Here is a 558,390-nt window from a genome sequence, read left to right on the forward strand (position 1 = left end):
TTGTTCTGGATCCAGCCCAGCAGGCGCTGCTTGGGGGTCTGCCGCCGGCCTTCCTCCTCCTCCTCCTCCTCCCACATGGGCATGGAGATGGAGTAGTGCAGGATCAGCGTCCAGATCAGCCCCAGGATCAGCTTCAGGTTCCCGTCCACGATGGCCTTGCTGTCTGCGGGGGGGGGACAAAGAAGGGGACACCCCGACGTTGGGACGGGGACGCGGTGGCACCCACCCGGGGTGGGGTCCCCCCCCAAAACCCCGGCACACGCAGGGGTCCCCGGCACCCTGGGGACACCCCGGGGACACCCCGAGACCCCCAGGACACGAGTGGGGGGTCTCCAAGACCCCCAGGACACAAGTTGGGGGGTCCCCAAGACCCCCAGGACACGAGTTGGGGGGGGGGTCCCCAAGATCCCGGCACACGCAGGGGTCCCGGCCACCCTGGGGACACCCTGGGGACACCCTGGGGACACCCCGAGACCCCCAGGACACGAGTGAGGGTCCCCAAAACCCCGGCATTGGGATGGGGACACCCCGAGACCCCCAAGACACGAGTGGGGGGGTCCCCAAGACCCCGGCACCCACAGGGTCCCTGTCACCCTGAGCACACACAGGGGTCCCCGGCACCCTGGGGACACCCTGGGGACACCCAGGGGACACCCAGGACACGAGTGGGGGTCCCCAAAACCCCGGCATTGGGATGGGGACACCCCGAGACCCCCAGGACACGAGTCGGGGGGGGTCCCCAAAACCCCGGCACCCACAGGGGTCCCCGGCACCCTGGGGACACCCCAAGACCCCCAGAGTGTGGGTGGGGGTCCCCAAAACCCACAGGGTCCCTGTCACCCTGAGCACACACAGGGGTCCCCGGCACCCTGGGGACACCCCGGGGACACCCCGAGACCCCCAGGACACGAGTGAGGGTCCCCAAGACCCCCAGGACACGAGTGGGGGGTCCCCAAGACCCCCAGGACACGAGTGGGGGGGGGTGGTCCCCAAGATCCCAGCACACACAGGGGTCCCTGCCACCCTGGGGACACCCTGGGGACACCCCGAGACCCCCAGGACACGAGTGGGGGGGGGTGGTCCCCAAGATCCCAGCACACGCAGGGGTCCCTGCCACCCTGGGGACACCCTGGGGACACCCTGGGGACACCCCGAGACCCCCAGGACACGAGTGAGGGTCCCCAAGACCCCGGCATTGGGATGGGGACACCCCGAGACCCCCAAGACACGAGTGGGGGGGTCCCCAAGACCCCGGCACCCACAAGGTCCCTGTCACCCTGAGCACACACAGGGGTCCCCGGCACCCTAGGGACACCCTGGGGACACCCCGAGACCCCCAGGACACGAGTCGGGGGGGGGGTCCCCAAAACCCCGGCACCCACAGGGGTCCCCGGCACCCTGGGGACACCCCAAGACCCCCAGAGTGTGGGTGGGGGTCCCCAAAACCCACAGGGTCCCTGTCACCCCGAGCAGACACAGGGGTCCCCGGCACCCTGGGGACACCCTGGGGACACCCTGAGACCCCCAGGACACGAGTGGGGGGGGGGGGGGTCCCCAAGATCCCGGCACACGCAGGGGTCCCTGCCACCCTGGGGAAACCCTGGGGACACCCCGAGACCCCCAGGACACGAGTGAGGGTCCCTGGCACCACCCTGGGGACACCCCAAGACCGACACCCCCACCCCCCCCCGCCCTTTGCACGACCCCTCGCACGAGGACGGGGCCTCGCACGACTGCGCGCGTGACACACACACCCCCCCCATCCCGGGCCTTGCACACTCGGTCACGGTTCCCCCTCGCCCCCCCCTCGCACGCTCGTCTTTCGCTCCCAAACCCCCCCCCCTCCCTTGCACGCTCGCCCCCCCCTCGCACGCTCGCCCCCTCCCACTCTTCCGTCACCCCCTACCCTTGCACACGCGTCCCTCACCCCTCCGCCCCCCCCTTGCACACTCGTCCCTCACTCCTTGCACACTCGTCCCCCCCTCGCACGCTCGCCCCCTCCTCACTTACCCGACGCCTCTGCCCTTGCACGCTCGTCCCTCACTCCCACCCCCCCTTTGCACGCTCGCCCCATCCCACTCTCCCACCGCCCCCCGCCCTTGCACGCTCATCCCTTACCCCCACCCCTCCTTGCACACTCACCCCTCCCCTTGCACGCTTATCCCTTACCCCCACCCCCTCCTTGCACACGCGTCCCTCACTCCCACCCCCTTCCTTACACACTCACCCCATTCCCACTCACCCCTGGCCCCCCTCCCCTCGCACACTCGTCCCTTACCCCCACCCCCTCCTCGCACACTCACCCCTCGCCTCCCCTCCCCTTGCACACTTGCCCCTCGCCCCCCCCCTTGCACACTCACCCCTGCCCCCCCCTCCCCTCGCACACTCGCCCCTCACCCACCCCCTGCACACTTGCCCCTGGCCCCCCCTCCCCTCGCACACTCGTCCCTCGCCCCCCCCTTGTACACTCGCCCCTCACCTCCCCCTTCCCCTCGCACACTCGTCCTTCGCCCCCCCTTGTACACTCACCCCTCGCCCCCCCTCCCCTCACACACTCACCCCTGCCCCCCCTCCCCTCACACACTCACCCCTGGCCCCCCCCCGCACACTCGCCCCTGGCCCCCCCCTTCCCCTTGCACACTCGCCCCTGGCCCCCCCTCGCACACTCACCCCTCCCCCTCCCCTTGCACACTCACCCCTGGCCACCCCCTCCCCTCACACACTCGCCCCTCACCCCCACCTCCCCTTGCACACTCACCCCTGCCCCCCCCCTTGCACACTTGCCCCTGGCCCCCCCGCGCACACTCACCCCCTCCCCTCACACACTCGCCCCTGGCCCCCCCCTTGCACACTCGCCCCTCACCCCCCCTCCCCTTGCACACTCACCCCTCGCCCCCCTTGCACACTCACCCCCTCCCCTCACACACTCACCCCTCGCCCACCCCCCGCACACTTGCCCCTGGCCCCCCCGCGCACACTCACCCCCTCCCCTCACACACTCGCCCCTCACCCCCCCCCCTGCACACTCGCCCCTCGCCCACCCCTCCCCTTGCACACTCGCCCCTGGCCCCCCCCTTGCACACTCATCCCTCCCCCCTCCCCTTGCACACTCACCCCTGGCCACCCCCTCCCCTCACACACTCGCCCCTCACCCCCCCTCCCCTTGCACACTCACCCCTGCCCCTCCCCTTGCACACTTGCCCCTGGCCCCCCCGCGCACACTCACCCCCTCCCCTCACACACTCGCCCCTCACCCCCCCTCCCCTGGCACACTCGCCCCTCGCCCACCCCCCGCACACTTGCCCCTCGTCCCCCCTCCCCTTGCACACTCACCCCTCGTCCCCCCTTGCACACTCACCCCCTCCCCTCACACACTCTCCCCTCGCCCACCCCCCGCACACTCGCCCCTAGGCCCCCCCTGCACACTTGCCCCTCGCCCACCCCCACACACTTGCCCCTCGCCCCCCCTTCCCCTTGCACACTCACCCCTCGCCCCCCTTCCCCTTGCACACTCACCCCTCGCCCCCCTTGCACACTCACCCCCTCCCCTCACACACTCGCCCCTTGCCCACCCCCCGCACACTCGCCCCTCGCCCACCCCTCCCCTTGCACACTCGCCCCTGGGCCCCCCCCTTGCACACTCATCCCTCCCCCTCCCCTTGCACACTCACCCCTGGCCCCCCCTCGCACACTCGCCCCTGCCCCCCCTTGCACACTTGCCCCTGGCCCCCCCCTTGCACACTCGCCCCTCACCCCCACCTCCCCTTGCACACTCACCCCTGCCCCCCCCTTGCACACTCGCCCCTGCCCCCCCCCCCCGGCACACTGGCCGCTCACCGATGGAGACCAGCTTGATGTGCTCCCGCTCCAGGAACTCCAGGGCCACCGAGACGTTCTCCAGCTTCATCTGGCGGAAGTTGGGGCGCGGGTGGTACTTGCGGCCCATCTTCTTCTGGCTGAGCACCTCCAGCAGCGCGATGAGGCGCAGCCCGTCGCTCAGGTCCCGCTGCAGGTCCCCGATGCGCTTCTGCACGCACTTGAGGTGCTCGTTGCACCAGCGGGTGAAGGTGTTCTGCTGGATCTTCTTCCAGGGCGCGTCCTCCGCCAGGTCCTTCTCGGTGGCCGGCAGCTCCTCGCCTTCCTCGCCCGCCTGCGGCTCGTAGTTGGAGTTCATGGTGGGTGCTGGGGGGGGGGTGGGTGGTGGGGGGGTGCCTGCTAGGGGGGGCTGTAGACCAGGCTGGAGCTCGCTCTCCTTGGGTGGAGGGCCTTGGTTGGTGCCGAGGTCACCAGCGGAGGTCCCGGGGGGGGTCCTAGGGTCTTCAAAGGAGGTCCCGGGTGGGTGCTGAGGTCCTCAGTGAGGGTCCTGGGTTCCTGGGGGGGGGGTCCTACAGTCCTCAACGAGGGTCCTGGGTGGGTGCTGAGGTCCTCGATGAGGGTTCTGGGGTCCCGGGGGGGTCCTACAGTCCTCAACGAGGGTCCTGGGTGGGTGCTGAGGTCCTCGATGAGGGTTCTGGGGTCCCGGGGGGGGTCCTACAGTCCTCAACGAGGGTCCTGGGTGGGTGCTGAGGTCCTCGATGAGGGTTCTGGGGTCCCGGGGGGGTCCTACAGTCCTCAATGAGGGTCCTGGGGGGGTCCTAGGGTCTTCAAAGGAGGTCCCAGGTGGATCCTAGGGTCCTCAACGGAGGTCCCGGGTGGGTGCTGAGGTCCTCGATGAGGGTCCTGAGGTCCTGGGGGGTCCTACAGTCCTCAACGAGGGTCCTGGAGGGGTCCTAGGGTCTTCAAAGGAGGTCCCGGGTGGGTGCTGAGGTCCTCAGTGAGGGTCCTGGGGTCCCGGGGGGGGTCCTACAGTCCTCAACGAGGGTCCTGGGTGGGTCCTGGGGTCCTCGGTGGGTGCCGAGGTCCTCGATGGAGGTCTGGGGCGGGTGCCGAGGTCCTCGATGAGGGTCCTGGGGTCCCGGGTGGGTGCTGGGGGTCCTCAACGGGGGTCCCCGGATGGATCCTGGGGTCCCCAATGGGGGGGTCCCGGGTGGGTGCCGGGGTCCTGGTGGCCGGGTGGGTGTCCCGGGTTAGTCCCGGTGCCCGGGGTGGGGGGGTCCTGGGTCAGTCCCGGTGTCCCAAAGGGGTCCTGGGTGGGTGCCGGGGTCCCGGGCTGGGTGTCCCGGAGTCAGTCCCGGTGTCCCGGGCTGGGTGTCCCGGGTGGATCCCGGTTCCCAATGTCAGTCCCGGGGTCCTGGCTCAGTCCCGGCGCAAGTTCCCGGTGGCGGAGCCGGTTGCCGGGGTCGGTTCCCAGTTCCAGAGGTCGATTCCCAGTTCCCGCTGAGGTGCCGGGGTCGGTTCCCGAAGTCGGTTCCCGATTCCCGGTGGGTCGGGGACGATATTCCCGGTTCCCGGTGCGGGGTGGGGGGGGTGTCTCCGGGAGCGGTTCCCGGTGAGTTCCCGGAGTGGAGCAGCGGTTCCCGGTGGCGATCCCGATCGGTTCCCGGTCGGTTCCCGATTCCCGAGGCGGTTTCCCGGTCGGTTCCCGATTCCCGAGGTGGTTTCCCGGTTCCCGGGGACGGTGCGGGATCCCGGAGCGGTTCCCGGTGTCGATGATTCCCGAGGTGTGTTCCCGGGGGCGGGGCGCGCTGGGTTTTGGGGAGGGGGGGGTTGGGGGAAGGGGGGGGGCGTCCCGAAGCGGTGGGTTCCCGGTGCGGGGGGCGGCGAGTGGCGGCCCCCGGGGGCGGCGGCGGCTTTAAGCGCTGCCCCGGCCCGTCCCGCCCCGCCGTAACGGGATGGGGCCGGCCCGGGGGGTGGGGGGGGGGGGTGGGGGGTGGGGGGGTGGGGGGAGAGGGGGGCGGGGGACGGGGGGGGGGGGGGGGGGGGAGGGGGGGGGGGGCTGACAGCAGCCGCTATTTATAGCCCCGCAGCACCGACACCGCCCCCCGCGGCGGCACCCCCGGCCCCGGCAACCCCCAAAATTCACTCACTCCGGCCCCGGGGACCCCCAAACAACAGCGGCACCCCCGAACCCCCGGTACCGGGAACCCCCCCCCCCCCCCCCGCAAAACCCCGAACTCCCAAATAGCGGGAACCCCCCAAACTCCCCCCCAAACACCGGGAACCCCCAAACCCCGAACCCCCAAATACCGGGAACCCCCAAACTCCGGCACCCCCGAACCCCAAAGTCCCGGCACCCCCAAACCCCCGGCACCGGGAACCACCAAACCCCGAACTCCCAAATAGCGGGAACCCCAAACTCCGGCAATCCCGAACCCCCAAACACCGGGAACCCCCAAACCCCGAATCCCCAAATACCGGGAATCCCCAAACTCCGGCACCCCCAAAAACCGGCATTCCCAAACCCCGGCACCGGGAACCCCCAAATACCGGGAACCCCCAAACTCCCACCTCGGGAACCCCGAACCCCGGCACCCCCCGAAACCCCGAACCCCCAAATACGGGGAACCCCCGAATCCCCAAATACCGGGAACCCCCAAACTCCGGCACCCCGAACCCCGAACCCCCGGCACCCCCAAACCCCCGGCACCGGGAACCACCAAACCCCGAACCCCCAAATACCGGGAACCCCCAAACTCCGGCACCCCCGAACCCCAAAGTCCCGGCACCCCCGAACCCCCGGCACCGGGAACGCCCCAAACCCCGTCACCCCCAAAACACCGAACCCCCAAAATACCGGGACCGCCGAACCCCCGGCACCCTCAAACCCCGGCACCGGGAACCCCAAACCCCGGCACCCCCAAAAACCGGCATTCCCAAACCCCGGCACCGGGAACCCCCAAATACCGGGAACCCCCAAACCCCCGACATCGGGAACCCCGAACCCCGGCACCCCCCGAAACCCCGAACCCCCAAATACCGGGAACCCCCAAACTCCCAAATACCGGGAACCCCCAAACACCGGGAACCCCCGAACCCCCAAATACCGGGAACCCCCAAACCCCCGGCACCCCCCGAAACCCCGAACCCCCAAATACGGGGAACCCCCGAATCCCCAAATACCGGGAACCCCCAAACCCCGGCACCGGGACCCCTCCCCCCCCCCCCAGACACTGACACCCCCCAAACCCCCGACACCCCCAAACACCAGGAACCCAGAAATCCCGAACCCCCAAACCCCGGCCCCCCCGGAACTCCGAACCCTCCCCCCCCCCAAAATTCCGCACCCCGAAACCATCCCCCCCCCCCCAAGCCCCCTCAGGACCCCCCCCAGGAGACCCACCCTGGACCCCCCCCAAAAAACTCACATAAGAACCACGACCCCCCCCCCCCCCCGCCCCAAGGACCACAGCGGAGACCCCCCCCCCCCAAAACCCCCCTCCCAGGGCCCCCCCACGGGAAGCCCACCCAAGACACGCCCCCCCCCCCGCCCCCCATAAGTCCCCCCTCCCCGTGGGGACCCCCCCCCACCCCTGGGACCCCCCACCCAGACACCCCACCACCCCCATCATCCCCCCCCCCCCCAACCCTTGGGACCCCCACCCGCTCCCCCCCCCTTGCCGTGTGCCCCCCCCCTCCCCCCGCCTCGCCCGTGCCTCAGTTTCCCCACTGGGGTGGCACATTGGGGGGGGGGGGGACGGGACTCATTCATACTGGGGGGCGGGGGGGGGGGGGGACACACGACACACCCAGGCATCCATCCACCCCCACCCCCCCCCCATGCTGCCCCCCAACATCACTGTCGCCCCCCCCCCCCCCCCCCACGCTGGTGGGGGGGGGGTCACCCGGACAGCTGGGTGCTGGGGGGGGGAGGGGACATAATTGGGTGCTCCGGAGCTGGGGGGGGGGGGTGTGTGTAATTATTTTTTTTGGGGGTGTGTGTAATTATTTTTTGGGGGGGGGGGGGGGGGTGTGTATCGTGTTCCCCCCCCCCCCCGCACGGTTCCGGTGTCCGGCGTCACCGTCACCACGTCACCTCTGGCCACCCGCCCTGGAAGCTTCCAGGGGGTGGGAGGCACCTGGGTCCCCCCCCCAGGGTGACAGGGCCGGGGGGGAGGGGGGGGGAACAGGATGGCTGCATTCCCCCCCCCCCCCCCCCCAAAACACCTCGCTCCGTGACTCAGTTTCCCCACGAGAAGCCGTTCCCTGGGGTGGGGGGGGGGCAATGGCGGGGGGGGGGTGCACCCCAGGGTGACAGTGGCGGAGGGGGGGGGGGGGACACGCTGTGGGGGGGGGGGAGGACACAGGATGGCTGGATTCCCCCCCCCCCCCAAAACACCTCGCTCCGTGACTCAGTTTCCCCACGAGAAGCGGTTCCCTGGAGGGGGGGGGGGGGGGGGGGCGTGTGTGTGCCCCCCCCAGGGTGACAGCGTGGGGGGGGGGGGGACACGGACACAATACCCACCCCCACCCCCCCACCCCCCCCACCCCCCCCCCCCCCCCGCCCGCCATGGCCCAAGCGCCTGCGCCAGCGCCTAAAAATAACGCGGCGAGTCAGAGCCACGCACCCGGCACCCGAAATACCCCGGGGGGGGGGCGGGGGGGGGCACACGACACACACACGGACATGGTGGGGGGGGGGGGTGGTGGGGGTGCACTTGGTTTATTGATGCGGGGGGGGGGGGCGTGGGGGTCAGGGCGTTTTGGGGGTTTTGGGGTGCTCGGGGAGGGGGGGGGGTCAGGGTGGGGGGGCGGGGGGGGGAGGTCAGGATGCCCGGGGGGGGAGTGGGGGGGGGGTGTCAGGGAGTTTTGGGGGTGTCAGGGTGGTCGGGGGCGGGGGGGGGGGGGATATCAGGGAGTTTTTGGGGGTCTTGGGGCGGGGGGGGTGTCGGGGTGGTCGCGGGGGGGGTCAGGATGCTCGTGGGGGGGTGTCAGGGTGTTCTGGGGATATTAGGGTGGTCTGGGGGGGGTCAGGGTGGTCGCGGGGGGGTCAGGATGCTCGTGAGGGGGGTGTCAGGGCGTTTTGGGGGTGTCAGGGTGGTCGCGGGGGGGTCAGGATGCTCGTGGGGGGGGTGTCAGGGTGGTCGCAGGGGGGTCAGGATGCTCGTGGGGGGGGTGTCAGGGTGTTTTGGGGGTGTCAGGGTGGTCTGGGGGGGGTCAGGGTGGTCGCGGGGGGGTCAGGATGCTCGTGGGGGGGGTGTCAGGGCGTTTTGGGGGTGTCAGGGTGGTCGCGGGGGGGTCAGGATGCTCGTGGGGGGGGTGTCAGGGTGTTCTGGGGATATTAGGGTGGTCTGGGGGGGGTCAGGGTGGTCGCGGGGGGGTCAGGACGCTCGTGTGGAGGGTGTCAAGGCGTTTTGGGGGTGTCGGGGTGGTCGGGGGGGGGTCAGGATGCTCGTGGGGGGGGTGTCAGGGCGTTTTGGGGGTGTCGGGGTGCTCTGGGGGGGGTCAGGGTGCTCGGGGAGGGGGGGTCAGGGTGCTTTGGGGGGGGGGGGTTTCAGGGTGGTCGTGGGCGGGGGGGGGAGGCGGGGGATCAGCGTGTTTTGGGGGGTGTCAGGGTATTTTGAGGGGGGGGTGTCAGGGTGCTCGGGGCGGGGGGGGGCAGGAGGGTGCCCACGGGGGGAGCCCCAGCGGCCCGTCCCTCAGGCGGGGGCAGAGGAAGATGATGGCGGCGGCGGCGAGGAAGAGGAGGAAGGGCTTCATCCCGCCGCTGCTCTCCTGGGGGGGGGGACACAGACCCGGGGGGGGGGGGTGTGGTGTCAGGGCCACCCCCGCCGTGGTGGCACCCCGAGCCCCGTGTGTGTGTCCCCCTCCCCCCCCCCCGCCCCCCCCCAATACCTCGCCGTGGGTCCCCTCCGGGATGTGGGTCCCGGCGTCCCGGGGGTCCTCGGGGTTGGGGGGCGGCGGGGGGGGTCGCTCTGTGTCCCCCGGCCCCTCGGGGCACCTGCGGGAGGTGGCGGTGATGGGGGGGGGGCTGCCGGTGGCACGGGGACACGGCCGGGGGACACTGGGGACAGGGGGGACATGGGTGGGGGGACAGGGGATGTGGGGGACAGGGGGGGCACAGGGGACATGGGTGCGGGGACACGGCCATGGGGACAGGGGGGACACGGCCGGGGGGATGTGGCGATGGGGACATGGCCAGGGGACAGGGGGGGACATGGGTGGGGGACAGGGGACAGGGGGACAGGGGGACACAGGGGGGGCACAGGGGACATGGTTGGGGGGACATGGGGGACATGGTGGGGGGACATGGGGACACGAGGCACATGGACGGGGGACATGGGGGACATGGGTGGGGTGACAGGGGACATGGGGACAGGGGGACAGGGGGGACATGGCTGGGGGGACATGGGGGACATGGCTGGGGGGACATGGGGACACAAGGGACATGGACAGGGGACATGGTGATGGGGACATGGGGGACATGGGTGGGTGTCAGGGGACATGGGGACAGGGGGACATGGGTGACAGGGGACATAGGGATGGGGGACAGGGGGGACAGGGGGGACATGGTTGGGGGGACATGGGGACACGAGGAACATGGACGGGGGACATGGGGGACATGGCTGGGGGACAGGGGACATGGGGACATGGCGATGGGGACATGGGTGGGGGACAGGGGGGACATGGTTGGGGGGACATGGTGATGGGGACATGGGTGGGGGACAGGGGACATGGGGACGGGGGACATGGGGGACATGGTGGGGGGACATGGGGACACAAGGGACATGGACGGGGGACATGGTGATGGGGACATGGGGGGGGACATGGGCGAGGTGACAGGGGACATGGGGACAGGGGGGACACGGCTGGGGGACAAGGAGGACGTGGCCACCCGGGACAGGGGGGACAGAGCCAAGGGGACAAGGGGGAACGTGGCTGGGGGGACACGGGGGACGTGGTCGTAGGGACAGGGGGGCCGTGGGCCGTGTCCAGGCTGGCACAGGGGTGGGGACACGGGGGTGCCGTGGGGCACCGTGGGGCGGTACCGGTGGCCGCGGAGGTGACGCCAGAGGCGGTGGTGACGGTGACGCAGCGCCCGGAGCTCCTCGCCCAGCGCCTCCTGCTGCGCCCGCAGCCGGGCCAGCTCCTCTGCGCGGCACCCGCTCAGCCCCACGGCGCCCCCTCAGCCCCACGGCGCCCCCTCAGCCCCACGGCGCCGCCACCCCCTGGGCCACAAAGGCACCCGACCACACCATGGCCACCATCCGACACAACCATGGCCACCACCCCACCACGCCATGGCCACCAACACCACCCCACCATGGCCACCACCCCTCCATGGCCACCACCCCACCATGCCATGGCCACCATCCCACCATGGCCACCACCCCACCACGCCATGGCCACCATCCCACCATGGCCACCATCCCACCACACCATGGCCACCAACCCCACCACACCATGGCCACCATCCCACCATGGCCACCACCCCACCAAGCCATGGCCACCATCCCACCATAGCCACCATCCCACCACGCCATGGCCACCAACCCCACCCCACCAGGGCCACCACCCTACCAGGGCCACCATCCCACCACACCATGGCCACTAAACCATCATTCCATGGCCACCACCCTCCCAACACCGTGCTCACCACCCCACCAAGCCATGGCCACCAATGCAGCACGCCGTGGCCAACATCCCACCATGGCATGGCCATCACCCCACCATGGCCACCAGCCCACCAAACCATGGCCACCACCCTACCACACCATGGCCACCATCCCACCATGCCATGGCCATCAACCCACCACACCATGGCCACCATCCCACCATGCCATGGCCATCACACTAACACACCATGGCCACCACCCCACCACACCATGGCCATCATCTCACCCCATCATGCCCACCAACCCACCACCCCGTGGCCACCACCCCACCACACCATGGCCACCGTCCTACCACACCATGGCCACCACCCTACCACACCATGGCCACCGTCCCACCATGCCATGGCCATCAACCCACCACACCGTGGCCACCGTCCCACCATGCCATGGCCATCACACTAACACACCATGGCCACCATCCAACCAAACCATGGCCACCACCCCACCACCCCATGGCCACCACCCCACCACACCATGACCTCAAATCCCACCACCCCATGCCCCCTGCCCTGCCACACCATGACCTCCAGCCCAACACACCATGGCCACCGTCCCACCAAACCGTGGCCACCATCCAACCACACCATGGACACCACCCCACCATACCTTGGCCACCAACCACACCATGCCATGGCCATCAACCCACCACACCAAGGCCACCAACCCTGCCACACCGTAACCACCACCCCACCGTGGCCACCACCCCACCACCCCACGGCCGCCAGCCCACCGGGGCCTCCTCCCCGCCGTGCCCACCAACCTTGGAGCCGGGCCACCTCGGCGGTGGCCAGCTGCTGCTGCTGCTCCTGGTCCCTCAGCGGGACGTCGGCGCGCGGCGCGGTGGCCTCCGGCTGGGAGTGGGCGCAGAGCTCCTGCTGGCGCCGCAGCTCTGCCCGCAGCCCGGCCACCTCCTCCTGCAGGCGGGTGACCTCGGCCACCTGCCCCTCCTGCAGGGCACCCAGCTCCGCCTGCAGCGCCCGCAGCTCCGCTGGCAGAGGCAACGCGTGGGCACCCGCCCTCGGGAGGGGGGCACAGGGCAGGGAGCGAGGGGGGGGGGGGGGGGGGCAGGCCCTGGGTGCCCACCACCACGGGTTGTCTGTCCATGGTGGTGCCCGTCCCCCATGGGGTGCCCAGCCCTGGGGGTGCCCATCCTGGGGGTCTCCATCACCATGGGGTGCCCATCCATGGTGGTGCCCATCCCCCATGGGGTGCCCATCCCTGGGGTGCCCATCTCTGGGATTCCTGTCCTTGGGGGGTGTCCATCCATGGGGGTGTCCATCACCATGGGGTTCCCATCCATGGTGGTGCCCATCACCCATGGGATGCCCATCCCTGGGGATCTCCATCACCCTTGGGGTGCCCATCCCTTACGTTGGCCAAGCACGGGGGTGTCCATCACCCTTGGGGTGCCCATCCCTATGGGTGCCCATCACTATGGGGTGCCCATCCCTGGGGGTGCGCATCCCTGGGGGTCTTCATCACCATGGGGTACCCATCCATGGTGGTGCCCATCACCCATGGGGTGCACATCCCTATGGGTGCCCATCCATGGGGGTCTCCATCCCTGGGGTGCCCATCCCTGGGGGTGCCCATCCCTGGGCGTGTCCATCCATGGGGTTCTCCATCCTTGGGGTGCCCATCCCTGGGAATCTCCATCACCCTGGGGGTTCCCATCCCTATGGGTGCCCGTCCATAGGGTGTCGGTTCACGGGGGTGCCCACCTCCATGGGGTGTCCATCACCCTTCGGTGTCCGTCCCTTGGGGTGCCCATCCCCACCACATGCTCATCCACCACACTGTGCCCACCATCCCACCATCCCACGGCACCATCTCATCATCCCATGGCCACCACCCCACCACACCATGGCCACCACCCCATGGCTGCGACCCCACAATGCCATGGCCACCACATGCCCACCATCCCACCACACCATGGCCACCATCCCACTACACCATGGCCACCATCCCACCATCCCATGGCCACCATCCCACCATCCCATGGCTACCAACCCACAACAACAAGCCCATCATGCCATCGGTCCATGCCCACCACCACACCGTGCCCACCATCTTACCACCCCATGGTCACCAGCCCATCATTCCATGCCCACCACCCCATGCCCACGCCCCCACGCTCACCACCACCCCACAACATCATCCCTGCCCACCACCCCATGCCCACCACCCTGCCACACCATGACCTCCAGCCCAACACACCATGGCCACCGTCCCACCAAACCGTGGCCACCATCCAACCACACCATGGCCACCGTCCTACCACACCATGACCACCGTCGCACCATACCACGGCCACCAACCCTGCCACACCATAACCACCACCCCACCGTGGCCACCACCCCACCACCCCACGGCCGCCAGCCCACCGGGGCCTCCTCCCCGCCGTGCCCACCAACCTTGGAGCCGGGCCACCTCGGCGGTGGCCAGCTGCTGCTGCTGCTCCTGGTCCCTCAGCGGGACGTCGGCGCGCGGCGCGGTGGCCTCCGGCTGGGAGTGGGCGCAGAGCTCCTGCTGGCGCCGCAGCTCTGCCCGCAGCCCGGCCACCTCCTCCTGCAGGCGGGTGACCTCGGCCACCTGCCCCTCCTGCAGGGCACCCAGCTCCGCCTGCAGCGCCCGCAGCTCCGCTGGCAGAGGCAACGCGTGGGCACCCACCCTCGGGAGGGGGGCACAGGGCAGGGAGCGAGGGGGGGGGGGGGGGGGCAGGCCCTGGGTGCCCACCACCACGGGTTGTCCGTCCATGGTGGTGCCCGTCCCCCATGGGGTGCCCAGCCCTGGGGGTGCCCATCCCTGGGGGTCTCCATCACCATGGGGTGCCCATCCATGGTGGTGCCCATCCCCCATGGGGTGCCCATCCCTGGGGGTCTCCATCACCATGGGGTGCCCATCCATGGTGGTGCCCATCACCCATGGGGTGCCCATCCCTGGGGGTCTCCATCACCATGGGGTGCCCATCCATGGATGGATGGTGCCCATCACCCATGGGGTGCACATCCCTTGGGGTGCCCATCCCTGGGGTGCCCATCTCTGGGATTCCTGTCCCTTGGGGGGTGTCCATCCATGGGGGTGTCCATTACATTGGGGTGCCCATCCATGGTGGTGCCCATCACCCATGGGGTGCCCTTCCCTGGGGGTGCCCATCCCTGGGGGTCTCCATCACCATGGGGTTCCCATCCATGGTGGTGCCCATCACCCATGGGATGCCCATCCCTGGGGATCTCCATCACCCTTGGGTTGCCCATCCCTTACGTTGGCCAAGCACGGGGGTGTCCATCACCCTTGGGGTGCCCATCCCTATGGGTGCCCATCACTATGGGGTGCCCATCCCTGTGGGTGTGCATCCCTGGGGGTCTTCATCACCATGGGGTACCCATCCATGGTGGTGCCCATCACTATGGGGTGCACATCCCTATGGGTGCCCATCCATGGGGGTCTCCATCACCATGGGGTGCCCATCCATGTTGGTGCCCATCACACATGGGGTGCCCATCCCTTGGGGTGTCCATCCATGGGAGTGTCCAACATCCTTGGGGTGCCCATCCCTGGGGTGCCCATCTCTGGGATTCCTGTCCTTGGGGGGGTGTCCCTCCCTGGGGGTCTCCATCACCATGGGGTGCACATCCATGTTGGTGCCCATCACCCATGGGGTTCCCATCCCTCTGGGGGCCCATCCATTGGGGTCTCCATCCCTGGAGTGTCCAACCATGGGGGTGCCCATCCCTGGGTGTGTCCATCCATGGGGCTCTCCATCACCATGGGGTTCCCATCCATAGTGGTGCCCGTCCCCCATGGGGTGCCCATCCCTGGGGTTGCCCATCCCTGGGGGTCTCCATCACCATGGGGTGTCCATCCCTGGGGGTGCCCATCCCTGGGGCTCTCCATCACCATGGGGTGCCCATCCATAGGGAGTGCCATCACCCATGGGGTGCCCATCCATGGTGGTGCCCATCACCCATGGGGTGCCCATTCTTTGGGGTGTCCGGCCATGGGGTCTCCCTCTCCCTTGAGGTGCCCATCCCAAAGGAGTGCCCATCCCTTACGTTGGCTCACCATGGGGGTCTCCATCACCCTTGGGGTGCCCATCCCTGGGGGTGCCCATCCCTGGGGGTCTCCATCACCATGGGCTTCCCATCCATGGTGGTGCCCATCCCCCATGGGGTGCCCATCCCTTGGAGTTTCCATCCATGGGGGTGTTCATCACCATGGGGTTCCCATCCATGTTGGTGCCCATCACCCATGGGGTGCACATCTCTTGGGGTGTCCGGCCATGGGGATCTCCATCACCCTTGGGGTGCCCATCCCTGGGGTGCCCATCCATTGGGGTCTCCATCCATGGGGGTGCCCATCCCCCTGGAGGTGCCTATCTGTGGGTTGTCCATCCCTGGAGTGCACATCCATGGGGGGTGCCTGTCCATGGGGCTCTCCACCCAGGGGGGTGCCCATCCCTATGGGGTGTCCATCCCTGGGGTGTCCATCCATGGGGTGTCCAACTATGGGAGTGCCCATCCCTATGGGGTGCCCATCCCTGGGGGGTGCCTGTCCATGGGGTGCCCATCCCTGGGGTCACCATCCGTGGGGTGTCCATCCATGGGGTGCCCATCCTTGGGGTGCCCATCCACGAGGTATCCAACCATGGGGGTGCCCATCCCTATGGGGTGCCCATCCCTGCGGTCACCATCCATGGGGTCATCGTCCATGGGGTGCCCATCCATGGGGTGCCCGTCCCTGGGGTCACCATCCATGGGGTGTCCATCCATGGGGTCACCATCCCTGGGGTCACCATCCCTGGGGTGCCCATCCCTGGGCTCACCATCCATGGGGTGCCCATCCATGGGGTCACCATCCCTGGGGTCACCATCCGTGGGGTGCCCATCCATGGGGTGCCCATTCCTGGGGTGCCCATCCCTGGGGTCACCATCCATGGGGTGTCCATCCATGGGATCACCATCCCTGGGCTCACCATCCATGGGGTGCCCATCCATGGGGTGCCCATCCCTGGGGTCACCATCCATGGGGTGTCCATCCATGGGGTCATCATCCCTGGGGTCACCATCCGTGGGGTGCCCATCTGTGGGGTCACCATTCCTGGGGTGTCCATCCATGGGGTGCCCATCCCTGTGGTCACCATCCATGGGGTCACCATCCGTGGGGGTGTCCATCCATGGGGTGCCCATCCTTGGGGTCACCATCCGTGGGGTGCCCATCCGTTGGGTCACCATCCCTGGGGTCACCATCCCTGGGGTCACCATCCGTGGGGTGCCCATCCCTGGGGTCACCATCCATGGGGTCACCATCCATGGGGTCACCATCCTTGGGGTGCCCATCCCTGGGGTCACCATCCATGGGGTGTCCATCCATGGGGTGCCCATCCTTGAGGTGCCCATCCTGGGGTCACCATCCATGGGGTGCCCATCCATGGGGTGCCCATCCCTGGGGTCACCATCCATGGGGTCACCAGCCCTGGGGTCACCATCCGTGGGGTGCCCATCCATGGGGTCACCATCCATGGGGTCACCAGCCCTGGGGTCACCGTCCGTGGGGTGTCCATCCATGGGGTGCCCATCCCTGGGGTCACCATCCGTGGGGTGCCCATCTGTGGGGTCACCATTCCTGGGGTGTCCATCCATGGGGTGCTCCATCCCTATGGGGTCACCATCCCCGGGGTCACCATCCCTGGGCTCACCATCCATGGGGTGCCCATCCATGGGGTCACCATCCCTGGGGTCACCATCCATGGGGTCACCAGCCCTGGGGTCACCATCCATGGGGTGTCCATCTGCTGGGGTGCCCATCCGTGGGGTGCCCACCCGCGAGATGCCCACCCACGGGGGTTCCCATCCCTGGGGTGGGGTCCCCTCTGCCCCCCACTCACTGCCCACGGAGGGGGAGGTGCTGAGCTCCATGGCCGGGCCTCCCGCCGTGGGGCACCGCCGTGGGGCACCGCCGTGGGGCACCGCGCTGCGCCCCGTCCCCGGGGGGGGGGGGAGGTGTGACCCGTCTCCGGGGTGACCGTCCCCCAGCGCTGGCAATCGCCGGTCGCCCTGGCAACCGCCCCCCCCCCCCCCAGCAGTGCCCCCCGCTCCCGGGGGGGGAGCGTTCACTCTGGAGCCTACTGATGGCCACGAAGGGGAGGGGGGCTGTGGGGTGACACGGGGGACGCCTGGTGACACGGCCCGGGGGGGGGGTGTCACGGGGTGTGTCACCCGTTCCCCCCCCCCATGGCCACCCCACTCCGCGACTGTCCCCGGCGATGTCACCCCCACCCCCCCCAGCCCCTGTCCCTCCGCTCCACCCGCCTTTATACGCGCCCCCCAGCCCCCGGGGGAGGGGGGGGGGGGGGTGTTTCCGAGCGCCCTTAATCCCCCCCCCCACCTAAGCGGCTTGTGCTCATCCTTCCTGCCCCCACCTCGCGGGGGGGGGGGGCAAGGTGGGGGGGGCAGAAAAAGGGGTGCAAATTGGGGGGGGGGGGGGGTAAAATTTGGGCTCGTCCGGGATTTGAACCCGGGACCTCTCGCACCCTAAGCGAGAATCATACCCCTAGACCAACGAGCCGCGGCTCAAGCGAGGCCCCCCGCGGGGCACCCCGTGGGTGAGGGGTGGGGGGGGGTGGGGTGGGGGGTGTGTCAGGGGCACGGCGGGGGGGGGGGGCACCCCCACACCCCCCCCACCCACCCCCTCAAAGTGCACCCCCAGGAGTGCAACACACCCTCCCCCCCCCCCCCCCGGTGCACCCCACACCAGGCAACACCCCCCCCCCCCCAAAAGTGGACCCCCCCCCCCCCCACAATGCACCCCCCCCCCCCCCCCAGCGCACCCTCCCAACACGCACCCCCCCAAAAGAGGACACCCCCCCCCACCGTGGACCCCCCCAGTGCACCCCACAACCAGGCACACACCCCCCCCACAATGCTAAACCCCCCCCCCAATGGACCCCCCCACCCCCGTGCACCCCCCGAGACGGCACAACCCCCCCCCCCCCGCAATGGACCCCCCCTTGTGCACCCCACAACCATGCCCCCCCCCCCAGCAATGCCCCCCCCCCCCGAACTGCCCCCCAACAACACCACCCCCCCCCCCGAGGTGCCCCCCCAGCACTGCCCCCCCCCCCCCCCCCCCAACCTCGGGCAGCCCAGGACCCCCCCATCCCATGGGGGGGGCCCCCCAGGGCAGGACCCCCGTGTGCCCCCCCCCCCACCCCCGCGGTGCAGAGCGGGGGACAATAAATGGTGGGTGACACTGGGGGGGGGGGGGGGGCGCGCTGGGGGGGGCACCCCGGGGTGCTTTTGAGGGGGGGGGGGACGGACGGACGACACAGGACACCTCACCTGGGGACCCCAACCAGCCCGCCCCCCCCCCCATGGGGCTGCGGGGGGGGGGGGGGGGGACACAACTCACTGGGGGACCCCAAACCCCCCCTGGGGACCCCAACACACACACCCCCCCCCCGGTGGGGCTGAGGGGACACCCCAGGGTGCTTTTGGGGGGGGGTGGCACCTCATTGGGAGACCCCAACACCCCCCCCCCCCCGTACGGCTGGTTTGGGGGGGGGGCACCCCAGGGTGCTTTTGGTGGGGGGGGACACACACACACACCCCTCTCACTGGGGGACCCCAAATTCCCCATGGGGCTGGGGGGGGGGGCACCCTAGGGTGCTTTTGAGGGTGGGGGGGGGGGGCACCTCATTGGGAGACCCCAACACCCCCCTCCCGTACGGCTGGTGGGGGGGGGGCACCCCAGGGTGCTTTATTTTGGGGGGGGGGGGGGGACCCGGCACACACACATCACCCTGGGGGACCCCAAATTCCCCGGGGGGGGGCTGTGGGGGGGGGGGGGGACGGGACACAATGGGGGGGCACCTCTCACTGGGGGACCCCATTCCCCCCCCCCCCCCGGGTGCAACTTGGGGGGGGGGGGGACGACACACCCCAGGTGGCTCACGGTGGGGGGTGGGGGGGGGGACACGGGACACGACACCCCACGGGGGGGACCCCCCCACCCCCTCGTCCGCCCGGGGACACCCCAAGTGGGTGACACCCCCCCCTAAACCGAATCGGGAGGGGGGTGGGGGGGGGGGTTGTCTTGACCCCCCCCCCCCACAAATCCCCCCAGAGCCCCACAATCGGCTCGTCCCGGCTTAGGGAGGGCGATTAGGGGCTGAGCCCGGCTTAGCCCCCCCCCTAATCCCCAAGTTTGCCGGGGGATGAGGCCCTGATCCCCCCCCCCCCCACCCCCCACCCCCCCCCCCTACCCCCACCCCCCCCCCAAAAAAAAAAAAAAAAAAAAAAAAAAAAAATCCCTTAAGCGGCTTTGGGGCAGGGTATATCAGAGGGGGAGGGCAGGGGGAACCCCCCCCAAGGGACGCCCCCCCCCCGCCCGCCCCCCCCTCCTCCTCCTCGCCACCATGTCGGGGGACGAGGAGTTCTACCTCTTCGAGAACCAGTCGGCGGTGGGGCCCTGGGATGGCCCCCAGTACCACATCGCCCCCATGTGGGCCTTCTACCTGCAGACCATCTTCATGGGGGTGGTCTTCCTGGTGGGGACCCCCTCAACGCCATCGTCCTGGTGGTCACCGTCAAGTACAAGAAGCTGCGGCAGCCCCTCAACTACATCCTGGTCAACATCTCCTTCGGCGGCTTCATCATCTGCGTCTTCTGCATCTCCATCGTCTTCATCTCCAGCTCCCAGGGTTACTTCATCTTCGGCAAGCACATGTGTGCCTTGGAGGGCTTCCTGGGGGCCACCGTAGGTAGGTGGGGGGTGAGCACCGGGCTCCTGCTGGGGGTAGGGGTGACCACCACGGTCTGGTGGGGCTGGAGGAGTCGGGGTGACCACCACGGTCTGGTAGGGTTGTAGGTGGAGTGAGCACCATGGTTTGGTGGGGCTGGAGGAGTCGGGGTGACCACCGTGGTCTGGTAGGGTTGAGGGGAGGGTTGGCCACCATGGTTTGGTGGGGCTGTAGGAGTCGGGGTGACCACCACGGTCTGGTGGGGTTGCGGGTAGGGTTGGCCACCACAGTTTGGTGGGGCTGTAGGAGTTGAGGTGACCACCGCGGACCGGTGGGGTTGCGGGGAGGGTTGGCCACCACAGTTTGGTGGGGCTGTAGGAGTTGGGGTGACCACCACGGTCTGATGGGGTTGTAGGTGGAGTGACCACCATGGTCTGGTGGGGCTGTAGGAGTTGGGGTGACCACCACAGTCTGGTGGGGTTGCGGGGAGGGTTGGCCACCACAGTTTGGTGGGGCTGTAGGAGTTGAGGTGACCACCGCGGACCGGTGGGGTTGCAGGTAGGGTTGGCCACCACAGTTTGGTGGGGCTGTAGGAGTTGGGGTGACCACCATGGTCTGGTGGGGCTGTAGGAGTTGGGGTGACCACCACGGACCGGTGGGGCTGTAGGAGTTGGGGTGACCACCACAGTCTGGTGGGGTTGCGGGGAGGGTTGGCCACCGCAGTTTGGTGGGGCTGTAGGAGTTGAGGTGACCACCGTGGACAGGTGGGGTTGCAGGTAGGGTTGGCCACCACAGTTTGGTGGGGCTGTAGGAGTCAGGGTGACCACCACGGTCTGGTGGGGTTGTAGGTGGAGTGACCACCATGGTTTGGTGGGGCTGTAGGAGTCGGGGTGACCACCACAGTCTGGTGGGGTTGGAGGTGGAGTGAGCACCATGGTTTGGTGGGGCTGTAGGAGTTGGGGTGACCACCACGGACCGGTGGGGCTGTAGGAGTTGGGGTGACCACCACGGTCTGGTGGGGTTGTAGGTGGAGTGACCATCATGGTTTGGTGGGGCTGTAGGAGTTGGGGTGACCACCACAGTCTGGTGGGGTTGCGGGGAGGGTTGGCCACCACAGTTTGGTGGGGCTGTAGGAGTTGAGGTGACCACTGCGGACCAATGGGGTTGCAGGTAGGGTTGGCCACCGCAGTTTGGTGGGGCTGTAGGAGTTGGGGTGACCACCACGGTCTGGTGGGGTTGTAGCTGGAGTGACCATCATGGTTTGGTGGGGCTGTAGGAGTTGGGGTGACCACCATGGTCTGGTGGGGCTGGAGGTGGACGTGACCACCATGGTCTGGTGGGGCTGTAGGAGTTGGGGTGACCACCACGGTCTGGTGGGGCTGTGGGTGGAGGTGACCACCGTGGCCTGGTGGGGCCGTGGGGCTGGTGGGCGGTGGGTTGAGGTCCCCGTGGCGTGTGTCCCCCCCCTGCCCAGGGCTGGTGACGGGGTGGTCCTTGGCCTTCCTGGCTTTCGAGCGCTACATCGTCATCTGCAAACCCTTCGGCAACTTCCGCTTCAGCTCCAAACACGCCATCATGGTGGTGGCGGCCACCTGGGTCATCGGCCTGGGCGTCGCCCTGCCCCCCTTCTTCGGCTGGAGCAGGTGGGGGGCGCGGGGGGGGGCCGGGAGGGGGGGACGGACAGCGGGGGGACGCCACGGGGGTGCCGTGGGGCGCGGAGCAGGCTGGCGTGGGGGGGACACTGGGGTGACACGGGGGGTGGCATGGGGGGGTGCCGTGGGGCGCGGAGCAGGCCGGCGGTGCCGTGGGGTGCCGTGGGGTGACACACGGGTGCCATGGGGGTGCCATGGGGTGCCATGGGGTGGCAGCAGGGTGACATGGGGGTGCCATGGGGCACGGAGCAGGCCGGTGGTGCCATGGGGTGGCATGGGGGTGACACAGGGGTGCCATGGGGTGCCGTGGGGGTGACACAGGGGTGGCACCGGGGTGACACGGGGGTGCCATGGGGTGACACAGGGACACCACGGGGGTGCCATGGGGCACGGAGCAGGCCGGCAGTGCCATGGGGTGCCATGGGGTGACACAGGGGTGGCATCAGGGTGACATGGGAGGTGCCGTGGGGCGCGGAGCAGGTCAGCGGTGCCGTGGGGTGCCGTGGGGTGACACACGGGTGCCATGGGGTGCCATGGGGGTGGCATGGGGCGGCAGCAGGGTGACATGGGGGGTGCCATGGGGTGCGGAGCAGGCCGGTGGTGCCATGGGGTGGCATGGGGGTGACACAGGGGTGCCATGGGGTGCCGTGGGGGTGACACAGGGGTGGCACCGGGGTGACACGGGGGTGCCATGGGGTGCGGAGAAGGCCGGCGGTGCCATGGGGTGCCGTGGGGTGACACACGGGTGCCATGGGGTGCCATGGGGGTGCCACGGGGTGACACAGGGACACCACGGGGGTGCCATGGGGCGCAGAGCAGGCTGGCGGTGCCATGGGGTGCCATGGGGTGACACAGGGGTGGCATCAGGGTGACATGGGGGGTGACATGGGGCACGGAGCAGGCCGGTGGTGCCATGGGGTGCCGTGGGGGTGACACAGGGGTGCCATGGGGTGCCACAGGGATGCCATGGGGTGCCGTGGGGGTGCCACAGGGATGCCATGGGGTGCCATGGGGGTGACACAGGGGTGCCATGTGGTGACACAGGTGCCATAGGGGTGCCATGGGGGTGCCATAGGGTGCCCCAAGCTGCCATAGGGTGACACAGGTGCCATGGGGTGCCACGGGGGTGCCATGGGGGTGCCATGGGGTGCCATACGGTGCCATGGGGTGACACACGGGTGCCATAGGGTGGGATGGGGGTGCCATAGGGTGCCACAGGGTGCGGTGGGGTGCCGTGGGGTGGGATGGGGGTGCCATGGGGTGCCATGGGGTGGGATTGGGGTGCCACGGGGTGCAGTGGGGATGCCATAGGGCGCCATGGGGTGCCATAGGATGCCATGGGGTGCCATGGGGTGGGATTGGGGTGCCATAGGGCGCCACGGGGTGCCATAGGATGCCATGGGGTGCCACGGGGTGGGATTGGGGTGCCATGGGGTGGGATGGGGGTGCCATAGGGCGCCATGGGGTGCCATAGGATGCCATGGGGTGCCATGGGGTGGGATTGGGGTGCCACGGGGTGCGGTGGGGATGCCATGGGGTGCCATGGGGTGCCATGGGGTGGGATGGGGGTGCCATGGGGTGCCATGGGGTGCCATAGGATGCCATGGGGTGCCATGGGGTGGGATTGGGGTGCCATGGGGTGCCGTGGGGTGCCATAGGGTGCCATGGGGTGCCATGGGGTGGGATGGGGGTGCCGTGGGGCGCCATGGGGTGGCGGGGGGGTGCGGCGGGGTGCGGGGCGTGAGCCGGGCGGTGAGCGCGCCTGCCCCACAGGTACGTGCCCGAGGGGCTGCAGTGCTCCTGCGGCCCCGACTGGTACACGGTGGGCACCAAGTACAACAGCGAGTCCTACACCTGGTTCCTCTTCATCTTCTGCTTCGTCGTGCCCCTCTCCCTCATCATCTTCTCCTACTCCCAGCTGCTCAGCGCCCTGCGGGCCGTGAGTCCCACCCGCGCCCACCGCCCCACGGCCGGGACGGGGAGGGAGAGGGGCTGCGGGGGGGGGGACGGGCACGGGGGGAGGGATGGGATGGGATGGGATGGGATGGGGAGAGGGAGGGAGGGAGGGATGGAGGGATGGGGAGATGGAGGGAGGGATGGAGGGAAGGGGAGATGGAAGGATGGAAGGATGGAGGGAAGGAGGGATGGAGGGATGGAGGGATGGAAGGATGGAGGGATGGAGGGATGGAGGGATGGAGGGAAGGAGAGATGGAAGGATGGAAGGATGGAGGGAAGGAGAGATGGAGGGATGGAGGGATGGAGGGATGGAGGGATGGAGGGATGGAGGGATGGAGGGAAGGAGAGATGGAGGGATGGAGGGATGGAAGGATGGAGGGATGGAGGGATGGAGGGAAGGATGGAGGGATGGATGGATGGATGGATGGATGGAGGGATGGAGGGATGGAGGGAGGGATGGAGGGAAGGGAAGATGGAGGGAGGGATGGGGGAGGGAAGAATGGAGAGTTGGAGGGAGGGAAGGAGAGAGGGAGAGATGGAGGGATGCAGGGATGGAGGGAGGGAGGGATAGAGGGATGGAGGGATGGAGGGAGGGATGGAGGGAAGGGAAGATGGAGGGAGGGATGGGGGAGGGAAGAATGGAGAGTTGGAGGGAGGGAAGGAGAGAGGGAGAGATGGAGGGATGCAGGGATGGAGGGAGGGAGGGATAGAGGGATGGAAGGGTGGCTGAAGGGATGGAGGGAAGGAGAGATGGAGGGACAGAGGGATGGAGGGAGACATGGAGAGATGGAGGGTGGGGAGATGGAGGGATGGAAGGATGGAGGGATGGAGGGAGAGACTGGAGGGACGGAGTGATGGAGGGACGGAGTGATGGAGGGATTGAGGGATGGAGGGACAGAGGGATGGAGGTATGAAGGGATGGAGGGAGAGATTGAAGGGAAGGAGAGATGGAGAGATGGAGGGAGGGAGGGAGGAATAGAGGGATGGAGGGATGGAGAGATGGAGGGATGCAGGGATAGAGGGTGGGATAGAGGGATAGGGGAATGGAGAGATGGAGGGATGGAGAGATACAGGGATGAAGGGAGAGATGGAGGGAGAGACGGAGGGATGAAGAGATGGGAAGGAGGGAAGGAGGGATGGAAAGATGGAGGGATGGAGGAAAGGAGGGAGAGATGGAGGGATGGAGGGATGGAGGGAAGGGGCGAAGGAGGCAGGGAAGGAAGGGTGGAAGGGAGGGGAGAGGGAGGGATGCAGGGATGGAGGATGGGCAGGATGGAGGGATGGCTGAAGAGACCGAGAGATGGAGGATTGGCTGGAGGGATGGAGGGCTGGAGAGATGGAAAGACAGAGGGAAGGAGGGATGGAGGGAAGGAGAGATGGAGGGATGGAGGGATGGAAGGATGGAGGGATGGAAGGATGGAGGAATGGAGGGATGGAGGGATGGAGAGATGGAGGGACGGAAGGATGGAGGGATGGAGAGATGGAGGGATGGAGGGATGGAGGAATGGAGGGATGGAGGGATGGAGGGATGGAAGGATGGAGGAATGGAGGAATGGAGGGATGGAGGGAAGGAGAGATGGAGGGATGGAAGGATGGAGGAATGGAGGGATGGAGGGATGGAGGGAAGGAGAGATGGAGGGATGGAGGGAAGGAGAGATGGAGGGATGGAAGGATGGAGGAATGGAGGGATGGAGGGATGGAGGGAAGGAGAGATGGAGGGATGGAGAGATGGAGGGAAGGAGAGATGGAGGGAAGGAAGATTGGATGGAGGGAAGGAGGGAAGGAGAGATGGAGGGCTGGAGGGCTGGGGGGTGGGAAGGGCCGCTGGGGCAGAAGGAGGGAGGCGGGAGTGGGGGAGGCCTGGCCGGGGGCCGGGGACCAGCCTGACCCCCGTCTCTGGGCGCAGGTGGCCGCGCAGCAGCAGGAGTCGGCCACGACGCAGAAGGCGGAGCGGGAGGTGTCCCGCATGGTGGTGGTGATGGTGGGCTCCTTCTGCCTCTGCTACGTGCCCTACGCGGCCCTGGCCATGTACATAGTGAACAACCGGGACCACGACCTGGACCTGCGCCTGGTCACCATCCCTGCCTTCTTCTCCAAGAGCGCCTGCATCTACAACCCCATCATCTACTGCTTCATGAACAAACAGGTGCCCCCGGCGACACCAGGGACACCCGGGGGATGGGGACATCACCCCAGCGGACACCCGGGGGATAGGGACCTCCAGGGACAGCCGGGGGTTGGGGACATCCTGGGGTAGCTGGGCAATGGGATCATCCAGGGACACCTGGGCGGTGGGGACATCCAGGGACACCTGGGCGGTGGGGACACCCAGGGACACCCAGGCGATGAGGACATCCCGGGACACTTGGGTGGTGGGGACATCCTGGGGACACCCAGCAATGGGGACATCCAGGGACACCCAGCGATGGGGACATCCAGGGACACCAGGGTGATGTGGACACCCTGGGGACGCCTGGGCAATGGGGACACCTGGGGACAGCTGGCCAACGGGGACATCCCAGGGACACCCGGGCAATGGGGACATCCCAGGGACACCCGGGCAATGGGGACATCCCAGGAACATCTGGGCAACGGGGACACCTGCGGACACGTGGGTGATGGAGACATTCAGGGACACCTGGGTGATGGGGACATCCTGGGGACACCTGGGCAATGGGGACAACCAGGGACACCCGGCGATGGGGACATCCAGGGACACCTGGGCAACGGGGACACCCCGGGGACACCCAAGTGATGGGGACATCCAGGGAAATCTGGGTGATTGGGACATCCAGGGACACCCAGACAATGGGGACATCCAAGGGCGCCCAAGGACATCGTAGGACCAGGGATGCGCAGGGACACTTGGGGACCAGGGTCATCCAGGGGATGACCATGGACCAGGGGCTGGGCACCAAGGATGCCAAGGGACTGGGGACACGCAGAGAACACGGACACCTGGGGACGAGGACACCTGGGGACTGAGGACACCAAGGAGCACCCAGACACCAGGGACACCCAGGGGTGCTCAAGGACGTCCAAGGATGTCCAGGGGAACCTGGGCACTGGGGACATCCCAGGACATCCAGGCACTGGGGGCAACCAGGGACATCCAGGCAAGGGGCACATCCTGGGGACACCTGGGCAATGGGGACAACCAGGCAATGGGGACATCCCGAGGTACCCAAGGACATCTGGGGACCGGGGACACCTGGGCAATGGGGACATCCCGGAGATACCAGGGTACCCGAGGACATCTGGAGACCAGGGTCATCCAGGGACAGCCGGGCCATGGGGACACCCAGGGACACCTCGGCAATAGGGACACCCCAGGGTGCCCAAGGACACCCGTGGATCGGGCACAGGTGGGGGACCAGGGTCATCCAGGGGTGCCCAGGGACCGGGGGTGACCATGGTCTGGGGACGCTGGGGACACCAAGGGTGTCGATGGACTGGGGACATCCAGAGACGAGGGACACCTGGGGACGAGGACACCCGGTGGCTGAGGACAAGGAGCACCCAGACACCAGGGCCACCCAGGGGTGCTCAAGGACATCTGGGAACCGGGGACACCTGGGGACACTTGGGGACAGGGGTCATCCAGGGATGTGCAGGGACCAGGGATGACCACGGAGTGGGGACCAGGGACACCTGGGGATGGGGGACAACGGGGTACAAAGGACGTGAAGGGACAACCAGGGAGTGGGATGCCCGGGGACACCTGGGGACACTTGGGGACACCTGGGGACACCTGATCATGCCCAGGGACCATTGAAGACCATGGAATGGGGACCAGGGACACCTGGGGATGAGGGACAACGGCTTATGAGGGACACGCAGGGACACCCAGGGAGTGGGATGCCTTGGGGACACTTGGGGACACCTGGGGATGGGGGACAATGGGGTACGAGGGACGTGAAGGGACAACCAGGGAGTGGGATGCCTTCGGGCACCTGGGGACACCTGGGGACACTTGGCGACACTTGGGGACACTTGGGGACAGCCGGTCATGCCCAGGGGCCAGGGAAGACCATGGAGTGGGGACCAGGGACACCTGGGGATGGGGGACGATGGGGTACGAGGGACGACGGGGTATGAGGGACGTGCAGGGACACCCACGGACTGGGATGCCTGGGGACACTTGGGGACATCTGGGGACACCTGCTCATGCCCAGGGAGCCGGGATGACCACGGAGTGGGGACCAGGGGACACCTGGGGACACCAGGGATGGGGGACAACGAGGCATCCCAGGGACTGGGATGCCTTGGGGACACTTGGGGACACTTGGCGATGTCCAGGGACCAGAGATGACCGTGGAGTGGGGACCAGGGACATGTGGGGATGGGGGACAATGGGGTACGAGGGACATGAAGGGACAACCAGGGATGGGGACACCTGGGGACACCTGGCGATGCCCAGGGACCGGGGATGACCATGGAGTGGGGACCAGGGACATGTGGGGATGGGGGACAACGGGGTACGAGGGACATGAAGGGACAACCAGGGACTGGGATGCCCGGGGACACCTGGGGACACTCGGGGACACTCGGGGACACTCGGGGACACCGAGGCACTCCCAGAACCATCCGCAGGGCCGGGGGTACCACGTCTCCAGGGCCGACGAGGGGTCAACGCGACACCGGGGGTGGGACGGAGAGACCCGGGGCTGGGGAGAGGGGCCAGGGGGGACACGAGACACGGACAGGGACACGCGTGTGGGGACACGGGGCTGAGCCCGTCCCCGTCCCCGTCCCCGTCCCCGCAGTTCCGCGCCTGCATCATGGAGACGTCTGCGGGAAGCCCATGACGGACGACTCGGACATCTCCAGCTCGGCCCAGAGGACCGAGGTCTCCTCCGTCTCCTCCAGCCAGGTCAGCCCCAGCTGAGGGGCCACCCCCCAACCCCCCCCCCCGCTACCCCCCCCCCCCCCCCGGCCTGTCCCCCCGCTATGGGGCTGGGGGGCCACCCCGGGGGTGCGGGGTCACCCCCCGCGGCCAGCCTAGGATGTAGGGTGGGACAATAAACCACCGCCGCCGTCTGAACGCAACGCCCGAGCCCCACTGCGCGTCGGCGGCCGCCCCACGGCGGGGTGGGGACTTGGGGGGCGCGGGGTGGGGGGGGTGGAGGTGGGGGTTTCGGCCCCACGGCCGTGGCGGCGCGGGACCCCGGCCTCCTCGTCCTGCTGGGGGACCCACGGGCGGTGGTGGGGCAGGGAGGTGGGGTGCTGCCCGCTCCATCCATGGGGCTGGGGTGGGGCTGAGCCCCCCCATCTGTGGGGCTGGGGTGGGGCTGGGTGCCATCCATGGGGCTGGGGTGGGGCTGAGCCCCCCCATCTGTGGGGCTGGGGTGGGGCTGGGTGCCATCCATGGGGCTGGGGTGGGGCTGAGCCCCCCGTCTGTGGGGCTGAGGAGGCCCTGAGCCCCCTTCTGTGGGGCAGGGGTGGTGCTGAGCCCACTGTCTGTGGGGCTGGGGCGAGGCTGGATGCCGTCCATGGGGCTGGGGTGGTGCTGAGACCCCCATCTGTGGGGCGGGAGTGGTGCTAAGCCCCTCATCTGTGGGGCTGGGTCCCATCCATGGGGCTGGGGTGGGGCTGAGCCCCCCGTCTGTGGGGCTGAGGAGGCCCTGAGCCCCCTTCTGTGGGGCAGGGGTGGTGCCGAGCCCCCCATCTGTGGGGCTGGGGCCCATCCATGGGGGCTGGGGTGGTGCCGAGCCCCCATCTGTGGGGCTGGAGTGGGGCTGAGCCCTCATCCATAGGGTCAGGGTGGTGCACAGCCCCCATCTATGGGGCTGGAGTGGTGCCGGATCCCATCTATGGGGCTGGGGTGGGGCTGAGCCCCCGCATCTATGGGGCTGGGATGGTGCTAGATCCCACCTATGGGGCTGGGGTGGGCCTGAGCCCCCGCATCTATGGGGCTGGGTGGTGCTAGATCCCACCTATGGGGCCGGGGTGGGCCTGAGCCCCCGCATCTATGGGGCTGGGGTGGTGCTGGATCCCATCCATGGGGCCGAGACCCCCATCCATGGGGCAGGCGTGGCGCTGCATCCCATCTATGGGGCTGGGGTGGTGCTGGATCCCATCCATGGGCCGAGACCCCCATCCATGGGGCAGGCGTGGCGCTGCATCCCATCTATGGGGCTGGGGTGGTGCTGGATCCCATCCATGGGGCTGAGACCCCCATCCATGGGGCTGGGATGGTGCTGGATCCCACCCATGGGGCTGAGCCCCCCATCCATGGGGCTGGGATGGTGCTGGATCCCACCCATGGGCTGAGCCCCCCATCCATGGGGCTGGGATGGTGCTGGATCCCATCCATGGGGGCTGAGCCCCCCCATCCATGGGGCTGGGATGGTGCTGGATCCCATCTATGGGGCTGAGCCCCCCCATCCATGGGGCTGGGACGGTGCTGGATCCCATCTATGGGGCTGAGCCCCCCCATCCATGGGGCTGAGCCCCCCATCCATGGGGCTGGGATGGTGCTGGATCCCATCCATGGGGCTGAGCCCCCCATCCATGGGGCTGGGATGGTGCTGGATCCCATCCATGGGGCTGAGCCCCCCATCCATGGGCAGGGGTGGCGCTGACCCCCCCCCAGCAGCTCCGGGCACTCCAGGGTTGGGCCCATCCCGGCCCCATCCCCACCCCCCCCACCCCACTGCGCCCCCCGGGACCCCCGGCCCCACACCCCACCCGCCCCCCCCCCCCCCGGAGGGCGCGGGGGGGGCACTTGTGGGGGGGGGGGGCCCACATCCCATTTTGGGTGCAAACCAGGCGTTTTTTGGGGTGACCGTAACCGGGTTTATTGACCCCCAGAACCCCCGGAGGCTCCGAACCAGCCCCGGGGGGGGGACGGGGTTGGGGGGGGGGGGAGGGGGGGGGGGAGGGGGGGGAATAGACACGGCGGGGGGAGAAAATTAGTGTCTGAAGTCGTTAACGACGCGGAGCCGCTCCTCGGAGCCCGCTGGGAGCGTTCCCGGCGTTCCGGAGCGTTCCCGGTGTTCCGGAGCGTTCCCGGCGTTCCTGAGGATTCCCAGTGTTCCCGGTGTTCCAAAGCCTTCCCGGCGTTCCCGGCGCTGGGGAGCGTTCCCGGCGTTCCCAGTGTTGGGGAACGTTCCCAGCGTTCCCGGTGTTCGAGAAGATTCCCGGTATTCCCGTTGCTGGGGAGCATTCCCGGTGTTTGAGGAGCATTCCCAGCATTCCCGGTGTTCCAAAGCCTTCCCGGCGTTTCCGGTGCTGGGGAGCATTCCCAGCATTCCCGGTGTTCGAGAGCGTTCCCAGCGTTCCCGGTGCTGGGGAGTGTTCTCAGTGTTGGGGAGCATTCCCAGCGTTCGAGAGGATTCCCAGTATTCCTGGTGCTGGGGAGCGTTCCTAGTGTTCGGAAGCGTTCCTGGTGTTCCCGGTGCTGGGGAGCATTCCCGGTGTTGGGGAGCATTCCCAGCGTTCCCGGTGCTGGGGAGCATTCCCGGTGTTCAAAAACGTTCCTGGTGTTCCCAGTGTTGGGGAGCATTCCCAGCGTTCCCGGTGTTCGAGGGCATTCCCGGTATTCCCGGTGCCGGGGAGCATTCCAGGTGTTCGAAAGCGTTCCCAGTGTTGGGGAGCGTTCCTGATGTTCCTGGAGTTGGGGAGCGTTCCCGGTATTCCCGGTGTTCCCAGCACTGGGGAGCATTCCTGGTGTTCAGGAGCATTCCCAGCACCGGGGAGCATTCCCAGTGTTTGAGAGCATTCCCGATATTCCCAACGCTGGGGAGCGTTCCCAGCATTCCTCGTGTTCCTGGCACCGGGGAGCGTTCCCGGTGTTAGGAGCGTTCCCAGCGCTCCTGGAGTTGGGGAGCATTCCCAGTATTCCTGGAATTGAGGAGCGTTCCCAGCACTGGGGAGCATTCCCGGTATTCTCAGCATTCGGGAGCATTCCCGGTGTTCCCGGCATTGGGGAGCATTCCCGACACTGGGGAGCGTTCCCAGAGTTCCCAGTGTTGGGGAGCATTCCCGGTGTTCCCGGCGTTGGGGAGCATTCCTGGTGTTCCCAGCATTCCCAGCAGCGGGGAGCATTCCCGCTATTCCCGGCGCTGGAGAGCATTCCCAGCCTTGGGAGCAATCCTGGTGTTCCTGGTCTTGGCGAGCATTCCCAGTGTTCAGGCGCATTCCCGGTGTTCCCAGCATTGGGAAGCTTCCCCAGCGTTCCGGAGCGTTCGCAGCATTGGGGAGCATTCCCAGTATTCCCAGTGTTCCTGGCACTGGGGAGCATTCCCAGTATTTCCCAGTATTCCTGGCACTGAGGAGCATTCCTGGCATTCCCAGCACTGGCGAGCGTTCCCGACATCCCTGGTGTTCCCGGCACTGGGGAGCGTTCCCGGTATTCCCGGTATTCCCGGTATTCCCGGCACTGGGGAGCGTTCCCGGTATTCCCGGCATTCCCATCCTCCAAATGGGACACGAGCGGCTCTGGCTCGGTGCGGGATGAGCCCATTCCCGGGGGGATTTTCCCCCCAAAAGCCGTATTTGAGCCGGCAGGAGCAAACACCCGGAAAAATCCTCGGAGCGCAACAATTTTCGGGGAAAAAAAAAAACCCCAAAACCCCCCGATTTGGGGGGGGGGGGGGGGGGGCGGAGCCGGGAAGGTTCAAACCCCCCCCCCCAAAAAAAAAACAACCCAAAAAAACTCCCCAAAAAATTAATAATTAACGAAAAAAAAAAAAAACACAGCAATTTCCCGGTGGGGGGCAGGCGAGCGCCCCCCCCCCCCTCCTCCCCCCCCCAGCCGTTTTTTGGGGTGAAAAAAAAGGCACTTTTGGGCAATTTTTGGGGGGGGGGGAGGTGGTGTTTATTTTTCTTCCCCCCCCCACCCCCCCCCCCGCAAATTTTTGGGTTTTTTCAATTTCGCGTTTCGAAATTGGCGTCGAGTTTTCCCCCCAAATTCGCTTCCATTTTCCCCGGCGCGGAAAGCCGGAATTTTTTTCCGGATGAGGGGGGGGGGGGAGGGGTGGGAAAAGCGGCCGCTCCGCCCTTCGGATTGGCGGGGGGGGGGTGGGGGGGTTGGGGGGGGGGAGGAACCCAAATATACGTTCCAAAAAGAAGCTGAAATCGGTTAAAAATCATAAAAGAACTAAAAAAAAAAAAAAAAAACCCAAAACCAAACCCCCCCCCTCCCCCCCTCCATCCCCCCCCCCCGCAATTTTTTTGGGGGAAAAAAGTGGATAAAAAAAAAAAAGGGGGGGGGGGGGCAAAACCCCTTGCTAAAAAGGTCGGGAAAAGAGATTTTTCAACTCCCGGCTCGAAAATAAAAAAGTCTCGGGGGGGGGCGGGGGGGGGAGGTTGGGGGGGGGGGTTGGGGGGGGGGGGTTGGGGTGAAACCCCCCCCCCCCCCCGCGTTTTGTTGTTTTTCTTTTTTTTTAACCGCGATCCCAAAAACTTGTAAAAAATAAATTATTTTCGTTAGGGGGGGGGGAGGGGGGGGGATTTTTTTTTGGTTTTTTTTTTTTTTTTTTCTTTTCTCTCTTCCCCCCCGCCCCCCTCTTCCCCCCCCTCTCCCCCCCCCCTCCCCCCCCAGTTCTCCCGGCTCAAAATTCGTCGTGTCGCACCAAAGCTTCTCCGAAATCCGTGGCCTGGCTGCCCACGAAAAGGTCGTATTTTTCCACGATTTCCTCCCGGCTCAGCCTCCCGTCCTGCCGGGAGAGGAAGAACCGAATAAAACCCCCCCCCCCAAAATAACCTCCCCCCCCCCCAAAAAAAAAAACCCCCCCGTCGTCCCCGGAATGAACGAATTAGGGTTTAACGAAGACCTTGTTCTGGTCGGATTCGTAGACGAGGTGCCGGGCTTCGGCCTCGGCGGTGGTCGTAGTCCGAAGGGAGGATCCAATCTATGGTTTCTTCTTTGTCCATTTTGCCGTCGCGGTTTTTGTCTTGTCGCGGAATTCCACGAACTGTTCCCGTTCCGTTTTGACCCACTCGGGTTCGTCGGCGTCGCCGTCGTGGCTGTACATGTCCCCTGGGAGAGGAGGGGGGAAAAAAGACACCAGACAACCGGAGCGGCGGGATTAACCCCCCCCCACCCCCCAGCAGCGCCCCCCGCCGGATCCAGCCCCAAGGGAAGAACCACCCGCTTCCCTCCGTCCCCGCCGGAAAACCCAACGGAGATCCAACTTCTCCGAGGCCCCAACTTCCGAAGGTCGGACCGGATCGTCCTCGAGGTCCCGTCCCACCTCGTACGCCAGGATTTTTTTTAAATCCCGTCTCGGAGGATTTCTTTCCCCAAAAAATCGGTCGGGAAGAGGAGGCCGCCTTCGGCCCCGCGTATTTCGGAGCCTTCCCGAAACGGGAAACGTTCCGTGGTGGGATAAGGGCAGCTTCTCCGCCTCCCCGCACCCAAGAGGGGACAACCCGGGATTGTCCGGTAGATGCTCCACTCCAAGCCCCGTCACCGCTTTGGGATTTAACCCCGGAGAGGGAGCGGGGGAAGGTCTAAAAGTCAGGAATTTAAAGGAGAAAATGGAATTCCAGGAGGGGGAAGGATGGAAACGGACATTCCGGCAGCTCTTCCCGCCCCGGAGGGGACACGGTGGCCAGCGTCTCACCTATGTACTCCTCCAGGTCAATGAAGCCGTCCCCGTTCTTGTCGATGTCCTCCATGGTTTCCTGCAAGGAGAAGACGCCGGTTGGCCAGGCTCGGAGCGACGTTCCCCATGGGGACAACCTCTCCCAGCTCCGGCGGCACGCGGAGACGGCGCCTCCGCCCGAAAAAAAAAACCCCAAATCCCACGTTTTCCTGCTCCACGGCCCATCTCCTCCACCCTGATCCACCTGGAGGCCATCCCACCGCAGGAGCGGTGCCGGTGGTGGAGCGGGTCAGGAAGGTCTCCCCCGGGGACGGTCCGGTGGGATTTCCAGCCCTTTCCACCCATTTCTTAGCCGTAAAGACCACGTTGGGTGGGAGGCCACCAGCCGGAGGGGACCCACCTGCACGACGATGTCCTTCATGTAATCGTACTCTTCGGGGTGGAGAAAAGCGGTGAACTCTTCCTTGGTGGCCGTCAAGTCTCCGTCCTTGTCAGCCATCTTGAAGCGTCGTTCATCTCGCACCATCATTTGTTTGTAATTAAATCCATCGTCGGGGTCTGGGTCATCTGGGCATGAGAAGAGAAGAAGGAGCCACCCCGCGTCAGCTCGGGCAGGGGGGAGATGTCCCGCGGTCATCACCAACCCAACCTCAACCCAACGTCAACCTCAACCCAACGTCAACCTCAACCCAAGGTCAACCTCCACAACCCAACGTCAACCCAACCTCAATCTCAACCCAACGCAAGGTCAACCTCCACAACCCAACCTCAACCTCCTCAACCCAACATCAACCTCCTCAGCCCAACCTCGACCCAACCTCAACCTCTCAACCCAACTTCGACCTCAACACGACCACAACATCCTCAGCACAACTTCCACCTCCTCAACGCAACCTCGACCTCCTCAAGCCAACCTCGACTTCCTCAACCCAACCTCAATCTCAGCCCAACCTCAACCTCCTCCACACAACCTCAACCTCCTCAACCCAACCTCAACCTCCTCAACCCAACTTCATCCTCAACACAACCTCAACCTCCTCAACCCAACCTCAACCTCCTCAACACAATTTCATGCTCCTCAACCTCCTCAACCCAACTTCATCCTCCTCAACACAACCTCAACCTCCTCAACCCAACCTCAACCTCCTCAACCCAACCTCGACCTCCTCGAGCCAACCTCGACCTCCTCAACCCACCCTCCGCCTCCTCAGCCCAACCTCGACCTCCTCAACGCAACCTCCACCGCCCAAGGCTTTGCCACGGCAGCCTAAATTTTAGATATCGGCCGCCATCGCGTCCCTCCTGCACCTCCTCCGCCAGGAGGAAGAGGAGAAGGAGCTCGCAGCAGTTGTGGGACACCAACATTCCCGGGGAAGATGCCCCAAGGAGACAAGGAGCGGGGTTTTTTTTTTTTTTTTTGGGGTTTTTTTTCGGCCGGTGGCTCAGCCCGAGCTATTTTGGGCGGAGAATGTGTAAGGGGATATCGGTCCCCGCTGCCGGGGCGGCTTCAAAGCCAGCGAAACATCCCCCCAAGCGCCCGCCGCGGTGGGAATATCTGGGCACATATGGCCGCCCGATATAGCTCCGCCGGCAGCTCCAGATAAGCTTCGGGATAACGCCTTTTGTCGGCTTTTGTCCCTCGGCCGCTAGAAAAACCCATCGAGGGAGGGAGGACGGACGGGGCCGAACCCTCGCGGGGTTAAATTCAGGCAGAGCCGGGGGGGGGCCCGGGCTAAAAAAAGGCTAAAAATGGCTCCCTCCCTCTCGGCTCTGTTTACACCGGGACAAAAGGCGGGGGATTAACCAGTCCCGCAGCCGTTAAATGGAAGAGGTTTTATTTTTAAGTCCCCTCTAGGACGTAATTAAACCCGAAGTTTTGAGTTTTCGCCCCGGGCCGGCGGCACGCGCCGAGAGCTCGAAGGACGAGCCCACCCGAGGGCCAACTTAAACCCCATTTCCAGCGGCTCTAAGGGGTTTTAATCAGCAGAGACCCGTTTCAAAAGGGTAAAACCCACCCCCAAAAAAAAACCGCTTCGTCCCCCTCCCCCCCCTGAGCTGGGTGGCACGAGCCAAAGGTTTTCCAGGGAGGGATCGAGGGGAGAGAGCTCGGGAACGGCTCTCGGGAGCTGCGGGCGAAGCTTTTTAACCCGATAGGAGCCGAAACACGAGGGTTTCTGCTTCCGCGACCCGCCTGGGGTGACAAGCGAGTCTGATCGGGTGGAAGAACTTAAAAAAAAAAAAACCTCGCATTATTCTTATTACGTTCTTATTTTTAAGGCGGTTTTCAAGGGAGTTTTCCTTCCAGGTGGTTATTTATCGCTTAACGTTCTTTTTATCCTTATTAGCTTTACTATTCGGCAGGATTCCGACCGGCGGGAAAAGCCTTCAGCGCCGATTCTTCCCCCCCCGAGCTACTTCACCCCGGCACCGGGCGCGACCCGGTGACTCATACGGTGTTGGATTTCCGAAAAAAAAAAAAAAAACAAACCCAAAAAACCCCAAAAACCCACAAAACAAAGGCGGCGGTTTCTTTCCGTGCCAAAAAGCCAACATTTTTTAAGTACTGAGTAGAGGGCGGTGGCCGGGCGCCCCCGCCCCGGGAGAAGGATGTTCTTCACCCCTCGAAGGGATCCCACCGGCCTCTTGGCCGCGCCTCAAACTCTCCAGGGACAATTCCCGAGGCTTTTTCCAACGGGCGGAGGGAGAAGGGAGGGGAAGAGCCCGGTGGAAGGGACGAGGCGATTTCAGTAGAAAAGCAAAGCCGGGGCTGGGGGGGAAAAAGCTCCTTTTTTATTTCTGCCGAATACAAAAGGAGGAGCGGGAGGGGGAGTCAGGGCTCTTCCCGGCGTTCCCTAAGGACGTCCAAAAGGACGGGGGAGCAGGGCTATAATAGGATTCCTCGGGATGTGCCAAGGGCGCCCGGCCTCCGGGCCGGGGGAGATCTTTACGGCGTAAAGCCGGGCGCTCTCTTCCCTCTCCCGCAAATTAGGCTGGAGGTTTTCTCGTTAAGGTGGGGTTTTTTTCTCCTTAAAATGTTTTGGGGGTTTCGGTTTTTTGGGTGTTTTTTTTTTTTGTTTGTTTTGTTTTTTTTTTTAACTATTCCACACCTGCAGGTCGTAATTCCCACCGCCCGGACTCCAAAAAAAAAACCACCAAAAAACAACCTTTCCAGGATCTCTTCTTCCCCGTCAGGGTGGGATTCGAAGGGGTAGATAGGTGCGGATCTCGTTAATCAGGTTATTAACGGCAAAGGGAAGCTGAGCGAGACCTAACGAGGTCCCGGGGGGCCGATTTCCCCCCCCTCCCCCCGGCTCCTTCCCTTCCAGCTTCCTAACGAAGCCGTGAAAAGAGCCGGAGGGAAGACGGATGAGGGCAGAAGCGAGAGGCACCAGGGCTCCATACGTTCCGCCGCGAGCATTTGACTATCTTTGGAAATATTTAGTAAATTAAAACTTTATTTCATGCTTTGGAGCCGTAGCTCATCCTCCCCGTATCTGTCAGCGTTCCAGGAGGCGGGAATAACCGGCAGAGGAACTTTTCTAACGCCTTAACCCCAGCGGAGCTTCTCCTTACTTCGCTCCCCGCTGGGTTTTTTTGGTTTGTTTTTTTTTTTAAAAAATCCTGGAAGGGCCGTCGACCCCGTCCCACGTGCCATAATCGACACGTTCCGGGGGTCTAAAGCTCCGGCCAGCGGAGAAAACCCGGGAGCGGTTTTGGAAAGCGATTAATAAAACCCTTTCGCTGACGATCTTTGCGGCTGGAGGCAGCAAAAGGGTGGTCGGCACCGCCCCGGCTTAACGGGCGTCTCTCTCCCGCGGGCACCCCGGTGCCACCGGTGGGTGGAAGTCCAAAAGTCAGAAGGTAAAAAAAAAAAAACAAAAAAACAAAAAAAAACCCCCAAAAAAACCCCTACCTCCCACCCACCCCACCCCCCACACCCCGTTTTAATCCCGTTATGGCTGACGAGCTGGGAACTGGTTTTCACGACGAAGCGCGTCAATAAAGCAGAGTTATAAAAGCCGGCGAACGCCGCCTTCGGCCTTGGTTGGGGTTTTTTTTTTTTCCCCCCATGTTTTTTGGGGGTGGGGGTGGGGGTGGGGGGTGGTGTTTTCTCCCCCCTCCCCACCCCGAAGGTAAATCGGGAGTTAGGCGTAATGGGAAGCGCGAGGGCTCCACCAGCGGCGCCCGTCTGCTTTATTGAGGGGAGCCCACCACCAGCAGCGGGGACACCTCGCCCCTTACCGAGGTAAGTGCCATATGTCACGTTCCTGTACTCATCCCAGGAGATAAATCCATCTTGGTTCGTGTCAAACTCCTGCCACTGGCGCTCGACACTGTCATACACGTATTTCTTCTGGGCCTTCTTAATCCAGGCTTTCAGCTCCCCCTCCGTCACAAACCCATCCTTATCCGTGTCTATCTTATCTACAATCACTCTACAAAAACAAAACAGCAAGTTTTCAAGCGCCGGCTCCGTCAAGTTTGTCTCCCGAGAGTCGAGACCTACCTAAAATGTAGCCGTAGGTGGCATTTTTATATTCCTCCCAAGAAATGAGGCCGTCCTCATTGAGGTCGTGCCCTTTCCACTGCCGCTCTACATCCTCGTAAATCCAGCGTTTTTGGGCAAATTTAATCCAGTCTTTCAGCTCTTCCACCGTTACAAACCCGTCTTTGTCTTCATCTATTTTACTTACAATCTTTCTGTAGGGAATGCAGAAAAATCCAGCACAAGTTAAGGGGAACGAGGTTCTAAATGCGACCGGGCGGAGCATCCGCGCCCGGATGCCGGAGCGAGCAAGTCAAGGTGGTTTGCGTTGGGGTTTTTTTTTTTTTTTTTTTGCCCCAAATCCGGGCAATTCGAGCACGCGGATAAGCTCGGCCTCAAAACTAAGGTAGGGGTTTAGCGGCCCGAAAACGCCGGTCCGCTCGCTTTTTTTTTTGGGAATCGGGGGTTTGAGGGGGAAGCGTTTTCTCGGCAGCCCTTCGGGAACACCTTGGGAGGCGGGCACGTACGCGCGCTCACGTTAAAAACGGAGGAAAAAAAAAAAAAAAAGATATATTGGGATATAAAGACCGAGCCTCGGCTCGTCGGAAAACGCCCGGTAGGAGAGCGATGAGGAGGTGCCGGAGATCCCCCCCCGCCCCATCCCCGGGGATCCGATGCCCACCCATCTTCCCGAGGGGAGCCGCCGGGTCGATGACGGGGGACGCGCGGCCGCCTTGTATTTTTAGCCGCAGCTGTGAAGAAAAAGCCCCTCGGAAAAGGAACGGGGAGCCGCAGGGGGGAAGGCAGCCGGGATCCTTCCCCGGGATCACTGCGGGTGGGGGGGGCGGGGAGGAGCGGGGGCCGCTTCATCCCGGCGTTTTCCTCCTGGGAGGTTTATTCCTTGTTTTTTTGTGGGTTTTTTTTTTTTGTGGTTTTTTTTTTTTTTTTTTTTTTAAGTTCAGGAAATCCTAAACTCGAAAAATAAGGCGAGACATTTTAAAAAAGGCGGGGTTTTCAAAAGGCCGCGAGACTAGAATCCCTTTCCCGGGATATCGATGGAAAGCAAAACCTCCGGGGGGGGGTAAAAAAAAAATAAAAAAATTAAAAAAAAATAAAAAACCAAAAAAAAACCACACACCCCCCCAGGCCAAAGGGAGAGCGGAGCCGCCCCGCGGCTTGAGCTCGCGGCGCTCCAAAAAATCGCTTTTCTAAGCAAAAACCAACCAACCCACCCACCCGCCCCCCCCACCCTGCGACTTCTTGGGCGCAAAAAAAAAAAAAAAAAGGGCCTTTCCTAAAAATCAAAAGCTGCGGAGAGGAGGTAAAAACGATTCGCTTTACCCCTCGAAGAGCCTTTCGGCTCGCTGCCGGGTTTCCCCCGCCGAGCAAGAGGGCAGCTCGCGGCCCGCCCGCCGCGTCGACGGACCTTTTAATCAGTTTTAAAAGTTTTAATAGGGGCTATTTCAGGGAAACGGTTCGATTTTTAAATAGCGCGTCGCCACGCGGGAGCAGGAGCGGGCTGGGGGGGCAACGCCGCCGCGGGGGCACGCGACGCTCTGGCGCGGCGAGGTAGGTAAGGGGTTAAAACCTGGAAATAAAAAATAAATGATGATAAAACGAAGAGTTTTATTTGGGAAACCAAGGGTTAAAAAGGTTTCCTTGAGGAGGTGACAGAGATTTGGGTACTTCATCTCGCCCAAAGCCGCTTTTTTTCCCATCCACCAAGCGGCCGCTGAAGCGGGAATATTGAGGGGAGGAAAAAAAATAAATAACAACAACAACAACGAAAAAAAAACCCCAAAAAAACCACCGGAACGAAGAATCCGAAGGCGATTTTTTCCAGGGAAGGTTTCCAGGTGGGGCGGGAGAAGTTGGGAGGTTTAATTAGGGAACGGCTTCCCCGTTTGAACGGCGTTGAGGGATAGTTAAAAGTCGGTCCCCGCCTGGAGCCGGGGGCAGCTCCCGAACCTCCCGCCTTCGGCCGGTTCAGCGCCGCGACCGGCTGCCGGCGGGCTCTTTTCCCAGGGCAGAAAGTACAAAACCCACCCGTTTGAATCAAAAAAATAATAATAATAATAATAAAAAAAAAGCCATCGGAGAAGGGGTGGCGAGGGCAGCAGATGTTTCGTGAGGGCCGGCAGCTGGAGCCGACGGGCCGCTCGGCTTTCCCACTGCGGGAAGGGAGGGAATTCCGTTTGCTCAGCGCTCTGGCCGGGAAAACGGCCAGAAATCCTCGAATTCCGCAGCTTTTACGGGGCGGGAGGGGGGAGCAGGAAAAAAAAAAAAAAAAAGCGAGGTAGAACACGGGGAGGCTGGTCCGAAATCCCGGTCGTCCCCAAAAACAAAAATAAAAAACCAAAAAAAAACCCACCCCAAAAACCCCCACCAAACAGAAGTGCCGTACAGGGAAAAAAGAGCCGGGAAACAGGGAGCCAGAGCTCTCCCCCCCGCCCCCCCCCAAGGAAAACTGCGCCTTTCCACCGGCCGTTCGAGAAATTAAATAATAAATTGACACCACCGTGCGCTCATCCCAAGTTTATCGAATCGATTCGCGGCTGGGGAAAGCGTGATGAATTTGCCTAGGGGGGGAAAAAAAAAAACCCAAAAAAAAACCAAACCCAAAAAAAAACCACCCCCCCCCCGACTAAAGCTGGTTTGCGTTAAAGGCGAGAGCGGTTGGGAACGGCCTCGTTAAAACATCCCGAGTGGAAACTCTGACCCCGGCCGCGCTTCCACTGCCAGCTTTTTCCAGCAGATAACTCAGCGGAACAATGAAATTAAAACCCGGAGCCATGACAAAGCCCACGGGGGCAGGAAAACAGCCCGAGGAGGAGGAGGAGGAGGAGGAGGAGAGCTGGTGGCGGGGGAAAAGGCTCGCCCGGAGCGTTTCTGCTCTCCACAGCCGGAGCTTCGCCTTCCCCTTCCCTCCCTGCTTTACTTTGGGGAAAAGATCTTTAATTTTTCCCCCCCGGCCCCGTTTCCAGCGCAAAAAGCCACCCGGCTCCTCGTATTTGGCGGCTCGCGGACCAACCGGGGCCTTGCTGCGCTGGTTCCGGTGGTCCAAAAAGAGGGGTTTTCTTCCCAGTTTTTTTTAAAGTGTCCCCAGGGGGGAAAAAAAACCCTCCCCCCTCCCACGCCAGCCTCCAGCAGAGATTTCTTTATGGTGGACACGGCGTTGCCTTTAATCAAGAGCAAAACGCTGGCGGAGACCCCCCCGCGGCTACCTCCCGCCGCAGGTCGGTGGCCCTGGATGGTCCGTAGGGATGCTACGGCACGTGGGGAAGCCTGGAATCTCCCTGCCCTGCAAATCCGCCTTTACCTCGCTCCGGTGGCGTTTCCCCGAGCTCGTTAAGTTTTCCCTTCTCATTAGGAAGCCCCATTCCCCCATCCCCCCCCCCCAAAAAAAAAAAACACCCCTAATTTTCATCGTGGGCTGCAGCAAACGCTGCTCCACGGGCCGTGAGCGGGAAGTTGGGATGCTCAGCTCCGGCGTGGAGGACAACGCCGGTGAACGATGGCCACCCGGGACACGGAAATCAGGCACCCCCACCAGCCCGTCGCCTCCAAAACCCGATAAAAACAGGCAAAGATGGAGATTTAAGGGGCCGTTTGGACCATCACGAGCCACTCCTGGGGCCTGACATCTCCAGGAGCGTCCCGACGGCCGGGCCGAGCTCACCAGGGCTCCGAAAAATGTCTCGGCAGGGCTGAACCTCCCAAGGTTTAAGCCTTTTTTTTTTTTTTTTTTTAAGCCCAGAGCGAACAACTGCGCCGGCAGCTGCTGCCGCCCAGACAAAGGCACACGCTGTAGCGCCGAGGAGCCGAAAATGCCAGGGCCAAAACCAGCCGTGTCCCCCCCGCTCCCCCCGGCTTTAAAACCCCCTCTTCTGCCCTCCGCAGGTGGCCGGGGAGGCAGAGAGAGGCAGCAGAAGTTAAAATTTTCAAGAGATGCTCTGTTTTCCCTCCCTCGCGGCTCCCGCGCAGCTGCTCCTCGACTGGGGAGGAATAACGTGGCAGGAAAATGCGAGTAATTCCCCCGGAGCCTGCAGCGGTAACCGGAGAGCAGGAGGGCAGCAAAGCCAAAGAGGCTTATTTTTATTTCTGCTTTGTAGTTTTGGGGTGTATTCGGTGCCGGGAAGGAGGCGGGCAGGGTTGGAACGGCTCAAGGTGACCTTTGCAGGCGGAGAACCGCACACGTGCTGCATAACTGCGTCCCCACCGCTCGCGTCGGTCACTAAATTTCAGCTACCGCTGCCTTAAAAATGATATTTAAAAGGCTCTAGTCGAGGCCGCCTCTGCCACCTGAGGTGCAAGAGAACACGTGCGAACACCAGGGGGGACATTTATGGCCAGCACAACCCGCCGTGGATTCGTTCTCTCTCGATTGGGGTTTTATTTCGGCTTATTATTTTTTTTATCCCCCCCCCCCCCAACCTCCTTACCCGAGTCTCTCCTTGCTCTCCTCCGGCGTGAGCTGATCGAAGGTTTTGGCCTCGTCGGCCCCGAGGAAAGCGTCGTGGTCGTAGTCAAAGTTCTGCGCGTCGTCGTGGACCTTGTCGCTGAGCTGGGGGTCGTGGTGAACCCGGTCCTTCTTCTCGGTGGGTTTGCTCGAGATGCAGAGCATGGAGAGAGACAGGCAGAGGAGGAGCTGAGGGACGGTCATGGTGGTTCAGACGCACCTGCGGGAGAGGGAGAGAAGGGGAAATGAGGAGCCGAGGCCGCGAGGGGGGACGCGGGAGCAGCACGATGCCGGCGCCGGGGTCACAAACCAGAACCCTGACACCAAAAAGGGGAGAGGTGATGAATTCGTAGAGACCGGCGGGGCAAAACGACGGATTAATAGAGACCGGCGGGGCAAAACGACGAATTAATAGAGACCGGCGGGGCAAAACGACGAATTAATAGAGACCGGCGGGGCAAACCCATGACTTCATTCAGATTAGCTGGGGCAAACCCATGAATTCACGCCCATCGGCGGGGCAAACCCATGAATTAACAGAGATCAGCGGGGCAAAATGATCAATTCGTACAGATCAGCGGGGCAAAAGAATGAATTAATAGAGATTAGCCAAGGCAAAACCATGGCTCAGGAGGGATTAGGCGGGCAAAACGAGCGGCTCGTACAGATTAGCGGGGCAAACCCATGAACTCATAGAGATTAACCGGAGCAAAACGAGGAATTCCTACAGCTCAGCGGGGCAAAACCATGAATTCGTAGAGATCGTCGGGGCAAAATGGTCAATTTATACAGATCAGCGGGGGCAAAACGGGTGAATTCATTCAGATCAGCGGGGCAAAACCACGAATTCATAGAGATTAGCGGGGCAAACCCACGAATTCATACAGGTCGGTGGGGCAAAACCATGGAGTAATAAATATCAGCGGGGAAAAACGATGAATTAATACGGATCAACTGGGCAAAACGCTGAATTCGTACAGATCAGGAGGGGCAAACCCATGAATTAACACAGATCGGTGGGGCAAAACCACGGATCAGTAGAGATCAGCCGGGTAAAACGATGAATTCATACAGATTAGCCAGGGCAAAGCAATGAATTTGTAGAGACGAGCGGGGCAAAACGGTGAATGAATAGAGATCGGCGGGGCAAAACCGCGAATTCATACTGATCGGCAGGGCAAAATGACGAATTAATAGAGATTAGCCGGGGCAAAACGATGGATTCGTAGAGATCGTCGGGGCAAAATGATCGATTCGTAGAGATCAGCTGGGGCAAACCCATGAATTCGTAGAGGTCGGTGGGGCAAACCCATGAATTAACAGGTATCGGCGGGGAAAAACGATGAATTAATACAGATCAACCGGGCAAAACGATCCATTCATATAGACCAGCGGGGCAAAACCATGAATTCATAGAGATCGTTGGGGCAAAATGATCAATTCATACAGATCAGCTGGGGCGAAACCATGAATTAATAGAGATGAGCCGGGCAAAACGATGAATTAATAGAGATGAGCCGGGCAAAACGATGAATTAATAGAGATGAGCCGGGCAAAACGATGAATTAATAGAGATGAGCCGGGCAAAACGATGAATTAATAGAGATGAGCCGGGCAAAACGATGAATTAATAGAGATGAGCCGGGCAAAACGATCTCCGAGCCCTACGGCGCTTGGGGAATCTCTCCTTCCCACCCCACCGGAGCAGCTCCCGGCCGAGCCCCTCCGCAGGGCAGAGCGCGACAACTGGGTTTGTTGGAAGGAGGAGGAGGAGGAGGAGGGCGAGGAATGCGAAGGATGCGTGGCAAATGCGCGCGGCGGATGGCCCGTTCCGCAGCCCCTGCCAAACCCTCGGCTCTCACGTCCTCCCACCCCGCTCCCTCCCCCAAAATTCCCTCCTTTCCATCCATCCGACGGCTTCAGACGCCCCTCCGGGACCTCCGAGGCAGATGGAAGCCTCCCCCACGCCATTACGCATTAATTTCACCGTGAATTCCAGCCACGCCGGGGTCGCCGCACCCAGCTGGAACCCGGTGGCCGGGTGGGTGACAGACACGGACGATGACAGGGATAATCAGGACGTGGCAATTTATCGCCCGGATCGTCTGGCAAATCGGAGCAATTTCTGGCCCGAGAGCCGTACTTGGCAATGGGAGAAGGCTCTCGGAAGCATTCCCCCACCCTTACCTCTTCAATCTAAATTTAAATCAAGGAGCTAACACACATATTCCGGCCGAGCCTTGCTCCCTCCAGGCAGGCAGAACTCCACTTTACGCGGGGGGGGGGGGGGGGGGGGGAAGTTTACAAAATTCCATTTTACCCCCCCAAGAAACCAGAACGAAGAGAGTCCGGGCAGCTAAAATGACTTGCAGGGGTTAGAAAGGAGTAGGAAGAAGGGGAAAAAAAAAAAAAATAAAAATTCTCCTGCTTGTTTTACTCTAAGTTTGCCTGCCTGAAGCGTTACTCCGGAGTCGGCAAAGCCAAGGGATTCTTTTTATTTAAAAAATCAACCATTTCACCGATATTCGTCTAAAACGACAGAGGCAGCGGGGCAAGGAATCCACTAAACGCCCCCTCCCCGCCCCCCGGGAATGCCCGAAGGATTTATCCGCGCAGAGTTCGTGCCGTTTGAATCCCTTCAACCGCGAGAGCCCCCGCGAAATAAAGGCTCCCAGACAGACGGAGGGTTGTTTGATCTCCAACGTCACCGTAACCGCGCTGGCTTTGAGCCACATTCCCGCCCCGGAGGAGACGAAAAGGGATGGAAACAGGTCACAGGCGTCGTATAAATAGCCAAACCCGCTGTCAAAGAACCTCATCCTTCAAGCCGGCGACATAAACTCGTGGAAAACCCGCCTGGCATTGGGTTCGTTAAGGATTTCTGCGGCTCCGGAGATGTCCGGAGGCTCCCTCGGGAGCGAAGGCTGGAGCACCGCGATGGTCCGAGCTGTCCCAGGAGCGGGCAGAGCCAGGGCAGGGGAGACGCCAAACCCCGGGGGAGGCCAAAGAATCGCCAGGTCGTTTGGTTCCCCCCCCACCCCCGTCGAAAAAGCTGGAAAGAACCGCTCCATCGGGAAAGAAAAGAAAAGGAGGAGTCCCAGCGCCACGACCGCATCCACCAAGGCGCGTACTTCGAAGGATGAGGGAGCCCGGTTGGGAATTCTGGTCCTCGTAACGACGCCTCGGGCTTTTGGCCATTAATTAGTGCAAATAAAAGGGAAATTTGGGCATAGTTTAGCTGAAGGAAGAGAAGCGTGCGTACTAGAGCAGCGGAAAGGGTGGAAAAGCTGGAAGAACAGCAGCTTTCCTCAACTCGCAGGGAATTTCTGCTATAGGGTGCCACCCCGGCAGGTCAGATATTTGGGGGGGAGGATCTTGGGTTTCGATCTCTACAAACCCGTCCCCGAGGCAGGACCCCGCAAACCTCACTCGCCACATCCCACGGAAGGACCCAAGATAACACCGTGGCGCGCGGTTTAACCCCAGCTGGGGGAATACATCCGACGGAAACAGCCGAGTTTGGAACAGATGGGACATCGTGGAAAGCGGTGAGGCTTCCCAGCCGGCCGAGCCGAAGGGGAGCGGGCAAGGACGCCGGGAGACCAGCGTCCATCCTTCCAGGCAGCACCGGGGTGGCCCTTCTCCTCCTCGTCACATTTTAATTGATTAGTTTTAAACACAAAAATACTCCCTCGTGGCTTTCAGGAGGCAAGAGATACCTGGAACCCGCCCGGAGAGTCTCCCCAGCCTGGCTGACTTAATCCCTTCCCCGTTTCCTCTCGATCCGGGTGAAAAATCCCCAATCCCCGGCCACCTCTGACGCAATCCGGCGTGGCCGTGACCTCAGCAAGGGGGAAGGACACCCCCCGAGGGTATTTAAGAGGAGCTCTAGGTATGTATTTACACGGAACACCAGACTTTTCCTCGCTTTGAGCACGTCGCAGAGCCGAAGAGCTGCCCAGCACACACCGACCTCCCGCCAATCCCGGGACTGGGCTGGACTAAAGCACAGGGTGACCCGGAATCTGTGTAAATACCACGAGTTTTATCTACAATGTCCACACGAAGCGGCCGTGAGCCGCTCGGGAGGTGATTAAAAGGGACAATCTGACCTCAAACAGGCACGTTGGCATCACGCCGGGTGCCAGGGAGGAGGACGGGCCTTACCTCTGCGGGCAAAGATGCTGCTCTAGTGTGCGGCGAGACAAAAAAACCACCATAAACCAACCATTATTCATAAAGAATCTGCATCAGTGACACCTTCTGCTGACCAACGGCTGCCCTACCAAGGGGACTGACCCCCAAATTTTTCTCGGAGCTCAGTTTTGGGGAAAGATAAGGCTTTAAGCTTGATTATGTGCACCCAACTTCTCCCTCCAGCTAGTTAGGCAAACCACAAACCGCCTGGGGACGGGACGCTGGCGAGTTCTCCCTTCTCCGAAACAAAAGGGGTCTCGGCGGTGAACCGCAGGGAAGTCGGAAGCGGCAATTAGCGGTGGGGAGCGGAGAAGTATTCCCGCGAAACGGGGTCCGCCGGAACAACTCGGGACTCCCCTTGGTTTTGCAGCGATATGGGGGATTCTGCGCTGGGCTTGATTTTTGCAGCGACGTTCAGCGCAACCCCAGGGCTACAAAACCCCCTTGGAAGGGCATTTCCCACCTGGGAGCGCAGTTAATCCCAGAGGAAAAAGCTTAGAGACAACGCAACCCCCTGAAATTTGGGAACTAGTCCTTGTTTTGGCTTTTAAAGGGATTAAACCCAATCCCATCGGCCTCGGCAAACCTGGTCCTTACCCACAGGTGGGATACGAGGCGGTCACCTGTAATTAGCAGCACTGATTGAGGACTTATCGCAGTAATCGAGGACTTATCGCGGCGATGGAGGATTTACCGCTCTTTTACCGGCAGCTAAAACAAACAACGGATGAGAAAAGCAGCGATTTATGCCCCAAAACAAGCGTTCACCGATACACGACGAACCTGAAGGCGCAGGGGGTTCATTAAACGTTAATTAAGGGGGGAACCAGGTGGGGGGGATGCCCTGGGGGTCTCCTCACGTATCAGGCCCCCCACGTTCCCATGGCGACCAGGCCCGGGGTTCCCGAGGCCCGGCCCGGCTGCTGCCACGTTCCCGCTCCCGCCGTAAGGGGGTGTGGGAGCGGGGTCGGGCGCTGCCACCCCCCTGAAGCCCACCTCCGGTCCCGGGGCCGCCTGCCCGCCCCACCGGGCCCGGCCCGTCCCTCACCGTTACCGGGAGCCGCCGCCGCCACCCGCTTCTCCTCAGCCGCTCCGCCGACCGGAAGTAGGCGCCACGCCGCACGGCCCCCCGCGCTCCCACCCTGCTGGCCAATCAGCGAGACGCCCCGCCTCCCCCGCCGCCGCGATCGGCACGCTGATTGGCTCTCCCCGCCGCCCGTCCCCTCCTTGTCCCGCCCCCGCCCCGCGCTCCGCCCGCCTACCCGCCCCTCCGCCTCCGCCCACCTCCGCCCGCCGCAGCCCCGCCCCCTCCCCGCCAGGGGCGCGGTCGCCGATTGGCTGGAAAGCGCCACGTCCTCACGCGCGCGCCGGCGGGAGGCCACGCCCCCCCCCCCACGCGGGGCGCCCCGCCCACTCCGCCCCGCTCCGCACTGCGCTCGCGCGGGTGGAAAAGGGCGGGAAACGGGGGGCGAGGCGCCATTTTGAGGGGGGCGAGGCGCCATTTTGGCGGGGGAGCCGAGCGGGGCCGGGTTGCCATTCCCCAGCTCCGGGAAGCCATTCCCCAACTCCAGGAAGCCCAGGGCTGGGCTGACAGGGCATGGCGGGGCCAGCCCCTCGGTCAGGAGTGGGGAGAGAGTGGGCTTGGAGTGGATTTTCCTCATAAAACGCCCTTGGGGAGAGGCCTCCCCTCAGGGTGGCACCCGCGCAGCGCCCCGCAGGGTGGCGGCTCTGTCACAGTGTTACCTGAAATAAAAAGCGCTCGAAACCAGAAGTAGTTTAGAGAGGAGATGTTGCTTTATTCGACGTCGGGGGCTAGGGGGAAAACCCACAAATCTAGCACACCTCACCGGGGATGTTCACCCATTATTTATACACAAAATAGCCTCGTAATTCCGCCTACCTAACACGTAACTCTGCCCAGGCTTACAGATTCATTCGTATGACCGAATAGCCTTTTTGCACGTGCGGATCAAATTTTGCCGCGTCGGCAAAACACTTCTGCGCGAGCGTCTCAGCGCTCATTTGGGTAAAGAAGACCCTCACGTTATCCTTTTAAGGTACTGAGTCATCTCAGGATGGTAAGAGTTTACTGTAAGTTTGCCAACTTCTTGAGGATGATAAGGATGTTCTTTGAAGGAGCCATAACTCTGTCCTGATTGGTATGGGAGTACACACTTGACGCATAAAAGAACTTTGAAGTGATTAACTGCCGCTTGTTCGCCCCTCCTCGGTGATGAGCTACTTCTGGCACTGTCTGGGCAGCGGCACTTAGAAATCACGGGACGGGTTGGGTCGGAAGGGACCTTAAAAGACCACCGAGTTCCAACCCTCCCACCAGCCCAGGTTGCCCCAAGCCCCATCCAACCTGGCCTTGAACCCCTCCAGGGATGGGGCAGCCACAGCTTCTCTGGGCAACCTGGGCCAGGGGCTCACCCCCCTCACAGCAAAGGATTTCTTCCCAGTATCTCATCCCAATCTCCCCTCTTCCAGTGGAAAACCCTTCCCCCTCGTCCCGTGGCTCCCCTCCCTGATCCAGGGTCCCTCCCCAGCTTTCCTGGAGCCCCTTTAGGGACTGGAAGGGGCTGGAAGGTCTCCCCGGCGCCTTCTCTTCTCCAGGCTGAACCCCCCCAGCTCTCTCAGCCTGTCCCCACAGCAGAGGGGCTCCAGCCCTCCCAGCATCTCCGGGGCCTCCTCTGGCCCCGCTCCAACACCTCCGTGTCCCTCAGCACCGTGTCTATGTGTCTTTTAAACCTTTAGGCTGCGGCAGGACGGGAAGCGAGGGGAAGCTGCCTCGGCTCCGGCAGCCGCCGCAGGGAGACGCTCCCGAGCGCCAGGTGCCGAGCGAGTCCTTCAGGGCGTCCCCTGCCCCGCCGGGGGGACGGGGGAGGCTCTGGCCGAGGGGACGGGGGAGCTGCCGGGGGTCCCAGGCGGCGCGTGTCTCCCCGCAGATGGTGAGCGTGTACCGGGCGCACCAGCACTCCTGTTTCCTCTACCTGGGCAGCATCTTGGTGGACGAGTACGGCATGGAGGAGGGCTGCCGGCAGGGACTGCTCGACATGCTGCAGGTGAGCGCCCGGGGCCGGGGGGGGCCGGTTCTCACGGGTCTCAATCAGCAAACCAGGGAGTCGTCGGGCTTGGAAAAGACCTTTGAGATCCTCCGGTCCAACCGTTAACCCGACGCTGCCAAAACCGCCACCAAACCGTGTCCCTCAGCACCGCGCCTGCCCGGCTTTTAGGTACCTCCAGGGACGGCGACTCCACCACTGCCCTGGACAGCCTCTTCCAAGGCCGGACAACCCTTTCCATGAAGATGTTTCTCCTAATATCCATCCTAAACCTCCCCTGGCACAACCTGAGGCCGTTTCCTCTTGTCCCATCGCCTGTTCCTTGGGAGAAGAGCCCGACCCCCCCTGGCTCCCCCCTCCTTTCAGGGAGCTGCAGAGAGCGAGAAGGTCTCCCCTCAGCCTCCTCTTCTCCAGGCTGAACACCCCCAGCTCCCTCAGCCGCTCCTCACAAGTTCCTCAGACCCTTCTCCTCGTTCTCCAGACCCCTCACCAGCTCCGTTGCCCTCCTCCGGACCCGCTCCAGCCCCTCGGGGTCTTTCTCATCACCCGGAGGGTCCCTGCCCTGCTGCGCGGCGTGACCCGAGCGAGCCCGCCGTGACCGCATCCAGCCAAAAATAACTCAGCGCGGCGCAGGGATCCCGTGCCCGTTAAGCTGACAGCAAGTTTTATAAATACATTTCAATTCGGGCTTAAAACGCTGCGTGGCATTTTAATGACTTAGGCTTTTAAAAAAAAAAAAAAAAAAAATCGCCGCATCGTCGCGCGATGTGATCCCATCGGGAGGGAATGTCTCCTACGACCGAAATCCCCTTTTTACGAGCTCGCCCCAGGGCAGCCTCACGTCGCTATTTAATCCCCGCCTGCCTCAGCGTTAGCGTGACGCCGCCGATAACGGTCGCAGCCAAAATTTTTTAAGCGGCGGGGCTCGAGGTCAGGGCTGGATTCGCGGTGGATGATGTTCCTGCCATGGGATGCGCACGTCCACGTCTGCGCCGGCCGCCTCGGCCTCCCCTTATAGGCACTGGGAGAGAAAGAGGCGCTTTCCAGGGGGTGATTCATCTCGTCCCAAAGTAAATGCCTAAATTAGGTCAGACGGATTGCGCCCTAAAGAGCGCCTTTCTCTCCGGAGGGAGCCGGGGCCGCCCCGTCGGCGGAAAGATGTTCGCACCAGATATTTACAGTCCGCTGAGATAATTCCCACCCCTCCGCGTGTCACGGCCGACGGTTTTAAGCGCCGCGTCAGCCAGCTGACCTTCGAAAACCGTGAAGTCACGAACTGAAAAAACTTGCGCGAAAAGTTCCTTGAAAAACCCGACGCTTCGTCTTTCTTTTTTTTTTTTTTTCTTTTTTTTTTTTTTTTTGGTCCCCTTTTTAACCCCTGTCGCTGCTGATGGGAGATGTCGGAAAAAAATAACGACGCGTTAAGGCGACACCCCTCTTTCAGGAGCGCTTCCACGCTGGCGATACGCGGGTGGTTTAGCTGGTTTTTTAAATTTTAAAATGGGGAGATATATTTCTTTTTTTAAATAAAAGACGACTTGGGCGGTGGGGGGGGGGGGGGGGGAGGGAGGGGAGCTTGGTGTTTTTTAAACTTTAACGTTGGCGTTTTCAAGCTTTTCTTTGCACCCCGGAGGAACCAGAAACTCTCGCTCGAGCCGAACGGAGTCGGAGGGCGATTCGGTTCGGCTCCTCGGCCCGGATTTCTGCCGGCGTTTAAAACCGTCTCCGTCCAGCGAAAGGCCGCAACGCCGGGAACTCGGGAGCGATCCGAGGCTCTTCCCGAGTGATCGGCGACTCCTCGGGGGAAGGCGAGCCGCGCGTGTCCTTCGCTTTCTGCCCCCCAGAAAAAAAGTTTTACGCGATTGAAAGATCTCCACGCTTCACGGCCTCCGACCCGGAGGTCCGGGCCTGCGAGAGCAGAGGTCGGTCAGCCTTCCTCCCGGCAGCCGCTCCTCTTCCTCAGCACAGACTACGTCCGCTCTCCTCCTCCTTTTTGACGAGCTGAAGAAACCTTGAGCTCTAAGTAACCCCGGAAAAGACCTTTTCTCCAACTGTCCGACCATTTTCCTGGCTGCTTTTTTTTTTTTCGGTTCTTCCAGTTTTTCAGAGTTCTTAAAAACTCTTCAAAACGTTGACGCGCGGCGGCTCTGCTGCTCTGCTCGCTCCCCGGTGTTTTGCGCGAGGTAAAACCCTCTCCCCGTCCTCGTTTTCCCGGTTCAAGGATCCCAATCCCTCGATCCCGCTGGTTTGGTTTCGCCAAAACCGAGCGTGTTTAAGTGCGTTTTCCTCTGAGACGGTGCTAACGGAAGAGGTTTCCTTGCCGCGCGGGTCTTGTCTTGCTGGTAGCTTTAAGGAGCGGGTAACGACCACAAACTGTCCGCAAAACCAGATCTTCGCGCAGTCCCCGTGTCGTGCAGCGCTCAATGAAGCGTCTTGGCTTTTGAAAGTGCTGAATATTTCGTAATTATACTTCCAAAATCTGCCAAAAAGCAGAGAATTAGGAGAACGCGTTACTTATTAGCCAGCTTTTCAGCTGCAGCCTTGTTTACCTCTTCCTCACGTGCCCCGCACAGCAGGGGAGTTCGGGGGAAGATGACCTCGGTGTTTGGACAAGGAAGAAGGAATTTTATTAGTCTGTTGGCGTATCGATCATCCCACCCACTGCCGCGGCCGCTGCCAAGTCACAGACACCGTTTAAGTGCTGGTTTTAGCTTAAAACCTTTGCGAGTCCCTGGAGAAACGGGCCTGGAAGAAGAGCTGTGGTGGGCTGGAGGCCGACCAACGCCGCGAAGGAGGTGGAGAGCCACCAATGCCAGGAAGGAGCCGGGGAGCCACCGTCGCCAGGAAGGAGGTGGGGAGCCACCAGTGCCGAGAAGGCGCCAGAGAGCCACCAACACCATAAAGGAGGTGGAGAGCCACCAGCCCCACGGAGGAGGTGGAGAGACACCAATGCCACGAAGGAGGTAAGGAGCCACCAGCGCCACAAAGGAGCTGGGGAGCCACCAGCGCTACGAAGGAGGTGGAGAACCACCATCTCCACAAAGGTGCTGGAGAGCCATCAAAGCCACAAAAGAGCTGGAGAGCCACCAATGCCACGAAGGAGGTGGGGAGACACCATCCCCACGAAGGCACCAAAGAGCCACCAACACCACAAAGGCACCGGAGAGCCACCAGCGCCATGAAGGCACCGGAGAGCAACCAATGCCATAAAGGAGGTAGAGAGACACCAGCCCCATGAAGGAGGTGGAGAGACACCGGCACCACAAAGGAGGTGAGGAGCCACCAATGCCACGAAGGAGGGGGAGAGCCACCAACGCCACAGAAGTCCTGGAGAACCCCCAATGCCACGAAGGAGGTGGGGAGACACCATTGCCATGAAGGCACCGGAGAGCCACCAATGCCACAAAGGAGGTGGAGAGCCACCGTCCTCATGAAGGAGGTGGAGGGCCACCAATGCCACAAAGGAGGTGAGGAGCCACCATCGCCATGAAGGAGGTGGAGAGACACCATTGCCATGAAAGAGGTGAGAAGCCACCAGTGCCACAAAGGCACTGGGGAGCCACCAGCACCACGAAGGAGGTGGAGAGTTGCCATCTCCACGAAGGTGCAGGAGAGCCATCAATGCCGCAAAGGAGGTGGGGAGGCACCATTGCCACGAATGCACCAGAGAGCCACCAGTGCCATGAAGGCACCAAAGAGCCACCAACACCATGAAGGCGCCGGAGAGCCACCAACGCCATAAAGGAGGTGGAGAGACACCATCGCTGTGAAGGAGGTGGAGAGACACCATCGCCGTGAAGGAGGTGGAGAGCCACCAATGCCACAAAGGAGTTGAGCCACCAGCACCATGAAGGAGGTGGAGAGACACCAACGCCACGAAGGAGCTGGAGAGCTACCAGTGCCATAAAGGAGATGGAGAGATACCAGCACCATGAAGGAGGTGGAGAACCACCAGTGCCACGAGGGAGCCGGGGAGCCACCAAAGCCATAAAGGACGTGGAGAGCCACCAACACCACAAAGGAGCCGGGGAGCCACCAACGCCACGAAGGAGCTGGAGAACCACCAACGCCATGAAGGAGCTGGAGAACCACCAACACCACAAAGGAGCCGGGGAGCCACCAACGCCACAAAGGAGCTGGGGAACGACCAAGGCCATGAAGGAGCTGGGGAACCACCAAGGCCACGAAGGAGCTGGAATGCTGGAAGACCGGAGGACTGTGTCCTCGAGCCATCTGCCTCGTTCGGGGAGGGGAAGTCCGGTGGATGGAATGCCGCCGGCCAGCACTGCCTGGTTTTGCCACAGAATTGGGATGTTTTTCCTAGGAAACGCACTGTTCAAACCTCAAATACCTCGGGAAGTCCATGGCTTGTGTAACGCGGGCAACCAGGTCACGTCTTCTGACTATGCCTGCGAGAGGTGGCCTGCTCCCACGTGAGCTGCCAACAGGGCAACGGGGAGCATTCAGTGGAGGATTGGAAATATCCCACGGGAATTCCTAACTCCGGCTTCGTTGTAGGGCTGCCGGCTACTGAGCCGCTGCCCACTCCGTGCCGAGTCCCTCCGGGAAAGCGGCTGCAGAAGCACGGTGAGACTCAAACGCCCGCTGGGAGCACGGCCTGCAGCCCACCCTCTCTTCAGGTCATTTCCCAAAAGCGGGAGCACCACCAGGAAAACTCCCCGAAACCCAAAGTGAAGGCGCATGAACCCTAATCCTACCTCCTGCGCTGGGCCACCTGCAGGAAGCCCGAAGGAGGGCAGTGACGGCAACCGGAGGTCTCAGGACCACGGTCTGGGAGGAGAGCACAGCAAACTGTGTCTGGTCAGCGTGAAAAAATGAAAATATGGGACGGGTTTTTTTCAACATTCTCCTCCTGGGAGTGGGGCAGCAGCCTGCCTTCGCACATCCGGGACGTGGATGAGGTTGTGGATGCGCCAGGTCCAAGACACAGACCTACAACGGGGTGATTTGGACAAGAAGGATGGAGAACCAGAGATGGAGAACCAGGGATGATGGAGAAGTAGGGATGGAGAACCAGGGATGATGGAGAACCAGGGATGGAGAACCAGGGACGCAGAACCAGGAATGATGGAGAACCAGGGATGATGGAGAACCGGGGATGGAGAACCAGGGATGGAGAACCAGGGACACAGAACCAGGAATGATGGAGAACCAGGGATGATGGAGAACCGGGGATGGAGAACTGGGGATGGAGAACCAGGGACGCAGAACCAGGGATGATGCAGAACCAGGGATGATGGAGAACCAGGGATGCAGAACCAGGGATGATGGAGAACCAGGGATGATGGAGAACCGGGGATGGAGAACCGGGGATGGAGAACCAGGGATGATGCAGAACCAGGGATGATGGAGAAAGAGGGATGATGCAGAACCAGGGATGATGGGGAACCAGGGATGATGGAGAACCAGGGATGCAGAACCAGGGACGATGGAGAACCAGGGATGATGGAGAACCAGGGATGCAGAACCAGGGACGATGGAGAACCAGGGATGATGGAGAACCAGGGATGATGGAGAACTGGGGATGGAGAACCGGGGATGGAGAACCAGGGACGCAGAACCAGGGATGATGGAGAACCAGGGATGATGGAGAACCAGGGATGATGGAGAACTGGGGATGGAGAACCGGGGATGGAGAACCAGGGACGCAGAACCAGGGATGATGGAGAACCAGGGATGATGGAGAACCAGGGATGCAGAACCAGGGACGATGCAGAACCAGGGACGATGGAGAACCAGGGACGATGGAGAACCAGGGATGATGGAGAACCAGGTCAGACAAACCTCTCCCAGGAGCGACCTTAGTGGCGACTCTGCTCTGAGGGAGCACCATGAGGTGGGCTGAGGTCCCTCAGCAGGACAGGTCCCACAGGTGAAACATGGGGAGCCCTTTGAGGTTGGTCTGCCGGGGGGTGGAGGACATGGAGCGGCGCGCGGGAGCGCAGGGAAGAGGGGAGACGCGGCATCTCCGGGACGAGGAATGATGTGGGAGGTGGGAGGAGCCCCAGGACAGGCAGCGAGAGCAGGACTCCATTTTGTATGGGCAAGGTGACCCGCCCTGACGGGACCAAGGAGGAAGATCACGATTCACCCGGGGGAAATCATGCTTGACCAGTGCGATGGCCTTCTGTGGTGGCCTGGCTGGTTGGGTGGATGAGGGGAGTGCCGTGGACGTTGTCTACCTGGACTTCAGCGAGGCTTTTGACGCCGTCTCCCATAACACCCTCACAGGGAAGCTTGGGAAAGGGGGGGTTGGAGGAGTGGAGGGGGAGGTGGGTGGAGAAGGGCAGAGCTCAGAGGGATGATGGAGATCGGAGTCCGGTTGGAGGTCCTGCCGCCCCACGCGCCGGTAGGGGATAGGGGTTGACCTGCTGGAAAGCAGCTCTGCGGAGAAGGACCTGGAAGTCCTGGCGGACAAGTTGACCACACGAGCCCTTGTGGTCCAGCACGCCCAGCAACGTGCCCTTGTGGCCAAGAAGGCCAGCGGTCTCCTGGGGTGCGTTACGAAGAGCGTGGCCAGCAGGTGGAGGGAGGTCATCCTGCCCCTCTGCTCTGCCCTGGGGAGGCCACACTTGGAGGGCCCGGACCAGTTCTGGGCTCCCCGGTTCCAGAAGGACAGGGAGCTGCTGGAGAGGGGACAGCGGAGGCTACGATGATGATGAGGGGCTGGAGCATCTCTGTGCTGAGGAAGGGCTGGGAGCCCTGGGGCTGTTCCGCCTGGAGAAGAGCAGGCTGGGAGGGGACCTCGTCGATGCTCAGCAACATCGAGAGGACGGGGCCAGGCTCTTTTCAGTGGTGCCCGGGGACAGGAGAAGGGGTCACGGGCACAAACGTGACCATGGGAAGTTCCACCTCAACACGAGGAGGAACTTCTTTGCTGTGAGGGTGGCAGAGCCCTGGCACAGGCTGCCCAGAGAGGTGGGGGAGTCTCCGTCTCTGGAGACATTCCAAACCCGCCTGGACGCGTTCCTGTGCCACCTGCTCGGCGTGACCCTGCTTTGATCGCCGAAGGTCCCTTCCAACCCCAACCGCTCTGTGACCCTCAGGAGGACGCTCCGAAGGCATAACACGGGGATGGGAAGGACCGGCTCGTGCCCTGCCTCGGTTTACCTCCGCCCGTGAGAAGACGGCGGTGAGACAACCAAACCCCCGAGCTTTTTCCGAACTCCTTCCCCGTTTATCCCGACGCTTCTTTGGGATCCGAACGGCGGGGTTTCAACCTGGTGGGTTCCGGCGCAACCCCCTTCCGACGGCCGCTCTCCGGAGCAGGCCTGGACCCTCCGGCGAACCCACGTGGCTGTGACCCACCCGACCCTGTCACCGGGCTGGCACGCAGCCTTCCCGAACCGTTAGCCAGCGGCTCTTTCGCCTCGCCGGGTGGCTATAAATACCCTCGCCCTCCGCCAGCGGTGCCAGGAGGTGTCAAAAAGCCAGGGCGCGGGGTCGGGGGTGGTGGGAAAAGCCGAATCCAAGCGGGACGAAGCGAAAACGGATTCAAATCCCCGCGGCGTTTTAAGCCGGATCCGAGTGGGACGAAGCGAAAAGGGACTCGAATCCCCGCGGCGGTTTAAGCCGGATCCGAGCGGGACGAAGCGAAAACGGATTCGAATCCCCGCGGCGTTTTAAGCCAGATCCGAGCGGGACGAAGCGAAAACGGATTCGAATCCCCGCGGCGTTTTAAGCCAGATCCGAGCGGGACGAAGCGAAAACGGATTCGAATCCCCGCGGCGTTTTAAGCCGGATCCGAGCGGGACGAAGCGAAAACGGACTCGAATCCCCGCGGCGTTTTAAACTGGATCCGAGCGGGACGAAGCGAAAACGGATTCAAATCCCTGCGGCGTTTTAAGCCAGATCCGAGCGGGACGAAGCGAAAAGGGACTCGAATCCCCGTGGCGTTTTAAGCCGGATCCGAGCGGGACGAAGCGAAAACGGACTCGAATCCCCGCGGCGTTTTAAGCCGGATCCGAGCGGGACGAAGCGAAAACAGACTCGAATCCCTGCGGCGTTTTAAGCCGGATCCGAGCGGGACGAAGCGAAAAGGGACTCGAATCCCCGTGGTGTTTTAAGCCGGTTCCGAGTGGGACGAAGCGAAAAGGGACTCGAATCCCCGCGGCGTTTTAAGCCGGATCCGAGCGGGACGAAGCGAAAACAGACTCGAATCCCTGCGGCGTTTTAAGCCGGATCCGAGCGGGACGAAGCGAAAAGGGACTCGAATCCCCGCGGCGTTTTAAGCCGGATCCGAGCGGGACAAAGCGAAAACGGACTCGAATCCCCGCGGCGTTTTAAGCCGGATCCGAGCGGGATGAAGCGAAAAGGGACTCGAATCCCCGCAGTGTTTTAAGCCGGATCCGAGCGGGACGAAGCGAAAACGGACTCGAATCCCCGCGGCGTTTTAAGCCGGTTCCGAGCGGGACGAAGCGAAAACGGATTCGAATCCCCGCGGCGTTTTAAGCCGGATCCGAGCGGGACAAAGCGAAAACGGATTTGAATCCCCGCGGCATTTTAAGCCGGATCCGAGCGGGACGAAGCGAAAAGGGACTCGAATCCCTGCGGCGTTTTAAGCCGGATCCGAGCGGGACGAAGCGAAAACGGACTCGAATCCCCGCGGCGTTTTAAGCCAGATCCGAGCGGGACGAAGCGAAAACGGATTCGAATCCCCGCGGCGTTTTAAGCCGGATCCGAGCGGGACGAAGCGAAAACGGACTCGAATCCCCGCGGCGTTTTAAACTGGATCCGAGCGGGACGAAGCGAAAACGGACTCGAATCCCCGCGGCGTTTTAAGCCGGATCTGAGCGGGACGAAGCGAAAACGGATTCGAATCCCCGCGGCGTTTTAAGCCAGATCCGAGCGGGACGAAGCGAAAAGGGACTCGAATCCCCGTGGCGTTTTAAGCCGGATCTGAGCGGGACGAAGCGAAAACGGATTCGAATCCCCGCGGCGTTTTAAGCCGGATCCGAGCGGGACGAAGCGAAAACGGACTCGAATCCCTGCGGCGTTTTAAGCCGGATCCGAGCGGGACGAAGCGAAAACGGATTCGAATCCCCGCGGCGTTTTAAGCCGGATCCGAGCGGGATGAAGCGAAAACAGACTCGAATCCCCGCGGCGTTTTAAGCCGGATCCGAGCGGGACGAAGCGAAAACGGATTCAAATCCCCGCGGCGTTTTAAGCCAGATCCGAGCGGGACGAAGCGAAAAGGGACTCGAATCCCCGTGGCGTTTTAAGCCGGATCTGAGCGGGACGAAGCGAAAACGGATTCGAATCCCCGCGGCGTTTTAAGCCGGATCCGAGCGGGACGAAGCAAAAACGGACTCGAATCCCCGCGGCGTTTTAAGCCGGATCTGAGCGGGACGAAGCGAAAACGGATTCGAATCCCCGCGGCGTTTTAAGCCGGATCCGAGCGGGACAAAGCGAAAACGGATTCGAATCCCCGCGGCGTTTTAAGCCGGATCCGAGCGGGACGAAGCGAAAACGGACTCGAATCCCTGCGGCGTTTTAAGCCGGATCCGAGCGGGACGAAGCGAAAACGGATTCGAATCCCCGCGGCGTTTTAAGCCGGATCCGAGCGGGATGAAGCGAAAACAGACTCGAATCCCCGCGGCGTTTTAAGCCGGATCCGAGCGGGACGAAGCGAAAAGGGACTCGAATCCCCGCGGCGTTTTAAACCGGATCCGAGCGGGACGAAGCGAAAATGGACTCGAATCCCCGCGGCGTTTTAAGCCGGATCCGAGCGGGACGAAGCGAAAATGGACTCGAATCCCCGCGGCGTTTCGAGAAGGGGAAGGAAAGAGCTGAAAAACCCACCCTCCCACCGGCGCCCGGAGCCGAGGGGCTTGGGAAGAGCGACCCCCATGGGGCACGGGATTGAATGTAGCGACGAGCAAAAAAACGTCCCCGGGGGGGTCCGAGGAATGCCCCCAGCTAATCCCCGCCCGGCCCCGCCGGCGGCTATTTAGGGAAGCGATGGAAGGAGGCCCCCCGCGCTCGGAGTCCTGGCGTTCCTCCGCCTTCCCCGCTTGGCTGCTCTCCCAACCCCGCTCCCGGGATGACCCACCGACCGACCGACCGACCGCCGGCAAATTTCCGCCGCCCCCCACCCCGGAGCGCGGGTCGCGCCCTCATCCAGCACCCGCGCAGCGCCGCTTCGAGGTGCCGTCGGGCTAGCGAGAAGACAAAAAACCAAAAAAAAAACCCAAAAAAGACACAAAAACCACACCCCACCCCCCCACACCCCCCCAAAAAAAAAAAAAAATGGCTCGCCAAGCCAAGGAGGAACGTCTCGCCGCTCCTCCGCCCTCCCCGGGGCCCGTCTCGGCGGGAGGGATGAGGCGGAGGGGAGGAATTCGGGAGGGTGATCTCAGGGAGCAGCAACGCGAGGGAGCCGCCAGCCCGGTGGACGTAACCCCCCCACCCCGCGCCGTCCCGTTCCCCGCCCCCCCCCCCCCCCCCCCCGCCGGCTCGACCCCCGCCAGGAGCGTTGTCACCGCCGGCCAACGCCAACGCCGGCGAAGAAACGTCCTTGTCCGAACGCGGCGCCGTAACCCGGCGCCGGCCGCCACGTGGAAGGCGGACGAAGACGGGACGAGGCCGGCTCCCGCCGGCAGGGAGGGGGTTGCGTTAAACGCACCCTATTTCGGGTGGGTTTTAAGGGAGAAAAGAGGTTTTTTGCCCCGTGGAGGGAGAGAAGGGGGGGGCGGAGAGCGTCCGGCGCTCGCCTCGGCGGCCAACCCGGCCCAAAGCCAACGCGGCACCGAGGAGCCACGCGTGGCCAGCAGCTCCTCTTCACCCCTTTCGGCCCCAAAACTCTAAAAAAATCCGTGATTTTCCGCACCCAAAAAATGGGCGGGAGGGGGGGGTCGTCCCCCCCACCACCACCCCCACCCCGGCCCGGGGCGCGACGCTGCTGGGACGCTGGCGGAGCCGCTTCTCCTCGCTCCCGGGGCCTTGAGTTTTCCCAGCTCTCCCCCGTCTCCCCGTGAGGATTTATCCACGCCCCCCTCCCCCCCGCCCCCCCCAAAAAAAAAAAGAAAAAAAAAAAAATGAAAGCGGGGAATTCCGGAGCGGACTGATTTAATTAAAGCCGTTTAAATCATTAAAGCGAATCTGGAGCTAAATCAACAGAGCGAGAAACGAAACGGCCGATTAATTCCGACGGGGGTTGGCGTTTGATGGCTTTAACCCTTCCCTCGCAGGAGGGTCTGTTCTCGGGGAGCGGGTGGGTGGAGATGTCCCCGAGGACAACCGTGTGTCCCCCCCCAAAGTGTGCCCTGGGGGGGGGGGGGAGGGTCTCAGACCCCAGGCCTGGAACCGGTGGCTTTGCTGCAGGACATCCCGGACCCAGGCCACCGAATCCAGGAGAGCTGCAGGACATCCCAGACCCAAACCATTGAATCCAGGAGAGCTGCAGGACATTCTGGATACAAACCATCAGATCCAGGAGAGCTGAAGAACATCCCAGACCCAAACCATCGAATCTAGGAGAGCTGAAAAACATCCCGGATCCAAACCATCGGATCCAGGAGAGCTGCAGGACATCCCGGACCCAAACCATTGAATCCAGGAGAGCTGCAGGACATCCCAGACCCAAACCATTGGATCCAGGAGAGCTGCAGGACATCCTGGACCCAAACCACCAAATCCAGGAGAGCTGCAGGACATCCCGGACCCAAACCATTGAATCCAGGAGAGCTGCAGGACATTCTGGATCCAAACCATCAGATCCAGGAGAGCTGTAGGACATCCCAGACCCAAACCATCGAATTTAGGAGAGCTGAAAAACATCCCGGATCCAAACCATCGGATCCAGGAGAGCTGTAGGACATCCCAGATCCAAACCATTGAATCCAGGAGAGCTGCAGGACATCCTGGAACCAAACCATCAGATCCAGGAGAGCTGTAGGACATCCCAGACCCAAACCATGAATCCAGGAGAGCTGCAGGACATTCTGGATCCAAACCACCGAATCCAGGAGAGCTGCAGGACATCCCAGACCCAAACCATTGAATCCAGGAGAGCTGCAGGACATTCTGGATCCAAACCATCAGATCCAGGAGAGCTGTAGGACATCCTGGACCCAAACCATCGAATCTAGGAGAGCTGAAGAACATCCCGGACCCAAACCATCAGATCCAGGAGAGCTGCAGGACATCCCAGATCCAAACCATTGGATCCAGGAGAGCTGCAGGACATCCTGGAACCAAACCATCAGATCCAGGAGAGCTGCAGGACATCCCGGACCCAAACCATGAATCCAGGAGAGCTGCAGGACATTCCAGACCCAAACCATTGAATCCAGGAGAGCTGCAGGACATCCCCGACCCAAACCATCGGATCCAGGAGAGCTGCAGGACATCCCAGACCCAAACCATTGAATCCAGGAGAGCTGCAGGACATTCTGGATCCAAACCATCAGATCCAGGAGAGCTGTAGGACATCCCGGACCCAAACCATCGAATCTAGGAGAGCTGAAGAACATCCCGGACCCAAACCACCAAATCCAGGAGAGCTGCAGGACATCCCGGGCCCAAACCATTGAATCCAGGAGAGTTGCAGGACATTCTGGATCCAAACCATCAGATCCAGGAGAGCTGCAGGACATCCCGGACCCAAACTAGCAAATCCAGGAGAGCTGCAGGACATTCTGGATCCAAATCATCAAATCCAGGAGAGCTGCAGGACATCCCGGACCCAAACCATGAATCCGGGAGAGCTGCAGGACATTCTGGATCCAAACCACTGAATCCAGGAGAGCTGCAGGACATCCTTGACCCAAACCATCGGATCCAGGAGAGCTGCAGGACATCCTTGACCCAGACCATGAGGCCAGGTCCTGCTCGTTTCCGCGTGCAGCTCTTCCATCCTCCGCTGCTCTTAGCCTGAGGAGCAAGAGCAAAGCTGCTCCGGTCTCCCTCTCCTGGAAAACCGGGAGATTTCCCGCTGCCCGGAAGGTTTGGGCTGATCTCCGCTCATCAATCACGCTCTGCCCTTGGTCACCCGACCCCGGAGAGCTCTTCTTGGTGGCTTCCAGCTCGTCCCTTTGCGCCGCCCAAGGGGAACATCCCGTTACTCGTTGCCACCGGGTGAACTCAGCGGCCCCCAAATAGCACGGCGAGTCAGGGTTAACGAGCGCACGCGGGCGCGCTCGTCAACGAGCTCGTTCGTTACGTCGCGGTCGGCCGGCTCGAGCCTTGGGATGATCCCGGAGTTCAAAACAAGCTGCTCCCTGCCCATAAAAAGCAAAGAGCTTTTGGCGTGGAATCATCGGGGCCGGAGGGACCTGGCAGCCTCCTGGCGGGACGTGCCGTTGCAGAGGGGAGGTGGCATCTGAGGCGCCAACCCCAGAAACGTGGCCCTGGTGCCCTCAAGGGTTTCGTGAAGCTCCGCCGCTCTGCGACCCGGCTCCTCTGGCCTCCTGGTCCCTATGGGGGACACGCTCTTGCTCCCCGAAACCTGTCCCCGATTTATTTTTTTAGGAACGCCGTGCCGCACGACGTCCTTGTCTCCGAGTTGGAGAGACGCGGATCCGACGGGTGGCCAACTCGATGGAGAAGGAACTGGCCGGGTGGTCGCGGTCAGAGAGTTGTGGTCAACGGCTCGGTGTCCCAGTGGTGACCAGTGACGAGTGGCGTCCCTCTGGGGTCGGTACTGGGACCGGACGTCTTTGTGGGTGACGGTGGGACCGAGGGCACCCTCGGCCAGTTTGCGGGTGACACCAAGCTGAGTGGCGCGGTGACACGGCAGAGGGACGGGACGCCATCCAGAGGGACCCGGACAGGCTGGAGAAGCCTCATGTGAACCTCATGAGGTTCAACCAGGCCAAGGGCAGGGTCCTGCCCCGGGGTGGGGATGGAGGGATGGAAAGCGGCACGGGAGAGACGTGGACCTGTTGGAGCGGGGCCAGAGGAGGTCACCAAGATGATCCCAGGGGTTGGAGAACCTGGGGCTGCCCCATCCCTGGAGATGCCCAAGGCCGGGTTGGACGGGGCTTGGAACAACCTGGGCTGGTGGGAGGTGTCCACCGGAGGAGCTCAAGGACCCTCCGTTGCATGGGGACATCCTTCCTGATGGAAAGCCAAGTCTTCCAGGCGGGGGAGAAGGACACCACCGCGCTAGAGACGGCGTCCAAGAGGTAAAATTGGAATTTAATGGGTCGATTAAAATCGGGATTTAACAAAAACCGAACCAGGCGCCGGCCGGGATGGCAACAAGGAGGCCCACCGTGTCCCGCGTGCCGCTGAGGACCATCAGCGGAGGTTGGAGGAGGCTGTGGAACGTCACCACCACGGAGGGCTTCAAAACACCATCAACCGGCGCCTGGAGAGGAAGGGGGATTTGGGTAAAAATGCTTGTTTTTAGTGAATATTTACCACCCTGAGGTGTGGGGTGGGGGGGGGACCCCCTGAGGAGCAGGGATGTCCCCACGCCTCCGAGAGCCACCAGGAAGGGGGGGGGGGAGATGCAGAACTTGTGGGGGGGGGAGACGTTGGCGATAGCCAAAAACGTGAAATTTCTCCTCGCCCCAACGGAGGCGTTTGGAGGCGGAAACACCCGGAAGGAGGGTCGCCAGCGCATCTCCTCGCCTTTTTTGTCACCCCCCTGGACGGGGCCCGGCGGTGGCGGGAGAGTTCCTGGGGGGGGGGTCGTTTTTGGGGCGTAACCACCGTTTTGGGGAGAGCCAAGCTCCCAAACGCCCCCGTTTCTCACGCCCCCCCCACCCCCCCACCCCGGCAAGTGTTTCTGCCCTTGGGGCTCGCGTTTCTTCTGCCGAACAAGCCCGGCTTCTTCGGGGTCCCCTTCGCTGTGACCTCATGCGTGGTGACCCCCAAAAAACTGATTTTTTTTTTTTTTTTTTCTTCTTTTTTCCCCACGTTTTCGTCTTCGTGAGGACGGGCGGCGGAGAGCGGCGCCGGGGCCGGGGACACGGGTGACAGCTTGGGCGGCCCAGCATGCTTGGTGAGGAGCAGATAAAAATAATTTCCGTTTTTTTTTTGTTTTTTTTTTTTTTTTTTTTTTTTTTTAAAAAAAACCCCTAAATTTGCAAGTTAAATATAAGCCAGTTTCCCCCCTCGCCCTCCCACGCGGGAGCCCGGGGAGGCCACGCCCCCTTTCCCCGCCCATCGCTTAAGGCCACGCCCCTTACCCCAGCCCACCGCCCAAGCCACGCCCCCCACCCATCGCTCAAGGCCACGCCCCCTTTCCCCGCCCACCAATCGCCGCCCCGCCCATCGCTCTTCACCCCGCCCCTTTCCCCGCCCACCGCTTTTCGCCCCCCGCCCCTTTCCCCGCCCATCCCTCAAGACCACGCCTCCTCCCCGCCGCCCGCCAATGGTCGTCCCGCCCAGCGCTCAAGGCCACGCCCATTTCCCCGCCCACCGCTCTTCGCTCCCGCCCCTATCCCCGCCCCCTCATCCCTACCCCGCCCCTCGCCCCCCCCCCCCGCCGCGTTGCCAGGCAACGTGCCGCAGTGAGGGGAGGGGGGAGTGGGAGGGGGGCGTGGTCTCCCTTAAAGGGGCCGCGCGGGTGAAGGGAAGGTGGGGACACGAGTGGGGACACGGGTGGGGACACGGGCCACACCCCGGTCAGGGCGTGGCCGGAGGGTGGGGCGTGGCCGGCCACTCCCTGCGGAAGCGCCGGGCGGCGGCGGCGGCGGCGGCCGCGGAGCGTGGGTGTGAGTCGCGGTGCCGGGTCTCCGGGGTCCCCCGTGGGAGGTTGCGGGGGGGTGTTCGCGGGGGGGGTGTCCCCGTGGGATTTGGTCCCCCGTGGGGGTGGGTCCCCCGTGGGGGTGGGTGCCGTGGGGGGGGTCCCCGTGGGGGTGGGTGCTCCCCCGTGGGTGGGCGCCCGTGGGCATCCCCCGAGTGGGTGGCAGGAGCCCCCACGCGGGGGGAGGGGGGGGCCGTGGCCTTCACCCCACAGGGTCCCCCCCGACCCCACAGGGACCCTCACGTGTCCCTCGTGTCCCGGCTGTCCCCCCGTGTCGCCCCCCCCCCCCCCCCGGCCGTCTGTCGCCCCCCCGCCTCCGTGTGTCCCCCACCCGTGTCCCCCTGAGTGTCTCCATGTGTCCCTCCGTGTCCCCCCCCGCGGTGTCCCGTGTCCCCCCCCGTGTCTCACCTGTGCCCCCCCCCCGTGTCTCAGCCGTCCCCGCCGTGTCCCCCCCCGTCCCCTGTGTCCCCGAGTGTCCCCATGTGTCCCTCCGTGTCCCCCCTCCGTGTCCCGTGTCCCCCCCACGTCTCAACTGTCCCCCCCGCCCCCTCCCCGCGTCCCCCTCCGTGTCCCCCCCCGTATCTCACCTGTCCCCCCCCGTCCCCCTGCCGTGTCCCCCCCCGTCCCCTGTGTCCCCATTCCGTGTCCCCCCCCGTGTCTCACCTGTCCCCTCCCGTGTCCCCCCCCCGTGTCCCCACTCCGTGTCCCGTGTCCCCCCCCGTCCCCCCCCCCGTCCCCTGTGTCCCCACTCCGTGTCCCCCCCCGTATCTCACCTGTCCCCCCCCGTCCCCCTGCCGTGTCCCCCCCCGTCCCCTGTGTCCCCCTGAGTGTCCCCATGTGTCCCCCCGTGTCCCGTGTCCCCCCGTGTCTCACCTGTCCCCCCCCGTGTCCCCCCCCCCCGTGTCTCAGCTGTCCCCCCCCGTCCCCCTCCCGTGTCCCCCCCCGTCCCCTGTGTCCCCACTCCGTGTCCCCCCCCGTGTCTCGCCTGTCCCCCCCCCGTGTCCCCCCCCGTGTCTCACCTGTCCCCCCCGTCCCCCTCCCGTGTCCCCCCCCCCCCGTGTCCCCACTCCGTGTCCCGTGTGTCCCCCCGTGTCCCCCCCCGTCCCCTGTGTCCCCCCGAGTGTCCCCTCTCCGCGTCCCGTGTCCCCCCGTGTGTCCCCCCCGTGTCTCAGCTTTCCCCCCCCGCGCCCCCTCCCCGTGTCCCTCGTGTGTCCCCCCCCGCCCCGTGCCCCGTGTCCCCCCCCGTGTCTCAGCTGTCCCCCTCCGTCCCCACCCCCCCACCCCACCCCCCCCGGTCCCCACCCACCCCCCCCCCGGTCCCAGTTTTGTTTCCCCGAAGCAGCCGCAGCTTCTGCTTTCGGGGGGGGGGGGCGGGGTGACGCCCCCGCACCCACGGGGTGTGTGTGTGTGTGGGGCTGGGCCCCCCCCCACAACGGCCACCCGGGACGGGCAGGGACCGTCCCGGCCCCGGGGAACACACGCGGTTCCTGTTTCGGGGCTGGGGGGGGGGGGGGGGGGGCACTTGTGTCATGAGCTGGGGGGTGGGGGGGGGGCTCAGCCCCTTTGCAGCCGCACACACGTGTCATGAGCTGGCGAGTTCTCAGCGCCCCCCCCCCTTCACACAAGTGTCATGAGCTTGGGCGGGGGGGGGGGGGGGGGGCTCAGCCCCTCACACACATGTCACGAGTTGGCCGGGTCTCAGCCCCCTTCACACACAGGTGTCACGAGCTGGGGGGGGTTGTGTGTGGGGGGGGGGGGTCTCAGCCCCTTTGCAGCCACACAGGTGTCACGAGCTGGCCGGGCCTCAGCCCCCCCTTCACACACGTGTCGTGAGTTGGGCAGGTCTCAGCCCCCTCCACACACGTGTCACGAGCTGCCCAGGCCTCAGCCCCCTTCACATCACGTGTCACGAGCTGCCCAGGTCTCAGCCCCCTTTACTCACACGCGTCACGAGCTGCCCAGGCCTCAGCCCCTTCACGCACGGGTGTCACGAGTTGGGCAGGTCTCAGCCCCCTCACGCGCGCGTCACGAGCTGGCCGGGCCTCAGCCCCACCTGTGGCTGGCGGGTCCCCCGGTGCCACCAGCCTTCCTGTCCTGTCGTTCCCCCCCCCACCCCCCCCCCCCACCCCCCAACAGGTCCCGCCATGAACCCCCCGCCCCGCCGGGTGCGGCTGAAGCCCTGGCTGGTGGCCCAGGTCAGTAGCCAGCGCTACCCGGGGCTGCAGTGGCTGGACCCCGAGCGACGCCGCTTCGCCATCCCCTGGCACCACGCCACCCGCCACCCCCCCGGGCCCCAGGACCACGACACCATCTTCAAGGTGACGCGGTGGGGGGGGACGGGGGGACGGGGTCGGGACACACACGGTGATGGAGGGACAAGGGGATGTGGGACAGGGGTGGAGGGGGGACACGGGGGACACGGGATGGGGGTGATGGGGGGACATGGGGACACGGGGACATGGGATGGGGGTGACAAGGGGACACGGGATGGGGTGATGGGGGGACATGGGGACATGGGGACACAGGGACATGGGATGGGGTGACAAGGGGACATGGGATGGGGTGATGGGGGGACATGGGGACATGGGGACACAGGGACATGGGATGGGGTGACAAGGGGACACGGGATGGGGTGATGGGGGGACATGGGGACATGGGGACACAGGGACATGGGATGGGGTGACAAGGGGACACGGGATGGGGTGATGGGGGGACGTGGGGACACGGGGACATGGGACGGGGTGACAAGGGGACACGGGATGGGGATGATGGGGGGACGGGGGTGACAAGGGGACACGGGATGGGGTGATGGGGGGACGTGGGGACACGGGGACATGGGACGGGGGTGACAAGGGGACACGGGATGGGGTGATGGGGGGACATGGGGACACGGGGACATGGGACAGGGTGACAAGGGGACACGGGGACATGGCATGGGGGTGACAGGGTGATGGGGGGACAAGGGGGACACGGGATGGGGTGATATGGAGACATGGGGACATGGGGACACGGGATAGGAGTGACAAGGGTGGTGAGGTGACAAAGGGGACACGAGATGGGGGTGATGGGGGGACACGGGATAGGGGTGATGAGGTGACAAGGGGGACACGGGATGGGGGTGACAGGGGTGCTGGGGTGACAAGGGGGACATGGGACGGGGACGATGGGGTGATGGGGTGACGAGGGGGACTTAGGATTGGTGCTGGGGTGACAATGGGGACCCGGGGTGGGTGTCAGGGTGACAGTGGGGACCCGGGGTGGGTGTTGGGTGACAGTGGGGACGTGGGATGGAGGTGCTGGGGTGACACGGGTGACAATGGGGAGCCAGGGCAGGGCGTCGGGGTGACAAGGGGGACATGGGACGGGGATGATGGGGTGAAGGGGTGACAATGGGGACCCGGGGTGGGTGTCAGGGTGACAGTGGGGACCCGGGTGGGTGCTGGGGTGACAGTGGGGACATGGGATGGGGGTGCTGGGGTGACACGGGGACCCGGGGCGGGTGTTGGGGTGACAACGGGGACCCTGGGTGGGGGTGATGGAAGTGCTGGGGTGACAATGGGGAGTCAGGTCAGGTGCCAGGATGACAAGGGGGACACGGGACAGGGATGATGGGGTGACAACGGGGACCTGGTGTGGGTGCCAGGGTGACAATGGGGACATGGAGGTGGCAGGGGTGCTGAGGTGACAAGGGGGACATGGGATTGGTGCTGGGGTGACGTGGAGACCTGGGCTGGGTGCCGGGGTGACAATGGGGACCCAGGGTGGGCGCGAGGGTGACAGTGGGGACATGGGATGGGGGTGGCAGGGGTGCTGGGGTGACAATGGGGAGCCAGGGCAGGGCGTCGGGGTGACAAGGGGGACATGGGATAGGGATGATGGGGTGAAGGGGTGACAATGGGGACCCAGGGTGGGTGTCAGGGTGACAGTGGGGACCCGGGTGGGTGCTGGGGTGACAGTGGGGACATGGGATGGGGGTGCCGGGGTGACACGGGGACCCAGGGCGGGTGTTGGGGTGACAATGGGGACCTGGGACAGGGGTGATGGAAGTGCTGGGGTGACAGTGGGGGACAGGGACGATGGGGTCGCCGGGGTGACGGGGGGGTCCCCGGTTGGGGTGTCGGGGTGCCGGGGGGGTCCCCGGTTGGGGTGCCGGGGTGACGCGGGTGTGGGGTGCGGCAGGCGTGGGCGCAGGAGACGGGGAAGTTCACGGCGGGGGTGGACGAGCCGGACCCCGCCAAGTGGAAGGCCAACCTGCGCTGCGCCCTCAACAAGAGCCGGGAGTTCCGCCTGCTCTTCGACGGCACCAAGGCCACCCCCCTCCAGCCCTACAAGGTCTACGAGCTCTGCCAGGGCCCCGCCGGGGGCGCAGGTAACACCCCCCGCCCACCACCACCACCGGCACCACCACCCACGGCCAGGGGGGACGGGACGGGACGGGATTTGGGGAGCTTCGGGGAACCCATGAGGGTCCAACACCCCGGGAGAACCCAGCACCCCTCAGAGCTTCAGTGTCCTACAAGGTCCCAGCACCCCATGAGGTCCCAGCACCCCAGGAGGTCCCAGCCCCCCATGAGTCTCCAGAAACCCAGGAGGTCCCAGCACCCCACGAGGTCCCAGCACCCCATGAGTCTCCAGAAACCCAGGAGGTCCCAACACACCATGAAGCTCCAGCACCCCAGGAGGTCCCAGCACCCCAGGAGGTCCCAACACCCCATGAGTCTCCAGAACCCCAGGAGGTCCCAGCAGCCCATGAGTCTCCAGAAACCCAGGAGGTCCCAGAACACCAGGAGGTCCCAGCCCCCCATGAGTCTCCAGAAACCCAGGAGGTCCCAGCACCCCAGGAGGTCCCAGCACCCCATGAGTCTCCAGAACCCCAGGAGGTCCCAGAACCCCATGAGGTCCCAGCCCCTCATGAGTCTCCAGAAACCCAGGAGGTCCCAACAACCCATGAAGCTCCAGCACCCCAGGAGGTCCCAGCACCCCATGAGTCTCCAGAAACCCAGGAGCTCCCAGCACCCCATGAATCTCCAGAACCCCAGGAGGTCCCAGCACCCCACAAGGACCCAGCACCCCATGGAGCTTCATCACCCCATGAAGCTCCAGCACCCCGTGAGGTCCCACCACCTCAATGAGGTCCCAGCACCCCAAGGAGCTTCATCACCCCATGAGGCTCCAGAACCCCATGAAGCTCCAGCACCCCATGAGGTCCCACCACCTCAATGAGGTCCCAGCACCCTGTGAAGCTCCAGCACCCCATGAGGTCCCAGGTCCCCCCCCGCCCGCCCCCCAGCCCGTCTCTCCCTTGCAGATGGGGTGGCCGAGGACGACTACGACTGCGGTGGGGAGGAGGACGTCAGCCAGGTACCTGGAGGCGGGTGGGGGGGGTGTCAGGGTGTTGGGACCCCCAAACCGGGGACACCGTAGTGTCCTGGGGGGGGCGTGTGGGGGGGTGTCCCTACACCCCAACCCCGTGACCGCTGCTCTTCTCCCCACAGCTCCAGAAGATGACGTCGCTGAGCATCGACGGTGAGTGGGGGGGTGTTGAGTTGAGGGGGGGGGGGGGCACCCATCCGGCAATTTTTGGGGGGGGGAGGGGGGCGGTTGGGGGCCGTGGCCACCCTCCGACCCCACGCTGTGCCCCAGACACCCGGCACGGGGGGGACCTGCTGCCCCCCTACCCCTGGTCCAAGGAGGAGCCCCCCTTCGGCAGCGCTTGCCCCCCGGGGCCCTTCGCGCCGCCCCCCCCGACGCTGCTCCCTGGGGAGGTGGGGGGCACCCACGGGACCCCTGAGCTGCCCCCCGCCGCCATCGCTGAGACGGGACCCCCCCTGGGCACCCTGGGGGCCCCGGCCACCTGCCCGCTGGCACCCATGGAGCACGTCATCCCCAACCTGCTCATCAGCCCCCACATGCTGCCGCGTGAGCACCAGGGGGGTGGGGGTGGGTGGGGGGTGGCCGTGGGGTGGCCAGATGGTGGTGGCCATGGGTGCGGGGTGGCCATGGGGTGGCTGGACGGGGTGTCCATGGTTGTGGGGTGGCCATGGGATGGTTGGGTGGTGGTGGCCATGGGTGTGTGGTGGCTGGATGGTGGTGGCCATGGGTGTGGGGTGGCCATGGGATGGTTGGGTGGTGGTAGCCATGGGTGTGGGGTGGCCATGGGGTGGCTGGACGGGGTGCCCATGGTTGTGAGGTGGCCATGGGATGGTTGGGTGGTGGTGGCCATGGGTGCGGGGTGGCCATGGGGTGGCTGGACGGGGTGTCCATGGTTGTGGGGTGGCCATGGGATGGTTGGGTGGTGGTGGCCATGGGTGTGGGGTGGCCATGGGGTGGCTGGACGGGGTGTCCATGGTTGTGGGGTGGCCATGGGATGGTTGGGTGATGGTGGCCATGGGTGTGTGGTGGCTGGATGGGGTGGCTGTGGGTGTGGGGTGGTCATGGGGTGGCTGGATGGTGGTGGCCATGGGTGTGTGGTGGCCGGACAGAAGTAGCCATAGGTGTGGGGTGGCCACTGGGTGGCTGGATGGTGGTGGCCATGGGTGTGGGGTGGCCGTGGGATGGTTGGAGGGTGGTGACTGTGGGTGTGTGGTGGCTGGATGGTGGTGGCCATGGGTGTGAGGTGGCTGTGGGGTGGCTGGACAGGGTGTCCATGGTTGTGGGGTGGCCATGGGATGGTTGGGTGGTGGTAGCCATGGGTGTGTGGTGGCTGGATGGTGGTGGCCATGGGCATGGGGTGGCCATGGGATGGTTGGATGGTGGTGGCCATGGGTGTGAGGTGGCCATGGGGTGGCTGGATGGGGTGGCTGTGGGTGTGGGGTGGCCATGGGGTGGCTGGATGGTGGTGGCCATGGGTGTGCGGTGGCTGGACAGAAGTAGCCATAGGTGTGGGGTGGCCACTGGGTGGCTGGATGGTGGTGGCCATGGGTGTGGGGTGGCCGTGGGATGGTTGGAGGGTGGTGCCCATGGTTGTGAGGTGGCCATGGGATGGTTGGGTGGTGGTGACTGTGGGTGTGTGGTGGCTGGATGGTGGTGGCCATGGGTGTGAGGTGGCCATGGGGTGGCTGGATGGGGTGTCCATGGTTGTGGGGTGGCCATGGGATGGTTGGGTGATGGTGGCCATGGGTGTGTGGTGGCTGGATGGTGGTGGCCATGGGCATGGGGTGGCCATGGGATGGTTGGGTGGGGGTGGCCATGGGTGTGTGGTGGCTGGATGGTGGTGGCCATGGGCATGGGGTGGCCATGGGATGGTTGGGTGGTGGTGGCCATGGGTGTGGGGTGGTCACGGAGTGGCTGGATGGTGGTGGCCATGGGCGTGGGGTGGCCGTGGGGTGGCCGGCCAGGAGTGGCCGTGGCATGGTCCCCGTCGGGCAGCTGACGTCCGCGTCCCTTTCATCAGTGACCGACCTGGAGATCAAGTTCCAGTACCGGGGCCGCCAGGTCTGTGTCCTCACCATCAGCAACCCCCACGGCTGCCGCCTCTTCCACAGCAGCCTGGAGCCCACGCAGGAGCAGGTGGAGCTCTTCGGGCCGCTGACGCTGGAGCAGGTCCGCTTCCCCGCCACCGACGCCATCCCCAACGAGAAGCAACGGTTCTACACCCACCAGCTGCTGGACGTGCTGGACCGAGGGCTCATCCTGGAGCTGCAGGGCCAGGACATCTACGCCATCCGCCTCTGCCAGTGCAAGGTCTTCTGGACGGGCCCCTGCGCCGCCCACCACGGCGGCCCCAACCCCATCGAGAGGGAGAAGAAGACCAAGCTCTTCAGCCTGGAGGGCTTTCTCAACGGTGAGAGGAGAACGGGGCGGGGGGTGGTTGACACCTGTGTGCCCCCTTGGGGACGTCGGATGGGATGGAGGGGTCAGGCGGCACGGGGGGGGACACCAGGTGGCACGTGGGGGCCTGATGGCACGGAGGAACCAAGCTGGGATGGGGGGGACACCAGCTGGCATGAAGGGACCAAGATGGGCTGATGGGATGCCAGCTGACACGTGGGGACCTGGTGGCATGGGGAGACCAAGATGGGATGGGGAGACACCAGGTGGCACGTGGGGACCTGGTGGCATGGGGAGACCAAGATGGGATGGGGAGACACCAGGTGGCACGTGGGGACCTGATGGCATGGGGGGAACCAAGCTGAAACGGGGGGGGACGAGCTCCCATGGGGGGACACCAGCTGGTACCTGGGGACCTGGTGGCGTGGGGGACCTTGTCACCACGGGGACCACCTGGCGTGGAGGGACCAAGCCGGGATGGGGGGGGACAAGTTTCCGTGGTGGGACACCAGCTGGCACACGGGGACCAAGATGGGACATCAGGTGGCACGTGAGGACCTGGTGGCATGGGGGACAAAGCTGGGCTGAGGGGATGCGGTGGGATGGGGGGACACCAGGCAGTACCCGGGGACCTGATGGCGTGGGGGGGACCAAGCTGGGATGGGGGGACGAGCTCCCATGGAGGGACACCAGCTGGTACCTGGGGACCTGGTGGCATGGGGGACCTCGTCACCACGGGGACCAGCCAGCATGGGGGGGCACCAAGCTGGCATGGGGGGACACCAGGTGGTACGTGGGTACCTGGTGGCATGGGGGACCAAGCTGGGAGGAGGGGACACCAGGTGGCACGCGGGGACCAAGGTGTGATGGGGGGGGACCAAGATGGGACGGGGGAACAAGCTGGGCTGAGGGGATGTGGTGGGATGGGGGGACACCAGGCAGCACACGGGGACCTGGTGGCATGGGGGGACCAGGCTGGGATGGGGGGGACGAGCTCCTATGGGGGGACACCAGCTGGCGCGTGGGGACCAAGGTGTGATGGGGGGACACCAAGTGGTACACGGGGACCTGGTGGCATGAGGTCCTGAGATGGGCCGGGGGGGACACCAGCCGGCCCTTGGGCTACCAGCTGGGCGGGGGGGAGGGGGGGACACGCCGGCCGGTGGCACAGGCTGGTGCGAGGTCCCGTCCCGCCCGTCCCCGCAGGCCTCATCCTGTTCCAGAAGGGGCAGACCACCACCCCCCCGCCCTTCGAGATCTTCTTCTGCTTCGGCGAGGAGTGGCCCGACCAGAAGCCCAAGGAGAAAAAGCTCATCACGGTGCAGGTGAGGGGACGGGGACAACCCGGGGCCGTCCCCCAGCTCGGGGACACGGGCGGGTTGTCCCCGCGCCGGTGACGCGCCAGGGGACTCTTGCAGGTGGTGCCGGTGGCGGCGCGGTTGCTGCTGGAGATGTTCTCGGGCGAGTTGTCCTGGTCGGCCGACAGCATCCCCCTGCAGATCTCCCACCCCGACCTCAAGGACAAGATGGTGGAGCAGTTCAAGGAGCTCCACCAGCTCTGGCAGAACCAGCAGCGCCTGCCCCAGCCCGGCCCCGCGCCCTGGTCCCTGCCCCACTGAGGGTGGGGGGACACGAGGGCCACCACCTTGGGCTGGTGGAGCTGGGACCATCCACCACCCATCCCAAGCTGGTGGAGCTGGGGCCACCCATCGCCATCCCTAGCTGGTGGAGCTGGGACCCCCCCAGCACCGTCCCCATCCTGGGCTGGTGGAGCTGGTGCCACCCATTGCCCATCCCAAGCTGGTGGAGCTGGGACCATCCACTGCCCATCCCAAGCTGGTGGAACTGGTGCCACCCATCGCCCATCCCCATCCCAAGCTGGTGGAGGTGGGGCTGCCCATCGCCCATCCCGGGCTGGTGGAACTGGGGCCACCCAACGCTGTCCCCATCCTGGGCTGGTGGAGCTGGGGCCACCCATTGCCCATCCCCATCCCAAGCTGGTGGAGCTGGGGCCACCCATCGCCCATCCCAAGCTGGTGGAGCTGGGACCCCCCCCAGCACCGTCCCCATCCTGGGCTGGTGGAGCTGGGGCCACCCATCGCCATCCCGGGCTGGTGGAACTGGGGCCACCCAACGCCGTCCCCATCCTGGGCTGGTGGAGCTGGGGCCACCCATTGCCCATCCCCATCCCAAGCTGGTGGAGCTGGGGCCACCCATCGCCATCCCAGGCTGGTGGAACTGGGGCCACCCAACACCGTCCCCATCTCAAGCTGGTGGAGCTGGGGCCACCCACCACCCATCCCAAGCTGGTGGAACTGGGACCCCCCCCGGCACCGTCCCCATCCTGGGCTGGTGGAACTGGGACCATCCACTGCCCATCCCAAGCTGGTGGAACTGGTGCCACCCATCGCCCATCCCCATCCCCAGCTGGTGGAGCTGGTGCCACCCATCCCCATCCTGGGCTGGTGGAACTGGGACCCCCCCGGCGCGGCCAAGCACCCACGGGTGCTCCAGGGGGAGGGGGAGGAGGAGCCCACACTCACCCACCCCACGGAGGCTCTGCCGGGGGCTGGGTGGGAGGAGAAGCCGGACCCCCCCCCCCCCGGAGCACCCAACAACGCCCCCCACCCCCCCCCACCCCATTTTTTGGGGAGAAACGGCAAGAAAACGGGACCAGGCTGGGCCCCCGCTGGGCCCCCCAGGAGCTCAGGGCACCCGAAGCCCCCGAGAAGAACCAGGTCGGGGACTTGGGGGGGGGGGGGGGGGGTGGGTTTAATTTATATTTTTTTTTGCAGGTTTTTTTTGGGTTTTTTTTTTTTTTTGGTTTTTTTATTGTTCTTGCGATGGCTCCGCACCCCCCGCTCCCCCCCCCCACCCAACGGAGGGACCCGCCTGCGCTCCGGCCCCCCGCTCCCGCGCCCCCGCTTCCCCCCCCAAAACCAAATAAAACCAAAAAAAACCCCAAAACAAACTAAAAGAGAAGAAAGAGGGAAAAAAAAAATAAAAATATAATATCTATAACGTCAGCACGCGCCTCCCCCCCCCCCCCCCGCGCCTTCTCGGGGAGGTGGCCACCGGGGGGGGGGACACGGTGGCCCCTCTGCCCTCTTGCAGCCCCATCTATTTAACGCCGCCCCCCCCCCCCCCCCAAACTTTCCCGAAATCGTTTTTTACCGTTTATTTCTTTATTTAAATTTTTTTTTTTTTTTTTTAATTTTTTTCCTTCGTGTTTTTTTCCCGCCCCCCCCCCCCCCCCCCCATCTCCGCGTCACAGAACGTTTTCGCCCTCCGCGTTTCGGCCGGGATGGGCGACACCGGTTTGGGGGGGGGGGGGGGTGGGGGGGGTGGGGGATGGGGGGGGGTGGTTTTGGGGCCGCGGGGTGGTTTTTGGGTGGCGTGCGGCTTTTTTTTTTTGTTGTGGGTTTTTTTTTTTTTTTTAATTTTTATTTTTTTATTTTTTCCGGGCGTCGTCGTTTGGGGTTGTTTTTTTTTTTGTTGGTTGGTTGGTGGGTTTTCCCCCCCTCCCCTCTTCCCCCCCCCCCGCCCCCCCCTTCCCCACCCGATCCCTCCCTCCCCCTCCCCTATAGTTGGTTTGGTTTCTTGATTCGGTAGCCGGCCACCGGGACCCCCCCCCCCACCCCCCCACGAGCCACCGGGACCCCGGAGCCACCCTCCCGGCGGGCGCCGGCGCTGGGGGCCGCGCTGGAGCGAGCGACCGCCCCTCGGCCACCCTCAATTTTCTTGATTGTGGGACACATTCTCGGTTCGCTTCGGTTCCTCCGATTAACGGACATTCCTGGCTGCGGGGGGGGGACACACAGGGGATGACAGAGGGGGGTCAACTCCGTCCCAGCCCCTGCCTCTCTCCCCACCCGTCCGTCACCCCGCGTGGGGCAGGGGGACGGTGTCCCGCTCCCAGCCCGGCTCTTACCTGGGAGACGCCGCGCCGGAGCTATCGGAAGAGGCGGGTGAAGTCCCTCAGGGCCCAGCAGACCTGCTTACATTCCTCGGCGCTGCAAGGCAAGGGGTGGGGGGGGGGGGACGGTAGGAAGGTGGGCGACACCACCAGGAGGTGACCACCACCAGGAGGACCCTCGGGAAGGTGTCCCGCGGCGGGGACCGGGAGCCAGGAGCTGGGCTGCGAGATGTCGGGGCGACCGTCGGGGGTGAAACGGGCTCGGAAGCCCACCCGGACTGTCCCCAGAGGGGACCCGCGTGCCACCGCGGGGGCGGCTGGACGGAAGGAGCCATCCCGCCCCGGGGACAAGCCCGGGGGGAGACTCGGGCTCCAGGACAGGGAGCGTTGGGGGGGTCGAGCCGTCGATGTCCCCAAAGGGGCCGGTGGCAGCGGGGGCGGAGGAGCCGCAGTGGCAGCCCCGGGCCGTGGGTGACTCGGCGGGACGAGGGGACGGAGGGCGGGATGGCGGAGGGCAGGAGAACCCGTTCGGTGGTGGCAGGGACACGGGAGGACGCGCCCTCCGGAGCCCGGCTGTCCCAACCCACGGGGACCGGCCGGGGTGACACACCCCGAGCGCGTTCCCGGCTGGAAGGTGACGTCCCGCCAGCAAGGAGACACTTGGAGGGTGGCGGTGGCCAAACCCTGGCGAGCAGCAGGTCGGGCAGAGCCTCGGAGGAGACCAGGGTGCGAAGAGGGAGACGCCGGCCCCCCGTCACCGCGGCCCCCCGTCCCGCTCACCTGGTGACCTGCTTGTGGAAGTCCGTCAGCTGTTTGTGTGTCACCTGGATGGCTCCTCCCGTCGTTTCCTTTGGTAAACCCTTCAGCGAGTTCTCCAGCCAGCGACAAAACGTCTGCGAGGCGAGCGGAGAACGGGGGAAAACTCAGGACGCGGGAGCCAAACCCAGGTGCCGGTTCTGGAATTCGGCTTCGGGGACAGGGGGATGGGGCCGAACCCCAACCCCGACCCCTCCCCGGGTCGCCCCGTCCCTCTCACCGGCCGGTCGATCTGCATGATCTCCCAGAGCACCTCGGCGACGTCGGGCAGGGTGTAGGGCGGGAGGCAGAAGCAGCACGTGTGAAGCAGCTGGTTGACGAGCTGCTGGCCCAGTTGGTTCATCACCTGGTTGATGAGCTCCTTCCGCACCTCGAAGTCCTCCTCGTGCTGCGGGAGGAAGGAGAAGGGGGTTGAGCAGCGCCTGGGAAGGGGGGACGCGCCGCTCCTCGCTCGGGTGGCCGGCCTGGCTACGGCAGGGGGACGGCGGTGACGAACGCCCACGAGGACGGTGTCCCCAATTCCTGCTCCGTCCCCCGCAGCGGCCCCTCCAGCTCCGGGGCACCAACAGCAGAAGGACACGGGCCAGAGGAGGCCCCGGAGATGCCGGGAGGGGCTGGAGATGCTGTGGCTGCCCCACCAAGGCCAGGTTGGACGGGGCTCAGAGCAACCCGAGCCAGCTGAAGACGTCCCGACCCACATCAGGGGGTTGGAACTGGGTGGTCTTGAAGGTCCCTTCCCACCCCAACCATTCCACGGATTCCAAGACCCCCGCCTGGGAACGACCCCGCGGGTCACTCACGTCGTTGGCCACCCCGGTGTGGATGAGATCGCGCAGGAACTTCATGACGCTGCAGTTGGCGTCCCGGTGATCCAGGGTGGTGGCGGCGATGGCCCACTGCAGGATGGGGATCATCACCTGGCTGCGGAGCAAGGTGACGGGGCTGCGCTGGATGAACCTGGGCAGAGGACAGACGTGAGCGGCGCTGGACTGGCTTCCCCCGGCAGCACCCTGCCCTGGCTCCCACCCACCCGCCGAGAGGGGACCCCGCCGGGGTGTCGCCGGGCAGCAGGAGAAGGTGACAGGAGAGCGTCGGTACCTGGCTGCTAGTCGGAAGAGGTCGTCCACGGTGTCCGGGTGGTTCTGAAGGCCGTTGGGCTGCTCCAGGAGTTGGAAGGTGGGTATGCATAGCGCCTGGGAGAAGGATCGGGACATCCATTAGCAATGAGCTATAATTAAACCTCGAGTGCCGTGTCCGGTTTTGGGCCCCTCGCTACAGGAAAGACCCCGAGGGGCTGGAGCGGATCCGGAGAAGGGCAACGGAGCTGGTGAGGGGTCTGGAGAACAAGGAGAAGGGTCTGGAGAACTTGTGAGGAGCGGCTGAGGGAGCTGGGGGTGTTCAGCCTGGAGAAGAGGAGGCTGAGGGGAGACCTTCTCGCTCTCTGCAGCTCCCTGAAAGGAGGGGGGAGCCAGGGGGGGTCGGGCTCTTCTCCCAAGGAACAGGCGGTGGGACAAGAGGAAACGGCCTCAAGTTGTGCCAGGGGAGGTTTAGGATGGATATTAGGAGAAACGTCTTCACAGAAAGGGTTGTCCGGCCTTGGAAGAGGCTGTCCAGGGCAGTGGTGGAGTCGCCGTCCCTGGAGGTACCTAAAAGCCGGGCAGGCGCGGTGCTGAGGGACACGGTTTGGTGGCGGTTTTGGCAGCGTCGGGTTAACGGTTGGACCGGAGGATCTCAAAGGTCTTTTCCAAGCCCGACGACTCCCTGGTTTGCTGATTGAGACCCGTGAGAACCGGCCCCCCCCGGCCCCGGGCGCTCACCTGCAGCATGTCGAGCAGTCCCTGCCGGCAGCCCTCCTCCATGCCGTACTCGTCCACCAAGATGCTGCCCAGGTAGAGGAAACAGGAGTGCTGGTGCGCCCGGTACACGCTCACCATCTGCGGGGAGACACGCGCCGCCTGGGACCCCCGGCAGCTCCCCCGTCCCCTCGGCCAGAGCCTCCCCCGTCCCCCCGGCGGGGCAGGGGACGCCCTGAAGGACTTGCTCGGCACCTGGCGCTCGGGAGCGTCTCCCTGCGGCGGCTGCCGGAGCCGAGGCAGCTTCCCCTCGCTTCCCGTCCTGCCGCAGCCCAGGGGAAGCACCGAGCAGAGCAGGGGACACCCAACGTCACCTCTTCAAGGGGTCACCCAACGTTACCTCTTCGCAGGGTCCAGGGGACACCTAATGTCACCTCTTTGAGGAGTCCAGGGGACACCCAATGTCACCTCTCGGAGGAGTGGCAGGGCGTGGAGTTTCACGCCCACCTTTCAAATTACGGCTATGACCCGTAGGGGCTCCCACAGCCATCCCGCCATCCATCGCCGACCATCCCGGCACCCATTGCCAACCATCCCAGCAGCCATCCCAGCATCCATTGCCAACCATCGCCAACCATCCCGGCACCCATCCCAGCATCCATTGCCAACCATCGCCAACCATCCCGGCACCCATCCCAGCATCCATTGCCAACCATCGCCAACCATCCCGGCACCCATCCCAGCATCCATCGCCAACCATCCCAGCACCCATCCCAGCATCCATCGCCACCATCCCAGAATCCATCACAGCCATCCCGGCATCCATCACCAACCATCCTGGCAGCCATTCCGGCAACCATCCCGGCATCCATCGCAGCCATCCCGGCATCCATCGCCAACCATCCCGGCATCCATCGCCAACCATCCCGGCATCCATCGCCACCACCCCGGCAGCCATCGCCAACCATCCCGGCAGCCATCGCCAACCATCCCGGCAGCCATCCCGGCAGCCATCACAACCACCCCAGCATCCATCGCCAACCACCCCGGCAGCCATCACAGCCATCCCGGCATCCATCGCCAACCATCCCGGCATCCATCACAACCACCCCGGCAGCCATCACAGCCATCCCGGCATCCATCGCCAACCATCCCGGCATCCATCGCCAACCATCCCAGCATCCATCACAGCCACCCCGGCAGCCACCCCGGCAGCCATTGCCAACCATCCCGGCAGCCATCGCCAACCATCCCGGCGCCCATCCCAGCATCCATCGCCAACCATCCCGGCAGCCATCGCCAACCATCCTGGCAGCATCCTGGCAGCCATCCCGGCACCCATCGCCAACCATCCCGGCAGCCATCGCCAACCATCCCGGCAGCCATCCCGGCATCCATCGCCAACCATCCCGGCAGCCATTGCCAACCATCCCAGTAGCCACGGGCCAGAGCTCAGAGCTCAAAGTCTCTTTCTAATCCCCGAGGGGTTTCCGCAGGAATTCCCGAGACTCCCGTCATTCCTTCCACAGCGCTTCCCAGCCCGGCACTGGCCCACCAGAGGCGCCAGCCCGCTCAGGCCAACCCAGCCAGCCTTTTCCAACGTTCCGAGCCTTTTCCGACGCTCGGAGCCGTGGCGGCGGCCCCGCCAAGTCCCCGGTACCTGGGTGACGAGCGGCTGCAGCAAAGCGGCGGAGCCTTTTCCCACGCAGCGGACGGCGAAGCGCAGGCAGCGGCAGCACCGCTCCACGATGCGGTTATCGGCACTGTGTTTGTTCAGGGTCTCTGACAGCACAGGCCAGATCTGAGGGTTAGACGGGGAAGAGGGGGTTAACGCAGCTCGACGGCCCCCCCAAAACCACCACCCTCCCGTCCCGAAAACCACCCGGCTCCCCGCCAAGTCAGGCCAGGTGCCCCTCGGGTCCCCAAAAGAAGAAGCACCCGCGTTACGAGACCCGTAAATTCATTTTATGTAGGAGCGAAGAGCTCAGAGTGGCTTCACGCCTCCGGCGCGGAGCCGGCAGCGTTCCGAGGGCGGAGAAATCAAAAGCGGCCGGGACAATTCCAGAGCCAGCTCCCCTTTTCCAGGGGTTTGAAGACCCGAATTCCATCCCCCCTCCTCCCCCGGCATCAATCCCTGCTTCCAGGAGGGAAGGTGCCCCCGCCCACCCCCCCGCCAGCATCCCCGCAGGTGCCGTGGGATACTCGGATCCCGGGGATTGGTACCCACCCCCCTCCTCCATCCCCCCTCCATCCGGCAGAAATTCCTTCCCCCGATCCCCCACCTACTTCCTGAATGACTTTTTGGCACGGATGGATCTGTCCGTTTTCTACGATGGGGTTGGTGTGTCTGCGAAGAAGCAGCAGAGAGTCAACGGGATTATTATTCCCCCCCCCCCCCGCCCCCCGAAACAGTCGGATTTTGCGTTTTAAAGCTGAGAAAAGGGGGTCGGAGCCCCAGAGCGCCCGCCGAGGGACCAGAAACTGGCCGAGAGGGGCCGGGGTGGGGGGGGACACACCTTGAACTGGGTGGCCAAGCGGCTCCCAGCCCCCTCCTCTTGGGGCCGGCGGGGTGGGGGGGAAACGAGCCGTCGCCGATTCGGTTTTAAGCCGCTGGGCGAGGGGCTTGGACTCGCCTCGTCCCCCCCCTCCCGGCGCAGGCGTTCCCAGCTCCTCCCTCCTCACCTAAATATGACGGCGAGTCGGTCCAGGGGCACGGTAGGGTCTGAGGAGAGGCCATTGCTTGGCTCCTGAGAGAGCAGCTAGAAAACAAGGGAAAACGACGGGATTTCAGGAGGGCAGGCAGACCCGTTTCCCAAGAAAACTCGAATAAAGCCTGCCCGGAGGCCGGACCCCACCGGCAGCACCTCCACACCCCCTCGAAGCAAAGCGGGGACCTCCCCGAAGCTCGGGAGGCTCCTAACCCCGGCCACACGCGCGCGGGTCACTCCGAAAGCCCAGCGGGGCTTCCCCTTCCGTGTCCCCCCACATCCCGAGAATACGCAAAGGGCTCTCGGGAGGAGAAGGGAGCAGGGCCCGAGGTGGAAGAGAAGCTCGGACGCGGGCGAGAGCTGCCGGGAGCGGGCGGAGGTGGCAGGAGGAGCTTCCACAACGGCTCTCATGCGGCTACGGGTCATCCTGGAGGGACAGGGGACGCGCAGGTCCCTTCCTCGAGGCTGCCCCCCGACATTCCTGCTCTCCCTTCCGCCGGAGCTGCGCGGAAAGGTCACTACGGCCGCCGCGGGTTTGGGACAGCCAGAAGGTGATCCATGGAGAAGTTGAGTCGCCACGTCCTCCATCCCGGAGACGCGGGGTGAAAGCCGGCGGCTGCCTTCGAGGGGGGGTCCAGGGAGGTTCTTTGGCTCCTGCCACGTAAACTGTTTTTTGGGGACCGTTTTCTTCCCATTTAACCCCCTTCCCGCTCCGCCAGCTGGCGTTTCTCAGCCAGGAGGGACCGAGGGACAAGAACGGTCTTCGCTCCTGGACTCCTGGTATGCTCGGAGGACACGGGATCACCGCGGCGGAACACGCCACCGGGCAGAGACGGAGCCTGGGCAGCTGGGTGGCCTCCCACCCGTCCCCCCCGAAGCAGCGAGGAGGAGCGCGGTGACGTACCTTCTTCAGCGCCATCACTTGTACGGCGCAGAGTTCGCTGAGGCATTCCGCGATCTTCTCCAAGGGCAGCCGGGCGAGGACCAGGGCCGTCCCTGGAAGGCAAGAGGAGACGGAGACGGGGCTCAGGAGCGGGGACGCGCACGGTGGAACCGCTCCGGGGCCAAGGCGGGGACCAGAGACGGTTCTCCGCAGCTTTGAATCCAACTCCTTGGTCAAACCAGACACCGAAATACATTCCGCGGGGCGGGAAGGAGGAAGGAATGTCGGCGTCTGGATGATCCGAAGGCGGACAGACACATCGGGGCACCCCGGCGTGTCCCCGCAGCGCTCTCGCCCCTGCCCGGCAGCATCACGAGGTCCGAGGAAGTTGCTTTTGACCCGCGGCTCGAGCGTTTCGGGGCTCCCGGGAAAACGAGATGGAAAGGCGAGGGCTCGAGCCGCCCCCCGCTGCCGCGTCCCAGCCTCCCACCCAAGGGATGGAGCCGCACACGCGCCCCGCGTCGGACAACCGCGGGGCTGGGGACAATTCCGGGAGGGAAAAATTCCCCTCGGCTCATTAATTCCTTCTTTTCTTTTAAAGGAGAAGGAGAAAATACTCCGCGGCGGGGCGAGGGGCAGCTCGGGAGCTGCTCGCGTCGATATGGGAGTGCAAACAAGCGAAAAACCGCGGGTTTTTGTCTTCTTTAGTCGCACAGCCCGGCCGCAGAGCCGCGATAAGGCTCCCTTTTGAAAGGGAGCTCCGTTTGGAAAGGTTTGGGAAGCGCTCGGATCCCTCGGGAATCTCTGAGGCAGGACACGGGTCCTGCACCTCCCCGGAACCCGCCGTGGCTGGAGGGGGACGCGATGCGAGACGCGAATCCCCCCCCCGACTGCAGCCTGGAGTTGAGAAACTACATTCTTGTGCCCCAAACTGTCTCTAAAATGCCAAATACTTGCGATTTTCCACCCCGGGCAGCTCATTTCCACGTGCTGGGATACAGCAGGGACCCGCTGCTAACCGGGCTGGGAGCGTTTCCGAAGTTTTCTTCCCACATTTCAAGTTCAGAGCAGGGACGGCTGTAGCTTATAAACCCAGGAAGGATCTTTTTCTACGTCCTGCCCCACGAGAGCTCTTGACACCCATCCAGAGGGACCCGGACAGGCTGGAGAGGTGGGTCCCTGTGAACCTCATGGGGTTCAACCAGGCCAAGTGCAGGGTCCTGCCCCTGGGTGGGGGCAATGCCAAGGACAAATCCAGGCTGGGCGGAGAATGGCTGGAGAGCAGCCCTGAGGAGAAGGACTTGGGGGTGTTGGTGGACGAGAAGCTCAACACGAGCCGGCAACGTGCACTGGCAGCCCAGAAACCCCCCGCAGCCTGGGCTGCATCCCCAGCAGCGTGGGCAGCAGGGCGAGGGGGGGATTCTGCCCCTCTGCTCCGCTCGGGGAGACCCCCCTGCAGTGCTGCCTCCAGCGCTGGGGCCTCGGCACAGGAGAGACACGGAGCTGTTGGAGCGGGGCCAGAGGAGGCCCCGGAGATGCTGGGAGGGCTGGAGCCCCTCTGCTGTGGGGACAGGCTGAGAGAGCTGGGGGGGTTCAGCCTGGAGAAGAGAAGGCGCCGGGGAGACCTTCCAGCCCCTTCCAGTCCCTAAAGGGGCTCCAGGAAAGCTGGGGAGGGACTCTGGCTCAGGGAGGGGAGCCATGGGACGAGGGGGAAGGGTTTTCCACTGGAAGAGGGGAGATTGGGATGAGATCTTGGGAAGAAATCCTTTGCTGTGAGGGGGGTGAGCCCCTGGGCCAGGTTGCCCAGAGAAGCTGTGGCTGCCCCATCCCTGGAGGGGTTCAAGGCCAGGTTGGACGGGGCTTGGAGCAACCTGGGCTGGTGGGAGGTGTCCCTGCCCAGGGCAGGGGGTGGCACTGGGTGGCCTTTAAGGTCCCTCCTCACCCAAACCATTCCGTGATTCTTTGAAGATGAATTGTGGACACATGGAGCGCCTCAGGGCAAACCGAGACACCTTTATCTAAGAAAAACCACGTGAAAATGGGGTCGGCAGCACCTGCCGTGAGTGACACACACACCCCCCCCCCAAAAAAACCCCACAACCCCAAGAGCTTTTCCATACGCACCCTTGAGGAGCCCCACCGCAGCCTCTGGAGAGAGCGTGAAGGAGTCGAGGGAACGGGCTATCTCCAGCAGCCCGTTAAAGTGCTGAGCCATGTGGTCCCGACACACCGAGCAGATATTGTGGATGGCCTTGGCCGCCGCTGAGGCCAGTCGTCTGTCGCACAGGCCTTTCATCAAATAACCCAGCACGGGATCTGCGGAGGAGAACGCCGGGGTGAGGAGGGGATGGACGGGGCAGGGAGGGGACGGAACGGGGCGAGGAAGGCACGGGATGGGGTAGGGAGGACACAGACGGGGCAGGGAGGGGATGGGACAGGACATACAGGGCAAGGAGGGGACGGGATGGGGCAGGGAGGACACAGATGGGGCGAGGAGGGGACGGGACGGGGCGAGAAAGGGATGGAATGGGGCAGGGAGGGGATGGAACGGGGCATGGGATGGGGCGAGGCGAGGAAGGGACGGAACGGGGCAGGGAGGGGACGGAACATACGGGACGAGGCGGAACATACGGGACGAGGAAGGGACGGGATGGGGCAGGGAGGACACAGATGGGGCGAGGAGGGGACGGGAGGGGATGGAACAGGGCATGGGATGGGGCGAGGAAGGGATGGGACGGGGCAGGGAGGGGACGGAACGTACAGGACCAGGATGGGACGGGACGGGGCAGGGAGGGGATGGAACGGGGCATGGGACGGGGCGAGGAAGGGACAGGGCGAGGAAGGGACGGGACGGGACGGGACGTACGGGACGAGGAAGGGACAGGGCGAGGAAGGGACGGGACGGGACGGGACGTACGGGACGAGGAAGGGACGGGACGGGACGTACGGGACGAGGAAGGGACGGGACGGGACGTACGGGACGAGGAAGGGACGGGACGGGACGTACGGGACGAGGAAGGGACGGGACGGGACGTACGGGACGAGGAAGGGACGGGACGGGACGTACGGGACGAGGAAGGGACGGGACGGGACGTACGGGACGAGGAAGGGACGGGACGGGACGTACGGGACGAGGAAGGGACGGGACAGGACGAGGCAGGGAGGACACAGATGGGGCGAGGAAGGGACGGGACGGGGCGAGGAAGGGACGGGACGGGGCATGGAATGGGGCGAGGAAGGGACGGGACGGGGCAGGGAGGACACAGATGGGGCGAGGAAGGGACGGGACGGGGCAGGGAGGACACAGATGGGGCGAGGAAGGGACGGGACGGGGCGAGGAAGGGACGGGACGGGGCGAGGAAGGGACGGGACGGGGCGAGGAAGGGACGGGACGGGGCGAGGAAGGGACGGGACGGGGCGAGACGGAACATACGGGACGAGACGGAACATACGGGACGAGACGGAACATACGGGGCGAGGAAGGGACAGGACGGGGCGAGGAAGGGACGGGACGGGGCGAGGAAGGGACGGGACGGGGCGAGGAAGGGACGGAACATATGGGACGAGATGGAACATATGGGACGAGATGGAACATATGGGACGAGATGGAACATATGGGACGAGATGGAACATATGGGACGAGGAAGGGAGGACACAGATGGGGCGAGGAAGGGACGGGACGGGGCGAGGAGGGGACGGCCGCGGGGCAGAGCGGTGGCGTGTCCAGCTCCGGCGGGGCAGGAGGAAGGGACTCACCCAGGAACTGGGGGTTCCTGTCCACCACCTCGCTCATCTCTCCCACCAGCTCGATGCTGGTGTAGCGGACGGCGGTGTGCACCGTCTCGGGGAGGCGAACCACCCCCTCCAGCACCTCCACCAGCGTCGGGTTGTTCTCCCTGCGAGGGGAAAAAAGGCAGCCGGTTTAGCCCCGCGGCGCATCCCAGCCCGTTTCCAACCGAGCAACTGGTTTTATCGGATCTGACGGACTCCGGCATCGCTCAGAATCAGACGGGCAAACCCAGCGGGGAGGTCCCAGGGCTGCTGGAGCCAGGATCCGCAGCAGGCTCCAGCTTTACCAAACGGAGCAGAATAAACTAAACGCCTCCACGTAAAGCGCGCTCATGGCACGAGAACAAAGCTTAATTCATCCTGCCGGGACCGCGGAAAGCCAGACGAGCCTGTTCCCGGGGTGGGAACCGGGCGAGTCCCCAGCCCAGGTTGGTGGCATGGCTCCGGCTCGCCCGGCACTGCTTGCCCGCTCCCGGCATGAGCGGAGGAGCCACGGGGCGAGCAAGAACCTCCTGGGATCCTCCGACTCCCCTGAGCTCCAGCACCCAAGGCCAGGAGAGGCCGGCGCTCTCGGAAACAAAGCAGAAATAAAAAGACAGGGATAAAAAGCAGCAAGAGCAGCCTTGACAGCGATAAGCGGAGCCAGCGAGCGTAGGGGGACGGCAGCGACTCCCCCAGGCTCCCAGGCAGGGGGATGCGGAGCTCCCGGCCCGGCGAAGGCCGGCCGGGCTGTCCCACGGCATCCGGGCGGCCGTCACGGCGCCGGAGGACTCACCGCGCTCTCACCGCCCTGGATGTTATCTCTTGATGCTTCCACTACACTAACAGGGGAGGAAAAGCGCTTCCAGCAAGGGGTTTAACCTTCCCTAAAGACATCTGGGACAACTCCAGCTGGAGGTGGAAGGATCTGGATGCGGAATGATCCCCAGATAACCAGCCTAGGCCAAAATGTTTTGCTTTCGGGAGATAAAGCGAGGGGAAACAAACCCTTACTCTATTCTAGCAGGGAGAACAAAGTCCGTGGCACGGAAGCCTCGTCAGACGAGACGTAAGGAAGACATGGAGGGTGGTGAGACCCTGGCCCAGGTTGCCCAGAGAGGTGGGAGACGCCCCATTCCTGGAAACATTCCAGGTCAGGTTGGACGGGGCTCTGAACTACCTGGTCTAGTGGAAGATGTCCTTGCCCACGGCAGGGGGTCGGACAAGGTGGCCTTTAAAGGTCCCTTCCAACCCAAACCGTGCCAGGATTCTACAAAACTCTCCAAGCAGAAGAGACCTGAGAAGGTCCAACTGCTTCACATGGTCCCAGCTCCGTCCTGGACCCATAATTCCCGGCCAGGAAGGGGAGACCTTGGCCTACAGGACGTCTCCACCAGCAAGGGCTACTGCACCCCACGTTCGCTGAGGACTATCTGAAATAGAGTGGGGGTTTTAAACCTTTCCGTCTGGGAAAGCACGTTCCTAGGAGTCTACTCGCGGTGTCTGCAAAAGCCCTGAGCCCACAGCCCTCAGGGACACGAGCAGGATGGTGGACACTCACTGGTCAACGCTCTTGGCTATGGAGGCCATGATGAAGAGGACGGCTTCCGTCACCTCCCAGGGTGGATTCCCGTCCTTCAGGGTCGCGTAAAGCTGCAAGAGAGAGGATCGCTCGCAAAAGAAGGTACAAACACAGCTCGGGGGCGTGCGGGCAGGAATCCCACCCTGCGGGACGGCCACCCGCTCCTCACCTCCTCCGACACCTGAAACACCGGGGCTCCAGGCGCGGACCTGCAGAAACCCCCCGCGTTCCACTGACCACCCCACTCTTTTGGGGGCAAAACACCGTTCCTCAAAGCGTGACAACCTCCCGCTTCTCCCAAAACGTGACAACCTCCCGCTTCTCCCAAAACGGTCCCCAACACCTACTTCAAGCCACTCCTCGCGCACGGGGCGAGACGACGTGTGTGACCTCCTCCCCATCCCTGAGGCCACCAGGGCTCGGCCACCCCCCAGCACAGCGACGGACGCGGGCGTTCCTCGCGACGCTCCCGCAAACCCACCTGAGCAAAACACTCCACCGATCCCACCAGGAAGATGAGGTCTTTCACCAGGTCCGAGACCCGCATCCGGAATTCCCCAAAGTCATCCGTCTCCTCTGGGACACCCTCCTAAGAGAGATGAGGGAGAGCAAAAGGGTGAGAAATCCGCGTTTCCACAGCTGGGACAAGACAAGGGATTCCGTTTTAGAGGAGGGATTGATCCTTCCTGCCCTCCTCTCCCCAGATCAAGTGATTGAAGGGAAGAAAATGGAGAAAAGGCTAACGCAGCCTGAACGCGCGCCGCGTATTCCCGCTCTGACAGGCAGACGAAGGGATGGAAGGCAGGGGGATGAGGAGCACAGGGAGAAACGGAACGTCTGGGATGAAGCATCCCGGATTCCGCGGAGGATGACAGCACTGCGTGGGCTTTATTCCAACAAAACCGCCCCCCAGCAGGGGACAACGCGTCTCTCCCCGGCTCTCGAAACGGCGGGGCGGCGGGAGAGGGTCATCCCGCAGCAACGAGACGCCCGAAAGCTCTGGTAGAACGAGAGCCGACTTAACGGAAAGAGCTTTAACGCAGCGATTTTAATTACTGTCAAGCCTCTCTCCGCAGTTACTGCGGAACCATCGCCTGTGGACCCCTACACGTGGATCAGCGTAGGGAGGACGGACGCATCCTACCGCCCCCGCTGCCTCCGGAGGGAACAAGGCAAAGGCAGAGCCTTACGTGGTCCGAGTCGAGCTGGCAGTGCCTGGCCAGAGCGTGGAGAAGGCGCTGGATGTAGGCTTTGAAGATGCTGTGGATGACCGCATCGTCCGTCTTGTAGAGGTGCTCCCCCAGTCGGTACCAGAAGTTAAACGAAATTTCTACCACCTGGTTAGAAAGAAAAATTCAGCACCTCGTTAGCAACGGAGCAGGGGTTTTTTTTTGCCCCATTCTGCTGGCGCTGCCGATGGAGGAACCTCCTCCGGGGGTGGCTGCAGCCTGGTGGGGCAACCGCAGGGCTCCGTCGGTGCTGCTTCACCGTGCGACGACGGAACGTGGACCCGTTTGTCCCCGGCTTCGCCAACCTCTGCTGCTTGTCGCTTCGTAAGGGATTTGAAACCCACCGAGTTAATGTGAAAACCTGTCCCCAGCCCTCCGAAGCAAAGCCTCTTCTCTGGAAAATTAACACGGAAGCTTAAGAAACCGCTTCGGAGCGCGGACGTCACCTCGTTTCACATCGGTCAAACCCGCCCCAACAAGCCACGGGGCATTTTGTGTCTACGCCGTCCTCCCCAGAGCCCCAGGGGTGGAGGGGTTTCCCCACCCGGAGACCCTCACCGCCCCTGCCCGGGCTTTCCATGGGCCAACCATCCCAACGGCCGGCTCGGGGTGGGACGCGGGGCTAACGATGCGAGGGGACGGCAACCCAAGAGAGGAGAAAACATCTCCAAGAAAGGGGACGTTGCTCCAAAGCCTACGGCTTCTTTATTACAAGGGGGGTTATTGTCTAGGTTGGAAGAGACCTTGAAGATCATTGAGTCCAACCATCGACCCAACGCTGCCAAAGCCACCACTAAGCCACGTCCCTCAAGTAAAGGAAGGCGGATTTTTTTTCAGGAGCAGCTGTAGAGTTTCAGTTCCCACCAAGCACCGCTGGCACAGGACACGGCCATGCCCAAGGGAGATGGAGCTCAACGGCCCTGGAAAGGGGTCTAAAGGAGTGGCCGAGTCCCAGGCGAGCGCCGCAGAGCGGCTCCACAGTTTCCACCGCAAACAAGCTGCGCCGCAGCAGCCGTCGTTCCTTAACTCGCCTGCCGGTTCTCGGGGCTGAGGAACTTTCAGGCTCTGGAAGCTTCCGGAAAACCCGGTCCTGGAGAAAGCACTCGCTCATTCCCAACCCACCTCCCATCCATCACGGCTTCAGCGGTTCCGTCCACCCCCGCTGGGACCTTGCACAGGGAGGGAGGGAAGCCAGGGGTTTAATTAACAGGTTTGGAAGAATCATGGAATGGTTTGGGTGGGAAGGGACCTAAAGAGCATCTTGTCCCCGTGCCGTGGGCAGGGACATCTTCAACTGGATGAGGTTCCTCCAAGCCCCGTCCAACCTGGCCTCGAACGCCTCCAGGGACGGGGCAGCCCCAGCTTCTCTGGGCAACAACCACCCGGGCAAGAATAAAACGCGGCAAGAAAATAACGGAGGTTTTCAGAGCTGCGCTCGTGGCCCCGCGCGCCCAGGAGAGGGAAGCGAAGCCAGATTTCTGCGTCACCAACGCCCAGCGGGCGCCCCAGGGCCAGCAGCTCGGAGGAACCGAAGCCTCTCCCAACCACGTGGCAACACCAGAGAAAGGTTTTTCCACTGACTCATCTCCGGACGAGCGCGACGGGGCGATGGGAGGAAGCCGGGGGCAGAGCCGGGCTCACCTCGTACTGCGGGTGTCCCGCGCAGATCAGCAGCAGCTCCAGCGTCCGCAGGTCACCCAGCCCCTGGCCCGGCGTACAGACGATTTTATCTAGGAACGTCTCGCACAGCTCGGTGAAAACGCGGCAATAATTGAGCACCCTGGTGAAGAAATTAAAAAAAAAAAAAAAAAAAAACCAAACAAAAACACAAAAACACACAGGGCACAAATCAGAAAGATCTTCCACGGGGGACCGGTTATCCCAGCCCGGGGGGGAGATGAGGTCCGGGCAGCGCCCCGTCTCGGACCGAGAAATACCAACTTCTGCTTTAGCTTTCCGTCAGCGGTTGGGAAACACTTAAAATAGGGGAACTTGGCTTTGTTCGGTGAAAACGCCGGGTTCCCGATAGGCAAATCTGACGAAATCCGATGAAAATTTTCATATTGGCCCCCCCCACCCCGCCCCCAGCGTCTGAGTAAAACCTCTCCGAACCCGGAGCCACAAAGGTGACAAAAACAGCTGGAGTCCAACTCGGGGCCCCGAAGGTGCCGCGTTCCGGGAGACAAATACACAAACCCCCCCCCCACTTTTCAAAATAAACGCGGGATGCTCTGAAGAGAAACAGAATTTAGAGGAAGAGGGAAAATCCCGGAGCCACGGCGCGGTGGCGTCCCACCGAGGACGGCTCCTCCCCGCTAAAGCCACCCTAAATGAGGGATTTCGGGGGAAGAGGTCTGGAAAGCGACCCCCAGATGAGGAATTTTGGGAAGATAAGCCGTTCGTCCCGGGCTTTGGATTTAGGATTCAGGACATCCCAGGAGGCAGAGGTGCGATGGCGGAGTCGGTCTGGCCAAGCAGAGAGGAGATTATAACGAACTTCCCCGTGCCCGACAACCGACGACTAATTCTGTTAGAAGGAAGGAAAATCAGGAACTATCCTTATAATTCGCAATTCCGAAAGGGCTAACTTGGAGGAGTAACGGCTCGTTTTGCCCGTGGAAATCGCGTTTAACGCGGAATTCCCTTAAGCCAAAGGCGCCCGCGTTATCTGGGACTCACGCCCCACGCTGAGACGAGGGGAGCTGGGGGCTGTTTGTTGGGTTTTTTCCCGCCTGAAGTCACCCGAAAAGCCGCAGCAAGGAGCCGAGCGCCGGGAAGGAGGGTTGAAACGCGGGGAGGCGGACGGGGGGAGGCGAGACGAGCAGAGATGAAGCCGGAATCGCCAGGAGCCGAACCGGCGCCCAGCCCCTGCCAAGGACGGCGACAAAAACAGCACGGGGATTTTCAGCTGTAATTAAGAAACAAAAAACAAACAAACAAAAAAAAAAAAACCCAAAAAAACCCCAGTTGGCGGAATCGCTGCGCCCTGAAGACACCGGCACAATTCAAGATTTGCGGCGCAGCAGCTAAAACGATGAGGATACGCATCAGTTTTCCACGGCGGGGCGAGGAGGCTGCCGAGAGGCGAGGATCTGCTCAGCTCCAGGGTGGAAGGAGCCGGATCTCCATCTCAGGAGGCAAAAAAAAAAAAAAATCGGCCACCGAACACGTGTCCTGCGGCTTCCCGGCTGGTCTTGGGGGGTCCCCAACCACGGTGACGCCTCGCGCAGCCACAAAACGCGCTCGGCGTTTGGCAACGGGGACGGAGGGTCTGGCAAACGCGGGCCGATTCCTACCTCGTTTTCCACATACGTGGAGTTCGGAGGGAAACGGGCTAAAGGCAAGAGGGGTTCACCCGTAATTAGACCGGCCCCACCGAATTCTTCTCGGCAACGCTTTAAAACGGGAGAAATGGGGCAGAGCGGACGGCGGTGGCAGGCAGAAGCTGGTTGAACTGGCTAAAGCGCGGAGGAACGGGGCGGCTGCAGGCAGCGACGGAGAGGAAATACCGGTTTGGTGCTAGGGAGGTTCCAGACCCATCTCAGGGAACCGACCTCCTCTACGTTCGTTAGCCGCAGCCACATAAAAAAAAGGAAGAGGGAGCGCTAATGGCGCTCGCTCGTTAAGCTGGGACGCCATAGGCGCGCGGAAGAAGAGAGCGAAAACCGTCGGAATTGGGGCAAGGAAAAGTTGTCCGCTTCTGACCACTTGCGGAAGGGCTCGTCGGAGAGTTAACCACAAGAGACTTGACCGAAAAGTAAAATTACCGAGTAGAAAAAAATCGGTCCTCAAACCAGGACAAAGCCCCGAACACCGACACGGCGAGGTGAGGAGGACGGCAAGAGGTGCCAGGCCCGGCGCTGCCCGCACGCGGGGGACGTCACGATGCCCCTGGACGTCACGATCCCTCCCGGAGCCGCACGGACCTCTCGGCCCCTCGCGCTGAGGAAGCCAAACGCTGGGGCGGGGGAGCCCCACGGATCGCCCCGGGGGAGAAGAAAACACCGTCTCGGGGCTGAAAGAGCTCGGCTCGTTTACGCCAACTCCAGGCCGGCTGCTTCCCACCTGCCAACGCAGCCGGGAATAAGCACCCGCCGGGGAGCTCTTCTCCTTACGGCAATGCCGGCGGCAGAGGGTGAGCATCAACTGGCTGAGAATTAACCGGGGCTGGAGATCAGAGGGTTTCCAATCCCAGCGGCGACGTTTCGTAGCGCCCGACACGTGTAAGATGCTGGTTTCGATGTGTCCGACCAAGGGATGAAGGCTGAAGTTTCTTTAAGTCAAGAACGAGACTCATCCGGCACCTCTTTCCGTGGGGAACAGCCGAGCCAGTACGGACATTTATGGAAAGGATGCAGCAGGAGCCACCACAGGTGGCTTCTAAACTCTATTTTAAGGCTGGCAACCCACCAGCCGCACCTCGGGATACTCCCCCCGCGCGCTTCGCCCGCCGCGAGGAAGACCAAGCGTCCCGGCGAGGCGAGCCTGGCAACGGCCCCCCTCTGCCGAAGCCCCGGCTGGGCACAAATCGTCTCCCCCAAGGGCGTGGGAAGCCGTTTGTCACTTGTCCTCCTTCAAGAAATTCGCAGGAGAGACGTCAGAGTGAAGGAAAACACGGCGGATTCCAAAAATACCTGCGGGCGGGCGGACGGACGGACGCGGTGACGGTTAATTACCGCGCCTGGCCTTCCTCCGTTGACTTACTTGTCCAGGTCCTCGCGCGCCACAGCCATGTGGTAGGCACTCTCCAGGGTGAGGACGCCCTGGAAAAGCTGCAGGGCCAAGGGAAGGTTGGTCTCCACGTTCTCGATGGCGTAGAGGGCTGAGCACACGCAGTCCGAAGCCGCTTCGTGGAGGTTGGACGACGTCTTGTCTTGTTGCTGCAAGAAAGGAGAAGAGGAGCCCGGTGATTATGCACGAAATGGGACGGTAACGGGAAAATTAGCCTTTCGTTGTCCTTGAGATATTTTGTAGAGCTTCTGCGGAGCCGCAGCCCCCGAGAACCCCCTCCTACCAGCCCCGCAAAGCCTCTGTGCTCCACCACTGCGGACGCCCGAGGTCAAAGCTGACCCTCCGCGGCGGGATCCCACCGCGTCTTCCTTGGGAGAGGCAAGCGCAGGAGGGAAAACGCCAACCGAAATCCAGCCGGGAAGGAAATAACCCATCGTGCTGCTCGTTACCCGGCTGGGTCGTCGAATGTCCCAAAAGCTGGAAGGGACCCATCGGGATCATCGAGTCCTCGGCAAAGGAGGAGACGAGGTTTCTCACAAGCACACGGCAAATATTTCTCACTGCGAGGGTTCGGGGCCGAACAAGCGGATTTCAGGTCCCGCCTGGTGGATGTTTATAGCGGTTGCACGAGGCTGATTTAACGGGCGCCTTTAATGGCCCCCGCGGAGCCCTGAGTAATTAAGGAGGGAGCCGAATCCGGCATAATAAGGAGGAGGGAGAGCAAACCGCGAAGCGAACAAAGAGGCGGCAGCTCTGCGCGCGCCCTTTCGCGGGAGATCCCAGCGCATTCGGAAGACAATCCGCGGTGCCGCGCGAGGGTGGAAGGAGGGAGGGAAAAACGTGGGATTTAAAAGCGCCGTCGACACAGCGAAAAGGAGGAGAGGGGCGGGAAGATGGTCTGCTCCGGGAGCCCTCCTCTGCGTCCCTCGTTAATTAAATCGGCACCACGGAACGGATGCAAATGAGGGATCCTGTCTGACGAGGGGAGGAGGAACAGACAATTCCCGCGCCGCAGAAACCTCCGTCCTGCGGGAATTCCCTCCTTTCTCTTTGTCCAGCTCACCGCCCTCCCTGCGGCAGCCGGTCCCCCTCCCACAGGGCAGGAAAACCCACCCCAAACGACCTCCAGCGGGTCCAAGGTGAAAAGTGGCAGAAAAGGAATAAAATACTGTTTTATCGAAAAGTCTGGGAAGAAAACGAAACAATACCCCCCAAACCCAGTGATTTTAGTATTAAGCAAATGCAGTTTTCTTCAACGACAGACAACTCTCTAAAGCCAAAACCCATCAATTCCTAAAGCCACGGGGACGGCAAGCTCGCGTCACCGGGGCACAGAACAGACGGGTTTTGCTCAGAGCCCCATAGAACCACCGGGCTTGGAGGAAAGGCCACGCACAACGTGTTTCAGGCTGAATTTCTCCCTTTCAAAGCCTCCGTACGCTCCGAAGTCCACCCAGCGCCTACTGCGACAGCAGCGGCAACCCACGGACGCGGCCAGAAACGGCCGTTTCTCAAGACGTGAACACCTTTTATTCCGCTCCGAGCGTTCCACGGCCATCGCAGAAGAAACGGAACCGGCTCCTGCGTGAGCTAGACAAGACATTCGCTTAATACAGCCTCCAAACCTGGTGATTAGCGGAGCGGGAATAAGGAGAGCAGATATAAATAGGAGATTTAACAGCCTTTGAAGGTTTCTCTTGACGCGCTGTCTGCTGGCGAGCGCAGCAGCGGGTTTATGGAGACGAAAGGACGAGACAGGGCAAGGCGGCAGGAAGGTCCCCGCGACCCGACGCCTCTGTCCCTGCGGCAGCTCCGCTCCCGTCCACGGGAAAAAGCCGCGATTCCCAGTAAAACCAGGCAACGTCGGAGTCTGCCCACGAACAGGGAACGCTGCTCGCCTCTGAGCGCACCTTCTCCGGGTCAAACCAGGAGGTGGGCAGGAAAGAATAACCCTGAAGGAGCCGCAGCGTCTCTTTCCTCCATGGAATAATCAAAAAAAACCACCCAGGTGGTTTTTTTTTCTTAACTTCTGAAAACTCTGTCGGTACTTTCCCCTCCATCAGTCCTGTCCCCACGTCACAAATCCTGAACTAAGGACCAGGCGCACGGGCAGAGGAAACCCTTAAGCGAGCTTCTGGTCCCACCCTGGAGAGAGCAGCCAGTATTAGATGTTCCTCACGGGCCGCCTTCGCAGCGTCCCGGGGCTAACGGGAGGCAAGAAGAGCCGTGGGAACCGGCGGGGCCAGCCCGAAGAGGGCTCTTGCTCCGTGCTGCTGCTCTCCCGAGGTCCTCCAAGGCGGACAAAAGGAGGATCATCACGTCAGGAGCACAGAGCCGGTGCCGCGCGCGGAGAGACGGCTCTTCCCCGCTTCCGAGCGGGGCCAAAACTCACCTTCCGTACCCGCGCAACGCCCACGGGACAGCAGCGCCGCTCCTCACACCCTCTGGGACGTAAAAGTGACGCTCTCCTGGCACCCAAGGCCCCCCACCCCACCTCGTTTCCCCAGAGACATACTCACCAGCACCTCGAAGAGGAGTGACAGTAACTTGCTGTTTGCCATGAAGGTGCTGTCCAGGACACCCAGGTTGAACCAGCTCCCCAAGCACCGGAAGATTTTGATGAGCATCTTCTCATCGTTGCCCGCTTTCTCCACGCACGTCATCTACGGCAGGAGAAGGAAGAAGCCCTGAGGACCCCAACTCCAACGCGCAATTTCGCGAGCGTTGGAATTTAGGTCGGGTATTAGGTAACGGTTTTCCACGGAAAAGGGTTGTCAAGCCTTGGAAGAGGCTGCCCAGGGCAGTGGTGGAGTCGCCGTCCCTGGAGGGATTTCAAAGCTGGGCAGATGCGGGGCTGAGGGACGTTGAGTCAGTGGTGGGCTTGGGAGCGTTGGGTTGATGGTTGGACTTGATCTGAAAGGTCCCTTCCAACCTAGATGATTCTATGATTCCAAGCAAAATAATAAATAACTGTTGCAAGCCATCCTGGAGTCTCTACAACTGGTATCGAGAGCATGTCCATGGCCTACAGGAAAGGCGGGGACAAATGTCTTAGCAAGGCCTGTAGCAACAGGACAAGGGATAATGGTTTTACACTGGAAGAGGGGAGATTGGGATGAGATCTTGGGAAGAAATCCTTTGCTGTGAGGACGGTGAGCCCCTGGGCCAGGGTGCCCAGAGAAGCTGTGGCTGCCCCATCCCTGGAGGGGTTCAAGGCCAGGTTGGACGGGGCTTGGAGCAACCTGGGCTGGTGGGAGGTGTCCCTGCCCAGGGCAGGGGGTGGCACTGGGTGGCCTTTAAGGTCCCTTCCAACCCAAACTATTCGGTGATTCTATGACCCGTCACAAGACAGAGGGCCTGGGGCAGTCAGCAGCGATCCCTCCAAGAGGGAAACACAACTTCCAGCAATCACACAACACTCTTGTTCCTACGTGGAAGCTACGCTCTGACCAGAAGACACCTGAGGATGCCCCCACCAGCAGGGAGGACTCTGCATCTACCTAGGGTGCCCACGTCCCCACGCTGGTTTTGTTTTCAGGAACACGACAGTTCTGCAACCAGCCTCTCAAGAGCACGTGGACTTTGAGCATCCTCTCAAAGTCCACATGAAGGACGCTCCAAGAGAGCGGACCGCTTCCAAGATCCCCGTCGCCCAGTAACGTCGCCCTGGACTTAGTAAGAAGTCGGGCCAGAGCCAAAAACCCCTCAGTCGACTTCAGCCGCCGTTAGAGACGCAAGAACAAGCAGTTTGAGCGTCTGCATTCATTCCCCGGCCATCGGTTTTCTGCAGGATCCTGTCTCAGAGCAGTGGAGCGCAGACACCACCGAGTTTCATATGTGATAAACTCCTAAACTCACTCAAATCTCAATTTAGTATTCCTCACCACGCAAAAAAAAAAAACGCTGCCGAAGAGAGGATCGGTCCTGAGGGCCAGACCTACCCCAAAAGCTCTCCCGAGGACAGCCCCGAGGCACCGTCGCTGTGTCGTTCCAGTGATGGCCAACACTTCTGCCGCACAGCAGCATCCTCACCAAAACCCGACCCCAGGGAAGGCCTGACCTCGCCGGGCTGAGGGAACCGAAGAACGGGTGGACGGGCAGGACCCGGAGAAGGATCCCAAAATCCCTTCTCCCAGAAGAGAGCGGAGACCAGCCCAAGCAAGCCTACGAAGGAGCGCTGCCAGAGATCCTCACCCTCGCTCGACAGTTCAGTCCTGAAGGCGGAATGTCCTACTTCCTCATGGTCCCTGCACAATTTTTTAAAACCCCATTATTGTAGGTCAAGAAAGTGAATTTAGCCTTCAAATCCATAAAAAAAGTAATTTAATTTTGCTCTTCAGGTGCTCTTCCGTGCTGGGATTTACCAAGAAAGCTGCAGGCAGACGCGGAGAAGTCTGAGGAGAGAGTCTTAGGACAAGGCTACGGCCCTGGGCGATCCTCGTCTCCGGTAGGGCTGCGAGCCACCGGAGCGCGGTGACGTGTCCTGTCTCACCGATGTGACAGCCGGACTTCTCCGAGCCGTCCTAGGAAGAACGCCGAGGGCTGGGGCCGGCGCGGAGGGATGGCACGGCGCCGGGGTTCGAGGAAGGTGACAAGAGTTTCAGGAGCGAGCGAGGACTGGTTCAGAGACAAGTCAGCCCAGGGAAAAAGCGGAGCCGGGCTCCCCTAACGGCGGTGGTGGGAAGGGCACGGGCCTCTCCTGGGACACAAACGGCTTAAAGGGGGAAAGAGTCTTCTCAAGCCGGACCCGACCAGAGGACGCAGCTCAACTCTGTGTCCTGAGACATCCCTGATCGTCGCGATCCCCCTTCCCTCGGAGTTCCCGGAGTAAGGCCGGAGGATGACGCCTCCTCCCCAGGCCTCCACGGGGAACGTCAAGCGTTGAACAATCACGGAACTGTAGGGGTTGGAAGGGACTTCGGAGATCAACCCCCTGCCAAAGCAGGGTCACCCGGAGCAGGTTGGACAGGAACGCGTCCAGGCGGGTTTGGAATGTCTCCGGAGACGGAGACTCCACACCCTCTTTCACAAACACGAAACATCCACCAGAAACATCAGCCGCCCTCCTACCTCTATTCCAGCTGCTCTCCGTGGCTTTCTTAACCACGGACCCACAAAAAGCAGCGTGAAACCAGTAGAGGGACCTGCTGCAAAGCTTCCAGGCCAGGTGCAAACTTAAACCGAGCCCTTCTTACCTCTACTCCGCCTTTTTCCCCCCAGTTAAACCGAGGAAAACTGCTGGGAGCTGCGTTGGGTCCCACCCGAGAAGGCGACTGAGAGAGGGAAGGGATATCGGGGGCTGCATCTAACACCCGAGAGGCAGGAGGGGCCGAAGGAAACGGCAGGTTACGGGAGCCCGGAGGAAGACGAAGCGATGCCCCGCAAGAGGCGAAGCTTCTCTGGGCAGAGAATCAAACCCCGGGGCGGGGGGACAGGGGACATCCCCCCCCTTCTCTCTGCTCCGGAGAGCGAGCCCGGAGCTTGACGCCGTATTTCTGCGCAGCGGGGTTGCTAGGGACGTGCCACGATGTTTGAGAAAAGCCAAGAAGTACCCCCACCAGTTGAGGAGAAGAGAAGATGGTTGGTGACAGGTCAAACTAAAGCCCTACAGTTTTGCTCGTCAAAGAGAAGGAAATCTAAAGGACAGTCTAACAGCAAAGGGACGGAGATTCGGCATAAAAACACGGGGCATTTCACGCGGATAAAGTATCCTGAAGGTGAAGGTTCCTCCTGTCTTCACCGGCCACAACTCCATCACCAAAGGACGACGGAGCAGCAGGGCGCGAGGGAGGCGGCTGGGGGAGACGGGGAGAGCCCAGCGCGGGGCACGGAACGAGGGGGCCGCGGAGCGGGGAGACGAGCGCTGACGAGGCGCCGCAATTAAACGCGGCAAACCTCGACTCCGTCTGGAGCAACGGTGACATCAAGCAGCTGCTCGGAGGAGCTACAGACTTGATAGGCGCTGCCGAGGGCACGTTATCTTTCCTTCTTCAGATAAGCGGCATGAAATGGTCAAGGTTAAGGGGAAGCTCTGGAGGCTACGGCACACGCTCCACTGGAAGCCCGAGTCGGGGATCAGGTTGGCCATTCATTCACTGGGCTCAAATAAGACTGAAGAGCGTGAAAAGCGTCGCCAGCGAGGAGTATTTCTTCTCAGTCCCTGAAGCGATTCACCTCAACGCTTGCTCTCTGCTCCCCAAACCTGCCCTGATTTGGGGCCCACAACAGTCTCGTTCTTGGGGTTGAGTCTCTCCGTTGGGCCAATACTGAACGTGACCTGCAGCTAAACGCACGACCTCGGCTTATCACACAGCGGTCAGAAATTAGGTATGTACTGACGTCTGAAAGGGGCGGGAGAAGAGAGAGAAATCACAGTTCCGAGTACCTGAATGCCCTTCTTCTAAGAGATATGTATATGGAGAGAGACGTGTGGATCCGGAGAAGATCTGGAGAAGATCTAAGGGAGATCTGGAGAAGATCTAAGGAACGTCTAAGGAACGTCTAAGGAACGTCTAAGGAACGTCTAAGGAACGTCTAAGGAACGTCTAAGGAACGTCTAAGGAACGTCTAAGGAACGTCTAAGGAACGTCTAAGGAACGTCTAAGGAACGTCTAAGGAACGTCTAAGGAACGTCTAAGGAACGTCTAAGGAACGTCTAAGGAACGTCTAGAGACCTACGCACACCCCCATAATAGGCTGAAGTAATTTCTTGCTTAACCCTCAACCAAGACAAAACCGCCCCAGCCTGCGCAGGAATCCAGTCCCAACCAACTGCTGAACCGACAGTCCAGGAGACTAAAGACAACAGGAACCTGATCGTGATTTTGATCTGCTTGGAACCAAAATATCTAAAATCAGCTTGTTCCACAGAGATCACGTCCGACCTGGAACGATCTGGATGGATCAGTGACGTGGAGGGGGAGAAGAAGCTGCATGAGCTTCTTTAGCAGTTGACCAGGTGGGTCTCCTTACCAGCAGAGAGATGACCGTGCTGGAGTAATAGGCCAAATCTTCTATGATTTCGGTCCGACGGTTGGCTCCGATGCGCAAGGATCGGCTGTGAACCTCTTCTGGCAGCACCGTGAGGATTTCCAGCAGAAAGGGCAGTGATGTAACGTCATTGCTGTACCTGAAACGACGGGAGGAAGGACAATGCATGACGGCAGGTGAGAGCCAGGCAGGTGAACGGCACCGCGAGAGACGGAGGGGCGTTTCGAAGAGATTCAGCACAAGGCTGATTGCAAACACGCTCCGGCGTGCAGCTGCAAGGGCAGAGCCCTGTCGAGAGGAGCCTCCGTCAGTGGATTAGCTCAAATTTTCAACAGAAAAACAGCAAAAGCGTTCCCAGCCCATGAGCCCATCACGCCTAAACCTCATGAGGTTCAACCAGGCCAAGTGCAAGGTCCTGCATCTGGGTCGGGGGAACCCCAAGCACAAATCCAGGCTGGGCGGAGAATGGCTGGAGAGCAGCCCTGAGGAGAAGGACTTGGGGGTGTTGGTGGACGAGAAGCTCAACACGAGCCGGCAATGTGCACTGGCAGCCCAGAAACCCCCCGCAGCCTGGGCTGCATCCCCAGCAGCGTGGGCAGCAGGGCGAGGGGGGGATTCTGCCCCTCTGCTCCGCTCGGGGAGACCCCCCTGCAGTGCTGCCTCCAGCGCTGGGGCCTCGGCACAGGAGAGACACGGAGCTGTTGGAGCGGGGCCAGAGGAGGCCCCGGAGATGCTGGGAGGGCTGGAGCCCCTCTGCTGTGGGGACAGGCTGAGAGAGCTGGGGGGGTTCAGCCTGGAGAAGAGAAGGCGCCGGGGAGACCTTCCAGCCCCTGCCAGTCCCTAAAGGGGCTCCAGGAAAGCTGGGGAGGGACTCTGGATCAGGGAGGGGAGCCACGGGACGAGGGGGAAGGGTTTTACACTGGAAGAGGGAGATTGGGATGAGATATCGGGAAGAAATCCTTTGCTGTGAGGGGGGTGAGCCCCTGGGCCAGGTTGCCCAGAGAAGCTGTGGCTGCCCCATCCCTGGAGGGGTTCAAGGCCAGGTTGGACGGGGCTTGGAGCAACCTGGGCTGGTGGGAGGTGTCCCTGCCCAGGGCAGGGGGTGCCACTGGGTGGCCTTTAAGGTCCCTTCCAACCCAACCCGTTCTGTGATTCTAAGTGACACTGCCCAGACAAACCACGTGCCCTCCCGCTACAGAAGTACGGCGGGATCATCACCCAACAAAAGCAGGGATGCGGGAAATCGCGGAGGCTCAGAGCGGTGCCTGCGGAAGCGCGCACGCCCTCTCCGTTACACCGAGCCACAGACAGCCCCACCTCCCCCTGCCACCATCCAAAACGCTTTCAATTATTAATCCGGAAAGAAAAACTGCCCCATCGTCAGGCCGTTCGCTGCTTCCCTGCTTTTTTGGACGGCGCAGGTCCACCCGCTCCGCATTTACTCGAGGAACACCGTAGAGTTTAACGACATAAACAATTACTTACTTTTCAACCAGTGTTTGTACACAGCCTTTCCAAGAAGCCATTTGCAGGGCAAGGTCTGCTATTGCTAAAGCAAGCTGAAAGGGGAAGAGGAGAAAGAAAAAACACAGCTAAGTGCGGCGACCGACGAAATCTGCCCAAAAAGCCCAGGGAGAAAAGGTGCTGCGACCGTCAGACCCGCGCTCGGCAGGATATTAATTGCCAATATCCCTGTGATTAACTCCATGTGGCCGCCGACGGGGTGATATTCTCCCCCCGGGCTCTTTAGGGGCCGAAGAGGCACCCTCGCCCCAGTCTGTGCTGCGTCGGACACCCCCGTGCCTGGGAATAACGGGATAACGGGAATGCTGTATAGAGAACGGAAGGATTTCTGAAACACGCCAGCGCCTCGGGAGAATTCCCTCCGGTCACCCAGGTCGTTCCTGGCCATATGGATGTTTTCTCCCTATTTCCGAGCACAGGGAAAACCCCAGGAGCAGCCGTTCCTCCTCTCAGCCTCTCCAAACAGCAAACTATAAAGTAACTGATTTAACGAAAGGACCCAAATAACGACGGAGGGCAAACAACCCTGCGCCGGGAGGCGCGACCGGGCTGGCTGCCGGCATCGTCCTCCTCCGTCCTGGAGGAAAAGCAACCAAGGGAGACCAAGGGCTTTGTCTCAGAGGTGACAAAAGCTGGAGGAGCGTGACCTGCAGCACCTATCCCCCCACCGCGGAGCTGGCGATTTCTGCAAGGACGGGCTGTGAGACAAGCCTGGCCACCAGTCGGCTCTCAACGGCAAATTAGGACTCAGGGGTCCAGGTTTTTTCCGCTGAGAGCAGCCTGCGACCCCCCTCGCTCGCAGGCATCGATAGAGCGGCTCCTTCCACCCCCCTGCTCAGCCCCCACCTGAGTGACGATGACCGGCGACAGGTCTTTCAAGTTCTGGATGTGGGAGAGCAAAGAGTCCCGTAAGGAAGCGTGGGAGTCCGTGGGGAGTTCGTAGAAGGAAGTCTGGATCTTCATCTTCATGGTCTGCGCCGCGAAGTAGCAGGACTCCACATCCTGACGGATCTGCAGCAGCTGGTCCGAGATCTCCCAGGCGTGGACCTGGAGGGAAAAGCACGGCACCTTCAGCGAGCGGGCGGGGAGCAACCCCAGCGGGTACCAACGGGACAAAGCCCAAATTCCCCCGGACGAAAACACATCCTCTCCCCATAAATACCCCCGTAATTTTTCCCCAGGAGTGTCCACGCGTGTCGCCGTCCCAGCTCGGGCGGCGGGGGCTGGCTAACGAAGGCGACACCTCCCCGACGCGCTGACGGAGGAGATCAGCTCCCAGCGCGGACCTGACACGGGTGGAGATGCTCGGGTACCACAATCCCTCCGGGAGAACGGATCCGATGCCCGTTCTTGCAATAAAAAGCAATAAAAGAGGCTTTTTTCGGGCTAAGCTGGAGAATTGCTGCGCCTAAACCCGGAGAGAGCCCAGCAAGGGAGAAACGGAAAAAGAAGGCTTGGATAAAGGTCTGCCCGGACCAAAATAAAGATAAGTAATTGCACGATTGAAGCCGCCGGGCCCGTCTAAGAGCACACACCGGGACGGGTGACTCCGCAGCGGGCTACGGATGCGCCGAAGAGCCTGGAGGAGAGACGGCAACGAGGGCAACCATCGTCTGCCCGGCCTCGGAGAGGCAACCAGCGGCCACCTGGCTGGCACGAGACCAGGAAAGCGCTGGGCGAGCCAGAGGAGCGGTGGCCACCACCGGGCAGACCCCTCGCCACCCTCGCCGAGATGCCACGGGGGACAAGCCCTTTGCACCCCCGGCACCGCTCCGACCTGCGGAGGCACCGACTGCCCGGGGTTTGGTGGGACAACGAAGCCAAATCGGGCAACGAAAAGCTCGGCGGGCCACCAAGCGTCACCAAACCCCACCACGGGACGGCGGGGGCCACCACCGGAGCACGTGGGCACGGCTGGGGGAGAAACCCTTGGATTTGGGGGTCTCCTGTTAAGGAACGAGATCTTCAAAGGACTCGGACGACTGATAAAATCCTCTTCCTTTCCTGAAACATCCGCAACACATTTTAGCTTTGCGAAGATCGCGTGGTTTTGCTTCTTTAAAATGAAAATTAACGCTTTATTTTTCCCGAACAGCCGAAATCTGCATTTCGGCTTGAACTAATCAACGCAGACGACCCAGCCCGTGCGCGGGGTTCCCATCAGCCCCCTCCTCGGACCCGCACCCGGACAGACATCCACCGCCACCAGACCCTCTTTTCTAGCACTGGAATTGCTACGAAAATCACTCCCTTGGACTCCAAAAGGTCTCGGGACTGGAGGACGGCGGATATTTCTAATTTTTTTAATGGTTAATGGCCAGCAAGGCAGGACCCCACAGCCACCACAGAGGACTTCAGCTATATCTCAAGTCTATCCAGGTCCAACAGCACAGCGAAGGGAAGGATTAAATAAATTAAACACATTCAAAATCACCTACAGTACCAAGGATTTTCTCCCTTTGCCTTTTAAAAAAAACCCCACTTTATAAGCAAAAACCCAGGCGGTGACACCAGCCACTGCCAGGGGTGGATGTTAAGGTTCTTCATCCACTCGAAGCTGCCACGAGGAATGGAAATCCCAGGGAAAAAAAAAAAAAAAAAAAAAAGAGCCATCCCCTTGCTCGACCCGGAGGAAACATCCGTGCAGAAAAGCGGATCCAGGCTGTTGCCTTCCCAGACGCAAACTTCTCCTCCTGAGCTTCCTTTGAGCTACGGAAAGGGGGAAATAAAAAAAAAAAAAGCTTTTTGGGATGCGCCGATAACCCCCCGAGGGACGCAGAGCCTTGTGCTGCACCGGGCCAGCCCAGAGGACGCGGTGATTCGGCCGAGCAACAGCACAGCGGGTACCGCGGGATGGAAAAACGGGGGGGGTTTTTTTATTGAAAAATCAGGTTTTGGGTTCATGAGGTCCAGGAGGTTCCGCAGCCCACCCTCTGGAGATCGAAGGAGAGCTCGGTCAGACACCCACAAAACCCACAGCGTGGTCCCGGGTATTTTTATTTTTACACGTTTCAAGCACCCTCCGCGCGCAAGGGCACCTGGGCATTACCCTCGCCCGGCCCGGAATGGTAAAATAAGACGGACCGATGTTTTATTTTACTGAAACACTGGGAATTTTCGCCCTTCGTGGACCTAAGGCGGCACTGAACACGAGCTGGTGTCTGTATAAGGCAGCAGGATTACTGCTCTTAGGTTTAACAGCGTTTAAAAAAAAATGCCAAATTCAACAGATTTGGACACCTGGAAGCGGTACTTCGGCATTTCCGAGCTCGAACCATGCGACGAGGCCGTGGCGTCGCGGCCCTCAGCTCCGACATCCTTCGAGCCGCAGGACTTCCCCGAATTAAATCCAGTGTGAAGTAAAACCTCCGTATTTTAAAAAAAAAAAAACAAAAAAACCAAAAAAAACCAAACAACCCTTCCAGTCCCCATTTCAGTCTTTTTAGCACAGGAGATTTCATCAAAACCTTTGGCCGGTTGTTCCAATCACACAACGGTTTGGGTTGGGAGGGACCTTAAAGATCACCTGGCTCCAACCCCCCTGCCCCGGGCAGGGACACCTCCCACTAGGATCAGGTTAAATATATATATTTTTTATTTTTTTTTAAAAAAAAACGCGGTCTGTCTAGCCTTGCCTTCCAGATGTCTTTGGAGTAAAGAGCCGCATCCGTAGGTGAGAATTCGATCCCGCGTCGGCAGAGCGCGTACAGAGCGCGCAGGGGTTCCGCCGACGAATCCCCGTTCAGCGAGCTCTCCCGCGCCCCGCTTGTCGGCTTCCGTAATTAAAAGCCCTCCACCTTCAGTTTCCCAAATGTAAAATGAACCCCGCACCTCTGTTTCCCCCCCCTGCGCAGGATCCCCCCCGTCCCCGTCCGGGGACGCCACGTTGGGACGCCAACCTTCCAGTTCTGCTGTTGAGACGCCTCCTGGGGATTCCTCGCTCCCCCATCCGTCTTCTGCCGCGCAGAGACCGAACAAAATTCATCTTGAGATTAGAAATAATCACCTTTCGAAACTTCTCGACCCCGCGGGGGCCCAGGAACAGCGACGGTCTCCAACACACCACCAGACGTCCCGGGTCCGCAGTCAGGGAGGTGCCCAGGGGTCTGCAGCATCTCGCACGGGGACAGGAGAACGGTTACCGGGTTCTTCAAGGCTTCAGGTCAAGGTCAGCACGATCCAGGCTTATTCCCAGCGAAAAAACAGCCTCTTTCGCATCCGGCAAAGTAAAATTCTGATTTCTTTATAGGTGACATCAGCCCAGGGCTCAGCTCCTGATTCCAGCTGCGGCTGCCCCATCCCTGGAGGTGTCCAAGGCCAGGTTGGACGGAGCTTGGAGCAACCTGGGCTGGTGGGAGGTGTCCTTGCGCATGGCAGAGGGGTGGCACTGGATGATCTTTAAGGTCGCTTCCAACCCGAACCACTCTACGATTCTACTGCCTGAAATTTTGCTGGAAGATATTTCTACGGCCTTCCTGTCCCAGCACGTAGCACCTGAGATGACCGTCAAACCCAAAAGTGCCCAGACGGGAGACAAACGTACGACCGGGAAACTCCGCGCTCCGGCGTTCTCCCCTCTCCCCTCCTCCTTGTAGCTCAACCCTGAAAAATTCAAGCAAACAACCGCGTCCAAACACAACGGGAAGAGCCCCAGAAGACGGGCAGAAATAGCGACAGGCGACTCCGCCGCTGCCGGGGGAGGGAGGGACGAGCTGCCCGCGGACACACGGCCGGCCAGGGGCCATCGGATGGTGCTCACCAGGCTTCGAAGCCTCCGAGGAGACTCTTTCCGAGCTGCCTCCTTTCAGACAAGCTCCGTTGCCGGTACCGGGCTTTGATCCTTCCTCTCCAGCCGTTAAATAAACCCTCTCCAAGAACTCCAGCTATTGCTGGCCCACAACTCGCCCGTAAAAACTTCAAAACGGGTAGGAAGAAAAAGTTGGACGTATTTCTGACGGAAACGTCCGTACGGATTTATTTATGCTCACCCCAGGTAATTCCCAAGCTAGGAATAAATAAAAAGCCCTTCTTGAGAAACGCAATAACTACACTTAAGCTCGAATCGCACCAGACCCTCCGCGACTCCTTTTAAAAAACTTTCTCGACTGTATTAACGGGCACAGGTTTTTCCGCAGCGTTCAGAATTGAACGATTACGCGCTCGGCAGTAAGCGTATACGGAGATCCTACCAAAAATGACCCAAAAAAAAAAATAATCAAAGCCAACAAGCCCCGGCTCCGCTATACACCCGCCTGGAAGCCGCTGATTCAACAAAGCTCCCGTCATTATTAATGGTTTGGTGATCCCTAATGACCGGCGGTACGAAAAGAAGGTATTTGCATGCCCCGAATTTACCGCGGCACGTTCAGAAATTACGTAAAGCCTCCAAAAAGTTGCAATAAATCGGCTGGCGCGTCCTCAGACAGCTCCAACGATGATTAGCGATCAATACGTAGGGGGAAAAAAAACCCACCCTGCAATAGTACGTAGCAAGAATAGACGTACACGGCAGCAGGACAGCTAAGGAAGACCTTAAAGAAACGTCAAGTTGGGAAATAAATAAATTCGTAGCCTCCGGCCGCAGCTATCGAACACCCAACCTGCATCTCATGGCAAAGAAGAACACACCTCGCCAACGACCGGGGCGCAGCCGAGCACTTCAGGTTAACATGATTTAGGGGTTTGTTTTCTGGGCACGCGACAAGAAAATATTTCCAAGATGTCCGACGAGAACGATTTTAGGTTCTAGCGTTGACCACCAGATCGCCAAAAAAAAAAAAAAAAGAAAAAAAAAGGGAGTTAAGAGCATCCCGCAGAATACAGGCGCTCGGGGGAAGGAAGACGAGGCCCCGCCACCATCAGATTGGGCACGGAGGATCTTCGCAAAGCGCCCCAAGCCTTGCGGATTTGGGGTTTTTAAATCCAAATTGCCTTCCCACCGAGAGCGCACGGCTACCGCGGGGCAGGCACGGCTCTTCCGCGCGCGTGGAATTCAGCCCGCCTTGGAAGTCTTGGAAAATAAAAGCTCGTTCTTCGTTTTCACCTACGAGCAGACTGGGCTCCAACTGGGTTTCCAGAGAGACCCGTGAGGACGAACTAACCCAGCCCGGGTGACAACGTCCCCCTCCTTAACCCTGCAGAGGGGACACCCCAAGGACCTTATCAGCTACACCAATCTTCACTTCCCAACCCAAAAATCCCCAGCCAAAGGGTTCCGTCCGGAGGCACCCGCCTTCTCGATAAAAACCCCAACCCCGCGCCGAAGGGCAGAACATTTGCAGCCTGACATTGAACACCGGGCTGAAACACGAGCCGGGTGTTTACACGGCCTTTAACAACAAGAGACGTAAACAAGGCGAGCCTGGGGACCTTCACGCAAAGAAAACGCCCTCCCCACACCCCCAAAAAAGCAGTATTTCTTTCAATTTTAACAAACGGGCAGACGAGGAGGCATTTGTTTCGAGACGACTCGTAGCGTTAGAACCCCAGAAGGTCACAATTGAAAACAGTTGCAAAAAACACCAAGTGTATTTTTCACCATTTTGCTGTTCGCTTTCTGAAGATCCATCACTTTTCTGCAGATCCCTCACTTTTCTGCAAGGAAAGAGGACCACAGCGATGCCGTGCTGGTGGCATCCAGAGGGAAGAGATCATCAGCTGGAGGACAGAAGCATTAAGATTCATGAATGAAGCACCACAGTAGGAAGTTTTAAATAAATAAAAACCTTCTTCCAAGATTTCTACAGAGCAGAATGAGTACTCCATGCCCAAACCACCCATACCCACGTCAAGCCTCCCAGCCCCATCCTCACAAAGCAGCCACGCGCTCACGTCGATGCCATCCCAGCCCCTACACAAACACGGCCTTGACGAAAGAACCTCGATGGAAAGAGCCTCCGCCCTGGAGCTGGGTGGAGACGGAGCTGGGAAGACGCGTCCTTCCTGGAGAGAAGAGCTGGGCCGTTTGCAGCTAGAAGGAAATTCAAAGAGGACCTCCACTGGGAGGTTGGAAACCATACGCGGCTCTCAAACCCAAGTAATGTTGCCTCTTCCACTCAGAAGAGGATGCGCTGCCCAAGAGGCAGAAGGATTTTAGGTAGGAGGACACATCTACCAGCCTTGGCGCAGAACCGCCTCCCCAGCTCCAGTCCTGGGCTCGGTCCCCAAGCCGTGAATCTCCAGGAGAAAAGGGACCGTCGCCTTCCCTGCAGTTACCTCAGCTGTTCTCCAGCCCACGCAGAAGGACCTACTGCTGGCACCGCATCACCTTCTGGCCCCCGGTACTATAGAGTGACCACCTACAAGAGAACGAGCTTACGGCAGCTAATGTTACAGCTCCTGAGTGACGCAACTGATTCCCACCACCTCCTCCTCCATCTGGCCCACCAACTGCCAGAAGCAACCTCAGTTTAGCTGATGAGACCCTGGAGACAGCGGAGATGGAGAGAGGGAACTGAAATGGGCACCACAGATTGTGAAGGGTGAGGGCTGGACAAAGAGACGAAGAACCACACGGACATCTCAAGGGCTGCCGTCATTTGATGGGAGTGTGGCAGGAAGCATCCCTCAACGAGCATCCCACGGAACTGCTCGCTGCATCCCATCGGTGCAGAACGTGAGGCACCGAAAGACTCGAGATGTGAATTTAAGAAAATTCATGGAGTTTGGCTACGCACATCTAGCCAAAGGGCGTGCAGATGGCTCTAAGCAGCTGTGAAGGCCCCAGCTCCTCCCTAAGCTCCAAACCCAGTTTAGAACGTGATGGTCACCAGAAACAAGTGAGTTCCACCAGAATTCAATCTCCTAGCACGGAGCAGGAGACCACGAGAGAGAGCGCTGCACCACATTGGGTGCCAAGGTTGGAGAGAGCTCATAACAACTCAACGTCGCTCACTCCAGCCAGAAACCTTCGATGACAAGCAAGTCCTTCTGGAGAAGCCAACCTGAGGAAGAGAAGCGTCCAGTCCATTCAATCCCTGCTGGCAGAAGGGTTACTCGCAGAACGGAACATACAGAAGCTGAAGCACCAGCCAGAGGAGCTCCTAATTGAAGGAGTCTTCAATTTTATGGATCCTTTTTAGACAAAGGCTGGCTTGAGCCATAAAGCTTTGAAAACAGGGGAGGCTTCACGCTTGAAAGGCAGCCCCAAGGCGCTTCTCTTACACCCCGGCCTCCCGACAAAGAGCTGCCTGTCTCCATTCTTCGGTCAAGTGGTACCTCCAAAGGACGATACGCCCAAGGTCATCATTCCCAAGCCAAGACAGTTGACCAACCCTCTCAGCTATTGAGCAGCCTCTCCCCAGGGTCTCCTACAGGCTTTTGAAGGACGGGTCTAACGGACGTCGCCGCACTGAGCTCGAGCAAGCTTTAGGCAAAGAGAATGCATGCAAAGTCAAGTCTTCTGCTCAACAAGATGTCCTGGTTTGAGGTAAAACAGAACCAACTTTCTGGTTCAGTAATTTTATTTCTTAGCTAGGCCTCTTCCAACTCTCCGAAATTAACTGCACGTTGCGTCGAAAACAGCTCGTTCAGGGTAAGACCAATGTTTACAGTTTGTGCCAAGGGATGGTACGCAGAGAGGCCCCGGCTTGTACTTATTGCTGTAACAACCAAGGTCGGCTCATTTCGTTATTTGCCCCGTTGGAGGGTCGGAAGCGGAAAAGCGCAGAGGGGTCCCACCTGCGGGGAGGAGCGGACAGGACAGGCGACCCAAAATTGACCAACAGGGGTATTCCATCCCATCTGCCCCACGCTCGGCTTAAAAGCTGAGGGATCAAAGGCTCAGCCCTCTTCCTTCAATGGCCGACGTCCGAGGAGGACCCTGTCTGTTCGTCTGCCTTTGATCCCGATCCGTGAGTTCCTGACTCCATCTGTGGAATCCAGTTCCCACCCGTTGCCGAGTCCGGCCTGGGACCTCCCCAGTGCCTGCCGGTGACGTCATCCTGGGAGCTTAATACAGTTTTATATATGCTGTATCTATTTAATTGTTTTCCTTTTTATTATTAGTATTTCATTAAAGTAGTTTAGCTTCTTCTAAACTCGTAGATCTCTCCATCTCCTCTCCGTGTACGAGAGGCTGGGGAGGAGCATCTGTCGCCGGCCATTGGCTCATTTGGCCAAAACCACGACACAAGACTTTGAAGGTGATTTAAGAGGTCCAGTAAAGGTAGGCATCTTCCAGTAGACGGTCTGCCAGCCAGACTTGGGTTGGTTATTGAGAAAACAGACGGCAGCTTGTGCGCTGGAGACGCGGTTTCACCACGAGGCCAGGACTGGTGACGGAGTCCAGCAAAGACCCCTGAAACTTTTCTCCTTTTCCAGCACATCAAATTTAAGGAAGAAACGGGCCTGTTCGACGCCAGTCTGAGAGACAGATACCAAACCAGCACAAAGACAAATGACGAGGTGGAGGTGCTGTGAGAACCAAGGGCTTCCAGCTCAAAAGGCAAGTATGTGGTGGGCTTTTCGGCAAAACCCTGCTGTTTTCCTTCTGGGCTTCCACCAACATGTTTAACTTGTTGGGTTTTTTTCCCCAAATTATAATCTCCGGCCCCTTCCTTGAAAGAATTCAACTGCTACCGTAGGCGATCTTTACCGTGGAAGATTTACATTGCAGCAAGGAAGACTTCAATAAGCCACCAGAAAAACCTAAACCTCAGAATCACAGAGTAACTAAGGGTGGAAGCAGCAGACCTGGAGGCCTTTGGAAGCAGCAGACCTGGAGGTCTCTGCTCAAAGCAGAGGCCACCTAAGTCAAGCCCATTCAGGGCGGTTATGGATGTCTCCAAGGACGGAGACCTCCTCAGCCCTGGTCCTTCTTGCAGGGTTTACCCATCCTAATGCAGCCCAGGGGCAACTTGATCTCCTAAACCCCAAACCACCACGTTGCTTTCCAGCCGGTTGTCCCAAGGCTGACCTGCTGCATGGGGTGGGCTGGAACTGGATGATCTTTAAGGTCCCTCCCTTCCAACCCAAACCATTTTGTGATTCTCTGGCTACCAGGGTGCAGGACACGCGGATTTTGGGAAGCAGCTCTTTGGTTTAGGGATGAAGGGTTGGACACGAAGGGGTTGGGATGAAAGGCCGGGATGAAAGGTTGGTTGGACAACGCCAACCCACGCCAGCCTCAAAGCAACAGGCGGCACCGAGAACAAGCACACACAAAAGAAGAGCGACGTGACACCACCAAACACATCTAGGCTGTCCGAGACGCTAAAGCAAATCCCTACCACCTGCTTTACACCTTCGAGGACCTCGGGAGGGGACAGCGAGTGTGGCCGTGTCAGACGCTGCGGCCGATCGGCGCTCGAAGGTTCCAACCACCCGGCTGCAGGCAACGCGGGGGTTTTACATGGAATTCCCTTCTCATCACCCGAAACCGAAAAAGCTTTAAACCAGGTTTGTAAACAAGGCGGAAGGCGGCGAGTGCCCGACTTCTTTCACCTCCCGGGTTCTCCTCGCTGAGACGACCCGTTTCTCATGCGCTTTGTGGGCTCCTCCCCGCACGCCAGCACTGACGGCGGGGTGCAAGGGCAGCGAGATTTTATTTCCCTTAAAATGGTTTGGAAAAGGACGCCAAAATTATTTCCAGCATGCTTCGATTGGTAAAAGGTGTTTTGGGTTGTTTTGGGTTTGTTTTTTTTTTTATTTAGTTAGGGGTTATACTTCTACCCAATATTACCATTAAATTAACTTTAGGGACAGATCAAAGGAAATCCATATCAGAATTAGTCACTTACATGAACCCCGCCTGGCTACGAGCTACGTATAATTTCTGCCTCCTAGAAAGCACTTTATGAATCAACATTAAACGACAAACCAACCCGCACTTCACCCACGATGGGAAAAAAAAAAACCAAAACCCAACGCAGCAGCTTGCAGCCGCTTATCTGCGCCGCGCGCTTTACGAACGCTCTGCCCCGCAGACAAACTAACGAAGAAACACCGAAGAAATGAGGATCAGAACGACGAGCACGACTGAAACAAGTTTCATCCTTACGTTTGGTACGGCTCTTCCGCATTAAAGGTACTCCAAGTCGTCTGGAAATGCCTTTATGCAACTCCGAACACACAGCGTAGGTTGGCTGGTTGAATGATCCTTGAATCCTGTGGTTTAGGTAAACTTTTCCCTACAGCCGACCTCTTCAGCGCTGTATAAGACACAGGCGAGGTCGCAACTGCTCCTCAAGATACTCGGTTACGGCACGCCTCGTTCCCCTGAAATAATTAGCAGTTAAAAGGCGATAAACGATGCCGCATGGGGAGCAGACGGACAAATGGATGGACAGACCGAAGTGAACGGACCACTTTGTGGACAAGGAACCGGCTGAATGGCTGCACTCAAAGGGTTGTGGCCAACGTCCACGTGGCGACCAGTGACGAGCTGCATTCCTCAGGGGTCAGTACTGGGACCAGTGCTGTTTAACGTCTTTGTTGGTGACGTGGACAGCGGGATTGAGGGCACCCTCAGCAAGTTTGCCGATGACACCAAGCTGAGTGGCGCGGTCAACACGCTGGAGGGACAGGATGGCATCCAGAGGGACCTGGACAGGCTGGAGAGGTGGGTCCCTGTGAACCTCATGGGGTTCAACCAGGCCAAGTGCAGGGTCCTGCCCCTGGGTGGGGGCAATGCCAAGGACAAATCCAGGCTGGGCGGAGAATGGCTGGAGAGCAGCCCTGAGGAGAAGGACTTGGGGGTGTTGGTGGACGAGAAGCTCAACACGAGCCGGCAACGTGCGCTGGCAGCCCAGAAACCCCCCGCAGCCTGGGCTGCATCCCCAGCAGCGTGGGCAGCAGGGCGAGGGGGGGATTCTGCCCCTCTGCTCCGCTCGGGGAGACCCCCCTGCAGTGCTGCCTCCAGCGCTGGGGCCTCAGCACAGGAGAGACACGGAGCTGTTGGAGCGGGGCCAGAGGAGGCCCCGGAGATGCTGGGAGGGCTGGAGCCCCTCTGCTGTGGGGACAGGCTGAGAGAGCTGGGGGGGTTCAGCCTGGAGAAGAGAAGGCGCCGGGGAGACCTTCCAGCCCCTGCCAGTCCCTAAAGGGGCTCCAGGAAAGCTGGGGAGGGACTCTGGAGCAGGGAGGGGAGCCATGGGACGAGGGGGAAGGGTTTTCCACTGGAAGAGGGGAGATTGGGATGAGATATTGGGAAGAAATCCTTTGCTGTGAGGGGGGTGAGCCCCCGGCCCAGGTTGCCCAGAGAAGCTGTGGCTGCCCCATCCCTGGAGGGGTTCAAGGCCAGGTTGGACGGGGCTTGGAGCAACCTGGGCTGGTGGGAGGTGTCCCTGCCCAGGGCAGGGGGTGGCACTGGGTGGCCTTTAAGGTCCCTTCAACCCAAACCATTCTGTGAGTCTACGGTTTCTTTTGAGGAGAGCGGGCAGAGGTATTATCTCTGAAAAGCAAAGGGATCCCCGCGGTTTCCTGGCAGCAGAGCTGAGGCGCTTCACACACACGTATCTGCCCGGCAGGACAAGAAGAGCCACGCGGGGAAACTCTGCTCAGACGCAGGACTGTCTGTGACGGCCAGTGCAGCGCGGAGAGATGCCTCCCGGGAGCACAACGGCTAAAACACTTCAGGGAACCTGGGATTTACATTAAAGACAACCTGGACAACACAGGTAAGAGCCCAGAGAAACCACAGCAGAGGAAAACAAACCCCAAGACTTTCCCCAGGCAGCGAGATCCCATCCTTACAGGGTGGTTGGGGTATTAAAAAATCAAAACACGTCCCAAATGCTTCAAGCTGTCCTTTTGATGGGGCAGTTTGTAGCGAGCGTGAGCAGCCAGAGCGCAGCCCAGACCTCTAAAACACCTTCAGCGTCTTGTCCCGGCGCAGGGCTCAGGTGAAATCCATCTTCTTCACCCCCTTGCATCCCTCGCCCACCCCCCATTCTCCGCCCTGCCCCAAGGGCTGACCAGGAACTCCTCTGAGCACGTTGCAAAATGGTTCTAATCTCCCCCCTGAACGGATCTGCATTAATTGCGGCATCGTTAACTAACACAGCGCAGAAGCCAGAGTCCTCTGACTGTTCTTGGCCCCCTCGGGCAGGGACTCAGCAGCCAGGAGCTGAGCAAACAGCGGTTTGGGTTGTTTCGGGCAAAGGAATCATCTCTGAAATAACGATCTCCCTATTTCAACTGAAACGAGATCTTCATACGGGCATAACCACGGCCGGCGGCTCAGACCCACCGAAGAACCACCGTGGGCTGGGACCAGCATCGAGCCCCTTCACGGAACCCAAATTCTGCCCAAGGGCTTTCTGAAGGGTGAAGCCCGTGTCCTGGGGGGGGCACAGGAGGAAAGCGGCTGCCTAAATCCCCACACCCTCGACCGACGGGGCTCTCCTCGCTTAGCGGAATCGCTGCGGAAAGAAACGCTGCTGCAAACTCTCCTGGTAACCGGGGACGTCACTCTGCGCCGCCCGCTCAAGTGAATTGGGAAAAAAAGTGGGGGGAAAACACGAGTTTGTGGCAACAAATGGTGTAAAGATTTATCAGCCGGTGGGAAGATGGTGGAGTTGAAGGGAGCTTGGGAGGGCACGGAAGGAATTCTGCTCCACAGGATTCAGGCTTCGAGACGGCAGGGCAGTGAGGGGGGCGGGAGACTCGCCCCTCCGGGACTCACAGCGCATGAGATAAAAGGAATCGGAATTCTCTTTCTAGCAGAGACCTTCCAGCCCCTTCCAGTCCCTCAAGGGGCTCCAGGAAAGCTGGGGAGGGACTCTGGAGCAGGGAGGGGAGCCACGGGACGAGGGGGAAGGGTTTTCCACTGGAAGAGGGGAGATTGGGATGAGATCTTGGGAAGAAATCCTTTGCTGTGAGGGGGGTGAGCCCCTGGGCCAGGGTGCCCAGAGAAGCTGTGGCTGCCCCATCCCTGGAGGGGTTCAAGGCCAGGTTGGACGGGGCTTGGAGCAACCTGGGCTGGTGGGAGGTGTCCCTGCCCAGGGCAGGGGGTGCCACTGGGTGGCCTTTAAGGTCCCTTCCGACCCAAACCCTTCTGCGATTCTGTGATTCCCGGGAAGGTGTCGGCAGCCACCGAAGACGTTGGGGGAAGAGCAAAGGAGGAAAACTCCGTACGACGGAGCCACCAAGGGCACTGGAGCCCCACAGGTAGTGACGCACCCGCACAAAGGGAGAAACGACGGGCTTGGGGGGGGGGGGGGGGGGGGGGGGGGGAAGGCGGGGAGGAAACAAAGTCACCCCCAGCCGGATCACTAAGAGGGACCAGATCCATCTCCACCAGGACAGCACGAGAACAGAAAACACATACTGAGTCCCAAATTGAGCTGTAAGGTTAAATCCTGGGGAGAAAGAGCTCGCTTAAAGGGATCAGAATGGAGGAGGGGGCTCCGGCTACGACACCGGGCCGGGAGGGCGACGCTGGATGGCATTTGGGGCGACCCCGGTTGGGGTGACCCCCCCCCAGGCTTCCCCCGCCGCCTCCCGCAATCCTCCCCCCCCCACGCTGCCCCGTTATAAGGAAGACCGAAGGAGGCGGAAGGCGCTGCCCGGGACCGGGGTTCCCCTCGGAGGGCGGCCAGACCCCACCCGCACCCCCCAGGGCGGCCCCGGGGAGCGGAGCCAGCGCCTCCCCGGCGGGCCGGACCCTCCCGCCCCCCCACCCCCACCCCCGGGGCCTCACCGATCGCTGGAGCTCGCCCAGCCAGCAGCTCGCCCGCTCCTTGCCGGTGGGGTCCGGGTCGTGGTAAAGGGCCTGCACAGCCTGGTAAACCACCTGCAGGCTGGGCTTCCCCCCGCCGCCCTCCATGGCCGCCTCCTGCTCCCCTCAGCGCCGCCCGCAGCCGCCGCCGCCGCCCGCCGCCATCTCCGCTGCCGGGACGGGCCGGTGCCACCGCGCAGCGCGTCCCCCCCGGAAACACGCGCCCGGCGACGCGCGGGTTCCGCTTCCTTCCCCGGCCGCATCCCGCCCTTCCGCTTCCTCCCCTTCCGCCCCGCACCGCTCCCACCCCGCTCGGCTCCCCCCGGGCGACGACACCTCCCCTCCCTCCCCCCGGACCAGCGACAAGGGGGAGGTCGCAGCCCGCCCCCCTCCCCCGGAACGGTCCCGCCGGTGTTGGGGTGCGGCGGGCAAAGCGCTCCGGGCGCGGCGGGAAGGAGCCGCGGGGCCACCGTGGGCCCGGCCGCGGGGGGGCGACGCAGCCACTGGGGACCCGGGGCGGGATGGGACCGGTCACACCAGTGACCGTCGACTGGTATGGGGGGGGTCCCATCCTCCCCCCCAGTCCCGTCACGCCGTCCCACCGGGGCCCCATCACCCCCCCCAGCCCCATTACCGCGTCCCACTGGGGTCCCATCGCCCCCCCCATCCCATCAGCCCATCTCTCTGTGGTCCCACCATCCCCCCAGTCCCATCACCCCACCCCACTGGGGTCCCATTGCCCCCCCCAGTCCCATCACCCCCTCCCACCAGGGTCCCATCACCCCCCCATCCCATCACCCCACCCCACTGGGGTCCCATTGCCCCCCCCAGTCCCATCACGCTCTCCCACTGGGGTCCCATCACCCCCCCGTCCCATCACCCCCTCCCACCAGGGTCCCATTGCGTCCCCCAGTCCCATCACCCCATCCCACCAGGGTCCCATCACCCCCCCATCCCACCAGCCAATCCCACTGGGGTCCCATCGCCCCCCAGTCCCATCACCCCACCCCACTGGGGTCCCATTGCCCCCCAGTCCCATCACCCCCTCCCACCAGGGTCCCATTGCGTCCCCCAGTCCCATCACCCCCCAGTCCCATCAGCCCGTCCCACTGGGGTCCCATCACCCCCCCCAGTCCCATCACCCCCTCCCACCAGGGTCCCATCACCCCCCCATCCCATCAGCCCATCCCACTGGGGTCCCATTGCGTCCCCCAGTCCCATCACCCCACCCCACTGGGGTCCCATTGCCCCCCCCAGTCCCATCACGCTCTCCCACTGGGGTCCCATCACCCCCCCCAGTCCCATCAGCCCGTCCCACTGGGGTCCCATCACCCCCCCGTCCCATCACCCCCCCCAGTCCCATCACCCCCTCCCACCAGGGTCCCATCACCCCCCCATCCCATCAGCCCATCCCACTGGGGTCCCATCGCCCCCCCGTCCCATCACCCCACCCCACCAGGGTCCCATTGCGTCCCCCAGTCCCATCACCCCCCAGTCCCATCACCCCCTCCCACTGGGGTCCCATCACCCCCCCATCCCATCACCCCCTCCCACTGGGGTCCCATTGCGTCCCCCAGTCCCATCACCCCCTCCCCCTGGGGTCCCATCACCCCCCCGTCCCATCACCCCCCCCAGTCCCATCACCCCCTCCCACTGGGGTCCCATCACCCCCCAGTCCCATCACCCTCTCCCCCTGGGGTCCCATTGCCCCCCAGTCCCATCAGCCCCATCCCACTGGAGTCCCACTGGGGTCCCATCACCTCCCCCCCCCAGTCTCCTGACCCCATCCCACCGGTGTCCCATCACCCCCCCAGTCCCATCAGCCCCATCCCATTGGGGTCCCATTGGGGTCCCATCGCCCCCCCCCCCCCAATCCCCTGTCCCCATCCCACTGGGGTCCAATCCCCCTTTCCATGGCCTCAGCCCCACGGATGCTTGTCTTTTTTCGGAAGGGGGCTGACCCACGAGACCTGCCCCCCCGGAGCCCTCGTCCCACCGAAATTTGGGGGGAGATAACGAGATCTGGGGGGGGACACCCCAGGGAAGAAGAGGGGAGCGTGGCGGGGTGCTCGGCCCGTGCTGAGCCGTTTTAGGTCGGCATGATCTCTCCCACCCCTGTACTGAGCTCCGGCACCTTCTGTGGTCGGAAAACCGGGATCTTCCACCGGACGGGGGCACTTTGGGTTAATCCGGACCTTTTTTTGACCCCTCTCTGAATTCCCGGCGCTGGGAGGATCAGCAAACCTGCGGATCAGCGGGAAAAGAGCTGCGGCGGCGGCAGGGGACGGCTCCCCGCATCCCCGCTGCCTTCACGCCGTGGCCGGGATCCACCCCGCATCCCGTGGGAAGGGGCTTTGCCGCTGGGTGATCCCCCCCGGCCGCGGGGAACAGGCTTCGGCTGGGGGGACGGGGAGCGAGCGGAAGCCCCAAACTGGGGGTGATGCTCGTTTTCCTGCCTCCCTCGTGGGGGTGTGTGTCCCCGGCATGGTGCCGAAATTCCCTGTCCCTGCTGACTCCGCTCCGGCACGCGGGGTTTAATCCTCCGGCTCCGCTGCCAGCGGATCTGGTCGGATGCGTTGATGGGAAAGGGTCAAATCCAGACCCAACCATCCCATCGGGGGGCCGCCGTGAGCCGGACCCCCCTCCCCTTTCCCGGGACTGGGCTGCCTGTTGTCCCGCACTCCAGCTCCAAACATGGATGCGGGGCTGATCCAGACCCAAATTTGGTACAAATTCGGTACAAACACCAACTCTGGCAGGAGACCGGGGACCGCTCGTTAAAAGCAAGTGATCTGGCGCAGAAAGATCCCAACAAAGAGGAGCGAGATCCAAAACGGAGCCGTTTATGGGTCTCCTGGAGGAACGGGGTGTAGGAGAGGCCGGTCAGACCGGCTCCCCGCACCCAGGAGCTACGGGATCCGCGCGATATATTTTATATTAGAAATATATTAAGCGGGGGTATATTAAAATCCCAGACCACGAGTTGACTGGGCACATGGGTGGCAAGCTCTCAGATTCAAAACCCCGTGGTCTCTACGGATAAAACACCAACCGAGGGGTCAACCGCCTTTGGATCACAGACCGGACCCGAACGTGACTCGTGTAGGACAACGCCACGTTGGCCCTGAAGCCACGTTGGCCGTAACCGGTCTTTTTCAGGATGGAAAACGACGGCGTATTATTCAGCAAATTCATTCCCCACCTAACTCCCCCGTCCATAAGCCCAACAAATCCCACCAGAACTGGGGGGTGATGGTATGTCAACATCTAGAGGGCATTTTAACGGGAGGAGGTTCCACCCGTAAGGTCTGGAGAAGGTGTAACCACCCCCCAGCCCGCCTGGAGGGGAAGGGGGTGTCCGTCCCTGAGGGGGAACGACGGGGACCCAACCAAAGGGTGTGATTTTTAGGCGTAAGGTGGCAGGCGGTGTATTCCCTCCCACGCCTCGCAGCGGACACCGGAGTTGAGGTCACCCTTCAATGAGGAGCTCCTGCAAGTCCTGGGAACTTCAGGACTGGGAGGAGCTGGTCGGGATCCCGGCAAGGCCGAATCCCAGGGTTCATTTCAATTGCCCACCTGCTCCTGAGGACGGGGAGGGACAGTGACTCGTGACAAGACACCTCATTTCTCGATACGCAACGTTTTACATCATCAGGCCACGGCCCGACGATAGATGGAGACCCTTCAGCCTACGTAGAGGACTCACAGAAGGAGGATGACAACAGAGATTATGTCAATGAGCTCCCGACAAAGCCCAATGAGCTTCCATATGGTTTGGGTCAACCATGGGGTGGCAGTGTTCCCCATCATGGTTGTCACCATGGGCTAAACCTCTACTGGCTCCTTCCCTGTCGGATATCGGACCCATCGCTGGAGATGCACCCTTAAAATATGGACCTTGTTCCCCATCCTTGGAAGACGGGGAGAGTCTGCTTCTGCTCCACAGGGAATGCCACAGCCCAGCACAATCCAGAAGATGATGATGCTCATGGCACACCGTGGCTGGGTCAAGGGGGACACTCAGGAGACAACGGCTTGGTCAGATGACGCAGGTCTAGGGCATGGATCAGGGATCCAGGTGGAACCACCAAGCAGATCCTTTGTCCAAAGGACCTCAAAAGCATTGATGTTGATCTCCCACGCAACACACTCACCCTCCCCACCTCCCATGGCGTGATGGTGGGCTGGCTACGTGCTCGCCTGGGACAACCCGAGGGAAGGTAGATACTTGTGGTCCTCATGGCAAGTAGATTTTCTAAAATACGCTCCAAATAAACGGGGATATATTTCAACTGGGCTAGAGATGGGCAGTGGTTTAGGTACGGTCTACCCGTGCCCTCAAGCTCATGTGAAAGACGTCATTTTGGGATTAGGACCATGGTTTGGGCACCCTCAGACAAAGGATCACATTTCAAAAATAAAGATAGACAGAGATGGGCTGAATCTGGAGGAATCTGGTGGATCTTCCACCCCCCTCATCATCACCAGCCCAACGTTTTTCCTGAACGGACTTCTTAAAACTCAACCACAGCTTGGCACTTGGACCAGTGAGTCCCAAACCTCAACCAGTCCCTGCCCGTTACCATGGGTGGCAACATCACCTGGACAGCAACTGGTAGACCACGACTGGTCTTCACCATCCGATCTGGAAAGCTTTCGATGGGAACCATGGTGAAACTTCAACTTCGGGTACAGATGATGATCATCAGTTGTCCGTTGGATGAACTGTCCGGGTTAATCATCTGCAATAAGATCGTTCTCCTTCCAAACACCTCTTCGAAGCTCCACGTGGAAGGTGGTCAACCATCAGGGTAACAAACGTCTCGTTTCCAGGCGATGGATGGACAAACCGCCTGTTACTCAGGTTGTCTTCCCTGGATCCTTGGTCCAACCTTATTCCTCGTCCTGATCGCTTGTTTGGCAATTAGTCTGGAGTCAAACCCAACGTGTGGGAAACCAGGCGTACCAGATTAAGAAGGATTTGGGGGGAAAACCCTTTAATTTCCTTTCCCTCTTGTAGTCATTATTGTCTAAGGATGAGGTCGCATCTAGCAATGACGATAATGCTCGTTCCCTTCTCCCAGGGATGGGACGGCAATCAAATCACTCAAATTACGAATGCGATTTCTCCGGTGGGTGATGAATCGGGTTGTCGGCGTTACTTCGTCACCCACCACCGTTAGATGCCGAATTTGGGTGGTCAGCAGAACCTGCCCCGAAGCATCCTGGCATCGACCTCGTTTGGCGTAATGACTCCCCAGCGCCCCACATTATCGGCTGCAGCCTTACGAAGCGTTGCGACACCCCAAGGCACCAACTCAGCCTGGGCAGGGAAGAGGAGCCGTGGTAATTACAGTCGGCGCTGCAATCACACCCGACTTAAACGGGACAACCGAACACCAGCTCCTAATGATCCTCCTAATGACCCTCACCTGGACACCTCATGGACCGCTAGTAATTAATCCCCAATTACAAACGATGGTACGTTTGATAACCTGGAACTCTGGCATCTGACACGGGGTGTTAATAATAGGAATTGCCAAAGATACACCAATTTAACTGGTCTTAATTTTCACCCGTTTACAGCTTAATGGGTGGTTGAGCGCTAATGATGATTGGGACACGCGTGGCCCAGACGACATGTCGGGCCGTGGAAGTCACAATCCCTTTTGCTCAATCCCATTAAGTCCTTAATGAAATTCAGCTGTTCTTCCAACCCGTGGTGCTCAGTTGGCCAACGCCACGCTGACCTTGGGCAAAGGTGGTGGCCCGCCATCTGAAGACCCTGGTGGTGCTGGCTTGGTGGCACTACCATCTACAAGATCCCATCCCCGTGGCGGGCAGATGCCTGCACCATGACATATCTTGGTCCTTGTGTATAAATTTAATATTTAACTTCCAACGCAACCATCGCCTTGACCGTATTTAGCGCGTAGACTCTCTTCTAGCCTGGAGACGTTTGTGTGCTAATAAATATTCCTCGTTTTTCCACTAATGAATCTAAACGAAAATACAACATAAACGCCTTTCAGCAGCACATCACCGGGAGCCATCCCTGCTCGGGGTCTGCCGCTAACGCCAGCTGACACACGGCCACGGTCTTGGCCACCAGGCCTGGGAGGTCGCCAAGTAGTTTAGCGACAGCGGCTCTCCTTCTAGCTGTGGGGGTGGTGGGTTTGGGGTTATATCTTGTGTCGGATCGCTGCGGCGGTGACGGATGCGGTACCCTCCTGTCTTAACTGAGGAACCCTCTCAGGACTTAAAACAACGGCATCGGGCCTGATGTGGGTCGGTGTCCTCCTCCTCAAGCATCAGGAGGCCAGAGAGGTGTCCCAAGGACACTGTGGTCTCACTCTTGGCGACCCGCAGGGATGCTGTGATCTACTGCTGATGACCCACAGGAATGGTGTGGTCACTGATGGTGACCCACAATGATGGTGTGGTCCCACTCCTGGTGACCCCCGGGATGCTGTGGTCCCTCTCCTGGTGACCCTCAAGGACACTCTGATCTCGCTCCTGGTGACCCACAGGGACGCTGTGATCTACTGCTGGTGACCCACAGGGTTGGTGTGGTTTCACTGCTGGTGACCCCAGGGACATTGTTGTCCCACTCCTGGGGACCCACAGGGACACTGTGGTCTACTGCTGGTGACACTGGGGATGGTGTGGTCCCACTCCTGGGGACCCACATCAAGGCTGTGGTCTCTCTCCTGGTGACCCCAGGGACCGTGTGGTCCCACTCCTGGTGACCCCAGGGACAGTGTGGTCCCACCCCTGGGGACCTACAAGGACACTGTGATCCACTGCTGATGACCCACAAGGATGGTGTGGTCCCACTCCTGGTGACCCACAGGGACGGCATGGTCCCATTCCCGGGGACCTACAAGGATGGTGTGGTTCCACTCCTGGTGACCCACAAGGACAGTGTGATTTACTGCTGGTGACCCACAGCGATGGTGCGGTCCCACTCCTGGTGACCCCAGGGACGCTGTGGTGACCCATTCCTGGTGACCTCCAAGTGGCCGTAGGCCAGGAGGTGGAGCGGTTGAGCACCCATGAAGGCGACCCATGGAAGAACCGGTGGAGGAGGATTCCCGCTGGCCTGGGGACCCGGCGCAACCTTGACCAACACAGCTGGGAGCCGGGGACATCCTTGACGAGCAGAGCAGAGACGCCGCGCTAACGAAGCGGCGGGATGAGAGAGCAGAAGCCAGCACCTCAGGACGGCGGTGGCACCTCAAGATGGCGGTGACCCCTCAAGACGGCGGTGACCCCTCAGGATGGTGGTGGCACCTCAAGACGGTGGTGACCCCTCAAGACGGCGGTGACCCCTCAAAATTAAGCACGGATGTGGCCGTGTGAGTAATTAATCATAAGAACCCTTCTTGCTTCATTAGCGGTAATTTGCAAGAACTAGTAATATTGAGCATCTCTTCGTTTTTCCGGGCGGCAGCGGTTCGGAATCGCGCTCTTGCTTTACCCACCACCGGTAATAAAGAAATGACAGGTCGCTAGTACTAATTAGTAACTAATTAGTAACAGCAATTATTAATAGTAGTCTTTAACATCGCTATTCGTCGGTGTTGTTACTATTCCTCCTGTTCCTGTTACCGCCGATGTGACCGTCAGTAATTACCAACAGCGTTTTACGCCGCAGCCACCGCAGACACGAACGGCGCCGAACGGCGCCGCTAATTTGCAGCAGGAGTAATTTATAGCGATTTTAATAAAGGAACGGACGGAACCCAGGGCGCCGAAGCCCCCTGGGTTTTGGGGCGCGTTGGGGGGGACACACCACCCCACCACCACCACCCTGAGGTCGGTGGGTGGGAGGGGACGTCCTGCGGCCGGCGGGACCCGGGGACCCCCCGTCAGCGAGTGGCCGCCCAGGAGCCGACCCCCTGCACCCACCCGCGTCTCCGCGCCGAAAAATAAAAAGAAAAAAACCCAAAAAAGGTCTAAAAAAAAAAAAATAAGTCGTCGCCCACCCGAAATGAGCTTCTCCGCGGGGTTTGCCGGGCAGGAGGGGGCCCGGGGAGACGGAGCCCCCCGGGGACGGACGCCCGGCCGGCTCGGTGACACGGGGCCTCTCGGAAGCGGCGCGGATGCGGATCCGTCGGCCGCCGGCCCCGCTCCTGGAGCCGTCTGGGGAGCGTCGCGCCCCGAGCCCTCCCCTCCCGGCGATACCCGCGTCGATATTTGGGCGTTTGCACGTTTCTGTGCTCGTGCCTTCGCTTCTGCAGGTGTGTTTGTGTGTGTGCACACGTGGACACGTCGGTGCCGACGCACCTGGGCATTGGTTGGGTGTTCGGGTGTTTGGGTATTTGGGTATTTAGATATTTGGATATTTAGATATTTAAATGTTTAGATATTTCGATATTTGGATATTTAGATATTTGGATATTTCGATATTTGGATATTTCGATATCTAGATATTTCGATATTTCGATATTTTGATATTTGGATATTTGGATATTTCGATATTTAGATATTTCGATATTTCGATATTTAGATATTTGGATATTTAGATATTTGGATATTTCGATATTTAGATATTTGGATATTTGGATATTTAAATGTTTACATATTTCAATATTTGGATATTTTGATATTTGGATATTCGGATATTTGGATATTTTGATATTACGATATTTAGATATTTTGATATTTCGATATTTAGATATTTGGATATTTGGATATTTCGATATTTCAATATTTCGATATTTCGATATTTCGATATTTGGATATTTAGATATTTAGATATTTGGATATTTAGATTTTTTTAGATATTTGGATGTTTAGATATTTAGATATTTAAATGTTTAGATATTGGATATTTAGATATTTCAATATTTCGATATTTCGATATTTTGATATTTAGATATTTGGATATTTGGATATTTAAATGTTTAGATATTTAGATATTTGGATATTTAGATATTTGGATATTTGGATATTTAGATATTTAAATGTTTAGATATTTAGATATTTGGATATTTCGGTATTTAGATATTTAGATATTTAGATATTTAGATATTTAGATATTTGGGTATTTGGATATTATTTAGATATTTATGTTTGTATCTGCGCAGAGGTAGAAGTTCATAAGTCGATACCTGCTTCCCCACCGGCAATTCTGTAATAACCTGTAATATCAATATATTTGCTTTATTCTTGGGGGGTTTATTTATTTATTTATTTATTTATTTATTTATTTAATTTTTTTTTTTTTTTACACTCACTTTCCGAGTGGTAATTTTGTAGTGACTTATAGTAGGGAGGGGGAGAGAGAGAGAATACTATTCCGTTTCATTCTAATTCCATTATCTCATATTATTATATTATATTATATTATATTATATTATATTATATTATATTATATTATATTATATTATATTATATTATATTAATTATATTATATTATATTACATTATATTATATTGTATTGTATTGTATTGTATTGTATTATATTATTATTACTTTACGTTATGTTATTCTTAAAGGTCCCTTCCAGCCCGGACAATTCTACGATTCTACGTTACGTTACGGTACCTTCTCTTAAGTCATATATTTCGTATAAAATATAAAAATTAAAAATCCATCATTTTAGCTGATATAAAAATACCCACTTCTTTTACATTTTGTATGTAATGTTAAACTCCAGCGACAGTCCCGATTTTGTGTGCAATGTGAATCTCTCTCTTAGGCATTTATGAAATCCATTTCTTTTCCCCTTTTTCCATTTCTTTCCACACCAACACGTGACCCCGGCACCCTCCGGAGCGCAGCCCCCCCCGCGTCCTCGCATGTCCCGGAGCCCCGAGGCCCCCTCCCAGGGTCCCCCCCGCCCAGGTCACCCCCGTCCCCTCCTGCCCCCCTCGTCCCCCTCGTTTGCTCTAATTAAGAGCCATCGCATCTCCCCTGCCCTCCGGGCCCCCCCGGCGTGGCCCAGCCCCGAGACCCCACGTGTGGGCAGGAGTGGGGCTGGGGGGGGGCGGCACCGTGGGGCACAGCTGGGCACAGCTGGATGGGGAACAGCTGGATGGAAAAGGCAGATTTTATCGGGGCAGGGGCACAGCTGGACGGTTCACAGCTGGATGGGAGGGGTAGATCTCATCGGGGCAGGGGCACAGCTGGATGGGGCACAGCTGGATGGAAAGGGCAGATTTTTGGGGGGCAGGGGCACAGCTGGATTGGGCAGGGGCACAGCTGGATTGGGCAGAGGCACAGCTGGATGGAAAAGGCAGATTTTCTTGGGGCAGGGGCACAGCTGGATGGAAGGGGCAGATCTCACTGGGGCAGGGGCACAGCTGGATGGGGCACAGCTGGATGGGAGGGGCAGATCTCACTGGGGCAGGGGCACAGCTGGATCATGCAGGGGCACAGCTGGGTGGATGCGGCAGAATTTATCGGGGCAGGGGCACAGCTGGATGGGGCACAGCTGGATGGGAGGGGCAGATCTCACTGGGGCAGGGGCACAGCTGGATGGGGCACAGCTGGATGGGAGGGGCAGATCTCACTGGGGCAGGGGCACAGCTGGATGGGGCACAGCTGGATGGGAGGGGCAGATCTCAATGGGGCAGAGGCACAGCTGGATGGGGCACAGCTGGATGGGAGGGGCAGATCTCACTGGGGCAGGGGCACAGCTGGATGGGGCACAGCTGGATGGGAGGGGCAGATCTCACTGGGGCAGGGGCACAGCTGGATGGGGCACAGCTGGGTGGGAGGGACAGATCTCAATGGGGCAGGGGCACAGCTGGATGGGGCACAGCTGGATGGGAGGGGCAGATCTCAATGGGGCAGAGGCACAGCTGGATGGGGCACAGCTGGATGGGAGGGGCAGATCTCACTGGGGCAGGGGCACAGCTGGATGGGGCACAGCTGGATGGGAGGGGCAGATCTCACTGGGGCAGGGGCACAGCTGGATGGGGCACAGCTGGGTGGAAGGGGCAGATCTCAATGGGGCAGAGGCACAGCTGGATGGGGCACAGCTGGGTGGAAGGGGCAGTTCTCAATGGGGCAGGGGCACAGCTGGATGGGGCACAGCTGGGTGGAAGGGGCAGATCTCAATGAGGCAGGGGCACAGCTGGATGGGGCACAGCTGGATGGGAGGGGCAGTTCTCAATGGGGCAGGGGCACAGCTGGATGGGGCACAGCTGGGTGGAAGGGGCAGATCTCAATGGGGCAGGGGCACAGCTGGACGGTTCACAGCTGGATGGAAGGGGTAGATCTCATCGGGGCAGGGGCACAGCTGGATGGGGCACAGCTGGATGGAAAGGGCAGATTTTATTGGGGCAGGGGCACAGCTGGATGGAAGGGGCAGATCTCAATGGGGCAGGGGCACAGCTGGATCATGCAGGGGCACAGCTGGATGGAAAAGGCAGATTTTATTGGGGCAGGGGCACAGCTGGATGGGTCACAGCTGGATGGAAAGGGCAGATTTTTGGGGGGCAGGGGCACAGCTGGATTGGGCAGGGGCACAGCTGGATTGGGCAGAGGCACAGCTGGATGGAAAAGGCAGATTTTCTTGGGGCAGGGGCACAGCTGGATGGAAGGGGCAGATCTCACTGGGGCAGGGGCACAGCTGGATCATGCAGGGGCACAGCTGGGTGGATGCGGCAGAATTTATCGGGGCAGGGGCACAGCTGGATGGGGCACAGCTGGATGGGAGGGGCAGATCTCACTGGGGCAGGGGCACAGCTGGATGGGGCACAGCTGGATGGGAAGGGGCAGATCTCAATGGGGCAGGGGCACAGCTGGATGGGGCACAGCTGGATGGGAGGGGCAGATCTCACTGGGGCAGGGGCACAGCTGGATGGGGCACAGCTGGATGGGAAGGGGCAGATCTCAATGGGGCAGGGGCACAGCTGGATGGGGCACAGCTGGGTGGAAGGGGCAGATCTCAATGGGGCAGGGGCACAGCTGGATGGGGCACAGCTGGATGGGGCACAGCTGGGTGGGAGGGGCGGATCTCAATGGGGCAGGGGCACAGCTGGATGGGGCACAGCTGGATGGGAAGGGGCAGATCTCAATGGGGCAGGGGCACAGCTGGATGGGGCACAGCTGGATGGGAGGGGCAGATCTCACTGGGGCAGGGGCACAGCTGGATGGGGCACAGCTGGATGGGAAGGGGCAGATCTCAATGGGGCAGGGGCACAGCTGGATGGGGCACAGCTGGGTAGATGGGGCAGATCTCAATGGGGCAGGGGCACAGCTGGATGGGGCACAGCTGGATGGGAGGGGCAGATCTCACTGGGGCAGGGGCACAGCTGGATGGGGCACAGCTGGATGGGAGGGGCAGATCTCACTGGGGCAGGGGCACAGCTGGATGGGGCACAGCTGGGTGGAAGGGGCGGATCTCAATGGGGCAGAGGCACAGCTGGATGGGGCACAGCTGGATGGGAGGGGCAGATCTCACTGGGGCAGGGGCACAGCTGGATGGGGCACAGCTGGATGGGAGGGGCAGATCTCAATGGGGCAGAGGCACAGCTGGATGGGGCACAGCTGGGTGGAAGGGGCAGATCTCAATGGGGCAGGGGCACAGCTGGATGGGGCACAGCTGGATGGGAGGGGCAGATCTCACTGGGGCAGGGGCACAGCTGGATGGGGCACAGCTGGATGGGAGGGGCAGATCTCACTGGGGCAGGGGCACAGCTGGATGGGGCACAGCTGGATGGGAGGGGCAGATCTCACTGGGGCAGGGGCACAGCTGGATGGGGCACAGCTGGATGGGAGGGGCAGATCTCAATGGGGCAGAGGCACAGCTGGATGGGGCACAGCTGGGTGGAAGGGGCAGATCTCAATGGGGCAGGGGCACAGCTGGATGGGGCACAGCTGGATGGGGCACAGCTGGGTGGGAGGGGCGGATCTCAATGGGGCAGGGGCACAGCTGGATGGGGCACAGCTGGATGGGAGGGGCAGATCGCGTTGAGGCTCGCACAGCTGGGCAGGGCCCAGCAGGGTTTGGCCGGGGCACATCTGGAGGAGTCACCGCCGGGCGGGGGGCAGGGGCTGCCGGGGGGAGTCACATCTGGCCGGGGCTGGGGCACAGCTGGGACGAACGGCCCCATCTCATCCCCCCCCCCCCCCCCCCTTCTCCCCCCCCTTCCCCGGTGCAGGGCGGGGCCGGGGGCGGGGCCGGGGGGCGGGGCCTGTCGGGGCGGGGCGGTGGCGCCGGGGCGGTTCCCGGGGCTCGGCGCGGCGCCGGCGGGCGGGAGGCCACGGTGAGGGGCGCGGGGCCGGGCGGGGGGAGTCGTTCCCCCCCACACACACCACCATCACCTCCCCGGGCGGGATCGGGGGCGGAGGGGAAGGGGCTACCGGGCCCCGGAGCATCCCGGGGGCGGCGGGAACGGGGGCTGCTGCCCACAGCCCCGCCCCCGGCCCCATAACCACCATGGATCCCCTGCCCCACACCCTGCCCTATGGCCACCCCAGGCCCTGCCTCTGTGCTGTAGCTGCCCCAGATCCCTGCCCTATAACCACCACGGACGGATCCCTGCCCTCTATCCCCCCCCCACCCCAGCCCCTGCCCTATAGCCACTGCAGACCCTGCCCTATAGCTGCCCCATAGCTGCCCCAGACCCCCGCCCTATAACCACTACAGACCTCTGCCCTATACCTGCCCAGGTCCCTGCCCTATAACCACCGCGGACCCCCTGCCCCATACGTGCCCTAGACTCCTGCCTAAAACCACTACACGCCCCTGCCCTATACCTGCCCCGGCCCTATAACCACCCTGTCCCCTGCCCTATAGCTGCCCCGGACCCTGCCCTATAGGTACCCCAGAGGTTGCCCTATAACCATGCTGTCACCTGCCCTATAGCTGCCCCAGGCCCTGCCCTATAGCTGCCACAGACCTTGCCCTGTCCCCTGCCCCATAGCTGCCCCAGACCCTGCCCTATAGGAGCCCCAGCCCTATAACCACCCCGTTCCCTGCCTTCCCCACCCCTGCCCTGCCCGCTGCTCCCCGCCCTGGGTGGGGGGGATGTCCCCTGGGGTCCCCTCCCTCACCCCGGGGGGGGAGGGGAGGGGGGGCTGGTTTTGGGGTGACCCGTCGGCGTCGGTGACGTGACCGTCTCCTCCGGGTGCTTGCCCAGGTGGCGGGTCCGCACGCCGGCAGGATGGTGCCGGTCCCCGTCGCGGCGCTCTGGGCTCTGGCTCCCCTCCTCATCCGGGCAGGTACCCACCGGCAGCGGGTGGGTTTGGGGACAACCCCCCACCCCGCACCCCCTTTCCTTCCCTGTGGGGACCCCGAGGCGTGGGGCGAGGCTGGGCTGCGGGCAGGCGCTGCCTGCAGGCAGGGGGTGACGGTTCCCGGCATGGCGGTGGTGACTCACCGGGCGGCTGCTTGGCATCGACGAGCCCTCGGCCTTGGCAGGAGCCGCCGCTCAACCTCAGATGCCACCAGCATCATCCTCGCCACTGTCCCAACGTCCCCCGCCCCCATCCCTGACCCACTTCCAGCACCCGGGATGGGATCCAACAGGGAACCCCCATGTCCTCCCGTCCCAGGGGGTGTCCTGCTCCCCCCGCCCCATCCCACCGCGTCCCCATCCCGGGACTCCTGGGGGAATCGGAGGGGCCAGCACGGGGATGGTGACGCCACTGTCCCCTCTCTCCTGCAGACCAGCCCCCCGTCACCGTCACAGCGGCCGTCGGCCAGGACGCCTGCCTGCCCTGCGGCACCCAGCCCTGGGGACGCCTGCGTGGGGTCACCCTCACCTGCACCCACCAGGCTGGCGCCCACCACCCCGTCCCCGTCCTCAGCCACCGCCTGGGCTGGCACCCGCCGCCGGAGCCGGGCTGGCACCCGCCGGAGGAGCCCGACAGCCGGTTTAGGGGCAGAGTCGCCTTCTGTGCCGTGGGACCGGGGGACACCGGCGTGTCCCTGCTGCTGAGGAACCTCAGCGATCCCGATTTCGGGAATTATTCCTGCTACGTGGCCGCCGCCGCCGCCGATGCCCCGCGGCTCCTCTGCAGCCTGGTCCTGAAGCCCGCCGAGGAAGGTGAGCGGGGTCGTGCCGGAGGACGGGTCCTCGGGGGGGTGACACCACCCTCTTTGGGGGTCCCCCCATTCTCCGGTGTGTCCATCACCTGGACCAGCCCCTGTCCCACCTGCCCCCCCGGGCACGGGGCAGGGAGCGTCGATGGTGGGGGGGGGTGTCTGGCTCCTGTCCCCACGTCCCTGTGTTGCTCCGCAGAGGTCCTGAAAAATGCCGAGCCGGACATGATCATGGTGGTGTGTGTCCTCACCGCCGCCTTCACCGCGGTGGCCATCGGGGTCCTCATCTGCTGCCGCTGCGGGAGGCGGTGCTGCGGGCGCAGAGGTGGGTGCTGCGACGGGGGGGGGCAGCCCGTGAACCCCCGATTCCGGTTGGGAGGGGGTTAGCAGCTGGCTCCTGGGTCCTTTGTGAACCCGGAGTTGGGATGGGATGGGGATGGGATGGGGATGGGGATGGGATAGGGGTGGTATTGGATGAGGAGGGGTGGGGATGGGGATGGGATGGGGATGGGGCTGGTATTGGATGGGAAGGGATGGGGCTGGGATGGGACGGTAATGGGGATAGGATGGAATGGGATGAGAATGGGATGGGGATGGGATAGGGGTGGTATTGGATGGGGAAGGGGTGGGGATGGGATGGGGATGGGGATGGGGATGGGGACGGGAATGGGATGGGGATGGGGACAGGGATTGGGCTGGTATTGGATGGGAAGGGATGGGGATGGGATGGGACAGTAATGGGGATAGGATGGAATGGGATGAGAATGGGATGGGGATGGGATAGGGGTGGTATTGGATGGGGAAGGGGTGGGGATGGGATGGGGATGGGAATGGGATGGGGATGGGGCTGGTACTGGATGGGAAGGGATGGGGATGGGATGGGACGGTAATGGGGATAGGATGGAATGGGATGAGAATGGGATGGGGATGGGATATGGGACGGGGAAGGGGTGGGGATGGGAATGGGGATGGGATGGGGATGGGGGTGGTATTGGATGGGGAAGGGATATGGATGGAACGCGATGGGACAGGAATGGGGATGGGGATGGGAGGGAATGGGATGAGAACGGGATGGGGATGGGATAGGGGTGGTATTGGATGGGGAGGGGTGAGGATGGGAATGGGGATCGGGACAGTGACGCGGATGGTGACGGGGACCAAGATGGGGGTGGGGATGAGGATGAGGGATGGGGATGGAATGGGATGGGATGGGAATGGGGATGGGATGGGGATGGGATGGAATGGGATGAGAATGGGATGGGGATGGGATAGGGGTGGTATTGGATGGGGAGGGGGTGGGGATGGGAATGGGAATGGGTTGGGGATGGGATGGGGACAGCAATATGATGGGAGTGGTATTGGATGGGGAAGGGGTGGGGATGGGATGGGGATCAGGACAATGACGTGGATGGAGACGGGGACAAGGATGGGGATGGGGATGAGGATGAGGGATGGGATGGGGATGAGGACAGGGATGGGGATGGGGATGAGGATGAGGACAGGGATGGGGGTGGGAGCAGCTCTGTGTGGGGACATCGGGGTGCTGCTCCTTGCCCTGTGGGGCGCAGCCGGGCTGGGTGCCCATGGGTGGCACATGGGGGTCCTGCCGCCCCGGCTCACCGTCACCCTCAGCGCGAGGGTCAGCCCCGGAGACCGGAGCTGCGGATGAAGGAGGAGGAGCAGCGGTGGCTTTGAGTGACCTGAAGAGTCTCAATGCCTGAGGGCACCGGCGGCCCCATGGAGGAGCTCCAGCAGTGACCCCGGTGCAGGATGCGGCCCTGGCTCCACCGAAGGGGGGCCTGGCGGGGCTGGGGCTCGGGCGATGCTCTGGGGATGCAGGCAAAGGGGGGGCAAGGACCTGGGGGTGGGCAGGACGGGTGCTGGGGGGTGGCAGGGTGGGTGCATGGGGGCTTTGTGGGTGCAGGGTGCTCTGGTCGTGGTCCCCCCACCCACCGGGGAACAACCAAACCCCACGGGGCTATGGCTGGGGGGGGCCAAACCTGCCGCGGGTGTCTTCGGTCCCCTAATAAAGCACGTTGCTCCGGAGCAGGGGGTGGCCCCCTCCTTCCCGGTCCACCCCGGCCTGCACCCCCCGTGGGGACAGGCTGGGGGGGCTTGGGGCAGGGCTGGGGTGTGGGGGCTGTGGGGTGGGGTGTCCCCATGCAGGGATGGGACGTGGGGGTCCTGGAGAGGGGTCATGGGGGTTCCTGCGTCAGGGATGGGGCCAAGGTCGGGGGGAGATGGGGGTCCTGGGGAGGGAGGATCCTGAGGCTGGGATGGGGTCCCAGGAGGGGGGGGGAACCCTGTGTAGGGATGGGACACGGGGGTCCCCGGGGGGTTCCTGGGGCAGGGATGGGGTGTGGGAGCCCCAGGGGGGTCCCCCTGCACACCCGAACCCCCGTTCCCACTGTGTGTCGCTGCCGCCGGACGGGATGGGGTGGGGTGGGGTGGCCCCACCCACAGTCACGCCCCTCCTCCAGCCCCGCCCACAGGCACACACCTCCTCCCTCCCATCCACGGACACGTCCCGTCTTGTTCGCCCCATCCCATTCCATCCCATCCCAACCCATCCCATCCCCATCCCCATCCCATCCCCATCCCATCCCTATCCCGTCCCAACCCATCCCCATCCCATCCCAACCCATCCCCATCCCATCCCAACCCATCCCCATCCCATTCCATCCCTCCCCATCCCCATTCTATCCCATCCTAACCCATCCCAATCCCATCCCATCCCCATCCCAACCCCATCCCATCCCAACCCATCCCCATCCCATCCCAATCCCATCCCATCCCATCCCCATCCCAATCCCATCCCATCCCTATCCCATCCCAACCCATCCCTATTCCATCCCAACCCATCCCAATCCCATCCCATCCCCATCCCAATCCCATCCCCATCCCTATCCCATCCCATCCCTATCCCATCCCAACCCCATCCCATTCCATCCCTCCCCATCCCATCCCATCCCAATCCCATCCCATCCCAATCCCATCCCATCCCTATCCCATCCCAACCCATCCCCATCCCATCCCAATCCCATCCCATCCCCATCCCAACCCATCCCCATTCTATCCCATCCCATCCCATCCCCATCCCATCTGATCCCAATCCAATCCCATCCCCATCCCTATCCCATCCCATCCCATCCCATTGTGAGAAATGCTCCTTAGCCAGTAAGCGGGGCTCAGGCAGTGGACGATACGAAGCCCATTGTATTTGACCATTTTTGGAAGAGCGGGTGACCTAGCAAGTGGGCACACTCTTGCTTCTTGAAGCACACCTTTTTATTGCCTAATCCCGGCCGAATTTTCCCTCCCCTGTGTCCCATTGGTTGGGTATTCCAGGCTTCACAGTCAGTCTGGAGCACCTAAAATCCTTCCTGGGTGTCCGCCTCTTGTTCCCGTCTCTTTATGCTACACCTAGAGGGCTTATCTGACTATTTCTTCCTTTTCGGGGAAATTGCCCGATGGCACTAGCCCTGGTTAAATGTTTGACCACCCTTCCAGACGCTAATCCGGGAAGAATCAGTTTGTCCTTCTGTCCGTGCGATAGGAGATGTTCTACGAGCCTTTGCTGGAGCCTCTTTGTCTGGTCATTCCCTTGTCACGTCACCTCTGACGGAAACGGCTTTTCTCCTCTGCAAAAGCAATCCCTGCCTCTCTCACACCATCCCATCCCTCCCATCCCCATCCTACCCCATCCCCTCCCCCACCCCTCCCCTTCCCCTTCCCATCCCAGCCCATCTCATCCCAATCCAATCCAATCCCATCCCCATTCCATCCCTATCCCATCTCATCCCATCCCATCCCGTCCCTGCCCCATTCTCATCCCATTCCATCCCATCCTCATTCCAACCCACCCCATCCCATCCCCATCCCCTTCCCATCCCATTCTCATCCTATCCCATTCCATCCCATCCCCATTCTAACCCACACGACCCCATCCCATCTCAGCCCAATCCAATCCCATTCCCATCCCATTCCCATCCCATTCCCATCCCATTCTCATCCCATCCCCTTCTCATCCCATCCCCATTCCAACCCATCCCATCTCCATCCCCTTCCCATCCCAACCCAATTCAATCCCATCCCATCCCCATCCCATTCCATCCCATCCCATCCCCATTCCAACCCACCCCATCCCATTCCCATCCCATCCCATCCCCATTCCAACCCATCCTATCCCATCACCATCCCCTTCCCAGCCCATCTCATCCCAATCCTATCCAATCCCATCCCCATGCCATTCCCATGCCATTCCCATGCCATTCCCATCCCATTCTCATCCCATCCCCATTCCAAACCATCCCATCCCATCCCATCCCCATTCCAACTCACCCCATCCCATCCCTATCCCATTCCCATCCCATTCTCATCCCATCCCCATCCCCTTCCCATCTCATCCCAATCCAGTCCCATCCCCATCCCATTCTCATCCTGTCCCATTCCATCCCATGCCCATTCCAACCCATCCCATCCCCTTCCCATCCCATCTCATCCCAATCCAATCCCATCCCCATCCCATTCCCATCCCATTCTCATCCCATCCCCATCCCCTTCCCATCTCATCCCAATCCAATCCCATCCCCATCCCATTCTCATCCCGTCCCATTCCATCCCATCCCATTCCAACCCATCCCATCTCCATCCCCTTCCCATCCCATCCCATCTCATCCCAACCCAATCCAATCCCATCCCATTCCCATCCCATTCTCACCCCATCCCCATTCCAACCCATCCTATCCCATCCCCATCACCATCCCCTTCCCATCCCAACTCATCCCATCCCATTCCCATCGCATTCTCACCCCATCCCCGTTCCAACCCATCCCATTCCTATCCCATTCCATCCCATCCCCATTCCAACCCACACCATCCTCTTCCCATCCCATCTCATCCCATCCCATCCCATTCCATCCCATCCCCATTCCAACCCACCCCACCCCATTCTCATCCCATCCCATCTCATCCCAATCCAATCGCCATCCCATTCCCATCCCATCCCATCTCATTCCAATCCTATCCCCATCCCCAACCCGTTCTCATCCTGTCCCATTCCATCCCATCCCCATTCCAACCAACCCCATCCCATTCTTATCCCATCCCATCCTCATTCCAACCCCTCCTATCCCATCCCCATCACCATCCCCTTCCCAGCCCATCTCATCCCAATCCAATCCAATCCAATCCCATCCCCATGCCATCCCCATCCCATTCCCATCCCATCCCCATTCCAAACCATCCTATCCTCATCCCATCCCATTCCATCCCATCCCCATTCCAACTCACCCCATCTCATCCCTATCCTTTAGTGTTGCAATTTAGGGAAAAAAAGAGGATCTGTGGCCTCTGGAAGGAAGGGCAGGCCACTCAAGACGACTACAAAGAGGTAGTTAAGCTATGTAGGGAAAAAATCAGGAGGGCCAAAGCCCAGCTGGAGCTAAACCTGGCTTCTGTTGTCAAGGACAACAAAAAAAGCTTCCATAAATATATTAGCAATAGGAAGAGGACTAAGGATTATCTCTGTCCTCTAGTAGATGGGGCTGGCAACATAGTGCCCAAGGATGAGGAAAAGGCTGAGGTACTTAATGAAGTCTTTGCCTCAGTCTTCAGCAGTAGGACCAGTTGTTCCCTGAGCACCCAGACCCCTGAACTAGAAGACAGGGATGGGGAGCAGAATGAAGCCCCTCTAATCCAAAGGGAAATGGTGAGGGACCTGCTTCAGCACCTGGAGGTGCACCAATCTATGGGGCCGGATGGGATCCACCCAAGGGTATTGAAAGAGCTCGCCAGGCCACTTGGTATCATTTATGAGCAGTCCTGGACAACCGGGGAGGTCCCAGCTGACTGGAGGTTAGCAAATGTGACACCCATCCACAAGAAGGGCCAGAAGGAGGATCCGGGGAACTACAGGCCAGTCAGTCTGACCTCGGTGCCTGGGAAGGTCATGGAACAGATCCTCCTCAGTGCCATTACACGGCACATGCAGGAGAACAGGGTGATCAGGCCCAGTCAGCATGGGTTTGTGAAGGGCAGGTCATGCCTATCAAACCTAATATCCTTCTATGATAAGGTGACCCACTTAGTGGATGAGGGAAAAGCTGTGGATGTTATCTACTTGGATTTTTGCAAAGCTTTTGACACTGTTTCCCACAGCATTCTCCTGGAGAAACTGGCTGCTCATGGCCTGGACAGGTGTACTCTTCGCTGGGTAAAAAACTGGCTGGCTGGCCGTGCCCAGAGAGTGGTGGTAAATGGAGTTAAATCCAGTTGGTGTCCGGTCACAAGTGGTGTCCCCCAGGGTTCGGTGCTGGGGCTGGTTCTCTTTAATATCTTTATCAATGATCTGGATGAAGGGATCGAATGCACCCTCAGTAAGTTCGCAGATGACACTAAGCTGGGCGGGCGTGTTGATCTGCTTGAGGGTAGGTTGGCTCTGCAGAGGGATCTGGACAGGCTGGACCGATGGGCTGAGACCAATGGTATGAGGTTCAACAAGGCCAAGTGCCGGGTCCTGCACTTGGGTCACAACAACCCCATGCAGCGCTACAGGATTGGGGCAGAGTGGCTCGAAAGCAGCCCGACAGAAAAGGACTTGGGAGTGTTGGTTGACAGCCGGCTGAATATGAGCCAGCAGTGTGCCCAGGTGGCCAAGAAGGCCAACAGCATCCTAGCCTGTATCAGGAATAGTGTGGTGAGCCGGACTAGGGAAGTGATCATCCCCCTGTACTCGGCACTGGTGAGGCCCCACCTCGAGTACTGCGTTCAGTTTTGGGCCCCTCGCTACAAGAGGGACATTGAGGTGTTGGAGCGTGTCCAGAGAAGGGCTACAAAGCTGGTGAGGGGCCTGGAGGACAAACCTTATGAGGAACGACTGAGGGAGCTGGGGTTGTTTAGCCTGGAGAAGAGGAGGCTGAGGGGAGACCTTATCACCCTCTACCTGAAAGGAGGTTGTAGAGAGATGGGGGCTGACCTCTTCTCCCTGGTGACAAGTGATAGGACAAGGGGAAACGGGTTCAAGTTACGTCAGGGGAGGTTTAGATTAGATATTAGGAGACATTTTTTCACTGAAAGGGTTATTAAACATTGGAACAGGCTGCCCAGGGAGGTGGTGGATTCACCATCCCTGGAGGTGTTTAAAAAAAGGGTAGATGGGGCACTGAGGGACATGGTTTAGAAGTGGCTCTTGTCAGGGTAGGTTAAAGGTTGGACTCGATGATCTTAAAAGGTCCCTTCCAACCTCAACAATTCTATGATTCTATGATTCTATCCCATTCCCATCCCATTCTCATCCCATCCCCATCCCCTTCCCATCTCATCCCAATCCAATCCCATTCCCATCCCATTCCCATCCCATTCTCATCCCATCCCCTTCTCATCCCATCCCCATTCCAACCCATCCCATCTCCATCCCCTTCCCATCCCATCCCATCTCGTCCCAACCCAATCCAATCCCATCCCATCCCCATTCCAACCCACCCCACCCCATTCTCATCCCATCCCATCCCATTCTCATCCCACCCCACAGGAGTTCCCCCCTCCGTGTTGCCACCCCAGTCCGGTGTCCCCCCTCCTTCCCCCATGTCCCCAGGCCAGCAGCATGACCACCGCAGCCACCACCAGGCCCAGCACGGGTGACATGCGCTCACAGTGACAGCCTGAAGGTCTGCCATCCACCGCGGCCCCGTCACTGTCACCCACGGTGACCCTGTAGGGCACGTGCAGGGTGGGGACACCTGGATGGTGGCATCCCCGAGGATGTCCCTGCACGGTGGTGGCACCACTCACCTGGTGGGGGACTGCTGGGGCGAGAGGGGTGCCCTCCCAAGCAGCGTGGTGACGCGCATGTCACCCCACCGCTGTCCCACACCCCGTGGGTTCCCCAGCCAGAGGATGCTGGTGGCACCTGTGATGGGGACAGCAGAGTGGCATCACGGGGTCCCCTGTCCCCAAACACCCCATCGCCCACCCAGCTGTGGGATTTGGGGACCCTGGGGTGCAGCAGGATGGAGCCCCCAGGTTGATGTCCCTTTCTTGCGGGGCCACTGAGCCATGGGCAGGGGGGGACCAGGGCTGGGGTCCCTCCAGCAGGGCCACTCTGTGGGCAGGGGGACATGGGGGGGCGAGCAGGCAGGGAGGGGGGTGGGACACAGCCACCGCAGGCAGGGGACAAGCAGAGGCAACAGGTCTGCCCTGGGTCCCGCCAGATTTGGGGGATGGTGGCATGACCCCCTGTAGAGGAAGACATGGTTGGGGGCCACCTCAACCATGGGGACATGTCCCTGGGGAGATATCCATGGGGACTTGTCTATGGGGTCACATCCATGGGGACATGTCCCTGGGGAGACATCCATGGGGACATGTCCAAGGAGACTCATCATGGGGACATGTCCATGGGGAGACATCCATGGGGAGACATTCATGGGGAGACATTCATGGGGACATGTCCACGAGGAGACATCCATGGGGAGACATCCATGAGGAGACATTCATGGGGACATGTCTATGAGGAGACATCCATGGGGAGACATCCATGAGGAGACATTCATGGGGACATGTCCATGAGGAGACATGCATGGGGAGACATCCATGGGGAGACATTCATGGGGACTTGTCCATGGGGACATGTCCATGAGGAGACATCCAGGGGGAGACATCCATGAGGAGACATTCATGGGGACTTGTCCATGGGGACATGTCCATGAGGAGACATCCATGCGGACTTGTCCATGGGGACCTGCCTGGTGGCATCGCAGAGCCACTTTCTGCCATTGTCACGGGATCTGGGGAGGATGGCGCCAGCGGGAAGGAGACTGTCACCACGGAGGGCGAGTGGTCCGGTGGTGGGATCTCCCAGGGGTTCTTGGTAGGGCCCCCCAACCCCTCAATGCCGATGGCTGTGGGGAGCTCCTTACCCAGGCAGGGGGGTGGGTGACACGAGGACACCACATATGGTGTGCAGGCAGGGGACAGGGATGGGGACGCTGGTGGCTCTCACTTCCCTTTCCTGCCCAGCTGTCACGGGGCAGCTCTGGGAACACGCCCGTTGTCCGAGTGGAGGTGAGGGAGACACGGGGATCTGGTGGGTGGGGGTATAGGGCTGGGGGGGGACACGTATGGATCTGATGGGTGGTTGTGTGGATCAGATGGGTGCTTGATGAGATCTGGTGGGTGGATGTATAGATCTGGTGGGTCAACGCAAAGGTCTGATGGGTGAACACATGGGTCTATGGCAGATGTGTAGATCTGGTGGGTGGATGTATAGATCTGGTGGGTCAATGCAAAGGTCTGATGGGCGAACGCATGGATCTATGGCAGATGTATAGATCTGGTGGGTGGATGTGTAGATCTGGTGGGTCAACGTGTAGATCTGGTGGGTCAACGTGTAGATCTGATGGGTGAACGCATGGATCTATGGCAGACGTGTAGATCTGGTGGGTGGATGTATAGATCTGGTGGGTCAACGCGTAGATCTGATGGGCGAACGCATGGATCTATGGCAGATGTGTAGATCTGGTGGGTGGATGTATAGATCTGGTGGGTCAATGCAAAGGTCTGATGGGCGAACGCATGGATCTATGGCAGATGTGTAGATCTGGTGGGTGGATGTATAGATCTGGTGGGTCAACGCAAACGTCTGAGGGCGAACACACAGGTCTATGGCAGACGTGTAGATCTGGTGGGTGGATGTATAGATCTGGTGGGTCAACACAAAGGTCTGATGGGTGAACACACGGGTCTATGGCAGACGTGTAGATCTGGTGGGTGGATGTATAGATCTGGTGGGTCAACGCGTAGATCTGATGGGTGAACGCATGGATCTATCGCAGACGTGTAGATCTGGTGGGTGGATGTGTAGATCTGGTGGGTCAACACATAGATCTGATGGGTGAATGCATGGATCTATGGCAGATGTGTCAATCTGAAGGGTGAATGTATAGATCTGATGAGTCAACGCGTAGATCTGACAGGTGAACACGCGGATCGATGGGCAGACGGGTAGATCTGATGGCTGGACACAGATCTCACACCTGGATGTACAAATCTGATGGGCGAACCCATAAAGCTGGTGGGTGGATGCGTAGATAAGATGGGTGGATGCACAGATCCGATGGGCAGGTGCAAAACTGGTGGGTAGACACGTAGATCTGATGGTGGGCACCCAGATTTGATGGGTGGGCACCCAGATCGCACATGGATGCATAAATCTGGTGGGTGGATGCACAGATCTGATGGGCCGATGTGGAAATTTGACGGGCGGAGGTACAGATTTGAGGGGTGGACATGCAGATCTGATGGGTGGGTGCATAAATATGGCGGGTAGATGTGTAAATCTGATGGGTGGGTGCATGGATCTGATGGCTGGATGTGTAGATCTGATGAGGGACATGCAGATCCGATGGTTGGACACGTAGATCTGATGGGTGGACACCTAGATCTGACGGGTGGACACGCAGATCTCATGGGTGGACACACAGATCTGATGGGTACAGCTCTGACAGACAAACAGACGTGTAGACCTGACGGGAGGACAGTGCATCCATCGGCCAACGTGGGCACCTTCTTCTTCATCGCTGGGGCAGAAGCACTTCTGTGGGGACCACGGAGCGTTCAATCCCACCAAGACCTCGTGGGTTGGCTGCAGGGGCTCTCCAGAGACCCACGGGCACCAGCCGCTGTGTTTTTGGGGCCCTGGGGGCTTCTTCCAGCAGCACCCAAAGCAGACACCTCCTCTGGTGGTGGGACCTGCAGCTGGGGCCGGGTGGTGGCTCCTCGGTGACATGGGCTGCGTGTCATCACTGTGGTGGCACCTTGGTGACCCTAAAAGCAAGAAGGGGATTTTTTGGTTTCAGTTCCTCTGCCCGAAGCTCTTCGCCTTCCTCCAGGAAGGGCCGTGCCGGCGCCAGCAGCTGCTCCCCGGGGCTTTCCAGCCTCGATGAACTCTGGCATAGTAGATAAATACTAATAAATATAATAATAAACATAATAATAAATATAATAATAACCGGGACTGGACACCTGAAAATAAAGGCGAATATGAAGAAATCCACCAAAGCATCCCATTTTTTACACAGCTCGCAGATTTTAGCAGCAGAGAGGGGAATTGCCGGGGTTTCGGGCTCCACTTCCCCATGCCGGCGATGTCGCTGAGGACGGCGCGTCGGCGCTGCCCCTTTTGGTGTGATTTCTACAAATTTGGGGTCAGAGGGAAACTCCCAATCTCCCCATCCGGGAGCGTTTCAGGGATGAGGGCTCCCCCATGTCCCTGCCGTCCCCACGAGGGTCCCAGCTGTCCCCTCGCGTCCCTCCCGAAGGCTGTCACCCCAGGCAGAAATCAATTATTAACTACAATGACATTAATTATAATATGCAACAATCCCGCCCCGGGGCTTGGGCTCTCTGGGGCAGGGACGGGATAATTCGGGCAATTCTGGGGGAAGGAGGAGCTGCAGGGTGAGGAAGGAGGGACTGGGGACCGACCTGTCTCATCACATAGTTGAACACCGGGGTGCGCTGTCCCTTTAAGGCTGCGGGGCGCCGCGAACAGGTGCGCCGGCGACACACCGCGCTGGGAAAGGGCGGTGGCTGAGCGACGGGGAGAGCCACCAATGGGAAGGCAGAGTGACGCGGACGGACCAATGAGCGGGCAGAGGAGGGAAGGGGGCGGGCTGTTACCCGTCTCGGCTGCGCTCGGGGGTGCGAAGTGGGGTCCGGCGGCTCCGTGATCGGCGACGCTCGGCTCTCTTCGGCCCGGTTCGGTTGGGTTCGGCTCCGTTCGCGCCGCTTCGACTCGGCCATGGCGAGGCGGGCGGCGGGCGGCCGCGGTCCCCACGGGGACGATTTCTCCTTCGTCAGCCCGGCGGTGAAGTACGTCCTCTTCTTCTTCAACATGCTCTTCTGGGTGAGTGGCAGCGGGGGGTACACCAGCACCGGGCCCCCCCTCCCCCCCCGCCCCATCCCCGGACCCCACCGGGACCCCCATCCCCGAGGGGGTCACCGGGGACACCCCTATCCCCGGACCCCCCCGGGGATCCCCGGACCCCAGGACACCCCATCTCCGAGGAGGTCACTGGGGATCCCCCCCCGTCCCCGAACCCCACTGGGACCCCCCCCCGGACTGTCCCCATCCCCGGACCCCCTGGGACCCCCATTCCCGAGGGTGTCACCAGGGACCCCCAGACCTTGGGACTCTCCCCATTCCCGGACCCCCTGGGATCCTCGTCCCCAAGGGGGTCACCGGGGACACCCCCATCCCCGGACCCCCCCCGGCCTTGGGACTGTCCCCGTTCCCGGGACCCCCATCCCCGAAAGGATGACGGGGGACCCCCCACTCCCGAACCCCACCGGGACCCCCTGGGACCCCCATCCCCGAGGGTGTCACCGCGGACCCCTCCCATCCCCAAACCCCCCCCGAGGACCCCCAGACCCTGGGACCGTCCCCATCCCCTCATCCCCTGGGACCCTCCGTCCCCGAGGGTGTCACCGGGGAACCGCCCATCCCCAAAACCCCCACCCTGGGACCCCCCAACCCCATCCCCGGGCCCCAATGGGGACCCCCAGACCTTCGGACCCCCCTTTCCCCCATTCCCCGGGACCCCCCCAGGACTCCCCAACCCCCCCGACCCCCCCCCCCCCGTATCACCGGGGCTAGGTGTGTCCCCTCACCCCCCCGAGGGATTTTGGGGTCCCCCTCGCTGATGGTGTCACCCCTGGGTGCCCCCCCAACCCCAACCTTTGGGGTGACACAGCCCTTTGGGGGTGTCCCCGTCCCCCCCCGGGGGAACACAGGGTCCCCTCTTGTCCCCAGCCCACCCCAGGGACGCCTCCTGCCTGGGAGCCACGTGGTTTGGGGGCTTTGGGTTTTTTTTTCAAATTTTGTGGAGGATTTTTTTTTTAATGTTTTTTGCGGGGGGGAAATAATGCTTTGGTTTTTTTTTTTTTTATGTTTCCTGGGGACTTTTTTAATGTTTTGAGGGATTTTTTTTTTTTTTATGTTTTGGGGTGTTTTTTTATAACGTCTTGAGTGATTCTTTTAACATTTTTAGGGATTGTTTTGAAGGATTTTTTTTACGTTTTGGGATATTTTTGCTGTAATGTTTTGAGGGATTTTAATGGTTTTTTATTTTTTTAATTTTTTTTTAATGTTTGGGGAGGGTTTTTTGATGCTTTGAGGGATTTTTTAATATTTTGGGGGACTTTTTTATGTTTTGAAGGATTTTAATGTTTTGATTTTTTGTAATGTTTCGAGTGGTTTTTGTTTAATGTTTTGGGGGATTTTTTTCTGGTTTTTGGGATTTTTTTATGTTTTGGGGGATTTTTTTTATGTTTTGAGGGATTTATTTTTTTTTAATGCTTTGTGGCGGTTTTTTATGTCTTTGGGTTTGTTTTTTATGGTTTTGGGGGATTTATTTATGTTTGGGGTTGGAGGGGGGTGGTTTGGAAGGTGGGGATTTTTTGGAGGGTGGGGATTTTTTGGAGGGATGTCACCGCAAGCCGGCTCCGCCTGGGGGTGACGAGGGGAAACCGAGGCAGCGTGTCCGTGTCCGGTGCCCCGTTTACAGCCCAGGGGGCTGCAGCCAGGGGACCCCCAGAGCCGGGGGGGGGGGGGCTCACAATCCCCCTCCCCGTCCTGCTCCACAGATGATCTCAATGGTGATGGTGGCAGTGGGGGTCTACGCCCGGCTACTGAAGCACGCAGGTGAGGTTGGGGGGCTTGGGGGTGACGAGGGACACCCCGGGGGGGGGTGTCTGCGGTGCCGGGGGGGGGGGACGGACACTGTCGGTGACAGCTGGCCGTGGCAGAGGCGGCGCTGGCCTGCCTGGCGGTGGACCCTGCCATCCTGCTGGTCGTGGTCGGCGTCCTCACCTTCCTCATCACCTTCTGCGGCTGCGTGGGCTCCTTGCGGGAGAACATCTGCCTGCTCCAGACGGTGAGGACCCAGGGACGGGGATGGGGGGGTTCCCTCCTGTGGCCCCCCCTCCCTCACCATCACACTCCTCTCCACAGTTCTCCATCTGCCTGACCATCGTCTTCCTCCTGCAGCTGGCCGCTGGCGTGCTGGGCTTTGTCTTCTCCGATAAGGTACCACAGCGGTGTTGGTGGGGGGCTCAATGACCCCCAGCCTGTCCCGTTGGGTGACAGCCTTGCTGATGTCCCCCCCATGCCGTGATGCCGTGTCCGCCCCCACAGGCACGCGGGAAGGTCAGCGAGATCATCAACGGTGCCATCGTGCATTACCGGGATGACCTGGACCTGCAGAACCTCATCGACTTTGGGCAGAAGGAGGTGTGTGGTGGGGGGCCAGGATGTCCCTCCAGCAAACGAGGAAATGTCCCCGCTTGTGGGTCGGGCTTCAGGGTCTTGGCTCTTGCCGTAAATCCATGGGCTGCTCGAGGCTGGGGATGCTTGGTGGCTTCTCCGGTCCAAGGACGTTGGGTGGCCCCTCCATGAGGATTTGATGTTCATGGTGAAGAGCTGGATGGAAAGGGATGAGGGGGGAAGAAACATCCCTCAGTGTCTCTGTTGGAGCCTGTGTTTATGTAGGGCCTGCTAAAACCGCTGTGGGGGGGATCGCTGGTCAGGGGTGGCCCCCCCCCGGCAGCTGAGCACCCCGTGTCCTTCCCCACAGTTCAGCTGCTGCGGCGGCGTCTCCTACAAGGACTGGTCCCAGAACATGTACTTCAACTGCACCGCCGCCAACCCCAGCCGGGAGCGGTGCTCCGTCCCCTTCTCCTGCTGCCTGCAGGACGCCCAGGAGGTGAGGACGGCGTCCTGGGGGGGGGACGACCCTGTGTGTCCTCGGTAGACCCTGCCACCCCCAGGTATCACCCCTTTGGGGGGCATTTTGGGAGCCCAGCGGTGGAGCTGGGGCTGGGGACACCAAAGGGGACACCCCGAGCGGCGCCAAGGCGAGGGCAGAGGTCCTGGTTTCCCCCCAGGTGGCAGGGCCCCCCCCGCCTCCTCCAGCCTGGTGGGTTTTGTCCCCAGCCCCTCTGTGTCCCCTCCCTCCCAGGCTGTCATCAACACCATGTGCGGGCAGGGCATGCAGGCCATGGGCTACCTGGAGGCCAGCGCCTTCATCTACACCAACGGCTGCATCGACACCCTGGTCAACTGGATCCACAGCAACCTCTTCCTGCTGGGGGGCATCGCCCTGGGACTGGCCGTCCCCCAGGTACCGGGGTCGGGGGGAGAAGGGACCATCCTGCAGCTCTACCTCGTTCGGGAGTTGCCTTAACGATGCATCTAATTGCAACCCTGCGGAGTCAGGGCAGGATTTGGGGTGGGGGGAGCCATGTAAACGTCGGGCACGTCCTTGCCCGGAGCTGTGTAACTCGCTTGTAGGATGGTGGGGTGACACTCCCCAGTGTCCCTCAGCACCTTCATCCTCCTCTTCTCTTCCTCCTCTTCCTCTCCCACAGCTGGTGGGCATCCTGCTGGCTCAGATCCTCATCAACCAGATCAGAGACCAGATCAAGCTCCAGCTCTACAACCAGCAGCACCGGGCAGACCCCTGGTACTGAGTCCCGGCGCATTGTGGCAGTGCCAGTGTCCATCCCTGCGTCTGTCCCCGCAGCGTGGCAGTGGCTCAGGGAGCTGGGACCTCAACAGTGACTTTCCAAACCCTGGATCCGTAGGAAGAGCCGAAGGGGCTTTGCTGCAAAAGAGGGAGGTTGGAGTGGACTGTGGACGCCCACATCCGTGTGCGGTGGATGCTCTGCTGCGGAGAGCGACGCTGGGGACTCTGTGCCTTCGGCAGCCGGCGCGAGAACAGGGGTGTGCCGTGCTGCTGCGCCCTTTTTTGGGGACCGAACCAGCCCCGGTGAACTGCTGTCTGTCTGTCCGTCCGTCCGTCCGTCCTGGGGGACCGAGAGCTGGTTTGCACTTGGACGTCCTTCCCATGTCTTCTTGTGCTGGAGATCTGTCTGTCCGTCCGTCCGTGCACCGAGCTGCCTTCGCCCGGGGCAAGGCTGGCCCCAGGACTGGGGATGTCTCCCCCAATCGCTGGGTGTCACCAACCCCGTTGGCTCCACTGGGGACATCCGATGGCTTCACTCACCAGCCGGGAGCAGGAACCATCACCCGTGTGGCCGCCCTGGAAGAAGACGGGCCAAGAGGATGTCCTGCCCAGGGCTGACCCATGGGAGTTTTGTTAGCTGAGAGGGGGGGTCCTGTCTCTGCCCCGGGGGGGGGGTCGCACCCCTCTGTGCGGAGGAGGGGACAGGCGCAGTCCTGCGTCCCCTCTTGAGGTGTCGGTGTGGTGCCATGACGTTTCCCTTTGCTTTCATGGAGAATAAAGAGAGATGAGGCCAGACCCTGCGATCTTCGCCGCGCTGGGTGGGGGGGCTGCTTGTTTGCTTGTTGTGGGGGGGGGGTCGCAACACCATGGCTTTGGGCGATGGCTCGGTGGGGACAGGGTCGAGGCCGGCCCCTTCCCGTGCAGCATCCCCCGGCATCGCAACAGTATTATGCTGGTGGAGGTCGGCTGTGGGGAAAACAAATGTTAATACCCCCCCGAAAAAGGGGGGAGAAGGGGGCGAGGGGCAGCACAGCCATCAGAGACCCCCCCAGCGAGGACAGCTTGGGGCGGTTTTTGCTGCCTTGCTGGGGGGGGGGATGGCTTTGGGAAGGGGGGGACCCACATTCCCCCCTCCTCTGCCCCAGGGGAAGAGTCTGGGGGGCAAAGCTGTGAGCTGGGGGAGGGAGGGGGGGGGCTGCCGCTTCCCCCCCCCCTCCCCGGGATAGCAGGCCCCGGCCTCGCTTTTCGGAGCTGTCGCAAACCGTGGGTGGAGATTTATTTTTTAGTTTGTTTCTTTTTTTTTTTTTTATATAGTTTTTTTTTTTTTCTTCTCCTCGGGCTGGGTGGTCCCCCCCCGCGCCGCCCCGCCGCGGAGGGAGTCGGGATGCGGCCCAGCGCCCGGCCCTTTGTGTGCGGGCGGCAGGCGCCCAGGCGGGCCGGGGATGGGGCTGTGCCCCGCTGCCACCTCCCTGCACTGATTTTGGCCCCCCTGTGCCAACCCCCCACAGCTTTTAGCCAGGGGGGCACAGGGCTCTCGGGGACGGAGGTGGCCGCGCTGGCCCCATCCTGCCCCAGCGTCAGCCAAGGGCCAGCTCCCGGCTGGGTGCTCTGGGAAAACTACCCCAAAACTGTCCCCTCCGTGCCCCAAAGAGTGACTTTTCCCCCTAAAAAGGACTTTTCCCCCCAAAAGAGCAACTTCTGAAAAAGTGTGCCGCCCCCCGAGCAACTGCTCTCCCCAAAAAAGCTGGTTTTTCTTTCCCCAAAAAAGCAACCTCACCCCCCCCCAAAATGTGAGTCCTCACCCAAAAGAGTGATTTCTCCCCCCAAAAGTGATTGCTCCCCCAAAGAATGACACCTCCCCCCGAAAAGTGACTTCTCCCCCCCCAAAATATTACTTTTCTCCCCAAAATTTCCCCCCCCAAGAGCTACTTCTCCCCCAAAAAGCAAGTTCTCTCCCAAAAGTGGCTGCTCTCCCTCAAAAGTGACCAAAAAGCAACTTTTCTCACTTCAAAAGTGACTTTTGTCCTTCAAAAGTGACTTCTGTCCCCAAAAGTATCTTCCCCCTTAGAAAGAAACTTTTCTCCCCCCCAAAGTGATTTTTGTCCCCAAAAAACTACTTTTCTCCCCCAAAAGTGACTTCGCCCTCAGAAAGAGTAACTTTTATCCCCAAAAAGCAGCTTTTGTCCCCTCAAAAGTGAATTTTGTCCCCCAAAAAGTGACAGCTTCTCCCCCCAAAGTAACTTTGCCCTAAAAAAAAGTAACTTTTGTCTCCAAAAAGCAACTTTTCTCCCCCCAAAAGTGACTTCTCTGTTCCCCTAAAAATAACTTCCACAAAAAAGTGACTTATTATGCCCCAAACCTTTTCTCTCACAATAAAGTGCCTTTTGTCCCCTAAAAAGTTACTTTTGTCCCCCAAAACGGACTTTTCTCGCCCCAAGAGTGGCTTCTCTTCCATAAAGGCAACGTTTCTCCTCCAAAAAAGTGACTCTTCCTTGCCCAAAAGTAACTCTCCCCCAGAAAAAAAGTTACTTCCCCCCCTCACATCCAACTTTCCTCCCCAGAAGCGATTTGTCTCCCGAGAAACCAACTTTTCTCTTGAAAAAAAAGTGATTTCTCTGCCTAAAAAGCAATTTTACCTCTCAAAAGTAACTTTTTTTCTCCTCGGACCAACCTTTGTCTTCCCTAAACCCGACTTCTCTCCCTCAAGAAGCAACTTTCCCCCCTCAGACCCAACTCCCCCCTCCCAAATCTCTCCTCTGCCCTCTAAATCCAACTTCTCTCCGAAAAAAACAACCCTTCTCTTCCAAAAACGCGACTCCTCCCCCTTCCAAAGCAACATTTCCCCTCCTAAAAGTGACTTCTTCCCCCCAAAACCTACTTTCCCCTCACAAAAACCAACATGTCCACCCCCACAAACCAACTTTCCCCTCACAAAACCCAACATTTCACCTCCCAAACCCAACTTCCCCCTCACAATCCTCATCGTTTCCCCCTAAAAATACGACTTTCCCCTCACAAAACCCAACATTTTCCCCCAAAAAACACCCACCCCCCTCCAGCAGCTCCCCTCGGGAGAACAACCCTCTCCCCTCCTCCTTGAGCGCCATCCCTCTCCTCAATACCCCACTTTCCTGCTCAAAACCCGTCCCCTCCCTTCCCCCTTCGAAAAAAAGTAACTTTTTTTCCTCACAAAAAGCCAGTTTCTTCCTCAAAAACTCGTCCCCTCCCTGCCCGCTTCGAAAAAAAGTTAACCTTTTTCCTCACAAAAAGCCACTTTTCCCCCTCAATAACTCGTCCCCTCCCTGCTCCCTTCGAAAAAAAGTAACTTTTTTCCTCACAAAAAGTCACTTTCCTCCTCAAAAACTCGTCCCCTCCCTGCCCGCTTCGATTTTCTTCACAAAAACTCACTTTTCCCCTCAAAAACTCGTTCCCTCCCTGCCCCCTTCGAAAAAAAGTAACTTTTTCCCTCACAGAAAAAAAAGCCACTTTCCCCCTCAAAAACTCGCCCCCTCCCTGCCCGCTTCGAAAAAAAAAGTAACTTTTTTTCCTCACAAAAAGCCACTTTTCCCCTCAAAAGCGGGCCGCCCCCCTTCCCGCCGCGCCGCCTCCCCTCAGCCCGCCCCGGCGGGGGGCGCGGGGCCGCGGCGGGCCGGGCCGCGCTGAGGGAAGAGGAGGAGGAGGAGGAGGAGGAGGAGGAGCGGCCCCGCTCCGCTCCCGGCGAGCTCAACAAAGGGCGTCGGGGCATGGCGGGGGCCGGGGCCGGGCCGCCCGCTTAGGGCCGGTGCGGGCCGGGATGGCGGCGCAGGGCGGCGGGTGGCGGTGGGCGCTGGCGCTGGGTATGGCGCTGGCCTTGGGCGGCCGCCGCTGCCCCGCCGCCCCTTTCCTCAACTCCTCGGCCGTTCCCGAGCGTTGCCGCCGCCCGGCGCCCTGCGAACGGCTCCGGTACGGTGCCTGCTTGGGCTCGGCCCTGCCCTACGCCGCCACCTCCACGCTGCTGGCTGCCGACTCCGCCTCGCAGGAGGAGGCTCACGGAAAGCTCCTGCTCTGGTCCGGTACGGAGGGGGAAAGGGGGGCCCGAACCCCCCCACACACACCCCGGCCCAGCGCGGTATAGCGGGGGAGGGGGGTAGTGAGGGGCTATGGGGGGGCATTGGGGGCCGGGGAGCGCTACAGGGGGGGACAGGGACGGTATAGAGGGAGCTTGGGTATGGCACAGAGGGGGAGGGAGCAGTATAGCAGGGGCCTGAGGGACACTATAGTGTCTATAGCAGAGACACTATAGAAATCTGTACAGCAGGGGACAGGGGATGGGTACAGTGTAGAGGGGACAGGGGATGGGTACAGTATGGAAAACTGTACAGCAGGGGACAGGGGATGGGTACAGTGTAGAGGGGAGCAGTATAGCAGGGGACTGGGGGTGGTATAGAAAACTATAGCAGGGGGCTGGGGCTGGGTACAGTATAGAGAGAAGTGGTATACTGGGGGACAGGGGATGGGTACAGTATGGAAGGGAGCAGTATAGCAGGGGACTGGGGGTGGGTGCAGTATAAAAAACTGTATAGCAGGGGACTAGGCATGGGTACAGTGTAGAGGGGAGCAGTATATCAGGGGACAGGGGATGGGTACAGTATGGAAAACTGTACAGCAGGGGACTGGGGATGGGGACAGTATAGAAGGGAGCAGTATAGCAGGGGACTGAGGGTGGGCGCAGTATAAAAAACTATATCAGGGGACAGGGGATGGGCACAGTATAGAAAACTGTATAGCAGGGGACTAGGCATGGGTACAGTGTAGAGGGCAGCAGTATATCAGGGGACAGGGGATGGGTACAGTATAGAAAACCGTATAGCAGGGCACAAGTGATGGGTGCAGTATAGAGGGGAGCAGTACAGCAGGGGACAGGGGTGGTTACAGCATAGAAAACTATAGCAGGGGATGGGTACGGTATAGAAAACTGTATAGCAGGGGACTGGAGATAGGTATGGTGCAGAGGGGAGCAGTATAGCAGGGGCCTTGGAGCGGGTAGCAGGATAGTAGGGGACAGGAGATGCACACAGTATAGAGGGGAGCATTATAGCAGGGGACTGGGGTGGGTACAGTATAGAGAGGGAGCAGTATATCAGGGGACGACAGGTAGGTGCAGTATAGACAGGTGCATAGCAGGGGAGCAGGGATGTGTGTGGTACAGAGGGGGCCCTGGGGTTGGGTAGAGTATAGAGGGGGAGCAGTATAGCAGGGGAGCGGGGTTGACCCCCGTAGGGCAGGGGAGCAGTAGAGCACTTGGGGATGGGCACGGTGCCCCAGAGGCGTTATAGAGGGGTCCGGGCGCTGCGTGTGCCATGCAGCTGGGGTCAGCCCCGTCCCATCCCGCCCCACATCCCCATGGTGGGAGGGGACGACAGGACGATGGGGTTCTGCCCGGGGGTGGTGACGGCGCTGTCCCCGCAGGCCTGCGCAACGCCCCGCGCTGCTGGGACGTCATCCAGCCCCTGCTCTGCGCCGTCTACATGCCCAAGTGCGAGGACGGGCAGGTGGAGCTGCCCAGCCAGACCCTCTGCCAGGCCACCCGGGCGCCATGCACCATCGTGGAGCGCGAGCGCGGCTGGCCAGACTTCCTCAAGTGCACACCTGACCGCTTCCCCGAGGGATGCCCGGTACGGGGGGGAATCGTGGAATCATGGAATGGTTTGGGTTGGAAGGGACCTTAAAGATCATCCAGTCCCACCCCGCTGCTCTGGGCAGGGACACCTCCCACCAGCCCAGGGTGCTCCAAGCCCCGTCCAACCTGGCCTTGAACCCCTCCAGGGATGGGGCAGCCACAGCTTCTCTGGGCAACCTGGCCCAGGGGCTCACCCCCCTCACAGCAAACAATTTCTTCCCAAGATCTCATCCCAATCTCCCCTCTTCCAGTGGAAAACCCTTCCCCCTCGTCCCGTGGCTCCCCTCCCTGAGCCAGAGTCCCTCCCCAGCTTTCCTGGAGCCCCTTTAGGGACTGGCAGGGGCTGGAAGGTCTCCCCGGAGCCTTCTCTTCTCCAGGCTGAACCCCCCCAGCTCTCTCAGCCTGTCCCCACAGCAGAGGGGCTCCAGCCCTCCCAGCATCTCCGGGGCCTCCTCTGGCCCCGCTCCAACAGCTCCGTGTCTCTCCTGTGCTGAGGCCCCAGCGCTGGAGGCAGCACTGCAGGGGGGTCTCCCTGAGCGGAGCAGAGGGGCAGAATCCCCCCCTCGCCCTGCTGCCCACGCTGCTGGGGATGCAGCCCAGGCTGCGGGGGGTTTCTGGGCTGCCAGTGCACGTTACTGGCTCGTGTTGAGCTTCTCGTCCACCAACACCCCCAAGTCCTTCTCCTCAGGGCTGCTCTCCATCTCTCCATCCCCAGCCTGGGCTGAGGCTGGGGACTGAGCACCACTCAGCTTGGTGTGTTCCACAAACTTGCTGAGGGTGCCCTCGATCCCAGTGTCCGTGTCACTGATGAAGGTATTGAAGAGCCCTGGTCCCAGTACGGATCCCTGATCCAATCGTACTTGTCACTGATCTCTCTTTGGACATTGAGCCATTGACCATGACCCTCTGGATGCGACCATCCAACCAATTCCTCATCCACTGAACAGTCCACCCATCAAATCCTTATCTCTCCAATTCAGAGAGAAGGATGTTGGGGGAGGACACAGTGGGGGCACGCTGCCACGGGCTCCAAATCCCCACAGGGAAACACCGGCTGTCCCCAGCCCTCACAGGGGACTGATGTCCACCCCAGCAGCCCAGCCTTCGCCGTGGGGCTGTCTCCTCCTCCTCCTCCTCATGGCCTCACTTCTCCTCCGGCAGAACGAAGTGCAGAACATCAAGTTCAACAGCTCGGGGCAGTGCGAGGCGCCGCTGGTGCGGACGGACAACCCCAAGAGCTGGTATGAGGACGTGGAGGGTTGTGGCATCCAGTGCCAGAACCCGCTTTTCACCGAGAAGGAGCACCGAGAGATGCACGTCTACATCGCTGCCTTCAGCTCCGTCACCATCTTCTGCACCTTCTTCACCCTGGTGAGATACGGGGGGACACGGGGAGGTGTCCCCAGAAGAGGACTGGGCACCAAACTGTCCCTTTTTCCCCCTCGCCAGGCCACATTCGTCGCTGACTGGAGAAACTCCAACCGCTACCCTGCCGTCATCCTCTTCTACGTCAACGCCTGCTTCTTCGTGGGCAGCATCGGCTGGTTGGCGCAGTTCATGGATGGCGCCCGCGACGAGATCGTGTGCCGGGCTGATGGCACCATGCGGCTGGGGGAGCCCACGTATGTGTCACCTTTGTCCCCATCCCACCGCGGCCATGTGCCAAGAGAGGTCCCTGGGATTAAGGAGGGCTCTTGGGGTTTCCTGGGAGGATGGACAATGCTCCAGTCTTGGGGTAGGAGAGACCTCCTTCCTCCCCGTGTCCCGTCGTGGAGGTTGGTGACACTCCTGTCTCATCTCTCTCCGTAGCTCCAACGAGACGCTCTCCTGCGTCATCATCTTCGTCATCGTTTACTACTCACTGATGTCGGGTGTCATCTGGTTCGTCATGCTGACCTACGCCTGGCACACCTCCTTCAAGGCGCTGGGCACCACCTACCAGCCACTGCTGGGCAAGACCTCCTACTTCCACCTCATCACCTGGTCCATCCCCTTCGTCCTCACCGTGGCCATCCTGGCCGTGGCGCAGGTAACAGGACTGCGATCCCGTGTCCTGGCAGTTCCCTGCCAGGGTGACGTGCGTGGGGAAGGGTGGCCACAGCCAACTGACCCCCCTTGTCCCCATCTCTGCCAGGTGGATGGTGACTCTGTCAGCGGCATCTGCTTCGTGGGGTACAAGAACTACCGCTACCGGGCTGGCTTCGTCCTGGCACCCATCGGGCTCGTCCTCATCGTGGGGGGCTATTTCCTCATACGGGGTAGGTGTGGGCTCGCCCCAGCACGGGGATGGGGGCACTGTGGGTGTCCCCCCACCCTGACCACCTTGTCCCTCCACCGCAGGGGTCATGACGCTCTTCTCCATCAAGAGCAACCACCCCGGGCTGCTGAGCGAGAAGGCGGCCAGCAAGATCAATGAGACTATGCTGCGGCTGGGTAAGCGGGGCTCCATCAGCACCATTTCCATCGGAATTTGAGTGGGAATGGGGATGTTTTGTCCCCTGAACCCAGACATCCCCATCCCACCTTCCCTGGGTTGGCTGCAGGGGGGGACAAAGCTGTAGTGCAGTGACACAGCCCCGGTGCAGCAACTTTGTCGTGGTGTTGCTCGGGTTTGGCTAAATCAGGGATGTCCCACTTCTCTTCCAGGCATCTTTGGCTTCTTGGCCTTTGGCTTCGTCTTCATCACGTTTGGCTGCCACTTCTATGACTTCTTCAACCAGGCGGAGTGGGAGCGCAGCTTTCGGGAATACGTCCTGTGAGTGGGATGGGGACGGGAGGGCGAGTGGGACGCTGGTGGCATCCCAGCACCTCGCATTTAGCAGGGGGACGTTGCAGAGTGGAGAGCCCCATGTCCCCCACCAGCGTTGCCACCACACCTCCACTCTGCAGAGCTGTGGGGCATTGTCGGCTGTTCCCCTCCTTAGGGCCACCATCCTGCGTCTGTCCCCACAGGTGCGAGGCCAATGTGACCATCGCCACGCAGACCAACAAGCCCATCCCAGACTGCGAGATCAAGAACCGGCCGAGCCTGCTGGTGGAAAAGATCAACCTCTTCGCCATGTTCGGCACCGGCGTCTCCATGAGCACCTGGGTCTGGACCAAGGCCACCTTGCTCATCTGGAAGCGCACCTGGTGCAGGTGGGACCCTGGGGATGTCACCCCAGCTCCACGTGACCCTTCTTGCCCCATCCAACATCCGGAGATGTTGGAGGTTGTCCCCGGAGTGTTGTCCATCAGCTCAATGAGTTGTGGGCTCACAGCAGGCAGCAGTTTGGGACCGGGGTGGCCTCTCCCCCTTTGCAGGTGTCTCATGTCCTGTTTGTGGGACACCTCCAGCCCCAGGGGACCCATCCAACGCAGTCCCCAGCCCTTGGTGTCCATATCCAGAGGAGGGGAGGGAGATGGGGACAGTCCCCATGCCCACAGCTGTGATGCCTGGGGGTGTGTGTCCCCCGTGTCCCTGCTCTGACACGCCGTGTCCCCAGGCTGACGGGGCAGAGCGATGACCAGCCCAAGAGGATCAAGAAGAGCAAGATGATCGCGAAAGCCTTCTCCAAGCGCAAGGAGCTGCTGCGTGACCCAGGCCAGGAGTTGTCCTTCAGCATGCACACCGTCTCGCACGATGGCCCCGTGGGTACGTGCCCATGGGAGGGGGCCACCTTGCCAGCACCCCGGGGTCCCCACTGTCCCCGCCCTTGACCGGGGCTCCCCCGTTGTCATTGCAGCCGGTTTAGCGTTTGACATCAACGAGCCGTCGGCCGACGTGTCCTCAGCGTGGGCCCAGCACGTCACCAAGATGGTGGCCAGGCGAGGGGCTATCCTGCCCCAGGACGTCTCCGTGACACCTGTGGCGACACCTGGCAAGTCCTTGGGGACCGTGTGGGGCATCTCTGGGGGGACGAGCCGAGCTGAGGGGTGTTGGGGCTGTGCAGGGAGGCAGAGCTGGGGGGCTGGGGCTGGCCGGGGGGGCGCAGGGCAGGATGCGGCCGCTCTCACCCTCCCCATCCCATGTCCCCCCCGCAGTGCCACCGGAGGAGAGGGCCAACCTCTGGGTGGTGGAGGCCGACGTCTCCCCCGAGCTGCAGAAGCGCAGTGCCCGCAAGAAGAAGCGGAGGAAGAAGAAGAAAGAGGTGTGCCCAGATCCTGAGCGCTGCCTGGGGGGTCCCGCAGCCCCCCTGGCCCCCAGTGCCGTCCCTCGCCTGCCCCGGCTGCCCCCCCAGCCCTGCCTGGTCGCCTTCGCCCCCGACGTCCTCCCGGGGCTCCAGCCCGAAGCCGCCTTTGCTGGGGGGCCGTGGGATGGGCGCCGCAGAGCCAACGTCTTCCACCTCATCAGCAACCCCTTCTGCCCCGAGCGCGGGTCCCCGGAGGAGAGCCCTGGCCCCAGCAGCGGGCACCGGCAGCACAACGGGGGTCCGCTCTGGCCCCCCGACCCCGGTACCCTGCCCCGCGGTGGGGGGCCGAGGACTCAGGGCCAACGGGCCGGCTTGGCCCCCATCCACTCACGGACCAACCTGGTGGACGCGGAGCTGCTGGATGCCGATTCGGACTTTTAAGCCCAGCGGGACATTGCGAGGGGACAGGGGCACCTGGGGTGAGACCTGAAGCCTCGTCCAGCCTGCGAGGGGACCCCGAAGCCCACCCCATCCCACCAGGGCCGGTCCCAAGCATCCCTCCATCCCGGCCACAGCCGATTTCTCCTCTCGGAGGACGGTGTTTCTCCTCACATCGCCCGAAAAGACTCGATGCACATCCCAGCCCAGCGAGATGCCGTCAGAAGGGTTTTGGGGTCCCTCCCCCCCCGGCATCGCTGGGAGAAGAGAAACAGGGTGTCGGTGGAACAAAACCCACCCGGGTCCTGCAGGGATTTAAGGACAAAGGGGACACTGCCTTTGCCGCCGATGGGGACGGGAGTGGGTGGCCCGCCCCGGGACAGCGGTACCAGGCAGCGGGCGAACATAGGTGAGGGTAGATTTTGGGACCCACTGACACCCCTCGCTCGCCCTCTGCCCCCACCCATGGCTAGATGGTACGTAGAGCTTACAAACACTTGTGCCAATAGTTCGTTGTTTTTTTTTTTTTAAAAAAAATTTAATCTTTGTATAATACACCAAGACGTGATGGCCGAGCGCGGCCTCCGCTCGGGTGCTGCGGCCGAGAGCAGGATGCGCTGACCCCCACCTTCACAGGGCGGCAGCAGCATCCCTGGGGTGCACCCATTTTTTTGGGGTGCATCCCTATTTCTTCAGGGGTCCCAAAGTGCCTTCCAGCTCCCCCAGAGAGCTGAACCAGACCCAAACCGCAGGGCTGGTGGGACGGCCGTCCCCTGCCACGGGAGATGAGGAGCTGCCTCGGGGTGCACGGGCGCTCCCCGAGCCACGATGCAAAAAAAAAAAAACAACAAAACTTTAAAATCCCAGGGTGCGCAAGGCGAGCCGGGGTGGCCTTTGCTGTCTGGGTGCACCAACCCCCTTGAGCAAAGTTTTTTATTTTTTATTTTTTTATTTTTAAGGAAAAAAACCCCAAGTTCCAGCAAACCCGGCCGAGCCCCGAGGTAGGACTCCAGTCCCTGCTGGTGTTTTGTATCCATTATCCCTGTACACATCTTTAGTAAATCCTGGTAGGCTCCTGGCTTTCTCGCTATCCCGGTGACCTCCACGGGTTAATTTTTGCTGTGTAAAGGAAAAAAAAAACCTCCTGTATCAGTATTAAATTTGCCAAGTTTCCATTGCCAGCGGCTGCCCCGGGCTCTTTGGGGAGGTATCGGGTGCGGGGAAACATCGTGGGGTTTTGCCCTTTCTCCTAAAAGGGCTCCGACTGCTTTAAAAACGACTTTAAACTGCTTTAAAACCTGCGGAAGGCAGGCGTGAGGTGCTGGGAGCGTCTGCAGGCGCTATGGGGACAGTTTGGGGGGACTTTGGCAGCGAAGTGGGGGGGGCCCTTTGCCAGCAGATGGCACTACGGGCTTAAATATCCCCGAACCCGCAGCTGGGTGGCCCCAGTTTCGGGGTGCTCCTGGGTGCCAGGCGATGGGCTGTGGGGATGGTGCTTTTGAGGACAAACGCTGCTTTTGGAAAGTGTCCTTTTTTTATTTCGCTTGGGAGGGAGGCAGCCGGGTGCTCGGTTATCCCGGAGACCGCGCGCCCCGCTGAAAATTTGGGTGGATTTGGACAGTGAAAATTGAATTTTCTTGATGGTTTTTGGCCGACTCCGCTCCGCTGCCATCAAGGGCTCTGTGCTGGGGCGCAGGGGGAAGCCGGAGTAAAGGCTGGTTTCTCTGGGGTGAGACAAAATGTGTCTTTTTATACACCTTTATTTTATTCTTGTGGGCTTTTTTTTCTCTTTATCTATCTGTATTTTACTTTTGTGGGCTTCTTTTTTTAAAAGAAAAATGGATTGAAGCAGCTGCTCCTAAATGATACGTTGTTTTTGAAACAAAAAGCTAAAATATTTAATTTTGTAAAGGACGGGAGACATCCTGACCCTGCCACGTCCCCTATGTTTTCCCCCAGGCAACAGAAAAACCTCCTTGATTTGTCACACAGGGTCAAAGTCTTTTTTTTTTAGGAAGGAAAAAGCATTTATCTTGGGAAATGCCGCATCTTCCTCGTAAGGGGCCTAGAAGATGGAACCAGCTCTTTGCTCTAGTGGGGAAAGAGGCGAAGCAGCTGTCACAAACCACCGTTTAAACCGGGTTAGGATTAAAACATCCTGGTTAAAAGGGATGAAACGCCTGGCGGGGGACAAATTCACAACTGGCACGCGAGTTTGCGACTTCTTACACCCTCTGTGCCCTGAGCGTCCCCACCTGAAAGCGGCCGGCGGTTCCGCGCAGCACTGTGGCTGCTCGAGGTGTCGTACGCAGCGCCGGGTCTGGTTCTGCAGGGGAATAAGAAATAAGAAGGTGGGGAGGAGGTGCCTTTCCTTTGCCTCTCCCACCCTTTTGGCTCCCCGGGGATTTTTGGGGACGGGGACGGCAGCGCAGCGGCTGCCAGCCGCCGCCGTGGGTTTCCCCGACCGATGCCGGTCGCAGGGAAACCGCAGCCAGGAAACCACTCGTGCGAGCAGCGAAAGCCCTGCGGTTGCCCGCAGCAGCGCTCACGTGTGTGACGTGGGACAAGGAAAGGGACCGGAGACCCCCCGGGTGGCCGAGCCAGCTCCGATGGAGGAGATGCCTCCCTCGGGATGGCTTTATTAGGGACGGGGACAAAGCTGGACCAGGGTCCCCACCATCCTCAGCACTCCTGCTCCCTGCATCGCATCCCCCGAACCTCTTCCCAAGAGCATCTTCTCCCTCTGGCTCCTTCAGCGCCGGGGTAAGGTTACCGGTGAGTTTTAAGGCCAAATCTCCTCTTTTTGGTGGCCCAGGCGTCACCCGCTCCGCTCCTTGGCTGGCAAAACCCAATTAATTTCCCCAGCTGTACCTCGAGCATCCTCAGGACAGAAAAGGAAGAGCTCGAACGGTCGCACGTAAAATACCATCCTCTTATTTATTATTCTTTTCCCTTTCGGTGAGGCGCAATATTTCAGTCTCCACTTTACATGACAAAGGAGCAAAAAGCCCTTCCTCTTCCCCCCGCCTGCCCTCCCATTGTGAAACGGCTTTTCATATCTTCCAGTTATTATTTTAAACCCATTTCCTAAGGAAATGAGGCTCATGCCTGTGCGTGTGTCTGTCTGGCCGGCCGGCCGGCCGGCATCCCCCCCCCCCCCGGCATGGCAGCAAGGTGGCAGGTAAAGATTGCAAAGATTTCATGAAAATTGAGCACAGGGAGAGGAATTCCACGCGCCTGTGCACCCCTGACCCACTGTTCTGCGTTTTAAGTGTTTTTTTGGGAGGGTCACACGTCTCCTAAAACGCCCCCGAGAGCGTTCATCGGGGCGAGACAGGGAGGTTTCAAGGAATCTGGATGATATTCGTTATGAATACGCGTAACTACTCGCCCCCCGGGGACAAACGTTGGCGCTACCCGGCCATCTGGTTGCCTTTGCCGTAAATTAAATGAATGAAAACTACGATAGCGAAAGTCGGTGGCGGGGACGAATCGATAGCTGCAGTAAAATCGGATTGCTCCTATCAAACGTCCCAACGCCATTAGGCAGGGAGGGGCGGAATCAGCTGAAATTCGTATCTGCAGTACAGGAGGTACAATTAGAAGAGTTATTACAGGGTGGTATCGACTTTTAGTTTGGGATTATATATATCTGGGTGAAATGACTACTGTGTCTGTCAGCCTACAGGAGGGTACTAATCTTAAAGAATTGAAAAACTTCCATATAAATATCTGGGTTTTTTCCCTCTTTTCTGGAAGGCTCAGCCTCCGTAGCGGTGCTGGGTGAAGCTCCCCTGCTCTACGGCGGGACCAGCCTGTACCGTCCCCCCGAAGCCGGCTGCTGCCTCCCTTTTCCAGCACTGCTTTTAGGACTGAACATCACAGGAACGGACAAATCCAGACTGTGAAAGTCGTTAGTGGGGGCTCTGCTGACCCATTAACCAGCCCGGTCTCCTCCCAGGCAGGCGTCCGGCATCACCACATGATGTGGTGTGGTCAGATGAAGGATTTCAGGGCAATATGGCAATTACGGCTCAGCCACGCTCAATTTTCCAGCTGTTTTGGTGGAGAAAACTCCATGTTTTCTTTGTTTTTGCAAGATCAAGGCATGGGGGTCTGCACCAGGGCACACCCATATCTGCCTGGGCTTCCCTCCATCCTTCCCTCTCTAGTTATCCCGTGCCAGGGAAGTGAGGAGGACAGAGACCACGACGAAATGTCTGACGCTGGCGTCTAATCTCGCTCTTCCCTGACCTTTGCCAGGCAGCGCAGGCTGCGCGGTCCCTTCCAAGCAGGATCCTGCACGCCAGGCCCGGCCGGCAGCTCCGCTGTGGGATGGACTGGGTCCAGCTCGCTTCCAACACGCACGGCGTGCCCGTCCCCAGCCCGGCCGGGAAAGGGGCATTTCCATGCCAGCAGGTCAGGCCCAGGCGAAACGGGCTGGAGGCCACAGCTGAGCCTGCCCTTACAGCGCCGGGAAGGACCGCAGCTATTTTACTCCTTTTCTGGCTTAATTTTGTTGCATCGTCATTGGTAAGAAAAAACATTCCTGAGCCAGGCTATCTCCTGAGCAGATCTACACGCCGCCACGGCTCTCAAAGGAAAGGCTCTTGCCTTTCCGAAGCTGTTTTCTCCGACATTTCCTTTCGGGCAAAGGCAGCCCTGCCTCGCTGCCGGGCTCCCGTCCACGGGGAAGGAGCCAGCACGAACCTCTCCCGTAGGCACCGCCAGCGCCGCGCTCACAGAGCCCCGATTGTTCGAACCGTTCCAGTCCTCCCTACCCAAACGGCCTCTCCCTTCCTCTCCTGATATCCGTTGTTTTCCCAGATAAATCGTCAAGCGGAGCCGGGCAGATTGCTCGGGTTGCTGGATCTCTGGCGAGCTGCGGTATCTATTTGCCCAGTGGTTTGTGCCCCGATGTGACGGAGGCGTGTCCGATTAGTGCCGGGGTGTTTGGGCGTGCTGAGATTAGTGTATGACCTTTTTTTCCAGGAAAATGCCATCCCTGGTGGTATATCAAGGCGAGCAGGGCGAGCGCAGTGAAGATCCTATGATTCCTACGCTGAGCCGGGTGGGCTGGGGTGCAGGTAGCCCAAAGAACCAAACTCCGGGTCAGGATTTTGCCCGAGCAGCAGATTCCCCCGGGTCAAATGTGTGCAAAACAACCCGTTGTTGGTTTTTTGGGTTTTTTTTTTTTTTTTGTCGGACTGTGGGATCTGCAGCACCAGGAGACGATAAAATCTGGAGGATTTCTGCCCCGAGCTGCAGGTCCGCACAAGCCCCGCTCTGCAGCAGAGCTCTGCATGGAGCCTGCTCATGTCTTACGGCTGCAAGAAACACGCAGCGTATATCGAAGGGGAGGGATATTCATCGGCTACAACTTCAAATCCCTCCTATGGCAGCTCTCAGAGAGTTTTGTTTTCAAAGGCCCCTTCTGAGACTGAAACCTGCCCTGAGACGGAGCTTTCTGATCCTAGGGAGAGGCAGAAACGCGCTGTGAAACCCGCACGCAGATTCTGATTTCGCTTCAATATGGAAATAGCATTAGTTCAATAAAGTCGGGACTTCTCCCCGGCACTTTCCACGCACAAAGTAACGCGCTTCTTTTCCTTTAACTTCAACCCCCCTCACGCATTCCTCCCAGCGTCCTCTCCGCCGCCTCCTGTACAGCGTTGCCTTCGGAGCCCATTAAATGCTTTACAGCCCTTTCTCTCCTCGCCTCCGTCCTCGGCATTTTCCAGTCCAGCTGCCACCCTGGCATATAATTAAACCGTTTTTCCTCCTGTCCCCAGTGAGTTTTTATCAACGCAGCGTGTCATCAGCTGCTGACCAGGTTCTTCCTCTCCAAGCGTGACATCCTCCTTCGGCTTCTCAGGTTTTACTGCCCCTTGCCCTCGATTGCTCCTCTGCTTCCTGATTTTGGGGGTTTTTCTGTGGGCTCCTCCTCCCCTCCCACCGCGCCTCATCTCGCAGCCAGCTCAGCCCAAACACCGAGCTCGCCCAGGGCTTGCGAGTAACTCAAACATACTGGGGCTGCGGGTGTTAACTTGGGAATCGGAAACTCTCCCGGTCATCGCAATCTTGCAGCTTGTTTTGTCCTGCACATTTCTAACTTCTGGCATTTGCGATGGATCCTGAAGCTCCACTCAAGCTTGCAGTATTTCATGCCTCTCCATTTTCCGGGCTCCTCCGCATCCCTCCTGTTTGGCCGCTCACACCCCATTTGGTATCAAGAAACTGTCCTTTTGCCTCCGACTTGGCGCAACGTGGCAGATGCGACCTCCTGCCGCGTTGTGCTCGCTCTGCAGCCCCAAACACACAGGCTTCGGCCCTTGGCTTGTGCCCAGAGATACTGCATTAATCCTAACAGTGATAATAACAATAATAATAAAAAAACCAAACAAGGATGCACTTGAATTCCCCTTCCCTAAGAGGAGCTTTCCTGAAGAACTGGATTTAGAAAAATAGAATCACAGAATTGTCCCTCACAAGACCGGTGGGATGAAGGCACGAGCGATGCAGCCAGCCGGTGCAAAACCTTACCCTGAAAGAGGAACAGTTGATGCGGATCGGCACAGAATTGCGTTGTGGATCGTAAAACATTGGGCAAGGACACAGGAGAGTGGTAGAACTAAGGGAAATACGCTAAGAGAGCATAGAAGGGAAAGGAAAATTAGGGATAAAAAGCCCTGATGGCGGCGGTGGCATAGAATCATAGAATCATCTAGGCTGGAAGGGACCTTTCAGATCATCGAGTCCAACCATCAACCTCACGCTGACAAAAACCACCACTAAACCGTGTCCCTCGGCACCACATCTGCCGATCTTCTAAATACCTCCAGGGATGGGGACTCCACCACTGCCCTGGGCAGCCTCTTCCAAGGCTTGAAAACCCTTTCTGTGAAGACATTTCTCCTAATATCCATCCTAAACTGCCCCTGGCACAACTTGAGGCCGTTTCCTCTTGTCCCATGGCCTGTTCCTTGGGAGAAGAGCCCGACCCCCCCTCACTCCACCCTCCTTTCAGGGAGCTGCAGAGAGCGAGAAGGTCTCCCCTCCGCCTCCTCTTCTCCAGGCTGAACACCCCCAGCTCCCTCAGCCGCTCCTCACCAGACTTGTGCTCCAGACCCCTCACCAGCTCCGTTGTCCTTCTCTGGACACACTCCAGACCCTCAAAGTCTTTCTTGTGGTGCAGCTCGTGGCTGGCTCTTCCCTGTGGGAAGGCTCCTGAAGGAAGGCCGACGCACAAAGGGGCTCTGTGGGCTCGCAGAACCTGGCAGGACAGCAAGTTTCCGGGCTCTTGGATGTTGTGCTTGCCTTGCCAGAAGGTTTTTCCTCATTGTTTTCAAGGGGTTTCGCTTGTGGCGGAGCAGCGGGCTTGTGAGAGCGGCCTGGCACAGGCCCCTGGCTGGGTGGGGGGTGTGCAATGGGCTGAAAAATAAAATTTCACTAAAACGTGAAAAAAACCACAAACTTCGCCACGGGGAGGGAGGTTTAGTGCTGCACCCGCCGCCCTCAGAGGGTGTAAGGGCCGCTGGAGGCCCCACAGCCCGGGCACGCCTCCGTGCGGCCCTGACCGGCCTTCACCCCCCGCCGCCGCCATTCCGCGCCTCGCGGGGTCCTGCGGCCCTGTCTGCCCCCCCCTTCCCGGACTACATTTCCCAGGCGCCCCCGCGGCGCCGCGCGGGGGCGGGGCGCGGCGGGGCGGCGCGGGGGCTGCCGGGAGTTGTAGTTCTTGACGGCGGGGCGGGAGGACTGCAGGTCCCGGCGTGCCCCGCGGGCGGTCCCTGAGGCAGACGGCGGCGATGTCGGTGCAGGTGGCAGCCCCCGCCGTGGAGCTGAAGGAGCTGAGCGGCCCCATGGATAAGGCGGCGGGGCCGCCGTGTGAGCCGGTGGCCGCTCACCCTCCCGGGCACGGCGTGGCCGCGGCCCCCTGCCCGCTGCCGGCCACCGAGCGTGAGGCGGCCCTGGCGTCCTCCTCCTCCGGTAGCGGCGGCGAGCGGCCTCCCCTCAGCGGCTGCCCCGGGCTGTCCGCCGCCACCAAGGTACCGCAGGCTTCGGCCATGAAGCGGAGCGACCCGCATCACCCCCAGCACCGGCACCGCGACGGCGGCGACGGCGGCGGCCCGGCGGCCGAGGCGCTCGTCAGCCCCGACGGCACCGTCACCGAGGCGCCGCGCACCGTCAAGAAGGTAACGGGGGAAGGGGGGGGGGACACACGCCGGGGGAGAGCCCCCCTCCCCCGGTGGCTTTGGGCGGCGGCCCCGCACCCCCACCGGGACACACGCACACCGGGGAAGGGGAACCGGCCCGGTGCGTGGGGACATGGCGCTGCCCCCCTCATCCCATCCCGGCGTGGGGGTCCCCGGTGCGAGGGTATGGGGTGTCGGTGTGCCCCGAGGTGCTGCCGTTGGGGGGTGTGTGGGGTGTGTCCTGTGGCAGCTTCTCCCGTGGCCGTGGGGTTGCTCCCCTGGCCGTGGAGGGGGCTCCCGTGGAGGGGCCACCCATGGCTGTGGGGGGGCTCCTGCGGCCGTGGGCTTGCTACCGTGGGGGGAGCTCCTGTGGCCGTGGGCGGTGCTCCCCTGGAGGGGGCTTCTATGGCTGGGGGGGGCTCCTGTGGCCGTGGGGGGGACGACTTCTGTGCTGTGCGCTCGTGGCCGTGGGCTTGCTGCTGGAGGCAGGGGGGGGCTCCCGTGGTCGTGGGTGCGCTCTTGTGGGGTTGCTCCTGTGCCATGCTCCCATAGCTGTGCGGGTTCTCCCATGAGGGGGGCACCCATTTCTTTGGGGGTGCTCCCATGCCATGCTCCCTTGGCCACGGCTGTGTTGTGGGGACGTGCTCTGGGGACATGGGGTCCTATCCCCTTCTTATGTCCCCCCCCCGCCCCGTGCCTCTCTGCCCTGTGGGTAAGTGGCAAACGCTGGCCGTAGATATGCCCACGGATACGTGTGACCAGCGTGGTGCTGCCTGGGGTGTCCGCATCAGCTGTACGTGTGCCCGGCGATGTGCCGGCTTCGTAGGGTTTGCTGGCTGTGTGTGCACCCCACTCCTTCACACCCGGGGCTGTGGGGGTGGTTTGCGGGAAACACGCGTGCCAGGTACATGAGCTCCCGGGTGTGTGTGTGGGTTCACAGCGGGTTCACATCCCCGGGGTTATCTGCTCGCTTGGGAAGACGGATATGCGCCAGATAAAAATGTGCAGAGAGAGGTGGGAGGGATAATCAGGCGTACCCAATATGGGCGCTCTGTGTGTGTGTGTGCGCCTTGGGGTGTACCGCTGGGCACCCAGGGGTGGGTCTGCATGGGGTGCCCCCACCTCAGGGGTGCCCCTGTTCTGGCGCTTGCCCATTGAGGAGTATGGGCAGACACTGGGAACACAAGGACCGCTGTTTGCCCAGCGACTACGTTGTTTAGGTATATATACTGCTGGGGTATATATGCACACACGGGAGTACGCGTAGCTGGTTATAAACACGCTTGCAACCGCTTTTGTACCTACACATGAATACGTATAGCCATAGCTCTACATCCGCTTGTGTATTTGTGAACCCACATGTGTGGAGGTCACAGATGGGGACGTGCGCATTTACATAATGCATGCTGGTACGTAGAGGAACATGTATATAGTGTGTACACTCATACAGGTGTCCGTATGCCATAGCTATACGCATGTGTGACACATCCTTGCACATGCAGGGGAGGTGTACCTGCAAGTACGCCATACCAGCATCCTGGCTTGTATCGGGAATGGTGTGGCCAGCAGGACTGGGGCAGTGATCACCCCCCTGTACTGGGCGCTGGTGAGGCCCCAGCTCGAATACTGTGTCCCGTTTTGGGCCCCTCACTACAAAAAAGACATTGAGGTGCTGGAGCGAGTCCAGAGAAGGACAACGGAGCTGGTGAGGGGTCTGGAGCACGAGGAGAAGGGTCTGGAGAACTTGTGAGGAGCGGCTGAGGGAGCTGGGGGTGTTCAGCCTGGAGAAAAGGAGGCGGAGGGAAGACCTTCTTGCTCTCTACAACTCCTTGAAAGGAGGGTGGAGTGAGGGGGGGTCGGGCTCTTCTCCCAAGGAACAGGCCATGGGACAAGAGGAAACGACCTCACGTTGTGCCAGGGGTGGTTTAGACTGGATATTAGGAGAAATGTCTTCACGGAAAGGGTTGTCAAGCCTTGGAAGAGGCTGCCCAGGGCAGTGGTGGAGTCGCCGTCCCTGGAGGTATTTAAAAGACGGGTAGACGTGCTGCTGAGGGACATGGGTTAGTGGTGGTTTTGTTATTGTCAGGTTAGGGCTTGGACTTGATGATCTGAAAGGTCCCTTCCAACCTGGACAATTCTGTTCCCAAGTCTACGCAGTTAGAGATCTATAGGGATGCAAAGAGGTGCACAGACGCGCACCGATCAGTACGCACGTACCCGTGCAGCTCTACATACACATGCCTATAGCTGCACGAACGCTGACAGAGATCGCTATATACACACTAAAGGACACCTGCTCTCCCGGGATGCCGGCGTATGGGTGCAAAGCAGCACCTTTGTGCCTATGGGCACCCATTTGCTGCGTGCTCAGGCACGCACTTGTACCAGTGCACACCTGCCCACACGCAGCCGTCCAGCTGTGGGCATCCTTACAGACACAAATGCGTTCAGATGCGCCGAGACAGAGATCCCTGCGTATTAACAACCTGAGTTGTTGGTGCCTGGCACCCTTTCCTTTGGAAGCCTCAGGAGAAGGAGTTCTCCCCCATGGTGCAAGGACCTCTTGGGGAACGTAGGGGAAGAAACGTCCCTGTCATAAGGGGAACCTCCCTACTCCTGGAACTTTGGGGTGAAGACTTCATCGGCATATTGCTGGGCTTCCACCCTCTCTCATTGTCGCTCTCATTTTTCCTCTCCCTTCAGAAGGCCCAGGATGAGGGACTTTATCTCCATAACTGCGATCTCCTCCTGTGTGGCTTCCCTGAAACTAGAGTCTCTTCTAGAGACTCTGTGGGAAGCAGCGCATCCCCGTAAGGCGAGGTCTCCCTGTGAAGAGAGTCTGGATCCAAGGGCTCCTTCGTCCCCTTAGAAATCCCTGCTGGGGGGTTCAGTTCCGTGGTAAGGGACATTTTTCCACTAAGACTGTGACTTCCATCCCCAGTGTCTGGAGCCCTCCCCATTTGATATCCTAATCCGATCTCTTGATTTTTAGAGACCCTCAAGGGTATCCATATTTCCCAAGTGTGGTTAATACTTCTGAACTCCTCCCTTATCCCTCTCATTTTTTTTGTTAAATGACAAAAAAGGGTTTCTCCTTGCACCCTGCTCCTAAATCATAGAATTGTCTAGGTTGGAAGGGACCTTTAAGATCACTGAGTCCAACCATCAACCTAACGCTGCCAAAACCACCACTAAACCGTGTCCCTCAGCACCACGTCTACACATCTTTTAAATACCTCCCGGGAGGTACCATTAGCCTAACGCTGCCAAAATCAGTCCAGCTCTTGTCTGGAGCACAGGGTTTGCAGCGTCTAGGAGGGAAGGGGAGTATTGATGGTGGGTGATGGAGTCGTTATCAGAAACAGCTTGGAGGAACCTGCGCCGCTCTCCCTGGATGCTCCCAACAGCAGCAGAGGGTGCATTACAATTGTGAGAGGAGCAGAGGATGCCAGGCTTTCCGGAGAAACCTGGATGCGGGAGGAACAGCCAGTAAAGCTGACGGAGCAGCAAAGCTCCCCAGCTGGCTGCCTTTGCTTTGCTGCTGGGTTTGTTTGGGAGCTGACAATCTGTCTGGTTGCTAAAGGAAGCGAGATGTGTTGATGGAGGGGATCTGGGAGTACGTACTGTTCCTTCTCTTTCTTGCCCCCCCGTACCGTTGCTTTCCAGTGACTTCTCTGTGTGCGTTCCAGAGACTTGAGAGGTTGTTAGGCATTTCATTTACCAGATCTACAAATCCAGAGTCCTTTCCGCCGTTTCTTAGGAAGTCGTGCTAGTTAAATAAAAACCACCAGATTTGGTAGCCATAAAATTGTTCCCAGCCCTGCGACTGAAAAATTGGGCACGCAGAGCCAAAGCATCTGTTGAAAGAAGGCTTAGTACAAAAATAAGTCGAAAAGAAGCAGATAAATTTTTTATTCCTATCTAATAGAACTTTGCTTTAGGACCTGAAATAAAGGTAAAGGTCTATTTAAAATAGATAAGCAAGATCATATCAGATTTGTAGTGAAACAAATTAAACTGTAGTTCTTAACAGTGTTTGCCTGGAAGAACAAAATCTCAGTAGTTTTTTTTCTCGACTGGCTTATATATTAAAAGTGCTGTTTTTTTCTGGTTTTCTTTTTTTTTTTTTTTTCCCCCCTTTCCTTGAAGTTTTAACGTGCGTTTTTGAAGTACTGTGTGACCAAATGTTTATTTCATAGTTCTGACACAAGCACAGAGTTCCCAGTAAATAGCTGTGGCTGTTCTTTCCTCTGAACACCACTCTTATTTTAAAACTCTTTTTTTATGCTGGCTTAGTGTTTTCCTTACGCCCGTCTGCCTTTAGACGGGCTAATTAATCTTTTACCTTGGCAGACTGGGGACAGTTCATGTGCCCGCAACTGGTGAATGTTAACAACTTTGCGATTTCTTTTTTTTTTTTTTTTTTTTTTATTTAGGCGATTCCTTCATTTTGTTATGATATTACAGCTGGTGTATAGTCCTGATTCTGCAGCCTCGCACACCTGCTCGTACAATGGTGGCCCTTCTACAAACCCAGAGGTCACGGTCAAGTACGCTGGGCTAGTCTTCATGGCACCTGCAGAGGTGGTTCCCATCAGATCGAGGTGAAGATCTCTGTAATCACGTTCTTGTTCTCGCTGGATTCTTGCTGTAGATCCGCGCTCTCAAGAAGTGGCTAGAAGACCTCAGTTCTGAGATGGACTTGACTTTTACAGCTAACTCTAATGGACGCGGCTGTGACCTTTACGTGCGTCTACACAGGTAGATTTAGCCGACGCCTGGTTTTCTGGTGCTGCTTCAGAGCTGGCTGCTGCCGAGAAAGGCTGCTGAGTGTGTCTTTGACCCGTGTCCGAGGCGTGGGCTGATGGCCTGAGCTTCAGGGGTGGTCCACATCTTCTCCTGCCTCAGACTGCATGTCCTGACCCTCTCCCCTTCCCCTGCTGCCAGGTTCTTGCGTTGCTCCGAGATGAGGCAGTCCAGGGAGCTCAAACTGCACAAAACCTCTCACTTTACATTGAGTTAGTGTTCCGTTGGCTTGATTCCCTCCAACGTGGGGTCAAGGAAGAGCAGGGAACAGGGCGGGAGAAGCGTGAGGAGCAGGTTGGTGGAGATGGGAGGGCTGGAAAGGCCCCTCCAGCAGCAGCTCGGTGTGGAATTGGCTCGGTGGTGGTGCGAGCCTACGTGCCAGGGTGCTGGCAGCCGCTGGCGGGGGTGACTCAGGAGATGCGTGGTTTGTTCTGCCGTCCCCGCTCCTGGAGCCGGGTGAGCCGTGGGGCTGAGTAACAGTTTCAGGTGTCCCGGGCTAAACTTATCCATGGATGTGAGTCAAGGCCCTGAGTCACACAAATTGTTTACCGTTTGAGATTTGAATAGTGTGGTTTGATGATTAGGTGATCGCTCATTGGCTTTGGGGGGAGGTGGTTGCTTATGTTTTGTGTTATTCCTGAGGGTGTTACTAAATAAAAGTGGCCAAAAGTCATAGAACTTCTGGAAATACTGTCGTGAGTGTGCGTGGGGTGGGAGCTAGTAAGGGGTTGCAATTAAGACTCCCAAACTGATTAGCCGTGTGATCTTAGCCTTTTAATGATAACTCTGTGCCCCTCTTTCTTTAGCTGAGAGAAGAACATATACTTGAACGGATGCACTTCTTGGTTTAATGACTCTTAACTACTCGGCAAGTAAGGCTTAGTGAATGCTTGTACACCATACTGGGAAGTTTAAATGCCAGCAATTGTGTAGCTGTGAAGTTTTATATTAAGCATATACCCACTTACAAAAGGAAAGGTTGTTTTTCCTTTTCGTCCCCGCCACTCACTACCGAAAGCGCAGCTCACTCCTTGAATTTCAAGCTGTGTTCTTTTGCTCCTTCGCATCATTAAAACAGAGGTTTTTAGAATTGGAAGGGATTGATTTGCTGGGTTGCCGGTGCTGTTGATTCATTTAGTGGGCTAGAGCAGAGCACAGTTTGCTTTTCCAGAGCTACGCCGCCTCTGCAGTGCCAGCGGCGGTAGAAAGCTGTGGCTGTTGTCTGTGGGCAAAGCAGGAAAAAAAAAAAAGCAGGGCGTAGAAAAAAAATAAAATACAGAAACGAGGGGCAGCATCCTTGTGTAATGTCACTGCTGGAGCATAACCTTTTCTAAAACTCCTCGCTGTAAAAATTCTTCGGGGAAGCGATTACATCAAAATAAATGCCTGGTGCTCACTAGACTGGCACATCACCTGACTGGTGAGCTGCGATGGGAGGTTTTATTCTGCTAAGACTATAAATGACTCTCATGTGGCTCGTCTAAATGATGCTTCTGACCTTGACTCCCAGCAGATTTCATTGCCTGCGATGAAAGTGGAGCTTTTCCCTGGTAAATGTGTGTAAATTCCTTGCGATGTTCCCGCACCGTTTTGTGGGGCAGAGGGATTTTTTTGGCAGGTGCGTGCCTCCCTTACGGATTTCTTACGTGCTCGCGTGTTGTTTTTCTATTTTCTCGGTTTCATTCTAACCCCTAGTGATCACTTATGCTAGGTAATAAATGTTTCCCCCGAGGCTGAATTCCCAAGTGTCGCTCGTAATGAGCGTGGTTTGAAAGCTATTTAGTAAAATCTTATCATTGGAGGCCATATTCTTTTATTACGTATCATACTCGTGGGTCTGTCTCCCTATGAATGTGCGCGGTTTAATTTTAGAAGGTGCCTGCGTGTGACTGCTTGGAACTGCGTACAAAAATCGATACGTCAACCTTTGGCATGGAGGCTCGGGAACAGAAGAGAAGATAAAAGAAGACTGGGGAAGGAAAAAAAAAGTGATAGAAGACTAATGGCTGTGAATGCGAGTAGATGGCGGGCTATAAACCGTAATGCCCTGGAAATGAGAAGCCGGAGTGTGGTGCAGGTACCTCCGACCTCGTAACTGGGGATGGCGAACTTGTGTTTGCCGGGAGGCCATGGCACCGTACCTCTGTTGCTTTCTCGGATAAAAAAAAATAAATAAATGTTGAAACACATAATGATCTTTGTGTTTACGCCTTTCCTGGAGGGACAGAAACCCAGTATTTGAATTTACAAGCAATTAAAAGTGTTAGTCTTAGCTTTGGCCCTGACTTGACGCTTGAAGGATGAGCAAGGTAAAGCAATTACAACTTTCGGAGCCGTGTTTGACCTTTCAGGTTTTCTTTTTAACTCTGCCTGCGAATTGTAAAACAACGTGATGATTTAACTCAAACAAGGGAGAGGTAAAGCTCAAGAGAAAGGAAGCGGCTAGGCAGTGTGGAGATAGTAGGCAGATTTCTCTGTATGACCGAGGGACCTGCCGCCTTGGTTAAATCTGAAGAAAACTAAAGACTGAAAGAATAGAATTGGTCCAAATGTTCTGTAGAGCTACGACAAAAACTAGCCACTTAATTTTCTTCTTTGATATTTATTTTCACGGATTCATGCCAGAGGTCCAAGAGTAGAACCTCAGTCGTGAAGGAAATCTCCTTCCTAAAATCCGACAGCTGGCGTCCCGTTAAATCCCTGTGTAGAGACATGAGCTACAGGCAAGTTACAAAATCCGAATGATGAATGGAAGAGATGCAGCCCAAGGAATAAGGCCCAGCCTCTAAATAAAAATACTGGAGGCTGTTTGCTCTACGTGAAGTGCCAGGGCTTCAAATGAGCAACAAAGTGACTAGGAAGAAAAAGGGTGAATTAAGGGTAAGAGAAGCTTTAAATATTTCTTGCTCAGGTCTGCAGTTAAAGGCTTCTGTGGCAAAAAGATACCGCTGAAATGCCTCAATTTCAGCCTAGAGAAGCCATAATTAAGTTCATTTCTTAACAAGCGGCTACCGATGCCGGTTCAGGGTCTTTCTTGCTAGAAAGTCTGTAAATATAAACCAAAGCTGGGGAGTCGTACAGCCGGACTTCCGCAGGAGCAGTCGCTGTCAGTCACTGATGCAGGCTGCCAACAGAAAGGGGAAAAAAATGTTCATAGTTGCGACAGCAATCCAGTCTTCTGTTAGAACCGATCTTGTCGAGATTAAGAGGAAATATTGCGATGAGGTCAAAAGGAGCGAAGCTTTGCTAAACTCCGTTTACTCATTTTTATGGTGCAGCCGTGGAGGAGCTCCGCAGTGCCCGCTCGCAGGTCTGCCGCAGCCAGCGGAGAGAGGCAAAGTCGATTCTGGAAACCTAAATTCAGAGCACGTGTACTGGATTCAACGGAAGACTTGCCTGGGCTTTCCAGCTTAATCCAGACTCTGGAACGGGAGAAGGCAGTGAGTGAGAAAATAAGACTGAGGAACATGAAATAACAGCTCTTCAGGGAGATTTGAGGTCAAAGATGTAGAAAAAAATGTTGGTTTTTTTTTTTTTGAGACCACTTCTCAACTGACCGTTACCGCTTAAGGCCTTGAAGCAGTAAATTGCTGTTGTGCTTGTGCCCATTAGCTGTGTACTGAATAGAAAACAGATTTTTTTTTTTTTTTTTCTTTCTAGTTGTATTTTGGGAAGGCCAATGTTATCTATCTGTTGGTTTGGCATTTTTTGCGTCAGAAATTGTACGGCTATTCCTAGAGCGGAGCAGGAATTCAGCCTTGCAGGCAGAGCTGTTGATGAACTGCTTCCTAAGAAGATTTTGAAACTTCGTGCTTTCCGTAGGTGCAGCTCATCTAATCTGTGCTTACTCCAAAATGCAGTTCGTAGAATGAAGAATGCTTTGATTGATCAGAAGTTGTTACTTCTTACCCTGTAAAAGCGCACGTGAAGCTGATTAAATTGGTGTCCTGATGTACAGTGGTTCTCCCTAAGTATGAGCCTTCATATAGTTTGTGCTGTAGAGAGAAACCTTTAACTGTTTGTTAATTTATTATAGTATTGTTATTGGAAAATACATGTCTAATTGTGTAGATATGTAGTGAAATATTATTCTGGTTTTTATTACAGTAGAAGTAACGCACAGCTGTCTCAAGCAAAATGGTTGTTTGAGAGAGCAGAGGTTTCCGTGTGGCTTTTCCAGGAGCCTGGGTGACCAGCAGAACAGTTCCCTGAAGGGGCTGACATTGGCGGGGACTCTTCTGAGAATGGAGTGACATGGTCAGGCTTGTGTTCTTTTGATGTCTGAGATGAAAGGCTTTTCGGCAAGTGTACCCTTGGAGTGCTCGAGAGTAAGCGAGGATGGGCGAGAGCCTAGAATTAACGTTTCTCTGCATCCTCGAGAAGGTCACCATGGCGCTGGGATGCTTCGTAAAGTATTTCCCGGCTTTTGGAAGGTAGCACCGCTTCATCGCGGGTTTGTAGCTGGGGTATCGATGGCGCTGAAATTACGACTATTTCTCAATACGTTTGGGGTTTCCACTGTGAAGTGGAGATGATCCGACCTTCGTGTCAGTCGTCGAAGCACAGTTCCCACCGCCTGCGGTTGGAGCTGTGAGTGCTCAGCGCTTCTCTAAGTTCTGGATCACGAGCCATGAAGAGATGATGATCTTACAGTTAGTGGCCAGATGTGAAAAGTTTACTGCGGGTGTCTTGCGAAGACGTGCCTCAACAGATGCAGGCAGACCCAGGTTTGCTCTGCACATGCCGACTTGGTCAGATATGACTCACTTAATGTCTTCTTCTCTTTGGGGTGCCTCAGCCCAGCGCTCTGCGTGAGCCGACACCACCACCGTGCAGCTTCTGGACCAGAGCTGGCTTCTCTCCATCCAGCTTAAGCTCCAGTCTGTCTGCACCTGCCTGCGTAGACTTGCCTATAGCAACTTTGGCAAAGAAAAATACAGAATTTAATTACGCAGGGCAGCGTTTAACAGCCGAACCAAAAGCCCTTGTTCTTTTTGGAGTCTCCCGCCTCCTTCTCTGTGCGTTTTGCAGCTTCCCAACGGGGGAAGCAGAGCATCAGCAAAGCCCAACCTTGGAACCACGTCCTGTCCACTGATGGAGACAGGTTCTTCTGAAAGCAATAGTGTGTGTGTGCGTGCACTTAATTGCCGCGTGTGCGACTCCAGGCTGAGCGAACGACCTTACTTCTGGGATTCTTTATTTTCGGTCAGCTTTCCAGCCTTAATATTCTTAGAATCATAGAATGGTTTGGGTTGGAAGGGACCTTAAAGACCACTGAGTTCCAACCTCCCACCAGCCCAGGTTGCTCCAAGCCCCGTCCAACCTGGCCTTGAACCCCTCCAGGGATGGGGCAGCCACAGCTTCTCTGGGCAACCTGGGCCAGGGGCTCACCCCCCTCACAGCAAAGGATTTCTTTCTAATCATAGAATGGTTTAGCTTCTATGTTCTGTTAGGTTCTATTATTTAGGTTCTTCTAGTAGCATTTTTAGCATTTTGCTACGTGAAACATTCCAATGCTGCAGCGTGCTGACCTGACTTTAAATTGCAGGGGTGGCAATGTTGGAACTCCAGGTATTTTATTTTTTTTTTTCCTTCCTGACAGAGCCTTAAATAGGCAGCAAGTTGCATTTTTCATGAGTGTCAGAAAGAAGAGGAAAGCCAGTCGAAAAATTAGCTACCCAGAACTGCCGAACCACCCGATTTCAAATTTTATTCCAAAAGCAAGTATTTAAAAATAGAAGTAGTATGAACGTGCCTTCATCTGACAGTTGGGAAGCTTTGCTTGTTATTGCTTCACAGAGGTGAAGTAAAGTGATCGACGTTTAATCCTGAAGTTATGTGAGAAAAAAACCGGGGAATGGAGTGTTCCCATTAAAAAAAAAAAAGAAATGACTCAAGGAGCAATTTAGGAAAACAGCTTACTGCAGCTCATGCTGGTATCCGTTCCCAGCGAGCTTTCCTCCCGGCTGCCCGAAAGCTCGCTGCCTGGGATTTGGTGTTCTCTCCGTAGCTTTAGTGTTTATGGAGGTGGCGAAATCTGCTTGGATCCTCTTCAGTATGGGCTAAGATGGTTTTTATTGTTTGCAGAATGCGCTAATGTGTGTTTGATGTGGATTTTTTTTTTTAAAAAAAAAAAAAAAACACCCAACCTGTATTCTGGGATGAGAGATTACTGCCGTGATTTCCAGTGTTTCACATTCAACCGGTCGGGTATTAGTTGAAGTGGCTTTCTGTAATGCCGAACTGCTGTAATTTTTCTGCTCTTCACTGGCGTTGAATCCCACTTCAGTCTTGCTGTCTGCTGTTAGTGTGTGAGATTTCAAGACTTGATAATAAAATCCTTTTTTTTTTTTTTTTTCAAGTAACGTAAAAAGTAATAATACCTTATGCGCCCGAATCAAACCTTTGATCAAATCTCCCCCCTTATCACGGGGGGAGCTGGAAGCGCCATGAGTGTGCAGCTCGCTCCCTGTTGCACTCAACTAACCCATGTTCATCCTTTTTTTTTCATACAGGAGTATAAAAGTGAAGGAGATGGGAGTATGGAGACGGAAGGTCTTGGCTTGGAAAGGAGTGGGTAGACAATTTTGGTCTGGAGAGACAATTTGGTAGGAGGACCTGGAGTGCGGAGGGGTTCACATCAGAACACATCTCCCAACGACTGGGATATTGGCTAATACCGTCTCTTTCCCCTCTTCCTCTGTTGGCTTTTATCCGTCTCTTTTCCTTATCTAGAAGCCATGGTCTTCTGGTCTCAGGGCTGCTGTGAAGGCCAAACAAGCAACACTTTCTTGTCATAAAGCGATGACTTTATTAAGTAGATCTCGGGAAGAAATCCTTTGCTGTGAGGGGGGTGAGCCCCTGGGCCAGGTTGCCCAGAGAAGCTGTGGCTGCCCCATCCCTGGAGGGGTTCAAGGCCAGGTTGGACGGGGCTCGAAGCAACCTGGGCTGGTGGGAGGTGTCCCTGCCCAGGGCAGGGGGTGGCACTGGGTGGCCTTTAAGGTCCCTTCAACCCAAACCATTCCGTGATTATATTCTCAATCTTGCATCCTTCCAAACAGCTTTCCCTTTTCCGTGTTTGGATCAAATATTAAAAATCATGGTAACTTACCTGTTAGAGCTAGAAGTGATTTGGTACACGGCCAGAAATGACAGGTTCCTGGCTATCAAGTAACAAAGCACTAATCGCGCGCCAGAGCTCTGCACGAAAATTAGCAATTTCCTCTGCTTCTGCTTTATTGGTGCCGCTGTGATCTATTTCGTGTGCTCTGATGGGTGTTGAGATCTAACCTGCTGCCGCTGAGACTGATGACAGGAGAGCTGCAGCTCGGAATGCAGGGATTTTAGACTGCGGCGTTTTAAACACTGCCGTTAATATTGCCGAAATATCCACAGTCTTACATGGAAAACCGTATTTCGAACTTAAATAGAAGAGTGGGGGGTGATGGTTTTGTTCCCACCTTACCTTTCCTGCCGTAATTATTATTTCCTAACATAAGTGTGAATTTTAGCTGGTGGGGGGAAAAAAAAAACCCAAAACAAACAACACAACTCTGGAGAGGAGAATAACCGCGCAACAAAATAAACAGTGGAAGAAGTGCTGAATACCAGCCTATGCCTGATTTTTGTTGCCTGGCTTTTGTGATGCGTTTAAATAATGCACAGATGAGCACAATACAAGCAGAACAAATTAGGCTTCAATACGAGAATTGTGGGAGGGGAAGTCTATTAAACTACTGTTGCGTCTCCTTGCCGGAGGGGTGTCCCGCCGTACTGGGTGGCCCCCCCAGTGCTGCTGATGTCCGCAACTCCCATCAAATTAGTGGTATCTGCATATTCTAGAAATGCTGTTTAATTTCTTCTTTGAGCTTTGCTAACCGAGGGCTTTATATTGCACGCAGCAGACTCTGCCAGCTCTTACGGTTCTCACCTCTGTGCTTCGCTCATCAAACGAATGAGGCATTTGGCTCAGTTATTTATCCAGGTTTTGATCCGTGCGAGTCGTCCCTGGCCGCAGGAGTTGGAAGACATTGTAGAAAACGGGATTTTGCGGGAGTAGTCGCTAATGTTTTTGAAAGCCTCCGTTGTTCGCCGTGCAGGAGTTAAGTCACAGGAGGGCCCTGAGAGCGTGGCACAGGCTGTATCTCAAAGGGTTTGCGGGCTGAAGACAGTCAGGACCGTGCTGGTAATTTTCCGGGAGCTGAGAACGGTGTACGCAGCTTCTGTATCTACTTTATCTCCAAGGGGATATTGCAAACAGTGGGAAAAAATTCTCTTTCTGCTGCCCCTCTCAAAGCTAATGCTTTAAATGTGACTTTACAGAAAACAGTCTGCAGGGTAGATCACCAAAGCTGATACCACTAAAGGTCAGATTTTGCTGCTCCTTGTTTTGCTTTTGGAGGAAATGCTGCGTTTTGGACACTTAAGGTTGAGAAAGAGAAATGTGACGTCTTCACCGCTTTCCAGGAGTGAGAAACGGAACTTCATCCTGTTGCGCCTGGGGTCCGTACAGACGTAAATTCTGTAGGTCCAGGAAAAATTCTGGTGAGCAAAGGTTATGAGGGAGAAAAAAGTTAAGTGAAGAAGAAAATATTTCGTATTTTGATAGGGAGAAAAAATATATTTGCCTTTACTATCCTGGTAATTGACCACTAGATGGGTGCCTGTGGAAGGCCTCAGTCTCAAGGAGTCCTGCTTTCAAAATTCGTGGAGAGAGGATCCAGGCTGGCTTTGTTCAGCAGGAAGAGTTACATCCGAAGGGGATGGGTATCTCACCTGTCCTCTGCCGAGATGTTTGTGTTTGAATTGCTTAAGGACTACCGATGGAACAGTGTGGCGATCATCTCTTCCTAGACCGGTACCCCTGAATTTTATAGACCTGGAGCCCAAAAGGGAGACGAGAATAGCTTTCAGGGAGTTTTCTTTGTCTCAACTAAGGTCAACTTCACTTATTACAGCTGTGTTTAAACTACGGGAATGTTTTCCGCACAGCTTTGCCGGCCATGCTACGGGCCGTGGGCAAAGAAGAAACTTAGAAGTTGCAGTTTGAAACCTCTTCCCGCAGCTCATAGACTCTTGCGCCCGACTTCCCATGTTTGATGCTCCAGGATCGCCGTGCCGTTTTATTCTCCCAGGAACTAGGAGTTACTCTCTCGGCACCGTTGACTCGATATGATGTCATTGCACTTTCTTTCTTTCTTCTTTATAAGAAATTGAGAGGATCGTGTTCGACTGAAATACAAAAGAGTATTTAATTTTGGTTCCCTCTGGCTTGGGCTCATCCGTAGCTTCCACATGGATAAGAATGACGAGCGCTTGCTGGAAGCAGATACAGAAGAAGCGCTTCCCTGAACAAAGCTGTTTTGTTTTTTTTACCCTTTTTTTGTTCCTTTTGCGTCAACACCCTCTGCAATAATCCAGGCTTTTAACTTGGTTTAAATTGGGTTATTCAGCGCTAATGTTATGCAAGATTCCTGATTAGTGGTGTGGAATTGGAGTTGTGAGACTACTTGGAGCGATGGTGGAATTAAAGTCACCGTGGCAACCATTATAATTAAAATAGGCTTCCTTGGGAAGCCGGGGCTGTGTGTGTGTCCCTGTGTACACGTTCGATGCATTCATTCCTGCCCTGTGCGGCGGCACGGGGTTATGCAAAACGTTTTAGTGTCCCGGCGCTCGGGGTGACCGTCCCGGTTTTTGAGCGCGTCTTTTGTGAGCCTTCGGCCTCGCCAACCCTCTCTGCTCTGCTGCTTTTTCTCTGAAAAGCAAAACCTGTTAGCTCCCTCAGATTCATTTCCCGAATGTTTCCTTCTGTAATATTTCAGCTCCCCGGGCGCAGACGCCGCTGGAGTGCGGAGCTCGGCGTGTAACCAAATTGCTCGGGTTTTTCCGAGTAATGGTGACGATGCGCGCGTGGGTTCAGGGCCGTGAGAGCAGCGAACTCTGGTCTTGCTTAATGGTTCCTTTAGGTTGCGCAGGGAGTCGGTTCCTGTAATTCAGGCTAATTATACCAACTTCTGGCTCTTATGAAAATACAAAATTAACGGTGTGGTTGGGCGCTGTTATTTTGAGGAGTTTGGCAATGGCTGCTTCAGGTGTTTGTACCGCTGGAAGGCAGAGGAGCAGCGCAGGTGGAGAAATCCTTGAAGGTCAAAGCTGGGGTAAAAAGCGAGTCATTGTATGAATGTTCAAGAAAAAAATCTTGGGGTATTGAACTTTCAAAATCCAAAGCTTTTTTCCTGTTTTTTTTTTTAACCTGTTGTTTATGTGCATCTTGTGTTATTTTTTTTAAGTGAAAAATCACCCAGAGATTTCTCCTCGTGCATTCGGCGGCGCCTGTTCAATCGCTCATTCTTCCTTTTCTGCATTGGCCGATTTTCCTCGCTGGTGGCTCCTCGCTTAATTTTTAAATGTTCTTCCATTTGTGGAACAGCTAGTTTGCCTGAAACGGATGATTTTTCAAACAGATAAATTGTGTCTTGGTCAACATCTGGAGGAAAAGAGAGAAAAGGGGGGGGGGGAACAGATGAGCTTTCAAACAGATAAATTGTGTCTTGGTCAACATCTGGAGGAAAAGAGAGAAAAAGAGAGGGGGGGGAATAAGATTTTTTTTTTTTTTTTTTTTTTCTTTCTGGGTTGCCGCCCTTCACCGTTCACTGTCTCGGGGATGTTGGCTTGCGCTTCTCTGACGTTCTGGTTGTCGAGAAGGATGACAATGTTTTAGAGCTCCTCTCTGCTGGTCTCCAAAGGAGTTGCTGTAGGCTACATCCGAAAAGGATGTTTACGCTGGCTCCGGCCCTACAGGACAGGACCCCGCTCATCACTTCTGTTGGCAACTCTATTCCTGGTGGGCGTAAAGGTACCATAAGGACGCCACAACGAACCGGTAAATGCTTCACGCACCAACTTTTATTTTGTAAATACCTTTGGTACAGACTGCAGCCCATAATGTTTAAGCTGAATACGGTCCAAATTGGTGCGGCAGTAGGAGTAAAAAGAAAAGGAAGGGGGGCGGGGGGGGAGAATCTAAACCAGTTCCAAGTCTTGCTTGAAATCCTTGTGTTAAATTCCCATCGTTGGAGAGGTAGAGGAGAGGTCCAGAAAAGCCATCTGTGTAGCGAAGGCTGTTTTAGCAGCATTTGCTGGGCTGTGTGACGGGATAAGGCGACTGCCTTGGCGGGGAAGAGGAGGGAGGCTGGAGATGGGTCTCTGGGGAGTTTTCAACAACCCGAACGATTTTTGAACCGAAAAGTAATAAAGGAACGAGTGATGTTTTGTAGGTGAATGCGTTTGTGTGGTTGCAATCTGCTTTGTTACCGATACCAAGGGCAGCGTTACGCGTGTAACGGGTGCCAGACCAGCTCGGTTGCAGGGGAAGCCATGGTTAGAGTCGAGCCGGCTTTTATTAATGGCATTTCTTGTGCGATGTGCTGCGATCTTCGTGTTCCAGCTTTGGATTTATGATACCTGCGTGACCGCTGGTAAGCAAATTCCGCTGTAAAATAGCGTGAGGTTGTATCTGAAGCTACGGCGTGCCTCGGTGAAGGTCTGCAGTGGTTGCAGGGAGCCGGATAGCTGTCACGCAGGAAAGCAAGAAGCATTTTCCCTTAAAGCAGGTCTGTGTGGAATGCAGGCGAGAGAAGCGGCTTAAGAGATAAGTGCATCCTTCATCCGGCAGCGCTAACAAAGAGAGGAGCAGATGAGTGGGTGCCAAATGGGTCTTTCTAAATGGAAACAAAGCCCGAAGCTTTGGTCTCTGGAGGTTGTGTGTCTGCTTGTCTAGTTTTTAAGAACTGTTTCTGTGGTTACCGAACAAACAGGATCAGACAAAGGCAGGACACGTAAGAGAGCCCAGAAGGCTTATTCTTGCTGGTTAGCCTGGGCTGGAGAAAAGCTGCCTGACTGCAGATGAGGACTTGCGCATATACGCGGGTTTGGAGACCTCCACGTACCTTCAGATGGTCCAAATGGCAGAAGGAGTCCTGGGAATTAGTTGCTTTCTGGGCCCAGGGAGGGAGGGGGGGAAGAGAAGAGCAGCAAACCGGAATTGCTGCACTGATATTTGTGTTTGTGAAGGGAATTGCTTCATGGGAGCTGCTCGGGATCGTTCATTCGCCGTCACCAGCTGGCGCAGAAGGGCTGAAGTGTCAGTTCCTGATGGAAGGAGGCTTCCACCAAAAAACCCACTTCAGTTACTGTTTTCCTGGCTCGCTCTCGAGCCTTGAATGCAGCACTGAAAGACCTTTGTTTCTGCATTGTTCGGTTGACTTGGGAAACGCTATGCGAGATTTTGCTGTGGTCCGGACTTCACTGTGGGTTACGACCAGACGTGCAAGCATAGGTTCTCACCCAAATGGCAGAGAGAAAAATAAAGGATGTAAACGTGTAAACTTTCATTGTTGAGGATGGAAACCTCCCACTGATCTCTGGGGTGGGAAGAGACTTTGAGAAACGGGGAAGTAGGGGAGAGAGGAAGAGAAAATCTTCATGTGACTCTCCGAACTTGGCTGGCTTATGGTTTAAGATGACCTTGGGCAAATTGCTTTAGCTAGCTGTACTTTTATTTCCAAAATGAGACAGCATCAGTCATCTCTTAGAAGCCGATCTGAGGGTGGATGAATGTTTATCGCGCGCTCTGTGCCGTATTTGTACAGTGCTGTTCGAAGACCATTTGCAATTACAAGACTGATGAAGCGATAATCCGCTGGGTGCTTCAGGAGAGCGTCTCCCTGGAACTCCTTGTGCCGTTCCAGCTCTGTCTCCCCCAGCGCTCGTGTGTCTCCGCCGAATTATTCCACGCTCCAGATTGCTTCCTGCCTGGACGCCGGCCAGCCGACCCGCTAGTTCTCACACCCGTGCTCTTCCACCATCCCATACAAACCCCGGTCCAACGAGGTCTTCGGGACTCGTTTCCGCACATCCAAGGAGTTCAAGGGCAGGGGGAGCGGATCCTGAGAGGAGAGGAAGGAGAGCGCTTGGGTGTGGAGAGAGTTTGCTCCCGGCCGCACCGTGCTCACGCTGTTCCAGGATATCTTTTGAGCTTTTAAAAGGGAACAACCCCCCAGATGGAAAAAGTTTAGCTAGTTCTAAACCAGTTAATTATTCTTTTTTTTTAATTTTAAATGGGTGATGACTCAAACATCCATAAAAGCGTCTGGCATAAATCTCCCAGCTCTGAAGTTCTGAAATCTTTTGCTTATAAATGTAATTTTGGTGGGACTCTCTTAAAAGCGGCGTCGGTTTCTTTGAGACAGCGCATTGCCTCTGAAACACGCTGCGCAGTACCCGGCTTTGCTGGACTGATGGAAGAATTATTTTGGGTTTCATGCCCTTTGACGCTTACAGGAAGGTGTTGCCCAGACACCGTCCGCAGGAGGCTTTTGGGTTAGAAAGCTGGTTATCTGGTCACCACAGCAAAGATGCTGCCGGGTAACTCAATGCCAAGAACTTTCTGTGCTTTGCTTTTCGTTTTTCCTTGACTTTTTTTTATTTTTCATATAAATAAGCTGAAACATTTTCTGGTTTCTCTGCGGCAGATGCAGCAAAATGACCACAAATGAGTCATCGGGCCGCCTGAACACGTAAAGCGTTTTCAGTCAACGTTCTTCGTGAGACGACTTCCAGCCTGCGTCTGCTGTTGTCTCATCTGACTGTAGAGAGATTAGCTGCTAATACAGCGGTTATAAAGCACGAGAGAAGCTGCTTCTCTGGTCAATCACATGAAAAGTCCAACAAAACTGTGTTTTAGGAACTTGTACGAGGAAGGAGCGGAGTTCGGACAGTGACACTCTGGCTGATTCCTCAAGCGATTTCTTTTTTTGGACGTGATCTTTGGATACTCTTCCTCAAGTAACGCAGTGGCAAAACTGCGTAGGTGTGTAGAGACCTGCTGAGCTTCCTGGCCAAAACCGAACCCAGACAATGGTCTTTTTATGCTTGAGGGATTCTGAGCTGCTTTTTTCTCTTGTTTATTTGTCCTTTGTTTCCTGCTCTTTGTCGTTTGTCTAAGGGAACAGTAAGTTCGTGCTGGTGGCGTTGATTAAAGGGACGCTTTAGTCTCGTTATTGAACTGCAGGGAGGCAGCCTTGCTCTAGATTCATACACACAACCATAGGCCTGCTTCGAGTGGAATTTTGGTTTTCCCCAAACAAGTTAAACGAAGCACTCTTGAAAATATCTTGAAGTTTGTCCTCCATTTTCATCCAGCAGATGAGAGGTGTCATGGATTATATCAAATGACCTTGTCTTTGACATCAGATTAGTTCTGCTCTTTTGGTGGTTTCCCTGGACTTCCTTAATAGGGTTTGAGAAGAAGCTGGTTTTTTGGTCGTTTTTTTGTTTGTCTGTTTTTATTTTTGCAGGCATGGCAAGAGATGAGCATCCGTGTTTCTGTGTCAGAAAAGCTTTGCCTTTCTTCATGAAGCATTTAGACCCGTGACTGCCTTTGACTGTCCATCCCTCTCCCTCGCTGGAGGTACCGTGAAAGTGGACGTGTCTTAGCCCCTGTGAGTCACAGCCCAATGTGTTAAATTGACGTCGCCTATATTTTATATGAACTTGGCATGCTGCTGCAGTGCTGGCAAGCGTTAGCTGCTGCCGACTCTCCTGTGGGAATGGCGACCTCGGGCAGAAAGGCGAGGTGGAAATCTGTATGTAATAACCATCATCTTCTGCCAGTCAGAGCCTTCTTCCCTCTTCATCTTGACGTTAGGCAAGAGTGTTGAATCATCTCAACTGCTTGCTGCTGCCTGAAGGAGGTCTCGCTCGTACTTGTGTGGTTCCACACCCTTCCTCCTTGCGTTGTTGCTCCTTGATTTTACCGGGTAGCCTTGCAAAAAAAAAAAAAAAAAAAAAAAAAAGTTGGAGGGTTGTGGGGGAGGATGGAGGTGGGTCTGGGCTGAGTTGAATGGGTTCCTAGATGCAAAGTTAAGTGCTACATGGTCAGGAGAAGAGGAGAAGGAAGGCTGAGTGAGGAGGAAGAGGAACCTTTCCTTTTTGGTGCCACAGAGCCACTGGATTGGACCAAGCAGCCTCGTAACTTCATCCATCATATTGATTTTATGGTATCCCTAAAGTCATTTGACGCCGCTGGTCTTTATGGTTTCCCCGCTGACTACGCAGGAACTGTCAGTGAATTAAAAAACCAGCTCTCCTCAACGAGGATGACGAAATCGGGGTGGCAGGTCTTAGACAAATCCGTTTGTGAGTTGTGCCAGAAAGAATCGGAAAAATATTCGAGGTGAATCTCGGTTTTGAAGTGCCAGGTATTCCTTTTCACGCAGCTTCCTTCGGCCTCCTCTTACCCGAGAAGTTCAGCCTTGACTCGGTTCTGAGGTGGCTTTTTAATACATGTAAAGTTCTTGTGCTGTCAAGCTTCGTTGTCTTTACTCAGTTTCTGAGAAATCTTTGAACAGAGGAAAAGAAGTGTGAGAGAATGTGTTTCAGAAACAAATAAAATGGAGAGAACAAGAGCAGAAAACCACTTAAAAGGCACCTTTCAAGCACGTTATAATACAGCAGAGTGGAATTTAAATCAGCCACTGTAAGGATTTTCACCCCCTGTTTGTCTTGAGGCTTTCACCAATCCTGTTCCTTTTGCTTATTTTCTCCGTGCAAAATGCATTTAGATTGTCAAATACCTGCGCCCGCAAAAGAATGCCAGACGCTTTCGGAGCACCCAGCGGAGACCTGCTCGTGTCCTGCTATGTCAGGCACAATAAAGGTTGCAAATTTTAGCTTTTTTTTTTTTTTTAACGCCGCTGAGGTTTGCATCATCGTTTCGCAGTAGGGACTGTGCTTGCATCAAGCGATTGTATTATCTGTGTCTTTGGGTACGCAGGTGGGTACTTTGATACAGACGCAGTGCGTCCAATCTTTGGGTCTTAAAATAACGTACCGCTGATTTAAGGCAGAGTCGGTGACCTAAATTTACCTAAATTTCTTTTTTTTGCTGGGGAATGCTGCGGGTTAGGACTGGAGCTGCAGAGCTCTCCATGCTTTAGGGACCTGACGTTTCTTGGAAGAACAGGATTGAGATGTCTAACCCGAAGATCTGGGTTGTTTCCACCGACAGCTCAGGGATCGCTTAAATCGCCCGCTTCACCCCAGGCAGTGAGATTTATCTAGAGCGAGATTTATTTAGAGCCGTGTGCCGGAGTCCATTTCTCTCGTGAATGCGGAGGGGCAGAAGAGAGCAAAGTGTAGCACCACGTTGAAGAGGCCAACGCCTCATGGGGCATCACTGCTCTGGCAGTTTGAAAAGCCAAGTAATGCCTGAATGTAAGACTTTTCCGTTCACAGCTGATGAACAAGGTACTTCAGCAAGAAGCTGCTTCTGGGAGAGCGATCCGTTCCGTGAGGAGACGCAACGGAGCTAAGGTCGCCCTTCAGAAGCGTCCTCTAGCACCCAGGTCTCCTTAGATCTGGTCTGTGTTTGAGGTTAAAACAGCACAGTCCCAGGAAGGAAAGGAGAGAAGGAAAACAATCCTTTTAGACAAAAAACATATGAACTATACGGCTCAAACTCCCTTTAAAAATGGTCAGAAATCATTCCGTGTGAAGCGCGAGTGATGGGCGGTTTCCTCAACAAATGGACTCTAGACGTGGCCTCCTGACGCACCTGCCCTGCAGTTTCCTCTCTTGGTCAGGCGTCCTCCACTCTTAATATCCCCTTGACTGTTTTCTAGTCTTGCTGAATCTGATATTTATTTTATTTTAGAAAAAAAAAGCAATTTCTGCTTCCAGTGATCTAGGCTTGACCACCTGTGGCTTTGGAGACTTTCTAGATCTTGGTGCCAAATTGCTTGTGCTGTTTTTTCCGTTGATTGCAAATAGCGCTCTCTTATTAGGATGTTAGCAATAGCTGACCTGAAGAAGTTGTCAGAAGTCACTTTTCCCCCTCTAGCTACCTGAACGCCTGGGAGCGTGGGGTCTTCTCACCTGTCCACATCGAGGTTTTTAAAGAAAAGCTCGTTCCTTGTTCAGGAGTTTGTCTGCGGTTGGGTTTTTACTTTGTCTCTTGATTTCTGTCTGCTTTATAGCAAATATTAAATAAATCATTACCAAGTAAATTAAGCATCCTTGTGAACCGTATTCTTGTTCTCACCTGGCGAGCACAGGGGGATAGAAGAGTTGATTTTTAATTTTTATTTAAATTTATTTTTCCTGACCCGTTTAGTCTTAAGCCTTGTCAAGATTGGCCACGGAGGCCTCTTGGGGCTTGTGGGGCGAATGCTTGCCATTGAGATGGAACTTAACTTTTTACGCGACTCGGCCATCCAAAGTCCCCAAACGAAAGCTGCCGCCAACCCAAGCTGCGCTCTAAACACGAGCGTGCTTTAAAAGAAATTCCACGCCGGAAATAACCCATATAATTGGTTTTTCCCATAATTCCGCCGGTAGTTCTCCATGTAACTTTATGCTCCTCCATTCAACTGGGATTTCTAAAGCTTCTTGTTGGATTCGTTTGCAAATATTGGGCATCGTGGTCCATCGGTGCCGAAGCCGGGGCTGTCAGGCGTGCAGCGGAGCTGCTAGAAGAGCCCCGTCCCCAGGGCGCATCAGGCAGTTATCCAAGGCAAGTAAAGTCTTTGCTTTTCCTAGGTGACTTTTAGGAGAGTGCAAGCTGGACGTAAATAATTTTCCAATTAGGAAAGGAGCCTGCCCGTGTGTCATGGGGGGTTTTGTGGGGTGATAAATGCTCCCGCTTCTCGACACTTGCGGCGATTTAAGAAAATAAAACAGAAAAATGTGGCTGCCGAAGCATTTTGCCCAATAGAATCTTCTCGGACTTACAGAGTGTGGCTAGACAATAGTCCTGGTGTTCTGTTATATTAATTATGAGGCATCCATCTTCGTATGCAGCCGTAACTGCCTTCAGGGTAATTAAAATTTTATTAAAAAAACTAGGAGGAGTAAAGGGAATATTTTATTTGGAGCTGGGGCAGCACTGAGTCTTCGGGATGCTACAGAAGACGTGAAGCTGGCTGGCTCAGTGTGATATCACACAAACTGTACGTCCTCCTTTATTTATTTTTTATTTATTCTAATCTGGAGTGTCAAAAGCCGGGGAATGCAATTACAATGCAAAGCAGGGTCGTCTGGAAATAACCACATTATGGTTTCCCAAAGAAAATGCCTCCATCTGTGTTCGGAAATGATTGTGTTCCTCAGGAAAGAGAAATTGCTTCTCCAGAGCCAGCTTAAGATGAAAATTATTGAGGCCGTGGGTGGGTGATATTGCTTCAGGTGGACACAGTACCAATACACAGGCACAAGATTTTCTGGCCTTTGGAAAGTTTTTACATTCTAACATAGGAAAAAAAATAAATGGATAAGTCTCCCCTAATAGAAGTGTTTTAGGAAGGAGTTGGTATTGGGAAAGAGGTGGTGTTATGGGGTGCGTTGTTGAAAAATTGGAACCAGGAGTGCCCTCCCTGATGGGTTTGTCTTCCTTTCTTCCTTTCTTCCGCACGATTTTCCAAATTGCAGTCTAATGCCATTCCTGAGGATGGGATGGCACACTCCTCGGCCGTTCTGGTTTTCTGGGGTCTGCAGAGAAAGCTGCTCTTCGAGATTCTTGGGCATAAGGAAGAAATTCTTTGCTGTGAGCTTCCTCCAGGACTCTACTGCACCCAGCTTTGGAGTCCTCAGCACAGGAGAGACACGGAGGTGTTGGAGCGGGGCCAGAGGAGGCCCCGGAGATGCTGGGAGGGCTGGAGCCCCTCTGCTGTGGGGACAGGCTGAGAGAGCTGGGGGGGTTCAGCCTGGAGAAGAGAAGGCGCCGGGGAGACCTTCCAGCCCCTTCCAGTCCCTAAAGGGGCTCCAGGAAAGCTGGGGAGGGACTCTGGCTCAGGGAGGGGAGCCATGGGACGAGGGGGAAGGGTTTTACACTGGAAGAGGGGAGATTGAGATGAGATATTGGGAAGAAATCCTTTGCTGTGAGGGGGGTGAGCCCCTGGCCCAGGTTGCCCAGAGAAGCTGTGGCTGCCCCATCCCTGGAGGGGTTCAAGGCCAGGTTGGACGGGGCTTGGAGCAACCTGGGCTGGTGGGAGGTGTCCCTGCCCAGGGCAGGGGGTGGCACTACATGATCTTTAAGGTCCCTTCCAACCCAAACCATTACCCAAGTCTTCCTCTGGCCTGAGCCGTCACACAGGTGTAGGGAACAGTCGCTTAAAGCAGCATTTCACACCCCAGAATGGCCGTTCACGACAACCTGGCCACGAGGTGTGTATTTGTGGTGCCGTCTGGAGATGGTAAAATCTGTGAAGAGTCAGCTTCCGGCAGACTGGATGTGCTTACTAGAAAAGCGAAATTTCAGAGAAGATACGTTGCTCTACTGATCTTATATTTTTAGATAATGAAATCCTAGTAGAATAAAGTCGTGCCCTATATTTCAGGTCTTTTGAGCCTAGAGATTTCTTCTCTTTTCTTGTTTCACTGTCCCAGCTGATGACTTGGCAAAATGCTGTCCTTTGCATTCGTGAAGCTTTAGCCTTTGACAAACTTGAAGAGAAAATGGAGGAAAAAACCTCCAGACTCTCATTTTAGCAGATTTTTGTGCTTACACAGACGTGTGGAGAAATGGGTCTTCTCTGTAGGTATATCAGCTTCATCTATGGCTCTTTTTTTTTTTTTTTGTCAGATACCGAGTTCAGAAAAATATTTTTCTGAGGTTTGTAGCTTCATTACAGCAGCGTCTGCTGCTTTGGTCTCGACTCTGATGGTTCAATCCCTATTTCCATCGTAAACCCCAACTTCAGTAGCCTGTAAATGTGCCGTAAATGTTCTCTCCACACGAAGGGAATCATTTTTAGAAGAATTACGCATCTCTTCCTGCAGAAGGTTTCTGTTCAGCATGCAGTTGCTATTTTGCACACTCAATGTGTGCATGCCTTACAGATGCAGTTATTAGAGCCTGTAGCTGAAGCGCTCATTAAAATTAGTTTTGCGAAAACTGTTACGTAAATAGGTGGCCGTACGCTAGGGGAAAAACCCAAAACTGTCTTCTAAGCGCGTCAGTAGGGAGCAGGCAGTACCTGCACGCTTAAACAATAACAGACCTAAAAAAAAAATAAAATACAAAGCTTTTGAACTAAATTTTTCCTTCAGATATAGCTGGGAAAGCTTCCGTGGCCTTAAAAAGCGGAGTTGCAAATGGAAGGTCTGGCCCAAAACTGGGGCTTGGTCTTCCAGTCGTGGACCAACGCAAGAAGAGCCGAACACTTGGTGTCACGACAGACAACCTTATTCTTTGCAGTAAAGGATAGAGTGTAAGAGTCTTTTGATCACCTTTCCCATTTTAAAGGACAAACCCCTATTTAAATATGTAGGAATCCTTTCTTTATGGTCTTTTGTCATTTTTTTCTGTAACAAAAATGCGTTGCAAGCAGAGAGCAGTAACCAAAACGTTTAGCCACACGCAACGGAGTGAGAAGTCAACCTGGAGAGAGGACGTGAATGAGGACAGAAAGGCCAACACTGACTTTGAGTTTAATTTTTATTTGTTTCTCTCTGCCCTTGTAGCAGCCGATTGTCTTTAAGTCTGTCTAACGGTGATGAGCTGGGTGTTTCTCCAACGTTCTTTTCTTTTCCGTGTATTTCCAGAAACTTCTTTGCTTCAGCGTAAGGTTTGTGTCCTGGAATGGTGAAAATACAGAAAAGGGCAGAAACTTGTTGGTCTTTAACTACAGAGTTATTTAACTGCAGAATTATTAATATCAACCGCTTTAAGAAACTCCTTTTTCGTAGCTGTACAATTGAAGTGATTGTATTGTGAGCCTTGAAAGAGTGTTGCTGGAAGGGTTTGAGCGTTGGAGTTTTCTAATAAATGTCAAACAATTGCTGAAAAGCTCGGGGACTCGGTAATTTACCTTCTGCACCACCTGTGTTTGAGAAATAAGGGGAAGAAGAGCTTAAGCTCTGCCTTTGTATTCTAAGAAAAGCGCACCTTCTGAGAAACCTTTAAATAAACTAAATAATCCCTAAATACACTTGCACGGTGGCCAACGCTTAACAATTCTTGGAAACCCTTTAAAGAATTAATGTCACAGTTAACTGTGCCCCCTGAAGCTGTGATTGCGGGCGTACAACCAGCTGCGTGAAAAGCACATTTATTACGACGCCCCTTGTTTCTGTGCGCAGCAAAGATGCCATTTTAATGGAGTTCTGAACCAAAGTACGTTTCTTCTTGGGATGGACCCTCTTGCTTCTTTAGAAAGTAAGTCCAGACCCTTATTGTATCGGCTCTTGACTCTCCTGTTACCTAAAAACGAGTGATAAAATTTCTCTAATAGTTCTTTTTCTTCCCATTTTTGATGCGTTTTGACCATGCTGGCAGTGTCCTGCAGGCCAAGTGTCCCGTTGCACCTTTTCCTTCTCCGTGTGCAATAGTAGAGGAAACTTCAGCTTCTGGAAGACGGTCATGGGTGGTACCACTGCAAGAGCCTTCAAGAAGAGTTTTGGTTGTGATGGGTTGGGGTATTCTGATGAGTTGTTTGGTTTTTTTTAATGTTAAATGACTGTAATTTCATATTGTTATTTGCCAAACCAGCTTGCAGGGAGATAGCTGCTACAACTGGGGTGAAAGAGGTGATACTTCTTCATGAGAAGAGGGAGAAGGTTTGAAAAATCGGCTTGAACACCAGAAGTTTGGTGTTGTAGTAAGTGTTATCCCTCAGGGAGGCTGGCAAAGGACGAGGGATGAGAGGAGATGTACAGAAATTCAGAGACGTTCATTAGATGGCAACAGGGTGATCTTGGTCGGGTCCTCTCCAGCACACCTTCTAATCTTTACGTGGGAACTCTGCTTTTCTCGTTTAGCTCTACAAGGCTTTACTATGTGGTGCCGGGAGGGGTGATTTTCAGTATTGTCCAAAACACATCCAAATATCTCTGTTGTAATTGGCATTTTTGGCCATTTATCAGACTTCTTATTAGCAGAGCAGGGCGTGTTTCTGTTTGGTGGCACGTTCTGTGTTGGATTCACGTGTAACGGCATCTTGGAGGATGAGCTGTTGTGTTGCGGGATTTTTTTTTTTTCTGGCGGCATGCACATTTCTAGAAATCTTTGCCTTTGAAAATTACGTTTTTCAGAGACTATCGTAATACATAGCTACCACTGTGTAGTAAACCTTATCATTTTTGTCTGCATTTATAACTGATGTGTGTAATAGGAAACCGAAATCATCATTTTATCTCTCCCCGTTGCCCGCTGAAGCCGGCGAACTCCACTCGCTAAAAGTATACGTGCTTTTGGCGTAATCGGTTCAAGGGCTGGTTTTAGCTGTGCCCAAACGACCTTTTGCTACCTCTGAGAGAGAAACTCAGCGTTTCTGGTGCATTGAGCAGACGCCCGGAGCCTGCTGGAGCGCTCGGCATTTCTCCTGAAATCCGCTGGTAGCCCCAGACAGCCTCATCGTTCCTGGTGGTCCTGCCCGAGTGCCTCTGCTGGGCTTTTTCACGCAGAAAGAGGGTAGAAAACCGGAGCAGGTCAAGAAGGGAGTACTCCAGGTAGGAAAACCCTTTTGGTTATCTCTTTATTTTCCAGAGCGGTTCTCACGTTGTCCCCACGGAGGCTCACTCAGAGCTGCGCATCACTCCTCAGCTCGCTTTCACTAGTAGAGGGAGAAGATTGTGCAAGATCTTACTACTCATCAAGGCAATATATTTTATTTGAGGAAAAGCTGCTACAGAAAACAAGGTATTATCCTGTATTAGCTCCCTGCCAGAAGACATTATTTATCGCTGGAAGCGTGATGACTTTGCAGTTCTTTTTAATGAGCCGTGTTCGCCGAAGACTGTTTTGTAAAGGTTTCGCATCGGTATGAGAAATGGAAGGATGATGAATAGGAGCTTAGAGCGCGGAGGCTGCGTTAGCTGTGTGAGCTGCATTTACGCTTCCGTTTCAGCAGCACTGCCCTTTCAAAAGGCTACCTGACGTTGTTGTCAGTTCTTTGGAAAAACAGTGGCAGGATAAGCCCCGGTATAGGTACGCAGCCGGTGTTCCTAACACGGCGAGACCCAGGGCTTCCGTAATTTTTGCTCTCATTGCTACCAGCCGACAGGTTTTATTTGGACATAAAACCTCACCCCTGGGAGCTTCCGACTGATGCCGAACGCTAAGCATAACCAAGCAGAAATGCAGCCTGCTGTGAAAGCACTGAGTTTGCTTATCAGCGCTCTACAAAACATCAAATCAGATTTAGGGTCTTGATCCTTCTCTTCAAGGCGCTCCCCAGCCTGGTGCCGGGATGTCTGAAGTCCTGCCTGAAATTCTCCAAGGAACGTTTGATGAGCTTTGGTGCCGTCAAATCCTTTTATCGGAAAAGACGGCGGCTTTGTGGGGGAGACTCTTGTTGGGTATCTGACTTTGTGCTATTCCCCGCGTGTCGTTGTTAAAATCCTACCCCCGCGCATCCAGAACCGCTCTATAAAACAACTCTGGTGCCAAAGGCAAGGTTCCTTTCTTTGGGTAGAAAATGAAAACAAACTCAACAGACGTTTAGAGAAATCTAACTAACGTTATTGGCAAGTGCCTAACTCTAGTGATAAACACGCTGTAAGGTTCTCTGCGTAGCATGTTAATTACTTACTTAAGGCTTGATGTTTTGCAGACCTTTGCTGCTCAGAGTCTGTGCTTGACGATATTCCCAAATTTCTGAAGACCCAAGGCCTGTGTTTGCTGTAGCGCATCGGGAGAGCAGGCCTTCGAGGCAGAGCTGTGGGGTGCTCGTCTCACCACACGTCGCTGGATAGAGTTTTAACACTTGTCCCCTTGAATGATTGAGCAAAAATCTTATTCTTCGTAGTCTTGTAAGCTTGAGGGGTTTTGTTTAAAGATTTGCGGTGCTACAGCACCATTAATCCTTCTTGCTCCGGTGTCCGTTTGCGTTACTTGCCGTGGTGTTCGTTGGGTTGGGTTGACCTTCCAGCACGGTTGTCTTCTATTTCCACTGCTGTCGTCCATGAGTTTCTTCCAAGAACCAGCCTTTCTTGCCCACGCAGTCGAGAGGGGGAGCTTTGGGGTGCTTTCTCTGATGGCACCCCCTGTTTCCTCTGTTGTTTGGAGAAGAATACCATTAAATTCGATACCCGCGCAGCCAGCGCTTCCCCAGTTATAGCAAAGAGCCAACTATTAATAATTTGCTGTTTGGAATGTAGGTCATTTTTGTGGTAACTGAAGCAGATCAAGAGTAATAATTAGAAATGTGTACCCACAGAAGAAATGCACGAAAATCCTGTGGCGACGCGGGCTATGAATTGTCTTTGAGTGAAAACAGTGATGCTGCGGTGACGACTTCCAGCCTTTTCCAGATTTTGCAGTAGGGGCACAGACCCTTCACCCTGAAAATACCGGATTACAGAACTCGCTTTCCCTCGGTGGCCGGTGGAGATTCAGGTTAAAAACATGATTTTATGATAACTTCAGATGGCTTTCACAAATATTGTTTCGCGAAAGAAATTTCTTGAAATTTCTCTCTCTGAAACCCGTTTGGTGTTAACTTCTCTTTAAGTTAACGTCGGTGATTGAACTACTTCAGCTGCCACGCGCAAACGTATTGAGCACTTCCCTTTCCAGTTCTTCTTTGGCATTGAAGATGCTGGCACAGTAAATAAATGAGAGTAGAGCAGCGAAGGGCAACGATATAATCTCATTAACTGAAATACCTTCTGTCCTACCGATGACTGTCAGCGTATTAGGAAAAGAAAAATCAAAGAAGTTGATAGCTGAGTTGATAGCAGCTGTTCCTGAGAAGGAAAAAACTGCCATTAACTTAATTTTGTTGTCTTCACCTTTATCTCCTCCCCTAAATTAATTGGAAAGATGAAGGTAAAGCCTGTGTCGTAACCCGCTGCCTGGGCAAACAGGTGCCTTTCAAACAAGCTCCAGCTTTCCTTTTTGCCAGGAGCCTAGTGAGAAACCAGCTTCTTGCTTTGGCTCCCGTTCCTTTATCCAATTATTTGGTTTTTTTAGAAGTGTTTATTTAAATGAGTCGTGATGAAAATGCAGCTGGTGCTTTTGCGTTTCGTGGGGATGACTTTAAGCAAGTGCCTCTTGAGGGAAACGGGTCACTTGGTATTACTTAACTCACCCCGTGGATTTCTTAACAGCTTTGGCAGCCCTGCCCGAATGAGGATGTGTCTTAATGTAAACCACTCTAATTGAGGCTTGCTTTACAGCGAGTGGATTAAAAAGGTGTTAGATTTCACCTCCTCATCCAAGTATTGGCTTACCGTGGCGGGGATGCAGGGGCAGAACCTTCTGAGCACCGAGGTGCAATAAATCTCACTGCTGGGCACGGCAGGACAGACCGTAGACTCTCCTAAACACCGCTATTCCCGCTAAACTCCGTCTATTCCCATGCCCTAACCGTAAAACTTGCCCTTTGCTATAAAATAGTTTAATATTTTTTAAAGCGTTTGTTGGTTTTGTTGTTTTTTTGGGTTTGTTTTTTTTTTTTCCTGTGGCAACAAAGAGAATCTTCAAAAGGAGAATCGAGCTGAAACCAGCGCAGCGAGATCATTATCTACAAACACGAGTAAATGGCTTTAGGAAGTATTTGCTTATTCATTAACTTTAAAATCTGCTTGTGATACTTTGCAGTTTTCCTTCTGATGGCTGACCAAAAAAAAACATCGTTGGGATGGCTTAGCCCACAGTGGACTCGCTCTTCTGCACCTTGCCGTCTGCCCCGAATTCACTTAAAATTAACAAAAGAAAAAAAAAAACATACAATGGAGTAAAATTTTTTATGTCTGCCGTAGCGAACGTCTGACATCCGTCAGAATTCAAAATGTGAAGTGTCGCTGAAACAAGTTTTGCGAAGCTTTTTAGTGCCGTTTCCTTATCCATAGAACCGGCCCGAGTATAAAAGCGAGGTGTAAAAAGAAGTTGCTTCAGGAACAATCTGACCAGTTGTTTGGTTTTTGGAGAGATGGCACATCTACTAAATGCAGTGGCTTGGCCAATAAAACCAGCTTAAAAACCTGTTAGAACTTTTCTGCGTTTAAGCCGCCTTTTGCTAAGGGTAGAACAAATTTTGAAGTGCATTGGCCACCCCTGAGGATGCATTTGGGGGTGTTCTCGTTCTCAGTAACGATACCCACGTGGGGAGTTAGGCTGGCGTGGGTGATCCCGAACGCTCCCGTGTGCAGACGGATCGAGCCCTTGCAGAATTTTCGGTGGTTTCTGACGTGCTGCGTGGCTCAAGTCTAGCAGGAGCGGTAGCAAAGCTTCCTGGGGGCGGTGTACATCTGGCTGGAGGCCATCATGTTCACAGTCTAGAAGTGGAACAGAAGTAAGGACCGTAGGCAGTATTTCTTGACCATGAGTTGGATGCCATATTTTTTGCAATTGGTACTCGGTGTGCGCTTAGATTATTGAATAACAGCTCCTTTTTTATTACCTTCAGAAAAGGTGCTACCAGAAACGTCATGTTCTCTGTTGGTTTATCTCTTTGAGTCAGTGGAGATCAGAGGAGGACCGGTGCTGGTGGAAGCAGGGCGATGGCCGTACCCACCAGGCCAGAGGTAAGGAGAAGGATCTCGCCCACATTTGGCTTCACAGACTGGCAGGGGTGGGAAGGGACCTCTGGAGATCATCCCGTCCAACCCCCTGCCAGAGCAGGGTCACCCAGAGCAGGTGGCACAGGAACGCGTCCAGGCGGGTTTGGAATGTCTCCAGAGACGGAGACTCCACCACCTCTCTGGGCAGCCTGTGCCAGGGCTCTGCCACCCTCACAGCAAAGAAGTTTTTCCTCATGTTCAGATGGAATTTCCCGTGTTCCAGTTTGTGCCCGTTGCCCCTTGTCCTGTTGCTGGGCACCATGGAGAAGAGTCTGGCCCCATTCTCCTGACACCCACCCTTTAGCTATTGATGAGCATTGATGAGATCCCCTCTCAGTCTGCTCTTCTCCAGGCGGAACAGCCCCAGGGCTCTCAGCCTTTCCTCAGCACAGAGATGCTCCAGTGCCCGATCATCTTCATAACCCTTTGCTTTGCGGTAGTTCTCTGTCTTTCTTGAACTGGGGAGCCCAGAACTGGACCCAGTGCTCCAGCTGTGGCCTCCCCAGAGCGGAGCAGAGCGGCAGGATGACCTCCCTCCACCTGCTGGCCACGCTCTTTTTTTCGACCTGTTGGCTGTGCTTTTTTTTAAGGCTTCATCTAGCCTTGAGATGAATTTAGCTAATTGAACCTCTCCCAGGCTGTAGTTCCACATCTACTCAAAGGCTGGCCACCGAGCTGCAGACCTGTCCACCTGCCAACATGTTCTGGTCACCTCCTTCATGGTCCCCATTTAGGTAATTATGGACTCAGGAAACTCATTCAGGTGTTTTTTTGAGGTGCAAAGCGGTTTCCTTGGTGCAACCCCTTCTGTGAAGGGTGGCGCTGGTGCCAGGGTCAGGCTGTGGGTGTCCCTCACAGCAGCAATCTCCGCTCAAACCAGCGGTGACGTGCCTGTGGAACACCATCTCCAGCTTTCTCGGGGAGGTGGTCGTTACCCGCGGCATGGTGTGGGCTGCAACCCGCTGAGCTGCCTGGGGGAAAAGAAGGTGGCTCTGCTCGGGTGTAAAACCTTATCCTCATCCATTGGGCGTCTTCCAAATGTTGGCCGTAGCCAATTCTTTGAATAAGCTTGAGTATAAGTTTGGTGTCTTAATTTGCCTGTCCTTGCTCAGTTTTGCACGGCAAAGCCCCGTTTGTAGCGGATTTCAGTACTTTCCTCTGCGAGCAGAATCCCTTGCCTTGGGATTTCTAATACTTTAAAAGAAAACAAAATTTTAACGTTCGATTCATTGGCAGCTGGGGCAAGTCTAACGTATTTATGATTCTTAGCCTATTTCACGCAAGATCTGGATTTGGGGCTTGGTTTAAATTGCAACTGAACAATTGTGCATTTCTAACGTGCATTTTAAAGTGTTGAATATTTTGGTTGCAAAAACAAATGCATAATTATGGGTAGTTCTGCGCCCGTTAGCTTTAGTAACTGTTGTCTCAAGGCCAGCACTCCCAGACTTTCGTTGTTTCTTTTACTCTTTTTTTCTAGGGCCAAACTATTACAGCTGTCATCTTGGATAACGGGGTTCTTCCCTGCTGAAAACTATGAGAAAAGAGGTTTTAGGAGATTAAAATTAGGAGAAACGGATTTAACAGGGTAGTTGGTAGAGACTGCAATACGGAGGTGACTTTCTTCTCATCCCGTGTCTGGTAATGAATGTGCCGTCTTTTAGCTTCCGTGGGATTTTTGAATACCGGAAGAGAAGAGGAAAACACTTTGTGTTTGGCATTTCCCTTAATTTCCATTTTTTAAAAGCCCTTAAGAAGAGACAACGATACTCGTATGAAGAACAACTTGAGAGATCGGAAAGGAGCATTTGGGTTAAGGAGTAATTTTATTTTTTTTTTTATCAGTCTTGCACAACTGCTTTATTTCTTGGAGACTTCTTTTATAGTGCGTTGGGTTTTAATGATGCACGTACCAGTTCTTTACCAAGAACTGACATTTGCGTCTATTCGTGTAGCAACAAGTGGTGTTGCCTCTTGGATCTCGCATCGATATAACGCTCGTGAGCAAGCTCGACCTAAACCAAAAGGGTTTAATGCATTAGGGAAGTGCTGAAGGTCAATATTTGACCAACGTATATAGCAGAGTTTATCTTTTCTTCCAACATATGCTCTGCTGGGCTGTTTCTTCCATCGTAAGATCCTTGATCCTGTAGGTTGTCTGGTGGAGACGGCTGGTTTCACAGCCGTAGGAAGCGACACAAACCAAAGTTTGAATGCCGTATAAGGGAACAAGATCACTTTGAAGCAGTTCCTGACCCTTTGGGGCAGTTGGACGGGTTCACCGGCTGGCACACAAATCCGCCAAAGGTTTAAAGTCTAATTTGAAATGCCTGGGAATTAATTGCATCGCTCTTAAAGCACACAATTAAACGCGCTTAACCCTTTGCAGAGTCAGGGCGTTGGGTGTGCAGTAGCTCACGTTCACCGGTCTTCCTTTTCTTTCCACTAAAAATACGTACATTTACGCTTCAGTGCAATTAGCCTTTTCTCAGTGGTGTGGAAACGGTGGGAACAAAAACTTGCTTTGCCTTTTAATGGGACTTAAATCCTCATCGCAGATTTTTCCCCCCCCGACCTATTTGGAGCAGTGCGGGCTGGGCAGGCTGTAGTCCTTTTGAGACAGACTGTTCTCGAGGCGTGTTGTGTGGCCGACACGCGTACAGATAACTTGTGAAGCAACTGAGATCTACCCGCATCATAGCGATGCAAGCAACAAACGGAGTGTTAATGCTGTGAACAAGCCAGATTTGATAACGCTGAGATGAACCCTTCCAGTTTGTTCGCATACAACAATTAAGGGCCGCTTTTCTTTAGAGCTCAAGACGTTGACTGGATTATTGTGCTACAGCGTCAGCAGTTTTGCGTTGGAAGGTCCATACGCGGTATTTGATGAAGCTTATCAAAGGAGAAAAAATATATATAGGAGAGTAGCAGTGAGTGATCTGTGAAGGACTTGGGTCCGTGTCGTGGCTAAGTGATGAGTAGAAGGAAGCCCGGCTACAGAGAAGGGACCGGGAGGATCTGAACGGTGAAAATTGAATCTTTGAAGTCTGGTTGGAAGTAAGCGGTTAAATGGGGTGCGGGAAATTAGGCTGTAGATGAAGAGCATCCTGTAGCAGGAATACGGCGTTGCGAAAAGTCGCATGGAGATGTGAATCCTTTGCCTTTCTTTCGACGAGTAAAGACAAATTAGGAGGAAATGAGCTGTGGAAGAGAGCATCCAGATAGCAGGTCACCTTCAGGCTGGGTGAGAGGTGACTTCCTTCTTACATTCTAACTGGCCGTGCCTGTTTTGCCTACTAATAAAAATTCAACCTGTAAATTTTTTTTCTTCAAGTTATTGGTCCAAGAAAGAGATTGTTCTTCGTCAGCGGAAGGTGGAGTTAGTCTCAGACTTGCAACATTAACTTATTTCTAGAAAGAAGGTGAAGATCAGTGGTAAAAAGCCCCTTAAATAGTGTTTTTTCCAAAGAAATTTGGAGCACCGATAAATGAAGCGTGGCTCTAGAAGAGGGAACGCGTCTTGGTTCATGAGGAGCCGTTCAGAGAAGCTAAATTGTGGCAACCAGCTTTTGCTGTTTCATGTGTGTGTACGCGTAAAGAGTTTTGGGGTCTAGATTGTAGCTCGTTTATGATTTGAGTGCCTTAAGAGAAATTATAAATGCATTTTTAAAATGTTTTTGTGTTTCGTTAAAGGATTTGGCCATTTTTGTCATGCTTCTCAATAGAGAAGTACTATTTTTACATTTTGGTGGATCCTAAAGACTTAAAACAGAAATATGAACCCTGTGTTGGGTATAAACGTGGAAGACACGACTTAAAGCGTGTCCTAGGAACGTCTCCAAAGCCTGGACTGTTTTTTCTGGGCTGATAACAAGAAAAATGGAGCCTTTGCAGCAAACCTTACCGGCTTGGTTTTGAAAGTGAGTTGTAAAGGTCTTGCAGCAGCCTCAGCCGAGTAAACAAGATCTCCGGAGTGGAGTGTAATTAAGAGCTACTGTTCAGAGGTGTAATTAGGGAGGTTAGTCTGTTGCAGTACAGAACTGAGCTGCCTACGTCCTGGGTTCCTCTCCAGAGCAAGTGCTGTTGGAAAAGTCACGAACAATGGGGGTGAAAAGCACTTTGAGCTGCTTTTTAAGGAAACTATTGAGGCCTGCTGATTAGATCTTTATTAAGGGAAAGAAAAAAAAAAAGTCACTGTAGTACTACTTTAGTTTTTAAAAAGTTAGATAAAATCTGGAAGTACCTTTTGTAGCTTGCCGTTATTCACAGCTCTTGAATAATAAAGTAGTGCCGCTATTGTTGGACAGCTGCTTGTTACTATTCCTTCCCTTTGCTTCGAATATTAGGACACCACCTCCTTTTCTTTCTTTTTTTTTTCTTCTTTTCTTCTTTTTTTTGGCTGTTTAAGCTGCTTTTTGGCTCTGTGCAGATCCAGAAGAGGGAAAGAGTCCCTTGTTCCCTGTCAGGTATGCTTTTTAACAGGTGACCTGTCTTGAGTGCTGAAGGCGTAGAATCATCTAGGTTGGAAGGGACCTTTAAGATCGAGTCCAACCATCAACCCCACACAACCAAATCCACCGCTAACCCATGGCCCTCAGCATCACGTCTACCCATCTTTTAAATCCCTCGAGGGATGGTGACCCCACCACTTCCCTGGGCAGCCTCTTCCAGAAGTCTCTTGGGAAAATGCAGTCGTAAGCTCTAGAGGTCCTTCGATGGAGTAAACGTTACAGCCCCGGCCCCCGAAAGCACAGATGAATGGAACTTCATGGTGACTCCACCACTTCCCTGGGGCAGCCTGTTCCAACGCTGGACAACCCTTTCGGTGAGGAAATTTTTCCTAATAAGCAATCAGCCTATACCTGGGCTAAATGCCTGCGCTGGTCGATGGCACAGCATCCAGTGCTGGGGGAGAGCTTGAGGGACAACTCCGCAGGTGGGAGTGTCGATCTACTGGAGGGTAGAAAGGTTCTACAGAGGGATCTGGACAGCCTGGATCCATGGGCCGAGGCCAATAGTGTGAGGTTCAACAAGGCCAAGTGCCGGGTCCTGTACTTGGATCACACCAACCCCATGAATGGGCTTGGGGAAGAGTGGTTGGAAAGATGCTCGGTGGAAAAGGACTTGGAGGTGTCGGTCGACAGCCGGCTGGCTATGAGCCAGCAGTGTGCCCAGGTGGACAAGAAGGTCACCAGCACCCTGGCCTGTATCAGGAACATTGTGGCCAGCAGGACTGGGGCAGTGATTGTCCCCCTGTACTGGGCACTGGTGAGGCCCCACTTCGAGTGCTGTGTCCAGTTTTGGGCCCCTCAAGAAAGACATTGAGGGGCTGGAGTGTGTCCAGAGAAGGGCAACGGAGCTGGTGAGGGGTCTGGAGCAGGAGTCTTGTGAGGAGCGGCTGAGGGAGCTGGGGGTGTTCAGCCTGGAGAAGAGGAGGCGGAGGGGAGACCTTCTCGCTCTCTGCAGCTCCCTGAAAGGAGGGGGTAGCCGGGGGGGTCGGGCTCTTCTCGCAAGGAACAGGCCATGGGACAAGAAGAAACGGCCTCAAGTTGTGCCAGGGGCAGTTTAGGATGGATATCAGGAGAAATGTCTTCACGGAAAGGGTTTTTCAAGCCTTGGAAGAGGCTGCCCAGGGCAGTGGTGGAGTCCCCATCCCTGGAGGTATTTAGAAGACCGGCAGATGTGGTGCCGAGGGACACGGTTTAGTGGTGGTTTTTGTCAGCGTGAGGTTGATGGTTGGACTCGATGATCTGAAAGGTCCCTTCCAGCCTAGATGATTCTATGATTCTATGCCACCACCGCCATCAGGGCTTTTTATCCCTAATTTTCCTTTCCCTTCTGTGCTCTCTTAGCGTATTTCCCTTAGTTCTACCACTCTCCTGTGTCTTTGCCCAACGTTTTACGATCCACAGCGCAATTCTGTGCCGATCCGCGTCGACTGTTCCTCTTTCAGGGTAAGGTTTTGCACCGGTTGGCTGCATCGCTCGTGCCTTCATCCCATCGATATGTCCAGAAATGCGTTAGGGGGTCGTTTCTGCCTCCCCTCCTTTCCTCTGCCCGGTGCAGCGGTGTCTCGTGATCCTGCCTTTGCGTGGTAATTACATGGTATATTCTTGCACACGCTCCGTGCAGTTCTTGCTGCCGTAATGAGTGGCTTCAAGCAAAATGTTAGGCTTTTTTTTCCCCTGTTGGCTTCAGCTTCTTGATGGTTTTAATCTAAAGGCCTTCTAATTTATCTCCTGTGTTCTTAGCCTTGGCATCTACCAGCTGCTTTGTTTCGATAAACAATGCGTTATTGGTTTTTAATGTATATATAATTTTTAAAAGAATGAGGATGAACGCGGCCTTGACCTTGAACGTGGGTCAGATCAGCGTTCTGAGGGCGAACCTTTAACCTGGCTCAGTCCAGTTTATATTGAAAACCTAATCCCGAATTTTGAAAGCAGTCCTGATACGAGGCCCGTATATCTTTGCAAATGGAAAAGCCGCAAAGCGTTGTTAGCTCGAAGCCGCACACTTGGCTTTTATTGTGTACCGGTGAAATCGGGCGGATTCCTTTGATTTTTGTTTGCTCGATTTAAGCTCTTTGCCAACCCTTGACGTACAGAAGGTTGGCTTCTCCACCTGCCCGTATCAAATCAACTTCACCTAAGAATAAATTAAAAAAAAAGGGGCAGTTTTTATACAAAATGCACCCCAAATAGCCTGCTGTGACTCCTGCTGGGCAGAGCTGCGTAGACACCAGCGTCCATAGGTTATCCCTGGCATAACCTGTGGACACAGCCCAGCCTCTCTCCCTGGATGCGGGACAAATGCCTCTCTTGCACTTTCCATTCTCCATCGGAAACGGGCGAGACCCGACTTAATTAAACCTCTGGCTTTGAGGCGCCATCCCTGCGGGCCAGCAGGGAATTACGTCTGCGTTCCTATTTATGGTGTGTCTTACCGTGGTTAACCAGACGGGGATCTGTATCTCTCGTGACATCTCTGTTCACCGCATTTAAATTTAGCTTTTAATATTGCGTAAACCGAACCGCCTTCAGGAAGGGCTAGCGATTGCCCGGGTGTTTGAACCAACGGAGGCATGGGCACCTCTTCCAGTGCTTCGGGTCCATCATCGGAGATCTCCGACGTGATCCCGACTGAGCTCAAATATCTCATTATACCCTTCTTGGCGTGAATCTTCCGGATCTTGATGCGAGTGGCAGTGCCGAGTTCCCGAAAACAATATTCTCCACCGGGCTGATGGATCCGGGCGTGCTGGGATGGTTCTGCTCTCCCCTGCTAGAGGTGGAAGAGCATTCAGAGGGCCGTGAGCTACGTCTAAGTCAGATTTCGTCTAAGATGGTTCTGTAGAGACGTTATTTGTGTAACACTGTTGCCTTGCTGTGTCTTACAAATAGTTCAGCGGCCTTTTTTTGAACTTGAAGACCTTAAGTCAGCCCACAAGTCTCTCTATCTCAAGCGTGAATGTTAGTTGAGCTAATAAATGCCAGATATTTTCTCTTCTATCATGAAAATTATAGACAGAAACTTGAAACTTGCTGAGATTCCAAATGGTTCAGCTATTAACCTTTTTTTTGTGCAGAGGCAGCTGAAGGCAGTCTTGATTGCCGCTCTTCCCACATTCTCCATTAGCTTGGACTTTTCACTAGGCTTTCCTTTTTTTTTTTTTTTTTTTTTTTTTTTTTAAAAGCCCACCCACGTTTGATTCTTCAGACTTTTTCTTCCATTATCTCAGTAGGTTACATTTAAATGCGTGGACATTCTTTGTTAGAGCTGGTGTTACTTAGAAATTTTGGTCTTTTAAACTGCTCCTTTCAATTTTGCTTCTGACGTACTCGTTAAATCCCATCTCCAAGCCAGCTCTTATGAATGCTGCTAAACACGGTGACTGAGCCGAAGTTCAGCTGCAGTGGATGAGTCGTGTCCCATTCTCTGATGAGACTCCCAAAAGCTTGAGCTTTGCGCTTTTTTGGAAAAGACCACGTTGTTGCCACTTTACTGATGGGGAAGGTAAAAGGTGGAGAACCAAGTGACTTGGCCGGAGTCATAAAATCATAGAATGGCTTGGGTTGGGAGGGACCTTGAAGACCACCCAGTGCCACCCCCTGCCCTGGGCAGGGACACCTCCCACCAGCCCAGGTTGCTCCAAGCCCCGGCCAACCTGGCCTTGAACCCCTCCAGGGATGGGGCAGCCACAGCTTCTCTGGGCAACCTGGCCCAGGGGCTCACCCCCCTCACAGCCAAGAATTTCTTCCTCACATCTCACCGAAATCTCCCTCTTTCAGTGTAAAACCCTTCCCCGTCGTCCCATGGCTCCCCTCCCTGCTCCAGAGTCCCTCCCCAGCTTTCCTGGAGCCCCTTTAGGGACTGGCAGGGGCTGGAAGGTCTCCGCGGCGCCTTCTCTTCTCCAGGCTGAACCCCCCCAGCTCTCTCAGCCTGTCCCCACAGCAGAGGGGCTCCAGCCCTCCCAGCATCTCCGGGGCCTCCTAGGTTTTTTTTTTGGTTTTTAATGAGTTTTCCTTGCCCTGCCGGTGGCACAACGAGGGTCTCGGCGGTGGCTGTGGCGTCTGTGCGCGGAGCCGTCGTGTTTGGGGAGAAAGTGGAGGGCGGCGAGACGGGAGAGAAGGCACGCCGAGGGCAGGAGTGGGCTTGCTTGCTTCAGCGTTTGGTTTTCTTTTTATTTTTTTATTATTGCTTCTGATCCTGCTGAATCATGCTGTCCAGTGATGCAATCTCTGGCGTTTATTTAAATTAAAAAAAAAACAAAACCCCAAAACTTTCTTCCAAACCAAACTGAAATAGGCTCTGTCCCTCATCTGGAGCGGCGTGAGCTCTCCTCCGAGCTTTCTGATGGGGAATATTGTCTCATGAGCCGTTCCAACGCTGTAGGCCATAACTCCCACTGCAGGCTGGGAAGCTTCTGTCCTAGTCTTATAATTGTAAACTTACATTTTAGTTGGATTTTTAGTTTCATTTTAGTTTGATTTTTGCCAGGAAGAAGATACACAGCCCGCTTTGTGCTTGGTAAGTGAAGTTGTTTCCATTTTTAGGTATGATTTTTTCCCCCCTCCCCTGTGGAATGTGAAGCAAACGGGCAAATTGCTTCGGTTTCGGGTTGGATTTTTTTTTTTTTTCCCCCGTCTAAATTCGTGTGTGAATTCACCCGTGGGACAGATCTGGTACCTCTCCTGTCACTGGAGGTGGGAATTTTTGTGTGCTGTACGTCTCCGTTTGGTTTCCAAGACACTTGTTCGCTAATTCTCTTTTATAGATACCTCAGGACTTATTAACGGCAAGTGCTTACGACTCGGTTGCGTTTAATTAAGCAGTTTTAAGTTTTTGGGCCCCTGCCAGCCTTGTCCCCCCATTATCCAGTTCCATTTGGTAAAGCAAGCACCGTGGTCCTGAAGAAACATCCCTCTTTCCATACTGTTAAAACAATAGGAAAATTTTAAGACAAGTTTCGAGAGTTTTAAGACTTTCTTCTTGTCTTAATAAGAACGTTTGAAGTGTTTATACGTAATTTTGAGGAGCACGTGACAGATTCTCTGCCCCTTTCGTCCTTTCCTGGGATATGTTTTAGTTGCTCCTCGCAATAAAGAGATACCCCAGAAGTAGAAAAAGTGGAAAAACAATTTTAAAAATGGCTTGTGGCAAACTTTTAAAGCAACTGAGCCCGTACCGAGATTCCTTTGTCCCATTTTTGGAGACGCTCGGGCTCACCTGGCTGGGCGAGAGGTAGGAGGCAGGGTCGGGTTCCCAATTTAATTCTTCCTTAAATCAATGCCACACCGCCGCGTCCTAAAGAGTCTGCCCTCGTGAAGGGCATGAGTGGACCTGGCTTTCCCAGGGGAAGTGCCAGTGTGTGTCTGTGTCAGTCAAGGAAACGGGATCGACGTGTGACGGGGCGTCTGGGCGAGGGGGGGATGTTTCTGGCAGCCCCGTGGGGCAGGATGCTCCTCGGGTCCTGCGGAGCATGGAATAACGATGCTCATCATCGAATTGTCTGGGTTGGAAGGGACCTTTCAGATCATCGAGTCCAACCGTCAACCCAACGCTGCCGAGTCCACCACTAACCCACGTCCCTCAGCACCACATCTCTTAAATCCCTCCAGGGATGGGGACCCCACCGCTTCCCTGGGCAGCCTGTTCCAAGGCTTGGCAACCCTTCCCGTGAAGACATTTTTCCCAATATCCAATATATAGATATATATAATATCCATTATGGCTGCCTGCATGCAAATGCGTGCTGTCAGCTCGGTTTGATCACAGAATCATAGAATGGTTTGGGTTGGAAGGGACCTTAAAGATCATCTCGTTCCCACCCCCCGGCCCTGGTGATGATGCCGGCTTTTATTGCACGTTAAATTATCGCAGCGTTTTATGATGAAAGCCCGGTGACGTCGATGACGGCTGTGCCGTGCCAGAGCTAAACACGAAGGACGGGCGGCCTGCGGTAACCAAGGCATGCAGGTGGTGCTCACCTGGAGGGATTATTGCTATGTTAAAACAAGAGAGTTAAGGTTAAATGGCTTTAAAATGTAACTAGAGCTCCCTTAAGCCAATTACTGCTTCTGAGTTATTCTGCGCGGTGGTGGTAGCGCTTGATAAATGCAGGAGAGCGTCTGTGGTGCCTGAACACGGAGTATCCTGTTGGGTTGGTCCAGATTTATAGTGCTGGCATACAATCACAGAAGGGTTTGGGTGGGAAGGGACCTTAAAGGCCACCCAGTGCCACCCCCTGCCCTGGGCAGGGACACCTCCCACCAGCCCAGGTTGCTCCAAGCCCCGTCCAACCTGGCCTTGAACCCCTCCAGGGATGGGGCAGCCACAGCTTCTCTGGGCAACCTGGGCCAGGGGCTCACCCCCCTCACAGCCAAGAATTTCTTCCCAATATCTCATCCCAATCTCCCCTCTTCCAGTGGAAAACCCTTCCCCCTCGTCCCATGGCTCCCCTCCCTGCTCCAGAGTCCCTCCCCAGCTTTCCTGGAGCCCCTTTAGGGACTGGAAGGGGCTGGAAGGTCTCCCCGGCGCCTTCTCTTCTCCAGGCTGAACCCCCCCAGCTCTCTCAGCCTGTCCCCACAGCAGAGGGGCTCCAGCCCTCCCAGCATCTCCGGGGCCTCCTCTGGCCCCGCTCCAACAGCTCGTCTGCTGCAGGAGCGTCCCGTTACGGGGTCTGTAATACATTCTGTTTGCGGTTTATTCATTTTCGTATTAGCATCTGAGCTCTGCGATCTCATCTTCTTGTCACTCTGGAAACGAGTCCTCGCTTCAAGAGTCAGCAGCTACGGAGCATCCGCGGACGAGGTGCCGTTGGCTCGGGCTCAGGCGGAAGCCGCATGTGTCGTTCTTTGGGTAAAAACCCCAGTTTTCAACAGGCTGCGGTTGAGTTTCGCATCAGGGCAGCCGGGGCAGGCAAGAGTCATCCGTCTGCCGCTTCGGCGGGACTCTGGAATAAACCCGTAACTGTTTATTCCAGTTACATTTTATTCCATGTATTTATTCCAGTTTATTCCATGTAACATTCGAGTTACATCCAGTTACAACATCCCTGACGTACTTTAAATTTACTTTTTTTTTTTAATCCCTGAGGTTATATAGGGCCAAACCCTCCCGTGTTCCTGGGACCTGCTGTCGTAGTGGGTGTTTCCTAAACCGCTCATGAAATGCCTTTGTGACTTTACATTTATTTAAAAAAAAAAACAACTGGGGGGAGATGATTAGCTTGGACAGCGTGGCTTTTTTTTTTTTCTTTTTTTTTTTTTTAAAAAAAACCCCAAACAAACAGCTTTCCCAATCTGAATGCCATCTGAGCTTTAAACGAGTTTATCATCCCAGGCTTCGGGAGGCAACTGGTTTCTGCCGCAGCGGCGACGGTTCTCGTTTCGCTGAAACGGAAGGGATTTGTTTCCTGGGAGAAACGCCGTGGTCGAGGACAGGCAGGGAGGGGGTAGAGGGGGCTGCAAAGGTAAATCTACAATTTCCCGTTCAGTCAAAGAGGTAGAAGAGCACGTTGGCTTGATTTTTAAAAAGGCCAAACCATTTGGGGGTTTTGCTGTGGAAGGGTGAAATTATCAATGCAATCCGGATCTCAATTTATCCTTTTTCAAATATTGATGAAGGAGGGTTTCTTCATGGGATTTCCATGCTTCCTTCAGCCCTCTCGATCCGTACGCGGCGAATTTCACGTGTTTCGAACGCCTGTCACCTCCCCGCATCCCAGCCCCACGCGTGGGAGTAAATGCAGAGCCCACGTACGAAATAATAAAGCATTTGCCTTTTAAACTGTCAGAGCCTTCTGGTTGGAGAGAGAGAGAGAGAGAAATTGTTAGTAATCCCTCATTAGTCTAATTTTAAGTATCTCGCATGTATTTAAATGTTCTTCTTGATCTTTTAATGCACATGAAGAATGCCTAATTGATTTACCTGCACTCCCGATTTCCATGGTGCTCGTTAACGCCGGATTTATTCATCTCGCTGCGCTGGGGTGAGTCAGAGCTCCCCGGGAACGCCGACGGGGCTCTTCACGCCGCAGATGTTGAGAATGGCTCCTTAATCATTCAAAGCATGAAGAACACCTTCCTGTCCAGTTGGGACTCCGCTTGGATTTTCTTCAAATCACTCGCTAAGTCTGGGTTTTACCGGGAGGGGAGATCGGAGCAGAGGTCAGTCTCTGCTGCGTTTGCATCCCGGACCGTCGGATGGAAGGGAAGATCGCTATAAACTCGAAATGGGAGAGAAAATCGCTATAAACTCGAAACGGGGGAGAAAATCGCTATAAACTCGATGGAAACGTGCTGCCGTTTCTGTTATCCGGAGCAAGGCGGTTATTTTAAAAAGCAGAGTGTAAATCTGATTATTGAAATAATAAAATAAATATAACCAATATAAATCCGTGATAATAATAAGTAATAATACAATGGAAATAATAAATGATAATCAAAGCCGTATTTTTGATACGGTCAATGAAAACGGTATTTTAGACAGGTTTGGATTTGGACATCGGGTCCGTGACGGCCTTGGACAAAGAGAGAAGGAAGCCGAATAAAACAGTTCTGACCTTGAGAAGCTGGAGGCTGTTACGACAAATTAATATTTAACGGCAGGGTAGGGTTTTCCAGTGGCTTTCTGCGGAGCCAGGCACCGAGGCGCGTTTAAGGAAGATGTTGGCTAACAGCGATGACTGTTCCTCTGGGGCCCGTCGCAGCCAACGCGCCCCGCGCTCGGCGTCGCCCTGGGTGCGAAAGGATTAAAACGCGCAAATTAGGGGATGTCAACAGCAACTTGTCAAACTTGATTTCACTGAGGCCTGATTAAGCTGGAGAACGTCTAAAGCGGCCAGCCAGGTTGGTGTCATTTACAGTCGCTGCTTCCCGCCCTCTCAGAGCACAGTTATTCTGGACCAAGCGGGTTTGGGTTTATTCCCCCCACCCCAGTAACTTCGTATTAATCAAGTGAGTTGATATTTCGAATTCGCACTGTGCTCTTTTCCCTGCAGCTTCCTCTTAGGTGACCTCCAGGCTTGTCTGAAAGCTTGGGAGCAAGATGGTGTCGTTAGGATTGGTCTACAGAAGGTAAAACACGATTAACGACTCGCGCGGCCAGTTCCCGGTGATGGAGTTTTGTGTCCTCAACGGCAAAAAGACGTTCCCCGGGCAAAAAGCGACGGCTGAGGTTGGATTATAACTTTGCTTCCAGTGCAGGAAGGTTAATTATATAATATATTTAATGTATATAGAGTAATAATATATATAATTACAATTATATTGTATATATTATTACGATTATATTGTCATTTCTGCAAGATAAGAAGGCACTGGGTGACAGTCACGTTAGGATCAGTGAATGGGCAGGGATTTCTCCAAGTCGCAAGTAATGGGAAGGGTCCAAAAGTTAAATAAAACTGTTCAAAATACTAAAATAAACATAAAATGGCTTAAGAAACGGTGGCTAGATGTCGGAGTAGTCCTGTCGTTACTACGTTTTCATTCTGCACCCCTAGAACTGGGTGCAAAACCAGATATTTTCAAGTTTTTACGCAGGGTACAGCACTTGGAGACCGCGGCCGTGGGCGGGCAGAGGGGAAGAAAAGCGTTATTTCATTAATCGGGGCCGCTCTAAAAAAGGTCCCTCTGGGCAAGAAAACTGGTAAGACCCATGAATGAGTGCTTTGAAAAGGCCTGAATCAAACTATAAAGAATACAGATTAGGGATGAACGGCGGAGAACGGCTTGTCTTTGGTTATGGTCTTGATAACCCGGTTTCTGTAGAGATATTTATTTGTGCCAGCAGCGGTTGACGCGCGGAGCATCCCGGGAGGCTCGCGGGGTGTTTGGGCGCTGCAGAAGTTCACTAATGCCGAGAGTCTGATTTTGTTGAGGTTGTTGCGAAGACTCGGTAGGAACTCGGTGACAAAGGTACGCTTACAGGGAGGCCGTTCACACCAAGCTAAAGCCAGGCAAAAAAAAAAAAAAAATATAAATAATTCGAGCGGTTTGTAAGGCGAAATTTTAAATGGGTTTAACCCTGGGGGTGAGCAGTCAAGGGAACGGCCCGAGGAAGATGTGCAGGTTTATAGTCTCGGCTTAGATGAGCTAAACGGAGGCCAGGCTCGGCCGTCCGTGGGTTTTAATCCCCGTTAAATACGTTAAATACGTCAAGGGGTGGTGGAGTGTGGAGTTGTGGAGTCTAAATGGGTGGAGATTGTTGGAATTCCATCCGTGGGCTCTGGCCGTGGGAAAGCCAAGCGCTAACATCCGTCAGCTGGGGATTGCGCTCTTGGCTGACCGCTGTAATCTCCATGTGATGAGGGATCGATCATTAACGGCCCGTTAACGAGGGTTAGTAAAGACTCTTAACCCGGGGTGGGGGACAGACATTCAGTGGAGCAAAACTCGGGAGCGTTTCGCCTGGAAAAACCACCCGCGCCCGGAAGAGCCACCCACGGCTCTGCTCTGAGAGAGCACCCACCTTCCCCGGGCCAAGCGAGGACACGGGGATGAACCCTCGTAATTTTGGGTAGATTTCAGATAACCGCTTGTTTTTATTTGCCACAAACTTGAATTAAACCGTTCCTCGGCTAATGAGGCGTGTCTCGATGTAAATTTATTAGCAAAACGGCAACATTGTGTGAGCAAGCGTGTTTCTTCTTCTTGCTCCAGCCTGATCCCGCTCTTGGATCTCCTGTGGTCCGGTTGCCTCCTGCCCTGGGCAGGACGTGCGGGATGAACCGGTGCTTAGAGAAAAGCCGCGTTTCTGTAACACTAATCTTTAGCCTCAGATTTGAAGGCTTTTTCTTTTCCGTTCGATGGGTTGTGACTTTCTTCCCATGGGAAAATGGAGAATCGGGGAGAGGCGGCCTGTCATTACGTATTCAGGGGGCTCCGTTTCCGATTACACCAAGGTCCGCTGATTAAAGCTTTGCTCGTTAACTTCATTTTCCCTCGCTGGCTGACAGCTGAGCCGCGTTTCCAGCCCCGGTTTTGGCGGTTCCCCCAGAAGTTCTGCTGCCGGGGGTACCGCATGTGGGTCCGTAGAGTCATGGAATCATCGCATCGCCTCGGTTAGAAGGGACCGTTCAGATCATGGAGTCCAACCATCAACCTAACGCTGCCAAAACCCATCGCTAAACCATCTCTCTAAGCACGACGCCTACCCGTCTTTTAAATACCTCCGGGGATGCGGGATGGCGGGGGGGATGCTGAGAGCCGAGGTGAGTCTGCAGTCAGCGCACCCCGTCATCTCGCTGCTGCCGGGGATGGATTCCGTGGGTGGCGTTTCTGTGTCTATTGCTGATGTATTCGTCGAGATGGGCTTCGTTTTGTATCGAGCCATCGACGCACGGAGAATAAATAAGACTCGCCGACCCGACGGCTCCTAGCGTGCAGGCAGGGAAGCTTTTGCTTCAGATTCCCAAGTTCTGGGTTCAGTGGTGGATCAGGGCCTGGTTTTCTTAACCATCTTGGAGGTCTTTTCCCAGCACTTCGGTTTTCAGAGATGTTCCCCTTCACCTTATCGACCGCCTACGTGTTCATTTTATTTCCAAATTGCTGTTTCTGAATGTAATCACCAACTCGCCTCCTCATTAGCGCGGTGGCAGTCAGGTAAAGCAGCGAGCCCAAGAGTCTTGACTTTTAATTTAGTTTAGATTTTTATTTCTTATCCTTCCCTTCCCAACCACAGATCAATCCTTGTCCAACTGATAACGATGCTGTGGTTCTGCCAAGCCGGAATGCTGCCTGCAGGAAGCTGGCGGGGCTGGAACGGCGAGGGTTGTGGAAACGCGGATGAGCTGTGGTTTGTCCCTTAACGATTTCATATCACCTGCTGGAAGGACCTTTTTTTTCACCGTTAATAAGACTCTCCTGCTAGAAGATATTTTAAAGATGCCGTACGTTGTCCTTACACCTGTGTGGTCCTTACGCCGCCTTCCACAAGAGCTACTGAGCTTGTGTCTGGCTGTTACGGTGTCCCCAAAATACCGTGAGTTCTTGTGTTTCTGTGGTTTACCGCTCTCGCCAACAGTCACGGTCATTTTGGCTTGACCATCCCCGGGCAGGTTGGCTTTCCAAGTAGAAACTGTCTTAGGAGTTGGGTTTTAAGCACAGAAAGCAAGCGGCGGCTAAAGCTTTCAAACTAATTTTCATTTAATGTCGTGGTTTCGCGAGGTCGTTCTCCCGATGGGCAGAACTGGAAGCCGTCTGCATCCCTCTTGAGGTAAGAAACCCGTGAGTGTAGACTGCAGACGTATCCCTTAAACGACCGTTAGCGTCGTGCCGTTGGGCGCGTAAGAGATTAGAGTGAAAAATGGGTGAGTTGGTCGTACGGGTGGCTCCACCCAGCCTTTGTTTGGCTCTTAAAAGGGTCCGTGTTGGGACCGGTTGGTAATCGGGCTTCCGGCTGCACAAATAAAACCGGACTGAGCTCCGAAGGCCGTTGAGCTCTGAAAGATGAGAGGCCATGGGAGAAATTAGACGTGCGACTCGTTACTGAAGGGCCCGATTTAAGTACAAACTGATGAGCACCGTGCTTTAAGAAGCAAAGGCAAACCTTTTTAATTTGCCTAAAACCGCTCGCAGAAGCAGGTAGGAGCGTGAGAGATTACTGGTTTGGATGGTTATTTTTTTTATATATATATCTCTCTCTCTATACACGCACACACACGGTGTATATACACAGTGGCTGCTGCGATATATATTACATCTATAACGGTGGCTGCTAAAGGCGTAGTATTTTGGTTGCACCTGAAGCCTATGAAATAATCCCTCCTATAAAATGATCCGGGTGCGGAGCGCGGGGCGGACGCGGTTGTAACGGTGGTTGTAAGGGAGGAGAGCGACGGTGCGGGCGTTGGCGGGTGACGGAGGAGGAGGCGGGTGACAACGGGATGGAGCTGACGGGGGAAACACGCGGGTCGCGGGGATTATTCGGCAGATTTTCCGGGAGCTGGTCGGTCTGGCCAGGGCACGGTTTATGAAACACCGCTTTCCACTTGCAAGTCAATGGATTGAATAGGCATTTGGGCACCTTTTTTTTTTTTTTTTTTTTGCCTTTTTTGCCCTTTTTTTGCCTTTTTTGCCCTCTTTTTTTCCTCTTTTTTGTCCCTGTTTTTGCCCCATTTTTGCCTCTCTTTGCCTCTTTTTTCCCCTTTTTCCCCTTTTCCCCCTTTTTTCCTTTTTCCCCTTTTCCTTTTTTTGCCTTTCCCACCCCTTTTTTCCCCCCTTTTAATGCCCCTTTTTTGCCCCCCTTTTCTTCCCCCCTTTTTTTGCCCCCTGTTTTTGCCCCATTTTTGCCTCTCTTTGCCTCTTTTTTCCCCTTTTTCCCCTTTTCCCCCTTTTTTCCTTTTTCCCCTTTTCCTTTTCCTTTTTTTGCCTTTCCCACCCCTTTTTTGGCCTTCCCCCCCCTTTTTTCCCCCCTTTTAATGCCCCTTTTTTGCCCCCCTTTTCTTCCCCCCTTTTTTTGCCCCCCTTTTTGGCCCCATTTTTGCTTCTCTTTGCTTCTTTTTTCCCCTTTTTCTTCTTTTTTCCCTTTTTCCCTTTTTCCGCTTTTTTCCCTCTTTTGGTTGTTTTTTGGCTTCCCCCCCTGCCTTTTTTGGCCTTCCCCCCCCCTTTTTTGGCCTTTTTTTGGCCCTTTTTTGCCCCCTTTCTTGCACCCTTTTTTGCCCCATTTTGTTTTTCTTTGCATCTTTCCCTCTTTTTTTGCCTTTTTTCCCCCCTTTTCACCCTTTTTCCTGTTTCCCCTTTTTGTTGGCCTTTTTTGGCCTTTTTTTCCCCTTTTTCCCCCTTTCTTGCTCCCTTTTTTGCCCCGCTTTTTTGCCCCCTTTTTTGCCCTGTTTTGCCTCTCTTTGCCCCTTTTTTCCTTTTTTTCTCCTTTTCCCCCTTTTTCCTTTTTCTCCTTTTTTTTTCGCCTATTTTGGCCCTTTTTTCGCCCCCTTTTTTTGGTCTTTTTCTTGTTTTCCATTTTTTGTTCTTTTTTTTCCCCCCAGTAGCATTTTTCCTCCGACGCCTCCAGTTTTGGGAGGGGTCACGCAGGGGGTGGGGGGTGGACTCCTCTCAAAGGAGTGTTCGGTCAATTAAAGCGGGTGGGACCGTGCCGCCGTGCTGCCTTTGCCGTGCTGCCTTCCTTGCTCTCCCGTCCCGCTTCTCTTCTTGCCTACTCTCTCAATTTAATTTTCACAGAAATTTGTCTTTCGGGCGGTTTTGGCCACTGTTCGAAGTGATGTGATGTTTCCGGTCTGGGCTTTTGAATATCTGGCCACGGGTCGTCGTTCTGAATGTTGGTGATAGGGTTTAATTGCCGTAAACCCCTGTAAGATTCCGATACAAAGAATAGTGAAAAAGCCCGGTATTTGGTGACGGTGCAGGGGCGCACCCGCCTTCGAAATCACCCCGTTCGGGCCCCGCTTTTCCCTGCTCTCCTCCCGCCAGGAGAGCTCTTCAGTTTGCTTCGATCCGGTCTTGGGTGACTTCTCGCTCCCCCGTATTTTCCACGCTGAAAATTTTATATTGAGTTATTTTTCCTTTTCAGGTTTTTTCCAACCCCTGAGAAGTCCCCAGGCGTCTCACGTCTGTCGATGGTACTCCGAGCGCGGCTGTTCCCTTAGCCTACTGCCCGAGGGAGAGAAAGGTGCTGTTAATTCTGCGCAGGGAGGAGACAGTCGGGTAAATGGCGAGGACTCTGTAACAGGATCGTACAGGCTGGTGGACCTGCACATCCACGTAAAGCTCCAGCTCAGAGCTTCAGCTCCAAAAATATTTCCGTAGATGGCTAGACTTTAAGATAATTTCCAAATGCATGCCATTGATGAGGTAGTAAAGTTAAGAAGTTAATAAAATTGGAAATTTTAGCATACTGAAATAGAAAATAGTCTTTATAGTATTTTGTCGTCTTAAAAAAAAAAAACAAACCCAAAAATTAAAATAAAATCAGCGTCTGGACCTGTAGCAGTGTTCCAGTGGGTCTGGTACAGGTAGATCGTAGAATCATAGAGAAGACTCATGGAATGGTTAGAGTTGGAAGGGACCTTCAAGATCGTCCAACCAAGTGACTTGGCCAGAGTCATGGAATCGTAGAATCACAGAATGGTTTGGGTTGAAGGGACCTTTCAAGGCCACCCAGTGCCACCCCCTGCCCTGGGCAGGGACACCTCCCACCAGCCCAGGTTGCTCCAAGCCCCGTCCAACCTGCCCTTGAACCCCTCCAGGGATGGGGCAGCCACAGCTTCCCTGGGCAACCTGGGCCAGGGGCTCATCCCCCTCACAGCAAACAATTTCTGCCCAATATCTCATCCCAATCTCCCTCTTTCAGTTTAAAACGTTCCCCCTCGTCCCGTGGCTCCCCTCCCTGATCCAGAGTCCCTCCCCAGCTTTCCTGGAGCCCCTTTAGGGACTGGAAGGGGCTGGAAGGTCTCCCCGGCGCCTTCTCTTCTCCAGGCTGAACCCCCCCAGCTCTCTCAGCCTGTCCCCACAGCAGAGGGGCTCCAGCCCTCCCAGCATCTCCGGGGCCTCCTCTGGCTCCGCTCCAACAGCTCCGTGTCTCTCCTGTGCCGAGGCCCCAGCGCTGGAGGCAGCACTGCAGGGGGGTCTCCCCGAGCGGAGCAGAGGGGCAGAATCCCCCCCTCGCCCTGCTGCCCACGCTGCTGGGGATGCAGCCCAGGCTGCGGGGGGGCTTTTAGTTTGCTCGTGGTCAAAATGAGCCACTGGACCATTTGAAAGCCGATTCGTTACGCTGTTTAGAATCATAGAATCATAGAATTGCTGAGGTTGGAAGGGACCTTTAAGATCATCGAGTCCAACCTTTAGCCTACCCTGACAAGAGCCACTTCTAAACCATGTCCCTCAGTGCCCCATCTACCCTTTTTTTAAACACCTCCAGGGATGGTGAATCCACCACCTCCCTGGGCAGCCTATTCCAATGTTTAATAACCCTTTCAGTGAAAAAATGTCTCCTAATATCCAATCTAAACCTCCCCTGACGTAACTTGAACCCGTTTCCCCTTGTCCTATCACTTGTCACCAGGGAGAAGAGGTCAGCCCCCATCTCTCTACAACCTCCTTTCAGGTAGTTGTAGAGGGTGATAAGGTCTCCCCTCAGCCTCCTCTTCTCCAGGCTAAACAACCCCAGCTCCCTCAGTTGTTCTTCATAAGGTTTGTCCTCCAGGCCCCTCACCAGCTTTGTAGCCCTTCTCTGTGCAGAGACAACTCCTAAACCGTTGCGCCGAGCCCTGAGCGGTGGTTACCCACCTGTCCTCTCCCAGCCGAGATCTGTCCTCACGCGACATGATGCAGCTGGGTGTGTGGTGAAAACGCGGAGCCGTTTGGTTGGAGAGTTGGGCAGAGAAGAACCTTATGAAATTCAACAAGGGCAAGTGTAGGGTGCTGCACCTGGGGAGGAATAACCCCCCGCACCAGGACAGGTTGGGGGTGACCTGCTGGAGAGCAGCTCTGTGGAAAGAGACCTGGGAGTCCTGGGGGACAACAGGATGACCATGAGCCAGCCACGTGCACTCGTGGCCAAGAAGGCCAATGGCATCCTGGGGGACATCAAGAAGAGTGTGGCCAGCAGGTGGAGGGAGGTCATCCTCCCCCTCTGCTCTGCCCTGGGGAGGCCACACCTGGAGTGCTGTGTCCAGTTCTGGGCTCCCCCGTTCAAGAAGGACAGGGAACTGCTGGAGAGGGGACAGCACAGGGCCACCAAGATGATGAGGGGACTGGAACACCTCTCTGATGAAGAAAGGCTGCGGGATTTGGGTCTCTTCAGTCTGGAAAAAAGACGACTGAGGGGGGATCTTATCAACACTTATAAATCCTGCAAGGGTGGGTGTCAGGAGGATGGGGCCAGGCTCTTGTCAGTGGTGCCCGGGGACAGGACAAGAGGGAACGGGCACAAACTTGACCATGGGAAGTTCCACCTAAACATGAGGAGGAACTTCCTTGCTGTGAGGGTGGCAGAGCCCTGGCACAGGCTGCCCAGAGAGGTGGTGGAGTCTCCATTTCTGGAGACATTCCAAACCCGCCTGGACGCGTTCCTGTGCCACCTGCTCTGGGTGACCCTGCTCTGGCAGGGGGTTGGACTAGATGATCTCCAGAGGTCCCTTCCAACCCTATGGTTCTATGATTCTATGATTCTATGAATGGTGTCGTTGCCTTCAGAAATGCGGACATGGCTTTTCTCTTTGGACCTCCTCATTAATCTTCTTATTACTCGTGTTTGAGCCACAGTCATCCCTGCACTGGGATGAAACTTGCTGATACAAGTGCCCTTTCCTTCTCCTGGTTTAGAGCAAATTTTAAAAATCCTTTTTTGGGGGGTTATTTTGTGGGTTGGTGATGTTGGCATTCCTACAGGCGCGGAGCTCCACACAGGAGACAGCTGGGTCTCCCTTTCTTTTTTTTTGACGCGGTTCCCATCTCCCTGGTACGCGGCGGCTGTTGGTTCAGCTACGAAGGCTCTGACTTCCCAGGTATTGCTGCGCAGGAGTTGGGAGAAGAGGATATTAAAACGTTACTTTCTCCTGCACATTAGGATTTTTGTACGTGCCTTCCTGGAATAAAATAAACATAAACTGTGTAGTTAATTTTTTGGGGCGAGCTAGACTTACGCTCAGCTTCTCGGCGCCAAAAGCCTTCCTTACCTTGGGGAAATGAAACGTTTTGCCCTTGTGTTCTCTGACATACCTGGGAAGGAGCAATTTTATATGTTTTAAAAATGAAAGCAGAACAAGGAGCGTCCTGTAAAACCACAGGGCCTGTGCCCTTACACGGGACCGTACCGATCTGTCACCTCTTTGCGTGTGGCCTCTTGACATCCCTCGTCTGCCTCCTGGAAGGTGGGTTCCTTGAGTCGCCGCCAGCTTGGAAACACATCAGAAGTTTTATCTTCTCTCAAGACCACTACTAGTCTGGAAAGTCTCTTGTTGGGTTTTTGTGCTGTAGGTAGGACCAGGAGTAGTAGAAACAGTCGAAATGCGACTCGTGTTTGGAGCTTCTCCTGCAAGAGGGCACGAACGCCGCCCTGGGCTTGGATCTGACCCAGGTTCATCTCGCTCTAATAGGAAGCGTGGCCGTCTTGACGGGTGTCTTGATGAGAGATGTAGATCCAGGGTGGCCTCTGCGTTTGCACGTGTTGAGTCTCGTAATCTTGCTCTGAGCTTTGAGCTCCACTTTGCCATTAAAGAAACCACCTGAAAGCTGGTGCTCCGCAGCGCAACCCATGGAAGAGCCGTTCTCTCCAAGTTCGGCCCTTTCTAATTCAAACTCCAACGTACGCAATTACTTTCTTGTAATCTTAATGGCAGGATCCATTTCTAGTTCGTAGAAACTTTCCAGCTCTCGAGGTCTTGCCCCTTGCTTTTTGTTCGAGCAAGACGTCTCTGCACGATCACGTTCATAGGGGCTGGTGAATATTTGCCTGCAGGCAAAGGTGTGCTGAGAAGGCGCCTCTTTCTCCTTGAAGGTCCTCCCGGTTTACACAGTGCAGATATTTTATTCTTCAGGGAGCGCTTAGAACACATTTTAATTCCATTAAGGAGAAAATGCTTTATTTAAGCTGTTCCTGGAATATCTATTAACGTTTCCTGCATTCTAAACCAGAGACGCGTTCGAGCTGGTTGGCCGGCGTGACCATGCTGCTGGTGGCTTTTGGTGCCCGAGAGGGTGGAGGGACATTGTTCCTCAGGGATAGGGGCTTGTCCCTGTCTGCTCCAGCCAACTTCTCCTGTATTCGTATTATCAGAGAGATGATATTTTGGAATTATTTCTAGCAGCGGTGATGCTGTAATTCAGGAATGGCAGGAATTCATGGGGTGCTGCCTCGCCTTCTGCTTGATACCCACGGTCATGGTTTTGGGTGCAAAGGTCTGCATGGCCCTGGTGTATTTGAAGCCTCCTGTGAAAATCAATCGTTTTAAAAGAATTTTCCTCTGATGATAAAATCTAGAAGCAGGATCTGTAAACAACCTGGTTTTGAAGCAAAGTCTTCTGTGCTCAAGCACCATTTAGCTATGCTTCTGGATGCTCCTTATTTAAAAAGAAATAGAAGAAAGGAGGGCATAAATTAATTTACCGTTTGTTATTTAGCCTCCGCACCTTCAACACACTCATTTGACTTCTAGAGCTGAGCAGCTGACGATCTTCCCGTTTGAGAGTGCTTTGAAACCACGTTTAATCTTGAGCAAACTCATCCCCCCGGTGGGATGGACCTTCAATGCTTTCTTCACGCGTTGACCTGGAGCTTCTGCCCGAGCTGGAAGTTCCACGTCCCTGCAATTTCACAGGATTGCAGAAATTAATACCCACTCTCGTGCTTTCCAAAAACCGATGAAGAACTCGCTCGGAGAAGTTTACGGCCAGAGGGTGAGCAGGCAATGAGGAGGAGAAGCAGCAAAGTAGACAAACGGATGGCAGAGAGACCTTCGAAGGAGGCTTAGGTGTCAACAGGGTGGACACCTCTTGGATGCGCCCAGGCAGGTCGTACCGTGCGCGGGGTCTGCAGGGAGCGCGGCAGAGGGGGTTGGATAAGCTCATGACGGAGCTCGTTATAGCAGCATGGTGAGACGCCGCCGGGGTTGAGATCGGTGTCAGTGATGACACGATGGTCACCCTTTCGGGTGGAAGAGGGAGGAGGCTGCTTGTGGTGCTTGCTGGGACCTTTAGGAGCAGGTTTTAGGAACAGCTGTGTAAAAAGGCAGGGAACGTGAACAGATTTATTAGCAAATTTTTAACTGTTTTAAATCATTTGTGTCGCTTGAAGCCCACGTGCAATCTGACGTCTTCTTTTTTAGATACAAACATGATACCCAGACCGTTACACTTAAATTTATGCACGTGATACCTACGCCGTTATAAATCGAACATGATGCCGGGAGCTACACCTGCCTGCAAAGATGGTCCTTGCTGTAAAGCCCAGCCTGGAGTTTCTGCAAACCCTTTAACTAAGCTGAGTTGATGGCTCGGGTAGTCAACAGCATGATGGATGCTCAAGAGTTGCGCTGCCTGCAAGGCGAGGGGTGGAAGACACCTGACGGCGTGGAATAAGTTAGCAATAAAATGAGTTCCCTGTGAGTATTTGAGCAGGGGCAAGAGCTGACACGAGCGGATTTTAGAGGCGTCACAGAAAAATGTTAACGGAAAGGGCTTTTCAAATCTAGTTTTGCTTATTTTTTCCCCTTCCATTTGCCCTACGTGGAAGAGGATTACGTGTCTCTGTATTTCAGAAACATTGTATCTACCAGAAAAACAAGGGAGCAGAGCGGTATGGTGGTACGGTCCGGCAGTGCTGGTTTGCAGCATCTTGTACGCTTGCCTGCAGGGCCAGGCAGTGACCCGTCTGCCTTAAAAATACCTTTCCGTGCCTTGGTGGTGTTGTCCTGAGCTGGAACCGTTCCCTGGGGTCCAGCTGCAAGGACAACTGAAAAATGTTCAAGAAACTGCGGCTCGAGTCTTCGAAGAGTTCGATGCCTCCCTGCCGCGAGGTGCTCGGTCCGTGGTCTTAGCAGTCCGGGCTGCAGTAATATTTGCGGTAAACTGATGTTATAGAAAGCTGAAAAGTTCTGCTGAAATTATGTAGCTCCCGTAAAGACCATTCTGGCAGAAAGTTTCAAAGTGGGAGAATTTATAACTCACTTGGGAAAACATCCCTTTGAAAACCGGAATTGGGAGAACGGAGGCAGCCCAACGCTCGCCGGGTGCTGCTGCGCCGGCATCTCCCGGTTGGGTGGGTTACGCCACGGTGGGGCGAAGGGCGCGATCGGGATTTAAAGAGAATTCAAATTTGAGAACAGTTTCAGAACAAGAAGTTAGTGGGGTTTAACTCTACCTGAGAGCAAATGCCTCGCTGGAATAGCGGGGAAAGGGGACGTGCCCTGCCTGTGGGCACGACCCAGATGAGCTGCGCCTAAAGCCATGGATGGGGTTGTGCAGGTTTGCGTTGGCGTCAACTCCGGGACACCGGGACACCGCATCGGGACTCCTCCTTATCTCACCTTTTACATTGCCTAGAGATTAGTAGGCTTTGCCAACCTGCATTAATTTCCCGAGCAGCTGATCACGCTTGCAGGTTGGAAGAAGTTTCTACAAACGCCTGGGTGGTCCCTCAAAACCACGCCGGTTTCTAGCATTTGTCTCCATAGGTCAAGGCTCAAACGTTGGGGGTTTTTCCGCAGGCTCTTGCTCCCCCTCGTGTCCGCGCTGGGCTTTGGCAGCCTCTCATCTTGCATTAATTTCTCGTTATCGTGTTCTTCCAACAGCCCGGCGCGCTGTCGAGGGCCGGCGTGGAAGAACTCTCAAGGAAGTCATTAAATCGCGCCCAACGTTTCAGCAGAAATGCCGAGCCACGTATTTCTGCATATGCGGGCAATAATTGCTAATTCTTGTTCTTTGGTCAGGGCTTTGGTCCCGTTTAGCTTTCATTTTCTGTATATTCACTGAGGTTTGAACCAGTTCTTTTCTCTGCTATGAAAAATAGTACTAAGCAAAAGAGTGTCCTTAGTTCGTTTGGCCATCGTCTCCTTGCTGAAGTAGGTTTTTAAGAGCTTTTTCTAACTATTGGCACTTTTCCTGGAGCTGGGTACTTAGCACAGTGCAGGTCTGAGCAGCTCAGTGCTGGTATCTTTTTTTTTTTTAATTATAAACCTTTATGTGAGTCATGGATGTTAGAAACCACCATCCACGGGCAGGTGAACGTTGGGGTAGCTTCAGAGAGGATTTGTGTCAACATGTTTTCACTGTGTTGTCACCTCTCAAGTGAAGGGATCGTGTCAGAGAAGAGGAAAACAGATCCTCGCTTACTCTTTCTGGACTAAAGCTTCATTTCATCTCAAACTTAAAAAGAACTTGAATAGTAGCAGGCAAGAATACATTACCCACTTTTTCTAGGTTTCTTTTGCTAAAATGAGGTTGTAGGGCCCAACACGAGAACTGATGGGAACACAACGCTTGTTCTTTGCAGACAAATGTGTTGTTGAAATTCCTGGTCCGAGGTATCGTCCGAAACTTTAAAGGTTTGTGTTGCATGCGTTTTCGATGAAAAATGCAACAACTGGGTGTTTAATGTATCGGAACCTTTTGTTAGCAAGCAGAGTTGGATCAAACTTCACAGAATGGTCGAGGTTGGAAGGGATCTCAGGGGATCATCAAGTCCAGCCCACCGTATTCAATCAGGGCCACCTAGAGCACGTTGGCCAGGACAACGTCCAGTCAAGTGTTGGGTATCTCCAAGTATGGACCCTCCACAGCCTCTCTGGGCAGCCTGTGCCAGAGCATGACCTCCCTCCCAGTAAAGAAGGGGGTTTTGTGGTTAAAAAGAGTTTCTTGTATTTCAGTTTGTGCCTGATGCCTCTTGTCCGTTCAGTGGTCGCCACTGAGAAGACCCTGGCTCCCATTAGGTGTTTGTACCTGATGCCAACTCTTCTCCAGGCTGAGCAGTCCCAGCTCTTGGCTTCTCCTCATGTGACGATGCTCCACTCCCTTAACCATCACCGTGGGCCTGCCCTGGGCTCACTCCAGCGTGTTCCTGTCTCTTTTGTCCTGGGAGCCCAGCACTGGACCCAGAACACCAGTGATGGGCAGAAGAGCAGGACCAGCTCCCTCTCCTGCTGGCAACGCTCTGCTCAGCACAGCCCAGCACACTGGTGGCCGCCTTTGCCTTGAGGGCATGTTGCCACTCATGGTCAGCGTGGCGTCCACAGGACACTGAGGTCCTTCTCTGCAGAGTGAGAGAAGGAGGAGCACAAGTCTTGTGAGGAGCGGCTGAGGGAGCTGGGGGTGTTCAGCCTGGAGAAGAGGAGGCTGAGGGGAGACCTTCTCGCTCTCTGCAACTCCCTGAAAGGAGGGGGTAGCCAGGGGGGGTCGGGCTTTTCTCCCAAGTAAGGGGTGATAGAACAAGAGGAAACGACCTCAAGTTGCGCCAGGGGAGGTTTAGGATGGATATTAGGAAAAACTGCTTCCCTGAAAGGGTTGTCAAGCCTTGGAAGAGGCTGCCCAGGGCAGTGGTGGAGTCGCCATCCCTGGAGGTATTCAAAAGCCGGGTAGACGTGCTGCTGAAGGTCATGGGTTAGTGGTGGCCTTGGCAGCGTTGGGTTGATGGTTAGACTCAACGATCTTAAAGGTCTCTTGCAACCAAAATGATTCTGTGATGCTATGATTCTATTCCCAGCCTGGTTGGCCCCCAGGACGTACGTGTATGGGGTTGTGTATGGTGTATGTGTGTGGTGTATGTGTGTGTGTATGGGGTTGTCCCTCCTCAGGAGCAGGAGTTGGCAATTCCCTTCGTTGAGCTCCGTGAGGTTCCTCTCCACACGTCTCTCCAGGCTGTCCAGGTGGATCAGCCTCTCCTCCCACTTGTCACCTGCCGACTGCGTGAGGGTGTCCCTCTGCTCCATCACCCAGCTCAACAATGAAGATGTGCGACAGCGCTGGCCCCACTCTGGACCCCGGGGCATGCTGCTGGCAACTGGCCTCCAGCCAGACTTGGTGCCACCAGTCACAACCTTCTGGGTCAGTTCAGCCAGTTTTCAGCCCACCTTGCCGTCCGCTTGCCCAACGTCTATGCAAGACTTGCCAGTGTACGTAACAACTTCTAAATATTAGTTGCCTTTGCAATTCCTTTACCAATCAGTGCTGTTGCTAATTTGTTGACAGGGAGGGTTAATTGTCAGTGTTTCTTCGGTATTTTGAAGGCTAGAAGTTGTGTTTGAGCAGTAACCGGGAACATTACCGTGGTCTGTAGTGTCGGTAGAAGTCAGGGCTTAGGCCGAAGGTGTGGATAGTCAACAAGATTGAACATCCGCTGTGTTTTTCACCTGGGAACCCTGAAACTGCAAATCCCGATCGCTTCTTAACGTTAGTTGGGAAAAACATGACTCAAAACAGGCTGAGCTATTTGTCCCTTGGGTCTACGGCAGCCAGGCTGCGTATTTTTTTTTATTATTTTTTTTTTTGCAGCCTACTGTGCCGGTGCAGTATTTTTGGCAAGGCTTTGTGTCGTCTGTCCTTTTCAGGCCGAATTCTGTACATAGATGGCGAGTTCTGTCTTTGAAATGACCCAAACCCCCTGCATTTAACAGCAGAACTGAAGCTGGCTCACCTACGACACCAGCGATGCATGAGATGGTTTTGAGGTTAGTTTTACAGCAGTATGAGCCCATGTTTATTATAGAGTCATGGAATGGTTTGGGTGGGAAGGGGCCTTTAAAGGCCGTCTAGTCCAACCCCTTGCCATGAATGGGGACGTCTTCAACAAGACCAGGTTGCTCAGAGCCGCCTCCAACCCGGCCTTGAACACCTCCAAGGATGGGGCAGCCACCACGTCCCTGGCCAACCTGGGCCAGTGTCTCACCGCTCATTGTGAATAATTTTCCTCCTTCTATCTCGTCTGAATCTCCCCTCTCTCGGTTTAGAACCTTGCCCTGTCGCTACGGGGAGCACCTGAGATAAGGCTGCCCATGACTGTGCGTCGCAAAGCGGGCTCTGAAGATCACTGGGGCTGGTGGTCGCAGCGGCTGTTTTAAGGAACGACCTCCACTATAAGAGCAGGTGGCCGCCATCCGATGGTCAACCTTAAAAAGAAGTTGGGGAAGGCGTAATTCTTTTATGGATGCTGGTAGGGGGTTCGCTTTCAAGCCACAAAGGTAGTGGAGCAGCCTGGGAGATGTTTTGGGCTGGGGCAGGGATGTTCTGGGAGGCATTTTGCTGGCTGCCGGGGAATATACTTGCTGCGCAGAACCCGTCCATCTGGTGCCCCGTGGTGTGTAGGGTCGGGTGGGAATGTCTCTTCGCCCGATGAGGGACCGCCGTGGACTGCCGTCCCCCCTGCTGCAGGAGGGGACGTTACCAGCCTCTGCAGCTGGCCAAATCGGGAGTGCCTAGATGAAGAGGGGTTTTTTTCTGGCTCAAATTAAGCTTAGCGTTGCTTGGAGATGGGAATATGATGGCCTGAAGGCTCGAAGGCAGCACTGAACAGAAGCTTCTTTCAATCTGGAAGGGTGAGCTTGCCAACGGCGTGAAAATTATCGCCCGAAAAAAAACCAACAAACTTTTCCCGGTTTCTGCTAATCGACCGAGGTGGTGACGCAGGCAAAATGTATCTGCTCGACTTGGGTTGTGCCTGGTGCTTGCCCAGAAGATTTGAGTTCCACCTCTTCGGCTTGTCCTCACCCGCAGCCTCCTGCCGTCCTGTCTCAGCAAACTCCAAAATTTCGGGCATTTGCGTTGTTGAGAGATGCAGAGCAAGGAAAGGAACCTGGGAACTTCTTCTGTCCACCTCGGTGTGCTGGCGACCCAACGGGACGTGTCTGCCGCTGGTGGGCAAGCTGGTGGCCCACAAACTGGTGGCCCACAAGCCAAGTTCCTCGCCCAGCTGCCGGAATAGGAGGAGAAAGTCGGTGAAGGGAGGTTTGTGTCAACTGTTGCCCCAAATAAAACTCCTCGAGTGCGATAAAAGTAAGCACCGAGGAAATGTTTGTGCGGGCTGAGGAGCTGCCAGACCTTCCCGGCAGAGAAGGGGGATTTCCGTGAGCATCTCCAGCGAGATGCTGCCAGCCCCGCCTTCGCTTCGCCCCCTTCGCTTTGCGGGTGGAAATGTACGGATAAAATACCCAAGCGGGCTCAGAAAACGGTCGCAGGTGGCTCTTTAATTCCCCAGGGTGGAATCCTTCATTATTTTGAGTGAACCAGAGAGGTTTCTGTTAAGGTGAAACCTCAACTCGGGTCTTCAGCGCTGCGAAGTGGCAAAGCTTTGTTCGTAACCCGGGTCGTGGTGGAGCTGCCGGCCGTGGAGAAGTGTCTTTGCAGGAGCAGGAGATCCCTTTGCAGTCGCTTCGGCTGCGAAACCTTCGTTCCTCTGCTCTTCCCCTTCTGCAGAGCAAGGGCTGAGCGTGCTCAGCAGAGGGAGCTGCAGCCCCGCCAGCCCGCTCCGTCCCCGCTTTTCCCTCAGACTGGGCAAAATGCAAGTCATTTAAAAATATTTACCTGCTCCTGCGCCCGGCCGCGGGGATTATGAAGTTCGTTTCTGACTATATCGCGTTTAAATCCAAAAGCCGTCGAGGCGTTGGAGGTGTCCGTATGCCGTTTTCTTCCACGTTGCGTAAACTTCTGGTGGTGCCAAGTACGGTCCGGGAGACCTATAGCTCGACGTACAGGTGTGCCTCCTTGACCTCGCTGTTGTATCGGTCGGGGTGTTGGCATTCTGGTGAGGCAGGGCTGGGGGGTGTTGGCAGGGGATGGTTGGACGTCTCCTCCGCGCCACGGCGAGGTTGCTCTCCTGTGCTCTCAGCTCAAACCTCGAGCAGAGCCGGGCTCGGCGTCAAATCGCGGCTGCAAAAACGGGCTGGATCTGAGCGCTTCACCCGGCGCGGGATTTTGAACAGAAATGAGGAACCGAGGGAACTTTCGGAGCTGCCCGTCTCACATCTGAATGCTGGGCTAACGAGGCTCGTTCATAACGAAGACCTCTGCTGGGAGAAGATCCGGCCACCGAAGCTGACAGCGAGCAGCTCAAGAGGGGGGAGCTGGGCTGCTGGGCTGGTGCGTCCCCCTGCATCCCGCTGCAGCCTTCCTCATCCCCCTGCATCCCTCTCCATCTCCTTGCATCTCTCCATCCCCCTCCATCCCCTGCATCCCTCTCCCTCCCTCTCCCTCCCTCTCCATCCCCCTGTGTCTCTCTCCATCTCTTTTCATCTCTCTCCATCCCTCTCCATCTCTCTCCATCCCCCTCCGTCTCTCTCCATCTCTCTCCATCCCTTTCCACCCGCCTCCAACCCTCTCCGTCTCCTGCATCACTCTTCATCTCCCTCCGTCCCCCTCCATCCTTCTCCATCCTTCTCCATCCCTCTCCATCCCTCTCCATCCCTCTCCATCCCTCTCCATCCCTCTTCATCCCCCTGCATCTCTCTCCACCCCTCTCCATCCCTCTCCATCCTTCTCCATCCCTCTCCATCCCTCTTCATCCCCCTGCATCTCTCTCCACCCCTCTCCATCCCCTCCATCCCTCTCCATCCTTCTGCATCCCTCTCCATCCCTCTTCATCCCCCTGCATCTCTCTCCACCCCTCTCCATCCCCTCCATCCCTCTCCATCCTTCTCCATCCCTGCATCCCCCTGCATCCCCTCCATCCCTCTCCATCCTTCTCCATCCCTCTCCATCCCTCTTCATCCCCCTGCATCTCTCTCCACCCCTCTCCATCCCCTCCATCCCTCTCCATCCCCTCCATCCCCTCCATCCCTCTCCATCCTTCTCCATCCTTCTCCATCCCTCTCCATCCTTCTCCATCTCTGCATCCCTCTCCATCCCCTCCATCCCTCTCCATCCTTCTCCATCCCTCTCCATCCCTCTTCATCCCCCTGCATCTTTCTCCACCCCTCTCCATCCCCCCCATCCCTCCCCATCCCTCCCCATCCCTCTCCATCCCTCTCCATCCCTCTCCATCCCCTCCATCCCCTCCATCCCCTCCATCCCTCTCCATCCTTCTCCATCTCTCCATCCCTCTCCATCCTTCTCCATCCCTCTCCATCCCCTGCATTCCTCTCCATCCCCCTCCATCCTTCTCCATCCTTCTCCATCCCTCTCCATCCCCCTGCATCTCTCTCCATCCTTCTCCATCCCCCTGCATCCCTCTCCATCCTTCTCCATCCCTCTCCATCTCTCTCCATCCCTGCATCCCGCTGCATCCTTCTCCATCCCCCTCCATCCCTCTCCATCCTTCTCCATCCCCCTCCATCCCTCTCCATCCTTATCCATCCCTCCCCATCCCTCTCCATCCCCTGCATCTCTCTCCATCCCCCTCCATCCCCCTCCATCCTTCTCCATCTCTGCATCCCCCTGCATCCCCCTGCATCTCTCTCCATCCCCCTCCATCCCCCTCCATCCCTCTCCATCCTTCTCCATCCCTCTCCATCCCCCTCCATCCCCCTCCATCCTTCTCCATCCTTCTCCATCCCTCTCCATCCCTCTCCATCCCCCTGCATCTCTCTCCATCCCTCTCCATCCCTCTCCATCCCTCTGCCAAGCAGATGTGAGCTGGGAGAGTTTTGCCCATGGAGAAGTGGGGCAGCAACGCCAGCGCCTCCGCCTTCCGCCTCCCCCAGTGGCTGGTGAGTTATTTAACTTCTTGTTTCAGTCAGCCCCTAGCCAGCCCGTTGCTGCTCAGTTTCTGGAGGGAGCTTCAGACCTCGCTGCTCGGCGTCGGGATACGATGGCGTTTAGCCAGAATGAGGGTCGTTAAAGTCCGGTATTAACGAGGACTGTCAGGCATCCCCGCCCCCCCACCCCGCCAGCGCAGCATCGTTCTTCGGCATCTGCTGCTTAATTGAAAATGGTCAAGGGACGGAGGGAATGGTCCCCCGTGGCCACCCCGTCTTGCAGATGTGTTATATTCGGAACTAATTTTTATAGCAATTTAGGACGGGGGGGGAGGAGAAACTGCAGTGTGTCCAGGAGACTCGGAATTTCATCGGGATCAGCGCAGCAGATAACTGTCTTTTCGGCTACTTGTCATTTTTATCATCGATTTACATCCCGTTGTTGGAATAAAACCTCTAAAGCTTCAGACACCCTTCAGTTTGGTGGTTCGAGCAGTTAGGGGAGCAAATATGAGAATACGCTTTTCTCTGCTTTGCGTCTCTGGCGGAAAGAATTCCCAAAGCAGCTGCAAATATAAGGACGCCGCCCCAAAAAAGCAGGCAGGGCTTGGAAGACGGGAGGTTCGTGTCTCTGGAGGGTGGCTTCACGTGTCCCCAAGGGGCGTCACGTGTCCCCCCTGCAGCGTCTCGTGGTCCAAAAATGCTCCTGAGGCTTGGGAAGCGCTGCCATTCCCTATCGATATTTGTTATATCTTCCTCGGTTTCCGCTCATATCTTCCGTTTCTATTTTTGAAGTCGTCCCTCTTGGCCGATCTTCTAAAAATGCCGCCGTCACCATCATAAGAAGCCGGCGTTCTCGTGCTCCTGTAAAGGCGTTCCTCCCAATTTGACCTTTATCTACAAACAAAAGTCCGTGCGTGGTGATTTGATGCAAGCTTCGTCGTTCCCCTTTACCACGCGACGTTACGAGCCCCCAGGATCGCTTTCTCAAGCTTCCGTGGGTTTTATTTTGGTGAAATTGCGGTTCGTCGCTCCCGCTCCTCGCTGGTTTCTCGCGGACGGCGGTTCTCTCGGCGCTCACTCCAGTTGTGCCACGGCCGCGTCAGCAACGAGGAGACGAGTTTTTGCGTTTAAGGGTTCGCAGGGATGAACGTTGCGACGTGCGCACCTTCCTTTATGGTTTCAAACGTGGATTTTTTTTTTGGTGCCAATTGTAAAAATGCGGAGTTCTGCTTAAAAACAAGCAACAAACCCCTCCCCGCGGGTCTGTCCCCCTCTGTAATTTTTCCCTGTGTGGATTCGGTGCCGCTGGGATTGGGACCAGATGACAAAAACTTGATTTAAATAGACCTTTTTTTTTTTTCTTAAAGCAGTTTTCTTTCGCGGCGTGGATGTATGACCGGTCGGATGGTTTAAGGCCGCTGTGGCATCGGACTCCGTCGGCAAAGGGCTGGGGGTTGCGTCCTCCAGCAATGTTTTTAATCAGGATTTTAACCTGGCTGATTTGCATTCCATGGGGTTTCTCAGGACAACGTGGGAGTGAACAACCACCTTTCAATTAATAATTAGCCTAAGCTTTAAAACACTCATTATCTTTATGGCCGTTATTTCAATTATTATGTCTTAACGCTCTTACTAAGGTCCTACGTTTATTACAGGGCACCTCTTATCATTAACCGACTAATCAAATATTGACAAATTAGTGAATAATAATGATCTCTTCTGCTTTGCTTCTCAAAAGAGTGGGTTAAAATGCAAGTTCTCCCACATCGCGTGGCCGACGGTTGGGAGATCCGCAGCTGGTCGAGTCGGGTTTTTGCAGAACTTCATCATCTGAGCCGTGGTTGAGATTTGGGGTTTGGCCGACACAAAGTTAAGCTGACACGCGTTGAACCCGTGAGCTAAATGAGGGATCACAGTATTTCCCTTATTGGGTAAAAAAAAAAATAATCCTCAATTTTTCAAATAATCTACAACTCGGATTTAACGTCGACGCTGAACGCCTTTGTACCCACAGTAGTCAGGGAAAAACTTCCGCGTGTGGTTGCGGGACATTAATGTCTCATTCCCTCTGGGGATGGGGTCAAAAGAAGGAGAAATTCTGAATTTTCCTAAGTTTTTCTGAAATCCCGCAGCCCGTGCGTGCGTGAGGCAGAAATGCTGGTTTGAGTTGGGGTCTTATTTGTGAAGGTTTCAGCGCTTTGAGGTTGTAGGATGGAGCGATGGTTTAGATAATCTCTAATTGTGGAGTCGTTAATAGTAAGCTGGAGAGAATTAATGGGAGAGGCTTCCGCTCTGGTGGTCCCTGGGATTTTCCAGGGAAAGCTGATGCTCCTGGGTTGTGCCGTAGCATCACGCGTATGAAGGAGCTGTAGGACCACGTGGAACGCTGGCCGCGTGTCCATGCACTTGCTGCTAGAGATGATGCTCCGGCTGGCGATGACCCAGTAGGTGTTTTCCACCTCTGGCTTCTGAGATCCTCCGTTTTTTAATGACAAAACACAAGTTACCCCTTCGTTGCAAGTTGAAGCGATGTGGAAATAACCGTTTCCGCTCTCGCCTGCCTTCTCACGGGACTGTGACCAACAGAGCCAGGGGTGGACCAAGGGGTCTGCTCTACAGCACGGGGAGAAGGTTTCTTTCTTCCTTGACCTTCCCGTTGTCCCCCACTGGAGCTGCCTGGTTCAGGATTTTGTGATTTTCTTTTTTCTAAAGATTTCTCCTTCCTGTTCCCACCGCTTACAGCGACAGAGATGGCCGCGCTCGGTCTTGTTGTGCGTTGGATGGTGGAGCCGCTCTTTGCTACCATGGAAGAGTGCTCTCTGTCAATAAGGGCTAAGATGTTGGAAGAGCTCCTTTTAGTTTTGTCTCCAGGTTTTCCACCTGCAGCTTTTCTGCTTTTTTTTTTTTTTTTTAAAGAGCTAAATTAAGAGTGAGTCTCGGCCATTAAAATTAGAGCAATGGCTCGATAGACGCGGACCGTGATTCGGTCCTCATTAGCAATTGTCTTGGAGGTCTGAGGACCAAAAATGAGTCTGAGTCCTAGTGAAATATAATAAATCGAGTTGTCTGGGGCCGTGGTCCCAAACAGGTCTATTCTAACCTCAACCCCATGCTGAACGCGAGTTGGAAATACGCTGGGCTGAGAGTTTGCAGAGCAGAGCGGATCTGCCACCGGTGGGTGGTCTTCAAGCATCAACGGCTTGAGTTTCTAACACGCTTGGAGACCCCTTTGGCCCAGGTGGGTGACTCGTCACTCCCACCCTTGCTGTCCCAAGAAGCCCTGGAGGTAAAACCCAACCTTAACCTGCACGTTCTCAAGCTGTTGGTTTTTTTTTTTTTCAGAAGGAAGATACCAAAGGGTTAAACGCGTGTGTTAATCCCGGAGTTTGTCTCCGCGTGACCTTTTGGCTGGAGAACTGGAATCTTAAACACTTTGAGCTCCAGTGGAAGTTTTGGCTCAGTGAGCAGCCTTGTCAGGATTATATATTAATTTAAGGCGGGCGAAACTATGGAATAAGTGGGTTTGGAGAGTCCTTTTCTTGAAGCGATATGATCTAGGCTCAGGAGGTGGGTTAGGAGAGCTGTTGAAGCTGAGGGTTGCAGATCGTTTCAAGCACGGAGAAGGGAAGGCATCGCTGATGCCGCGGAAGGGCAGCAGGTCTCTTCTCAGATGCCGACACCTGGCGTCTCCGTGCACATCTCCGGTTTCACGGGGGAAAGCGGAGCAGGAGATGAGGTATCTGGTTTGGCAGGTCGAGTGCTGGAGGAAAAACCAGCTTTTCCTTCATGAATAGGGATGAGAGGGCAGGAGGAGGAGGTTTGCTCCGGGAGCTGCAAGCGCTGGGCTCTGGTGGAACATCAAAATAGTCACATCGGTCCCCTCCGTTCCAGTCACAGCTGCAGAGTCATTTCTCTTCCCATCTTTACCCTTCTTTTTTTAAGAATAAATTGATTTTATCACTTGGCGTCATGGATGGATGAGAAGTTTTTCCGCCGGGAAAAGACTTTCCAGGCGCTTTGTGACATGAATAACCAAGTAGCGGCAGCTCTTGAAGACCACAGGCTCGACCTGCTCTTCCGTACGTCAATAGATGGATTTGAATTAGCTCCATAACTTCCTTTTTATTTCCCAAGTTTGTTGCAGGTGGATTGGCGGGCTGTTAGCAATGCCCGGAGAGCTTGCGCGACGTAGTCGCACGGAAAACTCTTGTTTTCTCCCTTTGTTCCTTTAAAAAAAAAAACCCAGAAATATCCACGGCTAAGAATAAATTTAAGGCGTTAGCACCCGGAAAACGCCGCGCTCACAAAATTTACAAGTTAAAAGGGCGGTTCCTCTTGCACACTGCAGAAGCGGTGGGGGGATTTTGTAGCGCTTACGGTATGTTAAGGTTTCATTCAGCAATTTTTTAAAAGAGTAGCAAACGTCACGAGCCCACGGCGCGGCTAAACTAACGCAGAGGGAGGCTGCGGGAAGGCTGGTCTCCAGCCGTGGTGAAAAAGCGGGTTTTGACCCGGTTTCTTACGTTATAGCGAGAACTCAGATCGTACTAGGACTGAACGTCCCTGTTTTCGGTTGAAGATTGAGCCGGATTCCCACGGACGTACGATTTGCAGAAGATACCCGGGCTGTGGACTGGAGGGCCGGGAAAGAACTTTATTTTTAGCATTTTTATAGTATGGAGGTTCTTAATATTAGTGTCTCAGACTCAGTCTTTACGGGGGGAAAAAAGGGCTTTTTTCTTCCCCCCCCCCCCACTGGAAGAGCTGTTTGATTGAAGCATCTTGACGTGGTAACCGACTGGAAAAAGTAGTTTGTGCTTTGGTGGCGTGAGCTTCGTATCCCCTTTCCAGGCTTTCCTGAGCTTACGCTGAGCTAAAGTAGCGTCTCCTGTAGGATTTTGCATGAGGAGGATCATCGGTAACGTTCAAAACTGAAAACCTGCCTTGAAAACGCGACTTTGGCTTTAGTATCAGTTGAGGCAAATGGTGTTAATCCCAGTCTTTTATTTCCTGACGCATTTCCACATTGGAAATAATCCATATTTCCACGTTACGATTACTCTACAGATTGATTAAAACGGGGAATTCTGGTTTTTCCCCTTCACAAAGGAGGCGTCGCTTTCATATAGCCCAGGAATTTTTACTCTTTTAGTGGATTCCTTGAAATGTGCCGTGGAGACGTCACACGCCGTCGTGTCTCACGCTCGTCTGCGGAAAAGCTTCGGAGGAGCCCTTGCAGGCAACGTTTCCCTGTCAGCATTTCCCCACCCACTGGACAACAGGGACAACTGTCGAGGAGCAATATTATATCAGATCAGCGATAAATTATTTCTAAAGCCCGTGTATATAATAACAGACGGAGGTGGGGGGAGCTTTTTTTTCGTATTTGGTTAGAATTGGTGTTGGGGTCATTTGGCGATGCCCCGTCGCTTGCTTCCCAGCTCCCTCTTCCTTGGAAGCGGACGTGGAGGTTCTCCATGGGAGTTGTCTTGGGTACGTTGTCAGGGGCAAAACTCTTTGGATAACAGCTCCAAGCACTAAACAAAAATCAAAAAAAAAAACTTGCCCTGCATTGGGCCTGCTCCATGGCTGGTAGCAAAGCATCGCGCTCCCCAGACCCTGCATCCCTCTGGGGTTCCCCGCAGCCCATCTCCTCCTGCAGTAGGTACCTGGAAGGTGGGAAGCGACTAGAAATAAGGAAGAATTTTTTTACGCTGAGGATGGTGAGCCCCTGGCCCGGGTTGCCCAGAGAAGCTGTGGCTGCCCCATCCCTGGAGGGGTTCAAGGCCAGGTTGGACGGGGCTTGGAGCAACCTGGGCTGGTTGAAGATGTCCCTGCTCATGGCAGGGGGTTGGACTAGATGGCCTTTGAAGGTCCCTTCAACCCAAACTATTCCGTGATTTGACGGTTCTAAGAGGAACGGTCCGACGCGGGAGCAGTGGGATGGGTGTCGGAGTCTGGACCCTTCCAAGGACAGACTCTACACTTGCTGCCGTGGGGCACGGAGCAGGGACCGGCATAATTAAAAACCACTTTGCCATCTAACAAGTGCCTTCGTTGTTTTAGTTGCTCATTAGTTAATTTTCTTCTAATGAGGCTCCGTTAACGTAATCATCTGACATCGGGGGGGGGGGGTCGGGGAAAGAAAGTGGGGGGGAGAACCCAAGTTAAAAAGAGCCTAATTAGCAAGTTAATTATAGCGAGCAGGGAAATGTTCTGGTTATATAAATAAGCTATTGTTATGCACACACAAGCCGGGCCACGCTAAAAAACTGCCGCTAACTGTCTAGAGGTCAGGCAAACGCTGTAATTCGACATAAAACAGAAGTAGGGCTTGTTCGGCGGGACGCCTCATTAAGTCTTGGGGTCCTTCCCTGCCAAAAAAACAACAAAAAAACAACCACAAAAAAAAAGGAGCCTGAAAATCCGAGCGGTTCCTTCCCCTCTCCCTCCCTCCTTCCCTCCCTCCGGCCCGCGGGCAGGATGGGGATCGGCGGGGGCCGGGAGGTATAAATTGGGGGGGCGGCCCCCGCCCCGGCGGGAGACGGTGCCGAGGGGCTGTGGGTGATGCCGTCATGCCGAACAAGAAGAAATACAACGTGAACGGAGATTCGGGGATCAAAGCCCAGGTGAGGGCAGTCTTTAGTACCGTAATGTCCTTTTTCCTATTTAAAATTATACATTCGTTTCTCTCTACCCCCCCTTTTTTTTCCCCACCTTTCCTCGCCGTTCCCCCCCTCCCCAGTCACTTATTTCCGGAGCTGGCTGCATCCCCCGCTTCGAGAAAAATCCCGGTCTCCGGAGGACTTCTCTTCCATTTTCAGGAGGTTTGAAACCGTGAAGTGTTGAGCCGAACACGTTGCTCCGGGGCTGTTCTTCGGAGCACCGCGCCAGAGGAGTCGATGGGTTTTTTGCCAGCAGGGAGATGTCCCGGGAAAAACCTCGGATGACGAGGGGGTCGTTTTTTGGTTTTTTTTTTTTGCTGGGTGTAGTAGCGTAGAGCGGCTCTTCATGGTGGAAACTCCAGGTGGAAGTGGGACTTAGCTCGTTGAAATACGATGAGGACGCACCTGCATTTAGAAGCCGTTAACCCCTTGTACCTCCGGAGGGGAGGCTTTTTAGCTTGAGTTGTTTTTTTTCTTGCTGGAGGTTGAGAGCAGCGGCGTTTGTGTAGCTGTAGTGCAGGTTGGGCTCCTAAATCCAAGCGGCTGTGGCTCTTCTTCGGAGGCTTCGCGGTCTCTCCTTTGAGCTTCAGCCTGTGCAGAGCTGGCTGTTGCCTTCAAAGACATTTTGGTTTGAGCTGAAGAAGTTTAACCTGAAACCAAATCCCTGTTGTCATCCCCGTCTCTGTCGCCCCCATCTTTCCAGCCGGGCTGTTGTGCCGTTGCCACTCGGTAGGGATTTCGACCAGAGCTTCGGTCTGGGTAAGCAAGGTCTGGTTTTCTCCTTCTGGTTGGGTCAAGCACGCGTCGCTGAGATTTCGACTCAAAAACGAAGGTGTGTTATGGGAATGGGCTTAAGGGGACACTCCTGCCGGCACTTTGTACCCTTCAGGTGTCCATGCCATACGAAATCTAGCCCTGAAAGAGGGTGGGTACAATCGATGTCTTAAATAAATCAAATTCCAGCATCCGTTCCTGCCCGCTCTCTCTGTTGTTCGAAGGGTGATGCCAAGAGACGGTGGTGAAGGGTCAAGCCCAGCTAAAAGCAAGACCTGGCAGACGCCCAGTTCTCCTCTTGTGATGCCTCCTACCATCTCCTACCACCCACTGCCTTGCTCAGCTAAAGCTAAACCCAGCTTTCGGCAGCATTTAAAGGCTTTAAACCCTCAAAGGGCTTGAGGGCAGGGTTTTATTATAAAGTCTACTTCTGGTTCTGCCGAATTGGGTTCAACTTCTTTTGCTTTTCGGCATGTACTTGCCTATCTTGGATGTGGAAGTGCTTCAAGAGCTCTGAATGTAATGACCAATATTACCGTGTCGCTTGAAATAGGTGCGTTGAAAATCCTTGCAGAGATGGTGTGGGGAAGGGCGATGTTAATTATAACACCAATTATTCGCCCTTTGTCAGACTTCCAGCCTGTCTCGCGTCGCCGGGAGCATCGTTTCGCACAAATAACCTGATGCTTTGACGAAGCAGCTCAGCTGTCGAGGGATTTGTTTTAAATACAAAAAAAAAAAAAAAAAAAAAAAAAAGTTATTTCGGGCCAACAGCTTCTTAGAAAAGGAATAAAAAAAATGGTGTATGTGTGTGCAGAGACCCCGTCCCACCAGGACCGGAGGTGTTAATCCACAACGCAGGTCTTGACTGTAACATGAGTTTGACGTGGTTTTATTTTTCTCCCCTGTGTGTTTCCTGATCCGGTGTCGTTCTGTTCTTTGGCTTAAGATTAGCAGAAAAAAAAAACCACAAAAGAGCTTCCAGGTTCTGCTGCAAATCCTCTCCCCGGTCCTTTTTCCCCCTCCCCAGCAGCTTGGGCTGGTGGCCGTCCCCGGGCCACCTCAGACTTGGCTTCACAGGGGACTCCGAATTACCCACCTGAGACCCCCAACACCTTTTTCCTTCACTTACTGGCCCAAAAAGCCGGGTACCAGCTCTGTCGCATCCCCAGCCCGTCCCAAGTGCGATGTCAAGTGCTGCCACTTAAACCACTGAGCTTGAATTTGAGTTTCCAGAGTGGGATCAAGTTCTTTATGGTTAGGTGACTCCTTTAAACAAAATTAACTTCTCAACATACCCCAAAGGGTCAGTTAGTAGACCTAATTAATGGCTTTCGGTGTTTTGGAGATGTAAATATTTAATCCCGTTGCAGCAGATCGAGCCGGTTTACGCTCGTAGCAAAGTCCAAGGGAATTTGCAGTGGGAAGTTGTGTTTCCGATTTCCCCGAGATTCAGCACAAACCGTAAATGCATTGGGAGCATCGTTGGCTGGCTTACAAAGCGAGGAGCACTGGGAGTTAAAATACTTCCTAAAAAAATAAACCTGTTCTCCCGAATGCTTAAATATGGCCCAGCAGCCGCATATCGAGAGGATTCAAAGGGATGTTGAGCTGGTGGCGTGGTCCTGAGATGCGCCGTGTCCCTTGGGCAAGGCAGGCGGGCGCTGAGCCGTTCCAGTGTCCCTTGAGATGCGTCTGATGCTCGTGACGCCCCTCGGGGTCAAGTAGGTGAAGGTTGGTGCTGATGTGAGCAGAGAAGCGTTAGGACAAGTTCAACCCAAGGTGCACCTCAAGGGGACACGGAAGGGTTGAGTTTCTACTGTAGAATTACTAATAATCATCTGTAAGGGCAGACGTTTAGTTTATGTGAAAACCTGGATCTGGGCAGTTTATAGTAAGGAAATATTGATTATTTGGCCTTCTTGCTCTTCTTTTCAGCCAAGGGCAGGAGTAAAATGAAGCTTGGAGAAAGAGGTTCTTCTGTGAATACCGACGTTAAATGTCATTTTCCCCTTAAAAGTACCTAGATAAAAGTGACACTCCTTCACTTCTCTCTTCTGTCCTCTGCGTTCCTTGGAGCAGATGAGCTTTGCTGACTTGAAACACAAGTTTATCTCTGGGCTGGGCAGTTACCGAGGCCGTAACGCGGGCAGGGCTGAGCCTGGTGGGGCTCGGCTGCTCGCAGACCCGCTGCAGGTCTTGGGGCTTCGCAGATGTTCCTGGGGCGGCTGAAAACCTTCATTCCTTGACGATGATTGCAACTGAAATGGAAACGGGCTCGATTCTTCACCCCGGGTTGAGCAGATTTCCATTTGTCGTCCACAGCAGTTGGTTGCAATGAGCTGAGCTCCATTCGAAAAGGAGGGGAGGTGCAAAATGCCGCAAAATATTGGTGTCGCATCCGTTGCTGCGGTGTTACTGTAGGCGTTGCTGGTAAAGGATAGTTGGTTCCTCCTTTCCCACCTGGATAATTACACTTTGCCAGTCTGCGCATCGCTTCGTTTACATGCCTTATCCTTCGTTTTGTGATCTGTTGTATAAAGCCGTGTACTCTGAAATACTTGCGTGCTCCAGGCGTCCGTGCTCCCAACAGTTACAACAGCCTTGAGTGATGTGTCTGATCGCAAAGCAAATCATCACAAAAGTCTTAGTGTAGAGTGCAGCTGGAAGCGGCATTCGTTACTTGAAGTCCTTTTGTTTTTGCCTTTTGTATTTCGTACAGAAATACTCCGTATGAGATGAGGGAGCATCTCAGACTGGTCACCACAATAAACGATAGGTCAGTCCCCGCGTCAGCTCTGAAAACGTTGGGTGGCCCTGACGGGGCTTCTCTTGGCGACAAATAACCCTCATCGTCAGCTCTTTGTGAAAATAAGCTTGTGTGTGATGGGGACAGAGCTTTCTAGTTTGTGTGGTTAAAAGAGGAGCTCCGGGTATTTAAAAGACAAGTGTGCCAGCGCTGCGACTGGTGGAGGGTCTGAAATTAAACAAAGTAGGCAATTTAGCGTGCCCTGTCCCCAATTAAATAATAGGAATGGCGATTCAGCCCGTAACTGGGATGGTGTCGGTGTCTGCTCAAGGCTTTGGGTTCTTGGGATTAATCTTCTCTATCAGACTGCTGTTTTTTTTACATCTGACTTCACGATTAATTTCTTTTAACAGATCCAGTTTGCCGACCAAAAGCAAGAATTCAACAAGCGCCCGACGAAGATCGGCCGCCGTTCGCTCTCCCGCTCCATCTCGCAGTCCTCGACAGACAGCTACAGCTCAGGTGTGTGCCCTCACGGCGGGGGTTGGTCCTGTTCATTGGCTTAATGGAAAGCTTAAGCTTATTTAAAGGCAAAATGAAATCTTTTACAGTTACGCAAAGTTATGTACAGTTATGCAAACTTATGTACAGTTATGCTCCTGCGAGGAGCAGGGGGTTGGACGCGATGATCCTTATGGGTCCCTTCCAGCTCGAGATCTTCTGTGATTCTGTGGTCATCTCCATCTGCGTCTCTGCAGACCTCAGGGTTGCTCCTGCAGCACCTCAAGGATCTCCCAGTTGTGCTGTGTAGTCGGCAGTGTCGGAGGGAAGGCGTGGGAAGAGGGTTCTCCCTTTTTTTGTCATCTTTGTGTGTAATTGGATGGCGAATTAAGTTACTCTGCTGCTCTTAACACTTCTGATCCCTCCTTATAGCCCTCGTGTTCCCTGAGGAAGTATGGGCTAGACGAGGTGACAGTGAGGTGGATCGAGAGCTGGCTGAGTGACTGAACTCAGAGGGTTGTGATCAGCAGCACAGAGTCCAGTTGGAGGCCTGTAACCAGTGGTGTCCCTCAGGGGTCAATACTTGGTCCAATTTTGTTCAGTATATTCATTAATGACCTAGATGAGGGGACAGAGTGTATCCTCAGCAAGTTTGCTGATGATACCAAGCTGGGAGGGGTGGCCGACACTCCAGAGGGCCGTGCTGCCATCTAGCGTGACCTGGACAGGCTGGAGAGCTGGGCAGAGAAGAACCAGATGAGGTTCAACAAAAGCAAGTGTAAGGTCCTGCACCTGGGAAGGAAGAATGCCAAACGCCAGTATAGGTTAGGGGCGGACATGCTGGGAAGCAGCTCTGAGGAGAAGGACCTGGGGGTCCTAGTAGACAGCAAATTATCCATGAGCCAGCAGTGTGCCCTTGTCACCAAGAAGGCCAATGGCATCCTGGGCTGCATAGGGAAGAGTGTGGCCAGTAGGTCGAGGGAGGTCATTCTCCCCCTCTACTCTGCACTGGTGAGGCCACAACTGGAGTACTGTGTCCAGTTTTGGGCTCCCCAGTTCAAGAGGGACAGGGAACTACTGGAGCGAGTCCAGCGTAGGGCAACCAAGATGATTATGGGACTGGAGCACCTCCCTTATGAGGAAAGGCTGAAAGAGCTGGGACTCTTTAGCCTGGAGAAGAGAAGGTTGAGGGGGGACCTGATTAATGTTTACAAGTATCTAAAGGGGTTTAAGGAGGACGGAGCCAGGCTCTTTTCAATGGTTCCCAGTGACAGGACGAGGGGCAACGGGCACAAGTTAGAACATAGGAAGTTCCGTTCAAATACACGGAAAAACCTCTTTACGGTGAGGGTGACAGAGCACTGGGACAGGCTGCCCAGGGAGGGTGTGGAGTCCCCTTCTCTGGAGATTTTCAAGACCCGCCTGGATGCAGCCCTGAGGGATGTGCTTTAGGCGATCCTGCTCTAGCAGGGATGTTGGACTAGATGATCTCTAGAGGTCCCTTCCAACTCTGAAGATTCCGTGATTCCGTGATTCCGTGTGCGGTTGCTGCTGGATTTCCTCCTCTCTTCCCCTTCCTTTTCCTCCCCGGCTCTGCAAAACCTTGTTTCCGTTGCATCCATGCTTGCGTGTCATCTGCCCTTCCCGTTCTTGAATAAATCTACGTGGATCCCACTGTGGGTTTGAACTCACCCGTTGCACGTCAAATGGGAGTCTTTGGAAGAGCAACGGGGACCTTTGAAGGCCACAGGTGTCTTCTGTGTTTTTCCCGCTGGATTCTCTGAAACGAAACTTTTTAGCGAGTGGTGGACTTGCTGTTCCATCCCTTGCTGGTCGCACTTATGGGAACTCACTGGGGAGGGAGGTTGGGGTTTGTTGGGTTTGTTTTTCTATTTCGTTTTAAATTTCAGGGCTCTTCTGAAGTCCCAGGTGTATTTAGGAAGACTGGTTCTGGAAACTTGATTTCTCTGGACTAGTATTTGGCAGTTGCGCAGCGATATCCAGAAACCTTCAGGCTCCAGTCCTCCCCGGCAGCAGGCTCGTTCCTTTGAGAACATGGCCCAGCAAAGTTCCGTTTTGTCCTTTGTAGGTGCTCAAATTGTTTTGTTTTCTTTGAATATGCATCATTTTCAATGTAGACAACTCAAACTTAAGTTCTGGAGAAGTCCGTGAAGATTTTGTAAAACTCAATCAAAGGTAGAACCCCATGAAAACCGGTCTAATTTCATCGAGTGTCCCGTTCATCAAACGTTCAGCATTTAGGAATCAAACCTTTAGCAATCAAACGTGTGACATTTAGAGCTGATGCAAAAAAAAGGCAGCACAGGAAAGTCCTGAAAACAAGTCTCCTGGTGGAAACTGGCATTTTTCCTTACAGGAGAGAGGGCGGCTTTGAGGGAATGACCGCTAAAACTTACCTTGACTTTGAGTGGAGAAGGCGAAGCTGCCCTGCACTTCGCAAACAGTCTCTAGCATCCGTTTAGTCAGCAAATACGTCGCTGTAACCACAAAGTGATGAGGAAACTCCGTGCCACCGCACTTCCCAGCGCGTAGGAACGTCACTGACCTGTTCGGTAAAACGTTACGCCCCCATGTGGCACCTTCAGCTAAATCTACCCTAGTCCGGTAGCCCCCGTGTGGGACCGGTATCGTACCTCACCTTCCAGTGTCGCCTTTTGTCTCTGTCATTAAGTGCCGTTGCTGAGCGGGAGACCTTATGTCACTTCGGGAGTTGGTTATGAGGATAGTGGCTTTCCAGGAATAGGGAGAGGTCATGAGGGATGCTCTCAAATTGTTCAGGGTAGGTCCATCCGGGATCCTTGGCATTTTGAAGGGAATACTGCTTGCTACCTGAAGTGTTACAGCTACTGTCCTAGCGGAGACCATCAGAGAAAGGAATTTGGATCCAGTTCCCCATCCCTCAAGGAGTCTTAATGCCGCTGATCCCCTCCTGGTCCTGGCCCTTTGAAAAAGATGCAGAAGAAATCAGCTTCCAACGCAAGGCTTCAAGGAACGGAGATGCAAGCAACTTGGAGGAGGCATTATTCCCCTGTTCCTCATGGCTGTGAAGGCAAATGATCAGGCCTTTCTGGTGACCTGTACCAAAACTCACGGTGGAGTACCGTCAAAAGCTCTCAGACGGGTGTTCAGGTTGGTGGCCGAGGTCTTGCAGAGGTCTGGCTTTGTGCCAGAGCCACGGGGAATAAGGAGCATTCACGATGAGGCTCCACCATACTCCTTCCCTTAGTCCCTGTCCGTGACATGGATGCACCTGACCATGACGTGGATGCATTTTTTGGATACCTGGCGGGTCACTGAATATCTGGGGAGAATCTGGTAGTTGGGAGCGTCGGGGACCACGAGAGCTCAAAGGTGCGTACGACCCTGACCCTCTCAGCTAGATACCTTGGGTATAACAATAAATAATTCTGTTTCGGGGTAGATCATAGAATCATAGACGGTGTTGGGTTGGAAGGGACCTCTAAAGGTCATCTAGTCCAACCCCCCTGCAGTGAGCAGGGACATCTTCAACTAGATCAGGTTGCTCAGAGCCTCATCCAGCCTGGCCTTGAATGTCTCCAGGGCTGGGGCCTCCCCCACCTCTCTGGGCAACCTGGGCCAGTGTCTCACCACCCTCATTGCAAAGAACTTCTTCCTAATGAAGTGCTGTGACCTACGGTTGGGCTTTGGTTGCAGACTTTGCTGGCCACGGACAAGTCCCGTTCTGCACGTTGAAAGACTGTGGCCAAAAGTCAAATCTGAAGGTGGTCCACCCACGTCTGCTTGTAGGAGGGTGTTTTTGGCCGTGTCCCACCTGCAGCTTCCAGCTGCGTGTCTGCTGTTGAAGGAAGCAGGACAGAGCCCGTGGGCTCGCCCAGGGCTGTCCACGCTCTCCGGTTGTGTGCATGGATGGATGTGATCTGAGATCTGCTGTGCCGGCCGGCCTCACCACCAGAGACCAGTTCTTCGCCTGCTTGATCTCCTGGGGTGGATGTAGCTGACAGCTACGGCGGAAGCTGATGCCCGTCTGAAGTTCTAGTAGGTCTTGACTGTTGAAGCTTTAGAGAATGTCCTTGTTCTTGGGCCCATCCTGTCATCGTTCGTACCATAACCTGTTGGGAGCAAACAGGGTAAAACCTCCCGCGTGTGATGAACGTGGGTTCGTGGTTTTTTCCTGACCTGTCGGGAGAAGGTGTGCAGAGCACCGTGTGAGCGAGCAGCAGAGCGTGGAGCGATCCTCTCTGCCAGCACAAGCGATGAGCTAGATGCCACCGCTAAAGGGGGACCACATTAGTAGTAGAAGGTTGAGGAGACAGCAGACGCTTGAGAGGTTTAAACAGAGATATTCTAGCTCTGTTAAGTGTAGAAAGCCTCCACGAACGCAGGGTCTGGCTCCTGGCTGGCTGCTGCGAAGAGACGCTGTGCACAGAACTTGTACCTGAGCCTGGGTTGTGCACCAGAAGTCTTCCTGTCGGAGGGATGGAAGGCCTCCTTTGTGTTTCTCTACTCATCTCCCTGATTCTCGCAGACGAGCTGGGACAGGAGCACACTGTGCTGTGACAGCCCATTGTGACAGGGAGTATTACTGGTCCTGCCCATCTCCCCTTCCTTCTGGGGGTAACGTGTCTCCGAACCACAGTGGGAGCAGATGACCGAGCAGCTTAATGTGAAGTGGCCATAAGAGATCGTTGCCTGGGGGCTACACGAAAAACATGATGAGGACCAACAAGCTTTTCACATTTTTCAGCAACCCAAGTTTAGAAGAGCAAAAGTAACTGGTGGAAGAGGCTTGGTTATCCGGTCCTCTGTGCTCCTGGCAGAGGCAGGTGCCCATTTCCAGAAGATGCATCTGCTGGAGGTTGTGATGTGATCCTGGGAACACGAACAGCGAAAGCCATGCACAATCCGATGACTTCACCTTGGTTCCTATGGAACGAGCAACTGCTCTTGGTCTCCTTTTCTGGCTCTTGGGTTGTTTCTTCTTTCGTGCTGCCTCGCACTCTTGGAGGAACCTCCAGAAGCTTGGAGGAGCCCCCTGGGGTTGGGGACAGCCTGGTTTGACCCATCACCCCTGCAGCGGCTGTGCTACCACGCAAAGGGCTTTTAGGAGACCTTGAGGAACATGCATGCCACATCTTCTCCAGAGAGACATCAGCCCCGGCTCCGCTTGCACTTGGAAAGCCACCTGGATTGTGTTTGTAACGTTATCATCTTTGGTAGCGTGTTTTAAGCTGGCGTTAACGATTAGACTTCTCTAATACAGGTCTGTGGTTAATATAACGTTGGTACAGGTTTTACAACTCCATCCGATATCTAATCAGCAGGGTACACTTTATGACTGTCATTTTTCAAGACTAATAGGCTGATTAGCCCGGCTAATGTCATCGTATTTGCTCCCCGTTCACGGCTGAAAGAATTTGAGCAACTTTGGGGAATTCTCCTCCGCCCCTTGCACTTAGCATCTCCTGCTAAAGCGTCAGCAATTGCAATTAATTAGCTTGTGAAAGTATTATATTTCCCTCCTAATGAAAGCTGCTGGGCTGACAGTGAGGACAGAAGACCTGTTCTCAGAACGGTTGCAGGATGGGTAGATTGATCCCAGTGGTACCTCTCGGCGTGGATCTCTGTCATTCTTCTTTTAGGGCTGAGCAATAGCACAGTTGAAAGAACCCATTAAGCCCTCCCGGGAGGGGAGAAGGCTGGAAAAGAAGCAACATCAGGAACAGAGAGATGATAATGGAGGAGAAGAATCAGAGAATCGGGCAATCATTTAGGTTGGAAAAGACCCTTAAGATCATCGAGTCCAACCATTAACCCAACGCTGCCAAATCCACCACTAACCCATGTGCCTCAGGACCGCATCTACGTGTCTTTTGAATCCCTCCAGGGATGGTGACTCCACCGCTTCCCCGGGCAGCCTGTTCCAATGCTTGACAACTCTTTCGGTGAAGAAATTGTTCCAAATATCCATCCTAAACCTCCCCTGGTGCAACCTGGGGCCGTTTCCTCTTGTCCCATGGCCTGTTCCTTGTGAGAAGAGCCCGACCCCCCTGGCTCCCCCCTCCCTTCAGGGAACTGCAGAGAGCGAGAAGGTCTCCCCTCAGCCTCCTCTTCTCCAGGCTGAACACCCCCAGCTCCCTCAGCCGCTCCTCACAAGACTCCTGCTCCAGACCCCTCACCAGCTCCGTTGGCCCTTCTCTGGACACACAAGTGGTTTGTGGAGATCCCAAGGTTTGGAGGTGGTGGGCACGAGTGAAGAAGGGAGCAAAACCCAAGTGACCGTTCCCCGAGACGGGCTTGGTGGGAAGGCAGCTGTCCCAGCATCTCTGACCAAACTAATGGGGAGGTGCCGGTGCCGGTTTAGTGATGCAAGAGAGGCCTGGGCGTGGAAACAGCATCTCTGCAACCAACCAGTGGTTTCTTGCTCTTCCTGCCCATCAAAACTGGAAAAGTTCAGACAAAATCATCAGCTGGTCTCCAAAACGCGTACAATGTGTGAAGCTGCGATGTGGAGCAACGTACTCCAACATGCGACGCGTCACTAACTGGGCTTTACTCGAAGTAGTAATGGGAAAAATGAGGGTGGTGAGACCCTGGCCCAGGTTGCCCAAAGAGGTGGTGGATGCCCCATCCCTGGAAACATTCCAGGCCGGGTTGGATGGGGCTTGGAGCAACCTGGTCTAGTGGAAGGTGTCCCTGCTCGTTGCAGAGGGGTTGGACTAGATGGCCTTTAAAGGTCCCTTCCAACCCAACCCATTCTATGATTTTATGTAAAACCAGCAGAGACGCCGTTGAAGGGGAGAAAACTTTATCACTTGGTTGCTGTAAAGTACGAAGAATGAAAATACCGATGATCCGTGCTGACCTGGCTCTTCAAATTAGAAGTAAAAGTCTCTTATCTCGTTACCCTTGCCACGAGCCACCCGTTTTCTGGAGTTGTTCCACATCATTTAAGATGAATCATTTTTCTCACCGGGGAAATGGACCCTTTTCTGCGCCGTTTGGGAGTGGTTTATACGCCCAGGGACGCGCCGGGGCGTTTAACCAGGGGAAGGCACCGACCCGACAGCTCAGCTTCGGAGTCGAGGGGATGTTTTGGCGTTTTGCTGGGCAAATCGCTTAAATTTCGGTCACTGTTCTTTCCCTTTCTGCAAAACGCAGGTAATTGCTCTCTGCTCGAACAAAGATTTTGGGGGATCAGCTGGTTGGAATACTAATGCGCTCAGCGTTGCGTATTACGCGCCGCATGCACGTTATGTGGGTGCTGGAATGAGATTAGAGCAGTAATATCTTTAATTAAAGGCGATTGACTTCATCCTCGTGCTGTTTCGTAACTTTCCAAAGGTTGGGCAGAAAAAAAGAAGTGGGTTTTTTGTTTTTCAGTGGGGCTGTAACGGGAGCGGGTTGCCCTTTTTTTGCCCCGTACCGATGCCAACATTACAGATGTGAGTGGATCTACGTCTAAAATATTAGCAAAGCTAAAATTTGCTGAATTTAGGCTGCGGTCTGGTCTTTGCTGGGTCAGGATGCGGGCTGCAGGTGTCTCCTTTCCCCACCAACATTTTCCCCCTGGATAATGGTGCCCGAGAGACCTGCTACCGGTTTCGTGTCGTTCTCTTTGAAATAATACGATTTATATTAAAATGGTGTGGCTCTAGGGAATGCCGGCCCCGGTTATGAAGCTTTCATTAATCAACTGATGGAGGTGATGTTTCGGAGACGGTCTGTCTGTCTATCCCGTCAGTTAATTGGATATTTCTAGATTACGGGTGCTGGGAATCCTTTCCTTTCTGTGCTTGTTTTTCATTTTACGGGCAAAATTTACTATTATATATTAGTACGCTATTATACTATGCTAACAATATTAGTTTAATTACCATAGCGCTATATGCAATGCTCTATATTATACGTACGAAACAGTAAAGAACCATCTGCATACAAAAATCTGGCTACCATCTAGGCGGGGGGTTGGTTTTTTTTTTTGTTGTTCAAAAAAATTACTTTCAGCCCCCGGAACCGAGATCTATGGCTTTAAAGAAACCTCTGCGCGGATTAGCTGTCTTCAAGGAAATAATCCTCCTTTAACTAATGAATCCTTCTGGAGTCCTTGATATACCAGAGCTTGGTATTGTAGAAGGTGCTCTTTTGTTACCAAGCCGGGCTCCTGCTCCTTCCTTCAAGAGCTGCTGGGGGATTGTGCCCACAAATTCAGAAATAAGTTGCCGCCGGCACGGTGTTTGCAGGGTCGGACTTGCCTTTCGCACCCCGCTGAGGATGGAGCCTTTGCGGAGAAATTTCAGCAATGCGTAATTCTCCTCCGGATTAAGCGGATTAAGAGCCGAGCGGGTCCTGGGGAGCCTGGCACGCCGACAGCGGCAGCGCTAAGCCTTTTTTTTCCTTGGGATCGTTCAAGCGCTTCGCGCGAGCCAGAAGGGGAAGTGATCAGCTTGCTGGGTCCTGCAGGAAAGACAAACCCATGGCCATGCCGGGGGGGAAGGGTTTAACTCCTTGGTTTGGGTTTTCCAGCGTGAAAATGCTAACCGAGTCACTGAAATGCCATGTAGAGGGGTGGTTTGCCTTCCCCCCAAGCTCTCTGAAGGGGCTCTCGGTGTCAATCTGCACTTGAGGTCTGGATGCCTCTGGAAAGCTGCAGCTCTTTGGGGGGTGGGGGGTGATAAGACCATGGGTTCAACCACGCCATTCTTCCTGTGACGCTGCGTAAGAATCACAGAATCACAGAATGGTGGGGGTTGGAAGGGACCTCTGGAGATCATCTAGTCCAACCCCCTGCCAGAGCAGGGTCACCCAGAGCAGGTGGCACAGGAACGCGTTCAGGCGGGTTTGGAATGTCTCCAGAGACGGAGACTCCACCACCTCTCTGGGCAGCCTGTGCCAGGGCTCTGCCACCCTCACAGCAAAGTTCCTCCTCATGTTTAGGTGGAACTTCCCATGGTCAAGTTTGTGCCCGTTCCCTCTTGTCCTGTCCCCGGGCACCACTGAAAAGAGCCTGGCCCCGTCCTCCTGACACCCCCCCTTGAAGAATTTATAAGTGTTGATAAGGTTGGCAACAACAACTTATCAACAACAATCAACAACAACAACTCCCCCTCAGTTGTCTTTTTTCCAGACTGAAGAGACCCAAATCCCGCAGCCTTTCTTCATAAGAGAGGTATTCCAGTCCCCTCAGCATCTTCGTAGCCCTTTGCTGTCCCCTCTCCAGCAGTTCCCTGTCCTTCTTGAACCAGGGAGCCCAGAACTGGACACAGCACTCCAGGTGTGGCCTCCCCAGGGCAGAGCAGAGGGGGAGGATGACCTCCCTCCACCTGCCGGCCACACTCTTCTTGATGCGCCCCAGGATGCCATTGGCCTTCTTGGCCACGAGGGCCCATTGTTGGCTCCTGGTCTTACCCTTCCTGCTGCCCAATTCCTTTGGCACAGAATTGGGGAAGAAAGTTGGGAATCTGTACTGACTGTTGGGTAGAACGACACCCTTGGGTGTTTGGTGTAGATCATTCCCTCTTGGAGACCATGCCTGGGAGAGAAGTTAGCTCATGCGTGCAGCAACACATCACCCAAAGCCAGCAGCTGTTGAGTTTGACTACGCAATGTTTCCTAGGTAAAGATTCAACCAGTCTTTTCCTGGTGGTGTGGAAGAAAGAGAGCCCATCATCGAGACAGCAGAGAGAGCTCGTCATCACATGTGATGCCCTCACACGTGCACATCGTTTGCTAGCAATGCATAATATCGGCCAACTCCACTGAGGCTGTCATGGGTAGTGCTGTTCTACAAAGCTGGTCCTCTTCTGCTGGAACAAATAGCATGATGCCAGGTCTCGCGTTCATTTTAGAAGTACCACATGATCCGGAGAGTAAAGACTTGGAGTAAAACTTCAGGGCAATTTCATGAGGGATGGGGGATGACCATGCGGATGAGGCTCTTGAGTTGGGTCCCAAGGTGTGGCTCCTGCCAGAGAGGAGGAGGAGGTGGAGGAGGAGATGGAGGAGGAGGAGGTGGTAGTGGTGAGGAGCTCAGCTGGACCAAGCTGGCCCGCATTCCAGGTGCTTTGTCTTTGGAGAGGAAAGAGAAGTGATGCTTTCTAGTTCATCTCCAAGCCTTACGTGTTGCTTTGACTGCTGATGCCAGTCCTAGAAGATGAAAGATGTGGGTCTGGTCTCCCACATGGAGGCATTTTCCAGAGGAAAACATGGCGCAAATAGTCTCTTCAGCTGATCCTGATAAACTGGAAGCAGACATCGTGGCTAATTCATCACGTCTCAAGTTGAAAATGTGATTTTAGTAATCAAAATAGATGAGAAGGGGGATTTCTAACTCCACGAAGGGCTCTTCAGTAAATCTCCGTGTGTCCGCCATAGACTAGTTGCCTAACCAAAAGTTTGGAGGACGTTGGTAGGAAAGGAAGACTGTTGTAGGCAGCAACTGTAATTAATTCTGTGTTGGCGTGCACATCCACGCCCGGTACCCATACATCGTCTTAAAACAAGAAGCATAAACTGATTCTGTGAGACCGTATGTTTGCTGTCCTCTGTAGGCTCCTTACTATGGAGAGGAGTGGTGCCATCTTTCTTCCTCTTCTCTTACCGAAAGAGCAAGAGGGAGGAGGGCGTAAAGAATATCCAGAAGAACATCTCCAAGTGTTTGTTACTTATAATAAAAAAGGAGGGGAATATCCAAAGGCTGGCTTGAGCTGTCTGTAGGTGTACAGAGATGTTGGTTGGGAGGAAGCACCAAGGTCATCTCACCCTCCCTGCCCACTCAGAGCAGGACATGGCCAGCACAGGATCAGGTGAGCTGTGGCTCTCTCTAACCGATTCCTGAAGTCCTCCAAGGATGGAGAACCCCCAAGGATGGAGAGCCACCACCTCTCCAGGCAACCTGTGCCAATGTTGCGTTATCCTCCCAATGAAGAAGTTTCTTCCTGCCATCCCATGTGAGCCTCCCAGGCAGCAACTTGTGGCCGTTGCCCTTATTGAGGAACGTCAAAATTGAGCAAATCCAAGGGCTGGGAATACCACCGTAACTGAATAATGATTAACTAGCAGGCTCCGACATGCCGTTGTTTAAAATGAAATAGGGTCGTGTATCTATCCTGTCTTAAATTACAACTCTCCATGTTTTGGAAGTAGTCAGGGCATAAATAAGCATTTTTCTTGATTATCTGAGAGCTGTAAAGGCTTAACATTTGGGCAGAGAGATGGGAGAAGGCCACAGAGGAGCTGCAAAGCATGAGGAGATGAGCCCATGGGGGACACGGGCAGTGCTCGAGCTGATTACCTCTGGTGCGGTGCGGCAGTAGAGGGAGATGAGAGTGAGGACGTCGTGGCAGGTAAAAGCTGGGGGGAAATGGTCGTTGTGAGGAGGAGATCCCAGCTGAGGACGGAGTTGGGATGTGCACGTGGAGAAGCACGTCCGTGGACGCATCCAGCGGATCACCTGCGCCCTGCCACTGCAGGTGGTTCGGCTTTAGGGAATATTTGGTTCTGCCTCTGACCTCCTTTTCTTCTTCCAGCTGCCTCCTACACAGACAGCTCTGATGATGAGACCTCCCCCCGCGACAAGCAGCAGAAGAACTCCAAAGGCAGCAGCGATTTCTGTGTGAAAAACATAAAGCAGGCAGAATTCGGGCGCCGAGAGATTGAAATTGCTGAACAAGGTAAATGGGACGCGTTCCTCAGGCTCCAGGTTATCCTAGGCTGTCTCGTGGGGTTCCTCCTTCTCCCCAAATCCTCGCCGTGCGAGGTTCAGTGTGTTGGCGATTTCTTCACACCGTTCCTGTTAAAGACGGGAAAACTCCTATGGGATTTTGTGGGACGGAAAGGAGTTACGGGGTTGCGCCATGTAGCTCCAACCAACCAACTACTGAAGGGCTACTCTGTACTCAAATGCCTTCTGTTGAAGTCAGTAGAAAAGATGAAATCCATCAAATAATTGAGAGGACTCTGGTTTCGCGCGTCTCCAGAGATCCGTAGCAAAGGCAGCGCGGTGTCGAGGTTGTTGGAGGGGCTGATCCGAGCAGCGAGTCCCAAGTCCTTCTTGCTCTGAAGCAGATGTTCCTCCAGCCTCACCTGGGCATTCGCAGGTAGAAATTTGAAAACGTGATGATGCTTCATCCTGAATAGTAGGAGAAGACCTCAGAGGGATACCGGGTCCTTTTCAGCCGTGCTGTGACTTATTTAATCCCTGCTCTCGAGGCTTTTTTGCTTTTTTTTGAAGGTGCCCCAGCTGTAGAAACTCATAAATCGTGGCAGATAGCAGGGCAAGAAGCGACGCTGGCTCTTCCTTATGTGCTCCTCCCTCTTCCCGTCACCTTGATGGGCTTCTGGTTTTTTATTTTGCCTTTCAGAAATGCCTGCGCTGATGGCTTTGAGGAAGAGAGCTCAGGGAGAGAAGCCGCTGGCCGGAGCCAAGATCGTGGGCTGCACGCACATTACGGCGCAGACGGCTGTAAGACCCCGACAATAAACTCCAGACAGGGATTTTCCACTGCTTAGCCTCTAAAATAGACCCTGAGCTGTTAAAATATATATAAATATGTATAAAATATATATATATATATACACACACCCCCATACCCACACGTGTATACGTGCTGCATATGTAATACACTTGGAAGTTCTTACTTACTTCATCCATTTTAAATTGTAAAAAAGAAAAAGGAATTGCAAAATGGTTTTCTGTGCAATTCTCTAACGACCCCGATGCTGCTTAAAACCAGCTTCCGATAACCCGCCCCCGTAGCTTCCCCGTCAACAGCAAATAACAACCCCGGTTGCGTATTGCTCTTTGCATTGTGTAAAGCTCTTTGCCTTGCTCTTTCTGATTTATTTTTGTTTTAATCCAGGTCCTAATGGAGACTCTCGGCGCGTTGGGGGCGCAGTGCCGATGGGCGGCGTGCAACATCTACTCTACTCTCAACGAAGTGGCCGCTGCCCTCGCTGAGAGCGGTAGGAAACTTCACCCTCTTCCTTCTTCCTGGTTTTAAAAAGAGTTCGTACTGCCCCCATCATATTTAGCCCATTCACCACGTCCTGTAGTTTTTTTCCCTTCATTCTCTTCGATTTAGAATAAACCTACAGGAGCCTGAAAAGCTTAGCATGACTTTTTTCTCTGGAGTGTAAAAGTACGTCGTACAGCTGATGGTGACGCACGTTATTAGCCGTTATTCAGGGCTGTGTGACCCTGAAAGTTATTTTGCTAAAAGAAACTGAGCTGAATTTGATTCCAGTTCCATAAATTTGAGTCATAACTTTGGCCGAAAGGGGTGAAAGAGAGAATTTGGGGGGGATGTAATTCACAAAACAGAAGCGGTCCGTGTTGCTGCTCAACTGGGAGGTGCCTTAAGTCAAATTAAGGCCAGGGATTTTACCGTGAGAGTCGAGAGACCCGGAAGAAGCCAAAGCCCCCAGCTTGCCTGGTACCGGGTCTTGCTCGCTGAAGCTGAACGATAATTGCTCGTGAGTCAGACTACATTCAAGTAAATTTGTGGCTAATGTGCCCGACAGGAAGGTAGGGCATCTAACTCGCAGCAAAATCCTGCATTTGCAAATAAACGTTATCGTTGAGAGCGCGTTGCCCTCTCGGCCGGTGGCTGGGGCTTTTTCTTGGGGGCGAGGAAGAAATGAGGAAGGATAAAGCTGACTCCTATCTGCTGCCTTCGGCGCGTGTCCTCACCGTCTATCTCTGAAGCTTCTTCTGGAAGGTAGATGTTGACCAGTCAGACTGGAAGCAAGACTGCGGTGGCGTCGGGAGCCTGGTTCGCCACGCGTGGGCGTAGGGAGAGCCGAGCCCCACGGGCTTTGCTAAGGCTGTGTTAGCATCCCTCTCCCTCTCTGTGCCAGGGTTCCCCGTCTTCGCCTGGAAGGGAGAATCCGAAGACGACTTCTGGTGGTGCATCGATCGCTGCGTCAACGTCGAGGGATGGCAGCCCAACATGGTGAGACGGGGCCGACTCTTGGAGCTCGGGTAGCTCTCGTCTAGAGAGAAGGAGGAGGGTTTGGTGCTGCTCGGTGTTTCCCTCCCGAATTTAGACCTAACTTCGCAGCGAAGGCTTGGCGCTAACGCAGCGCTTACCTTCAGAGGGCTTTACGATTAACTACGCAATGTGGGAAATTAGCTTACCTGGGTCTCGCGGGCGTAAAGTCGGGGAGAAGGTGGGTTAAATGACTTCTGCGTGCGTATCTTGCCTACCAAGCAAGGTTTTGTTTAACTGTTTTCTAAATGAGCAGGGCCGCGTCAGTGCAAAGTGTTTCGGGTGCTTAGTTTGCTCCCAGAGTAGCTCGTTACGGTTTAAGCCAAACTCATTTAATCAAGCCAGTGAAAAAAGGCTCGAAATCAGTATGTTCTGAAGAGGGTTTTGCATCCGTTTTACCATATTCGATTAAATTCACAGCTCTGGTTGATGTGATGTTTCTTATCACGGCAAGGCTTCTGTTTCGGAACAAAAATCAGATTTTAGGTGATGTCCTTACTGTAGGAACGCAAAACCCCCAACTTCGTCCTTCGCTGGTTTATGTTCTGCCCTTGTTTCTAGGGAAAACGGAGAAACGGAGAAACCTGAAGTAGTTGAGCGGAATAATTTGCAGCTGTCAAATGTGCTGTTTTCATCATGCTTCCCAACAGGTTTTGAGCCCCGGAGATTATGATCTAAATTAGATGAGAAGTAATCAAAGGCGGGAGATGGGGGTGTATCTGTACTGTTTGTTTGCCAATATCAGCTTGTTTGAGGTAGGTTTTTTGTCCCTTCCACCTGCTCACTTCCTCGCTGTCACCTTTAAAAAGAATTGTGAATGTCGAAAAATCCGCCCCCGAGCTACGTGTCTGAGTCTAGACGCGGTAGCTGCTTTCTTCTTCTTTCTGAGGAATAATTTCCCATCGAAAATGCCGGTAATTGAAGATTCAACGGACCAGAATATGCGTGTTATGCTTTCCTAGGGTCTCGCCAGACCTCTTGGTTCTGCGACGTGTCTTTGTCCCTCAGGGTATTTTCAGACCTGCTTCTGGAGCGCAGAAGTTATTGCTGGGGAGCACCAAATACCTCGTATCTGGCAGTTCCCAAAGATTTACACGCCGGATTTTGGAGGTCCGTGTTTTAAGAGATAAGAAATGGGACACTGGAGATATTGGGTGAAGAATGGGTGTGGAAAGGATCTTCTTCATATGATTATTTCAGGAGAGATGAGCCGGCAAACTTGGCCAAAGAGACAAAAAAGTAGCCAAAAGACCAAAGTAGCCTTTCCAGTCTCAGGGCTGAAGCAGGATGGACCTACTCTGCTCCCTGTGCTGACGGCAGCTTTTCAGAGCATGCATCCTGTTTTGCTCTTCTGTTCTCGAGACTGAGAATTTCCCCCAATATCCTGAATCAAGGAGATACGTCCCCCCCCAGGTTGCAGGACTGAGCCTGAGCTGCTGGTCTCTAACCTGCTGCTCCTGGCAGCCCGTCACCTGTGTGTAAATCCAAATCTAATCTCTTTTCATGGAATCATAGAATGCTTTGGGTTGGAAGAGACCTTAAAGCTCATCCAGTGACCTGGGCAGGGACACCTCCCACCAGCCCAGGTTGCTCCAAGCCCCGTCCAACCTGGCCTTGAACCCCTCCAGGGATGGGGCAGCCACAGCTTCTCTGGGCAACCTGGCCCAGGGGCTCACCCCCCTCACAGCAAAGAATTGTCTCTTCTCTTCTCTTCTCTTCCCGTCAACAAAATACCAACGACACCTTTCAGCATCGGTGATGACTGGTGGCCGTGCGGCGCCCTGAAGATGTTTGGTGCGGCGCTGCATGCCACGGTGCAATCAAGTGGGAAACTCTCTCTCTGTGAAAAGTGATTTAGTAACACGCCTACCTCTATCCAGCAAGAAATAATCAATTTGGACTCTTACAAAGCGTGGAGTAATTCAGAGCATAAGTATCCAACTTGTACTTGTTGATCCATCCAACTTGTGTTCGTTGATCCCAGAGGAAAGTAGCATGGAAATCCATCTCCATTTCCAGGCTTCTACGTCTTTAAGCTCAATGAGGAGACGTGCGATCTCTGTTTCTACCTAAGAGAAGGTGAAATGGGTCCAAGTAGTTCAGCAGCTCCTTGTAAGCCACGCTGACTTGATACCGGGGCTTGAAATACAGCCCAGGTCCTGTTTAGCGTTTCTTCGCTGGCCCCCACCAGTCCCGTGTCCAGGTGGGCACTGCGAGGCGTGATGGAGCTGACCTTGCGCGTCCCGTGCAGATGAAGAGGGATGTCTTTTAGCCCAAAAATCTGAACATTCAATGTTTGGGCTTCTGCGCGGCGCTACTCCATGGAAACGATTAGCCACAGATACTGAGAGTCTCCAAAAAAAAGACATATTGGGTTTTCCCATGGGGATAGCAGACCTTTAGAGGAGTGCTTAGTCGGGACAGGAATGGCGCAGAGGGGTTTTTTTCTGAAAAATACTGAATCTGCAGCGCTGAGAGTTTGGTTTCCTTTGCAGCGTAAGGTGATGTAGGACCACGCTGATGCCGGGGCATTTCGATGCCACCTCCGACCATGCCTTCCTGCCATCTCCTGGCGTTTTCAGCGGGCATCTTTGTTTTCCGTCGTGTTGTTGAGCTGCTCCAAGCTAATTTTAATCCGCTTGTTCTCGGCAAGAGCAGCCCCACGGTATCGGCTGCTGCCCCAACAGAGTTGGAAGAGGGGAGAGGGTGAGACATTTGGTGGCAGCGGGATCTCAGATGGGTTTAAAGAGGTTGTAAAATGGCACCCTGAGACACCAGTTTCTTTCGTGGAAGAGCCGGAGGTTTTCTGCTGGAGAAAACATGAAACGGGAGGACTGAGGGACCGAGAAGTCACAGTCCTTCTGTGCAGGCAGCGACAGGAAATTTGTTGTTTGGGAGAGAAGAGCACTGAGACAGAAACACCTACCGATGCGGAACGGATACACCAAATCAGTCAAAAATCACAAAAATTCAGGGTGAGTACTGCTGTGGAGGAGCAGGACCAGATACCTCCGGTGCGTGGGTCAGAGGATGGTCCCATCATTAAAGAGAGGATCCCATCATCAAAGAGGTGGTCCCGTCATCAAAGAGAGGATCCCATCATCAAAGAGATGGTCCCGTCATCAAAGAGAGGATCCCATCATCAAAGAGATGGTCCCATCATCAAAGAGAGGATCCCATCATCAAAGAGAGGATCCCATCATCAAAGAGATGGTCCCATCATCAAAGAGAGGATCCCATCATCAAAGAGAGGATCCCATCATCAAAGAGATGGTCCCATCATCAAAGAGATGGTCCCATCATCAAAGAGAGGATCCCATCATCAAAGAGAGGATCCCATCATCAAAGAGATGGTCCCATCATCAAAGAGATGGTCCCATCATCAAAGAGAGGATCCCATCATCAAAGAGATGGTCCCATCATCAAAGAGAGGATCCCATCTCCTTGCAGGCACGGGGCGATAGGAAGAGGTTTTTTTGCAGGCGCGACCACTCCAGCAGCCTCTGCTCCGAGGCGGAGGTGCCAAAATCAAGAGGGAGGTTGATGAACCGCAGGCGGGAGCGTCGTTTTTGCAGGTCGTGCCTCTCGGTGGGCGTCAGGCAGCGGCAGCGAGAGGCAGAGCAAGGCTTTGCATCTACCGCGGCTGGTTTTCTGTACGAAAAATTCTTCGCACGGCAAATAAAGGCGCTTTTTTTTTTTCCGGGGGGAAAAAAAAAAAGTCTGCCTGGGACAAATTCGAATGAAGGCGGATAACCTGCGTAAAGCTGAGAAAACTGCAGGAATATGGGGCACATACCATGGGCTTCGCTGCTGGCCGTTCGCAGCTGCTGCACAAAGGTGACCTTCCGTCAAAAACTAGTTCCTCCATTGATTTGGTTCAGGTTTTTTTTTCATCTCCTGCCCTCCTAGGAATGAGGAAAGTGCCAACCCCCAGAATTCTCTCTTAGAAAGAGGATTATGTGCCCTATTAAACGGGGATTAATGAAATGAAGACGTCCTGGGAGCCAGGCGGCTGAATTCCTACCTCGGCTGGCCCAGGAGAGCTTCTCAGCCCACTTAACCCTTACCTACCTCCGTTTCCCAGCCTGTGCATGGGAGGGGGATCTGGAGGTTCCCTGGAGACTCAAGGGTTGGGTCTGCGTGGAAGACCCTGGTAGGACACCTCGTGCTTCCCAGATGTTTGTGGAGGAGCAGCTGCTACCCACAGTGTTCGCCTTCAGTGGAAAATTCTGCGATTTAGAGAGAAAAAGGTTGTGATAGTACGTAGCGTTTCCAAGCAACTCTTTGCCCACGGATGTCAGGGTGGTGGCTCCGTGCAGCCACCACGTCGTGTCATGACAAAGCTCAGGAACGCTGTCTTTGTGCCCGCAATGGGGCTTCTGCCGCAGGAGGGTGGTGGGAGCGTTCAGTTTTTCTGGGTGGCTGCAGATGGTGGTGGGAGAGTGGCAGAGGGTCCCTGCGGGGCTCCACCACTGGCCCACAAGCAGAGGTGCTTCTCCCCAGGTTTGACAGTTGCATTTTAGGACACCTGCACACCACGCCAGTAGGCTGATAAGGGCTGGCTTGGCAGTCAGAAGTCTTGAACGTTGGTGTAGGGAGCATGCAAAGAGGAGGAAGAGGAGGAGGAAGAGAAGGAGGTTGCAGTCAGAAGTCTTTGACGTTGGTGGAGGGAATATGCAGAGAGGGTGATGATGATGATGGTGGTGGTGGTGGTGGTGGTGGTGGTGGTGGGGTCAGAAGTCTTTGATGCTTTGACGTTGGTGGAGGGAATATGCAAAGAGGAGGAGGAGAAGGAAGAGGAGGAGGAGGAGAAAGGGGAGGAAGTTGCAGTCAGAAGTCTTTGATGTTGGTGGAGGGGATATGCAGAGAGGATGACAATGATGATGATGACGATGATGATGATGAAGTCAGAAGTCTAACACTTTGATGTTGGTGTAGGGAATATGCAAAGAGGAGGAGGAGGATGCGGTCAGAAGTCTGTGACGTTGGTGTAGGGGACATGCAAAGATGAGGAGGAGGAGGATGATGATGATGAGGAGGAGGAGGATGATAGGGAACATGCAAAAAGGAGGAGGAGGAGGAGGATGGAGTCAGAAGTCTTTGACGTTGATGCAGGGGACATGCAAAGAGGAGGAGGATGATGATGATGATGATAGGGAACATGCAAAAAGGAGGAGGAGGAGGAGGATGGAGTCAGAAGTCTTTGACGTTGATGCAGGGGACATGCAAAGAGGAGGAGGAGGATGATGATGATAGGGAACATGCAAAAAGGAGCAGGAGGAGGAGGATGGAGTCAGAAGACTTTGCCGTTGGTGTAGGGGACATGCAAACAGGAGAATAATAATAAACAATAGTACTGCTATGGGGCAATGTGCTCTCAGCCAGCCCAGCCAGCGCAGCTCCTGGGCACGTCACCTGCCGCTCGGTGCAATCTGCTCCCTGTTTTTTCTTGAGTCTGAGTCTAATGGGGGTTGTCACGCTTCCCACCTTGCTTGGGCACTGCTTGGGCCACCTGAGGCCACCAAGGTGGCAGGAGGACTCGGGGAAAGGCACGCGTTTGGGCTTTTTCTTTTCTTGGATCTTTTCTTCTGTCCCAGACACCTCTTTGTGGTGCCCCAGTGGGTCCCTCTTTGAAGCATTTAGAGCTCAGGACCCTCCTCGGGCTTGGCTGTGTGTTGAGATGTAGCAGGGGATGACCCAAAGTGGTTGGGGATGGGGCCACGTTCATTACGAGGGAAGTGTGTAGGGCACAAACGAGTCTCTTAATAAACTCCGCCGGCTATCACGAGCAGTGACATATTCTGTAATTATCAGAGGTTCTGTACGTAACGGAGGTCAAAAATAAGCCTTGACTTAAAGTCTTTGATTGTCCCGGCAACACTATGGCACGTCACAAAAATACCAGAATAACGTCAACCCGTGCAGAGGCGTATCTGGATGGACGTGTTCGACTTTTAGCAGTGTTACGACTTCCATGTCCAAAGGCGTTACCGGGTCTTTCCACGTGCTGGATGATTATAACACCAGCAGAGAACAGACGAGCTCTTAGTCATCTCTTGTCACTGCGATTTTTAGATTTCTGTGACCGAATCGTTTTCATGTCTGGCCTTTCCATGGCACTTTTTCAAAGGGCACCTTTACTTGCTCATCTTCAATGTTTTTATTAAAGCGGTAAGTCTCTGGCTTTCTCCACCGCCCTGAAATGTGTCGTTAGGAGGAGATGGGTGGCTCGTGAGGCTCAGGATCCCATCAAGAAGAGTTTTGTACTTCTGAGTTTGAGGTTCAAAGCCAGATGAAATGGGCAGAGACCCAAAGTTGTCGTCTAAAAGAGGGTCACTCTTCTTCATACGCAGTGTTCTATGATGCAGCTGCATTATAATTGTCATTAGTGGCTCTGCACCCTCCTCCTCTTTCTCCATCCATCTCCTTCTCCATCCTCCTCTTTCTCCATCCCCCTTCTCCCTCCTCCTCCTTCTCTGTCCTCCTCCTTCTTCATCCTCCTTCACCTCCATCCCCCTCCTCTTTCTCCATCCTCCTCCTTATTCTCTATCCTCCTCTTCTATCCTCCTCCTCTTCCATCCTCCTTCTCCATCCTCCTCCTCCATCCCCCACCTCCTTCATCCTCCTCCTTCTCTATCCTCCTCCTTCTTCATCCTCCATCTTCCTTCTCCTTCTCCGTCCTCCTCTTCCATCCTTCTCCTTCTCCATCTTCCTTCTTATCCCCCTCCTCTTCCATCCTCCTCCTCCTCCTCCATCCCCCTTCTCCTCCATCCTCCTCCTCCATCCTCCTTCTTCATCCTCCATCTTCCTTCTTCTCCATCCTCCTCTTCCATTCTCCTCTTCCATCCTCCTCCTTCTCCATCCTCCTTCTTCATCCTCCATCTTCCTTCTTCTCCATCCTCCTCTTCCATCCTCCTCCATCCTCCTCCTTCTACATCCTCCTCCTTCTCCATCCTTCTCCTTCTCCATCCTCCTTCTTCCTTCTCCTCCATCCCCCTCCTCTTCCATCCTCCTCCCTCTCCATCCTCCTTCTCCTCCATCATCCTCCTCCTCCATCCCCCTCTTCCTCCATCCTCCTCCTTCATCCTCCTCCTTCTCCATCCTTCTCCATCCCCCTCCTCCTCCATCTTCCTCCTCCATTCTCCTCCTTCATCCTCCTCCTTCTCCATCCTCCTCCATCCCCCTCCTCCTCCATCTTCCTCCTCCATTCTCCTCCTCCATCCCCCTCCTCCTCCATCTTCCTCCTCCATTCTCCTCCTTCATCCTCCTCCTTCTCCATCTTCCTTCTCCTTCTCTATCCTCCTCCTCCATCCTCCTCCTTCTCCATCCTCCTCCTCCTCCATCCCTCTCCTCCTCCATCCTCCTCCTCCATCCTCCTCCTTCTTCATCCTCTTCCTCCTCCATCCCCCTCCTCCTCCATCCTCCTCCTTCATCCTCCTCCTTCTCTATCCTCCTCCTCCTCCATCCTTCTCCCTCCTCCGTTAGCAGTTGCTTTGGAAAAGCTGATGACTGTGTATGGCTCAAAGGCTTCTGGGGGATGGGGAGAGAAGAGCTTCCACAGCAATTTTCCATGTTTTCCCTGGTCTTATTATAAGCATCAAGGTCTGTTGTGTTTGTCTGATCTATTGCCCTTCCAGCACGGTACCGATGAAGCAGCGCTGCTGCGCGGAGTAGTCAAGCCGAGTAGTCTCACCTAAGCTGTCAGGATGTGGCGGTTGAGATCACAGAATCATAGAATCGTCAAGGTTGGAAGGGACCTTAAAGATCATCTAGTACTAATCTAGGGCTCGATTAGGAATGATTTGAGCCTCTGATTTACCCCTTGTACCTTTTTGGGGTCAGGTACAGCAGGCCCTACTGGACTTCCAGAGCAGTGACTTTGTGGTTATTTTTATTACAGATCTTGGATGACGGAGGAGATCTGACTCACTGGATTTACAAGAAATATCCCAACATGTTTAAGAAGATCAAGGGGATCGTAGAGGAGAGCGTGACTGGTGTCCACAGGTAACGGGACAGGCTGGACTGTGAGCATGGAGATGCTGGATCTTCTGCCTCAGGGCACCGGTAGCAAAAGATCCCCAAGTTGTCAGATGCCACAGACTTGGCTGAATGTTGAACCTCCTACTACGTGGTCTGTGGTTTCCCTTCACCTTGGGCTTGGCTTTTCCGTTCGAGTGGTTTTAAATCTCTCGTACCATCAAAGCGACTTGGAACTACTGCTCTGAATTTCAGACGAGGGGTAGAAGCACCTACTGACCGTCGCGTGCGTGGAAAAAGTGCGCAAGGTCTTGTTTTTCCACCTGTGAAACGGGGGCAGTGGTTCTCTCGCCTCATTTTGCAGATGAAAGAAGGAAGGGGCGAGGGTGAGGGTGTTGCACAAGAAGGGGTGGCCTTTGAAGAAAGTCAAAAGCGTAGTCCTAAAGTAAATCTATGGGAAGAAGTGAGATTTGGGAAGAGGAAACGAGTCTTTAGTTGGGGTGGGAGCCTGGAAGGGGAGAACTGCAGAGATGCAGCCGTATAATTGAGTGACGTCCATCAGTCTGCGGTGGAAGCAGAATTAGGATGGGAGAAGCGGCCCCCAGGGTTCGGAGAGGTGTCAGAGGTGCTTTTCCAACGGCGTTAATCATGTCACGGGTGAGGGAAAATAGGGGACAAGCAGCAGACTCAGCTTTTTTCTTTATTTTTGCAGGGAGACAGGCTTGGCTGCAGCTCTTGGTGCTGGCTGAGAGTTCGGCCAGAGGTGCAGGGAAACGAAATATTTGAAACAAGGAAGCGACCGATTCAGGTTTGCAGCCAGTGGGGTCAAGAAGAGGACCCGATAATATTTTTAGCATCAGGAATCGTTGCAAATATGGGCCAAAGGGATGCGCAAGACCAAAATGATGTTAAAAATTGTCCCCCGCGGTCTCATGGCAGGGGCGAGGTTGTTTTCGGAGGCTGGTGGTACGGATGCGTGCGTGCCCCTTACCTCCAGGGGACAGGCAACGTGGGGACTGAGGCTCCCCAGGTGACAAAGCGAGCGTGAGGAGAAGTCTGGAGGTGGTCTGTAGGCACTAACGGAGGGAGCGGGTTCTCCTCCCCAAGGTCTGGAGCAGGGAGGTGATTTTCGGATTCTCTCCATAGCCGTGGTGTAGCGTTTAGGTTGATTTTTAGTGGTTTGTGCTGCTGCCGCCAGGCGTTGAGTCTGCTCTCAGGAGGAGGAGGTCGGGTTGGTGTGTTCCCCATCCTGGTTGCTTCTTGTACTACATCTCGGTGACTACGCTCCTGCTGCTGTTCGAGTGGGTGTTTTGCTGTGGGTGTTGGATCGCAGCAGCTTCACATTGCTGTGAATGTTACTCTTCTGCGGCCGTTCCCATTTGTCTTGAGCTGTAAGAGCTTGAGGAATTACGGGAGCTCTCACCTTAGGTTATCTGAAGCAAGGGGGAGCTTTAGAAGGGAGATGGGGGGCTCTGTCCTTTTGAAGACATCAGAGGATGGCTGCAATATGGACGGTTATGAGGCACAGGGAGTCTAGAGCACCTTCTGATCTGCTATTTTGGGTTTTTAAGAAATGCCTCTTGCCAACCTGGTAGTTCTTCAGTACAGGAGGAAAACGGATACAAACGCCTGTGGAAGGAAGGGTGCTATTTCTCCTCCCGAAAGGAGGAGCTCCTATGACGAGGTCATCTTTGACCCGCCAGATGTCTACTGCTCTACTCCAGCAAAACAAGAACCTTGAGAGCACACAGCAATAGAGCGTAGGGAAGTATTTTTCCATTGGTCATTTGTTTCTTCCCGTATTCCTAACAGGCTGTACCAGTTGTCCAAAGCGGGGAAGCTCTGCGTCCCAGCCATGAACGTCAACGACTCGGTCACAAAGCAGAAGTTTGACAACCTGTACTGCTGCAGAGAGTCCATCCTCGACGGGTAGGTACACGGCCCCCCAAACGGGGCTGCGTCCCTTGCTCGGGTTGCGTCGGACCCAACAGGGAACTGGGTCCATGTGTGTGTCCTCCCTGCTGGTTTAGGTCATTTTAGATCAACCGATGTGTCAGAGGAGAACAAAGACCCTTTGTTACCCCTGGTCCATCCTGTTTGTATCATAGGTGGGAATCTGCAAGGCATTTGGAGACAGCAGCTATGTCTCTACGGGTCAGAAGGTCCTAAGACTTATTTGTACAATTGTGTGTAAAACTCTACACACATATGCACACCCTAAAACAAACGTTTAATTTTGTGTTTGTAGGAGAATGATCTTGCAGCAAAGACCTTAGCATCTCTAGGAGTCTGGATTCAATATTTTTACCCCAGCTGTGAATGGGGCACGTCACCGAAATTCTGCTCCTCTTCTCGTGGAAAGCACGTCTTCTCTTTTCCCAGAGTGTCCGGAGGACACATCAGATATTTCGTTAGCCATAAGTGATACAAGGCGCTTCTCAGCACCCTTCAGGGGAGCTCACCGAGCCTTTGTGCCCTCAGGGTCAGGTTGCCCTTCCATGACTGTAGGTGACTCATGTGCCCTTTTCCTTCTCGGTGAGCGTGGCCGGAGCTGTGCTCAAGCCCTGCAGCTCCTCGTACTCCTGTGTGAGGACTTCAGAAGCCCCCACACGTGGCTACGATGCTCCTTCCCGTCCCTCTTACCTCCATGGCATCAGGATAAAACCCATCTGTGTCTGTTGCCTGTGTGTGAGTCAACCAGCTGCTTCTTCACGACGTTTTTTGCCTTTCTACGTTTTTTATCCTCTCCTGTGAACGTACAGTAAACCGAAAGAAAGAAAACAGAGGAGGTTGTGGTAGACCAAGACTTTATCCTCTAATAGTTACGTGTCCGAAGTGTAGACTTGAGTCTGAGGATTAAACCCTGTCCTTCAGCTGAGCGTAATAAATAGGGGCAGAAGGTGGGAATGATGGGGCTTTGTCCACTTTTCCCCACTCTGCTCCTGCAGGATTTACAGCCACGTGCCACGCGAACGAGGAGGAGAGCGTTTGCTTCCCTCTGTGCTCCCTCCCCCCCGAATTCCCAGCAGGCAGACGGTGGGACTGGGACCAGCCCTGCAGCATCCCGATGGTGCTGTACTTTTTAGGATCGGACGGGAATCCGTCACTGATGGATACGTGGGCACCGGGAACACGATGTGTCTTCTGAGACTGTCGGTCTCGAGATGCAGCGCAAAATACTTGAAGCTGCGATCTAGAGAGGGTGTAAATCTCAGAAATCTCAGTGATATCTTTTTTTCTTCCCTCTCCCTCTCGTTTTTTTTTTTTTTTTTTCCTTTCTTCTGATGGAACTGGGTGTCCATGTCCCCACCACCTCCACCACCAAATTCTGTCAAAGCCAAATGAGATTAGGACAAGTTTTATTCTTACAGCAGATGGGTGGACTGTGACATATTGCATCTGGTAGTGGTCCCAGTAGACAAGTAAGCACAGAAGCAAGGACAAATTTGACTTTCCGGACTGGCATTCGTGCTGATGACTACCAGAGAAAAGATTGCCTGCTCTGTGCCAGGTAGCTGTGGTGCGGAGGAGGAACCCTCCATGGAGAAGACAGCGGGCTTCAGGAGAAAAGACCTTTTTTTCACGTTGATAACTTGGTAGGGCTTAAAGCTTAAACAAGTCTCAAGATCTGCAGTTCACAGTTCCTTGTTGATGTAGAAGTGTCTCCTGTTTAATCAAAGTCCACCTGGCCGTTGCTGTTGGTGTTCAGCTGTGCTACTGCTGCCTTCAGTCTGGCAGCACCAGAGGTTCTCGGAGACCCAAAGCAGGCTTCCCTGTTGATCACGGAGTCTCCTCTAACATCTTTTTCCCAAATCTTCGTGGGATTTGTAATAGAGCGCCTCATGCGTCAACTCAGCTTTGAAGCCGTCTTCCTGGTCATCTTGACCAGGAGGAGTGAAGAAGACTCATGTCTGTAAATCATAGAATCGTCGAATGGTTTGGGTTGGAAGGGACCTTGAAGATCATCTTATTCCACCCCCCTGCCCTGGGCAGGGACACCTCCCACCAGCCCAGGTTGCTCCAAGCCCCGTCCAACCTGGCCTTGAACCCCTCCAGGGATGGGGCAGCCACAGCTTCTCTGGACAACAACCTGTATGTCCAAATCCAGGGGCACGAAGGTGAGCTTTAAAATGTGTGCAAGTGCCAGATGAGTTAGGGAACCACCGAATGTGCTTCCCTGGGTGATCTGCTACATGTGCAGTTTCTTCCCCGCGTTTTCATCCCATGTTGTTCTGGAAGACTGAATTTTAGGCTCCTTGTCAAGTCAAGCGGTGATGGAATCTGGCTCTTCCATGCCAAGATGTTTTATTACAGGAGCCAGAACCTGTCACTGCGGATGACCACTGGTTTCTTGCCTTTCCTGCCTCACAAAACTGGCAAAGTTCAATTAAAAGCATCAGCTGGTCTCCAAAATACATAAAATTTGTGAAGTTGTGATGTGGAGCAGCGTACTCCAACATGCAACGCGTCACTAACTGGACTTTCCTAGAAGCAGTAATGGGAAAAATGAGGGTGGTGAGCCCCTGGGCCAGGTTGCCCAGAGAAGCTGTGGCTGCCCCATCCCTGGAGGGGTCCAAGGCCAGGTTGGACGGGGCTTGGAGCAACCTGGGCTGGTGGGAGGTGTCCCTGCCATGGCAGGGGGGTGGAATGAGATGGCCTTTAAGGTCCCTTCCAACCCAAACCGTTCTATGATTCAATGAAAACATCTTGCTGAAGTAATTCTAATGAAGTAGCCCTTCCTTCTTTATTGTGGCCGTGGCTCCGCTCTGTGGTCACGGGGTTCAAGACACAACCTTCTGTCGCCAGGGTTGGCCGCCCCGTGAAGAATTGCCCCCAGATTTTGCGTGTCCGAGGACGCGACTTTTAGCTCCGCGTCCCACGTGTAGCAGATGCCGTCAGCGGCTAAGAAACGTTAAAAACCTGTAAAATCTTCTTTCCCTCGTTGTCTTCGGTTGTGATGGGTGATGGACCTCACGGGGAGGTCGGTTGGGATGGGAGTTAAATCTGGCCCAGGCGCCTAAAAACTGGGCCAAGGGAAGCCTGAGCGGAGGTGCAATTGAATCTGCGGTGCTTTTTTATCTAAATTCTTTGGGAAATGTAAGGGAATTTCACCTTCCCTGCACTGCTAACCTATTTACTCCTGTGCTAAAAATAGCCTGTAATGTAGGACACTCTCGGGGAGAAACCAGAAGGAAACAGAGTGGAAGGGAGAGCTTTGTTTGTGGAAAGCGCTGGGATTCTGGCAAGGAATTAGCGCTTTTTTGGGCTCCTTCCGTAGTTACTCCGGTGGGGTATTTTGACTTTTTAAAAAAAAAAAAAAAAAAAAATTAAGAAAATAAAATATTTTGGGAAAATATTTTAAATACTTCTGGAGTACCAAAACGCAGGGATCCGACGGAAAAAAAAAAAGGGATCCAAACCCCAAATCCTTCCTCTCTGTTGCATTTCACTGGTAGCACCCACCCTTACCAACAGAAAAAGTCGGTTTTGAGGTGCCTTCGGGTCCGCTCCGCACCCGGAGTTGCTGCGTGTCCGCAGGGATACAGGATACAACCGCGGTGCTTAGGACCTTCCGCGTCCTTGACCGCGTCGTCGGTGGGATAGAGCTTATTGCTGGTCGTTAATTGCGTTTTTTTCTTCCTTCCTTCAGCCTTAAAAGGACAACAGACATGATGTTTGGAGGAAAGCAAGTAGTGGTTTGTGGCTACGGGGAGGTAAGGGCTTCGCGTTTTGCAGGCGGGTGCTGCACGTAAAATCGGCGCATCCTTTGCACGGCTTCATCCCACGGGGCTTTCCTGCCCCCGCGGCTTTTCTCCGCATCTGCTTCAAACCTGCCGGGTTTGCCGAAACTGAAGATTTTCTTCATTTCCAGTATATTTCTTCAGTATTAAAACAGACGCCGAGCCTGAATCTTAAAATACATGAGTATGAAGTATTCTGAATCATGCCTGAATATTGAAATATCCAGATATTAATAGAGTATACATTCTAATTTTTATATTTCGATTATATATGGCATCTAATGTAATGGTAAAGTGTTCGGAGGCTGGGTTCTGCAGATGCAGCCGCAGCGTTGCATGCTGAAGCGCGGGCAAGAAAGAGAAGTTAATCTTGACTGCGCTTTCACCCCCGAACGGAGGAATCCTCTCTCGAGGCGAGACCGGGATGTTCGCCCTTCGGCAGGTCGTGTCGGGACCAGTTCACACCAGTTGGGGCGGGCTGTGCTCTGTGGGTGCTGTACTGGGATTTTTAAATTTTTTTTTTTATCCCCCCCCCCCCGAGAAGAGCCGAACTGGGGCGATTTTCTCACGTGTGATTGCATTTTTGGGGAACCCTTGGTCATTGAACCGTTCCCCTGAATTCCCTGGGTAAAGGTTAAAGCTCGTTAACCCTCGGAGAGTTAACCATTAACCTTCCGAAGTAGAGTAAAGGCTACAACAGACTCTTAAACTTTCCCTGGGATAAGCGTAATCTCTCGTTATCCTGCTGCTTTCTAGATACCCGGGCGTTTGGGTGGGAAAAAGAACTCCCCGGGACCGAAACCAACGGCGCCCTGCGATTTTTTTAGTGCCTCTCTTAGCTAAGCTGGGCCTGATTTACTCCAAATCCCGGAATTTCACGCACCCAAAAACGCAATATATGCCACCCGGGTTGCTCCGAAGGGTTGCCCGGGGTTATCCGTCCCCTCCAAGCTTCCCGTGGCCGAACGGATGCTCGGCGTGTCCTGAGCTCTCGGCGGCTCACTCCTCCTCTGTGCTCTTCTCCCTCCCCAGGTTGGCAAGGGCTGCTGTGCTGCCTTGAAGGCCATGGGCTCCATAGTGTACGTGACAGAGATCGATCCGATCTGTGCCCTCCAGGCCTGGTAAGCGGTCCCACCGAGCCCGGCTTCTTCCTTAGGCTTTTTTTTTTTTTTTTTTTTCCCCCATCCCCCCGCCAGGAAAACCACGACCAGAGGCAGCGGGCCCTCCCCAGAGGGATGCTGGTGAGGGGTTCGTGGCTCCTCTGCGCCCTCGGAGGGACCCACAGCTCTCTCCTACAGCCAGGAAAGGGTTCCCGCACTAAACCGTCACCCGGTTTATCGGGCTCCCGCGCGCCAGCTCGCGTAACCGGAGCCACAGTGGCCAAGAGCTGAACGATACGGCTTGAAAGAATTTAACGATACGGCTTGAAAGTTTAACGATACGGCTTGAAGGAGTTTAATGATCCGGCTTGAAAGGAGGTTGGGAGTGAACTGCGACCTCTGGAGAGGGACCTCGGGCTTTACCGTGCTGCGCGCGCACCTCACCCAAGTTGTATTTTGGGTTTTTCGTGGTCACCGACCCCACACAAACCACTCCCCGCTCGCGCCGGTGCCCCGACGCGGGGCTGAAAGCGCACGGCTCCCCCCCTCGCACGGGCACGTTGCGGTTACACCCGACCTCGTTTCCTCCAGGTAAAGGTTGTTTGGGGGCCGAGATGCTGCTTCTGCATCCCGAGGCGCCAGATGGGACGTGGCCGCGGAAGCAGAGTCCCCAAAAACACCCAGAGCCTGAAACCCGCAGCCTCTTCCCAACGGCCGGCTTTCAAAGGGCTGTTGCGGCGAGGAAACTAATGAGCCCTGCTTAATTAGCAGAGCTGATCCACTTTCGGTTTGCTTCGCAACCTTCACATCCAGCCGGCGCATCCGTAATTGGGAATTCGGTCGTTTGCAGTGGCACGAGGCAGCGCCGCGCGGCCCCTCTCGGAAGGAGGTTGCGGGGTGGGGAATAAATAAATCAGTAAATGGGACATACGGCAGGAAAAAAAAAAAAATTACTTATTTTTTTATAGTAACTACGATTTTGCAGCTTGCGGGAGTCACGGAAGTAAGTTCTCGGGAGGGCTGTCACCAAATCCTAAAAAAAAAAAAATAAAATATAAATAATCCTGCCCTTGTTATCTGAATGAAGTCGGGAAAGAGCCGCTGAGCGCTTCTGGAGATCGCGGAGGTGCCTAAATCTGGATGGCGGGGTTCGTGATAGACATCTGCGGGGTTTGGGGGTGTTTTGGTTTGTTGGGGTTTTTTTTGTTTGTTTGTTTGGGTTTTTTTTTTAAAGACGACCTAAATCCGTACCAGAGAGGATTCTGCAGCGGGAGGGAGGGCGTATCTGCATCTTCTGGGTGTATTTTGCAGGAGCAGCAGCTTTAAAAAGGCCGTCTCGGTCGAAAATGGAGATTTGCAGATGCGGAGGCCTTGACGGAAAATGTGAAACCCCCAAAATCTCTTTCCAATTCCCGCCCCCCCTCCCCCCCCCCAACAGTCCCAAATCCTCCAGGTTGACTCTAGAAACGCTCCTCATGGCTTGGGGTGCACGGCCCTGAGTACGTTGCCTTGCTCTTTTCCAGTCTCCGGCACTAGAAAGATAAAATGAGTATCTGAGAGTCATTTGGTGGGGTTTTTTCCCTACTTTTGGCATATTTTTGCTGCTTTTCAGACCATTTCCTCCTCTTCCTTTCTTCTTAGCATGGATGGATTCCGGCTCGTGAAACTCAATGAAGTCATCAGACAAGTTGATATTGTCATCACCTGCACGGGTACGCGGTCCCTGAGGCGGGTCGTCAGGGATGCACGCCCCATCCTTGGGGCTGCCGTTTTCCAAAGGAAAGGGCAAAAAAGATGGGGAAAGTGAAGTCGGTGAGCCTCTGGGACAGGTTGCCCAGAGGAGCTGTGGCTGCCCCATCCCTGGAGGGGTCCAAGGCCAGGTTGGACGGGGCTTGGAGCACCCTGGGCTGGTGGGAGGTGTCCCTGCCCGGGGCAGGTAGAGCGGTTGGAACTAGATGGCCTTTAAAGGTCCCTTCCAACCCAAATCATGCTGTGATTCCACGACTCTGTGATTTATTATGGATATTGCTGTCTGGCAGGCAACAAGAACGTGGTGACCAGGGAACACCTGGACCGCATGAAGAACAGCTGCATCGTCTGCAACATGGGGCACTCCAACACCGAGATCGACGTGGTGAGCGCGGGGACGCGCGTTGGGCGCGGGGACGGCATGGGGTTTGGTAACGGTCCTTTCGGGACCCTTCGTCAGCCGTGTCTGACCCGTGCTGCTTTAGCAAGCACCTGGGAGGAGATAAAACAATCCGTCGCTCCCCGTGTCTCAGCAGACAGTCAGACACGTCGGCATCATTCCCGCAATCCCAAAGAATGTCAGCGAGCCAGGCAAACTCCTTCAGCTTCCAGCGTGGTGTCTGGTATCCACCAGCCTCAGTCCTTCCCCTGGAGGGTCAGTGAATTGCCCTCTCCAGCCCAGTCCCTCTGCTTTCGGGGTGTTGTACCATTAAGACCCAGCCAAAAGTTCAGCTTCACAGAATCATAGAATTGTCAGGGCTGGAAGGGACCTTAAAGATCATCCAGTTCCAACCCCCCTGCCATGGGCAGCGACACCTCCCACTAGATCAGGTTGCTCAGAGCCCCATCCAGCCTGGCCTTGAACACCTCCAGGGATGGGGCTTCCACCACCTCTCTGGGCAACCTGTTCCAGTGTCTCACCACCCTCATGGTGAAGAACTTCTTCCTAACGTCCAGTCTGAATTGACCCCTCTCTAGTTTCAATCCATTCCCTCTAGTCCTACCATTACCCGACATCCTAAAAAGTCCCTCCCCAGCTTTCTTGTAGGCCCCCTTAAGATCCTGGTAGGCCACTAGAAGGTCTCCTCGGGGTCTTCTTTTCTCCAGACTGAACAACCCCAACTCCCTCAGTCTGTCCTCATAGGAGAGGTGCTCCAGCCCTCTGATCATCCTTGTGGCCCTTCTCTGGACACGTTCCAGCACGTCCACATCTCTCTTGTAGCAGGGGCTCCAGAACTGGACACAGTGCTCCAGGTGGGGTCTCACGAGGGTGGAGTAGAGGGGGAGAATCACCTCCCTCGACCTGCTGGCCACCCTTCTCCTGATGCAGCCCAGGATACGATTGGCTTTCTGGGCTGCTAGTGCACGCTGATGGCTCATATTGAGCCTCTCGTCCACCAGCCCCCCCAAGTCCTTTTCTTCAGGGCTGCTCTCCAGCCAGTCACTGCCCAGCCCATATCGGTGCTTGGGATTGCCCCGACCCAGATGGAGGACCTTGCACTTGGTCTTGTTGAACTTCAGCTTGGTGCGTCACAGCACGTTCGACCCCGCCGCGCTTTACCCAACGGCACTGAAATCTGCTCCTCTGCGCTTAGAGATGGGTAGAAAAACAGCAGAGCCTTGTCTGAGGGTCAGTGGAGAATGGCTCGGCCGAACCCAAGGCCTTAAAACCGTTGGAAAGAAGTGACCGCAGCCATGCAGAGTTCAGTTGGTGACCGCGAATCCTCATCAGCCAGAAGAGCTTGAACAATAGTCGTCGCAGGAGCTTTGATGTACCCTAATCATAGAAATCGTTCCAGGTTATGATTCATAAAGGTTTCATTGGTCTGGGACTGCCGCCGGCCCCAAAGGAAGCCATGAGCCCAGGACAATGTCAGCGAGTTGCTTCCTTTTTTCCTTCCTGCTAACGTAGCTTCTGGGTTTTGACCTTTTGCCAGCGCTTTTAACTGTTTTCACACCGTGTTTCAGGCAAGCCTGCGTACACCCGAGCTGACCTGGGAGAGGGTGAGGTCCCAGGTGGACCACGTCATCTGGCCAGACGGGAAGAGAATAGTCCTTCTGGCGGAGGTGAGTCGCGGGCAAAGGAGCGGGAATTGCAGCCTGGTCTCCGCTTGCGGAGGAGGAAAACAAGGGCTGGATGAGTGCTGGAGACGATACGTGTCCAGAAATTGCCTCCTTGGGCCTCAGCAGCTCAACGGTCCCTCTGGCCGAAAGGCTCGGTGCAATCCCGTTTTGGTCCATGAGTTGCTGGAACGCAGAAAAGCTCCTGGGTTTTTCTTTATCCCGCTCCAGGGCATCTCCCACAGGGTATTTTATCAGATTTTTTCACTTCTAAATAGTTTTACTGAGTTACAAGGGCAACCACTATCTTGGGATTCAAGGGCACCTGATAAATGGTGTTTCGTCCCAGAAGAAACGCGTTTCGCCGGTGGTTCTTGTACCTTCTGTAGGGTTGTAGGCGGGTTTTGGTGCCGCGTTGAGATAACAACCAGTTTTTGCTTCCCAGGGCCGCCTGCTGAACCTGAGCTGCTCCACCGTCCCCACCTTCGTCCTGTCCATCACTGCCACCACGCAGGCGAGTAGGGTTTGGGCCGAGCCGAAAGCAGCGTCTCGCTCCACAGCGGGCGGCAGTTTCTTACCTAAGTGTCTTCTCCATCCAGGCTTTGGCTTTGATAGAGCTGTACAACGCTCCCGAAGGCCGCTACAAGCAAGACGTGTACCTGCTGCCCAAGAAAATGGGTAAAGATGTACTTACTGCCTTCTTTTTTGAGGTTGAACAGATGGGAGGGTTTGCTGGGCTGGGCTGGGGACGGCAGGGCACCGCAGCCTCCTGGGCTCTCTCGTCGGCCTCTCTGCCAAGCTCAGGGTCTTCCAGCAAGTTCTTCCCACTGGGTCTGGGCTCTTTGCTAAATCGGACGCGTTGTTTCCCCATCCCAGCCGGGGGAAAACAGGCTGACGCGCTCGGCCGACGGCGGGAGTCCCTCCACGCTGATGCGAGGGATTGTCACGTAGGGCTTCCGCCAGCAGAGCTGCCGTCCTTGGCTGCGAAGACACGTAGTCCCCGACCAACAGCTCTGCCTCACCCCCTCCTGAGGGCACAAGCTACACTGACCACGCTTTTACTGCAGAACTGGTCTTTTTTGGGGTGTTAATTGTATTTTTTTGAGGCCAGGTGCAGCTTGTCCCTAGGTTGGGTGTTAGGTGGCACCTACCAGAAATGTCCGGTGGCTCCTGCACCAGTGGAGCATCCAGGCTTGCCCAAGAGTATGGTGTAACGCAGCAGCAGACCCAGGAGTCCTGCTGGAAGGGTATTTCGGAGAAAGGTTTTTCTCTTTACCTCGAAATAGATGAACGCCTTGGGTTTTCCCCAGTCGGGGTGAAAAGAAGTCCTACAGTTTAGCAGGAAGGACACGAGGAGCGATGCCCTTCCCAGCCGGGGCGTTAGGGACCTTGGTGCAGAGCAGGAGGGGACTCGTTGCTTTCCCTTCAGCGTACTAACGAGGCTTGGAATCGTTTCAGACGAGTACGTGGCAAGCCTTCACCTCCCAACGTTCGATGCCCACCTGACGGAACTAACGGATGAACAAGCCAAATACTTGGGACTGAATAAGAACGGACCTTTCAAACCAAACTACTACAGGTGCTGCTCCCCAACCTCTCTCTTTCTTCTGCCATGGGGTGCACATGCCGGGGGTGGAGGGGGGGTGGACAGAATCATAGAATCTTCATGGTTGGAAAGGACCTTTGAGGTCATCGAGTCCAACCAACCAACCTACAATCTCTGCCGCTAGAGCATGCCCTGAAGTGCCACATCTAGACGTTTCTTCAACACCTCTAGGGATGGTGACTCAACCCCCTCCCTGGGCAGGCTGTTCCAGCGCCTGACCGCTCTGTCAGTAAAGTAATTCTTCCTAATCTCCAACCCAAACCTCCCCTGCCGCAGCTTCAGCCCATTAAGGGATGGGGTTTGATCCCACCAGTCCCCTGTGAAGATCTCACAGGCTTTCTGACGGTTCCCGTCGCCACGTAGAAAGCGGTGCGGCCGGGAAGGGGACGGCACAGTTGGAGCTGTGACACAAGAGGGCTTGGCAGGACACGAGCCCTTTGTATCTGGCAGCAGCTGTCACCCGGACAAACGGCAGAGCGATGCCACGCGGCCAACTCCGGGTGACGGCTTTATTTTTAAAGTTTGATGAAGGACGAGATGGCGCAGAGCCGGGCTGCTGGGCGCCGTGGCTCTCCCAGAAATAATGATAATGTTTAATGTGAGCCCCCTGGATCTCTTCCCTTTCCAGGCTTATGTTTGTAGCCAACGCTGGGAGGCGTTTTTTTCACCCTGAAAAATGAAATGGCCTTTGCACGCGCACGGATCGGCTTGTGGGGGGGGTTGAAGCCCCGATCCTTTTCTTGCAGGAAAAAGCATTTTCTCGGCGTGCAGGTCTTCGGCGCTCACGCGAGAGCAGCTCCGCACCAAAACGCTCCAGTTTTGGGGGTTTACTGGGCTTTGCCGTATCCTGAGCTTTTTTTCTTTTTTATGCGCAAAATGACGGTGCCGCCGCGCGGCCGTGGAGGAATTTCCTCCGGTTCCGTTTTCTTTGCCCTTTTTCGGTGTCTGGCCGTCGTCCCGACCTCGCGGGGAGCGTGGTTCGTCCCAGGCACGGAGAAGTCAGGATAAGCAGAGGGTCACGGCAAATCCCCGGCACCGAGGGCAAGCCACGACGACCCCGCCGCGGGGGGTGGGGGGGGGAGATGTACGGGGGCAGCTTCAGCTTGACGTCCCGCGGGAATTTAAGCCTCCACGTACAAAAGGCAAAGAGTCTTTTCCAAAGTTCCCTATTTTGGCGTGTAGGGAGGTGAGAGGAGATCTCCGGGTGCGCGCGGGCTCTTTTTCTGGATGTTAACGGGCAATTAGGCGTCAGCCTCATGCCACTCGACAGCTTGCTTCGTTAGAGCAGGCACCTCTCTCTCCTCACGCGTGGCTCTGTGATATGAATTACCTGCTCTCGGCTCCCAGCCTAACAGGACGCCTCCCGATAAATTCAGCCGGTTTGAGCCGGGCTTTGGCGTCCGAGGCATTTGCTCCTGCACCTTCGGTGCATCCTCCCGGGTTCCCGACCCGATGTCGCCGCAAACCGCTGGGACTCGGTCCCCGGGTCCGTCGGGCGCCGTTGACTTCTCCCCTTCCCGCACTGGAAGCGAAAGGCAGCGTCGGAGCAGGGAGGGCGGGCGGCTAAATATAATGTGGAATTTGTGGGGGAGGAGATGAGGACCGAGCCTCTTCCTAAATCCTTCCTTTTCTTGGCGGCCACCCCTCCCAAAACACGCCGCGTTGGTGCTGGGGGAGCTTCGTGCCCTCCCCAGCAGCTCACCAAAACCTCCTTTTCTCCTCTCTCCCCCAGATATTAAGTTCCTGCCGCTGTATCCCGGAGAATCGCGAGGAACAAGAACCCAAGTCTTTTCTCAACTACTGTACAGGATGAAACAGCGCAAGCTTCCTAAGTTAGAGCCGGGCTTGCTCACATAGTAGACAGTGTGTTTAGGTTATTTATTTATTAAATTAGAATACTGTACATGCGGCCTCTGCCACTGGTGTTCGTACTGCCGCGGGACTGGGAGACGGTGGATTCTTTTCCGTTTGTTTCATTTTTCTCTTCGGGTTGTTCTTTTTCGGGGCTGGGAGGATGGGGGAGGCGAGGAGGAAGCTGGTGGAGCGGAATCGCTGCGATGTCCTTGGAACAGTCCATTATCACCGTTCATCCGACGCGGGATCCGACCTCGAGGTCGCACGTCGCTTTTGGTTTCCTTCTCATCCCAGCGCTTCTTCCAGCAGAGCAGGATCCCGGCAGCCGCGGGAGCTGGCCGGAGGGCCGCCGCGTTTGCGTTTCTCATGCCGTTTGACAACGCAGCTAAAAACCTTGCTCGCTCCAGGCGCTGCCGACCAGCCGGGCGCCGCCTCGTCAGCGAAGCGGTAAATCTCGCCAGCCGTCGCTGGAGAAACCTCTCGGAATTCTGCCGAACTGCCCAAGGGACGGTTCTGCCAGCGAGTCGGTGAACTTCGCCTTAGCACTGCTGTGAAAGCTGAAACGAAGGGTCCGGTCGTGAGCGTCAGATGGGGATGGGCCCTGCTAGGAGCCGGGAGGGCAGAGCGGTGCCCGCTCGGAGGTAGACCTGGTGGCTGTAGGGTAAGACCCACCACCGCTCCCTTCGTCACAGCTCCGCAGTATTTTCCTGCTGCTCACGTTAACGAGTGCCAACCTCCTACGGTTCAACCAAAGTCGTTTTCCCGGTGGGGCTCCGGGGCAGCCTTGCGTTGCCCACGCTGGTGGAAGAGCCTTGCGGCCTCGCCGACAACTGCTGCTCACGTGTCCGGGAGCTCTTCCAAAAACCGAGCTCGTCGGCCATCCCGGCTGGGAGGACCCTTGTCCATGCAAGGTGTTTCTCCAGCTGAATTTCAGTCCTCATTGGAAATCTTCAGAGTTTTATTTTCTAGTAATATTTGTGTGATGAAAACTGGACATCCCCTTTGAGTGCATGAGACGTACGCCGGAGTAATCTCCACCCCGATTTTGTGCGCGGGGAAGAATTTAGCATCACTAAAGACCTTCAGTCGCCTCGAATCTTGATGCATCAGAGCCGATGGAGAACAAATCTGCCAGTTACTTGTTTTAGCCCAGGATGTCCCACCTGAACGCTGCGGACAGCACGGCACGCTTACCAAGGTGGCTTTCCAAGTCTCCACATCTCATCGGAGTCACTTTTATGGTTCACGTGGAGAACATGGAAATTGCCCGACCCCGTGAGCACAAAAGCCTTTATCCTGTGGTTGCTGCTTTGGTACCCGAGTCCCTCATCAGCTACAGATTCTTGTTTTGTCCTCGCGGACTTCTTTGCCATCATGAAAAAACTCATTCGTGGCAGCTCATTCACGCACAAGAAAGGAAAAACTGTGGAATTATGGTCTCGGCGGCCAAGTCCTCCTCACGGCTCTTGATGCCAAGCTCTGAAGTCACCTTGACCACAAGATGCTCATCTTTGGAGCAAACGTTCTCGTAGGTTTGCGAATTCCAAGTTTCTCTTTGAAATTACTCAAAAGCCTAGAAGTAAGACCTTGAGAAGACCTTGAGGAGACCTTAGGGCTTTGAGAAGGCTTTGAGGCGACCTTAGAGCTTTGTACGACCTTGAGGAGACCTTAAGGCTTTGAGAAGGCTTTGAGGAGACCCTTTGGGCTTTGAGGAGACTTTGAGAAGACCCTTAGGGCTTTGAGGAGACTTTGAGGAGACGTTAGGGCTTTGAGAAGGCTTCATCATGGACTGACCACTAACCACAAACTTGAAATAATCTCTACTCAATCATGAATTTTATCCAGACCCTGAGATTTTGGGGAAGAGTCCCCTTGAGCTATTTGGAACGTCACGTTGGGGTCTTTCCCCGTGCTGGAGTCCCTTCGTCTGCATCAACCAGCGAACCCCAGAGCTTCAGTTGTTCTCTGCAGATGCGCGGCCCGAAATCCTGCTCTCGGTGGAGGTGAGACGCGGTCGCGGGGTCACGGCGAGCCAAACAGCTTCTGGAAAATGGGCGTCCCAACCGCAGCCGCTTCTGCCCCCGGGAAAATCCCTCTCCGTCGGCGTGACCCTTCGGTGCAGCCGCTCGCCGCCCCCGTGTCCGTCGCTCGCGCAGCATACGGTGGTGCTGTCCTCACCCGTCAGTTCCTTCCTGCCGATTTTTAAGCCCGTTTTATCTTCCAGGTAGATAGGAGAAAAAGAAATAATTAATAATAAACTCCCAACCGGCTTTTCCCACCTCGATTTTTAAAGCCCTTCTCCATTGCCGTTCTGCTTCTTCTGTAGGCTTTTTTGCTTGCTTGGCTTTTTCCTAATCAAATCTGGAATCATATTCTGTGATCATCTCTAAATTAAACGTGTAATGGGTTGGTTTGGGTTTTTTGGGTTGGTTTTTTTTGTTTGTTTGTTTGTTTTTTTTAATGTAACACATTTTTAAAGAATTAGGAAAAAGGAGATTTTAGGTAACACCAGCAAAATCGTATAAGGAAATTAATTCTGTTCTGAACTTTAGAAATAATAAGACAAAACCTGTCATCAGCCTGCAGCGAGGAAATGAGAACTTTGCAAACGTAACATTTTCAAAAGGATGTTTTAAATATTAATGTCTGAGTGATTGTATTAGATCAGCAATAAAGACTCTGTAATCTCAAAACACAAATAAAACATTGGAAAAACTCAGCTTCTCCGGAGCGTTTTTTGGGGTCTGGCAGGAGCAGGTGGGGAATTTTTGGGGGTGCGGCGAGGGGCGGTGATGCCCTGGGGTGGGGATGGGGATGTTGTCCCAAATCCCGCCGGGGAAATCTGCTCCGGCGGCCGCGTGTCCTTGGGGCAGCCGGGGCTGTTTGGGCTCCGGGCGGCTGTTTTGGCTTTTTTCCTTAGGGAAAGCGGCCCGAGCGGTGCCGGAAAAAATCCCGTTATCGCTCCTGTTCCCGATCTGTCACCTCTCGGCTGCAGAACTGCCATCGCTGCCGGGGCGGCCGCGGGAAATACCCCCCCTTCGGGCTTTGCTTTTCCAGCGGCTGGGGAATGATGCGGGAAACGAGCGGCACCAAAATGGGGCCTCCAGCACCTCCCTGCGTGGTCGCCCCTAAAAACACCCCCACCCCCCCCAATATTGGGTGGAGAGGAGCGGTGTTCCCCCTCCCTCCCCTGGTTTCCAGCCCCTCCCAGGAGCTGCTTTTAGCCAAAATTGTGGTACCGGGGGGGGGTTTGGATAAACCAACCCAGTGGGTGATGCTGGGGGGTGCCTGGGGGACGGGACTCTTGACCCCCCCACCTGCAGTGGGGCAGCTGCAGCTCCCCCCCCCCCCCCCCCCCCCGCCCCAGGTGCCGGCAGGACCCAGCACCCCCATGGCCACCCCCACTAGCCCCACGGGCACCTCTAACTACCCCCAGCAACCCCCTGCTCCCCCAACCCATCACCCCCGGGACATTCCATACCCCCCCCCCCTCAAATCCCAGGGGCACCCCAACATACAGCAGCCGCAGGGACACCCCACGCCCCCCTCCCCAGCACTCCCAGGGGCCCCTCATCACCCCCAGGGGCACTCCATAGCCCCCCCCCACAGCACCCCGAGGGGCACCCCTGTTTCCAGCAGCCCTAGGGACACCCCATAACGCCCCCCCCCCCCCAGCAAAACGCAGGGACAATCCTGTTTCCAGCAGCCCCAGCGACAACCCATAACACACCCCCCCCCCCCCCACCCAGGGGCACCCCAGATGCCAGCACCCCCCGGGACACCCCCGTTGCCCTAGGGACATCCCGTTTCCCCCCCCCACCCCCCGAAGCACCCCTGTTCCCAGCAGCCCCAGGGACATCCCATAGCCCGCCCCCCCCCCTCCAGCACCCCATGGCCAGGCCATGCCCCCCCACCCCCCCAGTGCCACTCATGTTTCCAGCAGCCCCAGGGACACCCCATAGCGACCCCCCCCCCCCCGCACCCCCCAGGGACACCTCATCACCCCGTGCCCCCCCCAACCTGTCACTTCCAGGCACCCCCCCATGCCCCCCCCCAGCATCCCCCGCTGGCAGCACCCCCTCCCCGAGGTCACCCCGCACCCCCGCACCCCCAAAACCCCCGGACACCCCCCGCCCCGTCCCTGCGTCCCGCTCCCACCCCCCGCCATCACCCCGGCGGACCCCCACCAAGGGACGCCCCTTCTGGCCCCGCCCCCCGCCCAATGGCAGAGAGGGGGTGTGTCCTCTGTCCCCGCCCCCCGGGAGGGGCGGACCAATGGGCGCTGGGGGGCGGGGAGAGGGGCGGGGCGCGGAGGGGCGGCCCCCACGTGCTCGGCGGCGCTGCGGAGGGGCCGCGGCCGATGGAGGCGGCGGGGGGAGCGGCCCCGGCCCCGGCCCCGGGCAGGGCTCGTCCGGGCCAGCCCCCCCAACAGCCCCCCCAACAGCCCCCGCCCAAGAGCCGGGAGCTCTTCAGGAGCCAGCGGAAGGAGTCCGAGGTAAGGGCGGGGGGCGGCCCCGCCACCACCTCCCACCCCCGGGGATCCTTTTTGGCCGCTGCTCGGGGGAGGGGGGACCCCATATCGGGTGTGGAGGGGGGGTTCCCTGCCCAGGAGCTGGGGGTTCCTGGGGTTTGGGGTCCCTGCCCCGGGAGTTGGGCGTCCCTGGCCCGGGAGTTGGAGGACGCTGCTCCGGGGGTTAGAGGTCCCTGGCGTGGGGGGGTCCCCGCCCCGGGGGTTGGGGTCTCCGGGAGTTGGGGGTCGCTGCCCTGGAGGTGAGGGGTCCCTGCCCCGGGGGTGAGGGGTCCCTGGGAGCTGGGGGTCACTGCCCCGGGAGTTGAGGGTCCCTACCTCGCAGGTGAGGGGTCCTGCGGGGCCCGATCCATGGTTCGGGTGGGGGGGTTACCGGTCCGAGGGGTGTCCCCCCAGCCTGGGGACTTGGGAGTCCTGTGGGGGCGCCCGCTCTGGAGTGTGGGGGTTCCCAGGGAGGGTGTCCCCAGTACTGGCACGTCCCCGCCCCACTCCCAGAGCTGGCAGCAAGGTTCTGGGGTCCCAGCTGGGTCCCTGGCTCCCCCACACACCCTCCAGGCACCCACTTACACCCCCTCACCAGGGTCTGGGGGCCACAGTCCCCTCTGCTACCCTTCACCCCTTCTTCCCAAAATAACATAACCCCTAAACTCCCGCCCCTGCCCTGGGCTGCACCCACCCGGCTTCATGGGTGCGGGGCTGGGGAAGCAGGACCAGGCTCAGGTCACCAGGGGCCGGTCTGGCACCGATGTCCCCGGCCACCCTAAAGCCACCGAGGGACACGGAGTGAGCAGGGGACATGAAGGAGTCGAGGGGCTCCCTGGGGATCTGACCCCAAAAAGGGTCCCACTTTGCTGGGAGACGGTTCCCAAGATGTGCCCCCCTCCAAGCCCTGCCCGTGAATTTGAATTCGGGGTCTGCATTTCCCTCCTGGCTCCAAGAGCAGCGGCTCGGCCTCACCAAGCGGATTAGCGCCGCACGCGCTTCGCCGAATTCCTCCTCGGCTTTAGCTCCCCAAACTGGCTTGGCTACAAAAATTGGGCGAGAAACCAACGTTTCAGAGCCGCGCATCCTCCAGGGTCATCAATATTAATCGTGACGATGCGCATCGGTTCCAGCCCGGCTGCCGAAGAGGGATGCTGGGACTCAGAATGAGAAATTATGTTAATTTGGTTGATTATCCATTCATGTGTTCCCTCCCCGGGGCTCAGCGGCGCGATGCCGGCGTTGGGTCGTCGTCTGGCTGCGGCCGCCCGCTCCCGGCCCCGCCGTAATCCTCCGGTGGAGTTTCATGCTCCAGTTCCTCCTCCGCAGGGGAGGAGGGGGGAGATCCGCAACCCTACGGGCTTCCAAAGGGCAAATCTCGGCCCCGAAAGCTGTCGGATGTGGGATGCTGAGGAGAGCGCGCAGAGGGTTCGCATCCTCCCGGGGAACTTTTGCTTCAAACCATCCCCAGACTTTGATTTTAAGAATATTTGGGGCACTGAAATGCATCAAACATTCACTGGCGCTTTAGGTCCTGCCTCTGCTTTCCCTGGGACTTGAGAAATGCTATTTTTACACTCCGAATTTGCGCTGTATTTTAAGTAGCCTCGCGCGGACGACCCGCTCGAGCCCCGGAGACCCATGTCAAGATCATCCGTGCAGGATTCGCTGCTCCGGCAGCTGGAGGAGCTTTAGTGCAAAGGCTGAGAGCGCTGGCAGCCGTCCTGCCTCCCGAAATATCCGCGGGGATGCGGCAGCCTCCCCCGCTAACCCCAACCCGCTCTCCCGCAGGGCTCGGTGGATTGCCCCAACCTGGAGTTCGAATACGGGGATGCCGACGGCCACGGCGCCGAGTTAGCAGGTGAAGCGGCGTTTGGGGGCTGCGTTGCTATTAATAGGTGCCCGTCGGGGTGGGGAAAAAAAGCCGAATCCCTCAGGCAGTCGGGCGAGCGGGACGGGGGATGGATATCGGGTGGTATCATCCTTGCGGTAATAGAGCAAGAGGGATTTATTAATAGAGAGCCGCTCGCTCCCCGGGGACGAGCGAAAGGGACGCGTGGGGGCACGGGGGTTACCCCGTGCTCCGAATGATCCGGGACGCGCTGACAGGGGGTGGGAGGACGGCTGGTGTGCCCGGTGGCTGGGAAGTGTCACCCTTTATCGCGGGTGTCACAATGGGTCGAGTCCTCGTCCTGTATCTTCCCGCTCCGGCTGCTGTCGCCCTGTAACCCTCCCAGTCCCCGGCGTATCTCGGCCAGCAAAGGGGTTATTTTTAGCTGTGTGTGTCTCAGCCGCGCGAGCTGGCCTGGCTAAAGCACGTTTTTTTTCCTTCGAGGGATCCTTCCTCCTCCCTTGCAGGACCGTTTCAGACCCCCGTGGTGCTGCTCAGCACCGTAGGACCTATCGGGATTGTATAGGAACCGGTAGGAATGATACAGGAACGGGCACAGCATCGTGCCCCTCCAAGTCCAGCCCCTATTTGCAGGTCCCAAAATATCCGAGGCGCTGGGTGTGAAATCAGTGCAGGTCTTGCCCGGGTGTTCCTGCGGTCCTTCCCTTCGCAAACTGGCTTTACTGGGACAGAAAATTCCCACACACACACACAAAACGCCCCCCCCCCTGTGAAATGGCAAATGCAGCTCGATCACCGTCGCTGTGGGCAGGAGCGTGGGAAGAGCCCAGCTCGGACACGGGGATGAAAATGATGAATTTGGTAGCACTGGGTGGCTCCAAGAAGCCCCTTGGAGCTACAGAAGAGCTCGTGGAGGATAAGTTTAGGTCTCTGCCCCATGTCTCCTCGGGTGCATAGGGATCATAGAATCATAGAATCATTTAGGTTGGAAAAGACCCTTGGGATCATCGAGTCCAACCATCAACTCCACTCTACAGAGTTCTCCCCTACACCACATCCCCCAACACCACATCTAAACGAGTCTTCAACACATCCAGGGATGGTGACTCCACCACCTCCCTGGGCAGCCTATTCCAGTGTCTGACCACTCTCTCTGGGAAGAATTTTTTCCTAATGTCCAGCCTAAACCTCCCCTGTTGCAGCTTGAACCCATTCCCTCTTGTTCTATCGCTAATTACCTGTGAGAAGAGACCAGCACCAACCTCTCTACAGTGTCCTTTCAAGTAGTTGTAGAGAGTGATGAGGTCTCCCGTCAGCCTCCTCTTCCTCAAACTAAACAGTCCCAGCTCCTTCAATCGCTCCTCATAAGATTTATTCTCCAGGCCCTTCACCAGCTTCGTTGCCCCCATCTGCACTCGCTCCAGCACCTTGAGATCTCTCTCGTGTTGAGGTGCCCAAAACTGGACACAATACTCAAGGTGTGGCCTCACCAGTGCTGAGTACAGGGGGACAATCACCTCCCTCCTTCTGCTGGTCACACTATTTCTAATACAAGCCAGGATGGCATTGGCCCTCTTGGCCACCTGGGCACACTGCTGGCTCGTGTTCAGCCCCTTGTCAATTAGAACCCCCAGGTCCTTTTCTGCCAGGCAGCTCTCCAGCCACACTGCCCCAAGCCTGTAGCGACGCATGGGGTTGTTGTGGCCCAAGTGCAGGACCCGGCACTTGGCCTTGTTGAAGCACATTCCATTAGTGTTGGCCCCTCGGTCCAATCTATCCAAGTCTCTCTGTAGAGCCTCCCTACCCTCATGCAGATCAACACTCCCGCTTACCTCGGTGTCATCTGCAAACTTGCAAACACTGATGCTTCAGAGCCCCACGAGGGATTTGGTGAGGAGGAGGGTGAAACTCCTCCGGGTCCCTGGTGACCCCTTTCTCCATCAGAGCTGTACAGCTACACCGAGGAGCCCGAGCTCAGCACCAACAGGAGATGCTTCGAGGAGGATTTTCACGCTCAAGGTACCAGCTCTGGGGCTTGGGGGACTCCCCTGGGCAAGAGCGGGACCCCCGGGGAAGCACCCGGCTGGTTGTTGTGTCCCCTTTCCAGTGCAGGGCAGGAGGTGGCTGGAGCTGGACCAGGCTCAGCAGAAGGCCTACGTCATGCGCCTGCTGGATGGGCTGGAGGTGGTCAACAGGGACAAGCGGCTCAAAGTAGCACGGGCCATCCTCTACCTGGCACAGGGTAAGGACCACATCCCCCGTGGCTGGATGTGGCCATGTACCCCCTGCCTGGCTTCATCACGGAGGGTTTGGGAGAAGCCTTCTCTTGGGGTTGCACCAGGTCGGTGCAGCAAAGCTTCTTCCCATGATGGTCCCGTGTGCTTCAGGGCTTCAAAGGCAGCTCCCTCCTAACCAGTGCCTCCCTTCGGGCCTCTCCAGGTGTCTTCGGAGACTGTGATAACGAAGGTGATGTCCTGCACTGGTCTCGGCACAACAGCTTCCTCCTGTACCAGCTGGGAACCTTCACCGCCTTCCTGGAGCTCCTCAACATGGAGATCGAGTGAGAGGACCCACACTGCCCTCACCTGCCTCACCCTCCTTGTCCTCTTCTTCATCTTATTCTTTCTCCTTGCCCTCCTCGCCCTCCTCTTCTTCATCTTCTTCTTCCCCATCCTCCTCGCCCTTTTATTCCATCCTCTGCACTCTCCTCCTCTTCATCTTCTTTCTCCCCATACTCTTCATCCTCTTCTTCCATCCTCCTCACCCTCTTCTTCATCTTCTTCTTCCCCATCCTCCTCACCATCCTCTTCATCTTTTTTCTCCCCATCCTCCTCACCCTCCTCTTCCTCATCTTCTTCTTCTCCATCTTCCTCACCCTCTTCTTCCATCCTCCTCATGCTCATCCTCTTTCATCTTCTTTGTACCCATCCTCCTTGCCATCATCTTCTCTCTCCTTCCTCCTCCTCCTCACCGAGGACCAGGGAGGTGCCGCAGCCATGGCACGTCCCCCATCGTGGTGTTTCCCACCGCTGCAGACGTAGGCTGGGGGTTGGGGCGAGGAGCAGCCCGTGCCCGGTGGTTGTCACTGAGCTCGTCCCCTTCCCCGCAGCAACAGCCAGGCCTGCAGCAGCGCCCTGAGGAAGCCGGCCATCTCACTGGCCGACAGCACGGAGCTCAGGTACCCCCGCTCTGCTCCCCACTAACACGTGGGTGGAGGCTATGGGACAGCCGCTGGGGACAAAGCGGCCTCTGCTTGGCAGTGTCACCTCCCTGCTGTGCTGTCCCGGCAGGGTGCTGCTCAGTGTCATGTACCTGATGGTGGAGAACATCCGTGTGGAGCAGGAGGAGGATCCCCCTGAGTGGAAGACCTGCCGGGAGACCTTCAGGATGGAGCTGAGTGAGCCACAGAGTTCATTGTGCCCTGAACAGGTCCCTTTGTCATGCTGGACCAGCGGGGAGACCTCAGTGATGGGGGATCTGCTCTGAACCTGCTCCTGGTCCCTCTCCACCAGGTTTCCCCGTGCACACTGAAGAGCCATTTGCTCTTCTGCTCTTCACAATGGTGACAAAGTTCTGCAGTGGCCATGCTCCACACTTCCCCATGAAGAAGGTGCTGCTCCTGCTCTGGAAGGTGCTTCTGGTGGGTGCAAACCATTCCTTTTTCCAGAAACCAGTCCTTTTGGGAATAGTGCTGATGCAGCCTGGATGTTCCCGACTATTCAATCCAACCAAAACGAGGTTATTTAGGGTGGCACAGGAAGCGGACACAAGACAAACGGTTTCTTCTGGGACGAGAGTGGGTTGAGCCGTGCAGGGGATGCGGGGTGGGGGAGAAGTCTGGAGAACGAACCAGTGACGTGGTTTCTTCATCCTCAACTCTCCGGTTGGACGGCCCTGGAAGCCCAGAATAACCATGTGGTCCAGGGGGGATGTCTCCTGCCCGTTCTCTCACCTCTCTTGTTGGTCCCTAGTTCACGCTGGGTGGATTTGAAGCTCTGCAGGCGATGAAGGTGAGGAAGCGGGAGGAGCTGGGGCTGCCGCCCTTGCCGGAGGACAGCATCCAGGTGATGCGCAGCATGCGCGCCGCTTCGCCTCCCACCTACTCCATCGAGCTCATGGAGCAGCAGCAGCAGAAGCGGGGTCACCGCAGCCGGAGGGTAAGAGCGGGCTCATCCTCCTGGCACACGGCCCGGGATGTTTTTCCAATGGGGATCATCATCTGTTCAAGGAGCCAGCCTGTGCTTGGGAGCGTGTTTCCCTTCCTCCCCCAAGTGCTCATGCATTTTCCAGTTTCGTAGAATCATAGAATGGTTTGGGGTTGCAAGGGACCTTTAAATGCCACGTAGTCCAACACTCCCCCCTGCCCTGGGCAGGGACACCTCCCACCAGCCCAGGGTGCTCCAAGCCCCGTCCAACCTGGCCTTGAACCCCTCCAGGGATGGGGCAGCCACAGCTTCTCTGGGCAACCTGGGCCAGGGGCTCACCCCCCTCACAGTAAAACATTTCTTCCTCAGATCTCATCCCAATCTCCCCTCTTCCAGCGTAAAGCCCTTCCCCCTCGTCCCGTGGCTCCCCTCCCTGCTCCAGAGTCCCTCCCCAGCTTTCCTGGAGCCCCTTTAGGGACTGGAAGGGGCTGGAAGGTCTCCCCGGCGCCTTCTCTTCTCCAGCCTGAACCCCCCCAGCTCTCTCAGCCTGTCCCCACAGCAGAGGGGCTCCAGCCCTCCCAGCATCTCCGGGGCCTCCTCTGGCCCCGCTCCAACAGCTCCGTGTCTCTCCTGTGCCGAGGCCCCAGCGCTGGAGGCAGCACTGCAGGGGGGTCTCCCCGAGCGGAGCAGAGGGGTAGAATCCCCCCCTCGCCCTGCTGCCCACGCTGCTGGGGATGCAGCCCAGGCTGTGGGGGGGTTTCTGGGCTGCCAGCGCATGTTGCCAGCTCGTGTTGAGCTTTTCACCCACCAATTTCAGTTGCAGCAGACCGGCCCCACGATGCACTTGATCCGGAGGAAGTGAGAGGACATCCCAACCCTATGGCAAAGGGCTGATAAACACTGAGGAGCAAACTGCTCACAGGAAGCCTGACTTTTTTTACTCCACTCTTGGAATTGCTGTGTTATGGTCTGAGGATGAAAACGCCTCTTTTGCTAGGGGTTAGATGTTGGATGGTAGCTCCAAAAGTTAAGATGGAAAATGGGGTCACATCTCCTAGAGCAGCAAGCTTAGAGGTACAGAGCGGGCTGTTCCTTGTCCAGGCTCTGGTGGCAACAGCTAGGAAGCAAATCCTCACCTGAGGAACATCTGGGAGCTTCATCCTTCCAGGATGGAGAGGTCTGGTGCTGGTGGCTGGGAGGGAAATGAAATCCACAGAGTGACTTGAATTTCTCCTTCCCCTTTCTTCTGCAGCCCCTGGTGAAGCAAGACAGTTTGGATATCTACAACGAGAGAGACCCCTTCAAGAACGATGAAGCAGGAGTGGATGAAGAGGAGAACGATGATGTGGACAGCGGGATCGAGGGGGAACTGGACCTGATGGAGCGGGACGCGATTATCCCCGCGATGCCTGCTCAGCGCCCACCCATCGAAAGGGTGTCATTCCCCAAAGGGCTCCCCTGGGCCCCCAAAGTCAGGTAAATCCACCTGGTTTCATTGCCGTCCTCCCCAGTCCTACCTGTCCTGGAGTTCATTGCGGGCTGAACGTCAGCACGTGGCAAGTTTTTTGGCCTCTGGCAAGTTGAACTGAAGTGACTCCAGTTGTTTTGTTGTCTCAGTTGGTCCTTTCTAGGCTGGGTTTAGCTGAGCCCTTCCCCAGGCTTTACAAACCAAGCATGGCCAAGCTTGGCCACTAAGTGGCAATCCCATTTTGGACATCCCAGGTTGTACTGGGAAGGACGCTTGTGCCGGAGGGCTGCGGGAGCAAGGTCAGCTTTCCCAACCAGCACCAATGGATCTCGGTAGGGCAAGGTCCTAGACTAATCATCTTGGGAACTCATTAATGACATTGCCTCTTGCTTGTTGAGTGGGACTCTTGTGCTGCCAGATGAAGCCTTCCTGAGCGGCCTTGCTCTAAGGTGAAAAATTGGAGAAAAACACGTGAGGATAAAGAAGTCGGTGCCTTCCCTTCCTAAGACCAGTTCTGCTACACACGATTTGGGGAGCGTTAGGAAAAGAGGGTGAAAACCTCTGCCCCTTTCCCTCTAATCCATGTGGGGATTTTGGCTGTTGATCCAAAGCCTGGATTTAATCCAATATCTTTAAAACACAGGAGCAAATACATCTTTTTGATGTGGAAGCAGTGACAGGGTTAAGTGTGTCTCTCCAGACGGAGCACTCCTCGCAGGGACATGGCAAGAACTGGTTTCTCACGTGGGTCTCCGCACACACGGTGCCGTGGTCCTCCACGTAACCTAATGCTCTCAACTTCGAAATCAAATGAACGTTGTTTTTCTTGGCTGGTGCCTGGAAATCCAGCTGGGTTTCTTTCTGCCTGAGAGAGCCTTGGCTCACAGTTCGTGTCCTACGTGTAGAGCTGAGACCCCTGACCAGTTCTCACGAAAGATGCCCAGGGTGGACAAGACGTCAGCTTGCTCTCTTGGAGCAGCACGTGCTCTGCCAGACTGTGGAGACAACATTTGTTCACTCAAAGCGAGCAGATGCATGTACTAGGAGCACAGAAGGTGGATAAAAGGGTGGTGGTCATAGAGAACTCCTCTCCATCCATTTGCACGTTCCCGCGGAGTTGCACAGCAAATACAAATGGTTTTGGTTCACGTTGCTGCCAGCCAACGAGAGCAATGGTGGCTCTAGCCCACTGCTATTAAGACCTCTAGAAATTAATCCTAGAAAGCTCAAAGGTTCTTGCTGGTCCCGCTGAGCAACGTAGGCTGTGATCTGGTATACGTCTCTTTTCCAACCTTCTCCTTGTTTTTATTTCTCTGCTGCTCCATCAGACAGAAAGACATCGAGCATTTCCTGGAAGCGAGCAGGAACAAATTCATCGGATTCACGCTGGGACAGTGAGTATTACGTGTGCACATCCGACCAAGTCTGTCCCCTAGCTCCCATCAGTGCGATTTAACTGGTGGGAGGTGTCCCCAGAGCTTAGTTTTTTCTCAACTCAACCAGCCTAAGGCATGCTGGGGACGATGCGGCGCAAGGCTGGATTTCGCTGGGGCTGCAGCAGCGCACTCGGCGTTATAAAAACGTGTTCTTGGAGATGCTGGTCTCCAAGGACATCTTTCTATTAAAAATCAGACCTAGCCCAGAATAAGTGACCCCTGGCCCAAGCCAGGGACCGGTTTCACGAGGGAGGGAGTCGGGACAATCTGGTATCCACAGCAAATTGCCCAGTTTGTGATTAAATCAAGCTGCGAGTACGGAGTCACCCTGGCACGGGCCCAGCAGGGTATATTTGTTTTTAGGTGAGGTGCCGGGCTCAAGCCGCCTCCACACGGAGACCTGATTTCAGCCCAATTCTTCACCCCGACGTTGCCCCTGTCTTGTACAGGCTTTGCTGGGGAGGAGGTGGGAGGGCAGGCAGCTCACGCCAACACCTCTCCCAGTTCCTGACCCATGTGGGATGCGTTCAAAAGACTCAGTAGACTGCAGGCTCCCTCTTTAACGCGTGCGACATGGAAGTGTTAAACCCAGATCTTCTTCCCAGCCTTGTACTTATCTTTTTTCATCCCCCACAGAGACACCGAAACCCTGATCGGGCTACCACGGCCCATCCATGAAAGCGTGAAGACACTGAAGCAGGTGAGATGGTGGCTCCATGTGTGGCACGTTGGGTGAAGGAGCCCAGAAAGTCTTGCTGAATGGTAGTCAGCTTGTCTAACCTCATCCCTTGCTATTTTTGCTCCGTGGCACTGATCAGATGCTCTGAGGTGGTATCAGACCCGTGGGGATCTCATGGGGGTGGGGAAATCATTGGCCAAGATCACCAGGGCCACAGGGGGACCGAAGGGCATCAAGTCTCATACCCGTAAACTTTGTGATGCAGCACTTAAAACGAGTTTCAAGTTCCTCAGATGTATGCTCTTAGCCCACAGTAAATATTTCATGTGAATTTAGTCTTCTGCTTCTCTTCAGCTGATGTACAGCAGTGCCTTCGGTCTGAGCTCTCGCTCTCTCTGCCTTGGGAAGTTAATCCAATGAATCCGGTCAAGGTCTAAACAGCTCAATATCCGTGACATGCGGTGTGGGATCCTCACATCTAACCTCCAACTGAAACACAGCTCCTGGAGGGAGTAAGAGGGTCCCTTCTTGTTAGTTATCACAAGAAAAACTTCTGGAGCTTCTTGCAGGAATTGGGGCAAAAAAATGGAAAAACCGAGTCCTCACTGCAATTCCAAGTAGATTGTCCAACAATTGGACTCACCCTTTTATCCAAGGTGTAACACTGCTGTGTCCTGGCAAGCATTTGCCACGTTGTGCTTTGAAGGTGACAGACTTCAAGAGCTGGATCTGGACATACATGCCCAGACCTATGCTGTTCCCAGGGGGAAGCGTGGTCAACCTTGGCTCCCACAGCGCTTCACATGGAGTGAGACACCTCCAGAGGGCAACTGACCCTATCTAAGGTCCGGATTGCCTTTTGGAGACAATTTTACTTACTCCATTTACTTACAGAGAGATCCTAGAAGGAGTAGTTGGAAGTAATCAAAGGCATGATGTGTGAGGAGCTTCAGGGACAGAGGGATGTCCCACATAAAAATGAGTTCTCCATGTATCTGCTGTGACCTATACACCTAACGAGATACTGCTGAAATCAGCAACTGTTGTCATTGCTGAGAGTGTTTCATCCGTCAGTTGTGAAATTGCTCTGCCTCTGTCCGTGTATTTTGCCAGCACAAGTACGTTTCCATCTCCGACGTCCAGATCAAGAACGAGGAGGAGCTGGAGAAGTGCCCCATGTCTCTGGTAAGAAGTTGCTGCACCCCATCACTAGATAGACATGTGGAAGATTTCCAAGGTGTCACAGAAATCCATATGTTCTCCGTGATCCTTAGGACACACATTGGGTGCTCTTTTTTTCTAGAAGCCCATATCTTGATCAAATTTAGCAGTGGAGAAAGGCCTGGAGCTTCCTGCAGTCAGCACGGAGCTATGTCCATCATTAAGTCCTCAGGCTGGGTTTTATGGAGGTGACTGACGTATCTCAAGCGTGTGGACTGGAAACATTTAATTTTCCCTTGTTTCTGTTTCTCTGTGCTAGGGGGAAGAGGAAGTCCAAGAAACCCCTTGTGAGATCTTGTATCGAGCAATGTTGTACAATCTCCCCCAGTATATGGTAAGCCCATGTTTCTTAAAAGTAAAGAAGAGCTTTTGAGCGTTTGGGGAATGGTGCCAATCTGTGAGCTTCAGAGCTCAGCACGGGGCTGCTGGGGTATGTTCAGGACTTGAATGGTGAGATTTTTGGTGGGAATCCCGAGCAGAGTTGGGTGGGAAGTACAGCCCAAGAGGAGGGAATCGGAAGATCAAGGGGTATAGATACCCAGGGACATGGTCAAAGGGTTGGAGACAGGTCAGTGGCTGGAAAATAGGATGTGTGTGGAGGAACAAGGAACGAAGTCCTCCATGTTGGTGGGAACTCAAAACTGGCTCCTGCCCTCTGGACACCAAGGGGAACCAGTTGGGGATGGCCCCATGTTATATCTTGAGCTGCATGAACTGTAGTGTTTACCAGCAAGTCATGGCGTGTTGACGCAGGCATCTTCACTTCTGACCTCAAGAAGCAACCTACGGACTTCACTGCTCCCTCGAGCCTTTGTCCTTCTTGCTGAGTGTTGCGTGAAAAGGGGCAAAGCGGTTTTGGCAGAAGATAAACCCCCTTGCGTTCTAACCCTCCTCAGCGAGGTGGGAGGCCAGGTGCGGCTGGGTTTAAATTCTGAGTGATGCCCAATTCAACGCTATCAGTCCAATCGCGTTTAATATGTATTAAACTATCACGATTTGGATACACTAATAGTGGACCGCACCTTCAGTCTAGTCGTGCTCATGAACTAGCACGGCCACTCTCGAGTCTTTGGTTGCGTTCAGTGAGAAACGAAAACGACCAGCCACTTAAACAGCGCAGTTTATTTAAACAAAAGATATATAGGTTCTTAGGATTGCCGGTGATAAATACACTGTCTGCAAAGCACGTGCAAATAAAGACGTGTATATTTGCACGTGCAAATATACGTGTTAAGTATACAAAACGCGCGACAGAGTTATAAACGATACAGCCTGGCTATAAATGTAGGATAGAGATTCTCTAGAGAAATTTCTAAGTTCCCCAAGGAAGCACTCGGTGTAACCTAAGTCTTACCCAAAGGCATCCCTATGAGGGGGAAGAAAGGCTCAGCCCGTCGGCTGGTCCCGGAATTCAGTGATGGAGTTCTCCCGACTTGTTCGCGATGGTGTCTTCCCCGATATCCCCCATCTCTCGGGCTATTTCTGTACTATTTTTTTATCTTCAAAGTGGAGTTTGAGTGACTTTAGTCATAAATGCCTTTATTACGATTGGTGTACTCAAGGAGGAGTGGGCGCACCTCGGAGGCAGGCAGCCTCCGGGATGGAGGTGTGTTTTGGTACATTGTAATGAGCAAAGTTCGCACAAAGGACACCATTTCATCAACATTTGATGACATGTTGGCTCGGGTAGCGAGTGGGGCCGCTTATCTGTTTCGTAGTAAGCAAGTAGGCAGCTTATCTGTTCCGTAGTACCGTCTCGTTCCCTTATCTGCTATTCGTCACAAGGGAAGGCCACGGAACAAGCGCGTTCCGTTCCGTCCCTCGCTTAGTTTCCCAAACAACCTCGTACAGGGAATCGCAGATGTTGCATTCTTCGTGTGCCAGCTGCGGCTGTATTCTACCTCAGAAGCCTCTTGATTTTATGACTTTCCTTAACGTGTGAACAATGCTGTACTTTTGGATTCTTGGCCAATTTAGTAATTATTCCACACTGAGATTAACTTTCCATTACGGTATCGCGCTGATCTCTGATCTCTGGCATGCTGGGCCAGGAACCAAACTAAACCATCATCATGCTTTATGTGGCTCAGCAAACAAGGTGGTAACGCCTTCAGGTCTCTGCCAGCCTGGCTGCGCTCTCAACGGCTATTCAAACGGTGGAGAGTCTGTAGGTTATGACTTTCCTTACAGGGACATCCCTTGCAGCCTTCCCATGGCCCCGAGAGATTCCCAGAGGAACACAATGCATGTCCTGAAGTTCAGCTACACTGTCAGAACGTGTTGGGTTGGAAGGGACCTCTAAAGGCCATCTAGTCCAACCCCCCTGCAGCGAGCAGGGACATCTTCAACTAGATCAGGTTGCTCAGAGCCTCATCCAGCCTGGCCTTGAATGTCTCCAGGGATGGGGCCTCCCCCACCTCTCTGGGCAACCTGGGCCAGTGTCTCACCACCCTCATTGCAAAGAACTTCTTCCTAATGTCCAATCTAACCCTGCCCTGCTCTAGTTTAAAGCCATTGCCCCTCATCCTATCACTACATGCCCTCGCAAACAGCCCCTCCCCAGCTTCGCTGTAGGCCCCCTTCAGGTACTGGAAGGCCACTCTAAGGTCTCCCCGGAGACCTAATTGGGTCACTTGCACTCTGTCGATAGGGAGAGACAAACACAGATACAAATGCATTAAGCTTCAGCTGTTCCTTGCATTATTTCGTCCATACTCAGGTGCTCATGATGCATTAAGTTAAAGGTAAAACAGAGCTGCCGTGCTGCCCCCACTTGGCCTGTCCGTCCAGGGTATAAAAGGAGAGGTTGAGCCTTGGCATAGTCGGTCTATCACGGTGAGCGGAGCTTGGGCTGGTGAAACCCTATAGCCTTGGCTTGAATTTGTCCAGTTTCACCAATTGAAGGGGAAGGAAGGAATGCCCCTTCCTGGGAGCATCCCTCCATGTCTGTCCTCCCCTGCAGATAGCGTTGCTGAAGATCCTCCTCGCTGCAGCGCCCACCTCTAAAGCCAAGACTGACTCCATCAACATCCTGGCGGACGTGTTGCCTGAAGAAATGCCGTAAGTCCTCGAGGAGGTGGCCGCCAGCCATCCCAGCTTTGCCAGGAAGTCTTGGACCGAGCGGGAGAGTTGGAGTTTGCTGATAGGTTCAGCGGGCTCCAGATTTGGGGATGTCTCTTTGGATAGGTGCAAGCTACTGTTGCTGCCAGGGTGGAGGGGTGAAAGCCAAGGGTGTGAATGCCAGTTTTTCAGGAGCGTAACAATTTGAGCACAGTCAGCAGCCGCCATGCTCTGCTAGCTAAGTGACACAGATCATAAAATCATACTAATTGACACAAATCACGAAGACGCATGAGCATATGGCAGGTGTCCTTCGTACCACTCCCCCAGGATTGCTGGCCGAGGGCAATCAGCTTTTTTTTTTTTCCCCTTTTTTAATGCACTTGGGCGTCACCAGACAGGAGGGGATGGACATGGGAGTCCCAGGGGGAAGCGAGGATCCCTGTTTCCGTAGAGCCTGTCCAGATGAATAAGATCTCAACAGTCCCTTTGTCCTCCTTGCTCCCACACCCACTGTGCTGTTCTTTTCTTTCCCCCCAACCCAGCATCACCGTTCTTCAGAGCATGAAACTGGGGATTGACGTGAACAGACACAAAGAGATCATCGTGAAGAGCATCTCGGCTTTGCTGCTGCTGCTCCTCAAGCATTTCAAGCTGAATCACATCTACCAGGTGAGTGCAGAGAAGGGGTCGCCCATTGCCAAGCTGGTCTTGAAGCCGGTGTGTCCTGATAGACCCTCTCCAGGGAGGGTTTCCATGAGGAGCTGCAGATCGCTTTTCCGTGGCGGTGAACCCTAGCCCCGGGCCAGGATTTGTATAGAGTTACTCCGGCAGGGATAACCTCCCTGCAATATATCTCTGACGGTGTTTTGACAGGATCGTTTCCACTCACGTGGAAGGAGTTTTCAGACTTCTGGAAAAATTCACGCTGTGGCTGATCAGGTCAAAATTCAGGAGATATCATGAGCACAAGCCTGCACGGCAGAAGGGGGAAAGGGAGGGGGTTAGACAAGACCCTCTCTTGCTCTGTCTCATCTCCAATGACCAGAAATAGTGCTGGGTAGGACCTCACGAGGTCAACTAATCTGGTCCTCTGTCCCTCAGCAGGATCAAGTTCTTGGGGCTCCAGTTTCAACAGAGCCTGGAGGTCTGGGTCCTAGATGCAACCTGATTTTTGTTTTATCTGCATGGCACCGATTGAACTGCACCTGCACGAGGGCTTTCCTTGGCTAAAAAAGGACCGAGGACTGATTTGAGCTGTGGCCTGGGCCCAGTTCTCCACCCATTCTGCAAGTCAAACAATTAGTGTTTTCTAATTTATTTTTTTTCTTTTGAAGGTTTCAGCATGGTACAAATCCATCTGTGTTATGAAGCCCACTGATATTTATCTGAGGATAAATATAAATCCATATATTGGACTGGATAAAATGAAACAAACCCCTACATTTTTACAGTCCTGGATTTGTTCCCCCCACATCCCTTCACTAATTTTTCTCGCTTCACCCCTGAAACGGCTCCTCTCATTTCTTCCTCCGTGGCAGGAGGACCCTGGCAGTCTGGCGCTAAGTCTGGAGAAAGCTGTGGGGTTCTCTCCCCCTGATTCTGCTTTTGGGTCTGATTTTGGGTAATTTGAATAATTTCTTTTGGTGATGAAGCTGGTCTCAAGCACCACCCCAAAAACTGCCGCGGGGGCTGAGCTGGTGGCATCAATGGAGGCAGCGGAGGGTGGTGGAGAACGTGGCTGGTGCAGGCTCTGCTGGGGGCCCACCGGCTGCCACGTCGGTGCGGCAGCAACCACACGGACCTGCACACCAACACAGATCACGGGGTTTTGGCTCGGTTATGGGGAGATTTGGTGTTTCTTATGCCAACGGAGAAACGCCATCAAATTATTGCATTTCAGCATTATCTTCCGTCCGATCCTATATAACACGCGAGTCACTGGCAGCTGCATTTCAAAGCAGTGAGAGCATCTCAGATGCCGGCTAGCGGGGACTGCCGATTACTCACTCGCAAATAACGGCGGCGGTGTGTCATCGGTGGGGTACCGAGTGTCGACAGCTGGTACCAGGCCGAGCGGAGACGCGTAGGAACAAACTGTTCCTTCGCTCTCAAATTTGGGATGTTGATTGCAGGTTAGCGAGAGGCAGGGGCAGGACGGGATAGGATGCTGCTGCTGTTTGTGTCTGTCTCTTTAGAGGACGGAAGAGATTTGTTGTATTATGCAGCTGTACGTACCCAGGCCATTTGCTGTTTAGAGGGGAAGAGAAATTAAAAGCATATAGGAAGGCAAGAGTACATTTTTCAGTCAAAATTTGAAAAGGGAATGGGGTTAGCGTCTAACTGCAATAGGAATTGTTGCATTTTCTCATGTAATAGCTACATCTCCTCCTTCCTTCTTCCCCATACACTCTTTTGCCACAGATTTTATTTTGAAAAGCTACCCTGCAGTCCTTAGGTGCAGCTATTCCTGAACTACGGCCATAAAGTTTGTGTCTCCACTCTACGGCAGAGTTTTCCAGCTGGTGGGAGCTGCTGTACGTGATGCAAGCCTCATACAGCAGACTTCTGCAAGGGGAAGGGGGTCTGCGAGGTGTCTAGAGCAAACCATCGAGATCGCTTTGCTTTCGGCTGGAAGTGGGTTCCCGTTCCCAGGTGATGCTCCCAGTTGTTCCGGCTAACGTTGACCCCTTTCACTTCTCTTCCTCAGTTTGAGTACGTGTCCCAGCATTTGGTGTTTGCCAACTGCATCCCGCTGATCCTGAAGTTCTTCAACCAAAACATCATGTCTTATATCACTGCCAAAAACAGGTACGGCCGCTTCTGGGGAAGAGAGGGATGATGGAGCAGGGAGGCTTTGTGCATGAGGAACGTGCGGTGGGACCGAGTGACCTCTGGTCCCTACCAAGCACGGCTTTGGGGCAGTATGCTCTCCACTACAGGAATACGCTGGAGGGGAGAAAATCCCTTCTGCTTAACGAGGACCACTGGATGGGGGCTTTCCAATCTCTCACTAGACTACTAAAATACACATAGACCCGTCTCCCTTGCTGACGGTAGGCTTGTTTTCATCTTTACGTGGACTCCTGGAAAGCTGTACAGTGCCACCAGGCATCTGTGGGCCACAGCGTCAAAAAGGCCAGATGGGGTAGAGTCTTCTAGGTATTTTCCACCATAATTCAGCTTTCCTGACCGCTTCAGGTTTTGCACGGTTGTCACTGGCTTTCACTTCTGATTTGAGAAAGACACCAGCCCCGTTTTGAGCCTGTATAGGGACTGTCAGCGTAAGAACTGAAAGAGCTTTCACGACTCAGTAGGACTGGGTAGGATTTCCCCGTTCGGAGGGGAGAACCGGGGGGGATGTTGCTGTTGGAACGACGAAAAAGAATCCTTTTTGTTGCTTTTTGATGCTCTTTTTGTTGCCCTTCAGCTGCATGTGTAGGCTGGTCTGTCTCCTGCGTGGTATGGTTGCGTATGTGTGAGAAGGCACGCGTGGAAAAATAGAAAGTAATACATTTTAGGATGATGGATGATGGGTGGGAGGAAGCGAGGAGCATCTGCCCTTGTGGTCAGACAAGCTCTTCCCAAGAGCGGGCCAAACGCTTTAAAATAAAGCCTGTTTTAGGGGATCTCCCAACCTTGGGTTTCACCCTGGATTGCCTCTGACTCAGGGGTGGTTACAGGTCAGCTTGTTGTTCAGCTGCTGAATTTAAAAACAAAAAAACAGCAAAGAAGAGGAAACACAAGAGCTGAAGCTGTGTGATAGTACACGCTTTGTTTTAGAACGGTGCACATCTCAGGGCACGGATCGCATCAGCGTGTGTATGTATACGTTATATATATGTGTATACAGACACACGTTTCTTTCTTTTTTTCTTTATTGGCTACTTTTACAAAGGCGATAGGCCTGGAGGGCGTTGAAAGACCTGATGCCCTCGTCGTGAATTTTCTTGCTGCTAATCAGATGCCTCCATTTTAACCTAAGATCTGTTTTGGATTTGTTTGGGGTTTTTTTTCCCCTTTTTTCAAATGTGCACGTGAATAACCAATCTGTCACGTCTTAATGGATCCAAATCCTTCGAGTCCTTATTAGCGCACTCAGGATGGGTTTTGGAGCCAAGAGCAATCGACGTGCTCCATTAAGCTGAGAGGCGAGGCAGCGGTGAGCCCATTTGGATGCCGTCCGTGCAGTCGGGAAGTCGGGGGGGAGGCACGGCTGCGCGGCACCGGCTGCGGGCTGGTTCACGTGCCCAACGTGGCTCGCTGGAGATGGGATTGCTACCCATCCAAACCACCTGCTGCGTAAGGCTGCCATCACAATTCAAACCCCGAGCACAGGGAAGATGTTACAGATTGCTGGGCATAATCGCGTATATCATCTTAAAAAGTTGCTTTCATATTTACCTGGTTCTTAATGAGATGCTTCTTTACTGTCTTCCACAGCATCTCCGTCCTGGATTATCCGCATTGTACAGTCTGCGATTTGCCCGAGCTCACTGCAGAAAGCCTGGTAAGCAGCACAGAAAGGGTCCTTGTAACCCGTATTGCTGTATGCGAGAGGGTGAGGAAGGATTTTCGTTTTCTTTTTTTCTCTCTTCTTTTTCAGTACCCCTCCCACCTTTCCAAAATCAGACTTTTTTTTTTCCCCCCACCAGACTTGAAAATTCCTCCCGTCGCTGTTCTGACTCGCTGTCAGCTATGGGGAGGTGGGGAGGAGGCACTGCTGGCATTGCGCACCCCAGAAAAATAGTTGGGTTTAGGGTTTTCCCTTTTGCTTCTCCAAACGAGAGAGCCTGCTTTTCAAAAGTGTTTGTCCAGAGGCCATTTCCTCCCGGGTTTAAATTGCTCTCAGCACTCACGTTTCATAAGATGCCCGTAGATTGAGGAATGAACCAAATTCCCTGCGGAGAGGAGACTAAGTATTACAGAGACCGGCCAGCACGATGGGCTGTGTGAGTACGCAAAGTACAGATGAAACATTAACGCTGGCACGTTCGTAACTGCAATAATTCAAATGCAGAATAGGTTGGACTCGGGCAGGGCACAGAGCAGGGACAAGCTTTGGGGTTAACAGGCAAGGGGGATCAAAGGGAAGGGAGACCCTAAATGATGCAGGAATCATTAAGAAAGAGCCTGACGAAAACCAGTCCGAGCAGGGATGATCTCATAGAATCACAGAATGGTTCGGGTTGGGAGGGACCTTAAAGGTCATCTAGTTCCAACCCTCCTGCCGTGGGCAGGGACACCTCCCACTAGACCAGGCTGCTCAAAGCCTCATCCTGTTACCTGGCTGCTAAAATCTTAAACCTATGTAATTTTCCTTAGCTTTATAAAGGTTAAAATCATTAAAGGGAAAGATTTTTCCCTAGTTTCTACAAGCCAAAGTTGCTCACAAATCCCTCCAAGGTTGTGGTCAGCAAAACTGATTTTGTTGCCACTGTAGCCACGGCATTCCTGATGTGTCGCTGCGATGCAAATTCGTGCCGTGAGTTGATTATGCCAGATCAGATTTATGTAAAAACCCGCTGTGGAGCGCGTGTGGGTGGGTGTGGGATGGTCACGCGCGGCTGGCATGCTGGCTCGGTCCTCCGCCGCTGTCCTACGTGCCTTTCCACCAGCGCTTCTTGCCTGCTTTTGGATGCCTGCTTGGGGTGGCAGCTCCTGGACATCGCCTCCTTCCTTATCAAGGGGATCAGTCCCCTGTTTTGCGCTGGTCCATGGGCTACTTGCCGAAGGCTGGGTGTCCCGGCCAGGCTGGGTGCCCATCCAGCCCTGCCAGGCTCCCACCCACCGCATCGTGGCCCGATGGGGACATCTAGCGACATGTCACCGAGCGCTCCGATGGCTCATGCTAATCCTGACGCTCACGCTAAGCTTTATGGCTGTAGGAGAAGGCTGAACTTTTTTAGGGAAAATATTCCCTGTCACCCTTTCCCAGTAGGGTCTGGTCCCCAGTTTGGGAGCTGTTGCATTAGATGACAGTGGCTCATCGCTTTCCTCCGGCTGACACGGATGTCAGCCTCATGGGGGCCTAATTAGAAAATATGCAGAAACCAACTTGAATTTCATCATGTGCGTTCATCTTTGGGCGGATACCTACGAATGTAAGGATTTAATAGAAATTAAACATGCCCTGGTACTTCAGAGGCATATGCTTGTGCACGTATTTATTTTTCTTCAGCCAACATTTTATGCGTTGTTTTAGATTTATTTTTTTTTAACACTCAAATGCACTGATTTTAACATCCCAGCCGTAACGCATTTCTTAGCGGCTATAACAGACGATTACGCTTTCAGTGGGTTGAACACAGGATCGTGTGCGTTTGGTTTACTTCCACGGAAAACCAGGACGAGTTCAGCAGTGCCGTTTCCAGAGGAGGGACAGCTCTGGTTGTGGGGTAACTGCTGTCCCCGCATGGTGTAAATCAGGCGAGGTAGCAGGGACTTCACCCATCATCGTGGGACCAGCTCTGATTTCTTGCTGATCCCCATCTCCCCTCTCCTGTCGCTGCCCTCCAGCTCCCCGTCTTTGGGGAGGGGGCTGCAGAGGACCCTGCTCCACCGTGTCGTGGTGCCAGGGGGAGGGTAACAGGAGACGGGGGCCAAAGGGGGATTAAAGTCTGTTTAGCCTGTTCCCTCCTCCGTAAATCTGATGGAAAGACTCTCTTACTTGAAGCTATAGAGACAATATCAGATTGGTGACAAAAATAAATCCATCTGCCTGTGAAATGGGTGTTACCTTATTCTGCTGGGGTCTTTTGGGAAAAACTACTTGGTGCAGAGGGAGCAGATTAGGACTGGGCAGCAATATGAAACCGCACGGGCACTGTCCTGAGCTGGTACCCCCAGAGCTGTACACAGCATCCGCGGGTGCCTCGGTGGTGCCTCGGTGGCATCTCGGTGACATCTCGGTCACATCCCACCTCTGGGCTTTGCTGTGCAAGCTCCGCTGTGTGCGCAGGAGCCTGCAGCACAGACGTAGCCTCTGCTGGCAGAAAAGTGCATTTGCTCAGAGTGGCTTTTACCAAATCCCCGAATTAAATAAATCAGAAGCACTTTCTTGTTGGCCTCTAAAAAGTCTAAGTACAGCAGCGTTTTTACCAGCTTACTGAAATGATAGGTTTGGTGCTGGCTTTTAAGAACAAAGGCGTTATGCTGGTGGGATTTTCTTGGGTAAATCTAGTTTTGAAGCTGGATTAGACACCGACAGAAGGGGCTCCCTGGGGTCATCCTCAAACTCTCCTCCTGAGGCTGCCCAGAACCCGGATCGTGCAAAATATTGCATTTTTTCCATGAGTTGTTAAGGCTGTAGCTGGCTGTAAGTGGTTTATAAATTACGCAGCACTTGTCTCTGCTCTCATCCGCGAAGAGGTTATTTGTGGGACACTTCTGCCGTGCTCAGTGCTGTTCAAACATAAAGCAAGTTACTGTAGTGGTGGAATTACTGCTCAGATGGGCCACGGGCAATGTTGATGCAAGCTGGAGCTGGGGGTGCTTACATTTAGCTAATACTTAATAGATCAGCTGCGCTTAAGCCGGAGGGGATCTTTGTTACAGAAAAGTCTTGTCCTCCCAATACAAATGCTGCTGTTTGTCATCCTGCGTTGTTATGTGATTGCCTTTTATTTCTCTGTAATGTGTCCTCTAAGCATGTGGTAATGTATGAATTAATTTATGTAATTACCAAAAACTGTTTTCTAAGCAGCGGTGATCACTAGGCTGTAATTTCTCTCTGACTGTAAACAACAAATACGATTCTACCACAATATATATATGTCCCGTGACGGAATGATGTGATTTACCGTAGCTCTTACTCTAAACCGAAATGCAAATTAAAATGCTGCTTACATCTGAGTCTTTCAGAACGTTTTTCCGCAGATTCTTTTGGCTTCTCAGCGGCACAACGACAACCCACACGAGGAGGTAGCTCCACTGCGCACTCTCCATCAGAAATAAGACTTGTGTGGATAGTAAAAACAAAGACTTTCTGCACCAGGATGTCTCTGTGCTGTTGAATGCTGCCGTCAGGGTGACGCTTTTCCCTCTCTGCTTTGCAGGAAGCCGGAGACAACAACCAGTTCTGCTGGAGAAATTTATTCTCCTGCATCAACTTGCTGAGGATCCTCAACAAACTGACCAAGTGGAAGCACTCGAGGACAATGGTAAGGTGACGTCCCGTCTCTCTGAGACCACCGTGGGTCGTCAGCGTTGCGTCTTGAGCGTGTCCCCAGCTCTACGCTGCGGGCTTCAGCCCAGCCGTCCTGCTGAGAGTTTCTCCTGGCAGTGATGGGGCTTCTCCTGCTTCATTAGCTGCCCATTTTTCTGTCACAGATTGAAGCTTAAATGCAGAAATACTTTTTCTTCTGCAAATAATACTTATTTCTATGACCATCAAGCCCCCTGCAGCAAGTGTTGGTTATGATGAATGCTTCTATTCTATTAGCCCTATTCTATTAGGGCAACAAAGATGATGAGGGGACTGGAACACGTCTCTTATGAAGAAAGGCTGAGGGATTTGGGTCTCTTCAGTCTAGAAAAAAGACAACTGAGGGGGGATCTTATCAACACTTATAAATCCTTAAAGGGTGGGTGTCAGGAGGATGGGGCCAGGCTCTTTTCAGTGGTGCCCAGCGACAGGACAAGGGGTAATGGGCACAAACTTGAGCATGGGAAGTTCCACCTAAATATGAGGAGGAACTTCTTTGCTGTGAGGGTGGCAGAGCCCTGGCACAGGCTGCCCAGAGAGGTGGGGGAGTCTCCGTCTCTGGAGACATTCCAAACCCGCCTGGACGCGTTCCTGTGCCACCTGCTCTGGGTGACCCTGCTCCGGCAGGGGGTTGGACTAGATGATCTCCAGAGGTCCCTTCCAACCCCTGCCAGTCTGTGATTCTGTGTGATTCTGTGATTCTACCTGTTTGGGGTTTGTACTACACATGGCCCAGGTGTTAGTGCCCAGAGCCATGCAGACAGTACTCGTGTGGCTTTCTTGAACACGCTGCGTGGATTTGTGTTGATTCCTTGACAGATGCTGGTAGTCTTTAAGTCAGCCCCAATACTGAAGCGAGCTCTGAAGGTGAAGCAGGCCATGATGCAGCTGTACGTCCTCAAACTGCTGAAAATCCAGACCAAATACCTGGGGCGCCAGTGGAGGAAGAGCAACATGAAAACCATGTCTGCCATTTACCAGAAGGTGCGGCACCGCATGAACGATGACTGGGCTTACGGCAACGGTGAGTAGTGCCAGGGAAGCATCCTCTCTGCGTGCGGAGCTGAAATCGGCATGCGGGGTTTTGACATGGTTTGGCTTATGACCTGTTAGGATCCCATCAACTTGTTTGGGTCAGTATCAGGGATTTTTTTAAAAACATTAAGGCTCAGTTCAGCACCATCAGAAGAGAACGAATTATAGAATCATAGAATCATTTAGGTTGGAAAAGACCTTTAAGATCATCGAGTCCAACCATTAACCTAACACTGCCAAGTCCACCACTAAACCATGTCACTCAGCACCACGTCTTTTAAATCCCTCCAGGGATGGGGACCCCACCGCTTCCCTGGGCAGCCTGTTCCAAGGCTTGGCAACCGTTTCGGTGAAGAAATTTTTCCTAATATCCAATCTAAACCTCCCCTGGCGCAACTTGAGGCTGTTTCCTTTTGTCCTATCACCTTTTCCTTGGGAGAAGAGGCTGACCCCCACCTCTCTGCAACCTCCTTTCAGGGAGTTGTAGAGAGTGAGAATGTAATTGATTGCATGAGGAAAGGTGGGAATAATCAGATGAGGATGGGACACGGTCAGCTCAGGTCTCCAAGACAAGAGTTTCCACCAAGCCCAGGCCTGCACTTTTGCATTCCCAAAACACATTGAGCCATTAAACTGTCCTGGAATCCCCACCAAATCTGCACGCTTAGGATGGCCACGGAGTGAAAGTCTGACTGATAGCTCTGCAGCTCACACCTGAGGAACAGCAGCAGTTACAACCCAGCAGCGTGGATACTCTGAATCCTTAAGCTGCATCACAGACTGGTCTGTTTAAACAGCTCTTGTGTAGTCTAAATCTGTGCTCTTTGAGAGACGTTACGAAGTTTCTGATGTTCCTCATGTTTGGATTCATGGGATGCATCAGACCACGTACTCTTATTGCCTTGTAAGTGCACCCAGCTGCTGCAACAACTGACCCAAGCTTAGGACAAAAACGTATTAAAATATCTTTTTTGCCTTGATAACACAGTCCTAAATTTTTGCTCTGCATGCATCTTCTCTTTAATGAGGATTAAGCAGAAAAATTGCGTAGCTTTCCTGTTTCAAAAGAAAACAGGGCGAGAAGTAAAAGCCTAACATCTTAACTGTTTACAAGGGAGAAAGGCATTATAATTATGTTAGGCTGTTTAATTTCACCTGTGAAAGATATAATCTATTTTTTGAAGACTTGTATGCTTTTGATAGTCATGATACCACTATGACACTAATTCAGAAGAACCAAATTTAATTTAAATTAAATTAAACTAAATTCCTGCTGACTGAAAAAGGGGAAACATAATCCCTATTTTTAAAAAGGGAAAAAAGGAAGATCCGGGGAACTGCAGGCCGGTCAGTCACCTCTGTGCCCAGCAAGATCATGGAGCAGATCCTCCTGGAAAGTCTGCTAAGGGACATGGAAAATAAGGAGGCAATCGGTGACAGCCAACATGGCTTCACTAAGGGCAAATAATGCCTGACAAATTTGGTGGCCTTCTACGATGGGGTTACAGCATTGGTGGATAAGGGAAGAGCAACAGACCTGGATTTGTGCAATGCATTTGACACTGTCCCGCACAACATCCTTGTCTCTAAATTGGAGAGGCATGGGTTCGACAGATGGACCACTCGGTGGATAAGGAACTGGCTGGGTAGTAGCACTCAAAAAGTTGTGGTTAACGGCTCGATGTCCAAGTGGCGACCAGTGACGAGTGGCATTCCTAAGAGGTCAGTGCTGGGACCATTTAACATCTTTGTTAGTGACATGGACAGTGGGATCGAGGGCACCCTCAGCCAGTTTGCTGACGACACCAAGCTGAGTGGCGCAGCCAACACGCTGAAGGGAAGGGGTGCCACCCAGAGGGACCTGGGCAGGCTGGAGAGGTGGGTCTGTGCAAACCTCATGAAGTTCAACCAGGCCAAGTGCAAGGTCCTACACATGGGTGGGGGCAATGCCAAGGACAAATCCAGGCTGGGCGGAGAATGGATGGAGAGCAGCCCTGAGGAGAAGGACTTGGGGGTGTTGGTGGATGAGAAGCTCAACACGAGCCGGCAACGTGCACTGGCAGCCCAGAAGCCCCCCGCAGCCTGGGCTGCACCCCCAGCAGCGTGGGCAGCAGGGCGAGGGGGGGATTCTGCCCCTCTGCTCCGCTCGGGGAGACCCCCCTGCAGTGCTGCCTCCAGCGCTGGGGCTTCGGCACAGGAGAGACACGGAGCTGTTGGAGCGGGGCCAGAGGAGGCCCCGGAGATGCTGGGAGGGCTGGAGCCCCTCTGCTGTGGGGACAGGCTGAGAGAGCTGGGGGGGTTCAGCCTGGAGAAGAGAAGGCGCCGGGGAGACCTTCCAGCCCCTGCCAGTCCCTAAAGGGGCTCCAGGAAAGCTGGGGAGGGACTCTGGAGCAGGGAGGGGAGCCACGGGACGAGGGGGAAGGGTTTTAAACTGAAAGAGGGGAGATTGAGATGAGATCTCAGGAAGAAATCCTTTGCTGTGAGGGGGGTGAGCCCCTGGGCCAGGTTGCCCAGAGAAGCTGTGGCTGCCCCATCCCTGGAGGGGTTCAAGGCCAGGTTGGACGGGGCTCGGAGCAACCTGGGCTGGTGGGAGGTGTCCCTGCCCAGGGCAGGGGGTGGCACTGGGTGGCCTTTAAGGTCCCTTCCAACCCAACCCATTCTGTGATTCTATGAATTTCACGCTAGGGCTAGTGGAGTTCCCCAAATGATCTAAGGGCGGGAAGGCTGGGGACTTCCTTTCTTTTAGGGGGATTTCTATTCCGTTGCTGTCTTTCTCAGCACACTGACTGTTCCCTGTGGGATTGAATACAGCAGCAGGGCTTCTTTATGCCATTAATGGGATACAGCTATGGGATACTGCCTGCCTTGAGTGACTTAAATAGCTTGAGCACTCCAAAACAGCAGGAATAAAACGTCACCTGCCCTGGAGCAAGGATTTGCTGTAACAACTGAATTTACCTGGCAATATTGAGAATAATGCAATTTTAAGACAGATGCAAAGGATAAATTGTCCCACTTCCCCCAAAAGAGTTAATCAGCAACATAAAGCAACACTCGCTTGCACAATTCAGTGCTTAGCAGAGACTGCATCTCGACCTGGACAGTTTGCCAGGGAAGCTCTCGGCTTTCAGAGACGCAATCTGAAAGGGTTCTTCCTGGAGTGTTTATTTTTATCTTTGTATATCGGGATTGATACCCAGCTCGGCCATTTCCCTCCCCTGAGCACTGCTGAGCTTTGCCAACGAATTTACTGAACTTTTATGGAGAGAATGACCATTTCATATAGATTTAGAGCTCATAAAGACCAACTTTCAAAATACTATATATTTTTGACATGTTATATCTTTACATAATATTGCGTATTATGTAATATTAATATGTTAATATTAAAATATCATGGTTATTACAGCCAGTTATTAGCTTTTCAACATCATTCATAGTTAAACTTGTCCAAACTTTAGAAAACTTTGTTTTCAGTAACTCATAAGAAGCTTGCCAGGTTTTAGCTATATGCATTTAATCTTGATCTCCGCTTCAGACATCTGTGGCGATTTTCAGGAAAAGTGGTGGGGCCTTTCTGAAAAAAGCAGGAGCCTGGTAATTATAGAGAGTCCTTAAAGCACGCTACAGAGCAGAAAGAATAGCATTTCTATAGGAAACTTTCTGACTCTGCTTAATTTACAAGTGATTTTAAGATATTTTATTTAAATTAAATGCATACATAGTAATGGGAACGGATTAGAAATAATAATCAGAATTACTGACTGGCTAATATTCTGGTCAGTTCAGGCATGTGGTTGCTGTAAAATCTTCGTTATCAGAATTATTTTTTCCACAATGCTTTGGTCTTGTTCCTTCTTCAATGCAGATATCGATGCCAGACCATGGGATTTCCAGGCTGAAGAATGCACCCTGAGAGCCAACATCGAAGCCTTCAACAGCCGGCGATACGACAAACCTCAGGACTCAGAGTTTGCGCCGGTGGACAACTGCCTGCAGAGCGTGCTGGGACAGCGGCTGGAGCTCCCTGAGGACTTCCACTACTCCTACGAACTCTGGCTGGAGCGGGAGGTGTTTTCCCAGCCCATTCGCTGGGAGGAGCTGCTGCACTACCAGTGAGAGCGACACCTTCACCTGCGCCCGGTCCCACCTCAATGAGGACTCAAGGTGCTACAGGCTGAGGAAAGGAAGGTTATTTTGGCCCTGGGTGTTCTTAAGCGCAGCTGGAAAAAAATTAGAGTCTTTCCAAAGAGACCAAGCCTCTTTGTATCTACCCAGACACCTCCGAGTATGCAACTGCCATCATTTTGGAGGTCATCCCTTTCCTGTGACTTCTTGGAGACCATACAGTATCAACGGGCCTGCATAGAGGTCACGGACCAGGTTGCAGCGTCACGCTGGTGGCAGTGTCAAGAGTGAGCTTATCTGGTCTTTACTGCAGATTGACACCAGTGTACGGGAGCTCAGAGTCCAGGTCTGTCTCTTAGCTTGGATCACGCATGTAAGTTTGTTGTAAGAGTATCTCAACGGTGAAAGGTTTTCATCTCTCCCAAATGCCCCACGCTATGCTCAATTCGTTTTCATTTATTCAGTTATGGCAGTCTGATAATGTGATTCAAACACCCTACTGCCCCGAACAAGCTTCCCTAATGAAGCTGCAAATAAGAAATCATGTCACTGTCTGTGACAGTCTCAAGCAGAGGTGACAGGTTGACTTGACCAAAGGAGATGATGACATTACCCCTTGTCCCCGGGCTGCCATTGCTGCTGCTGGGATTGTACAACCCAACTTACAGAGGCTTGCTTCCACAACTGACAAGTTTTGCATCGTTCACCAAGATAATAATCCATTACCTTTTCCACCGCCCCCCATTCACTTACCATTTGTATTCAAGTAAAATGATCAGTAAGCTGTGCAGTGTTTAGAGCTGTAGAGGTTGATTGCCACGTTTCTCTCCACCTGATTGTTTTTGAAGGATAATTACTGCAGGTAACTTTCTTTTAGCTCTTCTAACCCTAGAGAAGACAGTAAATGCCACATTAAATAACCTAATTTTTACAGAGATTTTTGGTTATGTGGGGGAAGGTTTGTGCCAAACCCTAAAGTGGGGAGGAAAACTGCTTTGGCTAATACTTCATTGCCATCGTATGAGGAAAAGAGCAGACACTGCGGTCCGTAACTTTCAGAATTAACGGCATATTGAGCTGTAAGCTTTCTGTAAGCTACTCTTGGGTAAAGCTGCGTTGCATGAGGATGGCAGCTGAAGGTAGGCTGGAAACCCTTGGGGCTGCCCCACTTAATGAATCTCAGCCCTTGGTACCGTGCAGGGTGACAGTCCCTTCTCCTCGGCCAACAGCCCACACCAAAATGGCAGGCTGGGCTTCATAGTACTCTCTTTAGTATTATGACTGAGCCTGCAAACTATAATCTTTCTCTACAAAATGTTATCGGTCCAGCACAGGGAATCCTGGATCTAACTTCCCCCCTGGCCATGAAACCAGGAGTTCAGCTTTTGTCAAAGCAGCATGTGTTAACATAGTGCAGGCAAGAACTTAGGCCATACCGTTATCGATATATCCAGCACACAAGTGATAAAACCACAAGTATTTGTTATGACAGGATTTGTGCTTTTTTCTGTGGAATGAAACTGAGAATGTTTCCTTAATGTGGTTTGTAAAAGGCATTTTTCAAAGAAATTGCATTAGTAAACCCGCTCACCTTTTTAAATATGCTTTTGTTCAAAATAAACCAGAGCGACTTTTAAAGCACATACATTTACTTCGGCTTTTTTCTTCCTGCGCCTTAATTTAAATACTTCCTTTGCTGCTTTTTCTTTTGTTTTTAAAGAACAAAAACATCCCCCACAAACCAACCCATAAACTCAGCTCTCACCCCTGCCCATATCCACTCTCTCCGCTGAGGAAAGGCCTTCTGTCCGACATCCTTTGAACGTTCTGTTCTGATGTATCTATAAAACTCTAAAAAATAAAACCAGAATTATGGGCTGTAGATGTCTTCACAGTGGTCGTGCTTGTTAAAAAGTAAAAAGTTGTTTAAAAATAAATAACGCCTCTCCAAGCTGTAATGCACGAAAACCAGACATACAATCTATAATGGAAGCATGGTGCTGTCTTCAGGGATCCCAGAACTGGGAGAGCTCTGTAGCTCCGGACAAGTCGCTTCAGCATCTGGACTTCAGCTCCCTTTCTAAAATATGGCACCTAGCATTTACCTGTGTTCCCTAGAGCCTACCGGTAGTGCGTAAACTAAAGGTTAAATAAACACAAATAAATTAACAAACCCCAACTAGAGATGGCAGACATCTGAAGGGGCTGTTAAATACTTAAGTAGTAGAAATGCAGCAGGAATACTACTATTTTCAGCATGTATTAGGGTCCAGAGCCCAGGACTAGCTGGAAAGTTGAGGATTTTCTCTATGATATTTTGTCCCGTATTTTCCTATCGAATGTGTGATTTCCCACACTGTCACAAGAATTTAGCTGTACCTCTGTGTGGTATCACGTATTCTGACAAGGGACACCTCTCCAGCACCGGTGGTTCCTTTTTTTCCTTCCTTCACATGGTGACCCGCCATGGAAAAAGTCTGGAGTGGTTTTTTTCTGGTTAACCATATTACACCCCTTGCTTTGTGATTCCTCCAGTATTCTGTTTTAGAGTAATTTAGAAAACACTCTAATTCCCCAATAACTAAGTGTAAATATAAAGGAAGTACTCTTAATGTATCCAAATCCTTTTAGTCTTAATAAACTAAGGTTGGTCATAAAGGTAAGTGTTTCTTCAAGGGGACAATGCAATGAATGAATTATTAAAGAACCAGAAATTTAGAAAAGCCCTTGTATTTGGCTCAAAACTTTTTCTTCATCAGTGTCTCGTTCCCAGAATGTTTACATTAAACAGAATAAGCAGTACTTACACAATGTACACTTTTCTACGTTTTATATTTAAATTGTGCTTCTTATAAGGTTTCCGAGGCTTTTCAGTGCCTTTGCTATTTTTAGTGAGGTAGAGAATAGAAATACACATTCTTACCTGAATGTCTGTGTGGCAGAGGATGGTGTAAACTGTTATCTTTGAATACTATTTATTTCCACCACCACAAGTTATGCTTCCTAGAAATGTACCTCTATACAAAACCTGAAGCTCTGTGTAGAAAAGTAACTAGGGAAAGGTACACCTTTTAACTTCAATATTTGTGTCTCAACACATATTTGCCACAAAGACTGTACTTCTATTGAGATGTGCCATGTTTAGTGAGGGTTTCTTCTGGAAAGCCAGAAAACATGGGTTTCGGTTCAGGCTGATAAAAACTGCTGGCCTCACTCCGGACTGCACAGCGTTCTGCAGAGCATCTGCACGGCTGAAACGCCAGTTTAGCAGGAATAGAGGGAACCTCTATTTTAATAAGTTTATTCCACTTACAAACAGATGCGGGAAACTCAAACAACGTAATACTTTAAGACTTTCCCTCGAGGTCTTTGAGCAGTATATTAACTGAGGCCCCTCTAGAAAACTCCTTTACTTCCGACAGTCCCAGATGCTGCTTCTCCAGCAGTACTAGAAAAGACTCCATCCTCCTATTGCACTTCTCAAACGGCAAACATCAGTTTAAAACTTCTTTGCCTCACAGTGAGGATTTTCTTCTCCTTAAAAAAAAAAAAAAATCTCAAAAGAGCCAGGAGGCAGCAATTACGGAATAATAATTTTGATGTACAGCAAGAAAATTTCAGAACAAAGTTTCGGATGGTTTCTGTACAGCTGAAGGAACAACTGTTATCTTAGCCCAAACATGACTGGTGATTCCAAGAATGCTGCTCGGTTTCTGTTGTAATTGGTATATGCAGAGCTTTTTTTTTTTTTTCAGCCTACAGCTGGTTGCTGAAAGTTTTGCTGTCGGTAAGTCATTTTCTTCAGTACCTCAGTAGGGATTCTTCTATTTTAAGCCTTGTTTCCTAGGGATATAAGGCACATGCAATTATGTTATTAGTTTCTCAGTCCTCTATAAGCAACTTTCGAACTGGTTAGCTAATTTCATGCAAATTTGAGTGAAGGATAAAAGGCCTCAAAGATATGAAGTTCCTTTCAGAGCTGTGAAAGTTGTCAGCTAGGTAAAGAGTGACCCTATTATTGCAGTAAGGAACATAAGACAGTATGTTTACACACTTCTCAGTAGTCATTCGATTCTCAGTTTGGATGTGGTTCCCTGCCTGTGCGTATACATTTTCTTCTTTCTCTGTGAAAATGACCATAACCTAATATCCCTCCATTCTCACACATGAGTATTTCCATAAAAATAATGATACTGAGATGTCCTGGCCTGACAGCTGCCAGAGCTGAAGCAATCTTTATTTATCCAGTTGTAACTATGGCAGTGACTTTATGAGGTTAGGTTTATTATACTTTTAGTTTGCAGGAACTTCCTTTAATTATTTATCAAAAGCCTTGCATGTGTAAACAGTAGCTTGTTTTCTAGCCAGGTCCAAGCATCTTCACAAAATACACCCGTTGACTGCACAGGCTAATGTTTGTCTTCTCAATCTAATACTTCAGGCACACTTGTCACTACTGTTACTTCTTTTTAGCCTCAATAGTTATCAAAATGTGGTATCTTGCCAGTTGTTTTTGCTAAAAGGAGATAATGGGTATAATTATGATTGCTTCTTTTACGCCATGTGGTTTGTTAATAAAAATTACACAAAATTATTTTTCCCTGAACACAGTAAAAATCAATTATTATTTTCTTTCATTATTTCTTTCATTATCCATCCCAAGACTCATTCAAAAGAGAAAAAAATCTGCAGACCTTTCTGAGCTACGCTACCGAGCCTTTCCCTGTCCTCTGTCGTTCTTTTGCTTCTTTTGCCTTTTGCTGTCTTTTTTGGCTCCTCCTGACCGGGTACCAGGATTCCTCTGAGATTTTCCTCAGCAGTGAAAGTTCTTCTGGCAGGACTATTTTAATCCCAAATAGCTAGCTGATTCAGTTACCCGTGTCCTCTTAAGAGACAGAAAAGGGAGAGAAAAGGAAGAACAGGAGCTGCTTTAGTGAACTTAGCCACTGAAAACAAGACCCAAACCACAGACATGCCTAGGACAACCAAAGACCAAGGCCCTGCACCTTTTCAAATGGCGAGGAACCTCTTTACTCCGTAATTCACCCTCCACATCACCCTGACAATAGTCTGTGAGACAGGGTAACAGTATCCCTCATTTTCCTTCACTGCTAAATACAAAGAAGTTCAGCTGCTCCACCGTTTAGTCTGAGTAGAAGAGAGATACCATGCTCATTAGCCTCAGTGAAGCTTGATACTCCCCACTGATCAGAAAGCAATTCCCTTTGAATAGCACATTCTCCTGGATCCTACTCATGGCAACAGAAGACAGTCATGAGAGCGAAAAAGCTGGTATTTTCTAGAGAAAACAAAATATCCATGATAAGTAAAAAAAAATGAGAGAAGTGTGTTTTCTACACTAAATGTTTTATCACTTGTTCTTGAAAATGTGTCACACGTCTGGATTACAATAGGGAAGTTTTTTCGACTGGATTGAGCCAGAGGTCTGCATCATAGTCACAGTAACGGCATTCAGCTGGTCAGGCACTCAAACACATTACTCTGGAAAGATAAAATGGTGTTTTCCATTAACTCAATCCCTTTGTGCTCAAGGCAAATAAGTCTAATGGTTTCCACTCCATGTTTCAAAATTGCTCTTCAAAACATCCTCCTCAGCAGCCTCTCACTCTCCGCTGACAGCCATGCTCAGACACGATGTCGGGTGACGACACAGACGATATCATTTCCGAAGTTTCCTGGTCTCGTTTCTCTATCCAACCTGTGCTCCTGGCTCAACTGTCCCTCGATAAGAGAGAGAATCATTAGACTTGTACTTTTACAAGGAGTGCCTTTGCTCTTTGCGTTCTCTGCTCCTGAGCTCCTCCTCTAGTCATCACCTGGTGCCTTTTGCTGTTGCACTCATTCCTGTCGTTCAGCCTTCTTTTGATATCTAATCTACACGCAGAGACAATTCTTTTCCTTCAAACGTTTCCTCCTGACCACCTTCTTCCCTGCTTTCACTGGCACCTTTAGCTCTCTCCATGTTTTATTGGGCTCTTGTTTTCTTTGTTGTTCTCATCTCTTCTTTTGTTCTCATTTCTGGGAGTTCTTCTGATCATTCTTCATTAAACCGCATTTTACTCAATCACCAGTTCGGCTCATTCTCTATGTCCACTTCTATTTGCATGCTGAAATACTGTCCCTGCAAACATTTCCACCACTACAGATTTGTTCAGTCCCCCTTCAGTACTTGTATATTCATAGCCAAATATATTCACTCTTTTATCAGTATTTAAAAAGCCCCTTTACGAAATCTGCATACCTTCTAACCACCACATCACTTCACAGCGTCCAAAGCAACTGGTGAATGCTTGTTAATCATTATAATTCCATGAGATGGTGTTTGTAATAAACTCAACAATCTCTGTAGCTGCCAGAAAGAGCAGGAAAGATGGTTCGATATTTTTTTCTGAATCAGATTTACAATCCTCTACCCACCGTCCCTTCCAATGCTGATTTATTTAAATGTCTCTACATAGCAGACTATAATATATACAAACTTCATAGCAGGGGAGAAAACAGAGGCTGGACAGCTGTGACGTCAAATAGGGAAATTAAAAAGTAAAAGCATGTCTATTCCCAAAAGTGCTTTTTAAAAAAAGAAATTACACATTGGTCTTCAGTCACTGTATTAAAATGATGAGCCTTTCTGAGATTTGAAACTTATTTTTTAGCCTCCAGCACCCAAAATTAAGAGGATTCTTGTTTTTGTTAAAATTAATTGTTCTGAAACAAAGCTGTCCCGCTCTGTCCTCCCCACTGCAATGACAGCTCGTGTCTCTGCCCAAGAGACGGGTTGGCATTTCCTCGATGGAGATTAACAGTGTCTCTCTCCCACATTCTGTGCAGCTGATGATTTTCATGGAACGCGTAGGAAAATCATATATTTGATCTCTTACTCCTGTGTCAATATTGGCTGGAATCAGCCAACCGGCTCAGAAGTTATTGCGGATGCACTGATGGGTAACCCGCGTGCCAGCGCAAGCCCTGTTTCCTTAGGAAATCGCACTAAAATAAAAACACCTCCAAGCTCCTACCTGTCATGATTTGGAAGAAGAGTTTTAAAATATGATGAAGTGCATCCTATGGGTGTACCAGAGAGCAGATTTAGAGAGGTTAATGTTTGAGATAAAAATAAATCCACGATCTAGGCAGACTCATCGATGTGTTGGGGCTTGGCAGTCGTGTAATTATGAGCTAGTTCTTTCTATGAGGCGATTCAGCTCCTACCGCTTTTTTTCACTTGTGCTTTTTGATTTTTAGCACTTTGCAAGTAAAAGCCTGGTTCTGAGAGGCGCAGAGGAGACACCTGCCCCCCATCCTTTCTCCAAGGCTTTAGAAAAATGGTATTATGGCTGTGATAAAGCTGATGTCTCTAAAAAGGGAATGAAATTAAGCCTTCAGCTGCCTGCTCATCCCCCCTACTCCCCCACCTGCATTGCTCCCCTGGGTCTCAGACTTCAGCTTAATTTTATTCACTGTATAGGGATTTCTTGAAAACATCCAAAATCTATTACGTGTAATTTTTGGTGCTTGCTGTGCGAAACTGTGGCTCTCAGAGGATCCAAAAGCAGAGGTTGTTTTTAAAAATCTTCCTGTGGTACAGGATGCTGGTCAGGTGGTTAAAAAAAGACAAAAGCCCCCCATTCTCACACCACAGTATCAGAGGATGACAGTGTGGGCTGTGCCTCCCTCCGCAGGGGCAGGAAGCTGAGGCACAATATCTCCCAACCCGAGGCCTTTTGCCCACAAATAAGGCGAATACTCATTTAACAGCCTACCGAGTGCCAATCTTTCCCATAACCTTTGGAAAAAAAGCACAACTTCCTCGTCTTCTCAGCTCTAAGCTGCTGTGGCGACCTTTCACTGGTACTTTAGGCCGGGGGCGGGGCAGGACAGGCCCCTTTGTGCTTTGTTTCTGGCCCGGCGGGCGCGGAGAACGGGAGGGCGGCGGCGACTCCCCTCAGCCCCGGAAAAGCCTTTCCCGCCCTTTTCCTCAGGCGGCCGTTGAACCGCAACGGTCGCGGGCCGTGCGCGGCCCGCCCCCCCCGCTCCGGCAGCTGATTGGGCGAGGAGCGGAGCGTCAGTGGCAGACCCCGCCCCTCAAGGCCTTCCCACCTCCCACTGCGCATGCGTAGGCGGGGAAGGCGGAGGTGGGTGCTATGGCAACGCGGGAGGTAAACGGGAGGAGGCCGTGGCGGCGGGGTCGTGAGGGGAGGTCCACGGCCGGGAGCGGCACCGGCACCCGGCGCAGGCACGGTGGGGCTCCGGTGGGCTGCGCCTGAGCGACGTGGTTTTATTTCTGGAGCGCCTGTGGGACGGGCGGCTCTGGGCGGGGGTCGGGGCGGGAGGGCAGTGGAGAACTCGTCTTTTCACGCGGGGGTGTGGGAGAATTATGGAATGGTTCAGGTTGGAAGGCGCCTTGAAGACTACCCAGTGCCACCCCCTGCCCTGGGCAGAGACACCTCCCACCAGCCCAGGTTGCTCCAAGCCCCGGCCAACCTGGCCTTGAACCCTTCCAGGGATGGGGCAGCCACAGCTTCTCTGGGCAACCTGGCCCAGGGGCTCACCCCCCTCACAGCAAAGGATTTCTTCCCAAGATCTCATCTCAATCTCCCCTCTTTCGGTTTAAAACCCTTCCCCCTCGTCCCATGGCTCCCCTCCCTGAGCCAGGGTCCCTCCCCAGCTTTCCTGGAGCCCCTTTAGGGACTGGAAGGGGCTGGAAGGTCTCCCCGGCGCCTTCTCTTCTCCAGGCTGAACCCCCCCAGCTCTCTCAGCCTGTCCCCACAGCAGAGGGGCTCCAGCCCTCCCAGCATCTCCGGGGCCTCCTCTGGCCCCGCTCCAACAGCTCCGTGTCTCTCCTGTGCCGAGGCCCCAGCGCTGGAGGCAGCACTGCAGGGGGGTCTCCCCGAGCGGAGCAGAGGGGCAGAATCCCCCCCTCGCCCTGCTGCCCACGCTGCTGGGGATGCAGCCCAGGCTGCGGGGGGTTTCTGGGCTGCCAGTGCACATTGCCGGCTCGTGTTGAGCTTCTCATCCACCAACACCCCCAAGTCCTTCTCCTCAGGGCTGCTCTCCATCCATTCTCTGCCCAGCCTGGATTTGTGCTTGGGATTGCCCCAACCCAGGAGCAGGACCTTGCACTCTGCAAGCTCTCCACGGCTTCATTCCTTCAGCCCCTGCTGTGGAGACAGAGGGTCGAGGTCCTGCCAGTGCTACCCAGGGTGTCCTGCAGGCAGGGATGGGGCTGGGTGGGTGAGGTGAGCCTGGAGCAGTGCAGCCGCGCTGCCATGAGCAGTCGCTGACACCGAGTTGAGGTTAAGGTTTTCCTTTTTTTTCTCTGTCTAGTCTTGCGGTGTTAAAGGAAATTTCAAGGGCTTTGCTGAAAAGCTCAGAGTTCTGGAATCTGGCAGAGTCAGTAGATGACTTCAGAGGTGATTGTCTGCAAAAAAACACTTTTAGGTATGGCACACCTCAACCTGTTTTTGCAATCACCTAATTTCCACTGTTTTTTTTCTTTTTTTAATTCCCCCTGCCAACTGTAAGGAACAGTATGTAACCCACTGCATGATTGTGTGTTGCAGGGTCCGTCCTCAGGGCTTGACGTGGAGTCCCTCCGCTCAGTGAAAGGACATAGCCATGGTAATACGGGTTTGATTCTTTTGAAGTCTACTGATACCACTTTTTAAGGAAATGGAGTTAATATCCAAGAGGTTCTTTCCCAAGGCTGCAGGACACAAACTGACCTGCCCAAATTCACGTTTCGTGCAAGTATGCACCTGATTCTGATTTTTTGCTTTTCTTGCTGTTCTCAGCTCCAGGCTGTAAAATTTTGCACACATCTTATAAAACCTCAAATCTTATTGCTTGTGGGTGGATGAAAATACTGCACAAACATGGATTTCCCAGTAATTTTGAAGAGTGTTCATGTGTCAACATTGGCTTGTAGTTTAAAAACTCTCCAAAGAGACCATGGTAGGAAGTCTGATCTGTGTGAGTTTGCCTCTACATGCCGAAAAAGACCTGTGTTCTGTTCAGCATCACATATCCTTTTGTTGCCTGATAAATTCATGAGAAATCCCGGGGTTGCCAGCCGGTGCACCAAGCATTGGCTCTGGCACTGCCGTATGTGCACGTACACGATGTTACTTCTGACGGCGTTGTCGATGCTGCGCTGTGGACTGTTAGCTTCCAGCGCTTCGGGAACTCTTCCCTGCTCTAGGCTGTGCTCAAATGTGTGAGCTGACTGCAGACTACAGTCTGAGGCCACATTTCATGAGAGATGGGAAGCAGAAGGCAAGACAGTTGCTGACGATGATAGAGACCATTTAAAGCCTGGACGTTGGAGGTATCCGCTGCAGGGGGACAGCGGGAGCAATGAGGCTGCTCCAGACAAAAGGCATTCCCTGGTTCTCTCTGCAGACTTATGACAACAGTTTGCCCTTACCCGTAAGCACCTTTTTTATTTTGAAAGAAGTGCTACAGGCCAAATTCTGACCAGGAGCTTAATTGTGCTCAGAAAATCCACCAGTAACCCTGCTGGGAGTGGGTAAACAGGGAGTGTGATTCAGGTGACCAGCTGAAAAATCTGACATAAGCATCTACTCTGTGAAATGTGCACATTCCAGTACGTGAAGTATTCAACAAATTCTATCCAATTATGGTCTGCAAAAAAGGCTTGTCGCCTTCTCTAATATATGTCTTGAGTTCAAGTAGTTTGCAGTCTGCATGACTGAAGGTTTAGCAACCAATCTGCCATCAGCTGCAGCTTGCGGTTTGTATTTTCTGTCTGTCCTAATTCTTTCTGTGGATAGTGGTTCTGTGTGTTTGATATAGAAGTCGTGACTTTTTTTTTCTTCCTTTACCCATACATATTCCTTCACATTGTGGTCCTGGCTGATTCTGAAGATCGTACTCCTGACTCTGTTCTCATACCTCAGAGCGCAAATGTTTGTCTTTTTTGTACTACTGAGCTGTAAAGGGAACTCTTTCGAATTGATACCACGAAAAATATGCGATGTATACTGCCTTCCCCTAGTTTATGTCCAACTGATAGTTACACATGGCCTTTCTGGCTGTATTTGTGCTAATTCTTCCTAATGAAGTGCTTGGATCTGTTTAATTACAGTGTGCAAACCTAGGCAAATAACAGAAATAGATGGGCAGATGCATAAAGTGACTTGGTGTGTACTGAAAGTGCTCTTGGCATCGGACCAGAGATCAAATACTTCCAGTCACTCACAATGTGTAAATATTCCCGTTCAACCTTTTCTCTGGGACTAGCTGTTGCTCCATCCTCGGCGTTCCAGGGACACTGCCCACCTTCTGGCTCCATGTTGCCATCACCATTTTCCTGCCTACACAGCAGCAATGAGGGACCCCTATGGGTCCCCGACCCAGTTTCTGTTGCTCAATACCCGGAGGCAGCATCTTCCACACAGACACGCTCCAGGCTTGTTACGACGAGTGGCCAGGATGGGTGAGAAAACAATCCAGGGAGTGAATCAGACTCCTGCAAATCCCTCTCGGAGGCAAGAGGCTGGGTGTTCAGGCACCAGTGCTAATCAGCTGGAGTTAAAAGGAGTATTTTTTTGGCCGTCTCTAGGGCTTGGGTGAGTCTTGGCAACACCTTCTTCCTCCATACAGAATGGCAGAGCTGGTGTTTAGATTTGTGTTACCGCTAATGGTAGAAGCGCAACTATATTACAGAGCCTTGAAAAGGCCACAGCTGTGGAAGGGAGACCTGCTTTTCTGGTTTATGATCCAGAGTCACAAGCAGACAGACAGCAGCGGATGAACACACAACATAGGCTTGTTTCACTTTAGGATTGTATCGTAATGCATTAATTAAAAAATCAATTGAAAAGAATGTATGATTTCCACTGTGCACATTTTTTTAGCCAGAGAGAAGCACAGGGGAACACTAATTAGTCGTATCTGATGACTTTAAAGATTCTTACAGCCTAGACAGCAAATATGGATTTGTTGAAAGTGTATTAATGCTTGTGAGTCCGTATATAAAATCACCACAAAGTACAGGACTCTGGTGAGGGGCTCTGAGCTAATACTGTGAGCCAGGACCAAGATGCAATGAAACCGCTGTTCCGGGATGTCTTGGGATCCTCTACCCAGAAGCAAGACCGTAAAGACGCAGGACTAACTGAGTGTTTTTGTGGTCACTTTCTCTCTGCAGGCAGTTAAAACTAGCAAACCCAAGCGTGGCAAAAGCAAAAGCTCCAAAAAGAAAGTAAAGAAGGTGGAGAAGGAAGTGGATATCCTCAGCCCAGCTGCCATGCTCAACGCCTACTACATCTGCAACAGTGCCGCTGCCTGCCTGGAGTTTCGGGGCTTTGCCTGGCCTGGCTCCCCCAGAAAGAGGGGGAAGAAAGGAAAGAAACGGGCGGCTGGAAAGCAAAGGACTTCATGAAAACCAGGCTCCCCAGTGAAGAAGAGACTTTTTTGCAGATTAAACTCGTACTGACCTCTCCACTGGTTAGCTCAAATATTTTGCCATAATCACTGTTGTGTCCGTACAAAGACACTCTTATATAGCCCAAGCATAGAGTGACAAATGGTAAGTGACACTGTGCCATTGTAATTTCAGCTGTGGCCCTTCGCCCTCCAGTTTTGTGTGGAATAAAGCATCACGCCTCAGCATCCAAAGGGTTTGTAGTGGGGTTTGCTTTACCCACACCGCGGCCATTCTTTTACGGATGGGTCGTGCTCCCCAATAGCATTGGTGTACCTCCAGCTGGTTTAACCAGCGCTGGTGGAAACTTGAGCTCAGAAAGTGGATACCATGGTAAGATTGACAGTGTTAAGTATGATTTCTATAACATCAGCTTATCTGAGAGTCAGCCAGCGCTCCCCCTCTGGGTCAACAAAGAGCCATGCGAAGTCATCTGTGTATGTGTGCGATTCACCTTGTTCTGAAGGAAATGGCTACGTTTGGTCGGATAAGCAGTACCTGAAGTTCCAGTGAATTACCACCAGCTCTCCTTTGGCTGTAGTTAAAATCTGGAGATATAGCTTAAATGTTGTCAGTGATGGTGTTACACACAGTTGGAGGTGATGATGAACCCCCCCACCAGGTCTCCCCTTACAGTAATTGGTCTTAGTCCAAACATCCTGGCTAGAGACCACAAGCTTGGTGTTATGGTTCAGGGTTTTCCACTCTATTTCCTCCCCATGTGTTTAACACAGCCCCTGGTAAATTGTGAAGCAGCATGTCAAGCGAAGTTGTACATCTCGCCCAGATTTTTACACCGACTGGAAGGATGCAGTGGAGTGGCTGAGAGGGGTGAGGATGTGTCCTGAACTGATGCAGGCTATGGAGAGATGGGAAGGAATACAAGAGGGCTGGAATCTCGGCGAAAGAGCTGGGAAAAGAGAATCCACAATGGGCTAGAGCTGCTGGGAGATGTCCCAGTTCTCCAGGACACCCAAGGGACTGCGAGCATGCAAGACCGCTCTCTGCACCAAGCGGCACTGTGATGTGCACAGGAAGTCTCACATCAGAATTGCAGTTGGTTTCTCAGGGCTGAACATCTGTGGTGCCGGTCTGGCAGAGCAGCGAGCCGGCCCTCAGGGCCATTTCTTATTGCCTTAACTGCAGGAGGAGGTGCAGCACCTTTCCGACTTCCAGGTAACTTTATGTTACGGATAACGGAACAGTCAATTACAATGTGATCAACCCAAACCGATAAAGGCCTATAAAGCCTCACCCTGTTTCTCCATCTTAAAATTTTCCCTCTATGAAGAGGTCTTGACCTGGTAAAATCACAGTTTTTCGGCATTGCTTGTAGGCCAGCTACTATCATGTAGGCTACTGTGCTGCTCCACTGAATTTGTTTCATCTACGTGTCAAGAAAATCATGCTGGGTATCCTTTTTCCTTGCTAATTAGTCTGTCGTTGGCATGTTCTGCTGAATCAGAGCTGTGGTTCGCAGTACCAGTTTGTTCTATGTTGTGCATCAACGTGTCTTCCTCAGCGTTTACTCAAGTTCTTGCTTCCCCATCACCCACCAGGAAGTCTCAGGTCACGGCATAGACTTGCAACTATTTCCTCCAAGTGATACTTGCGTTCTAAAGCAAGAAATCCCTTGTGAGTGACCTCTGTGTTTAGCATCTTGAGCTAAACATTAAAAAAAAAAAAAATTTAAAAAAAATCATTCCCTTTTTGTGTGATAGATTTTCTCCATGAAGCGTTAAGGGACAAAGGTTTCCGAGCACTGAGGTAGGAACTGCTTAACATGATGGGGCAGCCCCCTACCATCACTGTCCGGTTGGGTCCTAGGGTCAGTTTCCAGAAATGGAAGAGCAGTACAATCTCCTGCCAAGATGAAGAACCCAGTTTAACAGCAATTGCACGCAGAGCAGGTGTTTGGGGAAGGAACTTCTTTCTGGGCAACTTAGTCTCCAGCTACCTATCGCAGCATCGTGCGCAGTTTCCTCTGAAGCAGCTGTTATCTGACCGGCGTGGGAGGCAGCGTGCCACGCAAGACAGGCAAGTGGTCTGATCTGATACGATGGTTACCAGTAAGCAAAGCCATTTTTACATCCGTGTTAGACCAGAGCTACAATGATTTTAAAGACTCCAAAGCAAAGTTTTTAGTATGCAAAAAATACTGGAACAAATAGTGAAATATCATTATATATTCTCTCTTTAAAAAATGAAACTAAATCTGATTTCTGCATGATGCAATTGAGCACACCGGATGGTAACCAGCGAAGTGCAAAGGACAAAGACTCTGCTTTCTAGTGTATCTGAAAAGTTGCCATTCATTTCTTTGACAACAGATGAGACAACCCTTCCAACCATCCCAAACTAAAAAATGAAACACTTATTTTTTTCCTTTTTCCCTTTTACCTCCCTCACGCCTTGATCCATCGCAATGTTGCATGTAATTCAGGCTCCCTGGGGGTTAATAAAGACCAACAGACAGCTCTAAAGAAAAGTTTGGACTTCAAATGGCTCAATTCTGTATTTGAATGTGTTGCTTTAGAGTGCTGTGGGCTGTGCTGCTGATTTCTAAGGGAAAGTCTTTGTCTCAAGTGGACGTGATTTTGCGGGGAGTTTCCGCTGCTGCGGGATGACACTTGCAGATATTTCTATTTTATCACAACCTGTAAGAGTTTGATTCTGTGACGGGCTTTCCGGCCTGCTGCGTTGCAGAATTTATAAGCTGGGTTTATGGTGAATAAAGCCTGTTCTGCTCAAATCCACAAAGAATCTTTTGAGGGGAAACTGCAATCTGGAGAGGCTCTTTCAGGCACAGTGCAAGGGAACTTTGCGGTGCTATGTGCGTCACCTCTTGCAGGGAGTTACAATTTTCTACTATTAGGGCTTCCTTCGTTTTGCCGTTACCGAGCAGTTGAGCGCAGTGTGCCGCTTTGAGTACGCGAGGTTAACGTTTCCTGTAGGAAGTTGTATACCAAAGCCCCACTGTTAAAAATACACTGGATGTTGATGTGCATGTTTCTGGGCGGGGAGGGGAGAGCCACAGGACTCTTGTCTGATGTTAGTGATGGCTATAAATATATATAAAAAGTTTAAAAAAAGGTATCATTCACCACATATGGTAGTAGAATATTTCAAGCTGTATGTGAGCAGCTTCCTTTCTTTACTCTTTCCTTCACTCAGCGTTTCTGTATTGCCTGGTATCTCCTAGGAAGTTATTTTCATATGAAGAAAAGCATTGTGGACCTTTATGATGCATAAGAAAAGCCCGAGAAGTGACACATACCCTTTTGTCTCATTTCTCATTTAAAGAAATGCCCTGGCTCTTATTTCTCAACGTCAGGGGAGGATAGCTGAGGGACTCTTTTGCTCATAAATGGTATCTCCATAACAAAGAGGTTACTGTGGTGAATTTTTAAAGAAAAACTTCCATCCAAAAGGCATATTAGACATTGTCACTAAATAGTGTCAGCGGAAGTAAATAAAATAAAGCTTTCAGTAGGTTAACTCCTGTCTCATTTGCTCCTTTTTCACTGCCGTGGTTCCCCACTGCCATTTCAGATGTCCTCCAGGAACAGAGAGAGTCCAATTTCACTGTCTTTTTTATAAACCTTTCTCTTTCAAGCTTTCTGTTAAAAAAAACCACACTAAAACAAACAAACTTGCAGTCTAGGTGCCATGACACCTGCATATATTGACATCTTCCATTTCAGATACTGGGATGGTTTTGTTACATTAAATATTAAATATTATATATTTATATCCCTGGAAGAGTTCAAGGCCAGGCTGGACAGGGCTTTGAGCAACCTGGTCTGGTGGGAGGTGTCCCTGCCCAGGGCAGGGGTGTGGAACTAGATGATCTTTAAGGTCCCTCACAACCCAAACCATTCTATGATACAATTATTTAGTTACTGGGAGTTTTCTGGAGGTATGCAGTGAATTCAGGAATCCTGCTTCTTGCAGATGCTTTTGATGTTGCCTCAGAGGAAGCTTATGGGGCTTCCCACCCCAACAGCCTCAGACCATAGCTTAGTCATAAAAGAATCCTGGGGAGAAAATACCTTTTTCCTTGACTTTTTTTGGTTTAGGCTGCACATAATTTTGTAAAGGTAAGAAATATTTAATTCTTTTAAAATAAAATATATTCCTTTTAAGTCTGCAATGTTCCTTCTAGGTTACTGCTATATTTCAGGAGAAACATAACCAAAAGGGATTTTTTTTTTAATTTACTGTTAAGCTCTGATCTATTCACGACGAAGCTAAAGCGAACTGAGTGTGAAATCTTTTTTAAGCAATTGTCTTCTAGCTGTAACTGTCATTAAAAGAGAGAAATGTTTAAGAAAAAATGAGGAAAATATTTAATGCAACACATGGTTGCAACGGCTTCTTTGGAATGGCGGTGATTATATGTCATGAAGGGAGCAGTTTGCTCTTTGGTGGAAAGTCTTGAACCAAATGCTTTAAAATTTCCCCTGCAATTACTGCTGAATGTTAGAATATTTTTAATAGCTGCAATTGCAAGCGATAGGCCAAGTGCTCCTACAGTCTAAAAGGAAGCCCTTTTTAAATGTTAGCAGGTAGACTGGAGTATAAGGGTTACATGAAGAAAGCAAAAATACTTAATGTTGTTTAGTGGAAGTTGAAAATTATATCTAATTTCAGAACATCTTTTCTCTTTCAGGGTGATTCAAACAGGTCACACATCCCTTGGGGGCCTTTCTCCCCCATCATTTAATAGGAAGTGCCTGGTTTGTGAAGTACGAAGACACCCAGCCTCGGAGAAGAGTTCTCCACACATACTGAGATGTTAAACCAGAAGCTACAAAACTGATGTTTGAATTAAGGTTGTATTGGTTAAGCAATTAGTTACAATAATTATTGCAGCTGGGTTTTTCTTGAGTTTTCTTAGTGGTGGGTGATATGGTCAACACACATGAAAGAGACTTTAAACACGGGACAGCTCACCTTGTTTTGCATATCTATAGCATAGTTGTCTCTGCCAGGGTTAGTCATGCTGGGATCTCCCTATAGATAAAAAGGAGGTGGGAAACAGGCATCTGAGGCATGACCACTTCTGGACCAAAAAGGTCTGATGTTTCTTTGTCACGTTTATGGCAAACCGCTCATTCCTTAAAGTATTTAATTCCTGGAAAAATTTACTAAGACTTTTTTGACCTCTCTTGATCCGAAAAAAATGTTTGTAGAATAAATCTGCCCCCAAATCCTCAGCTGATCTGATGGATGTACTACCCTAGTAAATGATGTAGCACTTTGCATGTCGAATACACAGTTATAACTACTTGGATTGCTCATTGCATAGCAGGAATGATCTGGATCCCTTCTTGTTCACACAAAACCTTGTCTGTGATAGCTTCTCTGGTTTTCTTTTCATGGCATTTTCATACAAATGTTATGTAGGTTGATCGACCTTCGGGGAGAATTTCTGTTCTGTGCCATTTGCTTCTGATGATCCTGGGAGCTCTCCATCCTTGATTTAATGTATCCTTCACTAGAGATGGTTGTGGAGGAGCAAGTGGGAATGCCTTGCATGTATAAGGCGGATTTTTTTTCATTAGAGAAGAAGAGGGGCCTGTTGAGGATATCTGTTTCATGTCTGTAAAGTTTGATTGGGTTGTAAGTAGATTTTATCAAGCCTCTAAGACAGCAAAAGTCAAAGCTGGATCATGAGTGATGTAGATGAATGATATCATGTTCCTAGTTTTCTTAATTTGACCTTTCTATTGGAAGTGAATTCTTGCAACATCAGTTGCTTCATAAGAGAGCTTCACAAGGAGAGTTATGGTTGGTTTAAAGCTTCTGACATGACTTGCAACCTGCTTATTGGCAACAAACCGATGCTTGAAGAACTGAAAGGAAGAAAATGCCAACCCTTATGAAATCACTGCTTTTTCTAATACTATTGATAGTATTGCCTCCCCTAGTGATCTCAATTTTGTAATCTCCCCTTGGCCTTCAGTTCTCCAATGTAAGTAATGCTTTATTTGTTATTTAAAGCTGAAGCTCCCAGACCTAGTGAAACAGTCATCTTCTGTTGGGGTACACTGGAGCTTTCCAAGCACGAGGCTCTTTGTCTTATTCCAGTAATAAGTGTTGATCTTGCCATGGTGTCCGGCTCATCTCAAATGAGATGGCCTGAAATGGCGTCCTTGAAAGCAAGAGTCCATCTTCTGTCACCAGTTGTTTTGGATCTTGAGATACTTTATCCAGGAAGTCTGGCACCTTCTCAAAATAGACATAATATTTCGGGAGTACCTGATAATTATAGCTTGCCCTTTGGGGACTGTCCAAGGAGTAGCTCTGTCTTCTTAGAAGCGTACATGCTTTTATTGATTCCTCATCCTTTTCCATTGTCTTATGCATGTGGCTTGCATCATTTCTGTTGCCATCACCAGAAAGCAGATAGCAGAGTAAGAAACACTTTGAGTTCTTACACTGGCAGTTGATGCTCTGCTTTTCTTGCCTAGAACCACAGTTAGGGTCTGTCGCAATGCTTTGGCAGGTCTTAAAAGTTCTTCACAAGCTGGCACTGCAAGATTACTTGGAAGAGGAGATCAAAGTAGTCTTAATAGTTTGTGAGATTTCAGACTGGTGACCTCCTGGGGGTGTCTTTGGTGAGCTTCTCAGCATCTCTTGAAATGTCCCAGGGTCGTTCAGCTCTCAGGCAGCTCCAGGACTGTTCCCATGCCTATACCAGGCAAAGCTGTGCTAGTCCTGAGCTTAGCAGTAGTCATAACCCACAGTTCATCACTGCCTTTACAATGATCTTCCATGAACAGAGCATTGTTATGTCTCCTTTCTCTTAAAATTCCTTCCTTTCAGCTCTTTAGGATAAGAAAGTACAGTACTTTCAGCCTTTTATTCCTATGTTACATTTCTTAAACCTGTTATTCTTGTTGCTTTCCTCTGTGCTTCACAATGCTACCGCTTCATCAGCACAAGGTGACAATTAACACCTCCGATGTGCAGTTTTTCTTCTCACATGTTACTACACAAGAGTCATAAAACTGAGACTCATGGGATTAATCCCCCCTAAATCTAAATGCCTGGATTAGTCGTCTAGATTGATATAGTAAGAGCAGTTCAGGATCTGATTCCTCTGATCAAATGTACGCAAAGGCTTAAAGTAGTGACGGGTGTCTTGTTTAGGTACAGGAACATCCAGTGAGATCTATCCCACACTCTGTGATGTGTAAGATTTTACTGAAAAAGCAAATTCAAATTTAGTGTGGATACAGACATGTAAGTTCTTCACAAAGGGATGAGTCCAGGGAAACCAATATGGCTTGGGGGTCCTAAGGAATCTGGGCTAAAGGCCATAAAAAAGGGGTATCAGAAAACTTGAAAACTTTAGTGTCTTGGATGATGAGGGTAAAATTGTGTGGGATATTCTCTCCATCTAATCTTCCATTAAAAGGAAACCACTCGGCCTGTGCCTTTTGGGCATCCCTGTTCAGAGAACAAAAATACCTCCTGACTTCAGCACAGTGGTGTCTCAGAGGCAAAGGAGTGGAGCAGAGCTAGCCAGTTCCTTGGAGAGGAAGCGCCGTCGTCTCGAGCTTATCACTCCTGCACAGTTGTAAACTCAGCCCTGCTCACTCTCGCTAATAATAGCCAAGTGTAATTGTGTTCAGACGGCTGGCCCAGCCAGGGGAAAACAGCCTTGCGTGTTACGCAGTTTAGGCGAAATTGCCTTGAGTAATGAAGAAAAGCAAATTATAAATATCCAACTCGGTGTAATCAGTCTTCAGTGACTGCTTGGGGAATTTATTTCCCTAAGAAAAGCAGATTGGACTTGAAGAAGTATCTCACAATGAGCAGCTTCGCAGCCCCATACAAAAGGCATGGCAGCAGCACGTAATAACACAGTGGAAGCACTGCATGCTACAGTCTGTGTTAAGGAGACGGCAGCTGTTGAGGTGTCACCCTGGGGCTGGGCTCCCAAGCTCACCGGAGCGGCACTGGCCACAGTCACCCCTGACAGCTCTGTCCCACAAGCAAGGACTGGGATTACCGGGTGCTCCAACAGCAGCACAGTGCAGGACAAGCCTCAGCACGGAAATTAGATACTTGAGTCACAAGGAGGGTACCGCCGTCCTAAAAAGTGATTAAAAAAAATATATTTTCACCAGTGTGTTTGAAAATAAGCTTCAGGCAAATTGTGGGGACGGGAGAGGAAAGCCTTCCCGCCCCCAAGTTCCCAGCTCATTTCTTCCTTTTTCACAGTCTCATCTTTGTCTCCCCATTAACTATTTTTGCCATAAAAATCTACCCTAGTTTGGTGATTAGCTGCAAGGAACATTGCAATGGGCACTGACAAGCTATACATAATAGCCTAAGTGGGCTCTTACGTGCCATTCTCTCTCAATAGTTGTTACTGCTGTTTCGCAAAGATGAGAGAACGGCACTCATCCAGCACTGCCGTCTAAATACTCTGGGTACTGGCAAATAGAAACAATTAATCACTAGTTATGAGAAGCAGCAAAGAAGCCAGCTGCTGCGGGGCAAGCCCAAAATCCGGACTGCTCTTGGTTACTGTCTGCTGCAGAAGAGGAACCACAAGTGAAGCTGCTGTCCCCAAGACACATCATGTATCACTTGTGTTGCTGCACACTCAGACCCTATTTTATTGTATAATCATGTGCCGAAACAAGGGGCTCAGCCCCTATCTTGGGTATATTCTAGGTCTTCACACCATGCAGCCTTTCTCCCTGTTGATGAGAGAATCAAGGTCTCCAGAGTCCATAGCACAGATGCCCTTTCTCCTGTAACCCTCCCTGCTCCTAAGGGAAAAGTTTTGAGGTTCAAGGCTGCCCCGGAGCGCTGCTGGTCCAGGTGAATATCCAAAACAGGACTTCAAAAATAGGCAGCACAGCCCTAAAATAATTTATTACCATCCAAGAAAACAAATCTTGAAATTAACTGTTGACTCCCTGATTGCTTTCCATACTAGGGTTTCTCTCTGGAGCAATTCTGAGTGTGAGCTGGCTCTGGGTGGCGATGCCAAAGAGCTATAAAAAAGGATAAGCTCTGCAGTTAGAGTTACGGCATCACAGCCCAATGAGGCCATACTGGAAACTCTGGTCTTGAGATTGTTCTTGTGACGCTGAACCTGAAATAGAGAAAAAAAGCTCTGGACATGTCTTTTTCACAAAGGTCTTGGCAAATCTGGGAAAGAGATGGAATACGTTAAATAATAAGCATGGAGAACTGGAATTCTATAGGAAAATGCCTCCTTCTCTAATACCTGGCAAAGCTAATCACGTGTTATCTTCAGCCTCTTCACTCTGTCCCATGTTTCACTGCAACACTGGACAACGTTAGGTGCTTGTCATACTCTGCGCAGAAAAACAGCAAGATCAGCGTATGCAGAACTTGACCAAACTATATTTGGGCAGAAGGAGTGAAAAGAAGCTGAAAATATCTGAGGAGTGTCCACAGAGGTGGAGAACTAGGTCTAAGGATCAAAATTGAAGAGAGGGGATATTCACACGGAAGACCAGAAATCTCTATTTGCAGAGTCCTGGCAGGATCTGGGGGATGCTGCAGGAATCCACTATCCTGCCAGTAGCAGCTCTCCAGAATGACTGCACCTGTGTAGGTTTTTGGTGACTACACAAAATAGAACAGAGCTTTTCATCACAGGAATCCTCCCCAAACTCAGACTCAGCTTTGGTGTAATCTGGCTCCAGATTAGCTGTGGCAGACAGGGCCCAATCAAGGCTACTTATAACAAACTCATTGCACTATCAATATTCTCCCTAGAGTAATGAAAACCAACCCGGCTCTTTATGAGCCGTGCAAATCTGGTTTATTGCACATTACTGAACAATCACTGTTGCAAAGACTCACATTAAAGGAAAGCAGTGGGTGCAATTTTTTTAATCTGAAAACAAGGGAGAGAAGGAAAAGTACAAGCAGCGCTGTCTGTATTCTCCCCCCCTTTGGTCTGCACCATGAACATTCAAAAACTGCTCAGTTCTGCTAAATCATCGGGATGTTTTGTTTACAGCACAGAGGGTGGATCAGTTACTTTTCTCTTCTATGGGTTTAAGATGAGACTAAAAACCCATTTGAAAGAAAAAAGACCCATCCACTTTTTCTCCCCAGATGATACAAGATGCCAGGTGGATTCCACCTCTTCCATCACTTGCAAGCGCAAGCAGCCAAGAAGTGCCATGAGGCAGCAGATGTTTTAACTCTGAGGCAGCTAGGACATTTTGTGACAAGCAGACCCCGAAGAGAATTGCTGCCAGGAACGTGTCTTCCACTGCACAACTATGTGCAGCTCCTTCATCTCCAGCTTGTCAGAGATCAGCCTTCCCATATAAACCCAGGAAAGGTAACAGATTCTTGTTAGTTGTAATGTCTGCTCTCATAAAATAAGCAAGTGTTGGTGTGTTCAGGAAGTCCTAAAGCCATGCCTATGTCTCTGAAACACTTTTTGGAGAAATCTCCCTCTTGTCCACAGTGGCTTAGCTGATAGGACCAATTAGTTGGATCGACCTGGTCTGTGAGATGGGCTAAACATGCTACCAAGGGCACGGGTCTCATCCCCCTACGAAAATGTAATCTGTTTGCGGTCCCTAAAGGTCTATGGTATTTTTTCACACTTGTAAACTTTCTGATTGTAACACAGCCACGCTTCCACAGAAGAGGCGTCTGACCTAGGGCTCTTACTTGTGCACAGACCCTACCATGGCACCTAAAACCACCCCAAATTTGTGACCCAAGGCTGGTGGCACTTTCAGGCCAGACTTGTCTGAGGCTGTTGGCCAAAGCCCAAAAGCCACTTATGCTGCCAGTAATAACCACTCATGTTAAAAAGCAGCGCCAGGTAATTGAGCCAGGCACTCCCAGTCCCTTTATGCTTTCCTCTGCATCCTTTCCTATCCAATCCTTCCTTGTCACTCATCTGTTTTCTTGTTCTGTCCCAGAAGTCACCAACCAAAGACAAGGCGATCTGCTACAACAGCCTGTACATAGCCCTCTGACCTCTCTCCCACCGCCTCAGAGCACCTGAGCCCATACATCCAGCTGGTAACTTGATAACACTGTCCTCACATTATCCCTTCCACATCTTCTCTTCCCAGACCCAGGATGTGAACAGGTAAGCCTTTCTGGGCCTGCTCTGTCACCAGAGCTCCCTTTCCCCACCATGCATCATTCTTCCTCCCCAGTCTTTCCAAGAATGCTGGATACGACACGTCCTACCCAGTGCCTGGCATTCCCATGGGTGTGCAAGCCAGGCTCCCTACTCTTCTGCTAAATCTAAACATACATTTTTACTTACAATTAGTCTTTTCCCAACCCTTTTCACATGGGATTATGGGTCTGTGACACAGCACAGTCTGAATCTCCATGAGAACCTGGAGAGGCACATGTTGATGCTCAATTTTTCAAAGAGAGTTAGTTTGTTCAGTTCAAATGCTGCCTCTCTGAGGACCTTTCTGCTACATCCCAAATGAACGTCCATGCTGTTGCCTGTCAAGAGGCTTTGGTCCTGTGTGCACAGGGGTGGAGAAAGAAGGAGCACGTGTCCCAGCCACAGTCTCAGCACACTTAACAGCCACTGAGTCATAAATGTGCACTTTTAACAAGCCCATGGGTTGTTCTGCCCATTCCAAACCGATTAGCAACATGTGGCCTTGAAAATATGCACCTGGATGGGACCCTGAGACATCATGTCATCCATCCCTCTCCCTGAGGCAGGAGCAACTCTACCTGCAGCATTCCTGAGAAGTATTTTGTCTAACCTGTTCTTGAAACCTCCAACAGGGGAGACTCCAGAACGTCCCAAAGCTCTTCCAGTATTATCACAACCTACCATTACGAAATTTTCGCGGTGAATCACCTAAATCTACCTTCTTGTGATGTACCAGGAACTGACCGTCCTCCTGCAGAGATGCTGGGTCACTGTGGGTTATACCAGGCCTGTCAGGTGGCACAGTCCCGGGTCTCAGGGCTTGTGGCCCTGCTCCAAAACTGCTGATTAGCACAAGGGAATTCCACTGCTGTTACAGTCCGCATCAGCTGCCTCCACATGTCTGCCTGCGTTGGCAAGGCACTCCCCCGTCTTCACGGAGCAGCAAGCCCCAGCCAAAACACCTTCACGGCTCTGCAGCAAAAGTTATTCCTCTCGGCAACTGGCGTAAAGTCATCATCTGGCCCGGATCCACATTTCATACCTACGGGAGGCCGATGACAGAAATCCAGGCCATACAAAACTCAGAGTGATTAAGTCTACAGGCTAAAATGACGTTCACGTGAAAAGCAGAAGCGTTATTTTCCCCACAACACGCTGTGAGTGTACGTGGTAGCAAAGATCCCAAAAAATTGCAGGGGCACTGCAGGAGCGACAACTGGAGCGTGACTGCAGAGCGGACAGTCGATCCCGAGCTGACCTGACGCTCATGCCAATTGCCTGGGATGGCTCTGCAGGCCAGGCACACCAGTTAGCATCTGTTTTCCATTCCGTGCTTTCCATATTTCTTGCACCTTCACATGGCTATAGTACAGTCGTCACTTCCTGCTCTAAGAAGTCATCTACTATTGCTTTATTCTAGTTGTAAATAGAAAAAAACTGATGGCCGTGTTTCATTCCACCTATCAGATGAAGTTATTTCAGTATTTTCTGTATTTGCCTGATTATCAGTAAATTTGCAGCATGCTGGGAGCTGGCAGGCATGTCGGACCCATCCCCTTTTACAGGGACTGGTATTGCATCCTTCAAGGGAACTTGTAAAATCCCACTAGTGGATATTAGCATAATGACAAAAATTTTATCATTTTTAGTACAACGACATACCCATGGAAGAGGTTTCTACTAGGCACAGATGGTAGGCTGATGTCCTGAAATGTAACAAAGTACATACATTTTACGCCAAGAAAAATAAAATTATGATTACTCTAATATAAAAGTTTATTGAATTTTTGATCCCCCAGATCTTTAGCCCAGAGTGCAAAATAAACACATAAGATCCTTAATGAAGGAATATTACTGAAAATAGTTTGCTTTCCAGGTTGCTCTTAACTAGCTTCTGTTAATTCTTCTCCTAGTACCTGTTCTCATTGTATTTTCCACGTCATTCCTTAGGTGTGTGGAAAACATCTTAAATTTGACGGCTTCAGTGCATCAGATGTCAAGTCCCACCTTAAGATTCCCTCCTACAAAACACAGGCTTATACCCATTTTTATTATTTCCCTCATCTCTGTGTTTTAAATCCTCCTCCTTTGTATTTTAGGTTCCTGTTGAAAACCCAGATTGTGTGGGGACAGCAACAGCCTTCAAACGTGAAAACCGTCCCCCAGAACAAGGCCGTGATCCTGATAGATGTCTCTGAGCCCTAATATGATAATACAAGAAATCATTAGCTTCCATATACCGGGAAGGGTGATTAGTGGGGCTAAAACCGAGTTCAGTTCATCGATACCCACAGTGGATGATGTTCGTGTCCAGGGCAAAAAGCAGGCGGTCAGTCTGCTTAACCGTCTTCTCACCATTTCCTTACGTGCTGAAGGGACACCCGTCCCCTTGGCGCGAGACCAAGCTGCTTTTCGGAGGAGCTCCAGCGCAGGAGCCACAGCTGCTTCGAGCCGGCGGCCCTCGCTGGGAGCGGGCAAAGATTTACAGCTACAAACAGATGGCCTCTTGCACACCCCGCCGGCCTCCCAACGTGTTATTTTGATATTTATTTTTTTTTTTAACCCCAGATTAGCTCAGCAATATGGTTTCTCCTACCCCAAAACCCACCAGGGCGGTTGTTTCTCCTACGACCAAAACGTGGCAGTGTGCAGGCGGGAAGGCCATGGCCCAGCAGCAGGCTGAGAGGGTTTTAAAGGGGCTTTTTTCACAGAAAAACGCCATTAGGGCCGCAGCCCACCCCATTGGGGTGCCAGGTCTAGCGTAGCCCAGGCTCAGATGCTTTTAAACAGTCTTTTTCCACAGAAAAATACGATTGTGACTGCAGCCCGCCTGGCTGAGGGGACAGGTTCAGCACAGGCTGGGATGGGATGGTTTTAAACTGGCTTTTTCCACAGAAAAACGCAATTGCGAACGGCAACCCCCTCGGCTGAGGTGCCAGGTCCAGTGCAGGCTGGGACGGGAATGGTTTTCAGCGGTCTTTTTCCTCAGAAAAATGCCATTGGGACCGCAGCCCCCTCGGCTGCAGCGCCAGGTCCAGCGCAGCCCAGGCTGGGATGGTTTTAAACGCACTTTTTCCTTTTTCCACAGAAAAACGCGATTGCGACGGCAGCCCGCTTGGCTGAAGCGCCAGATCCAGCGCAGCCCAAGCCGGGTCCCTCCGCCTGGCCGTCGTCCCCTCAGGGCTCTCCCGCCCGCCGCTCGAAGCCCCTTCGCAACCTCCTCACTGAGGGAGGTGGAGGGAGAGAACGGCCACGACCTTCCCAAGATGGCGCCGACACTCCCTCGCGCGCGCCACCCCCCCGCGCCCCCTCTCCCTGCGGGAGAGAAGCGCCGCGACCTCCCCAACATGGCGCCAGCGCCCCCCCCGGCTTCCCACCGCCGCCGCCTCCTCCACCCTCAGCCCCTCCGCCGCCCGAACCTCCCGCACATGGCGGCCCCACCACTGCCGCCGCCCGCCCCCCGCGGCCCTCGCCCTCCTCATCATGGCGGCGGCGCCGGGCTATGACGCCATACGTCCTCCTCCTCCCCCCCTCTCTCCCTCTCCCCCCCGGCCTCCTCCCGCCGCCGCTGCCGCCGCCGGTCCCCGCCTTTCCCGCTCGCCATTGCGGCGGCTCAGGGCGAGCCGCCCCGCGTCCCCGCTCGCCTCCCTCCCCGGCCGCCGCCCGGCAGAGGCTCCACGGCGCAGGCCCGCCGCAGCGCAGCCGCTCTGAGGTGAGTGTCCTACCGCGCAATCTCCCAGCTCCTCCAGCCCCGGCGCAGCCGCAGCAACGCGGGGGCCCCCGCCGGCCGACCAGGCACCCCCGGCTCCGGCGTCCGCGCCTCCCCTCAGCGCCGCCGCGGGGCCGCCTAGGCCGCGCTAGGCCCCGCCGGGGGTGGGGGTGGGGGCCCACCGGAGGAACGGGGGAAGGGGGGGGCGGCCGGCGGGGCGGCGGGGGCGGCGGCCGGGGGAGCCCGGGGGGCAGCGGGGCGGCGGCAGGGAGGGAAGGAAGGGGAGGGCGGGTGCGGGCCGGCCCCGGGCCCACGCGTCGGGCCCGGGCGGGTGTTGCGGGCTGCGGGAGCAGGTTGCGCCGGGCCCGCGCCGGGGAGGGGAGCTGGGTCGCGGCTGCAGCCATTTGCGGGGCTTTGCTCCTGTTTCCTTCTATTTTATTTCCCCCTTTATCTCCTCTCCTCCCCCTCCTTTTTTTTCTCCTTTTATTTTTTCCCCCTCTTTTTATTTTTTCCCTCCCCTTGCCTTTATCCCCCCCTTGTATTATTTTTTCCTCCCCCCCTTTATTATTTCTCCCCCTTTTATTATTTTTCCTCCTCCCCCCTTTTATTGCTTTTTTTTTTTCCTCTCCCTCTCCTTTTATTATTTTCCCCCTTTTTATTTTTTTCCTCCCTGTCCTTTTATTTATTTCCCCATCCCCCTTTTATTTTTCTGTTTTCTGATTATTTTTTCCTGGGCCAACGCCGCCCTTTTATACATTGAGTTTGGGAGCAGGGCTGCTGCTGGGAAGGCAGCGAGTTTAAATGCTGTTAATCATGCAAGTAGATTTCTACCACCACCACCCCCCCTCTTCTTTCTAATATGCCCAAAAGGGGGTATAAGTCGTGTCTCTTTGTTCTTGGGTTATACAACATCTGGCTCAGGAGAGACCTGTTTCATGACTGAGGTGCTCAGGATCTTGTTAGTGTAAATAATAATTACAGAGCAGAAATATTCGGCTCAAAAGTCTTCATACGTGTGGGGTTACTAAGTCTTAGCTTTCTTGCAGCTAGAGGTAATTTCCATAGCGTGGGGAGATGTTTTCTATGTACCTCTTCAGAATTCAGATCTCTGCTTTATTTTCTTTTTGCCCCTCCACTTGAAGCATCTTCGTTATTTCCAGAATTCAGGATTTTTATCTTAGGAAGGGCATTGCTGTTCTGGTTTTTGTCTCTAATGCGTTAGCCTTGCTGCTGTCCAGGCATGGTTTTAGACCTCTTCCCCTGTCCCGGACACCATGAGAGTATTTTTGGTGTTGTGGTGGCTGTGCGCAGTCGTTTTTGGTTTTTTTTTTTTTCAGAGTTTCGTTCGTGACATCATGGCAACTTGTGTTCATCCTTACTTTAGCAGCAGCTTTACCTTCTCTTCTTATTCATCTGCATCACAGTTGCTCGTTTTTAAAACCTGTTATATTGAAATTTTGATGCCCAAGTGTTGGGGAAATAGATGAGAAGGAAATTGTTCATCTTTTTAATTTAGATTTTCATGCCTATGGTAAAACTGGGAGCAAAAATTTTTTCATTGAGGGGGAAAGAGGAACTACATGATGATGGTAACTGTGGAAAGGTCAAGATTACATTAACTCTTTTTTTAGTATTTTAATCTCGTCCATTGTGGATAAGTGTTGTAGTGTTTAATTAATCTCATATCCTCATGCAATTTTCTGTGTGTGTTTACTATTTTATAGAGTATTGCAGTTGGTTTTTTGTTATATTTTATTGTGTCGCAGTTGTTTTTCAGAAGTCTCACGTCATTTATATACAGGCTTTACGATGAATGTGGGCCCTTACACATGTGCCATAAATACAGCGAGCTGGGGAACCCTCTGCCTCGTCCAGTATGTGTTTTATGCAGTTTTTACAATTTCACATGCCGCAATAGCATCTGCGCTGTACAAAGTGTGTGGCCTGATGTACGTTCACGTTATAGAGGTGGAATGAAGCACAGGTCTTGTAAAGTGGCATTTGTTGGCAGCCTGGATAGAGCCGGGTTTGCGTGTGCGTAGGCAATATGGTTTTGGGTGGGGAGTGGTGAAAGCGCTGCCTTTCTGTTGGATCGAAATCTTTCTGTGGACGCCATTAACTCGCGGCGTTTCACTTTGTACCTGCTGGGCTGCACGGGTGCTCCTTTCGAGGTAACTTGGCCTGGCCGCGCTCTGTGTCACGAGCGTGTGAGTTATCCTGACACGAGTTTATGTGGTGGATGTGGACCGTGCCATCCCAACTGTGCTGCCCAGCGTGCTAGAACAAGAAATACCCTCCCTCAAGAAGCAAATAAACCATCCTGGCAAAAACCAGTTACACCAGCGAGAGAACTTAGTGTGTGCTGTGTTGGTTGGAGGTTGCCCTTTTCTATAGCTCCATCGGGAAAATGCGTGGCATAAACTTGTTCATAGAGGATTAAGCTACAGTGAGCAAAGGCCACTTTGCTCCTGAGCAAGGTTGGCCACGCAGGTGTTTTACACACTGTAATATTGCACTTCAGTTAATTGTCTCAACTTCCCTGGATGAAAGCCCCAGGACTGGTCGGCTGCACAGATGTCAGCTTTCAGACTGCAGGTATTTTGGCGTGAGGACTACTTGAAGTGTTGGAATTTCATAATTTTTCTGTCACTCAGGAGCCTGAACCATCTTTTTTTAGACCTCCATCAGCCAGTTTCACTTCTGGCAAGCTCAAGCCTGGAAGATTTCAGCCTCGTAAGTGAAAATAAAGAACCACAAATGACTGCAGGAGCCCAGGTTGGGAGCACTGGGGCCGCCTTTATTGTAAATCTCACTTCTAGGCTGCATCGTGTCAAACTTCTGCTGCCACGTGCGTGTACATGCTCTGGGAATATTTCCATTACTGCTTCCACCTGCTCTTCGTTTACCAGCTGAGGGAGATTTCCAGGCAGCTTCTCAGTCTCTTGAAAGCTTTGGGAATTATCATTTTTTGCCTTACCCTCCTCTGAGCTGGAAAAGTATCCTCTAGGAAGGAAGCAGAGTGCAGTGACTCTGCCGTGCTCCTGTATCCCTTTTATCAAGAAAATTTTAATCCAGACTTTTATCCATAAGAATGTTGCATGCTGTCAGTAGGAATCAGCTTGTGTTGATGATTTTTGGTGCAAGCAGTACTGTAAATTTGGCCTTGGACTTTATTTTTCTTACTGCTGTTTCTGAAGGAGATCCATAGTGAAAAAATATAGTTAATATTTTTGTCTTACCAATTACCCAGTGCTTGAGTTATTTAATAAAATAATTTAAAATACACCCCTTGATCTTTTTAAATAAGTTGCACTGCATGGTGGGGATCTTACTTTTACTACGTAGTAGTTACAGTAGTAGAAAGATGGAAAATGGTGCTGAGGTGGCACTTGAAGCAGATACTTGTTGTGACTCATGCGGCTCTAATGAACTTCATTAGCTCTTTGATACATAGCCATTTGTTAAGCACGCTTGTCTAAAATTAGGACTGGCTACAGCCGATTGTAAATCAGAATTAAGGATAAAAGTTTCCACTTATTCCAGTTTAGTTTTCACGCCAGATTCTGAGCTTTCTTGCTGGTTATTGTGCTCTTCTGGATCTTTAGTAAGGCTTGTCCTGCTGGAAGTCTCACGAACCACTGAAGACTCCGTACGAAGGAGTCGAGTGGCACGTAGTCTCTAGCAGGATCTCTGGGCAATGCTTGTTTGTGTTTAAAGGTAGTCCAGCCTCTTGTGGTTTTGAATGCACTTACTTGTGCGAGGGTCAGTTTAATGGTTTCTCACCTTCCCACTGTTGAATGCAGATACGCGCTCCTGCCCCGATCTGTCACTTGCTTTAGTGAGTGAATTTGTGTGTCAGCTATTGTGAGTCTCTTCATCTGCTCGTTTTGCCTGTGAATCTAGACCAGGTGAACGTGTCCTAGCAACCCCACTGTTTTTCAAGTATCGCAAACCATAAAATACTGAGCATTACTAGCATCTTCTCTTTTTTCCCACCAGAAACTCTCAGCTGCTTTCCAACATAAAGGCTGTACTGCTAGCAGTGGAGTGTGGAGAAAGGTTCGGAGGTCCAGAATTGTGCTGGCTGCCAGGGCTCTTTGTGCTGTGGGTGGCTAAACCTGGACCATCCAGGCACCATCCTGCTTTGGGGAGAATTCAGGCCTGTTCCGTATCCACTGTAGCAATTGCAGTGGGGTTCAGTAGCTGCAGTGTTTTGCTGATTCTGGCCCTGTTGCCTTTGCTTTGTCCCAAAACCTGGTGGGGCTGACCCAGTTGCCAGGTAGATTGGGAAGGTTGGCTGGAGTCGTTCATCCCCGTGCAATGGCACCACTTGCTAGGAAACATCGAAGCCCGTTATCCTTTTGGGAATAGCACAGTTTATCGCTAGGAGCAGACCTTGTGTTCTCGGCAGGAGTGTTAGTAAGGGAGGAGCTGGGAGAGGACGGCCGAGTGATCAAGGTTGCACACCCACTTTGTTTTGGAGATCGCCTGATGCGTTTAGCCTTATGGCAAGGACTTCTCTCTGAGGCTGCTCTGGTTTTGTTGTGGATGAGTCGCCTGCCAAACTCCGAGAAGGAGTCCCTTCTATTGACGGATAGAAAATGGGGAGGTGGAGGCTATATTTGGTGGAGCATGTAGGAGAGTGATAGGCATCCTGATGCGCATTGACGTTTTGATGTCAATGAAATACCGTGGTGTGTTTTTTTTTTTCCTCCTGTAGGAAAGATGTAGCTGTACAAAGACTCTTAGAACACTTTAGATGGAAGGTGTATTCCATCTGAGCATTGGTTCAGTAGGATTGTGAAGTCCAGCATCCCCTTTTCTTCCTGTTTTCCATCCTTTCTTAGAAACCATGCTGCTTTCAGTGGGTACCAGAGCCTATTTTTGTGCCAGAGGATGAAAGCAGGTGTCTCATCAGTATGGAGCATGGTGAGGTGCATTCTGCTCTCGGTGCTGGGCTCTGAGCCTCTGCCTCCTCGCTCGCATTATTTTTTTGGGTGTTGATGATTTTCTGCCTCTGTGAGGCTGTGTGTAAGGCAGATGTGTGAATTATTTTATCTGTTTGCTCTGTGTGCTGTCTCTATTGCCTATAAATAATAAATGGATGGCTCAGATGCTGCAGACTGATAGCGACTTTGGAGGGTAACTGAACTTTTTCAGTTCTGTTACAAAAACTCATCTGACTTCCAGTACATAAGCAGAAAAACACGAAAGTACGCTTTCATTTATGGAGCATGCTTCTTGCTTGCAACCAGTGTGACCAAGAAATGCAATCCAAAAGAAACCGAGTCCCTCCCACTGTTTATTACATAACCATCTAATTAAAGTAATCAAATGGGGGATGACTTCGAGGCTTGGAAAACTTCCCCATAGTCTGGGTCAAAAATACTTGCAAGACCACACCCCCAGAGTCTCCAGGCTTTATTTACCTTGCAACATCCTCTGTAGAGGACTGGTGTGTAAATTAATTATTTTCCCCATAAGTTTATTTTTGGCATCGGCCATTAGTGTCTCCCGCTGCTGCTCCTGCAGCCGCTTTCTTGGGCACAAAGAAAATCCTTTTAACTCCTGATTTCCCTTTTGAAGGAGAAGGGACTTCAAATAGTGCTGCTCTCTTTCCTGCCTAGAAAGAGCTAGTTGATTCAGAGCTCTTCTCGTAGTTGCTTTGGGTTGCAAGTTGGGTTTTTTTCAGGCTTATGATTTCTGCAACATGGGTATTCATGGCAATTGGCAGGTAAATCAGTCAATTCGGTCTCTTGCTCGAGAAGGAAATGGTGTGATAGCTGTAATACTTAAACCCTCATAATGAGAAGCATATGGAGGTGGTGGTGGTGAAGAAATGTGAAGGACACCTAAGTACAAGATGTAGCAGCAAATAAAAATTGGTGGTCCATTTTCAGTGTACAATCATGTATCTTCCAATACACGGCTGTGCGTTGCAGGAACTCTGACAACTTTGAATTCCCGTGGGATTTGCACACCCTGCTGTGCATTCAAAGCAGGAGAAGCCCTGCTTGAGCGCTGACTTAAGATGGGTCAGGACTGGAAAACTGTGATGATCTCGGATGTTCTCCACGTGCGTGGGAAGTTTGAGGTTCTGGTGCAGTAGTGCTCCTGTAAGCCATACTGACCTGTGCCCCTTCTCAAACTAAGACAGAAAGAAGTAACTGTGCTTAATGAGAAGAGTATTAGCGGATGTACTCATGTGCGCGTGTGATTGTTATAACCCTGCTTCATCTTTTAACACGTGGTTTGGGTCTTGAAGTCTTAAGGTTTGCCTGTGTGGAAGACAGCCGAGTACTAAGCAGGACGCTTGGAGAGCACGGTGGCCTGCTTAACAGGCTCTTTGTCAATACTTGAGAGAAAAATGTTTGAACGAGCATTAAATCCAGCGTGCAGGTACTTAAGACTTAAATAACTCGCAGACAAATCTCTTTGATCTAGTTGAGCTGTAGACGCACTTTTTCTTCCCCCCCACCCAGAAGACACAAATCTTAATCCTGCACAATGCGCAGCTGCAAAGGTAACACACACTGGGTTTTCTCGCTTCGTTTACAGAGGTGACACTTTCCCTTTCCAGGGTCGTTGCTCATCAGTTTCCAGTGGTTTTGCTGGAGAGTTCTTCCTGCTCGTCCACAGTCTTTTGCGGGGCAGGCAAGCAGACGTGTTCTTGAACTGCAGGAAACTGTTGGGAAGGAACCCGTCCTTTCCTTTTTCCCAGTTCCAGGTGCTAAGGGGAGGAGGTATCCTATTTTTTTACTGGCACTGAACCAAGCCTCGCTGTATTCTGTCACCTCAGACGCCCTAAAGGACACCACAGGGTAACCCGAGATGCCTGTTCTTGTGAGCCTGGAGGAGAATTCCCAAATTCTTCCATGTGTGAATGCAGATACCGTAGTTGATATCGGAGGCTGTCTGCAGACCTGTGAATGCACAACTCCTTCCTCTTAAACAGCTGTAGGAAAAAAAAAAAAACAACCCAAACTTAGGTAGAAAAGATCTTGAAAACAAATCCTATCGTAGTGTGTATTTTCCCTACAGGATTTAATTTTTTTTTTTTTTTAAGACAGAATGGTGTGGGTTCCTAATCTTTTTGTTTGCTCAGTATGTATTGCAGGATCAGAGGGTAAATTAATTGAAAGAGTAAGAATATTAAACGGCAAGAGGAGAGGTGTTTTGGGGGTTTTTTTTTGTGGTCTGGGACAACTTGTCACTGCGTAGTCCATTGCCAGGGACCTTCTGTACACACAAGTTGCATACCTGTACCCTTCCTCATCTGGCTAAGGCGACACCACCCCTCCTAAAACCAGCTGCAGTCATACTGGTGTAACTCATCCTGAGTTTAGGATCAAGCAGACCGTATTAAGCATCTCCCTGAAGACTGCATCATTAACAGAACCATCAAGGAGGGGTGGGCCAGGCTTGCCATTTTAGGTGGAAGTTAGATCATTAAATGTGGTTAGGGCTGTCTCGTCTGCCTTTATTTACCGTATGCAAATCCGGTTGAATAAAAGCGATGTGAGGACCAAGTCCTTGAGATGATCCATCTAGCGAAGGTTGAAGACAGCAGACCTTGTCCAAGCTGGATGTTAGGGTTAATGTGATACTTCACACCTCCAAGTCTTGGTCTGGACGAGGCTGTGGAGTGTCACATCGCCACCCTTTCGCTCGAATCCCTCGGTAAAACATGCTTCCTTTATGTTTTTCTGTGGTAGACCAGCATAACCACTAATCCTCTCTCTCGATAAAAGAGGATTAAAACTGGGAACATTTGCACCTTAATGCAGCCGGCCAGGGCTGCGCTCTGTCTTTTCGGCAGTAATCCTGTTGGGGCTCGGGCTGTGCCGTTGTGCGGTGCCAGGAATGCTGTCGGCGATCAGCAAGTAGCAGCTCTCTCGGCAGTTGCGCTTATTGGGTCAGTAATTCTTAAAAGACTGCTTTGTGTGTTAATTAAAAAATCTGTATCGACTAGAGATGACTAAACTCGCTTCACGCTGTTAAAATGACTTCTGGGCTATGCCCAGAAAGTAAAAAAAATTTCAAATTGGGATTTCTGTGTGGTTCTTTAAATAAAATGAAAGAATGTGTAAGCTGACAAAGTATTACCTTTGAGAATGCCATTTATCATGTGTTACGTTTCCCAGACTCATGTCAGAACTACACATCCTGCAAAAGATTTTAGGGAAGAAGGTTCTGCCCCAGGTGTTACTGATAAGGGAGAGTCACCTCTGCATATTGCACCCAAGATGTTTAACATGACACCCGCAGAGCCTGGGGGAAGCACAGGAATGCTAAATGAGAATTCTACCCCGTGGCTTGCGATTTTACGGTGTAGTTTGACTTCCAGTCTTGAATTACACTCGCTGGCCAACGTGGGCTGGGATGCGGTGGTGTGCCCTTCCCGTGGGCTTGCAAACGCTGAACGTGTGCTAGCCTTTTTCTCGGTGTCTTCATGGGGAGGACTGATTCCACCATAGTACTTTTTTTTTTTTTTTTAAGTGAATTGCTTAAAATTTGGAAAAAAAAAAAAAGTCTAAAAAAGTGGAGTCCTTCTGCACGTACATGCTGTGCATTCCCCGTGAACTACCATTGCTCTGGTTGAGGCAAGCAACTGAAGAGAAACTGCTTTGGCAACCAGTCCAGCCCAGTTCAGCTGCTGGGGTAATTTATAAGTGGTTTTTTTTCCTGGAGAGCTTCATGTTCTCTCCGATGTGCTCCTTCTGCTCCCTGCTGGCCCGGGCAGGAGGGAGACCAGGCGTCTGCTCCTGCTCGCCTTGGTGGAGCTCTACAGTGAAGTCCTCCCTGTGCTCGCCATCGCTTTCGTGCCGAAACCTGACAAGAGTCTCCAAGTAGAAACCACCTCATCCTTAACGTTCGGCACATGGCCTCCTGCCGCTGTTTGGTGCTAAATACGTGAAGTTTAGCTGCAAAAAAGATCCGTTGCAAATTGCGTCGTATGTCATGAGATGAATGTCCTATCACATTGCCAAATGGTGGTTTTCAGCACAAACTTCAGCAGCCAAGAGGAGTTTGTATGCCTAATACGTTTGTGTAAAATCATATTTGTTTATTTTCCAGACTTCCTGTGTGTGAAGTTTTTCCTGCATTGTGATGTGTTTGCTCTTTTATGTGAGGTGCTGATAAAACGAGCACACTAATAGAAGGGGGGTTGGTTTTGTTTTCTAGAATCAATTTTATTTTAGGTCTTCTCATGCTGAGACTGGTAGCGTAGGGAATTTTTTGCCATCCTAATTAATAGGATCATTATACTAATACTATGCCACAGGAGGACGCTGTGGAATGAGAGCTTGGTTCTGTAGTTCCTCTTAGTGCTTGAGTTACCGCGTCTCTGCTGACATGCGGCAACCATCCACGTGCCGCTGTGAGACAGCGTGAAATAAGATGTTCGCTTCAATCTTGATAGGAGAGGTGTAAACTAGCGTGTCTTATCTTGCCTTTGTGCAGGGTATCAGTTGTTGCTGCTGACATGAAGCAGTGTCTGAAGTCCCGGAAAGCTAGTCCCATCTAAAACCTTGCACAGCTTCCAGAGCAACACAAGCTTCACCAGAAAAAAAAAAACCATTTTTTATTGGATTGAGGTGTAAACCTGCACATTCTCTGCATGAGTAAGGGAAGGCTTTTTCCACAGCCATGGAAAAACAGGATTTGGGGATTTAAATGTGCATTTTAAGTGAGTTGTGGTTATAATAAAGATATTAATCGATCTTGTCCCTGAGGAACGGTGTTGTTTCTTTATCAAACCGACAGTGGGAATTCCTTCTAGGCAGTTTTATACAAGGATGGTATCAAATTTATCCTGAAGGTGAATTAATGATATTTAATCAGTCAGAGATGCCAATGCAATGTGACAGGTGGACATGATGCAAAGAGCTAGATCTCTGCTATTGGGAGTCTGAAACCTCATGCTAGGGACAACGTGAACATCCTCTTTCTGTCCTCCCCAAGGAGGAAAGACCAGTGGAAGGTCTGGATCTTGTTTGTTGGTACATAGCGCAGCTGAGTGGTGGGAGATGCGGGCTTTCCAGTGTGTTTTCGGTTGCTAGCTGCAGTTGCAGAATCCAGTGCAGTTGTAATTGGCTGGCGTAGACCTCAGATTTCTCAGGTTTTACCTGGAAGTGGTTTTTTTTAACCAGCATCGTCAGGAAACACTGTGAAAGAGCTCTGTGTCCGTGCGGGTCAGGCCTGGCTGGGAGGTGGACATCTCTGCATGAGATGTGGCGTCCAGGTGCCAGCCAGCGTTGCTCCTAGATAGAGGAGAAACAATCCCAAGCCAAGACTGGCCATCTCTCCGCTCAAGGTTGTCCTCTGTCCTCTCCTCAGCGGGAGGTTGGCAGCTCCTCTAATTCAGACTATCTCAGGAACTATCAAAACCGGACCATTTTTGACTGTTTTAATTGGAGGGTAGGCACAGGTCTTGCAAGACTAATGAGGTTTGATGAACACCAGTGATTTCAGTCATGGATCTTCGTGAAAATCACGGTGGACGATCCCTTGGTTTGTGTTGCCGTTGTTTCTGAATGAGGTTAGTTCTTCATGGTTCATGTAACCATTGAAATCTGGTAGTTAGAAACCAGCTGTATCAGGATGTATGTACTTGCTTTAAAAAATGTGTAGAGGGCTTTATGCCAGAATAGCAAAAAGCAGTACCGGACAATTTCAAAGGTATAATTACATCCAAACAGGATTTGATTTTATTAGTAAATGGCAAATGATTTATTTCTTGCTGGATCAGTTTTCACATACAAATTATTCCAGGCTGCCTTTGCAGGGAATTTGGAGTTTATCTAGACACACAGCCGGAAGTTTGAAATAGCTTTTTAAATAAAACATTCTTATGTACTAAGTGCATAGGAAGTGCTTTTTAATCTGATTGAATACATGAAGTATGAAACCTAGCTAAGTGAAAAAAGTCCTTCACGTCATGTTGGCCCGGATCATCAAAGGTATTTTAGATTCCTCCTCGCGAGATGACACCAGTGCTGATGGTTGCTGTGGCAGGCGGGCAGATGAGCTGTTGCAGCTGCAAGCAGTTGGTAGGTCTTAAAATAAATCGGGGTAGTGTGGTCCACTTTACCCGCTACAGCATAAACCCTGGGCTCAGCAGGGTGCATGTGTGAAGCCCCCCATGCCACTGCCAGCATCTTTACCATGTGTGCTGCGAAACTCTGCTCCTGCCTCGCTGCGACGGCCAAAGGATGGGGACAAGCACGAGGGTGACGCCAAGCGTCGTCGCCACCTCCACGCAGCATCGTTGAAGAAGCAGCATTTAGCGAGTAAGCACCGTGGCTCCCCTGCAAGGTAGGGGCAGGGGAAAAGCGAACTGAGCAGCAGATGGCTAAAACCTGATTTAGAGGCCCATTTGCCAGCAGAGGTGCTGGTCTACGTGGCTGAACACCACTGGAGAGCTGCAAGAAGGGGCTTAGCAGGCGGCGACTGATGGCTGCAGCAGCCACCCCGCAGCCCGCGGAGCTGCTGCACAAGGATTAACACACCCGGATCACAGGAGCCCCGTTGATTAACTCTCCGCAATCGCCTCCGAGAACAAAAGTGCCAGTGTGATGTCGGTTGTTTAATGCAAAGCAAACGACTTATTTACAGCGGAGGCTTGAATCCATTAAGGGCATATTAAACTCCAGATGCTTGTCAACTTTACAAAAAGAGTGGAAGAAAGGGAGGAGGTGTTGCACATTTTCTTGAAAAAAAAAACCTCAGCTTGCCAAACATGGAGCAGTGTTTCACTGAAGTTAAAGTCATGAGGAGGGCGACCAGCTTGAATGATGAAACAGAATATTTTTTTTTCCTTTTTTTTTTTCTTTCTTTCTACACTGCTCTCAAGACTGCTGTGTAGCGCCAAAGTACTACGTGCTGAGTTCCTGTGTGGAGTAGGACTGTCGATAAGGAATTGGTACTGACTACGGTGCGGGGATCAAACAGAAAATGGGCTGCCAAAGGGAAAAACAGGAGTGTTTCCATTCCTTTGAAACAAATTAGGAAATGAGGCAGAGGGATTATTCTTGAGAGGGGGTATGTAGAATGGGCCTTCTCGAATAAGTTCTCTAAATTACTTAATTAAAAAAAAAAACAAAAAAACCCCAGGAACATCTAATGTGCCCCAAGCCAACCAAGCAACCACGACATTGGCTGGTCTCTTCCTTTTTTCTCTCTGCTCACTTTAAAGAATGCTGAATACAAGGCATGGCTTTGGGGAAAACCCTCCTCTGCAAGAGAGGCCGCGAGGCTTCTTGGTGTTTCGGTGGGACCATCGCTAGCTAACAGGCTGGTCTGTACCTTTTGTACCTTTTCAAACAACCCATCTGTGCTCAGAAGAGCCGGGCCTCTGTGGACACCAGCCAAGACCTCTGCATGCACCTTTGTAGCTTTAGGTGTTGACTCCCCTCGTGTTTAGGGTAAAGAAGGATGAGGAGAGGTATGATGCAGGCTGGCTGGCTTTGGTCAGAAATGTGAGCTGATGTAAGCTTATTGCTCCTTTTTTCACTGTGGCTTCCCATCGCATCTGGTTTGTTCCTGTATAATCTAAATTTAAGATCTTTTCAGCAATTCAAGGCCAATTCTTTAGAGGACGCTAGGTGGGTCTTGTAATGCAGCCTTGGTCCTGAGTCTCATCGCTTGGTAGAGAAGAGGGTTGATGACCCGACCAGCCTGAAACAACTACAGGGATGATACTCGGAGCTGGAAAGGTTAATGTTTCTATTAAACTAATTGCTGACATTGATCACTTGGAAAGTGGATTCTGAAAAAGTATGTGTCCCCCTTAATCTGCCTTTCCTCCTGTGTAATTTCTAAATCTTTGCTTATATCACCGTGGAAGGCAGAGCTGCTGCTTCAGCTCGGGATGTCCATCAAAGAAGGTTAGTTGCCCTGTGCAGCAGTGCCCTGCAGCCGGCTGGGGTGGGATTTCATTCTTCCCAAAACCTTTGGTAAGGACAGCTCGTGCTATAGTGCACTGAGCAGGCTGCGTGAGAGTTGGCCTCTGTTTGCTATTGATGATTTGCTAATTCTTGCAGTTTAATTATAAAATGTCATACTCATTTTTATGTGGATGCTGTTACAGAATACGGGTGAACTCTTCGCTTATGGTGTTCTACCCATAGTGGTAGATATATAACATACCCTTGATAGGACAATATGAAGCCTGAATTCTGACAGCTGGGATTATTTGCAAAGAAAATATAGAACTCTCTATTTGAGGAAGAAGCAAGTTTTGTAAAAAAGACAACCCGCTCTTTTTCGCAGTGATTTCGTGGGCTGTATGGCGTTGCCTTATGGAAGAGAGGTTTGCTTATCGAGTGAGCGCTGAAATGCCCAAGCAGAAGGAAGGTCTGGTTGCAAAACTTGAACCTGAGAACTTTATATTTGGTGTTTGGGATGTTGATGAGGCAGTTAGCTGTTCCCACCCCATTTCAGAACGGTAGAGTCGTAGAATCACAGGGTGTTTGGGTTGGAAGGGACTAAAGCCCATCCAGTGCCACCCCCTGCCCTGGGCAGGGACACCTCCCACCAGCCCAGGTTGCTTCGAGCCCCGTCCAACCTGGCCTTGAACCCCTCCAGGGATGGGGCAGCCACAGCTTCTCTGGGCAGCCTGGGCCAGGGGCTCACCCCCCTCACAGCAAAGTTTCTTCCTTATGTCTGATCTAAATTTACCCTCTTTTTCATTCAGAACCTGTGCCCTTGTGTTCCCCGAGCTCCGTTTCGTGCAGTAGCTGCTTTCTTAGGAGGGGTCTAAGCACAGGTGGCAGGAGAGCACAGAGCAGGTCTCCATCAAAATATTCTGGGTCTCAGCCCTTCTTCTTCAGTATTCCTTCAGATAATCCATATTTTGCATCCTTTTAAAATTATTTAAACCGCCAAAGAAGTGAGACCCAACGATTCTTTTATTTTTTTGTTAATCCGAACAGGGTTTCAGATGAATTAGGCTTTGTGTTGGATGAGTTAGTAAAAATGGCCTCATGATTTGAAATGCCAGCAGATAAATGCTCATCTCTAAGTGACGACTGTCTCAGAGGGCAGCGTCTTGTGCTTCTACAGCCTGTGAAGCAAAACCGCTTCAGTGGTCTAAAGGATAAAAATAAGTCCGGGCCCTGCCTGTGTAAGAGAGTTTTTCCAGTCATGCTGGTGTACCTCATCATTTTTTCTGGTGTGGACATTTTATTTTTGGCTCAGTTTAAAGCACCCGTGAAGCAACGTTAAAGTAGATGGCAGTGGTAGAGGACAACTTCTACAGTAGGATAACCCACGTGGTTTTCTGTTGGTCGAGTTGTATCTCTTTATATTCGCACCACAGATTACACTGAGCAGACGACACCTTCATTTTAATCCACGTGGGTTTAAATTTAACGTAGAATTTATGGGGTTTGTGTGCGGTTTCTGTTGTTTTGTGCTGGTTTGAATGGTACGGCTTCTGCTCTTTTAGCTTGCTTTGCTCCTCCTGCATCTGGTATTCTTCCAGCGATGGTGTCAACAGCCATTGATCATAGTTGACAGTACATCAAAGGAACCTCTGACACAGTCATGAAGCAACTGCACTGCGCGATGAGAGGGACTTTATCCTCATATTTTTTTTAAGCACTTTAAATGACTTTAAAATACTTCTGGCTGTCATCCAAGGCTTCTGGACTAAGCTACAACTACCAGGAAATGTCTTTGCAGGCATCATCGTATCATTAGGGTTTCCTTGCACCTGAAACTGTTCTGGTTTCTGAAGGAAAACGGGAATAAACTTTCCTTTTCTGGAATGATGAATCTAAAATTAATCAGGAACAACTTTCCTTTCATCCCCTGTGCCTGAACCCCTGTTCAAATCCGAGTGCGGACCCTTCGGATGCGTAACAGAGATGATTTGTGGCTGGGGCAACAACAATGTCAACAGGTTGGTAATCACCAGCAGAAACTGCCAGTCAAGGTGTTTGCCCACAAAGCCTGACTTGTAGCAGGAATCCTTTGGGAACAATTTGAATATACAAATAACTACCCAAGGCTTCAACACTAGAAGATAAGGCTTCATCCCTTTCAGTGTATGATTCTGGAGACCGTTGGAAATTTCCTGGGAGGAAAACGTGCAGGTATGAAACTAGCGCAGAAGTTGGAAAAGTAGAAAACACGCATTGAACGAAGCTCTCAGGTTAAACTAGAATTAATCCAAGTTACCACTTGGAAATGAATTACGGGGGCTCGTGGTGTTATTGTGTGCACAGTTGGCCAGGCTGCGCCTTTTACTGAAGAGCTGTAGCAGTTTATTGCCTTTTTTCCAGCTTATACCTACTTTTACACAGACAGGAAAGCTTAAAAGTGAGGAAATCTAATAACGCCACCGAGGAAGCAAGTGCCCTTCAGACGTTGCAGCACGTACCTCGGACTCCTTTGGAAGGGAGGTGGAGAGAGGGAAGAGTTTGTAGTAGATTGATGGTTATTAGACCTTGTTTGAATCAAGTGGACTTCATCTTTAAATAAACACAATTACCTTGCTGTTGATTATCCCAGTCGTTGCTTATAGCTGTTTCCAAAAATGCCAAAATTCAACCAGGCACCGTGCACTGAAGCAGGATGTATGCCTGTGAAAACTAGACCAAATAGACGTGTCTTTAAATTTGCATAGTTGGCCATGAGAAATATTGATGTTGCATACCCAGCTGTCCACTTCCTGACTCAGAAATGCATAGTTTCAGCCTACTACCAATTTTATTTATTAAAAAAAGCATTTTTCTTAGTGACATTAGGTGTATACTGCCTCTTCATTCAAGCAGGTTGCCCTCCAAAGGAGACACGATTGGAAGCATTCGTGGTCTTGTAGTCTTGTCTCCTGATAAGCTGAAAGATTACTGTGCTTTGTCAGTTATATTGTGATCGTATTTTTCTGTAGACAAATGTATTTTTTAATTTTATTGGAAAATACTTACAGTTGTATTTCTCCGTGGAGAAAAGCAGCAATATACCCTTTCAGAAAAAGCACGGTGACTTGGGAAAGGCCTGGCTTGCTGAGCTGTTTCATTAAGGTTTTGCCTGAAATCTTTTTTTTTTTTTTTTTTCTTTTTTTTTACTCCCCATTTTTCTATGGCGATGGCAAAATAAGTTCCTTAGAAGGAGATGACGCCTGATTTATTTTTTTTTTCAGCCAGAAATTTTCAGTGTGCTTCAATGTACCTCAGCATCTTAGTCCCTTCCTTACTGGCAGCATTTGAATCGCTGCTATTTTTGGATGGTTCTAATATTACAATCTGAGTTGTAAACAGGGTTGGACAACAGCAGCATCTAACTCTGGCAGCCTTTTAGGGAGGATTGTGAGTTTGAAGGTGATTTGGCTTTAGCCATAACCTCAGTATGTTCGTAACAGTCTCACAACAGCACTTTTGCTGTTCCGCAGGCTTGAGTTCCGCTGGCGCATGCCCGGATAGAAAACAGAAGTTTGAAAACTTCTGTTTGTGGCCCAGATTGAATTTAGTTTCCCATCCGTACCATTTATGACCTTTTAGGGGATCTCTTAGTGTTTCATGGATGGGAAGCTCATTTTCTTGGGGCAGTAATGTTAGTGGGAGTGTAAATATAGGAGATGTGCCTCTTCCCCAGTCTTCCCGGTACAGAGGGTGATTCTGATGCCATGGTCAGCTTAGCATCTGGGCAGCTTCCAGTACTGGACTTGTACCCTGATACCTGTTTCTTTGTTTTAGCCACTAGACCATTCTTCCTTTCATCACGCACCAGCCAGCTACATAATTAAATATGTGACCAAGTCCTTCCTCCCATCTCAGTTGGGAGTACAGGTCCCTGGTTTAAACCAGACAGACACTTCTAAACTGGGACCCTTAAACCACTGTCAAACCAGTATCACCTTAACGTTCAGAATATAGCTGTGCGTTAAAGCACTGTTGGTGTCTCATGGATGAAAATCCACTGCCTAAATAAAAAGTTCCCTTCTGCTTCTATCCCCCAGGAAGACGTCAAAGTTAACGGAGTTAGCTTTCATGCTCCACAATGAAGTTGGTGTTACGTGTGGAAGTTACAGTCTCTTAGTAGAAGCCGTTCATTTGATGTGATTAGTGTTAGAAGTTGTAGAGTGCTGGAGAGAAACCAGCCAGCCAGAGGTGGAAAATAAAGGCATTCTGTAATCTGGACCCTTTTTTTGTGTTTTAGCTACAAACCCATGATGTCTATGTTAGAAGGCAGTTGCTGCGGCCTCCCTCTCTGGTCAGCAGAAGGAGGCTGGTACAACCCGAGGAGCTTGGCCTCCAAGGTCTGAATTATCAGTTAACCAGACGGAGTTCAGCAGAGCAAAAAGCTTTGGAGATTGGTTTTGGCTCTCTGGAAAGCTCAGTAAGGCTTTGGAAAGATGCACCTGGATTTCTTTGTATTAGTAAATGAGGAATCTTGCCAAAGTGGCTAAGTCAGATTTGGCTTCTCAGGCAGCCCAAGGCTGCTACGGCGACTGCAGAAGGAATGAATTCACTTTGCAAATGAATACATGAAGCTAACTCATCCTAAACCCTAGGATGTGATGGTTGGGAAACTTGATCTGTTGAGGGAGAGGGTGGCTGTCTGACTGCCCGCAGCCCTTTCAGGGATAACACAATGTTTGCAAAAGTCTTGGCCAGCTGGGCAAGTCCAGATGAGGTGATGGATTGCAACCACCCTCTGTGTGGCCGAAGTAGGGCAAGACCAGCATGGTTTGGTTGTTGTGATGTATGCAGCGTTGTTTTCATGGTAGTGGGTGTTTTGTCTTCAGTACACAACAGACTTCTTTGGGTCCTTCCAAGTCTCCTTTCAATTATCTTGGTCCTGCTGCTACATTAGAAACTTACCTCATCCCCTGTTCAACAACACTGAAAGCTTTTGAAGGACAAAGCCTTGTGTGATGGAATGGTTTGTCTGAGTTCAGAGAGCAGTTACCCAGCCATGTATTGGAGGCCACTCTGTGGGCTGTGTCTGTGCTCCCATCTGCCTCCTCCTGACAAGCTGAATAGGTTTCCATGAAGAGGGTGTCAGTCAAGAGCTTTAAATTCAACGGCTCTACTTATGGGGTCAGAATTTGTTGGGTATATTATTGTTCCCTACAGCTGATCATCTCTTTCCTTCTGCTGTTTGCCCTGAGGCTTTTGGGAAATCTGTTTTTGAGGGATCTGTTTTTGAGGGTTGATGTGCTAATTCTTCTAATGTAGATTGAAAATATTTTAAGGGTGTGCTGTTCCTTTTCCTCAAATGTATGGTAGACGCACACTGAAAATATCTGCGTACTTCTTGTCTTGTTCCTTCTGCGCAGATTTATGTTCATGGTGTGTGGTCCAGTGCCCTGCTGACTATGTAAGCTGCTGCTTTGCTCAGTGGTTTACCACTAGATGCATTAAATAAATATGCTTTGTGTAATATTTGTGTTTGGGTTGTAATGATTTTGCCTGCTTCCGGACTCTAAACAAGTAATGCAACAAAAGTGGTCTCCAGAACGCAACTTGCTGCCAGTAAACTTCTGTACTGGCATCCTCCTTTGTGTCCTGAGCCATTGAGGTTGGAGGAGAGAGATTGTGTGTTGCCCTTGAGCATCTTCCCTACGAGCTAGATGTTGAAGTAGCAAAAATAAGTTCCAGCTTTGGTCAGACCTCTGAATATGTAGTGGGTGAGGGGCACGTAATCTTGGGGCTACAAGGTCCTTAAAGGCCTTTCCTCCAGCAAAGATGACTGCCTCTGGGTGCCATGCCACGTTGTTTGAAAGTATGGATTTTCCAAAACTCTTAAACTTCAAGTTTCTCTTCTGGCTCCTGGTGTAGTCGTTATTTCCCTCTCGTAGAAGACCACTGCCACTGGGAGAGGTAATCTCTGTTCCCTCTTGGTCACAGCCTGCTCACCTAGCTGGCTCAGAAACCTTTGGCTGTCCTGCCTTATGGTACGTCAATGTCAGTAACCCCTTCCTGTGGTTTTTGTCTCCTCTGACAGTAGCTATTGATGGAAGAACACGGGGTGACCCAAACAGAGCACATGGCCACCATCGAGGCCCACGCAGTGGCCCAGCAGGTGCAGCAGGTCCATGTGGCCACCTACACAGAGCACAGCATGCTGAGTGCGGACGAAGACTCGCCGTCTTCGCCGGAGGACACCTCCTACGATGACTCTGACATCCTCAACTCCACGGCTGCCGATGAGGTCACTGCCCACCTGGCTGCTGCAGGTAAAGTCAGCGGGCTGCTCAGTGTCGTTCACCTAACATTGCATTCGTGCAGAGGTTGCAAACAGCGCTTTGAGGGTGGTGGGGGATCTTGTCACCCCATGGGATGCTCTGAACGCTTCCTTATTGCCCTGGCTTCAATAGCGCTTCTTTGCAAGGTCTGCTGGCTGCTTGACTCTTGCATCGTGTGTAATGTAGAGGTGCTGGGAATAAGAGACTGGTTTGTACAATAAAAATGGTCCCTGGTAAATGCTGCCTCAAATAATGAAACTAAAATACTGAATATGTCAAAGAGCAAGCTTATTTCAGGCCCATATAAACAACAGCAAAAATAACCCAGGGGTGCTACGCAAGCCTGCTTAGCCAGGGAGCTCACATGCTAAGCCTCTCCCAAGGAGATGTCACAAAGGGTCCTGGCATATCTGGACTGGGAAAGTATTTCAGAATCGCAGGCGCCTTCCAGTGAAGCCCCTCCCAAATGTCCTCCAGATTTGCCTTTTTTGTGCTTTAACCCTGGCCAGCAACTACGACCACGCAGCCGTTCACTCTCACCCCCCTAGATAGGGTAGGGAGAAGACGGAGAAAAAAGAAAAAAAAGAACTCATGGGTTGAGATAAAGACAGTTTAATGGAACAGTAATGGAAAAGAAAATAATAACAATGGTAAAAGAATATACAAAATAAATTATGCAATACAATTGCTCACCACCTGATGATTGATTGCCCATCTCATCCCGAGCAGCGATCGCATATTCCTGTCCCCCCGACCAACCCTCTTTCATACACCGAGCATGATTGCTATGGTACGGAATATTCCTTTGGCCAGCTTGTCCTGTCTGTGCTCCCTCTCAAGCTCTGTGGGAAGCTGAAAAAGTCCTTGACTTAATATAAGCATTACTTAGCAACAACTAAAACAATATGTGTTATTGACATTATTCTCATACTAAATCCAAAACACTAGGAAGAAAATTAATTTTATCTCAGCTGAAACCAGGACAGCCTTGCAGCGCATCTGCCTCACTAGTAGGAAAATGCAGTGATAAATAAGCAGTCACAGGCTTGTCTGAGTCCTTATCAGACTTTATCTGAGGAATAAAGCTCTTGATGTGCTTGACTGAGCCTGTGAAGTTCCACCACTCCACTGAGCATCTTGTGCCCTTTGCCTATTAATTTTCCAACCTCAGCTCCTGCAGGATTTTTAATTACCCCCTTCCCTTCTAGCACGCAAGCTTTTCAGTCCCAGGTGGTGGTTGCAGGAAGGGGGTCTGGTGGCTCTCGCCCGGTGCAGGGGCAACCTGGTGCCCCTCCAGCCCCTGACCAGGTGGGCACCCTGGGGCTTGCGGCTGTAGTTCGTGGCATGGGCCCGAGAGCCCAGCGTGGCCCTTCCTTGCTTCCCCAGAGCAAATGTTTTTCCAGCCCCCCAAAAGGCAGTGTTTTTATTATTGTTTTTCACAAGCACGGGATCGTTGGAGCACTGTGCAGCTGTGCTTACTGCGCTCAGCGTGGGTAGCACTTGAGTAATTCGTTACTGATTAACAAAACGTGGCTCTGTAGTGTCACCCAGAGCTCTGTCCGTTACTGTGTGCTGTCTCCTGGAGCAGCTGCCTAGAGAAAACATATCGTTGGATGCTACTTTTGTTATCATCTACCGGCTTCCACTGATCCAGTAGCTGCATCTTTGTTAAACACAAAAATATAGTGAGTTTTATGATCTTTCACCTCTGACATGTGGAGAAACTACACACAGAGCAGCTGAGCTCTGCTCAGGAATCAAAGGCAAGTCTTGAGCCTGCATTAGACCCGCAGGGCTTTTGGACTCGGACCCTGCACTCATTTCTGGAGATCACTGGTAGAAGTGCAATCCACTGCATGTTACTTGGTTCACTTCTAATTAACTTAATGAAACTTCCCCTTACACAGACTAGAGTTTGATCACGAAAGCAATAGTGCTGCCCTGCCGTGGTCCCTGCTGTGCCTGAGGGGACCATTCCAGGATGCTGCCGGTGATTCGGGATTTACAGTTTCTTCCCCATCAGAGCTGGTCGTTAATCCCTGGGGAAAGCCTTGATCCCCTGATGCTGTAGTTGAAGTGTCCGAGCAGGGTTCGTGGCATTGTATCCAGTCTCTTCTTCCCTGCCACTGCGATCTCCTTGATTGCAGGCATGTGTTTAAAGTCTTGGCGTACTTGAGAGTTTTTCAGTACGTTTGGAAGATGAAATACATAGTTATGTGATTGCAAGGAAAACTCTGGACTGAAATATGTGACTTTCACCTGGGACTGAGCTGGGACTTGCCAGACTGGAGAATGGAGCCTTTTGATGCACCTCTCTGATGCTGGAGAGGAGGGAGCCCAGCTGCTGGGGAGCTCAGCGGGGAATTCGGGTCACCCTGCTCCATGAGCTGAGCCTTGGGACCCTTCCCTGAGGAGGGGACAATGGCAATGTCCTTTCTGGCCCGTTCCTGAGCTGTGTGTACTGATTCACCTTTTGTGATTTGATTTCCAGGCCCTGTGGGGATGGCAGCAGCTGCTGCCGTGGCAACGGGTAAAAAACGGAAGCGACCACACGTTTTTGAATCTAACCCGTCAATCCGCAAGAGGCAGCAGACGCGTTTGCTACGGTAAGGACTCCCGCCTGCACTCTGACACCCCACTCTGCATCCTCGATCTGTCTCCAGTGCTGTGCGTGGTGAGACCACGTGCTGTCCAGAAGTTGCCCAGCTTGGGGATTTTTTTGGGCATGTTTTATGGAACTCAAGAGCTGTGTTTTAGCTTGCAGAAATGGGTTAAATTGCAGCTCTTATCATCTTTAATGTGATATTGTGATCACCAGGACTGACACAACTGTTCTGGTGGCATCTACCATTCTGTTCTAACCCAAGCTGGTCACAGAATAAATCTGTCGTGGTAACATCGCCTTGCAAGGTATTCCTAGTGGGTTTAACAGCAGCTGGCCTGAGAATCTGGAGCTACAGCCCTATCCCAAATCTGCAGTGGCACAAAGGACTTATCTACCTAATGAAAAAAGACTTTTCTGCATTATGAAATGATCCTGTGAATAAATCTAGCGTGTGTGTACCTGAATTTCCTTTGCCAGCAGAGCCCGTTGTGTGAGCTCCGTGCTGAAGACTGACCCAGCCCGTAGTGCACAGTGCTGGGGGAGAATAATCGAGGGGAGATGCCTGCCAGAGCTGAAATACTTTCTTTGGCTTTAGAAATGTGCTCTGTAGACACCAAACTTCAGTAGCCCTTCAGGTGCTGCATTCCAGGTGCTCTGAGGCTGTCTGCCCGCCTGATGGCCACCTAGGAGCGCTGGTGCTGAAGTGTCTGCACAGGCGTTCCGCAAGCCTGGAGAGATCGCCTGCAGTTCCCTCCTCAGGAAACATTTGTAAATATTGGCTGGTGCTATTTAATAGGTTTTGTAACAAGGCAATTTTTGCTTTTTAAACTGTTTTGGATTTAATGGGTTTATCTCACAAGAGTTGGAGTATTTGTCACCCCCTTACTTGCTGCCTTCCTCCTACGTGCACATTATTGCACTGAAGTAGCGATGGCCAGACTTTAATCTTTTCTCCTTCTCTCCTATTCTAACTCTTGTAAAGTTGATGAGAAATTAAGTTCGTTTTCTTATATTCTGCTTACTCATCTGCTGAGTTCCACAACACTCTTTGCACGTGATGATCAAACTGGAAGGAAGTGGAGCAGGGTTAGTGTTAAATATATTCCCTGGGAGAGGACTTGTAGTGTCATTCTGTTTTTCCCTTCTCTCCTAACTCTGCAAACCCAGCCATGTTTATTGCAACGTTTCTGAAGAGCAAATTCTTTTCTCTCTTGAAATGTGAGCAATTTATTTTTAAATAAACTCCATATTTGAAGGAATTATTTCTTCTCCCTTTATGCAACGACTTTAATTTTACTTCATGCAAGTTACTGACAAAGTGCGTCGGTTTTTTGCACTCTGATCACTTTGATGTGTTTGTGCTTGATATTTACACCCCTGTGAATCGAGTAGGAAGTTACAGTTTCTGATTCTGGGGGATCTCTGCGTAGCTGGTGGTGGGGTTGGTGCTTTTTTGGCAACGTGTCTGCTGCTAACAGCAGGTTCTGAAATGACCAGGGCAAATATTAAACTATCATCTTACAGAGCGTTCAGGTTATCTAGTGATAACTGCTACTGCTCTTTTGCTTTGTTCTGCCAACATTTCTGACACGTTTTCTTGCGTTGCTTAAAAGTGAGTAAGAGGCGGAAAGTAGATGATGGAACATTTTCTTCCTACGGAAAGATCATTCCAAAGGGACTTGCTGACGTGGCAGGTGTCTGAATACATGGGTTTCCTCTGCTGAGCTGTTGCAATATTTCTGGTTCTTGCCTGTCGTGTAGCTTTCGGTTGACGGCGTACGGTCCTGGTTTGAGCAGGCCTTTGGCACTAGAGAATTGCAATGCACTGTTATGAGGCTGGATGTAAAATAACCTGTGTCTGCAGTCTCCTTTTGTTGAATCATTCAAGTTCTCTACCTTACAAGTTTACACCTAATACACTTAGGTGGTGGCAGAGCGGATATGCAGACTCTTGCTGTCCTAGCTTTGCTGCTCTGGTGATTTCTCTACTTTTTACATGAATGAAAAAAGGAGAGAAGGGAGAATAATTGATATTTGAGCCGCTGGGCGACTGCAGGGAATGCAGCAGGCCTGCGGGAGCGGAGGAAGTGGTATACGTGGCTGATCCTGACCAGCTGGGGCTCCGTTTCTCACCTGCTTTACAAATGGGGAGCATTAACAAAGGGAGCTAACAATGCGAAGGGTTGTGTTTCTACTGGGCTTTCAGCTGATACTTATTCAGTGTTTTATATCTCCGTTTCAGGAAGCTTCGAGCCACGCTGGATGAGTACACCACCAGAGTGGGGCAGCAGGCCATCGTTCTGTGCATCTCGCCCTCCAAACCCAATCCCGTCTTTAAAGTATTCGGTGCTGCACCCTTGGAGAATGTGGTAGGTGTCTCTAGGAAAAGCTATGTAATAAATTGCTCACCTTCTCTGCAGGTGTTGTTCTGCTCAAGGCAGCCTTGCAAGCCTGGTAGGGATCTGAAGGTCATGTTTAAAACCCTGGAAATGGAACTGGAAGAGTGTAGGGACATGAGGGTAGCACTGAGGTCCTGTCCCCTGTATGAATGGGTTGCCTAGCACATCTCACCAGGGTTGAATATCCTGGATTAAAAAGCAGAGGGAGCAGGTAGGGGTGACGCGTTTGAACTCAGCTCAGCTGTCAGTACTTGCAGACCAGACAGTAAACGGAGCAGATCCCGACCATAATAAGTCTTGCTTCAGAACTTTTCTTTTAATCCCATAAATACTTCCACTTGCTAACGTTACTCAATGTTTCATCATCAGCTCTTCGATGTGGCCAAGTCTTCAGGGACAGTGGGTATTTTTTCTTGCCAGCTGTGGCGTTGTTTGCTCCTTCTGTTCTGCAGCACCTTGGGGAAGGTGGCTGGCCCTGCGTCCTTGCCCTCGCCTCTCCTGGTGGTTCCTTACCTTGTTTATCTGAGCTTAACGATTCCCCACAGGTACGCAAGTACAAGAGCATGATTCTGGAAGACCTGGAGTCTGCGCTAGCAGAGCATGCTCCTGCGCCTCAGGAGGTTAACTCAGAGTTGCCGCCCCTCACCATCGATGGCATTCCCGTCTCGGTGGACAAGATGACCCAGGTAAGCAGCCAGAGATGGCAGAACCAGAGAGAGAGAGATATTGGGCATCTTGCAGTCACATCCTGTTCGTTTGCAGTGGAGTTTATGTCTACGTCTCCAGGGGATGCATTTGATGTTTTCTTTCCCGTGGGGCTGTAACAGCTCAGATAGTAGTTAGGTGTGACACTTTGTTATTGGTGCTTATTTTCTAGGTGATGCTGGTAAGGACTAGAGCTCAGGCTGCTGGGACTGTTCCCCTTTGAGCTGTTTTTGTCACCTCCCATAAACCAGGAACAGGGTAGCTATTTGTTCTGTACTTTGTAGTGATTTTTAGGCACCGAGGTCAGGAAGGTTGTTTGTGGAGTACTGTTTCGGCTTATCCTCCTTGGACATTTCTTGTAGGCTCTAGTTTGCTCCCTCCTCTGTTTTCTGCTGTGGATTGGAGCAGAGGGGAGCTTGCCAATGGTTTAACTCCAGATCAGACCCTGAATGAGACAATTCTGAGGGAGCCAGGGATGTGGGGGACTCCCTTTCTCTCCAGGTCCAGCTCTTTAACCTCATTGCTAGGAGGAAGTGGAGGGGACACCCCGGGGAAGCTTCCTTGGTGTAGGAGGGATCATCTGTAGGGAAATCTCCTTCTCCTGGGGTGCAGGACCTGAATGCAGGCAGGTGTGTTTTGCAGGAGGCTCTGGATACACTCGATCTGATGCACCGCAACAAATTTTAAGTGCTGAAAGCCAGTTTCTTCAGAGGGAGTAGCAAGAGGGAACGGTCAGAGGCTTTGGGCAACATACAAAGAGGCATTGTAGTAGAGCAAAGATGTGTGGTTTTCCTCTGTGCTCTACAGAAAAATCACATTCTGGTCAAAACACGATTTCCATTACTTAGGTGGCATCAGACCAGCTCACACTTCTAATAAAATTTTACAAAGAAGTATACGGTGCCTTGGCTGATAACATATTGTATTCCTAATCCATGACAACATAAGGCAAAATTTAGTCACTAGATTTTTAAGCCACTGTGAAAGGTGGTATCTGCAAGAGCTGTTGACAGGCAGCCTTTGTTTTGTATCATTAAGTTTCCCATGGAAATGGGAAAGTAAAAAATGGAAACATTTTATTTTTAAGGTAAAATGAGAGACCACAAAAAGATCACAGGTATGTAGCTCTGAGTTCATTTGTATTGGCAAACAAAACACTCGTGTTTATCCGACTTCTTCATAGCTGTGTTGTTGCAGTAATTAACCTGAGTAATAACAGCAAGAGAGGCGCCTAGGGCGTAAAATGGGGTAGGAGGCATCTGTGTGGAGATCTGCTCGGGCAGAGGGAGGCCATCCTAGCGCTGTGCAAGTGGTGAAGCTGGAGGTGCTCGTACCCACAGCACGTGGGCTCTGAGGGAGGAACAAAGCAAATGAGCTGCTGCTGGTGGAGTGGTGGAAAGAAACGAGAGAGAGAGGGAGAAATGAGCGTGGATGAATGAGATCAGGATGTGAGGTTGTTGCAATCCAGTAACACATCTGAGAAACTTTTCTGGTTTGCAGCGCACAGAATATGTGCACGTAAAAAAGGGCCAATAAAAAGATCTGTCAGCTGTTTGGCTGTTAATGTTGCACGTGCCATCAAAGCAGCAATAAAAGTGACAAGCTCTCACTTCAGAGAAGCCTTCAGCTGGATTTATAATGCATATTGTTTATTGTTTGTGATAGAGCTGGAAATTAAATATTTTAACATCAAAGGTTGCTGAAGTGGTTTTCTGGTTCTATTTTATGGATGAAATACTAATATCCATAGAATTCTATGGATAAAATACTAGTACTTTTCATGTTAAACTAAAAATAAGGTTGGAGGGGTTTTTTTCTTCCAAACGTGACATGGCCTTGGTTTTCAGGAAATCTTGCACAAAGGTTTGGCCGAGCCCAGTTGCCCCTGGGGTTTGATCGCTCTGCATTTCCACCTGTGAAGCAGCTCTCCAGTCCAAGGCAGTAGCTACTGGCAAGGCTTTTTTTCCCTGTTCCCCCCCCCCCCAACACTCCTGTGTTCCCAGTCTTCTTGTGGCTCTGTTAGGTGAGAAACGGTTTTTCTTCTCCATGGGTCTGCAGGACCTTTGGTCAGCAAGCGTGCGAACTGCTGATGCAAGAGCGTAGCAACGTCGAGCCTCTTATTTCAAGTCCTCTGATGCTGCATTAGGGTAAAACAAGTATCTTGTTAGGAGTAGCCCTTGGCTTTTTAGTACAATGTGGTAACTGGAAACAGCTTTGTGAAGGTTTCTCCTGAGCTGTGGACAGAGACTGTGCTCTTTGTGCCCCATTTGGCTATCCATCGCTGTCTCAGCCCAGCTGCTGTGGTGTGGACCCGTGTTGTGGGCACCCAGCACTGCTCTGCCTCGGTTTCCCCACATATCACATAGGGATGATGTTTTATAAACGTCTTTAAAAAATACTTTGAGATCCTTGAATGGCCGCAGGCCACCTGAGGACAGAGCACTAGATTTAATGGACAAGACCGCAACTCCTGGGTGGATTTTCACAGCCCGGCAGGTTGGTCTGTCTTGGAAAACTTTCAAGGAGTGGGATGCTGCATGTGGTGCTCGGGAGATGATGTTGTTGCTGAAAGCATCCAGCTGCTACAGAGTTTTTGCCAGACTCGGGGGCAAACTTTAAATAGAAACAAAGCACAGATATGCTGAATACGATGAGGACACCATGCTGTCTCATTTTTTGCCACAAATGCCATTTGAAATACATTTGTTTGAGAGAGTGGATGATAACTCTGACGCCGACATCACCGCAACCTGTTGCACTGCTAGAGGTGCCATCGGGGGTTTTTTTGTAGGAGCCTTGGTTCCCAGAGCTGCCAGTATAGTTCTTTGTATTTGCTAACAAGAAGTGAGGTTTTCTGAGTAAGTTGCATAAAGCCCCCTGGAAAACCAAAATATTTATAAATATAAATTGGGCAGCACAATTAAGAGGTGTGTCATGGGGAGCAGAAAAACGGGGCCTGTGCTTTCAGCAGCTGCAGGTGTCAGCAGGCAGGTGGTAGAGGCGTGAACTCCTCAACGAGGAGATGAAAATAACTCTCCTCTTAATTGCTCTGCTTCCCTGGTGGTCTTGAGGGAAATAAAGCCTTTACTAGCCTGAGCAAAGATGCTTCTATAAACTTGCGAATGGAGAGCATCACCCACCTTGGCTGTGCGGGGAAAAAACCCCCGTATCACAGTGGGGCTTTAACCCTGCAGCCATTACACAGAGAAATCTTGTTGCTTTACGGACTTTGTCTACGTTGACGCTATACGTCAGAGCTGAATTTGCCCCGAAACTCATTCTCGGTTGCTCTCTGATATGATTAGGGAATAAGATTGGGTAATGATGAGGTCGATGCTTCAGTCAGCTCTCACTGAGGTCACTAGAATTTGTTTATACTTTTCTGAACAGGTGATTTGTCCTTTAATCTGATGGTTTTTAAACTTAACGATTTGCAGCCTGCTTATACAAGCTGACAAAGTTTATCCAGGCCTCTCAAAAATCACCTTGACGTCTGTTTGCATGCTGCCCTGCAAAAAGCTTTAGCACAAACAGCAGATACCTTTATGCACGTGACAGTTTGTATGCAGGAGAAGCCGAAAGATGGTAACTAAACTCAGTTTGTGGCTGCCGGATGCTCTCCTTGGAGGTGCGGAGGTGATCCCCCAGCGCTGGATCCCATCACCCGGGTACAAGGTTTGCTGATGCTCCCTTCTGGTCCGTGTCAGAGGTGTGGTATGGGGACAGCCTGTGTTTCTGCTCTCCCAGCAGGTCGCTGGCGTGGGGCAGAGGGAGCATCCTTGTTTTGCGGAGGAGGGAGCCCAAAGTTAGGAATCGAGTCCCCTGCGCAGCTGAGCTCTAGCACTGGCTGGTTGTACCAGCAGTGGGAAGGGTAGTGAGCCCTACAAGGTATTGGATACAAGGATGAGTGTCTACTTCTGCCACGCAGGCAGCTGCCTGCTTTTACAGCATTTAAGCTCAGAGCCTGCTTCGTGCCTTCATGCAAGAACAAGCAGTCGTGTCCAACGCTCAGATTGCCAAGCTCTGCTAGGAGGTGGTGATCCTGAGAGGGACAGCCTGGTCCCCCAGTGTGACTCTGAAACATTAGAACTACTCGCTCATTCTTACGACTTGAGCACAGTTTCAGGGTGGAAGAGAAGAAGGATTTGCATAAAGAGCAAATCCACGAGTAGACACTTCCGCGGGGAGACCCACGGCACCTCCTGCTTTTTGCACGGATGACCAGGTGGTTAGTTTTGCGTTGGATTCCTGTGCTGTGTCTGCTGAGTGCCATCGCTTCTCGTTGAGGACGCCCAGGCTGACCCTCATCCCTGTCTTTGCTGTGATGAATTTATGACAGCGGTGAGCCCGCTCTCACCCTGCCTGCCAGAAAGCACCCAGCAGTGAGACCTCGCAGAGTTCGGTCAGGGCCATGTGGGTTTTCACAGCAGGAAATTCATGGTGACAGCTTGGTTGCTGCCTTGACAGATGCCTGGCTTTTTAATCTGAATGTTTAAACATTAATTGGGACTTTTAAACCTAAAAGACATTTAGTCTAAAATTGGCTGTGGCAAAAAGAAGGGCCAGTGAACAGAATACCTGGGTGCTTTGCCGCAGTTGCTGCTTTGCCCTCTTCCACTTTGAGGTGCAGCCGAGGTCCTGCGTGGACTCGACTATGCTTTTCCTGGGTGCTGCTTTTTGGAGATCCTGTCGCTGAGCTGTTGGGACAGGTAGAAAATTCCCAGCATGGGTTTTGCTCCGGTCTAGAAACCACTTTCCTTAGCAGGCCATAAATCTTAAAACCAGAGCATTGCTGGGTACTCTGCGCGCAGGACAGCTTGTTGTTCCCAGCACTGGAGTGCAGTTGTCTGTGCTTTGGGCCATTGCAAATGGTAGAATCACAATTAGCTCACTACCACTTAAGTTAAACCACTTAGAAGGCACTCAGCCTGTGTACCAAAGGGTGCAAAAGAAATATTTTTTACAGTTTCTCTTATATGAGCCCTTCCCAGACCTGGTGACTGTGCATGACTCTGCAAATTGGAGTGAGCTGCTGGGATTTTTTTTTTTTTACCGGATGTTGAATTCGGGTGGTTTGTGGATGGAGTCTGCAGAACGCGTGTATCCCCCAGATGAAGTGGTCGCACCGGTTCCTCCCAGCGGCGCCCCGAGAGATGCGGGGTCTTTGTCTCGGTGCCGTAGCCTCTGTCAGAGCCCTCTGAGCTGCCCGGGTGAGGTCTCGTTATGGCACTAATTAGAGAAGTCCTCGCACTGGAGCAGGTTGTAACGCCACTGCTGATTGTCTCCCCGGCGGATTAAAGACAAACCCTCCTTAACAAGTGCCTTGAGTAGCTTGAGCCTCTGAACTCCCTAGGACCAGTAATTAATCCATCTGGTAACAAGGAGCATGGCTTGCAGATAGCAATTCTGGGAAGGAGCTTTTAACTGTTTTTGCACCAGGCAACTCAGTGCCCTCAGCAGGTTTATTTGAATAAATGAGGCCTCAACTGGGGAACCTGAAGCGTGTCAGGGTGGCGGTTGGCCCTGCAGTGGAAGGTGCGTTATGGACAGGCTTGGCCTGGGCTGGGAAAAAGGGCACCAAAGTGGTTTTTTTGTGCTGGGGCCGGTTCTCTTTAATATCTTTATCAATGATCTGGATGAAGGGATTGAATGCACCCTCAGTAAGTTCGCAGATGACACTAAGCTGGGCGGGCGTGTTGATCTGCTTGAGGGTAGGTTGGCTCTGCAGAGGGATCTGGACAGGCTGGACCGATAGGCTGAGACCAATGGTATGAGGTTCAACAAGGCCAAATGCCGGGTCCTGCACTTGGGACACAACAACCCCATGCAGCGCTACAGGATTGGGGCAGAGTGGCTTGAAAGCAGCCCGGCAGAAAAGGACCTGGGGGTGTTGGTTGACAGCCGGCTGAATATGAGCCAGCAGTGTGCCCAGGTGGCCAAGAAGGCCAACAGCATCCTAGCCTGTATCAGGAATAGTGTGGTGAGCCGGACTAGGGAAGTGATCATCCCCCTGTACTCGGCACTGGTGAGGCCCCACCTCGAGTACTGCGTTCAGTTTTGGGCCCCTCGCTACAAGAGGGACATTGAGGTGTTGGAGCGTGTCCAGAGAAGGGCTACAAAGCTGGTGAGGGGCCTGGAGGACAAACCTTATGAGGAACGACTGAGGGAGCTGGGGTTGTTTAGCCTGGAGAAGAGGAGGCTGAGGGGAGACCTTATCACCCTCTACAACTACCTGAAAGGAGGTTGTAGAGAGATGGGGGCTGACCTCTTCTCCCTGGTGACAAGTGATAGGACGAGGGGAAACGGGTTCAAGTTACGTCAGGGGAGGTTTAGATTAGATATTAGGAGACATTTTTTCACTGAAAGGGTTATTAAACATTGGAATAGGTTGCCCAGGGAGGTGGTGGATTCACCATCTCTGGAGGTGTTTAAAAAAAGGGTAGATGGGGCACTGAGGGACATGGTTTAGAAGTGGCTCTTGTCAGGGTAGGCTAAAGGTTGGACTCGATGATCTTAAAGGTCCCTTCCAACCTCAACAATTCTATGATTCTATGATTCTAATTCTATGCCTCCGTTTATTATTCAGGGTTTTGGTACAGCTTCTCTGAAATGGCTCAGGGTGTCCATGGAGTGGAGGAACTGAAATGCAGCTGCTTCTCTGAGCAGGGGTGGTTCTTCTAGGGTGGGCAGCAGATAGGCTATATATGAACACACAAGTATACTGGAAATTTATTGCCTTTGAAGTCCCTAGCCACTGTTGCAAACTGTATGTGATGTAGTAAATCGTGCATACAAAGAAATTGTTTTCTTTTTACCAAAACACATTTCAATTTTTCTATTTAACTGGGTGAGCTAGGGCCCATGTTACGTCTTCCAGTTGGGCTCTGGCTTTGAAGAGCAGTCCTGTGTCCGAAAGAGCCGCTGCAGATCCCAGCACATTTAGCAGTGTGCTTAGGGGTTTTGCAGAGACCACAGGGCCAATCTGCAGTCTCCTGTTCCTCTGAAGCCTTCCTCCATTCCTCTGTCAGACAGATGTTACTGGGGACTTTAGCACGTACTCCCTATGCTAATGTGGAAAAGGCAGCATGTAAATGAATTGATTTAAAGCTTGGAGCCAAAGGATACAAGATCCAGACTGGAACCAGGATGTCATTCAAGCAGGATCGTGGCTGGGAGAAGGGATGCTCTTATGGCAGAAGAACGGGGATGGGTGAGAAGTTCTCTACGAGCTGACCCGTGTCTCTGCTAGCTGAGACCACATCATGGCTGTGGCAGCGACCGATGCTGGCCCTGGCACGCTCTTCCATGGCTGTGCCCCAGAGCCCTGAACGTGCTGGCATCTCGGGGTTGTGAGGTGGCCCAAGGACTCCCAGCGGCACTGTCACAAGCTCAGATAACTTGCCCTTAAAGCTATGAAGGGATGCAGGGAGGTGTTCTTAAATGCAGCTATTTAGCTTTAAGTTAACATGGTTTTCTCCGATGTATGTAGTCGTGAGCTCTGCTTCTCTTCCTGCTCTGTTTCTGCAGCTGAACCAGCCTTTTCCTGAGGCTCCAGGCAGTGTCTAGTACAAAACCCAAATGTGTCATAAAACCCCGTGTGAGTTTTGTAGTCTCTTTGATAACGCTGAGGCTATTACTTGCTCTTGGTGACACGTCTGTTTGATTTGATCTGCAGGTCTATTTTTAAGGTATTGTCTCCTGATGGTAAAGGCGGTCACAGGTTGACCAGTTTCCGTGGGTGCTAAGGAGAAGTAAAATCAGCTTGAAAGGTGTCCCCACTCTGGCAGAAGTTAAAAATAGATTCAGAAAATTAGTCCAGTGTGTGTTATGTTCTGCAGGGGTGGAGAAGTGTATGTGCAAGACCAGTTTTTTACATTCGAGGGGCTCACTGAAGCGCCATCCTCTTTGCAGCATCTGTGTAAAATGTACGTCAGCTCACGTCTGAGTTCCTGTCGCTGTGGGGATGTTGAGTGTGGGTTTTCTCTGTGCTATTCTGATGTAGTTTTTCTTCTCCCTTTCAGGTTGGCTAGCTCTTTTCATGGTAGTGTTTGAACCATGAAGTGTGTTAATGCTGCCTGTGTTTGTGCCTTACTGTTGTAATTGGGTCACTTAATTTTGTGTCTGCTCTTCCACGTGCTACTAAGCTGTTCTCACCTGAATCTCGGGAGAAGATGGTGAAGTATTTGTCCATCTTCCTGACACACTCAGGCCAATTGATGGTTCCAACAGGATGGAAGTTAAATGTAATAATTCTGTACTATGCACCTCAAAACTACCAGAGATATGAGTTCTTAAAAAACTCTTATGCGGTTTGTTCCAGGCACAGCTGCGAGCTTTCATCCCCGAGATGCTGAAGTATTCCACAGGTCGCGGGAAACCAGGCTGGGGCAAGGAAAGCTGCAAGCCCATCTGGTGGCCTGAGGACATTCCATGGGCCAACGTTCGCAGCGATGTCCGCACAGAGGAGCAGAAGCAGCGGGTATGTATCTCCCACGTCTGTCTGCCTTCAAATTGAGCACAGGGGCTTGCAACCAGTTTTTGTGGGAATAGCTTTCTCCTCGAGTGACAGAAGAAATGATGACATCGGCCCTTTCTTGACTTTGTGTCAGACATTCAGCCTGGGAGAGCGATAAGATGAGAGAGGCGTAACCTTCGATCTGCTCTGTCCCTGCTAGGAAGGTGTGACGAGCAGGTATTTGAGCCTTTCTGCAGCAGGTGCCCTTTTCACTAACTGCAGAACCTGCTGGCCTCTGTGGCCTTATGAAGCAGCCTCCCCAGCCTGAGACAAGTCTACTCTCCAAGTATGCAGGTCGTTTATCATCGAATCTGTATCGTGGTGTCTTGAGGACTTTGAAGGGATACTGTCCCACCCTAAGCAGCAGGGACCTTGTATTTAAAGAGAAGCAGTCAAGGATGTGCAATGGTGCCAGGAAAAAATGAGACAACTCAGTGAAAAGGTCTTGGGTATCAATTCTGGCCATGGATCCTGTATGCAGGTGATGTTTCTACCAACCTGTCACAAAGAGAATCAAAGCTACCAGGGTGTCCAAGTGGCAGGACTTGTGCAGGCTGATGTAGGTCTGGTTGGATGCCTAGTGAGGCTGGAAATGGTGCTGTGGCAGTCGGTGCTTCCCTAGGTAGGGATGGTTTTCTACTTGCTGGCCCCAATCCCTTAGTCAGAATTCCTTGAAAGCTGGCGAAACAGATTTCATTGAGAAGCTTCACTTTCCCTTGGCCAGATGTGCTCATTGTGTATCAGTACACAGCAACGCAATAGTTCTCCAGAGTGGTTTTCTTAGTCTTGTGGAAAGGGGGGAGATAAGGAGAGAGGGATTAGGTGTTGGGGCCTTTGGTTTGTTTGAGAATTTGTTGAAAGCCGCCCAGTTGGGTCACGACAACCCCATGCAGTGTTATAAGCCTGGGGCAGAGCGGTTGGAGAGCTGCCTGGAAGAAAAGGACCTGCAGGTGCTGGTCGACACCTGGATGAATATGAACCAGCAGTGTGCCCAGGAGGCCAAGAAGGCCAACAGCACCCTGGCCCGCATCAGGAACAGTGTGGCCAGCAGGAGCGGGGCAGTGATCATCCCCCTGTGCTGGGCACTGGTGACACCCCACTTTGAGTGCTGTGTCCAGTTTTGGGCCCCTCGCTACAGGAAAGACATTGAGGGGCTGGAGTGTGTCCAGAGAAGGACAACGGAGCTGGTGAGGGGTCTGGAGCACAAGTCTGGTGAGGAGCGGCTGAGGGAGCTGGGGGTGTTCAGCCTGGAGAAAAGGAGGCTGAGGGGAGACCTTCTCGCTCTCTGCAACTCCCTGAAAGGAGGGGGTAGAGAGGTGGGGGTCAGTCTCTTCTCCCAAGGAACAGGCCGTGGGACAATAGGAAATGGCCTCAAGTTGCGCCAGGAGATGTTTAGACTGATATCAGGAAAACTTTTTACACTGAAAGGGTTATCAAGCATTGGAACAGGCTGCCCAGGCAAGTGGTTGAGGCACCATCCCTGGAGGTATTTAAAAGACGGGTAGATATAGTGCTTAGAGATATGGTTTAGTGGTGGTTTTTGTCAGTGTTGGGTTGATGGTTGGACTCAATGATCTGAAAGGTCCCTTCCAACCGAGGCAATTCTATGGTTCTATGATTCGATAAAACCCAGTAAAGATAAGCATGGAAATCACAGCAGTAGCAGAGCTGTAGTGGTTCAGAAAACTTACGCTGAGTCTTCACTCTTTTTTTTCATTCTGCTGGTAGGTGTCGTGGACCCAAGCGTTGCGGACTATCGTGAAGAACTGCTACAAGCAGCATGGGCGTGAAGACCTGCTCTACGCATTTGAGGATCAGCAGACACAGCAGCAGACTACGACCACACACAGTATAGCGCACTTGGTGCCGTCACAGACAGTGGTACAAACCTTCAGTAACCCTGATGGCACCGTGTCCCTCATCCAGGTGAGTGAAACCCTCCAGCTTTGTGTTTCCAGCCCGGCTGACTCGGGATCAAGCTGCCTGCGTCAGGGAGGCAGTTTAGAGCAAACTCCTTTTGGTGGCTTAACTTGTCCTTCAAGAATTTTGTCTTTATCTGTATGTCTTAGCCTGCAGGCTTGTTAACCCAGTTCTCCCACCCAAAGCAGCAGTCTCATCCTCTCTTCCCCACTCCCATCCCTAGTTCTCCTGTTATGTACAAGCATTTCTGCAGCTATTCAGTCAAGTGATTCGGGGATCTGACCTGGATTTAACAAAACCCATTTACAAACAAATACAGTTCATCATGTGGCCACACAACGCCTGTGGTGGCAATGGGATGGAGCGATGGGAGGAGAGGTGGTGGGACTGCCTTTCATAGCTTCATCTACGGCATTAGGTATTTCTGTGCCCCCTGTTCTTCATCTTACGCTTAAAGTGTAATATATATATTGCACACACCAAATATATATTTATCCTCCTGATGGCCCCTGCGGTAAGGATGCCTCTTACGCTGTTTTATAGAGGGGATTCAGGGCAGAAGGGGCTGTGCATTGAGGCGGTGGCTGTGGCGCTGCTGTTTTCCCTGTGTTCCCGGTGTGGGGAGGCAGGTTCTGGCAGCTCAGGATGTCAAAAATTTAAGTGCTCACTTGAAACTTCCCAAGAACTCCTCGTGGGTGTGGGATTTGAACCTGTTTCCCCTGTGCCTCAAAACAACCACTGCCCTCTTGTACCCAACTGGCCCAGCGGCTTGTCCCTCTTCAGCATCACGTTTTTGGTAAAATCTCAGACGTTTTCTGTTGGCTGTTCTCATCTCACAACCATGACGATAAAAACATGGTGTATGAGTTTGTTTTAGGTTTTCCCAACGGAAAGCTTTTCAGTGATTGTTACGGCTTTCTATTCCCCCCCCCCAAGGCCTGGCAGACTTGCCAAGCTGGTTCTGTTTTCTCACCTGCTAACGTACGTTTTTACTTTGACTGGTGTTCTGTCAGGTGCTGGGCATCTGAGATCCCATTGACTTTCTAGCATTTATAGGTTTAATTCTCCTTAGAAACAAAGCTGCACGTTTCCCTGCCTTTGTCTCTTCCCAGCTGTTAAATGGGGTAATTTCCAAAGGCAGTGGGGTATTGAGGATGAACTAATGTTTGGCAAGTGCCTGGAGACGAGAGTCCCAGTGAAGGGTAAGCAAGGAGCGTCATAAATGAGAGCTGATGTGCAGGATGTTCTGATCCAGGACTACTCGGTGGCTTTTTAAATGACTTCTGTCCCGTGGGAGAAGCGTGTTGGCTCCACTGGCGCACCACGCTCGCACCTGGGAATGGCACTGGTGTCCCACAGCTGCTGTTTGTGAAGCTGGGAGGATAGAGAGGACTCTGTCTTCTACGTGAACGTAGGGGACAGCATGAGGGCTGTGCAAAACTTGCTTCTGGGCCATATCCACTCTGGAAGCTGCCATAGATTAACGTGGCTGTAACGTGTGATTTCCTCCCACGGCCCTTTGAGACAGCTCCGTATTTTCTGTGAGCTCCGCAATTACTCTTGTTCACTGTGGGCATGGGTGCTTTTTAACCCGACAGCATTTGAGTATCTCTTTGCCTGAATTATGCGGACTTTTTCCAGCAATAACAAGTGTGTTTGACTGCGTTTTGTTGACTTTTGTAGGTCGGCACTGGTGCTACAGTTGCCACGCTGGCCGATGCCTCAGAGTTGCCTACCACAGTTACCGTCGCACAAGTCAATTATTCTGCAGTGACTGATGGAGAGGTAAGGACCCGGGTCATGTTTGTGGTGCACAAACCAGAATTTCCCTATCTGAACTTCAATGAAGTTAAATATTTTCTAGAATTAAGTGGTCACAGGAAACACCAGGCCTTGTTTCCCCACCGTGTTGTGTTAAGGGTTAAAATACACGCGAACACAAGACTGTAAAATTTCATGTAGAAAGTGCTGAACTGTTGTCATTTTGACTCAGGGCTGTACAAATGCAATTATGGTGGAAGCCTCCGTTCTGAATTTCATAAATTTTTTTGATATCTCCTATAGATTATTTATTTTGTGAGGTCTACTGTAGCAGATAAAGACTTAACGACCTACACAAATACACATTAACGTACTCATATTGAGCAACTGTTTCATATGTGCTGTAGATCCTGGGCGCTGGTTTGTCAGTTCAGGGTTTGGAGTGATGCCTGGAATATTTTGAGCTTGTGGCTTGCAAAGGATATCGCACGGCTGTGGGCAAATCCAGTGATTCTTTGGCCACCGATCTGTGGACAAAACAGGACTGTTCCTTTGCTGCAGCTTTTCGGGAGCTTTGCAAGTAAATCCCAGGGAGAGCTGTATAAATGCACAGACAACAGGAGACACTGCGGAGTTACTGTTCTGTTTATTGTCGAAGTTTCTTCCACCGCTTTACAACTCGGCAGAGTTGTTTCTCTCGAGGACTTGATCAGACTATTTCAATCCCAAAATCTCAAATTTACACGCATTTATTTTTCCACTTTTTTTTCTTTAATGGTTTTTTGTGTGTGTTTAAGGAACATTCCTTTAAGATTATGAAGATTTTTCTTTTTTTTTTTTTTTTTTTTTTACCCTCTTCACCCCCAAACCCACCTGTAATTGAGGCTGCAGGGCACTTTCTGCCCCTTTGCATGCCAGAATTTCTGGCCGGAGAGTCTGTGCGCAGGAATGACGAGGTCTGGTCCCCTCTGCCTGGATGGGGCTGTCGCAGCGACAGGTGGCAGCACAGAACAGCTTTGCTTTGCACAAAACCCTGTTTCCATCTCAGACCCAGGGTGAAAGAGCCTGTGGCCGTGACCTTGAGTTACTTTGGAGCTGCTTAGAGGATTTTCAAGAACCAGCTATATCTCTTGAGATCTGAAAGAAATTTTTCAAAGGTACAAATATAAAGGAAGGGAACACAGGCGTCTAATTCCTAACGTGAACGGGACGTCTAAGGAATATCTTCTCAAAATAAAGATACAAAAGTAAACTTGCTTTGGGGATGGGTGCTATTTCTCTGCACACGGAGATCCGCAGCCTGCTGGCAGCCTCTCTAGGGACGTTTTTTGTCCTGGTATCTCTTTGCTGTGGGAAGATCTCAGTGAGCTCTGAGTAAATCGATGTGTTTATAGGACACCAAGCAGCATGGAGCAGGGATGCTCGCTAGCATCTCAGCAGCACAACCTTTTGCGTTAGCGCGGAGAAGGGCCTGGACAGTCCCCCCTTCTTTTCCAGACCTTACTCCATCCCTGCTCTGAAAAAGCTTAGGCATCTTTGCGGGGCACCGAACGTCACAGTGACAGGCAGAGACCTCCCTTGTCACTCAAATGCATGTTGCCATGTAGTTGAAAAAATGCGTGTCTGCTCCTCTTCTGCGTGGTGGTGGTGGCAAGGGTGTCTTTCCCAGCTCAGCCCTGCTTCGGTTCGGTTTTGGCATGGCTAACGAGTACCACAAACTTGATCCGACTCTCTCGAGATCTCTGCCATCTGCAACTTCTTCCTCTCCGGGCACTCAAACTCGGTTGCACCTTCTCTAAAAAGAACGTTGCCTTCTCTAAAATCAGCTTCCTTTCTCTATCTCACTGCTTGCTCCCTGCTTTGGATCCTTCCGCCCAGGGCCAGCTCTGGGCGCAGGAGAATGAACCAGTTGCCTTGAACATCAGACGGCTGGGGATGGCTAAAGAGCTACGACGAGCGCCAGCTTTGCCTGTGCCCAAGTGCTGGAAAACCAGATTGGCAGCTGCTGAGGAGTGTGTGATAGCAGATGTGAGTGGGGCCGCGACAGCTTCTCTCTCCCTCTCCATCCTTCGATGGAACTAACCCTTTTCTTGCCCAAAGGCAGCAACATTTAGTTGTCCTTTTGCGGGGAGCCTTGAGCCAGCTCTGCTTCTATGGGCTTTTTAGATTTCTCTATCTTAACAAATGGAGGGCTGTTTTTTCATCACCTTCTACGACATTTTTATTTGTGAGTCTTGGCAAGACGGTGAGTGGCCTGAAATGTTTGTGGGGATGAGAACAGAGATGGGAGGGTGAGGGAAGATCTTCATCTTGCAAAGCAGCCGGTAGGATTTGTCAGCTGATGGGCCTTCATCCTCCACTTCTTTAGTTTTTTTGGTCCAATGCATGTTTCTGGTTCACATCCTGGTGGATTTTGTGGCTGTACACTCCTTATCTCCTGAGCTGTGAAGTCCCAAATGGAGAAATGTGGGCTAGGTAGAAAATGAGCGACTGAAACTGAGTGAACTTTAATACGAAACCTACCTACGTAAAGGTCTGAAGTAAGGGAATTGAAAGTACCTGAGATACATGAACACAGTACTTTCCATCTGCTGTCTTCTGTTAAGTATTTTGCTGCCGCACAAAGAGATTCCAGTTTGCTCAAACCCATCTGAGTTCACTAGTGAAGTACAAATAAATCCCTAACGGGAACATGGACTGTTCCCCAGAATGACATCGGATGGGTGCAAACAAATAGGAACAGCGAGGCAAGCGTGGGCCGTTTCCCTGGGGGACGTGATCCACGCTAGGGATCCAGCACCGCAGAAACGCAGCTACTTCATAAACTGCCCAGGCTGGCAGGCAGGGATCCGAGCACAGCAACGGTCAACACTGGCCTGCTTTGTTGTGGACGTGGCTGGACAAGAGGGATTTGCGGGAGGTTGAGGGGCTTCACAGATGTTTGAGGCGCACTTTCCATGTGCGTGAGAAAACGAAAGTTCTTATTTGAAGATTGAACACCTGGAGAACAGCAACTATTATCACGGGCTGACTATAGAGAAACTCACTCACCGCTGATAGAGGGTTGTAGGGTCCATCAGTGTTCTCAGGTGGATCCCAGGCTTCCTCCTTATTTTCCCTGTCTCTCAGAGTCAGAGCATGTGCAGGATTCTGCAAAGACCTCTCGAAGCTATCTGGTTCTTTCATTTTAGGAAGCAACTGAAGCAACTCTGCATTCATGGGATGACATCCTATCCTAGGGCCTTTCTTTTTGTTTTTTCCCATAGGTGGAGCAGAACTGGGCAACGCTACAGGGGGGTGAGATGACTATCCAGACGACGCAGGCATCCGAGGCCACGCAGGCAGTGGCATCGTTAGCAGAAGCAGCAGTGGCAGCATCTCAGGAGATGCAACAAGGAGCAACTGTTACCATGGCACTCAACAGGTATGGGTGTGAGATGAAGGCTTGAAGCATGCACACATGACATTTCCTTCTAGGTTTTCACTCCAGTGGTGCAAAGACCGCTGCGTACAGTCCCAGTAGAGGCTTTTCCTCAGTAAATTCCTATGTCGGCCCATGTCCAGGTGTCTGCAGGGCAGTTCCTGATGTCCACTGTAACGACAGAAGAATGCTGACATGGAAAATTCTTGAAAGAGGAAAAGATGGGTAGTAACTGTACCCTCGAAATTATATTATTTGTACAGAATTGAGCTTCCTAAGCAAGCGAGAGTCATGATGTGCTAACAGCACCTCTAAAGTACGCTGGTCTGGGTCTCCCTCAATACTATTAATGGTTTCTTACTAAAAGGCTAAGGCTGAATTTCCCTGTTGCGTGGCAGTACAGTCTCTCTTTGGAAGTCAGACTCTCCTCCACAAGCCAGTGTTTTTCTCACAAATGTGTTTCTGAAGTAGAACGTGAATGAACTGCAATAGTAATGCTCCTCTTCATCTTGCAACGAGCTCTGTTAGATTTTTTGGTTGTACTGAAGTTACTGAGATCTGCAGCGTAGTTCCCTACAGGTCCATGCAGCAGGTCTTTGCTCAGCTCTGGGGAGTTGCTTAAGCTTTGTCCGCTGCTCATAAAAACTGGAAATGGCTGTGGCACACGGCAGCTGCACCCCGAGAGAGCACGGAGGGACCGTAGGAAACACAGGCATCAGCCCCAGCAAGACGGGAGGTTTCACACAGCTGAGGTGTAGATAAAATAGTTTCCTCATCCAAACCAGGATTCTGGTCTAGAGGCTGTTGACGGAGCAGCCGTGGGTTAGGACAAGGCACAAGTCCACACTGCTGATGGTCAGAGTAAAGCTCCAAGACTTTGTTACGTACACGAATTACTACAGCAGTCACCTTGATCTTGGGGCATGCAACATCTTGCTTCCAAATTCCTGTTGCAACTGATTCACAAACATACCTGGAGCTGTTTCTTCTCTTTGTGGTCCAGATTCGGGTCCATCAGATACGTTCTTTTCTGCTACCATGTGAGGTTGGTTAAGTTGGTTTTTGCTAATAGTTTCACTATAAAATTGCCTTTTAAAAACAAGTGATCTTTTTAGGATGCTGTAGGAAGAACAGCTAAAGTAACTAGGCATGGAGCTGCAGGAAAAAGCCCTGTCCCCTGGAATCCGACTTGCAGGATTTGTATCCTGCACGCTTCCAGGCAATAGATTTTTCTATGTTTTTTTCTAGAAGTTTTTCTGGACTAGAACATCCGTGGGCTTTTGGATTTAATTTCATCCTGTCGTTACTAGTTTTAGCTCTTAGGGTTGCAGTGAGCAGTTCCTTTTCCTGCATTAGCTCAGGAAATTCAGTCTTTGATAAAAATAAATGTTGTTAGAATTAAAGAGTTTTCTAGAAAATATGAATGGAAGAGCCTTCAGCAAGGCTCTACTGTGCCTCGGGACAGGATCAGCTCTGTTTATACCCAGGAAAACCCTGTGATAAGTCTGTTCAAACAGGAGCGATGTGAAGACTGTAGCAGCGTTGCAGTGGGAATGAGGGGCCTCATTTTTACTTCCCAGCTTGTTGTCACCCTCTTGGGGTGTCAGCAGGACCCTAGCGGTCTACTCACCGCTACTGGAGACCTTTCCGGGTGACTATCCTCTAACACCCTTCCATGTGGAAGAGGTGTACCTTTTTCTTTGCCGCAAAATGCTCCTTGTAGCTTTCAGCTGTAGGACTGTGGTCTTTCCCCTGCCTGTAGGAAGATCTCAGCAAGGTTCTGGTCCTTGAAAGCTGGTGGCTCATCTGCTCTGGAAACTTATGCCCAATTTAGCTGAAGGCTGCCTTCTCCGAATCTTGTTCCAATGGCTACTGGCAGAGTGCAGAGTCTTCCATAGTCCCGTGTAGAGCAGTACGTCTGCCAACAGCATGACACGATGGATGACGCAGCCTCTGTCAGGTTTGAGGATGGGAAGTATTAAGCCTTCTAGTAAAAGAGGACAAAGTGGAGGTGGGTAATTAATTCATTCATTTGAACCAATTAATGTTTGTGGAGCACACTGTAACTGGAAAAAGCTTCTATGCTGCAGATCATTATTATTTTCAGGGATGCAACCGTAACAAATTATTAAAATGCTCAGTTGCCCTTGAAAGTGGATTCAAATAAGTGCTGTGCAAAGTCTGGGAAACAGGGTTACACCAGTAAATCCATGCTTACCCCAGGTTTGCTGTATTGTAGTTGGCTTTCCTGCAGCATAACTGCCTTCACCCAGCTGCAGGTTCAGAAGAGAGATTAGCCAAAGGGAACAGGAAAGCAGAAGAGGAAAATACTCTTGTTCAGTAACGGTGTTTAAGAGTTACTCTGAGAGGCAGAGGGGCTATTTAGAAATGAACATACACCCTGAGTGAATGTAGCTGGAAAGTTTACGGCACCTAGGCAGGAAATTAGGAGAGAGAAAGAATGAGTGGGAAGTACTTGGACAATATTTGAGTCAATTGGTCTACCACAGAACGAGAAGGGCAGTTAAGGAAAAGCATCCTAGGGGAAGCTCCTAGATGGCTCCTTCGATCTCTTTTCCACTGGAAGTGCTAAAGAAAATACCTGCTTTTTTAATTCATTAAAGTAAGAAATGGTAGGAGATTCAGCTGCAGGAAGGAGGTAGCTTTGGAATAATTTTATGACTAGCAGTAGGTCACCAGAAGTAGCTAATAGTTGTCCAAAAGGTCTGGAGAAATCTGGACAGCTGCTGAAGGATGCTCACAGCACTCTGTGCAGCTAAATGGCAAATAAAATGTGATGTCCATAAATGCAAAGTGACACACATACGAAGAAATATCTCCACCCAATGAGGAACTAACTATATGTTATCAGTTACCGTTCAGAAATCTTTCAGGGGACTGTCCTCCACGACTGTTTTCTCACTACTGAGCAAATATTGTCAAAAGAATAAGTTGAATATTAGGAATTATAGGGAAAGGCATGGAGAACAAGCCAGGATTAGGCCCCTGGGCTGACTCATGGTATGTCAACGTCTTGGACAGGGTGAGAAACGGTTACCCCACTCAAACAGATGTCTTACATTTAGAAAAAGTCTGGAAAGGACAAGAGTGATCGGAAGCCAGGAAGAGTCCTCGCACACTAAGTGTACTATGGCTCTTCAGCTTGGGAAGGAGATTACTGAAAGTCTATGAAATCGTGAGGAAAACGAAAAGGGAGCGGTTATTTTCCGTTTCTCGCAATATCAGGCTTCAGGGCTGCCCAGCCAGACCGAGGCAGTAGTTTTCGGAGTACCAGAATGCAATTTTTCTTCACACAGCATCTAATTAAATGTGGAACTCATTGCTACAGGATGTTGTGGAAGCAAAAAGTATAAATGGGTTTCAAAGGGGATTAGACAAATCAAACCTGATGGTCCAGATGCAGTCTCTGATGTAGGAAATCAATACACTGCTGACTGTCGGAAGCTGAGAGAGTGTAGGAAGGGAAGGAACATTCACGCTCCTTCCTAAATGTCTGATACTGGCTGTTCTCACAGCAGGGTTGCTGCACGAGAAGGACCTTTGGTCTGACCTCATTCATATGAAGAAATTTAAGAATACTGTGCTAAGCTACCGATCACTCATTAAAAAGAATTATTAAACCACTTGGCTGGGGAGGAGTACTCCATCTTGGCTAAATACAGAGCTGCTGATGTGATCCTGGTAATGGTAAACCTCTGGGTCTGTTTCAGCGCAAGGTTAACTGGCGGAATCAGTAATGAAGGGGAAAGCTCTAAAATCTGTAGAGACTCAGAACGTGACGGTGCCAAAAGAATGTGTTTTGTACCAGAAAACAGAGGCAGGGAGGAGCCATGTGGTGTAACTACTTGGATTGTCTGAAAGCTGTAGTAAAGTCCCAAGAAAATGAACGTGAAGGTAAGAAGGCAGGGATGTTCTGACTAAGAGACCTGCAAGCCGGAAAAACCCACTGGAAGCAGCTTCTTCCCATATATTCCTCCTCCACTGTAGTTTTTCTGCCGTGGATAACTTCATCTGGGCCCAGTAAGAATCCCTCCTTTCTGGATTTGTTCTCTTGACATACAGTGCCTGGTTAAAATGGATGCTACTGGAGTTATTTGTTTGTTTGGTCTTCCTAATTCTTATCTCCCCTTCCCTGTGCCCGCAGTGAAGCAGCTGCCCATGCAGTAGCCACGCTTGCTGAAGCCACTCTTCAAGGTGGAGGACAAATTGTCCTGTCTGGTGAAACTGCAGCAGCAGTAGGAGCGCTTACCGGAGTCCAAGATGCCAATGGTAAGGCTGCTGGAAAGCTTTTACTTTGTCTGGTTTTTTTTCCTTTGCTCTTAGCTAGGGGTTTTTCCTCGCTTTTACTTGACATTTCAAGTTTTCACTAGTAAAAGAGTTTCTGCCTCACTGCAGATTGTCACTAACTAGGTTGTGACTTAAAAGCCCGGAACAAAAGGGGAGCACTAACCTGTTGTTTACTGCTGTAGTGCTGGTGGCTCTCCTCTTTTCCCTCCTCCTGCCAGCTTGCTATTGAGCCTCAGTTTTGGGTGGGAATTCTGCTCCCCACTCCGTATCTGTACAGGTAGGACCAGACTTGGTCAACTAACACAACTAGTCAGTGCCATAAGAAACTCATCTCCAAAACGCTTCACGGTGAACTGGCAGAGAGCGTGAGCAATGTTTTATTGCTCAATCATTTCCTTCCTTTCTCAGGACTTTTTTTTGTATGCTTTGGTGGCTGCTCTTGAGCAACTGTCGCTTTTTCTGCTTGGGTGGCACCTCGCAGTCATCCCTCGGCACTCAGCCTCGGGTTGTTTGCCTCCTGCTTTATTTTCCATCTTGCCGCCATAGTCGATGGCTTAGTTCTAGGGATCCTCTGTAGCGTTTCTCCCCTGTTATCTGGATGTCTCTTCTGCCGAGTCTGGTGACTTTTGCAGTTATTCAAAATAATCTTGTAGAGAATAAAACAGTAAATTCATAGAAACTGGTTCCAGAGGCGATACTGGAATGTACGAATGTGTCTAGTCGGTGCTTCATCCACTGCCTCCAGTTGTGCTGTACTTCTGCCTGATGCCTTTACCATGCTTTTCAAGTTCCGAGATGAAACTCACTGGTTGTTTCGATTAAATGGAAGGAGGTACGTCAAAATAAGCTCAAAAAGGATGCCAAGTGTGAAGGTGTAAAGAAACGTCGCCTTGAGGATGGGGCTATTTGGACTCTAATTGTCAAAGGGGGAACAAGGAGGTGCAGTCGGGTGGCAGGGCGGTGACTTCTTGCCTTGTCACTTTGCATGTAAAGCAGAAGTCTGGCTAGATGAGACCTCCAGTTTGACTTCCATCAATATCCGCATCTCATAGGGAACATATTTTTAAAACATCAACGTTTAGTTGGCAGCAAAAACGGGACAGTGGAGGGAAAAGTAGTTTTGCTCGGGGTGTTTGACTTGATGTCGCTTGCTGTGGAGTCAGCCAGCCTGAAGAGGGAGCAGAAATGAAGTGAAAACCCTGTCCTCGGAGCTGGGAAAGCATCTGATATTGAGAGGGAAGAGCAGGGTTGTGTTGTATTACACTTTGCCGGCAGCCCGGCATGAGGGGGATAAGTGATGTGTGTTTATCGAAGGAAGGATCTGACCCTGGATGCTCAAAACCAGCAACTAATCAGATTTGCAAAAGCACGTTAGCGTCCTTTAGCAGATCTGCACCCCTGGCTCCTTTTGGTCTGCTTCCAAAATGCTTTCATGGTCTGGATTCCTCTGGATGTTTCCCCTAAATAACTCTCCTCCTCCACACCCTTCCTGAGTCACTCTACCTCACTCACCCAGCGTTAATATAATTTTAATGCAGGCTGGGCTTTTTTCTTTTTTTTTTTCTTTTTCTTTTTTTTTTTTTTTTTTTTTTTTTTTTAGCAGCAGCAGCAGAGTTGGAAATCAGATGGGATTTAGAGTGCATTAAGGGGAGAGAGACTGCAGCATTTTCCTCTGTGCAAAACCTCGCCCGCAGCCCCTCGCCTTGTTTCCACTCTTCTTCGATTTGCTGTAATCTCCGGTGGTATTAAGGGGAAGGGCTTTGTCGGCGAGGTAGTCCTTGGAAGCGCCATGCTGTTAGTTTTATTACGTAACCAGCTAATATATCTCCCTTAGGGATGGAGGAGATGTCGGTATCCATTCCTGCTGTCTCTGTCTGGGGACGGAGAGCAGATGGATTTTCAGCGTTGGCACGGTCGCGGGAGGATTTGTCCGCCTTCTTCGTACCCTGAAGCCCAGGGTGTGAGTGTGAGCATCGTCCCGGACACCGGTGCTCGGTTATTTGATGCGGTGGGGACAAACCGCTCGGCGTGTCATTCTGTTGGGAGGAGATGAAATGGGGAGTGATTCGGTGCAATTGGTTGCAGGAAGATGACTTCCAGAGCCATAATGGTATTAATCAGCAAATTGCCCCTGCTCGCTATTGCTTGCAAAGTCTTAATTTGTTGATATTTCCAATAGATGCTTCTTTCTAGGAATGCTCTTAGCCTTCTGCAGGTCCTTTCTGAGGGATTCCAATCCCCTACCCACGTCACTTTCCCTGAAAGGGACATAAATTTATCCCCATCTTATTGATTTTTGGTCATTAGATGTAATTATTCTCTTTTTTAAAATTTTTTTGTTTCTATCTTGATATGGTATTTTTCCCAGCTGCTCTCTGGCATCTGAATAATAATTAAGTGATACGAGAGAACCAAGACGGCCAAAAAGAGGCAACTTCTATATGTCTGTGGATGTCTCGGAAGCAAGGGCTAAATTCAGTCTTGCAGGGAGTAGGGAGCCCGGCAGCGTGGCTGAACTGCAAAAGGGCTGCGGATAATCTTCTGATCGGTTACATTTATAGCTAAGGGAAATAAGATCTCTTGCTCCCATGCAGTGTCAAACTAGCTAAGTGCATTATGGTTTTCTTGCTAGTCTGGAGCATCTGCTCCGAGTCGGGATGCTGGAACCGATGACCCCATGGTTTGAGCCTCAGATGTTTTGTTCTTAAGTGGTTGGCATTAAAGCAAAGTAATATTCAAAGCAAGTCAAGGGGATTGTAGCAGCACCTGATTTCTGAAGTTGGCTGGAAACTGAAAATACTTTGGTAAGAGGAAACTGTGCGCTCTGGGGCCGCTTTCGGTGCACGCTATGGGCAGATCCGTGTGACGGGCTGGTGCTGGAGCCGTCCCAGCCTGCCGGGGCTGGAGGAGAGAAACTCGATCGGTGTTGGGAAGGAGAGGTGCCAGTGCCAGCCTGCAGTCTGGACCCCGCTCGCTGGAGCATCCTCATACTGCAGCCTTTTGTTCGACATTGATCTGATGGAAGGCTTGAAAGCTGCTTGGGCTACGGGCTTCCTGGCTTCGTCTTTAAATATTGATGAAGGTTTTGCCTAAGCAGTACCTGCGCTGGGCTGCCCGTGAAGGACAGAGCAGACTCCCTGCTCAAGGAAAGTCAGTTTAATGGCCTCGGTGTCGTCACAAGCCTGGGGTTATTTGCGGTTTTGCTCAGTGCGCAGCATTTTGAAGGGCGGATTTGAAGGCAAGAGGGGTTGTATGATGGAAGGTCCAGCTGGGGTTCAAAACCAGGGCATGGTGGCACGGTGGAGAGCTGGTGCTGGGAAGAGAAGTGGCAGTGGAAGATGTGAAATCAAGCTGTGACTGGGGAATTGACGTAACAGACCTGAGCTAGGCACAGCCAGAGACCCAATGGGCCCTTGCTTGTCCACCTTATTCCTCACATGCGGCAACTGCTGCTCTTTTTCCTGGCCCCAAAGCACGTTTTACTTGTGTATCTCCTCCCTGTGCTGCTGGAGATGCTCCTGGGAGCACTGATGTGCCTGGCGGTGGCATACAGGTGGGCACTAAGAGGAGCCTACGGTATGTCTTGCCTTTTTCCATCCCCCACAAGTCATCCAAAAAATCCAAACCCAGCTCTCCATACAACCAAAGGGAGCCGTGCGAATGGCCGGGGGTGAGCCAGGATTATCGAGTTGTGATGGAAGCCTGGGGAGAGCATTAGGAATCTGACGTGGGCCAACGGGGATTAGCAAGCTCTCTGCTTTCGCAAACAGAGGAAATAAGGCGTCAGTACAGGAGCGTATCTTGCAAGTTAGCATAGAATAAACAAGCCTGGAGCAGCATTTAGGGTGACGGGGAATTTATTGCACAGAAGAGCTGTTCCAGTTGGGGATTTCTATATCAGAGGCGGTTTAAGTGCTGAAAAGCCTTCAGCCCTGGGTGAGGTTGCCGAGCTTCCCGCACGAAAGCAATAAGGTGTCAGGTGGAAACCTGTCTCCACCCTCGGCTGCGCAGATGGGAGATGGAGAACCCTCCTCTCGGCAGCAGAGAGACCTCCAGGCCTGGAGCGCGGTTGCCAGTCCCGTCGGGCTCCGTGTAGGCTGTTTACAGTTGAAAATACATCCAGGAGGGGAAAGGCAGGAGTCGAGATCCTGTTCTCTGGGCTGTGCGCGTCTCCTAGAGAGCGTGAAAGTGGCGGGAGATACATGGGGCAAACCCAGCGAAGGGAACTGCCTGTTCCTGCTTTTGGATGCCTCAGGGCAGGGAGGTGCAGGACACTGATCCCCTAGTAACTGGTAGCTTTTTTGCCTGGGAAAAAAATACAAAAGACGAGGGGGGGGAAGCTTGGAGGCTGATCTGCTGCAAATATCATTCTTTAAAAGAAAATTCTTTGTTTCCTGTTGGATCTCCTTTTCAGGGAAGATGGACACAAACTTGGCAAAGTGCAGATCAGCTTGCTTGCATCCAAGCGGACAGGAAGGAAAGAGTTGTGCCTTTTGTAGGGTCTTCCCAGTGGGAACAGATTTATTTTTTAATGAAGTATTGCCCTGAAACAGGTATGATTTAATCGCAATCTGAAGGATAAGTGAGGAAAATAATTTTTTTAAAGATGCATTTCATACAACAGGGGAGAAGAGGGGCCGGTGGCAGCCAGCAAGGGGAGCTGAAGTGGATGAGTGTGAGTTCCTGGGTTCATGTGCTGAGCAGGTCATAGAATTGCCTCAGTTGGAAGGGACCTTTCAGATCATCGAGTCCAACCATCAGCCTAACTCTGACAAAAACCATCACTAAACCATCTCTCTAAGCACTATATCTACCCGTCTTTTAAATACCTCCAGGGATGGTGCCTCAACCACTTGCCTGGGCAGCCTGTTCCAATGCTTGATAACCCTTTCAGTGTAAAAAGTTTTTTTCCTGATATCAGTCTAAACGTCCCCTGGCGCAACTTGAGGCCGTTTCCTCCTGTCCCATGGCCTGTTCCTTGGGAGAAGAGACCGACCCCCACCTCTCTACAACCTCCTTTCAGGTCCAGGAGCAGGGTGAGGTGTTTCCTAGAGGACAAATTACTGTGCATAAATGAATTATTGTCAGCAATGGGGCCGTGATGCACTCTGAGTAAAATATGTTGGCATAAGCCTCAGTTAAAACGAGCGTATTCTGTGTCAAGTACATGCAGTTCCCTGTGCGTGCCCTGTAGAGAAGGGGGTGCTTGGCTGCAGCTCAGCTGTCTCCTCATCTGCGCGTTTTCCATGTCAGCATCTGGCTGTCCGGGGAGGCCCAGTGTTGGTGGTGAGGAATATTCAGTGTTGGGATGATAGAATCATCTAGGTTGGAAGGGACCTTTCAGGTCACTGAGTCTGACCATCAACCTAACACTGACAAAAGCCACCACTAACCCATGTCCCTCAGCACCACGTCTACACGTCTTTTAAATACCTCTAGGGATGGCGATTCCACCACTTCCCTGGGCAGCCTGTTAACCGTGGGACACCAGCCACAGGTTTGATGCCAGCAGTCAGCATGGCGCTGCTGGGTCTTTCCCAGCAGGATGAGGGCCAAAGTATTTCCGAGACCCGGGACCGCTGCTCCGTTTGCACTGAACCTTACCAGCACAGATGATTTCTGCTCGCTTTGGCACGGCTTGCCTTGCATTGCCCTGCTGCTTTAAACCCATCGTGATGGATCTCGTGCCTTTTGCTGCTGTCCTGCGTTATACTCTTGGGCACTAATCTTGGGCAGCGCTGGCGGAGCAGTCGGCTCAGGCTGTCCTTGTGACGCTGGGCTGTCCCGGGCGCTGTGCGGCTTTGCTTTGACATCTTGGGACTGATGACGAGGCGGCTGCCGCTGACGATTAGGATTTGTCTGCCCACCAACCGGGGCTAAAAATAGTGGCTCAGACAAGTTCGTTTCGTACTGTGGTGGTGGCCGCATTTTCCCTTCGATCCCACTAGCCAGGTGCTACCTACGCCAACGTGCAGTTGTGTTGCATGGAGGCAGCTTCGCGCAGCCCAGCACAGTTTGCCTGGGTGGTTTGAGTAGAGCAGGAGGCTGGAGGTGGATGCCACGGCCCTTAAGTGCTGCTGGCTTTAAGGCTTCTATTAACGTATTGAGTGACCTTGGTAAGTCCCTTTGACAGAGACACAGAATGGTTATTTCTGGGTACAGTTTGCCTTTTGGGGTAGGGAGGCTCACGGGCTCTGTCACTTTATTTCCTTGGGGGAAAACGTTTTTATATGATGAGTCCTCATGATATCCTGCAGGTCTCCTCTTTGCAAAGGCAGCGGTATCGGAGGAGTGCAAGGTGAACCTCTCAGGTGGTTTTGTGCCCCTGTTCTGTGTCCAAGTCTCACGTGAAGCCTACAGGCTGCTTTTTAGCTCTGAAACATGCCTTTGAGCTCGCAAAGAGAGAAGGCAGCATCCTGGGGAGACACCAGGAGTTGCTCTGTTCCTGGCTTGATCTCTTGCCGTCCCCTGAAAGACACTTGTCTTTCCTCCTCAGCGTGTTTGTGAAGGTGTCAGCAATACCCAGAAAGCAAAGCTGACTTCGTTAGGGGTGGGGAGTCACCGCCAAGTCTTTCGCTGTTTGATCGCTTACAGAGTTTCTTTGGGTCCTGGTGGGTTCAGTGAGTTTCCATCCAGTAAATGAGCTGAGCCCCGTCTGGCCTCATCTCCCGGCTTCTTGATGACCTTACGGCATCTCCAGCACCTCCCCTGCCCTCCCCGTTTCCCCTCCCCTGGTGAGTTTTGACATCCATTCCTGTTATCAGGCAGTTGAGACTTACAGGCTCTCCAGCTGTCACAGCTGATGCTGTCCCGGTTTAAGCATAGGCCATTTACCTTCCACGTGTCCTGAATTAGGGGAAATGGACAGGAGGGCTGGGTCTGTTTAAAAATTAAAGCTGATTACAAGGCATTAACATTACATTTAAAGAAATAGACAGCAGCCCTCCTCTCTCAGTGTAGTTGCAATATGTTCCCTTTTGTTCTGGTCTGGAAGAGGAAACAGGACTGGTATCGACTCCAGACTGGGCAGGATTTCTTCTTTATCCATAAATTTAAAAGAGAAGCTGCCTGCTGCAGTACTTTAAAGCAGTTCTGGTCTTAACAACCTAAAGCAATTCCCATCTTTGCCATCGTAACAGAAAGCTTCAGTTTTTTTCTGCTGATCTTTAATTTCTCTTAGAAAATTCAGATCTACTGACGCCGTGTTCACTGATCTGTCTTCTGAATTACTGCGTTGGGCAGCTTCATATTTGAGGGATCCCAATTGTTTTACCCGTGCATCCACTCTAGTGCCAAAACGCAGCCGTCTCGGGAGCAGCAGGCAGGATGAAAACTTTCTTTTTTCTTTTTCTTTTTTTTTTTTTTTTTTTTTTTTTCTTTCCACAAAGGCTCAGCTTCATTGTGGCAGACGGATTTTAAGGAATGCTTGGCCCGAGATCTTCAGGGCTGAGAAGGCAAAGGGCCGTGGTTGCTTCATACATGGAAGGATGGCAGCACGAGCGTGGTGGGTGCTGTTCCCACCGTGCCTGGCTGAGCTGCAGCGCGGGCTTGGGCTGGGGATGAACATGGGCTTAAGAAAGCAGACAGGGTTGGTGTCTTCCATAACCTTCCATACAGAGGTGCGTTTCAACAAGGCCCTTCCTGGCATGGCTGTCCTGCTTCTCTCCTCCGCCGGCAGTGACCGTATTTTCTCATTGCATTGTTGCTTTCTCAACTTGCCCAAGATTGAGCTTCTTTCCCATGGTGACCCTTCGTCACAAAAGAGTAATAAGTCGATCTGGCTGGGAACGCTCTGAATGAATGTGCTGCTTGCCTAGAAATTCATTGCGTTTTGGGGTTTAATTTGAAGCTCTATTTATTGGGTGTATTTGTATGATATTTGTCCAGGCTTCTGCGTTGTCTTCTCACCCTCCCCCAATAATCCACATGGTTTCAGAAGGAACTGCTCAGTGCAGGACACTTACTGAAAAAAGGCTAAACCTTTTGGCAGGTAAAGTGATGAATGTGGCATACATTTGTATTCACTGGACTTTGCTTTTCTCCATCTCTTAACGAGACTTTTCATTTGACTTTACCATTGCCAAAGTTCACGTTAAATTCCAGGCGTTTTTTCAATTTATAGTGACGAAGCTCCCAACCGCTTGGCTTTGAGAGCCACGTTACTGAGGTCCTGAGCTTTGCTGGTTCCCTCGTGCTAACGTCCCTGAATCTGGGTGTCTGGGCTGACAGGGCGTGTGGCTCTTGGCTCGATGGATGGTTGGAGGTCACCTTTGCTGCTGGAGAAGGTGCGTTCTGCCTGGTGTCTGCATAAGGTGATGGGGATGGGCAGCTCTGCACAAACTCCATGCTCGCTCAGCCAAGATGAACACTGAGCTGGAGAAGGAAGGTGTCTTGTCATCTTTATGGGGTACACTCCTCATTTTAACTAATGCATGATTGAGAAGTGTGTAGGATTTTGTTTGAGGGAGGGGTGGGGTTTTTTTGTTGATGGTATAGTGTGGGCTTTTTTTTATCTCCCTAATTTATATGCGCCCTGACTGTAAGACTTAGGTATTTGAAGGATTTTGGACCTAAACCAGTTTGTTTGGTTACAGCAGTGGTTTTGGGGTGCCTGCAAGATATGGGTACCTTTGGCAAGCTTTTGTCCAAAAGAGATGAGGTTGAATGAGGAAAGGAATGGCAGTCAGTATACTTAGCGTGTTTCCCTTAATATGTCTGGAAGCACAGAACTGGATAGACAAACATTTCCTTGCCTGCCACTATTTCCAGTCCAAGAGTTGGGATGGGAAGGGATGGAGGTATTTGTGTAGTCTGCCTGCAAGCAGATCGCATTAGCGCTGCCGTCTGTTAGTGCTTTGGCCCCAGGTTAGGGTAGGGAGGTGCTCTCCTGACAAGCTGCACATCTTCAGCGTGGTGCTGTTTTATTTATAGCTCTTGGCCTAAAGAAAAGGGCACAGGTGGAGTCAGAAAACCAGCTCTGTGAAGCTGCCTAGTTCTGCATCACTCTCCTGACCCGATGCAGATGCCGGTGAGTCATTTTTCCAGGCCTCCTCCTCCGTGCCTAACCTAACCCAGAGCAGAGGCTTGGTTGGCAGAGCTATGTCCGCAGAGCTTCTTCATGGGGTTCCTGCCACCCATGCAAATAGGGTGGTGGGTACTCGTGCATGAGCAACATCAGGCTGGGGAAGGCAGCTTTTTGCCATTCCTGCTGGATATATCTGTGCTGCCGGAGCTCAACTGTGGATCCGAGCATTCAAACCCATAAGTGTTGAACTGGGTGGATGGTAGATTAAGCAGAGATCGAAACCAGCCTCTGCTTTGCTGCTCCTTTCTCGGTGCTCCCAGGATGAAGTTCATGTGCGATGAATTCTGCCTGTAATAACAACTTATTCAAACCTATGCTACGAGTGTGGCAAATCCCCCTCAGCTTTTTGAGCCCTTTGAGACATATTGTAGCCCATCTCTGGAAGACCTTCCTACTTAACAGCAGACAGGAGACAATCAAGGACAACTTCATCCTGCTGGCACGATCTCTGTCATCCTTCTGCTCCTCCAGGCAATCCCAAATGAGAGGTCCCAGCTCACCCTCCTTGCAAGCTGGCATGGCGAGATGATTCCCAGAGCGGAGCAAGACTTGCCTCTTGAGTTGTGGGGTATCATTTCTCCTGCAACTGGTCCCAACTGTCCCCTCGCTGCCTGGGGGTAAGGATGAGCAATGGTCCCTGCTGTGGAGCAGCTTTGGCATCTTTCAGTGCAGATTTTAGCTTGCAAGTTGGATGGCCCTTGGAGAAATAGCATCCCCTCATCCCCGTCTGTGTAGCGATGGGCAAGTGCTGTGACCACAGACAAAGCTGGGGATGTCGTTGATGGTTTTCTACCTGTGCTGTGCCACTCTTACCCCTTACACCATGCAAGAGCGGGCTTGGGGAGTTGAAAGAGCAGCCTGTGATTACACTGAATCAGGGCAGATGGAGAGGGGCTTTCTAATCCCCCTGCACCCCCACGTCATGGCAGAACTGGGCTGCAATCTGCTGTTTCATGACAGCAGGGCACAGTTCTTGCCTTCCCGAGCAGGTACCCTTGTGGCTGTGAGCTGGGCTGGATGAGGCCACCCTCTCCCGCTGTGCGCTGGAGGGCTGTGGAAAATGTTGCTGGGCTTTGAATGGATGGAGGCTTGTCTGACCCGAGGGCAGTTTGTGAGCTCCAGGCTCTTAATGGCTGTCAGTGGGCGAAGGGTGCAATCTGATCCAAATGGGAAGCTGGCTGAAATCCCAGCAAGCTGTTGTTACTCTATGAGGCATCTTATGAAATGAGATGGGTTTTGTGAACTCTCCCCCCCCGCCGGGCACCCCACTAGAGGAAGAAATACCCTCTAAACTAAGCGACAAGCTGGGGCTTCCCCAAGTAGAGCCCTTCAGCGCATTGCAGCATGGTTTGCGTGTGTCTCCATTTACAGAGCTCGTAGTCTTGCGTATTGGACCGAAGTTTCCTCCCTGCGGACCTACTTGCGCTTTCTGTTCTCAGCGCAGCCTCCATGACTCCGTGACTCCTCTTTGGACTGTGCGTTCCCGCTTCCCAGGCGCACGGTGCGGTGTAGACATTTCCAAACTGCTCAAGGTGCTCTACATTTTCTTTGCCTTAAAAAGTGCTCTGCCCCTCTTTGAAAACAGCCTCAGCTGCTTTCTTAGCAGGGTCTGACCTCTTGTGTTCCTCTCTTGCTTTTTTTTTTTTTTCTGAGCATGTCTAGAGGATCATTCTGTGGCTGTATTTATCCTCTTCATGGGATCTCCCTAGCAGGGACTGATTTTAAAGCCTAAAAGCACAACCCCATCTGTCTTGTGCCTCTGGGGCATAGTAAAGGGCCTCATCCTGCAAGCGCTGAGCCTGTGAGCCATCTCGCTCGCAGAAATGTTTTCATTGTCAACCAGACCTGCCTATGGCAGAATGATGAAGGCGGCAGGTTTTAATTCATCTTCCCAAGTGGCCGCGCTGGACCTTCGGACTCCTGTTTTTCCTAGTGAAACTCATTCTTCTTCACTGGCGCCGATCTTCAGCGGTTAGATTTTGGGTTTGAAGAGGACGACGTTTCTTGCTATGGGATTGATTCATTTATGCTTTGAGGCGTCAGCAGGTTGCCCGAGTGCCTGGGGAGAGGCAACTCCATTGTGGCATCCCTTGGCTGGTGACACTTGGGTGGCCTTGTCCGAAAGGTTGGTGGGGTGTCCTTGCCTGTGGGCACACGAGGAGGAGAAGGTAAATTTGTCACTGTAAGGTCCGTTCCAGCCTTCCAACACCTTGATTGCAGCCTGGAAAATGGACAGTGTGAGACTTAACTAACCGCTGAGGTCAGTTAACCCTTTCTCTCCCCTTTCACTGGGTGAGTCCTAACGATAGCTGGGAAGGGGGCTTGAAGGTAAAACCATTTACCATTGCCATCTGACCAGTCGGGAATGCTTTTCTTGCTGCCTGGTGTCCCTCTGGGAAGTGAATCATGGTCGCAGTAGAGGGCGGTGTGTTTGTCCCTGGAGGCCCGTGTCTCCCAGTGACCTTCTCAGCTCATGAAGACAGCTTGGCTTTGCTGTAAAGCAGCTCATGTGACAGCGGTAATCCGTAGCTAGTAAACAGCTGTGCAGGAAGATTGCAGGGGAATCGCCCTATTTTCCCCGCACTGCAGACCCTGGCAGGCCAGCACACGAGAGCAGGACGGTGGCTTCTGCTTGCTGTGGGAGGCTGCTATCTCCTTGGTTGCACGAGTCCATCAGGAGGTTGGTACGTTTGAAGCCACACCAGCCACCTCTGCAGAGCACGCTCTCCAGGTCAGAAGCACACATGTGCTTCCGTGAGTCGACGTGAAGCTGCGAAACAGGTTCCAACAAGAAAAAAAAAAAAAAAACAACCACCAAAACAATTTCTCCTGAAGTGGTTTCCTCTGAATCTTTTTCAAAACCAGAGGTGGCATTTCTAAGCCTGAATTTGACTTGTTCCTCCCACCCCCCTATACCCGTTGGCTTAATTTATTCCCTGATGTGTACAAATTCCGCTCTGAGTAACACTTCCTGGTGGCTTGCGTGGACCCCCTTCTGCTCCAGGGATACTCCGTCACTGGTGGACTTTTTGCCATCTGCCCACAGAAAGTTAAAGTGTGCCCTGGAGAAGCCGCAGACTCTGAGAAGGTGAAGACAGAGGGAGCACTAGCTTGGAATTGGTTTAAAATTAATCATGGTATTATTTGTTATTCCCATACCCACCTTACAGCAGATCATAGCAAACTTTCCCCTCCCCATGGGTTTGTTGTCCCTCCTTGTTGCCACAGATCCCTGAACTTCCTCATCTCCATTTCCCGCCCCATGATTTTAATCCTCAAAACCTCAGGCATGTCCGAAGGGAAGTTCAGAGAATGGGGACTGGTGCTGACGAGTCGGAGGAGCCGATGACAGCTAAAGCGGGTGGTCTCAGACCGAGATCCAGCCTTGCGCAGCCAGAGGTTCCCGCAGGAACCTAAGCTGCCAGCAATTTGCCTCAATTCCCTCCAGAAAGGAGATGCCTTTGATCAGGTAGGCAGCAGTTGCTTCGTACCCGTGTAATCCCTTGGTTTCTCTACCGTCTCTGCCAGAAACCACCAGCAGCGTGTTTGTGGCTTCAATACGTTGTCCACCAGTGGCCTGAGACAATCCCTCATTTCATGTAAGCTACAGAACAGCCTTCAGAAGTGGCCATCTGTTACCGCTGGCCTACGACGGATTTGAATGCGAGACCTCCCAGTGAAAGGCTCTCTGCTATTCCCCTGAGCCGGCTGATCTCTTCCCTTCCACCCCTTCCCATCAAAAAAAAAAAAAAAAAAAAAAGCTTTGTACTTCCAAGCATTAGGGGATTCTAATTGGTGTGTGCGCCACAGGACCACTGCATTTAAATGGTGAACATATAGCTAATGGAAGCTGAGGTTTATTGCTGGCATAAATATAGTATGTTCAACTCCTTTGAAGTCACGGGGATCAGCATCTGGGGGTGTTTGTGTTCAATTATACACCGTCGGTGAATTTGGCCTGTGGTTGTTTCCTGTTGCTCTAACCCGCAAATGCCTTATGATGTCCTCAGCCAAATCTTCTTGGAGGTTTCTGGTACGTTGCCTTTGCAAAAAAGGGTCCAAGTTGCGCTTTCAAATAGGAGTTAAGTGTTAGGAGGTTTGAAGTCCCGCTGCCAATTAACAGGACTTGTTCTTGGCCGGGTTTTAGGCTTTCTGCTTGTTTGCTGCTGTCAAGAGATGTGCTTTCTCGCTTTCTGGTCCGAGTGGACCTGCGGTCTGAGCCAGAGCAGCCGTTCCCTGCAGCCTGCCAGTGGGACTCCGGTCTGAATCATCCACGGCAGATGCAAAGCAGAAGGGATTCTCCAGCCACCGCAGCTCCTTTCTCTCTGGGGAAGCGGTTTCCGACCTGTTCTGTCCTGCCCTGGGATGCAACGGGACAGGCTGTTACACAAGCGGCTGCTTGATTCTTCTTGCAGTTTTTGTCCGCGTGGGTCCGTGTGCCACGAGTCTTCCCTTTGCGGGCCCCTGCGCACCCGGGGTGAGACCCATGGGGAGAAAACACCTGGAAGACCCCTGGTTTCTGCAATGCGAATGATTATTTCTCTCCCCGTGCCCATTGTTGGCTTCTCTTGGTGTGCGGAGAGGCTTCCTACCACCCAGCCTGCGTGGCCTGGGCTCTACCTGGATGCACAAATGTTCTGTGCCTTCAGACACCAGGCCAGAGTCCAAGCTTTTTTTTTTTCCTTTTTTTTTTTTTTTTTTTTTAATCAACAGATGTGCAGGGTTTAAAAGGGAGGAATCTGCCAGAGGCAGTAGCATACCAAGAATAAGTACTCTTGGGAGAGAGAGGTAGGAACCCATCCCACCTGCCGCGCAGCCCGGGCAGTGGAAGACGGTGGTGTGCGAAAAAAGGAGGAATGTGGACTGTAAAAACTTGCTCTTTACACGATACCTTCTCCGTCTGAGCCGTGTCTTCGCCATGATTTATTGCTCACCTTGCTGAGGATGGGCCAGGTCCTACGCAGAGGGAGGAGGGGGATCTGTGCCAAACGGGTCCCTTGTCCTGTAAAGAAGACAGGCTGCAGACACCAAAGCACTGTGACACTCAACACCGTTGCAGCAAGGGTGTGTGCCGGTTTGTAGCAGGGATGCTTTTATAGCTAGATCCGAAGGGTATGCTTTGAAGAAGAGAAAAAAAGGTGTGTGTCTAGTCCTTTTTTCCACCCCCCGAGTTAAAAAGAAGAGTGCTTACCTCCTTGTAGCTAGTGCAGGAACTAGCGTAAGGTAAGGCTCCAGCAGAGACACTGGAGTCGCAGCTTTCCGTATCTGCAAGGTAAAGCTTTGAACGCCTTCCCAAGGCATTGTCCTCCTCCAAAAGTTGTGCACCTCGTTTGGCTGTGTGTTCATGTCACCTCTCTTGGATGAAGAGGACCGTTTCCCCCAGCGAAGAGGGCACAGGGGCCGGGAGCGGGGCACTGGGGGAGAGAACCCATCACTTTGGACCCGTTCGTTGGCCATGAATGTGCACTCTGTTGTAGCAGAGAGGCTCCCGCTGAACGAGTCAGCGAAATGCTGGGAAAGTGTTTTTTAGATGAAGCCAGAGACTATCTGGTTACGTATTACCTTACTGCCAGAACAATAGCTGCTTTATATCTGCATGTGCTAAACGCGCTGTAGTATATGCTAATGTCCGTGTTCACATGTGATCTATGGCGCAGCGTACGAACTCGTGAAACTCATTGAGATCCGAGTCTGTCGTAGCCTTAAAAACACATTGAGCTCCTTTCAGAGACCAACGAGGCCGAGTGCCTGGATTTTCATGAACTTTCTAGCCTCGTGCTCTTGGGATATACCTAGAAATGCCACTTTGGCAGCCATTTCTGCTTCTCATTCGTTTCTCAGCCCTCATTACTCAGGGAACAGTGGAGAGCTTTATTGGAGGTGGCCTTAGCTTCTCCGAGATGGATTTTACTACTCTCACTTCTGTGCAGCCGTTTCTCATCGGGCCTCTCTGGTCCAATTAAGCCATTCATCTAAATATTTGTAAAATACAGTACAAATATCTGGAAGTATCTTACACTTGCCTCCCACTTACTCTACCTCCCATTTGTGCACACGATGTTCTGTATAGAGGTAGAATTATTTAAGTTACTGTGCCTAATATTGGAGCGTTACTCATATGTGGGCATTGACTTTTTTAATTCACCTGGTAAGCAAAAGGATGTATTTCCTATGCATATATTAATTACCCCACTTAATTCTCCACCCCACCCACCCCACCCCACCCCCAAACTGTAGTATTTGGCCTTTGTTCAGCCTTTTACACTTGCATTTTATTGTCAGGCTTCCTAGCAGCAGACTATTCAGGTTGCAAGTGGAGCCTAGCAGAGAGTTCATCAGGTGAGTGGATTTTTGTGGTGGTAGTTTGGAATAATGGGATTTGGCTGTCGTCGGTATTGCCACTTGTTCCTTTAGGCTCCTGACTGTGTGGTGTTTCTTGGGGCTATATGGGCTGTATCTATCTGTCTTTTTTTTTTTTTTTTTTTTTTTTTCTCCTCCCTCTTCCTTTCACACTTTCAAGGGGAAGATATCAGATGTTGGGTATATATTTACATCCAAGCACCCTGTAACGGCTGTCTCAGCCGCTGCGGGGTAGAGATGCGCATGCCTCTGGGGTGTGCTAATATCTTACAGCCCAATCCTGTTAGCCTTACGCAAGCCGGGCTCTCTCATAACTGTTACTTAAGTAAAGAATTAGTGAGGAGCGGGAGCAGAGCTGGGCTCAGAGCCTGTATTTTAATAACACTCAAGCAGCGGTACTCTGGTGATATGGATGGGGTTGTGGGGAGGTTGTGATTTTTTGGATTTCTAAAATTTGGCTTTTTAAAGGTCACGGACACGATGCAGAGTTAAAGCAGCAACGCAAAGGAGAGAAAACCCCAGAAATACACTTTCAGCACCCATCAGCTTTAAGAAACTGTAGACTGAACGTTGTAGCAGAAACCTAAGTAAAGAAGTGGGCTGTCCCGTGTGTCACACGGCACGGGAGGGTAGATAGGAGAGCTTGTGTGCGTGACCGCTCACGCTTCTGCCAGCTGAAGTCCCCCAGATTTTGGACTGTGGACACATCTGTCTTGATATGCAGCTGTATTCTCCTTGCACATTATTATTTATGATTTGCAGGGATGCCCAGAGTATTGTTCCTGCAGAAACTCTGCCAAATAATTATCAGCTTCATTAGAATATGTGATATTTCAGCGCTTAAAAACTGTATATGATTCCATTTAAATGACTTCATTCTAAAATGGACTTTTGTTATTCAAGTAATATAACATTGTACCAATTTTAGGTAGTACCCTGCCTTCATTCTCACAGTAGCCTTTAATAAGACCATATAGAAATACGGGACCCTAAAGGCTGTTTTTAAAGGCAGGGTAAGAATCGATCTCAATACACAATTCTTCCTCTGGAAGAGCCCCTGTGGATGTTAATGGCATAGCAGGCAAGTCAGTAAAGTATTTATGGCAAAATATAATAGGGATCCCTATTAGGTGATTGTCCAGAAACTTTTAAGGTGCTATATTGCCCACCTGTCCATAAGAGGAGCAGACTCTAATTTATTCTTAGGTGTTCCCTGTCTCTACTTGGAGAAGCTTTGCATTGATAACACCTGTCCGCTCCATCTTTTTTGTTAACAGAGAACAGGTCGTAAGAAAAGCGAATCCCAACTTGAGCAGACACTGGGGGTTGCTGTACTTTCTCTATTTTTAACTGTGTTTCCTGTATACATGATTGACCATGATAGACTGCTAATCTTATCAGGTGTGCCCTTCACTCCGCAGCAAAGCCAGCCGATCAAGGAAGCTTAGAAGGGTTATTCGCTAAGCTTTCATCTGTGGAGTCCGGTAAAAAAGCTTTCTTTTCACAGGTAGACACAGAGACTCCTCGTGTTTTGTCGCTTCTCCTATGTACCAGATTGGCTTGGTTTTAGAGTGACGTGCTCTGGGGGACCAGCACTAGTGTGTGAGGTCTAGGTAAGAACTGAGCTTGAAGAGACACAGCTTTATTCTGCCTCAGCCGGCGTCCAGGTCCTGTTATCAAGCTCTAAATTCACCCTCAAGCCCCCATGAAGGGGAGAGGGAGAGACAGGTGACCTTTTGTAGGACACAGGGGCTGAAGGCATGAAGCTAATCCACCGTCAGGATACCAGACTGCTGCTCTGCCTCCTTTCCCAAGCACCCTTTCCATGGGAGTTTGCAGCTACATCAAAATGAGGATGAAACGGAAGACCTGGGATTTCAGGTTGATCGTTTCCAATGTTAAAAATAATTGCAAGTTTTACCCTATGTTACTGTCCTCGCTGCAGATGATTGCAGATGGAAGACTTCTGGTATGTCAGGAAAGGGCTGCAAAGACAGAGGTGCGTGGCAGTTGCGAAGTGTCATCGGTGAAGGAGACATTTGCCACCGCTACTTGAAGACCGTGGGTCTTTGCTGTGCCAGGGAAGAGTCTGGGTGTCAGGTTGGCTCACTGGGGTCTTCCTCTTCCCGTGGAAATGCTGGGGTTTCAGAGGGGATAATTCCATGAGCATAGCTGAGTCCCTCTCTGTGTGTCACTTGATAGGTTGGGCTGTCCCCTCCAGCAGCAGAGACTCCTGTAAATCAGGAATCCCAGCCCCACTGGTTTTGTCTCAAAGTACTACAACTTAAAAAGAACTCCCAAAAAAAAAAACCCAAAACAAACCCCCAAGACTCAAAACCCCCAGAAGCTTTGGAATCCTCTTTGGGGATCTTGTTAGTCATTTCACAAGGGAGAGAGGTGACTTCTAGGTCCTCTCTCCAGGATGAAGAGAGGGCTTGTGTTCTCTTGGATTGTATGTCGAACAAAACAGGAGGTGTGGACGCACCTGCCCTGCTGTGGTCTGCTGAAAGGAGCCACAAGTAACCGAGTGGTCCCTTTGTGAGGACGGATTGCCTTCCTCTAGAGGCAAAGGTGAAATACCAAGAAATAAGGGAGATTAAGCCAAAAGTGTTTCAGATCTTGACTGAGCTGTGGCCCTTCCCTCCTTGTAGAGAAGAAGAAAATAGAAATGTACCAAAGATGCTCGTTCAATGAACTGTCTTCTCGCAGCTAGAGAAAGAAGGTTGGTCACTGACTGAGACTTAGGGATAAATAAAAAACAAACATCCAAACTTGGGGTTTAAAACCTCGATGCAAAATGCCAAGCCTCTCACAGCCTTTGCTGAAGTTAAATGAGTGGAAGGAAGAATGAGCCCTATAAGCTTGGTGTTGCATCCTGGCCCGTGCCTTTCTGATGGCATGGGGCCGGAGGTCCTAAATCAACCAGGCTTTCTTGGTCACTGAGACAGCAGCTCCTGTTGCTCTGAATGAGCAGAGAAGGAAAGCTCGTTGAAATAGAACAAGAGGAGCCAAGGCTAAGGAGGGAACAAATCACTGACAATTTAAGCAGGTAGGTGATGCCCAGCCTGAGACGGTCTGGACAGCCTGAGAGACTGAGATGTGATCATGAGGATGGGTTGGAGGCAGGGAAGGAAGTAGTGGCTCCAGGGCTGTCCTTCCTACCTCCCATGCAGCTGTTGATGGAAACGTTGCATCTTCTTTTGTCTCCTTATCTTCTTTTCTAAGGAAGAGTCAAGGCTATGGTGTAACCTACTGGATTGCAACACTCGGTTTAGTACTCCATCTGTGAGCTGCCATGACTCAACTTTGCTATCAAAACTTCAGGTGCCTTGTTACATTACTCTTGGCTGTGGTTTTGACCGGAATGGCTCTTGAAAAGACAAGTGATGGATGATCTTGAGGTATTCTTGCAGTCAGCATGCAACCTTATTCAAATTATCATTTGGTAGAACGTTTGTGTTTTGAAATGGATGGCACAGAGGATGTGTAGGGAAGAACTGCAACTGTTGTGTGCCTAGAAAGTTCTCAGAGCTTAAATCCCTGCACGGGCTTTTTCTGATGGTGAAAATCCTTCCAAGTATCATCTTGTCCTAAGAGACATCTAATTTGAGTTAGTCATTGATGCTCTAGCAGTAGTTGGGGGCGGGGGGGGGAAGAGAGAGAGAGAGGAGGGCATGCTTTCAGAAGACAGTTTGTCTTATCTTAAAGTAGGTGCCTGTGTTAAGAGATGTCTTCTGCTTCCTTTGTCACCATTGAGTGTGGTAGGATTCTTGAAATGCTTGATTTCTGCAGCTGACTTGGGGTGAAATCCCATCCATGGTGTCATGTCAACACCTCGTATCTTAGGGGACGCGTTTCGTTTGCGGATGTTTCTTCTCTACAGTCAGAGGATTTTTCAGGGTAACGTGACTTTGAGAGCGCTCGTTTTAGCTGGTGTGATTTAAACTTGGTAGAGAGATCTGTGTTGTTTTTCTGAAGATACACGCTCATCATGCCCATTGCATGTCCTTCCCCCCTCTTGAAGGCCTCTCGGGTTAGTTCCCCAAAAGGGAGGTGGTCAAGATGATAATTTCCGGAAATCTTGGCAAGCCAGTTTCCCATGCACAGCAATGTGGATTTAATAAAAATCTGTTGTGGGAGCTTTTAATGTGCATGCTGAACAGTGCTCTTTTGTGTTAGCAATTACACACCAGGTAGTCTCCAGCACTGCACTTACCTGTCTTGGTGCGGATAGGAATGGACATTGCTCCAGGACTCAGTTTAAGGACACGGTTGCTCTGTAGTTATTTAAGTACTGGTGGTCGTGCGACCTTTCTCGAAGGCAACGATACCTGCCGCGTTGCCAGAACACATACGTGACTGCGATCAGCTGGAACAGAGCTGCTCAATATCCTGTTTTTATGACTGTCCTTTTTAAAACGGGTAGCAGTGAAGCGTGGCAGAGTCCCTCCTGTTTTGCCGTGTTGCTAAAAGAAATTGCACGTGGCTGGGAGAATGAGGTATGTCCCGTGGTTGACTACAAACCAAGTTTACTGTCAAGAAATATCTCTAGTGCCAACCGATTTGTCCTGTATGTCCTAGTGCTGTCTTGTATTTGCTCGGTTGGTGACCGAGTGGACCAAAGCTTCTTTACATAAAATGGAGCCTGCAAAATCTTGTTCACATACAAGCCTGAAAGGAATTCAAGTGATCGCTTACACCAGCCCCTTGCCCGAGCCAGCATCAATCTTAGCTGGCTCCAAAAGACTTTTAGGGTTGGAGACTTTGCTCCAGAGCTTCACTAACCTTATGTTTAGTGGTTGCCTGGGTTCCCTGCTGCCCGCCTCTAGTATCTAGTGCAACTTTCCATTCTGCACTTCCAGCTTGTATCTTATTCTATCCCGCTGTGGAAGAGATGATCAAGTTATTCCCAACTGAGCTGCATCAGTCTCGATGTATTTGCAGGCTCTCCTAGGTATATAGATCAAAGCACGCCCAGTGCCCTTTCATTGTGCTGCCCACCAAAGGCAAACGTTTCATTGTCTGGAGGTCCTTTAGCGATGCATTTCCTTGCTTGTTTTTTGTGCGCTAAAACCTGCACCCTGCTGATTTTGAATTGTCTATGAGAATTCTTCCATCGTGTCTTCAAGAGTCGCCTTTGGCTCTGAACGAGATGTAGCAATGAGATGGTATCTGCTGACCTGTGTGCTAGGGCCCTGTAGTGCATTCCTGAGCACAGGAATTTCGGTTGATCTGCTCAGCCCCGTGCCTCCGGAGGAGGGGAAAAAGAAGTTGCAGGAATATCTACTGCAAAATGCTACAGTAGGATCGTGCTAAGCAAAGTTTGTAGTAGTTTCCCCTCAGTGCTAGCTGAGAATACTGAAACAAGCAAAGTCCTCTGAGTGAGATGGAGGTCAACAGCCAAGAAAGTCCAGTGGAAAATGTCACTTTTTTTAGCCTTCTCCATTGCTGGCATGAGCACCATAGGGCCTTTGGAGCTCTAGCGGGGGTCTGGGAGGCTTGTAGGGCCACCCACAGTGGTCTCCTGACTCTGCAGTTCTTGCAGATGTTCAAAGCAAATGATATACCAGGCAACTTTCAACACTTATCGCCATTTTGGTGTCCAAGAGAACAGAGAAGGACACACCAACTTTGGCATCCATCACATGGGATCTGCTTTCTCTTCTCGGTGCTGAGTATGATTCTGGTGCCAGTGGATCCCCAAGAGCAGCAGCTGACCGTGGCTCCTGGCTTCTGATGATTTGAAGCAGGCTGTGGAGTCCTTTTGGAAGGGGACATGCAGCTCTCAGTAGAGGTCCTGGTTTTTTGATAAGACTATAGAATCATAGAATTGCCTAGGTTGGAAGGGACGTTTAGGACCATCGAGTCCAACCATCAACATAACGCTGCCAAAACCACCACTAAACCATGTCCCTCAGCACCACATCTACCCGTCTTTTAAATACCTCCAGGGATTACGTCGCCCAGCTCAAAAAACAGATGATATCCTACGCACTGTCAAGGGCTCCAAGGTGGTCACTGAAGTCATTGCACATTTTCTATTTTGCCCTATAAAAGAAATCCCAAGAGCAAATACTTTTGTGCTACTTGGTGACTCCAGACCTGTGGCCCTTACTCCTCCACACTCAGAGCGGTGTTTCTTGTGGCTTCACAGCTTTTACAGCCATAAACTCAACTCCCTCTTAACCACATCGCTCTTAAATTCTTCCTTCAGCAGCCTCCCCAAAGCTGTGTTGAAAAGGTTTGCACCATCTCCCCTTCCCACTCCTCCTGGGCTTAGGCTGGCGCAGTACCGCAGAGCAGAGCTGGGCATTGGTTGAGACTCCTGGCTCCCTGATGTAGGAGCCAAATGGTCATGCTGCGCCATTTGCCTTTTGCGTCCTCACACCCTCCCTTTCCAGAGGCTGTTCCCTAGGAGTTTGCTTTGGCAGGAGATCAGCTCTCTGTTGTAGTTGATGCTACCAAAGAAGAGGGTTTTGCACTTTTTGAAAGAGGCGGCGGCCGTTTCCTTTCTTGAGTCGATATTCAAGATGGTGACAGTGGCTACTGTTGTCTTGTCTGGTCAAGGATGGGGCTGGTTCTTGTCTCTTGACCCCCCAGGACTTTGCGCTTGTGTTCCTGTTTGAGCGTGAGGCAGAAAATGTTATGTGCAAGGTCCTGCTGTTCAGCCTTTCCATGGTGTAGAGAGCTGTGCCAAGACATTCACCAGAGGAGCCCATCTCAGCTGGGAAGAGAACATCTCTCTCACTGAGTGACTGGCACCTGAGAGGTCCCTTGAGATTTTTCTTTTCAGTTTTCAGTTTCTTTTCACTTTTCAGTTTCTCCCAGACATTCTGTGTGTCTTCGGGCACTTAATGTGAGGGTTAAGCTTTCAGAAGTATTACACTGAATGTCTATGTTGTCCATACCGGTTGTTGAGACGACTCCTGTCTTGGTATCAATGAAGACTTTTCTACTCCAGGGTGCATTTCAAAGCTTGCAGAACCTGACTATCCAGCTGTAAACTCAGACTGCTGCCGTAATGAGAGCATACCAGACATTCACGGGACATATGGCAGCCAGGCTCTTCATACCATCTGCTGCCAGATCACAACCTGATGCTTAAAGTCCAGCTTCAGACAGAGCTTTGTCCAAGGTTGCCTTGGGCTGTCACAGTTTCTTCACTGATGGGACCTTCATGGTGGTAGGATCTGCATTGGCATCCCAGCCCATCTTCCATCCACCTCTGGTATGATTGCTTCATACCTGGAATGAGATATCCACTAAATAATCTTTATACGTGGGATGCTGACAAATGGGTCCTTGGCACCGGTCTCCAGGTGCGGTCAAACAACACAGCGATGAGCTGTATCAACAGCCAGGGTAGTGTAACCTCACCTCAGCTATGGTCAGGAACCAGTTCGTGGAGTTGGAAGCATTGAAGAGTGGATCTGCTTGGCCAGTTAGCTGTCTGTGTACCTCGAGCACCTTAGCAGATGGCCTTGAGCCACTTTGAACTACCAGATGCTGAACAGGAGATAAGGATGCACCTTGGGGAATGGACTCAGCCTTAGGTACCGGGCATCTAAGGCATGTCTTGTGTCGCCGAGTAGTACAGTGTTCCAAATCCTGAAGGACTGGCAATGTGCTCAGCAGTTGGAGGCTCTGGTAGCCTCTCTTCCTCGTGCTGCACTTTCTTTGATCTCAAGGGTGAAGAGATGTCCAAGCAAGGCAGAAACCGGCACTGATGAGCCTGGTCCCCTGAACATCAACTGTCCTGGATGTCCAGGGCACTGCTGAACCTGGACACCAATTCCCAGGGCGCTGAATCATCCCACCCGCCTGGCCTTCTCCCCCAGAGTCCTTTGTGGTGGTCTAATGCAGTCACCAGCAACGTAGGATCAAAATGGTTGTTCTTATGCCGCTGCTGATCTGCTCTCCATGCCAGGTAGGATGTCTCTGTCAGCCATCGCATGACTGTTGGCCTCTGAATCCTGTGGCTCTCTGGTCACAGGTAGAGCCTAACCCTTACCCTCCTTCTTCTGTAAGCTGTAACCTCTTCTCTGCTGAAACAGCAGTTTCATTATCTCCTGTGGCCTGTCGCAGTCCCCCAGCTGAAATGCAGCCGCTAATATAGTCTGACCCGGCATTAGAGTACAGCCGCAGCCGTCTCTGAGTCGGCCAGCTCTAATCCTTTGATTCATGGTGGCCATCTCAACCCCTAAGACCTGCCACAGTTCTCCTTCTCTCTTGGCCACCCTTACGCCCTGCCGCGGTGCCAGTTCCCCTCCGTGGCTGTCAGCTTCCTTCTTGGCAAAGCCAGCTGATCCTCCACCAAAAAGTCTTTCCCTGGCATGCTGCAGGTAAGGGAGAGGCAGGACCTCAGTGCTGGCCCTGCCCCAGCTCCCTGCGTGGATGCCGTCCTTGCGCCCAGCCAGCTGGAGCTGGCTCCTCATCCCTGCCAAGGACAGGAGGTGCTGGCAGGTAGGTGAGGTTGGTGGCCAGGAAGAGGTGATTTGCAGGAGGATGGAGATGCTTGGGCTTCGTGCCTCACCCACCGCTCCTTCCAGAGGGGCTTTTTGGGTGCCTTCATGAAGGGGAAGCAAACGCGCAGCCTGGCTGCATCTTGCCGCTCGCGGGGAGCCCGCGGCCGTGCTCTGCGCTGCTCGGTGCGCGATTCATCACCTCTGCTGTCGTCCTTCCCCGGGCAGGAGCCGGTCTGAGCTGCGGGTGGGATCCGACGGGATCCCTCTTCCCTCCCTCGGCCGGGGCTCTCCTGCCTGTGCACCCCATTCCTCGCAGAGCACCCCGGCACGCCTCCACTTTCTTTGCAGATAACGTATTTTTTCCAAGACTCAAGAAGTTGGGGGGGTTTTTTTGTCTAATGGATTTCCTGTTTTTAATACAATTGAAAGGGTCTGAAATCCATGCTTTAGATTAACATATGCCAGCTAGATTAGGGCTAATCAGGGTGCAGGTCTGAGCAGATGCAGCGCAGGGCCAATCCTAGACCTGATTACAGTATCTCAGTGGTTTAATCGTCTCTCTCCCAAGGGCGATCATCTCTGCTTTAATGCACAGCAGACTTTCCAGCCCTCTCCTCCTTTGGTTTGTTACCACCCCTGGCAGGAAGGCCGCTACGTCAGATGCTGAGGCGATTTAGTTTAATCCCATGCAGAAAGGGATCTGCCTGTTGCCGTCTCTCACGGGGACTTCCCTGCTCATCCGTGCGCTCCAAGATGTGGCCAAACCTTGGGTGACACAAACTCATCAATGAAGACCCTGGTCGAGCCTTCACATCTCGGCATCTTTTGATAACACCCATCTTTGGCAGCAGCCCTGCCCTGGCCAAGGCGCGTTTGAACAGCATGAAGGGATCGGCTTTTGAAATGTTGTGTGGTCTGTGGTCCATGAGGATGGTGGGGACTCTGGTCTTTGGGTTGGCCGTGGGCAGTGACCCCGGATGGGTCTTCACATCTCGCCATCTTTTGGTAGCATCCATCTTTGGCAGCAGCCCTACCATGGCCAACGCACGTGTTTGGACAGCACAGGGGGATCAGGCTTTGTGGTCCATGAGGGTAGTGGGGACTCTGATCTTTGGGTTCGCCAAGACTGTCATTTGAGAGCTCCAGCAATCTCTTTTGGGCTAGCAACCCCAGCAACCCAAAGGGCTTAGTTGGGTTGTTGGTCTGGAGCGGGGATTTTAGGTGCATCCCAGGCCAGATCTCCAGGTCTGCGCCAGCACCTGCGTAAACTGGGATGTGCTACATTTCCTTGTAGGGTCTGGTAGGAGGCTGTCTTTAACAGGGCTGAGCATGAGGTCTCGTTTCAGTGTTTTGTTACCTAAAACTCTCATCTATTAGAAAGCACCTTGGAAGCTTTGTACCTTCTCCTGACTCCACGCCGTGCCTAGCGCTCGGTGTTGAACCATCTCACCAGGCAAGAGATCCCTCAGTTGGGCTGTGAACTGGATGAACGTGGACATAACCTTTCTGGTGTGGGGCAGCCCTTCGCCTGGGGGATCTTGGAACTTTCCTACCCACGGAGTGCTTTGAGATCCTGAGAGGAGGGGTGTCGAAGGACTGCAAAGCATGCTGCGCTCTGACGGGGTCACCCACCTGGTCAGTACGATTAACTCGTAAGCTTTCCTGTCTGTACCGTAAGTAATCTGAGGACACCGAGCCGTGCTCTGCCGCCTCGTGTTATTAAACGAGTGCCCTTGGCGGGACAGAGATCTGCTCTCTGCCACAGAAACCTGAATCAAAAGAGATTGGACTGCTTTTTCAGGAAAGCCTGGGTCAGGAACCTGCCGTCTTAAACCGTTTGAGTGCTGTTTCAGGTGTTGGCCATCCTGTGCTGATGCCTGGGAGGATTTGTGGACCCCTAAAAGCTTTTTTTCCCCAACAGGGGGGCTGTTAATTTCAGAAGTGTCATATATAGGGTAGCATTTACAGGCTGGCTTGTCTAAATCATGCTTTACCAAGCCAAAGTCAGTGGTGGGTACAGGCAAATAATGTTAAAAGAGAAAGATGAAGTTGATCTTGCCAGCCTGTGGGATTTGCTATTCCCTTTCCCCTGCCCAGCTGTATCGAGCAGTTGCCACTGCTCCTTGCTGTTTTTTCCACCTCTTTTCATCGTTCGCATCACAATATCCTCGGGGGCCTCGTTGTTTTGTTGTCGCCCTGGTTGGTGTTACCTAGCTAACCCCGGCTCACCGCGTTTGCCACAGCAGTGCTTTCCTCCGTGGCCAAAAACGCGCCCGAAGTTTTGTCAGCTCCAGCTCGGGGGCATCTGATCCCTTCCTGTAGCTGAGCCACCCTTGGGAAAAAGATGTTCCCTATTCTGCTGGACCCATCCATCAGTGGGGAAGGGCTTGGTTTGTTTTCCTGTATCTCTGGTATATGTCATGTATACGCACGTATGAGTGCCTACAGCCGGTGCCAGGAGCCAGTACGGCTTGGCCAAGGCTCACTGGTCTCACGCTGCCCTTCACCCGTCTCCGGTGCGGAGGCAGAACGACCTGCCTGAGAGGGAGAGTGAGCTGGAGGAAGGGAATCGTGTTCGAGAGAGGCCGGCGGCTGTACCAGGGGTCATGGGCAGGATGGGCGGTCTGTGGTCCGCACAGCGGTGGGATCCTTCTCGCGTGCCGTGAAAGTGGGAAGGCGTTCGAGTGACGTAAAGAGTTAGAGGGGATGGAGGTCTTGCAGGGGGGAGAAGCCGAGTTTATCCCTCGTTCAGCCACAGGATTCCCAATTCTGGGCAAATCAAGTGGAAAAATGCATTTCAGAAGCGTGTTCCTCATCTCTGGGTGACCACTGCTGGGCTGCATGGTGGCACATTCACGGCTGCAGGAGAAAAACATGGGAGCAATCCCATGGGGACTGGCTGTACAGGTACCCGCTGTACCATCCCGGCATCTTCTTTGGGTTCCTCCTCCAAAAATTGCTTATTTCTTTCCTCCTTAACCTTATTCTCTCTCCCTGCTGCCAGACAGCCCAGCATGGGCTGAGCTCTCCACCCTGCCACCCAACCCTACCCCATCCCGTCCCTGCTCCCATCCCACGTGGCACCGTGGTGGGTGAGTTGGGCACAGCGAGGCCACCGAGGCATGGTTACATCAGCACGGACACTGCTGGCTGGGAGGCGGGTGTCTTCCCCGACCGCTGGCTTTCTGTGCGTAAAATCATAGAATAGTTTGGGGTTGGATGACCTTTAAAAGACCACCTAGTCCAACTCCCTGCCATCAGCAGGGACATCTTCAACTAGATCAGGTTGCTCAGAGCCCCGTCCAACCTGATATGGAATGTTTCCAGGGATGGGGCATCAACCACCTCTCTGGGCAGCCTGGGCCAGGGGCTCACCCCCCTCACAGCAAAGGATTTCTTCCCAATATCTCATCCCAATCTCCCCTCTTCCAGTGGAAAACCCTTCCCCCTCATCCCGTGGCTCCCCTCCCTGAGCCAGAGTCCCTCCCCAGCTTTCCTGGAGCCCCTTTAGGGACTGGAAGGGGCTGGAAGGTCTCCCCGGCGCCTTCTCTTCTCCAGGCTGAACCCCCCCAGCTCTCTCAGCCTGTCCCCACAGCAGAGGGGCTCCAGCCCTCCCAGCATCTCCGGGGCCTCCTCTGGCCCCGCTCCAACAGCTCCGTGTCTCTCCTGTGCTGAGGCCCCAGCGCTGGAGGCAGTGCTCCAGGTGGGGATACACCGACGATCCAAAGGATCATCTCCGGAGCAGCGCTCCCTGTGCCGAACACAGCCCCCAAACCTCTGGGGACCACACCACGGCATGTAGCCACACCAGCCTCGTCCTTTGTGCCGGTCTCACTCCGCTCCTTCCCTCTCAACCCCAATCCTATTTATTTTTTGTCTCCGCAGGTCTCGTCCAGATCCCCGTCAGCATGTACCAGACCGTGGTGACCAGCCTGGCCCAAGGCAACGGCCCCGTTCAGGTGGCGATGGCACCCGTTACCACGAGGATAGCGGACAGTGCCGTCACCATGGACGGGCAGGCGGTGGAAGTGGTGACCTTGGAACAGTGACGATGCCCAGAGCCAGGATCGTGGTGATTTTCCTCGTCTCTTATGCGAATAATTTTTTTACGCCTCTCCAGAGATGCAATCAGGTGGCATTGAGTCTCCCAGCTTTGGAAGCAAAGGTTTTGTTGACCTTTTTTTTTTTTTTTTTTTTTTTTTAAAAAGGAAAAAAAAGAAAAAAATAATACTGGCAGAGGAAGCGTGTTAAGTGCATTTTTATAGCGCCACTCTGCTCTCGTGTGAGTGAGAAGCCAAATTGTGACGGAACTTTCATTCTGAGAAGATTTAAACGGAAAAAAAAAAGCAACCCCACAACAAAACGAAGCAGCCCCTTAGCCCCCATTCCGCCCCCCGGCGTGGGATCGAGCAGGGTGAGGCACGGGGCGGGGGGGCCGGGGCACAGCAGGGAGCACGGATGCCCTCGGCCAAAACCGCTCCGGCAGCATCACCGCCACTCCCGGGCTGCGCCGGCACCTTCCTCCGCAGCAGCAGCAGCTCCCGGGCACGGCCCTCCGCCGTCCGCACTTGGCAAATTAGGTTTCAAAGATTTTAAAGTGGACTTTTATATTTAAAAAAAAAAAACAAAACAAAACAACAAAAAAACCACAAACAACAAAAAAACAAACAAACAAAAAAACACCAAAAAAAAATAAAACCACACAAAAAAAAAAAAAAAGAAAAAGGAAAAGAGTTCGGAAAAGGCTCCTCTCCTGGGGAAAAAAAAAAATGCATGTGTGACTGCAGGGGGGTGGCAACCTGTTGAAGGGATGATGATGCTCTTCCAGGAGCCCGCGCGACTGCCGCCCTCCCCGCGCCGGCCAGCGAGGCCACCTCTGCCTTCGAGGAGCGTTCGCGCCGCCGCGGAGAATCCCGGCCGTGCTCCGCTCGGCGCCCCTTGGTGCACACTGGAGACCTGTTCTTATTCCTCTGCTCTCGAAACGTACCTGCCATTTTAGATATTTTTGGTCTTTTTTTTTTTTTTTCCTTCCTCTTTGTTGTTATTATTATTATTGTTGTTATTATTATTATTATTTCCCGTTTTTGTGGATCTAGACTGAAGTGGAAACGCCTCTAGAGGGGCTCCGGCTGCGTGTCCCGTCCCCCCCAACTTCCCCAGTTCACCCACCATGTTCCCAGGACTTTCCTCACCAAAGAGCCACTTCGGGCTCGTCCCGGTCCCCGCCGCCACCCCCCAGGACCCCACAATGTCCCCAGCATCTGGTTCCCACAACAAAACCGTCGCTTGAAGGTAGTTGGGGGGGTGGGGGGGGGGGCAACGTGAGCTCAGACCCCTCCCTTCAGGGAACCCCTCTGCACCCCCCAACCCTCCAAGCCACCCCCCTGGTCCTGCCCTACGTGCATCTCCCAGCACGGCTCTGGGGGCTTTTAATCCCCATCACCCCCCAAAAAAAAAAGGGGAGGGGGGGGAGGGAAAGGCCTCGGGGGGGTTTTTTGGGGGGGTGTCAAATTTTACTTGACTTTCCCGTGGGCCGAACCCTCCATCAGCCACAGCCCCCCCGCCCCCCGTGCGTGCAGTTGTGCGTGGTTTTTAATTTGGGTTTTTGGGGGGGGTTGGGTTTTTTTTTTCTTTTTTTTTTTTTTTTTTATTTTATTTTATTATTATTTCCGAGTGGCCATTAACGAAGTTCTCCACGTCTTCGCTCCGCCTGCCAGGAAGTTTTCAGATTCTCGTATTTACTTGTTTTATATGGGGAAAAAAATATCAAATGTTCTTTGTATACGTTTCTTCTGTATTTTAACGAGGGGAGGGAGATCTTTCCATAGAAACAGTCCTGGTTCTCCAATTTGTTGTTGTTATTATTATTATTATTATTATTATTTTGTTTTTTAATTATTATTTTTTTATTGTCCTTGTGAAGATGTCGGTGGCTTTCAAGTCAGTGTTTCTTTGGCGATGAAATGACGTTCTTTTAGTCCGAGAGGTTCCCCCCTGCCCTCCCACACCCCCCCCACCCCCCCCAAAAAAATGACAAAAACCAGGCAAGTAGCAGAGCATGGACCCCCCTTTGTTTTCCCAGTGTCTATTATTGCCTCATTCAATAAATTGTTACAAATGTGTCTACCCCCGCGTCCGGCTCTCCTGTTTTGGGGTATTTTGGGGGGGTTTTGGTGTATTCCGGGGTGTTTCGGGGCTCGGTCCCGCACCCCCAGCCCTCCCCACGCTGGTTCCTGCTACGGCGCTGGGGCTGGAGATGCGGAGCTGGGCGCGGCCAGGATGATTTTGGGGCTTAATTCCTCCTTTGTGCAATTTATCTCTTTTTTTTTTTTACTCTTCCAGCAGCAACCTGGGGCCGGGTGGAAACCATGTGGGGGTGCTTGAGGCATCCCCCCGCCGCCACGCCGTGCCCCCACCCAGGGGCTGGGCTGGCCTTTGGGGTGAATTCCTCCGTTTTCAGCTGCAGCAGCCGCCGCCGAGCCCAGGCGCTGTCGCCCCCGGGATTCCTTGAAAACCGGGACACGTTATTCGGGATGTGAACCCCAAGGAGGAGCAGGGAAGCGCGGCCATGGGTTTCAGCAGCTTTATTTGAACGCCGGCGCGGGACGGTGGCAGCCCTGGCTCCGGCGCCGTGAATCCTGCGGGTTTCTTGTAGCCTGCGGCAAGAAAAACAGCGGAGGAAGGCTGGAAGGACGGACAGACGGACAGAAGGAGAGGAGGAAGGTGGCTGCTTTGCTGGAGCACCCCTGGATGCTCGTGGATATCCCCTGCCGAGCTGGGAGCAGCTCCCTGGTGTGGCTCAGTGTCCTCGGACACGAAAGATGCTGCGTCTGCCGGGAGGGCGACCCGGGGGTCTGGGCACCCCCGGGGACCTCAGGACGTCCCCGAAGGCACCCCCGGATCTGGCAGCGCGGCCGTGGGGGAAGCGGCTCCGCTCGGCAGACGCTGCCGCCAAGCTTTAATCTTTGCTAATCGGTCTTTAATAAGCAGGTCGGGGCCTCCCGCTGGGGCGGCTCGCGCTGGCCCCCGCGCACCAGCCAGCTTCGCTCCCCATGGCCTGGATGGTGGGGCCGGGTCCTGCTCCGCTCCCCGGCTTGGGCACTATGGGGGGTGGGGGGGTCCTCCAGGCATTGGGGGGTGTCCCAGAGCGCGGGCACGGTTTGCTGCCTCCGCTCCCCCCCATTGCAGCGCTGCTCTGCGCCAGATTGCAGGAGTTGGCCTCAAATTGCAGGCTTTGACCCCAAAAGCGATGGTGGATGCTCAGGACATTCCCGGCTGCTGCAGCTGGGAAGGGGCAGGATGGCGGGTGGGGGGGGGGGGTGTCTCAGGGTGGTCCCCCGTAGGGTCCAGGTCCTGGGGGGGGCGGTCCTGGGTGGCACCAGCTCCTTCAGGGGACTGGTGGGGATGGAGCCTCCTGGGAGGGGTGGGGCTTCTTGTGTGGGTGTGGCCTGAGGGGGTGGGGCTTGGGGAGGATGCTCCACCCCTGCCCCCCCCTCGGGGCAGCGCCCCATTGACAAGCCGGTTGCGGGGGGGTTAGGCCCAGCATTGGGGCGATGGATGGATGGATGGATGGATGGATGGATGGATGGATGGATGGATGGATGGATGGATGGAAGAACAGACTGACTTGTAAATGGATCAATGGCTGGATGAATGGATGGATGGACAGACAGATGGACAGACTGGTAGGTGGATGGCTGGAGGGATGGATGGATGGGCAGGTAGATGGATCAATGGCTGGGTGGATGGATGGATGGACAGACAGATGGACAGACGGGTGGATGGATGGATGGATGGATGGATGGATGGATGGATGGATGGATGGGCAGGTAGATGGATCAATGGCTGGGTGGATGGATGGATGGACAGACAGATGGACAGACGGGTGGATGGATGGATGGATGGATGGATGGATGGATGGATGGATGGATGGATGGATGGAAGGACAGACTGACTCATAGATGGATCAATGGTTGGTTGAACAGGTGGATGGACAGACGGATGGATGGATGGACGGATGGATGGATGGGTGGATGGATGGACGGATGGACGGACGGATGGACAAACTGGTAGATGGAGCAATGGCTGGCTGCCTGACCAGACGGACGGGTGGAGGTATGTATGGGTAGATGGACGGGCAAATGGATGGTTCAATGTCAGGACAGACGGGGGGTGGATGGCCGTACAGACAACGGATGGGTGGCTGGATGACCAGATGTTTGGTAGCTGGACGACCAGACGGATGGATGAATGAACAGACAGACACATGGACAGCCTGTGTCCCCCCCACCTGCCCTGGGAGAGCGATGGGGACCCCCGTCCGTCCCTCCCCGCCCCCTCCCGGCGCAGGGAGGATGATTTGAGTGTGCAGCCTAATCCAGCGTGATCCAATCTCCGCGGGCTTACGCCGAAAGCCCCGTAATCACCCAGCGCTGTCCTACATATCCCGACCAGCCGCCCCCCGCCCTGGGGGGGGCATCCCTGCACCCCAGGGGTGATGGAGGGGGATGAAGGGGGTGTGCATAGCCCCCCACATCCCCCAGCCACCCCAATATGTCAGCCCAGAGCTGCCCCTTCCCGCCCTATCCCCTGCCCCCTGGCTAAAAGCTGTCACCATCCCTCCTGCACCCGGGGACAGGCGGGGGACATGTGGCAGCTGCCACATCAAGCTGCTTCAGCAGTGCCTCAGTTCCCCCCGCCCCCGGCCCCCCCCCCGCCCAGAACCTGGGGGCTGGGTCAGGGCCGGATCCAGGGCCAGGGGCCGGATCCAGAGCTGGGGGCAGGACTTGGCCACCTAATCCCCCCCCCTCCTCAGCTGCCCTGCCTGCATCACGGGGCTGGATCAGCCCTAAAAACCCGGAGTCACACGGGGACACGCAGCCACGCTGCTCCAATGACCGGCATCCAGCAGGTCCCTGTCCACCCCCCCTCCAAGGGGACACCCTGGGGTGCTGGGAACCCTTCTTGGGATGGGGCTCACCATCACCGTAGCCCCCCTGCCCCATACCACGCGCGCGCACACACACCCACCGCGTTCCCTCCCCAGTCCATAGTGGAGGGAGCAGGACCCCGCGAGCACCCTCCCAACCCAGCAGCAGACCCCTGAGTGGGACAGTGAGGGAGGCACAAGGTGCCCGGCTGCACCCATGGGTGCCAGGGGCCCGTGTCCGCGGCGGTTCCCCGGGGCTGTAGTTGGCAAGTCTAGAACCACCGGATCCTGCTACCGCACCAGTGTGAGTTCTACCATTGCCAAAGGCAGCCCCGGGGCTGGGCACCACCGGCACCGTCTCAGCAGCCAGGCCCTGGCACGGGGACTAGTGAGGGAGAGACACACACAGCCACGGTGCCAGGCCTGGAGAGCTGCAAAAAAAAATAGGGGAAAAAAATGTAATTTCACCTGTCCAGCCAGAAAATCCCAGGCACGGGCCCTGCAGAGCTCCGTGGTGATGCTTCGCTCAACGCTGGGGAGATGCCACCACCCTGGTCCAGGAGCCCGGGGCGGGGGGGGGGTCGCATCCTGCTCGTGATGGCCACCATGGGGACACGGCCTGGCTGAGATGCCTCCACGGGCTGGGACACCACGTTGGGATGGACACCCCTTCAATGGCACCTGTGGATGGGTCTGACGGCCATCCCTCCATCGCCCCGGCAATTTCGGGTGGTTTCCACCTTCCCTCCCCAGCAGCATCCCTCGCTCCCAGCATCTCCCCCACTGAAACCACCTCCCCGGCCCCGACGCTCCTCCGTCCCCCAGCCCCGGCGCTGCTCTCTCCGCCTTCTCCCATATTGGCACTACACATAATTGCTCAAAAGCTACAAATAAAAGCAAAAATGTGCTAGTGCCAAAACGGGCCAGGCGACGTCGGCGACGGCCCCGCGGGGCTCGCGGGTCTTTCTCTGCTCTGTTTATGGCCCTATGGTAATTCACTGACCGCGGGGTTGCACAGTGAATTCTACCAGTGCCATACACAGAACAGGAGTAGCGAGCTCGCAACATCCTTTTTTTTTTTTTCCCTCCTTAATTTCCGCACGCCCCCCCCCCCCAATCCTCTGTAAGTGGGAGCCGAACGCCCCCAGCCTGGTCTTCAGCCTCGATAATGATGCAAAAAGTGGGAATAAATTATTATCGACCGGCAAAATGCTTTGGAAACCACAAAGTGAAGGGAGATGCTCACCACCACCCCCACCACCCCCCCGTGTCATTTCTCCAGGGAAAAACGGGTGGGGAAAAAAGATGGGGAAAAACCCGGTCCCCAGCTCAGATGGTCGGGCGCCGGGATTTTTGGGGATGCGCCGCAGCGGGATGGGGCTGAGGAGACGCCGGGACCCGGCCTTGGAAGCCATTTCCCAGCCGTCGCCTCGGGGGGGGTTACACGGGTGTCTCGGCCTCAGGGAGTAGATGCTGCCGGACGGCCGCAGCCCCCCCTAAGATGGCTGCAAGACCCCAGGATGGTCACAAATCCCTGGACGGTTGCAACCCCCCCCCCCCAAAAAAAAAAGGCTGCAACCTCCCCTGCGGGGTTGCAAAGCATCCAGATGGCTGCAACCCCCCGCCCTCGACCCCCCCAGAAATGTTGCGAATCCTCCAAAAGGCTGCAAACCCCCTGGACGGCTGCAAGTCCCCCAAATGGTTGCAAACCCCTCCAAGAGATTGCAACCCCCCCCGTCCCCCCCAATTGGTCGTAACCCCCCCAATTGGTCGTAAACCCCCCCCCCCGCCGCCAAATAGTTGCAAGCCACCCAAAAGGCTGCAAACCCCCTGGATAGTTGCAACCCCTCCAAATGGTTGCAAACCCCCTGGAAGGCTGCAGACACACACACGCCCCCCTCCAGAAAGTTGTAGACCCCCCCCCCTAGAAGTTTACAGACCCCCCCAAAAGGCTGCAGACCCACTGGACGGTTGCAGACCCCCTCCCCAAAAGGTTGCAACCTCCCCTGTACGGTTGCGAAGCATCCAGCTGGCTGCAAACCCCCCCCTCCCCAAAAAAAGGTTGGAACCCCCTCAGATGGATGCAAAGCGCCCCCCCACCCCCCGGGTGGCTGGCGAAGCCCCCAGCTGGCCACGACGCTGTCCCCCGTGGGGCTGCGCTCGCCCCTGCCAAGCGGCCATGGCGGCGGGGAGGAGGAGGAGGAAGGCACAAAGTCTCCTTTGTGTGGACGAAGCTGAGGCCCCGACGAGCCCAGCGGCCCCGGGATGAGCTCGGGGTGCCCCGGATCTGGTGGCGGGAGGTGACACCCCCACCCCCCCCCTCCAGGACGCAGCTGCCGACCCCTCGTACCCCATCCGGCCTCAAATTTGGGGGCCAAAGACGAGCAGCAGCGCTCGGCCAGCCCCGCGATGTGGGGAGCGTTGCGCATGGAGGGCTTAACACCGGCGGGGACAGACACGTCCCCCCCACTGGCACCTGCCTTTCGGGCTCCATCAGCAAAGCCCTCGCCCCGCGGCGAAGCACCCCAAAAGGCTGGAGGAGCCCCCCCCAAACGCCCCACAGCACTCGCCAAGCCCCCCGAGGCCACGGCGCCGTCCTCACCTGGGGGACACCAACCCGGCGCCGCGGTGGCTTGGGGACAGCGGTCCCCGGGGGCCCGCGGGCGAGGCCGAGCCCGCCGCCATCCTTGGCGTGACTTTGAAAGCGATGGCTTCGCCTAATCCCCGCCGTCGGCCGGCCCGCGTGGCCCCGGCACAGCGCCAGGCAGGATCCGGCCCTTCCTCCCCAACCCACGCCGGAGGCTGCGGCATCCCACTCGGGCTCGTGGGGGGGTGGGAGCTTTGGGGGTGCCCCCCTTGTTCCCCGTCCCCCCCTGCCTCCGCCCAAGGCCACTGCGGCAGCCCAGGGCCCCGGGGCTGAGCCTGCCCCTCTGCAGAGCCGCCGCACCCCGGCTCATGACGTTGGGAGCTGCCGCATTGCGGATGCTGCTCCCCCCGGGGCCCCCCCCGGCCCCGCTCCCGGCAGCCCCCTCCAAGGGCTCTGCCGCAAGGCCCGAGACCTTCGGCACAGGGACGCGGGGGTCACCTGGTCCCTGAAACACATTTTGGGGTCCAGCAGGGAAAAATCCTGTCCCCGACCCCAAAAGGCCACCGGTGTCACCCGGGGATGCTCGTGGCACTGGCAGCACCAAGATGGTGCTCGGCCGCTGCCTCCACCACGGCAGGGGACATGGTGGCTCGGGGCCATGGCCACTGCCGATGTCTTCCCCGCCGTGGGGTGCGATTCGTGTCGCCAAAGGTCCCCCCTCTGTGGGCATTGCCAGCGGGCAGCTGGGGAGAGGGGACGGGGACGGGGATGGGGACAGGGATAGGGACAGAGATGGGGATGGGGATGAGGATGGGGACAAGGACAAGGAGGGAAAGGAGACAGGGACAAGAAAGGGGACAGAGATGGGGATGGGGACAAGGATGGGAATGGGAATGGGAATAGAGATGGGAATAGGGACAGGAATGGAGATGGGGATGGAGACAGTAATGGGGACGGAGACGGGGACAGGGATAAAGATGGGGATGGGAATGGAGACGGGAATAGGGATGGAGATGGGGACAGGGATGGGGACAAAGATGGGGACGGAGACAGTAATGGGGATGGAGACGGGGACGCAGAGGGGGACAGGAATAAAGATGGGGATGGAAATAGAGATGGGAATGGGGACAGAGACAGGGCTTGGGATTGGGACAGGGATGGTGAAGGGAATGAGGTCAGGAACAGAGACGGGGACGAGGATGGGATTTGCAATGGGGACAGGGACGGAGAAGGAGACGGGGACAGGGACGGAGAAGGAGACAGGGACCGGGACAGGGACAGGAACAGGGACGGGGAGAGGGAAGGGGAGAGGGACAGGGACGGGGACAGGGACGGGGACAGCGCCGGAGCTGCCGCCTGCAGCCGGGAGCCCCGTTTCGGGGCTAATTCGGGCAGATTCGTGCCGCGGTACCGGAGACACCCGCCACGGCCCCATCGGCTGCCCAGCACCCCCCCACCCCGCCCCAGAGCATCCCCCAGCCCGGGGCAGGACCCCACCCTGCCCCCCCCGACTGACGTTTCGGTGTCCCCAAGCAGAGCTGGGGACATGTCTGACACCCCCCCCGCCCCGGGGTCCCTCCACTCTCCGCAGCCCCGGGCAGAGGCGGGGGGCGGACAGGGGGGTACTTACCCTGGGGGTGGGGGCATGGAACCCCCCCACACACAAAGCAGCACCCCCCCATGTTGGGGGGTCCCCCTCGGCCGGGTTTTCGTTACGAGCGCTATGTGATGACACCGGCGCTGCCATCGGGGCTGCAAAGCGGTGACACATCGCACCGAGGGGGCGGGGGGGGGGGGGGGCACCGTTGAACCCCAAATTAACCCCCCCCCGGCCGAGGGGCGGCTGCGGCTGCGGGCAATGGGGCTGGACCCCCATGTCGTTGTCACCCGCTTCTCCCCGGTGAGATGCGATCGCTGCGACACCTTCCCCTCCCCGACGGCGGAAGTTTGGGGGGAGCCCGGGGCGGGGGGGAACTGGGAGGGGGGCAAAAGTTGGGGGGGGAGGGGGTCAGCCCGAGTTGGGGGGGGGGGGGACGCCACGTCGAGGAAAAGCGAGGGGACCGGGGGGCGGGGGACACGCCGTCCCGGGTCCTGCGTGGGGTGACAGGAGGGAAGGGGGTGGCCAAGGAGGGGGGTCCCTGAGCCCCTGGGGGGCCCCAACCGGACCCGACACCCCCCCCCCGGGGCCGAGGCGGCCGCACTTACCTCTGCTCCGGGTGCTGCCTCGGCTCCGGGCGGCCAAAAATGGACCCGACGGGGGGGGTCACCCCGGGGCTGGGTGGGGGGGGACAGACGGACACAGGACCCCCCGCAGCCCCCCCGGTCCCCCCCCCCGGGGGGTGGGGGGTGTCCCCGCCACCGCCCGCCGCCCCGGCGCTCGCCCAAGTGGCGGGGAGCGGCGACGGCGGCGGCCTTAGCCCGGCCGGGGGGACCCCCCCTGCGGCTCCCAATTGGCCCAGGTGCCCCGGAAGGTGGAGCCGGGCCCGGGGCGGGAGGGGGTGGAGGGGAGGCCGGGCTCACCTTGGGCCACCCCCCCACACCCACACCCCCCCCCCACCCCTTATCCCGTACCCCACCCCCGGGGCCGCCCCGCCGGGGCTGCCGGCGCGGTAGCTCCCCCCCCCGCGTTATCCCTTCACCCACCCCGGGGGGCGGATGGTGGGGGACCCCCCCCCCACCCAGTGTTCCCCCAGCGTGGAGGAGGGGGAGCTCCCAAGCTGGCAGAGAGGACCCCCCCCAACCACCGCCATCCTTCCCCTTCCCTTTCCCTTCTCTTCATGGGGTGGGGGGGGCGGCGCCCGCCCATCACCGCGGCCTCGGGGCGGGCGGCTCCGTCCCCGGCGGGCGGGCGGGCGGACAAGGGGCCGGGAAAGGCTGAGCCCCAACCGGCGGTTCCTTCCCCTTGGGGGGGCATTTTTATAGCCGGGGCCGGCCCGCCCCGGGGCCGCCGTCGGGGCCGCTCACCGGCTGTCGGACACCGGACACCGGCGGCAGCGCGGCCGCGCACCTGAGCCGCCCCGCCGCCGCCGATCCGGTTTCCCGCTCCCTAAACAACCCCCCCGGGGATGTTGCGGGGGGGCGGGGGGACGGAAAACGATCCCGACCCCCCCCCCACCCCCCACCCCCCGCCTTCCCCGGTCCGCAACCCGAGAGGCGCCGCCGCGCCCGCAGCTGCCGCCGCCCGCCCCGAGGGGACGGGGATGGGCGACGGGGACGGAGCCGGGGAGGGGGGGCACGACCCCGCTGCCGGGTGCGGCGGGGAGCGGGGGGGGGTTGCGTGCATGCTGGGGAGGGGGACACACATGGTTGGTGTGATGGCCACGGGGGCTGGCCCCCCCGGGGTGATGGAAGGGTCCCCCCCACCTTGCCCCAGCCCGGGAGCTACGGGGACGACCCGCAACGGTGCGCACCCACCTCCAAATTACGTCCCCCCCCCCCCGAAAATTACATCCCCCCCAAATTAAATATGATCCCCCAAATTAAATCCGCTCCCCCAAATTAAATCCCGCACACACAAATTACACACAAACACCCCAAACACACACCCGCGCAACCACACGGATGCAAACAGTATGTAAAAACGTATGGATATATATGGGAGGGGGTGTCACTGCAGGTCGTCCCCCCCCGCATCCCGAAAGTGCGTGTGCAGCACTGGGCTCCAGCGCCGCAAACCAGCCCGACCAGTTTGGGGCCAGGCTGCCCGCTGGGACCGGGATCGGGTTGCCGCAGGCCGCCGGGATGGAGGGTGGGAGAAGCCACTTGGTGCCTCCCGGATTTGTTTTTTGGGGTCAAAACCCCTGGGAAGAGGCGTTTTGGGGTTGTGAAGGACGGGGGGGAGGGTGTTGGTGGGGAGCACCACCCCCACCCCTCCCCCCCCCCCAAGAGAGAAGGGGGGAAGGGGGAGGGAGGAAGGGATGAGGGGAGGAGGAGAGGGCTGGGATGGGGGTGAGGATGCCGGATCTTGGGGTGACCATCCAGGATGGGGGCTGAGCTCGGCCCCACGCTGGGGATGGGGATGGATTCGGGATGCTGGTGTCTGTGGCACCCTGAGGTGGTGCTGGAGAAAGGAAGGACCCTGGGTGGTCCCCCAGAATGGGTCCCAAACCCTGGGATGGTCCCCAAGCAGGGACACACTCTGGATGGTATCCTAGAGCCCAGGATGGTCCCCAAGCAGGTAGGCACCCCGGATGGTCCCCAAGCAGTTAGGCACCCCAGATGGTCCCCAAGAGCCCGGGATGGTCCTCAAGAGCCTGGGATGGTCCCTAAGCAGGGAGGCATATTGGATGGGCCCCAGTGGCAAGGATGGTCCTCAAGAGCCCAGGATGGTTCTGGAGACTCCAAGATAGTTCCTGAGACTCCGAGGTGGTCACCAAACAGAGCAACACCCCAGATGGTCCCCAGCAGCCAGTATGGCCTCCAAGACCCCACGATGATTGCCAAGCAAGGATGCACCTTGGATGGTCCCTATGCCCAGGGATGGTCCCTGAGATCCCAGGGTGGTCCCCAAGCAAGGATGCACCTTGGATGGTCTCCATGACCCCAGGACTGTTCCCAAGCAGGGACACACCCTGAATGGTCCCCAGGAGCCCAGGATGGTCCCCAAGCAAGGAGGCACCTGGAATGGTCCCCATGACCAGCAGTGGTCCCTGAGACCCCAGGATGGTCCCCAAGAGCCAGAAGGCACCATGGATGGCCTGCATGGTGCCAACCCAAGCACGGCATGGGGCCCCTCGGCGCCAAGCTCATCCCTCTCCCCAGCACCATCAATATTTTGGCTCCACGAAGATACAGCCGAAATTTTGTCAGGGCCTCAGCCCACGTAAACCGAGCAGAGCAAATGGCCCTGTTTAAAAATTTACATCATCTTCTTTTGTTCCTCAACCGAATATTTAATGGAGTCGGACCTGGAAGAGCCCTTGGAAAGGCAGAGGGGGTCGGGCAAAGCCGCCCCGCCGGCGCTGAGACCCGCCGGCGCTCGGTGTGGGGGATCGGCCGGGGCCGGGTTTCTTTCCGCGGCTCCTCGCTGGGCTCAGATGGGGATGGAAACGATAATGCAATATTGATGTGGAGGGATGAGGGAGCGCAACCGAAGTACATTAGCCAGGGAGCCCTCCCCGGCACGTTTTATGGCACCGGTGAGGCCGGTGCTGGCAAAATCCCCCCTCCATGAGATCCCAGCTTAAAAATAAGGTTGAAGCTCAGGGATGGGGAGGTGGTCGCCATCGTTCATCCCAATGGGATGGGTGTCATCCCAAGGTGGGATGCGCAGGGATGAGCATCCCACCCCGGTGGGTTGGACCACCCCGGCTTTGAGGTGGATCTTGGTCCCGGGTGGGCGAGGGGTGAAGCTGCCAGGTTTGGCATCACCACGCCCAGCTGGGGAGAGTAAAACTGGGGGTGAAGGAGAGGAGTTTGGGAAAAAGAGCTAAAAACTGGGAAGGAGCAAAGCGGGGAGGAAGAACCGCCAGCTGCAAGTGGGTCAGAACCACTGGTTATGGGGAAAACTGAGCTGTTTGTCAGCAGACATGCACTGAGCTGTGAACGTCCTCTGCAGGACACCTTGTGGTCTCCTGGGATGTGACAGGGATGGTGGGGTCCATCTTGGGCAAGTCCCGTTTGGCAGCGTGGCCACAGCTCCAGCCACACCGTGCTCGCGCTCCAGCCTGGTGTGTGTTGACCAGGCCCTGGCCTGCCGCATTGGACAGACACGTCCAGCACCGCCCTGAGCCGGTGTTCGGGGCCCGGCTGAAGCAAGGAGGGAGTGAGACCCTTCCCCAAACCCAGCTCTGTCCCTCCTGCCCTCCCCGAGGGGCACAGGCAGCTCGCAGGGGGGTCCAGCCCCGTCGCAGGGGGTCGGGCACAGCCGTCTCCCGCCAGAGCATCATGCATTAGTAATGGCCACCGATCCGCCTGCGCTGACGGCATTTCTTCCAGCCGGGAGGAACAATTCAGGCCGTAATTGGAGCCAGCGTGGGGCAGGAGGAGCAGGCTCAGGTGTCCCCCGTGACCCTCGGTGTCACTGCAAGTGGCCCATCTCGGTGCCCGCTCAGGGCTTGGAGGTGCACGTCCCCCCAGGGTTGGTGGCCTGGGCCAGGCTGCAGTGCTGGCATCCCTCGGGGTCGCATCCAGATGGGTGCGCAGCCATCCCCAAGGTCCTTCGGGTCCCGAAGGGGGACGGGGAGCAGTTGCCGTGGTGGAAGGTCCCAGCACCTGGCACAGGGACAAAGCTGTGACCAGAACCCTCAGCACCTGCTGATGCTGGCTTGTTCCCTGCCGTCACAGGGTCTGCTTGGCCATGGGGTTGGCACACAGAGCCTCATGGACATGGCATCCAGACCCTCAGACGGATGACACCCAAGGCCCTGTGGTGGTGGCACCCAGAGTCCCTTGGGGATAGCACCCAGACCTCCATGGGGATGGCAGCCAGACCCCCCCAGGAATGGTACCCAAGGCCCTGTGGTGGTGGCAACCAGAACCCCATGCAGATGGCACCCAAAGCCCTACAATATAGCACCCAGAGCCCCTTGGGGATGGCACCCAAGGCCCTGTGGTGGTAGCAGAGCCTGATGGGGAAGACACCCAAAGACCTATGATGAAGGCACCAAAAGCTCACGGCTCCACAGGGATGGCACCCAGAGCTCTGTGGAGATGCCACCCAGAGCCCCACAGGCTTTTGGAGATGGCATCCAGAGTCCCTTGGGGATGGCACCCAAGGTCCCATAGCAGTAGCCAACAGCTCCATGGGGATGGCACCCAAAGTGCCTTGGGCATGGCACCCAGAGTCCCTTGGGGATGGCACCCAAGGTCCCATAGCAGTAGCCAACAGCTCCATGGGGATGGCACCCAAAGCGCCTTGGGCATGGCACCCAGAGCCCCACAGGGATGTCACCCAGAGCTCCATGGGGATGTCATCCCTGTGCAGATGGCACCCAGAGCCCGGGGGGTGGTCCTAGGCTCAGTGCTTTGCCCTTTGGTGCCCTTCGGCACCGACACAGATGGGGCAGGATGAGGCCTCTGGGTGCTTCTGGGAGCACTGAGCAGCACCTGCCACCAGTCATGGGTCCCCATCTCCCATGTCACCCCAGCACTGAGCCCCCCCCCCCCCCCCCAGAGCAGCACCCACCTCCCATAGCCCCACGGGAGCTCGGGCCAGGCCGAGCCGAGCCCAAAACCCCGAGGGAGGATGGATGGATGGATGGATGGATGGATGGATGGATGGATGGAGGCATTTGGCACCCAGGGGACAGTGGGGACAGAGCAGCAATGGGGCCACAGCCAGGGGACAGGGAGAGAACCCATCACCGGGGCCAGCTCTGCCCTGTACTGGGCAGAGTGGGAGGCTACTGGTGTGGCACGGGGGCCACCTGCTGGGGAGAGGGGACAGTGCCACCCCCAGCTGGCCCTAAAAGCTCCCCTAGAAGGTGGGGGGGGACAAAGCACTGGGGGTATAAAGGTGTCCCCCGTCTTCCCTGCTCCCTCCCCGGGGGGGGGCAGAGCCCAGAGGGCTGGTGGCCCCAGGAGGTGGCATTGGGACAGGGTGTCCCCCCGTCGTCCGTCCCCCCCCCCCCGCACCCAGCATCACCCGAAGGTGCTCAGGGCTGCCAGGCTGGGTGCTGGCAGCAGGTGGCACTGGCATGACACGGACCCAGCACCCTGTCCCCAAGCTGGGTCCTACGGGTGACAAACAGTCCCGGCTGGAGCAAGGGAAGGTTGTGGGGAGGAGGAGGATGGAGAGGAAGGTCTCGCTCAGCTCCGGCGAAGCTGGGACAGCAGCTGCAGCAAGTTAAACCAGGATGAAGAGAAGCGACATGTCCAGGCTGTTGTCCCCTTGCCCTGGCCCACCCAGCCTGGGGGGGGGTCCTCAAACTGCTCCCGCTCCTGGTCGCATCCCCTGTACGCATTATCCCAAATCCCACATAATATCAAGCCAAAAATATGCATGATTATATGGAAAACAGCCACCTCTTCCATAATTAGCAGCCCAGGACACCAAACACGACTCCCACGATGGCTGCGGCATCTCAGGCAGCGTTACCTGTAACGACTTGTCCTGCTGCAAGAAGAGACCTCAAAAGAAATCGCACCCTACGAGGCTGCGCAGGTGGAGGGACGGGGCAGGATGGATGTCCCCATGGCCACACTGATCCCTCATTTCCAGCCCAAGACCCTAAAAATCAGCTTCGGTGCTGTGGCCACCGTCACTGGGCGCGAAAGGACATCACCCAGCCCCTTGCAAACAGCTGGAGAAGGAGCCGGCTACCCCAAGCACTACCATCGGCGTGTTGGGTGTGCACAACCACCTCTGCTTCCACCTCCAGCAGGTCATCTCCAGGCAGAAGATGTCCTGGAACGACCTTGATCTGGCATGGATGGGCCATGGGTGAAGACCTGGTGGGACGTCGAGTCAATGTCGCAAGGCCCAGGGTCTTTCCTGCAAGACCAAGCCCTCCGCGATCAAGCACCAGGCAAGCTTCAAGGTATATACATATTTTATTTTAAAAAAAGTTTACAGTTCTTTAATTATACACAACTATTGGAGAGGTTATACTCTTGGAGAAGAGGCATTTTGTCAGGGTGGCAGATGTGCCCACTACATCAACAACGCAAGAAAGAGAGGAGGAAAAAGAAAAATAATAATAATAATAATAAAGAGCTGACTCAAACAAAGGGCAAAACACCCCTGATCTCTTCAAGTATCACACGATAGGTACCAAACACAGGCAGTAAAATCATGGCCATTTCTCATGCTGCAAACACCCCTGCTAAAGTGCCAGCAGAACTTGGACGAGCGAAAAAAGAAGCAAAAAAATTAAAAAGAGAAAATTGTCAAAACACCTCCCAGCCTTCCCCGACGGTCTGCCAGGAGGGTCCCTGCCGAGGGATGACACCCGCCGGGGACAAGAAAGGGACCTCTGTCTCTCCAGCATGCGTCAAGGGATGGGTAGACACGGGAAGGAGAGAGAGATGGGCTGGGGTTCAACCATGGAGGCAGGAGGACGAGCCCGTGCCATATCGGGCCGATGGCAAAGCTCTGCTCCAGCCTGTGTCCGCGCCGGCATCCTTCTGCCTCTGCCAAATCAATCCGTGTCTCAGGAAAAACTCGTCACGGAGGGTCACCAACCGGCCCCGAGGCACCAGGCGCCACCATCGAGGGACACGACCGCTCGGCCTTTCACGTCACGCAAAAACCTCGACGGCAAAAGGGAGAGATTACGGGAAGAGAAGCCAAAGGTTGTTTCCAAACCAGCGCCCAGGGGCTGCCTCAAGTTTTGGTACTGGGGGGGGGACACGACTCAACCCGGGGTCGTCACGGGCTGGCGGAGAAACTCCTGTCACCCTGACAGAGCACAAGGTGACACCAACAGTGTTTTCCGAACAAAAAAAGCCAAAACCAACGCACCCTCAAGATGACCAAAAAAAAAAAAAAAAAGAAAAAAAAAAAAAGAGCAATCTTGCTTCAGTATGGCTCCACCTTTTCTTCCAGACTACGTAGGCGTAGTTGTATTTACAAACTGTTTGGGGAGACAAGTTTCTTTTGGGAGAAGGAGGGAGATTTGGGATTAAAAAAAAAAAAAAAAAAAAATGACGGAGGGGAAGCAGCAGAGGGGTGCACGGCCTCCAGGAGCAGGTGCTCCCCACCCGCAGCGCGCACCCCCCTACACCTCAGCCCCCAAGGAGCATCTTTACTCTTTACATACATTTTTCGGCAGCCGGGGTTTTCCTCCCCCGCCTCTGCCGGGGCGGTGAGTTTTGCCACAGCTCGGGAGCGTCGGGGACACACGTTTTCGTGGCTCTAGACCCGTCGAGCCCCCGGCCCGCACAGCCGGGACAAGCTCCAGGAGCCCCGGGTCAGGAGCTGGCGCTGGCAAGCTGCGGCTTTACCAGTATTTTGGGGGGGTTTTTTTGGGAATCCCTGTTAAGCAGAACACACCTTTCACAAAAGGAAGGGGGAAACGTGCGAGCGGTTGGATGCCCTAAATCCGAGTTAGGGGATGGAGCGACGGGGGAAGAAAAAAAACCTGCAAAGGAAGGGGGGGATGAGGTAATTAGAACACTATTTTTATACAATATTGAAAAAATACAAATTTTTATTGTGATTTTTCTTTTTTTTTTTTCCCGGCTTTTTTTTTTTTTTTCCCTTTTTTTTTTTTTTTTTTTTTAAATCTTTTTTAAAACTGATATCACCACCCAGCACTTAACTCTACTCCTAAGTAGCACCTACAGTAAAGGTTATAGCACAAGCAAACTGCTAGGTCAGCAGGTAAGCAAGTTAAACAGTGCCAGCAAAACGTGGCCCCTCCCTCCCCAAAGTAATGAGAAAAACAGCGTGCTAGATAAGAGTTAAGTACACCATTACATGTTAAATAGTTAATATTACCCTTCCGACAAGCCACAAATGCTAGATAGAGAACTTCAGCACAGTCACTAGCCACAGCCCTAACATCACTGCTTTAAAATTAAAAAAAAAAAAACAAAAAAAAACAAAAACAAAAAAGAAAAGGGGGGGAAAAGGAGAGGAAAAACCTTTGCTTCATGCCCGTAATTAACATAAAGGAAATTCTTTGTATATTTTTATTAAGGAAAATCATGCTAAAGCAAAGTGGTACTTGACGAGGTTGGTTTTGTCTCCCCCCCTCCCTCCCTCCCTCCCCCCCCAAAAAAAAGCAAAAAAAATAAATTGATTGTGCTTTATGAATTAGAAACAGGATTGTAACCTCCCAAACCCCAACGACTCAAAACTTGGTGGCATTTCTAAAGACAAAAAACCCCCCAAACAATTCTGGGAAAATGGCAAATGTACCAGTCTGACATTCAAGACTCTGCGCCAGAGTTGCTCAGGGCGGGTTGATTTTTTCCGCGCGCTGTCCTGTAGGTTGCACCACAAATTAAAACATCTTGTCCAAACCCCTCCGGAAATCCCAAAAGAATACAGCAGGTAACATTCAGCTTTAAAAATCCATCTTAGTTTGAATCTCCAACGCACAATTATCCAAATTCAAGTATACCAGCATCCCAGGTAGACATTTACTCTATTAGGTTTCATAGCATTAAAACGAACAAAACAAAAAAAAAAAAATAGAAAAAAAAAATCTCAGCTTGTTGAGACACCAGGAGAAATCAAACGTTTCAATTCAGAAGCATCCTGGAAAAAAAACCAACAAAAACCCAACAAAACAAAACAGAGCAGATTCACTTGCTTCCTCAAGTGGTGCTTTTAGGCTTTTTTTTTTTTTTATTCATCTCAATTTTTTTTTTTTTTTTTCTAGATCATATTCTTTGTTAACTTTTTAAGAAATTTTAATCCTGTTGTACACACACAAGCAGATGGCTACCAAGCTGGTGCAGGAGGGGGAGGAAAAAAAAGGGAAAATAAAAATCAGTGCCGATGGATTCGTGGACTACAGCCAATGGGCCAATCTTCGTTGGATCGGAAGCTCTCAGCAAGGCTAATCCATCTGGCGAGAGGACCCTCTTAGGAGATGGCGAGTGTTTGCGAGGTGTTTAACCATACTTCAAGCAAGAGAAAAAAGGAAAAAAAAAAAAACAAAAAACAAAAAAACAAAGCAAACTTGAAGCCATTAAAGGGCAGCAGTTTCAAAACTATGACAAAGTAGGAGTTTGACTTCGCATGTGCTCCAGCTAAATCAAAGCACTGTTCAGAGAGCATCGTTTGTAGTTTGGTTTTTGTTTTTTTTTTGTTTTGTTTTGCTTTTTTTTTTTCCTCCCAAAAAGGGGAACAGCTCGTAATCCAGACCGAGAAAGTGAATAACATCCAGATGAAGGCGTTCAAAAGTCCCAAAAGCAAATAGACCAGTGGTTGTCAGTCCCTACAGTTCAGAAGGGCAGGCAGGAGTCCACATATAAAAACGGACTTAAAATCCAAGTCAAAATTTTTAAGCTTCAATGCTCTGAATAGCTCCATGCATTTGTACTGTTTGTTTTTATTATTTTATTTCTTTAAATGTGACTCCACGTAAAATACGATCAGCAAGGTTGACCTGAAGGAGCACCTTTTATTCCACTGTTCTGATCTACACGGTTAGTATATCATCCCCCAGATTTTAGACTTTGCGAAAACGCTGTTCCACGTTAAGCATCCAAGGTGGCGTCTTTGGAAACATCGATACGAAAGCAAACATCTTTGCTAACTCCCTACCTACCAGGGCAGCTGTTTTAGCTGACAGTTCAGTAGCACACAAGTTGACTTGGCCAAATGGAATTTGAATGCATGCATTCGGGCTGCATATTGCTACCAAAATGGAATGTGGGAATATGCTATGCACCTCGGGTTCGAGAAATGACCAAGAAAAAAAAAATCAAGATCTAAAGGGTGATATATATATATATATATCAATGCTATTATTCATAAAAACCTTGTTTAGTAATAAAAAAAATTGCTTTGTTTAAATATGAATATTATAGTCTGCTTCTCATGGTTAGGAAATTAGAGTCTCTCTGAAAAGCAGGTTGCCTCTTCTACTACAACTCCATATCCTGAGCCTCATCTTCAGAGAAGTCGGACATGGAGCTCTCGGACGAGCTGTCCCCGGTGCCTTCTTCCTGTTCTTTTAGTGCTTCTTCTGTTGCATATTTCTGAATGTATTCTGTGCGTGAGAGAAAAGAAAAGACGTATAAGCGGCGCATATTCAACAGTGAGAGGATGAGTGAACTCTGACTAACGGCTGGTTGGGTCACATCTTGTTTGCTAAGTCATAATTCTCAGACCAAAGGCTAACCATTGCCTAACAACATAAAACAGCTGATGGAGACCTTAGAGACATGCGAGACCCTTGAAAACAAGTACGATCCCTAGGTTCCTACATCAGCATCACACACACTCGTAGCTGGAAACAACCTAAGTCCTCCCCGGTATGGTGCATCTCACTTAATAGGGCAGGATTTGATTTAACACCAAAACAGGAGCTACCGTGGTGACCTAGAGAACAAGCCTAAAAGCCACCCAGATGTCACCATTATACAGCCTGACTTTAAGAAATAAAGGTTTGAGAGTTCAACCCGACAGCGCAGAACAATCATCACTGAAGCCAAGCTGAGAGTCAGACCAAGATTCCAGACTAAACTCTGTATAAGCAGAGCGTAAAGGATGGACAGAAAAAGCAGAGCAGAGGACTACGGCAGGAATAGCTGCTTTTTTTTTTTTTTTTCTTTTTAATAAAAAGATCCCTTTCCCAGCCTTCAAATAAACACAGGTTTGCCCCGGGCTCTGTTTTCAAAGCACAACTCCTGCAACCTGCTTCGCGTCAGACAGCAGCCGTAGGATTAGCTGAGAAGGACCCGCAGGGAGCCCTCCGCGGGGAGGAGGGCCACCACACTGCAGGCGACCGATGGAAACCATGTCTCACAGCGGGGTCCAAACCACACCGGCTCGAGGGCACCCAGCTCAACACCTTGAACTTCAGCCAGGAGCAAAGCAGGAAGCTGTACAGCAAGCAGGAAAACTGGTTGACTGGGATTCCTGCAGGCAGGTAAAGTAACTGCTGCCAACAGTGGCTCGTGCGGCTTCCACGGTCACCTCCGTGCAGAGGGACAGAACAAAAAGGCAACACAAGGAGTCTGGAATCCCTTTCCTTCCCTTGCGGCTGCAGGAGGCTCCCGCAGTGGCCCCTCTGAGATCCAAGAGCCTATTCCTTACATGCATGCAGGTCTGCAGAACGGAGCAGGGGTCAAAGTCTGGCACAAAACTGGGCTGAAGAAGGGGCGCTCAGCCTCAGCTTCGAGTCTTCCTCTTGTTTATCTCCTCTTTTCCACCTCACCCTGAAAAAGTAGCTTCATGGTATGAAGAAGTGATGTAACCTCAGTATCCCGACAGCACACCCTCCACACCGCAGGTCACAGACTTCAGGGAGGAGAGGGGTGTCGTACTCGTGTTGCCGTTGGGGAATTTCAGTTGCAAACTCATCATCTTTCCACATACGAAGGTACTAAAATACAACAAAGCCTCCTCCAAACAGCAATAATTAAAAAACAGAAGAAAGAGGGAACACCACCCTCTCTTTGTGCTCCAAGATGAGCCTGAAGTGTGAATGTCACATCCCAGTCCAGCCGCTGTCCCAACTGTATGTTCCTTCATTCCTCCCAGAGAATGAGGAGCACAAGGAGCATCTCTCCTCGAGGAGCACGGATCACTGCTTTTTATTCTGTACCATGTTGGCAGGTGGATGCACCGACAAAGCTATGGGAGGACGCGTCTAATGCCAGATAACCAAGTGCTACAACACCAATTTTTAAAGACTGTGCCTTGCAGAGCCTGGCTGTTCTTAAAGACGTCCCTCCTTCCCTCGTCCCTTCCATCCTTTAGCCTGCTGGAAGGGAAAATACTCAGCAAGTCTTCATCATTGTGGTTTTTTCCCCCCCACATTTCTGGATCTGACATAGGGACACGGGGCCCAAACATGTTACTCCAAGTTCAGGAGCAGGGTACGGGCAGAGCAACCCAAAGCCAACACTTTCTGGTGGAATTCCCAGGATGGAGCAACTGGTGGCCTTGGCAGACCTGCGCCGCCCTGGAAAAGCTGTGAGAGCTGGCTGGGACGGTGCTTCTGAGCCCGGTTTGCTTCAGCTTCTCCGTCTCATGACGCACGCAGCTTCAGTCTAACTGTTTAATATACATTATTAACCTGCTCACTCGGCCTACAGAAGCAGCTGTTCAAATCTGTTTTACAAGAACTTGTTAAGAGCTGATAAAGTATTGAAGGCAGCTATGTAAACACCGGGAAGCACGGAGCGCTCAAGGTCTCCGATTGCCCGCAGGCTGCTGGAGCCCACGTAGCATCAACGGAAAAGCAGCCTTGTGCTTCATCCTCAGGTCCTGGCCACTGAGAACACCCCCTTCTTGGAAGGTCCTCGTGTCACCATGGAGCCTAGGCCTTGCCTGATCATGTCTCCTGCCTGTACCAGAGAACAGGAGCTGCAGAGCTTGGTGCAGGGACCATCTCCCAAAAGAGGTGGACGCTGCAAAGTGAGAAGAATCGGTGCGACAGCCCTCACGATTTAAAGATGAGAGGGACCCAAAAAAGCAGCGTGTCTTTGGAGAATTTGCACAGAAAGGTGGGTTTGGCAGCAGATGACAAGGAGAGCTAAGGAGATGGGACGCCAACATGCCGTATCCTTGCAGCGGCTACTCCCTTCCCATGGCTTTCCAAGAATTAATCTCTCTGGAAAAGGAACGTTTACCCAGAGAAGTTGTTATTCCTTGCACAATCCAGCAAAGGGAACCCAAGTTCCTTTGCTGTAAGACTTTGGATGTCCTTTGAATGACAAAGGCAACCCCTTACTGGGTGCCTTAGAAATACATTCCCTCTACTGTAGCTGCCTCAGAAGTCCCCAAACACATCAGCCACAAGCCAGTGACCATGGCAGGACAGGAGGCCAGTAGCGCTTCTTCACTGACTACTTCAAGTGCTCTCTGGGCCACTGGAGATTCGGACATGGGAGCCACTGTTTCTTACTGTTGGAAAAGGCTTGCTTGAGCCCAAGCTAAAACACAACTTGAAGCACTTCAAACTTAAAATGCCACCTTCTACCCTGGAAAGCTACCAAGCCCCTGGGTTGGGTTTTTCTGCAGGTTTAATCTGGGAAAGATCAAACTTCCAGGGAGCTTCTGTGCTGAATGCTGTACTGAACTTGGATCTTCAGTCTATTACGGGAAGAAAATGGCAACATCTAAAAAATACTGACAGTCTTCCACTGAAGCCTGTTCACATCAAGAAGAGAAAGACTTGATCCATCCATTCTGAAACCCTGGAGCAACGAGAACAAGATGTGGTTGCGCCCTGTGGCTGGTACGTGCCTGTGAGCCATACCGGTGTTTCAAAGGACTCTACTGGAACTTCAGAGCTGACACATGGGATGGGAGAACTGCTCCCAGGGATGTCTTCTGCTCGCGGCAAACACTCAACCTGCCCCCCAGTACCCTTCAGCTGCTGTTACTCACCACCGCCACCCTCTCAAAAGAAGTCTTCATATTAGATCTACCACAGAGAAAGAAAAGCAGCACACGGTGGAGTTAAGCACCAGTTCCCGACAGCTCAACACAAGCAGATGTCGAGCCATTTTTACGTATCTGAAGCCCACCCTCTGTTTTTTTGCCAGAGATCAGGCAAGCCATTGCACCAAGGACTGTCAAGGAGATCTTAAAGGAGCTCTTGGCTCTGTGTGCATGAACTACTTGATCTAACTGAAAGCTCTAATGCAAAGAATCGCACTTTCCAGCTGCGCATTGGTAACATTAATGGACGTTTACACGTTCCACAATAGATCCTCACTCGTTTGGGTCTCATACCAAAAATTACAGGAACTACAAATCTTGGGCCACATCTCTAAGCCTACACCCATCTCTTCGCTACTGCTATGTCAAACAACCGTTCTGTGCGCTCATCACTAAAAAATGAAGAAAAGCAGCAATAAATTATGTATCTGCACTACTGAGTTTCCCAGAGCAGAGAAGCTGCTACAATCCATTGCATCAATTTTAACATGTCCAAGGCTATTTTTAAAAACGCTACAGTATGAAGAATGACAGTGTTTAGCTCTATCTTATACTTGTCACGCAAGCCTGGGAAGAGACAGCAGAGGCAGGACCCTTGGGTATATGGAACATGAGACATGTTGCAAGCACTTAAAACTCCTTCCAGATCATCTTCACTGCCTGTACCTGGCTGTCGGGATGGAAACGAGGGAGCAGACTATCCCATTTAGCCTCCCTGAGGGATGTCCTCAGATCTTCCTCGGAGCACCTGCTGTTGGCTAGCATCAATTTTTTTTATTCCCCCCCCCCCCCCCGCCAAGGGTGTATCTTTTTTTAATCCTATTTCATTAAAGCATAGAGGACACCCAAACTGCCCCTTGTGTCGGCCCTGGAGATTTTATCTGACAAACCATTTTGCCTGGAAGCTTGTTCATATGAAAAAACAGGCAATGGACTTCCAGATACTGAGGCAGGCCAGATCTGCAGGGTAGTTCTTACAATCCTGTCATGCAGCTGTCAGAGGAGTCAAGCAAAGTGGGCTGAACAACTCAGTATTTAAATCACAGCTTTGCTTGGCCTCATTTGTAGTTCCGCCCTCAAACAAAAATTGCAGCTGATGAAGAGTCATTTCGCATCAGAACAAAGTGACTCGAGGTTTAACCACTCCAGAGTGACATGGCAGAGCTGATGGAAGGACTCCATCGCCAAATCCCACGTCTTTCCGGGATAACTGCACCCTCCGAACAAGAGCGAGCTTTCACGATGCTCCGTTAGGAAAGCTGCTACCCCACTTCCCACCAGGAAGACGATTAGATCGTGCCGCTCATGGAGGCTCTCCTTGCTGAACAGGCCCTGCAAATCTTTTCTGGCAGGGCTCCCACAGACAAACAAGTCTTATGGTTATTCAGTAACCAAAAAAGAAAAAAAAAAAAAGAAAAATAATCAGGTGGTCATGGTCTCTTAAAAACTTAGTTGAAGACCAAATCTGGGCCAAAGGCTGTAAATTTCCCACCACTGGATTAAATGCTGATTGTGTCCACTGGATAAAGGGAGATATAAAGTCCACGGCTTTGCCATAGGCTTCTCATGTCAGGAAACGCTGTCCTGCTCCTGTCTTCATGCAGCTGATTCCAGGGAAGGCAGAGCATGAATTTAAAGTGGAATTCTTTTTTTTTTTTTATTTCATTTCTTATGTTTACATAGTTCAATTTGGTCTCACATACCAGCTTGCTAGGACAGTCCTTCTGTCGCCAGACTTATCCAAAAATATTTGGGTCTCCTTACCAGCAGCCTTCCCTGATCCCAAGGAGGTACTGACTCCATTCCTCAGCCTTGTCTAACACGTCCTTCCAATCCTCCCAGGAGCAGACACACCAGTACCTTCACTGGCTCTGCCAGCACTCACCTACCCTCACCAGACACTGTTAATCTTTAGCCTGGGCTCCCCCAGCTGAGGTAAACACCTGTGACCACATCCCGCTCACTCTGATCACAGGATAAATCATTCTTTTCCTTTTTGAAGGCACCTTTGACACGTCAAAGTTCACAACCCCGTTGGGTCCTCCAGATTAAACTCCCCCAATTCTTTCCCCCTCTCCTCTTAAGACGCATCTTCAAGACCATCTGTCCTTGTTACACCCTGCCAGACTTTACAAATTGGTCTGCAGCTTTCTTAAATGGTGGTCCCTGAACTGGGCGCAGCACTAGGAAGCCTCGTCTGGAGCAGGAAGTAGCAAGGAAGGATCACTTGGCATTTACAGAAAATGCCTCCTCTGTCACAGTACAAAAGTGCTTTCTGCAACAGCATCACCACTGATTCCTTGATTGCTGCTCTCAGATAACTTTGCACAGAACTGCTAACAAGTCACTTTCTATTCATAATTGTGCAACTGGATGTTCCCGTTTCAGTTTAGCACTTTTTCCGTGTCCCTTCTCTTCCGAATCGCTCCTCCGATTTCTCAAAATCATGTTGAATCCTAACCCAGTTCGCTTACAGCCTTCCCTGCTTAGGGTCTGCTCATGACTTAAAAATCCTGCCCCACATACTGCATGCGCCAGCTTTAGTCTTCAAGCAGCCGGAGTTCATCCACCCCTGACTTCAGATTACCCCAATTCAAAATTGACAGGGACCCTGTGATGGGGAAGAATGGGAACTGACACACAGGGTGGAATCACAGTAATGTCACTCATTCCGCAATGTGTTATTTACACCCTTACCTTTAATTTTCTGTTTGTACTCTTCTGGTCGGTGGAGGTACATGGCTGCAGCGTCACCATTTAGAGGATCTATAGGGTTAGGATAGGCCAGCAGCTGGGGCAGGAACGATTCAAATATATTGGTGAGATCTGCAAGGGAAAGAACACAGTTGTTCATGTCCACAGACCTGGAGTCAGTCCGATTAATCATCCTGCAAGCACCGGCACTGAAACAGCAGCACAAAGCTTCAAGAGCAAACACACTGAAAATCCGGGCACCAGGTAAAATGAAGGAAACGGCAGCAGGGAAAGCGCGTACAGGGCCGAGAGGGAGCTTCTGCTGCTGCTGGAGGTGTGCTGCAGCTCCTCAGCTGACTGCACAAACTACTCGACATCCCAGCAACGTAGATACAGAGGTATGTGTGGGTTAAGCAAAGAAGTGGAAGGACACCATTGTCTTGTTTCCCACTGAGGCTCAGCCCTGGCTGAAAAAAAAAAAAAGGAAAAAAGAAAAACAAAGCACTGTGCTTCACCTCTCACTGAATTCTTCTCCTAATTCTGGCTCCTTCTATCACTAAATGTCTTACGCCACATGACTAAATTGATGTATCTCAAGCACAAAGCATCTTCCAAAGTGCTTTAAATTATTATGTTAACAGAAAGAGCAACCAACAAGTCCCCCCTCCAACTCAAAACAATTCGCAGGATGTGAGGAGCTCGCATTAACACCTTGGTGCCAGTTGGCATCTGTCACTAAATAATCCACAACAGGAAACATACTTCTGGTGCTGATGAGTAATTGTGGATACACGAAACCCTCTTCCCACATCCCTGAGACGACAAGCAGTGGGGGTGTTCAGAAACAAGCCCTGTGCCATCATTCCTCCTCGGGACCTTCGGGAGGACCACGCACACCCACACAGAGCAGAGATTAAGCCCCCAGGGCAGGGCTTGCACCAGGTTTTGCCTCAGCCACTGGAGAGCTGCCGATACAGGCAGACCAGCAGTCATTGTATGGGGTCTTCTGTTGGGTTTCGTTTGTGAACATTCTGCACTTCTTTTATCAGCATCCCCCTTTCCTCCCTAATTAAAGGGAGAGACTCCTTCCTGGTGGCAGAGAAATCCTGCCTGCGGATGAGCATCACCAAGCTCCTCTAGCACGGGTCCAAGCAGAGCTGTCAGAAGGGAAGCCCAACGCTCCCTAGGATCCCCCATGGGAGCAGTCAACCATCTCAACCTGCCTCTTACAGGAACAAGGCTGTGTGACTATTCCTGAGCCCAGCCATTGTCAAGCCTCATGGAGATGCTAAATTCAACCAGATCTGACAGTGGGCAAGGACCTCAGAGCTGTTAACTTTCTAAAGATTCATCAAAAATGGGTGGGCAGGTACAGGGAGAGATTTCCAAGTGCTCTCCCTGTGCAAATGGTTGCTGTGGCTCTGGGCTGCAGCCACAGAAAACCAGGCTCCAATTCCACCACCAGCAAAGATACAGCCTTGAAAGAGCTGCACAGTAGATCCAGGCAGAGCGTCACCACTGCCCCATGTTACAACCCCTGAGGATCTACCAATGGGTGTGCTTTCAGAGCTTCCTCAAGAGGATTAAAGGAGCCTCCAGGTTTTATCAGTTCTTCCCTCCTGCATCAACACATCCGGGACGTATAGACACTGTGCTATGGCTACTTCAGTCACCCCTTCAGCATAAACGCTGCTGAGCAAGAGGAAAGGCTGTGGCTTTACACACTCAGGGGCGTAGAGTTCATTATAGCTGATGCTGCACCACCCAACTGCAAAAAGCAATGGCATCGATGGCTACGGATAGCCATGGGCTGGGCTCTGCTATACAGAAGCTGTTGCCCCTTCTAATATTGGCTGAGGACAGGGACGAAGCGCTTCAGAGCACACTCAGTGCCTTGACCAAATTTGCCATGGCTGGCACACTGAGCGGCCAGATGCCACCAGCTGCTTCGAGGATGAAGCACAACAGCAACTGGAAGAAGAATCCTAATCCAAAAAGGGACGACAGAAACCAGTGAGAAAGCTCTATAAGAATATTTTCTGCCCTGGTAGTGGCTTGCCTTTGGTAAATCAGGTAAACCTCCCGGGGATTTGGTTCAGACACTGTCAGCAAGAAGCTGATTTTAGTTTGTGAAATCACCTGCTCCTGGGTGAAGTCTCTCCACGGATTAGGCTTAGATCAAGTATCTCTTGTGGCCATTAGACAACTAAACTATAATGTAGGCTGAGCAAGCAGAGCCCTGGGAGGCCACCACAGCTCACAGGACACACTGCAGGGATTTTTCTTCTTTAAGAGAACTCAGTGATTTCCCCTTTCTTCCAAATCTCCCAAAGCAGCATTGGCTTAGCAGGAACTAGTTGAATGTGTGCGGGAAGCCTAAGCACAGCACTAGGGACTTGATACTTCATTAGGGAAGGAGAGGGAATTTAACCACAAGGTCCTCATGAATTTATTGGTAGCTATTCTGGGTCTCTTCCACCTTAGTTGCTCCTTGACTTATCTGACCCATATCCTCTGCCAGCGCAGGAGCACTCCGGTTTAAAGGGGTGACGCTCCAAACAACACAGATGTGCCGAGAGGCACCGGGAAATATTATTTCCCCCTTTTCATTTCACGTTCACAAATGGGCCACCCCCTTATTTCACACAAGGAGGCAAAGCCCTGGAAGCGAAGGGGTGATGTTGGCACTCCAATGTTTGATGACTTCCGAGCGAAGGGGCAGAGCGAATGCAGGCACCCCAGTGTCCTCCCTGCAGCTGCAAGGCATGTGCAGCAAGGCAAGGGGCGTTTGCAATAAGATGACTGTCAAGCGATGCACTTTCTAATGCTAATTTTCACCCGTTACTGTGGAAGGTGCTCTGTACAGAATACACACCTGATACCTTCAAGTTGCCTAACACCCATCACTGATATCGCAAGCAAAAACGCAGAAGATTTTTGAAAGCCTGCTGTTATTAATACATCACAAGCATGGTAAATACCAAGCTGTTTTTTCTACCTTTACAAGCAACAACGATGACAAAAAAACCCAGCAGCACTCATTAGGAAACCTCTCACAGAAAACCTTCCCATGAAATTGGAAATAGTGCAGAAACCCCACGGTGGCCGTCTGTGAGAGCGTGCTGCAGAACAAGGAGGCTATCCATGCATGGCTTCCAAAGCAAACCCAAACTGCCAGAGCACAAAAACCAGCTCCACAGTTACACTGGAGCGATTTTCTTTTGTCCAGTCATCCCCACACTCCGCAGGTGGCATTTAAGGACTGGAACAGCAGCCCATGCTGCAACTGTCCTGGATTCTGCTGCCGACTCAACCGTGCAGGCTCATCCCCAGCAGAGGGCTTGGTTTGCTAATACGGCTTTAATTCCTCCGCCTCGCATCGGATCCTCCCAGGACACAAGAGCATCCTCTTCCTCCATTAGCAACACCACCTAGGTCACGGCTATGCTGATGTCTCACAACAAAACCACGTGAAGTGTATGCCATGCAAGTACTAAATGAAGGCTTCAAGCATTCTGATGAGGAGTTAAAGTTCAACAAGTTGCTATAGCAATTTCCCACCTAGGATTCACCAAGTCTGGTATTTCCTTACAAATTGTCCTTGTGAGGAAAGGAAGGTGAAGTGGCTTGTCTCTCTAGCAACTGCTTCAAAGCTTCAACTTACATAGGCAAAATCAGTTTTTCGTGGAAGAATGTGAAGGATTTGATGTGTGCGTTCCCTGAATACTCTTCCACAAAGCATAATTGGAAGATCTGAAGAAGTTCACATTTTTAAAATGCAGCCAACCCAGACTAGATACTCAGCTGCATTCCTTTTAACAATTTCAGCTTTCCCTAAATGCAATTTTAATGGGTCTTCAGCTACCAGCTGATCTTTTTAGATCTCTAAAAAGGAGAGTTATAGCCAGAAAACAACCTAATGGGAAACCCAAAACTGCAGTACGCAGTGCAGTCATTAGATGCGATACCACCTCCTAGCCTGCAATGAAACGATGCTGCCATGACAAACAGGAATGGTTTCTGGTGCCATCTTCTGTAGAAGTGGGATCATAGCCTTGTGTGCAAAGAATACCAGCTCGAATGTACGTACGGAACGTGGATGGGGCAGCTGGAACTAGGTTTCACTTTAGATACAGTCACTCCTCTCTTTCAATGCTGAATCATGGTGGGGTGCTGTTGTGCAGTTGCTTGGTATTGTCTGGCAACGAACTGAGTGATCCTTTGTGAGCTTTATGGAATATTTTTGCCTCTCTGGCAGACAGACAGCTTACGAAAGTATTTTCACATGAAAATCCTATTTTTCACGTGATCGTGGCTCAGTGAGGAGTCTAAAACTTCAGTTAAAAAAAAAAAAGTTGGCATAAGATCATCTGTCTCCAGCAAGCTGTGTTATGTTAACGCACCAAATATGGATGTTCACGTGATAAGCTTTCGGGGAAATGCCAAACTCACCGTAGAGAGCTGTCCAAGTTTGATTGATTACATCTAGACATACAGTTCCTGACCTGAAACATATGGAAAGGATGGAATTAAACACAGTCACACGCACAAATACTCTGGGGATTTAATGTAATCTACCCCCTCCCTTCCCCTGCCCTGCCTCTGCCCCACAGTTTCAGATAAGCTATGATTTACCCCTCTCTTGTGGTTAATAGGGGGGCAGCCTTTAACTACGTGAACCTTCGTACTCTGCACAAAAGAAAGTAAATTGGTGCCTTTACTGAATTAGTTGGTCCAAACGGAGCTCTGCTGGAGAGACTGAAGCATAGGTGGCTCCCCTTAACAATCTTAACTGAAATAAAGTGTGGCAAAACATCTTATGTCTTAAAGAATTTTAGTATAGATGTGAACTCCAGCTAAAGAGGGAGCTACAGCGTAGCTGATTGCTGCTCCTTGTTTCTAGAAAGCCGGCACAATGCCAACGAGGAGGGGGACTGGCAACCTTGAATTTTTTGTAAACGAAGCATGTTGCAATAAAACGACCACATCTGCAAGAGGGTCTGCAGCACGCAGTTCTCCAGTCTTGTCCACAGCCTGAACTACTCCTGAAAGTTAACTTGTGACAACATCTACTTCCATCAGATCCCTCTCTCGGGACTCTGAGACTGATGAAAGCATTATTCAACTCATCAGCGTATTATTGTGAAGCCAAAATACAGTTACAATTAGACAAACTCCTTAGAAAAAACCCACACGCTAGGGATTTACTTACGCTTCGTCAATGTTGGGATGGAAAATTTTATTCATGAATCCTGCAAAGAGACACACTGGTAAATAGCAGAAAACAGCCAAAGATTTTTTTGTTTTTACAAGAGAAGTCTGGAATTTACTGAACAAGGACTCATCTCACTCATTTCAAAGAAAACCCAGCTTTAGCTATATATAGCTATGTAACCTTTAAAATACACAGGCAACATTCTGACCCTAGGGTCCTCTGTCATTCCCTCGAAATTCAGCAAAACCCTCTGCTTACAGCACAACCGTACCGCAAAGGTTTCGTGGTTCGGTATTATCTTGAAAACAACTGCCCGTCAGCACAATCAAACACCCACATCTGATGAAGTGTTTCTAAAAGCTGCAAGGATCTCTTGAATAAACTCTAAACACAAAACTAAAGTTCAGCATTTGCTTTAAGATTATATTTTTCTAATGTCTTCCAGCAAAGATTTTCTATGAAGTTGCAACATTAGTCTACATTTATAAGCCATTCAGGGGCAGAGACTGGTGCAGAGAGCCAATACTTCAAGTTTCGCATCAATACAGCAATTCATTCATCAGTTGGTACCTCTGGTCTCCTAGAAAAGAAAACAGCTCAGACGCAAGGCCTAGAATAAGAAAGCTCATCTTGGCTTTGTCCACATTTCAGACTTCTAGATTTGACAGTGCTTTCTTTGTCCTGACTGGCAAATTAAATTATTTTTAAAAATCCTGTGGTTTCAAGACTTACGACATCACCGCAGAAGATGCCTCACACTTTAAAGACTATATCTGATAGCTGTATCGAGGGTAAGCCGTGTTTTCCAGCCGCCTACTTTAACCTCAAGTTCAAGACAGACAGGACCTCAAAAAACACGCCCCTCTTCTCCCACCAATACAGTTTATAAAACAAAGATATTACAGGAATTGTAACACATCATACTTCGCACCATAGCCTGTAGAAGTAAAGCCCGTCCACCCCAAAAGCAAAGCTTAGTGCTTCAGACGATGGCTGTGAGTGGATGCAGAATCCAGCTTCCAAACTCCTCCCTTTCCTTTCAATAGGAGGAACCCAAACACCTGGGTGCGGGACATGTCCCCAGCACAGAATGGTCATGGAGCAGGGATCCAAAACTGGGTTTTCCAGTTATTTCACTGCCAAATGGAGCCAGTATTCCTACACACTTCTGCTGGCTTGGCCAAATCATTTGGGCTCTGCCCAGCAGGGCTGCTGCAACCCTTCATCAGTCCCAGGTTAAGATACTTCCAGATCTTAGCACCGATTTTTTTCAGAAGGTAAAATAAAACCTTCTTTCCTCTGTTGCACCGCCATCCTGCAGCCTGTAAAGCCCTACGAACACTGCCCACATAGGAATTGCGCCTTTCTGCAATAAGCAGAAATCTACTTTAGCTAATAGCGATTATTCCTCCTGACAGAGGTCTATGTTTATAAAAACGAGTAAGAAATTTAGGTCTGGGATATTGACTCAATCCATTTAAAAAGCTCCTTCCGGGACTCAAAGCACACAGGTATTTTCTCTCCAGAGCAGTCCAAGATGTGTAGAAACACGTCACTGTTTACCGTTCAGCAAATCCTCCACCTTCACCACCTTTATCCAGCTACACCAGCTGAGGCACTGCAGTAGCGCTGGTGTACCATGTCTGCCCAAACAAGGAGCGACCACAATTTGAGTGACAGCATGGTTCCCATCTGGGCTAAGAGCTGACATATGGATTTAACTCCCTTTTTTTCCACGTATTATGACACAAAAATAATTTCATGTTTACTTGTACTGCTCGGATTTTGCATAAATACAACGCAAGGTTGAAATGATGCCCGAAGCCAGAACAATCTCTAAAAGAAGAACTGGGAACTGCATAAACAACTCCACGCTAACAAGTGTCTTTCAGGAATACTTTGCCATGCTTTAGCTTGAAAAACTGAAGCAGACTTAAAAAGGGAAGCCATAGCTCCATCAAATATTTACGTTATGGCAGCTCTCACAGGTTTAAATCAGGTCACGGATCCATTATGCCGGCACTGGAGAGCTGCAGCAAGCACCAATCCCGATTCTAAATCTCGTCCCTCTCTTAGGGGGGGAAAAATAGAGTTAAGATTCTGATAAAGCAGAATAGAGGAGAGGATGAGGAAGACACCAGGTAACAAGAATAGGATGGTAATGTGTAAACCTGCTGAATTAAACACTCTTTGTTCTGGTATCTGGGGCACAGGCTGACTCTCTTTAACCCATCTAGATGCACGCATCCCTCTGCCTTCTCTTATTTTGGTTTTCTGAGCATCTCACCTATTTCCTAGGACCTTCTACCACAGCCACTTGCAGCTGGTTGGACAAGGGTGTGCTGCAAACCCACCTGTAAGGTTTTGGTCAATTCTTCATACACACACTTCAGCATTTAAGCTGCACTTGATGTCCAGGTAGAAGAGATTAAGGTTGTCTGCGCAAGCAGCTCCTGTGCTAGAGATCTGTAATTCTTCCCTGTGATCTTTGCATTCATCCAGGCAAGGAACAATCCCTTCTTTCACACTGTCCTTGGTCTCAAGCTTTGCAAATGAAAGAGTTGTTCTTCAAGAAAGAACACAAACATCCTCTTCCCGCATTCCTTGTTTTCCAGGTTGTTGCAATTCTTCAAGGTCCTCCCAGTCTCGTTCTCCTACAGACAAACTGCCCAGGCCCAGAGCAACTCTGTTCAACGTTTTTCCTTTTCTTGACCCAGAAAGAAGCTCAAACCTATTATCTCCTCCTCTATTTGAAATGTCAAGTCACCTGCAGTGATAAAGCACCAATATTCCTCCAATAAGTCAGTATGACTTGCTCTGTATTTATTTCTCCAAATACAAAAGACAAAGCAAGCATAAGCACCCAGGTAAAAATGAAATTCCAATTTAAAGAGGAAGTCAGGAGTAAAAAAAGACCTCCCAAGCCGGCATAAACATTGGGGCAGGCTTACTGCCATAGTCTTGAACACGGCACACCCCAACTAATACACTGCGCAGAACTCAAGGTGAGCGCTCCGCCAAGAGTACCAAGGGACAGGCTCTTGATTTTGGGTTCTCACCACAGCCTGCAGCACGAAGCCAAAGTCACAGCCTGAGCAGTCGCGATTCTGTGTACGGGACTGGCTGTAAACAATTTAACATTTTAAAACGATATTCACATTGAACCCTGGAATAACCAACGCTTAGGAAGAATTCGAGCAGCAGAGTGGCTGCAGTCCACACGCCATAAAGGACAGCAAGATCCAGGCTTCTCTTTGAAAGTAAAGCAGGACTGCCTAAAATCTGTATGGACAAAAAGCCTTTCCTTTGGGTGACAACAGAAAAAAACCTGTACATCCACAAAGGAGTTACACAATAGAAAGAGACACATCTGTTCCGACACTGGAAGACGCTGAGACCAATATGCAGATGCTGACCTTCAAAAATGCTGGTAGTTCAGCAATAGCCCTGGAGTAATCGCTCCTTGGGTCGACAAAATCTTTGAAGAGAAGCACATTTTTAAATTAAAACTCAGCTAACTGAAAGGCTGTCAATCTTCCTCGACGCTGGAAACACAAGAACATTCATAAAGCTCCAGCAGCTGGACATATTCCAGCATTAAATGAAGTTCTCTCACTGCGTGCACGCACCAACCATGGACGGGTCTGAACTTCCAGGCCACAGACTCACAGTTTGGTCCAAGCGGTCACTCCGAGGATGGGGCCCTGTGGCTGGGCGAGAGCTGAACGCGGTCTCCAGGTGAGCAAAACCGCAGTGGAGAACCAGGGAGGAATTTCACACTTATGCTGATGTCAGCGTCTCTCTTGAACAACTGCAGATTAAAGCTCCCAAGAAAGGGCTAGAAGGCACTGCCGGCACCAACGGGCTGTCGCAAGCTGTTCTGCCAGCAAGTTCTCCTCCAAGAGGTAGATCCCAAATCCCTGGATAACTTGGGGAGTACTGAGGACTCTCAAGGCACCTCTGGTTGTCCTGTGGAGCCTCTAGGCAGAAAACTCCTGCAAGAGGCTGTTCCGCATCGATTGCTCCCCTATCACTATGCCTATAGGGCTGGACTGTGATCTAAAAAACATCCCCTACCTTGGTAGAGCCCTCATCTACCCTTCAGGCACAAAAGGACTCAAAACTTGGAGATAAGAGGGATCAGAAACCTAGGCTGGAGACTGTCTCCTCGCTCTTTTCACAGCTCCAGCTGCACAACGCTGGCCCACAGCGGAAGAAAGCTTCCTGTACCTCCTGGTGCTTCTCCTCCAAGTCAGGAACCGGCTGCAATCCAGCAAGCGGCGCTTCAAAAGGTGGTCAGTTGTTTATCTGAGCTCAAAGTACAGCCAGCTGAGCTGGTAGGTTAGGTGAGACGTCCCCAAAAGAGACTTTTTTTCCCCCCCGCAGCACAGCTCTTCAAAGCGATGCCGGTGCTGCTAGCCCTGGTGAAACATGCAGGAAGGAGGCAAAGCAGCACGCCAGCAAACACAGCACATCCCAGCCTCCCGGCTTCGCGTCTTCTTGCGAAGAGTCAGCTGCACGGCCGACCCACACCAGCAATAACTGTAAGAGGACTTCCCACCGTCTCTGGGGAACATGCCAGAGGGGAGCTAATTTATATCCACTTACCCATCCCAAACTAACCACTGCTTGCCCACGTGTCGGCTCTCTTTGCTCATAAAATAAGGCCAGCTGGACACTTCTCTACCTGAACAACTGTGACAGCAGATTCCACCATGGTGCCAAACAAAGAGCCAACAGGACAAGTGTGTATGAGCACTCCTGACTTCCCAGTGCAGTGAGACCGTCAAGCCTCAAAGTTTTATTTTTAATGAGAGATTAAGGCCAAATCAGGAAACGGTTCAGACTGCCTGGCTGACGAGGTGGGAAGGGTGGCTACAGTCTCTCTGAAGCAGGATGCAGCGAGTTTTAAATCCCACACCAAATCAAGGTGGCTTGTGTGACCACCCAAGGCTTGGGGCAGAACTATGTGGACAGAGATCAGCACGCAAGAGCTTATGTACAGCACAGAGAGGTCAAGAGCAGTGTTTTTTCCTCCGCTTTTTTTAACCACTGGACAACCTACCTAATGGAAAAAGATCTCCCAAGTACTCCTGCAGTGTTGCCAAACAGCCAGATAAGATTAGTCTAAACAATGTTTATTACTCCCCCCCCCAAACGTCCAAAAGCCTGCAAGGGAACATGTTTGGGTTTTTTTATTTTTAAAACCACATTGCACTCATTTCAGGCACTACCTTCTTGTGTAACTGATCACGAGCCCGCCGTGCACCACAGGTTGAGAAACCGTGGTAGGAGACGGGGGAGAGGGCAGGAGAGCAAGACCTCTGCCCCGGTCCTCAGCTTAGTACCTATTCGAAACGGGCTCAAGTTACGTCAGGGGAGGTTTAGATTGGATATTAGGAAACATTTTTTCACTGAAAGGGTTATTAAACATTGGAATAGGCTGCCCAGGGAGGTGGTGGATTCACCATCCCTGGAGGTGTTTAAAAAAAGGGTAGATGGGGCACTGAGGGACATGGTTTAGAAGTGGCTCTTGTCAGGGTAGGCTAAAGGTTGGACTCGATGATCTTAAAGGTCCCTTCCAACCTCAACAATTCTATGATTCCCCTCTGCAGACTGGGACAGCTGGTTTAGCGTGTGGCTGTTCCCCATTTGAAGGGCACAGGATCTGCCCACCTGGGAGGTGCGTACCTTGTCCGGCACTCTCAGGTCAGTAAGCTCTCACCGGCAAAGGCAAGGATTTCTTTCTTATGAAATTTGGAGGTTAGGAGCCCATTCAGAGCACTAACAACCGAGTCAAATATAACACTGTGCACTCACTGTGGAGGCATTCACTGCACGGTGGTGGCGTGCGGTGCTGCGTAACGTCAGCTTGCTAACAGCAGAAGTAGAACAGTTTATATTACCATACTCAAATTCTAGTAGCTTTTCAAAACAATACCATAAATAATTCTGCGGCAGCTTCACAAGGGAAAGATAAGGACAGAAAAATATGGCTGTAGCTGATGGAGAGTAGTGGCAGAGCTCTCAACTCTAGACCTCGTGCTCAGTGTGAATCGCCGAGTGGTCCTTCGTGGAAGCAAAAAGCAGTATCCACAAGCTTAGAGACTGGTGCTAAGAGCAGCAATCTCTGGAAAAAATGCAGAACTAACACAAAGCAATTGCCCAATATCTCACTGCTTAGGTGCACCATCACCTGATGCCCAGGCTTCAGAGACTGGCACAGAAGGCAGTGAATCTGTGCCAAGTCAGGCTGAAAACACCTACCCCATTTTGTCAGTCTGTTCTCATTCTCCGACTGTAGCAGGGAATCTGCAGAGGGCGCACAGTTGTGCGTCAGACCAGAGCGGAGACAGGGGTACAAATTACCTTTAGGTGTCTCGTCTTTCCCCTTAGACAAAGCTAAGCGCATTTGAAAGAACAAGCATTTTCACGTCCCTTATAGGTCAGAATAAGGATCAACACACACGGGGAAGAGCAAGCTCAGAATGGTCACAGGCGATAAGTGACTCATGAAATTCTAAGTAGCAAAACGTAAGGCAATCCAGAGAGGAGCTGAAAGTAAAAATAGCAGCTGCAGTTAAAAAGAAAAATTAAGCACAGGCCAGGAGAGATCTGTTAAATCCTGGCTGGAGCTAAACAACGCTGCTTCATTCCTGTACTGGCTGCCACAGTATCTCATTATATACATATGCATACATATACACACACACTTCCATATGTTTTGTGTACATACTAGGCATTTTGTTTTGCAAAACACTTAGGAGAAAGGTGAAATAGAAATGCAAGATATCTGCAAACGACCAGGCCAGAGATGGAAGGAAAATGAGAATTGTGTATAAATATACAGAAGTTATTTGAGAAATTGAGGCTCTGAGCATATTGTACGCAAACTTTGCAGCTGTGACATTTGATTATTAAGAAACCAGAGTGACTCAGTGCTGGCCTAATATTTTTGCACATTTTAGCAATAGAATAAATGCCACAGTGCTTTCAGGTAAGAGCTCAGGCTCCCAGGTCCACAAGTTTCTATTGCTCCTCTCGTCTAAGCAGGGCAGGACATTCACGCTCTGCGCTTCCTCCCCTGTTTATGGCATCAAAGACCATTAATCTGCAGCTCTTGGCAGGTGTACGGACTGATTAAAAACATACAAAATTTACACAAAGTGTTCTCATGACTTGGGAGCTCAAAACAGTACTTTAAGTACTTCACAACTCCCCTTTGAAAAAAGCAGAACAGAGTAGGCAGAAAGTTCCCCTGAAGATATTAAATCCCAGAGGGAAGGGAAAAGTAGCGAAGCAGTGCCAGCAGAGTTACTGAAATCATAAACAGCTCAAAACATATTGTCTAGGAGCAAGCAAAAATGGAACCAAACATTAGCAGGGGAGTGCTTCGGATCCTCATAAGCACGCAGGGATATTTACATTAATTGACAAAAGCATTAAGAGCAGCAGCGTTCACTAGTTTCAGAAAGCAACTGGGTATTTTTCAGGAGTTGGTTTCGTTCTAACAAACCGCTCAAGTTCAGGAGGTTTGTTTCAACCCTGAAGATCTGGATATTTAGGGATCACAGCAGAGTTAGTGCATCTCAATGGGACCACTGAAGCCCAGAGCCAACACGACAGCCCCGTAACTGTCTCCATTCAGATTTGCGTTCTTCTAGGATGCGCATTTCCATTTTTATTGTAAATTATCTAGCTCTTGCTCATCCTGCACCAATACGGGATCTGTCTGATTACAAAGCAAAGACCAAGCAAAGAACAGGCGGTGCCAGAAATACCGGAAAAGTACTGCAGGACACTATGAAACTCTGGAAGCTCTCCCCAGAACTGCTCTTTTCAAATAGATCCCAGGATGGTTTAGGTCTTCAAGCAGAGGCATTACCTGCATTGTCGGGAGAGCACTGTCCCTGGGGCAGCATCACTTAATAGACTACAGCAATAATTACCAACCTGAGAAGGGCAGGAAATAAATGCCGCACGTATTTGAGAAGGGAGCTGTGGATGAGACAAGCGAGCAAAGATTTGGCAGGAGAAGAGCCAACGCGCGGAACAAAGGCTTCTGCGAGAGACCCTAAAGGCAAAGAGGACCACCACCATTCGAGGGTTTAAGAAAAGGTCTGCACCTTTCCAGATGACAAATTTGGAACCCACTTTAAAAACCTTTTCTGTTCAGGTTTGTCAGTTGCACTTTAGAAGAGAACACCAAGTTTTCATGTACTTTATACTCACAGCCATGCTGGGATAAAAGCAATTTGAACGGATTAGAAAGCAACTATTAGCAGTCATTTTTCAGAAGCAGCTTTCTAGAACGCACTGATATGCTTCAAGCCATCATGTTATTTGCTGCAAAAAGCCCATGCCGTGTTCAAGACTGCATTAAGATTTACTAAGATGGAAAGAAAATTTTAGCCTACAGTACTAGAGGAACAAGGAAAGCTGCAAGGACAGCATTTTGGCTTTAAGCTTCATCATAAAAGTGTAATTTATTAAAGGAAAAGAAACTGTTGGATTCTATACTTTATACAAGCCACTGACTTACACAGACAATTTGAACTCTGCATGTCATCACCGCAGTGGGAGCTAGGCAGTGCTGAGAACAGAAGGGCTGCAAACAAGCTACATGTGTGCTCCAGATGACCTTCTGTCCATTTATGGGCTCCACCATCTCTGAAATCCTTCACTTCCACCTCTTTACAGACCAGAGATTGCCACGGCAAATTTCTTCCCCACTAATTCCTACCCCTGTGTTATCCAGGGCTCAAGCCGGCTGAGGACTGCTGGGTTAAGACACCCGTACTCACTGGAACAGGCAGGCCTGGGGGAGAATCATTGAATAGTTTGGGTTGGAAGGGACCTTTAAAGGTCATCTAGTCCAACCCTCCTGCCATGAGCAGGGACATCTTCAACTAGATCAGGTTGGTCAGAGCCCCGTCCAACCTAGACTTGAATGTTCCCAGGGATGGGGCATATCCTACCTCTCTGGGCAAGCTGGGCCTGTGTTTCACCACCCTCAACGTAAAAAATTTCTTCCTTATATCTAGTCTAAATCTCCCCTCTTCCAGTTTAAAACCATTATCCCTTGTCCTATCACAACAGGCCCTGCTAAAAAGTTTGTCCCCATCTTTCCTGTAGGCCCCCTTTAGGGGCTGGAAGGTCTCCCCGGCGCCTTCTCTTCTCCAGGCTGAACCCCCCCAGCTCTCTCAGCCTGTCCCCACAGCAGAGGGGCTCCAGCCCTCCCAGCATCTCCGGGGCCTCCTCTGGCCCCGCTCCAACAGCTCCGTGTCTCTCCTGTGCCGAGGCCCCAGCGCTGGAGGCAGCACTGCAGGGGGGTCTCCCCGAGCGGAGCAGAGGGGCAGAATCCCACCCCCCCTCACCCTGCTGGCCACACTTCTTTTGATGCATCCCGGAGAGAATAGGATCTTGTCTCATTTACAAGCTTGTGAATGCTCCCAGTTCAGCTGGGACAAAGGCTTTCTCTGGAGCTATCTGTAGTGCCAAAACCACTGGTATCAGACACCGCACGCCGAGTCTGCCTCCGAGAGCAGCGGTGCGGAGATCGGAGATCGGGCTGGCCCAGAGGAAGGGGCCAAGACGTCACTCAGCCCCTGGCTGTCCAGATAAAGCTGGGCTGGGGCAGCAGAAATGGGAACCAGACAAAGAAAAACAAACCTCTTCCTGCAGCCGGTTGGGAGCTTCCCCGGGTCCTAGCGCTCCTCTTGGCGCTTCCACTCCCCAGCTCTTTCCTCTCTGCAGCAGCGCTGAGCCCCGCTGTGCTACGCCAGCTCTCGTCTAGCATCGACTCTTTATTCAACCTGAAACCTCAGCTTTGCCTGGGAGGGAACCTGCGCTTCCAGCAGCCCTCATCCAACGGACAGCAAGGCAGGCCCTAGAGCAAGAGCCAGCCTTTTGGGGAACTCGGTGAGAGAAGAGGAGGTTTCCAGCCACTTGACCAGAGACTCATAGGGCCAGGGAAGCATGCTAGAAGGTGCAATGAGTCTGGAACGAGACAGCTGCAACACAGTGGGTATAAGCAAGCTGATGGTGGGAAAGCTACCGTACTAAAAGGTAGAGAGCAAAAACAACATTATAAAGGACAAAGCCATTTGAGCAGAAAATAACCCCCTCCGCACCCACCCACCATCCTCGCCAAGTTCACAAGGAGAAAGGCCAGCCTTGTGGTGTCAGTTCTGAAAATGCAGCTGGGCCAATTCTGATCCCAGGCTGCCTTTTACTCTCACGTAGCCCAACCAGCACTGAACAGCCTCCAAGCCAAACCACCAAAAGGTCAAACCTACCACTTTCCATGCAATTAACTGGAACCTCAATCAACAGCACTACAAACCTATGAGAGCCTGGCCAACATTTACCTGCGTTAGCTTCACAGGCTACTGGAAATAAAGTTTGTTTGCTTTATTCAAGCAACCTTAATTTCTGACACACGCTGGAAGGAGAGAGAAAAATAATCTTGAGTAAACTAGCACCAAAGCAATTAACAACAAAGAAACTGGGTTTTTTATGCTTTCAGAGAGTTGTCTGTAGCCAGCCCACATTTAAAATTGCCAATATGACAGTATCGTGATCTGCATCGGTTTGTGGCACATAAGAAGTGGGGAGGGAAAAATGACTGGCACCAAATAACATCCTGTGCATCTCGTAAACAGTCTGCAACCTAAGAGGTTTATAGCAAGTTTCAGAGCTGACTCAAGAGGAAGGAGAAGAGGGTTCGCATAGCTGCAGCAATACTGCATTGTTACTCAGCTGCATGCACATTTCTGTGGTTCTGTTAAGGTTTCAACAGGAAAAAAAAGAAAGGCAAAGGACGGTGTAAAAACACTGTTGCTCTTTCCCAAAAGGCACAGTTCACATTTGGAAAGAGACACATTATTTCTCACACCAGAGAGAGACATCTTAAATAGAAGGCACTCTTAGCGTAAGAGTCTATTTTAAGACAGCAACCAATACTTATCAACTCCAAATCAGGATGTTGATACTGGAAGGGACTCATCTCGTCCAACCCATATAGTCAAGTTTCCACATCAGTTCTCCTCAAGCTGTTTTCTCCATTCTGTAGAGTCCTCCGGTGGCTTGAGCCACAAGCACACCCTTCTGACGGAGAAGCACCATGTCACTGAGTTACCAGCACTTATTTCATAAGCCAGAAGAGAGAGCTTGGAACTTCATGCCTCTGCTCCAGTTTTTCAAGCAGCATTGGCTATTTTATTTATAGCTTAAGTGACTGGAATAAAGTTAGGTACTAGAAGACATCTGAGTTAGATCACCGTTACCCAAGGACAAAGATAGGATGGATACAGTCTAAAGAACATTTCTTTATCAAACTATTTGCTCTTGAAGGTCTAACAAGCCTGACCAGTCTGGTCAGCTGCAGTTTTTCTGGTGATAGGTCCCTGTTCCTACGTTCTTCTGCATATGCATCACCTCTTCCGAGAGGACACAGGTTTCAGCTCCTGCCTTCACTTCTATCCACTTTTGGGCACGAGGTCCCAAAAGCTAGGTTCACCTCAAGATTACAAACACGCACTGTGGTCTTTGCTCTCCACACTATGTGAGTCATTTTATATAAACAGGCTCCAGCACCCACTGTGGTATTCTGCACCTTACCCACGAATGGCTATGTTATTAAAAAAGCACACGGTAGAGAGACTCAGTTCATCAACACGCAAACATATGACCAAATCACATTTCCAGCTCCTAGCCCTTCAGCCAAAAGACTGAGCTTCCTCTCGGCTTGGCACGTGATATCTGGACGTCTATGGTAAAAACATTCTGCAGACTTGAAGTAAAGACCTTACGATTGCACTGAGGGTTGGAGCAACTTCACCTGCAACAACGCTGCAAGCAACAACATCTCTCCTGTATAAGCAGTAAAAGGATTTTGACTGAAAGTGGTTATTGGTTACCTATAGACGGGGATTTGAAAGGGTATTTATCAGGAAGGTCGACTCTAACTTTCCATACTCCACCTTCATATGGTGCTGCAATGAAAGAAACGCAGGTATTAGACACTTCATAATGCAGGAGAGAATAAATAGAACCACAGCATTAAGCAAAACACATCTTTGGAATAATACTTAGTTCCATCAGGGGGTAAGATTTCATATCAAACCTCCTACAGTAAAAGCTTTTTTCCTGTGCTGCCTGACAAGAAATACATGATTTTTAACTGATACTGCAGAAGATCTTGGCACAAAGACACAAGAGTCTTACTGAAAACAGAGACTTTAGAATAATCTACTTACCTTTAGAGATGTTACTAAATTAAGGCACACTGGAGACCTGACTTGTGATCTACTCACTAGAAAAGACATCTTAATTACAAACTCCGCAAAAATTCAGATGACTGATGCAAAACTTATGAGCCAGGTCTAGAAGAGCTAGGCATCAACAAGAGCGGTGCTGAAGGCCATAGCAGAGGGCTTAGCTGTCCGACGGCAGTATCCAGCCCTGCTCAGCTCCAAGGGAGGTGGTTCATCAGCGTTAATGCTCACAGTTGTATTTCTCCCCGCCCTTGAGAGAGCAGCCTTCAAACACTGCTACCCTTTGATTTCTCACCCCCACTTAGATTTGCTCATCCCTTCTTCCACTCCAGAAGAATGTGTCATTTCACTGTTCCCCACCACAAGCCATTAGTTTGTTGTTATAGAAGGGCTGGGTCATATACTTACTTCCTTGTGGTCCATAAAACTTCACAACAAATTCATTGAGTCCTCCTAAGATTGTGACTTCGTGTTTGCTCTCAATACTGATACATCAAGTAAAGGAAAACATTTAGTCCGGGAAACAAAACCCATTTACTCAGTTACGGGTAATTTGCTCGAAGCCTGTCAAACCAAATAGTTTAAAACCAAATATTAAAAATATTTTACAACATGCAATTTAAACGTCTTGACACATCTAAGTGACCACACCACCACAATGACGTTCGTAAAAGCCAATTCTACACACTGAAGAATCCCTCCCCTGGCATTGAGCAATCCTGAGATGATGCCTCCCTTCCCCTCAGAGCTGCTTCGTGTTTTCCATCCACTTCTGCAGAGCGCCAGCTCCAGTTTAAGAAAATGCCGAGTCCCTATCAGCAACGTATTCGGAAACATAATCGGGCTGTGGAGGGGAGCTAAAAATCCAGAAACAGCAACAGCTCCGAAGCCTCAGTGCACACAGCCATGAACCCCAGGGGCAAGGCTCGGAGGTGAGGCCAGGATTCGGAGAGATCTCTCTCCTTTCCAGCGCTCGGGAGACAAGCCACAAAGCAGAAAGCCACCCTTGCCAACTGCTCACATTAAATGTTTACTCTCCTGCCCAGATTAGAGGAGCAGAACTCGCCCCAGTCCCTGCACTGACAAATGCGAGAGCTGATGAATTCAATTCTCCTTGGCTGCCTTCGGCGCTGTCAGATGGCCTCCCACAGCTACAATGCAAATTACGGCAATCTCATGTTAATTTGACTTGCAAGACCAAAAAACTCTGCGTCTTCGGAGAGATGGCAGAAGGGCGAGATTATGAGGCACTGTTACAGTGCAAAAAGAACAACTGTATTTCTCAACATTTAAAGGAAAGAATCAAAGCACCAGCGCTTTGGGAAGGAGGGAATACAAACAGAAAGGCAAGAAATCTTCATTTCAAGTAAGGCTCAGTTAAGACAATTAATGGTGATGTTTCAGCACCCTAGCCTGCTGAAGAATTCGGCTATAAATCAGGGTTAATGGATTGTGAATAATATCCTACAGCAATTACCTTTAATCAATAATCTTAATATGAATTACGAGGGAAGCATCAGAAAAAAAAACAGAGCGGGAGAAAACCAAAAGTTTATTCCCACCTGAACTTCAGACTGCTTCTGCGGCTGCCCCCATTGGAGAGAAGGGGGCAACAGCACAGAATATCTAATAAAAGATCCTTAACATCACAGCGGCGAGCTTGGCAGAAACGCTCAGGCTAAGAGGAACTGAAGCCAGGTTCCCTTTTACAACCAACATCCTTCACTCTGATGCAAAAGGTTTTCCGCTTTCAAGGCACAAAATTTGCCCAGGAGACTCTCTGCTTTGCAGCAATTACGCAGACCCCCTCGCACCTTCAGGGCACTGAGCAAACAGGCACTCGTGTGCCTGGGCACACACATACAGGCTCGCTTAAATATTTCCGACCCACCACGATCGTAACTGCCTGGGACCTACCACCAGGAACAAATAATTCTCAGCTCAGACCCATCCCTGATCTCACATTGCAACCCATGAAGTCTGCTTAAGGTAAATCACAAACTACTTGAAGAGGAGCGGTTCCTGTATCCAGAAGTGCCAGTTCAACCCCGACAGCCTGTGAGTGTACTCGTACGCAGGAGATCCGAGTCCCATCTGCGGGGTCCGTCAGGATTTATTACAGTTCCTCAAGTACAATGACTCCCAGATTGGACAGAGTTTTCCCACAGTGACAGCTCCAAAAGAGTTTGGACGCAATAACCTTCTTCCCCTCATTCTCATGGGGAGGGAGAAAAGTTTATAGCGGTTTGTTTTGGCTCCAGAGTTTTTCTTGGTTCAGCATAAGCTGCTCTGCCCTACAGTTAAATGGCAAGTAGCTCACTGCACCTGGCAGCCACCCAGGAGCAGCTCACAAAGGGCAGATCGATGCCTAACTGCCCCAAGCGCAAGCCATTTCTCTGCCAAAAGCCAACGGGCATCTCTGGGAAAAGCGACATCCCTGCAGGTTTGCGGAGAGCAGCTTAGCACCAAAGTATTGCAGCTTGCCTCAGACCTGACGTTAGGGGACACTTGTCACCAGATCTTTTCACATCACCCAGTACCGTGAGAGTAAGTTTTAAATATAGGCTCGACTGAGTTTAAGTTCCTTCGAAAATGTACACACTCATCTAATGGATAACTATTCCAGGTTGAGAAACAGGCTCTTACACAAACTCACCGTGTCCGATGATGCCCCAGAGTGAAAAGTTTAATACTGAAGCATGTTAACACTTACAGCAGCTTCGTGGATCAGGTTAAATGCAAACGGTTTTACTTAGGACTAAATCAAGTACCACTTAATAAAAAACAGCTCTCCCGGCCAGACCTTCAGACCAAGCTCCTGAGCAGCTGCAGCTTATGCGCTCTTCGGCTCCATGAGTTAATACCAACCATAAATTAAAGTAGAGCTTTCTGCACTCAGACTCAGTCCTAGCGTTCCCAAATTCAAAAAAATACCAGTAAGCAATGTGGTGCCATATTTGATTATTCTCCCTGTTGTGGCAAGGACCTAAAATTCCTACAAAACCCCCCCAACAAGTGAATTAGGTTCACGAAAGGGGTATGTATTGGGATGCGGATGGTGTGCTTGGGAACAACTGCATCGTTTATTAAAATGATACAAGAGTTTGGGGACAGACTGAACACAAAGTGAATTTCAGCAATAAAGCCCTTGTATCAACACAGGGGAAATCTCTGGAAATGCATTAGCAGAACTGAGGAAGCCGGGGAAGCCCTCTTTCCTGGGCATGAAGCGAATTCCCCCTGAGCCCCAACTTTCAAACACAAGTGGAGTGAACCATCTTCCCCTCTCCACCAAGTTTTCTCTAAAGGTAGGAATGCCCAGGAATCTGAAACCTTGAAATCCCACTAAGAAAATGATTGAGAGCAGGAGGAGTACATGGAGCAATTACAATTAAAAAAAAAAAAAAAAAAAAAAAAAAAGAAGAACATTCACATCCGATGAGCTCTTTCCACCTCTAGGAAGTCTTCAGAAAAAGAAAGATTTATTGCACAAGGCGGGACTCCAGGAAGACCTGGAACCCAAGGCAGACCTCAAGGCTTCTCCGTCCCTCAAAGCCGTAGCAGGGATCCCTCTAGCAGAAAAAAGAAGGAGCACAGGGGAGCAGCAGAAGGGATTTGACATGTCTGGAGGTCAATCCCCCCAGACCACGTTCCTGGAGAAAGCTCCACCACGGCTGAGGGCGATGTAGCACCGAGCAAAGAACGCAGGCTCTGACCCAACTATTTTCTCAGCTCAGACAGATTTTTTCCATAAGGCAAAAATCTTACAACCAAATCCCAAATGAATCCCATTCCAAACACACCAGCAATTAATCAGCTGTCTCAGATCCAAGAAAGAGTTGCCAGTTTGGAGACCCACAAGACTTAAGGAACCCAAGTTGTGCCTAGGGCACAACAAACCCCCTCTCCTGCCTTCAGAGCTAGACAGGGCCTGGTGCCAGATCCTGCAGAAAGCCCAAGCAGCTCCCAGGAAGGAGAAATACTCCAGGTCTTCAGAAACCAGAGTACAGCTTCAGGAAGCCCCAGGAAAAGAACATCAAGAATTTGGAGCAAGATTTCCACAATTAAGGTGACCAGACTGTTCACAGCAGCCCCCGCACATTTCTCCCAGGGTATCTACGTTCGCGTCCAGGATTTCCAGCCACCTCTTGCATCGGTACTGATGTAAATCTGTGCAGAAAGTGCTCCTGCAAGTGCTCAGGACTTTGAAGAGACAGTCAGCGTTTACGGGAAAGACCACAAACCCCTCACCTTGTATTACTGCGCCCTGTCCAGACAGATTTCTCTGTGCCCACGCTCTCTGTCACTGCGCTCTTCATTATTCAGATTTGCAGAACGGGAACAAGCAGGTAATGGATAAAGACTTTAACGTTCTTGATTCTAGCAGCAAATCACTGGTTTATACTGGTACGAGCAGTCTGCCTTGTTTCCACAGCAGGGCACACGGCGACACCGTGCATATATTGGGTCAAGATTACAGAGCTACAAAACCAGCCTGTAAAACATCACATGCGCTAGAACGTTTAACAAAAATACAACCAAATCCCTTTCAAGACTCTCAGCTTGCTCCTACTACTAGTCTAGGTAGGTGACTTATGGCCTTGCTGCTTTTATCTCTTTATCATCTCAGTATACTAATTTGACTTTGTGTCAAATATAGCCAGTGTAAAAGTCAAGAGAAAAGAGAAAAATCTGGATACGAGTCAGGTTTCTCATGGATAAGAAGTTCAAAAGCTTTACCTTAAGACCATAGAAACTCGAAGGGAGTCCTGAGGACCTGAAGATAAATTATCTTAGTCCCAAGATTATTAAGAGAATTTTAATGACAGTAAGCGTGGAAAATATTTAGATGATGATATGGAAAGCAAGCTTATTTTCAAATATCAGTTCAGAAGGGGTTGCTAGGAGAGAGACAGAAGGGAATTTTTCTGCAGCTGATTACAGACTCCCTATATAGTGCCTGAAATGTGCCAGAAGCGCAAAGGCCAACCGCGACACATATTAGCATTACAGTAACATCCAGAGCCCCCTATCAAGATTAAGGCTCTATTGTTCAGGGTTGAGCTCGTAGGAAATTGTTTCTTTGGTGAGAATGAAAAGTGATTTAAAGCATTTTGCCTATTCTCTGTTGGGACAAAAAACACACAAAACCTTTCAAATCTGGACAGTGAGAGACTGCCCAGCCATCAGTCAGAAACAGACTGGCCGCTGTGGATTTGCCTGTTCCAGGGTTGAGTTCCCATTCCCTCATCCTCGTGCAGGGCCACCCACCACCGCAGGGCTGGATCTCCTCTGCAGTAATAAAAGAAAATTTGTTAGGATTCAACTTCACACCCAGATCTCCCAAAATCCCAGATGAACATCACGGCCAACAGATGGCTAGTCTGTTTGCAGGGTTGAGTGACTTTTTTCCTGGCAAACATTTAGCCTCAAAAAAAAAAAAAAAAAAAAAATCACTTCATTAAGTTTCTTTAAAATTAACATAAGTTATAAGCTTGGGCAAATCGGTTTTCCAGCTAAAAATATTTCATTGAAAGTATTTTTACCAGCCTAGTGACACAAGTGGCCTCGAGCACCCTGCCCCAAAGTGTCAGACAAAGCAAAAAGCTGGAGTGCCCCAGGAAAAAATAAAGTTGTCTATTTATCTACAGGCATCTCAACACAAGTTGCAGACAGGTCGATGGTCACTACCAGAAAGCAGGTTACTGCCTTCTAAGGCTCTCTGCCGTATCTTCTCTTACTCATGGAGACTCGTCTACAGCTATCGTTCCAGGCGAAGGACCTCACCAGAGAAGACATTCTGAATTTGAGGGACAATGGTAAGACCACATCTGTGTATATTAAAATAAATCAATCAATCAATCATCCAGCTCGGCTACCTAAGCAGCTGAGAACCTTTGAGGAAATAACTCACCATCTGTGTTTTTCGTGACGAAGGGTGTTTTAAAAATCAGATTAATACAGTTGATTTTTTCCCTTCACGAGGAGCTTTGCAGGCAGGGAGTGCTGCTACACCACCCCTGCAATATTAGTGCGGCCACTCCAGCTGCTCGTGGTACAGAAAGCACCGCTCGCTCTGCTCGTTTGAGGCATCAGAGGTGTGAATTCTTCTCAAGTCTTTGCAAGCCGAATTTTGCAACATAAATCGCCTCTAATATTGGGACTGATGGTTATTCACGTTTTTTTTTCTCACAAAGGTGAATGAGTTCCACTCTAAGAAGCACTTACACAACCCGCAGTTATCTGTAAGGAGCCCTATGATTTAGCAGCGTTACCGGTTACACTGACATGTGGGCAGCAAAAGGGGCAAGTTCAGCTCAGTCGCCTCCCTCCCTCCCAGCCCTCGGAGGCTGCCTTGCCTCCTCTAAACTCCCTGCCTTTATCTGATACAAGTTACCCGAGGTGCCAGTTGCACACGTGAAACCACAGCCGGCACCAGAACTTTTGATGCTTTAAGCAGTTGTATTTTCCCCGAGTAAACGTCCCTGCCCTTTACTCACATCTAACTTCCTTCACACTTCTCTGTCTACCCCCGCAGCACACCAGAAGAAAGGACACTTAGTCAGAAGCGAAAAAGGTGATAAAGAAAAAGAAATCTCTTGTGGTTTCTTTGAGCGGCAAGAGGCAGCACTTTTTCGTCACCCTGTGTTGCAAACTTCTTGAGAACTCCAGGCTAAACTCATTCAGATTATTAAAATCCATTGGTTTTCCCCCAAGCTAGTTATTCTCATTGCTACAGGGCACCGCTCACAGTTTCCAGCTTCAAGCAAAGGGGTTTTCTAGCACCAGAAATAGGTTTGCCTTTGCCAAGGATGTTGTGTTGCACAATTTTAGGTGCCGGTATCTGCAGTCCCATGGTCTGCACCAGCCCCAGGAAGGGAAGACACCACTGGGGCAAACTGCAGTTTATCAGCATGTACCTGGGGCAAATCTCAATCTTCCTTCATCTGAATTAGGCTCGCCCAGGAATCCCATAGATTTGAAAGACACAAAACTCACTTCAATCCTACGGCATAAAGAAGGACAGCAGGTTATTCACGGGCAGTTGCGGAAAGCTCTGAAGACAACCAGTTTTCCCATCCCTTCGCCCTCCTTACCACTGCGACAAGTGAACTGAGGACAGCACTACACAGAGACGCTTTCAGTTGTTGCAAGGTGACGGCTGGTTATGACTGCATCTGAAAAAGCTCGGGAAGCGAGGGAATAGCAAACAAATAACTGAAGGGCAACCTGCGCTTGGTTGCTGAGTTTTTGTTGTATTGCACACAAGCGTTTTCTTGCTAGAAAGGCAGTTTTGCTTTTAAGAAAATAAACCAAAACCAACCCTTACTCACGGCTTCTCTACCAGATTTTAACCAACTGAGATGAGAAATCACACAAGAAAAAGCATTCTTAAGTTATCCTGCACGCACCCTTCACAATTTCACATCAAGGATGGCAAATTTCCCCAAGTTGAACACCCCAGTCACCAGCAACCCCATCAAAAAACACTTTCCAAGCGCAGCCACGTGTACTGAAAGACACCCCATGAGTGCCATCAGGGTTTTCTGGGAGAAGGAACTGCTGCTCCATCAAGCCCTCCAGTCTGGCTTGCTTTCTTTGGAGCTCTTGATGATTTACATCTGGCCGCTCTCCACTAAACTTTGTGCCAAGAAACTAGAGTAATAAGGAAAAGGTAGAAGGAAAAGGCAGCTTTCCCCAGAAGACACTTTGCATACGAGTTGCCTGCTATGAACCAATTTGAAACTAAGTCAGCATTTTTCCTACAGAGAGGATCGTCCAGGCTTCACACCTGGTCTTCCCTCAGCAGAAGTGAAAGGAACCACCACAAGAAGACAACAAGGTACATCTCATACCACACTCGACTGAATAATACTGCCCTTTTCCTTCAGGAAACAAATGAATTCACCGCCCTCCCCAACTCCGTGCTGATCCTTTGAAGAGTTTGAACTTGTTTACAAAAAGAGAAAGCAGATTTTTTTTTTTTTTTTTTTTTTTTTTTTTGCTGCAGAGAAAACAGATTGCAACAAACTTGTTTAAAACTGTGTGCTCAAGCTGCCACTGGATGGGTCAACATTTAATTGCAGCAGTGGCACCAAGAGCTCCTTCACAATAAGATTAGATGGGAACAATCAGTGTCATTTTGACAGTAGATAACGAGCGCCGTAGCCAAACTCCAGTTTTGCAGTGCTGACTACTATGCAATTAATTTGCATTTGCAGACAAGAACACAGCCATGTACAAGCATCAGGCCCTCGTTTTACTAGGTATCGTTAGCCAAGCTCAATTCGGGATGAGAACATGTATAGACCCAGGTGACACCTTCTGATTTGCATCGCAGCAGAGCTTTGCTTGCGAGATGACTGTGTTTCGGTGCTCCGTGTGGTGCTGGACAGTCCCAGGAGCAGCACGTTGGAGGGAAATGGCTTGAAACCGCTTAAAACTGTGACCTACGCAAGGGCTGCTGACGGGCTGCTCGAGAAAGGCTGGGAGATGCATTAGTCAAGTTGAGAAGAAGCTGGCACGCAAGATTTTTTAAACACAAAAGGAAGAGACTGGACTTGATGAAAGGGAGTCAGAATGAGTCGTGACCAACACAGCTTAGCTGACGTTCCTGTGCGTGACCATAACACAACACAGTGTTGCCTCCACAAGCACAAGATTTCTTTGAATCTCAGTAAAAAATGACACACAAGAAACCAAGAGAGTTTAAGTGCAATTAGTCCATAATGATAAGCGACTGTCAATTGGCAAACTCTTTAAATGGATCCCAGCTGGAGCTGACTGCACAGTTTGAGGAAGACATCCAACCAGAAAGGACTAGCAAAGAAGACCATGTACAGAGCCGCGATACAGGCGCACAAGGCCCTGGGCTTCTCCTGGGGCCCTGGGGTAAGTGGAGAGGTGAAAAGGTCCCGACAATACGATTGCACTGGGCTCCTCTGACCCGATGTTCTAGCCTCCCAGAAGAGTTCAATATAAGCTGCTCACCTGGTGTGAACAAGGTGGAAATAATCGGGAACCTTGCACTCTCAGCCAGCCACTGAGCCAGAAGCCACAGAATTCACTAGGCTGACATTTAAAGTCAGTCACGGGGGAAACCAGAGTCAGATCCAGAAGCATCGAAGGCGACAGCAGTTGTAGTTTACATGGCCATACATCTGTCTCTAGGCTAAACCACTAGATATAATATTTGCATTGCTACAGCTTCCATCAAGAGAAGTTTGTTACCATGGCGATTGTACGTACTGGTGGGAACGGAGTATTTAATGTACGAATAATAATCAAACTTCTCAAACAAGCAAGAAATTTCAAGTGTGCTTTAAGTGACACACCAGAACGAGAAAATACGATCATTTCTTTTGCCAGTTGTGTTGGGTACACTTGATTTCCTCTTTGTGAGGATTCAAGAAGTGCCAAAACGCTTCTGAAAGAGAAACCATGGTTGTAAAACCACAGAATTGAGAGCGTGACCCCAAATGTGTGCTAGACCTTACACTAAGCCTAAGATTTAACCGCATTTGGGGGGCTGTGCCCCATCACAGGTTTTACAAGAACATACCAGGTCTGTTAAAAGCAAAATGCTTTTCACGTGTTTGTGCAGTTGGAATATTTCACTAATTTAGACTTCCCGAAGACTTGCATGATTTTAAGATGTGGCCTTTTCCCTCAAGCGAAGCTTGCTTTAGGTTTCTATAGACTTTACTGAAATGCTTTTTTACTCCAAGAAACCTACACAGTCATTTGGAAACTGCAAGCGTGTCAAGCCACCTCAGCAACAGCGACACAAAACCCCAAAAGTACAAACAACCATCTCCTCAGGCAGTAAACCCCTTGGGACGTGACATGTTTGTAGTCAAAGCAGACAGATGTAGAGGAGGTCAGCAGCTGAGTTTTGGTAAGAGCTTTTATTTAGCAAAAAAAAAAAAAAATTTAAAAAAAAATCTAGGAGTACCTCAAGTTCTTGATTTTAAACAAGATAAAGAGTTTAAGGAGAAAGTGTCAAAGCAAGTATTTTCATTCTCGTAAATTCAGAGTTCTATTCTGTTGAACAACAGTTTAATTTTAAGATCAGTTACCAGTTCTGGAACCAGAGTCCCCATCCTCTTTGCTCCCCTTCACCAGAATCTTTTCTTGCCCACAAGGGATGCTGAACTGGGACACAGAGACTCCCAGAGTCACAGGCTGATCGCCTGCGTCAGCTTGAGCTACATCATAACACTGAATTGAGAAAGCGTTAAATACGCGAATCCTGCGAATTGTTTTAATAAACACTTCACACCAGGATGTCTCTTCAACAAAAAACCCTGAAGTTCTCTCTAGAAGAGGCTTCACATAAACTCAAGCTTGAACTATTAAAACAACGACGGGGGGAGGAAACACATTTAAAGTCCTGTCTAGGATCCCGCTCCCTTGGAATCAGGATAACGTATCACAGCAGCTCTCCATGGCCTGCTGGGAACTTAATTCAGTAGAATTTTTCCTTTTTTTTGTGTGTGTGTACAGGCACAACAGAGGTGAGGCTCACCAGGAAGCGCTGGTTTAGCGCAAAAACCCTGGCAACACACCAAGAACTGGCCCATGTGATAAGCATATGCGATGAGAGCAAGACGGTTAGTTGCTCGAGCTGCCTTTTTAACAAGCACAAAAGGGTTTGGCAACACGACTGGAAAGATACCTGTGGGGCACCTACTTAGACGTATTGCCTCCACTTGCATTAAAACCGGATCCGTGGAAGAGGTTTGCTTTGCTGACCTTTGCTATAAACCTAATGGAGCCGACAGCTGGAGCGGAGTAGCTGAAACATCAGAGCAGAAACAGAAGACAGAGCTGTTCCATAAGCACCTCTTACACCAAGGATACAAGTGATCTAAAGCGTTGTGTTGTTTTGCAGAGTTCCTTCCAACCCTCCACCCGCAGATGCGAAAGTCGATGGAATAACTTAATGATGTATCTCTTGCTCAGTGAGGTCACACCTGCACTCGGGTTTTTTTTTAAAAGGGTTTTGTAAACCATAGTCATCAGAATTGAGACAGCAACAACTATTTGAAATGCCAGCTAAAGCAAGCTGTGCTTAAACTGTGAAGAAGACTCCGAATCCAGAGCAAGAACTGAAGTGGACAGTGACAGTGAAAATTAAGCAGTGCTGGTCCTCACAAAGCTTCTTCAACTTGAAGCATTCAACAACAATTATTGTCCTGAGCTTATGTGCTTAACATCAAAAATCCTAGTAGTGAACTGCCACCCATCTGGGTGTTTTCTGTACCAACCAGAACAGCAATAAGGTCTCTCAAAGCCATTTTGGAAAATATTTCTCCCTCTGAAGAATGGGGCACAACTGACATTTGCTTGTTACGGAATACTTTGCTACTTGAGCCAGAAGCTGCAGCATTTCTGAGCCTTCCTGCAGAATGGTTGTCATCTGCTAGTCCTCAAAGAAACAAGCTTCAAAACAAATCTGAGAAAACACTTGTATTTCTACAGCATGGGTGTAGGAAATAAAAGCAAACTGAATTTAGAAATTAAGCTAGAGATTAGCACAATTCCCTTGACCTCAACTAACACAGGGGAAAAGTCACTGTGGGGCTTCAATCCAGATTTCCCATCACCCGTAACAGTCCAATCTGAAGTAACACGTGATGCTCCACCACATACAGGTGTTCGTTTCAGGGTGGATCATACCCTTAGGCACCTGTGAATTTCTGTTCCTTTCAAACCACTTTATTAGAAATACGTTTTTTCAAGAACAAGTTAAATTCTGCTCTTCTGCTGATTCTCAGGTTCAGCAGACAACGCACAGACCAGCTCCATGAGCAGGTGGTAAATCATCAAGGATGAACATCGCCCTTGGGGCTGTCTACCTCTTACCTATGCAAAGGGGTTATGTCCATTAACAAAATGTTGTCGTTAACAAGTCTGTTGATACAGCACCCACACCTTGTAAGGGCACATCTGAAACCCGTGATGGGGAACCTAAGGGCAGCGTGCCTTTTATAGACCGCTTGCAAAACCGTGAGGATCAGATTTGTCCTCTGTTCTACAGCAAGGAGTCCCAACAGAGCCTGCCAGAACTTCTGGAGGGATCAGATTTGCTTCTCCCTTCCTCAGTTTTGTTAAAAGGTATCTCAGGAGCGATGTTGTAAAGGAACAGCTCAGACAGGATTTTGCACACAATGTTGTGTTTTGTTTCGTTTTTTTAACCCAAACAAATGACCCGAAGGACAGAGTGAGAGATGACTTTACTCCGTATCTAAATCACAGAACTGGTGAAGTTACGACAACCACGACCACAGGTTCCAACACAGACCATACAATGTTTTCTCTCAAACCAAAGCAGAAAAAGAAGAAAAAAAAAAAAAAGAAAAAAGTGATTTAGGAGGAAGACCTTGGTTACACACAGCCGCTGAAGCTAATAGACACTGTTTTCTTTCTTTCTAGGTCACGTGCGAAATAAAGAGAAAACACCAAACAGTCCCACGTACCAGGAAACTGCAGTTCAGTTTTGCAAAAAGGTGTAGGAGCTTCCTGCGTGCCACAGCTTTGTACACAAAATGCCTACAACAATCCAATAAGCCATTGTCATCGCTATTAAATCAATTATCCCCTTTATTCTTAATATGTAATGAGAGCAGCGAGGCACTGTAGCCTATTCAGTGCTTCCTCAGTAGATCCCACAGACAGATCCATCATCCCAGTGCTGGCTGTAACCAGACAAGATGCACAAGGCACATGGTTTTGCCCCAGCTTAATTTTGATGAGTCCCTCTGGCCACCTGTATTTAAAGGTTTTATTTATAAAGGTGGGTCTATCACTCAGCTTTCCACCTACTCCAGGTCAGGTCAGCTTCCACTGCAGGTATCCGTCTCGAGAAAATACTGATAGACAGATGTTTCCAAGTTTAGACAGAGGGTCAATATATGCCGTTACCCATCCATCAAGCTCTAGCTGCAAACATGGCACGGCTTCATCAGTTAATCACCAAAACACCTGCAAAAGTTCACTTCTTTACCAGCCCTGGAAATTTAAGAAATCAGGCTGGTGTTTTGTTAGGCTCAGCAATTCCTCTTGCAATTCCTCTTGCATCAAGAAGTTAAATACTCGCCCGCAAAAGAGTATTTTAAAAGTCTCAAGTGCTTCCGAGGGGTTTTTGGCTTTTCCCAAAGGATTATCTGCACAGGATTTTCCTGAAGTTTAAGGTATAAAGATACATTGTGTTCAAGAGGAAGACATGAAAGAGCCATACTTGGAGACTAACAATGATCCCCACACGAGCTTCCTTGTGCAACGGAAAGGCAAGCTTTAGGGACGCGGCAGAAAGGTTGCCAAGGAAGGAGCCTAACAAAGCGTTTGGGGCTTTGTTTGGAGATGTGAATGCACCAGCAGGCCCGAGCTCGCCAGCCGTCAACAAAACCGCAGCAAGGCAGAGCTGGGGTGGCACCGGTGCCCAGAACGGAGGGTGCCCTCACCCTGGGACACCCGCCACGCTGCATTCAGTCATGTCAAATACCTTTTTTTTTTTTTTTTTAACTGTTTCTAGGCTTTGAAGACCAGGACTTCGCTCAGCAGCTGCACCCGAAGCAAAAGCCAAGTCATCCAGGCTATTTCTCAAGCGCCGTGGCTTTCTCTAGCTATGCGAAGCCTCCAATCTCAGCTGCTCACAGGAAGGCAGGGGTTTATCAAAGCCACTCTGGCACAAGTGACACCACCACAATCAGAGGAAGGGAAAAAGGTAGGTTGTTTTTTTTTTTTTTTTTTTTTTTTATAACATGACCAGCAGAACAGCAGAGGGTGTTGCTGAAATACAGGAACACATAGTCCTCGTCGCTGTGGCCAGGCGGTTTCCTCTGAAAGCACCTCCGAGCTGTACAGATGGAAGGGCTGGAGAGAGACTGGGAAACTTCCCTGGAAGGGTTTGGAAGGTGCTCTCACAATTCCCCATCTTAAAGCACTTTGAAGAAAAGCTTCCCACCCAGCAGAAGCACCAAATCCACTTCGAGAGTGGAAGCAGGACAGAGGAGCAAGTTCGCACCTGCTGGAGTCAGGAGCTCCTCATCACCCGGCCCTTCTGCTTCTGATCCAAGAGCTTGTTCTAGCACATCTGCTCAGGCTTAATTATCCCCCTTCCCTCTCAACTCCCTAACGAGAGGCACATCAGTTATCTGATGACAGAGCCCAGGGGAGTTTTACAAATTAGCCATCCCAATTTATGTCCGTGTATTTCTGATAGCTGCAGGAAGAACACTTGCCTCAAGGTTTCCTGCAGGAATAACAAAACCTGAAGTTTGTTACGTGGATCAAATAATAACAACAAAAAAAGCAAACAATTTAAAACTAAACTTTGTAATTGAGTTTTGCATACATCACTGTAATACAAGCCACACTATCAATATAAAAGCTATTGTTAGACCACTGCTATTCCCAGCTTTTAGACTGTTATAGACCTTGAGAATGAAGGCAGTGCTTTCTCATAATTAGTTAAATTCAGCTGAAACAGAAGATTCCTTGACATCATCTGTTTGGATCACCATTATAGAAGGGACAAAGGAACACTACTGCTACTGCACTAAAAACTAATTAACACAGTTTAGTCGTTAGCGGGTGCAGCTGCCTGAAAAGTGGGATTTTGTCACCGAGTTTGAAGTATCTCCTCCTTCAGAGATGAGCTGAAAAAAACCCCCAAGCTTACACCACTACAGAACAAAAAGCCTAGTGCTGACCTCCGCCAGATGCTCTGAATTACAGGTGACCTCTGGCAGACCCAGTGAGAATTTCAAAGACACACATTTATCACAGCCTTCTTTAATAAATCAGAACTAAGCAGACTTGACAAACTTTAAGCCATTTCGGATGACAATATTACTAATCCACAGAAAACCCCCAATTAACCAGTGTGCTACTGCAAATAAATAGAATCCCGAAACAACCGAGGAAGTTAAAATAAAGGACAGCTTGGAACTGCAGAACCAGCACACTGCTCCCAGCAGCCTTGAAATTCTCCCTCGTACTGTCAGAGTGACTATTTCCCCCCCTCTTTACTCATCTCTGCCATCTTGACAATTTTAGCAGAGATGTGGAGCTCGAAAGAAAGGAGGTGGGAACACTCTCCACTTCAGATGTATTTTAAGGTCGAAGAGAAAAGTGCTTCCCCCCTTCGCTCCGACTGCAAGCTGTTCCCATCCCCAAACCAGCGCACATCTCTGGCAGCAACCAGAGTGCGGCAATCCACAGCTTTTGGGCTACAGCAGCAGCCAACCAGCATACATGGGCAAACAAAAACTGGACAGGCTTCTCTTCTTGGCCACCTGGAACCACTGTCAACCCAGACTGGACTCAAGCCCTTCATCTGCAGGGTGAGAAGCTCCACACCCTATTACTAGCTCAGCAAACTGCTTATGCTCTTCCCTAAAACTCCGTCTCCGCTTCATATGGTGTTATTCGGGAACTTTGCAAACAAACCTCAGTGGTATAACTGCTCTGTGTGATTAAAAAGAAAAAGCAGACAGGGATTTCAACCCTTGAATTCAGCAGATGTACAATGCATTGTAGGGCGCAGCCCAAGCAGACAGCCCAGAAATAGGGACCAGGCAGGAGGCTGGATACAAAGCCTCACACTTCTGGCTCATACACTAAATTTAGTCCAGTCTGGTAATGACCTAAAAACAGTTGATGTGGGTTTCTGTGACGCATGTGGCAGCCTGGTCAGCTCCATTCAGTTCCTGAGAGAAGAACGTGCACGCTGCAAAGTCCTGATGCCTTTTGGGTGAATACAGGAGAACTCAATGGTGAAAAGCAGTTATTGATTCACACCTACATACAATGGCTTGGACTGAGACAAGCGGTTTCAGCTTCTGATCTATCCTATATCTTGCCAAAGAATTAGGGGAACATTCCCCCCTGCAACCCAGGTGTTTTACATGCTCTTGACCGCAATTTTTGTGCATTAAGGAAAATAAGCAAGAGAAAACTAACACCAGTGACAAGGCACACTTATTCGCAGAAGCACATAACCTGCCAGCTCAGGACCCTCTCTCCTTTATGGAGCTTTTCTGCTGTTTGATCTGCCTTGTAAAGGAGAGTAAAAGGCATCAGCATGGTAGCACCATACACCTGACTGCGCAGCCTTTCCCTGGGTGCTCAGCAACAGATCCCCAGCTGCTATTTGAAATAAAACGAAACCTACAGAGGATTATGAAGTTCACCTATCCTAAGACTCACTTCTTGTGCCTTCCAAGCCTGCAGAAAACTGTCGAGAGAGAAATGCACACAGAATATCCCGAAGTGTCCTAATTACACCAAACTTCAGGTAGCAGCGAAGAAACCTGTGACTTTGGAAGCCACCAAGAGGCGCAGAGGACAATTTAAGGACTCATTTGCTACTGAGCTGAATGTATTCTGAGACTCTTAAAAACTCACACTAATGCAACTCCTGACCTTGAAGAATCCTGTTGCACCCCAGCCACACTGAGCAGGAAGCCTTTGCCAACAGATAAACTGAAGTCCAAAAAAAAAAAAAAGGAAACTACATCAAATGCAATATTCATCAGAAGAGGACTAAAACTTTTGGCTCTAACAAGACAGAGATGCTGGTTCAGGCTCAAACCAGCCAGTTATAACTTAAGCTGTTCTCATACACGATCCCCACTTAGGCAATCAACTCCAGAGAAACGCTAATGGAGAAAAACAGTTTGTAAGGCCCCGAAGCCACGTGTACAATGTTGAGACGAGGCACCAGCAGCACCTGGGCTCTCTCGAGGCACCTTTGCGTGACAGCCTCAAATCACCTTTGCTGAATCCCCACGCAGACAACAACCCCACAGAACACATTTCTTGCTATGACTAAACAGGCGTAACAGGCAAATCTTCGCCTAACCCTGAATCTTTTTCCGATGCATCACGCTGAAGTGATGGAAGATTTATTTTTCCTTTTCACAGTGAACTGACATTTAAAAAGCTACAGCAGGTCAGTCTGAAAGGACAAATTTTCAGCAAGCAGAAGTCACCGTAAAGGTGACTCAAGGGACTGCACCTGAGGATCTGCACAAATCGACGCGTGTCTGCAGGAACCGATGAGAAGCAGCTCAGGGAAAGGAGCTCCCACGTTGGCATTTAATCGCTCCAAATCCTAACGCAAGAATCTAATCCCCTAGCTTCAACGTACACCAAGAATCAAAAACACCACTCTCCTGAACAATCTATACTCTAAATCTGTAAAATTGAGTTTAGCAACAGAGGATGGGCAGATGGTTTAATCGTCCGGTGGTCAATAAGCCTTGCAGGACTGAACATCAAGTTCGTTTCACTGGGTCAGCAAATTTTCTTATTTCTTTTAGACCATACGCACATTTGTGGAATGCTTTTAAATGCAAAACAGTGCCTTCTCACAAATGCAAGGGCTTAGCATTAGGAGTACGTTATTGCTAATCATTTCAATTTTACAACATTTTTTGTTTCATTTGGCAAGATGTAAGTCTCAATATTATGCTGGGGAAATTCAAGCAATGACCAACAATTAAAGTGGGGTTCACAGTTTAAACGACTTGCGGAAGCCGTGGGAGTATATTTCTTCAGTCTTGCACTTAACCACAAGCAGTGTTTTGAGATTCTCCCCCCCTTCCCCAGCTGCTAGTGCTGTGGCTCTTCTCTACATGTAAAACACGCTGCTTTTGCTTTCTGTAAAGTTAGCAGAGCATGGCTATTTACTGGTAAAATCTCCTCCTTCTTGATCCAAACAAGGCAAGTATTTAAACTTACCTTTTCAGGGCAACCTTCTGGTCACACTGCCAACATCAAACAAAAGAAAACATGGCAGAAACCATGAAGTAATAAAAAAAATCTAGATTATGACTAACTTAGAACTTTCTCAGCAGCTGCATACAAGCCAGAATCTGTTTAAGTCCAAGATCTCAGAGCTTTACACAAAACACACGAGCTCATTATGATGTCCACAACTTTTAAAAAAGCGTGAGGCAGCACTGGCCATAAGCTCACTTGCAGGGCGCAGTCGCTCCTATCAGCCACGAGAAGGGTGAGTTAACACCTCCCTGCATACTTTCCCTTTCAAGGAACGCAGACTCCGGTAGCGAGTTACAAGGATCTGATTTCTGACATCTTAACTTTTCAACTGAGCGTCATCCCCCCCACCAGTCTCTCAAAGCCACATTCTCCTCTTGGGATCTAAGCTTACCCCAATAACCGTGCACAGATTCCTCCCCTAGGCCAGGAGTATTAAGTTACCTTCGATGCCAGGCCTGTTAAACAAAACGCCGATCATTTAGCTTCCTTATTTTCACTGCTTCCCTCATTTCACAACTGACACAGTGGCAGGTTGAAAGCCTTAAAAAGAAAAAAAAAAAAATAGAAAACAAAAAAAAAGCAGAAGGTGGCTTCAGTAGCACCAAGGAGTAAGTCAGTATAACCATGCTGAGTCACATCGCAGATAGATTTGACATTTCCAGGATAAGTGCTTCACTCCTAGAATGGTTCTTTCTTTATTTCAGCCTTGTTTACTTTACAATCCTGTCATACAAATTAGAGGATTACAAAGCAAGGCCATCACCAAAAACTTGCGTGGAAATCAGTCCGTGACATGCAGTTTGTTTGTAGAAGAACGACAACTGCGGCTGCCAAGCATGAAGTAGATGCCTTCAAGAAGTATCGCAACACACTGCTACGGAGGACACATCTCTCACCCAGAACAGGAGCTCAGGAGGAAAGGAGCCCAGTTATTGCAAGGTTTAAAACTTGCCTTGCTGCTACGTGAAACCAGCGCTTTACACACATTCATATTCAGCTGTGTTGGCTTTGAAGATTTGAGGGGGAAGGTCAGTGAGTTTGAATTAATGGTATTAGACGGAAGAAAAACATAACCGGTTTCATTTGCCTTCAGCAGAAAGGAGAGCGTAACACAGCATTAGCTTCCACCAGCTTCCCCTGATGAAGAAGCTTTCATTGAATGTATCACCAGGGAGAAACCTCTCCCCACCCCTAAAAGGAAAGAAAAAGAAAAAAAAAAAAACCCAAACAACTTTTCCCAAACAAAAGAGCTTGGGAACCGCCAGGACACAAAAGGCAAGTTTTGAACTTCATCTATCACCAACTCTATGCCACGTTCTGTTCCTCCAGGTTTCAAAAGTAACAGGTTCCTCTCAGTGCAGATCTCCTAAGGCTGATACTGGGTTTAAAGAAAAGCCAACAGTCCCCTTCCCCAAATGCATTTAAAAGCCAAACCCATTTCTTTTCAAAATATAAAAAGATCTGGCTTCAAACCATTCACACTTGACAGAGCAAGACTTAAAGGAGCAGCTTCATTTGCCCCTAAAACCAAGATGAGTCTTAACTCTTCAACCATGTCCACCCTGGTGATCGAATAGCTTCGTAGCACAGTATTAAAATACCATTTCAATCTAGAAACACCCTTAAGAGCAAAATGGTTTTCAATCTCTGGTCAGACCTGGGTTTATGTTATCATGCAGTTTTTCTACTGCAAAAGAAAGGGTGTCTCGTGGGAAATTCACTCCTGCCCCAACGTGTCGCTTCGCAGCTCCAGAGCATGCCTGGTCCTGCCACCGTCAAGACAAAACAAAACAACACAGCCCACCAAGAAATGCCAAAGTGCTTAAGTTAATAATTTATCAATCTTTTCAACTTTGCATCTAATAATCTACCACGCCAGAGGTTAATCAGGGACACGCAGGCCTGATTTAGTACCACATGCTGACTTTTACCTTTTTTAGGGGGTATGCTTGATAACTGTGTAAGTATCTGATCCTACCCTAAACCCTGATCAGTTTTAGTCAAAATCTCAGACTTTACGGCCTGCCAGAGTCTCTTTCTCCAATGCAAACATGTTTAGGCTTACCTTTCAATGTCATACCTTGCTCAGGGGCCAGGAGCGGGCAGACTGGATGCTATTCATCCTCTCTCAATACCATTCATTCATTATGCATACCACTACCTCATCCCCTCTTGTTCACCTCCGTTCGAATATAGTCTGTCCCAATACAGTCATTATAAAAGGTCCACAGACGACTGACTAGAAACAATCAGCTGTTAACATGGAGAGTACCCAGGCAGTCGGGAAGGCAGGAATGATTTGCACATCTGTAATTTACATGCTAAGTCCCCTACCACTGCTCTCGCAGAAGAGAGCGCTCAAGGCCAGGTGAAAAGCCCACTGGAATTTGGAAATAATGCAAAATTTATCTAACAATCAACTGTCAGCTTTTAACCTCAACCTTTCACAGGGGATGACAGATGCCTCCAGGGTTAAGCTCCCCTAAAGGGCAGCAACTGTCATAAATGCAGACTTTTCCTAACGAAGACATTAACACAAATTTAAAACATTCATTTTTAAGGGAGTATCACAAAAAAATTATTGAAGCCAGCTACAGCCAGATAGTGCTAAACGTTTCAGAATAATCCACCCAGACACTATTTGTACAATCTCAAAGAAAATATTTTACGCTTCTTTCTTCATTTAGTCCAAGGAAAGCATGCACCAGTGAAATACAATCATTTCTGGAAAGCAGCGCCTGACCCTCTGAAAACAATCAAAAATGGCTATCCTAAAAATCCCTTCCTCACACTGAGTCACCAGTATCTGGAAGTCTACACCACCTCCTGTGCTTTCCTGTCTGTGGATCACGCAGAATATACAGGCATGCTCTGTAATTCGCAGTTTAAAAGGGATTAGAGTCGACAGACCACCATCTCCTCAGTTTAAAAACGATACACGCAGATTCACCCCTCCACCTGATTTGAAACACCTAATGCCAAGAAAATGGACTGTGAGTGATTTGGCTTCTCTTGGAAGGCTGAATCAATTTGCTTCAGGGAATAAGCCAAATGATTTAAGACTAGAGGACAGCTCTTGGAAGCTGCAACGGTAACAAAAAAAAAACACCCACAAAAATAGTATCTTACTCCTGAATCCAGTACCAGCCCCAGTGTGCAGAGAATCATTAATGGCTTCACAAGCCCAAGAGGCAGTGAAATCACTTTTTTCCAAGAGACTAAATCCACCCTCAATCTCAGACAGATCATTATCAGAGAGGCTGAGGAACTGGAAGAAGATGGAGACCGAAGATGAGGAGATAGCGTTTAGAGGTGAGCGGTCACAAGGCCAAAGGGACTGAGCTGGGACAGGAGGGGGAAGAGGCTGGCGGAAACTAAGCAGAGGTCGCCTTAGTGATGAGTGAGTGCTTGTACCTCTCTGCAACAGCTCACCAGTATTCAAAGCGTATCAGCGTCAAGGAACAAAGAATTCTGAACATCCCAGGAAGGTGGAAAAAAAATAATAAAAAATTAGTAGGGGGGGGGGGGGGGAAGTGAGAACCACATGGTTCTGCCAGCAATAAAACTAACTCAGACCATTTCCCTGGGTTGCGGTAGAAGATCCATCACACGTGGCATTTTCTAACGGCGAGGGCAGTTCATCCGCCAGCTCCCTGCTAGAATCGACAGGCACCGGCACACAGGCCGCATGACCTAGTAGAACTAGAGATGGCAAGGTCGTATGATTCTTCAGTCACGCGAGCTCTATTTTGGTGAAGAAAAACAAAGAGCAACGCTCTATGTTCATTATTCCAGAAATACATGGACAAAATCCACAGGGAAATGGAGGGAGTGAAAGGGGGGAAGCTGAATGCACACAATAAGACACACAATGAAACGCTGAACTCCTGTATGCACATGCACATATATAATTCACATCCAATATTTTAAAAAAAAATGTTATTCAGCAATCTCTCATTTTTGCTGCCAGAATAATGTCCAGAACAGCAGGAGAGCAAAGCAGAAAATTCAGACACTTCTCCCTCAGCATCGCATCACCTCTAATTTAAGCAGACAGTAAAAGAGATAGCTATTTGGCTGGGAACCCACTCCATACGGGAGCCTGTCACTTTAACTGTGGGCATTTTCCTGCCTTAACAACAACCTGTTATGTGTTTATCCTGGTTATGACTCCAATTAAATCACGATTTAAGAAGGGCACCAAGTACCAACAGGTGCCGAGAACATTAAGTTATACTGCAACCGGCAATCGCTCTACGCTGGGGTGGTTTCAGATGCGCCCTTCCCTTTCTAACAGCCCAATTCCTGCTGCTTTACCTTGCTTGAAGAAAAAAAAAATAAGAAAACAATCAAGGAGAAAAGCCTATCAAGAATCTTAATTTAAGCACCCCTTCTCTTCTGCTTGCCACAGGATACAGGCAAGGGCTGAGGGCTTCAAGAACGGGATCCTGCCCAAGAAGTGAAAGCCTGAGCAGCGAGTTGCCCCTTCGGGAGGAGGGCAGCATTGCCAACCACCACCTCTGTCCTCAGGCAGCCCCTGTTGTCCTCGGGCATCCCTCCCTCGCTGCCGGCACTCACACAGAGGGAGCAAACCTGGAGCCTCCAAGCTGCTACCACCTTCTCCCAGAGCGATCCAGCGGCGAGGTGCGAGCTCCGCATGCGCCCAACCCTCCGAAGGAGGCACTCAGCACCTTGCGGGATTTACTCCCTCGGCTTCCAGATTAACAGTCTGCTCAACCTGCTCCGGGTACAACAGGTAGGCACAAGATATGATAGCAATTAAGAAGCACATATTTGAAAGAGCGATTAATTGATGTTCTACTAAAAACAAAGAAAACACTGAAAGACCACATCTCTGCTTTCTGTGAACTCAAGAGAGGAAGGCAGAAGCACAACACGGGCAGTTCCTCCTGCTTGCCACTCAGGTATCAACAAAGCAAATGTCCAGCAACCTCAAGGCTTTGCTTACAAGCTTTTTATTAGACTGATGTTTATGTTTTTTAAAAAAAGAATATAATTTTAATGCCAGTGCACAGCGATAGCCAGAACCAGGACAAAACGCAAGCTGTACTTACATGAAGATTAGATGTAATATTTCCCTGGCAAATGAAACAATGCAGAGCCTCATCAGGGGGCATCTTCTGCTTAATCCTACATATTAAGACTTTAACAGGGTTTGCAAGATTCGCAGCCATGCTCAAAGCTAACGTTATTGGCTGCTGCTGCTAAGAAATGTTGAACACGTGGGAGTGCACTCAGCGAGACGCGTTTCCAAAAGCTTGCCGGGATTGTAAGATAGTCATGATGACACTTAAAAACAATCACCTACTACAAATCCAAGCCTGCCTAGATCACAGTATAGCTTCACTAGAAGAGACAAGAAATATCAAGCACGCCCTTCTAGACATAGCAGTAGAAAGGAGAGCAGGGACACCATTTTATAAGGCAAGCCACTAGTTTTACTGAAATCCTGCACGCGCTTTTTTTTTTTTTTATAAACTGTTACTACAAACAAACAGCCTCCACAATTTGTTTAATCAGCGTTTAGTAACCTAATGCCAGTTTAGTCTTAAGAAGTGACTACCATAAGCATAATCCTAAAGATGACTATTCAGAATACTATTCAGAATACCAGAATCACTGCTCCGAGTCTGGGGAACGAGACAGAGAAATAGTTAAAATTACCCAAACGCAGAGCGATACAAAGGCTTTATTTTTCTTATTTTAAATAGGGCCGGGATGTCAAGCTAGAACAGGCACTCTGCTCCAAGCCGTCTTAACCGAATTCATACTCTACAGTTTCATCTCAATGACCATCGCAATTATATGATTAAGCAGGTGCACTGCGCTTTCAGGTCTGTTCAACAAGCCCGAGCTTCAATAGCCTCCGCGATCAAACTGACAAGGCAACAATGGAAGAGTGAACTTACAGTTCCAGCCAAGAGCCCGTCCTTTCGGGGGGGAAAAAAAATCCAGCCGCCAGCAAAGATGCCGCATTCAGCTCTAAAAGCAGCAAGATGATACCCTTGAAAGTTGTCATTTAGGTAACAAAGATGATTTATTTATTTTTTTCCTCCAGTTGGTTTAGTTTTGGCAGAACGATCTGTGGATTTAAAGTTCTCGTAACGGCAGGTAGCACTACACATTCTGAGCTGCGTTTAACTGGATTTTATTTATAAGCCACAACCTGTGCCAGCATTTCTGACTGCTTCGGGGGAAGGGGGGGGCTCTCACAGTTCTGAAACGGGGCCGTCACCACGTCTTTGTGCGTTTTGAAGCACCACCACGCGATTACCCTCATCCCTGGAGACCTCATTAAAACAGAGCCCCAGAAGTGGAGCAGAAAGAAGTGTAGCGTGACATTTTAAAATTTACATTCTGACTCGTAAAAGTTTCCAGAAATGTCTATCTTTTTTTAAAAGAAAAAAAACAAGATGAAAAAACAACAACAAAACACCAGCAAACCCTACCAAAACAAGACATTCCAGTGCACATGCTCTTCCCCTGGGGCCAGGCCAAAGAGAACAAAGCCACGTGACCGTCCTATTGCTCAATGCGACTCTTGGAAGGTGTTCAAGTAGGATGATAAGTGCGGTGTAAGCCTATAATGAACATAAAAAGGAATTTATCCCAAATGTAAACTGTGTCCTACCCTTTGCCTCAGCCGATCTCAGCGGAGCAAACACAGGGAGTTTTGCGATTACAAAATACTTCGCAGGTAAACTAAGGAGCTTTGTACCTTTATTCTCCTTGACTCAGGACGAGCCTAAAATTAGAAGGGAGTGCAATGCTCCATGTATTACACTCCCCGGTAGCTCCGACGCATGTTATAAACGTTCAGCTCTGTAAACTGGTCAGAACAGGGAGATTCAAATGAAGCTGGGCACTATTTATAATTCCTTTCATGCACAGAACAGGGTGACACTTCCCTTTTCCAGCTCCAATGCTTAAAAATAGAGCTCGGGGACTACAACCCAGCCAGGAGCATCTATCCACAAAAGGAGGAAAATAAATCAGCGCAAAATAAACTCCCGTCCAAGGGGAGGCTGCAAACAGCTCGCCCTGGAGCGCCTGCCTTGCTCCCCTTCACAGAACAATAAACCCCCGCTTGGAACCACTGCAGTTGGTAGCAAACGGCTCCACGGTCCGGGGGGAGCTGCAGGGTGTCAGGGTGCGTCCCCCCACGGGTGTAAACACAGTGGCTGGGGCACCCCATCAGCTGCCGGCTCGCTCCGCCCCGGCCCCAGTTTCCGGGTAGTAACAGAGCAGCCAATCCGCGGAGTTGCAAGCTCTGCCTGAGGCCTCTTGCCTGCAAACACAGCTCCAAGGGCGGCAGATCGCCCCAAAATGTGGGGAACCGGGGATGGGATCCCCCCCTGCCAGCACCCCTCAGTCCCCAGGGTGGGGGTGTCTGGGCTGGGGGTTACATGGAAAGGCTCAGCCTTCAGCTTGAGTGCTTCCCGGCAGGCCCACGGGACATCCCCACACTTCCAGGGTACTGGCAAGTGGGTCCCGAGGCATTTTGGGGGGCCACAAAGCCTTCCTGCAAAGCCCTGCTCACCGGTGGGGTGCAGGCAGTGCAGGTCACCCAGGAAACTTCAGTGAACGGGGTGGGGGGCAGCAGCCCTCCCAAGAGGGGAGGAAGGCGGCGTGGCTCCCCACTGCAGGCCCTTGCCCAGCGTTTGCACAAGGTTGCAAGCGCGATCAGGAGAGAAACAATGAGTGACTCAGAGTTTCAGCACATAATCGTCCAGGCGATTATTAAACATCAGTTCAACACATTAACGCGCACACACAGAGCTCTGCTTCCCCCCCCACACCAGCCCCAGCGAGCTGAGCAACCTCTCCCCTTCCCTGCTCACAAAGAGGTATCCACAAAAGGACACGGACGTGTCAGGATTGAAAATAGGAATAATAAAAAGACCCCACTCGGCTCCTAAACCTGTCAGAGCAGGAGAAGGCAGCAGTGTTATTCACTCTGGCCATCACCCCCCTCCCTACTCAAAAAGGTAGCCCTTGGCAGGCCATAAATCCATGCCATTATTCTTCATGAGACACACAAAAAGGGGCTGAAAAGGGAAACTGTAATGAAAATGGCAGCAAAAAGGGGAAAAAAACAAACCCAACCAATACAACAACAAAACCCTCGAGCCCCAGGGAGGAGCAGCCTTCAAGTACATTCCTTCAGACAAGGCCTCTCTCCTTTGGTCACCACCAAGACCCTCCTCACTCCCACATCTTGAACCAGACCCTTATTTCAGATCTGCTTCCAGAGACGAAGATTCCCCAGGGAAGCGTCTCGGGAGCCTGGGCCTAGCGAGCTGCACTCACCCCAGGCAGGCGAGGCAAGTCAGGCAGACAAACAAAAAAGGCTGGGGAGGGAGGAGTGGTGAGGAGAGTCATCTGACACATCCAACTTCCTAAGTTTGTTGTCCGCAGGAGACCGACCGCTCTAACCCTCACCCCTCAAAACACCGGGAAGGCTGCGCTGACAATAACAAGAGCTTCGCTTTTGGAAAAGCCTTGGGTTTCTTTTGTCAACGGGGGGAGAAAGAGAGCAGAGCGGAAACTACCCAACGTCGGGAGGAATGCCAGATATTCGGGGCTTTCTACCTACCACCACACGGCCCCAGCTGCTGCTAGAAACAGAGAGCGAGAGAAGCCACTTCAGAAAAACCTGCTCTTTGTCTCCTAAAATGCTGTGATCGCTGGAGATGCCGGCTACAAATTGAACAAAAAGGGAAAAAAAAAAAAAAAAAGAGAGGGGGAGGGGAAAGGAGAGCAGCAGCGGATCAGGTTGGGCCTCGGCCCCTCTCCGGCCCAGACCTCTTTCCAGACTATCCCTAAGGAAGATTTTATTTCCCTACACACAAACAGCTGGAATTCCCAACCCTCCTCCTGGTGCGATTAAGCATCAATCGCAATTGGCGTTCGGCAGAGTATGACATGTGTGTAACTTTAAACCCCGTGATAAAAATAGCTCCGATTCATGCACGATCGGTAGTCATTTCCTATTTGCTTAAAAACAAGGCAAAAAAATATACGAAGAGCAGCTTTGTAGAGAGAAACGCGCAGGCTGAACGTCAAACAGAAGTTTCCTTCGATAAGCCAACCTCACGCCACAAACAGGAGCTGGTGTCGCTCCTCCCTCCCCCCCCCTCCAAAAAAACACAAAATCCAAGTAAGTTTGTTTATCTCTCTTTGGAAACTAAATCAGACCCATTTCCCGACCCCCTGACACCGCCAAGTTAGAGCCACCAGACCCGAGTCCTGCTGAGGGAGGTCAGTCAACAGAGCTGAAAAACATTTCAGCGACTCTTGTCATTTCTACCCCTTCTCAGCACACACCGCCACCTTGTAAACAAAAACTATTAATAAAACAATCCCAGAACCAAATTCCCAATGATATTTTTCAATGCCACCCACACTCCAGACAGAGAGAAAAAGGATTCGCCACCCTGTAAAGGGACAAGAATAAAAACAAGGAGCAAAAATATAAACAGATCTATCACAGAAGGAGGGGGGGAAATAAAAATAATAAAGCCTAACCTAACCTGGAGCGTTACATAAACGGGACCTCTTGCGAGATGGGCTGTGGGCCCCAGAGCCCTTTGCCCACCCCCCTGTCACCCAGCCAGGGGTCTGCTGCGAGCCAGTCCCCGTGGGGGTCCCCTCAACCCCCCCCCCCAATTAAATCCCTAAGCCAGCACCAGAAGCTTCGTGAACCACAGGCTGAAATCGGGGGAGTAAATAATAATAAACACCACAAAAGCCTTTCTTTGGGCTGTGGCTGCTGGAGCTGTTCTCCCCTTCCTCACCCTCCCCCGGCGGCTGGGCCGCAGGCCAGGGCAGGCGGGGGGGGGGGTGCAGGACACCTAAGCTGGGGTGGGGGGGATCACCAAGGGGGGAGGGACACCTGCAGGGACACCCCCTGGGCACCCCAGCTGGTGGCTGTCAAGCCACGGAGGGGGATAAGCCCCCTCAAAACAAGGGAAGAGCCAGGGGAAGGGTGAGGTTAGGCCTCCCCCCCGGTAAGGGGGGGGCCCCTCACCCCACGGCGGGGGGGGGGGGGGCAGGCCCAACCCCCAGTTCTGGGGAAAGGCCTAGGCCTGGCCTCAGAAAGGCGTGCTGCCGCCACCCGGAGGGGGCGACACCGGAGCGGGGGGTCCCCGATGCCCCCCGCCCACCCCCCCCCCGCTGCAGGCCCGGCCGAGGAGGCGGGCTCGCCCCCCCGGGGGCTGCCAGCGGAGGGTGGGGGGGGGAGCTGGATTCCGGCGGGGGTGCGGGAAGGATACAGCTTGACCACGTCGGTGTCCATCCGCCTCTTGCCCGGGCTGGGGGAGGACATGGTGGCCGCGGCCGCCCCCGGTGCTCCGGGCGGGCTGTCAGCGCCGCCGCCGCCGCCGACCGGGGACGCCCGGCACCGAGGGGAGCGGGGGGGCGCCGGGCTCCGAGCCGCTGGGACCCCCCCCCACTCGCCGCCGCTGTCGCCGCTGTCGCCGCCGCCGCCCTCCTCCTGTGGTGCCGCCGGTGTCGCCGCCCGGGCCCCCCCCCCCGCGCCGCCTCGCGCTCCCTCAGCCGCGAGCCCCGCTCCGGTCGTCGCCTCTGCCGGAGCCTCTCTCTGGACCCCTGACGTCACCCGCTGTGACCTCACCGCCCCGCAGCGTCGCGATTGGTCGCGCCGGGAACGCCGCGTCGGCCCCGCCTACCCCGCGGCACGCTGGGAACTGTAGTGCGGTGGCGGTGGCGGTGGCGGGGCGGGGGGAAAGTGTTGGAGGGGACGCGGGTTCGAGACCGTGCCGGGGCCCGGGGGACCCAGCGCAGGTGTCCCCACCCTGCAGGACGCCGGTGTCAACTTGGGGGAAGCCACCATTGAATCCAAACATCCCCCCTCCTCCCTAGATCACAAAGCAGGCACATGGCTGATGGCCAAGCCTCGCAGCACGAGTCACCGCACCGCCTTTCCGGTGCAACGCACCAGCAAAGCATTTCCCGGTGCCTCAGTTTACCCAAACTGGATGGGGGAGGGACCCGGAGGTGACAGCGGGATGCGTGACGATGGCGCTTAATTGAGTGTCTCTCAAGCCAGAGGGGCTCTGGCGTGGCATCTCCACGCCCGGGGAGGACATCCCGCATTCCTGACCCCAGCATCACCCCAAAAATTTGCCCCATCGCTTCCTCCCTGCACAGGGAGGAAACACAGCCAGGGAAGCCCAAAAAGGTGGAGAAAAGGGGTAACTTCATGCCACAAGTGTGTGCAGGGGGGCTGATTTCCTCCATTTAATGCCCCAAGGTGCCCCTCCAGCCCCGAGTCCAGCAGGAACAGGAGATGACATACGGAAGAGGGTCAGATCCACATCCCCAGCAAAGGGGAAGAGGGTTAAATTTATATATTTAAATATTATATATTAAATATTATATATTTATACCCCCCCAGAGGTGTTCAAGGCCAGGCTACGTGGAGCAATGTAATCCAGTGGGAGGTGTCCCTGCCCATGGCAGGGGAGTTGGAACTGGATTATCTTTAAGGTCCTTTCCAACCCAAACCATCCTGTGATTCCATATTTGAGCAGTGCAGCTGGAGAATTCAGGATAGAGGGTCCCCCATTTCCCCAGCCTCAGTGCAACTGGGAGAACAGGAGGGGGAAAAAAAATCAGGATTTTCTTTTAATTTCTTTAAATCCTTGTATTTCATCTGCGTAATACTGTAGCTTTGGGTATTTTTCAGGGTAACTTGTGATAATTTCAGGGTAACGTGGGTTATGATGGCATCCTGTCCCTTTTGGGATGCTTTAACACCATTTTCGCAGCACCCAGACCCTTGTACGTGGGGCGCACAGGGGATTTGGGGACCCTCTGAACCTCTCCAGCTCTGAAAATGGGGTTGCAGGGCTGGTGGCTGGCCTTGCCCACCCTGGCACGGGCACATTGTTCCACCAGCCGCATTGGGTGCAGCCCACGGCTTGTGGGGTGGTTCCGTGACCGTACTGGGGACGGGCAAAGTGGAGACAGGGAGGGGAAATGGGGGGGTGTCATAGGGAACAGGGGAGATGTGGGGAGTAGGGGGATTCATGGGGAACTGCAGGAAAACTTAGGAAAAGGGGGAGTAACGGGGAGACAGAGGAGTCCTGGGGAGCAGGGGAGCTACAAGGACCCACAGGAAGCTGTGGGGAGAGCTATGGGAAAACTGGGGGGGGGGTGGGGTGGGGTGTGGTGTGTTTGGGGACAAGGGGATCTGTGGGTTCAGCTGGGGAAGGGCTCCTTCATGCCCCATCCTCATCCCTCTGGGGGTACCCAGGGTGTATGTGGGGGGGTGACACTCCCCATCTCCACCCCAACTCCCAGCCCAGCATGGCCATGGGGTGAAGCAGCCCTTCGTTAAGGCCACACAATTAGGAAAGGAAGACGACCCACCCAAACTGAAGCCCTGCTGCTCCCCAGGGGTCCTCCTGCCAGCACTCACTTAAGATGCCAACAGGTAAAGGGTGTCTCTCAGAAAAAGCCCCCGGGTGGGCAGGTGCACCCACAAGCTTCGGGGTTCAGGGAGAGCAAGGATCAGCTCCGACCAAGGCAGACGCTGCCTTCCCAGGCACGGAGTAGCCAGAAAATGCCCCAAAGGGGATGGGGCAAGACAAGATGCAGAAAAAGCCCCAGAGCTGGGGCTACCAAGGCAGGGGATCCTCCTTCAAAGGGGGTTCCTTTGCTTAAAAAAAAAAAGGGAATGACATTTCCATGCCTTCACACACATCTGTGTGGCTGCAGCAGGCCCGGGGTGAGGAGGTCCAGCTGCGCCTGGGCTGTCCATGGAGGCTCAACCCTCCCTTAAAACCCCTTTCCCCAACATTCTCGAGGATGGAGACAACAGATCAGGGTCTCCGCCCTTCTTGGATTCTTCTTCCCCTTCCATGTAGGCTGGTCCCTCCCCCTAACCCACCCTTGTAGCCCCAAGCCATGGAAAGCCCTAACCCATCTCTTTCAGGGTTTTAGCTGCGTCCCAGCCCTCCTTGTACTCTGTCCCAGGCGATTTATCACCCCAGGGAAGCTATCAGCCCACAGTTAAATCCGCTTTGGGCAGCTGATTGCTGGGGCAGATGCTAGCAGGCACTGGGGTACAAGGCCATGGACATCTCCGCGTGTATGGGGGCTCAGGCCGTGGCAAAGAGCCCACATCAGGCAGGTGAAACATTGAAACAAAGAGTGGGAAGCAGGCGAGGGAGACAGTCAGACACTGATCCCACAATGACGAGCATCCCAAGGAATATGGGAGCCGTGTGTTAGGTCCAGAGCTCACCCCACCTCAGGAAGAAGCACCGCACCAGCAGTAAGAAAAAAAAACAAAAGTGAAATGTTTATTCCCACCTGGCGTCACTTCCCTGCGCTGCTGGTGGCGGGTCACAGCTGGACAAGATGGTCACCCTCATGAGGTGACCACGTTTCCTCGTTTGCCCCGCGCGCCCATAGCACATCCCGGCTCCAGACAGGGCTGTTGAAGCCCTCGGGGCCAAGGGCTCCAACAGCAATTTGCGAAGGCAGGGGGCTTCAAGGAAGGCGGTCAGGGAGGAGGGGGGTCCCAGCAGCCGCTGGGGGCTGCGTTTGGCGTGGAGCCTCCTCGGCATCCCCTCCCCGGGGCACAGAGCTGCCGCGGGAGCGACTGCAAAGTGGATCTCTGCCAGATCAATGCGATGCCCCATGCCACCAGTCAGGCAGCAGTTCCCAGAGGCAGCAGCCCATTCAGGAGGAATTCATGCTCTCCCACTGCCGGAAAATGCGGAACACCTTGCTGGACTTCACCGAGAGACTCTGCAAGAGAGGGGAGGAAAGTGACAACCGGAGCTTAAGGCCCTGCAACAGGACCTGCAGCCACCACGAACTTGCCTACAAAGCACACTAAGAGAAACTGTAGCAATAAAACCCATCTGAAATATCCTAACTGGCTGCCAAGACACCAATTTGCTCCTCTTCGTTAGCCCTGTTTACTAGAACTGGAGGGGAGAGCAAGGCAACTGCAAGCAAGAAGCAGGACAGGACTGCAGTCATCGCTGCTCCTGCTGGGGCTCTCACCTCTGACTTGCATCTGGTCCCACAGGACCTGCTGGCACTTCCCTGGATGTGGCACAGGCAGAAGGGACCGGCCTGTTGGGGACACAACTCATACAAAGTCCCCAGGCCAAATGCTGAGGCAGGACTGCTCCGCTGGTTCCTGCAGCTCAACCCCCAAAGCAAAGCAGGGGAAGCCATCAGGAGAAATCCAGGTGGATAATGGGGCCTGGGGAGGCAGTGGTGGGTACCAGCTGCTCCACAGCCGCTCACGAAGGGAGGCCGTGGCCTCAGCTCTGCTCCCCCGGCTCAGCAAACCCACTAGTCCAACAGCCTGGGGCTGGCAGCCACAAGGGCCAGTGGTCAGGATGTCCGCAGAGAGGGTTGGGAGCTCTCTGTCAGGACATGAAGTGAAACTGGATCTTGGGCAGTGCTGAGCCACTTGGGAAAGGCTGTTATTTATAGCAGCCCTTGAGCAGATCCGCACACAACACATCGTTGTAACAGATGAGACCCGGCCGAGAGGCCGTCAGCACAGCCAGAGGGGCAGCTGAGACTCTGCAGGCACACGCTTGGTCCTTACCACCCAGCGGGGTTTGCATTCGGCCTGAACAAAGCCCATCTACCCCAAATTCTGCCCATAGGCTTTCAGCTCTGGGCAAGGCTGGAGCAAGCAGCGCTTAAGCACTTGGTTTTGGGGTTGGGGATCCCGCAGGCTCACCACAGGCTCCATCTCCGGCACTCTGTCGCACTTTCTGGTGGCGAGGAGTGTGTTCAGTACCACTCGCCAGCCTGGCTCTGCCTTCACAGGCTCCTTCTCCGTCTGGGTCATGGCATCCTCCAGCACTTCTCCTCCCTCCACTGCATTGACCCAGGGACACCAGTCACGATGCTGAGAGCTGGGGTCAAAGAAGCTCCTCAAAGAAGTGTCCTGGGTAGGGGAGGAGGTGACAGTGAAGGAGGACAGCGAGAGCACAGTTTAAAAACAAACTCAAATGACATGATAAAACCCTCTCCGTGCCTAAACGCTAGCCTTGAGCTGGCTACGGTGACAACACTGATCCCTGGATCGGGACCACCCTGCCCAGATCTGCCTCCTCCCCACCCAGGCTCTCCCTGGACCCGGGTCACTCACCGAGCTGCTGGAAGAGCAGAGCCGTGTCCGCTTGGCTCTGCGGAGAGGACTGGATGGCACCTCCATGTTGTCCCCCTGCCCCATGCTGCGGGTGACAGGGCGGCTCCTCAGAGTGGGGCTGGCAACCTCCAACTCACTCCGGTCCGTGGCAATGGGAGAGTCCCAACCCCGCAGGCGAGAGATTGCCGGGGACGGGCTCTTCTCGTGCTGCCAGTGGGGAAAGAGTAAGGAATTAATAGACCTTCCCTGGTCACCAGCATGTTCTCCTCTTGATGGGGACAGGGGGACCCTGCCCAGCTCAAACAAGAGATCAAAGCCTTCTCAGCCATCCTGGCTGGAGCCATGCCACCTTCCCTTCACACCAGGAGCATCTCAGATGCGTGTAGCTGGACATGAGTGAAGGCAGCCCCTGATTTGGAGCACCTCAAGTAAGACAAGCCCCAAGATGCTGGCTGGAAAGGCCCTTTTTGTGCCCTCCAACAGGAGGTCTGAAGGAAGGGACGACAGAGAGCTGCAAAGGGCAGGGACAAAGGCAGGAGCAACCCACTTCTGTTGGTGCTGCCTACAGCTGGAGACACAGCACCAAAACGAGCCTCTTTCAAGGTAAAAGGTGGTGGACACCCAAGTTACATCAGTCAGGACTCGGGTGTGCCCCGGTATCACCCAGACATCCCAAGCTCACAGGACGGCTGAGCTGGGCCATACCTGCTCGGAACCTGCAGGGAGCGTGTCTTGGCTCCGCGTAAGCATCCTGCGCGGAGACACGGGCACGAGTGGGAAGCGCTCGGTGGGTGTTGGTGGAGCACTGCTCGGGCCGCAGGAGTCCAGCTCCGGCCCCGCAGACTCCAGCTGGTGAAAGCCCCACAGTCCCACCTTCCTCATGCAGCGGGAGCAGGTGATCACCGAGAGGTGCACGGAGCCAGACGCTGCACTGCAGGGACAGAGCCAAGTCACAGGAAAAGGTCAGGGACGAGCCTGGGCCCTTCCACAAAATCACAGCTTTCAGAACAGACGCAGGTATTTGGCACAGCACAGGAACAGTCTCAGTCGCAGGTACCTGAGCCAGCACATTTCAAGACACCGGTACCCCTGGGCTGAGGCACAGATTTACTGTTCTTGTAGCCCCGTGTGCTAAGAAGTAAAACAAGTCCATTAAAACCCATCTATAGCATTGATTTAAACTGGTTCAGTTACATTTGGCTTCCCAGGAAGCAAGAGCACACTCAGTTATGGCATATCAGCCGAGAATGTCCCCATCCTCAATCCCTGAACTGCCCAGGTACAGCTGCAGTTCCGCTCTTCCCCACCGTAAGCCCTTTTCCATAGGAGATAAGCACTTTTCCATAGGGCCCCCTGCATCATAAGGCATTGTTTCACCTCCAGCAAGCTGCCTCGGGGACAAGCAGCGTGGCTGTTCTGCTCACAGCACAGGCTTTGGGAAGTGTGAACCTTCGGGTCATGAACCTTCCCTCCCTTCCCACAGGCCTGAAGAGCAATGAAAGCGTTACTGAGGATGACATTTCAGGGATTGACTTCAACATCTAAATCAGCAACAAGTGGGGCAACCAACAGCTCGGTTGTTTTAAATTCTTTGCCGTCTCAGGGAGACGTCCATTTTAGATTAGGTAGCTTTGCACTGGGATTTCTGGAAGCCTATCAATTTTAATGGTTGGAGATAATAATAAAATAGTGAAATAGGGGATATTGAACATTTCACAGGAGGGACATCTGCATTCCCCCAGCCTCTGACAGGTTTCATCAGCAACCACAAAGTGCAGCAGACACTTTGGTATCAGTCCTTCACTGCTACCCACCTGCAAGTCCAGCCGCACAGAGCCAGGATGCAGGCAGGAACGTGCACTTGTAGGATTTCTGTGGCAAACTTCATCGGCGATTTCTCTCCCTCCATTTTGTGCTCCAGTTCCTCCCCGATCAGCTGGAGGAGCAGACTGATCTTCTCCTCTGTCAGGGACTGTGGGACAGAAAAAGGTGACGGAGCCTGATACAATACACTGCCGCTACCCACAAACCATGTCCTACATGGAGAAAAATCTCTTTTTCACTCCCCAAAACGGCTGGGTGCATGAACTAGCACCCTCAGCACCTCTACTCTGGTTAACAGGCAAAAGCCACAGAGAGCAATGGCTTCATCCTGCCTCGTGCCCGTCTGACCCTTCCCATTGCGTGGACTCTGTTTAAGCACCGTTTGCTCCCCCAAGCACGCGTGGAGACAGCAGAGCAAGTTGCAGCTCTACTGCTCATGGCAAACACGAGCCCAAACAGCCCCCATCTGTCCCGCTCATCCCAGAGAGGCAGCAGGGGCTGCATTTGTCTGTGCTCAGGCAAACCGCGAGCACTTCTGGGGCCATCGCTGAAACACAGCGAGAAAAGAGAGTCCCCAAAGGCTGTCAGTTGGACCTTACTGCTAGTGGGACAGCTGGGGAGTTAGATGTGGAGATGTGATACATCCACTGGCTTTATGCCATCTCTTCTCGAGGGGCTCTGGTGGGTTTCATAGCTCAGCCAGTCCACAGTGGCAACCATAAAACACCTCTGCCATTTCTGCTGAATGGACGAAGAGTTCCCCGGTTCCCGTACGGCTTCTCGCTGCTGAGAGCCATCTGTTTCCCGGCCAGTGAGTGCCCAACAAGCCAGACTTGGCTGGAGAAGAGCAGGGCCTGGCCAGGTCCCTGGGAGGAGGCAATCCCATACTTGCTCCTGGCTGCAGCTAAGCTCCAGCCTCTCCTGTCATAGTTCCTGCTCTTCCCTCCTGCCTGCTGAGCCTCCTCACACAAGAGGCACCCCCTGTACCATGCTCCTCCAGCTCCCTCACCTTCATGGGCCTCTGCCCACACCTGGCACCCCAAATTCTCAATCCCACCTAAAGCAATGACTGACTCCAGTGGGATCCCAGCCACTCATTAGAGGGGCGATCCCCAGGCTGCTGCATCTCATGGAGTGCTTGGAGCGAACGAACAGGGGAGGGAGCTGCCAGAGAGAGCTCCCAAAGGAGTCTGTAGGACCCCAAAATCACTTCTGCTGGGCACCAGAGAGCACCTCGTGTGCCAGAAAAGGTACAGAGTGGGAACTGGACACTATAGCCCACTTCCCACCAGTAACATCATGGTGACAGCCAGCTGAGTCTGCATTGGTCAGGGGCTTGCACGGCAGATAAGCCTTTCCAAACTCCCTTTTACGTGCTTCCAAAAACACCAGGTAAAACCACCACAGGAGAAACGCCTGAGGAGAAAGCCAAGGCAATGACAGACCACTTGCACACGCAAGCAGGGCTGAGATTTGCCTACCTGGCAAGCTGAAGTCTCCAACCTGAATCTTGCAACTGTTTTGGTCAGAGTTTGCACAGCACTGGCGTGCCTGGCATCGTCACCCGGGACTTGAACTCACCATGTTCTTCATGTCTTCTGGTCTGAGGGAGGGCAGCTGCAGCTCCAGCTGACACAGGCTCTGAAAGCGGTCCAGGAAATCCTGAAGAAGGGCTCTGGGCTCATCCACCAGCAACATGGCAAAGCGATCTGGCAAAAGCAAATGCGGGAGGCCTGAGCTGTGCCGCCAGCCTTCCCGCTCCCTCCTTATCCCACAGGGCAAGAGAGGAGATCAGTCCAGCCAAGGTCTCCCGGCTTTTTAAAGAAAAGCTGAGCACAGCCTTTTTCCTTTGCAACCACCCTTCCCCGTGCAGCACAGCTCTGAAGATGAGATCTGTCAAACTTTGGGCATCCCATGTCATCCAGTCTCCCCTGTCCCCTCCCAGTTATAACCCCAAAAGCATTTTAACTGCCCTGGAAACACACAAAGGTTAAGAGAGGCTGGGTACAGCTTGGCCGGCGGCTCCAGCCATGGCTCAATTGTTTATTTGCTGAGGCTGTTCAGAGATGTCACTTTGCCACTGTGTGTTTTACCATGCGCATGAGGGAAAAAGGGGACTGTGACGACACTGCCTGCTTTGAGAACTTGAAGAGAAACCACAATTCCTACAATGGGAGACAAGAGCAGCGACAGAAAGGGAGAAAAAAGGGAATAATGCCAGACACGTGCACTAGCCAGGCTCTGAGACACCAACCTGGGCAGGGGCTGTCCGGCCAGAAGCAGAACTTCTCATGAGCCGTGCACAAGGCTTTCTTCAGCTCCATGCAGCGCTCCTTATCTGCAAGGCAAAGCTCATTTCTACTCCCCTGCGGAGCCACCTCCTTGGGGAATGGTTGGGAAAAATAAACCAGGGAAGAAGGCAGCAGGCAATGAGGGCTTCCCTGCTCCTCCCGTTCAGCATGGCTCAGGTGATGGACGCCACCTGAGGCTGTAGCTTGCAGAGCCTGAAGCTCTCACCTCAGACTCATCTCCATCCCCACCAAAAGGAGCTGCTGCACCTCCAGCCTCCCTGCAGGCAGCCACAGAGCAGCAGCTCCCGCAGCAATGACGGCAGGCTGGCTCAAGGGGTTATCTCCACAACAGCAAGCATCACCAGAGGGGTTCCACCTTCCTGCAGCTAAAATCCCCTCCTGTTCCCAGGCACGGTGACCGCGCTGGCAGGGGAGTCTGCCACGCTGCATGGCAGTGCAGTGGAAACACAGCTCAAATCAACCACCAGCTCAGAAACTGCCTGCTCTTGCCTGTTGTACCTCCTGGGCTGCTGCCAGTCCCTAGTTAACTCCCCTGACCCCTCCACACTGGATGTAGGAGCCAAATCACAGCCATGTCTAGAAACCAAGCTTCCCCCCCCCAAAAGATTTGATATTTAACTTATTCACACCTTCCAGAACCAAATAATTTATTTTTCAAGCCCTTCTTCCAACCTCTGGTTATTTTAGATTTTCCTAAACCAGTGTAATTACCAAGAGAATAATTAGGCCAAGGTTTATTTAAAAAAGATAGTCTGAACAAACAGTAGACATCAATATTCAGAGTGACCCAGAAGGAAAAGCTCATGCAGCTCCCCATTATACATGGCCCACTTTGTGTTTGTCAGACACCGGGGCCGTGCTCTCTGCTACCTTCCAGATAACAAGAGCAGGGACCTGCAGTTAAGAAAATTGAGAAGTGGAGGCGACACTTTTTTGTGGTGAGGTAATAAACATTTCTGCAGAGGACAGACACAGATAAAGCAAAGTAGAGGTCTGGGCAGGTAATAAAGCACAGGCCACGGCTATCCTGCGGCTCACGAGTGACACTCAGGCAGTGGGGCTGAGCACACATTGGAGGCTGGTGTTTCTGCCACACTCTCAGCCCCACGTTGTCCAACACGGGAGAGACAGAAGCTGTTACTGCTCCCTGCCTGCGTTTTTCAGCATCGGGACTGGCTGATGCTCTGTGGGCAAGGGACAAACTGTGCTGAGCCTGGGCAGGATGCTCAGAGGGCAACAAGAGGGGGAGTAGTCAAAGCAGTTGAGAGAGCAGTGGAGGAGTTTATTAATTAAATTACACAATGTGACCACCTGAACAGACTGACTTGGTGACCAGCAGCCACCAAGAGTCCACATCAGAAAAAGATTTCGTGTAGGATCAGGGTGGCAGACCAAGTTGAGAAACAAGATTTTAAAAAGGATGTTCAGGTAGTGAACGTGTCCAGAGGAGGGCAACAAGGGTGGTGACGGTGATGGAAAGCAAGTCCTGTGAGGAGCAGCCGAGGGCCTTGGGTTTGTCTAGTTTGGAGACGAGGAGGCTGAGGGGTGACCTCATTGCTCTCTACAGCTTCCCAAGGAAGGGAAGTGGAAAGGGAGCTGCTGAGCTCTTCTCCCTGGGATCCTGTGAAAGGACATGTGGGAATGGCTCAAAGCTGCATCAGGGGAGGTTCAGACTTGATATCAGGAAATATTTCTTTATCAAGAGGGCGGTCAAACACTGGAACAGGCTTCTCAGAGAGATGGTTGATGCCCCATGCCTGACAGTGTTTAAAGGCATTTGGACAATGCCTTTAATATGATTTAACATCCGAACAGCCCTCAAGTTGTCAGGCAGTTGGACTAGACAATCCTCATAGACCCCTTCCAACTGGAACCTCTATTCTAACCCATTTCTGACAACAGAAGCAGGAAGTTTTACCAATTTCTCACAACCTAAAGGAAATTTATTCAACTTGAACTTTATTTTGAGAGACACCAAACACCCAGCACCACCCAGAACAAGACTATGGGAGTAATTTTCACACACAAGGCACGCCCCCCCCCCCGCAAACCCTACAGCCCACCCCCAGTACCCACCAGACGCCGGCATACGTACACTTGTTGAAGTCAAATGTGAGCTGCAGGCTCACGCAGAGGAAGGCCTGGCAGCTGGAGCACTTCAGCATGTCACACTCCACATTGATCCAGCCATACTTGGCACAAACCAGGGGAGAGAGCTCATGGGGTTTGCCCGCCCACTTCAGCGGGTGCTTGCGTTAAGGATAAAACACAATAAATTATGGGTTGACCAGGCAAAGCTTCGGCCACGGCTTATTTGGCCAAAAAGAAGTAAAGCTTCCGAGAAGATGGAGCCTGTGGGGAAGCCACAGAGAGGGTGACAGCAAAGCAGGGTGGGGGATGGCTGAAAGCTCAGCATCAGAAAGGATATAGTGAATGTTTCTACCCTGCTGAAATAGGCTTCCTTGCTGGTAGACTCCAAGGAGAGAGCATCCATTTGAGAAGATCCATTAGCTGATTCTGACCAGTGGGATGTGTCCTTCCTAAAAGGAACAGCAAGTCAGCAAGCAAAGCATCTGCACTGTCCTGGAAAGATTTCACTAATAAAAAAAGGCACAGACCACTTTCTACTCTCTTGTCCTTCAGGCTTACCCTCACAAGAACCCTTTCTACAGAGCTCCTAAGCCTTGACTTTTAATTCCTTTACTAATAAAGCAATTTAAAAAAATATAATGCAACAAAAAAGAGGTGAGCATTAAACAATGACCAACATAAGTGGCAGATGGGGATTTGACGCGACAAGGAGGAGACAAGAACTTGTTCTCTGAGCCTGGTGAAGGCAGACTGACGATTGCAGCATGTCTCTGAACTTGGGGACACTCCCAACCCTGGCATCCACGGACTTGAACATGGGCCCCTGCGTCCAGAATGCCAGCCCCATGGCAAGCGCTACCCTTTGGCCTCTCCTCAACACCCCTCCAAGGGCCAAAATTTGGGGGTGATTGGGTCAAGGGCGAACTGTGCCTCTGAGGGTGACCACGGCTGCTTGGCTTTAATGAGATACCCCCAGAACTCAGCAACCCAGCATCCCCAGTGCCTTCCAGACTCCCCAACTCCCACCAGTAGCTCCTGTGACTCTCAGTGAGTTCCCTGGGGTACAACCCCACACTTTTCAGGTCAGAGCCCCAGTACATGGCCAGTTCAGCTCACTCCGGCTGTGGGGACACCTGAACTCTACAGGTCACTTACCCGCCCCTGCCCTCCCAGTGCACACCAGTGCCTCCCACTGCCCACTACTGCCTCCCAGTGTCCCAGTATCTCTCAGTTTCTGCTACTGCCTCCTCATGCCTCTTAATCCCTCCAGTACTTCCAGCGCCACAAGTACTGCCTCCCAGTGCCCCTTAGTCCCTCCAGTACTGCATCACAGCGCCCTTTAGTCCCCCCAGTACTCCCAGTGCTCCTTAGTTCTACCAGCACTCCCAGTATGTCCTAGTTCCTCCAGTACTGGCTCCCCGTGCCTCTTAGTACCACCAGTACTCCCAGTGCCACCAGTACTGCCTCCCAGTACCCCTTAGTGTCTCCAGTACTCCCAGTGCCTCCTAGCCCCACAAGTACTGCCTCCCAGGGCTCCTTAGTCCCACCAGTACTCCCAGTGCCTCCTAGCCCCACCAGTACCGCCTCCCAGGGCTCCTTAGTCCCACCAGTACTCCCAGTGCCTCCTAGCCCCACAAGTACCGCCTCCCAGGGCTCCTTAGTCCCACCAGTACTCCCAGTGCCTCCTAGCCCCACCAGTACCGCCTCCCAGGGCTCCTTAGTCCCACCAGTACTCCCAGTGCCTCCTAGCCCCACAAGTACCGCCTCCCAGGGCTCCTTAGTCCCACCAGTACCCCCAGTGCCTCCTAGCCCCACCAGTACCGCCTCCCAGGGCTCCTTAGTCCCACCAGTACTCCCAGTGCCTCCTAGCCCCACCAGTACCGCCTCCCTGTGCCCCTTAGTCCCACCAGTACTCCCAGTGCCTCCTAGCCCCACAAGTACCGCCTCCCAGGGCTCCTTAGTCCCACCAGTACTCCCAGTGCCTCCTAGCCCCACCGGTACCGCCTCCCAGGGCTCCTTAGTCCCACCAGTACCGCCAGTGCCTCCTAGCCCCACCAGTACCGCCTCCCTGTGCCCCTTAGTCCCACCAGTACTCCCAGTGCCTCCTAGCCCCACCGGTACCGCCTCCCAGGGCTCCTTAGTCCCACCAGTACCCCCAGTGCCTCCTAGCCCCACCGGTACCGCCTCCCAGGGCTCCTTAGTCCCACCAGTATCCCCAGTGCCTCCTAGCCCCACAAGTACCGCCTCCCAGGGCTCCTTAGTCCCACCAGTATCCCCAGTGCCTCCTAGCCCCACCGGTACCGCCTCCCAGGGCTCCTTAGTCCCACCAGTACCCCCAGTGCCTCCTAGCCCCACAAGTACCGCCTCCCTGTGCCCCTTAGTCCCACCAGTACTCCCAGTGCCTCCTAGCCCCACCAGTACCGCCTCCCTGTGCCCCTTAGTCCCACCAGTACTCCCAGTGCCTCCTAGCCCCACCAGTACCGCCTCCCTGTGCCCCTTAGTCCCACCAGCAACTCCTCCCGGCGCCCCCCACCTTCCAGTGACCACCTTCCAAGCTCTCCAACTTTCCACAACGACTCCTGTCGTCTCCCACCGCCCCCCAATAACTTCGAGGGTCCCCCAATCTCTTCCCCACACCCCCGCCGGGGCCACACGGCCGGGCCGCCCCCCGCCCCCCTCAGTCCCGGCGCCAGCGGGGCCCCGCCGCTTCGCCTCACCCGTCGGGGCCGGCGCCCTCGGGGGCGATGCCACCGTCGATGAGGTCGCGGATCTGCTGGGGGGTGACGGCGGGCGGCCTCCCCCGGCCCCCCCCCGCCTCCCCGGCGCTGGGCGCCGCCATCTTGGTCCCTCACCCCGTCACGACCCGGGGAGGGGGGGCGGGAAACGCGGCCGCGCAGGACCGTTCCGACTCCGCTATGGGGCTGGCCATGACCCCACGCAGCTCCCTCACGGCCCCCTCATCCCCACGGAGGGGTGGTGGTGCGCTGCCACCTCCACGGCGAAGCCCCGCGTTCCTCCCTGGGCACCCCCCCCCCCCCCCCCCCATCCCTCTTATCGGCGCTCTATTGCTCCAGCCTGCGCCCACGGCAGCGCGCAGGCGTCACAACAAACGGCGCTCCCGCCGCGGCCTTCCCCCACCTGCCAAGAAGACCGCGTTTCATAGGCCGCGGCCGCAGAAGCTAGTCACTGATTGGTCGGCGGCGGGGGAGGGGGGCCTGCCGCTGGCTGCCGACTGGTCTCGCCTTGAGGAGGAGCGGACGGGGCCATGTCGGCGGCGGACGGGGCCCGGGAGGGCGTCAGGGAGGGTCTAGGTGGTGCTGCGGGTAGCGGAGGCCTCCTCAACCGCTTCGTGCAGCTGCCGGGCAGGCCGCGCTCGGCGGGTGAGTGGCGGCCGGTTCCTACGAGGCGGGGAGGGGTGTGGGGGACCGGGGCACTCCCATCCCCGCCGCCCTGAGGGCACGGGTACCCCGCGGTCCCACCTAGGGGGTCATCCCGCCCCCGGGATATTTTGAAGGGGCCTGGGGTAGCCCACGGAGCCGGCATGGGGGGGTCACCCCGTCCCCAAGGCCCGGGGGTGGTGCGGGGAGGGCCGGGATGTCACCGTCCCAACGACCCCGGGCTATGGGGGTCTGCAGTCGTGGATGGGGGCGGTCACCCCTTTCCAACCGGCGTTAGGGTGTTGAGGGGGGCCTACAGCCTGAAAGGTGGGGGTGTCATCCCCTCCTACGACCCCGGGGGATGGCGGTTCTTCCCTCCCCATCTCGGCGGTCTCAGCGCGTTGGGGTATGCTTGGATACCCCACAGGGGCGGTTCATCTCCATGGACATGGGGTGTTGGGAGCACAGGGTACCCCACGGTCCCTGGTGGGGGGGCAGCCCCATCTCAGTGACCCTGTCATCCTGGATGGGCCTGGGCTAACCCATAGTGACATCCTCCCACCTCCAATTCTAACCTATCATGTTTTTTGGGGTAGGGGGCCCCGCAGTCTGGAGAGAGGTGATCCTGGGATGGGGGGTCGAGGCTGCCAGAGGGCCCTTGAATGAGATGTCAGCCCAGTCCTATGCCCTGAGAAAGGTGGTTCTTCATCTTTTCCATTTTCCTTCTAGCAGTGTTATTATGCCGGGAGGGAGGGTACCCCATAGTCTCTGGATGTGTGGGTCACCCCAACCCAACACCCCAGGATATTAGGGGGAGGAGACTGGGGTTACCCCACAGTCATGGGACTGGGGAGATCACCCCCATCCCAATAGTTCTGTGTTAGTGAGAGGGACATGGGGCACCCCATGGTTCTGTGATGGCATGGTGGGGGTTTCCCAGCTGGTTTGAGGCATCCCCCACTCCTTATCTCCATAGCACCGCCTGCCCTCAAGGGCTACGTGGTGCTGGGGTGCTGCCACCCAGGAGGTGGGTACCCCAGGCCCAGGGCATCCTTTTCTGCCCCAGCTGCCCCTGGTCCCACCACTCAGATCCCTCAGCATGGGATGTGAAGCCCCTTGCTGCCTCCGGGGCAGGAGCCTGCGTTCAGCACATCTGGAGCACCAGCAGCAGCTGGGAACGGGCTTTCAGACCAGGGTCCATGCTTCCATCCCTGTGAAACCTGTCACAGTCTGGATCTGCAGCAAGGCCGCCTTCGAACCTTGTGCAAGACTGCTGTGAATTTGCTAAGCAGCTCCACACCTTCTATTTTTGGGCAAATTCTCAAACATGTTTCCTTCCATCTGTGAAAGGGGCCTTTTTTGCTAGCGCAAGAGCTGATTATCTTCACGTTTCTGAATTTTAATCGTTGGCTTGAGTGAACCACTAGCGCATCCTCCTGATGTGGTTCTAACAACCCTGCTTTTGTCTATGGATCATGTCCTGACATGGAATCCTGCCCTCCACCACCTGCCATGGGGTAGATGTTGTATCCCCAGGGCCAAACTACCCCCGTTCAGCTCAGCCTTAGCACTTAAGTCCAGCCTTAACAAACTCAAAGCTGACCGTCAATCTTACTAAAAAGCTACCTGATGGAAAAATCCCATTTGAGTCAATTGCTGGAGGTTTCTCCCTGTTTGACACCTGTTAACATCCTATTTATAGAGCTCCAGCAGCAGCCCTTGCATAACCATTGAGACAGAGAGAGGGGAATATTTTTTCCCCCTCCTTCCATTTCCTCCAACCAGGTTTGTTTTCTTACCTCCCAGTTCTCTTTCAGATTTTTCAGGAGGCGTTCCTTCATTTCCCCCCACCATTCAATGCCCTAGACTCTTTCCATAAAGCATTCTGTCTGCGTTTAATCCCATTTTAATAAGTAATTACTGTCGTGAAATCATGTGAAGAGCTTGTAGCATGCTTTGGTATTGGATGCGTTCAATACATCCCTCCCTGCAGAGCTCTTTTGCTGCTGCTAAGCCATGTGTCATTTGAAGTAGATCTGGGTTAAACACTAGGGCATACACATTGATTTAGGTGCTGGTTTTGTCACATTCTCCTTTTCCATCTACATGTAGAAAAGATTTTAAACTTCTGTCACCTTTTTCACTCCAAAGAATTTCATTTGCATGGGGAAATGATTACAAAAGGTAAAGCAGGTGGGTAGCGGGAGCTGGTGCCAGGGTTGTGCTGCTCTGTTTGCTTTCTCAAGCAGAGTAGTTCTATTGAGGGTTTCTCAATAGGGGCATTTCTCAACCAGCGTCTACAAAAGTCTCGTCGATGGCTTAACAGTTAAAAAAAAAAAAAGCAATTTGTGTTTTTGCTGCCTCGTGATGGGTGAAATTGTATGTTGGATAAGGGAAAGGAAGGAACTATTTTTAGGTGTTTGTAAGCTTTAGAAAGATCAAAAGTGTCAAATATAGGTGGTGAGTGGTTTGTTCTTCTCCTCGTTGGAAATCTTCCTGTCCACATTTAAATGTTTTTAGTGTTTTCATCAGACTCTTGGGGTTAAGTGGATAGAAACAATCTGGAAACCTAAATATATCTTTGACTTTCACATGCTCAGCATTTATGCTCTTGTCTTGAGCTATAATTTTCCCAGTGGACCAGTCGCAGTAGGGTTTTGGTTTTTTTCTATGGAGACGTCCAGAGTTTTGAATATATATTTAAAAAAAAAAACAAAAACAAAAAACCAAAAAACCAGAAAACCCAAATATCCTGAGCCCCTTTATGTCACATGGGGGAGAAAGCCTGAAGCCAAATTGAATCCTTGGCTGCATCTGCAGGGGCATTACCAGCAGAGAGAGAGAGATGGGATCATCCCCTCTACTCGGCATTTGTCATGCCACCCCTGGGGTGCTGCGTCCAGTTCTGGTCCCCACAAGTCGAGAGAGACGTGGACAGACTGGAGAGGGTCCAAAGGAGACGGTCGATGGGCTGGAGAACCTGCCCTATGAGGGAAGGCTGAAGGACTCGGGTCTTTTCTCCCTGGGGAAGTGAAGGCTCAGGGGGCCCCTCGTCACAATTTTCCAGCTGTGAAGAGGATGGAGGGTCTCTCTTCAGAAGGAGCTATGTGGAGAAGACAAGGGCAATGGGTGCAAGTTGCACCAGGAGAGGTTTCATCTCAGTGTAAGAAAGACATTTTGTACAGTGAGAAGAGTCAGTTGCTGGAACAGCCACCCCAGGGACATGGTGGAGTCCCTGTCGCCGGAAGGTTTCAAGGTGCAGAGGAGAGGGTGCTAGATAATCTCATCTTGGCTCCCTTTCCCTTGAGAGGTTGGACCAGATGATCTCGCCAGTTCCCTTCTGATCTGGGCTGTTCTGTGGTTCTCATTTTCCAGAATTCCTTTCTCTATTTTCCTTTCACATTAAAAGAAAAACCAAATAACCAAACAATCCAAGGAACACTCCTTTTTAGTAGCATAGAAACACACCACAATCTAAAATATATATATTTCTGTGCCACGCGTTTCCTCTTTTGCTCTGGTTTTTCAATAAGGAAAGTTCACTCATAAGGACTCCTTATTGTATTTCCTGCTCTGGGATGCTATCTTGTGTATTATAATCCCGTTCCTGTTTTACTAATCACGGGAAATACTGATAGACAATTGCATGCTTGTAGAAATGTATGAAATATGTGATTGCTACAAAGAGGTTTGAAAACAAAAGCCTCCGAGAAGCAGGATGAAGAAGACGACCCGTTCTGGACATCAGTCCAAACCCGAAAGCTCTCATGGCTGGATGTGAGAATGATCGTTCTCCTCGAAATGCTTCTTTAGAGACTTCAGATATTTGAAAGACTCTTGGCCGGTGGCCTGTGGGTTGTGTTTGGCATCCTTGGCTGGATCCTTTGGCCTCTCTCAGCTACCCTCGGCCCCGGGCAGAGTCGTCGTTCAGGCGTCGAGGACCCAGGCAAAGCTTCTTCCTCTTCTGTGTATTCCGGGCAGTCTGCCACGGAAGGGAATCTGGAGAGGCAGAACGCAGCTGGATGAACGAACAGGTTTTCAACCTTGTTCTCGGGCGACACATTCACATCCTGCTTATCCAAACATTTGTAAGGGACTCTAATTACATGAGTTGCAAACTTATTTTGTCTGGCTGGTATGAAGAAGATGAAACTTTAAAGGCTGGAGTCAAAGTCAATATTGACTTGTCCTGTTCTCTCTCCCAAGAGCTAGCTGTGCTTTGGCTTCAGCCCTTGACCTAAATGCGCTTCAGAAGTCTTGCAGAAATCGTAAATGGGAAGGGAGATATTAAAACCTGCTATTCTGGATGTTGAAAAACTAAGTAGGAGGGAAAATAATATTGATACCGTGTTTAGAAGGCCTTAAGAAGCAGCAAAGAGGATGGGTACACACACCTTAGCTGTTCACCGCTGGTATGTTACTTCAAAAAGATGGGAACCAAAAGCCAGACTGTAGTCATTAGCTTTACATCCTGTAGTTATTTAGTTTGTATTTCCAAAAATAGTGCTCAAAATACAAATGATATTGCTAGTAGTAATGCTGTGTATATATATATAATCCTTATATATATAGATATGTATGTGTCTTGCAAGCGGAAGACCCTACACCCTGATAACAGGACAGAGTTGATGCGGTTGCGGCTCGACGCCTGTGCCGTTCCTTTTCCTGTTAGTTCGACAGGAAGAACTTTAAGAAACTCAAAATGAGGAAACTCAGACAATAGGCAGCAGACCTGCCTAAACTTCATGGAAGCAGAAGGAAGCAAAACTCTGAGGCCAAAGCATCTCGCCGTAGGGGCCAGAGGTTCCCAGAGGGTATGAAGGACCTGTCCAAAACTAGTCTGTCCTTCTAAATGAGGAACAACCCATGTTGTCCTTTCATCCTCTCTGCTGTACGTAAGTGATCCTGGCCGGATCAGTTGGATATACTTGGTGCTTGTGGGGGATGAGCATCCAGAACCTGCTTATTTAAAGGTTTTCATAAAACGAAATCACCCTCTCCTTCCCTACGATGTCACACTGAGTTTTGTTGCACTAATTCCTTGCACCCTTTACTTTGCAAATGACCCTTGGGTGGATATCGTGATTAAAATAGGTTGAGAAAAAAGGGAGCTTATAAAGAGCAGTGCTGGGGTTGCTGTTCTGGGAGGCGTTTGGGGCTGCACTTGGATTTTGGTTGGTTATACTCCAGGAATAACTGAAACCATGCTTTGTTCCAGGTGGTCTGGAGGAGAGGGAAAGAGGGGCTTGATTTAAAATACTTTAACATAGTCTTCAAGTCCCGATTTGAGCTGCACATAAAAGGAAGAGGATTCATGGCTGTACCTGCAATTAGTTTTCATCAGTAAATGTGAAAATAGCAAATAATACTGGAGTTCTAGGAGGAACGTCTCTCTAGATGCAAGTCTTTAATCAGAAGGAAAATTCAGAGTATTAAAACCACCAGCTTTGCAGCTCAGGAATCTGTTTTTTCATTCTAGCAATCTATTTTGGCTGAGTTTTCCTATTGTAGCCTGGCAGAATGTGATCCATGCTTTTATTTCGCTGCCAGCCCCAAGTGTTTAAACTGGACGAGGCCCTCAACATTGATCTGTTTCAGGTTACCTGATGTGCATGGCAACCTCTAATCCGTCAGATTACAGAAGAAAAATGATACAGCTTTGTTCAGGGAATGAACTGGGAGCTCGCTGTTGAGTGCTGCAGTGAAAGTTTGAATACGGATACTTTCTCTCGATGCCAGGGAAAGGCTGCCTTCCTTTGCGCTGTTTCATTGTCTAATATTGCTGAAGGAACTACAGGTAGAGCGGCATTTAATCTTTAATTTTTCAAAGCAGAATTACTTGGCGGAAGTGCGTGATCACGTCGGTAGGTCGGCTCTTTATCCTGCCTGCTGTGTTGAGCACGTGTTGGAGATGAAAACAGCTGCCACAGCGTGCGTTTTGAGCATTGACAGCACTTGCTTGGATAAGTTTTGGTAAATTCGTGCGTTATTGGTGACTGGCATTGTGTTGTGCAGCGTGGGTGAGGTCGTGCTCTAAATAACTAACTTTAAAAAGGGTGTATGCTGCCGGTTGTAAACGTTTGGGTCAGGCCATCGTGAACTTAGAGTTGAACTGCCATCATCTTCATAAATGGCGTTTCGTGTGTTTGAAGCAAATTCCGTTTAGCAATAGGAGTCTGTAAGCTTTATATATATATATTTAAAGAACTTTGAGGCTTGGTGTGTTCGTTAAAAATATGCTGCACATGTAAAGAGTTTTTTCCAAATGCATCTTGGTTGGAAAAAAACCCAAAACGGTTGCCTGTCCTTGAGCTTTAGAAACATTGGCAACTTTTACTGGGTAAACTTCTTTTCTGAAGGGCAGAAACCAAGTGTTTCTTCTGACCTTGAATCCCACCTGCATGTGGAAACCTGAACTTGAGACCAGTTGGCCTTTTTAACTCGGGTCTCCTGCAGGAGATGATGTTGAGTGTGTACACCTTGTCAGAGGCTGATACCGCATGAATACTTTTAACCGATTCCCTTGAGTGCCCAGGAAGGTTTGTTTAAAAAACCTGCCCTGAGCAACCACCTCCCTGCTGTGCCAAACTCTGAGCTTCCAGATGTCAGAGCATCCCCTGGCTGCATCCGCTGCTTTTCCTTTGCTTTTTGGCTGTTTTAACGTGAGCTGGGCAATAGGGAAAGGAAAAAACAGGAATTTGTTTCTTCTATGGAGAAAGCCACATGCTATAAGGAAAATGCAGGTGCTTGGGGTCGTATGTGACTCCAAGATTCGAGTGAAACTTTTCACATTGGCCTTTAATTATTAGTTTTGGCTCTGGGGATCGTTCCCTGTGTATTCTGAATGGAATAGACAGTTCTCCTTAATTTTTGTTGCTTTCATCTTATGTGCTTTCCTTTTTGTGAACAGCAACGTCTTTCAATGCCAAATGAGCAAGCAAGAAAATGGTTGCATGAAAAAAGCAATCAGTACATGGAAAAACAAATCCTAAATGCTCTGACTGCTGCATTGTTAGGATCTTTCTGTAATTCAGTGACTTGGGATGGGGCAAGCAGCGTGTCAAAACATTATAATTGTGCTCCAGTTTCAGACGGGTCTTTAGCGATCCTTTAAGATAGAATGAATAAAGAGGCAAGACTCTAAAATGGACACCTGTGGCTTGAAGTCTGCTGATCTCACTGTGCAAAAGGATATTTTTTGCACCCTTAGCAAGCAACGACGCACGGCAGAGTTTAGAAATGAGGCACCCCGAAGCTGGAAAGTCGTCGCAGTTGCAGCTCCAAGGGGAAAGGGTATGTGTTTGCAAGAAGAGTTATGTTTCTTTAGTTCTCCTTCTGCCACTTCTGCTAGCTACAGCCACATCTCTTCCCGATAGCTGTGGTGGCAAAAGAGATCAACCCGTTTCCATTTCCAGAGTTGCTTTTTAAGCGTGAGGTTAGCAGTTTCACTTCCCTCATCATCTTTGCTCCCAAAGGATCTAGGAATCATTTTTTTCTGCTGCAGGTTCCTTTGGCTACTGCCCAGCCTCATACCTGGCCCTGGCGAGGGACGATACAGGTCTCATTCTTCTTTTCCTTTCTGCTTACAGGTTTCTGAGCGGACGGTGGGAGAGCCCAGACCCTTGGCCTCTTCCTTCCGAGGCTGGTGGGGAAAGGGAGGCAGCGGTTGTGGATTTGCCACCTCGGCAGAACAGCACTCTATCAGTTTGCTGGGAACTGATAATGAGACGTGGTAGTGATTAGGGCAGATTCCCTTAAAAAGAAAAAATTAAATTCTGCAGAACCCGATGGCATAGGCAGACATCACTCTCTGCCGAGAGCTTCTCGTTGATCAATAGATTTCTTTGGGTTCTTTTCTGGCAGCATGGTCATCATAAGACAAAGCATAGTGTCAGGCAGGCTCTCCATACAACTTCATATTCAACTCTTTGGTTTTTTATTTTTAAGAAATGAATTCAGCTAATTAGACATTTTTTCCCCTCTTGTTTAAAAAAAAAAAAAAGGCCAGCTGTCTAGCTTACTAACTCGAATAGCAGGTACTCCCCTCTTGTTTAAGCTAGCCAGTGAGATGATGCCAGCAATTTTTTTCCCTGCAGTCATGAAAGGCAGGATAAGTGAATGGAAAGAAAACGCCTTTGTTCTTCCAAATTTGTCTTTGTGCTGCTCTGTTTGAAGCGCCTCTCGCCTTACGCTTGTGCTGCGTGTGATTCAGTGCAACCACTTGGTACTTCGCAGTTTAATTTTCTTCTGTAACTACAGAGCTATTGAAAAGCAGTAGATATTGATAGTCTACTCTCCAGTAGACTTGAGCGTAGCTGTTGACACATGCTGTGGTTCTGGGCATGCTGGTAGCATTTAATCTGCTCTGTAACTTCAAGTAATCTGCTGATGCCAAGGAATTTTTGTGTTGTTTTTGATCCCCAGGCCTTCCATAAGGTTTCTGTAGCTGTCAAGGCACCAGAGTTAGAGTTTATTAAACTTTGATGCTTATGTTAGTCAAAATAGGAACAACATTTATGGACTAGCAGGTGCAATTCAGTTTTGTCCTCCCTGTAAGAAGGACATTTTGAGGGGGATTCTTGTTGGATGCCATTCAGGTCCATTACACTTCCCTCCTCTAAAATGAAGGATTTCTTTAAATTTTCTTAATGAACATTTCCTTCTTGCCCCAGATCTGTTCCATATTCAAAGTTTTCAGAGAAGTAGGAAACAAATGTCTCATGGGCTGCTGTGCTGTGTCACGTCAGGAAAGTCGGGAATAGATGTCTGTGCCACCTTTTTGCTTACTCTTCTTAAGTTCTAATAATACTTCTTGTAGGAAAAGTATTCAGTTAGGAATCTGCGCTAATAAAGCCAATCTGGGCCGTCCGAGCAGCTCCCTCTGAAGTCACTCAATGAATCATTTGAAAAAGGTGAATTTAACGGGGTGTTAACAGGTCAGTGTGTAACGACAGCCAGCAAGCAAGTTTCTATTAGATAGCTTAGTCCTAAATTAGGAATTTCCTTAATTATGTCCCTGTTGCGATGTTTCAGCTTCATTCGGTTTGTGGAGCTTCTTACTCTCTGAAAGTTTTATTGTTCCCATTTCTGCCCTCAGGACCGAGGAAAAGAAATCTCCCTGTGAATGCGCCTTCCCGTCCTTCCTTTCTGCTTCGCTTTGGAGTCTTTAAACAGGGAAAGAAAGTGCTTTCCAAAGTATATCCGCTCACTTTAAAGCCGTTTTCTGTAACTAGCTTTACGACCTCTTTCCCACAGATCTGTCTTGACTTGGTACATCGTGCTGCTACTTTCTATGTCGGGCATCAAAGAATTCATAACTGCAGGAGGAAGTTAGCAGACCCTTGGGTGTTTCCACCTTCCTGTGTCGTCTGAAGTTTGCACTTGTGTAATAGGCTCGTTGCACACTGCTAACGCTGGAGCAAAAACAGATCCAAAACTTGCATTAAGAATGCCAGTAGGAGCTGTGAATCATCTGATAAAACGTAATTAAATGGAAATGCAGCTCTTTCTTGGAGGTGCAAGTCACAGAGCTTGTCTGCTGAAGAAACTAATCTGAATTAATTCTTCGATACATTCAGCTTGTGCAGGTCCCTTCTTTAAAAAGGCAGAACTAGAGGAATCTTTTTCTAAGAGTTTCTTCTAAAGTGAATTAAGGTCACTTCAATGCTGAATAGAAGAGTTTGGTGATAGTGTAACTCAGTTTAACATTGTACCATTCAGTTCCTTGATAACATTTCTGAGTGTGCTTGCATGGGTGACTGGGAAGATGTGTTGGATATTTTTTTTTTCCCGTTTTATGGGTAGATATGTCATTTTCTCTGGGCCTCTGCAAGCGGGAGGATCTAGTCCATTGAGATGAAGGGGGTAGTGAAGAGCAAAACTTAAAACCAGCAGGCTGGAAATGCGAAGCCTTTGGAGACAAGTCAGGCCTCAGACATGGGGCACGGTGTTGTGCAAACGCAGCTGGGCTCTGCTTGAATAGAGCAGAAAATCTGTTACTGTCGAGCAGAAAATCTGTTACTGTCGAGCAGAATGAAATGAAATTGCTTATGTTCGTAGCTACAGGGGTTGGCGCCGAGCTTTTGGAAACCTTGTTCTGGTTGGCGTATCCAGCCCTCCTTTCCCTGGGAGTCACCACCGCGGAGCAGGTACAGCGGGAAGAAGCATTTGGGATGCTCTCATCTGTGGTTTGGTGTTCAGCTTAACGCTGAGGACAGTGGGTTTCCCCTGAGCAGCTGAGCTGTGAATGCGTGACCGGGGACAGGCATCATTTCTCCTGCTGGCTCTGCCATGAGGATCCCAACCTTCTGGATCCCGAGTTCCTGAATGAGTGTTTAATTAAAAAATTTGTTCCTGTAGTGTACAGAGCCCTTTGTGGTGTTGGTGACAGTAGTGGGAACAGGCAGAGAACTAGTGGCGGATGTGGTTTGCAGCAGGAACGGCTGCATGGGAAGGGTTGTCCTTTCAGATCATCTTGGTTGGGTACTTGCAAGTATCTGACACCAGCGCCGGCTTCTGACGACCTCGCTGCGACTTGAAAACATCTTGAAAAAAAATCATCTTTTAAAGATAGGAGATGGGTTTCTAGGTAAATGGGAAGAGATGAAACCAGCTGGGCTTAATGTACCCATCTTGCTATCTCAAGGATCTGCATGCATCAAACATTGATACCTTTCTGTTGAAACTTAACTGTTCTGGGGCTTTGTGGCGAAGTCAGACATCTTCCCTTTCTAATTTTGAGAGGTGAATGGCAGAGAAGGCCTCCCTGCTTTTGTTTTTTTTTAAATTTATTTTGTTTGAATTATGCCTCTTAGGCTGTAGTCTGTTTGCTTTGTATAAAACAGCCACCTTCTCCCCTCTTCCCTCCGGAAAATTCTCACGGCAAGTATTATAACTAGAGGGAAATAGGATAATATTTGTAATATTTGAACTCCTAATTCCCTGACACCTTTTAAATTTAATGGGTGATTGAACGAAATCCTCGCTCACCTGCAAAGTGCGTGCATCAGGGCTCCCAGCCTTCCCCGGAATTAAGCTCCCATTTCAGTTCTTTCAGGTCTTCTTTTTGGAGACCTCCAGGGCAAACACAGAAGAAGAAAGAAGCAGGGTGAGCTCCCTTTGGCCAAGCGCAGACACGTGAGCTCTTTGCCAAGGTTTCCTCTATAGGCTGCGGAGAGGCATAGGCGCTTCTCAAGCACGGTTTTGTTTGCAGATATCCAAGATGAGATGAGCTGCCCTCTCGAAGCGTCTCTGATTAGAAGAGTCTGAACGATTGCCTTGATTGCAAAAACCTTTATTGTCAGTGTGCTCACTTAGCAAAAGCGCATCCATCCCTTTGGATAGTTTCACAGTTTAAAATATAAACGCCCAAAGGGATGGATGTTTCTCTTTCCTTTTGTGAATCACCTCTAAAGCACGTAATATTTGTTTTAACGCTTTAGTCCAGCACTGAGGCCAGTAGCATCCTGGCTGCCACTATTTGTACGTGTAATGTCCACCCCTCTGGTGCCACGCTGGGTGCCCAATGGCGCTGCGCTGTCTCAGTAGCCAGGCCAAAGACTACAGATTTTTCCATTAATTCCTTAACTTTCTTCCCCTCTTTTTCAGCCAGTGCTTGTTAGTTTTCTAAGTGGGGATTGCTGCGAGACGTAATTATTGCTGGAAACAACCCAAATCTGTCAAAGCTTAGCCACAAGGAGTTTGTCTGAACCCTGTAGAGCAGCTTAATTTTGGACAAGGGTTGGAGCTTAAAGCAGCAGCAAACGGGGAACGTGATTAAGCACAGCTGCTTGTGCTGAGTTAAAATTCATTATTCAGTCTGGACAAATAATTTATTTCACCTTTACTGTAGGAAAGATGCTTGATGCCTCATTTGTTATTGCTCTGCGCGCCTGATTCACTGCTGATAATTGTAACAGGCTCTAAGAAGAAAACACGATGGATCCTAATGCGACGCTTCACTGGGTCCTGTTCCATCCTAAAAGTCCATAAAAGAGCTGTGAGAGCTGGTGGGTGGTGAAGATCACTGGGTTCTTTGGGTGAGGGGTCTTCAGGGATCTTCTTTTGGTGTTTTTTTTGTTTAGTTTGCTCTTTTGCGAGCTGAACCAAAGCAGGCCCGTCTTCAGGTGTGACAAGCAGAGGATGTGCTTGAAGGGGTAATGGTTACTGAAATTGAACATTTTAGGGGACTATCATGTATCCTTCTTCTCAAGATGAAAGTTAGAGTTACCAAAATACTGTTGTATTGCGTACAAAAAATTATTTTCAACACCTTCCTGGTTTAGTCAGCTTGGGATGTTCTACACGTGTCTCACAACCAGCGCCTTTGTTCAGGGATCTGATCATTTTCTGTTCCTTTCATCTTTCTCATTCGTTATGCGGTCCTGTGTCTCATTGAAGGAGAACATCCACCTCTGGCACTGTGCTTGGCTCTTGCTGTGCCTCGAATTCAAGCAGGCTCAGAACTACTTTTTGATCGCTTGTCAGCCGAGACTTCAGTTGCCGTTGTCAAACCAGAATATTGCTGTTTAGATTTTCCTGGATGGAATCAGTCTTTTTGCCTGTTCCAGTTGAAGTCTGAGCTTGAATTGTCCTTCCCTCTTTTATTTGCATCAGCTTTTAGGGAAGAGGGTGGGTAGGCAGAGTGCTTCTTTTTGGGAAGGGCTGCATCTGCCAGTTGTCAAGCTCAACCTGTGGGATCTCGGATGGGTTCCCTGCTGCATTCGCTCCCGGTGTGAATGCCTTTATCTATGAGCAAACTTTTACTTGCGGTGTCAGACCTGCCTTCCTTAATGTTTGGGAAGCCCAGGGGTGTCTGAGGTGAAAGAGCCTTGTTGAGATACAAGGTGCCAGAAGCAAGAAACGGGGGGAAGGTTTGTGTAGGAGGGAGAGCAAATGATTACTTTTCTTCTTCGTTCCCACCAAGCAGCTTTAAATATAAACATTTTGGAACTGTTACCTAAATGAAATCTGCCATACAGAATGACAGAAGGGGAGATTTGTAAGATATCTCGGAAATAGCTTTTATGGAAGGATTGTCACGTGGAAGGATTGTCATGTGCCGACCTGCAGACAGGTCTCCTTAGGCAGGTGTGGTCCAGGGGCTAGAGTGGACATGAATGAGACGGTGACGCACAAAGGCTCTCCCCATTCCTGCTCGTGGTGTGGATCTGTGATTACGGAGCTGTTTCCTCTAGGCATACTTCCATACAGCTAACCACCAATCGCTCTCGTTGGAGCACCACCGCAGCGGGTGTAGTCCTGACCCTCGGACACAAGCTCAGCTCCTCTGCTGACATTTCACTGAGGCTGTTTCACCTTCTCATTTTGCTGTAGGCCATAGATGCCCCCCAGCACGAAGTGGCCATCGTTGCGTGGCAGATAATGCCAACTTGTATGTGTTTGGAGGCTACAATCCTGACTATGATGAGTCCGGTGGGCCAGAGAATGAAGACTACCCGCTCTTCAGGGAACTCTGGCGGTACAACTTTGCTACAGACACCTGGCATCAGATGGGTACTGAAGGCTACATGCCCAGGGAACTCGCCTCCATGTCACGTACGTATGGAAATTCAATTCCTATGTGCCTACTCCTGAAGCTATTTTAATCGGTGTCCCTGGTGGAATGCAAAACCAGGCAAGAACTGGGAAATCTGGATCCTGTTTCCAACTCTTCTGCAAGTAGGCTTTGTGTTTGGGTTGGTTTTGTGATTTTTTTTCTTTCCCCTTTCACTTGGTTTGAGGCAGAGGGGAAGAAAAAAATTCAAATGCAAGAGGTAGTCTTCAGGTATTTAGCTTGATCATTGCAAGGCCCCTGCGCTTTCAGCAGCCAGGTGCTCAGTGCAATCAGACATCTCAGAGCATCCAAAAATAGATCTCTTTGTTCACTAGCCATTTTTAAAAGCAGGCCTTTGGTTACCATGGTTTTAGCTTTCATTCTTTCTCTTTTAGAGCATTTCAAAAGCATAAATGTGGAGTGTGAATTGTAGCGTATTTGAACAATATTGAACGCTCGCTGCCTACTGTCTCCGGACCAGAGAGTCATTCTGTTTTACTGCGTCTCACAGCAACGAGTCTCTCTGCTCTGTCTCTCTCTCCTAGTTGTATTGCATGGCAACAACCTGCTCGTGTTCGGGGGCACCGGAATCCCCTTTGGGGAGAGCAACGGCAATGATGTCCACGTCTGCAATGTCAAGTACAAAAGATGGGCTCTGCTCAGCTGCCGAGGAAAGAAACCAAATCGAATCTATGGCCAGGTACGAAGGACACCCCTTGTTGAGGCACGTTGAGTGTCCCTGCGTATGCTGCGCCGTGTGTCACAGAAAAGGCGCTAGAGCACGGAGATCTCTTCGCTGCTAGTAACCGGAGTTGTCCTCTGTGTTCCTAAGTATAAGGAAAGGCAACTACCACGCATAAAGAAATAGAGCTGTCTTGGTTCTTTGAGATTTCAAAGGAAAGGAGCAGTTTTCTTGCAGTTAGAAAAGCCAAAATGTGTTAACTAAATGCCGGATGCAGCTGCGTGAAAAAGTATGTTTGATTCAAGGAGTGGTTGGTAGTTTCTGGAGTTGCTCTCTAGCCTCCTCAAAGCCATTAAAACCCCAAACTGTAAATGAAACCAGTGTTAGTAGGACTTGTTTGTTTTAGAATAACAACTTTTAAAACTGTCCATAATGTCCTGGATGAGCACGGTGCACAAAAAACTGGATTCATTCTCACAGGAGGACTGCCAGCTTTTGCCATGCTTTCCAGTAATACTGCCAGTGGACTTGTGATGCAGACATTTAAAACCCAACTAATTTCTCATTTAGATGTGTGCCACACACTTGGGGGAAGGAAAGCAGCCTTACCCTTGCCCAGCTCAGCTTGAGCTGACCTTTGGCAAACAGGCAGCTGGGAGCAGAGCTACATCTCTGCTTCCACCTCGGACTGCATCCGGGAATGGTGCCTGTGCAACCTTCGCAGTTTCAGTAGGCTGATAGTCCACGTGATTTGGGATTGTACAGGCCGGCTCCGTTGTTTAGTCTGACTTATCCGCTGTGTTTGGGGCTTAATGCAGCTGGCTATCTGATACCTGGTTTATAAGATTCTCCGTAACAGTATCTGTATAAGGTCAGCATGGAAGAGATTCAGGGTTAACTGTACTTTGGTTTTAGCTCCCGGGAACACCTGCTGCACAGATCTGTCTTGTCTGATGCTTGAAACTCAGCAGCTCCACTTCTAGGTCCTTGTCTTGTGACCATGGAGTTACTTTCCATTCCTAAAGACACCCCCACTCGCCTTCTGGGTATTGTCCTAGTTTGCTCCTCGTGTTCCTCTTGAACGCGTCATTTTGTAAGTTGTAGGTAGAGCTTTGCAAGGAGTGTCTTGCTTTGGGAGGGTGGAAATCATCTCTTTTTCAGACACTGATGTCACACGTCCCTTTCTAACTGGTTTCTCTGTGTTACCTTCCAGGCCATGGCCATCATCAATGGTTGTCTCTACGTGTTTGGAGGAACAACTGGTTACGTTTACAGTACTGACCTACACAAGCTAGACCTCAACACTAGAGAGTGGATCCAGCTGAAACCCAACAATATGTCCTGTGACATGCCAGAGGAGAGGTGAGAAGCTGGACATTCTCAGAGAACTTTTCCACAGAGGAGTCACCTCCTTTACTGGGAGTGAGAAGCTGAGAGAGCACGGACAGGCTTCTGGGCACTCTTGGAGTGGTGTTTTCAGCTGTGAACTTGCACAACCAGTGCTCCAGCAATCTGGCGTGCAAGGAGATGTAGGGATGTGGGGTGTGAAGCCTTTGCCAGGACACTGATCTGGACTGTGTAGTGGCAGAACAGAGCTGGGGACTTGGGGCAGCTGATGAGTGCTGGGGAGGGGAAGAGGCTCCAGTTGAACCCTGTCGCTTGTCCTATTCTGTAGCAAGGCGTGGGGAAGGAGGGCTGGGAGATCAATCAGTGACCATCTTAGTGAGAGAAGGGGACAGAATGTTGAGGGCCATCATGGTGCTCCATAAATCATTGTACTTAAGTTCTGTGATGCTCAGCTCCCAGAAAACGCCTTTCAAGCTTCTGGAGGGCTGCTTAGATTGCTCATGAAAGCTTCCTCATCTTCTAAATGCTCCCAACCTGAGGGACTGATACAGATAGCCAGGCTTGGGCGTCTGCTTAAAACTCTCAAATTTGATAGTCTTTTCCGGAAGGCTTTTGTTGTTGCTCACTTGCACTAATTGCTTGTGCTGCTAAATGTTCTTCTTTGCACCTTCAGGTACAGACATGAAATCGCTCATGATGGTCAACGGATTTATATCTTGGGAGGCGGAACTTCCTGGACAGCTTATTCCTTAGATAAGGTAAGGCCATCAGAAACCTTTGAGTGCTTGCCTGGATTGGAGAGTTTTTACAGTGAAGCCTAACCAGCACAGTCTCTTCATCTGGCTTTGCCTGAAGAGCTCGGTAAAAAAATAGGTAACTGGGAGCAGATCGTTTTCCTGTTTCTGTAAAAAACAGTGTTGCCATCAACATGTCCTGTTGACTTACAGATGCTGCATCTGTGGTACCCAGTGACCATACCGATCTGCAAAACAGCTTCATTTCCTGTAGACCTGTTATCAAAGATTCTCATTTAAAAACACTTAGGAAATATTTCTATGTGTATTTGTGCCAAAAGAGGAAAGTGCCAAAGAAAATAATTCCTTGATGTTAAATTCAGATATTGATATGGTGACACTTTTCTTGTCTTCTCCCTTAGTCATATGCTTAATCGTATTTCCTCTCTTGTGGCAAGCGTTTTTCTCCAATACAATTTGGGGAGGGAGGAGTGAATTAATCTTGAACGCCAAAATGATAAACGAGGAGACTTTAAATCGTGCTCTGCTTCCAAAAAACTAGAAACTGCAGCAGTTAACATGACTTTTTATCTCTCCATTCTCTGCGTTTCTTTTCTCCTTACATGTGGTGTAAGTTAGGTATTTCTAAATACTTTTGAGAACTGGAGGGTGTGGGCTTTAGTCGGTCCAGTAGTTTAGAAGCAGCATTCTTTTTCTTTAGCTGTGGGGCTCAAGTAGCAAAGCCTGAGGTGAAAGCTTTAGTAAGCCAGTATGATTTGAAGGTGATTTTATACCTGCTTAGTCACTGGCTGCAATTAGCTATTTTTGTTTTTACACTTAGTGAAAAAGAGGTGTTATTTATAGTGGCTCCCTGGGTCAGAGCCTGTAACTGCGTCACTGTAGTGCTGGGAGAACCAGGAGGAACTAATGGCTCCTCTTTGTCCCTTCAGATCCATGCGTACAACCTTGAAACCAATACCTGGGAGGAAATTGCCACAAAACCTCATGAAAAAGTTGGTGAGTCTGGAATTTCCCGTATCTTCCCCTGTAAACCAGAGAGGGGCCAAGGTGTTCGAAGATGCGGTTTTCTGGCAGGCTGGAAGCCTTTTTCATAACCTTGCTGTACAGTGTGTGACTTAACGCTGGCTTTGGGGTTCTGCTTTTTAGAGCTTTAGCAGTGAGGACTAAACCATCTGAAGCATATTTAACACTCTGGCTTCTGTCCCTCCCTGGGTGGGAAAGATGATAGTGGTTGGCTCTCCTCCCAGGAGAAGATACGCATCATCTCTGCTCCCTCTGAGGGACCACGTGCTGGCCTGGTTAGCAGCAGGGGTTTCCCTGAAACCTTGTAGGCCCTTGGCTGCTGCTTTTCACCAAGCCAGAGATGAGAGCTGGAGTCTGTGGGGAATGAGATTCCAGCACATTTCTTCCTTCCCTGGAGAGCAAGTAGCAGTCAAACCTGAAACAGCTGGTTGCTAAATTAGAGATCGTTATACCTGTGATTGTAGGAAAGCAGAAGCCCCTTATAAATGAAACAAGTGACTCTTGTCCATGATTATATGTTGAGATATAATCACCACTCGCCCAAGCGCTTAAAGCAGCTATAGATCATGCTCTTTTTTAATTCTCCTCAGGTTTCCCAGCAGCCAGAAGATGCCATAGCTGCGTTCAGATAAAAAATGGTAAGATCTGCCTCTTGAAAATCAGTGTATCTTATACAACCTAGCAATGACAAGCCCATCCTTCTAGCCTGAGAGATACTGGCCTCCAACACATGCTTGAGAGAACTGTAGGGCACGTGTGTCTTTTCTGGAAGATGATTTCTTTCTTGTAATGGGCCTTAAGTTGCCCAGCTGGCACCATTCTACATAAGAGGGATCTTGCTGCTGTAGGCGAATTTTCCTCTGTACTGGACAGTACTGTCGCTCTCTGGAATTGTGCAGTATTTTATGCAACACCTGAATCTCCTTTGGACGTGTGGCCACTTCAGTGTAAAATATCACATATTTTAGCCACAAGTGGCCGTGGTACTTTGCAACTTACTGATTGCAAGCTCAGAAACACGTATGAATGATGCTACTGCTACACCTTGGTGACTAACCTGTCAGCTTCACAGTCTGCTGTGAAAATCAAGGTGGGGCCAAGTCCTGGAAGCCAAGTTCTTTAGAGACAAGATGGTTCAGGGATTTCTTTGATAGTGGGTCCTTTTCGTGGTGCTGTAAATCCGAGGTGCTCATATGGAGTGGATTATGAGGCAGTAGCAGAGTTAGCACCTGAGTCTTTACATTCTCTATTAAAACGAGGGATGTTTTATATGTTAGGAGTTGCACGGGGCTTAGTAGAGCCTTTTGGTCTTCGCTTTGATCCTCCAGATGTTCTTGCTGTAAATCACTTGCGCAGTGCTGTTTGAGGCACAGCTTAGAGAGGGCTCTGCATGTGCAATCCCTGTTCAGTTACCCACAATTTTGAATGGTAGAGTGTTCCTTCAACTAGTTTTGAGCCTCTCCTGTAGCATCGTTGTCCTCAAGAATGCATTCCCCCAAACTTGATAAAAACCAAATTGCTCATAATGGACTGAAGAAGCAGTTGCAGTATTGATCCTTCTTTTCAAAACTCTTCAGATCGATTACTGAGTGCTGTATATTAAAGGATGCTGAGCCAGGAAGGAGAGTGATACACCAGATTATATTTCTTAGGAGTTCTAATTGTGCCAACAAAAGGAAGGCAGGAGCTGGAAGATGCTTCCAGTCACCTTCATGAGCAGTATTTCGCTGCAGTGCAAACCTCTGAGTCGAGAACTTGGGTGAAGCCGGAAGCAAGGACCTGCTTCTGGTAGGCAGCAGGACTAGGAGCTGGGGCTGGGGCTGCTCCCCGTGGGTTTAAAACCACTAGAATCTGATCGAACCCAGGTGCCTGTGAACTCAGGTTAGCTGGGGCTTAGTACAGCTTCTTCAAGCGGGAGTTGCACTGCGCTCCTGCTTCTCAGTGGCATTTAGCTCTGAATGTGGGCTGTGATCGCAGGCAGGCTGGGAAGTGGACGTGAGCCAGCAGTGTGCACTCGCAGCCCAGAAAGCCAATTGGATCCCGGGCTGCATAACAAGAAGCGTGGCCAGCAGGAGGGAGGGGATTCTCCCCCTTTACTCTGCTCTCATGAGACCCCATCTGGAGTACTGTGTCCAGCGGAAGAAAGACTTGTTAGAGCAGGTGCAGAGGAGGGCCACAACAATGATCAGAGGGTTGGAAGACCTCTCCTGTGAAGAAAGGCTGAGATAGTTGGAGTTGTTCAGCCTGGAGAAGAGAAGGCTCCAGGGAGACCTTACTGCAGCCTTTCGGTGTATAAAGGAGGCTAATAAGGTGGAGAGGGACATTTTACCAAGGCCTGTAGTGACAGGAGAAGGGGTAAAAGCTTTAAACTGTGAGATGGAAGGTTTAGGCTGGACATGAGGAAAAAATTCTTTACAATGAGGGTGGTGAGACACTGGCCCAGATTGCCCAGAGAAGTTGTGGATGCCCCATCCCTGGAAACATTCAAGGCCAGGTTGGACGGGGCTTTGAGCAACCCAATCTAGTTAAAGATGTCCCTGTCCATGGCAGGGTGGCTGGACTAGATGACCTCTAAAGGTCCCTTCCCACTCAAACCATTCTGTGACTCCTATAAGTGGCTTCCATGGGTATGACCAGTGGGCTGGAACTGATTTGGGAGGTACTGAGAGCTTGTGTTGAGGTAAAACAAGCGTTGATCCTAAAACTGTTTGGCAAAGGTGATTGTTGACTTCAGTCCCCACGCGTTCTGCAGCTGCTGAATGAAGGGTGGCTGGGCCTGTAAGCCCTGTGGGTTTCCACTCTTACAGATGTGTTCGTTTGCGGAGGCTATAACGGAGAAGTGATTCTGGGAGACGTTTGGAAGCTGAATCTGCAAACTTTCCAGTGGGTCAAGCTCCCAGCTGCCATGCCGGAACCAGTGTATTTTCACTGTGCTGCTGTTACACCGGTAAGTGACTCATTTCTTTCCTACGTAGCTGAAGTTCAAGCCGTTTGTCCAAGCGCTCTGACGTTTGTGTGGGCTGCAAATAGAGCTGAACCGATGTTACCAAGGAGGTGACCTCCACTGGATGCTGTGTCTTGATGGAGGCTGAGGGCTGGCGTGAGGTCGCTGCCTTGACTCCTTTTACTGCTGCTGCTCTTTGAGGAGCGGTAGCACTCAGGATGTTCCGCTTTCTAAAAGCGGTGATGCAGAATTTTAGCTTTTAAACTGCATCAGCTCCTAGGAGTAATTCCATGTATGAATAGCAGTTCCTGTTTGCAAAAGGGGAAAAAAGCACAAATACTCCCCCAGGTTAAACTGGTTTTAGCCTACTGAGAACAGCCTGGGTAGAAGGATTAGCCAGGTGAGCAGCCTTCTTTGGAAACCACCGCTAATGGGAAAGTTGGCATTGCTGGAGCTTTTTGCCAAAACTAGAAGCTTAGAGACCCGTGGCTGATAAGCAGCAGGCAGCAAGAAATGCATTTAGCTCTGGCTTCGGCCTCCTTCAGCTGATCGTTGCATGTGAGGGCAGAGATTGGGGTTCTTTGGTTCTAAGAGCAGGCGTCACCTAGTTTGGAGATTGTTATAAATGCAGCTCTTTCTGGGAAACTGTAGGCCTGATAAAGGTGTTTTCCAGGCGGCTCGGTGACTGCAGGGGAGCGCCTGGACAGCAGGAATGCCTCATCTTTTCCTGTACACTAAAGAAAAGCCACTCTCAAAATAGGCCAGCAGCTGAGCTTTTCCTGTCTCTCCGTATTCATGTGATTCCTGGAGCAGAGTTTTGCCGAGCCAGCGGAGGGAATGCAGCATGTCTCTGTACCATAATGCACCATAAATCCCATGGTGGGGGTTTAATTTTAAAAAAATTTTAGCTGAAAACTAAGTATGGTTCTATACTAATTTATTAACACTTTGCCCCACTCCTAAAATTGATTTCTTGGGGTAGAATGCACCTAAAGCGCAGGGCAAAGCACTCTAAGCTAACGGATACGTGTTTTGGGATGAGAGTTATGTCCCTCGGCAGCACGATTTCCTCCCCGTGGCTGTGAGGGGTGACTGGCTCAGGTGGTGACGCTTCTGTTACCGGCACATCAAGGGGTGCGAGATAAATCTCACCCTCTGGTTCTCCAGCTGGGAATTTGAACAGACAAATGCAGGTTTTCCTGGCAGTGTCACTCCTCAGCACCTTGTGGAATGCCAGTTCGGTCTGTGCCCCATGTGACTCCCCTCTCCCCCTTTTCCCATCCAGGCCGGCTGCATGTATGTTCACGGAGGGGTGGTCAACATCCATGAAAACAAACGGACTGGCTCTCTCTTTAAAATGTGGCTGGTGGTACCCAGCTTGCTGGAACTGTCGTGGGAGAAGCTCCTGGAATATTTCCCTCATCTAGCCACTCTCTCCAGATCTCAGCTTTTGCACCTTGGACTGACGCAGGGACTCGTTGAGCGGCTAAAATGAGAACATCTCGTGCTTCTGTCTGAGACACACTACGTTCAAGAAGCCCCCTCCTACCCCCTATTTATGGATACGGTGGATGGTCTTGCTAAGAATATGGAGGAACCCGCTCAACGCCTTACTCAGCTAATACATCGATGCCTTTCTAGAAATTTTTACTTTTAAGTTGTTAAAAAAAAAAAAATCCACTTTTTATTTATGGATCTCTAAATTACACCATTAATCAAAAATGTTCTCTGGGACTAATCCATAACATCCAGCCATCAAACTGTCATCAGCACATGCTTGCAACTTAATTGGGGAGGGTGGGGAGCTTAGCGAATGTCTGAGCCCACGCTTACATGTGGCGCATTCAACTTAATATTTTCACAAGATGTATCTAACGGAGGACACTCAATGCAGAGCGACAGCCGACCCGTTCTTTTGCTTTGGATAACACTCATCCCCCTAACGCCCAGCTGAGCTCTCCCTCTGTAGAACTGAGAACTGCTGCCGCTCGAAGGCTTTGCATGTATTTCATGGGCATGTTCCCCTCTCTTTGAGCTTCAGAAGACGTCTGGAACGTCACACGGGGCAGTGAGCGAAGCTTTGCCTGTGCAGCTTTTCTGGTGCAGTGTTGCAGTGATTTGAAACACCCCGTGTCTGTGTTCCTCACCTTTTCATATTGAAAGGTTTGCTTGGAAGACTGGTTAAAAGTTGCCACTTAACGGACTACTGTGTAGTTTACTCGGTGTGGTGAGGGGGAGGGAAAAGGTTTGGCTGAATCTTTTTTAACCCTTTCCGCTCACATTGCACTCTGAACGAGCTAACTGCAAAATCTCACCCCATAGATTTCAGAGCTGTCTTTGAACCTGCAGCACGTTCTCCCCTGCGCTTGGGTGCAAACCGCTCCTGTCAGCTCAGTCCTGGGTATCAGCCTCTGACTCTAACGTGGACCTGTAAGCTTTGTGTTTTCTTCCCTCCCACACATCACGCGTTGGCCTTTTTCTGGTTTGCTTCATGTTCCTCCAGGGCTGAGGGGTGTTTTGCTGCGCGTGGTTTTCATGTGGATCCTCAGATCACTCATCCCAGGAACCACAGCATAAAAGAAGGGGAGAGGGAACACCTCTCCGTCCTGCTGTGAGCAGTGGTCATCTCTGCAGAGGTGGGAGAGGAAGGGATGTGCATCTCTTGTCTCGCTGTGCTCCACAGAGTATGAAGTCAGCTCTAGAGACGATGTCTAAGTGACCATTGAACTCTGGGCAGCTCTATGGGGCAGGTATCAGGTTTGTGCAAAATCCTTTTCATTTGAAGACCATTTTTAAGTGCCTTTTTTTTTTTTTTTTTTTTTTTTTTTAAATCAGCTTCTCCTAGTACCCTCCCCTTCCATCATGAAAGGCAAAGGTTAGATGCTGGGCTTTTAGTTTCTTTTTAAGAGATTGCATTTATGTTTAAATAAACCATAGCATTGTCTTCATGTTGTTAATGTGAACAGCGCTGGCTGATTGAGTCACTGCCACCCATCTTAGGGGGCACCTACTCCTGTTCTTAAGCGGCCCCTGTTCTTGGGGATAGATTACCCCCCGCCTTCTGTAGCCTCAGTTGCTGGTTTTTTTTGTTTGTTTGTTTTTTTAAGGCCAAGAAAAATATAGGTTGTGCATCCCATCTGAATTGTTCTCTGGTGCTCTGGACCACAGACAGAGGTGGCAGCTGCTTGCAGGTCCGTTGTATCTGCCCCCTTTGTGGGACATGCAGCTTCACTGGGCAAAGCTGGGCTCCTTGGCTGCCATGCCTGGCTTTCACACCCCCCCCCAGCTCTCTGGAAGGTGTCATCATCCCATTTCAACCCCTTCCAAGGCTCCCTGGCTGCTCGCTGCAGCATCCCACTGCTCCCGGCTCAGGGGCTGACCCCAGACCCCGGTGGCAGCTGTGGGCTGGAGAAGTGCTGGCTACCTGTCCCACCTGGCTTGTGGTGGGCCTTTTCTCCAGCTCCCTCTTCTGACCTGAAGTCAGTGGCTCTCACTTTTTCCCTCTTCCCCCCCCCCCGGCCCCACCCCAGAGGCTGAACACCTGCACTTAATCTTTGCCTTCTGGGAGCTTCGTGCTTTTAAGGAGCATCCCCCATCATCACCAAGGCAATATTAAAACCATCTGAGCCTGGATATCTGATCAAGTAGATTCCTTAAGCTCTTGTGTCATCCTTGCTCTAACAACCTCATGTGGGCAGGCAGGAGCTTTCCCCCTGATGTGAACACAGGGAAGGTGGTGGTGGGTGTTGATCTGGGGCACGTCTGGCCTCAGCCTGGCTCCCTACCGACACCTGTAACGCTATCGCTTAATCTTAGCTTCAAATCTTGACACGCAACACGTTCAGCCACCCAGTCCTTGATGTCCCCCTGACACACCAGTGCACTGCTGGGTCAGCCCAAGCCTCTTCCACTGGTTGGACTGGAAAGTGCAAGCCCAGAGCCTGCCTGTGCCCTCCACCAGTGGCCTGGAGCTGGTTTCACCCCTCCAGCACAGCTGTGCTGCATCCCCAGCACACAGGACTTAACAAGAGCATTGCCCAGAGTGCCACAGACTAAAGGACCAGGGACTTGCTTTTGCTGATAAAAGCGGATACCAGCATCATCCACTTACGGACGTCCAGGGGCCAGATCTTAGAGGCTGCCTTTCCTTAAAAGTTACTTGTTGTAAGCACTGCAAAGCTCACAGCTCACTTTTTTGAGGTTTTGCTCGAGTTGCTGCCTGTCTACCGCATGTTGAGTGAATGACAGAAGCTGCTGGCTGGCTCATGGTGGCAGAGGCTTCGCTCCAGGCTGCGGCTTGAAGGACATGTGGCTTTTCTTGCTCCATTGCCTGCTTGTCTTCACCTCCAGCCCAGGTGGTGCCCAAGTACTGGTTCCTCCCTTTTAAGAGCAAGTTAACTCCCTTCGTGCAAGTCCATATGCAAGAGCAAAAGAGCAGAGCGTTACCGCCTCTGCCAGGGCAGGACCAATTCCTTAAGGGAGAAGGAAAGGCTTCAGCATCTGATGGAGGGAGAGGAGGTAAGAGCATCCAGAATGCTGCCCAAGATGGGGACAGGACACACCAAGACAGAGAAAGCCATCTCGGAATAGGGTGTCGTAGGACAGCTCTGCTGCCTTCACCCCACCACTTACCCCTGCTCCCAGCAGAGCAGCTCAGGGTGCTGTGGGACCTCTTCAGGGCATCCTCACAGCCACCAGCAGCTACTGCTGGGCTTGTCCTGCTGCAGAGCAGGGCACTGGGGAAGGGACCTGCAGTGGCCACGCTTTCCCAAACACAATGGCTGGATCCAGCTCCTGGAGAAGTCCCACACATCCCTCAGCCCAGGGTAGGTGTTTTCTATTTAGCCATAGATGAGATGTAGGAGAACCTGCTCGGTGCCATCATCTTCTGCCCTCCCGTCCCACACCTTTTCCATCATTTGCTGCCCTGTGCCGTTGAGCTCTCGATCTGCCAACTCTGGGTGCTCACCCGGGAATTGTCCCTAACATCCGTATTAATGACAGTAGGATTGTCCACACTGAGGCTCTACTAGGAAAACAAACAAGCACACAAACACTTGATAAAGCAGCATCATTAATTGCTAACAAGCGGCTTTGGGGTTTTTTGGGATTTTTTGTTTTGTTTTCTGAAGCTCTGATAATAAATCAGTCCAAGCCACCCGCTTTGTCCTCTCACCTCACCCGCTGGCATTTCCCTTCGCAGAGGGAGATGAGCTGGTCCCCGACATGTCACACCTCGTACCCTGCAAACAGCACCAGGAGCATCCCTGACCCTTCCTAGGAGCCTGTTAAAGACCTGTGAGCAAGTATGACCCAGGACAGTCAGACAAGACCAAGCTGGAAACAGGAGCTGGAGCTTAGGGAGGGTGATGGAGAAAGCTGGAGCCCACGGAGCTGTCTCTGTCCCCCGGCTTGGTGGTAGATCTCCCCTGCCGCCTGCTCTGGTGCTGTGACAAAGGATGTTGAGTGCTGTCCTGCTCCGCTCCCAGGGATGCTGCTTCCAACTGAGCCATTGCTGGTGCCCAATGCCCACCACACCGAGAGCCATCCTTGGTGGGCACCAAGCGGCCATCACCCCAAGACCATCACTAACCTGGGTGGTGAGCACAGAGGGACCCAGACAGGTGACAGAAGGCTCGTTTAAGGAGAAACAAGCTTGTTTCTGATTAGTACAAAACTGCTTTAATGACAAAACAGCTGAAAAATACCTTTTGGTGTGTTTCTAGTACCATCAAGAAGCCCTGTGTGATCCCCAGACATAAGTCCCTTCCAGGCCCGGGATCACCCACTGCCTGGAAGGACGAGAGGCTCTTCTCAGGCACTTTCTCCCAGTGCAACATGTCCCAAGGGAGGGGTCTGTCCTTGAGACTACACAGAAATCCCCTTCAAGGCCCTCCAACTAAGGACAATTTTCCTTCCAACCACACAAGCGTGGGCTGGAAATACCTCTGTGAAGTGCATTGAAGCTCCTTCTTGGTTCACGAGTGCTTCTATTGCCACCACCCTTCCCATCAATGAAGCCCCATTGGCACCCCACTGGGGGAGCCAGGCAGCAGCAGGAGCTTCAGCAAATGATGCTTCCGGACCGGAACCGGCCCAGCCAAGTCCCTGAGACATCGGATAACGCCTTGACAGGCGCTGAGCCCAACGAGAGGGTTGGAGAAAGCAGAGTCCAAACCTCAGCAACCACTAGGCGATGGGGCGAAGAAATACACAGCCAGGAGGATGAAGTAGACCATCACCAGCACCGTGCCTAGGACAGACAGAGCAGGTTGGGAGGGGGTTACTCCCTGGAGCAAGGTTGTTTTTAAGACCTTCTGGTGTGGTCTGGACTAGCCCACTGTAGAGGACTTTCATGGGCCTCTGCAAAATCTCCATCAAAAGGGGTTTAAAACTCCCTCTTAAGGGTGAAAAGGGAGTGATCCCCCTTGGAGCCGCTGCAGGGTGGCAGCCCCAGCACCTCCCAGGTGGTCACCCAAGACCCCAGAATTGCTCAAGCCACCACATGTCAAGAGCTGCAGCAAGCAGATGACCCCCTGAACCCCCCCCAGCCCATCAGCACAGGGAAGGTGGGTCTCACAGCACCCTCGGGGGCCGGCGGTCACCTTGGAAGTAGTCACATTTGCCATCCATGAAGATGTAGTTCATGAGCACCACGCTGAACATGCTGGCATAGACATGGAGGTCACTGAAGACAAGCGTGAAGTTGGTTGGCTGCGAGGCAGAGAGGATTTGGGGTTTATGGCCTATCAGGACAGCCCCACACTGGTTGTGGCTGGGGACTTCAATGTGACCCCTTAACCCTCCTCTGCCACATAAGGCTGGGGACAGCATGAGCCAAGGTAAGAGATACCCGACCCCACTTTCCCCTGCACTGAGCAGAGGAGAGGAGACACTGAGGACAGCGGCGGTGCCCTTGCCACGTCTCATGGAGAGCTGCGTGTCCCCAGCCCTGCTGTGGGAGGTCACCCAGGGGCTGTTCTGGGGCTACTCACGTAGAAGATGGTGAAGAGCACCAGGATGGGGATCTGGAGCATGCAGACCTGGACGGCGATGCAGTTCCCAATCTCGATGCTGGGGAGGACAAAGGACTTAAGAGCAGCCAAGCAGCAGGTCTTCAGCAGCCCTTGGGTTGCTCAGCTCAGGGGGAGAAAAAACCAAAAACCTGAGGAACCAAACCATGCAGCCCAACCTGGTTCTGGGCCCATTTTTTTTTTTTTTGAGTGGCTCTAGGTCCTTCTGAGGGCAAGTTGGCAGGGATCTGACCCACCACTAGCATGAAGCTGGGCAGCCCATCACTGGCACCAAGGCACAGCTATGGGACTGGGACCATGCTGGAGGAAGACACCCCAAAACCCATCCTTTGGGCCATCTCACCTCAAGCTCAGGTTGTTCTGCAGGGCAAACTGGATGCCGTTGACAATCTCCGGCAGCTCAGGCACCATTGCCAGCACAGTGACGCCGATGAAGTACTGCAGGGAAGAGGTAACATCAGCACATGGCCTGATCCTGACCACATCTAAGCTGTGGGCAACCAAGCTCCTCAGTCCCTGGAGCATCTCAGCATCTTTTCCCCAGCTTGTGGAGCTCGACCCCACAGCCAGGGCAGGTTCCCCATCCCTGGAGGGCACATCTGGGTCCTCAGGGTTCACCACCATCCCCCCACTCACCTGGGAGATGGTGGAGTTGGTGAGGATGGGGCTGATGTGCTCCGTGGCCAGGTCAGCACAGGCTGACATGCAGAGGGTGGAGAGCAGGAGGATGACCAGGGCCCGCCAGCGAGACCAGTGGACCACAGCGCTGTGGTGGTGGCCAGGCACTGGGGGGGAAGAGCAGAGACATGGTGGGACGCCCCAGGGCAGTGAGAAGAGCCAGCCCCACAGCTGGGGTACCCCACGGTTTGGGGACACTCACTGTGACAGCCGCTGATGTGGATGTCATAGATGTGCGTGTGCGTTTTCAGGGTGAAGAAGAGGCCGATGAGGTAGGCAGCAGGGAGCAGGAGGGACACAGTGTACACCAGGGGTCTGTGGGACATGGGTGACACATTTAATGCCACCAGGGTCTGGCATGGAGACCCCAGGGGGGTTCCCTGCACTATCTGGGGATGGAAGAGATGGGGGTGCAGGATTGGAGCCCTTCAGGGGGACGAAGGGGAGACTTGGCAGGGATGCGGGGCCACAACCCAGAGGTGCCACCCCACTACGAGGACACCACTGTCCCCACCCCAGCAGACACTCACTGGACGTGACTGTAGTAGAGGGTGCCGTTGTTCTCCATCTGCAGAGAGAGAACCTGTCAACGGGGATGCAGGGGACACGGGACAGCCCCGCTGCCACCATCAAAAGCAGGAGCCAGGTGGGCTTGGAGCACCCCTGACCCCAAACCCCAGAGGCTGGACGGCCAGATCCTCACTCACCAAGTCAAAGTGACAGTTGTGGCAGAGGTAGTGGCCCAGCGGGTTCTGGGTGACGTTGTGGCACTCGCCACAGACCAGCTTCCCGTACACCTTGGAGAAGAGCGTTGGGGCAAAGACACCTGTGGGGATGGAGGGACATGGGGTGGCCACCCATGCTGGTGGGTCCCCCCCAGCCTGGGGACACCCCTGTCCCCAACTCACCTCCCACAGAGAGGAAGAGTAGGGCCGAGCTGACACCCGCCGAGCGGCTGTTGAACCGTTGCTCCTGGTGCCGGATGCCCCCAATCACCATGCACAGACCCTTGGGGATGGAGAAAGCCCCCAAAAAATGTCCATCAGCACTTTGCTTGCAGCATCCTCCCAGCTCTCCTCAGAGACCGGGCGCCCTCATGCCATGAGTGTGCCCCACCATGGCTCACCGGGACAAAGAGGACACAGCCCACCAGCGTCCCCGTCAACGCTGACTTGACGATCTCGGCATAGCAGCGGTTGCCCTCTCGCGAGCCCTTGATGAGGGCCGTGATGTAGAAGGTGAGCTCCGTGATGGAGCCGAACGTGGCGTTCACCACGGCTCCCACTGCAAAGTTGCTCTGGGCCGAGATGCTGGAGGAGAAGGAGGGTGTCAGCAGGGCTGGCATGTGTCCCCACCTTGCCACTAAATGTTGTCCCCCCCCATCAACGCTCACCTGGCGATGGCCATCCCGATGTAGTAGGAGAGAGGCATGATGGAGAGCAGGGCCAACGTGAACTTGATGGGGGAGCTGGTCAGGCGGTTGTGGCTGTCCACGTAGCCCAGCACCAGTGTCACCAGCACCAACGGCAGCAGGTCTGGGGTGGCCGGTCAAGGAGATGACCAAGGTGGATGGGATTTGGGGCCAGGCCCCCCCTACCCCGTTCCCCTCCAGCCCACAGAAGGATACTGACGGCGAAGACATTGATGCCGTCCACGGCATATTTGTAGTAGTAGGGGTTGACGGCGCGGTAGCAGCAGAGGATCACCTCCCCCTCCAGTGGCACCTCCGTCTGTGGAGGGACAAGTGGGTGACACTGCTCTGAGCACCGCCCCCACCCCAAAATCCACCCTGGAGCAGGGTGCAGGACCCCAGCACAAAGACACCCACCATCCTCAGGCGCCGCACGACCACCTGCTCCGGGGGTAGCAGCAGGACGCGGGTGATGGTGCGGGCATTCAGCTTGGCCACGGGGATGAGGACGACGAGGAGCCATGCTGTGACACACACTAGTCCATGGGCCAGCACCAGCATCGGGTAGCCCAGGCAGAGCCACACCACGGCCCCAGCACGCTGCTGCAAATTGGTAGTCACCTTTAGGGTTTGCTCAGCCCAAAACACCCACCCCAGGGGAGCAGAGGCACCTATGGGTGCCATCCCCACCATGACGGGGAGCTCCTGGGGTGCCCACACCCAGAAGAAGGTTGTCACCACGTCCAGTATGGGGCTCACCCAGTGTCTGCCGTCTGCCCAGCACCATGGGCGCCAGCGGCGTGGCACAGGACCACCGAGCAGGGCTGAGCTCTCCCCCGCGCCACTCGTCTCTGCGCCGGCCTCGCACGCGCCCAGCGCCCGGTGGGATTTGGGGACCTGGGGGGAAGACGAGGGGTGTCAGGGCGCAGCATGGGGTACCCCAACCACCCCCCCGCAGGGTCCCGAGTGTGGGCACACCGTTACCTCCACCTTCTGGATCACTTTGCCAAAGGGCCAGAGGAAATACCCAGCCAGGTCCCAGCAGAGCCGCCCTGTGGGGACACAAGCATCAGCTCTGTTGGGGACGTATGTGTCCCCTCCAGCTACAGGGCCAGCCTGAAGGGAAGGGACCCAACACCCATCAGTGCTATTCTGGGCTCAGCCAGGAGCTCCATGGCTCACCCAGCCCTTCACGTGGGGGTCCCAAATTTGGGACTCACCATAAGGAGCCCCCACAATAGTAATGAACATCATGGCAGCCATGAGGACGTAGATGAACGAGAGCCACCAGCCAAAGAGCAGCAGGTAGAGGACGTTCCCACATGTCACTGTGGACCCTGCAGGAGAAAAGGCATCAGATGGGACCATTGTCACTTGCACCATCCCAAATCCACGCTGCCACCACATAGGCTGTCCCCAGGGCCACTCACCTCCAGAACCCCGGATGACATTGAGGTCAGAGTAGAGCTCCTTGACGATCTCCGATCGGTCCTCCCAGGGCCGCGCCGTCACGTGGCTCTTCCACTTCTTGAACCCAAACTACAGAGAGATTTTTTTTTTTGGAGGGAGAAGGAGAAAACTTATTACAGCCCCCCAGGAACACCCCTGGATGCCCCCACCCACACCGTGGGCACCCACCTTGTAGTTGTTGGAGAGCTTGTTGGCTTCCACGACGTTTTCGGCCGTCAGGGTGGTTTTCACCACGCAGCTCTCACAGACCTCCTCCGAGTGCTGCTGGCAGCAGGACGGGGGGGACATGGCTGCAGACAAGATAGGGAGATGACAGGGGGTGTGGGACACCCCCCCCCCCCCCCCCGGAGCCCCATGCCCAGCCCATCCCATGGCCAACCTACCTGGGAGGACACGGGGACGGTGCAGGTGGGGGCCCAGGTCACTCAAGTCCCCCTGCACATTGTTGATGGCGGCGCAGTGCCGGTCGCAAAGGGAACCCCGGCGGGGGCCATCACTGTCACCCCGAGGCTCGGTGGCCTTGGGGACATCTGGGGGGGGGGGGGTGGAGTGGAGTCACGCTGGGGCTGTACCCTGCCTGGGCGCAGTGCTGCAGGACACCCAGGTGCTGCTGCACTGGGATGTCACCCTGATCCCCAAACCCCACGGGGGACACACAGAGCTCCCAGGGTGGTACCCAGGTGATGCTCGAGAAGAGGAACCCCACCAGTGCCTAGGATGGAGGGGGACACCCCCCCCAGTGCTCGGTGTGATGCTCAGGACTGGGGGACCCTCCGGTGCCCGGGGTGGGGATACACCCCCTTGCTGCCTGGTGTGATGCTCAGGATGGGGGGGACCCCGCCACGTACCCAGGGTAGCAGATTCTTCCCCCGCCCAGGACACGGTGTGATGCTGGGGAGGGAGGGGTGGACCCCCAGGTGTGCGGGAGGCCCCCACCCCCAGGACCAGGACCAGGACCCGGTGCGGTGCTCGGGAGAGGGGAGGGGGACTCCCGGTGCCGGCCCTCCCCCGAAAACCTACCCCCCCGCCCCCCCGCCGCTCACCCGGCGCATCGTGCGTGCAGCAGCGGCGGCGGCGCCCGGGCTCACCCTCGCTGGCCATGGCGGGGGCGGTGTCGGTCTCAGTCCCGCTCCCGGGGGCGGCGGTGCCGCTCCCTCCCAGCCCGCCGGTATTTAACGGGCGGTGCCGGGCATGCGCGAGGCACCCCCCCCGCCCCGGAGCCGCCCCCCCCGGAGGCGCCCCCCCCCCCACCCCGACCATCCCACCGGGAGAGGCCGGGGCCGACCCGCCTACCCCGGGGGCTGGGATGCGCTGGGTAGCGGGATGCAGAGGGACGTGGGTGCGCGGTACATGGGGGTGCAGAGGGACGGGGATGTACTGGCATCCGGGGTGCGTGGGAACGGGGGGGGGTCTCGGTGTAGCGAGGTGCTCAGGGACCGGGGTGCGCGGTACATGGGGGTGCAGGGGGATGGGGATGTACTGGCATCCGGAGGGGCGTGCGTGGGAACGGGGGGGCGTGGTATATCCCGGTGCGCGGGGACCAGGGTGGGCGGTATACGGGGGTGCGCAGAGACGGGGATGAACAGGGATCCCGGGTGCGCAGTGTACCGGGGTGCGCGAGGATGTGGGGTGCGCGGGGTTGGGGTGCGCGGTGGATCGGGGTGCGGGGGGACCGTGCTGCGCAGCCTGTGGGGGTGCACAGGGACGGGGATGTGCAGGGATCCGGGGTGCGTGGGGTCGGGGCGCGCGGTGTATCGGGGTGCGCGGGGATGTGGGGGTGCGTGGGGTTGGGGTGCGCGGTAGATCGGGGTGCAGAGAGACCAGGATGAGCGCTAGATAGGGGTGCACAGAGGCGGGGATGCACCAGGGATTCAGGGTGCGAGGTGTATCGGGGTGCGCGGGGCTGGGGGGGGGGGCGTGGGAACGGAGGGTGCGTGGTATATCGGGGTGCAGGGGGACCAGGGCGGACGGTGTACCGGGGTGCACAGGGACGGGGATGTGCAGGGATCCAGGGTGCGTGGGGATCATGGTGTGCGGTGTATTGGGGTGCACGGGGTTGGGGTGCACGGTGTATTGGGGTGCACAGGGACCAGGGTGGGCGGTATATGGGGGTGCACAGAGACGGGGATGCACAGGGATACAGGGTGCGTGGTGTATCGGGATGCACGGGGATCTGGGGTGCATGGGGACCAGGGTGTGCGGTGTATCGGGGTGCACGGGGATGTGGGGTGTGTGGGGCTGGGGTGCGCGGTGTATTGGGGTGTACAGGGACCAGGGTGGGCAGTATATGGGGTGCACAGGGATCTGGGGTGTGTGGGGGTCGGGGTGCGCGGGCCCGGGGGGTGTGGGAATGCGGGAGGTTGTGGTATATCAGGGTTCACAGGGACCAGGGCGAATGGTGTGTTGGGGTGCAGGGGTGCACAGGAACCAGGGTGTGCGGTACATCGGGGGGCACAGGGCTGGGGCATGCAGGAACTGGGGTGCGTGGCATATCGGGGCGCACGGGGACCAGGGCGCACGGTGTCGCAGCGTGAACAGGGATCGGGGTGCACAGGAATCAGGCTACACGGTGCGTCAGGGTGCACGAGGACCAGGGTACGCAGGAACCTGGGGTGCACAGGGACCGGGGTGCGTCAGGGTGCACAGGGACCGGGGGCATGGCAAGGCGGGGGGGGGTGCAGGAGAATCTGGGGCGCACAGGGAGGGGGGTGCGTGGTTTATCTGGCATTGGGGTGCACAGGGAGCAGGGCGCGTGGTTTATCGGAGTTCACGGGGACTGGGATGGATGGGGACCAGGGCGCAGGGTAGTATCGGGGTGCAGTTTATCAGGGTGCACGAGGACCTGGGTCGCGTGGGGAAGAGGTAGCGCGGGATCCTGGGGGTGCGCGGGGGGGAGCTGCAGGAACCCGGTGCCCCCAAGGGTGCCCCGCAGGACGGGCTCTGCTCGAGAAACACCCATTTTTTGGTCAAAGAAGAAAATTTCTGCACTTAAAGAGCCTTTGACACCCCAGAGTAATGGAGCTTGTGGGGCAAAAGGCTACTGGGACAGCCCCGCTCTGCCCCAGGGCGCGAGATTTGGGGTGAACCCGGGTCCTGAACATCCCCTCCTTGGCACAGCGCTGGATTTAGCGATGCTGAACTGCAGGAAAAACCCAAACAAGCGTTTGCCAAAACAAATTCCGTTTAATACGGGAACCAAATGTGCCAGTTCGTTATCAGTCCCTCAGAAAAACGCTGCGCCTCCCAGAGTCGCCAGGAACAGTCGGTTCACACCAAAAAAATAGCAGATTCCCTCCCGAAGAGATAAAAAACGAGCGCACCCGGCCCCGGAACAGAACAAATTCCTCTTCTCCCTCCCATTGGTGCGCGCCCAAGGCCAGCAGTAAAAAATACAGTACAAAAATATATTATCGTTAAGAAAACATGTGGTGTTCTCGCCCCCGGTAACAAGCCAGTGGAATTTCATGTTTTATACAGAAAAGCGTTTTTTTGGCAGTTCACAACAAGGGGAACAAGGTGACAACCTCATCTTCAGCATCTAAGGGCTTATGATTTTTTACCCCCATTTAAAAAAAATAACTACTAAAACTAACCTTACACACTCCTAAAAAGGTCATTTGTCAGAATTTACAACAGATTCTTTCCCCCCCCCACCCTCTATATAAAAAGTTTTTTTGGCAAATAATGAACGACCCCTTCTTTGAAACAACTCCAAGTCTTGGGGTTTGTTTTTTTTTTTCTCCCCGCCCCCCCCTCAAAGGTTCATCCCCAAAAGCAAGGACTTAAAAACCCTGCGGGTTTGTAGAGCCTCGTCTCCCGCCGAGGAGCTGAAGCCACGTGCCGGTCCGTAAGGCTCCCAAAATAAGAGGTTACCAGCCAAAAAAAAGCTGGTGGGAGCTGTAAAAATAAATGAAAAGGCAAAGGCAGGGTAACGCTGGGGTCGGACTGAGGACACGCACTATTTCAGAGCGCGCAAGGCCGCCCAGGTTGGACGGCATGTTTATTTTGTTCAAAAAAAACGATGAAAAAGTCTCTCATTTACTGAAATCCGCAAGTTAAACATGGTTTTCTCTTTCCCTCCCACTGGCAGCGCAGACCCCCAACACACCTCGTGGGGTCAGTGAGCCCTATTCCACCGACGGGGATAAAAAAAAAGAAAATGTTTTTCTTATCGTATGTAATAAAATGAACCAAAACGTGTCTAAACTTGGCTTTCTTTGTGCCTCTCTGGAATTTCTTGGATCCTGAAGTTGGCTGAATCACTGGATCTTTCCCGGCGACGTCTCATGGCTCTGCACCCCCTCGAGGGGGGGGCGCTCCAGCCCACAGAGGGGTCGCAGTTGAGTCCTGGGGCCAGTTAAGCTCAGCTGAGGGGCGACGGCACCGACGGACATGGGACACAACCGGCAAAAGGCTTTTTAAAGAGGATCCGTTGAGGTGAGGAGCCGGAAAGAGAAACCCTGCCTGGATTTCACTCGTAGTAGCATTTTGAGGGTGAAATGTTTTAAATAATGTCTCCAAACCCACAGAGGAAATTAGAAACGCTTCCCCTCGGCCCACAAAGCAGAGCCTGAATTATCGCCTTTCGTAGTAAGTGCGTGTTTGAGTCAACCACGGAAGGACGGCGCTCGGTTCGTCACGCCAGAGGAGCGTCGTTCCTCTGAACCGGCTTCTGCCAGAGAGGTCAGTCTCCAAAAATCCACAGAACGTTGACTCCTGATAAACCGAGATTTACACGCCTGCAAAACCAAAAGTTATTGTAATAAATCATAAAGAAATTAAAATGCCTGTTTAAAATATTAAACAAAAAATTATCAATTTCATGCTTCAGTGTTTTAACGCACAGGTGGGCGTCCTGGGGAATCCGGACATGGCTTTTACTGCTCACACACCTAAGATTTATCCAATTTTATAAAAAAGCTGCTATTGTTTCAAACGAGAAGATGATTTTAACACCATTAATCACAGAATGGTTTGGGTTGGAAGGGACCTTAAAGATCATCTCGTTCCAACCCCCCTGCCCTGGGCAGGGACACCTCCCACCAGCCCAGGTTGCTCCAAGCCCCGTCCAACCTGGCCTTGAACCCCTCCAGGGATGGGGCAGCCACAGCTTCTCTGGGCAACCTGGGTCAGGGGCTCACCCCCCTCACAGCAAAGGATTTCTTCCCAATATCTCATCCCAATCTCCCCTCTTCCAGTGGAAAACCCTTCCCCCTCGTCCCATGGCTCCCCTCCCTGAGCCAGAGTCCCTCCCCAGCTTTCCTGGAGCCCCTTTAGGGACTGGAAGGGGCTGGAAGGTCTCCCCGGCGCCTTCTCTTCTCCAGGCTGAACCCCCCCAGCTCTCTCAGCCTGTCCCCACAGCAGAGGGGCTCCAGCCCTCCCAGCATCTCCGGGGCCTCCTCTGGCCCCGCTCCAACAGCTCCGTGTCTCTCCTGTGCCGAGGCCCCAGCGCTGGAGGCAGCACTGCAGGGGGGTCTCCCCGAGCGGAGCAGAGGGGCAGAATCCCCCCCTCGCCCTGCTGCCCACGCTGCTGGGGATGCAGCCCAGGCTGCGGGGGGTTTCTGGGCTGCCAGCGCACGTTGCCGGCTCGTGTTGAGCTTCTCATCCACCAACACCCCCAAGTCCTTCTCCTCAGGGCTGCTCTCCAGCCATTCCCTGCCCAGCCTGGATCTGTGCTTGGCATTGCCCCCACCCACGTGCAGGACCTTAATATCATCCCGCTGTAGCCATTTCAGTTTGAAGCACCTTCAGACAAGGCACTTCAAAACAGGACGCTCCATTCACATCCCTTACGGGGAACAATGATGCGTAGCATCAGGTACTTACCCCAACATCCCGGATTCTTTTGTCTTTATGATGTACAGAAACATAAGCAACGTGTGGAACATGTTGTTTCTGCCCTGAATCCACAGGAAAAGACAAGAACTTAGAAACCAAGTCACTGATGAGATATCACAGCAATATTTCAGGTAGAAAAGTGACCATAAAGACATCACGAAATGGCATTCCGGGGAGGGCTGTCAGGCTTTTTGCCTTAGTTTTTTACTTTCTTCAATTAGGTAGAATCATAGAACGTGTCGGGTTGGAAGGGACCTCTAAAGGCCATCTCGTCCAACCCCCCTGCAGCGAGCAGGGACATCTTCAACTAGATCAGGTTGCTCAGAGCCTCATCCAGCCTGGCCTTGAATGTCTCCAGGGATGGGGCCTCCACCACCTCTCTGGGCAACCTGGGCCAGTGTCTCACCACCCTCATTGGAAAGAACTTCTTCCTAATGTCCAATCTAACCCTGCCCTGCTCTAGTTTAAAGCCATTGCCCCTCATCCTATCGCTACATGCCCTTGCAAACAGCCCCTCCCCAGCTTTCCTGTAGGCCCCCTTCAGGTACTGGAAGGCCACTCTAAGGTCTCCCTGGAGCCTTCTCTTCTCCTGGCCGAACATCCCCAACTCTCTCAGCCTGTCTTCATAGGAGAGGTGCTCCAGCCCTCAGATCATCTTCGTGGCCTCCTCTGGACCGGCTCCAACAGGTCCATGTCCTTCTTGTGCTGAGGGTTCCAGAGCTGGACACAGTACTCCAGGTGGGGTCTCACGAGAGCAGAGTAGAGGGGGAGAACCCCCTCTCTGGATCTGCTGGCCATGGCTCTTTTGATGCAGCCCAGGATGCGACTGGCCTTCTGGGCTGCAAGCGCACATTGTTGGCTCATGTCCAGCTTTTCATCCACCAGTACCCCCAAGTCCTTTTCCGCAGGGCTACTCCCCATCACATCATCCCCCAGTAGGACCTTGCACTTGGCCTTGTTGAACTTCATAAGGTTTGCTCCAGCCCAACTCTCCAGCTTGTCCAGGTCCCTCTGGATGACATCCCATCCCTCTGGCCTGTCAACCACACCACTCAGCTTGGTGCCATCGGCAAAGTTGCTGAGGGTGCACTTGATCCCACTGTCTAAATCATTGATAAGGATTTATCTGGTAAACACCAGAAAAGACCAGATGTGGGTTTTGGTTGGATTGTCATCTCCAAATACTTTAAATGCCAGAGCTTTTCGGAAAGCAGAGATCCAGCAACAACCAGGGATCAATACAAAATGAAAACTCACAGGAGGATTTCACTGTTTTGAGACTGGAAGCTTCCCCTCAGAAAGCACTGGGCTCGCTGGCCTTAAGGGGCATCAACGTACATCAGGGATTACATGACTTGATATTTTAAAAGAATTTATCAGAAAATAAACAAGAGGAAGCTATTACTTAGGTATTTGTGTAACTTAAATAGATACTAAAGCTATCATTTGGTAGCAGATTAAGTAGCACGTCATGGTCGAAGACCAAGGTAATGTTTTCTTCCTGCACTGGGCCAGCCTGCGTGTAAAGAGTCAATAAAAGCAGCCAGTTCCTGAAAAAAAACACCCAAAATAAGACTTGTCAATGATTTTCTGGCAGCAGGAGAACCACCACCACCATCGTACCTTGGGCAGGTTGTAGACGTGGCGCTGGTAGATCAGCTCGTAGTGGGGCGGATTGATGCTGCTCTGGTAGATGCAAAACACGTTTTCATTTGAAGTGTCTGCGAATGAAAAGTTTAAAAGACGACGAGGATTTGAAGGGTGCCGACGTGACCCAAGAGGCAAAGAGGAGCTAAATGCAAGCGCCAGTACCTGGTTTATCTGGTGTCTGAATGAAGTGTTGGGAAGTGAAGGTTTTGCCATCGGGATACTTGGGGTGAGGTGGCAGCCTGGAGTCGAGGTAAGTGCAGAACACGTGCATAATGATCTGGGCAAAGAAAAACAAATCTCACTTTAGTGTCCTTAAAAATACAGCAGCTTTTTTTTGCCATAATCTCAGGCATTAGTTCCAATATTTGGTAGTCTGTGGTTGCAACGTTGACTTAACTTCTCTATATTAAGGACCCCAAGGCAGCTCAATGCTTAGAGCAGAGATTTCAGCGGTCCAGGCACGCCACTGGCAAGTTTATTTTTTCCAGTAAGTGAAACAGCGTAAGTCACAAGGCGATAAACCAGTGCCGCATGTCAGGAGCTCAGTTCACGCACAAGCAACTTTACCCTGGCATCTTGCAGAATTTGGCAAAGTCGCAGATCTTATTTAGCATATTCAGGCCATGAACTCCAAGCGATCTGTTTTAGTGATGGGTTTTGTATGAGCTGCGAGGATTTGGCCAAAAAGGGCAGATGAAATCAAATTACAGCTTCACCGACACTACACCTATTCAGCAAATTTATCCTTTCTCCTCACAAAAGGCAAAATACAAAGCACTGGAAAAACATGAGCTGGCCACAACTCTTATTAAGAATGCCAAAGTTTTGAAATAAAGTCCTAGGACACGCATCCAGAAAACCACACCACAATCTGCTGTGTGTGTTTTAAGCCTTCCTGGAGAGTTCTCAACGTTTTATGTGGGCAATGTCACCAAATTAGCTGTAGTCTGGTACTTTCCGTGTTCATTATATATAGCACGATCTGTTTCACAGACAAAACAAAAGCCAAAAATCTCAAGAAGTCTGGAGATGCACCTTGGAAACAACAGCTTTGTATTACCTGCGATCTGATTAACAAAAATGCAAAATTGTGGTTTAGGTTCTTTTAATAGTAATTGTCCTGAGTAAGTTAATGTCAAACCTTCATGACAAATGTTTATTTTAATCTCTTATATCAGAATTTCTTTCCCAGAATTCTTAAAAGTTTAATATACTGCCCAACACCACCTCTCGCAGCAGGTTTTGCGAAAAGACTGAATTCCAGGGTGCGCTACTCTGTCTCATGATCTTTAAACGCTGTTGAGCTGTTCACCCTGCTGCCCGTCAAGACACAAAGAGTTGCTCTGTGGCCAGTCACCACCAAATATTTAATCATCTTCACAAACAGGAAATCAAATTCGATTTCAAGACTGATTTTGTACAACTGAAATCTCATTATATCTTTGTCAGCAAAGTTGTGAAGCTCTGACATTCCGATCCGGTTTTTATTCTCCTGAGTAACTGAAAATCTAATTACAGTGGGGAAAAAAAAAGAAAAACCACCCAAACTCTACTTCCAGTTGAGAACTCTGAACTACTTACAGTTCAGAGTTCAACAGAAGACGCACACTGTAAAGCCCGTTTTCGACTCCCTGAATTGTTCTGTGGTCTTCCTTTTAACTATTTTAATTACCTCAGTTGAATTTTCAGGTCACTGTTTTACACTGAGGTGCTGTTCCTCCTGACCTTTCAGATTAAAGGGCTAAGCATCGCTACAAATCTTCTCTGAAGTAGGACAGGCAATATCTTCAGATTTCTCATGAAATATTACCAAATTAAACAGCAGTTTAATCTGCATTTTTTCCTTCTGTCCATTATAGCAAAGGAAAATGAGACTGACAGACATTTCAGAGGAGTCTAAGTAAAAGCCCGGCCTAAGACTAAGACACAAATTGCATTTTTGTGATCTACGCGATGTCCAATCCCATTTGCATTATTCCCTAAGGAATCTCACTGACTACAACAGGATTATCGGTGTAAGTGATGCAAACAGGATTTTACCATGTTCCCCAAAAGACTTATGGGCTCTCCCTCCAAAACCTATGCGGAAAGGCAATCCACTTTAAGCCATCGTATCAAGATGTCTTCAAAAACTTACAGAGGAGTCAGTGGGCAAATCGGTGTCCCACTTGCGGCCTTTGAAATCCCCTCCTCTGTTCCATCGGAATGAACTCATGCATCCTCCCTGAGAAAGCTCTGAAAGCAACACGATTTATTCAGGTACTGGGGGCTGAAAGTGTACAAAAGCGGTATTTTATGCTAGTTTCAGGGGCTTCATACATGTTTCCAGTGTACAAAATAGGGAAAGTTAATATGGGGAGGGAAACTTACAGGATAATTTTTATTTTTAGTTAATGAAGAGATTAAATCCAGCACTTTGCACCCTGAGCACACAGGAGGAAAATGAGAAATAAGGCTTTTAAAAACATTCCCGAAATTACATCCAAGTCCTGCCTCATTACATCACTATTAAAAGGGGAAGTTGCGAAGAAACATCTCTCCTGCTTAAAAGTAGCTCTTATCCCTGCTGTCACTCCTCAAACATCTCTACTGAAGGAACGTCTGACACCACCAACACTTGACTGCAGTAACGGAGGGGTTTTAAAGTCAGCATGGTGACACCACGTACCTTTGATCCGTTCGACCAAATACTCCTGGTTTGGTGTAAGATCCAAATACTGCACTATAGTGTTCAGAGTTGGAATGAGCGGAGCTTTAACGAGCGCTGCCTGCTTCAAACTGCTGATGCTGGCTTCTGCAACACAAGAAGAGCCAGCGCAGGTCAGCTATGACCACCACAGGACTCCAAACAGCCTCCCTTACCTGGTGTCGCTACAAAGAGCTCTCCTTTTTGGTGCACCATTTAATGTCCTCAAAACATTTAACATGTAACACCATGCCAAACACTCATTTCAATTCCAATGGTGTAGCAGGCATCTGCTTTACATCATGGAATATAAAAGCTACAAGGAACCAACATCTACTTCGATGAACAAAGGGAGAGTAACGAGGTGGGGACAAGGTCAGCACTGACCAGTTTTTCCGCAGGCATCACAAATGATGCAGCTCTTGAGGAGACACTACAACAAACAGCCCATAAAAGGTGAATTTAATTTAAATGCAGCACACCAAATCCAATTCTTGGTTAGGGGGATATAGATCTGAAGCAACAAGAGAAGCAGTTCCTTCAGATGTGTCATGACATGAAAACAGAACACTCATCAGAATTTTAAAAAAATAGTTCTTTCAAAAAGCAGCTGATTTTAAGGAAGAGTTTGGGAAAGCACATAGGACTGGAGACACTGAGAGGTTATAGGGAGACACTGGGAGTTCATAGCACATCTATCCTTGAAATGTTTTCTCACAGTTTAATACGCAATAATCAATGATAATTTGAGCCTGTAATTCCTCAGCTGTAAGTTTAGGGAAGAAAAGAAAAAAAAAAAAAAAGAGAGGTTTATGAATTTTATATGAGACGAGCATCAGTGTGACTTCATCAATATTTCCAGGAGTCTTATGAAGAACTGTTCCAGCTTAATGAAATGCATGATGTGGAACAAAGACCACACCAATACAGAGCAGAAATACAACACTAATATTTAACAGACCTGATTTATGTAAGCCCTATCCAATGCCCCACCTATGAAGCATCTGGCCCTCCATTAACCACCACCAGGAATCCCAAAGCCTCACCCCTACCTCCGATCTGCAATTCGGGACACCCCATTCTTCTCAGCTGAGTGCTCACAGACTCGATCTCTTGGACAAGTGGCACTAGAATAGTCTCATTAATCCACTAGGAAAAAAAAAACGTGAAAATTCAAGAGGTCAGAAGCAACAAAAATGTTAAAAAAACCCCAACCTTTAGGTTGCATCCTGCTAATTATCACTGTTACAATCACAAAGTACATTAACAACTGAAACACTGAAGCCAACCAAGGAGGAGAGTAATTAAATATCAAGTTAGGCAGAGTTTAAATGACTCTCTAATACCTTCTAAAAAGCCAGAAAATTCAATGTAAAGGAGTCAGGCAAACAGATCTCTACAAAGTATCCGATAAAGCTTTTCTGAACAATGAGGAAAGGGCTATTGGGAAGCACAGCCCTCCCTCCATAAAGATAATTTATACTTTGATGGATCCACTCCCTCTCACATTTGTTTCAGGAAATCAAGGAGCTGATAAACACTACGTGTGGGATTGGTACGTGACAGGATTTGGGAACTGAAGCAAGCTGGCCCGAGGTTTAGGAACAGATGCTCAGGAATCTGGTGTGAATCTCATGCTAATCTTTGCTTTTAACCAATCTTATTACTTTAAAAAAAAAAGAAAACACCCACAAAACACACAGGCAAAACTACATACTTGATAGTTGCTATCAAGGGGCAATTCAAAGCGAGATTTACTAATTATTTTGCCACTGTGTGCAATTAAGTCTCCTCTGCTATAGCAATTTCTATTGATAAGATAAAGGTTTTTCTTTTTGCTTTTTATTACGCTGCTCAGGACTGTCAGAAATTCAAAGTCAGCCTTTGGGTTGGAATTTTCCACGCTTCAAGGGCAGGAGGATTAGTTAGAAATACTGCAGAAACATCAATTTAGCAATCTGAGTTACAGCAAGGAAAACCAAATCTTGTCATATCCGAGACGCTTCGGTTTGTCATTCAAAGGTGGATGAACTTTACCACTGTGACGTTTTCAGAACACAAAACACCGAGGTCAGGTCGAAAACGCATCTCAGTAGTCCTCTCTTAAAGCATGCTGTGTTTTTACCTCCTTGTGCCAGCCCACCCCAATCCTCAAACAGACACTGCAATTCTTCCCACCTCCTTCGGCATCCGGGGACACGGAGGTGATTTTCCACTCTGCTCTGCTTGTTCCTAAAAACCAGGCAGTCCTTAGAGACGGGACTTACGTTTCTGAATTTAGCGGTCCAGGAATCCATGTGATCAAGGAGCTGTCGGTTCATTGTCACCCGTGCCCAAACCTATGGAAAGGTTTATTAAGTACAGAGAAATACCAGGAGTTTCTAGGATCTATAACAATTTCTGATACTAACTACAGCACGTAATTCAAATGGCATTTTTCCCAAAATTCTTAGACATCTGCTGGCTGTATCATGTGACTTCTATAGCAGCTTCACATACAACACTCCCACTCTCTGTTCATGGTACAATCATTTTGTGTGAGCCCAAATTCAGTTTTAAGCTCTCTGCTCTATTAGGATAAAATTGGTCAGAATTGTAGGATTGATTTAAGAGGTATTTGAATGGGAAGCTTCACTAGGTTAATGTAGGAAATAAAGAAAATTGATCAAATTTAATTGAAGGCACAGGAATTGTATTCCTTCGCATCAGACTTCTTTCAGACGCAAGAGTAAAGGCTTTATGCTTTATATCCTTCAGCTGTTCCACTGGGTTTAAACACAGATCCATTTCAACTCGATTGTTATGTCACAAATATATGCTATCCACAGTACGCCTTGCTCTCTAAGGGAGGAATCATCTCCCAACGAAAATTCAGAATTTGAAAAATCCGTTTACAGTGAAGCTGCATGAAGATGGTTAAATGCTAGAGGATTTCTCTCTCCAACCTTTTTTTAATACAGCTCAAATCCAAACCTTTGCACAAAGCTGTATATTTTAGAGGCCTGCTTCTCCCTCTTGACCATCTTGCTGCCGAATTTACCTCTTCTGCAGCTTGTTTTGAGCTCAGATCAGCGTCATCCTTGTGGGCTGATGGAGCCTGGGACCTGCAAGCTGGCTGATACTGGAACTTTCTCAGCATCTGTGCGTTGTCTGCCATGGAACGGCTGTAGTTCCAAAAAGTTGGGCTGCTAGAAGGAGAGCTGGAATCTGAACTTCCTGAAACGATTCATTCATTGAACAGTCATGTACAATTAGTGCCAAGTAATTCTGGAAGCAACAGTACAGGCAACATGTCAGTATATTAAGGCTTTGACAAGAAACACAAACACAAACTGCCATGAATACATACACTGAAGTCAGTCTGCATAAATGCCGATTTCACCCTTATCTTGATTGTCCCTACACAGGACAAAAACTGCCTGCAGGTAATTCACACCCTTTATCTGAAATGCCTCCTCCACAATAAAGGTGATAAAGCCTGTCATCTTATCATGGTCAGCCAACCATGCTACAGAGATAATCTATCAGCACATACATCCTATCCAAAGGAAAACTTTGGAGGAAAACTTTCTGAAGTTCCTAAGCCATGGAGACATGTCGGAACGATGGCGTTCTACCTCATGTCCTAATTACGCAGTAGAAGACTAAACTGGTCAGCAGCTGCCTTTACCAAGGTCACAGGTGATTACCATACACAAGTTAGGTTCTATTTACCAGTACAAGTATGCTGGAATCCTTTAAAACTTTTCTAACACGCAAAAGCCAATCTCAAATAAAACCAAACACCTTCTCCTTGCCAAGCTTTTCCAATTAAATCAGTTTATTTACCTAGCTGAACTCTGTACTGTTTCTCTTCTTCGTTTCGAAGGAAGGTGTCCAGTGACTTGAGGTCTGTCATATAGTCTTCTTTGCCAGTAGGAGAATTATAGGGAATGGGTGAAGAGCGGTAACGAGACCGTAGCCCCCCGCTTTCCACTGGTCCAATACTCGTGGGGTATGGTGATCCACTGGGAGAGGGGCTGAAGCTGGAGACCTTGGGTGAATAAAAACAAATGGTGTCATATGAAGAAGACAGAATTCCACCTTGGTTTGTAAACAACATGAATATAAAAGACTTGGGGTTTGGGTTGGTTTTATTTTTCTCCTTTATATTTACATTTTGGTTTCTTATTTTTGCTTTGTTCTGAAACAAACTAGCCACTCTAAAACAAATGAAGTGACACTAGGGAAAAAGGACAAATCCCAATATGATGAATTTCCATCTACTTTGCAAAAGGAGAAAACACACACATACACGACTCTCCACTGGCTGCCGCTCACCTCCGATGGCATACGGCACAACACAAGAACCAAACTGTACCCCTGGGTGCTGTCTTGGTCATTACCTTATTGTAGCTGCTGCTTGGTGAATAGGTTACAGCGCTGCCGTAAGAAGCACTGTTGCTTGGCAAAGCCTGTAGCTGAGGGCTGTATCCTGCAATACAACTGGTAGTAAACTTTGGACTGGCACTGGGGGAGCGGGATGGGCTGTAACTCAGCACACTTTGACCCTGGATCGGAGGAGAAGGCGTCGAAGATGGGACTTTCTTTGCTGACAGCTCACGCGGTGGAGTTGTTTGCACTGCTGCAATAAGGAAAAACAGAATTAGCAATGTGGATGCAGCAGCCCCGAACTCTCCTCCCCTCTTTAAACTCACAACAAAATGCACACACAACGCTATCTTAAAGCAATTTTATAAAGATGATAGAAGGGACGCTAGAAAAATCTGGCCCCTACAGAACTCAGCAGTTCATCCACTGATAGAGAAAAAAGACAAGACTGAGACACATGACCACAACTCAGTACAAACCCTACAGCTTCAGATGTTGGTTAAATGTTACCAGGCACCTCACATAAGCCAGGGGGCTTCTCTAAGCTACTGCATCAGCTGCTCTACCCACCTACTTCATGCATCTTTAGCACACAGAATGCCTTAATCTATCTGTGCAAATAAACATACGAGATCCTTGAACTTTGGTGACACAGCATTATTCCTGTCTGATTCCTATTTCCTATGGGCCGACCAGCAGTGTGTAACACTATGTGCTAGCATTTTGCTTTCGGTTTATTTACCTTGTCAGGTTCTGCTGCATGTTAAAGCTTTGCTTTGATATTCAAGAGCTTTCTGAGTGACTGCTCTCTGCTCTCTTTCAAACTTCACATGAAGGTCTGTCTGTCCCTCTAATCTGGTTTTTGATACCCAGTGTGATATCAGTAGGATATCAAAATCAAACATAAACGTGCACTCTCTGCCTTGCTCCTAGTCCCATATACAGGTTACAAATTCCTTGTTCAGCCTCACTATGTTCGAGTCCCTCACCGTCCTTCAGCAGCTGCTATCATCCTGTCCTTTTTCACCGTGTGTGTGTACTTCCCCTCCAGTTCTCCCCACAAACACTCACCAAATTACCACTTGATGTTGTGAATTTTAATATGCTGCAGGTGATTTAGTCTACCACTCATGTCAGATGAGGTAATTCAGAACTCACTTCACTAAAGAATCCTGCCATTGAGAAAGATACCATCTCAAAAAAAAAAAAAAAAAAAAAAAAGATTGCCAGAGATATTTATTACACCCACCTGCATTCTGCAACCCCAGGAGGGTCTGCTGGCCAGGACTCATGACCAAGCTCGTCGGTGCCACTGTGTATTTGAAGTACATCCAGAAATCAAACAAGGCATTCAGGCTAAACAGAGATGCGAGGGCAAGTTCTAGAAGAAACAAACAGAAGTTTTTACCGTAGACTGAGCATGGGGAATAATAAAAGTATATTATTTGCAAAAACAGGCATATGCCCATCAAAAATAGGCCATTATTAGTGCTATTGATAAGTACCAATTTGGGGAAGTATCTAAGATTCTTTACCTTCACCAATGGCAAGAACCATTGGAGATAATTTTCCTTGCTATATTGAGACTAATCTATATAATTAAAATTGTTTTTTTTTAATGGACAGTTATTTTCCAAAAAGGACATAAACTACTGCAATGAAGTTTCACAGTATTTCTCAAAAATCGTCTTCTGTCAAATCACCTGTCACTCACCTCATGATTTTTCTCCCCCACTGGTTTCATCCTCTAATGGTAATTGATACAGCTAGCTTAGAGTCTATTTATCCAAAACAAACTTTAATTACCATTAAATGCCACCCACACAATACAACACAGTAGTAAAATCTGCAGTGTTCTCCACACATTAAACAGATTCAATGCGACAAACAAATTCTTCATGTCCTTTCACGATACATCTAAGAAAGCTGCTAACACTCCTTATCCGTCACTAAAAAGGATGAAATTCCAACAGTTTCAAGGCAGGTAACAGACAGAAAAACAAAGTTAAGGTTTAAATTAAAAAGAAAAAAAAAACAAGAAGAAAAAAAAGGCTTTCTTAAAAATGACCTCCCCAGCAATAAAACTGACAAATGAAAAAGAAAAGAACCCTGAAAATGAATTGAAATGCTGCAGCAACTCACCAATATACCAGAGTGGCCAGTACGTGATGTTGTAATATGAGCTTATGAGTTTTCCAGTCCTGAAAAGAAAAACAAGAAGTTATCATTTTGCAACTATTCAGTCCTGGGAAACATCTAGGAACATGCAAAGTAAGATGCTTTGCGTATTTGGATTGGTTGTAACAATTAACGTACATTTCAGTATATATCATGCCTGCAACAGACACATTAAGGAGTCCCCAGGCCCAGACCACTTTCCGGGCTTCAGTCTCCTTCTTCATCTTGATGGTCCTGTCGATGAGGGAAGTCGCTGGACTCTGTTCTGGTGTCATTATCTGTAATAAAAGATACAGAGAGAAGACAAAATCGATCATCTTTTATACAGTAAGATTCTCAGTGAGCATGAGATGAAAGAAAACATCATAATCCAAAATGATATAAACGTGCTTTACCTTTTGCCACTGAGTCATGTTTAGATATTAAAAAAAAAAAGCAGATTCTTTTTACCTGTAAAAATAGGTAATATTTCTTTGATGAATTCTACTGTCAGCACTGTCACCTCATTACTGAGGAACAGTGCCCATCTTCTCCAGTGAGGTGCAGACAAGAGGACACAAACCAATTCCAACCTCATTTTTGAAAAATAACCTCCTCTGGAAGCGAGAGGCAAAGCTCCTGCCTTCTCCAGGCAAAGGAAGCCAGAGGAAGGAAAGGCCTTGCACAGCTCTGCAGTTTTCCTACTGAAAATTCCCACTCTTTTCAGTTGGTAGCAGAGTATTTTCAGTCTGTACAGCCACCTCCTGTGGGTTCAGTACACCTGAACGGTAGCTACCTTTATGCACAGTAACACCTTATGTACAAGAAATAACCCTGGTGACTTTTTTTGCTAGTCCCGTCACCTAAATATGCTACTGTTCCTTCCTGCCACTCGCTTAAAAATTTGTCACATAAATCTTCACTAGGTGGGAACATAAATAATTTGCTTTTCGGGACAAGTACTTCAACTATACATTACCACCTAAAAAAATTTAAAAAATACAAAACCCAAATCCCATTATCCGCTTCTTACTGGTACAATGATTCAATGGTGAAATAGTTACCATCAGGATTACTGGAAGAATTATACAAGAACGCGTTGCCTGGTTGGGGTTTTTTTGACTCGTTTTTCATCCAGTTTGAGCCCCAGGACTTCCCTTCCCATGCTGACAAGTGTAGCAGCCCTAATCAGAGATCCTCTCCCCCATCCTCACACTCCCAACCTCTCTCCCTGAACCAGGTCCTCCTGCAGAAGCAGAAGCTGTACTGTTAGGGCACTGAAATAAATGTGAGATCTGGTCCTATTCTACTCACTTAAGAAGGATGGGTGTGGGGTTTTCACCTCCAGACTGTAATATATGCTCACATACGCCCTTGCCCTCTTCTACTAAGGCACAATAACGAGGGAAGGCATCGGCATCACTTTGACAACCCATAAGGCACTAACCCCAGTGCCACACATGGAGCTACTCACACCTCCCCCTGCCCCAGATGCCCCAGCTTCCCCCACGCATGCCCCTCTGCCACACACAGACCCAGCTCCCCCTGCCCAAGACACCACGGCAGCCTCCACCCAGATGTCACTGTCATGCACAAAGAACCCCCACAGCTTCCCCTGCGACACAGAGACCCTCAGAGCTCCCCCTGCCCACACCCCACTGTCACTGACAGGCAGCCTCCACATCTCCCCCCAGCCAGCACCCCCACGTCACCCCGGGGGGGTCTCCACAGCTCCCCCACCTCAGATCCCACCGTCAGAGAAGCTGCCTCACGGCTCCCCCCGCCCAGACCTCCCTCAACACACAGGCAGCCCCACAGCTCGCACTGCCCACACCCCTGTCACACAGAAGAGGCCCGACATGTGCCCCCCATCCTGTCCCCTGTCACACGGAGGCGGCCCCACAGCTCCACCCGCCCACAGCCCTGTCATACACGCCTCGCTGCCACACACAGCTCTCAGCCTCCCCTCAGAGCCCCACCAACCCCCGTGCAGGCCCGAGGAGGAGACAGGCGGGGCTGGGGGGAGACAGTCACAGTACCTGCCGCCGGGCTGAGGGTCAGGGGACGGGAGGGGACACACAATTCCCCTCAGGGAGGGCAGGGGCACCCCCTTTTCCCAGCCGGGGGTGTGTGAGGGGGGATACACAGCAGAGCGCTCCCCTCACGAACGGCCCACGCCGCAACCACCGCAACGTCTGCGCCTGCGCGAGCGCCGCCGTGCTGCGTCACTGCCTGCGCCGCGCGCGCGGGGGCGGGGCCTGTTGCTATGGGGACGACGGGGGCGCTCGCGCCGCGGGTCTTTTGGCGGGAAGGGGAGCGTGACGCGGGCGCCGCGGCGGCGATGTTGGGCGCCATGTTGGTCATGGCAGCGGAGGGGGTGAAGATGGCGGAGGGGAGGGTGGCCGGCAAACTTGCTGTCCCGTGCTCTGTGGTGCAGAGCCACGCGTTGCTGTGTTTCCCCCAGTTATAGTTAAATTAATTGATTACATGTAGTAATCAGACCGCACCTTGCCAAGGCCAACTAAGAGATTTTGGGTCTCTTTGAGTGCTGTACAGGTGTAACTTCATATTTCTGTTCTGAAATGTTGTAAGTCACAGAATCGTAAGTTGGTTCGGGTTGGAAGGGACCTTAAAGCCTACCCAGTGCCGCCCCCTGCCCTGGGCAGGGACACCTCCCACCAGCCCAGGTTGCTCCAAGCCCCGTCCAACCTGGCCTTGAACCCCTCCAGGGATGGGGCAGCCACAGCTTCTCTGGGCAACCTGGGCCAGGGGCTCACCACCCTCACACCAAAGAATTTCTTCCTGACATCTCACCTAAATCTCCCCTCTTTCCACCTAGAACCACTCCCCCTTGTCCCATGGCTCCCCTCCCTGATCCAGAGTCCCTCCCCAGCTTTCCTGGAGCCCCTGGAGCCCTGGCCCTGATTATCCAGGATATCTGGCCTATTTCTTAATTTTTCTCACTCTGCTTCCAATTTGGATACGTACAATAATTTCCAAGTTGTCCCATTGTAAAGGCTGGTGGAATGTATTACCTTGCCATAAAAAGCTGGTTATAGGAAACATATGGTAATGAAAATACAGTTGGAGAAAAAGGGGAGGAGACAAATTTAAACAGGCTGGAAGTTGGTTCTGTAGATCTACACCCATGGGCGATTTCAGTTGGTTTGAAACATCTCTTGACTTTTGATTCATTTCCTAAGCAAGAGGATGAAAGCAAGAAAAGCATGAAATGGAGATAATATTGAAAGGCTGTTAAAAGCCTAATTTGGCCTTCCAGTCTCAAAAAGCTATTTGAGGATGGGGTGAATCTCCCGTCCTCAGGTACAGAGGAAGAAGAGCCTGGTTTTGGTGCGATGCCCGGCTTTGACACAGCTCAAGTGAGAAGAGATGAATCCCTCCCAACATCCTCCAAATGCTATGGACCAACAAGACTTGAGGGCACTCCAACCTTCCCCGAATTGCAGCCGAGGGACGTTAACGGGCAGAAAAGAGGCCACTTTGTAATGCTGTCGTCCCTGTGGCTCCTTGGGCACTGTTTTCCAACATACCGGGGCTTCCTGAGGTGGCCAGCTGGACAATGGGTTGCCAAGGGGCTGCTCCGAACGCAGAAATTCTCGCCCCACATCCAGCGACGAGGCTCCATGGGGTACCCTTTTTCCCTCCCTTTGGTGGTATTACTGGCAGAACAAGCCCTTGCTCTCTGGCGCAAGTCAGAAACCAGATGAGGGAATGTGATGAGGATGAGGAAGGCTTTGAGGGGGATCAGAGGGAAAATCCTGCTCTGGCATTTTGATTGTCTTGTCTGCTGTGCTGGAGTAAGGTATTTAATTATGTGTTTTCTGCTGACACCTGCTGGCCCTTAGCAGAAGGTTGTTGCCTTCCTGCTTAAAAGGCTTTCACAACCTCTGAAGTTATTATTATTTATAACTACCTCATGGGATGATGTCACTGTTAGAACCGGTCTTTAATCTCCAAGTATAGGTAACTGATTGTATCTCTCCCAGTACCCTTCCCATCCCCTTCTCGTTATTACCAGTTACAATTCATACGTGAGCTTGCTGTCCTAAAAATGCAAGGCCACAGCACGATCCGACGGAGTGCTTGGTGCGCTATAAACTGCTGCACGACTCAGACACATGAAATCTGCGGAAAATCCTGGAAACTTGAAGGTCTTGATTTCCTAATTTAAGGAAATTTGAGTTGGAAATAAGTAGCGCCACCGCAGCCAGCGTTATTACACGGGCATATAGCTGCAGGCTTTCCAGAGAGATCAAAATGAGGGTTCTGCTCCTAAAATGATGCCACTCACATCTACAAATGGTGAGCCACGTACTGAAATCCCTACTCATTCTTTATCCAGGGCATTACCAAGGTGCTCTGCAGATTAGGGACGTGTAAATAATCCATTACTTACAGAAATAATAGTTCTCTCACCAGTAATCCAAAATGAATTGTGTTACAGCCAATTAACTTTGATCATCCAGGAGACGGAGCCCTTCGCCACGTCGGTGTTACTGGTCTAGCTGGAGAAGTAGAGAAAAGAAGGATTTGTACCCCAAGGTGAAACGTGTATGGGATTTCTGAGGAATTTGGGCTTGTTGAGGGTCTCAGTGGAAATGGCGAAGGCACGAGGGCTCCCCTCCTGGCTGCGTTTTCCTGGGGCAGGGGCTGGCATCGCTCCCCGCGCTGTAGCTGTGTGAGGGCCATTCAGCCTTGTCTCCCAGAGCCTCTCCCACGAGCTCACGCACGCTGTGAGAATTAGCATTAGATAAGGAATTAACGTTTATATACGTTGTTCTAAGTAACATCATGTGTACGATGTTATTTCCCTGGAACAGATCCTCCAGAAAGCCCAAGATAAAAGATTATGTTCTGATGAAAGGGAGAGCAACTCGAAAGGTAAATACGAGTTTTCTGAGTTATGTGTAGGGTTCAAGAAAGCAGTTTAGAAAATTCCTGGGACCCTGTGAGAGAGCAGGAGGCGATGCAGAACGGATGCGGAGAGGGCAGCGAGGGGACACGTGAGGCACTGGGAGCACAAGGAAGGTTCAGTCCACCATGGGTTGTCTTCTCTCTCCTCCCCTTTCCTACTAAATTGCCGAACATTTATTTCAAGAGGATGGGAGACGAGGGGGACCGCAAGCCGTGGACTCTTTTACCCTTCCCATGTGATGGGAGAGACCACTACGCTGTGCCTTGGTTGCAAGAACCTTTTTTAGACAGGGAGCAACAACAGAGGGTCCGGACCTTACAGAAAAGGAGTGACTCCACCGAAATTTGATGACTTCTGAAGCCTTTCTAGTTGGCGGGGGGGTGTCGTATCCACTCTGTCTCTCTGTCAACGACAGCACAGGCGAACTATCTATATATTATATTCAGTCTGGAAAAAAGATGGCTGAGGGGGGACCTTATCAACACTTATAAATACTGAAAGGGTGGGTGTCAGGAGGATGGGGCCAGGCTCTTTTCAGTGGTGCCCGGCGACAGGACAAGGGGTAATGGGCACAAACTTGAGCATTGGAAGGTCCACCTAAACATGAGGAGGAACTTCTTTGCTGTGAGGGTGGCAGAGCACTGGAAGAGGCTTCCCAGAGAGGTGGTGGAGTCTCCATCTCTGGAGACATTCCAAACCCGCCTGGACGCGTTCCTGTGTAACCTGCTCTGGGTGACCCTGCTCTGGCAGGGGGTTGGACTAGATGATCTCCAGAGGTCCCTTCCAACCCTATGATTCTATGATTCTATGATTCTATATTAAGGTAATTTTAAGCAGTGAGACAAAGTTTGGTTAGATGAGATTCATTTGATCTTCTGCTTCTTAATGTGTCACCAGGGTGTCCGTGATTCACTGCGTGATACCACATCCTCTTCGGACTGTGCAGAAGGCATGTCCCACCCTGACCACCTTAGTGTGCCAGGGCCCTGAGCGCGCTAATTGCCCTGAGCGGGCTCATGCGGAGCCCCCACCCACACACCCTCCGCCTCTTGGCGTGGGAGCTGTGTTTAAGCCGAGGCCATTTGTTCTGGCCCTTGTTTGAGCTGCGGTAGGTGCACGGTGGACTTGGGCTTGTAGCTCTTGACATCCTGGCTGTGGACCTGCTGTGTGACAGTGGACTTACCTGAGGATCTGGACTGTGGCTGTCCCTGGTCAGTGCCACCAGACCTGCTCTGCTCCTCTCGTTTGGGTCCCATGGGGCTGTGCTGCTTGTGGTGAGCTGTCTACCCCTGCCTGCCTTGCTGTCACCTTTGATTTCTGGCTTGCTGGGCGGTGCACCCCTGCTCTTGCAGCTCCCTAACTTGCTCAGGTGTTTTGGGCTCTGAGCACAACGGAGGCTGACTTTCAACCTATGGCGCCCATAGGTTACCCTGTGGTTCAAGGCTGACCTCCAAACCCTGTAGGACCTTATGGCTACAGCGGGAGGTCACAGTGCTGCAGGTTTCTGTAGCCCTTTCAGTGGGGATTGGGAATGCGTACAAAGGTTTGGGTTTAAATGCAGCTCCTTAAATGCAATGGGTGGAGGCCCCAGATGAGGCTGGTCGGGGCACTCGGAGCTTGTTGGTGTACATTAGACCCTGACATCATGTTTGGCGGGATCTCTTGGCAGCCTTTAAATCCGTGCAGGATGTAGCATGAGTAATGAAGCAAGCTATAATTTTGCCCTGAATTAAGTCCCTCCTTCCTGTTTTCAAAGAGTGTGTCCACAGGAGGTGGTGTGGACGGTCTATCGGTTCTTTATGAAATGTTGAAGGCCATAAGCTACAGGCGGGATTTGACTTCCCCCAGAATTACTGTGGCGCTAGAAGCAGGAAATTCTCGTGATGGTTCTGTCTCTTAGGATAAATTTGCGTTGTCTGATTTACGTTGAGGGGAGTAGAGATCTGCTTGTTTCCCAAGGACGGGGTTAGGTTAAACGTCAGAGACCTGGGGACTCGCAGGAACATTCCTTATCTCCCTGCAGAGCATACGTTCTCCACACTATGCCCCTGCGTTACAACAGTCTCAGGATGACTAATTCCTCTATGTCAAAACAGGCAGAATCCCTGCCTGAGGCTCCCCTTGATCCCAAAAACATGAGACTTCGCCTTACAAAAGACTTGCTTGAAGTCTGCTGTGAACCCATGATGAGAAGCCACTGCCCCAGCTGCAGAGGGGTAGGGTGGGCGTGGGGATTGGAGGTGCTGGCAAACGTTGAGAGTGTTACGGGTGACACCCTCTGGTGATTGTCAGAGAATTCCTTTCCTCGGTCTCCTGAGGTTGATTGTAGAGTAGCTGAACCGTCTCCCTTCTGTCCCATGTTAGTTCCCCGGAACCCCATCTGCAGGTATCTGCAGGGTCAGCGTCTGGCTCTTCCTCAGCAACATTTTGTAGAATCATAGAATGGTTTGGGTTGGAAAGGACCTTAAAGATCATCTCGTTCCACCCCCTGCCCTGGGCAGGGACACCTCCCACCAGCCCAGGTTGCTCCAAGCCCCGTCCAACCTGGCCTTGGACAGCTCCAGGGATGGGGCAGCCACAGCTTCTCTGGGCAACCTGGGCCAGGGGCTCACCACCCTCACAGCAAAGGATTTCTTCCCAATATCTCATCTAAATCTCCCCTCTTTTAGTTTAAAACTGGTCCCCATCATCCTATCACTCCACTCCCTCATAAAGAGTCCCTCCCCATCTTTCCTGTAGGCCCCCTTTAGGTACTGGAAGGCTGCTATAAGGTCTCCCCGCAGCCTTCTCTTCTCCAGGCTGAACACCCCCAACTCTCTCAGCCTGTCCTCACAGCAGAGGGGCTCCAGCCCTCCGATCATCTTTGTGGCCTCCTCTGGCCGCACTCCAGCAGCTCCGTGTCCTTCCTGTGCTGAGGTCTCCAAAGCTGGACGCAGTACTCCAGGTGGGGTAATGGGACAAACAAAAACTGCATCCAGCAGCCCTCTGGCTCTGCCTATCATTCCGGGACAACTGCAGCTGGGTGTTCCCACGACCAAAAGCAAGTCAGATGATTCCCAAAGCTCAGCCAGGAGAGCGCCCGTCACCGTTACTCCTTCAACGTAGATAACGACACCTCAAATATCTGGGCACCTTTAGGGAAGGTGACAAGATGGAGGCTATTCCTGTGAGTGAGACATAGACAGAGTCCAGCACAAGAGCAAAGGGACCCAGAGGGCTACTGGATCAGGGAACAGCCCCGTGGGCATTGTGAAGCTGAGAGGACCCGACAGTGGCTGTTGCAGCCCTTCTTCAAACCTGTGTCACCCCTTCCTGAGAAGGACGCTTTGCTAGCAGAGGATTCCTGGCAAGCCTGTCCAAGGAGAAGGGTCTAGCAGCACAACTGAGCTCTTAACTTCCTGTTCACCCAAAGCTTTTTTTCCGCTTCTGCTATAAAACTTGCTTTCCCGTGGATCTTGCTGCAACCTTACTTTGCTTGAAGCACCAGCTGTCTGGGTCTGTGTGAAACCATGCCAACTGAAGCTCAGGGGGATGCTAGTAACTTCAATAAATAATATATTTAAACGCTCTGGCTTGCATCTAGAAGTGTGTAACTTGTATATAAGAGGGAATTTATAGCATGGCCTTGGCCTAGTCCATCAGAGAGAACTTGTTGCATAGCAGGCGGGACTCAGAGCTTGCGTGCTATCACCATAGTGATTCAGCCAATTATTTCAATTATTTCTTCAAAATAATCACTCAGATTGAGTGTTTCTGCTGGCGTGAGATCTTTCTGCTGACTGTCTCTTTGTAACAAGGAGTGGGCTACTAGAAAACTGTCAGGGGAAAAACCTATGACCAAGAGTCGACTTCTCACCCCCAGTGACATTCAGTTTGACTCTATTTTCCTCTACCTAGAAAAATGTGTAAAAGGACACCAAGGAGCTTTGTGGACAAAGCTTTGAAAACAACTCCTCCCGTACAGGTTTGAATGTGTCAGTGGAAAATATTTTTTTGGAGGTGAAATTGGCCTCCTGTCTGTTGGTTGCCTTGAAAGCTCTGATAAATGTGAGAACTTATTCACATGGAATACAGATACGTTTTATCTGAGAAAGGGTTTCTTAACAAGTCCTGTATAAATTCACCTTTGCTAGGCTGAGCTGAACATCACATCAACCATGAAGCTGATTTTGATCTTCAGTGCCCTCTTCGGGGCTTCCTTGTGCCTGGAAACTTTTGTTGGGTGAGTTACGCTTCTGTGGAAGACTTTTAATTTAAGGCCTTATTTTCCAGCTGTTGCTTTTCATGATCTTAACTTTACGAAATCTCCTTGGGGCACATGCTTTGCTTTTTATGACTGACTTGTCTTGTGCTTTGGTACTCCGGTATTTGAAGGAACCCCTGTCTTTAGTTTCATTTGAGTTTTCCAAGGAGAAGGGTCTAGCTTCAGGGTTGAATTCCTAAATTTATGTTCACCCAAGGCTTTGGCTTTGACTGTACCTAGGGAGCAGTCTTGAGCCCCGATCGGGAGCTGACCCTCACTGCAAAACTCAAGTGTTCGGCTTGAAAATGTAAAGTATTAAGAATAAGAAATAATATCCGTAATTTACTAAAACTCCAGGATTTGTAAAGCCGGGAGAAGCTATTTTGATCATTTAATCTGGGCTCTGGCATGACGTAGGCCGGATTCTCGTTAATTCATTCCTCGGTCACATCCAGTAGCTGTGGTTAATGAGAAGAATCCAATCCAGAAATAAAGCTTATGGTGGTAGAGAATGTGGTAAAGTGCCTTCAGTGTTGATTTAACTTGGTCTGTCAAAAGAATCTTACACCTTAATTGGCCAGAGTGAGAAACCTGGTGTTAATGAGTGTCCCTTCTCAGCAGCTGAGGCCACACCAGTAAATAAACACACACACAGCTGAGCTCATATGCCAAGTCCCTTGTTTATCCTGTCTTAAGACATGTTTTCCAATTCTGCAGTTACGCATGTCGATTTGCTCTGAGTCATCTCCATTTTTCAGTGCTGTTTGCAGCGGGTGCCAGCAGAGCAGCTGGGCCAGGTCAGGGTATGGAACTCTGTGGACTTTTATTCTGTCTCCCAACAGTAGCCAAAGGCAGATGCCTAGGGAAAGCATGAAAACAAACACACCAAATGCTTTAACCACCAAATGCCATTTGCGAACGCAGCATTAACGCGCGGCTCACTTGCAGTAATCCCCAAGCCATACAGCTAAGGAGCACATCCGTGTTTTTTGGCTATGGCATTGATCCCGGGCCACACTCCCAGTTGTTAACTCATTACGGGTTACAGATTTCCTTCAGAATCCCCCTTGGTTCTCCAGAACAGGATCAGGCTGCCCAGGGAAGTGGTTGAATCACCATCCTTGGAGGTATTTAAAAGACGCGTAGACATGGTGCTGAGGGACATGGTTTAGTGGTGGCCTGGGGAGGTTAATGGTTGGACTTGATGATCTTAAAGGTCCCTAACAACCTAGCCAATTCGATGATTCTATGATCTTCTGTCCCCCGACTGTAACATACACTTGTTTGTAGATCCTTTTGTCATTTCCTAAAAGCCTTTGGTGAAAGGGACCTCCAGAAGTCTTTAGTCCACCCTGCTGCACAGAGCAGGGCACGGAGCTGTTTCCCCTTGTAATCATGATCTACCCCTACTGAGAAGAGTTCGTCATTTTTTTGTAACTTCAAGTAGTTGTAGGCTGCAATTAGATCAGCCTGGACAAGCCCAGGTTCACCAGCCTCTCCTCGTGGTGCTGTTTGCCTGTACCTATTTTACCAAGCTGCCTGGAACATTGTGTACTTGAACAGGATAGATGTTTTTGGAGATCTAAAAACCACGTAGAGACCGTACGCTGAGATCACGTGTGTTGTACAATGTAGTCCGAGTCAATCGCTGAGGTTACCTCTATAGCTCGTGGAGTGAGGTACTTCCAGATGGTGATTCCTTCCAGCTGGAATGGTGTAAGCCACCCTCTGATGGTATCAGCTTCTGACTACACGGGGAGGATTGTCAACTGGCTTTGACTAAACTGAAGAAAGGTGAAATGAATTCCGTACTTAGTGTCCTGTTTGCTTTGTTGTATAGTGCCCCCCAAACATTTGATCATTTGCAAACTCAACCAGATTTATTTTTTTCAAGTTGTTGACAAAAAAATAACTAGTTGATGCAAGACTGATCCTTGTAAGCAATTAAAAACTCGTCCATTTGATGTCTTGTTTATGATGAAATCTCAAAAACTGCCATTTAACTAGTTACTAATCTAGTGCACGTGTAGCAGGCTGGCCCTGCAGGCTGTTGTTTGAACTCTTGGGTGACGCTACGTCAACTGCATTAAAGAAGTCTGCAATGGCTGGTAGAATGCAAGTAGCTACCCACCAGATTAATTATCTTAATAACAAGCTAGTTCCAGAGCCTTTTTTGAGACTGTTTCTGAAAACTTACTGATTTATTGCAGGCACCAGGTTCTCCGAATCAAGACAAGAAATGAGGAGGAGGTTAAGCAGTTACAGCTTTTGGAATCACTGGAACACCTTGAGGTATGTTATTACCACAGAGGCATTTTTTAACATTTCAGACTGGGGTAGGACTTAGCAGGGCAGGACTTTGCATCGCGTGTGGAAGGTTCTTACCATACTGCGGCAGCTGCCATAAATAAATTTACTGTCTCAACATTTGGTGTTATCATCTGCAAGTTGTAGTACCAGCTTGGTGTTCAGGAGTGACTGCATTTATATTTTCTTCCTGCTGGGTTTACAGTCATATTTGAATTGATCTGCTCTTAATCTTAGTATCAAAAAGCTTGTTTTTAAAGTAGAGGTACTAATGTTTTTGTACTTATCTCCCAGCGTTGTGGGAGGAATTTATTAGTTTGAGTCTACACTGTATTGAAACAGGAAAACACACTATAAAATTCTAGGTTATTACTGTTCTTATTGCCATTGGGGAGAGTTTTTATTATCACTTTCTTTAAAAATACTGATTTGAGTATTATAGAAACTAGAATTTAGGAAGGCTCTACCAAAGGAGAAATAAAAACAATGGGTTTCATATTAGCTAATACTGTGATACGGAGATTTCTTTGAACCTATTTCTGGTAAAAGGGAAAATCGTAAAACCATCGCAGAAGACTAAAATTTCCTCTTGCTTCTATGACTGAAGCTCTGAAGTCAGTGAAAATGCTGACTTTAGCCTCCCGTGGATCTTTTTATTTGTGAGTTCGTCACATTAACTGGTACAAGGTTGTGGTGAGGCCAAGCTAAAGAATGGAGTGTGGTGTAATCACAACGGGGCACGATGCGGCAGGAGTTGCTCAATTTGGGAGAAATCAGCATTTCTAAAGCTTTAGAAGACTTGTTTGCAGAATGCTTTTGCCAAACCAAATCCATTTTCCTCTCTTTTCAGCTCGATTTCTGGATAAATCCCTCCACCGCCGCCCTTCCTGTGGATGTGCGAATCCCTGCTAACAATGTCCAAGCAGTCAAAGCTTTCCTGGAATCCCATGGGATTGAGTACTCCATCCTGATCGAAGACCTGCAGGTAGGCAATGCCATTGGTGGGTGATTAGCTTTTAAATCCTGTGGGAAAAAAAAATAGTGATTCACAATCTGTCCTTGTTTATTAATTCATGGACTCTTCTATCCTCTGCTTTCCCTGAGGTCCTCCCCTTATTTTTGTAGCCTGTGGATTAATTTTTTTAAAGATGGCATGTGGATCGCTGCTGCGCTGAGAAGCTCTGACCGCTCTGCAGATGCTGTCTGAAACCGTGGAGAATAGTGACATCAATAAACTCATAGACTCCATGGGGCTCTTCTTCTAACCCCTGAGGAATTTTGTGTGGTCCTTTGGCCTCAGATGTTTGGGAATCCCCGCACTGAAGTTACTTATAATTCAGTAAACTGTGTTAAGAGCAGCTCTGGATCATAATCTGAAAGAAACGTACCCCACCATGTGAGAAAAAACTCACCCCCTTGGGCACTAATCTGTCATTTCTCCATGAGCAGTAATCCCAAAATGGCACCTAAAATAGCATTAACTCAACACAAATGCTGGCTTCCCCCCCCCCCAAGCTTTCCAATGCTATTCTTGTTCATCTTAACAAGAATTTAAAAATTAAAGCAATTAAAGAATTTAAAGATTAAAGCAAGAACACTGATGTTCTTGCCTGCTTCGCCACAGGTACGTTCAGCAGAAACACGTGTTTCTGCTGTGGGCAGCTTGGGGCTGGAGCCGGTGTGCGATGCCATCAGGTCGTTATTTGAGATAAACGTTTGGTCAGAAATTTGCGAATTAAGCAGGTGTTTTTCTTAACATTTGAATGGCTTCTTTTAGGTTGTTCTAGATAAAGAAAAGGAAGATATGGCCTACGGTCAACAAAGGGAGCGCAGCAGCAACAGCTTCAACTACGGAGTTTACCACACTCTAGATTCCGTGAGTACCTCAGCTTTGGGGGAAGAAGATTCTTTTTTCTGGCCTTTTTTCATGCTGTCTTCAATCGAGCATCCTATATTAGGATCTAAAATGTCTTTCCAGCTTCTTTTGGCATGTGGTTTTGTTTTTAACTGGATTAATTTTGTGGACAGCACCACGAGCCAGTGCTTTCCCCATTGGAGTGTTGGAACAGACAAGTGTTGATCATATTCTTTCATAAACTCTTCTGCAGAGTTCTGGCAAAACCTTCCTCCTGAGCCTCAAAAGAGATTGAGAAATAAATGAATCTCGAAATAGGGAAATATAGGAAGGCGATAGCCATCAAGCAGAGCAGAGGGTCAGGTATTTTTTACTACCGGAAGCTCTTAAAGAGGGTTTTGAACTTATTCCTGAAATAAGTACATCTCGATGATATAGCAGTGCTTTCTTCTACTTTGTGACGGGAAGAAGAGCACTGACCACACTGACATGAGATGGGGCTTTGGAGAGGTCGTAGTAATGAAGGCAAAAGGAGAGAAAAGTAGATTTCGTTGTGTCCTACAATTGTTCTGGGCAGTACCATACATAAATGTAATGTAAATGTCATCATGTCTCTTCACTTCAGATTTATGCGGAACTGGATCATCTTGCATCTGAGTACAGCAACATTGTCAGCAAGCTCCAGATCGGGCAATCCTATGAAAAGCGGCCTTTGTATGTGCTGAAGGTATGACATGTATCACAGAATGTGTGCATACGTATGTGTGTGCATCTGCTAATATACATGTGTATTATGGATACAGCACAATTCAGTCCGAAGCATCCCAGTCTATACAGGATGTTTTTGACTAAAAGGTGTCAGTGAGAGTTTTAAAACTTTCTGTTTTGTTTGACAGTTCAGCACGGGAGGAAGGAACCGTCCTGCAATCTGGCTGGATGCCGGGATCCATTCCCGAGAGTGGGTTACTCAAGCGAGCGCGATATGGATAGCTAAAAAGGTCACTTCAGCAGTGATG

At 53.1% G+C, this 558,390-nt stretch overlaps 17 protein-coding genes, 1 long non-coding RNA gene and 1 other non-coding gene across 38 annotated transcripts in view; 10 read left to right on the plus strand and 9 right to left on the minus strand.

Moving 5' to 3' along the window:
• Window positions 1-5,672, minus strand: part of LOC141738011 (filamin-C-like) — a 236,211-nt gene extending 230,539 nt beyond the window's left edge. Inside the window, exons 1-2 of the mRNA XM_074573038.1 lie at window positions 3,838-5,672; window positions 1-163 (exon numbers count right to left, since the gene is read on the minus strand). The exon at window positions 1-163 is cut by the window's left edge and continues 87 nt beyond it. Of these exons, the coding sequence (XP_074429139.1) occupies window positions 1-163; window positions 3,838-4,174 (500 nt within the window). The 5' untranslated portion in view covers window positions 4,175-5,672. The remainder of the gene's footprint in view (window positions 164-3,837) is intronic.
• Window positions 5,673-17,987: 12,315 nt separating this feature from the next.
• Window positions 17,988-18,059, minus strand: TRNAP-AGG (transfer RNA proline (anticodon AGG)). The gene has a single exon. It is a non-coding gene; the product is annotated as a tRNA-Pro (tRNA).
• A 1,849-nt stretch (window positions 18,060-19,908) lies between these two features.
• Window positions 19,909-28,728, plus strand: OPN1SW (opsin 1, short wave sensitive). The gene is given in 7 exon segments (XM_074572599.1): window positions 19,909-20,050; window positions 20,053-20,253; window positions 21,707-21,875; window positions 23,658-23,823; window positions 25,747-25,986; window positions 28,607-28,625; window positions 28,628-28,728. Coding segments are annotated over 7 exon segments (1,038 nt in total).
• Window positions 28,729-33,270: 4,542 nt separating this feature from the next.
• Window positions 33,271-48,984, minus strand: CALU (calumenin). The gene is given in 9 exon segments (XM_074573125.1): window positions 33,271-33,502; window positions 33,620-33,667; window positions 33,669-33,740; window positions 33,743-33,825; window positions 34,412-34,472; window positions 34,794-34,960; window positions 38,901-39,094; window positions 43,322-43,558; window positions 48,584-48,984. Coding segments are annotated over 8 exon segments (951 nt in total). The 5' UTR covers window positions 43,543-43,558; window positions 48,584-48,984; the 3' UTR covers window positions 33,271-33,397.
• A 12,687-nt stretch (window positions 48,985-61,671) lies between these two features.
• Window positions 61,672-63,744, minus strand: LOC141738045 (uncharacterized). Its single transcript, XR_012585287.1, has 2 exons — window positions 63,618-63,744; window positions 61,672-63,494 (listed from the first exon to the last, which is right to left on the minus strand). It is a non-coding gene; the product is annotated as an uncharacterized LOC141738045 (long non-coding RNA).
• IRF5 (interferon regulatory factor 5) lies at window positions 63,489-77,154 on the plus strand. Of its 4 annotated transcripts, none has more exons than XM_074573123.1 (10): window positions 63,489-64,954; window positions 65,504-65,571; window positions 68,455-68,636; window positions 70,498-70,687; window positions 71,627-71,679; window positions 71,814-71,844; window positions 71,962-72,237; window positions 73,712-74,101; window positions 75,295-75,413; window positions 75,507-75,858. In XM_074573123.1, the coding sequence occupies exons 2-10, from the start codon at window positions 65,565-65,567 to the stop codon at window positions 75,705-75,707; spliced, it is 1,449 nt and encodes a 482-aa protein (XP_074429224.1). In that variant the 5' UTR covers window positions 63,489-64,954; window positions 65,504-65,564; the 3' UTR covers window positions 75,708-75,858. The 4 variants fall into 4 exon arrangements, with proteins under 4 accessions (XP_074429224.1, XP_074429225.1, XP_074429223.1 ...); XM_074573124.1 differs by having other exon boundaries at window positions 63,489-64,747; XM_074573122.1 differs by lacking the exons at window positions 63,489-64,954; window positions 65,504-65,571 and adding an exon at window positions 65,592-66,286.
• A 545-nt stretch (window positions 77,155-77,699) lies between these two features.
• TNPO3 (transportin 3) lies at window positions 77,700-118,897 on the minus strand. 2 transcript variants are annotated; one of them, XM_074573119.1, is made up of 23 exons: window positions 118,667-118,897; window positions 104,875-105,075; window positions 103,990-104,063; window positions 102,487-102,643; window positions 98,034-98,177; window positions 95,488-95,663; window positions 92,425-92,563; window positions 90,745-90,891; window positions 90,036-90,143; window positions 89,534-89,625; window positions 87,961-88,100; window positions 86,329-86,520; window positions 84,226-84,317; window positions 83,296-83,372; window positions 82,900-82,960; window positions 82,274-82,414; window positions 80,638-80,754; window positions 79,919-80,013; window positions 79,621-79,777; window positions 79,041-79,208; window positions 78,785-78,897; window positions 78,020-78,101; window positions 77,700-77,884 (listed from the first exon to the last, which is right to left on the minus strand). In XM_074573119.1, the coding sequence occupies exons 1-22, from the start codon at window positions 118,790-118,792 to the stop codon at window positions 78,041-78,043; spliced, it is 2,778 nt and encodes a 925-aa protein (XP_074429220.1). In that variant the 5' UTR covers window positions 118,793-118,897; the 3' UTR covers window positions 77,700-77,884; window positions 78,020-78,040. The 2 variants fall into 2 exon arrangements, with proteins under 2 accessions (XP_074429220.1, XP_074429219.1); XM_074573118.1 differs by having other exon boundaries at window positions 77,703-77,888; window positions 118,667-118,896.
• A 26,449-nt stretch (window positions 118,898-145,346) lies between these two features.
• Window positions 145,347-150,005, plus strand: TSPAN33 (tetraspanin 33). Of its 4 annotated transcripts, none has more exons than XM_074573129.1 (8): window positions 145,347-145,593; window positions 147,333-147,390; window positions 147,495-147,622; window positions 147,700-147,774; window positions 147,883-147,978; window positions 148,322-148,450; window positions 148,706-148,867; window positions 149,115-150,005. In XM_074573129.1, exons 1-8 carry the CDS (start codon window positions 145,489-145,491, stop codon window positions 149,214-149,216), a joined length of 855 nt encoding a protein of 284 aa, XP_074429230.1. In that variant the 5' UTR covers window positions 145,347-145,488; the 3' UTR covers window positions 149,217-150,005. The 4 variants fall into 4 exon arrangements, with proteins under 4 accessions (XP_074429230.1, XP_074429228.1, XP_074429229.1 ...); XM_074573127.1 differs by having other exon boundaries at window positions 145,374-145,593; window positions 148,681-148,867; XM_074573128.1 differs by lacking the exon at window positions 145,347-145,593 and having other exon boundaries at window positions 145,624-147,390.
• A 2,899-nt stretch (window positions 150,006-152,904) lies between these two features.
• SMO (smoothened, frizzled class receptor) lies at window positions 152,905-160,602 on the plus strand. The gene is made up of 12 exons (XM_074573130.1): window positions 152,905-153,264; window positions 154,661-154,866; window positions 156,033-156,242; window positions 156,321-156,493; window positions 156,681-156,900; window positions 157,006-157,129; window positions 157,212-157,304; window positions 157,518-157,626; window positions 157,824-158,009; window positions 158,357-158,505; window positions 158,597-158,731; window positions 158,895-160,602. Exons 1-12 carry the CDS (start codon window positions 153,006-153,008, stop codon window positions 159,422-159,424), a joined length of 2,394 nt encoding a protein of 797 aa, XP_074429231.1. The 5' UTR covers window positions 152,905-153,005; the 3' UTR covers window positions 159,425-160,602.
• Window positions 160,603-167,163: 6,561 nt separating this feature from the next.
• AHCYL2 (adenosylhomocysteinase like 2) lies at window positions 167,164-281,056 on the plus strand. Its single transcript, XM_074573132.1, has 17 exons — window positions 167,164-167,613; window positions 242,170-242,278; window positions 253,786-253,929; window positions 254,620-254,720; window positions 255,118-255,220; window positions 256,115-256,209; window positions 264,146-264,252; window positions 266,038-266,154; window positions 269,876-269,939; window positions 270,999-271,087; window positions 272,708-272,778; window positions 273,106-273,200; window positions 274,784-274,882; window positions 275,322-275,390; window positions 275,476-275,554; window positions 276,335-276,455; window positions 278,215-281,056. Exons 1-17 carry the CDS (start codon window positions 167,227-167,229, stop codon window positions 278,219-278,221), a joined length of 1,857 nt encoding a protein of 618 aa, XP_074429233.1. The 5' UTR covers window positions 167,164-167,226; the 3' UTR covers window positions 278,222-281,056.
• Window positions 281,057-282,636: 1,580 nt separating this feature from the next.
• On the plus strand, window positions 282,637-311,723 carry STRIP2 (striatin interacting protein 2). Its single transcript, XM_074573131.1, has 21 exons — window positions 282,637-282,831; window positions 284,638-284,707; window positions 286,643-286,717; window positions 286,806-286,940; window positions 287,138-287,258; window positions 287,808-287,876; window positions 287,989-288,095; window positions 288,211-288,338; window positions 288,670-288,855; window positions 290,096-290,319; window positions 291,640-291,705; window positions 292,384-292,447; window positions 293,540-293,611; window positions 293,907-293,981; window positions 296,610-296,707; window positions 297,253-297,379; window positions 299,418-299,518; window positions 301,151-301,217; window positions 304,765-304,869; window positions 305,733-305,937; window positions 309,817-311,723. The coding sequence occupies exons 1-21, from the start codon at window positions 282,697-282,699 to the stop codon at window positions 310,065-310,067; spliced, it is 2,481 nt and encodes an 826-aa protein (XP_074429232.1). The 5' UTR covers window positions 282,637-282,696; the 3' UTR covers window positions 310,068-311,723.
• A 6,456-nt stretch (window positions 311,724-318,179) lies between these two features.
• Window positions 318,180-326,087, plus strand: SMKR1 (small lysine rich protein 1). 2 transcript variants are annotated; one of them, XM_074573135.1, is made up of 4 exons: window positions 318,180-318,229; window positions 319,422-319,535; window positions 319,658-320,522; window positions 322,267-326,087. In XM_074573135.1, the coding sequence occupies exons 3-4, from the start codon at window positions 320,451-320,453 to the stop codon at window positions 322,498-322,500; spliced, it is 306 nt and encodes a 101-aa protein (XP_074429236.1). In that variant the 5' UTR covers window positions 318,180-318,229; window positions 319,422-319,535; window positions 319,658-320,450; the 3' UTR covers window positions 322,501-326,087. The 2 variants fall into 2 exon arrangements, with proteins under 2 accessions (XP_074429236.1, XP_074429235.1); XM_074573134.1 differs by having other exon boundaries at window positions 318,217-318,335.
• Window positions 326,088-337,245: 11,158 nt separating this feature from the next.
• NRF1 (nuclear respiratory factor 1) lies at window positions 337,246-412,274 on the plus strand. 7 transcript variants are annotated; one of them, XM_074573136.1, is made up of 12 exons: window positions 337,246-337,409; window positions 356,364-356,595; window positions 359,096-359,210; window positions 361,452-361,578; window positions 362,154-362,294; window positions 370,634-370,792; window positions 372,557-372,754; window positions 374,432-374,533; window positions 377,776-377,933; window positions 382,096-382,220; window positions 397,606-397,662; window positions 410,034-412,274. In XM_074573136.1, the coding sequence occupies exons 2-12, from the start codon at window positions 356,373-356,375 to the stop codon at window positions 410,195-410,197; spliced, it is 1,569 nt and encodes a 522-aa protein (XP_074429237.1). In that variant the 5' UTR covers window positions 337,246-337,409; window positions 356,364-356,372; the 3' UTR covers window positions 410,198-412,274. The 7 variants fall into 7 exon arrangements, with proteins under 7 accessions (XP_074429237.1, XP_074429239.1, XP_074429243.1 ...); XM_074573138.1 differs by having other exon boundaries at window positions 356,367-356,595; XM_074573137.1 differs by lacking the exon at window positions 337,246-337,409 and adding an exon at window positions 351,389-356,239.
• Window positions 412,275-426,138: 13,864 nt separating this feature from the next.
• Window positions 426,139-482,280, minus strand: UBE2H (ubiquitin conjugating enzyme E2 H). 2 transcript variants are annotated; one of them, XR_012585288.1, is made up of 8 exons: window positions 481,952-482,280; window positions 454,272-454,348; window positions 453,507-453,581; window positions 441,583-441,622; window positions 440,823-440,875; window positions 436,374-436,502; window positions 428,469-430,272; window positions 426,139-427,686 (listed from the first exon to the last, which is right to left on the minus strand). XR_012585288.1 is itself a non-coding variant. In XM_074573144.1 (7 exons), exons 1-7 carry the CDS (start codon window positions 482,002-482,004, stop codon window positions 430,148-430,150), a joined length of 552 nt encoding a protein of 183 aa, XP_074429245.1. In that variant the 5' UTR covers window positions 482,005-482,270; the 3' UTR covers window positions 426,139-430,147. The 2 variants fall into 2 exon arrangements, 1 of the variants encoding a protein (XP_074429245.1); XM_074573144.1 differs by having other exon boundaries at window positions 426,139-430,272; window positions 481,952-482,270.
• A 2,698-nt stretch (window positions 482,281-484,978) lies between these two features.
• Window positions 484,979-496,134, minus strand: ZC3HC1 (zinc finger C3HC-type containing 1). The gene is made up of 10 exons (XM_074573145.1): window positions 495,773-496,134; window positions 493,393-493,504; window positions 493,060-493,210; window positions 490,907-490,990; window positions 490,234-490,361; window positions 488,643-488,800; window positions 487,534-487,759; window positions 486,829-487,035; window positions 486,415-486,624; window positions 484,979-485,456 (listed from the first exon to the last, which is right to left on the minus strand). Exons 1-10 carry the CDS (start codon window positions 495,892-495,894, stop codon window positions 485,388-485,390), a joined length of 1,467 nt encoding a protein of 488 aa, XP_074429246.1. The 5' UTR covers window positions 495,895-496,134; the 3' UTR covers window positions 484,979-485,387.
• A 123-nt stretch (window positions 496,135-496,257) lies between these two features.
• KLHDC10 (kelch domain containing 10) lies at window positions 496,258-519,873 on the plus strand. Its single transcript, XM_074573158.1, has 9 exons — window positions 496,258-496,435; window positions 509,768-509,989; window positions 510,533-510,687; window positions 511,883-512,031; window positions 512,690-512,774; window positions 513,701-513,767; window positions 514,385-514,432; window positions 516,602-516,741; window positions 518,024-519,873. Exons 1-9 carry the CDS (start codon window positions 496,321-496,323, stop codon window positions 518,231-518,233), a joined length of 1,191 nt encoding a protein of 396 aa, XP_074429259.1. The 5' UTR covers window positions 496,258-496,320; the 3' UTR covers window positions 518,234-519,873.
• Window positions 519,874-521,797: 1,924 nt separating this feature from the next.
• LOC141738059 (uncharacterized) lies at window positions 521,798-528,659 on the minus strand. 3 transcript variants are annotated; one of them, XM_074573154.1, is made up of 20 exons: window positions 528,420-528,659; window positions 527,715-527,861; window positions 527,500-527,621; window positions 527,292-527,400; window positions 527,082-527,198; window positions 526,846-526,913; window positions 526,621-526,758; window positions 526,279-526,464; window positions 526,078-526,180; window positions 525,844-525,985; window positions 525,577-525,760; window positions 525,359-525,458; window positions 525,158-525,276; window positions 524,981-525,018; window positions 524,653-524,765; window positions 524,409-524,557; window positions 524,116-524,210; window positions 523,734-523,812; window positions 523,344-523,452; window positions 521,798-522,991 (listed from the first exon to the last, which is right to left on the minus strand). In XM_074573154.1, exons 1-20 carry the CDS (start codon window positions 528,589-528,591, stop codon window positions 522,918-522,920), a joined length of 2,364 nt encoding a protein of 787 aa, XP_074429255.1. In that variant the 5' UTR covers window positions 528,592-528,659; the 3' UTR covers window positions 521,798-522,917. The 3 variants fall into 3 exon arrangements, with proteins under 3 accessions (XP_074429255.1, XP_074429254.1, XP_074429256.1); XM_074573153.1 differs by having other exon boundaries at window positions 528,375-528,659; XM_074573155.1 differs by lacking the exon at window positions 527,715-527,861.
• Window positions 528,660-530,494: 1,835 nt separating this feature from the next.
• On the minus strand, window positions 530,495-546,260 carry TMEM209 (transmembrane protein 209). 2 transcript variants are annotated; one of them, XM_074573156.1, is made up of 15 exons: window positions 546,073-546,260; window positions 544,193-544,332; window positions 544,019-544,077; window positions 543,126-543,257; window positions 541,891-542,129; window positions 541,334-541,538; window positions 540,546-540,721; window positions 539,773-539,844; window positions 538,558-538,654; window positions 537,488-537,613; window positions 536,957-537,054; window positions 534,982-535,096; window positions 534,793-534,890; window positions 533,158-533,231; window positions 530,495-532,070 (listed from the first exon to the last, which is right to left on the minus strand). In XM_074573156.1, exons 2-15 carry the CDS (start codon window positions 544,327-544,329, stop codon window positions 532,016-532,018), a joined length of 1,683 nt encoding a protein of 560 aa, XP_074429257.1. In that variant the 5' UTR covers window positions 544,330-544,332; window positions 546,073-546,260; the 3' UTR covers window positions 530,495-532,015. The 2 variants fall into 2 exon arrangements, with proteins under 2 accessions (XP_074429257.1, XP_074429258.1); XM_074573157.1 differs by having other exon boundaries at window positions 541,891-542,126; window positions 546,073-546,232.
• Window positions 546,261-548,896: 2,636 nt separating this feature from the next.
• LOC141737662 (carboxypeptidase A2-like) overlaps window positions 548,897-558,390 on the plus strand; it is a 13,580-nt gene continuing 4,086 nt past the window's right edge. Inside the window, exons 1-7 of one of the 2 annotated variants that reach the window (XM_074572601.1) lie at window positions 548,897-548,935; window positions 553,103-553,191; window positions 555,423-555,504; window positions 556,370-556,504; window positions 557,297-557,395; window positions 558,000-558,101; window positions 558,271-558,372. In XM_074572601.1, the coding sequence (XP_074428702.1) occupies window positions 548,912-548,935; window positions 553,103-553,191; window positions 555,423-555,504; window positions 556,370-556,504; window positions 557,297-557,395; window positions 558,000-558,101; window positions 558,271-558,372 (633 nt within the window). In that variant the 5' untranslated portion in view covers window positions 548,897-548,911. Of the gene's footprint in view, window positions 548,936-550,114; window positions 550,244-553,102; window positions 553,192-555,422; window positions 555,505-556,369; window positions 556,505-557,296; window positions 557,396-557,999; window positions 558,102-558,270; window positions 558,373-558,390 lie in introns of those variants that run through there. The other variant, XM_074572600.1, reaches the window with a different exon arrangement.

The sequence above is a fragment of the Larus michahellis genome, chromosome 1, assembly GCF_964199755.1.
Source record: "Larus michahellis chromosome 1, bLarMic1.1, whole genome shotgun sequence".
NCBI lineage: Eukaryota > Metazoa > Chordata > Aves > Charadriiformes > Laridae > Larus > Larus michahellis.

What these genes read in the sequence shown, in the direction of transcription:
- IRF5 (XM_074573120.1), top strand. Translation starts at nt 73,560, where the DNA reads ATGGTTGGGTGGTGGTGGCCATGGGTGTGGGGTGGTCACGGAGTGGCT. An exon ending in AAAAGCTCATCACGGTGCAG is followed by an intron (nt 75,414 to 75,506) that starts GTGAGGGGACGG and finishes GGACTCTTGCAG; the next exon opens with GTGGTGCCGGTGGCGGCGCG. An exon ending in CCCATCCCAAGCTGGTGGAG is followed by an intron (nt 75,976 to 76,094) that starts GTGGGGCTGCCC and finishes AAGCTGGTGGAG; the next exon opens with CTGGGGCCACCCATCGCCCA.
- TNPO3 (XM_074573119.1), bottom strand. Translation starts at nt 118,792, where the DNA reads ATGGAGGGCGGCGGGGGGAAGCCCAGCCTGCAGGTGGTTTACCAGGCT. An exon ending in GTACAAACACTGGTTGAAAA is followed by an intron (nt 102,644 to 103,989) that starts GTAAGTAATTGT and finishes CCGTCGTTTCAG; the next exon opens with GTACAGCAATGACGTTACAT. An exon ending in TTCCACAAGCAGGTCACCAG is followed by an intron (nt 78,102 to 78,784) that starts GTGAGCGGGACG and finishes CTTGCCTTGCAG; the next exon opens with CGCCGAGGAATGTAAGCAGG.
- TSPAN33 (XM_074573126.1), top strand. Translation starts at nt 147,042, where the DNA reads ATGCTTTGTGGCGGTTTTTTATGTCTTTGGGTTTGTTTTTTATGGTTT. An exon ending in CCGGCTACTGAAGCACGCAG is followed by an intron (nt 147,391 to 147,494) that starts GTGAGGTTGGGG and finishes TGGCCGTGGCAG; the next exon opens with AGGCGGCGCTGGCCTGCCTG. An exon ending in TGGGACTGGCCGTCCCCCAG is followed by an intron (nt 148,868 to 149,114) that starts GTACCGGGGTCG and finishes CCTCTCCCACAG; the next exon opens with CTGGTGGGCATCCTGCTGGC.
- SMO (XM_074573130.1), top strand. Translation starts at nt 153,006, where the DNA reads ATGGCGGCGCAGGGCGGCGGGTGGCGGTGGGCGCTGGCGCTGGGTATG. An exon ending in GGGCTATTTCCTCATACGGG is followed by an intron (nt 157,130 to 157,211) that starts GTAGGTGTGGGC and finishes CCTCCACCGCAG; the next exon opens with GGGTCATGACGCTCTTCTCC. An exon ending in TGAGACTATGCTGCGGCTGG is followed by an intron (nt 157,305 to 157,517) that starts GTAAGCGGGGCT and finishes CTTCTCTTCCAG; the next exon opens with GCATCTTTGGCTTCTTGGCC.
- AHCYL2 (XM_074573132.1), top strand. Translation starts at nt 167,227, where the DNA reads ATGTCGGTGCAGGTGGCAGCCCCCGCCGTGGAGCTGAAGGAGCTGAGC. An exon ending in CGCCGCGCACCGTCAAGAAG is followed by an intron (nt 167,614 to 242,169) that starts GTAACGGGGGAA and finishes TTCTTTTAACAG; the next exon opens with ATCCAGTTTGCCGACCAAAA. An exon ending in TATTGTCATCACCTGCACGG is followed by an intron (nt 272,779 to 273,105) that starts GTACGCGGTCCC and finishes GCTGTCTGGCAG; the next exon opens with GCAACAAGAACGTGGTGACC.
- STRIP2 (XM_074573131.1), top strand. Translation starts at nt 282,697, where the DNA reads ATGGAGGCGGCGGGGGGAGCGGCCCCGGCCCCGGCCCCGGGCAGGGCT. An exon ending in GGAGGATTTTCACGCTCAAG is followed by an intron (nt 286,718 to 286,805) that starts GTACCAGCTCTG and finishes TCCCCTTTCCAG; the next exon opens with TGCAGGGCAGGAGGTGGCTG. An exon ending in CTCCTCAACATGGAGATCGA is followed by an intron (nt 287,259 to 287,807) that starts GTGAGAGGACCC and finishes CCTTCCCCGCAG; the next exon opens with CAACAGCCAGGCCTGCAGCA.
- SMKR1 (XM_074573135.1), top strand. Translation starts at nt 320,451, where the DNA reads ATGAGGCTGCTCCAGACAAAAGGCATTCCCTGGTTCTCTCTGCAGACT. An exon ending in ACAACAGTTTGCCCTTACCC is followed by an intron (nt 320,523 to 322,266) that starts GTAAGCACCTTT and finishes TTCTCTCTGCAG; the next exon opens with GCAGTTAAAACTAGCAAACC.
- NRF1 (XM_074573136.1), top strand. Translation starts at nt 356,373, where the DNA reads ATGGAAGAACACGGGGTGACCCAAACAGAGCACATGGCCACCATCGAG. An exon ending in CGGTGGACAAGATGACCCAG is followed by an intron (nt 362,295 to 370,633) that starts GTAAGCAGCCAG and finishes GGTTTGTTCCAG; the next exon opens with GCACAGCTGCGAGCTTTCAT. An exon ending in CAGAGGAGCAGAAGCAGCGG is followed by an intron (nt 370,793 to 372,556) that starts GTATGTATCTCC and finishes TTCTGCTGGTAG; the next exon opens with GTGTCGTGGACCCAAGCGTT.
- UBE2H (XM_074573144.1), bottom strand. Translation starts at nt 482,004, where the DNA reads ATGTCCTCCCCCAGCCCGGGCAAGAGGCGGATGGACACCGACGTGGTC. An exon ending in AACTTGGACAGCTCTCTACG is followed by an intron (nt 436,503 to 440,822) that starts GTGAGTTTGGCA and finishes TTTCCCTTGCAG; the next exon opens with ATCTCACCAATATATTTGAA. An exon ending in GTACAAACAGAAAATTAAAG is followed by an intron (nt 430,273 to 436,373) that starts GTAAGGGTGTAA and finishes TCTCACGCACAG; the next exon opens with AATACATTCAGAAATATGCA.
- ZC3HC1 (XM_074573145.1), bottom strand. Translation starts at nt 495,894, where the DNA reads ATGGCGGCGCCCAGCGCCGGGGAGGCGGGGGGGGGCCGGGGGAGGCCG. An exon ending in GAGGGCGCCGGCCCCGACGG is followed by an intron (nt 493,505 to 495,772) that starts GTGAGGCGAAGC and finishes TGTTCCTTTTAG; the next exon opens with GAAGGACACATCCCACTGGT. An exon ending in GCAGGGTAGAAACATTCACT is followed by an intron (nt 493,211 to 493,392) that starts ATATCCTTTCTG and finishes TAACGCAAGCAC; the next exon opens with CCGCTGAAGTGGGCGGGCAA.
- KLHDC10 (XM_074573158.1), top strand. Translation starts at nt 496,321, where the DNA reads ATGTCGGCGGCGGACGGGGCCCGGGAGGGCGTCAGGGAGGGTCTAGGT. An exon ending in AAAACCTCATGAAAAAGTTG is followed by an intron (nt 513,768 to 514,384) that starts GTGAGTCTGGAA and finishes AATTCTCCTCAG; the next exon opens with GTTTCCCAGCAGCCAGAAGA. An exon ending in ACTGTGCTGCTGTTACACCG is followed by an intron (nt 516,742 to 518,023) that starts GTAAGTGACTCA and finishes TTTCCCATCCAG; the next exon opens with GCCGGCTGCATGTATGTTCA.
- LOC141738059 (XM_074573153.1), bottom strand. Translation starts at nt 528,591, where the DNA reads ATGGTCGGGGTGGGGGGGGGGGCGCCTCCGGGGGGGGCGGCTCCGGGG. An exon ending in AAGTGATCCAGAAGGTGGAG is followed by an intron (nt 526,759 to 526,845) that starts GTAACGGTGTGC and finishes TCTTCCCCCCAG; the next exon opens with GTCCCCAAATCCCACCGGGC. An exon ending in CATCAATGTCTTCGCCGTCA is followed by an intron (nt 525,986 to 526,077) that starts GTATCCTTCTGT and finishes CGGCCACCCCAG; the next exon opens with ACCTGCTGCCGTTGGTGCTG.
- TMEM209 (XM_074573156.1), bottom strand. Translation starts at nt 544,329, where the DNA reads ATGACACCAGAACAGAGTCCAGCGACTTCCCTCATCGACAGGACCATC. An exon ending in GGCATGATATATACTGAAAT is followed by an intron (nt 544,078 to 544,192) that starts GTACGTTAATTG and finishes TTTTCTTTTCAG; the next exon opens with GACTGGAAAACTCATAAGCT. An exon ending in TTTGGTCGAACGGATCAAAG is followed by an intron (nt 537,055 to 537,487) that starts GTACGTGGTGTC and finishes TGTTGCTTTCAG; the next exon opens with AGCTTTCTCAGGGAGGATGC.